Source organism: Vulpes lagopus, chromosome 7 (genome assembly GCF_018345385.1).
Source record: "Vulpes lagopus strain Blue_001 chromosome 7, ASM1834538v1, whole genome shotgun sequence".
NCBI lineage: Eukaryota > Metazoa > Chordata > Mammalia > Carnivora > Canidae > Vulpes > Vulpes lagopus.
Window position 1 is genome coordinate 74,631,291 of NC_054830.1, and position 576,716 is coordinate 75,208,006.

The 576,716-nt window shown below is 39.3% G+C and overlaps 8 protein-coding genes and 1 non-coding gene across 19 annotated transcripts; 6 read left to right on the forward strand and 3 right to left on the reverse strand.

The window, feature by feature from the left end:
- The first annotated feature begins 5,873 nt into the window (after positions 1-5,873).
- PGAP4 (post-GPI attachment to proteins GalNAc transferase 4) lies at positions 5,874-31,239 on the forward strand. Of its 8 annotated transcripts, none has more exons than XM_041764083.1 (2): positions 5,874-5,934; positions 23,668-31,239. In XM_041764083.1, exon 2 carries the CDS (start codon positions 23,746-23,748, stop codon positions 24,955-24,957), a length of 1,212 nt encoding a protein of 403 aa, XP_041620017.1. In that variant the 5' UTR covers positions 5,874-5,934; positions 23,668-23,745; the 3' UTR covers positions 24,958-31,239. The 8 variants fall into 8 exon arrangements, with proteins under 8 accessions (XP_041620017.1, XP_041620020.1, XP_041620014.1 ...); XM_041764086.1 differs by lacking the exon at positions 5,874-5,934 and adding an exon at positions 6,149-6,168; XM_041764080.1 differs by lacking the exon at positions 5,874-5,934 and adding an exon at positions 6,721-6,777.
- Positions 9,075-9,177, reverse strand: LOC121496352. The gene has a single exon (XR_005989180.1). It is a non-coding gene; the product is annotated as a U6 spliceosomal RNA (small nuclear RNA).
- Positions 31,240-59,659: 28,420 nt separating the features above from the next.
- Positions 59,660-73,787, forward strand: ALDOB (aldolase, fructose-bisphosphate B). The gene is made up of 9 exons (XM_041761975.1): positions 59,660-59,812; positions 64,687-64,808; positions 65,607-65,818; positions 66,855-66,909; positions 67,795-67,955; positions 68,754-68,837; positions 69,678-69,852; positions 70,265-70,464; positions 73,255-73,787. Exons 2-9 carry the CDS (start codon positions 64,697-64,699, stop codon positions 73,348-73,350), a joined length of 1,095 nt encoding a protein of 364 aa, XP_041617909.1. The 5' UTR covers positions 59,660-59,812; positions 64,687-64,696; the 3' UTR covers positions 73,351-73,787.
- Positions 73,788-82,701: 8,914 nt separating this feature from the next.
- Positions 82,702-95,059, reverse strand: ZNF189 (zinc finger protein 189). Of its 2 annotated transcripts, none has more exons than XM_041761974.1 (3): positions 94,740-95,059; positions 93,926-94,010; positions 82,702-85,434 (listed from the first exon to the last, which is right to left on the reverse strand). In XM_041761974.1, the coding sequence occupies exons 1-3, from the start codon at positions 94,770-94,772 to the stop codon at positions 83,714-83,716; spliced, it is 1,839 nt and encodes a 612-aa protein (XP_041617908.1). In that variant the 5' UTR covers positions 94,773-95,059; the 3' UTR covers positions 82,702-83,713. The 2 variants fall into 2 exon arrangements, with proteins under 2 accessions (XP_041617908.1, XP_041617906.1); XM_041761972.1 differs by having other exon boundaries at positions 93,926-94,052.
- Positions 95,060-95,299: 240 nt separating this feature from the next.
- On the forward strand, positions 95,300-99,300 carry LOC121495946 (39S ribosomal protein L50, mitochondrial-like). The gene is made up of 2 exons (XM_041764053.1): positions 95,300-95,436; positions 98,317-99,300. The coding sequence occupies exons 1-2, from the start codon at positions 95,345-95,347 to the stop codon at positions 98,702-98,704; spliced, it is 480 nt and encodes a 159-aa protein (XP_041619987.1). The 5' UTR covers positions 95,300-95,344; the 3' UTR covers positions 98,705-99,300.
- A 678-nt stretch (positions 99,301-99,978) lies between these two features.
- On the forward strand, positions 99,979-102,887 carry LOC121495947 (39S ribosomal protein L50, mitochondrial-like; the record flags this gene model as incomplete). Its single annotated transcript, XM_041764054.1, has 2 exons — positions 99,979-100,097; positions 101,901-102,887. Coding segments are annotated over 2 exons (507 nt in total), but the record flags the coding sequence as incomplete, so codon positions are not given.
- A 13,089-nt stretch (positions 102,888-115,976) lies between these two features.
- On the forward strand, positions 115,977-129,243 carry LOC121494954 (bile acid-CoA:amino acid N-acyltransferase-like). The gene is made up of 4 exons (XM_041762120.1): positions 115,977-116,210; positions 120,652-121,166; positions 123,782-123,984; positions 126,854-129,243. Exons 2-4 carry the CDS (start codon positions 120,701-120,703, stop codon positions 127,448-127,450), a joined length of 1,266 nt encoding a protein of 421 aa, XP_041618054.1. The 5' UTR covers positions 115,977-116,210; positions 120,652-120,700; the 3' UTR covers positions 127,451-129,243.
- Positions 129,244-132,167: 2,924 nt separating this feature from the next.
- LOC121494953 (acyl-coenzyme A amino acid N-acyltransferase 2-like) lies at positions 132,168-143,004 on the forward strand. 3 transcript variants are annotated; one of them, XM_041762118.1, is made up of 5 exons: positions 132,172-132,454; positions 134,130-134,235; positions 137,439-137,938; positions 138,188-138,390; positions 142,184-143,004. In XM_041762118.1, the coding sequence occupies exons 3-5, from the start codon at positions 137,476-137,478 to the stop codon at positions 142,775-142,777; spliced, it is 1,260 nt and encodes a 419-aa protein (XP_041618052.1). In that variant the 5' UTR covers positions 132,172-132,454; positions 134,130-134,235; positions 137,439-137,475; the 3' UTR covers positions 142,778-143,004. The 3 variants fall into 3 exon arrangements, with proteins under 3 accessions (XP_041618051.1, XP_041618052.1, XP_041618050.1); XM_041762117.1 differs by lacking the exon at positions 134,130-134,235 and having other exon boundaries at positions 132,168-132,295; XM_041762116.1 differs by lacking the exon at positions 134,130-134,235 and having other exon boundaries at positions 132,173-132,454.
- Positions 143,005-153,815: 10,811 nt separating this feature from the next.
- Positions 153,816-412,721, reverse strand: PLPPR1 (phospholipid phosphatase related 1). The gene is made up of 8 exons (XM_041760585.1): positions 412,538-412,721; positions 270,489-270,598; positions 197,314-197,502; positions 184,902-185,034; positions 167,338-167,588; positions 163,843-164,019; positions 160,255-160,386; positions 153,816-154,996 (listed from the first exon to the last, which is right to left on the reverse strand). Exons 2-8 carry the CDS (start codon positions 270,549-270,551, stop codon positions 154,964-154,966), a joined length of 978 nt encoding a protein of 325 aa, XP_041616519.1. The 5' UTR covers positions 270,552-270,598; positions 412,538-412,721; the 3' UTR covers positions 153,816-154,963.
- Positions 412,722-576,716: the final 163,995 nt, after the last annotated feature.

Here is a 576,716-nt window from a genome sequence, read left to right on the forward strand (position 1 = left end):
AAACAGATTTATAAATTAAACTTACAGGGTTAAAAAAAGATAGGTTTTAAGAATTTCCACATTATATACAATGGAATATTCCTCAGCCATTAGAAACGACAAATACCCACCATTTGCTTCAACGTGGATGGAACTGGAAGGTATTATGCTGAGTGAAGTAAGTCAATCGGAGAAGGACAAACATTGTATGGTCTCATTCATTTGGGGAATATAAATAATAGTGAAAGGGAATAAAGGGGAAAGGAGAAAAAATGAGTGGGAAATATCAGAAAAGGAGACAGAACATGAGAGACTCCTAACTCTGAGAAACGAACTAGGGGTGGTGGAAGGGGAGGTGGGAGGGGAGTGAGGGTGAATGGGTGACAGGCTCTGAGGGGGGCACTTGATGGGATGAGCACTGGGTGTTATTCTATATGTTGGCAAATTGATCACCAATAAAAAATAAATTTATAAAAAAAAGAATTTCCACATTAATATATTCACTTAATATTCAACCCTTGTAACTTTAGGTATTCCTTAAAAAGCAGAAAAGCCATTTCCCCAACATTAAAAAAACACAAACTTTGCTTATCACAATCCTCCACCTGCCCATGCTGCTTGCATCCCCTGGAGAATCTTCTGTGGACATCGGCCTCTTAGTGAAGCTGCCAGGATAATTTCTGTTTGCCATGGGCATCTGGCCACCAAGGAATTTCGCACCCTGAGGATTACTCTTGACACTTTTATGTATTCCATTGTTTTATATGATTTTCCTAACAATCATTTATAATTGGATGTGCTCCTGAATCTACTTTTTATTAAAAAAAAAAAATCTGCTGTGCACAATTTTCCATGTACATTACAACTGGTTTTTTTGTTTTTGTTTTGTTGGGGGTGTTGGGAGGGGGAGGGAACTTTTATTTATTGTGTTCACAAACGCCATCTTTTCAGCATATCCTTTTAAGTTTAGTTCTTCCTTCCAGTTATACTATGTACTATCAGTTTTGATATAACTATATATATATAAATATAAAATTATATATAAAGAGTTATTTGAAACAAAAAAATCTAAATACTTATATTTAAATGGGAAATTTTAGGGGTGCTTGGAAGCTCAATAGGTTAACCATCTGCCTTTGGCTCAGGTCCTGATCCCAGAGCCCTGGGATTGCCCTGTGTGGGCTCCCTGCTCAGTGGGGAGCCTGCTTCTCCCTCTCCCCATTGTTTCCGCTCTCTCCCACTCTCTCTCTCAAATAAAATAATAAAAAATATTTAAATAAGAAAATATTTTAAATGCATGCCAATCAAATAAAAATTTTGACATCCCTCTAGAAATTTGAATAAATGATCACTTATGAACTCTGCGTGTAAAATAAGATAAATTGGACATCAGACAATAAAAACAAGTACAATTTAAAATCAGACTCACAGCAAGAATACCATATTGTATTTTATAAAGCAACTATTGCTTATAGGTATCAAGGATCAACTACAGTCTCCACCATATCAAGGCTACTTCAAAGGCTATAACATAGGTAGTATCCAGGCCTACCTACTACTGGTTCCTTCATTTCTTCATTCATTTGGTTATTCCAAAAACACCTATTAAACACAACTGGTGTATGACAAGACTGCTCCGTGCCCTCAATGAGCTCATTTTCCAGAAAGGTAATCCTCCCCAGGGCAGGGTCTATTGGCAAAGGCCATGGTTATGAATGGCTTTATCTGTCATGCAAATGAGCTTGAACTTTTGGTCTGGTGGAGTGTTTTAAACTGGAGAGAAACCTGATCTGGTTTACATTTTTAGAAAATTCATGGGGTTAGCCCTCTGCAGGTTTGTTTAGAAGGAAGACTACAGAGGCTAAGACTGAATAGACTATTACCAGATGAGAGATGATGTCTTTATCTATGCTCTGCTGTCAAAGTCAGGTGAGCAGAGTGAGGGATCTGACTATTCATAGATTCACAATGTTAGTTAGTTCCAGCTAATCAAAGTTTTACTGCAATAAAAACAGATTAGAATGTCTACTTTGAGGCTTAACACCAGAAGCTCTCTGCTTTTTGGATTTTTTTCTCTTTTGTGAAATGGGAAGCATCACAGGTTTAGGTGATGGTTAGAGGTTACCAAGACACAATTTCCAACGTGGAGGGTGGTGAGGAATCATAGATCTTCTCACTGTGGATGAAAAAGGAAACCAAGAATGTTCAGGTAAATTGTAGGTACTTCTTGGGACAGTCTGCAGTGTGTCTTTAACGAAATGTTTATGGTGTTTTAATAGAGCAACAGTTTCTTTTTTTTTTTTAAGATTTTATTTATTTATTTGACATACAGAGAGAGAGAGCACAAGGAGTGGGAGCTGCAGGCAGAGGAAGAGGGAGGAGCAGACTCCCCATCAAGCAGGGAACCCAATGCAGGGCTTGATCCCAGACCTTGGGATCATGACCTGAGCCCAAAGCAGACACTTAACTGACTCAGCCACCCAGGTGCTTCAAGCAACAGTTTCAATAAAAATTTTTCCTCACAACTTCACAAGATTCTTTTCTTGACTAAACTTTAGCCAGGCTCCTGAATCTTCTTCTAGACCCTTCTATACGCTTCCTTGTAAAATCCAGTGTTAGCCAGAACCCTGCTAAATCAATTTAGCAAGAAACCTCACCCTGGATATCTGATCATTGTGGCTTATCTTCAGCAAGAGTCCTGTTGAGTACCTTTAGCCAGAATCACCCTTTACATCTGATGCTTCCTTCCACTTAGTGATTTGCTCTACACTAATCCCTATCCTGTTCCTTGGCTATACAGTCCCACTTGTCCACACTATGTTCAGAGTTGAGTCTAATCCCCTTCTTCAAGACCTCATTTCAGGGGTCCCTAAAACTACAATCATGACCCCCCTTGATGCCTTACTGTCTTCAATAAGTGCCATTGAATTTTTTTTTTTTTTAATGCATCCAAGGGGATAGATGAATAAGGATCATATAGACAGATGGAACCTGTTGTCAGGGTTCTGGTTTCCATGTTGGATGGTGATTTCTTTCTTTCTTTTTTTTTTAGATTTTATTTATTTACTAGAGAGAGAGAAAAAAATGGGGGGGGGGCAGAAAGTGGGGGTAATCTCAAGCAGGCTCCACACCCAGCTTGGAGCCTGATGCAGGGCTCAATCTCACGATCCCGAGATCACGACCTGAGCCGAAATCAAGCACTGGTGGCTTAACCCGACTGAGCCACCCAGGGACCACTCCATGTTGGGTGGTGATTTCAAGGGCACTTCTTATGTTATTATTAATAGATAGAAGTCCTTACATAAGACACATGATGAGAATTATGATTAATCTCTCTCTTTGACCCCAAAGACTATTCTTTTTTTAAAAAAAGAAGAGAAAAAAGAGAAAAAACCCTCCCTACCAGAAGGGAGGCAAGGTAGCTAATGTGGAACAAAGGAGGGGGCTTACCAAATAAGAACCAGAAAATCTTGGAATCTTGTCTTTCCAAGAATTTTCCTGGTCTTTCCTAGGTTACCACTCCTCCTATCTCTCTCTAGAATACCTCAATTGATTACCGCACCCCCCGCCCCATAAAATACCTTGCTAGCTGTTCAACTTTGGGTTTTAATCTGAAAAACTAGCTCCATGTTGCTCTTGTGTTAGAAAATATAGTTATTATTACCCATGCATAATGATAATCACATAAAATAATAATAAACACCCTTAAAACTACAATCCATCCTGGAAATTAGAGCCTTCTCATATGATTTTAATAAGTTGAGCATGAGGGGTTCCTGGGTGGCTCAACGGTTGAGCGTCTGCCTTTGACTCGGGGTGTGATCCCAGAGACCCGGGTCAAGTCCCATGTCAGGCTCCCTGCATGGAGCCTGCTTCTCCCTCTGCCTGTGTCTCTGCTTCTCTCTCTCTCTGTTTCTCATGAATAAATGAATAAAATCTTTGAAAAAAAAATAAATTGAGCATGAAACAACCTCAAATCATTTCTCTTCATACTGGATAAAGTTTAATCACATATAATTTTATAGAGACAAAGTAAAAATAATAAAACATTTTTTTAGCCTCTCATGTAAAAGAAGTCTGGCAGTAGCAGGTCTGGAACTGATCCAGGAGTGGGAAGCTGCTCTCTGTACCAGATCCAGCTGTCAGCCTATGCAGTCGTACATATACTTCGTCATTCCTAATGACAGACTCCTTGAGAGCAGGACTCACATCTCATTCTTTTTTTCTTTTTAAGATTTCATTTATTTATTTTAGGGAAAGAGAGAGAGAAGGGGCTCCCCACTGAGTACAGATCTGAATGTGGGGCTCGACCCCGGGACCCTGAGCCAAAAGCAGACATTTAACCAACTGAGCCACCCAGGCACCCCCACATAGCTCATTCTTATCTCATTCTCATCCACGGTGTTGCCACCATGTCAGAACAATACTTCAATAAATATCAGTTGTAAATTAGGGACAGATGGATGCCCTGGTGGATGGATGGTTGCCCAGGTGGATGGAGATAAGATTCTAAGGGAACTTGATATCTAGTACCAGCTATGCTGACATAAGAAATCTCACGAGCATTTATTTATTGGCTTTACTGCCTTATCTCGGGACCCCTGAAGAGACCTTATAGAGTAGGTGTCTGCAAACCACACAGTAAATATTTCAGGCTTTGTGAGTCATAAGGTCTCTGTCACAACTGTTCAACTCACGATAACAGCCGTAGACAGACACATGTACATGAATGATCATGTGCCAGTAACACTGAAATTTGGATTTCATGTAACTTTCATATACCAAAATATTTTTTTCCTAACTATTCAGTATTGTAAAAAACCATTCTTAGTTTGTGGGCTGCAGAAAAACAGCAATGAGCTGTAGTTTGCCAACCCCTGGGCGGAGAAGGCAAACTGACCTAAAATTAGAAATGCAACAAAACCCTGAGGTGGAAACTGCAGGAAGCCAGAGTGGCTTTCACTTTCCTCTGGCTTTCCTTTTTCCTCCCCAGGGTCATTCCACATTGCTTGCCTGTCCTCCTCTTCCTCAGGACTTGTTTTCAACCAATGTGCCCATTTTCTCATACCACCAGTATTACGTCATTCAGAACCATATTTGCTTAAAATAGGATTCTGGAAGACTCCAGAACATTTGAGACCCAAAATAATAGCTTTCCAATGAAGGGCTTTTGTTCATTGAGAGATGTTATTTCATTTATGTGAATACATCTCTATATGCCCCAAGATGAAATGTCATGCTGCCTTCCATTCCTCTCACAAAAGAAACATGCTTCCTGTTTGCATGACTTGGGGCAGCCGTGAAGGCAGGAGCAGATGTGCATACCTATGCTCGAACAAGCGCTGATGACCTATCTGAAGGGAAAAAATATTCCGCAGTTCTCAATTGGAGACCGAGTTGGCCTGAGACCTCACTGCTCTTTTAGAGGTGCCTAGATTTTTAGGTAGTTTCAGCCACGATAAGAGAATAGAATAAAAGTTACAATGTAGGACAGATCACATCTTCGCATACCACTTAAATGAGCATTTATTACACACTTTGTATTTGGCACTTTCACAATGAACACTAAATGATCTCCTTCAGCTCTTACCTAGTTATTTTTGGATCCCTTTTTAAACCTGTGTGGCCTATTAACAAAATGATTTCTGAGAGATGAAGCTCCGAAATGACCTCTGTCAATGCATGAAAGCCCTTCATTAGTAACGAGGGCCACTCTACAGGCATCTCTTTCATGAGTCTCTTCTCCCTTTGCTCGGCTCCCTCTCCCAGATGTTCTGTGCAAAATTTTTAACCTTCTCATGTAAAAGAAGTCTGAAAGTAGGCGGTCTCATTCTTACCTCATCCTCCTCTATGGTGCTGGCAGGAAGTCAGAACAATTCTTGGATAAATATCTGCCAAAATGAAGGGTGGGGATGGGTCCTTGAACCACGGAAGCCAGTCCTGGGAGACTGACAGGTAAGTGGAAGGAGCCACAGACCTAACTCCCATGCCTGGCTGGTGCTCCGGTTAAATCTTTTTGATTTTTTTTTTTTTAAGATTTCATTTTATTTATTCATGAGAGGCACGGAGAGAGGCAGAGGCATAGGCAGAGGGGAGAAGCTGGCTGCCTCTGGAAGCCGGATGGGGTCTGGATCCCAGGACTCCAGGGACCTGAGCCAAAGGCAGACGCTCAACCACTGAGCCACCCAGGTGCCCCACCTTTCTGATTTTTTTTTTTTTTTTTTTTTTGCATAAAGGTCTACATTTCTAGCTTTTGGAATAAGGGAGGGTTTGCACTTGGCAATTAGCTTCTCAACTCTTCCGTCATTTGCAAATTCGCAAATCGGGGATGACGATCTGTAATGTCCAGGGATGAGTGAGACGCAGAGGGACGTTCACAGGGCGCCGGGCGCGGGGTTGGGCGCGGCAGGGATGGGGCGCAGGTGGCGTCGCTCATCTCCGTGCTGCGGGCAAAGCCGACTGCGAGCGGCGAGAACCCGCCGGCAGGCCCGCGGCTGCGGAGAGCGCAGAGCCCCAAGCCTCCCGCGTTGCCATTTCCTCCCCCGGAGCCTGCGTTTCCCTTTCCGCCCATCAGTGGGCGCCTTCTGCCGTCCCTCTCCCCCTCCAGCCGGTTTTGGGGGCTGCGGCCGCCCGGCAGCTCGCGGGTCACATGGCCTGCCCGAGCGGGGGACCCGGCGCGGCCGCGGCGCCGCGGGAGGAGGCGAGGCCCGGGCCTCGGGGGCGGGCGACGGCTCCTCGGCGGCGGTGAGCGGGGGCGGCCCGCGGCGCGCGGAGGCCGGAGCCGACCGCCCCCGCCGGGTAGGTGCGCGCCGCGTCCCTGGCGCATCGGGGCCCGCGGGCGGCCGCGGAGGGCCTGCGCCCCGGCCGTGCGCCCTGGGCAGCGAGCAGCCCCGAGGCGCGGCCGCTTCCTGCGCGAGGACCGCGGGGACCCCGGGGCGGGGGCCGGGGCGGGGGCCGGGGCCGGGGTCGGGGCAGGGATGCGCGCGGCGGCGGCGGCGCCTCTGCAGCCTCCGCCCGCGTCCGCCGCGCCGCGCCGCGAGGCCGCCCGGAGCGCCAGGTAAGCGCCTGCTCCCGCCAGCCGGGGGGGCCGCGCAGCCCGAGGGCGCAGCGCCCGGGGCCGCCCGCGGCGTGGGGCTGCCGCGGCCACCTGGCGGCCCGCGGACGGAGGAAGGGCGACCCGGCGGAGGAAGGCGTCCCTCCCAGCCCCCGGAAAGACCCGCCCGAGGGAGCCGGCGCGGCGATCGCGACCGCCAGCCTCCACCCGCGGGTGGGGAAACTGAGGCCCGAGCGCGGCGGGGACTGGCCAAGGTCAGCGGCCGACGCTAGATCCGGGGCTGCGTCTCCCGCCGCGTGGTCTGTTGCGCGAGGAGTAGGGGACCCCCCGCAGCCGCCGCCTCCTCCGGGCCTCCGCGCGCGGGCGCTGCCGGTGCCGCACTGCGCCCGCCCGAGGTGCCAGGGCCCGGCTCCTGCGGGCTGGGTGTGACCCCGGCACCGCCCGCAGGCCCCCGGCCGCCCCCGGCCGCCCCCGGCCGCCCCGGAGGGAGCGCAGAGCGGCTCCGGCATGACCTCACCCTGCGGCCCATCAGCGAAGCCTGCAGGTGCGTGTGCGTGTGCGTGCACGTGCGTTCCCGGGAGCACCGCACCTGGTGGGGGGTGGGGTCGCTTTTTTTCCGGGGTGCATTGCTGGAGTGCACTGCACCAGGTACCTACCCTGGGAGGTGACAGGACAAAACTATGTGTGTCTAACACCTAACGTTATTAAGATTATTAGAATTTATTTATTTATTTATTTATTTTTGAAAACGGTAAGAGGATGACAAAGCCTTCGGGAAACAGAAAAAAAAAAAAAATGGAAAGGAGAAAATAAAGATCCCTTACGACTTCATCTGGATTGTTGAGATTTCCTGGATATCTTCCTAAAGTTTTCTCTGCCTACGAACATCTAAACCAATAAGGTGGACAAAAATAGTAGACCGATTTAATTTGCAGGTCTGATTACCCAGGGGGAATTAATACCTTTTCCTCTGTGTACTGGCTTTTTGCATTTGCAGGGCTGAACTGTCTTAATTCTTACGCCCCGCCGCCCTCGGGAGAGTAATTTCTATGCCCAGTGTGAGGCTTGAACTCACAACCCTGAGATCAGCCTTTGCACACTCCATTGTCCGAGCCAGCCGGGCACCCCTCTTCTGCCCCTTTTTCAACTGGAATGTCTTTCTGTTCCTGATTTTTAAGCACTCTTTATACGTTACTCATTAAAGTAGTAATTGTGTCATTTATGATAAGTAGTCTTTCCCAATCTTTTAGATGATTTGTCAGTTTTTCTTCTTTGACTATATACAAATTTAACTTTTCCATTTAGTCATTTTTAAAAAAAATGGTTTCTGTTTACGGACCTTGATGAGAAGGGGCTTTCCTAAATCTTTAGGTCATTCCTAAAATATATACATTTTCTTCCGTATATTTTCTTCAGTTACTTTTAAGCTTTTGTTTGAAATTTTTAATGTGAAATTTATTCTAGCTTAAGTTATACAGTGGAGAGCTAATTTACTTTTCCCGAAGAATTAGCCAGTTGCCATAAAGCTATTAAATCCATTTTTTCACCCCTGATTTAAATTGATTGAGTTATGGTAGATTACATTATTATATGTTTGTATCTGTGTGGATTTTCACATCTGTCTATTTATTAGTGTATTTTGGTGCTGGTGCCATGTAACTTTAATTATTGAAGTCTTAAGGCTTAAGATCTGGTTAGGCAGATTCTATTACTCTGTATTATCATTTTCCTGGCTCTTAGAAAAATACATTTTATTGAAGTATAGTTTACATGCAATAAAACATACCATTTAAATGTATTTTTTTTATTTTTTTATTTATGATAGTCACAGAGAGAGAGAGAGAGAGAGAGAGAGGCAGAGACACAGGCAGAGGGAGAAACAGGCTCCATGCACCGGGAGCCCGATGTGGGATTCGATCCCAGGTCTCCAGGATCGCGCCCTGGGCCAAAGGCAGGCGCCAAACCGCTGCGCCACCCAGGGATCCCTTAAATGTATATTTTGATGAATTTTATCGAGTGTAACCACCATCACAGTAAAAAGAAAAAAAAGAAGCATTACGTAAAATTGATGTCGTCATTGCGCAGGGGCCATGCTAATCTTTGCTACATCCTCCCAATTTTAGTATATGTGCCAGCAAAGTTTCCTAGCAGTTTTTATTAGTACCAGTTCCAGAAAATCTTAGAATACTTTGGTCAAGTTAACTATAACTTTTCCCTGCATCACCAAAAGAAATAAGCAAAATCTTGTTTGGATTTCTACTGGATTATGATAACAAGGGTTCTCAGAGTATAGGGGCCCTGGCCGTCATGTTCACCATCCCAGTACAAGACTTGGTATTTGTTGAGTGAATGCTTAATAATTATCATAAAAGTAATACATACTCTCGCTACAGAAGTGTTGAAAGCAAAACTGGAAGCCTCCTTCCTCCATACCTCATCTCTTTTTCACTAAATTATATTCCATATTAAAAATAGAATGACCATACTAGGTACATTTTTCAACAATTTGCATTGACATGGTTTGTATTATTTTTCCCTTGGAGACTTAAAATCTGCTCAGTTTGCTGTAACAAATTACATAGACTGGGTGGTGTGGACAGCAAAACATTTCTTTCTGGAGGCTGAAGTTCTGAGATCCGCGTGCCAGCGTAGCTAAGTTCTGCTGAGGGCCCTCTTCCTGGTGTATGGATGCCACCTTTGCACTGTGTTCTCACTGGCAGGGAGCAGAGAGAGGTGTGTTCTCTCACCTCTTAGCAGGGTACTGATCCCAGCATGAGAGTTCCACTGCCAACACCTAATGACCTCCCCAAAAAGATCCTCTATCCAAATACCATCATGTTGAGGATTAGGGTTGGGTTTTTTTGTTTTTCGTTTGTTTGTTTAAGATTTTATTTATTTATTCATGAGAGACACAGAAAGAGGCAGAGACATAGGCATAGAGGTCCCCTGTGGGGACCTGATGCAGGACTCAAACCCCAGGATCACAACCTGAGCCAAAGGCAGATGCTCAACCACTGAGCCACCCAGGTGCCTCAAGGGGAGTAGGGTTTTAATACACAAATTTGCGGGGAACACATTCAGCGCATAGCAGAGACCTAGCTAAGACTTTTTAAATGTTAGTATAGATAAAGCTTTCTCTTCCTTTTTAATGGCTCCTGTCATCCCTTTGTATAATTTATCTAAAATATGGTTCCTGTTGCTGAGCATTTTCTTTCCCTGCTGTTCCATCTTCTTTTTTGCTCTCCTATTCTCTCTCCCCCTCCCTCCTACCTTCCCCCCTCTTTTTCTTTCTCCTTTTTTATATTACAAACAAAATTGCCATGAACATTCCTTGTCCATCTTTGGTAGCAAGTGTTGGCATTTCTGCAGGATAGATTCCTAGAAAGAATTTCTGTGTCAAGGGGGATGCACATAGAAAATTTTTATAGATACTGGTTCAACTTTCCTCCCAAAGGTTGCACCGGTTTATAGGTTTATACGCAAGTGCCCTTTCGTTGAACTGGGCCACTCCCTCTTGAAGTGAATTGAACTGACATTATGTTAAATGTAGAGATTAATTCTGGAGAAAGAAATCTCTATCCTCCTTCATTAGTGAGGCTTTCCAGTCGGGAAAATGTTATGTCTCTCCACTTACTAAAGACTTTTTAAATATCTTTCAGTAGAATTTTATAAGTATGTGTATATTATCTGCATATTTAAAAAATTTATACCTAGGTTTTTTAGGGTTTTTTTACCCCATTTTCATGGGAATCTTTTATCCCATTAATTAATTTGGTTATTGTCTGATTAGGTGTAGCAGTTTGTGCATAATACTATATATTATTTTTGCATATTTTTATATTATTAATTTTTACATATTAATATTTACATTCATATTCTGAAATCTATTACCATTTCTAATGATTTTTCAGCTGATTTTCTTGAGTTTCTCATCTCTACAGAGACAGTATTGCCTATTGATTGAGAACATGGGTTCTGGAACCAATCCATGGGTTCTGGATTCAAGTTTTCCCACCTATTTTTAAAAACTTTATTAGGTGGCTCAGTGGTTGAGCGTCTGTCTGCCTTTCACTCAGGTTGTGATCCTGGGGTCCTGGGATTGGGTCCTACGTGGGCACACCACGGGGAGCCTGCTTCTCCCTCTGCCTATGTCTCTGCCTCTCTCTCTGTGTCATGAATAAATAAATAAATAAAATTTAAAAAAAAGTTTTGTTAATCTTCTGGACAAATTAATTGTGTCTTTAGTTTTTTCGGGTATAAAACAGGCTGAATAATAGTATTTCTCATAGGCTTCTTATGAGGAATGATGAAATGCTTAGAACAGTGCCTAGCGCATAATATGTGCTCAGCAGACATGTACAAGTAAGTTGATCTCTGCACAGTCTACGGCCATGCTCTTTGATACCCCCAATTTTATAGCTGATGAATTGAGATCCATGGATGTTAAAGGACATGACTATGGGCATTTATTTGCTCAATAAACATTGAGCTTCTCCTATGCATATAGTACTGTGATGAGGCTGCAAGGGATACCAAAGATCTATCAGACTAAAACCACTAACATAATATTTTTAAGTCCGACTAGGGCATAAGTCAAGGCCATGAATGAAGCCATGGAAGGCAGCAGGCATTGCGGACAAAATATGGGCTTTGGAATTTTTCCTCTGTTTTAATTCCTGCTTTCAATTGGTAGCATTTATTTTTTCCATCTAGATGGAAAGTTCCATCTAGATGGAAGTTCTAAATGGATTAGTTCCATTCCTGATTGAGAGTTGCTATTTTGGTTAAATGAAATAGATATAAGAGTCTACTACAGAACGTGGATATGTAATAGGAGCTTAATAAGTGGTAGCTATACATAGATGCAGTCTGAAGTAGAAAGTGATAAATGAATGTTCTGAGGGGTAAATTTATGTAAAGGGGCCAAGCACTTGGGAAATAAGAGGTTATTTCTGGTTGGGGCAGATGAGGGTTGGCTTTTAAGAAGTCTCTTTTGAGGTGATTTTTAATGGTTGAGTAGCCTGTGTGAGGAGAAGAAATAAGGCTGGAGATAGTTGAAACTGGGTTGGGAAGAATCTTTGTGAAGAATTTGGGCCTCATTCTACAGTCATTGGGAACCGTTAAGCAGTTCCACAGGAAAGAGCACCACGTTCAGACCTGTGCTTCAGAGGGTCAGATGCTGATAACGTAAAACATTACCATCGTTTGCGGTATTTTCTGTCTGACAAAAGGCTTTCAAAGCCGGTGTCTCATTTCATCCTCACAATGCCTCTATAAATGAGGTATTTTTATTTTTTTTAAGATTTTTAAAAAGATTTTATTTATTCATGAGGTAGAGACACAGGCAGAGGGAGAAGCAGGTCCCTGCAGGGGACCCGATGTGGGACCTGATCCCAGGACCCCAGGATCACGACCCGAGCCAAAGGTAGATGCTCAATCCCTGAGCCACCCAGGTGCCCCAATGAGGTTTTTTTTTTTTTTTAAGATTTTATTTATTTATTCATGAGAGACAGAGAGAGAGAGAGAGAGAGAGGCAGAGACAAAGGCAGAGGGAGAAGCAGGCTCCATGCAAGAAGCCCGATGTGGGACTTGATCCCAGGACTCCAGGATCACGCCCTGGCCCAAAGGCAGGTGCTAAATCACTGAGCCACCCAGGGATCCCAATGAGGTATTTTTAATTTTCCTCCTTGACAGAGACAGAAGAGTCTCAGATAAATGATTTCTTTACAAATAGGTCTAATTAGTGAGTGTTGGGACCAGACCTTGGACCAAGATCTTTTGGCTTCCAATCCGTTGCTCATTCTGGAAGTTCGGGGCCTAGTTAGGAGCCTCTTGCCATCAGCTGGCCTGGAGGTGATGAGGAGTAAGTAATAGGGTGAGGCGGTGCAGAAGGGCATGCTGTGGGAAAGGAGAAGAGAGGTGTAAACGAGGCCATAAGGCTGGCTGGCTAGGATTTGGGAAGTGACTGGATAGGAATGGAAAGTCAGAATGTACTGTTATTTGGACCCAACCTTCCTGGGAGAGTGGTGGTGCCGTTCATGTAGGAAGGCAGACTTGGGAAACAGTCCTCTGGCCTGCTTATCTCCTGATGCTTAGCCTGGTGTACTGCCTCACATGCCTTTGTGACTCCTTCAGCTTAATATTTTTTATTTTATTTTTAAAATATGTACTTATTTTAGAGAGAGAGAGAGAATGAGCAGGAGGGGTAGAGGGAGAGAGAATCTCAAGCAGATTCCCTGCTGAGCACGGAGTCCCACACAGGGCTCGAGCCCATGACCCTATGATCGTGACCTGAGCCAAAATTAAGCGTTGGCCACTTAACCCACTGATCCATCCAGGCGCCCCCAGCTTAATTGTTAGAAGCTGCAGTAAAATATGACTGTCATCGTTGCTGTATTTATTCATTCTAGCCCTATTTCATGTTCATTTCTTGGTGTCTTTGTCTTCCACTGTCTTTTCTGAGCCCTCTGTCTGAGACACAATAACAGACATAATCGGGCAGCCCCAGTGGCGCAGCGGTTTGGTGCCGCCTGGGGTGTGGTCCTGGAGACCCGGGATCAAGTCCCACATCAGGCTCCCTGCATGGAGCCTGCTTCTCCCTCTGCCTGTGTCTCTGCCTCTCTCTCTCTCTGTGTCTATGAATAAATAAATAAAATCTTTAAAAAAAATAACAGACATAATCCAATTTACAAGATGATTGTGTTTCAAAGCGCACCAGTAAGGCATAGATAAGAACACAGTGATCATTATGTCGCAGAATCGAGGCTGTGATGGTGTCCTTGTCTCCAGGCCACCACACAGATGCCAATCAGTCCACACCATTGGTCCACATCAGCAGTCCTGAGCTAGTAATACCGTGAGTGATGATGGAATTCTGGAAAAAGACAGAGTGATAATGTAGACATGGTCCTACTTCTATCCCACCCCCAGATTGGGCTGGAAGTAGAGACCTCCTTCCCTAAAACTACCAAAGCAAAATCCTGTTTGCAGATAAGTTATCTTAATCTTTTTTTTTTAAGATTTTATTTATTTATTCGTAGAGACACAGAGACACAGGCAGAGGGAGAAGCAGGCTCCATGCAGAGAGCCCAACGTGGGAGTCGATCCCGGGTCTCTAGGATCACACTCTGGGCTAAAGCCAGGCGCTAAACCGCTGAGCCACCCGGGCTGCCTGCAAATAAGTTATCTTAAAAACAAGTCAGTAAAGTGAAATAAATTGTAAGAGGCCTTGAACACCACACCCCACTGTGCAGCAATTGGTTAAATCCTAAAAATATGTGTTAAAAAGCAAACAATAACGTAGTCTTGAATCCCTGCCTAACTCCACGTGGCTGGATTTTAGGCAAACAAGTCATCTGATCATTGAAGGATCTGATCTCATCCCCCATGGCCCCAGATGGCTGTGCTAGATTGCATTATTGTCTTCCCTAAACATTGGCTTCAGGTGGACACATGTCTTTTGTTAAGGAAAATGACGTAGCTCTGTTCTGTTGAACTCGAGTTATTATGTAACTTGCTCTGGTCGGTGAAGGTGGACATGATGTGTGTCATTTTTGAGCTGTGGCTTTGAGAGCCAGCTTGTTTATAGTCTGCTATCTCTGTTTCTCCTCTGCCACAAAACCAGCAATGTCTAGAAAAGAGGCAGTTCCATCTACCTGGGTCCTGGAGTGCAAATGACAGGGGGAGCAGAGTCTTAACTGATCCATAGTGGACAGGTAACATGAGCAAGAATTAAACATCTTTTCTTATAAACGCCTGAGATGTAGGGGTCATTACTATAGTCTGTCCTGACTCGTTCTGTGTATAATGATATGGGGGCCAGATGCCTTGTGAGCATTTTAGAAATGTCCAAGACTGAGCAGATTGCCAGAGCCTTTCTTTTTTCCCTGAGGGCTTAGAAATTGGCCTGCTCCTTTTGCTTTCCATTGAACCTTCATTTTCCCCTTCCTCTGCTCTGGAGGAGTAAACCTCCCTGCTCCATTGCTTTGGCTAGTGCATGGTGAGTGGACTTAATCTATGCATGCTTAATTAAGTGAGGCTGTAAATGTATCTTCATGTCTTGACTCTTGTGTACCTGCCATCCACCCAAAGAGCATGCCCAGATGGCTGTTTCTTCTGCAACCTGACCAGGAACAAGAGGTACATGGAACTACTCAATTCTGACCTGCAGTCTGGATCTGAACCCAGCTGAACCACAGCTATCCACCGACCCGTGAGCAAGAATGCATGTCGTTATCATGAGCTCTGAAGGCCTGGGCTGCTCATCACTCCAGCAAAAGCTGTGGAGGCAGGGACCATGTGTCCTCTGAACAGAATCCCATTCCTTCCCTAATGGTCAGGAGAACAGCAGTCTCACACCATATTTTTAAAGATAGGTATTTCTAAGTGTTAATGATTTTGTTGCCTCCAGTAAGGAAACTGCCTGGGATTAAAGGTCTTTATGTCAGCACCAGGTGCTCCCGATGCACCTGCCAGGGGGCAGAGAGAATCAGGAGCCTGGCATGTCAAGGGGAAGTATAAGGATTCCCTAAGCAGTGCAGATTGCTTGGATAGGACTGACATCTCCTTAATTTCTCCTGCCCCACATAAGTAACAAAATTGAAGGAAAATCATCATGTTGCTTGATGAACAGCTTCAAGAAAATCTTCTCCCCTTCTATCCAGCTGGAACATACAGACCTCTTTTGCGCAGAAAATTTGAAGCCACCCCTACAAGCACACCAGGCCCCTTAGCAAGATCCTAGAAAATAAGCCAGGAAGCCACAGGCCTGGGAAGATTTGGTGCTTTCAGGGCCTCCCTGGTCATACCCGGATTTAAGAGTGTGCCCGTTGAGTGTATTCCCCTCCCCGCCTCTCTACACAAATGGTAGCATGCTAGGCATACTTTTCTTTTCTTTTTTTTTTTTTAGGCATAATTTTCTATGTCTTCTTTCACTGATGATATATCTTAAAATTTTTCCATATCTGTATATGAAGAATTTGCTTTTTTGTTTTTTTGTGAGAACACTTAAGTTCTACTCTAAGCAAATTTCAGTATGTATCTTAGTAAACACAGTATTGTCAACTGTAGTCACCGAGTTACGCATTAGATCCTCTGACCTAATTCATCTTATAACTAAAAAAAATTTGTGCTCTTTGACCAACCTCTCCCTACTCCCAGACCCCTCCCCTTAGCACCTGGTAACCAACTGTCTATTCTACTTCTATGAGTTTGACATTTTTTTTTTTTTTTAGATTCCACATACAAATGATACCATGCAGTATTTATCTTTCTCTGCCTTATTCCACTTAGTACAATGCCCCCTGGATTCATCCATGTTGTCAAAAATGGCAGGATTTCCTTCTGTTTTTAAGGCTGAATAATATTCTGTTGCGTAGATATACCACATATTCTTTATGCATTCATTCATCCACCAGTGGATGTTTGGGTTGTTTCCATATCTTGGCTATTGTGAATAATGCTGCAATGCCAGATACCTCTTCAAGATAGTGATTTTGTTTCCTTTGGATATATACCCACATGTGGGATTGCACCATCATTTGGTAGTTCTATTTTTAATGTCTTGAGGAACCTCCACACTATTTTAATGCCTTGAGGAACCTCCACACACATTTTTAATGTCTTGAGGAACCTTCTACCTCCATATGTCCCATAGTGGCTCTACGAGTTTATGTTTTAGCCAGCACTATACAAGTGCTTCCTTTCTCCATATCTTTGCTAGCATTTATTTTTTTTTTAAGATTTTATTTATTTATTCATGAGAGACACAAAGAGAGAGAGGCAGAGACATAGGCAGAGGGAGACCCGATCCCGGATCTCGGACCCTGGGATCACACCCTGAGCCAAAGGCATGCGCTCAACCACTGAGCCACCCTTTACTAGCATTTGTTATCTCTTGCCTGGTTGATAGTAGACACCTTAATAGGTGTGAGGTGATATTTTATTGTGGTTTTGATTTGTGTTTCCATGATGATTACTGATATTGAGCACCTTTTCAAGTACCTTTTGGCCATTTATATGTCTCCTTTGGGAAAACGTCTATTCAGGTCCTTCTTTGCCTGTTTTTAAATAAATTGGTTATTATTATTATTATTATTATTATTATTATTGCTATTGAGTTGTATGAATTCTTTGTGTATTTTGGATATGAACTCCTTGTCTACTCTGTGATTTACACATATTTTCTTCCATTTTGTTGCCTTTTCATTTTGTTGATGGTTTCCTTTGCTGTGTGGAAGCTCTTTAGCTTGATGTAGTCTTACATGTTTATTTTTGCTTTTGTTGCCTGTGCTTTTGGTATTAAATACAGAAAAGTCATTGCTAAGACCAATGTTAAGGAGCTTACCTCCCATGTTTTCTAAATTGCCTTGACTCTTCGAGGTCTTTTGTAGTTACATACTAATTGCAGGATTGTATTTCCTATTTCTGTGGCAAATGCCATGGGAAATTTCATAGAGATTACACTGAATCTGTAGATCATTTGGGGTCAAATGGACATTTTAACAATATTAATTCTTCTCATTCGTGACCACAGAATATCTCTCCATTTATTTGTATCATTTCAGTTCTTTCAACAATGTCTTATAGTTTTTCATGTATAGATCTGTCACCTTCTAGGTTAAATTTATACCTAAGCATTTTATTCTTTTTGAAGCTATTGTAAATGGGATTGTTTTCTCAATTTCTCCTTGTTAGTGTATAGATATGCAATTGATTATTGTGTGTTGATCTCATATCTTGCACCTTTACTGAATTCATCTGTTGGTTCCCACAGTATTTTGAGTCATATACCATTGGTGATTAGAGCCAGGTGATCCGGGGGTGCATCCCTCAGGTGTTTCTGCAGAAGCACCAGGCCTGTGTAAAAGCTCCTTCCAGAGAGATACTGGTGACCTGGTTTTATCATTGGAGTGATCCGGTGGGAGAAGTGCCAATCGGTTCCCCCTGGGTTCTGGGGAGAATCTAAGGAGCTCCTATAAATATATGTGCTAAGTTAGAAGCTAGAACCTTTGGTGGGAACTTGTAAAATATGCACACAAAACCCTTCCAGGGAAAAACGAGGGGATGGTCATTTTTGCCTGCTCCCTGCGTACTGAGCCCTGGAGTGAGAAGTGGCAAGTGCTCATGGACCCACTAAGAACTGCTTCTTTTTTTGCTATGGTCCTGTTATTCTCATGGATGCAAGCCCTATTGGCATTTAGAGATAGATAGTTTGGCAGCCCATCCTTCAAGTAGGAGTTTTAAAATATAGGGTGCTAGGGATCCCTGGGTGTCTCAGCGGTTGAGTGCCTGCCTTTGGCCCAGGGCGTGATCCTGGAGTTCCAGGATCAAGTCCCACATCAGGCTCCTTGCACGGAGCCTGCTTCTCCCACTGCCTGTGTCTCTGCCTCCCTCCCTCTCTGTGTCTCTCATGAATAAATAAATAAAATCTTTTTAAAAAAAAAACTTAAAAAAATCTAGGGTGCTAGATACGGGGTCTAAACCCTTTACTCCTTAGGGAGAAGCTAGGAATGGGAAGTTCCCTTCCCATCATATGGTGCTATATGGTGTGGGGGTGTGGGGGTGTTTCTGGCTGGAGTGTGTCTCAGCCTTTCTTTCCTACCCTTTCAACATGGGTATTATCTCATTTTCCCTAGGTGTAGGGGATCCGTAGCTAGTTTCTGGATTTCTCTCAGGGAATTTCTCATGGTATGGCTGTACATTTAATGCGTCCTTGGGAGAAGAGAAGTTCAGGAGCCTTCTCTGTTACCATCTTCTTCTCTTCCAAGTTTGCTTGCTTTTAATGGGTACTTTGTATTCCGTTCTTTGGATGTATCATAATTTAGATGACTCATTCTCAATTGATGAGCCCTTGGCTGTGTTTTGCTATTATAAATGATACTGCAAGTCATTTCTCACACATGAGAATATATATCCAAGAAGGTATGTTAGAAATGGGATTGCTGAGTCATTAGTGGTTCTCTTAGATATTCCCAAATCAATTCCTCAGAGGTTGTGCTGATTTATACTCCCACTAGCAAAATATGTGAGTACCAATTTAGTAGCTCCTGCTTTTGCAGGGGCCAGGGAGAGTGGATTAAAGGATGGGAAAGAGCTATATATGTGAAGAAGCAGGGAAGGTGAGGGAATAAAATGTTCCAGGGTGTGGGAGTTGTGTGAGCAAAGGCCAGGAGTTGGGTAAGAGTGTAGCATAGTCACTGTTCTGAAAGATCAGTGGGTCTAGAGCTACCCTGCTAATTGGTGACACGTGGCTCTTGATTACTTGAAACGTGACCAGTCTGAATCGAGATATGCTGTAAAATGTAAAATATACACTGGATTTCAAAGACATCATGTAAAAAAGGAACATAAAATACCTCATTAATAATTTTTCATGTTGGTTTCATGTTGAAATAATAGTTCTGATGTATTTATTTTTTAAGGATTTTATTTATTTATTCATGAGAGACACACACAGAGAGAGAGGCAGAGACACAGGCAGAAGGAGAAGCAGGCTCCATGCAGGGAGCCCGAAGTGGGACTCCAGGATCATGCCCTGGGCTGAGGGTGGTGCTAAACCACTGGGCCACCGGAGCTGCCCAGTTCTGATGTATTTAAAATGTGTTATTAAACTTAATTTCATCTTTTTTTTTTTTACTTTTTTACTGCGGCTGCTAGAAAAATTTAAATACCTATGTCGCTCTTGCATTATATTCCTATATTTCCATGAGAGAATGATAGTCTAGGACAGGGATTGGTGAACTATGGGCTGCTGGCCAAATTTGGCTTACAGCTTGTTTTTATGTGGCTGGAGCACTAAAAATAGTTTTTATATTTTTAAGGAGTTTTTAAAAATATGGGTAGAACATGCAACAGAGATAGTATGTTGTCTAGCCCTTTACAGAAATAAATTATCAACCTCTAATTTTGAGTAATTTGAGAAAGAGCCAGTAGCACAAGATGACAGCGAAGGGCATAGTCCAGATCATAAAGGGTCTTGTGGACCATGATAAGATTTGGATTTTAGGAGCACCTGGGTGGCTCAGTGGTTGAGTGTCTGCCTTTGGCTCAGGTCGTGATCCCGGGGTCCTGGGATCGAATCCCACATCGGGCTCCCCTCGAGTGGCCTGCTTCTCCCTCTGCCTGTGTCTCTGCCTCTCTCTCTGTGCCTCTCATGAATAAATAAATAAAATGTTAAAAAAAAGAAATTTGGATTTTATTAACAGAGCAATGGGAAGAAAGAAAGATTTTAAGCAGGAGAATGATATGATCGGATTTATATTTTAATCACTATGCACACACACGCACACGCGCCCATGCACAAAATCCTTAAACATCCCACCCCTGGGACTTGTCTGGACAAAAGAGCGTCACATTCTTGCTTTACCAGAAACTGTCACTGGAAGAGAGTGTTGAAGGAGTGTGGATAGGGATTTTACACCACACACAGAGCTCTGCACCGTCATCGTAATCACATTGTCATGTTTGTGCTCACTGTGTGCCTGGCACTCTCCCAGCTGCATGCCTTATCCTGTTGACTGTGTTTTGCTCCTTCTTCTAAGTGGGTACGGCTCTCCCGGGTGTGCTCTCTCTAGGGAGGACAGGGTGAGCGGGAAGCCATCTGAGGGGCTCCGTTCCTCACCAGGAGTACAAGCTCAACCCCAGGTCAGTCCTTGGCTTCCACTAGGAGTGATGAGAAACTGGTGAGGCCAAGGGGATGTGCGTCCACATGATTAACTCCACTGGCCTGAGCAGCTCGCAGGGAGAAGCATCCGTCTATTGTACTCTGAACGTTCACGAACCAGCAGGCCTGGGGCTGCACACTCTTCAGACGTCTCCTGGCTACTCCCCTCTGCGGGTACTAACCAGATCCTGTACTAAGTACCGGGGTGTCTGTCTCCCCTTGGGGTCCTACAGTACAATGTGCTTCTGATGCTGAAATGAGACTTTCTTGAATGATTGTGTCATCGTCCTATCGAGAGAAGTGTGGTATTCTGCAAAATTCAAGTGGGAGGACAAGAAACTGTTCTACTAAACATGTCCAGGGGCAGCCAGGTGGTTTAGCACTGCCTTCAGCCCGGGGTGTGATCCCAGGGTCCCAGGATCAAGTCCTGTGTCGGGCTCCCTGCGTGGAGCCTGCTTCTCCCTCTGCCTGTATCTCTGCCTCTCTCTCTCTCTCTCTCTCTCTCTCTCTCTCTCTCTCTCTGTCTCTCATGGATCAATAAGTAAAATCTTTACAAAAAATGTCCAGAAGTCATTAGTGACTAGACACGGTGGTTTATGTGTTACTCCCCACACAGCCCATTCTAGATTGGGAGGCTCCTGAGGTGAGCAGTGGGAGGGACCTCTCTTCTGGGCAGTCATTCAAGACCTCAGGCTCGGGCCATCTGGTGGCTCCACCCTCCAGGTCCACTCCATTGGCAAATGGAGAATGAGAAAGTCGGGAAGGCGCATCTGCTCTCAACCACCCTAGCCCAGGAGTCACAGCTGTCACTTTGCTCATATTTTCCTGGCAAGTCCTAGTCACAGGACCTCACCTGGAAGAAGATGGGCTAGGGAATATGGTCTTTCTGTGTACCCAAGAAAGGCAGGACATGGAAATGACAGCCCTGAACGCTATCCCACAACCTTATATGGTACCTGCGTGGGCCTTCCTTCAAGATAACTCACAAGCTAGGCGGTTTCTTCCAAATGTGTGCACACTTTATTATGCTTCTGACATAAGAGGTTTATAGGTTTACCTTCTGTTTGCTTAGTTTTGGATTGACACTACTGGTGTTGTACTGGCTTTGTCCTTTTAATCCTGTTTCTTGGGGTGCACCTGAGTGGCTCAGCGGTTGAGCGTTTGCCTTTGGCTCAGGTTGTGATCCCGGAGTCCTGGGATTGAGTCCCTATTTGGGCTCCCCGACGGGAGCCTGCTTCTTGGTTCTCCCTCTGCCTATGTCTCTGCCTCTCTCTCTGTGTGTCTCTCATGAATAAATAAATAAAATCTTTAAATAATATTTTTTAATTCTGTTTCTCGGGATTAAGTCTGTTTCCCCTCAGATTATTAGACCTACTTACTCCCAAGGTATTACTTGAGTTTCTATAATGGATACATGTTCTAAAAAGACTTGATTTATTTTAGACAGAGAGTGTGTGTGCGAATGTGGGGAGGGGCAGAGGGACAAGAAGAAAGAATCTCAAGCAAACTCTGAGCTGAGCATGGAGCCCGATGTGGGGCTCAATCCCACGACCCGAACTGAAACCAAGAGTGGGACATGCAACTGACTCAGCCACCCAGGCACCCCCTTATGTATACATTTTTTTTCAAGTTTTATTTAAGTCATCTACACCCAACGTGGGGCCCAAACTCAGGATCCTGAGATCAAAAGTCACACATTCCTCTGACTGAGTCAGCCAGGCCCCTCCAGCTGTGGAGAGGTGATGTGACTTGCCACCCACTGAGTGCCTGCATTGGGAGTCACATGTGTGCCTGACCTCCGGCCTGCACTGTGAGCTGTAACGTCATGCAATATCCTTTCTGGACCAGGTTGGGAGCAACTCTCTTCCATCCTCATCTCTGTCTATCCCTCCCTCCCTCTTGGTAGAGCCGCTCGTGGACTTTTATTCAGATATTTCCTCCCCTCCCAGAGTCTGGGGCTCAGGAGTTCGCTTGCATGTGAGACACACTGGTTCCCATGGTTGTGCTATAAAAAATAAAATGGGAGAACAATCAAGATTTAACTAATATGCAGTTTCAAGTATAGTTGCATGAGATTAGAGAAATAAGAATGGAAGATCTTGACAAAGACAAGGATTCATAAATAGTCCTTTTCTTGGTTGGGATGTGCAGAAAAGACAGTTTTCAGAAATTGCTACGCATAGCCCGTCAACCAGCACTTACTGCACACTCCAGGATTTACTCTAAATGTGTAATTGCCGGCAGCCCAGGTGGCTCAGCGGTTTAGCGCCACCTTCAGCCCAGGGCCTGATCCTGGAGACCCCGGATCGAGTCCCACGTCGGGCTCCCTGCATGGAGCCTGCTTCTCCCTCTGCCTGTGTTTCTGCCATTCTCTCTCTCCTCTCTGTGTATTCTCATGAATAAATAAAATCTTTAAAAAAAATTAAAAATGTGCAATTGCTTTGTATCAAGTCTTGCTTTTTCCGTCTTAAGAATGCACATCTATGTAGCTGCTGAAATGAAATAATTATCTTACTGGCTTCCTGGTGACTTTCTGGCACATTGTAAGCCTAACCAGGTATCTGCGGGTATGGCGGCTTGGTTGGGTACACCAAGATTTCCCTACTCTCAGAAATAATGACAGGATCCCAGGGATCATTACCAATACAAGCAAAGAATAGTATCCTGGAGCAAATGCTTCTTTTTCTTAGGATTTTATTTATTTATTCATGAGACACACACACACACACACACACACACACAGAGAGAGAGGCAGAGACACAGGCAGAGGGACTTGATCCAGGACCCCAGGATCGTGACCCGAGCCAAAGGCAGACGCTCAACCACTGAGCCACCCAGGTGCCCCGGAGGAAAGACCTCTAAGTCTGTAGTAGCCACAACGTAGAATTAGAATCTCTGGCTTGATATGTGCTGAGTTCTGTCCCTGGGGTTTCTTACAGCTTCCTAACATTCTGTACTCCTCTGTCTCTAGGGTTGACTTGTGCCAGTTTGGGGCCTGCATTCCAGGATGGTTTGTTCTCGGGACCAGACCTGACCAGAAGTTGAGCTCATGAGCACACCAGCCCTTCCAGCTGCCATGCTCCTCCGGAGGCTGAGGCGGCTCTCCTGGGGCAGCACTGCCATCCAGCTCTTGATCTTAACGGTGGTGACGTTCGGCTTGCTGGCCCCCCTGGCCTGTCACCGCCTTCTGCACTCTTACTTCTATCTGCGCCATTGGCATCTGAACCAAATGAGCCAGGAGTTCCTGCAGCAAAGCCTGAAAGAGGGGGAGGCTGCCCTCCACTACTTCGAGGAGCTGCCCTCTGCCAATGGCTCAGTGCCCATCGTCTGGCAGGCCACCCCCCGCCCCTGGCTGGTTATCACCATCATCACTGTCGACAGGCAGCCTGGCTTCCACTATGTCTTGCAGGTGGTGTCCCAGTTCCACCGGCTTCTTCAGCAGTGCGGTCCGCAGTGCGAGGGGCACCAACTCTTCCTGTGCAACGTGGAACGTAGCGTGAGCCATTTCGATGCCAAGCTGCTGTCCAAGTACGTCCCTGTGGCCAACCGCTACGAGGGCACCGAGGACGACTATGGGGATGACCCTTCGACCAACTCGTTCGAGAAAGAGAAGCAGGACTATGTCTACTGCCTGGAGTCCTCCCTGCAGACCTACAACCCGGACTACGTCCTGATGGTGGAGGACGACGCCGTGCCGGAGGAGCAGATCTTCCCGGTCTTGGAGCACCTCCTGCGGGCGCGCTTCTCCGAGCCGCACCTCCGAGACGCCCTCTACCTGAAGCTCTACCATCCCGAGAGGCTCCAGCACTACGTCAACCCGGAGCCCATGCGCATCCTGGAGTGGCTGGGCGTGGGCATGCTGCTGGGGCCCCTGCTCACCTGGCTGTACATGCGCTTTGCCAGCCGCCCGGCCTTCAGCTGGCCCGTCCTGCTCTTCTTCTCCCTGTACAGCATGGGGCTGGTGGAGCTGGTGGGCCGCCACTACTTCCTGGAACTGCGGCGGCTGAGCCCGGCCCTGTACAGCGTGGTCCCCGCGTCCCAGTGCTGCACCCCCGCCATGCTCTTCCCCGCGCCCGCCGCCCGCCGCACCCTCACCTACCTGTCCCAGGTGTACTGCCACAAGGGCTTCGGCAAGGACATGGCGCTCTACTCCCTGCTCAGGGCCAAGGGCGAGCGGGCCTACGTGGTGGAGCCCAACCTCGTGAAGCACATCGGCCTCTTCTCCAGCCTCCGGTACAACTTCCATCCCAGCCTGCTCTAGCGTGCCCCGAAATGCCTTCCCGCCTCGGCCTCCCTGGCCCTCCCGGCGCGGCGCCTGCTTTCCCCGGACCTGGCTCCTTGCGGGGGTCTCGTCGTCGCTCATCGTGGTGGTCGGGGACCGGCCGCTGAGGCAGCCGAGGGCCTTGGTGACTGGCAGGAGCCGATGTCCTTGCCCAGGCAGGGGTGGGGGCCTGTCCCTCCAGCAGCCACACTGCCTCGCGCCCTGGGACCCAGCCCCGAGGGGCCAGTTCTGCACCAGTCACCTTCTCCAGCTGTCCTCAGCTCTGCCTTGTCATAGGGCTCGTGACTGCCCCAAGTCCGGAGACGGGGCCGCTTTAGGATTTTAAGGGTAGAGGTTGGCGAGAGTGGGATCCTTTCGAATCGGTTTCCTGCCCACAGGGCCTGACGGTGGATGCGTGTTTAAAGTCGGTGTCCAAGAGGCAGGGCCACGTGGGCAGGCTGCATTCGTGTCTCTGACCTGCTGTAGCAAAAGCCGCTGCCGTGCCCGGTGACCCGGAGGCAGGTGATCTCGCTCCTGTTACCTGGCCCTGCTTTCCCACGCAGCTGCCGTGTGCTGATGGTCAGTATTGTCGGCGAGAACCTTAGGGCACAACACGATCTGGAGGCGCCTTCCAGGTCGTCAGAGTCAAGTTGGCTTATGTTCAGACGTGATTTCACAGCGAACATTTCTATCATATTCTTGTTCTTTCAAAGTTGGACATTGCAGAATGATATAAAGCGGGAGAGCCCTTTACTAATAGCATATCCTTTTTTCTAATTTTGCTGGCTGACCGTTCCCCCTCATTATTTTTTTTTTTTCCTTCTGGGCATCATGATGTCAGAGAAGCTAAAGTGTAGACTATGAAGTCAGAAGGCCTGAATTTTCATTTCGGATCTCTGCCATGCCCTAGTGATGTGAACTTGAGCAAGTCACGAGCGCTCAGAGTCTCAGTTTCTTCGCCTGTAAAATGGGGGATGGCGATACCTACCTTTGAGAGCTGCCTTGAGGATTAAATGACAGAATGTATGTGAAACACTTAGCGAGTGCTTAGCTCGTGGAAGGCACTTGGCAAATATGAGTTCTTTTCTCTCTTGTAATAAGTGTGGAACACTCAAATTGTATTTTGGATAAAGATACTAGTGATGCTGTTTTAAAGTGTGCAATAGGGCATAGGGCTCCCACCCAGGGAGTAGACAGCCTGGACCAAACTGCTCGAATAAAGGCTGACTTGTCATTGTGATTTGTGAAAGATAATATAGCTCAGCTTTCAGCTACCGCCACCTCCGATCACGCCAAAAACAATTGTTCGTTCGGACTGGAAATGATCCGAGACTCCTCTTGAGCTTATTCCAAGACTAGCATCTGAAAACTACTCCAAAGTTACGCTTAAATGTCCTTTGATGATACTTATGAGACCAGAGGCCAACAAGTCCCTTTATGAAGATGGATGTCCACACTGGAGTACAAGCGGCGACAGTTTGTTTCCATGCCACGTCTTTGTTTGCTGTTTGCTTTTTAAATTTCCAGTGAGCTTCCATCTGGAGATCCCCTGGAGAACACCAAGACGGTACCTGGGAGTTCCAGTTTGCAGATGAACAAACTGAGACCGAGGGAGGTGAAACCGCGTTTCCACAGGTTCACTCGGCTGGACGGCAGCAGAGCCAGGATGGGAACATTGCTCCCCTGACTCCCAGCTCCTGCACTTTTTTCTTAACCACATTCATTTTCTCAATATCTGTGTTGTCAAGTTCTCTTTCGTAGAATATGATTGTAACCTGGACTGAAAAATGTCTCTGTAAGCTCCTGTGGTAGAAACTCATTGTCCTGTTGGTCTTGGGGAAGAAATAGGTCTGAATGTGTGTCGTGCTGTTCTCTTGAGACATTATGTGTCCCTCAGGAAAGTCCAAAGTGAGCAGAGCTACTGGATGTTTTACCAAGGTGTTCAGATCCCACTCCTCCTTTCATCCTCGTCCGGTAACTGGTTCATCCCATGTTCAGGAACAGAACCACCCCCAGCCTACAACTCATTAGAGTTTGTTGCATTAACGATGGGATCTCCTTGTGAATGTTTTTTGCCCAGCAGCAGGAGCGTCACATCTAAGCCAGCCAGGCAAAAGCTTGGGAATCATTGCTGGTTTATATCTCTGCTTTCTGATTCAGTTGTCTACCGCATGCAGATGTCCCTCCCCTCTGACTCCTCCATGCTGGATGGCTAAAGCCGTCTTTGCCTTGCCAGATTTCTCTACCTATACACTAAGACGCCTTCCCCCTGTAGATGTTAACTAGGGCCTGCTGTCTCTGGACATTTTCTGCAGAGGCAGGCTCAGTTCTTCCGTTTTATCTCCACCCTCTTCTGGATCTCCCTCCCTTTTGTCCCTCATTCCTAGAGCCCAATTTTTGTATGCTGTCCTTAATTAGGACAACTGACAGCTTTACACCAAAGCTGAAGTCTCATTTAATCCTAAGCAGGGGAGCTAGAGGAGAACTGAAGCCCCCTTTCCATCACAAGGGACATAGATCACCAGGAGGGTGAAGGCCTCTAACAGAACCTGCTCACCTTTCAGGGTTTAAATAATCATCAGGCCTAACTAAGAGGAGAATGAGAGAGAATGACAAAAGTCTTCTCAGGATGCCTCAGTGGAACAGGTGCTTTTATTTGAACTAATATGTCTATGCAAATATACCCAGTCACAAAGTTCCCTATTGTCACAAAGTTCCCTATTGTGGCTGGGTATATTGGCATAGACATATCAGTTCAAATAAAAGCACCTGTTCCACTGAGGCATCCTGAGAAGACTTCTGTCATTCTCTCTCATTTCTATGAATGGATTTTTCTAATGTGAATAGTATTGAAACTAGACACACAAACACTCACACACACACCATTTTGGAGTTCCAAGGTAGCCATTCACAATTATGGGCTGTTTGCTTTAAAATTCACAACTGGTTTTGTTGTACTTCTTAAGTGGAAACGTTTGAATTGTGCATTCTTTTTTATTGCTATTTAAAGAAAGAAGAGTGAGAATACAACCATGCAACTGGAGAATATAAATTGGATTAATGGGATGATAAGATTAATCTAATTTACCTTGGATACACCTTATTTGGTAGAATTTATTTAACTGGTAACTTAAATTGGGTAGAGAGGCATTCTAATTGGAGTTGATTACTGTGGGTTTTTTATACATACAACGATACATTGTGAGTTATAGTAATGTGTGATACGAAGTTGGCTAATTTTAAGTCACGTGAACCATTTGGACACTTTTATCCTAATTACAATGAATTTGCTGAGAAAAGCTCATTAACTGGCACTGGTTTTGTTTTTGTTCTTAGGTTGGATTTCATTTGGAAAACCTTTGAGAACTATGTAAAAAATGATTGAAAATGTAATTAAAAAGTACTTAATATATTAGAACTGCAGTGGAAATGTGCTGTGACTTCTAGGTCACTCCAGTACTTGGGTTGTAGCTTTGTTGTGAGTCATCACTTTGTAATGAATGGGGATTTTTGGGTTAGAACTTAACAGATTTTCTTGATCTTTTCCCTAATGTCCTACACAGATAATGTGGATGAATGAACTGATTCAAAAGAGGCATCTCTATTGATAATTTGGGATAAAAACAGATGAAAATCCAAATCCAAATGATGAATGTATCCAAAAGAAACAAGGATGTAGGGAAGGGGTAGCTTTAAGATGGCGTAAGTATGTAGGGATGGGGTAGCTATAAGATGTCTGAGAGATGGGAGAGGAAGACAAAGATGTAGAGTGAAGCAAAGGATCTCACCTGTTCCTGTGTGTCTCCAACTCCGTATGTAATAAATTCCTTTTCTTTTTTTTTTTTTTAAGATTTTATTTCTAAGTACTCTCTACACCCAGTGTGGAGCTCAAACTTACAACCCCGAGATCTAGAGTCACAGACTCCACTGACTGAGCCAGCCAGGTGCCCCTGTAAAAATTCTTCCTATGTGCCCCACTGTCGTGAAATCTTTATAGGACCAGCCTATGGAGAATGCATAGGAACTAAACAATGAATAGTCAATGTTCTAGATAAATAATTCATTACTTTGCTAGGACCTGGCTTCCTACTGCATTTATCTTTTAAAAGATTTTATTTATTTGAGAGAGAGGGCTCACAAGCAGGGGGAATCATGACCTGAGCTGAAGGCAGACATTTAGTCGACTGAGCAACCCAGGTGCCCTTCCTACTGTGTTTAGAATAAAAATGAAGCCCCCTAAATTACCTTCCAGGCCAGATGCGATCTGGCCCCTGCAAATTGTCTGACTTCATGTCTTATTACCACTCCCAACCTTGTTTTCCAGCCTCTAACCATACCAGCTTGCTTTTACTTATTTGGACTTGCTGCACTGCTTCTTACTGCAAGTCCTTTGCATAGCCATCCTCTCTATCTGGAACACTTTTCCTTTGGCTGAATCTTTCCTATAATTCAGGCCTCAACTTAATTGTAATCCCTCCCAATAAACTTTCCATCCTATCTCAAGCAGTCTTCCTCCCTTCCCAACCCCCAGGCCCATCTATCACTTGCCCAGTGATTTTCTTCAAAGCTTTTGTCATGACCTGAAATTCCCTTATTATTTTGGGATATTTCCCCCCTCCTTCTCCCTACACAGGATATAAACTTCACACTGTCTGGAATCTTCTTTTTCATTTATTGCTGTATGCCCAGATCTTGGAACAATACCTGATACAAATTAGGAAATGAATGAATAAAAGAGAAAGAAAAGAAAGGGAGGAAAAGAAGGAAAGAAAGGAAAAAAGGCAAGAAAGAAGGAAGGAGAAAAAAGAAAAGGAAGAGCAGAAGCATCTACAGTGGAACTGACTATGGAAAAGAGGAATATCAGTAGAAGAGAGAAGGGACTAGGGAAGAAAATTTAGGAGAGACAGAGCAGGTCCGGGTAGTGCGGGTTCGTTATGATGTACAATTCTGACCCCAGTGAAAAGAAGTGTTTTACATGCATTCCAGACAGGGAGAATGGCAAGTACGAAAAGGACCTTTTTACACCACCGTACAGCTACTTTTTGGGGTTGTTACGGTTTTATTTCTAGTGTGTGCATTGGGAGTTGGGGGGGGGGGGGCGGAGTGTTCCTGTGTGTTACTGTCAAGCCAAGGCTGGGATTTTACTTTCAGGCTGCAACTGCTGCATCTTCTTGGTGCTGCCAATGGGAATCATCTAGTCATGAACACCACCCGTGGTGAGTCTACAGCCTCTTCGAGGACTTTTAGGCCAAGAGGCTGGAAAGAGAATGACAGAACAATCACCACACTGTACCAGTGAACTCAGGTTATAGGGGTGAGTGGCTCTGGTGGTAGGTGTGGCCTTTGGTAAAACATTATACGATTTAACACAAACCAAGAACAAAGAGGTAAACTTTCCAGCGACTAGATGTGAGGAAGAGGTGACTCTTAGAGGTTCGCTTTTCTGAAACACAAGTTTTAGGTTCTTTTATGTTGTATTAGTATGGCTTTATTTAAATGGGAATTCTCTGCAAAACTCGTACACTGGCAACATTTTAGAAAAGACTGTATGCTACCCAAGTTTGGTTTTATCCAGAAAAAAGATGTAAACTCTGGCATGGCTGTGACCCAAAGACCTGGTTGCTTGTACAGTCAGTGGCCCATACTTTGGAAACACAAGTGAACTAGTCTGTTTAGATAGATTTCTTCTTAGCACCACGTTTGGGCAATTCCTCTTGTCCTTATCAACCAAACCCTTGCCAGCCCTAATACATCCAGAATCCATAGCCAGCTAGGATTCACCAAATGAAGGTTGGCTTCCATCTAGCTCCTGCAATGAATTTATGATAAAGGAGGCAGGGTTCCTGGAATCTACACGTGGAGTACTCTCCTTCTTTTGCACAAGAAGAGGAAAAACCATCTAAGTTTTAAAAGTTATTAAGAGAAAAGAGTGGTCTGTGTCTATCACATTGACAATCATAGAACACGTATTATTCTGCAAGGGATTACATCAAGCAAATTAATCACATGTAAATCTAAATATAGTGTTTAATCTCCATCTTAATAAATGCCTCTATCCCATTAGCAATATTCATTCAGATGATTCAAGTTTTCTTATTTTAAAATGTTTTCCCAGTTTTACTGAGAAATAATTGACGTATATCACTGTATAAGTTTAAGGCATACAGCATGCTGGTTTGATTTACATATGTTATGAAATTATTACCACGATAGGTTCAGCTAACATCTATCTTGTCATATAGGCACAATAAAAAGGAAAAAAAAGAAAAAAAAGAAAAAACACCTTTCCTTGTGATGACTTTCTTTTTTTACTTTCGCTGAACTATTAACTGAAACACCCCACTCTGCAGAAACACACTCCCATATTTGAAACAGAAAAAGCTTTGAAGAGATTAGAATCACATCTTTCACTTTGCCAATCGACACCAGGGGAAGAAAACCGGTTTAGCCAAATTAACTTCTGTCACACTTAAACATGAATCCTCACACTAAGGCAGAGACACACATTAAAATTCAGAATTACATCTCATACATCAGGATGGTGTGTTGCAAATTTTGCAGGTTGGTTTCAATGCGTGAGAGATAGTTGCAGCGTAAGGCTGGATGCGTTTGGCTGCAAATAGAATCCAGTCTCCCAGGGCCTCGAGCAATAATGATATTTGATTTTCTCACCCTAGAAAGCAGTCTGGAGAAGGCAGACTCAGTAGTGCATTGGTGTCATTCAGGATCCAGATTGTCTCCCCTTGTCCACCATCTTTTGCTCATGGCTACTACAGCTTCAAATAGTAAGTCCTCACACGGCTACATTCAAAGAGGGATGAGACTGGGGTATAAAGAAACTTTTCTCCTTGTCAAGTTCTGTGTTTCTCTTCCAGGAAGAACAATTTCATCCTCCAAAGAGAGGATCTGGCCCAGGCAAAGGGAAATAGGATAAGCCCAATCCCAAATCCCTCCCTTGCAGCTTGGATGGGGCCTTATCTTTCTTGACCTCAAGTGCTCTCTACCCACTACCCAAACAGAATGAGGCTTTTGTTAGCCAGAAAGATGGATATGGATAGCTGGTGGGCAAAATGGGAACAGTGACTGCCCTGTTTCTGGAGGAAGTAGTCAAGACTTTTAATATTCTTCCTGCTTCTGCTGTTTCATATGATATTTCAAAATCGAAGCAACATGGAAGTTTATTTTATTTATATTAGATATATTTAACCATATAACCACAGAGTTATGTCATAGGAGCCTTGAAAAAAAGATACCACAGCAAGATTAATTGTTTTGGGGTGTCAAAAGCTATGAGACGCTTAGCTTATCAGATTCCTAGAGGCCCATAAGACTTCATTTTCTTCCCAATATGATAGGGCATCTATCTGAGCTGCTGAACATGAAACATCATAGAGGGCAGCCCGGGTGGCTTAGCGGTTTAGTGCCGCCTTCAGCCCAGGGTGTGATCCTGGAGACCCGGGATCCAGTCCCACTCAGGCTCCCTGCATGGAGCCTGCTTCTCCCTCTGCCTGTGTCTCTGCCTCTCTCTCTCTCTCTCTCTCTCTCTCTCTGTCTCTCATGAATAAATAAATAAGAAACAATAAGATCATTGCTGCCAGTTTCAAGGAAGTATAAATATTCAAACTCAAATTGGATAAGGGATTGACCAGTTGACAACTGAAGATCATGCTTTCTGCCTATTTTTTTAAGATTTTGTTTATTCATGAGAGACAGAAAGAGAGAGGCAGAGACACCCACAGAAGAAGTAGGTTCCCTGCGGGGAGCCTGATGCGGGACTCAATCCCAGGACCCCGGGATCACACCCTGAGCTGAAGGCAAGACACTCAACCACTGAGCTACCCAGGCGTCCCGCTTTCTACCTATTGTTGAACTGTTCTGAATTATTGACTCGGGGCACACCAAGAGCTCTTTATCTTTTTTTTCCAAATTCACAATTTTGGAAAGTAGTCACATAAATTTTGATGTATAGTATGAACTGTGCTAGAAATTTCTGAAACAGGCAAGTCTTAATATATGTATATTAATGTACAATAATATATACATATAATGTATGTATAATATGTGTGTATATATGTGTATATATATATATACACATTAGAAAGTATTTTCCTGTCTGTATTCAGTTTCATGAGAAAACTATGAAATTGGAATCGTGTTTCAATCGAAATCATCGAAATTCTGTTCACCAAGAAAACTCGACATCCCTGGAAGTTTAGAGGTAAATCTGACGTGAACTCTAGGGAGATCCTGAAATTTCTAGCAACTTCTTGAGCAGTGTTTGGCAGTTCACTCTTTAAGAAAGGAATAAAGATGAATATAAGAACTACAATCAGTTCTAGAATTGCAAGCTCTCCCCAACAAAAGATATCCTACCACTCAATTAACACTAGAGACACCTAGTCTCACCAACCTGTGAGTACAAATGAATTTGTGTTAATATTAAAAAATACAAAGTTTTCTTTGTTGACACACTTCCCCACCCCTTAAAATCCTCGCTTGAATATTTCTCAAAAACCTCCAAAAGGGCACCTTATGTGTATGTGTCACATAGCAATTTGCTAGCCACAATTACCACATAGCACCTATCTTGTCTTTCCTCTCCTATTCTGGTGCCACACTGTCTGCAAGGTAACTCTAATGGGCCTTTCTCTTTCCCCTGCTATGGTAGTCTGTGCCAGGGTTACTATTTTTGAATCTTACCAAACTATCAGTCCTGTAGGCCAAGCCAGACTTTGGCACAAGAACAAATGCTAATGTTCCCGTGGCTTGCCATGACAAAGGTTTATTTCTCATTGCCATAAAATCTAATAAAGATCTGGGGAATCCTTTAGGACATGTAGCATGTAGCTACATTTCCATGTTAGCAACTCAACAATTCAGGCTCAGAGAAGTTTCACAGTTCCGTAGCTGCCCCATCAGGAGCAGGAAACCTCCCTGGTCAACCAAGCAAGCTTAAAGAAAAGTAAAGAAAAGGCTTACTGGTTACTCACCAGCTCTTCGTATCAGACTGCAAATGTCCAGAGCCATGGCCCCAATCAGCTGCAAGACAGCTGAAAAGTACAGAGAGGTCCTCTGTATATATGAAAGAGGAGAAGAACCGTAGTGAAACAGTTTCTGGCGAATAAGTAGTAATACCTACTTTACAGATCAGCGCTGGGTTCTGGAAAAAAGCGGAAACAATGGTCCTCTCTCCAGTTCTTTTTTTTTTCTTTTAAGATTTTACTTATTTATGTATTTATTTAGAGAAAGGGAGAGAGAGTGCAAGTAGGGAGAAGGGCAGAGGCAGAGAGAGAAAGAAGCTCAAGCAGACTCCCCACTTAGCATGGAGCCTTATCTAGACCCTGTAATCAGGACCTGAGCTATAATCAAGAGTTGGACATTCAACCGACTTAGCCCCCCTCAAATCAGTACTGCTTATAGTTTAGAGTCCCAAAAACTTTCTCATGAGTAAACTCCATTGTTTAATCCATTGTTTTCTCTTCATTAGGAGCTTCAGCACAGTCCAAGAATGGGGGCACAGTCCTGTGCCATCTCCCTCACTCTCTCTTTCTTTTTCATGACAAATTCACATACACCCCTTTTTTTCTAATCCTCCATCAGACAATGTCTGACTTGTTCACTGCTGGATCATAAAGTCTCTTTCTACCCAGAGAGGAAGCTCAAAGGGAGCCTGTTACCACTTTCTATTTACCTTCTGAATTTCTGGCATTTCGACCCTCGTTGCAGTCCTTCTATCTTGGACACCATTTTTGCCTCTTTTTTGGGCTCCCTTTGGATTGGGACCTTGTTTAGGATTAACTAGGGGAGTGTGAGAGTCTCAGTTGAGTGGCTGAAGTCCTAGTACTCAGACAACTTCAGGGATCCCTAATGATGGAATGTGCACATGAGAACAACCAAATGGAAAATAAAATATCTTTTTATTAACTGATAAGTAAGCACCCAATTGTCTGCCAGTGCAGACCTCTTTGTTAAGCCAAATTAGATTATGCTATTTAGGCCTGGAATCTCAGGAAGGCCTGCATCACTTTTATCACTCAAGAGTGATGGAAAGATCTGGAACAGACCACATGCAATTGATGCAAAAGTACTTAGGTAGAAGGGCAAATGTCCAGGCCCTGACCCAGTGCACTGCAGCAAGGGGACTGTTTGCGAAAGAAGAAACATCAGCTCAGAGACTCCACCCTCTAGTAGAATGTAGTTTGGTAATCACCCTGTGCTTTGAGTGCTTGAGCAACTCCTCCTCCCCCTGGAAGGACCTGGACAGAAGGTGGTAAGAAGAGTGGACAGAAGGTGTGGGAACAGCAGAAATGCCTCATCCCCTACAGGCCAATGAGGAAAAGGGAGGAGAGCTGGGTGCAGATTCTCCATCTCCTCTTCACCTCTTCTACCCCTAGCTCTTTACCCTGCTTCATCTTGAGTGCCATCTTCACTTTCCTCTTTGCCCAAACCCTTCAGTCCTTTACACTGGGCCACGCCCATTTCACTCCATGACAGATCGTCTCCAGAACCCCAGTCTCGGCAGTGTCCTCACTCTTCCACACCTATTTGTTGGACAAATGCAAACTGTAGGCTTATTACTGCATTTTTGTACAAAGTCCTTTAAAAAAAATACGAGACTTACTACAGGTTGACACTGGTATATGGATACACTCTTTTGCCTATCTGTGCATTTCTGATCAAGAGGCCCACTATGAAAGTTCTTGAGAGGGACGCCTGGGTGGCTCAGGGGTTGTAGCATCTGCCTTCAGCTCAGGGCGTGATCCTGGAGTTCCGGAATTGAGTACCACATCGGGCTCCTGCAGGGAGCCTGCTTGCTTTTCCCTCTGCCTCTCTCTCTGTGTGTCTCTCATGAATAAATAAATAAATGTTTAAAAAGAAAAGAAAAGAAAAAGTTCTTGGGAGCCTTACCACAAGGAACAATCTGCAGCTAGATTCTGCTGCTGAGCTAAGTTTGTCATCTCCTTAACGTGTTTGCTGTGAAATCACAAAAAGTTCTTCCATAATCATAATTTAGAAAGTAATTTGGGGGTGGGGGGAAAGACTGTGAGAGCTCGGCTATGATAGAGGCAGTGTGAAAGGAAAGACTTTGGGTGGGGAAGAGTTAATATTTCCCTACCTGGCTTCTTTGTCTCAACCTCTCCCACTGTTTCTCAATTATATGTCATTATTTCCTCCATTCACCTTCGTTTCTGCCAGCCTGGGTAAGCATGAAGAGTCTTCGTCTATGCAGTAAGCTCCAGCCTACCTAGATAGCTGTTAGTTTACATGGATCTTATTTCCGACTAATGGTGCTGTTTATCTAACAGCTCTGTCAACAAAATTTTAAAATAGAAAAATAGAGAGCAAAATACCTCAAAGTATTCTCATAACTGCAGAAACTTTACAAGAAAACAAACTCTGAAGCAGTTAAAGGACCAGTAATGTACAGACACTCCACCCAGAAGATGGCAAATAAGCACATGAAAGGATGCTCAACGTCATTAGTCATTAGGCAAATGCAAATTAAAACCACAATCAGATACCCCCACGCATGCATTAAGGTGGCTAAAAAAATTTTTTTTAATGACCATACCAAGTGTTGGTGAGGATGTGGAGCAGCTAGACTGTCATACACAGCTGGTGGGAACATAAAATGGCACACCCACTTTGAAAAACAAGCTGGGAGTTTCTTGAAAAGTTAAACATGGACCTACCATTTGATCAGCTCCAGCTATTCCACTCCTAGGTAATAATCCTAAGGAAAATGAAAACATATGTCTCCATGAAGACTTGTAAATGGATATTTATAGAGCTTGCTTTTTAATAGCTAAAAACGGAAACCCCTCAAATGTGCATTAGCAGCAAGTGGGTAAACATAGAGGGACATCCATCTACTGGAATACTAGTCAGCAACGAAAAGCTTGAACATGGGTGAATCTCAAAGTAATTATGCTGAATGAAAGAAGCCAGAGCAAACAAACAAAAGTATGTATTGTATGATGCCATTTATGTAAAACTTTAGAAGATAAAAACTAATCCCTATAGGGACAGGAAGCAAATCAGTGTTGCTTGAAGATGAGATGGGGTGAGGTAAGGAGGAAGGGTTTATTTATTTATTTATTTATTTATTCATTTATTTATTTTTAAAGTTTTATTTATTCATGAGAGACAAAGCGAGAGAGGCAGAGACACAGGCAGAGGGAGAGGCAGGCTCCCTGCAGGGAACCTGATGTGGGACTCGATCCAGGACCCCAGGATCACGACCTGAGCCAAAAGCAGATGCTCAACCACTGAGCAACCCAGGTGCTCCTGGAGGAAGGGTTTATAAAGGGACATGAAGAAACTTTTAGGGATGGTGGGTATATTCAATATCTTGATTGCAGTCCTGGTTTCATGGGTGTCTACATGTCAAAACATCAAAGTTGCACTTTACAAATCTGCAGCTTATTATGTCAATTATATCTCAGTAAAATTGTTGTTTAGAAAAGACTCACATAGTGGTTTTTGCACCAAAGGTGAAAGAGCTGGCTTGCAACTTTTCATTACGTTTCAAAGTCCTCTTGAAAAACTCTTTTCGGGCAGCTCCGGTGGCCCAGTGGTTTAGTGCCGCCTTCAGCCCAGGGTGTGACCCTGGAGACCCGGGATCAAGTCCCACGTCAGGATCCCTGCATGGAGCCTGCTTCTCCCTCTCCCTCTGCCTGTGTCTCTGCCTCTCTCTCTCTCTCTCTCTCTCTCTCTCTCTGTATCTCTCATGAATAAATAAAAATCTGGAAAAAAAATAAAGAAAAGCTCTTTTCAAGAGTGTAGGTCAGCAGAGAGGAGGGTAAGTGTGCTGGGTTACCTATTACCTCACTGTGCTTTGATCTTTTGGTTTCCTTAGAGCTTCTCTAAAGACTTATGTAAAAAAAAAAAAAGAAAAAAGAAAAAATAGACCAGATTCAGAAAACAATGGAAAAGCCTTTAAAGTTTGCTGAATCATCTGATCTTTAATGCCTACCAGCTATGACACTTCATAAATCTAAAGTTCTATAAATGAGTTATGTAAATGTCCCTTTGATTTGAAGATGCCCTCAATTATAAAGGACACACCATATCTCTAGCTTTTAACAGCTTTTTTGGAGGGGAAAGCAAAAGCAATAAAATGACACTTGTTTTAAGATTCACCCCAATTTCAAAAATATTAGAAAGTATGACTGAGGGCAGCCCAGGTGGCTCAGCGGTTTAGTGCCGCCTTCAGCCCAGGGCGGGATCCTGGAGACCCAGGATCGAGTCCCACATCAGGCTCCCTGCACGAAGACTGCTTCTCCCTCTGCCTGTCTCTGCCTGTCTCTGCCTCTCTCTCTCTCTCTCTCTCTCTGCCTCTCATTAATAAATAAATAAAATCTTTAAAAAAAAGTATGACTGAGGATTGTCTTTGTAGCAGGCAGTCCCAAGGCTGTCAGAAAGGATGCGTAAGGGCCGCCTTTATATGCTCAAGGTGCCCGTGTGTAGTCTCAGCCCCGTGGCTAGCCTCAGGCACAGTCTCTCAAAGATGAAGCACACTAAAACCCCAAACTGAGCCAAAGTTTCCTCTTTGCCCAGAACCTGCAGAAGCCCCAATGTTAGGGCTGTAACCAGAATCCATCTTATTTTTTAAACATGTGAATTGGTTACACTTATGCAAATTGGATCACGAATCATCATGAAAATGCAAATCAAAACTGCTATATCACCTCACACCTATTAAATAGATATTATCGGAAAGACAAGAGATCACAAATGTTGGCAAGATGTGCAGAAAAGGGAACCCTTGTGGGCAGCCCGGGTGGCTCAGAGGTTTGATGCTGCCTTCGGCCCAGGGCCTGATCCTGGAGACCTGGGAGTCGAGTCCCACGTCGGACTCCCTGCGTGGAGCCTGCTTCTCCCTCTGCCTGTGTCTCTGCCTCTCTCTCTGTGTCTGTCTCTCATGAATAAATAAATAAAATATTTTTTTCAAAAAAAGGGAACCCTTGTACACTGCTGGTGGAAATGTAAATTGGTACAGCCACAATGGAAAACAGAACAGAGCTTTCTTAAAAAAATTAAAAATAGAACTACCATATCATGCAGCAATTTCACTTCTGGGTAACATCCAAAAGAAATGAGTTCAGAATCTAAAAGAAATATCTCTCTACTCCCGTAGCCATTGCAGCATTATTTACAACAGCCAAGAATGGAAACAATCTAAATGTCCATCAACAGATGAATGGATGAAGGAAATGTGTTGTACACATGCTATGGAATATTAGTCAGCCTTAAAAAAGAAGGAAGGGCCAATTATTGACAACATGGATAACTGATGGGGCAGCCCAGGTGGCTCAGCAGTTTAGCGCTGCCTTCGGCCCAGGGCCTGACCCTGGAGACCCGGGATCGAGTCCCACATTGGGCTCCCCACATGGAGCCTGCTTCTCCCTCTGCCTGTGTCTCTGCCTCTCTCTCTCTGTCTGTCTCTCATGAATAAATAAATAAATAAATAAATCTGATCTGAAAAAAAACACATGGATGAACTGAGAAGATGTAGAACAAGTTTAACACAGATAAATATTACACTGTACCACCTATATGAGGAATCTAAAATAGTCAAACTCATTGAACAGAGAGTAGAATGGTGGCTCCTAGCATCTGGGGGCTGAGGAAGGGGGGAAACTGAAAGGTATTCATCAAATGGTAAAGGGTCAGTTAGCACTGAGCCTATACCAATTATACACTTTAAAATTTGATAAGATTTTTTTTAAGATTTAATTTTTTCATTCGTGAGACACACACAAAAGGAGGCAGAGACATAGGCAAAGGGAGAAGCAGGCTTCCTATGGGGAAGGACTCCGGGATCACACCCAAGCCAAAGGCAGACGCTCAACCACTGAGTCACCCAGACGCCTCACAACTTGATAAGATCTTATGTTAAATCTTCTGCTAAACCTTTGCTAATATCTTGTGTTAATTGTTATCATACACAAAATGTAATAATAATAAAAGAAGATGGGAAGAAACTTGTGGAGGTGATGAATATGACTGGTATATATTGTGTGGTTTCATGAGTATATGCTTATCCTTAAACTCATCAAGTGGTATATATCAAGTAAGTACAGCTTTTGCATGTCAATAAATAAATAAACAAAAGTCAAATTAAGTGAAGAAGAAATGTTCCCATCTCCCTTGATTGGGATGTCATACAAACTGAGAGACCCCATTTTAACTTTCCATGTGAGACAATCAGAGACTATTTTAGGCTTCCTTATGTAAGAGTATGCAAATGGAAACATTGACAGATTATAAAAATATACATGATGAAAAGAAGGGAATCAATCTAGGATCTTCCTATAACATATAGTTGCTGCAAAGAAATAAATTCTAGAAAGTTTCTGGATCACATTTTTGCCAAGTTCTCAACAGAACTTTGAATCAACAAACCATGTAGTCATGAAATGATCATGAAAACATGAATACAAAATAAAATGAAAATATCTAAATCTATCTGTTAGTTGTGGTAAATGATAAGTATGTCTGGGTCCCAAATTTCTAAACCCTGTCCTGCCACCCCCTTTCGGTATCTTGGCAAAGGACACCCCCTTAGAGTATGTGCACAAGCGACAGCTATGGGAAAATCATTTCCAAATCCTGCTGTCGCCTATCTTTTTAGGTTGGGCTAGGAAATAGGACTTGCGCCTACATGAGTCATCCTCCTGCCTGGGGGACTTCACCCTGGTTCTTGCTTTGTCTTCCAAGTGAAGGAAGCAAATTTTTCGAGTGGGAGGAGGACTCAGACTCCCCCTATGGTACCAGCTGCGAGGAGGAGCAAGGAGGGAAGCAACTCAATAGGAAACATCTAAAACGACCAAGACGCACCAGAGCATTTATCTTAACCCAGTTCTTTTTTTTTTTTTTTTTTTTTTTTTTTTAATTAACTTTTAATTGGTGTTTAATTTACCAACATACAGAAAAACACCTGTTGATCATCCCGTCAAGTGTCCACCTCAGTGCCAGTCTCCCATTCCCCTCCCAACACCCGCCTCCTCCCCTTCCACACCCCTAGTTCGTTTTTCCCCTTTGGAGATTTAGTCGTCCATTGATATTTCCAACATTCCCTTCTTTATATTCCCTTTCACTATTATTCATATTCCCCAAATGAATGAGAACATACACTGTTTGTCCTTCTCCGATTGACTTATTTCACTCAGCATAATACCCTCCAGTTCCATCCACGTTGAAGCAAATGGTGGGTATTTGTCGTTTCTAATTGCTGAGTAATATTCCATTGTATACATAAACCACATCTTCTTTATCCATTCATCTTTCGATGGACACCGAGGCTCCTTCCACAGTTTGGCTATTGTGGCCATTGCTGATAGAAACATCGGGGTGCAGGTGTCCCGACGTTTCATTGCATCTGAATCTTTGGGGTAAATCCCCAACAGTGCAATTGCTGGGTCGTAGGGCAGGTCTATTTTTAACTCTTTGAGGAACCTCCACACAGTTTTCCAGAGTACGGTCATCTAATATTCGATAAAGGAGGAAAGACTATCCATTGGAAGAAAGACAGTCTCTTCAATAAATGGTGCTGGGAAAATTGGACATCCACATGCAGAAGAATGAAACTGGACCACTCTCTTTCACCATACACAAAGATAAACTCAAAATGGATGAGAGATCTAAATGTGAGACAAGATTCCATCAAAATCCTAGAGGAGAACACAGGCAACACCCTTTTTGAACTTGGCCACAGTAACTTCTTGCAAGATACATCCACGAAGGCAAAAGAAACAAAAGCAAAAATGAACTATTGGGACTTCATCAAGATAAGAAGCTTTTGCACAGCAAAGGATACAGTCAACAAAACTAAAAGACAACCTACAGAATGGGAGAAGATATTTGCAAATGACATATCAGATAAAGGGCTAGTTTCCAAAATCTATAAAGAACTTATTAAACTCAACACCAAAGAAACAAACAATCCAATCATGAAATGGGCAAAAGACATGAAGAGAAATCTCACAGAGGAAGACATGGACATGGCCAACAAGCACATGAGAAAATGCTCTGCATCACTTGCCATCAGGGAAATACAAATCAAAACCACAATGAGATACCACCTCACACCAGTGAGAATGGGGAAAATTAACAAGGCAGGAAACAACAAATGTTGGAGAGGATGCGGAGAAAAGGGAACCCTCTTACACTGTTGGTGGGTATCTTAACCCAGTTCTGAAGCCATCTCATCCTTACTAGAAATAAAGGGTTTCTCAGATCTTAGACAAAGAGCATGAGCTCCCCCTAGAGGATAGAGCCTGTGGCCCGCACTTCCCCATTCTGGGCTCCCCAAGGGCTTACCTGGGATTTTACTTCCCTTCTCCAGAAAAGCCATTGGAGACTTCCTTACTGCTTTGAGCACACCTCTGTAACAGTATTTTTTTTAATTTTTTTTTTTATTTATGATAGTCACAGAGAGAGAGAGAGAGAGAGACAGAGAGAGGCAGAGACACAGGCAGAGGGAGAAGCAGGCTCCAAGCACCAGGAGCCCGACGTGGGACTTGATCCCAGGTCTCCAGGATCGCGCCCTGGGCAAAGGCAGGCGCCAAACCACTGCGCCACCCAGGGATCCCTCTGTCACAGTATTTATCACATGGCAGTGTTTATTACAGCCCTTCTCTCTCCTGCAGGTCTGAGCCCAGAAGGAAACCACCAAAAGTTTGTCATCTCCAAAAATGTCACTTTGACGTCAAGATTATTTTGAGTTAGAGGCACCTAAAAGACAGCAGACGTAAAACACTCTGAACGTCCTTTTTATTCCTGAAAGTCCTGTGTGAAAGATGCCTCCCCTACTACAGAAGGAAAGAGAAATTCTGATCACTAGGGACAGGAGACCAGGCTGAGAAAAATCTGTCCAAACCAACCTTGTTAAACTAACCCTTCCAGCTCGATCACTTCTCCACCGTTAACAATCCTAACCCTTCATCTTTTCATGTTTCCACAATTTACTACTTTTGTTCAATTTAACGTAAAAACGTTCAGCTCTACCTGCGTCTCTGGGTCTTCATTTTCCTGGGGGGCCTCCCATGTACATGTGGAAATCTGTTTGCTTTTCTCCTGTTAACCTGTTTTATGTTGATTCAATTCTCAGGCCCAGCTGAGGAGACCCTACAAAGGGAGAGATCAGGTTTCACCTTCCCTATAGCCCCTTGAGGGAAGCACCTGTCCTGAGGTCTTCTCCATCCCTTGTAACAGTGCCTGGAACACAGTGGGCCCTCAGCGATGCTACTGGTTGGAGGAATGGAAGCATCTGTAAGAAACAAAAATCTGTTGGACTGCATTCCTATTTTGCCACATTCATATTTTTCTTTTCTGTTCTTTTACTTCTGTGACATAATTAGCATTTATGCAATATTTCATTTAATTCTTACAGTTCTGTTGGGGGGCAGATATCTGCACCTGCCTTGACTAGATAAGTAAACTGACATTCATACTGGTGAATGAGTAGCTTAAGGCCACAGACTCGGGCCTTTTCATGGCCCAAGGATGACACTCACTCAGGAGGCAGCAAGCCACGGAGACTCTGAGGTGCTTCCCTCAGCAGGCAGTCCACAAACCACAAGAGGTCTCTAGGGGAGCAAAGACTACAGCTTCTCTGAGCAATGACCTGGGGGTTAAACACGCTAATTTTTATCGGCCAAGGCAGGAATCATAGGGACTGAGTGATCTGAGAGGATACTAGAATTTTGGATTTACTGTAGACATTGATTTCCTGCAAGATGTAAAGGAAAACATTTATTTTGCCGATCATTCCACCAGCCGTTGTTTTAGGAATTATCTTGCAATCATAGAAGAGTCTGTTCCAGAGAGGTGTCTGGGACAGCTTTGGAGGAAAGTGGACTGTAAAGTTTGATGGTGAGAGACTCTGGATTACTCATGGGGCATAAGATAAGAACAAAAGGGTTTTGTTTGTTTTTTATTCATGAGAGGGTCCTGAAGTAATATTCAGGGATACAAAAGTAATGAATAATTTTATAATCTTCTTTATATCAGCAATTTAAAAATGACCAGATTTTGACAATATTCAACATCTGTCCTTCTTTTCTGAAAAGTGAAAGATTTAAAATATGTATCTATTATGGAAATATATGCATCCGTAACATAGCCATCTTCAAACTGTGGCCACATGTCTCCAAAAATAATCTGGAGAAACTAGGTCCACTATTGCATTTAAATTAACATATTCTTTTTCATCCTAAATGTAAAGAATTCCAAAGGGTATAATATCCAGTATGTTTTAATATTGGTCACTCTAAATACAAACCGTGGAATCTTAAATACTGTAGCGGTTAAATGCCCACTATCATCCAGCAAAGAAAAATATGTGTGAAAGCTTGGAATATTTTTTTTTCTTAAAGGTTTATTTATTCATGACAGACACGAAGAGAGAGAGAGAGGCAGAGACACAGGTAGAGGGAGAAGCAGGCTCCATGCAGGGAGCCCGATGTGGGACTCGATGATCCCGGATCCTAGGATCACGCCCTGAGCCAAAGGCAGATGCTCAGCCGCTGAGCCACCCAAGAATCCCATAAATTTGGAACATTCTTATTATCCTTTTATGCTTCCCTCACCAAATTCCATCTAAATAGAATTATATATGATATATATATATATCACTATATAAACTATATATATATTTTTAAATTTAAATAGCTTTCTAATTCTCTTCATAGAGAGCTTACCTATTTGTTAGGTTTTCTTCCTAAGAATTTATGTTGTTTGATGCTCTTGAAAATCACTTTTTTTTGGAAAATTACTTTTTAAAAGATATGTTTTCTGGTTTTTTTTAATGGTATTTGAAAAGACATCTGCCCTTTGATACTTATTTTGTATCCTGCAACCTTACTAAACTGTGATTTATTCTAATAATTATTCCAACCAAGCAATCTTATAATCTACAAACAATGAACAGTTTTGTTTCTTCATTTCTAAACTTTATGCTTTTCATTCTCTTTCTTGTCTTAATTCAGTGGCTAGGACAATGCTGAACAGAAGTGCTGGTGTCAGGAACCCTTGTCTTACTTCTAATCCTAAATAAAATTTTTCCAATATTTCACCACTAACGATGATGTTTGCTATTGGTTTTTCATAGATATTTTTATTAGATAAAGGGCAGTTCCTTCTATTGAAAACAAGGCTTGAATCATGAATTTTGTCTGATACTTTTCACTAAGAGATGATTATTTTCCTCCTTCTAAAATGATAAGCTAGTTACTTATATTATTTGATCTTCTCATGATAAACCAAGTTTGCAGCCTTGAGATAAACCCACGTCATGGTTACTTGTTCAAGTTACTGTATTCAAAACAAAACAAAACAAAACAAAAAGTTACTGTATTCATGGGATCCCTGGGTGGCTCAGCGGTTTAGCACCTGCCTTTGGCTCAGGGTGTGATCCTGGAGTTCTGGAATTGAGTCCCACATCCGGCTCCTGGCATGAAGCCTGCTTCTCTCTCTGCCTCTATCTCTGTGTGTCTTTCATGAATAAATAAATAAAATCTTAAAAAAAAAAGTCATTGTATTCAACTGACTAAAATTTTCTTCAGAAGTTTTCCGCCTATATTCACTAAAGAGATTGGCTGTAATTGCCCTCTTTCATACCATCTTGTCAGATTTGGGCTGCAGGTTTATAGAAATAAATAAGTTGGGTAGTGTCCCCTCTTTCTGTACTCTGGAATAGTACTAAAATCAGAAGCATTAGTCCCATGGTTCGTACAAACCAATAAAACTCACCTCAGAATTATCCTTGTGGTGAGATCAACTTTGGTTTCTTCTTCTTTAATGGTTATTTCATTTCTTCTTGAGTCATTTCTGCTAGTTATAGTATTCCAGTAATTATTCATTTCAGTTAGGTTTTCAGACATGTATGTAATGAATTTCTTGATATCCTTGTGGCCTTTTTATTATTTATTTGTTTGTTTGTTTATGAGATTTCATTTATTTATTTGAGACAGAGAGAGAGAGAGAGACAGCGCTCCAGCGGAAGGAGAGGAAGAGGGAGAAGCAGACCCCCCACCTCTCCTCCCTGAACAGGAAACCAGATTCCAGCCGGGATCATGACCTGAGCTGAAGGCCGAGGCTTAACCCACTAAGCCACCCTATGTGCCCCATCCTTGTTGCCTTTTTAATACCCTTCCTTTTATTCTTAACATTGATAAAGGAAAAAAGAAGGCAAACAATTTAGCAAAGTGTTTGTCATTTTACTCATCTTTTCAAAGAATCATCTTTTACCTCTATTTTGTTTCACTTGTTCCTACTCATATCTTTTCTTTGGGTTTATATTGTCTTTCAACTTAAGTAGTTTAGCTCAATTTTCACTCTCTTTGCTATTGTGATATACACAGAACAAGCAAAAAGTACTACTTTAAACTACATTTCAACTTTAGTACTTTAGTACTTTAATTACTTTAGTACTACTTGAATCTACATTTCAACTGTATCGCTTATAAAGAGCATATGCTGATTTTTTTTTAAATCCAGCATAGGAAATATAGTAACTGGACACCTTAATCTAGTCACATCTATCACAACTGAGATTTTTGTATTTATTTCTAACCATCTTATTTTGCATTATCTCTTCTTCCTTTTTTGTTTCTCTTTCTCTCCTTTGTTGCCTTTTGGGGGATGGGGTGGGTAGAAAACGTCTTTTCTCCTTTATTCTTTTTTTTTTTTTTCTCCTTTATCCTTGAAGCTTTTGTCCAATTTGTTTTGGAAGTCAGACCTGCCTCTTCATCTGCATTGCTCCCCGCCTGGAGACCCCCGGCTCATAGGGTTGCTTTTCCTCTCCTCCCGCACAGACGTGAGATTTGCTCAGACTGACCCTGGCCGCTCCTGGGCGGTGGTGTGGGTGGGTCCCCGGCCAGGCCGGCAGGTGGCTCCGCCGCGGGACGGGACGCCGGCAGGTGTCAGCGCTCGATGCCCTGGGCGATGCCTCCGGCTCCGCGTCCGCCGGGGCCCCGGGTCCTCGCGCGCCCCCTGCAGGCCGGCCGGCTCTCCGCGGGCACGGGGGGCCCAGAGGGCACGCGCTCCCCGCAAGCACTAGGCTGGGCCCCGCCGCCCGCCCCCTCCCCTGCCCCTACCCCTGCCCCTGCGGGGCGCCGCGACAGCCCCTCCCCCGGGACAGAGAGCCCCGCTGGGCCGCCTCTCCCCCACTGAGTCTCGCAGTGCACCCGCCGCCCCCTCGGGCAGGGTCCCCTCCTCGGAGCTGCGGCCTCGCCCCGCCCGAACTAGTCCTCAGGGTTCCTTCTTGAGGGTTTTGTGTGAATTAAGATAATTTTCTAAAAACAAGCATCTCCAACTAAAAGGCAATTATCATGCTTAACAATAAAACACTAGTTGGGCACCATGAAAATTAATTTAGACATAATCAAAGAGGGGGATCCCTGAGTGGCTCAGCGGTTGAGCAGCTGCCTTCAGCCCAGGGCGGGATCCCGGGGTCCTGGGATCGAGTCCTGCATCAGGCTCCCTGCATGGAGCCTGCTTCTCTCTCTGCCTGTATCGCTGCTTCTTTCTCTCTCTCTGTGTCTTTCATGAATAAATAAATTTTAAAAAATAATAATAATCAAAGAAGTAAACTATTATCACGAAATTTTAGCCTTTTTCTGTAAGTTCTAACGACTGTAGAAGAGGCTACTGAAAAGGACTAGGGCAATATGTTATTATTTGTACAAGATATCATTTCTCTTGGATTAGGATAATTTAAAATGGAAGATCATCAGCTGAAAAAAACGGTTAGAACTAGTTACCAATGTTGAAAAGAAGGTGAATTACTGATGAGCTTTTCTATAATGAAAGGAATAGGTTTTCTAAAAGCAATAAGTTAAAAGTATAAAAGAAGAAAAATATCCCACTTAACATAGCAACAGCAAAATAGTCCCCAGCATAAACTTAACAAGAAATGCGTTGAGCTGCTTATCAAAAGAACTATGACAAGTTAGTGAATTACAAAAGTTAAGATGTAAATAGAGGTACCATTTTATCTTTCTTGATCCTAAGTTCTAACAGTACATCAATTAGTTCCCATAATTTCAATCAGAATGCCAAATTGAAAATTTCACAAAGCCCTTCTAAAGTTCACTTGGAAAATTAAAAGATAAGAGGAGCCAAGAAATCTTTGAAGACATTGTAGGAGAAGTCATCTAGATATTTATATATATCATAAAGTTATAGTGATTAAAGCAGTACTGAGTACTACAAGGATAAAGTAAAATGCACTTATAGAAAAATGAGCATAATATGTGTGTGTGCCGTGCATGCATATACATATATATTTTATTAATCAAGTATATTATTAATAGCATCTCAAAAGAATGCTGAATTGTGTTTTGTTTTTTGTTTTTTGGTTTTTTTTTTTTTGAATTGTTTTAGAAACAGTATCAAGATTAAGGTAACTCTTCATTACAGATATCCTAAATCTTTTGAACACCCTCTGACATTTCTCACTTTGTAAACAAGTCCCATTTTCCCAAGAGAATCTGTAAATCAGGCATATGACTTAAGTCTACACTCCCCCATACCCTGCTCTGTGACATCTGATGTGGAGAAGAGCCACAGGAGGGCGCATATTCCAGGAGACTATTCTGGTAAGTGTGGTATCAAGAGCTTTTGCTCTTTTGGAGTAGCTGTGAGAGAACTGCAGGTGTCCCACTGAGTCCGTTTTATTTTTTATTTTTAAAGATTTTATTTATTTATCTGTCAGAGAGAGAGAGTGCAAGCAGGGGAAGCAGCAGGCAGAGAGAGAAGCAGGTTCCCCACTGAGCAAGAAGCCTGATGCAGGACTCTAACCCAGGACCCTGGGATCATGACCTGAGCTGAAGGCAGATGCTTAACTAATGGAGCCACCCAGGCATCCCATTTTTAAAAATGTGTTGTTGTTGTTGTTGTTGTTGTTGTTAGAACCATCCTGTGATATGGTCAGATGTGCTGACCATGACTGTCTTGTTCTTGGCTGTGTATCGTAGCCTATAAGCCTCGTTCTCTGGCCCTCACAGAGGTCTGGGAGTTACCAAATATTCTTTAACAAATCCCTTTTTGCTTAAGCTAGTTAGAGTAGCATAATGGACCAAATGTTTGTGTCCTCACAAAATTCATATTCCTCACCCCCAGTGTAATGGTATGAGGTGGGGCCTTTGGGAGGTGGGGTGTTTGGGAAAGTGGAAACTTCATAGATGAGATTAATGCTCTTATAAGAAGAGACAGGGGAGAGCTTGCTTCCTCTCTCTCTGCTTTCTGCCATGTGAGGATACAATGAGAAGACAGCTATCTGCAAACCAAGAGACAGGTCCTCCCCACACCCTGGATCTGCCAGCACCTCGATCTTGGACTTCCCAGCCTCCAGAACTGTGAGAAAATAAATGTGTTGTTTAAGCCACTCAGTCTGTGGCATTTGTTCTAGCAGCCCAAGCTAAGACAGGCAGAGTCTGTTATTTGCATTTAAGAACATACATGAAGAACATGAAGAATGTGCATGGCTCACACATTTTAGTATTTGGGGAAAAATATATTTAAATTCCTCCTTCAAACTATCCACAAAAATAAAATACATAAGGATTAATGAGTAAAATCTAAAACAACAACAACAACAAAAATAAAACAAACATACACTAAAACCCTAAAAAACAAAGACCCAAAGACAAACCTAAAAGAACTCGCCAAACTAATAACAATGAATTAACTAACCACTGTGGCTCAACACCTGAAATGAGTAGATGAAAAATATGTCTCTGAATGAACTAACAGGCAATGAGAAATGGAAACATGGTCGGTTAAGTGGTTTCACAACGTTAGAAGATAAAATTAAACTGTCCAGGAGAAGCACAACTATTCTTAGTTTTCAGGTCAGGCAAGAATTTTTGTCTGTGCCCTTCATACCGAGCACGTTGTGAGGGGATTATTCGAGAATGGCCAGAGAGTGAGTAGCACAGACCTATTTTTGGCGATGACCCACAGGCAAGTCAGACCACAACATACTAAAAGCACGTTGGTGCTATATTCACCCAAAACAGTCCCAGCAGGAAAGGTATAGGCCTGGGTATACAGTGTGCCCATTCTCAGTAACCTCTGACGTCATCAAACTGGATGGATGGCATAGTCTCCAAGGGATCCTCTCCTGATGTTTCTTTCAGGCGATCTTTCGATAATTACAGGACTTAAGCCCAAGTTTATCCTCCTTTGCTGTGGAACAAAGACCTTTCTCTCTACATAATCAAGATAGGCATGGAACAGGGGGCCTCTCAGAGCCCATGGGAGATCCAGGCTACTTCCCTAATTTTTTCAGCTTCCAGTAAGTATATTAAAAATGAAGAAATGGGGCAGCCCCAGTGGCCCAGCGGTTTAGCGCCGCCTTCAGCCCAGGGCATGATCCTGGAGACCTGGGATCAAGTCCCAGGTGGGGCTCCCTCCCTGGAGCCTGCTTCTCCCTCTGCCTGTGTCTCTGCCTCTCTCTCTTTCTCTCTCTCTCTGTCATGAATAAATAAATAAAATCTTTAAAAAATAAAAATTTTAAAAAGAATTTTAAAAAAGTGAAGAAATGGCAAAACCAGAGTTAATTTGAATGCATACATTTAGCATATTAATGCTTTGAATACATGCATATCACAGTAAGTTTGTTTATAACTCATTTGGTGATAATGCCAAAACTGAATTTGAGGCCTTTCTTGAATGTGAAGCTCAGATCTTCCTGACCTTCTTCTGGTGTTGGCCTGGTTAAAGTTAAATGCCAAAAGCTTGTAGTCTATACGTTAATGGCCAAGCAGTTCTAGTCTTGGCTAGATCCTCTCTTCAGCAAGATTAAAAAAAAAAAAAAAACCCTCATTGATATATACCTAATTGAAACAGTTCTATTGCTGGCTTTATAAGCAAATGTGTAAAACATCACTCTAAGTTGATTTTTAAGACCCTCTTTAAAGAGGGTTAAATATCTATGAAAAATAATTTAAGCCTCAGAATTGTCCATATCTTCCCTTGCCTTTCTCCCAGGCTATGATTAGCCAGTAGGGCCATGGTCTGTCCTTGTCATGTCCAGCTCAAGAAAATGAAATCATATCATCTGGGCACAAAGAAATACTTGTCCTTTGTTAATTCTCCTCTGGTGTTTTCTGGTTCTGTTCCACTCCCACATTCAGAGCAGTAAGGCAAGGGGAAAAGAGGCTCACAGGAGGATTGCCCGGTAAGTTGATTTGTTTGGAGATACAAAGGCTCAGAGGTGTGTTACAGGGTACTGCCTCAACCAGTAGAGTAAAAACAATTCGGACTTCTAAGGACAATCTGAGAGGGAGGAAATGAGCAGGGGACACCGCAGAGGAGAGAAATAGAGTCTGCAGCAGTGAATGGAACACCAGGCCTGGGTGGGGGTGTGTCAAAGGACTTTTTAGGAACAGAGATGACTAATGTTCAATTTTAGATTGTTCTATGGCCGTCATGTAATTACCCTTCCTCTCCACAAACCATTAGCTATGTCCACTGTTAAATTAATTATGCAAGGAGGCCATTAGACAGAGGTGGCTCTAATGCCATAGCACCTACTTAAGCAACCCAAAATCTAAGCCTGTAAATGCCTCAAGGTTATGAAATTGAAACCCAAGGACAGTCAATCACTTATAGCCAACTAGGTTTTAAACTACAGCTAATCAAGTTTCCTCTCTTTGCTTCTGTCCTTTACCTATAAAAGTCTTTCCTCACCTCTCTTCAAAGGAATGCTTCCTACCAGTTGGTATTATTCGAATAAATTCTTAGAATTTTAATCTTTTAACACTAGGAAAAAAATGCTTTGTGCAAGCGAAATCCATCCTTTGTTTGGTTTTGCTTTTTTATGGAAATCTAATGAAAGAGTCAAGTTTCCCATCTGGGTCTTCATGGTAGGGACAGGACTGGTATCTGGGGCTGGGGGGATGACCCATGTGCTTCACTGAACTGACTCCGTGAAATGAGAAGCTCTGAGGCAGAGTGAACTTAACCTCCAGAATCTCCCTCAAACTGGGGGAGGGCATTGGGCTTTCTGGAGGCTATAGAATGGAGGTTTGAGGCAATCTTATCTGGACCTAGAAAGGGCAAAGAAAGCCAAGCAGAGATGTGAGTTAACCATGGCTGTTTGTGATCTTGCCTTCTTGCCTTACTAGACCTAAAGGGATCTTCACTTTTGCAGAGCTGCTACTGGCAGCCATCCTCACAGATCCAAGACAAATGAGGAAGAAGCCATGACGGAAAAGTCGCAGAGACAGTACCTCTGGGGGTTGAAGGAGAGGAGGGAGCACTGGAAAGAAAGATTGGCAGATTTGCCTGCGCACAGTGTGAGCTCTAGCAAAGGTAACTGTTCTCTCTGACCAAGACATTCCAGAATGGAGTTATTTGTAATAAGAGATTGCCTTTTTTCTTCCCATTTTTGCATGCCCTGCCATCCCCTCCTCCAGAATCAAAGGTCTTTGTTCTCACTGGACAAATGGCCACTTGCAGAAGGGTAGGCCCAGGGCAGGAAACAGGTGAAAAGAGGGTCAATCATCCCCTCTCCTGCCCCAGGGGAGCCACAGATGCCTGGCACCGCTGAGTCTGCATGCAGTCTCCTCTGCAGAGGTGACGACAGTTGGATGAGGTTGTCCCTGAGCTCCCTGCCTCAGAGATAGCTTGTTCTAGCCTCTTATTTCCACCTCCATCTGGCAGTGCAGTGGGGCCTGGCACGCCTAGGACCCAGCTATGTTACAGAGGACAGGTATGCAGAGGCGCAGGTCAGCTATGCTTCTAGAATGGTGCAGCACAGAGGTGCTGATGAAATCAGCTTGTCTGCCTGCCTGGCATGCTGCCCCTTCCTGCCACTTGACCTGCTTTTTTACATCTGGAAGAGTGGCTGCATGGTCACCTCTCCCTTTTTTTTTCCCCTCAAGTTTTTATTTAAAGTCAAGCTAGTTAAGGTACAGTGTAATATTAGTTTCAGGTGTAGAATTTCAGGTGATTCACCACTTCCATACAACACCTGGTGCTCACCACGAACGCCCTTCTTAATCTCCATCACTTATATTACCCACCCCCCACCCAATTCTCCTCTGGTGACCATCAGTTTGTTCTCTGTCTGTTTCTTGGTTTTCCTCTCTTTTTCCTATGTTTGTTTCTTTTGTTTCTTAAATTTCAAGTACCATATATGAATGAAATCACATGGTGTTTGTCTTTCTCTGACTGGCTTATTTTGCTTAGCATTATGCACTCTAGTTCCATCCACATCATTGCAAATGGCAAGATTTCATTCATTTTTATGGCTGATATTCCATTATATAAATATACCACATCTTCATTTTCTATTCATCAGTCAATGGACATTTGGACTCTTTCCATAACTTGGCTACTGTTGATAATGCTGCTCTAAACATCGGGGTGCAGGGATCCTTTTAAATTAGTATTTTTGTATCCTTTGGGTAAATATCTAGCAGTGCAATTGCTGGATTGTAGGGTAGTTCTATATTTAACTTTCTGAGGAAAATTCCATAGTGTTTTCCAGAGCGCCTGCACCAGTTTGCATTCCTACCAATGGCGAAGAGGGTTCCCCTTTCTCCACATCCTCACCAACACCTATTGTTATTGGGTTGTTAATTTTACCCTTTCTGACATGTGAAATATTATCTCATTCTAGTTTTGATTTGCATTTCCCTGATGATGAGTGATGTTGGTCATCTTTCCATGTGTCTGTTGGCCATCTATATGCCTTATTTAGAAAAATGTCTATTCATGTCTTCTGCCCACTTTTTAACTGGATTATTGGTTTTTCGGGTGTTGAGTTTCATAAGTTCTTTATACATTTTGGATACTAGCCCTTTATCAGAAATATCATTTGCAAATATCTTCTCCCATTCCATAGGCTGCCTTTGAGTTTTGTTGATTGTTTCCTTCACTGTGCAGATGCTTCTTATTTTGATAAAGTTCCAATAGTTTATTTTGCTTTTGTTTCCCTTGCCTCAGAAGACATATCTAGTAAGAAGTTGCTATGGCCTATGTCAAAGAGGCTAATGCCTGTGTTCTCCTCTAGGATTTTAATTTTCTGTCTCACATTTAAGTCTTTAATGCATGGCCATCTCTTTATTCATCTCTCCTCCTTCATGCCCCTTTACACTTTCAACAAATTACATGCCATTTTCTTCAATCCCCTCAAACATGCTTCTACCTCTCTTTATCTCCTTCAAGGAATAAGTCACACTTTCAAACTTTGCAAACCATAATGGGTGATAAAAATCTTTCCTCACCTACAACACCCCACTACCTTCTGGGTATGGGTTCTGGTTCTTCTTGGCTATGGGTATGCCACTTTTGAGATGAACTCAGAATCCAGCTTAGTTTTTCTGCATATTGAATGAAAAAAGCTCTTGAGGGTGGGAGGGAGGCAGAATGAAGGATGAAGGACACAGAAGATGATGAAGTTGGGTATTGTGGGAGCAAATGTTTAGAATGACTCTTCTTTGGTGACCAAGAGGGAAACAGTAATTTGGAGAATGTAGGAGGAGAAGGGGATGATGATGAGGAGGAGGATAGCAACTGTTATTTATCCAGTAATTAATTTTTGCCAGGCATGATGCATAACCCTTTTGTTCATCAGTCAATCCAATCCTCCAAAAATGTGTAGGTTACATTTTATTACCATCTTTTTGCTCCTGAAGAAACTAAGGTTCAAAAACCTTAGAGGACTTGCCCAAAGTAATACAACTAGGGAGCTCTGGGCTAGAATTTAAGTATAAGTTCTATCTGACTTCAAAGTCCAGATTCTTATTGTTGAAAAAATATTGACTTGCAAAAAAATTTTATGCCTGGCTATTCAGAAAGGCACAAAGTTGAATTTGTAGGTAACTGGATTAAAATCCTGGGAGGCTGAGTGACCCTGTTTTTCATTTTGCGGGAGAGTAGATGGTACTGAGTGGTCACTACGCAATTCACTGGTCCACTGTTTGCATATGCTGGCTGCCTGCCTGTGTCACAGAGTCTGGGCCTTTTATCAAGCTTTCCAGGATATGGTCAGCCTGGCACTCTTCATTCCTATGGGATGAAGCAACCCAAGGAGTAGGGGAATAGGAGACAGAAAGTTAGAGCTATCCAGTTTCTTTCATACCTACCAGTATTTTGAAGGTTTCTTTTTTCAAAAAAAAAGATTCATTTATTTATTTTAGAGAGAGAGAACATGAGCATGGCCAGGGGGAGAGGTAGAGGGAGAGAAAATCCTTCAAGCCAACTCCCTGCTGAGTGCAGAGCCCAAAGTTGCTCATCCCACTACCCTGAGATCACGACCTGAGCCAAAATCAAGAGTCAGATGTCCAACCAACTGAACCACTCAGGCACCCAATATTTTGAAGATTTCTAGTCACTAAATAATCCATTCATTTTAACAATACTTCCCAAGAGAAAACATTTTATGGTCTAATCTAAGTCATCTATATTATTGTTTAAAACCATCTACTTTGTTTTAGGACAACCGTGCATGTTAAAAATATGCAATTTCAGGAGGGAAAACCATAGAATATCACAGCTAGAAGAGATCCCTCCTTCACTGCATAGATAATGAGTCCAAGGACGTGGGATGCATTAGGGTCACAGATCTGTGTTTAAGTCCTTGCTACTTACTTATGGTGTGACCTTGAGCCAGAGAGAGGATCAACACCTTCCTCTCCAAAACAATGCCTACCTGGCTGATGTAGTGGGGACTGAATGATGTATTCTATGTGAAGTGCTCAGAAAACGTCCTGTAAGGACTAAGGGGTCAATAAATGGTACTTCCCTCCCTTAGGCAATATGCTCTAGCCATTCAGCATAGAACTAGGCCCAGAACCTTATTTTCTGATTCTCATAAGTGGGGTGTGTGTGTTTGTGTACATATGCACGTGTATCACAGGAGCATTGGTAATGTTTGCTTCCATGAAGTAACATGGTTTAGTCATCTTGTAATTAGGGTAGGCTTTATAGTTTTCAAAGCACTCACTTAGAGGATATTGCTCACTCAGAACAACACGGAAAAGTGGTACAGGAGTGTTTGTTACTAGGCCCACTTTGCACATGAGGGATGGGAGGCTAAGAGGGCATGGTTTCCTTCAGGCCCATAACTAGACCACCACCCAGATCTTGTGGCTCCCTATCTGTACCTCTTTCCACTGGTGCACAATGCCTTCCCACCTAAAGGCCAAACAGTTTCACCAACGAGATAAAGAATAATGAAAAAAAATACATGCTGGAGGTCATAAATGACATAAGTAACCAACAACCCTGATTAGATAGTGAGGGAAAAAAATGGACTTTGACATGATTAAGCAAAAGGCAAAGAGAACACTGACAAGGCAGTAAACAACTCACTAGGAGGGAATATGGGACAATGGGGTCTAGTGGTCACTGCTGACCACAGTGTAACTCTTTCCTGTCAGATAACTACTGGTCACTCTGATCCTGAGAGTCTGCAGCCCCATTCTTTTTGACTCCACCTCTGCAGCTTCCTAGCTGCACATCTACGTTTCCTTAGACAAGGCAAAACTCATTCTTGATCACATTCAGGCCTTAGTTGTCTCTAGTCTCAAGGGAGTGGTATTTCTAAGCCCTACAATCTAGATAACCTTAAATTTTCCCTCCCTGCACACATAGGTCTTGTAGTCTGATGTGCTGAATCAGATGGTATGGAGCACGACTTAGCTGTGTAGCAGTCTGGAATATCTAGACTTTTCTTTCATGGAGTCTTCTTCATTGGACACTGCAATAACAAATCACTACCGACCACCAACACCATCTCTTGGTACTTTTATATGCATTCTCCTATTTGGTTTGATTTGATTTGATTCTGACCTCAACTGTCTCTTCCCACTTCTTACGTTAGAAGTTTCTTGACAACAGGCCGGTCTTATTCACTGTGTACTGTCTACAGAAGTGTACTGTCTGTGAAATGCCTCTGTAGCTAACAAAATACCTTATACATACAACCTCAGTGAAAATTTTGTGAACCATGCTGAAATAACACTAGCTCTGTCTCTGAGACCAAAATAATGACTGCTGGTTTCAGAGTCCTGAAACCATCCCAATCACCACGGCAGATTGCAAGACAGTAAGGAAACATCCACACCACAGATTAGAAAAGAGATTTTAAAATGCCATATGGACCCTACCATGGATCTTTCTTGCATCATGTAGATGTGGCCCCTTTTTATGAAAGTTCTTCCTCTATAATATTACTAACCCTATATTCTGTGATACAGGAGATTTCCTAGCATTTACAAGCTTGTTTGTGAACTCAAACCTCATAATGCTCATGAATACATTTAACTCATGGCCCCTCATATTCAAATCAGAAATATCTAGAACGGGGTGGGAAGTGGAGAATAAACGTGGCAGTTGTTGGAGATATTGACAGTAATTCTTGTTAATGACTTCATCTTATTTCTGCCTATGAAGAGTCTGTGATCGGAGGCCTCTAAACCAGAATTATGCATTCAGATCAAGTCATTTAATAAAAATTTAGTCTGTGCTTAACCCCTAGCTACATGTCATTTCATTTATGCTTCATAATCAGTTTTGGATAGAGGCATTACTAGCCCATTTTACCAATGGCAAAACCGAGGATCAAAGAGATTGGAGGATTCCCATGTTTCATAGCTTCCAAGTCCCCACGCTCTTTCCACATATCATGATATCTCGGTTTTGAACATTTTACTAAGTTAAGAGACTTAAAAACAACAACAACCTTGCAAGTAGTCTATGTTGCTCAGGCATTGCTGTTTCTCTAAGCTCCAGTAAGCCTTCTGTTTCTTTCCTGAACTTTGAGTTTCAATTGCACATCAAACCCTGGAGGTGGCCAAATGCTGATGCCACGGGAGCATCAGCAGGTGGCACCACTCAGGGGTGAACGTGTTCATGCTCCTCTGACGTGCCAGACCAGGCTGCTGTTCACGTGAAATGACGCCCAGCAAGAGCAGGGCCACTCAGGTCTGCCGACGCAAGGCATTCTTCCCTGATGAATGCAGGTTTAATGTCCAAGGTTATAAACTGCTGAGAGGGGGAGTGAGAAAGGGCTAATCTATGCAGTCTGGTTGCCAAAAGGCAAGCAGGAGGAGAAAGAGTCCCCGGATACCTGTCCTGTGACTGTAGGCAAGTTACTTGCCCTCTCTGAACGAGTTTCCCTATCCAGAAAATAGGTGTAGTACGCTTTTCTTCACAGGGGTGTTGAGATAGCAGATCACATATAAAAAGAACCAGATGCATCATAACATCTCAAAAATAGCTATTATTGTGGTTATTGCTGTCATTGTTACAACAAGAATAATCAGTGCTGGTAGCATACGTAAAATTATTTCTACTATGCATCTCTTAGCAGGTGGCACAAATTAGTCACAATTCTGACGCTCCAGCCCTAATCCTCAACAGCGTCACTGCCCTGCTGTCCATTCTGTCATCACTATCCACCTTTTCTTCCTCCATTCTCCTTTGACAAAAACCAAATCTGATGAAACTCACGTATCCCCAGAACAGCTCATCTTGGTCTGCTGAATCAAGCAAGCAACAGGGGCTTGCGGGAGCACCAGGTGGAGATGGGGAAACCATAAAGTGTGACTTCAGGTGGCATGTGGAGTCAAGAATGCTGATAACCTTTACCTGGCTTGGCCCTTTGCTCTCCTTAGGATAAGCCTGGCCAAAATTTCCATAACCAAACGAGCCTCACTTTTGTGTTTCAAAGATTTCCATTTCCTTTAATAATCATATTCAATGTCTAATGCTCTCCCACTTTTAGAAGCTGACTGAACCTAAACTCTATTAAGACAATTTAGTTCTTTGCTTCTTTTTCCTTCATTTCATTGGCAGTTTACTTATTAGAGTGTCACAGCCTATACCATCGAGCACTTTGGTTTTTAGGGGTTTTCCCCCTCCCATTTTATGAGTTGTTCCAAAGAAATATATTCCTGTGAATTTTATGCTTTCCTGTGATCATGATCATTCCATTATTTTTATATTTCCTCATAACTTTTATTTGCCCTCAGGAAGAAAATTTTATTTGCCTTCTCTTGAATTAGATTTTGGTTTAATGCCCAAGAAAAAAATCCTGCAAAATGAGCCCATATCCAGACAGTGCCATATCTAAGGAAGCTGAGGGAGGGCTTACACCAATCACTTTGAGTTTTATTCTAGTTTTTACCAAGATTAAAAACAAATGCATGAAGGGTGAGAGAGAATGAGAATGGAGTGAATACAGTATATTCTTGCATTAAAAACATCAGGGGGCCCAACTTGGTTTGGGGGGAAGAAAAAGGATCTCAGATGCCTACTGTGTGCAGGCATTCTACAAACTCATTTAATGCTCTTGTGAAGTTGAGATCCCAGTTTCCAGAGGAGGATATTAAGGCTCAGAGAAATAAAAGAAAGAAAAAAACAAGCAAAAAACCTTGACCAAAGTCAGGTGTTTAGTAAGTGCCAGAGCTAAGGTGACATTCTTCCCAATTTCTGCAGGTGGCTCTAGAGCTGTCATTTATCAGCTGTGTGACTTAGAGGAATCCCCTAATCCTCTGTGCCTATTTCCTCACCTGAAAAATGAACCATCTGGATTAAGAACTACAGGGTCTGTAGATATCCCTGTAGCTTTAACATTCTGTGAGCTCAGTGAGTGTGTGAGCACGATCAGGATTGGCTGTTTATGAGCCAATCGGGCATTGGAAAAACACCTCCCTATCAGGCCAAGGTGGGAAGGGGAGGATGAAAGTTAAAAAAAAAAAAAAAACAAACCAACAAACAAACTTTGACAGAAGGTCTATAAAAACTGTGTGCTCCCAAAGGTTCGTCCTATTTGGCAGCTGCTGCCTCATCCACACCTTCACCTAAGAGGAGTCTCCTCTCCCTAACTGTAAGTAAAAGAACTTCCTTCATCTACCTGGACTGCACCTGGGAGTGAGAGGTTGATGATGGCACTATGCATGTAGAGGATGAAGTCTGCTTTAATTTTCAGGAGAAACTTGATAGTGGCCGAAAATGGGATGTTGTGCTGAAATGATCATTTTTCTCCCTAAGTATAAATGCTCATCCACACCTTTGCTGACACTTTGAGTGGAGGCAAAATGTTCAAGACATTCGCTAGTTCTCAAGGTTACCTTTATGAAGGCTCTTCTGTCTTCGGCCTGGGAGAAACAACTTGAATACACTTATTTGGTTAGGTTCTAATCATTTCTTGAGATTCCTGCTCATTTCTGCTCTCCCAAAAACAACTGCTTATTGTAGTGATTTATTTACAGACCTATCATCTTACATCGCTTTCTTTATTTTCTCCCTCCAACCACTAGTGCTGGCACTGAGGTTTCTTTGTCACAGGAATGAACTCCTGGTATGTGTTGCCCTTGCCTTCCGCCACTGCTCAAATGAGAACATGGAACAGCCTTGAAATCGCCACACAGCACCACCGTCACTTGCTTATGAATTGTCAGACTTTCACTTGTTTGATCCTTCCTATAACATTTCCTACTTTGAAGGTCCTACAGCTTAGGTTATTTGGGATCAAAAGCTGCTGATGTACTTTGGGACATTTGCTCTACTATCTCAAAAATAGACATGTTGTAAGAATATGTTATCTTTTATTTTTTTAAGATTTTATTTATTTATTCATGAGAGACACACACACAGGGAGAGAGAGAGAGGCAGAGAGAGACACAGGCAGAGGGAGAAGCAGGCTCCATGCAGGGAACCTGATGTGGGACTCCATCCCAGGTCTCCAGGATCCCACCCTGGGCTGAAGGTGGCGCTAAACCGCTGAGCCACTGGGGCTGCCCTTTGTTACCTTTTAAAATAAACCTCTCTAAATAGTTATCTAGGGCTCCATTGGCCAACTGGGATCCAGCAGGGGCTCGAGCTCAGCTGCCATTTGGCCATGGCACATTTGGGGACCACCCAGGCCTAGCTAGAGCCTGAGGTTTTGAATGCAGTGTAATTGCTGTAAACATAGAAGTGCCTTTGACTTAGGTGTCTGTTTAGAAGAAATGGCAACATTCAGCTGTCTTTTTGAGTTACCCCATGTGTGTTCAAAGGCACCAGGCCGTCATTAAGGCATTTCACTGCACTTGTCACTGTGACTTTGGGGTGGGTGATGAAGCCGTGGGCTTCTTCACACATCTGTATATAAAAATCTTGCTCACTGTGCCTGGAGATCATAGGCTTTCAATGACTGAACCCCTCATAAACCCCTCATGTCCTCTTGAAAACCCATCTGTCTTACACATTGGAGAAGTGAATGGACTCTACTTCTTCATATTTCTCCAGGAGTTAAATATTCATATTTTACAAATTGTTATCTTTTCACAGAACCTCTTGAAGGAAGGTAGAAAGAAACATACTACAGATTTCATGTGCTATTTTGCTGAAAAAGATCAGAAAAAGGATTCCAAGTCATAAGCCAGTAGGATGTGGTTTATAATCCTAGAGCGTCACAATTTAGAAGGGGCATCAGACACATTCTTTCTGAACCTCAGTTTCCCTGTCTTTAAAGTTGGCAGTGTTAATATAGATATCCCTGAGGTCATTTGCAGCTCTGTTTTTCAGCAATTACCTTCTATTCTCGTATTTTCATACTCACAACCTCCTCCCAGATTTGTATATGTGTCACCTGTTAATATATTATGTGTAATAAAAATGTCATATATAAACCTATTCATTGAGAAATCAAACATTACAAAAAAATTATAAAGTAAAATGTGAGAGTCATTTCATCCCACAGGTAACCCCAGGGTGGTTATTCTCCTTACCTAGATCCACAAACAGTATGTGTTATACTATTTTTTTTTAATTAAGAAAGAGTGGTATTATATATTACATATGTCTCTGAAATTTGCTTTTTCTCCTTTTTTTACTTAATAATATAATGTGAACAACTTCCCATCATACTTGAAAAACAGATTGGCTCGAGACTTCAGTGAGCAGACGTTAGGAGCACAGAAATCATTCTCTATGGTTACCCACTCCCAGCTGGCCGCCTGTCTCCTGGGGACGAACATTGGTCTGTGACCCTGTTTTATGATTAACAGAGGGGCAACATTTCTGCTGATGTAGAATAGACCTTTAGTCCCTCTGTAGAAGTTTAACTTCCCAGAAACAGTATTGGTTCCATTTGACCTTTTCTCTGTTTTTTTCTGGTTGAGTCAGCACACTTAGACTGAAAAAAAAATAGCTTGGTAGTAAATAGAAACATGGAATCTCAGGTAATTATTTAAAAAAAATTTTTTAAAGAGAGAAATAGTCATACTCAACATTTTCATAATGCATTATAAAACACCTTTATTTTACCATGCAGTTAACTCAACAAATATATTTTGAGTAACGATGATGAGTAAGGTGCTCACAGGTCCCAATAGATCCACTTAGCGATGAGACAACCAGAGCAGATATTCACACCACTTATCCCACAGTAAACTAAGACTCAGAGAAATTGCTGACTTGCCCCTGGTTCCTGTGGTGAGAAGGAAGCAGAGCTAGTCCTTGAACCCTGGTCTGTCTGATCTGATAGTAAAACCTACGTGAATGTGTAAGATATTCGTGAATTGATGAGATCCATAGTGTATAGATGAGCAGCTGTAGCCTACAGATTTTGGGTACTCTGGGGGTGTCATCAACAAATACTCCGGGGATGTTATCAAGAGTTGCCTTAGAGTCACCCACAGGCCAATTCCTTTCACCAGGCTCACTCTTTCCTTGCAAGAGGGGAGTACTGTCACTTATCCCAACTCTGTACCTTATTAGTTAATGTCCTTCCACAAACAATTCAACTCCCTCATGTTCTTTCCTTATCTATTGTATGGTAGCAGTGGGGGAAGCCCAGCTGCCTTTTGAGATTATAATAAGGAATGAATTATATGATACAGGTAAAGCAATTAGCAGAGTAATTAGCATTAATGGTAACTTGCTATTATTGGGCTATGTTTTCCTTTTGTTTCATTAAGGAAACATCTTTGTTCCTTAGTTGTGAATTCCTTTATGCAGTTACTTAAACTGAGAGAGAAAAGTTGCATTTTGGACTCTAAAGGTCACCAACTTCAGGTTGGCTTTTATCTGCATAAAGATCTAGTGGCCAGGGAACCCTAGGTGGCTCAGCGGTTTAGCGCCTGCCCTCGGCCCAGGGCGTGATCCTGGAGACCCGGGATCGAGTCCCATGTCAGGCTTCCTGCATGGAGCCTGCTTCTCCCTCTGCCTGTGTCTCTGCCTCTGTGTGTGTGTGTGTGTGTGTCTCATGAATAAATAAATAAAATCTCCCTGACTACAATGCTAGGAACTAATATATAAACAAGAGGAAACTCTACCTTCAGGTGGCTAAAGGGGAGGGGCTTTGGAAGAATATCTTTTCTAGAGATCATGGCCCACTAGCCTGTCCTGTCCCCAGTGACAGCACTGTGGTTGCACTCTTTTGGGTTAAGATGAGAACCCTTGTTGATGTGAGAGTGGCATCAGTGATATCAGTGATACCTTCTCATGAACTAGTTCAGTAGTCATCCACTTCTATATCAAGCCTGCCTTGAAGGGATGAGGAAATGTGAAGGAATTGATTTACCATGGAGGGCAGGACTGGGTGGTGAGCTCTGCCTCAACCTAGCTGAGACCTTGGACAAATCAATTAACTACTTTGAGTCTTAGCTTGCTTGTCCATTAATTAATGAAGAGAAGATACTAGTTGCCCTGGTCACCTCATTGCTGAGTGGACCAAATGAGAACTGAGGTGTCCCTAGGCTTATAGAAAGTAGAAAGTAGTCATGGGATACTTACCCTATGGATGAGTATATGAGAGGAAGGAGACCAGGGAAAGGAGGAGGTCATAGAATTAGATAGGAAGCCACTCGAGATAATCTTTACTACCAACTTTTTTTCTTTGATAGTCCAACACATGCAAAATTACTCTTTCTAGCATCCAACATGAGAGTCCTATGAGCTTGCATTTTCAAGACTAGCCCAAAGTGGCAGCCAAGCAGGGACAATGATCCCTTTCAGAGGACCACTGCTGAGGAGGTTGCTTGGATAGGGGATCTTCAAACCAGAGCTTCTCCTTGCTAGAGCAGTGAAGCTGAGAATTACTGGGGCAGGAATCACCATATGACTTTGACATCCCTAGAGTCCATGGGAACTTCTAGCCCAGAGGCACTTAGGGAAAATCTTCCCCATCTATCCCAAATGCTGTCATAGGTCATTGAATATAAGAAAAAAGAGCCTTACACACCATAATATCTATGTCCCAGAACTGAAAGGAGGTTAACTGCAAGGCCAAATGGCAGTTTCTCCTCTCAAGTTTGCTACCCAGAGAATAATACAGGCTATCAGAACAAAATGGGAGATGGCCATAGAGGCTAAAAATCTCACTGTCCTGGCCTCAAGTCATTCAGAGCACCCAAAGCCACCAGAAATCCACAGAGAGATAGTCAGTTACTGCAGGGCTGTCTATTTATCAGATTGGAGTGGGTCACCAATTAGCTGGTTCAGTCTCAGGATCAGTGAATCCAAAGGTCTCCTGGAAGACATTCTATTTTAGGATGACCAGGAAATTTGGCATCCCACCTTCATCTACTACAGCTAATTGCAACTACTTAAGCTAAAAAGGGAAAAACCCAGACCTCATTTGTTCCTACAGTTATGGAAGTGGGCCAAAGTATAAGAGGGGCCTAGAGGGTTTTTTGTACACCTTGGCTGTGTTGGTCATGAATCTGGCTGAGCCACCTGCAGTTTTCTTCAGGACACTCCTGTACTCTTTTCCAGACCTGTCACCATGGCCCACCAATTTCCAGCCCTCACCTCAGAACAGAAGAAGGAGCTCGCAGAAATTGCCCAGCGCATTGTTGCCAATGGGAAGGGGATCCTGGCTGCAGATGAGTCTGTCGGTGAGTGCAAGTAACGTCATACAACAAGCGTATTCTTATTTCTACAACTTAGCAAAGGAAAACAACAATTATATTTTCTTTCCTTTCAGAGGAGTAAAGTTATGCAGGAGTGGGAGCAGAAGACCCAGTAAGCATAGAAATTTTGAGTCCTGTAGTCCCGGTAGACAGATTTCTGAAAAACCAAGAGAAAGGCTCAAGCCCTCCATTTTAAGGCCCCTCACCAGGGATCATTCGAACCTAGACTGTAGCAAGGCCAAGAACTCGTAAGCAGTATGAGATCAGATACATAGACCTCTGCTGCTAATGAGAAGTCAGTGTAAAGTCAGCTAAGGAAGGGCAGGGGAGGGCAGGGAACCACCTACATCTGGAACAGGGAAGGATTTGTGGCTGAAAGAAGCCCAGCACGGCACAAGGGAGGGTTGTGGCAGGCCAGTATGGCCCCCCATAAAATGATAGAAGCCAGAGAAGTCAGGAGTCTATCCCATCCTCCCTTCTATGTACATCTAGTCAGATTGAGGGCTGGACCTGGCTCGGGAAGCCTGAGGGCCTTACATACATACTTGGATCCAATGGTGGCTTCCACCCTGACCCTGACATGTCCAGTCCATACAGTTCCTGCCCAGTATCCTGGCAGCAGCCAAGGTCTTTCCCCTGGGAGCCAAAAAACGAGACAGGAGTTCTAAATTTCTGAATTAAAAAAGAGTCTTGCCATCCACCCTGCAGAGGGTCACTAGAGTGGAGGAGGCCACAATCAAGCCCTGCCTTATCACTAAGCTGTCTTTGGCCCACCCACCTTAGGCACCATGGGAAACCGCCTGCAGAGGATCAAGGTGGAGAACACTGAGGAGAACCGCCGGCAGTTCCGAGAAATCCTCTTCACCGTGGACAACTCCATCAACCAGAGCATCGGGGGTGTGATCCTTTTCCATGAGACCCTCTACCAGAAGGACAGCCAGGGAAAGCTGTTCCGGAACATCCTCAAGGAAAAGGGGATCGTGGTGGGAATCAAGGTGAATACTTCCATTCTAGGAATGGAACAGTCACCCGGCAGGGCCAACACTCTGAACACCCTCATCACCTAGTTGCTGTTCACTCTCCTTTCCATCATCATCCTCCCCCTGAGGACCAGATCCTCTTCTAGATTTTTCTGTCCGTACCTTCTTCTTTCAATCAAGTTTTCTACAAGGTACTTAGTCTCCAGCTGTCTCCATTTCCTCATTTCTAAAATGGGAATAGCAGTGCCTACATCATAAGTCTCTTGTAAGGACTAAGTTTTTAAAACAGTTCCTACCACATAATTATTACTTAGTCTAAGATCGCTATTATATATTAAAGCACTTACTGTTCAGTTGTAACTCAGTCTTCCAGAACTTCATGAACTTGTCAGGAGTGAAAACTAGCATCCGTTGAGTGCTTCCAAGCGCTCATTTAATCCTCCTCGTAATCTCTGGAGGTCAATTCAGTTCCTATCTGTATTTTAGAGATAAGGGAAGAAAACCGAATTACAAGGCATAGCATAACTTGCCCACAGCAAGGCAAAGCCAGAGCCAGTTCAAACCCAGCCTGGCCTCCTATCAGGCTCGTGACCTCAGCTTCTGCTATGCCAAGAGTAGGGGCTGCATCTTTATTCTTTTGATTTCCCAGGATAATGTAGTGCCCCGTATGTGCAGGTGCTCACTAAATGTCTCTTGAACAAATAATGTAATAGAAGCTGCATCCCAGGTACTGTCAGATTACTTTTCACTTCTCAAGCTCCAGGCCTGTGCTTTCCATATGTTCCATCCTCTTAGTGTTAACACTTTTATATTGTTCCTTCCAGGTAATTTCCCTTCCACTCTGGATTGAATTATGTGTGTCCCCACCCTCACCCCACTCCCCACCCCAACTAATACACCTTCCTTTTTTTTTTTTTTAATACACCTTCCTAATTCAACTCCTTAACATGTGAAAGATGAGAAATGGTAGTAGGGGTGGGGGGGGCTCTGCTTTTGTTTTCCTGGGACCCTTGACCCCTGCTGATCACTTGTTAATTATTTATATTCACAGTTAGACCAGGGAGGTGCTCCCCTTGCAGGAACCAACAAAGAAACCACCATTCAAGGTAAGGATATCACCTGCTGTTAGGAGTCATGCTACTATATGCTAGAAATGAAGACAAGCAAAGAGATGAGCAAGGGAAAACAAAATAAGAATTTCACCCTGGTTTTAGAGCCACACACACCTGCTTTTCAATCCTAGCTCCTCTCTACAATAACTGTGTAACTTTAGGCTACTCATGTAAATGTTCTGAGTCAGTTAAAACAGGATGACAATATCTACTTTGCAAAATAGTTGTGCGGATTAAATTAAACAACGTATATAAAGTGCTTACCACAGTGCTTTGCACAGAGAAGATACCTTGTACCCCAGAGTATAATTTATAGAGAAAAATCTGGCAACAGAAGAGAGGAAAGATCCCAAGCTTGGGGATCACACCCACCAGGGTTAGACTCCCGGTTCTATCATTTACTAATTAGACAATTTTACAAGGTACTTCACTGCCCAAGGGGGACAAGTCTGAACCACAGCATTAGGTTAAGTTAAGCAGAATTTGAATCTCAGCTCTGTCACTCATTAGCTTTGCAAACTTGGTAAAGTCACTTACCCTCTTGAAGCCTCCAGTTTTCACATCTGCATAATGAATATAATATTAACTAGTAGAATTGTTACGATAATGAAATGAGATAAGGTGTGCAAAATGCCTAGAATCCTGCCCAGAGCATAGTAAATACTAAATAAATATTAGTTCCCTCTATTCTTCTTATGGAGTATAAAGCCCCAGGTTAAGCTCAGTATTGGGATTAATGTTTACCTGCCTGGATGTATTCAGTCCTTAAGCTCTGCTGACTGAAAGGTAAGGCAAGGAAGGAGTCCTTCACTTTGTCAATGTCCCCATGGATCAGGAACACGGGTGCAAAGAAGCCTCTTTCTCTTTTGTGACTTGCAGGGCTCGATGGTCTTTCTGAGCGCTGTGCTCAGTACAAGAAAGATGGTGCTGACTTTGGGAAATGGCGTGCTGTGCTGAGGATTGACAACCAATGTCCATCCAACCTTGCCATCCAGGAAAACGCCAATGCCCTGGCCCGCTATGCCAGCATCTGTCAGCAGGTGCACTGCCTTTCCCCTTAGACTAAAAACAGTAGGAAAGAGCTTTCTTCAGAGCCCCTCTTTCCAATTTTACTATCAGTACATGAGCCTTATCTCACTACTATATCCTGGTGGCATTTTCTATCACTCTTGTAGCCAAGCATGGTAAGGAAAGATTTGGTCCCACCAGTCAGCTATGAGCCCAAAAGGCCAATGCCATCGATGGCTCCCCTCAGCCAAAGTTCTATAAGCTGAGTCTTAAGAGTGGTCCAGCCAGGGCACTTGCTTACCTCTGCTCCATCACATCTAAAACATGATCCCTTTAGATCCCTATCTCGAGAGTGATAGCTCTGATTTAGCCCCAATCCAAATAATATCTTGGAAGATGGTGACCTGACACTAGTTTCCAACATATGTTGAAGTGTCTCTGGGATCCCAGTCAAGTCTGATTTGCTTGTGTGGGTGTTATTTTGAGGTTACCTGAGTTGTGGGCACCTGAAGATTCCCAATTAGAACTATAAACAGTGCTTAATTCCTTAATTAACCCATACAAGGGGCATCTTTCTTAGTGATTTAAGTTTGACTGCCCTAAGTTTGCCCAGGAGAACTTTTTTTTTTTAACCTCACTGTTATGTTTTGGCTAAGCTACAAATACTCACTAGAGATCCCATTAAATTTCCTTGCACTGTCTTTAAGTCAGCACATGGCATTTCTCCATAAGGGCTTCATTTTATACCAATTGCAACTGTCAAATATCTTCTTAAGGAAAGGATCACAGTGAGCAGAGCTGCACTTTATCTCCTCCTTCTTCCTCTTTAGAATGGGCTGGTACCCATTGTGGAGCCAGAGGTCATTCCAGATGGAGACCACGACTTGGAACACTGCCAGTATGTTACTGAGAAAGTAAGTCTTGAATATAAGGGTCCCAATTCCAGTTGAAGTGTCTTATTTTTAAGTAACAGCTGTAACTTAACATATATCAGTTGTTATATATGAAATATTCTTCAGTTGGAATCATGATGTAGCATTGAGAAGGTAAGGGGGTACTTAACAAAACTTGTACATTTTTGGCACAGTGGTATTCTCCATATGGAAAAAAGCACAGTATTTGCAGTACCAAGAGTTGTATTTGACAATTCATAATCTCAGCTGTGGGACTGTGGGTAAATCCTGTGTTCTTTTGGGACAAGTTACATTATATGTAAACAAAGAAATTTAAAAATAAGGTGAGAGTCACATGACAAAATATCATTAGAAGGTACTCTGTTCGTATTGGCAATGTAACCTGACTTCACTTTCTCCACTTGGACTGAGATGAGGTCTGAAAGTGCTTCCGTCTCTAAAATGTATGTTCTTATGACTCCTTAGCTTCTGTGGGGTTGGAAAATGGAGGCCAATTTAGATGTCCCCAACGAGCTAAATCAAAGCAGACTCAACTGACCAAAGGGAATGATAGGAAAGAAAGAGTGGAGGGGATCTAGAAAGCAGAGCCATTCCATTAGTCCATGCAGTGAGCAGTTAGAGTAGAGGAAGGGGGGATAGGCCAGATTGGTTGTGCTCAATGATTGTGGCTTGAAGTTGGCTGTGCATTGCCCTAATGAGGACTAGGGGCTGGTTAGGAAACTTTGGCCAAGCCACATACAAGGATTCTTTGGTTTTGCGTCCCTGCAACATAAAAGTGCCAAGGTCAGCTGACTGTCAGGCTAGTTCTGGGTTTTACCTTTTGAACCTCTTGTCCCTCAGGTCCTAGCTGCTGTCTACAAGGCCCTGAATGACCATCACGTTTACCTGGAGGGCACGCTGCTGAAACCCAACATGGTGACTGCTGGACATGCCTGCACCAAAAAGTATACTCCAGAGCAAGTGGCTATGGCCACTGTCACAGCTCTCCACCGTACTGTTCCTGCAGCTGTTCCTGGTAAGTCTTCCCTTCTTCTCTGACTTGAGGTCTTAGCCCTTATCTTGGGAAGGAGTTCCACCAGCATTTGTGTTTGTTTAGGAGTCTTGTATCCAGGAAACAGAGCCATGTATTTCACAAGTGGCCAGCACTTCCCCTCATATTCCTTAACACCACATAGCCTGAGTCTCCCAAATTCACATCATCCACTGATTTCCTCAATACTTCACCATCTTCCTTATTTATTAAAGCCCTTCTTGCCTCAGCCCAGCTAGCTTTGGCAAAAGCAAACTAATTTTTATAACCCAGTTCCATGCAAATCAAGTAGAGAAAGGATTGAGGCATTACATTTCTTACAGGCTCATGGTTTGCTTTCTCAAGCTGGGTATAGAAGCTGGGAATGGTAGAGTGGAATTGGCTTCTCTCCTTGCAGGCATCTGCTTTTTGTCTGGTGGCATGAGTGAAGAGGATGCTACTCTCAACCTCAATGCTATCAACCTTTGTCCTCTACCAAAGCCCTGGAAACTAAGTTTCTCCTATGGACGGGCTCTGCAGGCCAGTGCACTGGCTGCCTGGGGTGGCAAGGCTGCCAACAAGAAGGCAACCCAGGAGGCTTTCATGAAACGGGCCCTGGTAAGATGCTACTTCTTCTTCTTTTATTTTTATTTTATTTTTTTTAGATTTTATTTATTTATTTTAGAGAGAGAGAGAGCATGAGAGCAAGCAGGGAGGGGGCAGAGGAAGAGAGAGAGAATCTTAAGCCAACTCCCTTGCCCAGCACAGAGCCCAGTGTGGGGCTGGATCTCACAACCCTGAAATCACTATCTGAGCTGAAATCAAGAGTTGGACACTCACCCAACTGAGCCACCCAGGTGCCCCAAGATGCTACTACTTCTTATATACTTGATCAAGTGGATACTAGGAGCCTTGCTCTCTTACCTGGAAAATCATTGCTTTCTCCAGGCCATGATGTTATCGTCTACTAGATATTTGAAAAGGAGGCATTCGAGTTCAGTAGGAAAGGTGGGGGTTAGGGAGAGTTGTGAATCATCCACACTGGGAGTATTGTTGATGACAGTAGACAATCAGTAACAGTAGACAATCTCCACAGAGACACTTGAGAGAGAAGATAAGAGGGCCAAGGACTGAACCAGGGCACTTTTCATTTTAGGAAGATGGAGAAGAAAGCCAGTAAGACAAGCAGCAGTAATAAGATAGGATGTGCCAAGGATCCTGGGAACAAATAGAAGCAAGTTTCAAGGGGGTCAGGAATAGCACACTATAGAGAGATTCAGAACAGAGGCTGAGCAAAAGCTGATATTGGCATTTGGGAGCCTGAGTGACCCTCAACACCACAGTTTCAATAGAGAGGAGAGGAAAGGTGCTCATTCGAGAAGACTATCAGGAAAATGCCCAGAATGGTTACCAGGAGAAATGAAGACAAAAAAGGATTTTATTCGATCAGTAACCATTTGTTTTTGAATGAATACCTACTGTGAGCCAAGGACTGGGGTGAACAACGAGGACACAGATACTGGCTTCAGGGAGCTTAGAGTTTAGCCAAATAGGAGAGAGCTGGGCATATTTCAATGTAAAGCAAAAGGAGCCAGAGGAGAGGTTAAAGATGAGGACAGTGGAGATAACTGAGAGGACAAGGAGTTGAAAGAAACAGGAATGTGTAAGATTTATTAAATGCAGGTGGCAGAGGTGGTCTCAGAAAGGAGGGAAGAGACAGGAAAGAAAAAGATGGGATTGGAATTGGGTCTGTAGAGGTGAAGGGATGTAGTGGTTGATAACAGTCGAGGGTGGCTATTGAGGGGGATAAGGGAACCGAGATTTCAGTTTTAACAGCGGGGAGGTGTTGGGACAGCTGCTGAAGTAGTCTGTGAGGAGACTCACCAACAGGATGGCGACGTATCAGGCAAGGTGCTGCTGAAATGAGAGTGAGTTTGCAGTGCATTAACTTAGATCCTGAATTCTCCTAATATCTCTCTTAATCCCGCAGGAAGATCTAGAGCAATCTAAATGGGAAATAGCAGGGTAAATTTTAATAGGGAGACAGAAGAGTACTGAATTTGAGCAATAGCCATAGTCTACTTGGTGATCACAGAGGAGGCTGGGAGAGGAATGAAGTGTAGCCAGAAGTTTGGTGATGAGGCACTAAAGGGAAGGCAGACCCCAGAGAAGCTTAGAAGATGTCTCAGGGGCATAAAAGAGGTGTGAAATTTTAGAGGTAGTGCTTTACTTTGTTAGGATGGAGAGCTGGGTGTGGCTGCACTGGTGCGTGGCTGATGAAGCAGGGAGATTTGGCTACCATGATGGAGGGATTGTGAAGGTAATGGTAGCGAAGGGCCACCCACACTAAAGAAGGGAAGCTGAGCTCATTTAGGATGGTGGTCCTCAAGCTCGAGTATGCATCCAAATCACCTGGATGGCAAGTGAAAACACAGACTGCTGTACCCCCTCAACTGAGTTTCTGATTGAGAAGGCCTGGGGTCAAACCAGAGGATTTCCATTTCCAAGAAGTGCTTAGGTCCATGCAACATGCCTTAAAAATCACTGTAGATGTAGAAATAAGTCCCGGAGACAGCAAGATAATAGCAACAGGGACTTGAAGACATGGTACTGTTGAGTGGTGCTCAAATATGATTATTGCAGATTTTGTAATTATGGACTCCCCTTTAATTGGATTTTACACAAGGAATCAAATGATAGCACAAAAGTATTCTTATGGGCAAATATAGAAATTTTTTTAAAAGAATTTTTAAAATCTGCTGTGTTATACCTCTGGCTGCACCTTGCCTGATCCTTTGGTATAACATCTGGTCCATTTCCTAGCAAACTGCTTTCACAGCCATTCCAAGCTTCTCCACTGTTCAGTTTGAAATACCCATTCTCTTAACACTATATCAGTGAGGTTTCTTAGCTTCAGTTTCTAATACTGTTGTTGCAATGTTGTTGGTACTACAAAGAAACTTTCTTTTTTTAAAATTTTTATTTATTTGTTTGTTTGTTTATTTATTCATGAGAGACACAGAGAAAGGCAGGGACACAGGCAGAAGGAGAAGCAGGCTCCACACAAGGAGCCTGATGTGGGACTCTAACCTGGGAATCCGGGATCACACCCTGAGCTGAAGGCAGGGGTTCAACTGCTGAGCCACTCAGGCATCCCACAAAGAAACTTTCTCAGTAATGGACACTAACTTCAGCTTGCCTGAGATAATGCTCAGAAAACTGGGATAAAAAAGGAGATAGTGTATTCTAGAAGGCAAGGAATGCTATTAACACCAGTATTTAGCAAAATCACTGTAAGGAGAAAGAAATCCAGATGCAGGTGGAGCTGGTTTTAAATGAAAGACAGAGGGTCAAATACAGGGTTGCGTTTGCTCTAACCTCACATCCTCTCTCCTGCTTGTTTTTTAGGCTAACTGCCAGGCAGCCAAAGGACAGTATGTTCACACGGGCTCTTCTGGTGCTACTTCCACTCAGTCCCTCTTCACCGCCTGCTACACCTATTAGAGCCCCAGGCCCACCAGCCTGCCTCCAGCTCCTCTACGTGCCTTGATCGGAGGGCTGAAAGAGAACAACTTTTCTACTGACCCTGGAAATGAGACAAGATCAGACTGGGACTGTTGGAAACACAATACCTGTAAAATTGTTAGACACAGCAAAAAAAATCCATTCTTGAAACCTAAGGCGCGGATATTGCAGATCTGATGAAATGTCATGCAATTTCCTTGTGACAGCTTCAGCTTCCCAGGCCCCAAGAGTATCCACCTAAGAAAAGAATAGACTTGAAAATAAAGCCAGCTTGCCATTCGAATAACAACCACCAGATATAACACCTCAGAAGCTGAGTGTGGAAAAGTGTGTCTTATTCAACAATCTTAGCAGTGGTAGGTTATGAAGGAGGCAACTGCAACCATCAAAGAAATAAAATGTTCTAGAAGCCTTCAGCTGGTATCAAGTTTCACTTTCTGTTCTTGCTTCCAAAGGGTTCAGTATATTTTAATACCTTTGATTCCACTAGAAATGACTGACAGTAATGGTCAGGGTTCTCAACTTGGGCTCGTCACTGGAATAATCTGCCAAAAATGTGAAAACTCAGATGCTCAGGCCACACTCCAGCCTAATTAAATCAGAAACTTTGGATGTGGGATCCTCTAAGTATCAGGGTTTCTTAACAGCTTCTTTGGTGATTCCAAAGTATTGCCAAGTTTGAGAACTACCATGCTAAATTCAAGCCTGAGGATATTTTAAAATGAAAGCCCTTCATAATATGAAGCAAACTAAAATGTAAAATGATTTCAAGCAACATGCAGAATGTAATGGGAGAATCACTGTGGCTTTGATGCCTGCAGCATTCCTTTTGAAGTGGCCCAGATTTGGTGACACACTACACTCCCTCTGCACATCTATGCACACTGTTTCATTTTGCAGTAAATACTGTTTACATAATTATACTTTATGGGCTTTCCATTTTCAGAATTGATCTACAGAAAAAGCATTAAAGACAACCATAGGTACAAAAGAGAATTCAAACATTATAATTTTGTACAATATAAAAATGATGATTTTGGTGAAAAAACTAATGATTTATCTGACAGAAGCTAGGAAATGAAAGGAGGAGAAATGGAAAGAAATGAAGGGAACATTAATTCACTGAGCAGGGAGTCAGGATACTACTTAAAATTGATGGATTAAGAAATAATGCTAAAAAAAAGAAATGGTGCTTTAAGTCTATTAAAGGAATTGGGTATAAATCATTAAAATATTCACACATATAGTTAAATATAGAAGAAAGTAGTAAACTAAATTCCTTGTCTTGAAGAGTGAAAAGATAAATGACATTGCTTAGAGTAGATAAATTAAGAACTAGAGGCATACACATAACATTTAGAGAAATAAAGACAGAATTAGTCCAAAGGGACTTTGTCTGAGGAGAGAGACCTGGGAGTGCAGCACAGGGAATATTTTTACATTTAGGATGATAAAACTAAGCCTGGAGCAGTTAAACCACTTGCTGACAGTCACATTTATAGGGGTTTAGGGGCTTAGAGCCAAGATTAGAATTCAGGTCTCTTTCTCCTATAATGGACACACGGCCAGGGAGGAAGGTAGGGAAAAGGCAATAGGCAGCATTCAAAATCTCTGCCACCAGTGTTGTAGGTCTTCTACTACATTTCCTGTGTGTGTGTGTGTGTGTGTGTGAGAGAGAGAGAGAGAGAGAGTTGGGGGAGGAGTAGAGAGAGAGAGGGACAAGCCGACCCTGCACTGAGCACAGAGCCCAATGTGGGGCTCACAACCCTGAGATCATGACCTGAGCCCAAAAAGAGATGCTTAACTGACTGGGGCACTGAGGCACCTCAGTCTTCTACATTTCTTATTGCATTCATTCACTCATTCATTCATTCACTCAGCAAATAGTTGAGCTCCTCCCATGTGTGAAGTTGTCCTAAAGCTGGTAATACCTGGTGTGACAAAACTCTTCTGCCAGAAAATTTTTATCTAGAGCTTATGCAGCATCACTGATCCTATGTTGTAAAGAAACCTCCTAGATTCTCACTTATAGGTTTAGTGAGAATCTATAATCAAGGCCAAGTTATTTATTTTGATCCAGACTGAATTACATTTCACTGGGGATGAGGATTATATAATGCACTTTCCTAGCTATCATCTGATATATTTTCCCAACTAAGGCACTATAGTTATCTTTGAAATCTCAACCCCAGTACTTTACTCCATTCAGGATAATATGAAGACAAGTGTTATGAGACTATAGACTTTAATTTATATTAATTGTATGATCACTGAGTGAATATATTAGCAGCTTCCTACCTTTTGGTACACCGTCAGATGTATTCTAGTAGTTATTGAACACCGACTAAAAATAAAATTTGGTACTAGGCACTAAAGGTAATTAAAAGAAGTTTCAGCTTTAGGATAGGTATGACATTTGCATACCACACAATGAAGCTTTAGTAGTTAAGCAAGAAACACAGATGCCATTGACTGAGGGTTGGGAAGGGGGAGGAGATAGCATTTAGGGTGGGCATCAAAGGAAGGCAAAAGGCAAGGAAATCTTAGAACTTCCTTTGTGTAAGAAAATTTACTGGAAGAGGATGATTGATACCTTGAAGGTATAAGTATCAAAAGCCAAGGTCACAACAAATTATTAAATGCTGGAAGGAATAAAAAGAGGAATTTGGTTTTGCTCTGAAGAGTAAGGAGCAGAGAAAGGAGGGAAAGGTCGGGGAAATGAGCAAGGATAAAGGAAGAAATGAGAAACGACGGGGAAAGGGAGCAGGCAGGGAGAAGCCACAGTCATATGGTTTGGGGGAGGTGACTAAAGCACTTTTTAGACGGGAGAAATATCAAGCACTCTAAAGACATTTGTCTGCTTGAGAGGAAGAGCTGAGTTTCACACATGGGTTTACATCATGCTATTCAAAAACAAGATACTGAGATGATTCATAATGATTCATAATGTGAATTAGTTTAGCCGAAGCTGAAGCCAACTGCGACAATGAGAATATAAGCCTCTAGAACCTTGCAGAAATCTTGGAGCAGGCTTTAGGCACGCAGTATGGGACTTCAAGTCCATCTGATTTAGCTCTCCTGGGGTAAAAGCCTCCAGTTGACATCCACATTTTGTTGCAGCAATAGCAGAGGAACCCCGGGGTCCAGGGCACTAAGGCAGTTGTTCAAGGTCACGTCACCAATAGGTGAGACTTGCAAAGTCCTCTTGGGAGGGAGTAGGTGGGGTGGTGAAAAGCAGCGGTTCTGGAATCAGACTCTAAGTTCAAATGCTGGCTCTGCCACCTAGTAGCCATGTGCAGTTCTTCATCTCCAAAATAAAAAAAAGTACAGCATCGCAAATTACTGAGAGATTAAATGAGTCAATATGTCTCAATAACAGATTCACATCCCTTATCAGAATTTTCACAATCCTGAAATCCAAAAGTTTTCTGAAAACCAAAAGGAGAAGTTTTCTCCTAAGTTTGCAGCAAATTATTTGGTGGCAAAACCTGACTTGAGGCTGTCATATTTATTCTACTTGATGGAATGTGAAGATAATGTGTCTGATTTTAGGTGCTGACTCAGACCTTCCAAAGAGTTATACAATATATAGCATAAGCTCTATATTAATCTCTAAAATCTGAAAATTTGATTTCTAAAACACATACACTCTCAAACTATCAGATAAAGAATTGTGGACCATCTTTAAACAGTATCTATCTCACATGTAGGGTAAAAATGAATTACCTATGCTTAATAGAGCCCAGAGGGTTCATGTGGTGGCTACCAATTCCCTAAGCCCATATTCTAGAGAGGACTAATGAAGAGACAGGAATAATGGCAAAGCTCAACACAGCCAGTCATAGCTCTTTTTTCATAACCCAAATAAATATGTTTTTCTGGCTGTAACACAACTTGTCCTAAGCCGCCTTTTTTTTTTTTTTTAAGTTTTTATTTCTTTATTCATGAGAGGTGGTGGGGAGAAGCAGGCTTTCTGCAGGGAGTCTGATGTGGGACTCAGTCCCAGGACCCCGGGGATCACATGCTGAGCTGAAGGCACTCAACCACTGAGCCACCCAAGCATCCCTGTTCTAAGCCTTCTGAAATGGTCACTCAGTGCTGGGTATCAATCTCTGTAAACACTTAAAAATCAGTCGACAATGGGCAGCCCAGGTGGCTTAGTGCTGCCTTCAGCCCAGGGCATGATCCTGGAGACCCGGGATCGAGTCCCACATCGGGCTCCCTGTATGGAGCCTGCTTCTCCCTCTGCCTGTGTCTCTGCTTCTCTCTCTCTCTCTATCATAAATAAAATCTTGAAAATAAAATAAAACGTAAATTTTTTTTTAAATTTTAAAAATAAATAAAAAACAAAAATCTTAAAAAAATATCAGCCAACAAGTATTCATTTAACACCTACTGTATACTCGGTTATGTAAAGATACTACATGGTCCTGACCACTAAGATGAGGAAGGCAAGGATACAGTTAGGAAACAAAATGGTAGATAATAATGTGCTAAATTACAGTGATATAGGCGAGGTACTGAGATTAAAGGGGCTTTATAAAGACAGTGGGATGAAATACAGTCTTTGCTACTTACATGATCTTGGATCTCGAGCCTCGGTTTCCTTATCTGTAAAATCGGGTTGCTATGAGGTTAGAAATATTTTATGTGGAGTGCTGGATACATAAGTTGTGAATAAATATCATGGTTTTTTTCCCTGTTAGTTGACTCTTAGAGAAAGGTAGGGTCACTTGAATGGGTGTGAAGAGGAATTAACAGTATATTGACTAGAGTACATATTGTATATATATTGAGGACACTGTTGGAAATTCGATTAGAACGGTTAGGCCAAGTGGAGTGGCACAGTGAAGGGGAAGAGATAATTGGGCAGGGATACTATGGAAAGTCTTGCCTTGAAGTAATGAGAAGTGGGATGTCTGGGTGGCTTAACGTTGGGCATCTGCCTTCGGCTCAGAGCATGATCCCGGGATCTGGGATCAAGTCCCACATTGGGCTCCATTTGGGGAGCCTGTTTCTCCCTCTATGTGTCTGCCTCTCTCTGTGTGTGTGTGTCTCTCATGAATAAATAAATCTTTTAAAAAAAGAAGTAATGAGAAATAGGAACCTGTAAATTTTTGAGCAGGAAATAATGTGATAAAAGAATAGTACTGAAAATTATTTTTTTGGAAGGTAGAGGACAGGGAGCGTTGGGAAGCTGGGAGGCAACTAAATGTGTAGAATAGCAAATCCAGTATAGGGCCTGGACTCTTGGTGGTGGTGGGTGAGTAGAAATGAGATCTTTACACTGGAGAAGACAACAAAAAGCTCTCATATAATGTTGCTATTTATCATCCTAATAAAAAGTCTCTGTTGTATTGCAACTCAACAGGCAAGCACTGGGACAAATAATTCAGAATTCTTCTACATCTACTTCTCAAAAAGAGGCTACATACATGCACAGTCTCAGCCCTTTGAGTATGGCAGCAGCACAGTAAAATACAAAGCAGCTTCTAAACAGAGGACTAATTCTTCTGGCAGTTCAGAGCAACCAGGACTAGGCTGTAGTCCGAGGTCTCAGATGTCAGAGAAACCTATCCTGCCCTCTTAAAAAATTCAAGGTCAAACATCTTGTTGCGGCCACTTCCAACTTTTCCTTGTCCTGCCCTGGTTTTCCCTGGGCATTTTATAGGCTAAAGAAGTCAGAATATACTTCTCAGTCCCAGGGACTCAATGACTGTCATGTGATGTGGTTTACCCTTAGCCATTGAACATGAGAAGTATGTTCTTGAGAACATGGCTACTGGAAAGGAAGTAGCACAGGTAGAGATATGCTCTTTTATTTATGCAAAATGTATCAAGACAGCATTTGGGGATGCTAGGTGATTTTCCCCCATTCTTTACACTGTGGAGTACATATGGCTTACTATTCACTTCTCAAAGTTCCCTTGAGGATAAAGGACTCCTTGAAGCAACTATGCAACTGACATAGTATTAACATAGTACCTTTTTTAGATTTTATTTTTTATTCATGAGAGACAGAGACAGAGAGAGGCAGAGACATAGGCAGAGGGAGAAGCAAGGCCCCTTGCAAGGAGCTCAATGCGGGACTCTATTCCAGACCTCGGGGTCATGTCTTGAGCCGAAGGCAGACACTCAACCCGAGCCACCCAGGTGTCTCACCTGACAGGTATTTAAAAATACTTGTCAGTTGAACTTGTACTAGTTGTGCAGTAAAGTAAATGTACCTATCCTTCTATTTTCCATGAATTTGGTTATAGAGATGGCCTTAATTAAAAAGAAATCAATCAACCTACCCCCACCAAATACCCAAGGCCACAGAACACATTTGAAGTAGAGCAGGAAGGTGAAAAGTATTAAATACTGATTAGGAACAGTACTTTAAAAACATGATTGGAGTATTTAAACTAGATTTTTTAAAACTTTGAGATTTATTCTACAAATATTATGCTCAACTGGGTATGTTTTGCATGCCCCTAGATTTGCTGATGACATCCTCCTTTAAGAAGACAGATGAAAATGAAATGCCTTATTAGAATTAGAGAAATGGAGAATTATAGTGATTTTTTTCTTTTGGCCACCAAAGACTCCTTTTACCTGCTTGTTTTATTATTATTATTTTTTTTTTTACTTTTTTTTTTTTTTACCTGTTTGTTTTAAAATGTTATCTACCGTGATTGTTTTTTGTTTAAATTAGACTGGGCTAAGGGATGCTGGTAAAATACTAGGTCTTATAAGTCTCTGAGGGTTCCTGGAAGAGATGTACATTTGAATCTGTAATGTGAGTAAAGACCGACTTCACTGCTGGTGAGAGCATCAACCAATTCATTGAGGGCATGAACTGAACAAAAAGGCAAAGGAAAGGCAAATTTACTCTCCACCTAAGCTAGGGCTTCTATCTTTTCCTTTTTTTTTTTTTTTAATTTTATTTATTCATGAGAGACACACACACACACACACACACAGAGAATGAGAGAGGCAGAGGGAGAAGCAGGTTCCACGCAGGGAGCCCGGATGCGGGACTCAATCCCGGGTCTCCAGGATCACACCCTGGGCTGAAGGTGGCGCTAAACCGCTGAGCCACCCGGGCTGCCCTATCTTCTACTGTCTTTGGACATCAGTGCTCCTGATTCTTGGGTCTTTGGACTGGGACTGAATTATACCACTGGCTTTTATGGTTTTCATATTTGATGGCATGAGATTTCTTGGTGTTCACAAGTATATGAACTCAAAAGTTTCTCCTCCTATTCACTTCCATATTCTCTTAAACTAAAACAAGGCACCACATGATATGCTGTGTGTGTAGTTTTTGGAAAGGTACCCAGGTGAGTATCAGGTGCACCAGTAACATTTCTTAAGCTGAGTGCTAGTTACATAGGATTGTGAAACTCAGAACTGCACACTTAAAATATGTGCCCCTTTCTCTCTTGTGCACGCACACATGCAATTTAAATACAAGGAAAATGTTACCACAGAATTTTATGCAGCATAAAGTCCAATCTTTTTAGGATGGCAATGCTCATCTGCCCTTTTTCACAGGCAGCCTTAACCACCTGCCACTTTCCCATCACCATGTAACTCGAGGCTCACTCTGTAGCTAGTAGGTCTTCTTATAATTCTGTCTTCAGACACAGGCCTTTTTGCCTAATACCTTTTAGTCTGAAGTATCAACACCTCTTGAAAGATTTTACTCCTTCCCTCTTCTTCATGCCCCTCCCTGCTAGAAAGTAACCATGAACACTGTAGTAACCTTGCTTTCAAAAAGTTAATCTTTTTGGCTACACTATTTATAAGCAATGAAATGTACATATTATCAGGAATTATTTCACTGTTGGGATGCCTGGGTGGCTCAGCAGTTGAGTGTCTGCCCTCGGCCTGAGGCATGACCCTGGAGTTCCCGGATCAAGTCCCACATCGGTCTCCCTTGCATCAGAGAGCCTGTTTCTCCCTCTGCCTACGTTTATGCCTGTCATGAATAAATAAAATCTTAAAAAAAAAAATTCCACTGTGACTAGAGTTTTGAGCTCTCACTCTAGATTCACATCCAAGGATGTTAAAAAATATGTAATTTTAATGGGAATATCTCATATGACCATGTCTCCACATTTCAATAAGGTCAGCAGCCAGAGCTTCAGCTAAGCAATACAACCATACATGAAACAGATGCAAAAAGCGTGTTTAAGCGCACATGCAAACAGTAACGTATGGAAAACATACTTCACATTAGGTTTTTCAAAATACTGAGAACAGGCCTAAGAACCTCATTATTAGTTGAGATCTTGGCCAGAGAATCATTGGTGTAGAATAGGTAAAACTGGGGAAATTTAGGGCAGGATAATTGAGGCATGAAGTACATTTCCAGTTATTTTTTTTAACTTTTCACTGGACTACAAAACCTGTTTTGAAAATTAACTGTATGCTAACTCCTGAGTACCTCTTTTGAATAGGGAAGTGTGCAATTTCTACAAATATACCTTCATATTCACATGTGGACAAATATTCCAAAGGGAAAATTAAAGTGTGGAGGTGACAGAATGTCTATAATATAGAAGAAAGGGAGGTGTTTTGCTCAAAATATTAGGTAGAATTTACAAAGTTCTGGTAATCTGGAATTCTACACTCAGAAACTAAACCTGGATTTAACCTTAAACTGAACTATCCTAAAAAAGGTCACTACAGGCAAAACTTGTTCTACTGTGGTTTGCTGATTGTGCTCCACCGATACTGCATGTTTTCACAAATTAAAGGTTTGTGACAAACCTGCACCAAGCAAGTCTATTGATTCCATTTCTCTAAGAGCATTTGCTCACTTTCTGTCTCTGGGTCACATCTGGTAATTCTTACAATATTTCAAAGATTTTCATTACTATAGTTGCTATGCTAATGATTAGTGAGTAAGACTCCTTGAAAGCTCAGAATGATGGTTAGCACTTTTAAGCAATAAGGTATTTTAAATTAAGGCACGTACATTGCTTTCTTAGACCTAATACTATTGCACAGTTACTAGACTTCTGTAAAGTATAACTTCTACATGCAGTAAGAAACCAAAAAATTAACTTGACTTGCTTTATTACACTATATGCTTCACTGCAGTGGTACGGAACCAAACACACAGCATCTCCAAGGTATGCCTGTAGTCACGGGTAGAACAAGTGTATATGCTTCACTGCAGTGGTACGGAACCAAACATACAGCATCTCCAAGGTATGCCTGTAGTCACGGGTAGAACAAGTGAGAGCAATTTCTTTTAATTCCTTGATTCTAATTTTTTAAATGCAGTATTTATTTGACAGGATAGATTTTGCACTAAAATAACAAAGAACTCTTACACAAAGCAAAAACAAAACAGGTTTAATGATTAAAGCAGATGAATTAATAGGTTTATATAACCATTAACTAAGGGAAGCCCTAGAACCAGAAATAAGGATTTTAAAATTGCATGCAAAGTCTAGTTACCATAAAAACCAAAGCAATACCAAAATATCTCCGCTTCCTAGTATAGACTCCAGGTTTTTTATTTCCAAATCTTGGTAATCAAAATATGTACACTTCCGCATGCTACTGGTAGTGGAGGAATGAGATTATTTGTATAGGACTACAATTATGTTTCACAGATGGGAGAGCACAAAAAGAAGTGTCTTCCTCCACTTTTTCGGGCCCATCTTGAAAAAAGGCACTCCCAAAGGTTCCTTGGTAGGTTTGTTAATTACTCACATAATTTTTACATGTGAAATTAATGGTCCACTCATTTCACAGATCTGGGAACCACAAAGCATTGGAACTGCTTCTTTAACTCACATGCCAAACAACTAGCTTTCTTAATCAATGACCAAAAACACCTTTGGATATCAGTTTGAAAAAAAAATTGGGGCTCTGTTTTCCTTGAAACTTAATCATACGCTTAATTACTAGGCTTTGGCATGCTTTGCCAAGCAGATCATGGAACTGAATAAACCACCATATGATGGTGGAAGGGGACTCTCCTGAATATTTTAGTTTTCTAACTTCAGCTCCCTTGTACCAATGCAACTTTGTCCTTCTCCCTCGAATGACTATAATACCACATGCTCTGAACCTGGGTTTGACCTCTGCTGAAAGATGTGTCAGAAAAGAGATGCTTAAATAAATTACTGTCTTTCTCTATGATCATCAGAACAAAAAGTAATGGAAGTCTTCAGCTGCCTGTGGGCACTTGTCCACCTTTCACAGAATCTTTAGAAACCATTTGCCTGAGGCCAAGGAGAATTTGCTTTATCACTAAACCTGACTCACGCTGAGCCATATGAAACTGCACTTGGGTAGCTAGGCTCAAGCCAAACCGAGCTTGAATATTTCTCTACATTTACTGCATCCATGTAGTGTGCAATTTTTGATGCTGAATAAGAGATATGCGACAATTGAAGGCTTCGCCACAAGCATCACATTCATGGGTTTCTTGAGTTTTCACCTCTGCATGGATCTTCTGATGGTTGACAAGGCTGCGCTGTTGACTAAAACTTTTGTCACACTTCTCACACTTGTAAGGTTTCTCTCCTGTGTGTATTCTCTGATGCTGAATAAGGCCTGAGTTCCGGCTAAAGGCCTTCCCACATTCATCACATTTATGGGGTTTATTACCTGTGTGAACACCCTGATGTCGAATAAGATTACACAGTTGGCTAAAGCTTTTGCCACACTGTCTGCACAAATAAGGTCTCTCACCAGTGTGGATTCTCTGATGCTCTATAAGAAATGAGCTCCGACTGAAGCTTTTCCCGCACACAGTACATAGATAGGGCTTTTCACCAGTGTGGATTCTTTGATGTTGTACAAGATGAGCACTGACACTAAAAGTTTTCCCACATTCATCGCATTTGTAAGATTTTTCCTTGGGGTAGACTTCCTGCTGTATAACAAGACTGCAATTTGGATCAAAACTTTCCTTGGTTTCATTGTATGAGTAAGTCTTCTCTCTGGTGTGGATTCGCTGATGCTGAATAAGACCTGAGCTTCTACTAAAGGCTTTTCCACATTCTTCACATTTATGGGGTTTGTCTCCTGTGTGAATTCTCTGATGACGAGTAAGGTTGCACAGCTGACTAAAGCTTTTCCCACACTCTTTGCACTGATAAGGTCTTTCACCTGTATGGATCCTCTGATGTTCAATAAGGAAGGAGCTCCGACTGAAGCTTTTTCCACATTCGATACAAAGAAAAGGCTTCTCACCAGTGTGGATTTTTTGGTGTTGTATAAGGTATGTACTTAATCTAAAAGCTTTCCCACATTCACCACATTTATGGGGTCTTTCCCCAGTGTGAATTCTCTGATGTTCAACAAGTAACGAGTTTCGACTAAAGCTTTTCTTACATTTGGTACAGTGATAGGGTTTCTCACCAGTGTGAGTTCTCTGATGTTCAATAAGGTGTGACTTCCAGCTGAAGGCTTTCCCACAGTCACTACATTTATGGGGTTTTTCACCTGTGTGAATCCTTTGATGTTTAACAAGGCTCCTTCTCTGGCTGAAGCTCTGTTTACACTGAGTACACTGATAGGGTCTCTCTCCAGTGTGGATTCTCTGATGTCTAATAAGGGTTGAGCTCACACTAAAGGTTTTTCCACAATAATTACACTCATAGGGCCTTTCCCCAGTGTGAATTCTCTGATGTTCAATAACAAATGAACTGCGACTAAAACTTTTCCCACATTCATTGCATTGAAAGGGCTTCTCACCAGTATGGACCCTTTGATGTTGAATGAAATGGGCCTTGCGAACAAAACCCTTTCCACATTCTTCACATTTATGGCATTTCTCTTCTGAGTTTGGTCTCTTACGAATAATGTTATTGTTTCCTCTGAACATTCTCTGTTCCTGGGCCAAAGATTCTCTTGGTATTTCCCATAAGAAGATTCCTCTTTGTTTATCTAACCTACCAACAAGTTCAAAGGTTTCTCTACCTATAGGATCTTGGTCAATTTCACTTTTGATTCTTGTAACTATTACACCCTGTGGTTCCACTTCTTCCTCGATCTCCTCAATTTCTTGTTTTACTGTTGGCTCCTCATCCTTATCTCTGTTCAAAACATCTGGAATAATAAATAGAAAATAGATCAGCCAGGCTCTTTGCTAGCAAGGAGAAAGGCTTAGGAAAATAAGATTAATATAAACTAATCCACTACATCTATAAAACGTGGATGACTACTTTATATTATTAAGGTTAAATTGGTTCATACACCTAAAGCATTTAAGACAGTACCTGGCAAAGAATATAAGCTATATAAATATTACTAGTAGCTATCTGATGAAATATTTTTCTTGGAGAAGGAATATGAAGACTGTTTTTTGTTTTTTTTTTTAAAGGAGCAAGCTTTTAAGGTTTTTTTTTTTTTTAATTTTTTTTAGTAATCTCTACACCCAACATGGGGCTCAAACTCACAACCCTAAGATCAAGAGTCGCATCCTCTTCTCTGACTGAGCCAGCTAGGTACACTAAAAGAGTGTTTTTATGAGGCAAATGATGAGCTAGTAGGGGCAAGCAGAGCTGGGAGGAAGGGCTGGTAAATCAACAGAAACTCATGCAAGGTAAAACAGGGACACAATGAAATAAATCAAGTAGTGGTGTGATGAAATAGTCTATCAAGGAAGACCAGATGATGCAGGAAGATGCAACAGTAGGTTCAGAAAATGTGGTATAAGATAGCGTTACTGTAATGTGAGTAGGCCAAATAACTGAAAGAAATGAACACAAAATGATGCTGAGAAGGATAAAAGAGAAAAACTAGGGGAAGCAAAAATTCTTTCATTAACAAGGATTTACTTATTGCATTCAAAGCCATTCCAGGAGTTGTGCAATGATTCAGAATTCAAAGATAAGGCATGATGCTCCCCATCAAATAAAATGAATGACAAGTACAAGAATATGATAAAATATTTAAAGCAGTTCCTATATTGAGACAAAATAGCTTTTAAAAACAAAATAATGGGGATCCCTGGGTGGCTCAGCAGTTTAGTGCTGCCTTCAGCCCAGGGCATGATCCTGGAGACCCAGGATCGAGTCCCACGTCAGGCTCCCTGCATGGAGTCTGCTTCTCCCTCCTCCTGTGTCTCTGCCTCTTTCTCTGCCTCTCTCTGTGTCTTTCATAAATAAATAAATAAATAAATAAATAAATAAATAAATAAATAAATAAATAAAATGAGTTGGATCAACATGGAGTCTATGATATAGAAAGACAAAATAAATACAAAAGAATATGGTCAGAGAATGAAAGACACAGAGAAAGAGCAGTCTGTGGTAACTTATGCCCTCACCTACCACAAATTATACCACATTCTTCAAGTATACATGATTCTCACTCTTCTAAAGATTTAAGAGCCAAGCTGGAACCATGCAGTTCCAAATGAGAGTCTCAAAGTCATCTGAAAAATGAAAATCTTGCATGTGTTGAAGGAAATATAACATAATGGTCTATGATGAAACAAGAGTGGCATACAGAACACTGAAGTCTGCTTCTGACTTCTTTCCTGATTTTCAATCTCTTGTTGTCTGCTGGAAAATTTCACTAGACAAGTTGATCAGTACCAAATATATTTTTGGCCCTAAACAATTTCTTTTGCTAGACTTCCTCTTTTCTCTCAATTTTCTAATCTTCTACCTTTACAGTCATCTCTGAATCTTCTTTTTATTTACTTCAAACCAGTCATTAAGTTCTTTTATTCCAAAAATCTTCTTATTCCCCTAAGAAAGTAGTAGAAACTGTATTTCTGCTTCCACTACTAATAGTATTGTCTTTTAAATCACTTCAATGGACTGCTTTCTTTCACACAGTGAAAAAGGATGGGAGAATTCCCTCAACTTTCTGCCCCCTGCCTATAAAATTATCTGCAATGGTACATGAAGATATATCCTATTCTTATCAAAGGCTAATTCATCTACCTTCTCTTGATCCCATTTGTCTCTGAGCATTTGTTCAATTATTACAATTGTTTCCTCTTTCTTTCATCTATTCTTCACTGCAAACACACCTCCAAATATGCTCAGCATACAAATATGCCCAACTTTCTCTTGAACCTAAAATCCTTCTCTCAATGGAATCTAAGTTTTGAAATTAAATCTTAACACCATAGGTCTCCATTTCCCAGCTATGTTTTCCATGTCCAACCTTTTCCCATTCAACCAATTTACAACTACTGTGAAATCTGGCTTCTATTTCCAGCATCTAGAGAAGCTTCTATGAAATCACCAATGATTCTTGAATAACAAATACAAGCAACATTTTCAGTACTTATTTTATTCAGCAGCATCTGACACTGTTGACCATTCCCATTTTGACATTATCTGTTTTTGGTTTCTATGCTATTATATTCTTCTAGTTCCCTAGTACTTCTAACTTTGGCCTTTTCTAATAAATTTCTTTCATGTATTTCTCTTCCTTTGTTAACTGTTGAAAAGTTACTGTTGCCCATGTTTACCTTCTTACTTTGCTCTCTCTATATACTCTGGGTATTGCCACTTAACTGTCTTAAGAAGGGCTTACAATTAACATGATCATCACTGGCTGTCATGTATGTCTCCACCTCTAATCATCTTCTCTTGACAGGCATCCTCATCCATTAGCCAAAGCAGAAAATCATACTAGATTTCTCCACTTTTCTGATCAGTAAACAATCACCAAAATCAAAGATTCTACTCTCTACTATCTACCTTCTTTTCATGTTTTCCCTGGATTATGTGAAAGCCATCTAATAATCCTTCACTCTAGTCTTTAAGCTGCCTCCACACTATATCTACCCTACTGCATCCAGAGAGATGTACATGAAATGGAATTCCAGTCACATCGCCCCCTATAGATTCACTAGTACTCCATGACCTCTGATTGCAAATCAGCTCTTTACACCAGGATACTCAGCACTTCATGACAGGTTCACTAAACCTTATGTCACTCTCCTAACCACTCTCTCACACCCAAAGTGTGCAAACTGCTTTAATCTTTTATGCCATTTCTTTGCATATCTCATTTACTAAATGTCCCCCAACATTGTTTACCTGGAAAATTCTTGGTTTCTCTTCAAGATTCAATTCAAAGCAACCTTTCCTCTACAAAGCCTTCACTAAGTCCACTAGACAGATTTAGGTGTTCTGTTTTTTTATCATCTGTCCTCATCCATAAATGCACTGTAGCTATTATATGCACCATTATTCATTATATTTGTCTCTTCCATGGGACTGTAAATTCCTTGTGAGAAGGGGAAGTCTCTTTATAATGTTTACTCAGTATTGTTCCAGCGGTTTTACTCAAAGGAGTAAGATAAAATTGTTATTTGCAGACAATACAAATGTCTATGTAAAATTTCTAAAAGAATTAAGTGAAATATAATAGCAACAAGAAAACTAAGATATAAAATAAGTACTGGTACTTATTATCAAGAATAACCAGTTAGGAAATATTATAGAAAAGTAAAATATGTCTTGTATGATAATAAAAACCATAAAACCTAAGTCTTATGAAAATTGTATGAGGGCCATGAAAATAAGCCATAAAAATTTTCTCAAGGACATAAGACAGATAAATAGAGTCAAGCAAATTACTAAAGAGATTTAATATTATAAGGATCTTAATTCTTCCCAAACCAATCTATGAAACCAATTGTATTCCAATTTAAATCTTATGAATGAATTAAAAACCACAATGAGTAATTTTCAACTTGAAAAATATAGAAAACTAGTTAAGTGTATCCTAAAAAAGAATATAAAAGAATGATTTATCATACCAGACATAAAATTTAACATACTGCTTAAGTAAATTAAACAGAAATGCATTGGAATAAAAATAGTCAGAGACTGGTAAAGAAAACAAGTGAGTTTAGGCTTCCACACAGAGCAGCACAGAAAGAACTATCCATTAGATCTAAGCATGGTAGCTGTAATCACCTTCTGAGGTCTCTGCCATGCTTGTATTTTATATTCCCATCCTGCAATCATATAATTTGTCTAGAATAGACAGTTGACTCAAAGTGCATCTCTCCCAGGAATTTGGAATTAAACCTGAAATAGGCAGTTATTTTGAACATGATTAGAGTTGTAACCTATCAATTCAGAAGCATGTGGATATGAGGAAGAAAGTCAGGTCTACCAAGGAGAAAGAAACAGAACACAAAGAAAGAGTTAAATCCTGACCTTCCTAAAAAAAAAAAAAAAAAAAAAAAAAAAATCCTGACCGTCTGAGTGCTCCAATTTCTGGGTTTATTTTTTATTTTTTATTTTTTTAGGTAGGCTCCATGCTAGGTGTGGAGCTTGAACTCACGACCCTGGGATCAAGATCTGAGCCAACATCAAGAGTGGGATGCTTGACCAACTGAGCCACCCAGATGCCCCTGGGTTTTAGTCCTTTTCTGATATCTAGTTGCAATCATGCTCATATATTCTGTATGCCACCTCTGTCCCTATAATAAGCTCTCTTGTTGGCTTAAACTAGTTTGGGTTGATTTCTATACTCTTTAATCAGTTTTAATAATATGGTAGCTGAGGAGAGACAGAAAAGGCAAGGAAATGGTAAAGTGGAAGTGGCTAAACCTTGGGACAGAATAAGAGTTACCACACATTTTCTAAAAAGGACCAGCAATAAGCAATAAATATTTTTGGCTTTGTGAGCCATATGGTCTCTATTGGAATTATTCAGCTCTGCCACTATAGCATGAAAGTAGTAATAGATAATACATAAAGAATGGGAATGTCTTTGTTCCAATAAAACTTTTTTTTTTTTTTTTAATAAAAACAGTGTGCCACATTTGGCCTGTGGACCATAGCTGCCAACCCCAGTACCCAAGAGTATAAAAAGAACAGTTTTCTTGGTAAAAGAATGAGAGAATGGGGAAGAAACTGCATTCCTAGTGCTGGCACAGTGCTTGATTAACTATTTATTGAATGGTTGAGTGCTGAACAAACAACTGAGGAGAGACTAATCTAAGAAGAGAAACGGTGAGTTTAAGGTCTTATAGGTACAGCAATTCTCAATTCTGTCAAGGTCCAATATAGCTCAAGCAGACTGGAAAGGAGTCATTAAACTGAAGAAGTCCATTTCATTTGAAAGAACTGAAAGATCAAGAACTGGGATCAAACTGTCACCTATATTATCAATGTAGTTACTAAAGTGTTTAAAGAAAAACCAGAATAAAAGACCAAACTAAAGTGGGAAGAGTAATAAGTAAAGCAGCAAGATGAAGTGCAGGAAAACACTGTACTGGAAAAATCAAGTAATTACGATCTTTCACTAGGAGAGCTCTCATCAAAGAAATGGCGACAGAGTCTACAGAGGAAGATGAAAAGTTTGTGGAGGGAGAAATAATAACTGATAAAAAGCTGTAGTTCAGCTAAAATAAGAGCCTGAAAGTAGGAGATCAACAGATGGGCTCACTACCATGTCTTTGTCCATATGGTACTCACATTTTACAGTAGTAGAGGAAGGCAAGGCTGGGCATTTGCCTGGTTCTATCAACCAGGATACCATATGTGTGGATAAAGCTAGCAATGACTCAGAGACACCATGATATATTGGGGAAAAGAAAAATCAGCAGCTGATATGGCTGGAGACTGAAGAGGTGTGCAAGAAATAGATGATTCTAAGAAGCCAGGCAGGGGCTATTCAGAAAGGCTCTACTAGCTATAACAAGAATTAAGATTCTTATCCTTTAAGCTATCAGTAATTGGAAATTGAAAGCAGTTAACTAACAAAATCACTTTGGTGGCAGTATATAGAAAGGGAGATTGGAGGCAAGGGGCTAGTTTATGGACTAATGTAATAAACTAGTCAAGAGGTACTGATTCTTAAGTATATTCATTCGTTCAGTTACACAAGTATTTTTTTTTTAAGATTTTATTAATTTATTCATGAGAGACAGAGAGAACCGCAGAGACACAGGCAGAGGGAGAAGCAGGCTCCACACAGGGAGCCCGATGTGGGACTCAATCCCGGGTCTCCAGGGTCATGCCCTGGGCTGAAGGCAGGTGCCAAACCGCTGAGCCACCCGGGCTGCCCCTAGTTACACAAATATTTAGAAGCATATATATATGTACACACACACACACACACACACACACACACACCTGGCTCAGTGCTGAAGAAATCAAATGAAAAAAATATAGTTACTGTCCTCATGGAGACCAGCCTGGTTAGAGAAATAACATAAAGAATGATTAGAGTACAATGGGATAAACTCAATGGAAGTGCATATAGTAGCACAGAAAAAGGAGTACTTAATTCTGAAGAGGAGACCCTTGAGATCTAAATGGATTATTTGAGATTTGCCAGGTATGAGTTATTTACGTGGTCTTCAAAAGGAGATGACAAAGATTTTAGAGCTCTTAGAAAAGATAATGAGTATGATGATAGCAATCATCATTTATAATATACTTATTACATGTTAATCAGTGTCCTAAGTGCTTTACATATATTAACTCAATTAATGCTCACTGCAACCTAAAAGGTTAAGTGCTGCTATTACTGCCATCATGTAAAAGAAGAAATAGGCATGGAAAGGTTATGTAATTCATCCATGGTCACAAGGCATGTAAGTGGTTGAACCAGGATTTTTACTTAGGCAGTTAGGCTCCAGTTGTTTCTCTTAGGTGGAAGTAAAGATTTGAGACTTATCACATGGAGGTAGGTGATAAATCTGAGTGTGGATAAGGTCTGCCAAAGAAAGCATATAGACTGACAGGAAGTGTGAGAACGCAAGGTAAGAGAAGGAAGCAATAAAGAATTTTCAAGTATCTATAAAGAGATGGAACAAAATAAGATCCAAAAGAGTCTACTGCCTTTGATAATTGGGTTATTATAGACCGTTAAACAATATAAGGGAAATGGGAGAGGCAAGAAAAGGGGCTTGGAGATAACAGAAGGGAAAGCACAAAATAGGTGTGGATGACATTAACTACTCTTATAAAAACTTGGCTATGAAGTGAATGAGGAGGTTACAGGGAACAGCAAGGAGGAGAGACTGTGGCTCAAAGGCTAGCCACCCACCCGCCTGCTTTCCTCAATCAAAAGAGTCATAAACATACCTATCATCAAAATAAAGGTACCAGGGAAGAAGAACAGAGACTGAAGTAGGCGGCAGAGGAGAAAGATGACTGATGGATAAGTTCTTGGAGAAGTGAGGAAATAGGTTTAAGCATGCACATGAAGGGCAGAAAAGTTGAGAGTGCACGTTTAGTGGCCTCTATCTTCTCTATGAAACAGAAAGTGAGGTCCACTACTGAGTGATGGACCCAAGGAAAACTTTAGTTTTGGAACAGTCGTTAAAAGGAAGAAGGTAATGAGCAAATCAATGACAAAAAACTGGCTGAGATGTAAAAACCCACTGCACACTAGAAGAAAAGCTATGCATAAATATAGGGTATCAACCCCTTCAGTTAAAGAATTTCTTCTGCTGTGTTTAGCAACTCTGGTAGGAGAAGAGAAAAGGCAGATCTTATAACCAACACAAAACTTAAACTTTGCAGGCTTGGGTAGAGCACAATAAGGGGGCGAGAAAGCATAATGGTGATAATTCCTATGGAGGTCCATGGATTGGATAAAGAGGTGAAGTTAGGAGAGGATTTATAATCTGGAGCAAGAGAAGGAGAAGTTAAGGAACAGGAAACATGATTAAGAATAAGTAGGATTAGGAGGAAAGGAGTAGGAGAAGCAGAAAGGTAAGAAGTCATAGTAAGCTCCACATGGGCAGAGAGCACATCTGTTTTGGTCACCTGCCTAGTCAGTCGAAAATAATAATGAAAAATGCCTGGATAATTTTCAAAGAGTAAGATTGGCCTGCTTTGACAGAATTTAGGGTTTCACCATCAATGCAAATTGAACAGAAAAGGAAAGCAAGGTCCCTGAAGATATATAGTCAGGATATAGTGAGGCTTAAGTAATAGCTACATCACTGATGACATAAGTTGGCACAGAGAAGATTGTGAAATGTGACAAAATCTATATGTGAGGGACCAAGAAATGTTGCAGATGACAGTGAAAAGGAACAGAGTGGACAGAGCAAGACTGCTGAGGCCTCCCAGGAGAGAGATTTTGTTTGAAGGGTTAAACTAATGCTTTGGGAACAGCCCTGAAAAGGTACAGAACAGTAACTGCTCCCTTCTAGCCCTGAGACAAAGGATAGGGGAAAAAAGAGGGTGTGGGAGAAAAAGCAGCCTCTGCCAGAGAAGTGGTGTCCTTGGGAAAGTGCCAGTTTTCAGTTAAGGCCAGGAGGGGTAAGGAACATTATGTGAAGAAGAACAGGGGCTCCAGAAGGCAGAGTGAAAAGGGGTGGGAGGAAAGCAGTGGGAGGATGAGCCAGGAGGGAAAGTACAGAGCAATATGGGAATGAGATTATGAAGACAAGAAGCCAGAAAGGCTTGTATTTTGGTTATTGCAAGGACACCAGGGATGACAGTCATGGAAACAATTAATGGCTGAAAGACTTAAATCAGAACTTTGGAACAAAGCAGCCTTGGTCCCACTGGTGTGGTCCAAGTGTTCTCAGGGTCTGATTTCTTGTAGCCTCTTCCATAGGTTAATCAGAGGAACAAAAAAAGATTCTTACCCAGTGAGACCAGGTTTCCATAATTCTCCATCATGACATCTTTATACAGGCTTCTCTGAGCTGGATCCAGATAATCCCACTCCTCCTGGGTAAAAAACACAGCCACATCCTCAAATGTCAGCAAGCCCTGAAATAGTACGATTTCTGTAGTCAGTTCTTGTCTCAAGGACAATTCTACGACTGAAAAGTAGCAGAAGCAATCACTTATCGGGGCCAGGTAGGCTAGGACGACCAAGGTGTCCAAGAGCTCCATGTGGGGCCCAATTCTGGAACAGACAAGCACCTCAAACTAGAGGATGACTGCACTGGATCCTCGTCGTCAGTAGTGATGGTCCTAAGGATAGAACTTTTCTAGTTTAGTGATTATACCCGAACATTTCTATTTTAGTAAGCTGCCCCCCGAACTCTCCAAGTTTCCTGCACCTCACTGCCCGGCTCCAAACTCTATCCGCACTGGCCTGGGGCCCTGTTCAACCCCAGGAAGTGCTCTAAGCGCCTACCTTGGGTCCCAGCATCGAAGACAGGCGCACAAGACCCGGGGGGAGGTAAAAAATGGTGCCTCACCTGGAAGAACTCACCAATGAGGCCGGTTGTTTGGAGCATTACTAATGGTCTTCAACTGATTTATCAAGTCGCTCTTGAGAAAAAAAAAAAAGGCCAAGCGAGCAATTTGCGATGCCATCCAGAGCACTACGGGTCGGTACTACCTTGCACATCGCTGGCCCTGAAGACCACGGGGGGGGGGAGGGGGAGGGCGCGGCCTAGCTCCGGTAGTGGCGAGAGAACGCGGATACCCGGAGGGGGGGGCGCTTACCTTTGGCTCTGGAGGGGGGCTCGGCGAGGCCATCTCCCGGACAGAAAATCAGGGCAGGAACCCGCGGCGGCCGCAGGAGAGGAACCTTTCGTGAGGCCTACCCAGCCGCTGGAAATTAGGCCCGACGGAGGCGAGGCCTGCAGGGTGCGTCTGGCCAGGTCCTGCCTCGGTCCCCGAGCGGTCACGACCCCAGCAGCATATCAGACGCGCTCTCTGGCCGTCCCCCAACCCCAAATTCCCGCCCCACCTTGCTGCGCAGCCTTTCAGGCCTCCTCCCGGAGCCTCCTCCCGGTTGCCAGTTCCTCCTCCTTTCAGCCGAGGAGCGCTATGACCGCCCGCCCCCGGACCAGAAGGCGTCACCCGGAACGTTCCCGGGACGCCCCTGAACTACAACTCCCGGCATGCTCTGAGAGAACGCCTCGGTCCAGCCTCCGTCGGCCATGGTCCCCGGACTACATTTCCCGGCGTGCAAAGGGGGAGGTAGCGGCGAGTGATGCTTAACAGGAAAAAGGGAACACCTGCCACTAAGCTTACATCTGATTGGCTGCTGTTGGCGCGACGCTGCCGGCTGAAGGCCGCGCCGTAGCCCGCTGCTCTCCTTCGAGATGGCGGCGTTGTCAGCGTCTGGGGTTACCAGAAGAGGCCTCGCGTGGGTGGTCTTAGGGGCACCGCGGAGAGAATTTTGGTCTCGATTCAGGTAAAGCGGAAGGGTGGATGGTGGGTCTGTTTCAGGGAAAGTAAGGGGAGAAACTGAGGAGGATGAAAGGACGAATCCGAAAGCCAGTGGCGTGCTATTCAGACGGGCCCCGGGCCGCCCGGGGGGGCTCAGCGGCTTAGCGCCCGGAGACCCGGGATCGAGTCCCGCGTCGGGCCCCCTGCGTGGAGCCTGCTTCTCCCTCTGCCTGTGTCTCTATGAGTAAATAAATTTTTAAAATCTTAAAAAAAATTTTTTAATGTAAAAATTTTTAATGATTTTTTTTAAATTAGAAAAAATTAAAAAAAAAAAAAAAAAGACGGGACCCCGGTCCTGCGGCTTGGGTTAGGGTTCGGAGTTCAGAACCGTGAGCCACCTGGAGTGGTGGACCCCCCAGTCTTGGCCTCAGCTTTCTTACCATGGAGCTACCGCTCTTTCCCCCTCTCACTTCACTCACTAATTGATTGATTTTTTTTTAAGCACTCATTAATTTATTAAGCAAACAGTACTGGCCCTGCGCTCCAGGCGCTGAGTGCGGTGTCCGAAAACAAGCGGCTCGTTTGGAGCGAGCAACCTAGCACGTGGACGTGAAAGTGGTCGGTGAACGAAGCTCCCTGGCGCGGTACCTTCCTTCACAGGCAAGGTTCAGAAGTGAAGTGCGGCCCCCGCGTTTTGTTTCGTTTGTTCATTCATTGATCTACTCGACAGGTAGTTACTAAACGTCGGCTCTGGGCCAGCCTGTCCCTAAGCAGTTTACAGCGGCGAGAATAAAGTCCCTCCTCAGAGCGTAAGTACCCTAACCGATGAGAAAACCGAGGCTCCGCGGAGAGGGAGTGTTTTGCCAAAAACAAGTTCAATGTCACAGCTGGAACCAGAACCCAGGTCTTTGACTAAGACCCCCTGTAAGTCTACTGCTTTTCCCTCAGCACCATCTGGAATAATTTGAAGGTAAATCTATTTGACTAATACCAAGACTTGTGGGCACCTCAGCGAACAATTTGTGCCCTCAGCTTTCAAGCAGAAACTTTCCATTCCGAAGAATTTTTGTCACCTGTTCAGTGGATTTATTAGCTTCCCTCAGGTTTGTTTCATCCACTCATTCAACACAAGTTTGCAGAGTGTCTATTATATGTCAGATGTTTAGGTGTTAGGGATACAGTTGTTTGCTTTTTTAGATTTTATTGATTTATTCATGAGAGACACAGAGAGAGAGGCAGCGACACAGGCAGAGGGAGAAGCAGGCCCCATGCAGGGAGCATGACGTGGGACTCTATCCCGGGTCTCCAGGATCACGCCCTGGGCTGCAGGTGGCGCTAAACCACTGAGCCACCCGGGCTGCCCAGGGATACAGTTGTTAGTAAGGCAGACCAAATATTTGTCTTCCTAAAGTGTATATTCTGATGAAGAAAAACAAACAAACAAACAAACAAATATAATTTCAAAGTGTAAATTGTGAAGAAAACGAGAGCAGTGTAAGAGATTACCAAGATGGAAGGAATGGGTTACATTTCATTCTGATGAAATGGGACTGGAGTTGTTTGAAGAGAAAATGGCAAGTGATGAAGTAGATAGACATAGTGTAAACAACTCTTTGGGAAACTGGATAGGAACATGGAGTCTAGGGGGTATTATTTTTTCTTTAAAAATGGGAGATATATACAGCCCTGGGAACAGTATCAGTTGAAGAGAAACTGATAAAAGAATTGATGCAGAATGAGAGCTAACAGCAGGAAAAGTCTTTGCGTAGGCAAAGAGAAAGTGCTACAAACCATATTCTTGGCCAGACATGATTTCTTTATCGCTTCCCCCCCATACCCCCACATCATTTTTTTCTGACATCTCCAATTTCTGTAAGGATGACCAATCCCATCCAATACCAACCTCATAGAAAACAAGAGTCAGATCATGAACTAATATTTCATTAAGCACTGAAGTAGCATATCAGGCAGATTTCCTAACATTGGCCCATGTACTTAGTTATTTAAGCAGTTTTCAAAGGACCCCCAAATCAGTAAAACAGGTCTCTGTATTCAGGAGTTTATAATCTGGTGCAGTGGTTCTTAACCAGGGATAATTTTGCCCATCGGGATATTTGGCAATGTCATTTGGTTATGACAAATGCTACTAGCATTTACCCTACCCTGGATAGAGGTCAGGGACGCTGCTGAGCATCTTATAATGAACATGATAGCCCCCTACAACAAAGAATTACCTGGTCTAAAATGTCAGTGTTTGGGTTGAGAAAGCCTGATCTAGTAAGAGAAGTAGAATGTAAAAAAACTAAAACTCAGGTAGGATGCAATATACTGTGAAAGCAATATAAAGTGCTATAGTAGATCAGAGGAATTTAAAATTATATTTGGGGAAATTAGGTAAAACTTTTTTTAAAGACCTTATTTATTTATTCATGAGAGAGACAGAGAGAGAGAGAGGCAGGCTCCATGCAGGAAGCCCGACGACCTGGGCATTTCCAATAGGATATAACTTGAGACAACACATGACACCAGGAAAGAGTGTAGTAGTTTAGTTTGGGTGGGGCATAGAGTATGTAGAGATTAGTAGGAGGTGAGGTTAGAGAGGTGGATTGGATTTGGAAACTGGGAATCCCAGGCAAATGATTTACTACTTTACCTCTTCTTGGGAAAACTTAGAGCACGTAAAACCTGTAATTCTCTTTTCTGTGTATACCAGCTCAATTCAGTTATAAGCTTCCAAAGGCGGGAATCTATCTTATTCTCTCTACAGTGCCTAAAAGAATAGTAAATATGCATATTCTTTATTGATTTAGATAGATGGATAAGATTGGGTGTGGTGTTCATCAGCTTGTCAGATACATTAGTGCATTTAACCAAAGAGTCACATATTTGTTTTTGATCATTGCAGAAAAGAGGAGAAGCCATTGGTGCCTGAGACAGTAGAAGAGGTGAAGGAAAAACCTATTTTGGTGTGTCCACCCTTACGAAGCCGAACATACATACCACCTGAAGATCTCCAGAGTCGTGTGGAATCTTGTGTCAGAGAAATTTTTGGCTCATCTGTTCCTAGCAGTTGGCAGGACGTGTCCCTGGAAGATGGTCATCTGAAATTCGGGTTGTTGTCACGTTTAGCTGATGACTTGGGCCATGCAGTGCCCAACTCCAGGCTTCACCAGATGTGCAGGGTCAGAGATGTTCTTGATTTCTATAATGTGCCTATTCGTGATAGATCTAAATTTGATGAACTGATTGCCAGTAATCTGCCTCCCAATTTAAAAATCACTTGGGGTTATTGAGCAACTCAGAAGAGGAGCATCTTGAAATCATTTTGTCCTGAGCAAGAGGACTGGTTATTAGACTTTTGATACTTTACCATGTGAAATGCTATCAGAATAGTTCTCTAAATCCTCTTTTTCTGTAGAAGAATGAATTAGCTCTTTTTTTCCCTCATATCATGAATTAACAACAGGATTTTCTTTTTCACATTTGCTGAAATCTTTTTTTTTTTTTTTTTAATGGAATTGAGTCATTAATCATGTATGAAAGTTTCCTTCTCTGGAGGACACTAATTATTAAACTTGGGTTTAAGATATGAGGCTATTCTATGTTCAGACGTGGTCTTTATTCTTTTAGGTGTAAAATAGTAGATGCAAAAATATGTTTTAATCCTGTTAGGACTCTTAAGTCTAAGGTAGCATTATGTATAGTATGTATACAAATAAGGAAACTTCTTAAAGAAATGTAAAAAGGGGGAAAAAAAAAAGAAATGTAAAAAGCAACGTTGTTTATTATAGCAAATTGTTTCTTTCACTACTTTACTCATAGAAATAGAAAATGATACTGGCTGTTCTAGACTAACCTCTTTTGGAATTAAAGTATACTTTTGAAGTGTGCTGTGTGTTTTTTTATTTTTTTGAAGCTGAAATTTGCTTCTCTGCTTTGTCATTTACTTATGTATTATAAATGAAAAAATTTAGAGTATATGCCAAATATGAAGTACTGTGACTTTTTAAATAAGAGATCTGCCAGATTATATATCTAAATGAATATTCTCTTTAAAGGAGATGATGTTTGATTTTTTTTTTAAGCACTCATTAATTTATTAAGCAAACAGTACTGGCCCTGCGCTCCAGGCGCTGAGTGCGGTGTCCGAAAACAAGCGGCTCGTTTGGAGCGAGCAACCTAGCACGTGGACGTGAAAGTGGTCGGTGAACGAAGCTCCCTGGCGCGGTACCTTCCTTCACAGGCAAGGTTCAGAAGTGAAGTGCGGCCCCCGCGTTTTGTTTCGTTTGTTCATTCATTGATCTACTCGACAGGTAGTTACTAAACGTCGGCTCTGGGCCAGCCTGTCCCTAAGCAGTTTACAGCGGCGAGAATAAAGTCCCTCCTCAGAGCGTAAGTACCCTAACCGATGAGAAAACCGAGGCTCCGCGGAGAGGGAGTGTTTTGCCAAAAACAAGTTCAATGTCACAGCTGGAACCAGAACCCAGGTCTTTGACTAAGACCCCCTGTAAGTCTACTGCTTTTCCCTCAGCACCATCTGGAATAATTTGAAGGTAAATCTATTTGACTAATACCAAGACTTGTGGGCACCTCAGCGAACAATTTGTGCCCTCAGCTTTCAAGCAGAAACTTTCCATTCCGAAGAATTTTTGTCACCTGTTCAGTGGATTTATTAGCTTCCCTCAGGTTTGTTTCATCCACTCATTCAACACAAGTTTGCAGAGTGTCTATTATATGTCAGATGTTTAGGTGTTAGGGATACAGTTGTTTGCTTTTTTAGATTTTATTGATTTATTCATGAGAGACACAGAGAGAGAGGCAGCGACACAGGCAGAGGGAGAAGCAGGCCCCATGCAGGGAGCATGACTTGGGACTCTATCCCGGGTCTCCAGGATCACGCCCTGGGCTGCAGGTGGCGCTAAACCACTGAGCCACCCGGGCTGCCCAGGGATACAGTTGTTAGTAAGGCAGACCAAATATTTGTCTTCCTAAAGTGTATATTCTGATGAAGAAAAACAAACAAACAAACAAACAAATATAATTTCAAAGTGTAAATTGTGAAGAAAACGAGAGCAGTGTAAGAGATTACCAAGATGGAAGGAATGGGTTACATTTCATTCTGATGAAATGGGACTGGAGTTGTTTGAAGAGAAAATGGCAAGTGATGAAGTAGATAGACATAGTGTAAACAACTCTTTGGGAAACTGGATAGGAACATGGAGTCTAGGGGGTATTATTTTTTCTTTAAAAATGGGAGATATATACAGCCCTGGGAACAGTATCAGTTGAAGAGAAACTGATAAAAGAATTGATGCAGAATGAGAGCTAACAGCAGGAAAAGTCTTTGCGTAGGCAAAGAGAAAGTGCTACAAACCATATTCTTGGCCAGACATGATTTCTTTATCGCTTCCCCCCCATACCCCCACATCATTTTTTTCTGACATCTCCAATTTCTGTAAGGATGACCAATCCCATCCAATACCAACCTCATAGAAAACAAGAGTCAGATCATGAACTAATATTTCATTAAGCACTGAAGTAGCATATCAGGCAGATTTCCTAACATTGGCCCATGTACTTAGTTATTTAAGCAGTTTTCAAAGGACCCCCAAATCAGTAAAACAGGTCTCTGTATTCAGGAGTTTATAATCTGGTGCAGTGGTTCTTAACCAGGGATAATTTTGCCCATCGGGATATTTGGCAATGTCATTTGGTTATGACAAATGCTACTAGCATTTACCCTACCCTGGATAGAGGTCAGGGACGCTGCTGAGCATCTTATAATGAACATGATAGCCCCCTACAACAAAGAATTACCTGGTCTAAAATGTCAGTGTTTGGGTTGAGAAAGCCTGATCTAGTAAGAGAAGTAGAATGTAAAAAAACTAAAACTCAGGTAGGATGCAATATACTGTGAAAGCAATATAAAGTGCTATAGTAGATCAGAGGAATTTAAAATTATATTTGGGGAAATTAGGTAAAACTTTTTTTTAAAGACCTTATTTATTTATTCATGAGAGAGACAGAGAGAGAGAGAGGCAGGCTCCATGCAGGAAGCCCGACGACCTGGGCATTTCCAATAGGATATAACTTGAGACAACACATGACACCAGGAAAGAGTGTAGTAGTTTAGTTTGGGTGGGGCATAGAGTATGTAGAGATTAGTAGGAGGTGAGGTTAGAGAGGTGGATTGGATTTGGAAACTGGGAATCCCAGGCAAATGATTTACTACTTTACCTCTTCTTGGGAAAACTTAGAGCACGTAAAACCTGTAATTCTCTTTTCTGTGTATACCAGCTCAATTCAGTTATAAGCTTCCAAAGGCGGGAATCTATCTTATTCTCTCTACAGTGCCTAAAAGAATAGTAAATATGCATATTCTTTATTGATTTAGATAGATGGATAAGATTGGGTGTGGTGTTCATCAGCTTGTCAGATACATTAGTGCATTTAACCAAAGAGTCACATATTTGTTTTTGATCATTGCAGAAAAGAGGAGAAGCCATTGGTGCCTGAGACAGTAGAAGAGGTGAAGGAAAAACCTATTTTGGTGTGTCCACCCTTACGAAGCCGAACATACATACCACCTGAAGATCTCCAGAGTCGTGTGGAATCTTGTGTCAGAGAAATTTTTGGCTCATCTGTTCCTAGCAGTTGGCAGGACGTGTCCCTGGAAGATGGTCATCTGAAATTCGGGTTGTTGTCACGTTTAGCTGATGACTTGGGCCATGCAGTGCCCAACTCCAGGCTTCACCAGATGTGCAGGGTCAGAGATGTTCTTGATTTCTATAATGTGCCTATTCGTGATAGATCTAAATTTGATGAACTGATTGCCAGTAATCTGCCTCCCAATTTAAAAATCACTTGGGGTTATTGAGCAACTCAGAAGAGGAGCATCTTGAAATCATTTTGTCCTGAGCAAGAGGACTGGTTATTAGACTTTTGATACTTTACCATGTGAAATGCTATCAGAATAGTTCTCTAAATCCTCTTTTTCTGTAGAAGAATGAATTAGCTCTTTTTTTCCCTCATATCATGAATTAACAACAGGATTTTCTTTTTTCACATTTGCTGAAATCTTTTTTTTTTTTTTTTTTTAATGGAATTGAGTCATTAATCATGTATGAAAGTTTCCTTCTCTGGAGGACACTAATTATTAAACTTGGGTTTAAGATATGAGGCTATTCTATGTTCAGACGTGGTCTTTATTCTTTTAGGTGTAAAATAGTAGATGCAAAAATATGTTTTAATCCTGTTAGGACTCTTAAGTCTAAGGTAGCATTATGTATAGTATGTATACAAATAAGGAAACTTCTTAAAGAAATGTAAAAAGGGGGAAAAAAAAAAGAAATGTAAAAAGCAACGTTGTTTATTATAGCAAATTGTTTCTTTCACTACTTTACTCATAGAAATAGAAAATGATACTGGCTGTTCTAGACTAACCTCTTTTGGAATTAAAGTATACTTTTGAAGTGTGCTGTGTGTTTTTTATTTTTTTGAAGCTGAAATTTGCTTCTCTGCTTTGTCATTTACTTATGTATTATAAATGAAAAAATTTAGAGTATATGCCAAATATGAAGTACTGTGACTTTTTAAATAAGAGATCTGCCAGATTATATATCTAAATGAATATTCTCTTTAAAGGAGATGATGTTTATTTCAAACCTTTTATCTTTGTAACTTTTTTTTTTTGAGAGAATGCGTGTGCTCAAGCTGGGTGGTGGTTGGGGTTGGGGGGTGTGGAGGGGAGTTGCAGTGGGAGAAGAAAAAATCATAAGCAGGGTTCGCACCCAGGGTGGAGCCTGATGCAGGACTCAATCTTATGACCTGAACCAAAATCAAGAGTTGGCCCCTTAACCAACTGAATCACCCAGGTGCCCCCTTTTCTGTAACTTTTTAAAAGTGGCTTTAAATACCTATGGATGTCCACTACGGTGATAAGTCTTTGCAGACTTAGTGTATTCAATTTGTGGAAATTACTCAAATAGTGAGTTACTAGATAGTTCTGAATTACTGATGTTAATTGAAGAAGTGATTAAATTAGTAATTATTTTTGTTTAGAATTTAGATATGCCTAAAGAGTAATAAGGAATTTCCTATATTTTATCTTTCTTAATAGTTCTGAAAGAAAAGTGATAGTTTTTATACAAAGGAAATTGCGTGTATTCTCTTTTTCAGGGTGACTGAAGAGGGCAGAAATCAGATGGGTGTATAAATTATGGCATATTAATAAAATCACATTACAGTTATACCCTATAAATATTATCAGCAGACAATCAGATTTTTAAGAACCTGTACATTAAAGAACTTCAGAAGTACCTGAAGCCCTGGAGCTTAAATATCAGAGCTGTTTTATCTCTTCCATGTGAGAGGGTTTCTGCATGGAAATACTTGATTTTTTTTTTAAGTTTTTTTTTTATTTATTCATGAGAGACAGAGGCAGAGACACAGGCAGAGGGAGAAGCAGGCTCCATGCAAGGAGCCCGATGTGGGACTCGAACCCGGGAATCCAGGATCATGCCCTGAACCAAAGCCAGGTGCCCAACCAGTGAGCCACTCAGGCATTCCAAAATACTTGAATTTTACAAATAGGATTTGATTATCTCATTTCCCGTGTAGCTTCTACTGATCTGTAGACCCACAAAACTGTGCACAGGGGATGATGGAAGTAATGGATATATAAGGGCGGTGTGGAAAAACACTTGGTTTCAACTAGAGCACTACAAAACCAAGCTTCACATAGGTATAAAGACAAAAGGGATTACTTCTTTGTAACCTAGAGCAGTGTTTCTCAAAATTTAATGTGTTAATTTAACAAGTTACTTGGAGATCTTTTTAAAACGCAGATTCTGATTCCATTGGTTAAGAGTGGGTCCTGAGCTTTTGTATATCTAAAAAGCTCCTAGGCAGGGCACCTGGGTGGCTTGGTGGTTGAGCATCTGCCCTTGACTCAGGTCATGATCCTGGGGTCCTGGGATCAAGTCCTCTCATTAGGCTTCCCACAGGGAGGCTTCTTCTGCCTATGTCTCTGCCTCTGTGTGTCTCATGAATAAATAAAATCTTTGAAAAAAAAAAAAAACTCCTAGGCAATGTTGTTAATGTTTTGAGTAAGGTGGCCCTACACCCTAATATTGAAGTGGGAAAGTACCATCCCTGAAGCAGCAGTCCTGGAAAGTTGAGCTAAAGGAGAAGATAAACTTCATGTCCAAAAATAACTCTAGAAGGTGTCACTGTTTTACAATCTAATACAATAAATATATCAGAATAATGACCTTTACTTTTCCTGAAAAGATTATATTAATTTTGCTAACTTGTTTACTGAGGTAACCACACATGATGTAATTATAAAAGGTTTACATTTTAAAAAACTAAGTGCTGTATAAAAGAGTTCCCAATTATAGGTAGTTGGGCCTTTGAACTCAGTAAGTATACTTTACACAAAAGCTGGTAATATTCAGGGTTAATAGAAATAGATTTGCACAGACAGTATGTATTTTAAGCCACATAAATAGACTTCTCCCCCCTTCTTTTTTATTTTAACATTTTTCTGATTATAAAAGCACATTTTTAAAAATTTGGGAAAGACAACAAATACCATTTCTGTTTTACTGCTCAGATAATCACTAAACATTCGTGTGTTTCCAAATGGAAAGAAACTTTTCTCTTTTTTTTTTTTTTTAAGATTTTTTTAATTTATTCATGAGAGACAGAGGCGGAGACTCAGGTCAAGGGAGAAGAAGGCTCATGCAGGGAGCCCAATATGGGACTGGATCCCGGAGCTCCAGGATCACACCCTGACCAAAGGCAGACACTCGACCGCTGAGCCACCCAGACATCCCCTTTTCTTGTATTTTAAAATTTACTGTCACATTGTCCTCCTGTTCCCTTTACTCTATGAGCTTTTCTATTTTTAAATAGTCTTAAGAGTAATAAATTGGATTAATAACACATTCCATAACTGAATGTTAGGTACAGTAGTCCCTTCTTAACCATCCAAGCCTCCACTGGATTCCTGAAACCCTGAATAGTATTGAACCCTATATATACTGTATTTTTTCCTATATATACAGACCTATGATACTTTAAATTTATAATGAAGCACAGTGAGAAATAAACAATAATAGAACTTTTATAACATATTGTAATGAAAGTTATGTCAAGGTGGTCTTTCAAAATGTCTTATTGTACTGTACTTCTTGTGATGATGTGAACTGATGAAATGCCTATGTGATGAGATGAAGTGAAGGGAATGACCTAGGTTTTGTGATGTAGAATTAGGTGGGCTGCTGTTAACCTGATTTACATCAGAAGGATTGTCTGCTTCCTGACTCAGAGGTTGACCACACAGGTAACTCAAACTAGAAAGTGAAACTAGCTAAGGTAATTATTCAACCAATATGCTATTACTGGATATTTAAATTACTGCCAGGTTTTTGCTTTCATTTTTTATCTATTTTTAAAAATCTGTCTTTTTTATTTTTTTTTTTTAATTTTTACTTATTTATGATAGTCACAGAGAGAGAGAGAGAGGCAGAGACATAGGCAGAGGGAGAAGCAGGCTCCATGCACCGGGAGCCTGATGTGGGATTCGATCCCGGGTCTCCAGGATCGCGCCCTGGACCAAAGGCAGGCGCCAAACCGCTGCGCCACCCAGGGATCCCTAAAAATCTGTCTTTTTTAGTTTGAGTATTGGTGTGCCATAAACCTCTTAGAAGTGGAAGCTATTCCACTGTAAATTTTTTTTTTAATTTTTATTTATTTATGATAGTCACAGAGAGAGAGAGAGAGAGGCAGAGACACAGGCAGAGGGAGAAGCAGGCTCCATGCACCGGGAGCCCGAAGTGGGATTCGATCCCGGGTCTCCAGGATCGTGCCCTGGGCCAAAGGCAGGCGCTAAACCGCTGCGCCACCCAGGGATCCCCCACTGTAAATTTCTTGACCCTGAACCTAGGAATGGGCAAGTTGGTCCTGCTCCCTTGTTTTTTGTTGTACAAATATTTATTCATCTCAAGTCGTCCTTTCAGCAGTATTTTTTTTTTTTAAGTAAACTCTACATGCAACATGGGGCTTGAACTCATGACCCCAAGATTAAGAGTCACATGCTCTTCTGACTGAGGCACCCCTTTCCTACTTCTTTGATTTGTAATCCCATCAGCATGCCTTCTGTTATCCTAAGTATTATGTGACATATATATTGAACTCAGTTACACTTACACACATTTATCTTTTTTTTTAAATATTTTATTTATTTATTCATAAGAGACACAGACTGAGAGAGAGAGAGGCAGAGACACAGGCAGAGGGAGAAGCAGGCTCCATGCAGGGAACCCGATTCAGGACTCGATCCCGGGACTCCAGGATCACACCCTGGACCGAAGGCAGGCGCCAAACTGCTGAGCCACCCAGGGATCCCCACATGAACTTAATCTTATCTTCAGTTACATTTCTATTTTACTTTTATTAGGTTATTTCACAGTGCAAAAGTCCTAGCGTTTTTACTTGAATGATGTCTAAGTTTAAAAGTAGTCTCAATTTAAATTAACTTCTGATTCCACAGAATTCCATTGCTAGTCTTAGTTGTACAGCAGCAAACTGCAGCTGTACTATCAAATTTCTTTTCCATTAGGATATATCAAATTCAAAATATTTAACACTGAAGCAACACTAATCATACATTGTTCATTTTCAAATTTCACCTATGGTCCCAGTAATGACCTTCAAAGTAATTTCACCTCCTGATCCAGGATTAAACCTTGATTCATGCTTTGCATTTTTGTTATCAGTTTTACTTAATCTCCTTTACTTTGAAACAGTTCTTCATTAAATTGTATTTTATAAGGATTTATTCATTTCATCTAAGTTGTCAAATTAGTTGGCATAAAGTTGTTAATCTCCTATTTTCCTTTTAATGTCTATTGGATCTGCAGTGACAAGCCCTCTTTCATTTGGGGTATTTGTCATTTTAGTCTATCTTTTTTTTTTTTAATTTTTATTTATTTATGATAGTCAGAGAGAGAGAGAGAGAGAGGCAGAGACACAGGCGGAGGGAGAAGCAGGCTCCATGCACCGGGAGCCCGATGTGGGATTCGATCCCGGGTCTCCAGGATCGCGTCCTGGGCCAAAGGCAGGCGCCAAACCACTGCGCCACCCAGGGATCCCCTTAGTCTATCTTTTTATTTGATCACTCTGGCTTGTAGTTTGTCAAATTTCTCAGGTTTATCAAAGAATCAAATTTCTTTGTTAATTTCTATTTCATTGATAATATGCTTTTCTTATTTCCTTCTTACTTTGGGCTTACTTTCCTTTTTTTTTTTTTCTTTTTTTTCCCCCTAACAACAACTTCTTCTTCTTCTTCTTTTCTTTTTAAGATTATTTATTTATTTATTCATAGAGACACACAGAGAGGGGGGAGAGCCTGACATGGGACTCGATCCTGAGTCTCCAGGATCACTCCCTGGGCTGCAGGCAGTGCTAAACCGCTGTGCCACCGGGGCTGCCCCTTTCCCCTAATTTCTTAAGATAAAGACTTGGGCCATTAATTTTGGGCCACTTTTCCAATATAAGTTCACTAAAATTATAAATTTCTTTTTTTAGCTTTAGCTTCATCCTACAAATATTTTCATTTTGTACTTCCATCATCATTCAGTTTAAAATATTTTCTAATCTCTGATGTGATTATTAGAAGTGTGTTTGATTTTCAAATAATTGGGAATAAATAAGGAATAAGATATTCTACATATCTTATTTTTTATTCATTTCTAATTTAATTCTATTATGGCCAGAGAAAATACTCTGAGTTCAGCATTTTTGCATTATTAAGATTACAACGCAGTGTATGGTTTATCTTGAATATACTAAGTGCGATTGAAGTTGTTGTGTTAGTGTTCTATAAATATTAATTAGATCAAGGTCATTGATGTGGTATATATACAATGGAATATTAGTCATCAAAAAACCTGAAATCTTGCCATTTGCAGTGAGGTGGATGGAACTAGAAGATATAAGAAGAAAGCAAATAAGTAAATACAAGAAGATAAGCAAATAAGATAAGCAAAATAATCAGAGAAAGTATCATATGATCTCACTCAAATGTGGAATTTAAGAAATAAAAGAGGATCATAGGGGAAGAGAGGAAATAATCAGACAAATCTGAGAGGGAGACAAACCATAAAAGACTTAATCACAGGAAACAAATTGAGGGTCGCTGGAGAGGAGGTGAGTGGGGAGGGATGGGATAACTGGGTGATGGACATTAAGGAGCGCACATAGTGTAATGAGCACTGGGTGTTATATAAGATTGGTGAGTCACTGACCTCTACCTCTGAAACCAATAATACATTATAAATTGATTAATTGAATTTAAATAGAATTCCAGTATTCTGGAATTCTTAGGTGCTACATTTTCTGTATGAGTATATGCAATATTATATTCATGTATATACATACTTTATATTTCAAGTATGTACAAATATGTATATTTAATTAGTTCTAGTTTGTTAATCATGTTTTTGATATCATTTTATCCTTAAGGATTTTTTATATGTTTTTTTATATGCTTGTTGTATCAGTTAGTGAAAGCAGCATAGTACCATCTCCCTACATGATTTTACATCTGTCCTTTTATGACTATAAGCTGTGTTTTATATATTTCGAAGCTCTATTGTAAGTGACATATAAATTCAGAATTGCCATATCTTCCTAGCAAATTAACCCTTTGTTATTGTAAAATGTTCCTCTTTAGATCTAGCTATACTTCTTTCATTAAAGTTGAGGTTTAGGGACACCTGGCTGGCTCAGCAGTTTAGCACCTGCCTTTGGCCCAGGGCATGATCCTGGGGTCCCGGGATCAAGTCCCACAGCAGGCTCCCTGCATGGAGCCTGCTTCTCCCTCTGCCTGTGTCTCTGATTCTCTCTCTCTCTCTCTGTGTATGTCTCTCATGAATAAATAAATAAAATCTTTAAGAAAAAAATAAAATTGAGGTTTAATGATATTAGTATAGCTATATCGTTTTTCTTTTGTTTTGTGTTTGCATGGCATTTTATGCTCTAAACTTTACTTTTAGTCTTTTTTATATTAACATATTCAAGAAACTATATCCAAGTTTATATCTATTTATATGTTATTTCAAATATTCCAGTATCTTTTAAAAATTTTTTTTTTAAATTTATTTATGATAGTCACACAGAGAGAGAGAGAGGCAGAGGGAGAAGCAGGCTCCATGCACCAGGAGCCCGATGCGGGACTCGATCCCGGGTCTCCAGGATCGCGCCCTGGGCAAAAGGCAGGTGCCAAACAGCTGCACCACCCGGGGATCCCTATTCCCGTATCTTTAAACTGTGGTATTATATCATTGACTTTTAATGTAATTACTGATATTTGGATTAAAGTTATAATCTTACTATTAAAAAATAAATTTATGGTTCATTTATGTCTGGCATCTAACACTCAATATTATGTTTGTGAGATTCATCCAGGGTTGAATGTAGTTATGATTCTTTTACTTTTATTGTTTTGATTCATTTATTTTTAATGCTGGGCTTCATAGTATTCTGCTCTATAAGTAGACCAAAATCTAGTCATCTATTTTATTGTTAATGGATATTTGGTTGTTTCCAGTTTTTAATATCTTGAAAAATGCTGCTATGAATATTTATGTATAACTCCTTATGCACTTGTGTACACATTTTTGTTGGGTGTATCTCTGGAAATGCAATCACTGGGCAAAAGTTATTCATATCATCACATTTAATAGATATGCCAAATTACTTTCTAAAGTGATTGCATCCATTTACATTCCTCTAGCAGGGTCTTGGTGATCCACTTCTTCTTCCTTTTATTTTTAAGATTTTATTCATTCATTCATTCATTCATTCATTCATTCATGAGAGACACACAGACAGAAGCAGAGACAGGCAGAGGGAGAAGCAGGCTCCTCGCAGGGAGCCCAATGTGGGACTCGATCCCGGACTCTGGGATCACGCCCCAAGCCAAAGGCAGAAGCTCCACTGCTCAGCCACCCAGGTGTCTCTTGGTGATCCACTTCTTAACCAACTCTTATATTTTCAGAATTAATTAATTAATTAATTTTTAAAAGATTTTATTTATTTAATCATGAAAGTCAGAGGGACAGGCAGAGGGAGAAACAGGCTCCTCGCAGGAAGCCTGGTGTGAGACTCGATCCTGGGACTCCAGGATCATGCCCTGAGCTGAAGGCAGATGCTCAACTGCTGAGCCACCCAGGGGTCCCGATTTTCAGAGTTTACAATTTTTGTCAATCTTATAGGTATAAATACACCCCATGATTTAAATGTGCATTTTAATTCATTCATTCATTAACTTATTTTTTAGAGAGGGAAAAAAAGAGGGAGGTGAGTGGGGAAGGGGCAGAGGGAGAGGGAGAGAATCTTAAGTAGGTGCCCCACACCAGCATGGAACCTGATGTGGGGCTCAATTTCACAACCCTAAGATCATGATCTGAGCCAAAACCAAGAGTCTGATGCTCACTGACTGAGCCATTCAGACACTCCTAAATTTGCATTTTTCTGATGACTAATGAAATTAAGCCTTTTTTCCATATGATTATACTTGTGTTTTCTTTTCTGTTAAGTCCCTGTTTAAGTCTTTTCTCGTATTCAACTGAGATTTTTATAAATTGATTTTTTAGGAATTCTTTATGTATTCTGTTTAATAATTCTTTTAAGGGGAACTTTTATTTTTTTTAATTTTTAAAGATTTATTTATTTATTTATTCAGAAATCGAGAGAGAGGGGCAGAGACACAGGCAGAGGGAGAAGCAGGCTCCACGCAGGAAGCCCGACGTGGGACTCGATCCCATATCTCCAAGATCACACCCAGGCTGCAGGTGGCGCTAAACCGCTGCGCCACCGGGGCTGCCCCATAAGGGGAACTTTTAAACAATATTTGTTGTATTCATTATATTTAATTAATATATCTTATTAGGTTCAGATGTACAGTATGATTCAGTAGTTCAGAGATACATTACTTAATACTTATCAAGATAAGTGTACTCCTAATCCCTTTTATCTATTTGACCCATCCCCCCCCACTTACCTTCCCTCTGACAACCATTTGTTTGTTCTCTACATTTAAGAGTCTGTTTTTTGTTTCTTTTTCTTCTTAGTTTCTTCATTTGCTTTATTTCTTATATTCCTCATATGAGTGAAAGCATATGGTGTTTGTCTTTCCCTGACTGACACATTTCACTTAGCATTATACTCTATAGTTCTATTAATGTTGTTGTGAATAGCAAAATTTCATTCTTTTTTTATGCCTGATTAATATTCCATTATATATACCTACCACTTCTTTATCTAGTCATCTATCAATGGACACTTGAGTTGACCTTATCTTGGCTATTGTAAATAATGCTACAATAAACATAGGGGTTCATATATCTTTTCAAATTACTGTTTTCATTTTCTTTGTGTAAATATCTAGTAGTGGAATTACTGGATCATGTGGTAATTCGATTTTTAATTTTTTGAGGAATCTCCATACTGTTTCCCACTTCTTAATAATATTTAATCAATTTTATGTGAGGCATAAGCATAAGTACCTTAGCTTGTGTTTTCATGTTTTATGGAGTATTTCACTGATCAGAATTTCTTAAAATTAAGGAAATTATATTTATTCTTAGTTTCCTTCAGCTTATCCATTTTTTTAAAAGATTTTATATATTTATTCGGGAGACATACACACATAGAGAGGCAGGGACATAGGCAGAAGGAGAAGCAGGCTCCCCACGGGGAACCCGATATGGGACTCGATCCCAGGACCCCGGGATCACACCCTGAGCCAAAGGCAGATGCTCAACCACTGAGCCACGTAGGCATCCCTCCTTCAGCTTATCTATTTATTTATTTATTTATTTATTTATTTATATTTTATTTTATTTTTAAGATTTTATTTATTTATTTATGAAAGACACAGGCTGAGAGAGAGAGAGAGGCAGAGACACAGGCAGAGGGAGAAGCAGGCTCCTTATAGGGAGCCCCATGCGGGACTCAGTCCTGGAGCCCGGGATCACGACCTGAGCTGAAGGCAGGTACCCAACCACTGAGCAACCCAGGCATCCCCATCTTATCCTTTTAAAGTTCTCTATCACCTCAAATAAATAAGGACTCAATGGTTTAATAGATATAGTGCTTTTATTTCCTGACTATGTAAAATCCCACTAACACTCCATTCTATAGCTATCTCAAGAGCCCCTGTGAATTAGTTAAGGAGGAGAACATAATGAGTGGGAGATTTGGTGTTGCCCAAATTCCAAAAGTAGAAATTGTGCCCAAGAAAAAGTGTTTTGTTGCCTGTTACTGTTACATTTGTAATCCTCAGCTAGTTCAGAACTAGTAATTGATAGTGAGTCAAAGCTCTTGACTTCTTTATTTGTAGACCAAAGGTATGCCCAAATGGTATTAATAGAGGTCAAACAATTTGTTTATAATCAAAATTAATAAAATACGTGGGTAAAATATAGAGACTATTCCTAAGAGGGGGAGATTTACTGTAGAGAACAAAAAGAGGGAAAATAGGAAGAGACTGGGTTCAATGAAATTAAAAGTTAATAGGTAACTAGAGCAAGGGGTGGGCCATAAGTTAGTACTTCATTAGTTTGGCTAGACTATAAAAACTTATTGTGGTTTTGACTGATAACATGACTCTAGATAGTGCCAAGGAAGGTTTGAGAGGAAAGTCAGGGACTTTAGCTTGTAATCAGGGCTATCTCTTCTGGGTTGATTGGAAATGGGTTAAAATCTAAGATCTTGAATGAGAAGTAAAATTAGATTCTTAATTTCAGTGTTTGGAATTTAGCAGTTCATGCAGACAAATAGCCTTTTTGTTCATTTTATAATCTCGGCTATGGAGTTCAAAGAGTGCTCAGATAAGGGTATATCTTTTCTGTTGGATTTTGTTTAGAAAGGATATCAATAGGGACTTGTGATTATGAAGATATCAAGCCAGAATTTATATTTCTCAGGGAGAATGACTCTGAAATTATTAACTTTTCTTTATTCTATCTTCTCCCATCTCCATTAATTTCTCCCTCTTTCTAAAGGCTATTTCCTAGAATATTACAGAAGAAATTCTCTTACTCTGGGATTTTGAATTGTGGTTCTATATTTATAATGTTTGAAGGATGATTTTCTTTTAATGTCAGATGAATGGCTTGTTAGAATTACATTATGTGAGAATATTTCTTAAAGGTCATACATATTTATGTGATTCAGGAATGCTTTCTGGTAGTAAAATGTAATAAACCAGGGATATGAAGGGAAAAAATGATGATGTTTGAAAAGAAGTATAAGTTGAACTAAAGCTATTGACTTTTTATTTGCTTTCTTTCTGTGTGGGAACACTGGTTGATCCATATGATATATAAGTAGAAACATAATGGATAATGTATGGAAGGAAGACTACTCCTTTAGACTTATTTAGGGTAGGGACTGTGTCTCATCTCCCTGTGATACAGTGTGGACCCTGATAAATTCCTATTGAAATATTTATTAGTTTTTAAAAAGATTTTATTTATTTATTTGACAGAGGCAGAGAGCACAAGCAGGGGGAGAAGCAGGAGAGGGAGAAACAGGCTCTTTCCTGAGCAGAGCCCAATGCCGGGCTCCCTGGGTCCATCCCAGGACCCTGGAATCATGACCTGAGCTGAAGGCAGATGCTTAACCGACTGAACCTCCCAGGAGCCTCTGAACTACTAATCAACTTGACTAAGAATTGGAGGTATAAATTACATTCCTGACTCTGTCATGTATTTCTGGTGCCTTATGTATATTCAATTTCTTGACTATTTTCGCAAGGGAAATAGGGTACTTTGGGGCTATAAAATCACTTGTTTTTAAGCTTCTCAGGGAAAAATGTCTTATTTACCATCAAGTTCTCATTCTCAGCATTTGTCTCTCTGTAGGCTCATTCTCATCAGCATGTATTCATGCCTGTGGCTATCCTACCTCTTTCTCAATCTCTCTCTCTCTTTCTCTGAACACAGACACATTAAAAACAATACAATGTTAGCATATATTGTCAATACCTTGTCTGTATATACTTTTCATAGTGGCATTAGTTCACAGGACTGACTCACAACATCAGACCTTGGCTTCCTCTGCCTGATAGGTTTTTTTGGGCCTTCAGAGTAGGCTTTACCTCTCAACATGGCAGGCTGGAAGTGGTGGGAAATTAAGGCTTCTTCCTCCCCCACGACTCAGCCCTCAACCAACCATTTATTCCATACTTCCCATTGCTCCTCTGCATTCATGTTTCCTGGAAATCCCTCAGAATACACTACTCACTTTTGGGCTCTTAAGGAAGGCTTCTCGAGGAATGCAAGGTAGGGACACAAAGCAAACTCCTTGACCTGTCCTTTAACCATCACTATTTCTCTTCTTATCCTGGGATAATTAAGCTGTCGCATTCATTCCTCATCCCTAGTCTTACCAGGCAGTCTCCTCTCTCTAAAAATGCACAAAGAGGGGCACCTGGTGGCTCAGTGTACAAGATCTGCCTTTGGCTCAGGGTGTGATTGTGGAGTCCTGGGATTGAGTTCTGCATCAGAGAGCCAGCCTGCTTCTCCCTCTGCCTATGTCTCTGCCTCTCTCTGTGTGTCTCTCATGAAAAAGTAAATAAAATCTTTAAAAAAATAAAAATGCATGAAGATTTACAGGTGATATAGCCAAGAGCAGTTTCAAATCTGAACTTGCTTAAATGATCAATTGACAATAAATAGTCTTTCCTTTAACCTCCTTCACTCCACTGATATATAACTCATAAGGATTTGACCTTTACACAGTTGTGAGATCTGGTTGTTGCCTTTGCAACTGATGTCTGATCTCTGAACCCTGCCCTAATGCCCAACCTACAGTACATAAGAGCATAATAAATAACTGTAATACTCCTTTAAGTTTTCCAGTGGTCTATTACACAGCCACAGTAACTGGAAACCTGTTTCTTTTTGGGTTACTTAAAAGGTTGTATCTGTTTGTGTGTGTGTGTGTGTTTTACTCTAGAGAATATGAACCTGAGAAGTCTAGCTCTTGGTTAAAAACTTATGTGTGATTTTCCAGAACTGACCATAAGCAATTACAAAGGCTTTATTTTTCTTTTTAATTTTATTTATTTATTCATGAGAGACACACAGAGAGAGAGAGGGGCAGAGACACAGGCAGAGGGAGAAGCAGGCTTCACGCAGGGAGCCTGACATGGGACTCGATCCTGGGTCTCCAGGATCAGGCCCTGGGCTGGAGGCGGTGCTAAACTGCTGAGCCACCAGGGCTGCCCTATAAAGGCTTTAGTTGGTAGGAAGCATGGTGAAATGCTGCCCTTCCAGCACCAGACTTTGGGTACAGCCAGTGCACGGCAGTCTCTGGAAAAAGTTGTCAAGGACGCAGGCCACTTAGTGGTTACTGGTTTTCATTGTTACTAGTCATACAGGCCCATCATGTTCTCATATTTGCCTTCTCTGCCCAGGTACCTTCACTATCAATAACATTACATGTATTATCAGGCCATTGTTCAAGGTCCAAAGTCTTCTCCAGGCATGTGTGCTGAGGCCTCTTTATTCAAGGACCAGGGATTCTTGAAGATACTTTCTTTCACTCTGACCTAGCACCCAGTTCCTTACTACTGCTAGCCCTTTCCCCTTGCTCTACTGTGACCTCAGAACTGCTGGATCCTTGGTTTGGGCCGCTGCAACAGTGAACCCACCCACCTGGCGGACCACCCAACTTCAGACCCTTGATCCTTGTCTTGACCAGGCACTTTCTCCCATCACAGTAAGTGATTAAATGTTTGACTCTTATTTTTGGCTTGTTGCTTTCATCAGCTACTCTGATACCCAATCTGATCAGCTTTCTAGATTTCCCCAGGCTCAGCTGAGCTCCTAATAGTACCTTTAAGTCATTACGGTTTGCCTGCAAATAATCTTGTGTTGCTTGAAAAATAGTAAGTAATATGATAATCTTGCAACAGTATAATTTTATTTACTCCATTCCCACTGTTTTGTCATTATATTCTATTTCTATGTATTCTATAAACTCACAAGACATTGTTATTGTTTTTAAAGTATTTTTTTTAAAGATTTTATTTATTCATAAGAGACACACAGAGAGGCAGAGACACAGGCAGAGGGAGAAACAGGCTCCTCCCAAGGAGCCCAGCGTGGGACTAGATCCCGGGACCAGGATCACACCCTGAGCCAAAGGCAGACGTTCAACCGCTGAGCCACTCAGGTGTCCCTGTTTTTAAAGTCTTTTAATTGCATTTAAATTCACACATATATGTGTGTGTACATGTTAAAATTTTTTAAGATTGTATTTTTTATTTGAGAGAGCACAAGAAGGGGAGGGGAAGAGGGAGAGGGACAAGCAGACACCTCACTGAGAAGGGTGCCTGACCCCAGGACCCTGAGATCAGGACCTCAGGAGCCTTAGGACCCCAGGACATAAGCTGAAGTCAGATACTCACCCAGGAGTCCCATATTCAAGATATTTTTAACTGGACTTCTATAATTACCCTTTTTTTTTAAAAAGATTTTTTAAATTTTTTTTATTTATTTATGATAGTCACACACAGGGGGAGAGAGAGAGAGAGAGAGAGAGAGAGAGAGAGACAGAGACACAGGCAGAGGGAGAAGCAGGCTCCATGCACCAGGAGCCCGACGTGGGACTCGATCCCGGGTCTCCAGGATCGCGCCCTGAGCCAAAGGCAGGCGCTAAACCGGTGCGCCACCCAGGGATCCCCCTTAAAAAAAAAAAAAAATTACCATTTTTGTGGTCTTCATCCTTTCCCAAAGATCCAGTTGTCCATCTGGTCAAATTTCCCCTCAACATCTCAACGTTTCTTACAATGCTGGTCTACGACAGACATAATCTCTCTCATTTCCCTACCCTCTGGAAATATCTTTATTTTGCCTTCATTCTTCAAGTGTATTTTTGTTAGATAGAGAATCTGAGTTTTGTTCTTTTCCTTTAAGCATTGAAAAAATTTACCATCTTCTGGTTTCCAATTGTTTGTGATGGGAAGTCAAATATTTATATTGTTCATGTGCTCGCTTCGGCAGCATATATATGTATATTGTTTGTTCTTCTATATGTACTGTTTCCATTTTTCTCTGGCTGTTTTTAATATTTGCTTTTTGTATTTTATTATTATCAGTTTGACTACAATGCCATCATTGTGGTGTTCTTAGTGTTTGTCCTCCTGAATTTCTTGCAATTGTGGCAAGATATTTTTCAACAATTTTGGGAAAGTTTTTGTCAATTAATTTTAAAATTATTTTTAAAACTATTTCTTCTGTTCCTCTCTATCCTTTCTTTCTGAAGCACCAATTACACATATATTAAAGTATTTGATATTGTCTTACACATCTCAAGCACTCTGTTTTTCTCGTATATCCTTTTTTCTCTTTTGCTGTTTAGTTTGGCTCCTTTCAATTGCGCTGTTTTTACATTCGCTCGTTCTGTATTCTGCTGTTTTGAGTCTTCTATGAAGTCTGTCTAGTAATTCTTCATTTCTGCTATTGTATTTTTTATTTCTAGCTTTTCCATTTGGTTCTTCTTTACAGCTTTCATGCTCAGATGAAATTCCTCAGTCTTTTCATGTATCTGCCATTTCTACTTTATCCTTTAGCATTTTTATCATAGTTATTATTTTTTATTTTTTAAAATTTTAAAAGATTTTATTTATTTGACAGTGAGATTGAGAGAGAGAGAAAGCAAGGGAAGTGGAAGAGGGAGAGGGAGAACCAGGTTTCCCACTGCGTAGGGCTGGATCCCAGGATCCTGGGATCATGACTTTAACTAAAGGCAGATGCTTAACTGGTTGAGTCACCCAGGTGTCCCATAGCTATCTTTTTTAAATTAAGCTTTTATCTTGAGATAATGGTAGATTCACCACACCTGTAAGAAATAAGACAGACCACATGTACGCTTTACCCAGTTTCCCCTAATGGTAAAATCTTACAAAACTGTAGGATTTCACAAGGATATTGACCTTGATATAATCAAGATTTAGAATATTCTATGATCACAAGGATTCCTCATGGTATCCTTTTTTTAGCCATCTCTCATCTAACCCAGTCCCTGAACCTTAGCAACCACTAATCTGTTCTCCATTTCTCTCATTTCAAAAATGTTATATAAATGGAATCATACAGTGTGGAATCATTTGGGAGTGGCTTTTTTATTTAGCATAATTCCCTTGTGGTTCCTTCAAGTTATTGTATATGTCAATAATTCAATTATTATTATTATTATTTTTTCTGAATGGTTGTTTCAAAGTTCCTGTCTAATCTGCACCTCTTCCTACTGACTTTCCATTCTCATCCTTATCATGGGACAATTTTCTTGCTTCTGTTGTGTCTTATAATCTTTTTAAATCATACTTCAGATATTTCATATAAAAGAAATGACTAGAATAAGTAATATTTTCCTCAAGAAAAGAGCAGAGCCCTACTTTGTCAGAATGTTAGAATTAGGGGCTGAACAAATCTGACCTGTGGTCTGGGCTTTGTTGCAGCTTTTTCTTATTCAGTGCACCACTGGCATCAAATATTTTGGGGTATGTGATTAGGCCTTTTCATCAGAAGAAACTGGGATCTAAGCATTGCTGAACTTCAGGAGGAGATACCTTTTTTTTTTCTTTCTTTTTATGGCCATGTTGCTAGCTTTTCTAACTGTAGGATATGTCTCTCTGATTCATAATTCTTCTAGAAGGAGAGTCTAAGGAAATTTCTTTGCTCTGAAGTCTCACTCTTGGCTTTCTGAGCCTAGGAAAACCTCTTTATTTTGCTATTCTCCCCCATGCTTTGGAAGTTAGCTGCTGTGCTTCATACAAAGACCTGTAATGCCTCAGATAGATTTCTCTAGGCTCATGTCTCTGCTCCCATTCTTTGAAGTATTGTCCTAGAGCACATGGCCAAGTCCTAAAGAGTTGGCACTTGGAGAAGGACTCTGGCTAGAGTTTCTCAGAATCCTAAACCATCAAATCAGCTTGCACATTTCCATTAAAAGTACATTAAACTTTCTGTTGCTTTCTCCTTATTTTTCTTTATGGGGGATTCTTTTTTGCTGCTTTATCATAGATCAAAGTCATTTGGTAGAAAAGAAAGTTTTCTCTCTCCGAGGAGGAACTTAGCACTCATTGGAGTTTAATTCATTTAGATTCCTGGCAATCTAATGAGTTTAAGAAAACAAAACAAAAAAAATTGATTTTGTATTTATCCAGATAAGTTTAGTAGAATGGGAACAATAGTCATTTTTGTGGCTTTCTTCACACTAACCAAAAAGAGAAGGGCATTCCTTAACCTTTAAGAGGGAGATTATGAGAAGCTTAGCAAATATTTGTGTAACTGAAGGTCTTGTCAGCATTTGTTTTTTCTTAGAATTGGTTAAGCCTATTTATGAAACTGTATTTTTTCTTTAGGGAGTGATAGTGTCAGCCTCCTTGTTCTCCCCAAAGATTTTGCCCTCATTCTTTTGAGAAGATTTGCCTGTTTTTTTATGCTATGTTAGAGGTGAATTCTTAGATGCCAGGCATTTTGTTTGTACTTGGGGAGGGGATTAGTAGTAGAGTTACCAGCTCCATACACATGGATGTTTAACAAATCCCCTGTTTTCTTTTTCAAAAGATTTTTATTTATTTATTTACTTGAGAGAGTGAAAAAGAGACCGTGAACAGGGTGAGGGGCAGAAGGAAAGAGTCAAACAGACTCCATGCTGAGTGCAGAGCCCAATGCGGGACTCAGTCCCAGCACCCTGAGATCATGACCTGAGCCAAAATCAAGAATTGGACACTTTAACTGATGAGTCACCCAGGCACCCCAATGAATTCCATTTTCAGTTGCACATTTCACTCTTAATCCTCCACTGCACCTAATTTTTCAAGAGTTCTGGATGGCCAATTGTGATATCTTCCTTCATGCATATTTGGCTGATGCTTCCTCCACTCTGGCTCATAATTACTATAAAACTTATCCATCTGTTTCATATCTTCTGCAAATTTGCCCAAAACTCTCAGGTATCTTGCACTTGAAGATTGTATCAGGATATTTGCTAAATAACTGGAAAATTAGAACTGAATCCAAGCAGTCTGTTTCCTGGTCCAGTTCACCTTTCACTATAACTTTTTCACTACCTTATTTTATTCCCATATATATATATTATATTCTCATATATATATATCTTTCTAATATATACATATAATTTTTTAATCCAGGTTTTACGGCAAACATTACTGAGAATCATCCAAAGTGCACATTGTGAAGATGATTCAGCTGATAGCTACCCCCACAAGCGCACTTATTGATGAGCCAGTGCATATCCGAGCTACAGGCCTGCCTCCCTTCCAGATAGTGGTTCTTCAGGCAACACTGAAAGATGAAATGGGGAACCTGTTTCGTTCTCATGCCTACTATAAGGCTAATGAAGTTGGTGAGGTAGACTTGGAGTGTGCCCCTTCACTTGGAGGTGACTATGTAGGAGTCCATCCTATGGGTCTCTTTTGGTCCTTGAAACCTGAAAATATTTTAACTAAATTGTTGAAAAGAGATGTGATGAATAGCCCCTTCCTGGTCCAAATAAAACTTTATGATTCAAATTTACCATTAATTCACATCTCCACCACTGCTCCAAAAGTCAGCCTGACTTTGGAAAGGTGGTACACAGCGCCTGGTACCAAACGGATCGAAGTTCGAGAAGGCCACATTCGGGGAACCCTCTTTCTCCCTCCTGGTGAGTAGAATTAACCTGATTACTGTCATCCTTGTATTTCTTCTTTTGAATGCCTAATCCTTCTGGAGGTTTAACTTGCATATGGATGTACATAGTGTAGTCCTTTCCAGCCTTATAATCAGGGCTAACTCTGGGTCAGAACAAGAATATGGTGATGCCCTGTTCCAACTCAAGTTTGATCTCAACAGTTCTGGAGTTTGTCTAAGGATAAGATACATGTAGTTTATGGAGTCTCTGCATTATGGGATTTCCATAGCTTTGGATTTATGTGAAATCCATCTGTATTGAAGCCTGGCTATCAGAAAAGCCATGTCTTGATATTGTGGAAGTGTGTCTCAGCTTCTTTTGGGGTTTCTGTTTTGTCTGAGTTTCAATTTAGGTATAGGTCATTGCATGCAATAAGATGATGATATAATGGACTAAAATACTGCAATAAATATAGAGGGTTCAAAGAAACTCGATACCCTCTACTTCCATAAATATTGTATATTTATAGAATATCCTGTAAATCCACAGCTAATACAACACACTCCCTAATGGCTATAAAACTTACCAGAATACTCAGTTTCCCACAGTGATTTCCACATATTAATAAGTGGTTCAAAACATCTACTGGTACATTTTTCACGGCTTATCGTGGGACTGGATGAAGCAAAGTTAATTTCCCAGGAGTAGCCCTTGGTGGGTCCAGGTTTCAGGTGTGTCTGAGGTTCTCTTCTTCAGAACATGAGCTTTGATCTGGGACACAGCCATCATTATCACCAGGATGTATTGCCTCTCTCTCTGCTTTTAAAAACATAATCACCTTGTAGAAATAAGATGGGTAAAGGAAGCTTGAAGTATTAGAGGTGGTTTCTGAAACATAGAGCTATAAATGATGTAGTAGGAATAAAAGCTTCCCTTTCCAAAATTGTAATGACCCATGCAGTTGTTTGGATAAATTTCAATATTTTTACACCCAGTAATTAGCACATAGATAACATTATTGCATGTTAGGACTGGGAAGTGGGGGGTATACAAGAGGGCTGAGCTTCATCGGGCCAAAAGTGACTGAGTCAGGTCTCAAAGCAGTTGTCAACTATAGCATTTTTCTATGTTAAGAGGCTCAGTGCTTGTAAGTTCTCCTTCTTCCTGCCAATTGGGAGATAAGAAACATCTTTATTTATTTATTCAGATGGTATTTTAAAGTCAAGAGTTTTAGTACCATTTTATTTCTTCTTTCTCAAGATAAGAAAACAGCAATGTTTTGTTTTAAAAATTCCCAACACTTTCATCAAGTCACTCTCTTTTCTAAGATTGATGATTTATTTATTTATTTGTTTGTTTATTTATTTATTTATTCATAAGTTTATTTGAGAGAGAGAGACAGAGATAGTCAGAGAGAGCATGAGTGAGGAGGAAAGGGAGAAGCACACCTCTCGCTGAGAAGAGGCTGAGCTGAAGGCAGAGGCTTAATAAACTGAGCTACCCAGGTGCCCCTCAGATTTTTATTTTTAAGTAACCTCTACACCCAACATGGTGCTTGAACTCACAACCCCAAGATCAAAAGTTTCATGCTCTACTGATTGAGCCTGCCAGGCAACCCCATGGATAGGACCAGTCTTCCTTAACTAAATTTACTTATATGAGAATAAAGTGCCCCAGTAAGCACACTTTTTTCAGTGTGTGGGCCCTGCTTTATTTAGGAAACTAGCTGCCTACACAGAGCATGAGTGTAGAATAATACTCTCACCATCCCTACTTTTTACCATGTGTTAAGTTGCAGTGAATAAACATTGTTATTGCATGGGAAGGGCTCATCATTTGCATCTGCTTGGCTGCAAGATTTCATCACTGTACAGTCAGAATGGACTAGAACATTGTTAAGTCAGGATTTTAGCTAACATAGTCATTTCAATAACTTTTTTTGAAGTCATATACTTTTGAAGCTTTTTTCTTTTTTAGTTATATATACTTTGAAAACCTAATTAAATCTGTACAAACTTTCATTAGTAAATGCACATATAGGGGCACCTGAGTGGATCAGTCAGTTAAGCCTCCTACTGTTGGTTTTGGCTCAAGTCTTGATCTCAGCTCAAGGTCATGAAATTGAACTCTATGTCAGGCTTTCTGCTGAGCATGGGGATTCTTTCCCTTTCCCCCAGCCCCTCCCCATGCCACCCATCCCCAGATTTCTTGTTCTCTCTCTTTAAAACAAACAAACAAAAAGCACATATAAACATATATTTTGCATATAATTTCAGGACCTTCATTGACTTTCTAAAGCCTGTGTACATTTTCATAGGTTAAAAAGCCCTTGCCTAATTTCAATGACTTTCTTTACTCCAATACTATAGAAATGAACCACTGTCACTCCCTAAGAGCCCTTGGCTACAGAGATTAAACGTATCAGTGAAACCTAGTTCCCAATCAAGCTTCCTGATACTGTCTTTTATTAATCTATTCAATCAGCTTTAATGCTGGTCCAGATACAAGGCTGAAAACTTGGGATTCTACTGAAAATATAAATTTCGATTCCAGAATTTGTAATACATTTCTTCATGATACTGTGTTTTCCTTCTCTTTTCCTTCCTTTCCCTTCATACCCAGTTCTGTTTTGTTTTGTTCTTTCTCAGGAGAGGGCCGTTTCCCAGGGGTAATTGACTTGTTTGCTGGTGTTGGTGGACTGATTGAATCTCGGGCCAGTCTTCTGGCCAGTCATGGCTTTGCCACCTTGGCCTTGGCTTATTGTGACTATGAAGATCTGCCCTCCCAACCAGAAAAGACAGATTTAGAATATTTTGAGGAAGCTGTCAACTTTCTCCTAAGACATCCTAAGGTAATGTTTTGCCCTTTTTTTTTTGTTCCTGTTTTTAAATAACCATAACACCCTGTGGCTTCCCTTTGCTTCCAAATATGATGCTCCTCAGTGAACTCAAAATTCTATAACATATCCATACCATACACATGATTGATTTCATACCCAATGTCTTTTGCTTAGAAAGACAAAACAGGAAGTTAGCCTGTGTCCATGTTGGAATAAAAATGCAATGGCTTTAGATTCAGACAGAACTGGGTTGCATTTCTGGCTTCATTCCATCTGGTTGTGAAAATTTGGACAAGCTACTAACTAATACCTTCTAATCCTGATTTTCTTCATCTATTAAATGCTATGGTAGTGATGCTACTTCATAAGGTTCTCGTGAGAAGTAAAGGGAATAATACAAGCAAAGTGCTTATTAGAGTAACTGGCAATGCTACATCCTTAATAAATGTAATTCTTATTAATGATCACCTTCTTTCATAATCATTAAATCATCAGACTCCATCAGACTGAGAATCTATCTTTCTTTGAGGAATGGGCCTGCATTTTTAGTTATTTGAGAGGACTTAAACATAATGCTGTACTTTCTAAATCATATCTTCTTTAAATTTTAAGATGTGCTTTGCTGCTCTATCAGGGTTGCTACATGTTATCCCTTGCTAATGTTAATATTTTTTTCCTAGTAAGAATTGATCTAGGGGCACTTGGGTAGCTTGGTCAGTTAAGTGTCTGCCTTTGACTCAGGTCATGATCCCGGGATCCTGGGATAGAGTCCCGAGCCTGCTCAGAGGGGAGTCTGCTTCTCCCTTTCTCTCTGCCCCTCCCCCTACCATGCTCTCTCTTTCTCTCTCTCACTCTTAAATAAATAAAATCTTAAAAAAAGAATTGATCTAAGTAAAATTAAGTCTCTGTACTGCATCCTATTTCATATAAGGATCACTAAAATATGATCAGAATTGTAGTAATAAGAAGAGCAATAATCACTAACCATCTATTGAGACATATTGAATTTTAAATAGCTATTTTGGTTCATATAATGGAATTGTCTTTGAACTATCACATAGGTGATGTTATTGTGCTGAGTTTCTGCTTGGCTTAGATGAGAAATGAAGAGGTTATGTGATTCTGCTGTTTGTGGTCTCGGCTTGGTTCCCCTTCTACTTTCTGCATGACTTTTTTTTATCAGTGTTCTTACCAATGTCACTTAGATAGTCAATGACTAAGGGAGGCCTGGAAACCAGATTTCTATCCTAGGCTCTTAGTACTTCCACTAAGCCTACCTAATGCTCTCTCTCCTGTGAGAGGATAGACCATACATCTTTCAATTCCTTACAGGTCTTATTTCTCCATCTGTTGATTTTAAGTGTCTTCTTCGAAGCATTCTAAATTCCCTGGTCCCAAATTTGATGGCAGAAATTATAATAAGAGTTAGTGTTCTGCCAAAAGTCCACACATAACTGAATCATTTTGTTGTTGTTGTTCATCCATGTTATACTTCCTTTTACTTTGTCTTCCCTGGCCAAATGCATTCTGAGTTCTTACCTCTCATTGCTGTAACCGTGACTCTACATCTTTTATATTAAGACCTAGAACTTCAGAGATTGAAAGGTCTTTTTAATTCAAATGGAGATGATTCCAGTCGCCCCTCTTAATATACAAGATATGACCTCCAGTAGAATGTATTGGCCTTACAAAGAGGTTTAAAAAAATATGTAGCAAAGGGGAATGGGTTCAGATCCATCAGAATTTATCCCTGGGACTGGATACATGCCCTGCAAAATAAAAAAGAATGGCTCCTTTCAGAGTCTACAGCATAGAATGCCATTCCTTCTTGTTTCCTCCTGGTTTTTTTTTTTTTTTTGTATGAAGACTCAACTCATAGCCCATTTCTTCTGAGAATCTTTCTCTGATTTTGCCTTTATTCCCTGCTACTCTGGGTTGGCAGCTTTAACTATGTGCATTCTTATATCACAGAATTTGTAGGCTACTTTAATTGTCTGGGTTTTTTTCTCCTGTCTCTCCATCTGGCAGTGAGTTCCTTGATGGCAAGAGATGATTTATGCATTTTTTTCCTCTGTGTCCCTCAGTGTTAGTAAAGGGTGGACAATCTAAAAATATTTGCTTGATGACTGATGTGGAAGAGGAAGCTGAGCCAAACCTCCTTTATAAAACCTTTCTCTAAAGGAGAAACCTTCTAGGGAAACCATAGCAGATATAGAACCCCCTGCTCATGTTTCCATGCTTTGTTCTACTAAGCTCATTCTTTTTCTCAGTCCTATCCTACAGAGTACACTTTCCTCTGAACTTCTAGAGACCCTAGAATAGGTACAACAGAGTTTACTGGTCAGCTGTACCCTGACTCGTATTATTCACAGGAGTTATGTGCCTCTTTCTTATTTTTCCTACAACATCGGTATTTCTTTAGGGCATTTTATTTATTTACTTATTTTTTAAAAGATTTTATTTTTTACTCATAAGAGACACACACAGAGAGGCAGAGACATAGGCAGAGGGAGAGGGAGAAGTAGGCTCCTTGTGGAGAGCCTGATGTGGGATTCAATCCCAGGACCCTGGGATCACGTACTGAGCCAAAGGCAGATGTTCAACTACTGAGCCACCCAGGTGCCCCGCTTTAGGAAATTTAAAACTCAGTACCTATCACCACCCTGAATCCATAGTATTTAATTTGGAAGGCCTGACATGCTTTTGATGCAGTATTTCCTTTGAATATTCATTATGTGTCCCAGAACTCTATAACTGGGCATATGGGTGGGATTAGTTCTTGCTTGGTTCCCACTGGCCGTTCATGTTCTTTGGTTGTTTGAGATGGTCGGGTTTTGCTGAATGATGGACAGAATTAACATCTCATTTTCATTATTTTTAGGTCCTCGGCCCAGGCGTTGGGATAGTTTCCATAAGCAAAGGTGCAGAGATTGGACTCTCCATGGCTATTCACCTGAAACAGGTCACAGCCACTGTGCTTATTAATGGGCCCAACTTTGTAATTAGAATTCCACAGGTATATCGTGGACAGATAAGTCAGCCCTTGCCTTTCTCCCCACAACTACTATCCATCAATGCCTTAGGGTTAGCAGAGTTCCAGCACAACTTTGAGGAAGCTAGAAATGAAGCCAATGAGAATTTTCTTCTCCCCATTGAAAAGGCCCAGGGACATTTCCTTTTCATTGTGGGAGAAGATGATAAGAATCTCAACAGCAAAGCATATGCCAAGCAAGCCACAGAGCAGTTGAGAAGAAACGGGAAGAACAATTGGACTTTGCTATCTTACCCTGGGGCAGGCCACCTATTAGAGGCTCCCTACTCCCCACTGTGCTGTGCCTCCAAGATCTCCAGTCTCCACCTATTCATCCACTGGGGAGGAGAGGTGACCCCACATGCCATTGCACAAGAGCACTCTTGGAAGGAGATCAAAAAGTTCCTCAGGAAGCACCTCCTTCCAGTTGTAACCAGTCAACTCTGAGAAGAGAGGATATTCCTGAGAAACAGAGAAGCAATACCAGATTTTCAGGGAACAATGTCTTTGATTTCCTATTGTGGGATAATATACTAAGAGAAAGCAAGAGGGTGACAGTGGCCATGTCTTGACTTTGGAAAGGGAAAATGGTTTCCACTTAATCTGGTATCACACACACAGAGTTTTATATTTTTAAAGATAAATTTAGGGCTCAAGCTGTCCTAAAATATTCTGGTTTATAATTGTAGCAATTATCTGGCAGAAAAAAATTACCAGAACTAATGTCAGAATCCCCTGGTTTGTAAAACAGACATGAGGAAAATCAGGTGCTGATATTTATTGATTTCTTAAAACTCCAATGAAATATGTTTAGATTTCTCATATTTGAAAATATGCTTGTGGTTCCTGGTTACTTCATTATCATTGAAAAACTAGAGCTGGGTAAATGAATTTATTATTTTAAGGCAATATGGAAGCTGATACAGAGGTTACATGATTGAGTCGGCCTACAATCAATAATTCAACAAAAGCTAATAAAAAAATGAAGTAATATTTGTGTCTAAACATGCATTTTGAGAAAGAAACAATCTGAGATTCACAAAATTGCAATTTAGGAAAGAGCAGTGATGGTGTGTGTTTGTGTACCTTAGCGGCTGGCAAACTGTTTCTGTAAAGTTCTACGTAGCAAATAGTTTAGGTTTTGTGGGCCATTAACTCTCTGTCACTGTTATGAATTCTGTTATTAAAGCACAAAAGCAGCATAGATAGGCTGTAATGAATGATTGTGGCTGTGTTCAAATTAAATTTTATTTATGGACACTAACATTTGCATTTCATATCATTTTTATATGTCACAAAGTAATAATTTTCTACTTTGAAATGCCATTCTTAGCTTGTGAGCAGCAGAAAAACAGGTGGTAGGCTGGATTTAGCTCACAAGGCATAGTTTGATGACCCTGGGTGTAGAACAATCCCTATTACCTAGTCCAAGGTCAAATTTGACGTATTTTCTCTAAGGGGCAAGTCACAGCCCAAATATTTCTGAGCTACTGAATTGCAATTGATGGAAGTGGAAGGTGATTGGTAGATAATCAAGTGAAGATGAACCAGAAAAAGGTATTTTGAATGATTTGGTAGGTGTGATAGGGAAGCCAATGAGGAATTCGAGTAATAGAAGTAATATAAGGATACTTCATTGTATCAGCCTACATTCCTTTTCCTTTATCTGCTCTTTAATATTTCTTCTGTTTAGAGTAAGATCATTCTATTCAGAATTAGTGAGGCTATTAGCCTTCCTCCTTTACCCTCAGACAAGTTTTCACATCTCCCAGACCCAGTCAATCAGGATATGCCACTCCTTTGACTATAGTAATCATGTAATTGAAGTGGCTAATACCTCCTACGCTATATGCTATACAATAACTATATATATTAGATACTATATCATTAGTTATATATGCCATATGCTATACAATAGTTATCATAATGGGTTTAATGGGTATAACTATTTTTTTTCCTGTTTTGGGCTTTAGGAAGAATGTCTACGTTTATGAAATCTGTTTGTGTTTGGTCTGATATATATCCCTTGATTTATATTTCACGGATTTTCAAAGTCAAGAAGGTTTTGAATTTTTTTCATACGTTGTTTTCTGTATCACTACTACAAAGATTGGCAGGAATGAAGATCAAATAACTGTTCTTGGCCCAGCTTTTCTAACTTCCTGGAAATGTAACTGGTTTGATCTCCAGGCATTGACCTTTTGTGTGCACCAATAAAGTATCTCCACCTGGTCAACTAATGGTGCGTCCTCTTGGCCTGGTCCAGGCCAGCTGGTAAACTCTTTCTCACCTTCTGCATTCACCCCACTTGGCTTGTATTGTCCTTGCAAATTTTCTGTCAGTTGTGTCTTCTCTCAGGTCCCTGGTAGATGTGTTTACTAAAGGGCCAGCTCACACATGGCCATAATGATCCCAGGGCAGACTGCTGGCCTTCAGCTCTCAGCTGCCCTCTATGACCATCACTGTGAGAATGTGGGTGCTTGCTGAATCCTTTCACATGTCAGCAGTGCAAAGGGAGACTTGCATGTGCTATTTAGCTTCTAGGCTTCTGCCCGAATACACAATGTCCCATTTCACTCTGCTTTGCAGAACTCCAAGCAAAAAAGCAGGACAAAAGCTTCTTCTGTGGCTTCCAGTTTGGATTATGAGAACATAATCCATTCCAGCCTTGGTCAAGGCTTAGACATTCTTTCTAGGTAGAGTTGCCTTCTTCCAAAGGACAAGCCCCAGGACCTAGCCTTAATGTAATAAAGCCTCTGAGGAAGAATAAAGCAATTACTGAGAACATTACTGCTGTTGGGGAGGCATTAATAAAGATCATCCTTGCCTTACGAGAAACAGGTCAGAGTACAGAGATATAGCAAAACTCATGAAGGTCCTACCAGAAATTTTTTGGAGTACCAATCTACGTCAGCCTTCTCATAGCTGAGTAATAGAGGTGCAAAGAAACTTCCACGATGAATTAATACCAGAGCTGGAATTAGAATCCAGGGACTTAGACCTAAATTTTCTCTGATATACTGTGTTGATTTCCCTCCATGGCTTGTTAAACTCTATTCTCTGGAAATTTGAAAAAATTTGGGTTTATACATTAACACATTGTTTTGGTTGTTTTTGGTTTAGGAGAGCTAGAGACACTCCAAGTTCTATATTTACTCTTATTATGGAGAAATTTTTTAGGTTCTAATGATGATTAGGAACACTTTGGGTCTGTCTTTGAGGAGTCAGTTTTCCACTGATTATGTCGCAGCTATGTGGAAGCTCAATGAAATCCGAATACAACTATGACCATCCTGTTAGAATAGTCTTCATTTCATAATCACTGATGTTCACTGCTGTTCTTCTGTCTCCTTTGAATGAAACGAGAATATGTCAAAATATGCCTCTTTGACAAAAATTGTTAGAAGATAAAAAAACAGCAGATACAATACATGGCAGCAGATACATGGGCCCTCTAACCCTTCCTTTTCCCTCCTGAAAGCAAGAGAAAAAACTCCCAGATGGAAGGTATCCTCCCTCCACCAAAAGGAAAGTAAAATTCTTATCATCAAATCAGAAGTTGAGATTGGAGAGAATTCTATACAAATAGACCTTGTTCAAATGATTCTTATCTTCCTTTAGACTGCCCACATAGTTGAGTTACTTTTTCACAATTGCCTCTGTTTTTGTTCAAGCTAATATAAAAGCAAGTATTTGCTTTTATTTGGGTCTCATTCCTTATGAGGCCTCCTGTGCCACATAAAACTTATATCAAATACTTTGGTATGCTTTTCTCCTCTTAATTTGTCTTACGTTGGTTACATTCTCGGGTCCAGTAAATATACCCTAAGAAGGTGTGCACAGAGAGAGAGGGAGAAATACTGATTTTAAGAAATTGGCTTGTGTGATTGTGGGGGTTCAAATCTTCAGGGCAGCCCAGCAGGCTTTGGGGGCCTGGGAAGAGTGGATGTTGCAGTCAGGAGTGTGAAGGCAGGCTGCAGGTAGATATCCTACCCTAGAGGACCTCAGTCCTTTCTACGTGGTTTACACCTGCTATTGATAACTGCTAAGGCCTCTTCTGTACATAATCCACACTGCCCAATGTCCCCACTTCTCATTTGCTAAACACCTTAGGGGCCCATGGACTACTAGGTTCCCTGATGTTTTCTGACCTGGGCAGCAGAGGGGAGAAGAACTGGCTCTCTGCCAACCTAACCTGCTCCTCGCTTTATCTATTACCTGGGTGCTGGAGCATCATGACTTGCCCACGCTTTCTTTCCTGCACTTAGAATCTTCATAAAAATGACACTAATCCCATCCTGAGATCTGATCTTGGAAATTAGTTACTCAGCTGGGAGCCTTGCCATCCTGCCAAGGTACCTCTTATCCACTGTGAGAGCCATGTGCTGAGACACCATTCCCTTTCCTCAGTACTTTTTAATCTGCCCATGACTTCCGAGATCAGCCCTCTTCCCTTAAGGCTTATATTTCACTTGCAATACATTCATATATCACTCCTGTTAAGAAGTTGAAGCACAAGAAAAGTTAAGCAACCTGCCTGAGGCCAGTCACACTGATAGTTAAGGAGTCAGGGTTCCAACCGAGGTCTGGCTGCAGAGACACGTGGTATCCCAGCTAGGCCTCACTGGCTGGAAAAGATGCAAAAATGAAGACATGGTGCCCCCCCCTCAAGTAAGTCACAACCCGGAGGCACAGTCTACAATCTGTAAACTTGATCATTTGTACATTTTGACAATGGACGTTGACTGATGAGATTAATAGTGGGGCAGATTTCAGAAGTTCTGGCCCCGGGGAGGCATTTTTCATTGGGAGGGTTCCTGTTATCCCTTGGAAGAGTGGTTCGCAAACCCAGCCATGCCTTAGCAATCCTCGGTTGAACATACAGACCTCAGAACCTTATTTTAGTTAGCATCTCCGGGGGAGGGCCCAGGAACCTTTATTTAACAGGCCCTTCTGGGGAGTCTTAAGCCCATACTTCTCTGAGGCTGGGTACTTGGGGCTTACCTTGTAAGACACTATCAAAAAAGGCAGTCGCCTAAGAGACTATTGACTTAGAGGAGGGAATAGAGAAGGGTTTGCGGTAGAAGGGACCAGAACCAGGAGTGGAGAGGAGGAGTCAGGGCAATGCTTAGAAACCAGAGCCATGTGATGAAACATGAGATCTCATTATGAAACGCTTGAGCTAAGGGGAGTAGCAGCTTCACCAAGCCTCTGTCCTGATCCCGTGACAGCAAGGCCAGCAGTCCAGGGACTGGGGACATAAAAGGAAGGAAGAGCTGACAGTTTTGTGAGGTAACTTCAACTTGGGAGAGTAGGCAAGTGGGTGCCTGGCTGGCTAGGCTGGGGTATTTGAGGGGTTCTGGAAGAGCAAGCAGCAGGGAAGCCTCTGATGCCTTCAGTTGGTGCAGACAGCTGCCCTCCTCCAGACTGCTCCCTGCAGCTGAATTCAGGGTGAGTGTGTGTGTGTGTGGGGGGGGGGGGGGGTCGGGCTATCAGGGCCTGGCCTGGCGGAGAAGGTGTGCTGGGTCTTGTGGTGGGGCCCCTGGGAGGGAGGCCCTTTCATTCAACTGTGTGCCTTCCTCTCTTGGTGGCTAGTGCCACTTGCTGGGGGGACCGTCCTTGGCAACGCAGATCTGTGTCAGATGCACCCACCTACCAAGAGATCCTTTAGAGATGTTTTGAGGACAAAATGCACACTGCAAAGTGTGGGTCCTACTAATGTGAACTTACCGAGAGAGTGTTTCTAGAAATCTTTCTCTGGGACTTCTAGTGTTGTGGGGGGAGGGGAAGGAAGTCCTTGTGAGGACGAAGGTAAAGCCCCTAAAGGGAATGGAATTTTGTTTCTTGACTAGTAAGTTTAGCCACTGAGGGTGACCTTTTGCTCCCTTTTATTCTTTGTTTCCTGCCCCCTGCTGTGTTAGTGTCCTGCTGGTTCCTGACCACCCTTTCTCCAGTAGGTCAAGGTCTCCGGTGGTAGAGGCCTGATACCCTTCACCCTGGGAGTCCGCAATTTTGGAAGTGGCTCCACATTATGGCTTTCAGCTTTCGGCCCCTAGGAGGTTGCTTCCTTACTGCCTGGGCCCTGTCTGCAAGACCACAAGGCTAATCCTGTGTGAGGCAGCTTGTTTCTTGGCCTCTGACTGCTTTGTGGTTTTGGTTTCGTGGTCACTCTGGGTGTGCAGTGTGTCGCCTTCTGCCACAGAGACGTGAGGAGGCCTGGAGATTCTATTTCCATTGGATTTTTCAAGAGTCTCCCATTTTAAGAAGTAGCCTGTAGAAATTCAGTCGGGCTTCTTTCCTCTTCATACTCCTCTGAGAAATTTTATTTTTTCTTTTTTTTAACCTTTCCATCCATCTCTTACTCTTTCATTTAATTCCTCGAACAGTTATTGAGCGATCGCTATGTGCCAGGCACCTTTCTAGAAACTGAGGAATAGAGTGGTGAGCAACATGTAATTCTTGCCCTTGAGGAAAAATTAACACTCAGAAATAGATAGTGCTGTCCAATAGAATATTCTAGGATGCTGGAAATGTTCCCTATTTGCCTTGTCCAACGTTGTAGTCACTACTTATGTATGGCTATTGAGGAATTAAAACATGGTTACTGTGACTGAGGAATTAAAACTTTATTTATTTATTTATTTAGATTTTTAAAATTTATTCATGAGAGTCAGAGAGAGAGACAGAGACAGAGACACAGGTAGAGGGAGAAGCAGGCTTCACGCAGGAAGCCTGATGTGGGACTCGATCCCAGAGTCCTGGGATTATGCCCTGAGCCAAAGGCAGATACTCAACCACTGAGCCACCCAAGTGTCCCAACACTTTATTTATTTTTAATAAATCGAAATTTAGTTAGTTCTACGTGGCTAGAGGCTCCAGCATTGGATAGAGCAAAAAAGAGAGAGATAAAGAAGCAGATTTTTACAACATCATATGCCAAGCGTTATGATGAGACAGTTGGTTGGATTGGAACTAGGTTGGGGTTAATTGTAAAAGGCTTTGATTGAATCAGACTATAAAGGGGACCAAACACAAAGGGAAGCCCAAGACCAAGATGACAGATTCAGCTGGTAAAGAAATAATGAGCCCCTGTTAGATTCAGACTGTTTATTATTTGCATAGATAGTTATGACAAGAGAAGCCAAAGGTGCCAGCTGTCTGTGTCCTTGTCTTACACCCTGAAATAATGGCGCTGAAAGAAAAGGGCCCCCAGACTTCAACACAGTTGCGAGGTAGGTATCCTGTTGCGGAGGAGCCAACTCCAGACTGCAGTGAAATGGTCACAGAGTTTGCAGCCCTGCCCCAAATGCACGTGGGGGTGAGAGAGAGAGTCCCATGCCTCTCTGGAAAAAGGGAGGTGTATGGGAAAACTGTCTTATGGCAGCCTCCCATAAGATAGAGACCATTAAGAGCTACAAACTTCCACTTACAAAATAAAGAAGTCATTGGGGTATAAAGTACAGCATAGGGAATATATAGCCAATAACATTGTAATAACTTTGTATGATGATGCATGGTAACAACCTTTCATGATGATTGTTCTGTAATGTATATTAGTTGTCAAATGTACACCTAAAACTAATATTATATGTCAATTGCATTTCAATTAAAAAAGAAGATAAGAGAGACAGGTGACAAAACAATCTTGTGAAACCTCCTCCACAGATTGCCTATCTTGTCATGTTCCTGAGATCACAAGGCATTCCATCTAGGTTTAGGTCCTGGTGGTTCGAGTTTTGCCTGTGGACACACTGGAAACCCTCCAGGGTGCTGTGATGAAACCAATCCCCTGTAAAGGGTCTTTTTTTTTTTTTTAAGATTTTATTTATTTATTCATGAGAGACATGGAGAGAGGTAGAGACATAGGGAGAGGGAGAAGCAGACTCCCTGCAGGAAGCCCGATAAGGGCCTCGATCCCAGGACTCCAGGATCACGACCTGAGCCAAAGGCAGACACTCAACCACTGAGTCACCCAGGTGCCACCCCTGCAAAGGGTCTTAACACTTATGGCCAGAAGCTTTAGACTTCACCCTTCACCCTTTAGCCATTGGAAGTTTAAGAGATTAGACTGGGAGGTCTAATTTTTGTGTTGAGATCTGTCTGACAACATTGCCGAGATTAGACTGGGAGGCAAAAAAGACTGTTAACAGGGAGGAAGAATTAGGTAAATAGATGAGAGTTTCTGGGAATGAAGCGGAGAACACAATCAATAATCACTTACTGAATACCTGGTAGTCAACAGCTCCATGTGCAGTGAATGTAACAAAAACAGATCAGACAGGACCCTGCCCTCCAGAAATTTACAGATTAACAGGAGAGTGAAAACACAGCATAAATGGCTCTAGTATAAGGTTCAGTAACATATTAAGTACTCTGAGGCATGTTGGAGAGCCCAGAGGATAGGGAGTCGTCTTCAGCTGTGTGTCCCTGTATACAGTTGGTGCCTTATTGCTGATGATGACAATTCAGCATTGGACAGGATAAGCTTTAAGGCTTCTTACAACTTATTCTAGAAAATCTGGTACTGAGAGGCAATAAACCTTATTAACTAACAAAGGTATTAATCCCTATCACAATACATGGATTAGTTTGGATCGAGTTGAGAATAAGACAAAAGAAATGGAATACAGGCAAAGCAGGAAAGAGTCACAAACGTCAAGCATGGTGAGGGGTAAAGAGGAGAAAGTTTGAGGGCTTTGGATACTGGGGGCAGGGCTGACTTGCCATACACCACCGGAAAGAGTATGGTAGTCCATCATTATGTGCATTATAATCACATGACACTTGACGTTCAAGAATGGTTTATTTTTTTCTCAATTAAGAACCCTAGTGGAAAGCCCTAATAACATTTCACAAAACCTCGGGGTTCCTCAGAATCCCAGTGAGAATCCCTGGTGTATAGGTACAAAGTCTTCTTTCATGTGTGTACGCATGCATACACGTGTGTACTATGTATGTGTGTATTTTAATTCTGGACTCTTCTTGTTTTTTGAATATATAAGGGAGTGATGACACATAGGTTTGGCAAGTCTGAGGCCTGTTAGATTCATAACCAACTTCTGGAAAGGCAGTCTGTCAAACTTTGCCTGGGATCCCTACAGAATCCTCACGAAGGTACACCCATCACAAGGTACAATGTGTGAAAGATGCTGACTTTATTTAGCCTATATTCCAAGGAGCAAGGACTAAGGGGTCACTGATCATCTGGTCCCTTCCTTGTCTTTGGTGGGGAAATCTGAGACAGCCTTCACAAGCACACACCGTTGACCTGTCAAGTGTCTTTCTCTCTCCTTCGTTTCATGGTTTCGTTTTTGTCAAATCCATATCATTATTATCATGGAAAAAGTTACCAGGTCCTCAAGGGAAAGGAAAAAGTGACCTTTCCTATAAGAAGCAGTCCTCTTGAGAGAACAATATGGAAATTTTTCAATTTTTTAATGAGTATGACGTATGGAAGAAAGGAGGTGGAGAGAGATAAAAGGAAGGAAAGGAGGAGGGATGTAAGGAAGGAGGAAATACCCCACATTTTGCTCATTAATGGAACAAAGGACAAAATAGCTGATCCAATGTCTATTATAGTCTCTTTACCACAAACGACATTTTGACATTTATCACTCCATTAGAAAGGTATACAAGCAGAGACAAGATCATGGAGTTTCATTTTCCCTTTAAAATATGGGAACATGGGCAGCCCAGGTGGCTCAGTGGTTTAGCACCTGCCTTTGGTCCAGGGCCTGATCCAGAAGACCCGGATCGGGTCCTGTGTTGGGCTCCCTGCATGGAGCCTACTTCTCCCCCTGCCTGTGTCTCTGCCTCTCTCTCTCTCTGTCTCATGAATAAATAAATAAAATCTTTAAAAAAAAATGGGAACATGAGAAAGAGCTGGAGGTTGGTTTTATAATGGAAGGGAGGGATTAGAGACCAAAATAAAAAATAACACCATAGTATATTTATGTTTAGGTAACTCTACCCCAGGTAGGTATGGGGCTTGAAAAGCAGTGCTGATCCTTCCTGTAAATGCTTTTTTTGTGTATTATCTCCTTAGATCCTAACAAACACCCTGTGAAATAAGTCACATGGGTATTATCTCAACTGAGGAATTAAAGCTCAACTTACTCCAAACCATAAAAACTAAGGTTTACTACAGTGTTATAATTGATAAGACAGGAGGCTGTGGTATCAGCCTTACACTGAATTTCCAGTTCTACTGTTAATTATTTACGAGGCTTTGAGCATGTCACTTAACCTGTTTTCTCATGTGTAAAATGAGAGTAATGAGTCTTCTTGCACGTCTTCTTTTCCCTCCTCCAAATGTTCTGTCTATTTTGCATGAAGTCTCTAGAAATAGAACCTGGATAGACTTAATACAAGCCTTGTCTCGGTCTTTCTCCTGGGATTTCAGTCTCCAACTCAAAAGTCTCTTCTCACCCTATAGGGAAGGGAATACCACTCCATCCCTTTCCCAGTTGCCAATGGTCCAGCTGACAGCCACCCCAGCAAGTGCCCTTGCAGATGAACCAGTGCACATCCAAGTGACGGGCCTGCACCCGTTGCAGATGGTGACCCTAATGGCGTCTCTGAAGGATGAGAAGGGGAATGTGTTCTGGTCCAGAGCCTTCTATAAGGCCAACGAGGTTGGTGAGCTGGACCTAATGCAGACTCCTGCATTCGGAGGTGACTACGTGGGGGTTCACCCGATGGGCCTCTTCTGGTCTCTGAAGCCCAAGAAGGCTTTCCAGAGGCTGCTGAAGAAGGATGTGATGAACAGCCCCTTTTGGATCACTCTGAACCTATATGACTCCGTTTGTTTTAAAGATGTCATCACAGATCAGGTCATGGCCAGCCAGGTGGTAGAGCGCTGGTTCTCAGGCCCTGGGTTACAACGGGTGCAGATCCGAGAAGGTCGGGTGCGAGGAGCCCTTTTTCTGCCTCCAGGTGAGACTAATCTTTGGTGATACAGAAAACTTTGTTGATGAGTATAAAAACTGAAACAAAGGGCATCAAATTATTGGAGAACTAGTGTTTCACACAATAGTTTAAAATCGTCATGCCATTGTGTGTGTGTGTGTGTGTGTGTGTGTAAAGGTGGAATTCATTTTACTCACCTTGTACTTTCCCTCTTATCCACTTGAGCCTCTTCTCACTCTTTCTGATCCCATTCTCTTTTCTTTTTATTGCTTTCAGGGGAAGGTCCTTTCCCAGGAGTCATTGATTTGTTTGGGGGCAGAGGGGGTCTGGTTGAATTTCGGGCCAGTCTTTTGGCTGCACGTGGCTTTGCGGTGCTTGCGTTAGCATATTTTGCCTATGAAGATCTGCCCAGTGACCTGCTGGAGATTGACCTGGAATATTTTGAGGAAGCTGCCAACTTGCTACTAGCTCATCCCAAGGTATTTAAAATACTTTTCATTCTACTTTGCAACATTATAGCAAAACAAAACAAAACAAATCAGAAATGTCTGTTTTTGCCTCTTTTACCAATCTGTTTAAACTTGGGCATAGCACAGTTTACCCTTAAAATGGGGACAATATCTACCTTGTAGGATGGATATTATCCTTGTAGAGCTTGATGATCAGCTTATTGGCACAAAAGACAATAAATGGTGAATGTATTATGGTTATTTTCTTTCTTTTTTAAAAAAAGATTTTATTCATTTATTCACGAGAGACACACACAGAGAGAGAGGGGCAGAGACACAGGCAGAGGGAGAAGCAGGCTCCATGCAGGGAGCATGACGTGAGACTCGATCCCTGGTCTCCAGGATCACGCCCTGGGCTGAAGGTGGCACTAAACTGCTGAGCCACCCGGGTTGCCCATATTATGGTTATTTTCATTGGAAAAAAAAAGCCAAGGCTCCTCACATTTGAAGTCCTTGTGACTTGTCAGTGACTCTTCAATTTTTATCAGCCACTGATCTCATGAATCCTCTAGCTTAATGTGTTTTCAAACTTCAATGAGTTAAGTCACACGAAAGAGTCCTGAGACTAAGAACATGCAAAGTTCAGTTTTAGAGCTGGGCCACAGGATCAGAGCAGAATCATCAGCGGAATGGATGTGGCTGCACCATCTGATGAGCTAAACTAGCTCTTCAGTATCAGATCTAGGGACAGAACTAAACCCAAAGTAAGTGTCCAAGGCTCAAAGCTGGGAAGGGAATCTAGAAAGGAAGGATCATTTTAGAACTCTGTCAAGTATTGTTTGTACCATTGAAAATGTGGGCCATGGCCCAGAGGCCTTGGTATGACCAGAGAGCTGCTTGAATGCAGACTCTCAGACCACACCCTGGTCTGGTCAGCATCTACATTTTAACAAGATTCCCCAGGTGATCTGGATGCACATTCAAAGTCTGAGAAGGACTGCTCATAATCCAGCTTTTTTTCCCTAGGAATTAAATATCAGATGAATTATAATCTAGACCTCTTAAAGAGGTCTCAAAGTACTGATGTTTGTGTTAATGACGAAAAAAAGAAACAGGAATAAATATCACAGGGTCAGGTGTCTGGGTTGACATTCTGTGAAACTGAAACATAATAATTCTAGTTTTCCAGTCTGAAAATGTTTGAATATCAGTTATGTTTTATGGATCAACCTGTCATGGTAAAACAATCATACCAGCTAACATTTGTTAAATTGCTATTTGACTCTATGCTAAATACTCTAAAATCACTGTTATTGAGCACTCACAATTACTTGGTGATGTAAGTACTGTTGACATCCTCATTTTTCAGATGAGAACTCAGATTAAGTCATGTGACAGGGCAGCGCTTTAGCACCACCTTTAGTCCAGGGTGTGATCCTGGAGACCTGGAATTGAGTCCCACGTTGGACTCCCGGCATGGAGCCTGCTTCTCCCTCTGCCTGTGTCTCTGCCTCTCTCTCTCTCTCTCTCTCTCTCTCTCTCTGTGTCTCTCATGAATAAATAAAATCTTAAAAAAAAATAAAAATAAAAAGTCATGTGACAAAACTACACAGACCTTTGGCAATGCCTTTGCTCCAAACTGTTGGGTTATCCTGACTCTGTTATTCATATCATTCTCTGCCCAGAGAGCCTTGACTGTTCTCCAGGAGACATGAGGCCATGTCTCCTCTTGGAGCACTATTAGTATCTTCATCTTTGGTGTTACCTCCCTCATCACCATCAAACACATGTGTGATTTTTCAAAGCATATTTGGCTTTTAAAAAAAATTTTTTTTTCTAAAGACTAGGTCTTTTTTTTTTTTTTTTTAAGATTTTATTTATTTATCCACAAGAGACACAGAGAAAGAGAGAGGTAGAGACACAGGCAGAGGGAGAAGCAGGCTCCATGCAGGGAGCCCTTCGTGGGACTCCATCCCGGGTCTCCAGGATCACGCCCTGGGCCAAAGGCGGTGGTGCTAAACCGCTGAGCCACCCAGGCTACCCTGGGTTTTCTTTTCTTTTCTTTCTTTCTTTTTTTCTTTCTTTCTTTCTTTTCTTTCTTTCTTTCTTTCTCTTTCTTTCTTTCTTTCTTTCTTTCTTTCTTTCTTTCTTTCTTTCTTCTTTTTTTTTTAAAGGATTGTCTAGAAGGAATTAAATCTCAGATCAAATGTTTTCAATTAAAAAAAAAAGTTTTTTGGGATCCCTGGGTGGCGCAGTGGTTTGGCGCTTGCCTTTGGCCCAGGGCGCGATCCTGGAGACCCGGGATCGAGTCCCACATCAGGCTCCCGGTGCATGGAGCCTGCTTCTCCCTCTGCCTGTGTCTCTGCCTCTCTCTCTCTCTCTGTGACTATCATAAATAAATAAAAATTTAAAAAAAAAAAAAAAAGTTTTTTCTTTTTTTTTTTTTTTCATTTCAAATGTCACTCTTTGACATTATCTGAAGAGGAAGAGCAATTGTCAAAATTCAGTTTAGATTCAGTGTCATCAGAAGAGGTTCAATTCCCATCTCGGCTCCTTGACATTGTTGTAGCCTTAAGCAAGACTTGTAAACTTCCTGAATCTCAGGGTTCTTATCGGTAGGACAAGCGGAGACAATTTATGTGTAAAGCACTTAGCTGAGGGCTCAGCCTACAGTAAACTGTCAATAAATCCACCTTGTCATCCTTGCCCGCCTGCTTTTCCCCCTCTCCTTTCCCTACATCCTCAACCAGTCCCAAAGTGTTTTAGGGTCTATTCCTGGAACTTTCTCAATAGGTCACACCTTCTTCATCCTCCCTGCCACTCTTTCAGTTTGCTCCTTCATAACTGCCCCCCTGTGGTAAGTAAGTCCACAGTATAGTATCCTAACTCCAGTGATAGTCTGCTCCCCTGTTCCCCGGTCCATTCCTGTCATGGTAGTTTCCAAATACGGAAGCAAACTGCATTTCCTGGGGTGGAGGGGGGATATGCTCTAGTCTGAGATTCTTGGGCCCACTCAGAGCTATTGAAATAGAAACTAAAAAAAAAATGGATCCCAGAAAGCTCTAATTGAAAGAACTTTTTTTCCAGGTGATCTGATGATAGGTGCTGGTCTGTGAGTGTAAACAAAGTAAACATATCAGGTTGCTCTGCATTTGCTGCTCTCTGTCCAAAATGCCCTTCCTTTCCCTACTCGTTTTCCAACCTTCTTTCTTCCCCTTGCTCTCTCAGCCTTTCACAGAGTTAAAGACCCCCTCTCTTATGACCTACTACTTTTCCTACTGAACTGGTCACTGGCATTCAATTGTTTATAGAATCCAGGTCTTTCAACTTTATACCCTCAAAGCTTTCACCATTAGCTCTTGGATTCACAGACATGCAAAACCTCAGTAGCTGTAAAATGCTATTTAAATATGAATAACACTTACATAATATTCTAAACAACCTGGGAAACTCTTTTCCCAACTAGAGAAAAGAATTTGATTCTTAAGTTTCCCTGCTTCTACTCAGGTGATGTTGAATGTTCTTGGTGCATTTAAACTCTTTTTGGTTTTATGGAGCTCTGCTTTTGATGAAGAACTTTTATTTTGATTGTTTCACTAGATCCTTATAACAATCCTGCAGGGTTGGTAATAATATCACCCTGGTAAGACAATAAGGCTTCCAGGAGGCAAATAGGTAATGTCTTCGGTCATAGAAGCTGATAAATCCAAGTGCTAGGACTCCCATCCCATATTTTCTGTTTCTATCATGCTAGCTTACTTGGCCTGTAGGGCAGCTGCTTCGAGAATGGCATGTGATGGGTTCCCTATATTTTGTGCTTCAGGTCCAAACGCCAGGAATCGGGGTGATCTCTGTGAGCAAAGGTGCAGAGATTGGGCTGGCCATGGCCTGTTTCCTGAAGCAAGTGGTAGCCACCATCTGGATCAATGGGACCAATGCCATTTTTGAATTTCCACTCAGGTACAAAGATATGGTAATAACACCCATCCCCACGTTTATAGAGCGCATACAGTTGGACATCTCAGGGGCTATGCGCCTCCGCCACTACAAGGGGGATCCCTGGGATGAACTGAATCAGCAGAGCGTGCTTCCTATTGAAAAGGCCCTGGGTTCGATCCTCTTCATTGTTGGAGAGAATGATGAATGCCTGAACAGCAGGGCGTATGCCGAGCAGGCCTTGCACCAGCTGCAGAGCCATGGGAAAAACAACGGAAGGATGCTGTCATACCCTGGGGCGGGCCATCTCATAGAGCCGCCCTATTCACCCCTGTGTTACGCTTCCCCAAACAAGAACTTTTCTCCGCCTTTGCTCTGGGGAGGGGACCCTGCTGCCCATGCCGAAGCCCAGGAGCACTCCTGGGGAGAGATCCTGAAATTCTTCAGGCAGCACCTCACTCAAACCAGGAGCACACTCTGAACCAGGGCTAAGGGTGATGATTAAATGAGACAAAAAAATGAGAAGGCAGGGATATGATGGGAAGAGGGAGTTCTCCTGACTTCTGTAGATTTCATAGTTATCCTGGGTCAATTGGAAGGAAATTGGACAAAAAATCAAGGAACAAGGGCACAGGTGCACCTGAAGTATTTCTGACAAATTCGTATGTGATCTGAATTTTTAATAAACTGAATCTTCGTTTATATGCACCAGGGTACATTGCTATCTCAATATTGCAATACCCTTGCAAATTGAATAATCTTTTGTTTCCCAAGTAGGAATACCTTGGATCCAGGTATTGTCAATCTACATGAATTTCCTGGGACTTCCAAGTTACTTGTGGAAAAACATTTTCTGTTTAAAATTGAATTTCTGACATTTGAAATGAAAAGTTCTAATGCCACCATCAAATGTAATGCTTGTTATAGATTTCCAAAGCATACTTTATTTTTGTATAAAGCTCAGGATAGTGATGTTTCTTTTTACTCCAAAAATATATTTCTTTTTATAATTTTAATCAGGAATGGGATTGAATTTAATCACATGCCTTTGGAGCACTTATTGAAATTAGTTAATGAGATTAGTTAATATTTTTAAAACAATTACGGCAGTTAAGGTATGTAGCAATTACTCTATCAGAATTGGCTGCAATTATTTCCATAATGCTTTCCTTCTTCAGTCTATTAGTGTGGTGAATTACATTCATTAATGGACTTATGTTGCTTTTGCACCTAATTTTACCAGATTATTTTCTCATATTGACTAATTTGGGTTTGTAAAAAAATTTTTGGAGTCAATATGGTCATTCCTATTTTCTCAGCATTTTGCCCATATATTCTAGAACACATTTTTTTGCTAATAATTTTGCACATATCCCCTTTTATCTGCATGCTTTCCCTTTTTTCCTCTCAGTCTGACTTGACAAATATTTTTCTATTTTATTAATATTTTCCAAGAACAGTTTTGATTTGTTTTTTGGTCTTTTCCTCCTGATTCCTTGATTTCTGTTGTTTTAAAATAAATTCATTCCTTCTGCTATATTTTTTGTTGTTGTTTATTTTTCTGGCAGCGTTCTCATTTTGTTAATTTCTAAATAGTTTTTGACTTACCTACCCCCCCATCCCACCTCCACCTTAAACCCAAAAGTAACTTTACCAAAGTATCATACTGTAGATACTATTTATTATAAGGGGGAAGGAGTGAGAAACTTTGCAGTGGAGGATCAGATTGTTACCACCTGAACCCACTGGTCAAACTTAGCATCTCTTAAAATGGTCATTTTTACATAATGTGCTTCATGATGTGGAGTGCCTGGCACTACTTGGATGACTTATAAAACACTATTAAACTTGAACCTAGTCAAACCTTTCTATCAAATTTATTGATACAGTGGCTAGAGACCAGTTAAAAAATCCTGCAAAGAGACAAATCCAGGTTGTGGGTCATTCTATGACCTGGTCTCATTTTTTTTTTTTTTTTCCTGGTCTCATTTTAAGTTAACAAGTCACCTGGTTTCTTCACAAGTTAGTTGCATGAAAAAATTTGGGATTTTTTTCTTTGTGGGATTCCCCCCCTCCCCCCGCCCTTTTTTTGCATTGGAATGAGCTGTGGGACAATCAAGCATTAAAAGAGGCTTAAGAAAAAAAAGAAACTTAAGAGACATATCAACCAAATGCTATTTGTGGGCAGGGTTTGAGCACAGTGACTGTAAAAAGACATTTTTGAGACAATTAAAAAAATCTGAATATGGACTGGATATTAAATGACACTATGAAATTGATATTATCTTGTTAGGCATCATAATGGTATTGCAGTTATATAAAGATCACTTTTAGATAAAGATGAATACTGACATATTTACAGGTGAAGGGTTGCAATGTCTGGGAATTGTTTTTTTTGGGGGAATTGTTTTAAATACAGAAATATGGCAAAATGTGAATAATTATTACTTCTAGATTATGGCTATATATTACTTATAGATTATGGAAAAATATATATATAATATTTTTTATGTGTGGATGCAATTTTTCATAATGAAAAGCTAAAAAAATAAAAGATACAATCAATATATTTACCTTTCTCCCTCCAAAGTCAAGAACTTTAGCATATCTAAATCTTTTTCTTCATAACAACCCCATTAATTTCAAATTATTGATTTGCTTTAAAATAAATACATATTTAACATAACTATGCTTTAATGTGTCTTTGCTCCTTATAGTTTCTTACAGGCTGTCTTCTAAATTCTTGATTTTATCTTCTGCTTGGCCATTTCTTTTTTTTTTTTTTTTTTTTTTGCTTGGCCATTTCTTAAAGTACAAACTCAAGTCATTATTTTAAAAGATTCCTATTCACCTGAATCTTGGCAAATTAAAAAAGTCTATATTTTGGTCCCTTTGCAATAAAGAATTTTACAGTTGTAGAATTTGATGTTGATAGACTTTGATCTTTTTATTTTAGCATCTATTGTTTCCAGTGAGAAGTCTGATTCTTCTTACTTTGTGGAATTTTTACTCCTTTGGTTCATATTTTCCTATTTCTATTTTATTTTTATTTTACTCTTTATCTGAAAGCTTTTTACAGTTTTCTCTTTGTTCTTAATGTTCTGAAATTTCTTTAAGATATGAGTAAGTGTGAGTTTATCATTACTATGTTAATTAATTTTGTTTGGTACTGTATGGGCCATTCCAAACTCAAGACCTAGCTTTCTTCAGCTTTAGACATTTGCTTCTATTAATTTTATAATCACTTTAACCTTTCCATTTTTTCTACTCTCTCCTTCTGGAAGTTCAATTAAGAGAATTTTGGAGCTTCTGGATGTTTCTTCAATGAATATTAAATTTCTCTCATATTTTTTGTACCTCTTACCCGCTGTCCCCAGCTCCCTGTTTTCTTGAACTTCAGTTAATTGTTTGACTCACTAATTTGTGCTTCAGCTCCGTGCAGCTTGCTATTTAGCTCATCTCTTGGGTATGATCATTATTTTTAATTTTCCCAATCTGCAATTGGGTTGTTTCCTTAAAGCCTGTTCTCATTTTTCCCTCTCAGCTTTATTGAGATATAATAGACAAATCACATTGTGTAAACTTTAAGGCATACAACTTGATGATTTGATATACATACATATTGTGAAATGATTATCACGATTAGGTTAGTTAACACATCCATCACTTCACATAGTTATTGTGTGTGTGTGTGTGTGTGTGTGTGTGTGTGTGTGTGTGGTGAGAGCATTTAAGATCTACTCATTTAGCGAATTTCGGGTATACAATACAGTATTAGTTAACTATAATCCCCATGTTGTACATTATCCTGTTCTAATTTTATACATAGATCAGTGGGTCGTCTTTCTTATTCCTGCTTTCACCTGTGGCCTTCATGAACACACCCAAATTCTGTGCAGGATAATGTCATTGTGTTTAAAAAGCAGTATAAGCCATTGGGATTAAGAAAACCCACTTATCCCAGCACCACCTAGATATTATTTTTTAGGGATCTGATTTCAGCAAAATGAACCATACCTTCTTCATGGTTTTCTTTCTAGGCTTTCCTAGGAGCTCAGCTTCCAGCTCTATTCGGTTTTCCTGTTAGTTGGTTAGAAAAATCTGACTAAAAGTGGTTTACACAGTGGAATAATTATTGTCTCGTACGTAAATAAATCCAAAGGAAGGATGGCTTTGGTTTATTCACCAGTTAAGCAGTGTCATTACGAACCAAATTCCTTCTATCTTTCTGCTCTGCCATCCTTAACAGGTTAACTTCCTCTCAGGGTAGCCCAGCTATTGTTCTAAGATGTTGACCACAGGCCCTCGTATCTCATGAAGATCTCATTTAGATTTCCCCATGTCTCAGTGGTCAAAACTGGGTCACATACTTAAAGCAATCACAAGCAAGGGAAATGAGACCAGCATACCAGTTTAGATAATCAAGACTTAACCTTATAGGCCTAGTTAGCATCATTGAAGAACATGTCCACTTGGCAGATGGTGAACAAAAATGAAATTCATTACTGACAAGGACTACTGAATTGCCAATCAGGACAGTTTGCCCTACTTGTGTTTCCTCTTCCCTCTACTATTTTCATAATAAATGAAAATTATGGGTAGGGGGAAGTAATCTTCTGATTTCTGATGCATTCCAAATGTTTTCTTCAACTTGCAGAGCAAGATTACTCTTGACTTGACCTGTCCAGGCATTTTGATTCTTTAAGTTATGCTTTCCTTCCTTGTGTCCTTCTAGTTTAAACAAATATGTAGGACACTGTTTATCTTCCTACTTATGTGTGATTAGGAGTCCCAGGGCTTTCAACTCCATTGTATTCCCTTTCTAGGGTGGTTATCTCAAAGGCAAACATTTATGTGTCTTTAAATATGCATAATTTGTAATAAAGGACACGGCAGTGCCTCAATCTCTGGATTTCTTTATCCCTAAGTCTTGCCACTCTACTGTTTCATTGTTATACCATGACCAGACATTTTCCTCTCATTCTTTTTATGTGTTATTCACAGATTTCTGTTGCTTCTGGTAGAAAGTTTCCTTGGTTCCAAACTCTGTGGCATGTACTCTTGGTAGCCTAAAATTCCTTCCTTCTAATAGTATCTAAATGTGTCCTTGTGCTTCAGTGATTCTAGACTTACTCCAGCCCCCACAGGTGAGTGCTAAGTGGTGTGGACCAATCATGGTGTTTTTTTTTTTTCCTTCATCCAGTGAGTAGAGTAAGCACAGACATATAACATAATTCTTGCCAATGGGATGTCAGAGACATCTAAAGAGAATGAAGATTATCTGAAAGAGACATTCTGAGAATTTGGGGGATGTCTTCCTTATCTTAAAAAGCAAAGAAATATAACTATTTTCTTTGGATGTTGTTTTATCTTAATGCTTAGGATATATTAAGGCCAGTCTGAGGACAAAACCAACACACAAGGTCTGAGCCAAATGAGTTGCAGAAAGATGGAACTGAGGCTCTAATTACGTTGTTTTCATAGATGCTCAACCTTTGGATTTCTTGTTATTGGATTAAATAAATTTCCTTATTTGTTAAAGCCATTTACATATGAATTTTCTGTTCTTTGCTGCTGAAGACTATCATGATCATGGACACTTCCCTTATTACAACAGCCCACACTCTGTTGCATCTGTCTAGAGGCAGTGTAGAAGGACAAATTGCACAACCTAATTTTTTAAAGTAAGGTGGGCAAGGTGAATTAAAAATTAATAGTCATCTGGAATTTCATAGACACTTTTTAGACTTTCAGGGTTTCATAAACTTGCATAATACGCATAACCTGAGGATCATGTATTGTTGCTAGACTTATTACATATCATTTGTAATGATGGGATAGTGGAAAAAAGAAACCTCTTATGTAAGTAGGGTCACTTCCTGATTGGAGATGAACTGAAAATAAGCCACCTATTTTGCAGAAACACACACAAAAATGCTTATTGAATGTTTATACTAGAAACACTGCTAAAATGCTTTTCATGAGTCATTTAATTGAATCCTCACATCATCTTTATGGCATACTTTCCTCATTAACGCCCTCACTTTAAGAGTAGATAACCTATGAGGCTGGGAGTTTGACTTGCATTATGATTCAGCGAGTCATAAAATTCTGGGTTTGATTTTTAGCAATCTCAGCACAAGGAGTAGAAGAGGAGGATCTTCTTCAGAGAGTATAAAGAAGCTTTCAGATCATTTGTGGGGCACATACACAGGGAATTTAGATCCTTAAGTTCAACATTTTCCTCCCTACTTTGTCCAGTGACATTAGGAACAACCAATCTCATTATATTCATTAGTTTGCCAAAAATGTTCAAAAGCATCATATACAATGCCACTTACTCTCTGGCTTATTAGTGGTTGATTAGGCATATTCAGTAGTGATATCTTGTATATCCCTATTGCCAAATCATGCCATGGTCTATTAGTATTCTCTTTAGTCCTTGAAATAGAGTCATTAGCATCTTTGAATCTAATCAGAATAAAAAGCTTATTCCAGAAACCCCAAAACCCATGCAGAAAACTCATCCGTAAAATTCTGTTTCTTTAGAATGCTCTCAGGACTAACATCTGTATTAGGGTTCTCCAGAGAAACGGAACCAACATAATGTATACAAAGAAATTTATTACAAGGAATTGACTCCTGCAATTTTGGAGCCTGAAAAGTCCTAAGATCTGCAATCAGCAAACTGGAAACCTAAGAGAGCTGATGGTGTCATTCTTATTTGAGTCTGAAAGGCCTGAGAACCATGAGATCCAAAAATAGTGTAAGTTCTGGTCTAGTCAAGCTAACAGGCTTGAGATCCAAGAAGAGCTGATGTTTCAATATGAATCTGAAAGCAGGAAAAGACCAATGTCACTCAAAGTCAGGCAAGAAGAGTTCCCTCTCACTTGAGGGAAGATTAGCCTTTTTGTTCCATTCAGCTTTCAATTGATTTGATGAGAGCCACCCACTCTAGGGAGGGCAATCTTCTTTACTCAGGCTACTGATTCAAATGTTCATGTCATTTCATGTCAAAAACTCCCTCATACACATATCCGGAATAATGTCTGGGCACCACGTAGTTCAGTCAAGTTGGCACATGAATTATCACAGCATAGGTAGTCACTAAATTATTTCCATTATATAGATGCGTAAACTAAGCCTTGGAGAGGTTAACTCACCTAAGCTCACACAAGTAGAGATGACTTCACAATACAGATGAATTTACAATCTTCCTCTAAAACGCATGTAGCTATTTTTGACAACTAGTATTGACACCTGACAACAGTAGCTACACAAATTGCTATAGCTAGGGATGAAATAGCTCTCTTACCTGTTATATTATAGCTTCCACTTAATTGAGGTCAGATGTGGTAAAGGTCCTTAAAATTCTTCAATTTGGGGATCCCTGGGTGGCTCAGCGGTTTAGTGCCTGCCTTTGGCCCAGGGCATGATCTTGGAGTCCCGGGATTGAGTCCTGCATCTGGCTCCCTGCATGGAGCCTGCTTCTCCCTCTGCCTATGTCTCTCCACCCCCCTGTCTCATGAATAAATAAATATAATCTTTATAGAATAAAATTCTTCAGTTTGAATAGCTCAACACATAATAGTAGAAGACAGATTTTCTCCTAGACCAGAGACATAGGCTCTAGATAGATTATTTAACTAATACTGCTACACATGCAGCAAGAAAGAGCAGATAAAGCAGAGATGTGCTCTGGCCTCAGTAAGAAAAGTTCAGTAAATGTTGTCCAGCATTGCCCTGAATGAGAAAAACGGGGACAAAAAGAAAACCCACTAATACAAAAAAAAAAAATCTAGTTCAGTCGACTAGAGAAAAATCACCTTGGCCATCAGACTAGGCTTCTCTCATGTCTTCCTGAAATATCTGTATATACTATTCAATATTTTTGGGGGGATTTCATGCTCACCACGCAACATTTTAACCAATAAAATGGTTTTCTAGACATCCTGATTACAAGATGGGATGTGGGGAGATGTCACTTTTTTTTTTTTTTTTAGAGATTTTTATTTGTTCATGAGAAACACACACACACACACACACACACACACAGAGGCAGAGACAGAGGCAGAGGCAGAGGGAGAAGCAGGCTCCACGCAGGGAGCCCGAAGCGGGACTCAATCCCAGGACTCCAGGATCACTCCCTGGGCCAAAGGCAGGCACTAAACCGCTGAGCCACCTGGCTGCCCAAGATGTCACATTCTTGACACCAAAGTGTGATGATTCTGCCATTATTAAATGGCTTTTTATAGATAAATATAATATCTTAAAATGTATTTACCTGCTTTTCTCTTGCTCTTCCCCCTGCCCCCACTTTCATCTACTTGCCTTGGGGAAGTTTTAGGATTGTTCCAGAATAACATGACAAGAAGGAAAGAGTTAATGTCCCTGAAAGGAACTGATTTTATCCTAAAGAAGCTGGTTTAACTAGAAGAGATGAAATTCTACTTCATTGGAAAGATAGAGTCCTGCCCCCTGCATCCATTCAGTGGGACAGAGAGGCTTATTAGGAAGTTCAGACTGCGTTTAGAAAATACTTTTTGTGGAGAAATAGGTTAAATGTTTTTATACTGCTATACTCAATAAATAAGAGTCTGTCACAAAGAAACTGGTCATCTTTGAGGAACTCAGAGCCTGGTTTCAGGCCTGCAAGGCTGTGGTCCAGACCTGACATGGTGATTTCCATCCTAAGAATCCTGCCTGAGTGATCAAGTTGAGTCAGAGACCATATCCTCCTTGCCTCGACATCTCCTTCCTTCCCCACCAGTTGTGCTAAACTTACTATACAACCTATGGAAATGCAGGTGTTGGTGGTGGTAATAATTCTGTCCTCAGCATCTAAGGAAAGCATCACAGAGCTATGGCATTTGAACTGTATCTCAAAGTGTTTTTTTTCTTTTGAAGTTCCTAGAACAAAAGATGCTATAAAAATAAGGAATAAGTCTGATCAAGAGATACCTAATTAAGAATCCTATAGAAACATATCAGGTCCATTTGGCTTTATCATTCAGTAAGGACATTTTTTGAAGAGTTAGACGCCAACTTCATCCCAGTGAAGCAAAACTCATGGTGATAAAGCTGGTATATGTTCACCAAAATTAGTGATTTCAACAGGTGGCAATAGATTAATTAATACACATCCAGTGGATCTTGGTATGACTGATCTTACCAAAGGTATAAGAATCTATTTTTAAGGCGGTCAAACAACTAAAAATCCCTCTAATGGTGTAACTGGTGACTATTTAGTTGATTAGCCCTAGACCCTGAGCTAGAGAGAAGCTACCCAAACAACAGGCAGCTGGAGTGGAGGTGCACTTGCTATCTTCACACTTACCCCTATGGCTGCTAAGAACAGGATAGAAGAAATGCCCCAGTGAGCAAATACTTAGCTCCATGATCCCTACAAAGGTAGCAACTCTGTTGGCTATAAAGAGGGAGCAGACGAAGGGGATATAAATGTTTTGTACAGAACTATGCATGATGAGTCTGAGTCTGAGTCTGAGTCTAGTGAGCCTGAATTGACTCAATTCTGAAATCTTGCAGAATATCCCTTTAAATTGGGAAAAGATTGCTTTACAGTATAATTCAATGGAGAAATGACTTTATGTAACAACATTCAACATCATTATTCCAAAAGAAGAGCTGTTCTCTGTTTCAAAATATTTGAGTTAAATTGATAAATGGAAGTTCCTTTATAGGGCAAAGTAAGCACATCTTTTTTTTTTTTTTTTTAAAGAGACTGTCTTTAAGGAAAAGCTCTTCACAAGCACCCTACTCTTTACTCTGTGTATAGGTTTACTTAGTTTCATGGGAAGGCTCTGGATTGTTACCTTTTATAGATTCTGACACACACAGGATACCAAAATGAGCAAACCAGGTTGAGGACAGAGGCTCCAGTCTTGAGTGGTATAAATGCTGCTTTCCCAGGCAGAGTCATTTCTAATTTTAAAATCACATACACCATTAACTGGGCTTCACAGGGGTCAATGGGCTGGAGAGTAGTGTATCAATATGTCAATCAATACTGGGATACCCATGAATGTATCAATCGATTCTGGGACATCTGGACCAAGAATTAATTCTGAGGCTATCATTATCACTTATCCTATTTAGACAGAGGGCTTTGTCTTTGGTAGAAGGCCCATGTGGAGGGGTCCCTAGCCCTAAGAAATGAATCTCAAATGGCAGGCTTGAAAGATCAACTTGAAGTCTGTGAAGTGACTTAGGACTAATGAAGGGCATTACTAAGGTTGCCATGGCGTGATAGAGGGAATCAGACTAAAGCAATGGTCCCTGACATGTGCCCAGAGATACCCCTTATTTTCAAGTGTCACAGTAGAGTGCCCTCTGGAGCTTGACCCAGTCATGTACCAATACCCCCCAGACCCAAGACTAGGAAACTAGGATCTGTGGCTAGAGCTCTAGTAACACTTGAGAAGTCCCTTCTAGATGGAAATCAGAAAGGAAAGTAGAAGGATAACACTTACTCATAAGTCGACTTATGTTCTTGGAAATAACCATCTGGTAGACACACATTTAAATGGCCTCTCACTGTGATGAGAAGTGGGTAATGTAAAATCAATAAAGCCTGCCAGCATTTTTCAGAATGTCTTACCATGAATATGAGAATAAAATCAAGCCCTCATTGCTGTTATTAAAAAAATTCTACAAATTATGTGTAGAAAATGAATCACTCAGAAATTGGGCAACATTATACTTTGGTAGCTTATACAAAGTGGAGAGCTCAGAGCTTGCAAATTATTCCTTCTCATAAGCAGAATACATTTTTCTTATGATGTGCTTTTCTTACCAACACCATCCCTGAACCATTTAAGCAGATATATTACATTGAAAAACCTTTGAAAAGATGCAGACCTGGTTTAAAGGCATCCTCATATAGTGGAGTCAGGAAGACCCAGATTCTAATATTCGTGCTGACATGCACAGCGCGACCTTGGGATTATGGCAGCTTCCCTGAGCTGTTTCAAGAACAACCAGATTATGTATGTGAAAGCACGTGGCACAACACCTGGGATCAATAAAGCTTTCAGTACTCTTTCCTTCCTTGCCTGCCTACCCAACTTCATCAGCCAGACAGCTCTCAGAAGATGTAGATGAGAGGGTGTGCATATAAATGTAAATAACTCTAGGCCAGAATGAGATGAGAGATCAGGCAAAGTTGTATTTAGCAGAGGTAAGTTTTGTTCCTAAAAATGACTTTTTATTAATAACTCAATATAGGCAGGCTGGAAACAAAGGTAGCTTGTTAGGCATCCAGACTATGCTTCCAAGTGTCCTAATAATTTCAAGAATTTTAAAGTTTTGCCTGCACCCCCCCCCCCCACACACACACCTTCTCCACTCACTCACTCACTCACTCACTTACTCACTCACTCACATACTCTCCCATGAAAGGATCTACCAGTCATGCCTCTAGAATGACTTATCTCAGCAGGCATGACTCTAAAACGTATAAACATTTATTTAGTTCACTTTATTGTGACTCTTTAAATACCTTTGCCCCGTGGATGAAACTTAAAACAAATGACATGAGACAGAATAGCTTTTGTGATAATTTTTTCTTCTCTTTAGAAAAAAAAATATGTACAAAAGAAAGCTAGGAAGAGCCAACATGAAAGTGTCAAGAAAACATTCTGATAGGTATAGACAAGGGAGCTCCTTCTCTCAAAGGAGTTACACGTTAGTTATTACCATGCTAGAAAAATGAGATGCAGTTAAAATTCTAGAACAATTAAAAGCCACAAAGTCAAGCTGTTACTCTGGGGCTCTAGGTTGTAGATGCTCTGATACCCTTTCTGTAAAATAATACTGTGCAAACTGTAAAATATTCATTTTCATATAAAGTCCATACAATATGATATATAAAACTGTTGAATTGACAGGGGAGACTGGTGCAGGTTGCTTTTTGGAAAGAAGTCTGTAGTGTCACTTGCCAGCCCAAGGACATGATTCCAGAAAGATCTTGAGTTTCTTAGATGGGAGGAGCCATTATCTAAGGGAGAACCTTACATCCCCAACACCCCTGCCACTTGTTTATGTAAGTAAGTCTCTGCCACTTGTTTATGTAAGTAAGTGACTTCATTAATATATTACTTTAACTTAGAATGCAAAACAGGTTAAGAGACAAGAACACAAAGTTCTTTTTGAAAGGAATATTTCTTTCTGCACAATTGATTTTGAGATTTACCATTAACCAACATTGCCCTCCCCTGCAACTCAAAAGTTAATTTTCACTAAAATTCAAAAGTTCTGGAGGAGGCAGCAAGTATGGTATTAAAGGGTTAAAGTGAATTGTTATATTTTTATTTCTGTGCCTATAAAACTGAGAAAAGAAGGTTTGTGTACAAATATCACAAAACAACATCAATCATTGAATCAATGTGGTTCTTCAATGCACACTGGAACAAGAAGAAAATTTTGTTGGTTTTAAAATTCTGGCATAAATATATTAAAGCTGACCAAAAAAAAAAAAAAAATCAGGGCAAGCTACATCACTTCCTCATACAAAAAATGTACAAAACATTAGCCTCTAACTAGATAAACATAATACTTGTCTTCACAGTTTGACATCAAGTAACTGTGTGTCTTGAAGTATCGAATTGGAGGGTGATAAAAAAAAACAGCTTGTGACACCTCAGCTGTCTCAGGTGACTTCAGTCATGGAGGCAGAGTGATTCTGCAAAGACAAGCAGATGCAATCTCAGAATTGAGTTGACTGACTCGTGCACACACACTCTTCCCTTGCCATGCCCTTGTCTCCCGGCTTTGTACAGGCCGTTCTCTTTTCCTGAAATGCTCTTCCAACACCCCTCAAATTTTCACCTCTTCTGTTACATCTTCCCTGATACATATTTTTTAAAGTTTTAAAAATTTATTTAAGTAACCTCTATGTCCCATGTGGGACTCGAACTCACGACCCTGAGATCAAGAGTCGAATGGTCTACTGGCTGAGCCAGCCATATGCCCCTAAATCTTTCCTGATTTTTCAACCAAAATAAAATAATTTCCCCAACTAAACTTGGTCTCTATATAATTGTCTTATATTATACCTACTCAGCCATGTTTTAATAGAAACATTTAAGGATCTCAAAGTAACTTTGGTTGCATCCCACATTTTTAATGTAGTATTTTAATATCAAAAGTTCTAATTTTAAAAAAATTTTCGGTATGACTTACTGAGTCGTGAGCTATATAGAAATGAGTTTAATATTTTCAGATGTATAGGGTTTTTTGTTTTTAGGTATAGTTATCTTTGAATTCTTTTTCTAGAGAATGTAAGCTGTGTGATACAGATACTTTACAATTTCTTAAGACCTTTATGTGGTTTATTTTCATACTAATTCATGTGTTTTGAGGATTATATAACAATGCACATTAGGTCAACCTTACTAATCATCAATATATTCACTATATTTTGTTTGCTTATTAATTAGAAATGTGTAGCAATCCATACTATGATTGTAGCTTTGTCTCTTTTCCTTGTAATTCTGTCAATTTTTGTATATACAGCTTGTTTATATAACCCTTACCTCTTGTTTATATTATTTAATATTACAGAACCTTTTGCAGACCCAACATTTCCTCTTTTGTTTGAACTTAAAACCCCCAGTCCTCGGAGTCAGGAAATATAAGAAACTGTGGCATTAGATCTGATTATTACAGGCTTCTTGATGCCTGTTTATTTTGAGGACACTAGAGATTTATAGTATATTCTTGAGAGCTCAACTACACATTTTAGAACTGGAGCATTCTGTTTTTCAAGGTACTCTAATCTGCAACATTTGTGAAAATTAGAGCTTGATGCATTACTTGCCATAATGTGAAAAATAACTTATCCCTTTGTGTTTTTACTTTATTTTTTTATTTTTTATTTTGTTTTTACTTTAATAATATGCTTCCTTTTTGAAAAAACTTCTGTGGTCAATACTTTGGTCACTTTCATGTTTATAAGATTCTATTTGAGAGTAAGTGGTAAAGATAAAGTAATTCAACAGCTAAAGGTAACTAAAGGGTGACTTCAGACAGGTCTCTTTAACTCTGCAGGTATTTTCTATTTAATACAAAATCTATAGTATCACTAGTGTAAAATCAAGGGGGCCATTAGAATACCTCTGAGAATATTTTCTTAAACATAAATATTCTTTTACCTCAGAATTGCTGAATTAGAAGCACTTGGAGTAAGGTTCCCAGCATCTGGGCCTCAGCATAAATTGGGTTCTTTTTCTGCTAAGAAAAAAATGTCTCTCCCTCCTAACATCCGGAGACATGGAGAGACTTTATACCAACCCAGAGTGAGTTAATGCAATAGTTTCATCTCTAACTTCATTTCTTTAATATAAACTAGGTTTGACAGGCACACAATTGCTCAACACTAAGGGTGACTGCTCAGGTGCATGTGGGCATGGGATGCAGAGCACGGATAGTTCTAAGCTGGTCTCTTTAGGATCACAGTAATTCTGTGGGTTCCTAGAACAGGGCCACTATGAGATCACAATAACCCTATAGGACCACAGAATAATGCTTTGGAAACCTGACCATTTTTGTCTTGTTTGGATTCTATAATTTCTTACTTTTTGGTTTCTCTTTAGTACTTGGGAAAGATTTTTAGAAAATGTACCATGTCTCAATCAACTATGCTAAGGGGAATCACAGAGGGCAAATATTCAAATCTAGTTGATGTTTTAGAGGAAGAAAAAGTGCTGGAGCCTGGGGGCTCCATGTGGCAAAAGGGAAAGAATGTCTCAGGAGGAAGGAAAGGAGAGTGACCAGGTCCTCTCCCCATCCAGTCTTCTCCTTGAGGTATCTTGAACAGTGGGATGGATTTCACATGTCTGAATGCACACTCTGAAGAGAGGTTCATATTTTCTCTCAGATCCCAAAAGTTCTTCTTCCTGGGAAGATGGTTCTAGCCCAGAAATTACAACTTCTAATAGAAAGCACAGCTGTTGGAGTTGCACAGAGTTCTTGCCCACAGGGAAAAACACAGGGCATATTTATTTTGAAAGAACTGTAGCTCAAACACCCTATCCCCTACTGCATGTTTCCATTTAATGCTAAGAGATATAGGTTTCCAAATGGAATTACCTTGAATGAAAGACCAGGCTGTGTGGCCTAGGACAGCAAGTAGGGCCTTTAGAATTAGATGGGCCAGTTTTAATTTTGCCTTGGTGACCTTGGGCATGTTTCTTAAACTCTTTGTGCTTTTATTTACTTCATCTACAAAACAGAATTAATAATATCAATTTCAGGACTGTTGTGAGGACTGAATGTGATCACTTGCAATAAATGCCAATTTTCTCTTCTTGACCAACAAATAAAGAGTATAATCATCCTAACTACACATGTGGAAACATTTGGTATTAAAAGCATGATGCTTTGTTACTTGAGTCCTCTACAGTTGGCATGGAAGTCATCACCTGAGAAGTAAATGCTCTATCCAGCATCCTGTAGCTTTACTTTGACTGCCTTTACAAGTCCTATTCATTGTTTCTTATTAATTTCTATTTTCTTTGGAGGTTCAGATAAGTGCCTATAATCTGATTTTAGGTTCTTGGTTTTGTCTAAAATGTTCAGTTCAGATTTTGATTCTGGCTTGCCTCTATCTATCAAACATCTATTTCATACCTGGTGAATGCCAAAAAATATGGAGAAACATAAAACATAAGACATCATAGTGTTCAGATCCTCAAAGATCTCCAGGTTCTTGGGGGAGGCAGATATGAAGGGACACTGTTGGCATCCATTGGGTAGGACAATTCACAAAGGGCTGTGTATTCAGAAAAGGACTCATTGTATCCAGATGAGGTGATGTACATGGAAATAAAGATACATGGATAGATTTGAAAGAAGTTCAGCTTACTGCCTATAGTGAATAATAATATATGTTTTGAAGGAACCTTTTATCTCTCTTGCAGAAGATCAGTTTTTGAAACTGTTTGGCACTTCAATTTCATCCAGTGTAAGTGGAATCCTCCAAACTATGGTCTAGATGTCTCTGTGACCTGGATGTTCAACTATTAATTGTTCTGAGGGAGAAGGTAGACAGAAGTATGAAGAAGGTTTCCAACAGAGGGTCTCTTTAGGATCACAGTAACTCTGTGGGTTCCTAGAACAGGGTCTCTATGAGATCACAATAACCCTATAGGGCCACAAAATAATGCTTTGGAAACCTGTGTTGGGCAGAAGCATAGGGTGGAAAGGGGATGTGCTTAAATCAGGAAATTCAAGGCAAAGTAGACAGCAGTTAAAAGAACACAGACACTGCCGTGTTTGTGGAACTCAGTAAATATTTGTTTGCTTTTAAAACTCACCTTTGTCTTCAGTTGCTTCACCTCAGAAGTAGAGGCAACCACTCTGATCTTATCAGATACAGGAACATAATTAGATGGGGAATACCAGAGAGAGTCTATCTCACTATTTCATTATGAGGCATCACGATTTAGCCACTTTATCATTCAACCTGCACCAACAGGCCGTATATAAATAAACTAGGCACATTTTTTTCAGCAAGTTATTTCTCATTAAACCAAGTCAACATTTTCACCTTAATACAGGTCAAGGGAAAACAAACAGGATACTTGGCACTGGGTTTAATGGAGTGCCCTAGTTTTCCCAAGCTAGAAATAGCTCTATTGTTTTGTTTCTCTTATTAATAAAATTAGAAAGACTTCATTAAACACGAAAAGAAATAGGACAGTTCATCTCAGAGAGATGTCTGATAGTTAATCTTTCAACAGGGAAAAATATTATTATGTAGTATCCTGATAAGAAATACATGATAATTTCAGTGGGAGGTGATTTGCTTTTCCCTTGTACTATCTATAAAAATGGTTCTGTAAGGACATAAATACAAATAAGATTTCAAGATAAATAGATTACGGAAAAATTTTAGCAGGACTCAGCCAACTGAGCAAAAGGGCACAACAGTAAAGATTGTTTTGTGATTGTTTATACCCTTATATGTCTGCTTAAAGAACCACTTGTCTCAGCTCTCCCACTTGCTATGTGGCCTCAGGCAAGTTAAATGAACATAGCTATTTTCATATTCCTATTTTAAATCTGTGAAATGGGAATTCTATCAACCCAAAAGGTGTTTGCTTAAATAAGAAATGTATTTGTAAAGCACCTAGCAACTATCCCAGGCAAAAATAAGTGCTGGAAACCATCTTTAAGGTTATTTTCAGGAGGCAAGTCTTCACCATGGCTTTTCCTGTCTTCTCAGACAAAACACATTTTTTTACTTCATTTGTATTCATAAAGTGCTTTGTGGACTTCTGATTCAGCATGCCCTATTATGATTATTCATTTATATCCACCTTCCTGATTATCTATGAGGTCTTTGAGGACAAGGATTATGTGGCTAATTATTTTCTGTTATCTGACATGAAACAAGGCCCTGATGTAAATAAGTGATTGGTGAGTATGGCTGCATTAAATTTTTTGATTGTGGTCATCAAAATAGATCCAAAAGGACACTTAGTGATAATCTTTTTAAAGTGCTTCCAGTTTATATCTGTTACTGAATGTAACAACACCTTTCTCTTTCCAAATATTGTCCTAGTTACTAAATCAAATTGGCCTCCCATATAATTGGTTCACATTTCATAAATGTGGTATTCCATAGTAGGTCAAGATTTCTTAAAACAGCTGGGGTTTAAGTTAGGCATTACTAAGAACTTCCTGAGGATTCACAATTGCCAAGCTCCCAAATAAATACAAGACTAACTGAGAAAAGCTTAAAGTTCCTGAAGCCTTTACATCAGATTTTTATTAGTGTTGAGTGGATTCAGTGGTATCCTGCTTCCTATTAATTGTTCTGAGGGAGAAGGTAGACAGAAGTATAGAGAAGGTTGGTAGAGGAATTGATTAGTTTACGTCCCAAGATAATAGGCTTTGAGCCTGTGGGTTTGGTTTGCTAAAACCACTTTACTATACCTGTGCACTTAAGGTTTCCAGAGGGCTTTCTATCCTCGGGAAAGCCATTAGGGGTACTCCGCGGGGATCCTCAGGTTTGGGTTTAGAAGGAGATCCTTGCGTTCCTTTAAAGTTATGGACCACACACATTCCCTGCAGGATGAGGGGAAAAAAGACTGGAGTCAGACTGCAGCCATCAATGCCCGGCCATGTGTGAGGGTGGCAGGCCTTTCCCCTAGAATGCCATTGCCATAGTGACTTTCTCCCTTTGAGCCAGAGGGTAGAGACCCTGCAAAGACCTTGGGCATGGTCTAGGGTGTTTGCGGGGCACCTGGAAGGGCTGACGAAGCATCTGACTAATTACCACATGGCCAGTGATAATCAATCCACCCCACTGAGGCTGTTTCCTCACCCGTAATAACACCAATCTCACAGATGTGTAGTGATTAAAAGACACAATGAATGTAAACCACTTCATAATAACAGCTAACATTTACTGAGGCCTCTCTGGGTCTGGCATTGTCCTGAGAATTTTACCTTCCTGCATTTACCCATTCAACAGTCTTACAAGGGAGGTACTAACATCACCTCCAACTTAGATAAGGAGGCAAAGTTAGATCACTTGTCCAAGGTCACACAGAAATTTCAACTCCATAGCCCTTTACTCAGACCACTACACTACTCTGCTTCTTTACAAGTACCAAAGGCATAGCCAATAATCAACGTGAGCTAGTCTTCACCTTTTGTCCAAGAGGACCAACCTTAAATTACATGATTACTATTTGCTTGAGATTAAATAACTCCGTGGCAATTTTCTTCTGTTGTTTCCATGAAAATACTTTCCCTCTAAATTAGTATTCACTTTTCTTTATTTCCTACTGAGGCCCCCTTCATAACTGAGTCTGTTTTTACCATTTTCTCTGCTTCTTTTGCCCTCATGGAGTTTACCTGTTTCCATGCTCTCTCTTCCCTGGCTCTGCATCTTTGTTTCTCTCTCCAGCATCTTTGAATCTTTCCTGTCACTCTCCAAACTCTGCAGGACATTTATGTAAATATTTTCTACGTGGCTTTCTTCCATCTCACCCTCCAGCTCTGCTTAAACCTCCTCCATTCAACAAATGGGAGAAGTGGGAGGTACAGGAGCTCTGGAGTTGGAAAGACCCAGATCAGATTTATGGCTTATGGGTTGGGTGGCCATTTGGCAAGTTAGTTATCTTTAAGGCTAACTTTCTTCATCTATAAAATGAGGTTAAGAATATTGTCAGGCTTGTCAGCATGTGCCTTGGTGTATATAAAGAGTAAGGCACATAGTAATTGCTCAACTAAGAGTCTCCTCTCCATTGCATCTTCATAGGAAACACAAAATAAGAATGCCAGTATGCTGCAAGTATGCTCCTGTCTTCAGACTCTTCTCTTCCGGTCTCCTCTCCAAGACTCCACTTTGGAAGTTTCCAGTCTTTTCTAAGACATCCATCCACTCCCATTTCCAAGCTCAGTGTGTGCTTGTGAGGTGTGTACATGTGCACATGCAGATAACAGTGGGGGACCATGGAGTCTGTCTCCTGCCAGAAGCAATTCAGTAGCAGTTCTGGGTCTTACACAAGGACGATTTGTGAAAAACAAATTTTGACATTTGCCATCAACTGGGAAGGCAATAAACAGAGCAAACAGTAATTGATAGGTAGGAAACAGGGCTGCAAGTTACTGAGAAAAAACAAGTTTAATATTAAAGCAGGATTCGTCTACAGGGCCTTAGAAAATGCAAAGACCTTCACAGATTTAATCCCATGAAGATCTCATGGAATAGTTTGGGACAGTTAGCACAGCTCTTTCCAGGACCAAGGGGCAGCAAAATTATTTGGCTTTTGAGCCCAAGCCTGCATTTGTGAACTACTGATCTGTCTTTGAAAACCCTCTTTTCTCTTGAAGCCACCCATACTCATTCCTCTTTTAAAAAGCAGTCATTGGGAAATATCACCCAGGGGATATGTACGTCTCAGGATCATCTCAGTACCGCTTTTCCTGAAGCTTCACACAGACAATTTTCATTGAAGTCCTCCATCTTTTACTTTAGAAAGAAAGTTTGGATCCATTAAAAATAATTTTGAATTTGAATTAAAATTAAATTAATTAATTGGGAGATCAGTGTTCTGAATAAATGTGAGCATTTTCTGCATCTCAGCAGGTAAAAATGTCGGAAAACTCTAAGTTGGAGATTGGGAGAGGTGTATGTTGGGAAGGGCAATGAGGAGGCATAGAACAAGGAAGAATTAGGTCATAGGACAGTGAAGTCCATCTCTGTACCATGCCCTCTAAATGGGTGCTTTGGACCAGGGTAGGCAGGATGGGAGGAGGGATATCCAGAGTATGATGGCTTTTGTGTTTTAGGAGAAGCTTGCTGAATATGATTAGGGAATTCATTTCCTGTACAACATACGACTCTCCAAGCCCACTGATTTACTTACTGTAAATCCTCCTGGGTATATTTTAAAATCCCTAAAGAGTATTTAGAAACCGTATCTCTGTGGTATGCCCATAAAATAAAAAAGAAAGAAAGATAAATGAATTATTGCTACATGCTACAATACAGGAATCTTGAAATAATTATGCCAGGTGAAAGATGGCAAAAAATGGATGTAGACCATATGATTCCATTCATGTGAAATCCTAGAAAAGGCAAACTCATACAGCGCAATGGAAAGATCAGAGGTGGCGTGGGAATGAAGAGAAGGAAGAGAGAGGAAGATGTATCTGTAGGTCAAAATTGATCGAACTGTACACTTCATGTGCCATTTATTATCTGCCTAGCACACTTCAATAAAACTGTAAAAAGACAAAAAACAATAAAAATTAACATCTTCACTTCCAACCCAACTGAGATGAAAAGATTTTCTAGTTGAGCAGGTGGCTAGGCCCCCATCTATTTGAGGAACTAAAATCATCAGAAATGTAAGGATATGGAGAAAACTGTATTAACCAAAACTCTTCTCCAGAAAGATTACTATATGTGGTTGAGAGCCATCTGGAGTGGAAATAAGACCCCAAGAGCCATGTTTAGATGGTAACAGAAGCCTTCTAATTTTAGTCTAGGTGTGGCTAGAGGAGGGTTTTCTTACTGCTGAGTGGGATATACAAGTGTGAGGCCTGAGAAGGGCTGTCTGCTTCCACCCATGGTCTTTGTTTCTGTTCTTCCCTCAAGCAACACTTAGCTTCTGCTTTCAATACATTCTGAACAAATATTTAAAGAACATTGCTAAAAAAGAAAAAAAACAACATTGCTTTGATGCTATGCTAAATTTCTAGTCTGCCAGGCCTCACTCCTCAGCCCAGCGTTGAAGGAAGTAGAGTAAGCCATCTTCCCCAGGCATTCCTCTTCATGACTCTCAGGAGGAATATACAATCATATTTCTGGAAAAAAAAAACGTACTTTGGAAGTCATTTCTGCAGCAAAAAGATGCATAATACTTGGGGAAAAATTGCAACTTGCAAGGCTGGAGCAGGAGGAACACCGATTTACACTGTGGCCTGGCCAATCTGACTTGCCGTGATCCCGGACAGCCTTTCAGAGGGCACAAGACAGAAAAGGTAGAAAGAGGGAAGCCGACCTACCAGGAACAGGGCTACAGCAGTGCCCAGGATGAAGCCTGCAATCACATCGGAGCAGTGGTTCCGATACTCAGAGACCCGATTGAGGCCTGTCAGGAAGGCTGTGCAGAGGGTCCCGAGGCACAGCACTGGTTTAGCCAGTCGACTGCTCTTTGTCTTGATTGTGCTTGTGATGTACATCTGGAACAGGACAGAGACCACGGAGTGACAGGCAGCCTGTGTGTACGGTGCACACCCATGCATGCACGAACATGCACCAGCGCAAGCAAACAGGGTCCAAGCCCAAGGGGCCACTGTGACTAGTTGAACAATTCCACTAGGTCTCGTAGGAAAGAATTTGGGTAGGAAACGAGTGCAGCAAGAAGAACAAAGAGCCATACACGAATCACGTTGTTCTGTATTCCAGTAGGCCCATCTATAGAAATAGTGATGCAGGGAATGGCCACGTAATAAAGATCAGCTTTAGAGCATGCAGTTTTTATGCAACAAATTAAAAATCACTTGGGGTATTTGGAAACCCATATATAATGTCAGATTCCAAAAAAACCTTCTGTGAGAGTGATTTTATGGAAGACAAGGTCAGGTAGGTGAGTGGCTATACATTTTACTTTTGGTGTCCCTCAGAGTTCTAGTTGATTCTTCACACTTTTAGGCAATAAATACAAAAGCATTGACTGATTAGTTGATTGAAGTAGAACTTCCAAATGAGTGTGTCACACAAACAGGTTTTAGTTGTGCTAGAAACCTGATTCTCACATTCCTTGCAACAGTTGTGATCAGCTCTCTCTATCCATTTACTCTAGTGTGTTTTAAAACATTTAAGCTTTTCTACAGGTCCACGACGTCCGAAAGATTGGGTAGACCTGCCTGAGGAAAAGATGATGCAATTTTATGACACCTGAGTAGGCTGTTCACTATTGTGGGGAGCTGGGCAAGACTCTTAAAGTTTCAGAGGCTCCGTTATTAAATGGGTGTCTGGTGGTCTCTGAAAGAAGTCAAGTTAGAACACCTTCGGCAATAGTTACAGGAAACCACTAGAGGGCATTACAGATCTAACCCATAATTTCTTTAAAAATTTGAAAAAAGAGCTTGCAACTCTGAGAAACAGTAAGCTAACACTAATAATTGATAGTGCGTTTGTATGGCCTGAGCACAGACAAGTTCAAATAGACGTATTTTACAATTTCACAATGGAAACTTAATTTCCTAAGTTCACAATTCACAACAGTGGTGTGAATGCAGGAAGACGGGAGTGTCTATTACATGTAATAGATGTGCTGTGAAAAACTAGGCTTGGATCAGGTACACAAATGAGAGCACATCATGACATCACTCTGACGCTGTACGGGAAATGTTACTTAACATCTATACTCGATATATTTATCTTTCACATTTTCTGTTGTTTTTTAGGTACACCCTTTATAAATCTTTCCTATAAGATTACAAACTATTAAGGGCATGGGCTTATGGTTAGTATTCTTCACAGTATTAACCAGCACTTAGAAGATCCTTGTTGAATAATTTTTGAAAGCACTTCACACATAATAGGGGCTCAAAGAGTGTTCACACAATTGGAATCTTATATCGGGGTTTATCTGATTGTAGTCTGTCTGTGGGGCATGATTTGAATTGGATTGTATCTGAGTCCTTGAATACAGGTGCTACAGCAGCATCTATTCTGAGTGAGAGGACTTCTTTTTTTCTCAAAAGAAATTTATATCTCATTTGATGAGACAATAGATTATTATGAGTAACAGATTTATTTTATTTTATTTTTTTTCAGATTTATTTTTATAACAGTGTTCTACAAATTTCACACGGCAATGAGTTGAGTTTGATAAATATACAGAAAAGGGTTCAAGAGTATGTTGTTTCATATAACTTAGGTTCTAGATAATTTAGAATAAATGGATATTTTGAAAGTTGAAGAATATGCCAAATGCCTGAGAGGACTTCCTTTGTTTAAAAAATATGTGCCATTCTATCGATTGATCAATTCATCCATGTATCTATCATAAAGCGAAGAAGTCTTTCCAAGCTACAATTGATCTGTTTTGTTAAGTTGAGGCTTCTATGTTATCTACATGCATATTTCCTTAATGTGGGGGCAGGTAAAATAATTTTTAATCATATATTCATTAAAAAGTAGACCTAAAAGGAATAATTAGGAAAGCTAATTTTGGATAATTGGGGGTTAACAAATTCATCCTACAGATATGATCCTATGAACGTGACACAATGGAACCATTGTTTTGAAGAGAATATTCAGCAATTTACTTTAAACTGTACTGAATAGACCAGACCTGTAGTCAGTCACCTTCTTCCCACCCTGAATGTATGCATTTGGGTGATGTCAGGGACAATGTTTCCTCAGAGGCAGACTCTCAGAAGAGAGTGCAGATACTCTCACCGGAGCGGGTGGGAACAAGCTCCCCTGGGGGGTGGGGGGAGTCTTGCTCAGATTTTCGGGGAAGAATGGATTTAAAGGGGTCTTTCCTCTGCCTTCTCATTCCTTTCCCTTTCATTAAGAACCACTAGACTAGTCATACTTGGAATATAAGTTCAAATAAGGAAAAGGTGTATTTTTGACCACTCGTTGCTCTTCCACAGGTAAATGCACTGGATATCCAGCCTTTGAGCAGATCCCTAAACCTCTATGCTCCTCATTCTAAGGAAGCACAGGCCAGAGAAAGGGGAGATGAAGTCATTTCCAAAATGGATACAATTAAAGAGTAGGAAAATAAAAGGGACACCATCGTTTCTTCTTATATCTTAAGATGTGGTACACGCGTTAGTTTTTTTCTGTGATGAAAGCAAAAAATGTAAAGAGAACATTTATACTCTAGTGAGCGCAGTTAGAGCCTGTATGATTTGGGGAGGAATGAGAAAAGCGCAGTTAGAGCCCGTATAATTTGGGGAGGAATGAGAAATGAACTTTTGGGTGTTGGGGGTCTTGTAGGATCATCCGCCTCTTCTGGCTAAATGAAGAAGAGTGTCGGAATGAGCAGAGGAAAGCTGTGTTTTTCTCCTGGGTCTCCTGCACTACTCAGGCAGCCGTTTGCAGGAAGACCCACATCTACAAATTCGTAGGCAGGTGTGAGAAATGTGTGCTCTTCTGGAATCAATGAAAACTTGGGCAAAGAGTGTTGTTGTGGGCGGCGAGAGAATCCCAAATGCGGTGCCAGGAGCCTGGGTCTCAGCTTTAACTGTGAGCTCTCAGCTATTCTTGGAGCCCCAGTTTCTGCATCTGTAAAATGGGAAGATTTGACTAGGAGATTGTCAGCGTTGCCAGATTAATAGCCTCTGGCAGGTCAGTACATCACCCTGGGATGCTGGGGGCAACAGCGTGATGCTGTACAGGAGAAACATGCTGTACCACGTTTCATGCCCCACTCTCAGTGACAGTGATGAAAGAGAGAATGAAGGCGAGGGGGCAGAGAGACTCCCATCTCAGCCAAAAGCTCATCTTGGGAGTGACAGCAAGACTGGGATACTCACCGTGGCATATAAGGCGGAGTAAATGCTCAGGGCAGCGTGTTTGGAGGGAAAGGATCTCCGAGCCTTTTCTATCACTTCCATGTCCCCAGTACAAATGTTCCCATTGTTTATGAACTGGTGGTGTGCCCGGCAGTCTGTACTGGTGTAGTTCGGCTTGCACACTGTCAGGAAGTACGGCGTTAGGTGCCCTGTGACCACTTGTCCGGCGTTTACAAAAATGTCAGTAGCAAAAAGTCCGAAGGCAAATACCCCTACAAGGAGATTTGAAATGATTAGGAATGGTGACGTGTGTACAGTTTTGTCCCTGAGAGAAAACACAGTGGTCAGAGCCTACAACAACCTGTCAAAAAGGACCTCACCAGAGTCAAACTGTCCCCTCACTTTTATCTTTGCAGGGAGTGGTGCCTGCTTCCCAACTCATTGTTTCTTCCAAACTTATGTGGACATTCTGCTCTTGGCACTGTATTGTTTTACATAAGTAAGTCAGAAACAGCATATTCTAATGGAAAGAACTAGAATTCTGGATTTATACAGATTTGTGCTCCATCCAGCCCTAGAGTTATATTCATTCAGAGTCTCAGTTATTTGCCTTCTCTGAACCTTGGGACCCTCAGTCACAAAATGGTTGGGGGGGGGGGGATGATACCTCACAGGGAAGTTGGAAAGATGCCATAGGATAGGTACAAAATACCCATATTTTGTGCCTGGCTTCAATCGCTACTCAACATCAGTTAGTTCCCATCTTTTCCAATAGAAAATATATTATCTCCGGGGTCCTGTTTGGAAATGCAAATACTCCAAGGGGATCTATATCTATGGCATCATGGCAGCTGAGAGGGAATGAGGTTGTTAGGGTTTTCTCTCCCTAAAAGAGAGAAAAAAGGTCATTCCAGAAACCTTGATTGAATTGGATGTTTCACTTGACGTTGGGCAGGGAAAATGAGAAGAAAGGACGAGTGTTACACGTTGCTGCCTGCTGATGTAATAAGTTTCCACAAACTGAGCTGCTTAAAACAACACAGATATCCTCTTCTAGTTCTAGTGGTCTGACATCCAAAATAGGTTTCACTGGGGTAAAATCAAAGTGTTGGCAGGGCTGTGTTCCTTCTGGAAGCTTGCGGCTAGAATTCAATCTTTGTCTTTTCTAGCTCCTAAGCTGCCTTCATTCCTTGTCTCGTGACCCCCTTCCAGCAATCACATCATTAGGACCTCTGCTTCTAATGACACTTCCTTCTTTGACTCAGAGTCTCCTGCTTCCCTCTTATAGGGACCTTGTGATTACATTGGGCCCACCTGACTAACTCAGGATCCTCTCATCTCACAGGCCTGAATTTAATCACACCTGTCAACTCCTTTTTGTCATATAAGGTAACAAATCCACAGTTTCCAGGGATCAGGATACAGACATTTTGGGAGAGGAGGGCATTATTCTTCCTGCCACACTGACTTTGCTGTTTGGCTGAGAATCCTGTGGGTAGGCTTTGTTTCTTGGATTTTATCTGTCTTCTGGCAAATTCCACAGGATTAGTCTCAATAAGATTGCACATGGTAAAGCAGAGTTCCTTATAGGAAGCGTCGCTGTGAACGCTTCCAGAGCCCATCCACTACAGCTGTAGATTATCCGTGGACTATTGTCTGTTAAATATATGAAGAGGGGCTGCAGAGCCGAGGTACATACAAGTTGTTTGAAGGGATAAAGACTTCCGAAATGCAGCTCAATTATGGGAGCGGTTGGCAAGTGTGAGAGGCAGTGTTAACCCTTCTAAATGTCAAGGATCTGCTATAGTTTCAATTAAATTTCTACCCAACTTTGCCTCCCATATTCAATGTCCTCGATCTGCAAATTGTGCTGATATCAGCACCCAAAAGTTAATCCATTATAGCAGAAGTGAAGACAAGTTTGGCTGGAACCTTCATCCGGTTTTCATTTTGATCTGTATTGATTGCTGTAATTTTCTTTTTTGTGGCTTTGCCAGGATGTGCTTTATCACAATGAGAACTGGCTCTTTTAATAGCTTCAGCCGGCTCACTCTCAGAAGGTCTGACCTCTGAGAGTAGGCAATCATTGATCATTCGTGGCAATTTTCACCCCCAGGTTCTGGAAGTCTGAATGGGTAGAAATGTTTTTACACCTTCCAGCAAGATTCTTAAAGACCAGGTCTCTGGCTTTTTCAAGTGGCAATAAGTCTGGGCATACTTTTCCAGGAAACTAGGGTAATTTATGATTTGAAAAAGGAAAGGTGACAGCACTTTCCTCTGGCATCTTATTTGTCAGAAGTGCTTCCAATTAGGACGGGCTTGTTCATTCAGAGATGGGATTTCTAGGCTCCTTGGATCCGTGTCTGAAGTGCCAGCACTGTGGTCATGGTGATTCTGCGAAGGGCAGCTCTCCCTTTTAGTGTTCTGTGATATTTTTGCAGAAAGTTTCTTTCCCTTCTTCTTCTCTGCCTCCTTAGGATCGTCTCTGCTTCTCCTGATGGCTTAACAAGCACCTGCTTTCCAAACACTTCATACTGGTGCATTTGATCTATCTTCAGAAGGGCATTGTGGCAGCATGGGGAATCCACCTGCCTGACATGGGCCATGCCAACAAAGGGCTGTAGAACCTGCAGCAGCGATTCACAGATAATGTCAGCTCACACAGGGCCTTTGTAATACACTCCCGCCACTGCTCCTAACCCTGAGCTCCTTGTGTGTATTTTACAAGCCTCAGAAGCTAACAATAGCAACTTTTGTCCTTTAGGCTTGGGTGGAACACCTTTTATGGTCTTCTGTATTGCAACGTGTGATTGAAGGAGAGGTTTTTAAAATATCTATAGAACCTACGTTGGTGTCAAAAATTCTTTAAGTGAGGTCATAGTTTTGGAATTTTAACAGGTACATTTTTCATTCCTATAACCTTCCCTAGTGGGTTCTATTTATCTTTATGAATCTGCTCCCAAAAACATTCCTTGCTTCAGCGGAGCTGATCACATTTATGAATGGATTTACAGCCAACACAATAGTCTACAGTGCTTTTGATTTGCCAGAGCTATGTGCTTGAGACACTTGTCAATATTGTTGTTGCTTTGTATGGGAATCCAAAAAGGGTTGGATGGGAAGACTTTGAACCATGGTCTGGAGGATGAGACCACTGAGTTTAAAAAATCAACCTTAAAGCAGGGGAGGATGTGGTTGAGGATGACACACAAGGAGGAGATAGAACTCTGGTTGAGGGAGTGAAGAGGCAATCCCATACTCCACCTCATGCTGGTTGTCAAACCCAGGGGCAGGGCAATAGAGAGCTCTAGAGCAATTTTTGGAAATCTAGTTGAAATATGTCCATCTCTCTCAGCGTAGAGCTCAGGAACCCTGAAAACCTTTCAGAGAAGCTTCGCATCCAGCACGGAATCAGAATAGGGTGCCCATATTAGCAATGGCAGAGGGAGGGTCAAATTGGTTGAGCCCGAGCACCACCTCTCAAGACTCACAATTCTGGCAGGTTTGGGGTAAGTGGTTGTAAATTCCTTCATCCCTAAAGGATGACAGGCATTAGAATGGAGGGGACAGGAGGCCTAGAAAGGCTTGGAATTAGGACTAAGAGATTGATGATGATGTCTGTGGTCCTTGTCAGGATGACATACATCAGCTACGGAAACCTGAACATGCATCTTTGTGGCCTAAATATGATACCTGTCAGGCAAGCCAAAGGATGAAGAAAGAGGAAGACAAAGGTATTAAAAAGTCCTCCCCGCCCCCCTCAGGATTTTATCTATGTTCATATGATCTCAGTATTTTGGGAAAAGTTAGGATCTTTGATCACTAGCAATTTAGGACATGGAGGTAAAACTCCGGGACCCGGTCCCTGCTATGGAATTGGTGCAGGGTTCTACCCCTTTACTCAATGGTGAGCATAGCAGAAGCAGTGATAGAACCAGGAAATGTGCATAAGAACTCCCAAAGCCACAGATAATTGGCATGCTAGAAAAAGAAAATAGGACTCATACCAGGATACCTTTAGGCCTTCCAAACAAAGAACTGGTCAAAGTACATAGCCAGACTGCCTGGTGCCAAGGAGGATGCTACTGTTTTGCACACAGGTGATCTTCATTGGACAGCCTAGCCCCAGATTGTAGGCTGGTAATGGAGTGGGAAGGGATTGGAGGGGTGAGGGAAGGACTAAATTCCCTTTTGCCACAAAGATCCTGTGACTTTAGGTGGAACCTCTAAACTGAAGGCCAACTATTCTATATTAAATTATAAATGTGTAATTTCCAGTTTAAGATGGCACCTTGCTGATTGCCTCTGGTAAAGCATCTCTCAATTGTCTACTAAAGTATACACGATGCCTGTGTAAAAAAGATGGAAACTCCTAATGCCAATCCAAAGGGAGAATCAGGAAAGGGTTTCCACTATCAGTAAGTGACATGGAGTGGGTTTTCTCTCTCCCTCTCTCTCTTTCTCTCTCTCTCTCACGCACACTTTTACTTCATGAAAAATTCAAGCGTCTCCTTAGAAGACAGAGATCAGGGGAGAAAATCTAGGAAGAGATTTCCTTTCTCTCCTACCATCTGGCCCCTGACTCAGAGATTCAGAATTGAGATTTCTCAGAAAATAGGGCTGTGGTCACTCTACTGGATGAGTTCTGCTCTTTGAATTTGCTTGAAACTGTTTCTTCTCCTTCTTCATTATTCTAAATGTATTCAGAGACATACTCGTGGGCAACAGTTAGGTGGGAAATGGCAGAGGCATAGCAGTGGCCTCTTCTGGGAACAGACCCATATGCTCTAGAGAGCAGTGTGTGCTGGGCACTGTAGTTTTGTGTGCTTTTCATCTTTACAGCAGTGGGGTACAAGGGGATGCCAATCCACTGGAGCTAAAGAGCTCCACCAGAAAGCCTGCTAACTGGGGACTGGACTTGTGCTGGGCACACCAACCTGCTCTCGAGCTGTAGCTCTGAAGCCAAGAGCAAGCCACATTTCTATCTGTTGATGAATTCTATGTATAGTGGATAGGAAGAAGGAAACAATCACATACCGCATAGGGTCTTGAAAAAAATAATCCCATTTTAGATTGGTATGATACTATTTTACTTTTTCAAACCCTGTGTTCCAGTAGGAATTTTACATTTGTGTGATTATTTAGTGATGTCCATCTCTCTCATTAGAACTATAGAATATACAAGTTCTCTAAGAGCATGGAACACACCTAATTTAACATTGCATGTGAGATACCATATGATCAAACTTGGCGCATAGTAAACATTTAGCACATATTTGTGAATCAATTAATGAACTGCTAAGGAAACTTCAGAGTAATAATAGGAGAATAGGATAAAAAAGCATAGGAACTTGTCCAAATTTTCCAGCTCATGTTAGTGTCTCACATCCCCGATTCTATTAAACATAGGATTGACATTAAATCATTTAGGATGTAAATTGTAGGGACCATGTCTCTTTTTTATAAACTTCACAAAATCCAGCATAGTGCTAGGCACTTAGAGAATAAAGAAGATAACTGAAAACTGGGGTCTTATAAGTGTCTCATAGATCGGGAATCTTGTAAATCTTCATTTGAAAATTAAAGAATTCTCCATTTTCAATGCAGCAAGAATGAAAAAATGATCTTCAATTGGAATATAGAGATTCCCGTTATACACACAGGAAAGATGTCCTACCAAGGAAATCTGTGAAATACAAGGAATCTGGAAATCACGAACAGTTTGGGTACAGTTTTATATTTAGACATCTTTGAGACAAACGTCCCCATTTCTGACCCTGAGAACTTGCAATAGTTGTCAGTTTAAATATTAACACAGAGGCACATGAAAATCATGACCCCTACCTATTTTCATGTGGAAGAACTAACATATAGAACTTTCAAAAAGAAAAGGATATTGAAAAAGACATAAAAATGAGTTATCTGGGTTAGGTTGGTAACTGTACTCTCTGAAGAGGGGAGGAAATCCCACTCCTCCCTCAACACATGTTCTCAGCTTCTTATCAAACATTTCTAAAAGAGGGCTGCTCTCTTGTCTATGTTTGGTGAAACAATGCAGTGAAAGAGAGGACTGAAGAACTATTGTGCTGTGTGACATTGAGAATGCTTTGAACATTTTCTTGTGTTCAAAATTGAACCAGCTTTGTGAATCTTTTGTCATAGCTTTCCTACTATGATGTTCAAAAAACAAGGAACATATCAGTTCTTAGCCTTTGTTTTAGTGGAAAATGGATGAAAATCCTATCCTACACAAACGAGTACAAGATTGGCATGGGTTCATCAGTGCCATTTTAATAGTGGAAGGGTAACACCTAAGGAACTCTTATGTTCAGTTTCCTCAACGTACATTCTGATTCGATCACCAACTCTTAATTTTAAATCTCATCTTTCATCAAATCCCCATTGTAAATGAAATGTAAGATACAAAGAATTGCATGGAGTTCCTTTTTGCTTTTACTTTTGCCATATCTAGATCCTTAGTCGAAAATCTCAGTGGAGACAGTCACCTAGCTGGCGTTCTCAATTCGGTGAATGCCATTTTTTCAGGAAACAACCATTTCTTTAGGGAAAAGAAGATGATGCAATGTCTTCTTTTTCAGATGCTTTATTCAAACTGAAAGTTTCCTAATGAGGAGACTTATCTGTGGTTACCATGTTCATCCCATTTCCTTGCAAGGATGTACTGCACAAATGAGATGTTTGAATAAGAGTGCCATGGATACTAGGGAATAATAATAATAAAAATAACAGCAACAATAGCTAATATGCTACGTTTAGTATGTACCAGATACTGGCCTACATGCTTTAGAATGTAGTTCACTCAGTCCCCACCACAACTCTATGAGGTAGACAACTGTTAGTATGCCCACATTTGACAGATGAGGAAACTGAGGCATAGAGAGGCAATTAACTCAATCAAGAAGAGCTGGGATTAGAAACTAAATAGTATGGCTCTAAATCCATATATATATATTTTTAAAGATTTTATTTATTCATGAGAGACACAGAGAGAGAGAGAGAGAGAGGCAGAGACACAGGCAGAGGGAGAAGCAGGCTCCATGCAGGGAGCCCGACGTGGGACTCAATCCTGGGTCTCCAGGATCACGCCCTGGGCCAAAGGCGGCACTAAACCACTGAGCCACCCGGGCTGCCCAATCCATATTTATTTTTTTAAGATTATATTTGTTTATTTGACAGAGAGAGAGCATGAGCAGGGGGAGGGGTAAAGGGAGAGGGAGAGAGAGAGAGAATCTCAAGCATGAGAATCAAGAGAGAATCTCAATCTCCATGCTCAGCATGGAGTCAGAGGTGGGCTCTATCTCACGACCCTGAGATCTCTACCTGAGCAGAAACCAGGGGTTGGATGCTTAACCAACTGAGCCACCCAGGTGCCCCTAAATCCATACCCTTAATCATAATCTTCTAAGCTTATATTTTCTACTTAAAATATGAGTAGGCATCAGGCCATGAAAAAAAGCACTTTAGTTCTATTTGCTTGGTCACACAGACACACACACATACACATACACACAGGCATTGAGAAGAGACAAGGATTTAGAACATGGCCCCAATGGAATGTATTGTACTTGTTACAACAGAGCAAGGGTTCCTCAATATTTTAGGCAATAGTTTTCCAACAAGAATATCATAGAATACTTGAGATATGTTATCATTGAATGAGGTGCTTTCTTCACTTTACAATGAATCTGACTTCTTTTCTAGTATAATACAACACAATCAGTGCACAATGATCTACATATCTCAAATATTATTTTATGCTTCAAAAAGAAGTTTCTAATGCAATTGAATATATCAGTTCCTTGGACAGTTAATTTCAGGTGTTCACAAAATAAGATCTTGTGGTCTCTGTTTCCTACAGATGCCATGAAAACACCAAATGCTGATAGCAGTCTACTTGTCTTGATAGCATGATTTTAATCCTAAGAATAATTTTATTTAAATCAATGAATCTGAGCCTCAGATACTTTATATCACAGGGTTATTATGCAAATCACAGAAATAGTTGTAAGAACATTTTATAAATTGTGAGCTTGATTAGATATTAGTTACTATTATTTTTATAACTAAGGGAAATAAATGTTCTCAGTACAGGTGTTTTAAATAAATTGATTATACAATTATTTTTATTTTTTAAAAGGATTTTATTTATTTATTCATGATAGACATAGAGACAGAGAGAAAGAGGCAGAGACACAGGCAGAGGGAGAAGCAGGCTCCATACAGGGAGCCTGACATGAGACTCAATCCTGGGACTCCAGGATCATGCCCTGGGCCAAAGGCAGGTGCTAAACCACTGAGCCACCCAGGGATCCCTATACAATTATTTTTAAAACACAGGAAGGAAACAAGAACTTTATAATTCTGACAACTTCAATCAAATATTCGATTCTGTGATGTGTTATTCATTCTTTGTATTAATAAAGCAGCTATTACACTATGATGAGCTGGTGGTTTTAAAAAAATACCCTATAGTTGTCATTATAACTACTCATCAGTAAGTGAACATAACAGATAATTACTTAATAAAGATGATGGGTAATCAACTAGAAAACCCCCCAAATATTTTTATAAATGAAAGAACACACATATTTCTACTTTGCCAAAACACAAATTACATAATTTTCTGTATGGTTTCATCTCAACAGGAGTGTCTACTTTAGTCCTCCTTTCTGAGGACACAATTTCTCAGTGTTTTTCTCTCAAATTTCTGATTCCTTGCTTATTTTTGCTACCTTTTTTTTAATATATTTGTTTATTGGAGTTAGATGTGCCAATATATAGCATAACACCCAGTGATCATCCCGTCAAGTGATCCCCTCAGTTTGGTAGCCTTTAAATATATGCTTCCCAGTTGCCCTAGGCAGTGTGTGGATCCAAATGCTGGTTGAGAGAGACAAAGATCCTAAAAGTTTGCCAGAGGCAGTGGAATTTTTTTCTTTTTAAATTATGTATGTATGTATGTATGTATGTATGTATTTATTTATTTAGACTGTGCATGTGTGTGGGGAGGGGCAGAAGGAGAGGGAGAAAGAATCTCAAGGGGACTCCATGCTGAGCACAGAGCCTGACACCAGGCTCGCTCTCACAACCCCAAGATCATAATCTGAGCCAAGGCAAGAGTCAGATGCTTATCTCACTGAGCCACAGAAGTGCCCCAAGGCAGTGGAATTTTACAATAAAATGGAGAATGGGGATGCAAATGATTCTAGGAAGTATGCCCCAGATGCAAACTAAATGTGGAGAGGGAAGATTTTAGATTCCCTTCCTATCAAAGAATGTAACAATTGGCATATCAAATTCTGGAGGGCTTCCAAATAACAGCCCTGGAGTTCCACCCTTTTTGATCATGTTCCTAAGTTTCTTTTTTTTTTTTTTTTAAGATTTTATTTATTTATTATGAGAGAGAGAGAAAGAGGCAGAAGACAGGCAGAGGGAGAAGAGGCTCCATGCAGGGAGCCTGACATGGGACAGAGACCAGGGATGCTCCTGAACATCCTACAATATACAGAACAGTCCCCTACCCCTATGCAGAAAAGAATGATTTGGCCCAACATGTCAGTAATGCTGTTGAGAAACTCTGCTTTACAGCAAAGTTCCCTGAAGTGTCATGAATTTGCATTGGTTCCTCAGCAAAGTGTTGAGAAAGTGGCATTCTATTTGTTCCTTTTATTAAACTCAGTCTTTATTTGTTGATTTTTTTAAAAGTCAGCCTTTAAACACAGGTGCTGAGAAGGCCCTCAAGGAAGGATCACTAGAGTCTCAAATGACTATTAACTTTCCTCTTGATAATGAGAGTAACCTCTAGAGTTCTGGACCAGGAGTCTTGCTCTGGTCTGGAATGTTCTCATTCATGGAGGATGACACTCAAAGGAGAGCAGATTTGTTCTGTGCACTGAGCAAAGCAACCACAGGCAGCCTCATCACAACTTCTGGAGACCTACGCAGAATTCTGGTGGTGCCTTTTAGTTATTCAGGGCTCCCAGCCCCAACATCCCTCCCTCTTTTCCCTGCATCTTTGTTCCCTAGAAGGAAGTACCAAACCATGTCAGTCTCAGAGTCTGGTGGCTTGGTTGCTCATGGAGCTCAGAAACTTAGGTTCCATTTTTCCCTTAAGAGCCATCCTGGCTTTCTCCTCCTGATCTATATCCTGGAGCTTCAACTCTGGTTTCTATTGGCGAGTTCCAGAAATATCTCCATTTGCTTATAGGCCCATGCCCTGCCTAGTTTTTGGCATTTTCTGTCAAGGTACAGCCTCTTGACTCAGGACTAAAGGTGAGTGCCTGGGTACTGAAAGCTACTTTTTTAAAAAAATGGAACCTTAACTTCTTCAGTTGGCACAATGGGTACCCTGTTTCCTAGGATGGTCGCTGTCCTGCTATGAAGTCACTGCCAACTCTAGATAAGGCTCTTGATATGATAGCCTCTCCCTCCCCACTTAAAATTGCATGTCTGCTCCTACAAGCTCCCCATTTCCTTTTTCTACATTATTTATCCTCATAGCACTTATCTTCTAATGAACACTATAATTTATGTATTTATTTTGTTTAATGCTCGGCTTCCCCTACTGGAATATAAACTCAGTAAGGGTAAATAAATCTCTATTTGGTTCACTAATATGTCCTCAACAACTTAATCAGTGCTTACCATATGGTAGATGCCCAATAAATTTTTTGTTGAAGGTTGCATCAATGTGATCAGTCCTCCAGTTTATAATTTAATTATAAACACTGAATGTACATAGAAATGGACTTATTGAATCCAATTAAGTCTCTTTTTAGATAAAGTACATTTAAGTGACTTTCAAAATTGAGAAGGATTTTCTAGTTCTCAAAAAGGCTGACATTAAGCTTGTCTCAGGGTATCAATTCTTATGACCATAAAACACTGTGACCTTTGAAGCTGCATTTAAAATATTCATGCTCCATTTAGATCATACTTAATTTATGGCAATTAATTAGTGTTACATGAATTAACTGTTTACCATGGTACTTTCTATTCTGTCCAGTGCTACCTAATCCTCAGACCCGACCTAAATGGCATAAGACTTGCTTGGTATTTAATTAAATTTTTATTAGAAGTAATAATGGAGCAACTATGTGATCCCAAATGGGAAGCCCATAATAAATAGCTTCTGGGTGACAGGCTATTTTAGTTGCTAATAGACAGTCTAATCTTGACATATTTGGATGAATTTGTTTTTTTTTTTTCTTTCCTTTAACCCAAAAGAAATTATTTATTCAGGAAGGGAAAGTTAATTTAGTTTTCTTTCCATATGACAAACAACCCCAAAGCCCTCATCAAATTCTAATTTTTTATTCATTACTATTCAATATTAAGTCAAAAAGTTACTATTTAATAATTGATATTTACAAGGATATGTCTACTCAATGTATTAGTAAATATAAAGGATTTAACTAAACTTATCTTCATGAATTTTTTGGAAAATGTAACTTCCTTATTTGGTCTTTACTGCTGAAAAAAGAATGTAGGGATTTATCTCTTGAGAACTTAAATCTGGGTGGTGTTGTTCAATTTAGTGTAACACCAAAAAAGATGGTATAAGAAGGTAAAGGAATGGAGAGGAAAATGATTAGGAGAGGGAGAAGTCCAAATATGTGTTCTAATTTGACTGCATTTGTTTTTATAAAATGTTGGTGAAATTTGTTAGCCCAGTCAATTCTTTTCCTCCCTTCCCACATCATGTAAACACAACTTAAGAAATTAAATCACAGTTTAGAAATGGGTGGAACCTACATCTGCAAGGCCGGGCATCTTTCTTATATTGACCACTTTGGAAAAACCAATTTATTGTTGGATCTGTCAATCAGAGCAATCCCATCCTCTCTGTCAAGATTCATGCAGTTAGAATTTGTCTACAGGAGGAGATGGCTTCATTTGAATGTTTTCCCTCTGACTTCAAGATTCTTGCTGTTTTCTCACTGAAAATTTAATTTGGATCTGTGGGGCGGGATGAGGGGATACTGTTCAAGTCCATGCCACCCAGACTAGAGAAGTCTGAGAGCCAATGTACCCCTCTCAGCTCTGTTTTGTACACTGAAGACCACGTGAAAGGACTTGGCTATCTTCTGGATAGCCTGTATTTTGCCCCTATTTTTCCTCCCCCTTGCTCCTTTAAAAAAATGGTTAGTTCTTCTTCTGATTTTAAAATTATACATACTCATGATAAAAATTGGAAATTATAGAATAGAAATCAAAAGACAAAAATTATTCAACCGTTCTCCTATAACTCAGAAGTGACAAAAGTTAACTGTGAGTGTATACCTTCAATCTTTTCTTTCACTGGGATAAATACACACACACACACACACACACACACACACACACACACACAGACCCCCCCTCTGATGTTGTATCTTTCTTATTTTGAAATAATTACAGATTCATAATGACTTGACTTTTTCATATAACATTATATCATGAATATTTCCCCTTTCATTAAAAATTCTTAAAAATAACATTTTCTGAGGTTGCAAATAAGAGTGTTAGCATTATTTTGAAAAAAATTGTGTCATTAGATATTTCTAAGTGTGTTATAAAAAATAATTTTAGTCCAAAAAATTAATCTACATCAATGATCATCTCCTTAGGATAAATTATTTGAAGTGGAATTTTGGGTTAAAAAGGATAGCTATTTTTTCCCCAAAGATTTTATTTATTCATGAGAGACACAGAGATAGGCAGAGACATAGGCAGAGGGAGAAGCAGGCTCCCTGCCCAATGTGGGACTCGATCACAGAACCCCAGAATCATAACCTCAGCCAAAGGCAGATGCTCAACCACTGAGTCACCCAGGCACCCTAAAGGATAGCTATTTTTAAGCTACTGAAATACATCATCAAACTGCTATGCAGAAAGAGTATATGGATATAGTTCTTCCAGAAATGTATTCGAATCTCAAGTTTTTCCTCACACTTGACAGCAAAAAGCGTTACTTTACTTAAAAATATTTTGCTAATTCAATACTGGTCATTTTGTAATGAGAAGCTGATCATATTTGTCAGGAAATACTATTTGTAATGGATTCTAGAATAATTACATAAACTGCAAGAGAAAGTCATGCAATTTCAACTTAATTAAAATAGCTAAAACAGCTGTCATTTTCTGATTATTTTTGTTGGCTACTAGGTTAGACAAAAGGACTGTTAAGCTCTTTAGAATAACATATCTAATACATTTGATTACTGCCTTACTCTACTTCATATTTTCAAAGGAAACCTCCCCATTTAAAGGATCTTTAAGGGATCCCTGGGTGGCGCAGCGGTTTGGCGCCTGCCTTTGGCCCAGGGTGCGATCCTGGAGATCCGGGATCGAATCCCACGTCGGGCTTCCGGTGCATGGAGCCTGCTTCTCCCTCTGCCTGTGTCTCTGCCTCTCTCTCTCTCTCTCTCTCTCTCTCTGTGACTATCATAAATAAATAAAAATTAAAAAAAAAATAAAGGATCTTTAAGTAGTATGCTTGTTCGTCTTAAAAAACCACATTAATCCAGATACTCAAAGTAAGTTGCCCTTCTTAAGATACATAGACCCCTCTCCACCACCTCCAACTCTCCTATATGAAGCTAGGGCAGAATTCTCTGACTTTCTCTTAGAAATTGCCTAACATATGTACTTTAGTTTCCTAGAAGTAAGCTGAAGAGTGATAATAAAGTTAATTAAACAGGAGGCAAATGAATAATTTAAGAACCAGCATTTATAGAAGCAATTTTAGGCAAATCTGTGATTTAACAAAGTCAATCTTTGTTCTTTACTTATCAAAAAAAATGTTGAAAACCTACTATGTGCCAGACATTTTGCAATATGCTGTTGATAAATAGTGAAAAGATACAGTCTTTGTTCCCTAAAGAATCACAAAGTAAAGGGAATAACAGACTTAGATGACTACATGGATATGGTAGGTGCCTATAAACACACTCAGTGGGGGCCTGGGAGAGGAGGTAGCTAGCTGTCTGGGGTGGTAAAAAAGGTAACGTGTAAGCAGTGTTCTGGAGGACGAGTAGGATTGTCAGCTTTAAGGGTGAGAGGATGGCAATGGGGTGCCCCAGGCAGAAGGAATAGCACATGAGCAGGAACCAGGGTTAAGCACTGCATTGTTCAAAACACTAGGAATGCTTTGAAAGAATTTAAGCAGGGAAATGACTTGATCATAGTTTTGTTCCAGAAAGAACTGTAAAATGGACAGTGGATGACATTTTTTTGGGCCTGGGGTACATGGAGCCACGTTGCAAGACGAGATGTAGCGAAACCACTTACAGGGCAAAAAATTTCAGTGGCCTATACCTGGGCTCCCAAACTTCAGAGTGCATCAGAACTACCTAAATGCAACACCTGGCATGAAATACAGATCATCAGGCTCCATTCCCGGACTTTCTGATTTGGTAGGCATGGGACAAGGCCTAAGAATGTACATTTCTAACAAGTTCTCAGATAGCTTAAGGTGACCTCTAGCACTTTGTTTTAAGCAACTGGGCAGATCCTGGTACCATAAAACAAACGAGGGAAGGCATGAAGCAAATGCTTCCCTACCTAGAAATCTCTTTTCTCTCTCTTGATGCTGTTCCTCTAATTTTCCAAGATTTGCATGTTACCTGCTGGCTGTCTCCCCACACAAGCACCCCTCCCTGTGAGCAGCATCTCTGTTAGCTTATGATAGACTCCAAAGGACTAATGTGTTATTGGTTATGAAAATGGGAGTTTGATGTTCCTCCAGGGTGAAACATTTCTACTTTAGTCATCCTCCTGAAACCACACCTCAGCTCAATGCACTGACTCCAATTCGAATTTCAGGTAGCATCAGCAATCTGCAGGTTTTGTTCCTGGAGGGTGGGGATGTCCACCAGCAAAGTCTTGTCCTGACCATGTACAGAGTCAGGTCTATATAAATGATAGACACCAGGTACAATTTCTACGCTTTAGACTCTGCCCTGATCCTTATCTTTGCCAAGGAAAAGCAACAGTGACCTTTAAAGATATCTCCACTTGATTGTAATCAAATAACCTTCTGCTTTGTATAACTTGCTCTAATTATCTGATTAGTGATCATAAAATCTTCTTTGAATCAAATTATATAAATGTCTGTAGACATATACACTCTTCCACTCCCACTTCTTTCCTTGGGAAAAGTAACTTTATCCCATTTTAATTTTTAAAAATATTTTATTTATTTATTCATGACAGAGAGAGAGAGAACGAGAGACAGGCAGAGGGAGAAGCAGGCAGAGAGAGAAGCAGGTTCCATGCAGGGAACCTGACACAGGATTCAAACCCGGGACTCCAGGATCATACCCTGGGCCAAAGGCAGGCGCTAAACTGCTGAGCCACCCAGGGATCCCCAACTTTATCCAATTTTATATCAAATTCTTCATCTGTACAATTAGGATTATAAATTACCTTACAGGGTGTTGGGTGGATTAAGTGAAAACAATGTTTATAAAGTGTCTAGTCTACCATCCTGTAAAGATTCTCTTCTCTCCTTTTGTTTTCTCCTGATAATTTGTTACCTAGCCAGTCTAGTGGGAGGTGGCCAAACACTGGATATCTTTGAAGGCACCACTGTTTGGAATGAGTGAACTCAGACAGTGGTGACATCATCTTGACCAGGGATTATCCAGTGATTGCAGACTTCCACAGGTCATTCTGCAAATATCATCAGGAGATGCTGAAGACTTTTTTTTTAATGATTTTATTTATTTATTTATTTATTTGAGAGAGAGACAGAACAGAGAGAGAGAGAGATCGCAAGAGCAAGGAGGAGTGGCAGAGGAAGAGGGAGAAACAGTCTCCTCACAGAACAGGGAACTTTATTCAGGGCTTGATCCCAGGACCTCTGAATCATACATAACCTGAGCCACCAGGAGCCCTTGAAGACTATTTTAATGTTAAGAGTTGCTTCTTTTAAATTAGATTTTCTTAGGCTTCCCACTCTTCTACATCCCTCATTCCCACTCCAATCACAGAAGTTCCTGCATATTCAAATTCAATGTGGTCATTTGTTTATGACTTTTATGACTTGAGGAAATCCAACCCTTTTCTTTTTTTTTTTTTAAAGATTTTATTTATTCATTCATGAGAGACACAGAGAGAGAGAGAGAGACAGAGACAGAGACATAGGCAGAGGGAGAAGCAGGCTCCATGCAGGGAGCCTGATGTGGGACTCGATCCCGGGACTCCAGGATCACGCCCAGAGCTGAAGGCAGAGGCTTAACTGCTGAGCCACCCAGGTGTCCCCAACCCTTTTCTATAATAGGAAAAAAAAAACAGGATTAAGGATAACCAATAGCTGAGAGGATGTTGTATTCTGGCCTTCACTTTCTTAGCCGTCAATTTTGTGGGTTTTAAATGGTAGCATAGCTTATATTAATAGCAGCCATGTTCACACTTTGGGAGTTTTATCCTGGCTCCCATGAAGATCTGGTCAGTAGGTATTTCTAAGATCTCATTTGAACACCCTAACAGTTATTTATTGAGTATTTACTGTGTAGGAACTCTATTGCCTCTCTCTTCCTACCTATTCCCATATACACATTCATTCCCATTCTATAATTATTATCCATATCACCTCAGATGTTTTTTTTTAAATCCTAGAAGAATCTACTTCCTACCTATTTCCATATACATATTCATTCCCATTCTATAATTATTATCCATATCACCTCAGATGTTTTTTTTAAATCCTAGAAGAACCTACTTCCTACCTATTCCCATATGCATATTCATTCCCATTCTATAATTATTATCCATATCACCTAAGATGTGTTTTTTTAAATCCTAGAAAGAGAGACATAGCACATGCCTTAATTATTTCTTTATCATGAACACTAATAAAACCATTTGTTTTCCAACCTTGGTAGGCATTGTTTTCTAGAATCTGATGGATTAGATTTCCCATACTTTGTGTAGAGTTCCCTGTATAAAAAAAATTATACTGGATGGGAAATCTCTGTCAGGAAATTTGATTGTTTCTAAATTCATTCTATTGGTGTCCCTTGCTGTGCCCCCACACCCTCGCCTGACTCACTTAAAGGGTATATGACAATATCTGGTCAGTATTAAAATATATGTCCAAAGGGAGTCTCAGATAAATATTGTGTAGGGAGAAAATCCAAGTTGAAATAATTTGTAAGAAAATTTAATAAGTACTGCTTCACTTCAAGGATGAGAAATTGGACTTGGCACTATGATCAGCCTCAATTTCTGCACTTCCCAGAAAATCCCTAAAGAAACTCTTGCTTTTATTTATTTATTTTTTAAAGATTTTATTTATTTATTCATGAGAGACACAGAGAGAGAGGCAGAGACATAGGCAGACAGAGAAGCAGGCTCCATGCAGGAAGCCTGATGTGGGACTCGATCCCAGGACTCCAGGATTATGCCCTGAGCCAAAGGCAGACACTCAACCGCTGAGCCACTCAGGTGTCCCAAAACTCTTGCTATTAAAGTTGATGCCTCCATAGCTTATTTTATTTCATCAAGCATGTTCATCTGTAGTAAGTTTAGTAGATTGTACCTATAAGTGAGGGCTTGGTTCAGCATGCTTTTGTACTCACCTATGAATCTTATGATCCTTCGGAGTAAGGGGTTCAGGTAACAGCATTCTCCGGTCAGAATGGTTTTCTCCTGGGCAATCAGAGATTCTCTGGTTGACTTTATAAAATACATGGATATCTCTCCAATAAAAATCTGGAGAAGGAATGTTTAAGAAATGTCAAGTTGGAGAGGGCTGTCTGATAAGAGAGATCAGTGGCTTTAAAAAACTGAAAGCAAAACCCAAACTTTTGAGGTTCCAAATCCTTTTAAAAGATGTAATACTGCAGAGATAGAGAGTTAAAGTAGTTTGCATTTAATTCTCCAAAAGAATTAGAGATGGCAATAATTGATCATTTCAGTGAGGTTTATACTCTTAAATTCTAAATTCATATAAAAACATAGGTTGAAATAATCAATTGTAATAGAATCTATGAGAAGGTTCACTCATGCTGGACTGAATTTTTTTTAACTGAATATGTGAGCTGCAATGATGAAAAATGACTGGGACAGTCATGTGCCCAATAAGGCATTATAAACACACATCACAATTTATTTCATTATGTGGCAATATGTTATTTACCTGAAAAATCTTTATTTGAACATGTTGGCCTGAGTTATATTTCTCATACTGTGAACTGGCTGACTGTCCCTTCTTTATAATTGGCAATTCTCTCTCTTGTTATCTTGAACTAATACATATATATTTACTATATAAATCATAATGCCTTTGTGTAGATTGTAAGCTCCCCGAGGACAGGAACTGACTACCTCTTATGTTTCTTGATTATGCTTCTAGCACTCAGCACAGTGTATTCCTATTTAAAATCAGGAACTGGAGGCAGGTAAGTTGTTGGGTGAAATCTGAGCACCACCAATGAAGAATAAAGTTACGAATTACCATCATCCATTGATAACTAGGTGTCAGGCACTTCATCATAGTATTTTTCTTTCTCAGAAGGTTCCTAGTGTAGGTATCATTACCCTTGTTTCATTGGTGAAGAAAGAAAGTTCAGTATCGGGGCAGCACTAGAATGTGGCCATTACACATTTTTCTGTGTGCACGTTATCCTGATTGTACAAATATAACATCTGAGGCACAGAGGGATGAAATAATTTGTCCAACGTCAGAGTAAGTCACAAACCCCAGCTCTGAAGCTAAGAAGACCTGGTTCCAGAGCCTTCATCTCAACCACTTACAATTTTACTTAGTACTGACTCGATAAAGATATTTGTTGAATTTGTGTTTAATATTGAGAACACAGAAAACAAAACAAGTTAAGTGTAATATGTTTTAAATACTGAGAATCTCAGATGCTATTAAAGTACAAGACAGAATGGTGTTGTGGAAACAGAACTAGGGGCAAGTCAGAATGGGGCAGGAGATTGGCAAGAGGAGACAGAACTAGGGTCAGACAGGCACACAATAGCATGTACCACATTGGCAGGTGCTAAGTATGGTTGTTCAGAATTAGAAATATGTTGTGCCTTATGTCCCTTGGAATTAACAATGAGTTGATGCTCTGCCATGGACAAATAATTTGAATAGCTTTGTGAACTCAGCTCTCCTTCTTTTCTAGTAACACCTCTCTCTCCTAAAATAAGGTGCCAAGAGGTTCTGTTTGTCCTTAGTGTACATGATGGAACTGCACTGCTCTTCTTTATCTTAGTGAACAGATGGGGATAAATTCATGCCTGCTTGGATACGTGAAATAGTATTTCCTTGAGGGAGCTTTCTCTCATTCCACAGACCAGCTCAGATATTCTCGTTATACACGGATTTCTTACCTTGTGTTTCTCTTTTCTATTTCTTATCAGAAATGGTTACATATTATTATTGTTGATCTTTGTTATGGGATGTCCTGTCTGTCTTATTCTTGGTTATACTCCCCCCAGGGCTTAGCCAAATGTAAGGTACAAAGTAGTAATTTGATGCTGAATGAATTAAGCATATCAGATTAATGAGGGCTTTTGGAATATGGGTTTAATGAGGTAAATGATAAAGAACAAAAAACGATTTCCATCATTTATCCTTCCAGATTCAATGAAAATGTCACCACTCTTCCCAAAGCCTTTACCAGATCTCCTCAGGAAAAGAGGGAACCTGTCTGCTCATTGCTCCCACAACACATTATACAGATCTCTATCTTGACATCTACCCAATTAATTGCAATTAGTGTTTGTGTGTCCCTCTTCATCTGACTATGATGTCCTTATGGGAAGGACTTTTGCCATTCTTTGTATGGTGTTTAGGACAGGGGCTGATATATAGTAGGCTCAACCAATATTTGTTGAATGAACAAAAGATTGAATTTTTAGAGGATCTTCTTATAGATAGAATCCTCTGACCTTAATTTCTCTGAAGATGAACAATGCAGGAAATTGACAATATGGACCAGAAAGCACACCATTCTTGGTGTATTGCTTAAGATTAAATAAAAACCAAGGACTAAGTAATACAAAGAGAATTATCTCTTCTGAACTAAATTCACTCATATATTCATTTTGCATTCAACAGTTTTGGAGAGGGAGCACCCACTCTGCCAGGAATTGTTTTAGCATTGGAGGAATAGCCATAAACAGATGCCTAGTGTGTATGTGTGTGTAGGGAGGACACAGGAAACCAATAAATACACCATATAATGTCATGAAATGACATATGATTACAAAGTAAATCAGGGAAATGGGATGGAAGGTGATAAACATGTAAGGATATATATGAAAAGAAATAATCATTGCTTGCCTTAGCCATTCCAGAAGCCCAAAACATTCTTACTCAATAGGAAAGAGATGTGCATGTTCTAGAGATTTTCAATTTAGTGAAGCTTTCCACTACTCACACATGAGGACAAAAAAAAGCAAGAAAATGTGTGAGAAAATCTATATACAGCCCATTCTTGTTAAAAATACACATGTGCATATACATATACCCACATAAAAATCTCAACAAAATCACTCCATGTCATACCAAACCAAACAGAATTTGGTATGGAACTCAAATAAAACGTCCAGAAGTCAAATCTAAGACTCTCATGTCAAAGGTAATATGTGGTACAAGAATTGTTACTATTGGTCAACAATATTCAAATTCCAATTAAGGTATGAAACATAAAAGAAAAAAAAACAGAGCAAGGATATAGACTAACTTATATATCTGGCTACTGACATAATGCTGGGAATATATTAAGTGATAATAAATATCTCCATAAGGAAGGAAGGAAGGAAGGAAGGAAGGAAGGAAGGAAGGAAGGAAGGAAGAAAAGGAGGAAAGGGGTCATTTTACAACTAAAAGGTAGGAAAATATTCCTGGTGTTCAGTTAAGACTGTGGTGGACATAAATGTTGCTGAAGAAATAATCCAGCTCTCAGACCCCAGGGAGTGGGCTTCATGGATGTTCATTTTTCTGTGTTTTGCTGACTATACATAGGGTGTTATTTGTCCATCTACTGGGTCCTATAGTCTCATATAGGGCCTGATTATATTTGGAGAGAGAAAGAGAGAATGCTGCCTGTTAAGAGAAGGGGGTCTCTTCTCTTTCCTGACAGGCCTCCTGCCCACGTTGAATGCTATTTTGTACACGGTGGCAGATTTATGATTCTGGTTTTGGCAATGGCTGGGTTTCTCCATCTGTGTCTTTGCTACACACACTGCCTCTACCTACCCCTCTGTTCAGAGAGCAACTGGGACATGTGGGACTCTCTAGGTGTTTGGCCCTGGTTTCCCTATTATTGCCTTTCTGATTGTTGGCTGACAAACATCATATTATTCACAGCAAATCAGAATACCCTCTGGTGAGAAATGACCAAGGCCAAACTCTAGATCTGGCAATGAATGAACTGCAAATGACTTCCACTGGTGCACTTCTTATCCCCCAGCTATGCTGGCTACAACCCCATGTGACATAAGACATTTAGAGAATAGTAAATATACTTTAAGTAAGGAGGACAACTGTTCTAACTTGATAAAGTTGTATTTCAGATATATAAACCCAAATGGCAAAGAAATAAACAAATAATCCTGGAATATGGTATAATAGTCTGGTGTGTTATCTTTTAGATCTTCCTCACAGTGTTTCACAGGAGATCTGGTAAGTGACAAATAAGTGATATAAATGTAAAATATTTAGGGAACAGTTTTTAGATTTCAAAATAAAAACAGTTTTCAGGAAAAAATAGTCACTGGAAGATGTATTGCAATCTCATATTGTAAGGGGGATTCATTGCATGTTACACATGGTTGTCACTAAAAAGGGCATCTAGAACTCCTGTAATATATGTTTTGGGTTCACACATATGCTAGTTGTGGCTCTGGTACTTGGCAAGATCAGTCATTGCTGTTTCTTGAATGCGGCTGTAGAAATGAAATCCCAGCTCTCTCCTCTCTTGATGTGCGATTTGGGTCAAGTAATTGAAACTTTCTGAACCCAGTTTCTTTTTTCATGACTTTGAACATGAGGGTAATAACTGTATCTGAAAATAGTTTACAGTATTTTTAAAAATGTACATCAAAGCATCTGTAGACGCTCAAGGAATGTTTCTTGTCTTTATTTCCTGGCCTATTAGGCAAGAATGTTGAGAATGATTTTTTTAAAAGTCATTGTCTCTACTTCTGGAGTAAGGAAACATGGTATGACTCCAGTTCTGTTCTGCCCCCAACCAGGTATTTGATCTTAGACTGGTCACTGAACCTCTTTGGGCCTCAGTTTCTCATGTGTCGGACAAGAAGTCCTGGACTGTGCTGTTCTAGCTCAAACATTTTGCTGTTATGATAGGAACAACTCATTATCATTAATGTTAAGACAGCACTGAGGAAGGGAAACTGATATCACATAATTGGGCTTCAATCCCAGTTCCACTGGTTAAACTCTCCAGGGCCTTGGTTCACTTTCAAAATCCCACAGGACTTTGCCCTCACCAAGTAATCTTTCCTTAAGCAAAGTGGATGCAACCTACTCCAGAGTCATCTTGTTGCCTGCTATCTCTGTCACTTGGGTTCCTGAAGGACAGTAGAGGTTGCAAATCCCTCTCTGGGATTTCTGCGGATTATACTTTGAGGAAGAGGAGAGGGTTCTTTGTACACTTCCCAATATTAGCATTTAAATAGCTTCAGCTATTTAACAGCTTTCAGTCCCAGGGATTTCTGGATGCTTCCAATATTCTCCTGGGAGCTTTCCATAGTCATGAGCACTTCTAAGAAAGGCAGGCATGGCTTTTGTGGTAGATTTTGTTTAGTGACCCAGGAAATATAAAATATACAGACTGTGCTGATAGTCCTGACTGCCCACATCTTCACGTTCTGCTCTAATCTTTCCCCACTGAATGCCATGGACAACCCAGATCTGCAGAGGCACGTTCAAGAGCTCTTGATTTCTGCTTTATTACATCTAAGTATAAGTAAGAAATTCAACTCCAGATACTTCCTATACCTTTTAAAGATCAAGGCTTCAACAGAGTCAAGGCCATTTGCATGATGGCATTTTGGAAGTTGTTCAGCAACTATTTGTGGATTGGGGCCTCCCTCCTGGTGTTAATCCAGGACCCATATCTACCCACTCCGAAGGCAGTCTTCAGTTGATACCTGTTATAAAATGTAATACCAAGGTGGTATGCTACATTCCAAATCATAGCAGTCTCTTATGCCTTTATCCTGGACAGTGGATATTAGAGAAATTGGAATTTAAAATGCATTAGGTAGAACACTGCTCTCAATAAAAAGTAAAATGCATTGGGATAACTAACTAAATTGACCAGCATGTATTTTTAGGCAAAGAGGAGTTTTAAGAAGCAAATTATCAAAACTCCTTCCCACAATCACCAGCAATCACTAGAAGGGGTATCTCAAAGATGGCAACCAAGTCTTTCTGTGGGATGATGTGAGGGGAAGAGACAATCTGTGAAAGAATTTAGAGCATTCATGTGTAGCGTTGATAGAAGATGGGGAAACACATTTTTTTAAGTTTTAAAAAATCCACAATCATTAATGGGTATAACCTATAAATCTTGCCCAGAAAAGAAAAATGTAATTGTAAAGACTAAGTACCTTAGCATCAACAACAACAAAATGATGTTCTCATGGTAAGAAACACAAAAACAAAAAGGAAGTCATGTGATCATGTACAAAAGGGAAAAAGATGTGAATTATAAAGTGTTAAAAGGGGTTTCAATAGATGAGATTATTCAGAGCCTGGAAGAGGCAGATTCTGAGGCAGTGCAAAGTCCCACAATGCCGCCTTTGCTTCAGCAGCTGCGTCCCACGTCAGCCAGCCAACAGACTTACATTTAGTGAGAGCCCACTCTGTTCCACACTGTGTTTTGGGCTTTTATATTCACTCCAAGAGCTTACAGCCCGGAAACCCCCCAAATGAAGATTCACAATTTCCTCCAATTTGTGCCTTTCTATCAAACTGTGTTTGTCTCTTCCTTTCCTACGAAATTCTAGATTAGTCTTATATATGCGTGCGTGCACAGTTGCATGCAAACTGCGAGCTGTTTCAATTCTCTCGGGCTAGGCATCGAATGTTCTGCTGCTTCAATACTAAATACTCCCCTGTCACTTTGTTGTGAGGCCAAGAAAAGGTTTAATAGCCATTTTTCTCATGCCTTGTGGTGCTGGGGCTGAGGTAAAATAAAGGTAAATCAGATTCTCTGCTGAGTTAAATCCTCTTATCCAAGCAGGCTCTCTGCCCTTGACTCAGAGTGTACAAGTTTCTTCAGGAGGCCAGGGGCAGTAGTCATCCAGGGATTCCACATTGGTTAGAAGGCACCCTGCAGACTTCTTGGAAGTATGGGCTACCACTTTTGGTTAAACTGTTCTGGACACAATAAATCCCCCAAGCTCTAACCTTTCCTGAAGATCTGAGACAGCAGTGGCCTGTCCCTGTGCAGTTTAATGCCCATGTGGCTTTGCCCTGACATGATGCTGATCTCTTCTGACAGCAAAGCACAAAAGGAGAAATAGGAACTGACAGGTCAAACAGTCAGCAGAGTCTTTTCCCTTGTGCCTTTCTTGTGCCTCCCTGCAGTCATGAATGGAGTTGTTAATGCCCGTCCAAAGAGACACAGGGCAGTGGAAGGTGCTAGGTTTTCCTACATCCTTTGTGCTTGAGAATGCACAGTAAACCAAGGACAAGTCCAGGTTGTGCTACTTTTCTGAAAATCGCCATTCGTTAATGTCATACAAGTCACCCCACAGAGGTCTTGCCTTCTTCCTACTCCAATGAAAACAGGAAATGGGCTTAAGGAAGAAATGAACAATGACAACAAAAACTCCATGCAGTTCTATGAAAACCTCACCAGGCACAGAGTATAAAATCAAACTCCAGAAAGACAGTTGAAACTTGGGGATTGGGAACATGACATGTGGAACTTTCCAATCAGAATGCTTTTTTAAAAAAATTATTTTTATTTTTTTATAGCTTTCATGGAATGTTAGAACTGGAAATATCTTGGAGATCATTAGCCCAATCCCTCCTTTTATTTACAGATGAGAAATTGAACCTATCGAGGGAATATGACTTACCAGAGGTCACACAATTACTGGAGGCAAAGCCATGACTGGATCTTTGCCTCTCCTGACACACCCAACCTGAGATCAGATGACAGCAGCGTGAAGGGAATGCACACTCTGAAGCAGGGACGGTGCTCTGTTAGACACTTGGGATCTGGATCCCAATGGCCCAATAAAAGCTGCTCTTGGACAAGCCATACCTCCCTAGGATGGGACAGAAGAAGTGAACACAGTTCCTTCCTCCCAGGAAATGTCTCTGAGCATCAGAGGAATTTTGCTCTCTATCCTGACGCTGCTCACTTTTTTTCAAGTCTTAGGGAAAGATCAAGAACTGTCAGTGTGTTTCAAAGCCACACGTTTCTCTACCATTAACCTGTCACAGCTGTAATCAGCCTTGGCTCCTAGCAATGCCCCTTATTCGGGAGAAAAATAAAAGTGGAACCAATGGGTGGCTATCTGTTCAGTCACACACAGAACTAGCTGGACCTTCAATGAATCATTTAACCTAGTTAAGTCTTGAGGTTCTCAACTCAAAAATGAAGGGAACTGGACTACACCTTCTCTATGTTCTTTGGGGTGTCTCTTTTCTATTTCATTGGGATGTCAAGAGGCTAAATTAGGCAAAAACTACAGAATGTAAGTAAATTAAGATGTCATGCTTATAATCATTTATGGAATATTCCTCAGCGTATGTCTTAGGGATCTGCTAGCATTATTGGTCACATTTTTCACCCAAAGAAGCAAAGAAATGGAGAAGGTTCCATACTTGAGAGCTATAGTAGAACTATAGGTTCTTAGTCCTCAGTTGTTTATTGACCATGCGCCTTAACTTCACATAGGAGCAACTGACTTCCATGTGAATTCGTGTCATTTAGGGAGAAAGGAAGTCAGTGAAAAAGATAGAATCAAACTTTGCAGCCTGGAGAACAGTTTCTACTGAAAATCTTAGAATCAAGGCAATATTATTTTTGCCCAGAGAGAAGAGAAAATTCTCCACAAAGTTCTGTTTTCCTATTTTTGTTTTTTGGCCATGTGTGTTTTTGTTTATTAGAATTGCCATTTTCAAGTCTTATTAGACATTGGTTATTTCATAATTATTGCCAGAAGAACTGGAGTAAACAATGTTTTAAAAATGTATCTTTTGATTTGAAAATAATACATACTCCTGTAGAATTAGGAAAGGAATATATAAAAGGATAAAAGAGAAGAAAAAATGAACTGTACCATTAGCACTCATAGGTAATGACTAAATTTTTAGTTTATTTCATACTACCCTTTTGTAATGTATAATTATAAATTTGTGATTACCTTGCAACACACACCAGGTACCTTCTTAGGGCCATTAAAGATTCAGACCCACAGACAACCACATGCTACATTGGGCACTGTCTACTTGGAAGGAGGGAAGTATCACATGCTCCTCTTCAGCACGTGTCTTCACAGTGGTCCAGCACAGCAGTATAGCTCAAGTGCAAGAGACCACAGACATACCAGAGGAAGCAAGAGCCACCAAGACTTAAAAACCTCATGCTTTATAGGAGTCAACATATGGTGCAGCCAACTCCACAGGCATAGCTTTCAAGGTCCTGCAGCGGATGTGTGAAATTTCTAGAGTCATTGCACTTAGAAATAGCATGGCACCTCCTCGGGTAATTACAGTTCTCTGAGTACAGATGGCAATTCACCAATCAGGGGTTAATTTTGCCTAGCCACACAGTTGATATATACTACTAAAAACCTTTCTAGGAAAACTAACCCAGAAAATTAAGAGGTCAGATTCTCTTGTGAAAGGGAGAAATATTTTCATGCAATATTATATATATATTTTTTAGCCCTTAAAAATCTTTTTTTTTTAGCCCTTAAAAATCTTAACATTAAATCAAAAGCATGTTTCATTGCTATTAAAGGTGTCTCAAAAACACAACTGCCTCATAATGTATTTACACAATCCCCCAGTACTGTGTATTTAGCCAGTTCCAAGTTTTTCATTGGAACTACAGCTGACATGAATATCCCTATACACAAATCCTTGTATTTATATAAAACTGATTATTTCCTTAACATAAATTCAGGGAATGGAATTAATAACTGAGTCTGAATTTTATAAACTTTTAATACATCTTTGATAAGCTGCTCTTTAAAAAGAAAATATCTGTCTACACTTTTACTAGAACTGTGTGAAAGTGTCTGTACCTTCAACGACATGGGCTAATTTCTTTAAAACATTTTCAATTGCATAGAGGGAAATGCTGTGCTTGTCAAAATTACTTTTCTTTGATAATTGATGAGTTTAGAAATGTTGACATGCACACGGTCAATTTACTGTTTTATTAATTGTTTATTCTTGTCCTCTCCTGGTTTTATTTGGGGAAGCTCATTTTTTAAAATAGTAAGGATATTTACAATTGAGTCTTATATCCTGTAAGTTTTTTGCAGTCTTATATCCTGTAAGTTTTTTGAGTCTTATATCCTGTAAGTTTTTTGCAGTCTTTTTCTTTTGTTAGAGATGCTTATTTTTAGGCAGACAAGTCTATCAAACCTTTTCTATATGCTTGCATCAACATTCATAAAGGAGACAGTTTTTGCTACTCAGGGTGCTTTTGTGGGTGTACACACAGACTTTCTAAGTGTTTAAAATCTATATTTTTCTTGCTTTGTAATTTGCACTAAAAAGCTTTCCATTTATATTTAGGCTCTGGGACATTTTATATAATTACGGATTTTCTATTCCTTGAAAGTTTGAAGGAATTTATGTTATAGCTACATGTCCTCATACTATTTAGTGAGATAAATTTTAGACATGTTTAAAAATTTATCCTGTTTTTATTCACTATTCAGCTTTCCTACATCCTTTTAGGGCCTTGCTTATAAATTATCTTTTCATAAAATATTACCAATTTTATTGAGATGAAAGCATTTATTGCCACAGAATTGTAAATACAATTTTAATACAGACTTTTAAAGGCTTATGTATTTTTGCTTATATACATGCTTTAACATTTTTTTTACTTCTGCCTTTCTATAGTAGACTAGGGGGTTGCACATTTTGCTTTTCAAAGAATTAGCTCCTTATTTTATTTGTTAATTCTATTGTTTTCTAATTCACAAATTCTTTTGTCCATAGTTTTTCCTAATCTGTTTCCCTGGCTTTCCTTAGTTTTTTTTTTTTTTTTAATGGAAAAAAGTCTCTCTAATTTCAAGAAGCAATTACAGGAGAACCTAGGCAATAATATATATCCTGGGACTAGGAAGAAGAGAGGAGAATACATTAGTAAGTCAAGGGATCACTCAGAGAGATGTGTGAATACATAAGAAAATTATATGCTTCTGAGAGAAAGAAATCAGGATGTGATTCCAGACTAAGTCCACTGCCTGTAGTTCCAGGGCTTCCAAGTGGCATCTCATTCTCTTCAGGTACAGGAAGTTGGCCTATGACCCTGAAGAGGGTGAAGAACGGTTTCCAGCCAGGCTCTTTGTTCCCCTACTGCTAAACAGTACATGCCAGACACTGCGCAGAGTCATTCATACGAACAATCTTATTCAAGTCTCATGACAACTCCATGAAATAGGGAGTTATATTATTCCTATATTTTATGGCAGGGGGCAATAGAGTGATTTGTACAAAGTCACATAGGCAGGATGTAAATCCAGATGTGTTGGACTGCAGAGCTTGTTTTTTAACCACTCTAATATACCACGGTTTTATCACTGCTGACCTTAATTGCTATAGCATAGTCTTATCATTTAAGGGGGGGCTTACAGAGCCTAGGATCAATGATTGAAATAAAGTAGCAGGGTTCATTATGCCCATATTATTTCTCCTCAAAATTCTATTCTATTTCTCATCTTAAAGCAAACAAAACATTTGTATAGAAAACAAATGTCTGAACTGAATGTCTGAGCAGTCAGTATATTTCTTAGCATGCCAGTCAATATTTTTATTACCAAAAGAGAGAGGAGAGGGTGAGGGTGGGTGGTAAGGGGGCAGGGGTAGAGGAGGCAGCCCTTAGAAGAGATAGGGGAAATGATAACTGAGATTACACCCCAACTAATCTGACCTTGTAGCATGTTCAGACATAGAAATGTTTATTATGAAACACACACAAAGTCATTTTTAAAATTGAAATTAAAATGTCTAAGGGTTAAACCACTTTATCAGGTAATATAGATCTGAGCTTTATGCTTTTGAAAGTTTCCCTCGAGAATAGTGTGGCCAATTTTTTTTTTTTTTTTGCCTCATGAGAGAGAAAAATGAAATAAATGAAGGTAAAGTTGCAACTGAATTGAACGTGATGTAATGTGAACACAGCCAGAGTCACCAAGAATGAATCGCAGCAAACTTTAGGTCAAGTGATTTCTCTCATCAGCCCTTCTGGAAGTTCAATCAGAACAGCAGGAGACACAGGCCCAGGGGATTCTATTCCACTCTGATCTGAGTCTTTATATCAGCACCAGCATTTACATTCAAGACCTCTTCTGAAATACACACACCCCACAGCATATTTTTTCAAGAGCACAGTAGCTATTCTTAACGTATTAGCCAATCACGCCTGTTGATTTACAATATCCACATTTACTTTAAAAAATGTGTGTGTGTGTGTGTGTGTGTGTATATATATATATATATATATATATATGGAAAAATCATGTATATATCTTGTGTATATGTATATATCTATATATCTATATATATAGACATCTTTAAATTCAGATACCAAAAAGCAAAAGCCACCTATAAAAGACAAGACCTGTTTTAATGAGATTTTTTTTTTTTTTTTAATGCAGAGCTCCATTCACCATTTTGGCTGAAATAGGACACCCCTGATAAGGCTGCTGGTGAATGCCCAGGAAGGGAGGAAAGAGGAGAAAAGGAAGACAGGAAATGTTATTTAGTATCTGACAATAAGGAAGGAAGTATTCTGTACTTACAATAGCAGTTGGGGTGGCAGCCAGCACACAATAGAGCACCAGAGGGGTGATGAAGCTTTCTTCCTCTGTCCCCGGGTAAGGCTTCATTAAGTCTCCATCCTGACAGAAGAATCCTTGGATATGCACCTGAAAAGTGTCAGTGCATTCGAAGTAGTAGGCAAGCAGCACTGTCCCAGCCATGATGACAAGCTGAAAATACAGCATGGCCACACAGAGACATTAGCAGGTCTTCGGAGCAGCGCTCGCCCCGCAGAGCACACTCCCTCCATCACCCCAGCAGCTCTCCTCCTTTTGGTATTGGCAAGTGTGTGCGTGCCTGGCTCAGCATGCTCTGGGCTCGGGGAGTGTGTGCTTGCTTGTCTGCCTTGTAACATCTGTTATATAAACCTTCCAGAAAATAATGAACAGCTCGCATCGGAAAGGCAGACCACAGCAAGGCTTAAGAGAGACACCCAGCTTCTGCTGCCACCCTCTCAGAGGATGCATGGCAGCCAAGGCAGTATTTCTATTCAGAACAGAGGTGAAAAGTCAAAGGGCAGTGGCATAAGAATTGGCAAGATATAGATGTGAGATCTGGTCCTGAGACATTTCATCAAATATTAGAGATATACTTACCTTATTATAAACTATTAGAGGCAGGTAAATCATGAATGAACAAACAAATGAACAGGAAAACTAAAGCCTAGAAAGGTTAAAGCCTGAATTATTGCAGGGATGAACACATGGTCCAGGAATACCTTCTCCAAAAAGGCGCCTTTATTCCCAAATGCTTTCTACCAGTAAATCCAGGACTTTCCTGATAACATCTTACTATAATCACAGATCCTTCATAAGGTTTAGACATAAAAAGGGATATAATTATCCTTTCATTTCCACTCACAAATGTCCCAGATACTCACTGAGGTTTAGATGTAGGCTTTAGTAGGTATGAGAAGTTGAGGGAATATAGAAAAGCCAACATTATTTTTCTCATTCATATTTGGAAACACTAAAATGCCAAGATAAAGGTGATAAAGGTAGAAAGAACATAGGTTTTCGAGGTTATGAAATCACAGAAAACTAAGCTGGAAGAGGTCTTGGAGATCTTCCTGTCTAAAACCTTTATTTCATAGATGAGAAGGCTGAGGCCCACAAGGGGACGTGATCACTCCTGAATCATCCAACAAGGAAGCCAAACAGGTACTTAGGTTGAGAATCAGCAATGTAGGGAAACTTAGAAAGGAGGAAAAAAAAATTAAGTGATTTTTTAAAAAAGTATCAATGTAATAATGATGGGAAAAAATCAGAACTTGGGAGGACATCTTTGCACATCATTTGTGGCTCAAAATTGTTTCTGTTTGGAAGTACATATGGGGCAGTGAGGGGGAAGGAAGGGTTTAGGAAGGCTAAAGCTCATATTCCAGCCCTGGAATGACTAACCCAAGGTCATGACATAGTTAGTTAGGGTAAGTCTGGGACTAGAAAGAAACCCACCTTTTCTGATCCCCAGAAGAAAAAAAAAAACACCTTGTATCATGACATCAAAATTTCACCCTCTGCAAAAGCCTAGAGAGGTACAGAGGGAGGCAACTCTAATGCAGAGAGGCACTATTTGGCATTTTTATCTATTTCATACCCAGTTCTCTAGCCACAGCACTGGAGAGAAGCTTTACATTCTGCTGAAAATATTGTCTGAAACCAGGCCCGGCCTCTATTTGTGGGATGTTATCTCGGCAATTCCTCCATTCCAGCTGAAATCATTCAGAGGCCTTGAGTTGTAGTGTGTCTAAAGTGCGAACCCCTAACCACTCTGCCATAAAGCTCTTTGTCTTTGGCCTCAACCATTGCCACCTTTCTTTACTTCCAGTAGGTCGCATATCATACTTTCCATGCGTTATGCTTCATACGCGACTTGTCTCTGGTTCTACAAGGACTATATGCTGCTCTCTGGCATTTTCAACCCTTCTTCCCCAATAGAGCTTCTGTCACAACTTCTGACCATCTAGTAATCTCGGGACACTCCTGAGTGTTTCTCTGCGCCTGATGTTATTTCCTGGGGATTTACCACATGTAAATCACGAGTGCTCAGGCCAGCCAGCTCTGCTGTTTTTGGCACTTTCTTTCTTTTCTTTTTAGCCAGAGAGAGGAGATTTGGATTAGTCTGTTTACTACAAGTATGAAAGAGAGGTGCTCCAAAGCTGCTCCTGCTGGCAGCTAGTTCATAAAGTCAAGGCCATGCGGTTTCTATTTCTTTTGTGCTTCACTGGTCAACTGAACTGACCTGATGGGAATGAACCTAGTCAGCTGACCTGAATGTTTTGGAGCTGAGCAAACACTATGATTCCCACAGTTTGGGGGCTTTACCTCTAAGGTTATCTGTGCCTCCTGCACAGGCCTGATCTGGGATTTCTTTTCTTTTTTTTTTTTTTTTTTTTTAAGATTTTATTTATTTATTCATGAGAGACACAGAGAGTGAGGTAAAGATATAGGCAGAGAGAGAAGTAGGCTCCCTGCGGGGAGCCTGATGTAGGACCCCAGGATCACAACCTGAGCCAAAGGCAGATGCTCAACCACTGAGCCACCCAGGTGCCCCTGATCTGGGATTTCTAGGAGTCTCCTCCATGTGGCTGGAAACAGATTTCTGTCTCATGGCTTCATCAGCCCTTGGGCAACAACTACTTGGGGAATAATAGGCAGGATCTATGGGAGCTTTCAGATAAAACAAAACCCAAAAATGGCATCTAGCGTCCTCTAATGAGGATAAGTATCATATTTTACTGGGTGCCTTTGTGCTACCACTTCCATTTAAAAATGGGCAGGATGAAAGTGAAGTAAACAAAAGTAAATATACATAGGTAAAAAAGTAAATATACATAGGTAAAAAGACTCACTAGAAAAACACAGAACAGAGATTTTTAGAACATAGAACTGTCTTAACTTCATATACATCAAAATCAACAATAATGGCAACAAAAAAGCCAAGGTCAATATGCCTAAATTTGAAATCTATAGAACAAATCTTGAATAGCTGCCTGGCCAATTTAATCCTGGAAGCAGCATTCAGAGAGAACTGAATGAATGTGTGAATCAGTCAATTGAAAGACATGAAGTAAAGAACTGAGAATCTTGGAGACTCAGGGCGGGAGAGGAAGGTGGGAACTTAGGCAGCCTACTGGATGGCACTGACCTGGCACCGTAAGTCTACTTACACTGATCAGCCTCCCTGATCAGCCAGGAGCCCTTGCCTGTCATTTTCAAGTAATCCTTAAATTCCCTGGAGAGTCCCCAGTAATGCCAGTTAGAGATGCACAGAAGCAAAACCAGAATAATTCAGATCTTGATTTCTAGGTTTCTTTTTTTAAGATTTTATTTATTTATTCATGAGGGACACACAGAGAGAGGCACAGACACAGGCAGAGGGAGAAGCAGGCTCCATGCAGGGAGCCTGACACGGGACTCGATCCTGGGACTCCAGGACCACAACCCGGGCCGAAGGCGGCACTAAACCACTGAGCCACGTGGGCTGCCCTCTAGGTTTCTTTTCTATTGAACATTCTCTTGTGACCACATATTTAAAAAGAGCTTTGCATTTACTGCAGGAACAGAAATACCACATTGGTTCTGCTTCCAGAGAGGTCCGCCCTGCAGCTCTGATGACAGCGGACAATTAGCCATCGGCGTCCTCCCTTCTTCCTCTCTGTCCTGGGCCATGATCCATCACTGTCTAGGTTTATGTCACTGGTGCCAGCTGGCACACTTGCCATCTCTGTTGCCTTCTCCAGCCCCATTTAGGGATGCATGGAGGGAGGCCATAATGTTGGTGTCACACGAGCAGATGGTGAGGCTGTGCCGGACCCAAGTGCAAGTGGAGGGCTGATGAAATCCGTGTGAAAGGAGCAATTATGGCAGTGGGGGGGAAGAAGCTCACATACCAGGCTTTTTCCTCAGCTGCACTTCCCAAGAATAACAATCTGATATAAAAAATGCATTAAATCCTGGCCACTCCACAAGGATTCAGAAGGCAGAAGCCAGCAATATCTGAAATCCTGCCTGTTAGGGTTGAGAGCATTGTGTTTCTACCCTCCACTGATTAAAGATCACAAAAAGTGATAACGAGGAAGGTTACAAAGCTGAGGGAAAAGGCTGAGATGACAGTACCTTTTCCTTTGGTCTGTAAGTCTGGAGGAATTGCAGACCACTAATTTATACAACCTGATACAAGCTGGAAGAGCGGGGGAGCAGGTAATGATGGTATGACTCATGATAGCAAGTGAAAGAGTACATGCATGCATGCACACACCTCCCCCCACCCCACACACATCCAGGAGAAAGGGAGCAGACATGTGAGGTTGGAATGAAAGGACTGGTATTGGTCTGGAGTGTAAGGGGCATATTTGAAACTGGAGAAGCCTAGTCTAGGTGACTGACCATCTCAGTTTGTCCAGGACTGAGGGGCTTCCTGGGGCCTGGCACCTTGCAGGGCTAAAACCAAAATAGTCCTGAACAAACTGGGGTGCTAAGGTCACTCTACCTGAGGCAATGGATGTTTCCCTCCCCAAAGAGGTTTCTCATTCTGGTTTTGTCAGGAGTTATCAAGACTATGGCAAATTAATGAGTCAACCAACATTGTTTGTGGAGGCTGCTTCTGTGTTCAGTCCCAAACTAAGTGCTGTGAAGGTGCAGGATTCTTAGGCTTGTTCTCTAGGACCTCAAACAATTTGTGATCCAACTGGGGAGTACGCATAAACACAGGAAACGGACAGTAATCTGTAGATATGTAGGAGGGTGTCAGCTGATCCCAAGTTGGGGTTCCTACATGGCTGCCTGTGCCTGGTGAGCTGGTAGGGAGCAAGTTGACAGACGAATAGGTAAAAGGTTGATCTATGGAAGAGAAGGGAGTATAAGGGGATGGATAGGGCAGCATGGTGTCTGTTTAGGAGATTGGTTTTGACTAAGATCCATGGGCATATGTTCAATTCCACAGAGAGCAGGGATAAAAGAAGAAACTCAGCAGGAGGAACACTGTAGCAGAGCTTAGATGGTTAAGATTTGGCACAGTTGTGATGCAGAAGTAATGTCTTACTGAGGGCTCTAGGGAACAGCCCACTTTAAGGACTTGTATATTTTTCATATTAATAAAGAACAAGACAGGCACAAGTGTCAGTAGCTGTATACAAGGGCTTGGGTTGGAAACCCACAAGTAGGGCGCTGATGGAAGCAGGAACCAAGTTAGTAAGCTGGGGGGGGGGGAACATGAGAAAACTGCTCATGAGCCCATGTGACACCTCCCTAGGCACCTCTAGAAGTAAGTGTGATCCTTTGAGAGGGGATGGAAGCTCCCCACATAAACAACAGAGGCAAGAGCCAGGAAAGAGGAGGATGGGATGGTGATGGTAAGGGTAATGATATATATGATGCATTTGTCCCAGGTACTGTCCTAAGAACTTTATATAAATTAACTCTGTTTCTGCCCAATGACCCTGCAAGGTAGGTATAATATTATTTCCATTTTGCAGGTGAGGAAACAGAGGAAGAGAGAGATTATATGAATTGTATAATGTCACATGAATCACAGGTGGGAGCCCAGGATGATGATTAAATATGATGCATTTCTCCACATAAACTTAGGTGGCCCGTGGAAAATCAGTTCACAAATATAAGCCAGCATGACGTTAAAGGGTAAACTATATGCTACAGACTTGAGTACTTTTTTCCTAAGATTTTATTTATTTACTCATGAGAGACACAGAGAAAAGCAGAGACACAGGCAGAGGGAGAACCAGGCTCGCTGCTGGGAGCCTGATGCAGGACTTAATCCCAGGATCCTGGGATCACCAGCTTAGCCAAAAGCAGACGCTTAACCACTGAGTCACCCAGGTGCCCCAGACTTGAGTACTCTATTCAAATGTTTCCTAGTGTCAGTTTCCTTATCTGTAGGAAAGTTAATAATAATTCATAAATATGCAATGGGCATGTTTATATATTCTCATTTTGTTCCAAAAAGGAGTTTTATCAACCTTCATCAAATAAAGTAAGCAAGCATTGGTGAGAAGCTGCTATAGAATAAAAAAGAAGTATGGAGACAGAATTAGATCCTAGAGTAGAAGTTGTCTAAATAGTCAACACAATAAGGAAATGTTGGTCAGTTGCACATTTCACAGTATCTGTAAGATAAAAAATGAACCAATGGTTAAAGATAAGTAGAATCTTTCTGATATAGTGACTGGACTGGAATTCTCCCTGGGTTCTCATAACAGGTGTGGCATGATAAACAAGGGCTCAAATGGAGTAGGATGGCACTGTTTTTTATATGGGACCTCATGTCAATTCTTTTTAAAAAAATATATTTTTTAAAAGATTTATTTATTTATTTATTTGGTCAAGGGGGGAGGTGAGCCAGGGGGAGGGGCAGGGGAAGAGAGAATCTCAAGCAGATGCCACCCTGAGCTTGGAGCCTAACATGGCGCCAAACCCCATGACCCCAAGATCACAACGTGAGCTGAAATCAAGAGTTGGAGGCTCAACTGACTGTACCCAGGTGCCCCCACCCCGCAATGTCAATTCTTCACATAGGCTGATAATATCGCATCAAAGCGAAGTGAACAAAAGTAATATTGATAATAGAATGGAGGAGGTGGGTATTAATTATATTTCAGACTAGGTTGAACTTGAGAGAGACGGCATAATGAAACGCTAAGACTGTGAGCCACATTTCACTCTGCTACTTACTAGGCATGGGACTCAAAATCTCAGGCTTCAGTTTCTCTATTTGTAAAATGGGGCTAATAATGTTGTAGCATGAGAAATGTATGTTTAACTGCATATTAACTGCGTATTTAGAGCAGTGGCTGATTAGGAAGAATGGACCAGACTACGTATACCTCGTGCATTCCTTCCTCAGTATTGTTTCTCTCAGCTTAGCTTTTTAAAAACCCTAGATAGCAGTGAATTGGAGACTATTTACTACTAAGTAACCTGCCAGTGAAAGACAGACCTGTGTCTTTTTTTGTTTCTGATTTAGTTGTTTAAGATACTTAAATGTTATTATTAGGCTAGTGGAAGAAATCTTTAATCAGGCTCATCCTTGTAGGGGAAATCTCTTAACTTCTCCACATCCCAGTATGTGTGTATGTATGTATGTATGTATTTGAGACAGAGGTAGTGAAAGAGAGCACAACCAGGGAGACGAGGGAGAAGCAGGCTCTCCGCTGAGCAGGATGCCCTATTCGGGGCTTGATCACAGGATGCTGTGATCATGACCTGAGCTGAAGGCAGACGCTGAATCAACTGAGCCATTCAGGTACCCCCACATCCCAGTTCTTGTGTGAAAAAACACTGAGCTACTTTTCAAGGTTGTAATAAGAACTGAGGATATTATACATAAATATCAACAATTGTGTTTTGGCACATAGTAAATGGTTAATAAATGTATCCCTAGTTGTTTTTATCCTCATTTAATATTATTGAATCTTAATATGTTCCTTATTACGGTGGTTTTCCAAACTACAGGTCTGAAACCATTAGTGGATTGTGAAACAAATGTACATAATTTTGGACTTCAACTAGAATTCTTCTAGTGAAAAAGAATAGAATTGCATGTATCAGAGAGTTTCACACATAGTAAGAGCAAGTGTTTTTATGTGAAACTTGTTTAGTTTATAATATATAGGCAGAGGAAGTGTGTAAAATATAGTATGAAATGTATTTATTACTATGTGAGTAAAAAAAAAAGTCCTTCAATAAAGCATGATTTTATTTGATACTGGTCTGATAGTGTGCAAGTTCCTTATACATAGGTTCAAATCCCAAATCCACTAATTACCACTGTATGACTTTGAACCAATTACATAACCTGTTTATTCCTTAGTTTCCTCACCTGTGAAATGGGTAACTCATTCCTTACATGAGAAATGAATTATCTTCAGAATGGTATGAGAACTATGATTTAGGATATTGAAACCACTTACCAGGTACTCAATAACTATTAGCTGTTTTTTTTAAACTTGGGTAGAATATAAATTATTTTCTGATAAGCAAATAATACCACACATACCAAAGTATGTAAGAGAATATAAAGTCATCATATTAGCCAGGACTGAATAATCAGCTAGGTTTTCCATCTATAAAATGAAGGATCTTGATAAATATCATATTTCCACAAATACTGAATTTTTAAGAATCATGTAACTATTCTTAGTTTTGCTATTTGCAAACAATGTTCTCTCTCAAGATATGAAAGAGTAAAATATTAAATAATCAGTTAATTCTCCTTTGTCAGTTTATTTGATCCTTATTCGCTCTTTAAAGTTTTATATTCTCTGAAATAATTTTTGAATTTATTCTGTTGTGGTAAGAACACAAGATGATCTACCCCTGTGACAAATATTTAAGCACGCTATATGGTATTATTGGCCATATCCAACGTACAGCAGATTTTTTGAGTTTATTCATCCTACTTAACTGAAACTTTATGCCTTTTGATTAATAGTTCTCTATTTCCCCCTCAGACCTGTGTCTTTTAATTAACAAGCAATTAAGCTGTGGTTAAGAATAACATTCTCTTGTGAAATCTGGAAAACTTATAATGAATCAGTGTGTGTATGAGAATTCCCCTCTTCTTTAAAGAGAACCAGAGGTATATCCATAGGCAAGGATATGTGGATGAAATGAGATTGTTCAGTCATTCAACTAACATTTATTGAGTGCCTACTACATGCAGACTTTGGGGGTATTCATCTGCTAACATAATTGAATAACCAATAATAAAACTATTAACAAAACCGACATGATCTTTGGACATGTGGGGCTTTCTGTGAGGGAGACAGAAAAAAAAAAAAGCAATCCCAAATAAATGATAGTAAGGACTCATCGACTAATCACATAACAAACTATATAGCTTGAAATGCATCATCTTACATGATACTCATGCCTCCCTGTGAGATAATGAGTAACCCTCAATTAAAGAAGAGAAAATAAAAAAAAGAAAAGAAAAGAAAGGAAACCAAAGAAGAGAAAATTTTCCAAGCTCACAAACTTGAATGGTAAAACCAGAATTTGAACCTCTGGTGCCATTTAACCACTCTTACACTTGAAACCTGCAGTTAGCATAATGAGATGATGTTTATAAAAGGTTTAGGGTAATGCCTAGCACTTGGTAAGTACTTGGTCTGTTCTCCTGTTCTTTGAGTGCTATTTGCTTGTTCTTTCCTTTTTTTTTTTTTTTAAAGTTTTTATTAAAAAATTCCAGTTGGATAACATGCAGTGTAGTTAGTTTCAGTTATACAATATAGTGACTCAACACGTCCATACAACATGCTTGTTCTTTTCAATGCTTTTTCAGATGGCTTTGGGGTGAGAGTGGGGATTAACTGAAGGTCCTCCCTCCCCCACAACCACCATTCTCCTTTCTTAGTATTTAAAATCTCTATTTTCTCCTGCCTCTAACCATTCTTTCCCTGACTCCTTTTAATTCTCCTTTTCCTGTGCCTGGTTTGTAAACAGTAGTGCCTTCCTAGGATCTATCCTTGCCCCTTTTTTCATTTCCTTTCTATGTTCTCTTCTTGGGAGATCACATCTCTTTCTATGGATTCTACTTTAATATTGACTCTTCCTCTCAGCACTCTTGGCCCTGCACGCTCCCCTGACCACCAGCCTTGTGGCCCACAGATACTCCAAATGCCATATGTCTGAAAGGGAAACTGGTATTTCTTCTTCCCTCGACCTGCTACTTCTCTTGAGTTTCCCATCCTGGTAAATCTAATCAACATCTTCTCAGTCATCCATGTTAGAATTCTCAATGTCATCTCGGATACTTCCTTCTTCCTCCATCTGTTACACTCCTCCTCAGGCCATACTTGGTCAGCTGTCGGGTCTTTCTTACCATAGTGCCCCTCCTATTTATCTCATTTTTGTCTGCCAGCTGCCCTGTTCTTATTCAGGCCCCCATAATCTATGACGGTATACTTTCGAAATCCTGTCCCACTTGCTCTGGTTGCCTTTGGAATCTCAACCCCTTCATGCTATTACCTACCTTGCTGCTAAAGAGTTATGATCCTAAGACACAGGTATGATTATGTCTTTCTACTCCTCCCAAATCTTCAGTGATAGCTATTTCAGGTAAACTAAACCATTTTCTCTCTGTTGAATGCATTGGACTTTGTCCTACCCATGTTTTGATAAGGGAGAAAAGAAGCCTATTATTTGAACAGAGAACAAGCCAGTAAACCTCATCAGGCATTACTCTTCAGTTAGGAGAAAATACACAGGTCTACCTCTCAGTCTGGGCTACCTATACCTTCCTGCCTAGCCACTCTTTAAGAAATGTAAATACAATATTTTTTCACCTTTTCTATCCTCCAGCATCATTTTGTTATTTATTGGTGAATGAATAATATGGAGAACTGTAAAACCTATACTATTTCAGGTAGATTTACAACTACACTAAGGAAAGGATAGTTATTGAGTCTAAGTTAAGCTAAATTGGGCCACAGAATTTTCTCTTTGATCTTCTGACATTAGGGATTTTTTAAAAAAATCAATGACATGGATGAATACATATGAAGGAAGTTATAGTGACACAAAATTGGCAAGCATAGCTAATATCAGAAAAAGCAGAAAAAATTCAAAATGATTTTGCCATTTTGCCAACACTTCTTAGTGATAAACGTAAAGTCCTACAGCAAGACTTTGCTGTTCAGTGCCTCAGGGGCTAGTAAAGTTGAAGGCCTAGAACTCTGGCCTGAGAAGCTCACCAACCTTGCCCTTTAGTGGCCCTGCACTTTCCCAGGGTGGGCCTCTGGGGCAGGGGTGGGGAATCAAAGCTCAGTCGATGTCAAATGTGAGAGAAAGTGAGAATGATGATGTGAGGAGTCAAAAGAAGCCTCTAAGAAGAAAGTCCTGGATAAATTTGATGTGCATTTTAATTATTACCTACTTATCAGAAGTAGGTAAGAGAGGTGGATGGAGGCAATGCATAAATGATCCCTATGATCTAAAACTCTATAGCCTTACTACCTCTTTTGTTAACATAAACTAAGTTGATTTGAGCGCTAATCTCAGGTTCCTCAGCAGGAGCATTGTAAGTAAGCAGACAACTCCTGAATACCAACAATGCACTAAACCCCTCAGCTAGTTGGTAGGAATGTAAAGATAAAGGAGTTCTTCATTTTTCCAGGATATGAACAAGTGGCCAAATGACAGGTGTCTAACACTGATTATTATTATAATTGGATGATGGAGGGATAAAAGTGTGGAAGGATGGAAGGGTAGATGGATGGATATTACGATGAAATCAAGAAGAGAATATTAACTGTGAGAAACACATGATAAGACAGGGAAGGATTGTGTCAGCAGTGACATCTGAGCTGGTTATATGGTATAATAGAAGTTTATGGCCTTTGGAGTTTAAAGACTCAGATGCAGTACTAAATACACCATTTGCTACCTGTGTGGATTCAGGTAATGTATAAAATCTCTCTGAATCTCGGTTTCCTCATCTGTAAAATGGATATAATAATATACATAAAACACTTAATTGTGAAAAGTAATATATGTAAAAAGTACTGTTTTTAGCTCATGGCTTATGGTACTTTCTGATTAAGGGGAGTTCTTTGCCCTTCCTCAGCCTTTCCATAATAGAATAAACAACAGAACCTTTCTGGAAAACGTAATATACAACAAGTTAAAGAGATACATGAAGTCAACTGACCAATCAGAAACTCAACACAATTTAAGCCGTTACCCAGCATATCAACATGCAGGGGACTCACTGTCCTATCGAAGGGTAGACAAAGTCCTGGTCTGCTTAGTTCTCAAAGATGACACAGAAGATTGGAGAAAGGAGACAGAAACCATGTTCAACCTCTTCTCAGTTGAGCACCAAAGGGAGGTGGCAAAGGAAGCTATTTTTAAGGGCAGTTAAACGGGTCCTTGGTCAGGATGTCCCACATTTAGCTATCCTATTCTAATGATATAAAGGAGGATCAAAAAGAGAGGGGAGACCATAATTTGGAGATGAAGACCTAAATTTGGTCTTTGTTCCATCACTGATTGACTTTGTAATCCTAGATGCATGACTCTAGGTTCTTGGATCCTCTGACCAGAATGAGGGGAAACACCCTAATGGGAATGAGATAACATGAGCAATGGGATTAAATGAGAAGACCTGGAGAAACTCTTTGCAGATGCTAAAGAATTGTCCAATATATAAAGCACTTATAATATTATACACATTATACAAATATATATAATAAATGAGTAAATTAACAAAAATAAGTCAGGCCAATATAAGAGATAAACAGCTAAAATTAGGCCTAGGAGATAAGAAGTTTGTATTACTGAGATTTCCTTGATTTATGAACATATTTATGCCCATAGCCTAGTTCTGCTTTATGCCAAAGGATGGTGACTTTAAGCCTGGGAAAAGTTGAACGAAGACCAACCATCATTCTTCTTTCTCTTCATTTTATTGCATCATGAAGAATTCTGAGCAAGATTTCTACCCCCAACTGTTCATGCTTAGTATGATCCTTTTCTTTGGTATGGACAAGACCTATGAATATAATGGAATGCCATTTCCTTGATTATGGTATATATTATACGGCAAAGGTGTGGGAACTATAACAATGTGATTAATGTGATTAAGGTCCCTACTTAGTTAACTTTAAGTTAATAAAAAGAGAGATTATCCTGGCTAGGCCTAACCTAGAAATCACTTGAGACCTTTAAATGAAGTTAAGAGATTTGAAGCAGTAGAAACACTGTTGGCAATCTGCTTTATTGTGGAGAGGACCACATGGACAGGTATGGTGGACTGACTCTAGGGGTGGGGCAGTCCTACAGGAACTGAATTCTACCAACTAGTGAGCTTGCAAGAAGCCCTCAGACAGAATCACAGTCCCAGCTGACATCTTGACTTCTACCTAATAAAATACTGAACAGAAGACCTCATTAACTCACACATAGACTCCAGACCCACAGAAAGCATGAGATAGTAAGTTTGTGTGGTTTTAAGTGGTTGTGTGTGTGGCAATTTATTACATAGCACAGAAAACTAAAATAAGGGGAGAAGCTCTCTAGTAATCGTTATGAACAGGTCATCCTCACGGGGATTGCTCTAGCAGATGAGCAGAATTGCAGCTTTTATGCTTTCACTGAATCTCCTCCATAAACCGGTTGCAGAGCCTGGAGTTGGCTTTCTTTTGCTAAGGCAGAAGTTTCTGAGCTTCTCAACACCAAGGTCCTCTAATTATTTTCCTTCTATGGCCCCTAAAATTGAAATATGTTTTTTATTTAATGAATTGTATGCATTTACTTTGGAATAATTAATTTGATTTCTAATTTTAATGGAGTAATTGCTCTTGAATTAAATATAAGTGCAGAGATTCTGACGGGCATGAGATGAACAGAATAAATAAATCAATTTGTGATTTTATCCCAAATCAGAAAAAAACAGATACTTTGTTTATTCCTTTAAGGCTTAACATGGATAAATGTATATTTTACTTATACTCAAGCTTTTTGAAAGACAGAAAGTAGCTCATTGACTCTAGGAGTTGTTGACATTGTTTGAGATGTTCACCCAGACCCTAATTGCCTTTCTTTGAGAATTACACACTTACTTTTTTAAAAAGATTTCATTTATTTATTCATGAGAGACATAGAGAAAGAGGTAGAGACATAGGCAGGCTCTCCCTGTTGGGAGCCTGATGTAGCACTTGATTCCAGGACCCCAGGATCAAGACCTGAGCTAAAGGCAGATGCTTAACCACTGAGCCACTTTGGTGCCCCAAGAATTACATACTTATACCTACACTCATGCTTCTACTAATTCCCTGGCTGGAGATGACTTGACTGAGGATAGACAACTGGTCCAAGGTAGGCCCATTAGCTTTTCTCTTAGGAATCTGAAGTGACAGTTACAGATTTTGTGTGTCTTTGTTGGCCACTTGATCCCAAGACATAAAAGTCCTGAAGCTGCAGAGCTGCCTTCTGTGGCCATCTGAACCTGGGAAACCTGTAAAGGCTAATGGATAGATACACATAGAAAAGAATGAAGTGTGAAGTCAAGAGATCATAAGGCCTGGAGAGAATGAATAATTTTGGTTCTGATGGTTTTTTAGTTTGTTTTAATTTATGCTGAGGCTAGTCTATGACTTCTGAGTTTCATAGGATTCACTTCTGTCCTTATTAAAAATTTTGTTTTTGGCTGCACACAGAGCAGTTGGTTTTCTATTATATGACTCTGAAGAGTCATGGCCAAAACAACCTACCCTGTCCTGAAAGTAATAGAGCTTTTGCTCTAAAGCCACAAATATTTTTGGATTCAACTGTCTCAGTTCCTGACCTCTTTATAGGAATGGAGCACCACTGGGTAAGCTACAAGAATAAGAAGTGGGCTATTAGAATGCCAGTCTTTAGACACTAAAACCAAAGGCATTACTTTCCTCTTGTGGAGGAAGGGGAGAAAGTATAGAAGTGAGAAAAGCCTTTGATGTGCCATCCATTCCAGTCAAAAACACTGAAGAAAGTCTTAGGAAATATGAATGCTTAGATATTCAGAACAGTTAGCCCTACTCAAAAGAATGAAGACTTATGTCATTTCTGACAGTTAAGACATAGGCAGCAGACTTGTTAACTGAAGGGAGTTTGGGTGGAAGTAGGGAAAGAAAATCTTACTGATCTGTGAGAATGAGGCACTCTCAATTATTAAAGAGCCAACTGAAGAAACTACATGGTCTAATTTCAAAAGCAAATGTAATTTTCTTGCCATCTTCAAAATTTCCCTCATTAATAATCAACAGAAGTTTTCAGTAAAAGAGATATGGATTTAATCAACAGGCATAGCTACCATATTTGCAAAACCTGGTGCCACAGTATATGCACGCACCCAGCATTTGAGTCACCATCATTGTAGCCTTTTGCTTTCTCACTGAGCATTGACTTGGCCTGGGTTGACTCTCAGCCTAGATAATGGCTTTCTAATTTGTCCTAACAAATCATTTTGAGTCTTGTGCCTCATCTAAAGAAAAAAAGAGGACTTTGTTCTTACTTCCTTTGGCCTATCCATACCATAATAACATCTACATTAAAATCCTAATGTAGGGGATCCCTGGGTGGCTCAGTGGTTTAGCGCCTGCCTTTGGCCCAGGGCACAATTTTGGAGTCCCGGGGTCGAGTCCCATGTCGGGCTCCTGGCGTGGAGACTGCTTCTCCCTCCTTCTGTGTCTCTGCCTCTCTCTCTCTCTCTCTATCATAAGTAAATAAATCTTTAAAAAAAAAATAAAATCCTAATGTATGATGTTCCAAGTAAAGGTAACTTACTTTGGGACTTCAATAATCTAATCCACTTAATCTTAGGAAAATATGGTAGGATTAAAGCCCAACAAAAGAAATTTGCCCAGTCATTGCAGATCCTTTTATAGTAGGATTAAGTTCTATCGGGCTTCAGGGTAGATTTGATTCTGTACTTTTATTTGGGGCTGGAGGCATGTAATACATTTTCCACATTAGGACTACTTTGCGATAGGATGCTAGGTATAGACATCAATATGAAGAATCCAGAAATGGATGGGCAGTACAGATCAGAGCTCCTGAAATTGCTCTGGAAGTCCTCCTTGACTACCTCTGCAGTGTGATGTGATAGCTCCTGTGCAGATCTCACATGATTCCAACACTTAGGGGACTGCATGGCCATCCTCAATTTTCCTGTCTCCCACCACCAAGCTGTGAGGCCCTGAGAGAAAGGATCTTTCAAATGTGTAGTAGCCCCAGTTTAGCACAGGTACATTATAAGTATTTAAAAGATATCAGTTGACTGGATGGATGAAATTCTATAGCTGGTTTTACTCACAGCAACCCTGCCATTTGTTCAAGGAATGTATCACCTGAAACTGCTTGGAATGGCTTATTAGTATATTGGTTAAAACCAAAGTTTTTGATACAAATCGGCATGCTTTGAACAGTGATGTCTGGTATGGAAGATGTTATTAAGTCCTTTGGAAAGAGAGAGGAAGGGAGAGAGGGAGGGAGATCTGTGGTCAAATAAAGCTGTAATTATTTTGCTCTAAAAAATAAGGGATATTTTCATGGACCTCTTATTTCCATGGTTTTGAGAGGATAGCAGAGATGTAATAAGTTGCTACTTAAATATGGAAATCATACTATAATCTCAAATAAAATCACACTGTTATCTTTTTAAATAAAACAGGTTATTGAGAATTCCTGTTTGTTACTTAGAATCTGGATCTACTTGGGAAAGAAGGCACTGGAAAATGATTTTATGACTCTAAATGAGAAAGGAAACTAACACTGAATTTTCTGCATACCATGTAAAACAAATAGTAAAGATCCAACTGGAAAAAAAAAAAAAAACTAAGGAAAGTAGAGCTTCCTATGTTTGCTTTCAAATAATTTTAAGCCAAAGTACTTAAGATACCATTTTGATTTCCCTACCAGAAAGGAACACGATTCTTCTTTCTCCATATGTATCACTAAGTTACTTGGGAATTGGGCAAATGAGAAGAAAAGGAAAAACATTCCTTTAAATCAACCAGTTAGTTTTTCTAATTAAAACAGGTAAATCTCAACATGACAAAAGATTTAGAGGTTCTCATTTTCCTTTAAAAATGACTGGGTAGGGATTTTCCTTGTCTCCCTTAAAATTACTGAATAAATTGCCTCCAAGAGAGTGCCTCTCCCCAAAACATTAGAGGATCTCGCACAAATGAACACAGACTTGAACCTTCACTCAAACTCCCAACGGCTGTCAGATCACAGGTGCTCAGGCCTGCACCTGCTTCATTCTGGCTGCATCTCAATGAAGTCGCTTAGTCTAGTGAAAGCAATCAGGTGAGCATCTAGGTTCATCTAGCTTACCAGATGCTTCCCATCAGGGAGAACTGTTTTGCATTGATGGAAATGTTCTATATCTGTACTCCCAATATGTTAGCCACTTAGCAATACGTGGCTATCAAACCCTTGAGATATAACTACTGCAGCTGAAGAATGGAATTTAAAATTTTACATCATTTCATTTAAATTTAAATACTCACACATGGCCAGTGGCTACATATTGGATGGTGCATGACGGCTTTGCATGGGCAGGGTGGTACCATTAACCAAACATAAATTTCAACCTTTAAAAAGAGTTGCAAAATGCTCTAATACATAAGGGTATAAATAGAAAAATACATCATCAGAGTTTTTACTCACTAGAGATTAATCATTGTTAACATATGAGGTGTATTTATTCTTCTAGAGGTTTTCTTTCTCTCCAGGGATATAAGAATACACACTCATAGGTAGACTGAAAAATATATGAAGTAGAATCACAGTATACATGCTGTTCCACAGCTTGTGTTTCTCTTAACATGTTTTGACCACTTCTCTATGTTGGTACACAGAGATCTTTATAGTTACTCAAGCCCAGCAGGTACCCTTTGCTAGCTAGTCTCATTTTTGTCATTTGTAATCAAGGAATTCTGATTAACGCAGGCATGTCCAGGGATCAGATTTTAGGTTAGCATGTTGGGTGTATCAAGGGCCCTATCTGAGAATAAAGAAGTAGTTACAAACTCAAAAGAGGAGAGCTCTGCGTGGCAGGCAGAGGAAGTTAACATTTTATTATATACTCAAAAGGAAATACCAAGGGTTTTGAGCAGGAAGTGGCACCATCAAACCTGTCATTTAAGAGAGTGACCTTGGTAGTAATCTTAGATGGGAGCAGACCCTTGACAGAGAAATTGGTGGTTTCTAAGACAAATAGGATAACAGTCTAGAAGAGGCAATGAGGAGCAAGGACAACACCTACCCTGTCTTCAACTCCAACAGCACAGGGGGTGTGGGAGATAAAGCATGGCCACCAGGAGGGCTCTAGGGAAGCCATATAATTAAGAAAGCAAGTTCACAGTAAGAAGAGGAAGGCACTGTTCAGACAAGGTTAAGAAGATAAGGGACTCTACTGATGACACACGTTTTTATCATTTTACAGTTCATAGGATAGCAACGTAGGGGGTGAGGAGGGTGGGAGATTGGATCAATTAGAGTTGTGTGGAGCTGTGTGGAGCATGAGAGACCACAGGGTGAGAGATGACCTGGAGTCCTTGTTTTGATTTGTGTTAATACAGACAAGGACAAAGGGAATGACAAAAATTAGCTCCATGGTTCTGGGTGGCAGGTTAATGGGCCTGTATTGAGGAGGGAGGAGGAGACACAGCTCTTTTATGTTGTGTTGTGAATTAACAAAATAGAAATCCTTTGGTGCTAATGTAGGAATATGACCTTTTAAAAACATTTTTTTAAGGATTTTATTTATTTATTCATGAGAGACACACACACAAAGAGAGAGGCAGAGACACAGGCAGAGGGAGAAGCAGGCTCCATCCAGGGAGCCCGACGTGGGACTCCTTCCCAGGTCTCCAGGATCAGACCCTGGGCTGAAGGCGGCACTAAACTGAGCCCCTGCTCCCCCACCCTGGGCTGCTCCCTAAAAATGTTTTTATGGTGAAATATTTTTCCTAAGTTGTGGCAGTTCAGCACTAGGTATCCCTAGGCATCATGGATTCCACTCTTACTACAATAAATATGTGCTGAATATCTACCATTATTCTATGCATGAAAAGAGGATGGAAAGAAAGAAAAGTAGTTATTTCCAGGAAACATTAAGTCCTCAAATGTACCTATGCCTGTTGTCTGGCAGGTAATTAGAGTCCTGACAGTTTCAGAACTTTTCTTCCTTTTTTAATTTCAGAAGGTGCATCTCCTACTCTCTCCAGAGCAGAAAGGGCTAGTTGTCCACTTCTCCAAGCATTCCTATACTGGATATTTGTGGCTCAGAAATGCCTATACCACTTTATAACATATAAACTGTCAGAGAATGAGACAAATATAGGACCAATACCTTCACTGTTCAAAATGCAGAAAACCATCCCTCACACCCAATCAAGCTTCTTTTTCCACTGTGTTTTTAAAGAAGTGAGAAAAAAAATAGTAGTTTGAAGTCAACAGAACTAGAAATGACAAACACATGTCAAATGTGCCATGCTCCATAATTATGAGACAGCACTGGTAATTTTTGGGAGTCTCCTGTCAAACCCAGTTGGGTCTCCAATAATTTTCCACATGGTACTTCAGACAGTCATTATCAATTGATTAGAATGAGACTACTCTTGATGACATAAGGAATAATACCTTCTCAGGTATACGAAGTGGGTCCTGAAATTAGATACCATTAGGTTTTCAGGACATGCTTGAATGAATCCTATGTTCCCTCAAAGTACTCCACATTCCTAAGACAAGAAAACTTTGGTTCCAAACTATCCTCTTTAGAAGAGAGGCACTTTGGAAGCAATCTAGCATAGGCTATTGCCAGACATTTGCTCATTAATGGTTTATTTTGATCTTGGAGGAAGGCAGTAGCTTCAGTAAAAATGGTTACATCTTGCTTCAAGTAAGGCTTCAATTCTGTCAGTTAACAGTGTTCCTGTCTCAGGGAATTTGGCATGGTAATTGAGACACAATCATGGTGATTCTGCTAAATTCAGAGTATTGGGTGGAGCAAACATCCCTTCCCCCATCTCCTATTAGGTTAAGTTGTCCCCAAGTGCATTTTATTAAGAAGATATTATTATACCCCTTACGTCCCTGCAATCCTAAGACCACTTCTCATTTTGAGTCTTGCCCCAGGAGATACTTTTTTCACCTTGTCTTTGGAAAGAATACCCAACTATGTGGTCAACCACATAAGCTCAGAGCTTGGAGTTATTTGAACAGTTTCGTTTAGAGAAGCAGACACTGAACAGATACAGCATTTCTGTTCTTATTTTCTCTCTAAATTGAACTAAAGATAAGAACAGGCATTAAGCTGCTTAGAGATCTGAATTAGAGGAACAATTATTCTAATACGCATGATAGCAGAAAGGCTCTCAGAGCCTATAATCTCCTGATTCGTATGAAAAACTGTCACTCTCTGGATATCCATGCTTGACTGGAGGTTCTGCAAAGTAATCTAAGCCTTCTTTTCTCACTTGTATCCTTTTGGATTGATTTTGGTTTCTTTGAAAACAATTGTTCCATTTTGAAACTTTCTGAACATGGCACAATGCATAATCTGTATCATTTAGCACTCTAAATACTCTGCCATTATACTAGGGTTCTTATGACTGAGCATGCCTTGTCAATGGAAATTTATTCAATGAAATGTGAAATTACTTTAGAAGACACATTTAGAGCATTTGATTTAAGCCAGGCATATTGAACTGAAAAGGTTCAGGGAGTAAGTTATAGTCTACTGAGTTAATAATCGTTCATCACAGGGTATCTTTTCATTCTTGACTGTTGCTTCTGCCTTTTGACCTCTCAAAACGGCCACCAGAGGGAAGGGAATCCAGTATGGGAAAGACCATTTCAACGGTGTCTTCAAATTTACATGTCATCTTTAATGTCACAACTGTCATAACTAGAGTATACAGTCAGGTACTGATCCACACCCCATCAACTGACACTTTGCCTCACATCATTATTCTCTTACGGGCTCTACAATAGGTACTGAAACCTGTTAGTATTGCTGTATGAGCTAATGCAGGCTGAGTTCAACTCCTTTCTAGGCACAGGTTCCTCTGATTTCCATGTAGGAAGGTAAGAACTCTATTGCCTGGGAATCGGAAAAAATATTTTTAGCTGGATATGTTTAAGAGGAGGTTATATTCGGGATCCCTGGGTGGCGCAGCGGTTTGGCGCCTGCCTTTGGCCCAGGGCGCGATCCTGGAGACCCGGGATCGAATCCCACATCAGGCTCCCGGTGCATGGAGCCTGCTTCTCCCTCCGCCTGTGTCTCTGCCTCTCTCTCTCTCTCTGTGACTATCATAAAAAAAAAAAAAAAAAAAGAGGAGGTTATATTCACCCAACATGTTCAAAGCCTGAGAGGTATGAGAGATAGGATAGCAATAATCATGCCACTGTAATTCCTAAAAACACTCCAGTGAGTACCCTGAATCTAGACAACACATCATTCCACCTGGGAGATCATGAAAAATCAGTGCACAAGTCTAAGAGCCTGGTATGTGGTTAGTGCTTCATGCATGCTTGTTCAGTAAATGGATGAAAGAGTAGAACTGCAAGATCCAGGCACCAGCCAGAGGGGAGCCAATATACAGACCACTGCACCTACGGCCCATGTTCTCTCAAGTGCCTCAAGGCAACCATATAACAAAGCAATACTCTATAAATTGCCATGTAGTAAATCTAAACCCCATTAGAAACTGAAAACACTTTTCCTCATAAATATCTCTTCAGTTTCACTTTCTTTCCTTATGATGGCTATAAAAATCTTCTTCTCAGACATTATAGGTGAAGGATGAGTTGATGTAAGTACCTAGTTAGGTTATCTAGAAGCCTAAAAGAGGAGGAGAAAAAGTGTTCGAGTTGCCTTTGTGTGACTTCTTCCCTGTGTTTTTATCTCTTTTGTTAGAGTCTATCTAAGAAAGGAAAGGTTGAGTTTGGTTGGACTCAAACTCCAGAGGTGAACTCCAGAACTCATGACGGCAGAATTTAAAAGATCCTGAGGTTGAGCAGACATGGGGCTAATGCATGAAATCTGAAAAAGAAACCTAAAAAAGTCTGGATGGCTAAAATTCTCAAAAATGAAGTTCTAATGATTCAGAAAAGGAGGAGAAACAACTTGAAAGAAATCCTTTGGGTTGTTAGGGGGAGCTCTATGTTGAGACTAAATTTGGCAACTAGATATATAAAAGATGAAAGGGAAGAGAGCTGTGATCAACATAAGAGTAGATCTCTTATAGTGTGTTCACACGTCTACAATCCAAAGTAAACGGTGGCTAACAGAAATGCTACAATTAAATTTGATGAAACAAGATAGAATGCTAATATGATTTTGATGAAAGATACTGAGAAAGCAGAATTCTCAGTATTTATTGGATGTCTATCTTCCCTGTGTAGAGAAAAGATCTTTAGATTTATACAGTTAGAATGGTATTTATCCCAAGTGTAAGGAGTGATCGAAGAAAGAATGGAGATGCTTTAAATGAGTTTGAATATGCTTTATTTATATTTTAAAATATTTTATTTATTTATTCATGAGAAACACAGAGAGAGAAAGAGGTAGAGACACAGGAAGAGAGAGAAGCAGTCTCCCTGTGGGGAGCCTGATGTGGGACTCGATCTCAGGACCCCAGGATCACGCCCTGGGCTGAAGGCAGACCTCAACCACTGAGCCATCCAGGCATCCCTTAAAAATGCTTTATAAGAGAAATCACATCCAGGAAACCAAAAACTTGCAAATTAGAGTTTTAAGAAACTACTGAGAAGGGAAGGAGGAAGGCAGGAGATGGGCAAACATATTTCCCAATTTTAAAAAGGGAACTATACAGAATTAAAAACATTACTGATGATGATGACTGAATTTCACATTTACTCAGGGCATGATTGCTGAATGGATGTTAAAGGCAGGGCAACTTTCCTTGCTCTTAGAAGAGGAAGCACTGGGGATCCCTGGATGGCTCAGCGGCTTAGCGCCTGCCTTTGGTCCAAGGGCATGATCCTGGAGACCCGGGATCAAGTCCCACATCGGGCTCCCTGCATGGGGCCTGCTTCTCCCTCTGCCTCTCTCTCTCTCTCTCTCTCTCTCTCTCTCTCTCTCTGTGTGTGTGTGTGTGTGTGTGTCTCCTGAATAAATAAATAAAATCTTAAAAAAAAAAAGAAGAGGAAGCATTGATTTCTGAGCCAGGAAGGGTTCACTAAACATGAATCAGTTCATTATATATTTCCTTTTTTTTAAATGGGGTACAAGATTGGCAGAGCAGGGAATGGGTTATTTGCGGTCTATTTAGATTGCAACCAGGAATCTGGCAAAAGGTGACCTAGAGAACCCAGTGGACAAGATAGAAATGTAGACTGGGTGACAGGTATACTGAATATTGGATAAACTCAATATGAGTTTATTAATGAGAAATTAATGAGGTGTGTGCATTTCTCAGTTTCATGCCAATGAATTAGAAGTCAGCTTTATCAAATCTCTGAATGATTTGAACTGTGAAGTGGTAACATATGTACTGAAAGAAAAAAATCAGAATCCAGAAAGTTCTCAATAGTCTGGAATGAAAGATTGAATTCAACTTAAAGAAATTTCATAGAGACAACAGAGAGAAGCCCTAACAGGTGGGTTTTAAATATTCTATTGCTTATATATTGGCTGGTGGTGATGAGAGGGGCATTAATAAAAAGGAACAAGACTTTGGGGAGAAGACTGTTCACTCTCAGGTGTCAATGAATTTGTCTTTCTTGGAAATGCTACTCCATTATTTTTCCTCTTTCTGAATCTCAAACTTCTTCATCTTCACTGTTTCTGAGCATATCTTAAACATTTAAAATAAACAAAATAAAATGAAACACAAAACACAAATTAAAACCTTCCTTGGATTTTATTACTGCCTTGAGCCCACTCTTTCTTTCCTGCACTGCAAACTACTCAGAGGTTAACTTCATTTGTTCCCTCCATTCTCATTAAGTTATCAGTGACCTCCTAATTGAAAAATTTATTAAACATTTTTCAATCCTCAGCTTATGTGATGCCTCAGCAGCACTGATACCTGGTCTCATTTTTATTTTTGCATTTTTCTCTTCCCTTGGCTTCTTTTCTTTTGTGGTTATTTTCCTAGACTCAGAATTCCATCTTGTCTCAACTCTCTTCATGTACATACCCATTCTACCATCAGCTCTTTCTTCTCCCTGTCTGTGCTGGGTGGGGGAATCTCATGTCCTCTCAGGGTTTCAACTCCCTCTTGTATGTTGAAATCTTTATTTCTTATGTGAACACCTTTTTTCTGAGCTCTAGACTTTACTTTCTACTGAAATTCTCCAATGGCTTCAGTCACCACCTATATACTTTGATTAGTCACAGATATATAATTCTAGCCTAGCCCTCTCTATTGAACTCCAGACCCTTATTTTTTTTTAGACCCTTATTTCTAAATCTATAAACAGCTTCCTCTAAATGCTTCTTAGGCACCTTATACTCAAGATTTCAGTCTTAATCATCATCCATCCTCTTCTCTGGAAACCTCCTCTTATAGTATTCTCTTCCCTGAAAATTGTGCCCCTACCACCATTTAGTTATTTAAGCCAGAATTAAACCAGAAAAAAGACTCGTCCCTGACTTTTCTGGCTTTTAAAATTATTTATTTATTTATTTATTTATTTATTTATTTATTTATTACCAACAGACAGAGAGAATGCACAGGGGGAGGGGCAAAAGGAGAGGGAGAGAGAGCATCCTAAGCAGACTCTGAGCTGAGTGCAGAGCCTGATGCAGGGCTTGATTCTATGACCCTGAGATCATGACCTAAGCTAAAATCAAGAGTCAGATACTGAACCCAATGAACCACCCAAATGCCCCCTTCCTACTCTCTGTTTCACATTCAGGCAGACTCCTCCACTAAAGAACTGTTTTGTAAAACACAAATCTGTTGATTTCCTTTTTCAAAGGGGTCAAAATCCCAACTCCTAGCATGCTACCCAAGATCCTACTGAGTTGGAACTGACTCTTTTCTAGCTTTCCAATCTCATCTCATAGTTCTTCTCTAGAAGTGTCTAATGGACTAATCATACATTTCCTTTTTTTTTTTAATTTAAATTCAATTAGCCAACATACAGTACATCATCAATTTCAGATATATTTTTCAATAATTTATCAGTTGTGTATAATACCCAGTATTCATCATATTATGTGTCCTCCTTTATACCCATCACCTGATCCCTCCATTCCCTGACACACCTCTTTCTTGCAACCCCAGTTTGTTTCCCAGAGTTAAGAGTTTCTCATGGTTTGTCCCTCTCTCTAATCATACATTTCTAGTAAAAGTAAGATTACCTACATTTGTTTTGCTTTTTTTGATAGCTTTGTGTCTATTACATGTTTTTCCTTTTGCTTCAGTTGTTCTTTCTTCCACTTTGCCAGAAGAATCTCCTTAAGACATAATTCCTTGTTTTCTCTACTAGCAGCACTTGAAACTTTCTCTTCTATATTCACATAAAGCCTCATTTTCCTATTACAGTGCATAACACAGAGCAGTAATTACTTGCTTTGCATGACAATTTTCATCACTAAACTGTGAGCTCCACAAGGAAATGGCTAAATCTCTGTAGCTCCAGCACTTAGCATAGTTCCTGGTACACAGTGAACACTTAAATCACATTTATTTAATAAATTAACTCAATGTGCATGAATACTGCAGTGTCACTTCCATAAAAGTTTGTTCTCCCCCTGGATCTATTAACAGTTCTAAAACTCACAGACAGGAATAGTTCTGCTTTTCTCTGGCCTGATTAGTCTACCTTTAGAATATTCTGCTCTGATGTGATGCTGCTCTTAAATTGAGGCAGATATAAACTAAAAACACATTAAAGAAGGGCACTGAGGAATCTGACAACATGTCGAAGGAACAATGATTGAACTCATGGGAAATATTTATATGAAGTATCATAGATTGAAAAGAAAATTAACAGTACGTATTGCAATAGTAAGGGACAAAGCACAGATCACACTTTTTCTAATATAGCACAACTATGGCAGATTAAACATGATGACAGACTATTTGCTGTTTCTCTCATTGAGAGGTGGAGTCTAATTCTCCCTTTGAAGGTGGTTTGTGTGACCAAATGGCATGGGATGAAAGGGACACTGCGAAACTTCTAAAACTAGGTCGGAGGAAACCTTGAAGCTCCACTTTGGTCTCTGAGAATGTTTAATCTTGGGGTGCTCCCGCAGTTAATCCAGTCACCATGCTGTGAGAAGCCCAAGGCACGCAGGTGCTCTATTAAAGAGTGCCAGTGGAACTCCTGGCTGACAGCCAGCTTCAACTGCCATCAATTAGTGAACCATTTTGAACACCCAACACAGCCTTCAGATAAATACAGCCTCGGCCAACATCAAACTGCAGCCACATAAGACACCTAAACCAGGACCAGACAGCCAGATCCTTTTCTAATTCCTGATCCACAAATTTGAGCACAAAGTAGAATTTCTTATAACCATAAAATTTGGAATTTTAAATGATTAAAATTGCACGGTTGGTTACACAGCAACGGATACCTAAAACAGCAACTACAAATGTTGACTGACTCAAGAGTGATTTGGTAACAATACACCACTGTGGCAAAATCAGAGCTGTGTCACCCAGATCTCTCTCTTCAAGAAAGGACTGCTGTCCAGCTGCAAGGAACATAGCTAGCTGGCTGCCTCCAGCTGTTGCAACTTCAGAGCTCACCTCACATTCTGAGCTGTGGTCTTGCTCTTTTCAGGGCCAGCCTGAGCCAACGACGAAGCAAGACCATGCTAGCCAAGTCCATGCCAAAGTTCTTCTTGGACTGTCTCAGTCAACAGCTAAACAAGATGTGGTACAAATATGCCTAGCCATTTTTGTCCAAGTGGGGATGCCTTAAATGATCAAACTTTGCACTAGAGCTCCCCACTGGCCAGCAGAGATCTCCTCAGACCTGTATCGCGGACCTCACCTGCTCAATACTGCCCGTTTCTTTTCACAGATGTTACCCTCCGATGAACTTTTTGTACTCCTATTCCATCTGTGTCTGCTTCCCAGAGCATACAACATATAAAACCATTCTGCATTATCTTAAGAAAATCACAATAGCAAAGAGCAACTCTTAAGACTTAATGGCAGAACAAGCCTAGCAATACAAATGTGGCTGCTGGTTCTCGGTGAGGTCATAGTTTGCCTTACTACTGCTTAAGGAACACATGGAGATGGCCTGGGTCATTGGCTACCTAGAGGACAAAATTAAGACTGCAAATAAAAAAAAAAGAGCAGGTTACACAGAGAGCAGCAGGAGTCTTGATTTTGCATCCAAAGTGGCAGAGCTCAATGGAATGAAGAGCATCTCATAAAGATCCAACTGGCCTTGTGAGACATTTGCTGATTAAAAAAAAAAAAAAAACCTAATCCAGGCTCACTAATTTCTCAACCTCGTCAGAAATCCTCATCTGACACTGTTTGCTTAAGACTATGTGAGCTGAACAGGAAGGTCTAAGGATTTTCAAGCATTTATGAAGGAGCCCCGAGACTGATTCTTCCTGGCAACATTCAGATCACACTATTACAGAAACTAAACTTGTTTCCTATTCCTTTAGTAAGTTCAAAGATGGCCATTTTTAAAGTGTATGTGTGGTAACTGAAAAGTCTGTATGTGTGTGTGAAAGAGAGAGAGAGAGAAACTAATAATTAGTACATCCTTTGAAAATAGGAATTTTATCTCCTACTGGCATTCTGTCCTAAGTCCTTGTCCCTTTGGTCTCACATTTATAGAATTTTGCCTCCTTTCTCAAAGTTGATATTATTCTTCCTGAGGAAGAGAAGAATGTCAGGAGAAGGGCACGATCTTTCTGTCCAAATATTTGAAGAATTAATAGGAATTAGATTTGTTAGAGCAAAAGTTGTTATAGCAGCCAAAGGGTAGAAATTGGCCTGCTATTTGGAAGCGGAACAGAAAAAATTTTGCATGAACTCTTTGTCAGAACTGGTCAAAGGTGCAAGTGGGTTGCTCTGAGGGGTGATATGTTCTCTATTGCTAAGGGAAACCAAGCAATTACTTGATGGAGATGACATTAGATGGGATTCTAGTAAATCTGGAACATTAAGGTTTTAAAGTCTCTTTATGTCAGCAATTCTATAAATACTGAAGAAACTGAAAGAGAAATATGAAGGCATTTTGAGGGACTTTTCCCATAAAATACAAATATAATGTAACAGGAATTATATTACCATAATCAAATGTTAGTTCTGGTTTTCATTTTGTCAGGTATAAAGCTCTGCTGATACCTTTAAAATTGTTTTTCTAATAAAGCCAGTGAAGCATGAAATAACTTCTAGCTGCTTTAGTAAAGACTAATAGAGGAAATTACTCTAATGAGAGCCTAATAAAGCAGACTAAGATGACCCTAGAAGCACACGCCCTTTTCAGACAAGGCTGGGGAATACTGTGTCTATTGGAAGAGAGGCAGTTAATGTTCTCATTTTTCTAAAGAAAGCTTTTGGGAAATTTATCAGTAGGGGGCATTGGTGTTCTATCAGCAGGAGAACTTGACTCTGGGAACAAGTGCATTTGGTAATTTGGGACACTTTAAAAGGATCAACAAATCAAAGCAGATAGGAAACTACTTTTCTTAGAAAAATCCACATAGAAATGTCATCTGTTCTAAATGAAACGTAAGGAAATAAAAGTACAGCATGTACGTATTTGGTTTTTCCAAGATAAATGAAAAATGCTGGAGGCCTGAAATAAAAATTTCTGGAGAGAAAAAAATATCGCAGCAGCTGCAGATTCAGCACTTCCAAATCCTGGCAAATGAGAGGAGAGCTGAATTTGCATCATGGTGAACCAGCATCCCTAATGCTTCCAGCTCCCACGTTGCTGTAATGAGAGTGAAATCAAACAGTTCTCTCTGTGTTAGAAACTTCTCTAATACAACAAATACTGGTCTGTTTTTCTCTCTTTCCTTCCACTGGTACAGGCAAAGAGGCACACATTCATGAAAGGAGTTGGGAGAAGAAAGGGAGAATATGTGGATCTGAAATGTAGAGTCTGTGAGATAAAGAGCTGCACTTCCTCTGGAACACACACACATGCCCCACAATTTGTCATAGAGACAGAGATTATTAAACACCAATAAAAATAAATGCAAAATTTCCACATCTACCATGACATAACTGCTAGGTGGTAAACTTACTTATGAATGATTACATTATTTTTTAAAAACATTTTATCTATCCATTTGAGAGATAGAGAGCAGGACTAGGGAAAGGGGCAGGGGGAGGAGATTCCCCTCTGAGCAAGGAACCCAATGCAGAGCTCCATCTGAGAACCCTGAGATCATGTCCTGAGCCAAATGCCTTCGGATGCTTAACTGACTGAGTCACCCAGGTGCCCAAATGATCACATTTTATAGAAAATTTTGATATCTCAGCTCTTTACCCTCTATCTATCTTCAAAGATACTTTTAGAGGTCTATTCAACAAGTTAGAATTCTGGGACTTACAATTTGAGACGTTAAGGAACAACACAAGGAAGGATATATCAAAACACATATACCCGCATATTTCTAGATGTCTCTGATTTGATTCAAGTCTATTTGATGCACAAGAAACCGGCCTGATTCCCAACCACCCTTAAGACTCATTCAGATTATTACCTTCATTCTCTTAACCCACACTGATAAAGTCCCTCTTAGGTAAGTGGCCAACATGGGTTAGGTACCCCTCTTGGGAAACTTGCCTTGACCTCTGGGACCACTACTTAACTCCTGAAACATGAGCTTCTGGTTGGGTGATGTCTTTCTTAATGTAATAAACCCCGATATATCCTTCTCTTGGTGCTGCCTGCAATAACAGGAGGGAAAAGAGCACTATATTTACAACATTTGAATCAACAGAAAGCAAAGTTCACTTGCCAAAATAGGATACATTTGGATGTTTCTGTACAATAATATAGGCTTCATTAGTGTGGACGTAAATGAATCTTAACCTTCCTGGAGAATTCCTCGAGTAATAACTTAAGAAAATTTGACTTTTGTACTGACATTTTTAAACCAATTGAATGAATTTGGAAGACAATAGTCAATAAAATTCTTTTAAAATAGCAAAAATGGTGGTTAGACCCAAATAATCACAAACATAATCAAATAATATATCTTAAAAAACAATGGGGAGGAGAGGAGGGGAGGTGCAGTGTTGGGCAAAATGGGTGAAGAGGAGTGGGAGGTACAGGCTTCCAGTTATGGAATGAATTAAGTCATGGGACTACAAGGCAGAGCACAGGGAAGACAGTCCATGATACTGTAATAATGATATATCATGACAGATAGCAGCTACACTTGTGGTGAGCAACATGATGTATAAACTTGTCCAATCACTATGTCGTACACCTGGAACCAATGTAACACGTGTCAACTATACTTAAAAAAAAAAAAGAATTAAGGTTTCTTAGGCAAGTGTATTAGTTTCTTACTGCTGTTGGGATAAATTACTATAAACTTAGTGGCTTAAAACAAAAAACAAGAACAAAACAAACAGAGGTGCCTGGGTGGCTCAGTTGGGTCCTGGGATTGAGCCCCACATCAGGCTCCCTGCTCAGTGAGGAGTCTGCTTCTCCTTCTGCCCCCCACCTGCTTGCATGCTCTCTCTCTCAAATAAATAAATACAATCTTTGTAAAAAGTAACACAAACAGCAATGTGAAATTCTGTTGGGGGCAAGAAAAAAACAAAACTAAAAAAAAAAGTCTCAGTTGATAGCAGGAGACTTTAGGTTATAGATGGCTCCCAAGCAAACCACTGCCTCTTCCAACAAGGGTTCTTTATCAAAGCACTATTTTCTGTTCCCTTATTCCCTCCTCTTCTTCTCCTAATGCCCTTGACAGAGAAAGGATAGGATTTCAGGGTAGTGATTGTGGGGAGGGACATAGTGAAGGCTCTCCTGAAGACAAGGCTCTGGCCTGGGAGCTGGATAGTTCAATTCCCTGCTCTGCTGCTAACCAGCCTGCAAATGTGGGCAAGTTACCTAGCTTCACCTAGTCTCAGTAAAGTGGGGGAAATAATTCCTAATACAACAGAAGAAAATATCAATGCATGAAGAATAATAGCCTCCTGCCAAGGAAAATTCCCATCATTGACAGCTAGGTCTCTTCCCCATCCCTCCTTTTTATTGAATAAATCCAGAATTAGGTAAACACTAACAGGCAGAGACTATAGCAGAATTTATAGGGAACATTCAGAACAGAGAGTGGCTGATTAAAAAAACAAAAACTCCTTGAAAAACATGCTTAAGAAGGGGGGGGGGGGGTTGTTTTGCCTTGTTTTTGAATTGCCTTTGTATTTGGCGGTGTAATGGAGCTGGTAAATAGTACCCGGTTCACCTAGTAAGTGTTTTCAATCAGTTCAGAGAGGGAGAAGGCTGTAAGGGAAATCAAGATGGGGCCTCATTACTTGTGAAGTAATGAGGTTAGAGAATGTGGCTTAGATGGATCTCCTAATACTGGGCCACAGAATTAAGTGGATTTACCTACTCGGTCATAAACAGTGCCAGAAAACCATAGTCCTTCCCCACATAGAAGGCAGGGGCTAAAACGCAGGCTTCCTAAGGTGTCTGACTCCCAACCAAGAAGAAAGGAGGAAGATGCTGAGGGCGCATGCCCAGTTCTCCCAAACCTGAGGATGATGAAAGTCATTTCACCCCAGGGGGTGGGGCAACCGAAGGGGTGGAGAAAGCCCAGGGTTTATACCCTCCCCCACCACTCTTCACATGAAAGGAAATACCAGGAGTGCGAAATGTGCTCCTGAGAGCATAAATCACCTCAATTCATTCTCGTTCCGCAGAATGAATTGAATTTTACAATAATGAAATGTGTAATAAGTAACAGAACTCTGCATCCCTATCCTGAATGCTTAAACAGACCACATTTCATCACCCTGATGAATACATCCCAGGTTTGTTCTGGAATGGCCTGAAATGAGACATGATATGTCTGGATTTCCTTTTCCTTTATTAAACCTTTTAGTGCATTTGATTTCCAGAGATGGTTGGATCGTTTCCAGGAGAGGGAGGAGAGAAGTATGTACGCATCTGTAATGATCTCTGACAGTGTGACACGGAGCACTGATTTTTACAACAGTAGCCAAAATTACAGTAATTAGAGAAAATATCCACATCTTTATAAACAGGGTGTTAACTGATTCAAAAGGAACTTAATGAGAACTTACAAGAGGAAGTGTGCTTTTGCCACCGAGTATTAAACATTAATTAAAGTCAGAAGGCAATAGTCAAATTGCCTCTCCACTTCAGTCACTTGGCAAGGCACAGAAATTGGAGAGGTTTCAGAATCTGCTGACTTTGCTGGCTGTGACCCTCCAATGGGTTCTCTAAATTTATGGCCAGTTTTGATGAGTTTTACTTCCTGTTAAAGATTTGTTAAGATCTTGTTGCAGAAACCGAGAAATGAAAGCTTTCAAATGTACAGCATTTTAGAGTTAGGCATCTTATTTTTAAAAAGTATTTTTAAATGCTCTTTTTATTATAAGAATAAGTACAAGAAGCCATATATGAAATAGAGTATGGTCCCAAACTATGAAATAAAACATGCTTAGAAAATATTGGAAGGATAGGGATCCCTGGGGGGCTCAGCGGTTTAGCCCCTGCCATCGGCCCAGGGCGTGATCCTGGAGTCTTGGGATCGAGTCCCACATCAGGCTCCCCGCATGGAGCCTGCTTCTCCCTCTGCCTGTGTCTCTGCCTCTCTCTCTCTCTCTTTGTGTCTCTCATGAATAAATAAATAAAATCTTAAAAAAAAATACTGGAAGGACACACATCAAATTATTAGCAGTGGAGTTCTTTGAATGATTGAATAATGGATTTTTTTTTTCTTCTTTTCTGGATTTTTGTATGCGTTGCTTTATGAATGGAAAAAAGGAGTTTTAACTTCTAAAGGTCTGCTTATTCTCAGGGAAGAGTGAATCAGTGCCCCCCAGATGGACTGTAGGGCACTTATAGTACCTGGAAAATAATCAGCACAGGTAACATTTAAATCTTACACTGCACTCTTTTGGCTGAATAAATGCAAATACATTTTATCTTCATTTCAATATAAAATTACACTTAAGAACTAGTGTATAATTGTGGCTTTGATCCGATAACAAAGAAGACAAATCTCTGGAAGCAGACCTAATCATTTTTCATTCTGAATTAAGAACCGGCTGATTCTGACAGGGCAGGTCATGGAAATGGCCAATTTGGTCATCTGACTCTCCTTGGGGGCTACAGCTCAAAACACTTTATATTGATTCCTAGGTAAATAATATAGTGATTTGGGAGGAACGAAGCATTCTTCATTTGCTGCTTCTAGCTCATGTATTTTGTATTTCTCTCCTGAAAACTTTAACTTCCTATTGTTTCCCCTCAGTCAACTAACTCTCTCCAATAATGGTTTTGCCTACATTCCCCAGTGGGCTGGGCACTCTTGGCTGAGCACGTGTGTGTACATGCTTTCATACAGCTCAGTGCAAAGTGCCCTGAAAACACTAGGTATTCTCCTTGAGTTTGCTGAATTGACCTGAGTTGAAAGCAAAAGCAGGGACAAAATTGAAAACCTAGAAACTTCCACTGTTTAAAGAACTTTGGGCTCTCTTGTTTTCATTAGGTCAAATGAAGAATGCACAGCGTTTTTGTTTTTGTTTTAACCCCAAAATGAAATTATGTGCAGCCTGGGCTGCTGAACCACATATTGTTCTGAAGCCTTTGAGGGAAAATGCTACAGGAAAGTAACAGCTCAGACTGTAGCGTAATACACAGATTTACTGATGGTCTTCCTCATGCTTGCCTTTGCACTGGTTCCTGGGGGGATGCGTTGAAAAGTAAGGCACATTACATTTAATGAGCCCACAGTCTAGCAGGGGAGACAGTGCTGTACACAAATAATTATAATGCAGAGGGTCAAGGGCAATTATAGATGCATTTAAAAGATACAGTAGTAGCCCAGGGGAGGGTATGTGGTCAGGAAAGGTCTCACAGAGCTGATAAAACCTCCACCATACTGTAAAGCTTTTCAGGGACAAATCATTAGTTTTGAAGTTGGGCTGAGGCAAATGTAATACCTACACTTTGATAAAAATTTTAAGACAAATGTAGCAGGTAAAAATCTTGCTATAAGTAATGTTATTTTTTTAAAAGCCTTTTTATTTTTAAAGTCAATTTCTAGTGGTGTTTGAGCCACCATCACACTGGCTCCCAAGAAGTTTATTCTGTCGTAATTATTGGGACTTCCCTACAGGATCCTAACAGTACATTAAAGAGGCACTTGGGCGTTGGTCTATACCCGGTATCCCAAAGCCCTCGGTATCCAGCTCACATACTTCTGGTTCCAGGGGTTCTGTTGCTTCTGTGCCACAGTCAGGGCACAGGCATCTTTGCTGGGGCTCAAAGCACCAGGATGCAAGTCCCAGCCTTCTTTTGTGTCCCATATGGTTGTCACCTTTGAGGTCTTGCCACATTATAGAAGTTCTGCTACCCAGAAGGACATATGTCTCATTAATTGAAAGGCCCACCCATTTTGTTCCCCTTCTTTAGTCTTGGGGAATAAGCCTCTTTCTGTCTCCCTCCTGGTCCTCAGGGACACCTCTGTTTTTCCCCTGTCCCCAAGGCTCCTACAAAATTGCTTTGAGAAGTATAAGCTCTCATAAAGGACAAGAAAAGTCAGTAAATTTAAGTTACTTCTGCTGTTGTTCTGGACCTATATCCCTGTGATTAAAAAGCACACTGGATCACTTGCTTGGTGTTGAAATGGAATAGGGGATGTGTGGGAAGGAGGGAATAAACACCCACACATGGGAACAAATTAATATGTCAATATATCGTTCCACCACATAGGCAATGTTTTGCCAGGAAGTTCACCTTTAGAAAAAGCTACTGTGACATCAGCCCAGAGTACAAGCAGTTGAGCCATCAGGTCAGAGTAAATTCGGCAAGAGAGGTCATAAAAGATAAAAAGGAGCCATGCCATGAGCTCTTTGGTCTTGGAGAAAGAGCACTGACTAAACTGTTTGTCAGGAGACAAAGGGTCAGGTCCTCCTCTCACTAAACATACTGAGTGACAAGTAATTTTATCTCTGAGTCTCAGTTTCTCCAGCTGTAAAATAAATGGTATTGATGGGTCGATTCTAAGGGTCCTTCAAGCACCAATATTTGTATCTAATTTGGCATAACAGAAGTGGACCTATCATTTTTACAAAAGCATCTTAATAATCACCAAACCATTGGCTCGAGTATTTAATGCTTTAAGTCATAGTGTTTAGCTAGACAAGTGCAGGGACCACAGGGGAGTAGTGCTAAGTGGGGAGGATACAAACCCTACAAAGCCAAGCGCAGCACACAAGATGGGTATGACAGATGGTTGTGTCAGAGCATCCCACTCACATGGACTGCTGTGGGTCCCTCTGTGATTGCTCAATCCCAGTTCTCTGCATCGCACGCTTCTTCTTCATGTCTGCTGCATGGACACATTTTGCAAGTGGAATGAGAAGTTCTAGAAATTTGGGAGTGTGTGGGTGAGTCCTTGTGTGGTAGTGGTCTGGCTCCTGTTCTGGTTGAGCTGTGTGAGACCAGAATGAGCCAATGGGCCCCGCACAGCGAGGTGAGGCATGGCCCTCCTTAGCTCTGTCTGTGGTGCTGTCTTCCAGAGGCTGCAGTGTGAGCAGCGACAATATATCCTTCCACAAATGGCCCGTAAGAAATGTTAAAGATGGCATGTGCTCTAAAAAGGAATTGACTTAATGATTCGTTTCAATTAAGAAGGAATTGCTGGTAAAATTCACTTCTGAAATGACAGATTCTTAAATAGGCATAAATGCAGGTCCAACATGCTAACACAGTCTTTTATATCCACCAATCTTCTCCACAGCATCTATAATCACACACCCTGGACCATCTACAGACACTTGGAAGGAGCTCCCCATGCATTCTCTCCCCCAAGTAAAGCCGCCACCAGGATGCCCTCCCTCAGAGACTCAATGACAGAGGCCTGAACACTAGTAACTTTGGGTTCCGTGAGGAGGGAAACAATAATTTAGTCATCCAAATGAAAGCTTTTAATTACATTCCCATCGTGAACTGAAAGGAATGCTCAAAATTCAACAGGGATCGTATCTTTCTGGATATGGTCCTGGAATCCTCACTGTTTTTTCTAGCAGAACATTTTACACCATTGTTAGTGTATAACCACAAACAGCAGCAAAGACATTTACCACCTGACTTGTAAAGAAAGTTCTTCTTGCAGAATGTTTCCATTTTATCCAGCTTCTCACACTGTCAATTGTCAGAGGCTCACGCACAGTGGCATTCCTCACATCTGCTCTTCTAGGGAGGTGAGAGGCTTTGTTATCCCATCTTTATCAGGTGGGCAAGATATGGGCCCAGATATTCAGACCCAGCCATGGATTCCAGCACATTAATAGGCAACAGAAGAGGAATTTGGACAGGGGTTTCATCTTGAACATAACTTATTGAAAAGTTTTAAAGATACAATCTAAGAAATGACAGGTTTTTTTTTTTTTCTATAATGATGAACTACAGGTTTGGTTATATATAATTAGATGTTACAAGTATAGGTTTCACATACATTTTCATATGTCATTTTCTTTAAATTGATGGACTTTAACTAGGCATTTCATTTTATACTGGAATTGTCATGTCATCATTTCCCAGAGGACCTCAAATTATCTCAAACTACAGCATAATTTTCCCAATCAATGTCTTCATTGCATTTCCTACTACTGTCAGGTAGCAGGTCAGGTGGAAAATAGTCTGTAGCCTCCATTCGCTGACCCACTACTTGGGATGGACATCCAAAGCGCTAAAGTCCTGGTGCTTTATTTAGAATTTAACTGTTGTAGGGCTTTGTGGGCTGCAAGCAAATAACTATCAGAAGCCTAGCTCTCTGCAGAACTGAATTGAAAGGCTCCTGCTCTGGGCTATCTGTAGAACAAGCCAAATCATATATAACTGCCCAAATTCTAAGAGACATATACTGGGGAAATGGCTCCTTACATTTGTGCCATCCTACCTATATATTATGAATCACAGGCAAAGGAATAAATTTAATTCACACCCTTCAGAGGTTTCCACTGGGTTTAGGGGGGCAGGTATGAGGTACATGGACACTGAGTTGGGGGGGTTGTTTTGATGTATTTTGTTATAGCTAAAGGCCATGTTCTTGCCAGAGCTGAAAGAAATCCACATATTGCCCTATCAGGTGAAGAGCAAGCACATACTTTTGCCCAAGTTGGCTTTTTTTAATGTATATTTTTATTTTTATTTTTTTAATAATAAATTTATTTTTTATTGGTGTTCAATTTGCCAGCATACAGAATAACACCCAGTGCTCATCCTGTCAAGTTCCCCCCTCAGTGCCCATCACCCAGTCACCCCATAGCCCCACCCACCTACCCCTTGTTTGTTTCCCAGAGTTAGGAGTCTTTCATGTTTTGTCACCCTCTCTAATTTTTCTCACTCATTTTCTCTCCTTTCCTCTATGATCCCTTTCACTATTTTTTATATTCCCCATGAGTGAAACCATATTGGCTTTTTAAGGCAAACACTCTTCCTGTTTGTTCTATTCCAGACCACAGAGTTTGAATTTTAGCAAAACCAATGCTCCTGTGTATTGGTGTCCCAGGAATTCCCCCTTAGGGCACACCAACCTGGGGGCAGAGCCGAAATACTTTATAAGGGGACTGTCCTACATACCGCTAGCTTGCCCTCTTTCTCAAGTGCTACTTCGATCCCCAATCCCCGCATCACTGCAGGGCTGCCCCAGCTGCTAATTTCTCTGGGGACTTGGTGTCACTGCCTGAAGCCACTCACTGCACTTTGGCTAAAGAAACAGCTTCACAGTAGCCATGGATGCTTTTGTTTTAGGTGTTGATGCTAATTTCCTAGGCACTCTCTACACTACTGTGATAGCTAAGGAGCTTCACATTATGCAAGGGCTTCCCCCATCTTTCCTATTTTCTGTATTTTCCTCTTTCATTTATTGGTGGGGGGAAAAAGGAAAGGCTTTATATTCACTTATTATAAATAGTATTGAGTATATTTCTTGATAAATAGGTTCTCAATAAATATAGTCATTGATCTTCTCCTAGGGGGTTCATTTTTGGAGACAAAAAGCACAGGCTTTGGAATGAAGCACATGCCAGTTTGAATCCATGTTTTGTTTCTTTTAGGTGACGGGACTTTGGGCAAGCTACTTTACTTCTCTGAGCTTCCATTTCTTCACCTTTATTTTATTTTTTTAAAAGATGTTTTTATTCATTGAGAGAAAAAGAGAGAAAGCGAGCACGAGCAGGGGTGGAGTGGGGACAAAGGGAGAGGGAGAAGCAGGCTCCCTGCTGAGCAGGGTGCCTGACATGGGGCTCCATCCCAGGACCCTGGGATCACGACCTGAGCCAAAGGCAGACTCTTATCCAACTGAGCCATCCAGACACCCCCATTTCCTCATCTTTAAAGTTAAATGACAATACTTACTTCACAGAAGGGTGTAGGAAGACATGAGTGTATATGACTTCCATGGTGTACAGTAGGTGCTCAGAAACAGTAAGCCCCTTTCCTTTGCACTTGAAGAATAGAGTGCTATACAACTTGCAGTGAGAACAGGCTGGCACTAAAGTCCTCATGTTGAGAGAGGTTCTGATGGAATGACTGGGGCTGACTAGGAAACCTGTCTAAGAAGCAGTGGGCTGTCCCCAAACCTGGCCCTATTCTAGGCTAGGATGTGCTCTGTGGGTCTTGGTTCACCATACCTGTCTACTGATTGTACCTGGACACCTGTCCAGGAGTTTCCAGCAATGCCAGGTAAAGCGGTAGAACAAGGTCGGGGGTGGTAATGTTTAAATAATGGAAACTACCAATTACAGGAAGTAGGTTGTCAGAATTGGTGAAGAAACATGTTTTTGCCAAACCCCTCCCCAGCCCATTAGCACCCATTCCCCCTTCTTCTGAGATCATATTCTTAACTTATCTTGAGAAGGTTTTGGCTCTATAATTTGAAGGAGATTGACCCCATTCATAGTCCAGAGTTGTGTCTTGATCAGCTAAAGTGAATCACACATCCAACCCTCTGTCTTCAATGATTGGTCCAGGGTTGGGCATATGACTCAAAGAGAGCCAAATAAAATATTTGCTAGGGCTTAAGAGAGAAAGGAGTTGATTCTTTCTTTTGTGGGGCTACCACACACACACACACACACACACAAAATCGCTTTTCTTTTTGATGGTGTAATGTGAATCTGGCTCATAGTGTTAATCTGGGGATGAAGCTGGCATTAAGAGAGGCAGTTGAAAGGTGGAGAGGAAAAAGTCTTTGATGAACGTCTTTGAACTTCTAGATCAAGCTGTACCCGAAGCCAGTAATATATCAGAGCTTTTTAGTTATGTGAACCAATCAGTTCAAAGTCTGTTTTGTAGAACTTCAATTGAGAGACCCTTACCTACTTGGGGAAAAGAAAATCCTGTGAATCTAATTACTTTCAAAGATAAATTACTTTCTATTTAGTTAGAAAATGATTATAATAAAATTTATGTTCTAAAAGATATTGGCACTTTAGTTATGTAATGACAGCTGGACTGAGGTAAGTCTTTGATGGTTTCCTTTGCTGCTTTACTGTTACTTTATTGCACCAAGTGTAATATGGATATTGTTATGAACTGAAGTTTTTCATCTTTCTCAAATTCATATGTTGAAATCCTAACCCCCAGTATAATGGTGTTAGAGGAGGTGAGGCTTTTGGGAGGTCATGAGCCTGGAAGCCTGACAAAGGATCAGTGCCTTGAGAAGGAGACCCCAGAGAGCTCTTGCTCCTTCTGCCATGTGAGGACACAGGGAGAAATCAGGCCATCTATGAATAAGAAGTGGTCCCCCACCAGAGACTGAATTTGCCAGTGCCTTGATCCTGAACTTTCCAGACCCCAAAAGTGTGAGAAATGTTTGTTGCTTAAGTTACCAAATCTGTGGTACTTTCTGTCATAGCAGCCTGAACACATATACAGTTAAATAATACTCTAGTATGTCAAGTAGTAGAAAAAAGACGAGTTGTAGTCAGAGAAATGTAGGTTCAAATTCAGATATTAGCACTTATTAACTGTGTAACATTTGGCCAAAAGAACCTCAATTTTCTCACCTGAAAAATGAGTTTAATAATAACTCCCTTTTAAATTTGAGGTTATGAAGAGCAATACATTTAAATCACTGTGTCCATTTATTTTATTTTATATTTTTAAAAGATTTTATTTATTTACTTGACAGAGAGAGAGAGAGCACAAGCAGGGGGAGTAGCTGGCAGAGAGAAGCAGGCTTCCCACTGAGCAGAGAACCTAACATGGGGTTTGATCCAGGACCCTGGGATTATGACCAGAGCTGAAGGCAGATGCCTAACCAACGGAGCCACCCAAGCACCCCCTCACTGTATCCATTTAAATGGCATTTTTTTTTTTACATAAAAGTGATTAGGAGATCCTTGAGAAGTGCCATCTAGAAGAGTGGTTCTTCATTGGGAGTGACTTTGCCCCCCACTAGACATTTGGCCACATCTGGACACATTTTTGGTTGTCACAACTGGAGGGAATGTACCCCTTTAGTGGGCAGAGGCCAGGGATGCTTCTAAGTATATTGCAATTCACGGTGTAACCCTCACAACAAAGAATCATCTACTCCAAAATGTCACTGGTGCTGCAGTTAAGAGGACATGTCTATTGATGTCAGTGGAGCGCTCAAATTGGGCCTGGTACTGCATGATTTCTGCAAAACACCATAGGGAAATGAAGGAGGCAAAACTGCAGATCAGTGAGCAAATAAGATGGCACCAAGAGGAAAATCCGAGATTTCCTGCTTCTTGGCACCAAATGGCTAAGATAAATACAGGGAACCAGACCTGGGGCAGAGTTGCTGAGAGTAACCCAACTGGGAACCCCAACCATCCAGCGATGTGACGTCCAGGAGCCCCACTCATCCACAGGGAGAGGTAAGGACCAGGACAAGGGCCAGGCGTGAACAGCAAAGCTTCCTGGCAGTAATGCTGATGATGTGGCTTCTCTTGCCCTTTTACCACAGGGGGAGAAGCTGGGTGAAGGTGAGTGTTCACTACATGACCGGTTTAATAACCACCCTTTTCTCTTTCTGCTGCTGACTTCATCAGCTTCCCTAAAGGACACAGAGATGTGTGGGAATTTGTGTGTTATGAGTATATCTGGTGGCAGCTTTAATTATCGCTACTCATTACCCTTCCCTCTGCACATTCTAAATTGTCTTTGTGGCTTTTGCTTAGCAACTTATGTTAAGGCATTTCAGCAATTCTTTTTTCTGTTGGTGAGATCTTTAAAATCGTCTTTTTATTATCCTTGCTTTAATAGTTTTAGTCTGCTACCTGCTGAGATTGCTGCAGTCTTAATCATTACATTTTAAAAGACAGCTGTTAGAAGTGTCTTAAACTGCAAAAGTAACATCATAACAGTGGAACTGAAAACGAAATAAACTGTCTTAACTTCCCATGCTTTGCCAATAATAAATAATTATAACGATAAATAATAGGTAACATTTAAAAGCTTACCATATGCAAAGCATTGTCTTATGTCATCTATATTTTTCCATTTACACCTCACAATACCCTTAGGAGGTAAGCAGTATAATGTTATTTATATCTATTTTGTAGAGAAGGAAACTGAGTCTTAGAGAGTGTCAAGCAACTTGCCCACGGTCACACCAACAGGCCAGGACTCTTGCTCAGGCGTAGACTGACCAGAGCTGGAACCAAAAGATTGTGTTCTGGTTGCTTCTTTTTTGGTTCCTTCAGTATTTGCCTTTCTGTGTGCATGTTTTTTACATTTCTGCAAACATAGCATTGACAGACTATCTGCTCTTTTCACTTAACAGAACACTTCTCCAGTTATTAAATCATGTACACAAAAGGGATTACTTTTATTGATGATATATTCTTTCATAAAATTGATAGATCATAGCTGACCTGAGCATACTTCCAATGTAGCACATTTATTTAGTTTTCAGTTTCTCATCTATCAATAAATCTCTATTGAACATCTTTGTGCATGTAGTCTTTTCTAATTTTGCCTATTTCTTGGGATAAACTTCTAGGGGAGAAGATACTGAGTCAAAGGGAACATGCTATTTTATAATTCTTCATATATATTCTTCAAAAAGTTTTCTGAGTTATGCCTCTGTGAATGCTTCTTGAGGCCACCAGGATTACTATGGTTTCACTATGGAAATTCATCATTATTTTAAGTTTGCACTGATGCAATAGTTTTTTTCTGTTAATAGGCATTTCTCTGAAAATTATTGAGGTAGGACATTTATTTATATGTAGTTCTTTTTATCAATTTCTATCAGCTTTCTATACAGTACAGACAAGAGCAAACTAAGGCTCATGGCCAAATGTGTCCCACTGCCTATTCTTGTAAAGTTTTATTCAAACAAAGCCACATTCATTCATTCATGTATGTATCATCTATGGCTGCTTTTATGCTACAACTACAGAGTTGAGTAGATTCAACAGATCATGTGGTCCACAAATAGAACTGGCTATATAATTTGCAGGGTCCAGTAACCAAATGAAAATGTGGAGCCCCTTGCTAAACAATTACTAAGAATTTCTTTCTTTTTAAAAAATTTAATTTAAATTCAATTGGCCAACATATAGTATATCACTAGTTTCAGATGTAGACTACAATAATTACTAAGACTTTTAAGATGGCAACACAAAAGCATTAAATCAAGTGAAAGTCACATGCCCATGAAGCTGGTCCTGCCCACAAAGCCTAAAACATCTATTATCTATTCCTTTGTGTTATCCCTGGTATACATATTAATCCCAAATCTGCCATAATACGTTTAAATATTTTTCCTTGTCTGTTAATTTTCCTTTTCCTAAAAAATTGCCATTTGTGTCAAAATGCTGAACTTTGGTTTTGTATGTGACTGATCTTTGGTTTCCTTAACAATCATGGTTCCAAAGATCAGATACATAGTTAAATCTGTTTTTCACTAGTTCCTTTTCATGATAGGATTTCTTATTTTAAATTCTACTCATAATGTTAATTTTAATGTGTAGTATGAAATCTGATAATATGCTAATCTAATTTAAAAGTTGATTGTCAATTCTTATTATAAAGATTTTCTTTCTTCATTGCCTAGTGATGCCTACCTTATCATAAATAAACTTCTTATATATAATTGGATAATATCTGAGCTTTTAAATCTGTTTCATTAATTTATGATTCTATTTGTTTTGTTCTTTAGCTCAGTGGTTCTCAACCAGAGATGATTTTGCTCCCAGGGGACATTTGCTAGAATCCAGAGGCAGTTTTGGTTACGATAACTGAAGAAGGTGCTATTGGCATCTAAGGAGGAGATGCCAAGGAGGCCGCTAACATTCTTACAAATACATAACAGCCCCCAGGACAAAGAATTATCTGGCCCAAAATGTCAGAGGTTGAGAAACTCTACTCTAGCTTTGTATTTTATTTACTGATGCTTTATAGCATGTTTAATACATGAAATATCATTTAAAGTCACCCACCTCCCCCATTCCTGCTTCTTTTCAAAACATTAATTTGTCTTCCTGAATGTTTATTTTTACAAATGAATTTTAGAATCACTTCTGTCAAAAATTCTTTTCAGGTTTTGGCCAGAACTTAAATAATGCTACAACTTAATTCCTATTCCCAGTCAGCCTTTTGCTTCAAACTCCTCAGGCAAACTTCTAGCTCCAGTTTGTGAGTTAGTCTCTACACCAAGTAAAATTCCCAAATTTTCTAGTTTGTTTTACTTTTTCATAAACATCTCACAGGTTTATTCCTACGTATTTTACAAGTTTCTTGCTCTAAAACAGGATCTTTTTATTGTTAAATGGCTATTTCTGGATACTACTTTTTATTTCAAACAACTTTACTAAATCTGACTATTTGAGTGGCAACTGGCTGGTTTCTTTAGCACATCAAGCCATAAAGTAATATAATTTGTAGATTCTTTCCAATGTTTTTCTTCTTTAAAAATTTTTCATTTATTTTTTAATTCAAGTACAACCAACTTACATTGTTATATTACTCTCAGGTGTGCAACATATTACTCTCCCAAGAACTTCATACATTACTCCATGCCCATCACAATACGTGTACTCCCAATTCTCCATACCCATTTCACCCAATGTTTATCTTATTTTTGTTTAGTTCTTACCACATAGGCTTGGACTTCCAAACTAATTTTAATAAATAATATTGACAGAATTAAGATGTAAAATGTAAAATTAAATGTAAAATGTAAAATTAAAATGTAAAATATCTCTCAATTGAGTAAAACGTTCTTGACTTTGAATATTTATCATTTTAAGTTAAAAATAACAACTTGAAGTGAATTCCAGATCTTTGTTTGAAGATCTGTTTTTAATTTTTATTACACAGTAAGTATCTGTGTATATATGCACACACACACACATATACACACACAGGCACATATACATACATATAATAGACCTCTAAAAAATTAATGTGACATGGCCAAGTGCCAGTGTGCTAGTGAGGTTAGAATGTGTTGGCAGTGCAATGATGTGTTTAAGCTCCTTGAAGTACAAGATGCTATTCAGAAGCCATCAAGGGTAAAAAGGTACCTCCACAGCAGGTCAAATTGTAATTTCTTCCAGCATCCCTGCAGAATAACATGATTGATTCTTGAATGGAGTTGAACAAAAATATTTCTGACCTAATCTTTACTCCTTCAGTGATAGCAATCCCTAAACCCCTCTTTACCAGGATCTGTTTTGTCACCTCATCCATCTCTTTACAGATTTTTCTAGAGGCCTCACAGGGCAGTGAAGTGACTGAACTGCACATTGTCTTCTCAGATCAAAACTGCAGACAAATACTTCTTTCCAAACTGACCCCACTTCTGGTTCTTTCCATGAATATATGGACTCATAGAAGTTTGGAGAAAGAGATACAATACTGATGAAATGTACTATATAGTCAAATTAGCACACACTTTTTTCTGTCAAGTATTTAACATTCCATGAACGCCATTAAAACAGTGGTTTATTTGCATTTGAGGAGCTCGCAACTACAATAGCTCCTTTTGCTTTTTCAGTGTTTCCCCTCTCAGGGACCAAGCATTTGACCTAGACCCTGATTGGAACAAGGAGTAATGGAAGGGTGGTGAAAATTAATTGCAACCCAAACAATATAAGGTAAAAATGGATAAAGAACATTCTATATACAAAATTCTAGGAAGTATTTCTCTAAGCTTCAGGAGGACATAGGTTTTCCCATGGTTACTCCAGATAATGAACAGGAAATCATACTGTAATCATGTCTAAACCATGACTTTTAACAGATAAAGTTAACATTGATAAGTGTCCGAAAGGTAGTATCCATTTACAAAATTTATGTTCCTGCACATTTGCCATTTTAATATTAACCTTATTAACCTTTCTACAATGTATATACCACAGGGGAGGTGGGCAGGGGGATGGGTGAAATGGGTGGAGGGGATTGGGAGTACACATATTGTGATGAGCACGGAATAATGTATGGAAGTGCTGAATCACTATATTGTACACCTGAGACTAATATAACACTGTATGTTAATTATACTGGAATTAAAATAACATAAAAATGTTCTACAATGTATATATGTGTTAAACACATGCCTTATTTTCAATTTCACAGTGCTTATTAAAAGCATTTGTAAGAATTTCATCTTTCTCTGAGTGCTTACTCAAAAAATTTTATGCGTTTTTGGGTATTCCAATAAGCTCCTGATGTATTAACTAACATTAGTAATACACTTACAGGTTTGAAGAGGTGTAAAAATGGCTAAACCATTATACACATTCTGACAAACTGTAGAAAAAAATGGTAAGTCAGTATTAAGGAGTGATCAATAGACCGGGAAAGGAAATACCCACTGTGACTAAGATGGGCAAAGAACACAGAAGATGGAGAATAATGATTGGATAAAAGAGAAATACCTTAGGAAATCTAATAGCACTCCCAGGTAAAATACCCAACAGGCTGTTATCAATGAAGAAGAGAGCTACCAGGGAAACACGTATTACAATAGACAAGGCCATAATGCACTTGTACTCAGTTCTCATGTTATACACATATCTCATTCCTCCCAGGTCTATCGTATTCAAAGAAGACAGTTTCCTATATGTTTGTATTTTATAGTGATCTGTGATAACTCAGAGGAATACACCTTTGAAAATATTTGTGTATGCAATCTGAAACCTGTCGTTATATACTGATAGTAGTATATGGCTCTCTCAAGAGTTTTGACCATTGTACTCATTAACTGTTGGAACTGAGAAGAAGGGGATTGGTAATTACATTTATTCTAAAATAAAATACACAAACATTTTAATAACTATTATTATGTTCTCCTAAAATGGACCTGTATTACTCTGGGTAGAGTTGGCATTATGAATTACTATCATTTAGATCCTAGGAAAGGCAGTACAATGTAAGAGGTAAGAGCAAAGAATGTAGAGTTAGACAACTTGAATTTGAATCCTAGCTGTGTAATCTTGGGTAAGTTAGTTCACCTCTCTGTGTTTTGGTTTCCTTACCTGTAAAATGGGAGTAGTAATATCTACCTCATAGGCTTGCCATCAGGATTAAAACAAGTTAATCATGTAAAGCACTTAGCACAGTTCCTGGCATGTGATAAATATTAGACATTTAATATAATAATATCTACTTCATTTATCTATCCACCTTCCACCTACCTACCCTCTCTCTCCCTATTGGTTTTGTTTCTCTAGGGAACTCTAATATACATGTTTAGTTTAGATTCTCAGGTGACACTTTCTGTCCAAAAGCCTAAAATCTTTCAGCATATGAATCCGTTAAGAACACACCTCCCAGAATTGAGGTCAGAGAGGGACAGTGCTGCTGTATCAGCAAGTCATGCCCAGGGTTAAGGAAGTGGGCATAATTAGCACAATTCAGATTTATCATCCAGAATGGATAAACCAAATAAGCAATCCACTTATAGAATATTCTCTAGCCTAAGGCCACCAGGAACACACCTGTAGTTGAACAAGTTGGGTCTCTTGCCTGTTGCAGAGAGGGAGAATGCATACCATGGGTAACTGTGGGGTATCTCAGGAAAAGGGTGAGCAAACACTTGTAGAACTGGGGCTTTGAATGAGTGATTTGAGGACTTTCCAAGGAAGCAAGCTTCTCTCTGGAGTGGGTACTTTCAGAAGCAGAGATAGTTTTATGATTATCTCAATAAATCTTATCTAAGGGCAGGGCAGAGTAGAGGAAGACTAAAGTTGTAATGGGTAGAGAAACAGCAGTCCCTCCTATTTTTTTTTTTTTTTTTTTAGCAGTCCCTCCTATTAGCTGAGAGAAGATGTTTGGGGTTTTGTGGCTTGGACAAAGTAGAAGTTATGCCTGTGTTCAGATGTGATTTCAGAGTGGTCTTGTTTTTGTCTTGATCCATAATAGTCACAGAATGGCTTTGTCTGATGTTGATGCCCTGTGAAATTGTCCAACAGGAGACCACCAAGGCCCAGCTGACAGTACTGGACTAGCTCCTGGGCATCAGGGCTGCTTTCTCCTTTTGTCTTAATGAAGTTCATTTCTGGCTGGGTGGGTGACCCCTTGTGAAATCTCCAGTCCTATCTTTTCGATTATTACTTTCAGCAGCAACATCAGAAATCTGAAATTAACCAGGGGCTCATAAAGTCATAATTATAATTACAGCATGAATATAAAATTAAATTTAATTAAGATTAAAAAGAGAAAGGATGTCCAATATCCATTGTAAAGATAAAGAAGAAAACTGCATTCTTTTTCCAAATTCTAGGTTTTAAATGCCTATTTTTTTTTTATAAACAACACTGACCAACAGAAATGTGTAAATTTCATAACAGTCATACGATACAAGGTTAAATTTAGGGGAAAACTGATGGGAGACTGTAAGTCCTCTTACACCCAAAACTCATTATAAAGAACAAGAGGAGGAAAGAAGGAAAGTCAAGTAATCCCCTACAAAGGGCTTCATCGAGTGGGGTATGTATGGAGACTCATCCTCCCTGTCTGTTCCTAACCACTGGTTATCTTCCATGCAAACCACATAGAACCCAGGGAACTCCTATGCAACGCCCCGCCCCCCAAGGGTCTAGAGGCCTCTGAACAGCTGGTATCATTATCTACACATGTCTTTATCCCAGATGATCCCCTTAGCACTCTGAAGAAGTAGCACAGGTGGGTTACATGAATTTCTGTGAGGTGCATACAATTCATATCTTCTCCCTCAAAGCCAGTGGTACTTTTGCCTACTGCAGAATGCCATTGTATACTTCACTGCAGCACTAACCATTGTTTATAGTGTTAGCAAAGCATGGCTGATGATCACAACTCAGCAATTATCAGGACATAGCAAATGTATATAACATTTGGGTTTTTTTTTTTTAATTCTAAAAATAATTCTACATCTGAAGGAAACTCCAGTGGTTCTGAAATGAATCCATATACTTAGAGGAAGTACTGCTCATTCTTTACACCAAAGTTCCGTTATTCCTGGGCTCATACCTGCGTTAACAATCATCACATAATCAAATGATCTGCAGGAATCAGCGTTAATCTTGAAGACAGAGCAAATGATTAGATCAGCCAGGCTATGATCCAGAGAGAGTTGATGTGCTATTTTTAAAACTTCTCACTGGTAAAATAATCACATTTGTAGAAATTTCTTAGAGGGATGATCTTTGTAGTTAAAAAATGGACAAACCTGGAATGGTCAGATTCTTCTACACTCATTTGATGTGGAAATCAAATACTTTGGCCAGCAAGGAAATTGCACTGTCAACTGCTCCCAATATGTTGCTGATTTTACCTTATACGTCTTTATGGTTTGGACCAAACCTAAGTCCTTCATTGTGAATTGATTGATCTTATCTTTCTGATCAAGAGATAATGGAAAGGAGATTGTGTAAAGGGAAAAGCACAGATTATCCGGCTGTGGAGGTGCTTGCCTGTGGGCTTAATGTGCACAAGAAATCTAAGAATCCTAAAGAGAGAGATAGACAAAGAGCAGATGTTTCTTCCTCTCCACAATTACCTTAAAGGTTGCTCCTGTCTATCACAGACCTGTGCTGAGAGACCCCCAAAGCACATATATCTACTAGATAGGAAAAACTCACAGAGGAAAAAAGTCTCACTCTTTGAACATCATGCCTTAGCTTATTTGTTCAGCTTCGAGGGAGCCTTGTGGAGAAATCTGCAGTGTAGTTGTTATAAATGGAATGCAGAATATGGGCTCTCACTTTTATGTGCCAGAATCACCTAAGGGCTTCCTAAACAGATTACAGGGCCCACCCCCAGATTTTCTGATTCATTAGATCTGGAGTGGGAGTTGTGAATTTGCATTTCTAACAAGTTGCAACATGATGCTGACACTACTGCTGGAGACTGACCCTTGAGAACCATAGACCTAATTCTTTAGTAGTTTCTGAGCTCTCTGAGGGTAGCCTCTTCCCTTGTCCAAGGCTCTGACAGGTGTGCTTGATAATGAAGAAACCAAGCCACAGAGAGACTAAATGGCATGCCTGACTTGGATATTCCTCCCCCCCTTTTTTTCCCAGCTTGGCCAAAGGGGGAGCTGCTACAGAGGTGGGGGTGGTAGTGGTCAGAGATCTATCATTGTAAATGCGAATGCTACCAAATTATAGTTTACAACTAATTAGACTTTGTGGGGGTCCTTTTAGAAAACCACTCCAAAGGATTCATTAGAAATTTTCTATATCCTTTTTCTGAGTGCTGTGGAAAAATACTTAATGGAATTACCTTTACAAATGTATTAATTTATTCTACCCTGAGGATATTACATTCAGTGATTTGGCAAAACTAATCTGAACTAATAACAGACCCGCATTTACTGAGACTAAGCAAATTTTCCAGTAGAGAGATACTTAGCCACTTGGAACAAATGAAGGTTGAGGTATAAAGATTAAAGAATAGCTATAATGTCCAAAAGAGCTCCTAGTGTTGACAGAGAGCAGCACAAACAGACTAAAATGCAAAGCTAAGATCTGTGCTGACAAAACCATCACAAAGCGGTGGAAAGACCACTACTGCCAAGAAATGTTCAACCACTGGCAGAGGTTCAGATGCATGGGGCATTCTCCACAGATCACATGTATCTCCTAAGGATGCCCGAGCACCAATCGCACCTTCTCTGAGCCCTTCATGTTCTCCAGTAGAGTCAGGCAAACAATGCCCATTTGTTTCCACCCTGCCAATGAAATCTCTGGTGCATACGGTCTCTTTAAAAATCCTAAATCTATTCCACAGACCAGAGCTGGAATCTTGCAGCTTACCTGGACCAATATAAGTGAGTGAAACTGGAAGAACATAAAGTAATAGGTAGTAATAGGACTTGTTAACCAAAAACTCCATGCTCCGTTTTAAAGGGGAAGCTGTTTCCTAGCTCCAGGAGATTGTTGCATTATGGGATGTGATCTCAGTGTTACCAGATTTTCCAATTTTTCAAGAGGTATCAGAACTTGGATTTTCATGTAAAGTTTCTGGAATGTTAAAATAGTGTGTGGCCCAAAGATGATATTTGATAGAACAGGGCAGTTAACCTTCCATTTGAGACCTCTCTGTAGACTTTAGGAAGTCCTTCTCTGGTCTTCACTGTTTTCCTAGTTCTCTCACTACCTACTTCTGGATATATATTCTGTCCCCTGCCCCTTTGAAGTGAACTCCTTTTGTTTTCAAACTCATAGGCTCAGAATTCTTCTCCTTCTAGTTCTTGAAGAATATGCCAGGTTGATCACAGTTCCTTCAGGAATTCTTTGATTACAACACATACTGAGATACAGTCCATTAGTGATGAATTTGGCATTGGTGGTGAGTGGGAATGGCCTGATGTCACATAGGCTGAAGCTGACATAAGGGTAGAAGCTTGGTTCTACCCATTCATGCTTATCTCCACTTTCTTCTCACCACCCATCATTCCATCTCAGGCCCTTGGAACAACATTCTAAAAATATATGTGGGTTCCAAGAAAGAAAGCACTCTGCCCAACTGTTCAGAGTATGAAGACTGTCACACCACAGCTAGCAGAAACCACAGCACTGGGGGGGAAAAAAAACCTGAATCAAAGAATTAGAGGGTATGAAGATAACTTCTCAATTCTCTCAATCCATGTACCAATAAAGGATAGAAGGCAGCCCTTATAATAATCCTGCAGGTCAGTGTGGTCCAATGACTCTAGTTCCTTCTCTGTGCTATTCTTCCTAATTTCTTATAAAAGGAACAAGTAAGAGGAAGGGAGGGGGGTTGGATATTTAGATTTTTCTTGAGGGTTTAATTATTCACTGCACCAATATTATCTTATATTTGTTGTACATGGAGCTTACAGACTATTGAGTGAGACATAATTTAAAAAGCAAACAAAAAATTAAGATAATTATAGATTATAAAACATATAATCTCGCAAGTAACCAAGATAATGCAAATAATCACAGAGGGAAACTCTTTTAGCACACATGTACTGTTTCATGTCCGTACTCTTGACCTAAGAAGAAGGGGATATGTGATGTTCCTTTTGGAGGTATTCCAATAGGGAGGGGCTGTGTTCACTCTAGGTCCTGGGTAAGTGATGGAGGGGTTGCTTTGGTGGTCTACTTTATGACTTTACTGGGGGCGTCAAACCCCAAATCACCCCTAGTGATGCTAGGACCTTCTTCTTCCTTGGGGAGTTCCTGGAGTAGCTCTGAGTTTTTAGTGGAAAAATGCCAAGTATTAGTGGTAGTTATAGGGAAAATATAATTAGCCCATGTATGGTTAGACATGTGACAGTTTATTTTTTTATTTTTATTTTTTTAAAGATTTTATTTATTTATTCATGAGAGACACACACACACACACACACAGAGGCAGAGACACAGGCAGAGGGAGAAGCAGACTCCTCCCAAGGAGCCCGATGTGGGACTCGATCAAGAGTCTCCAGGATCATACCCTGAGCCGCAGGTGGCGCTAAACCACTGGGCCACTGGGGCTGCCCGACATGTGACAGTTTAGCAGGAAAACCTGTGTGTCATATCTGGGAACTGAATCAGTGTTCATATTCACAGTGTTCATATTCAAACCCTCTGAAGGAGATAATCTGCTGGCAAGGAATCCAAGTCTACACCTACCTATCCTTTTCCTGTCCCCACTTTTGACCCTTTGTTGTAGAGCAAGAGAACCTTGGGCAATCTGCTTGCATCACAAAAGTACTGAGCGCATGGACTCAAGGAGAAAGGTCAGGCTGTAGAAGGTAGCAAATGGAGCTTCAGTTTAGTATATCAAAACAGCTGGAGCTTTACTAAACATCCTCAGATTTACTTCCTCAAAAATCATTGGATAAGGACTGTACTCAAAGTAAATTCTAGCAAGTTAATCAGAATGTTATAAAGTATGAGCCTTGAAATCACATGTTTAGTGTGTGTGTGTGTGTGTGTGTGTGTGTGTGTGTTTGAAGTGTAGCCAAGTGTGGTCCATTAATCTTCCATCCCAGAGTATGAATTCTGATATTCACAGGTAGTCTTTTGTTGTATTGACAAAAGACTAACTTAAAAGGGCCTCCAGATTATCATTATAAATCAGTAGTTTTTATTTGTTCCCAGATTTCAGCACAAATGAGAGAAAGAAAGGAAAGGAAAAACAGGAAAGAAAGATAGGTAGGTAGGTCAGTAGTTTTTAAGCCTTCTTCCACTTCATCGCTTTTGAGAAATAATCTAGCTCCTATACATCTTTAGTCACTGTGACCTTAATTCTCACATTTTCCAGAACCCCTGAGGAAATACGTTGGTGTAACTGGTAGGCACACTCCCCTACCCCCAAGACTATCTCACCCACATCCACCCATCAGTTGAGATTCTCTATGAGGTGCCAAAACATTTCTCTAAGTCTTTCTCACAATTACTGGAAAGTTTATGATTCCTAAACTGAGTAAAACTAAGTTAACAGCACCTCTTTGTTCTAGCAAAACTTCTTTTTCTCTGAGCCTGTGTATTTCACACCAAGCCAGGCAGTACAAGGACATTCATGTAACATTTATGGGAGAGTTCACACGTGACATCGCTTCAGTGCATAGGACCCAGCACAAAGGAAAATTTCAGCTAGTATGTACTTAAAAGATGCTAGTTAAGTAAAATATCCGATGGAACATTTTTAAGGTCAAAGTCTAGCCCATGATCTTATAGCCCTTTTAAATGGTTGTATTTGTCACGCCCAAAGGGAATTGTCAATGTGAATATAAGCATTAAAAAATAGGTGAGAATACAAAATGCTTAAATAAATACATGCCCCAAATAACAAATGAATACATGTGTCTCATATCTATTTGCTATTTTCCTGTAGATGACAAAGAATTATCCATGATTTACCTCTATTTAAAAACACTCAATTTCTGGCATTGACAAGACCTCTTTTTGGAAGAGATTTTTCAAAAACATTAATCAGATGAGCTTCTTCTCTAAAACAGTTTTACTCAAAAGAAGATCCACCTGCCAAATGCATTTAGAATCACTGGGAGTAACTGTTTAGAGTGTGGACTCCTAATTAATGATCTTCTCCAGATCTAATCTTCGAGGAGCCAGGAATCTACATTTCTAACCCTTCTTAGTGAGAAGTTCTAGAACCACTGCACAAAGACCTTGAGGGCAAAGAAAGATCATTCCAAAAAGAAACAATAATAAAACTATAGGTGTATATACATATATATAGAGAGAAATAGAGACAGACAGATAATGGAGTAATAAAAGTATGGAAAACAAAGTACCTTAAAGGTTACAAAACTGGCACTCTATTCATTAAAATAAAATCCTAAAGAAACCATAGAACGAGCTGTTTATCACACTTTTTCCCACCCTCAGCACATACACACACAGATCTTCTCTCTAAAAGGCAGAACCTAAACTTTTAGAGACCCTGATAAAACTGAACATTACCCACTTTATGATTTGTGCTACACTAGAATGAACTGGGGTGAGTACAGACTCCTCTACCTAGATGTCCCCAGTTATTAAAAAGTTCCAAGATTGAATTTGACTTGAAGGTCTATTGGGATCTCAGACATTCCTATTAGCCCAATACGAAAATGTAGAGCCCTTTGGAGAAGGTAGAGAGCCTCAGAAACCCATTCAATACTTGCAGAATCCTAAAGACCCAGTCTGGAGTGAGGCTGGTCTCCAGAGAGATGAACAGGTGCACACAATGGCAAAGCACTAACAGAAGTGCCTGGCCATGGCTTTGCTTTCTCAGTACCTGGGACCAGCAGCTGCCAAGTGTTCATAAACTTGGCTGGAACCCAAACCAGAGCTAATAATACTCTGTGTCCTCAACTGAGCATCAGCCAAGCCTAGGTATTTCCCACCCAAGTGGGAAGATCAGAGCCAGAGATAATTAGGGGTATTGCTAGTCTAGATTGTGAATCATTCTTATCTGGGATATATCTAGCACAACATGATTTTTATCCTTATCTTGAAATACCTGCTTTTCCTTATATGTAGTGTGATGTGAAATCCTTAAAGAGATAGGGGTTGGTGCAGGTGAGCCCACAAATCCCCAATGGGTTTGAGCTATTACCCCTCACACAATACTCTACCTCTTGAGAACAAATGATAAAACCTTACATTTATTAGGGTATGAAACCAGCACTCAGGCTGAATCAGCAAAAAGAATCCTGCAAAGTTGATTTTTTCTTTTTAATATTAAGAGATAGGGAGTCTTTTTATAGTAGCATAACCCTGCTGAGTTTATGAAGACAAATGGGAAATTAAGAGAAACTTACATCACATGGGGAAGTAACCTTGGGTTATTTCCCGCATTTTCAATGGATGTTCATCTCTATAGGCCACTTAATCATGTTAGCCACAAGAAAAACAAGATATAATTCTCTTTATCACATTCTTTCTCTGTTTTGATCGTACGTGGAAAATACATTCTTCTTTGTAAGTAGAAGAGGAAAACATGTACTTTCAGTGGATACAATCATTTGAAAAGGATATATTCTGAATGCCATAAAAATTTGTGTTTTCAATTCTGGAGTAAAAATAACTACAGAATAAATAGGTACCTATGAATGTTACAGAAATATATGTATTTGCATTATGTATATGTCTGTATTTTTTTAACCCCTATTTGATTCACATAACAAATACAAGTTCCATTGCCTTACTGCATAGGCTAATCCTGCTCGAAGGTGGAAGAAACTCTAGTGTTCAATTTGTACATTTTTACAGATCAGCAAAATGGGGCCCAAAAGGCTCAAAGGGATTTCTACAAGGCCATATGCCTACAAAGTCATACTAGAAGGAAGAAGAAAACCTAAACTCCCTGACTTCTGGCCCAGCACTGTTTCCAAAGGACTATGAAGTCTTTTTGCTTTAAGTCTCTACTGAGATCCCATATAACTTAGTTTAAAAAGCATAAAAGAGTACTTTTATTGCTCTGTCTATAACACGGCCTGAGTATGGAAGACATACCAATAATGTGACAAAGTTAGAAGAAAAACTGCCCTGTTGCTGCTTTTGGAAATGGCACTGCGCCCAAATCATTCAGTCCTGACAAAGCTGATGCTGTTGAAAATCTGTATCTGCAGGAGATGAGCAAAAAAATCAATGATTTCAGTTTTTAGGGTCATTTGACATTTCTTAGAGCTCTTAGCAAATTCCATTCAATTCTGTAAAATAAGAGTTTATTGAGCAGAGGTGGCCAGAGCCCAGCCCATAGTCCTTTAGCCCTCATTGTTTTCTTATAAAGTAACTCTCTGCCTGAGGGTTTTCTGAGGTGCAAGAGTGAATTTTTTGGCTGCCATGCAGGGCTGGCCAAAGTGCCCCAGAATCAATGCCCATTGCAGTAAACCTCAAACAAAGATGCAGCTACCATAGGAGGAATACTGCAACTTCCTCACTCCTTATGGAGAACTCTGAGACATATTCCAGGCAACCTTCTAGAAGTTCCAACTGCACTGAGCCCCGGGTCTCCACAATAGCACCTGCTCTCCAGTGCACCCTAGCTTCATTCCTTTCCCATATCCCTGCTCTCTAACAGATATTTTCAAACTATCTGCACTCAAATAGTGGTTTTAGAGTTTGTTTCTGGAGGAATCCAACCTAAGACAAGTATATATTCAGTACAAATAATTTTTCTATAATAGGAATCAAGAAATATGAAGGTAAAAATGATATCATTTTAGCCCTCAAAAGGTTGAGGCCGGAGAGTGATGAGACTTCTATGTATATAACCCCACAGGGAAGACAAGAGAAGACAGTGCTTTGAGAGCAGACTAGAAATATATACAATAAAAATACAGTCACTAATAAAATACTCACACAATGCAAAATAGAATTTGCCATTAAGAACTCAGTGTGAAATTCTCTAGCAGGAAGGAGGCACAGCCCAAAGTGGTGACATTACACACATCGAATAAACTACCAAAGTCCTGAGTTCACTTGGAAATGTGTGTTAGAGAACTTGTCATTGCTCATACAGTACAAGCTTGAAGGATAAATCTAAAAGGAAAAATTTCAAATTTCATATAACCCAGCCTGTTTTTTAGTGGCAAGGGTAGGCACATAAACCCCCAAACTGGTGGGAAAAGATTCACTGGCTACTTTGTTTGCATCTTGTGTTTAAAGAATGTCAAAATGATTTGTCTTATTATTCAGTTATGTCAAAACAGACTAATTTCTATAGAAAGCAAATAAATTAAAAAGTTGAATTTTGTGTAGGCCATTAGGTTGACAAGTCAGTCATCGGAGTTTTCATTTGAACTAGTGCCCATGCCAAAGTAGTCAAGTGTTCGCGGGTCATGGACAACAGCTACACAGAATTCTATAAATAACACTTCTTCAACGCAAGAGAGTTACTGAAAAAAAAATGACAGAGCAAGTTAAATAAAAGTATATGAGAAAAAAAATCCAAGGGCATTCCTGAACTGATAAAATGCTGGGTTTGTCATGGTGTGTGCTTCTAGGTGGGTTGTTATGTGAGCTAATGGGTGGTGAGTATACCTGCCATGTTCTAGCACCTTAAAAACTCTATTTAATCCTCAAAACAACCTAGTGAGGCAGGAACAATAATAATAATAATAATAATTATTATTATTATTATCATCATCATCATCCTTTAATAGAGGAGAAAACTGAAACTTGGAGATGTTCAGTAATTTGCTGAAGGTGATACAGCTACTTTGTCAAACTCTTAAATCCAAACCTTTCCCCAAAATACCATGCTATCTTCCTGTAGAGCTGAAAAGAAAGACACCAAATTTCAGTTTTAAAGTATTTGTCTTGGGAGATGCTAAAGATGCTTTTGAACAACTGTCAGCTGAGAGGAACTTATATTTTAGTAACATACAGTTGAAAATCTTAGTGAAATAACCTGCAGTTCCTGGAAAATGGAGCGCTTAAGATGCCCCTGCCCTTTTTTGGCTAACCAGTCTTATTTATTTTTTATTTTTTTAAAGATTTTATTTATTTATTCATGAAAGACCCAGAGAGAGAAAGGCAGAGATGTAGGCAGAGGAAGAAGCAGGCTCCAGGCAGGGAGCCTGATGTGGGACTCAGTCCTGAGTCTGTGGATCACGCCCTGAGCCAAAGGCAGACACTCAACCGCTGAGCCACCCAGGTGTCCCGGCTAACCAGTCTTTTGTCTATTATAAGAAGAAAATTAATTCCTAAGTTATCTAAATTCCATGCTGCATATACAAAATTAATATTCATCTCCAGAAAATCTGAAGATTTTATTTCTCAAGGAAAAGCTGCAGGACTTAATATCAAGTGATTGGCATCCTTTGGGAAGGATGTTGAACACATTAGATTTCATAGAAGGATGAATACCCACACAGAAATGACAGCAGACAATGTAGGAAAAAATTGCCTAAATTGACTCAATTTTAATTGGGCAGATTTAATAAAATTTCCTTCATCAAATCTCTTTAAAAAATTTTTCAGCCTTCCATTCTTCAAGTCTTATCCTCTAATTTGGGATAAAGTTTTTCTACTTCATATATCTTCTCTGCCTTAGTTTGCAACCCTCTCCTGCACCCAACCCCGGCAAAGTGGATCTTCAGGCAATTATGTGGTTACAAACATGGTATTTGTGAAGTGGTCTCAAGAAGCAGGTGAGGGAGTGGGGAAGGGAGGAGCAGCTGAGGGGCTGGGAAAGGGAACAGGGAAGGAGGCAGGGGAGGGGAGTTGGAGTAAGAAGCAAGGTAGGGGAAGGGGACCAGGGAAGGGAGGAAGGCCAATAAAGGTACATTAATGAATAGGTTATTACTACAGGCAACTGGCATTTTACCTTGCTGGGTAAAGGTAAAGCAAACTCCCTTCAAAATGGTCTCACTGAGGACAATTTATCCACCATTACTCCTTCCTCACTGGTCAAGGGTAACTGGGAGTAATTTGGCAATCATGGCCTACTCAACTTGTCAGGTCTAGCAGGCATCTACAGGTAGAGAATGGCTTAATCTAAAGGACAGACAACAGAGAAACTATCTTTGTTTAAGACTATTTGCTAGTGCCCTTGTGGTGGATCAAGGGAAAATGGGCAGGGCACTGCCAGCATCTGCTAAACTGGATCTATTGGTGTATACATACAAGCTACTTTATTTAGTTCTCAAACTCTACTATATATGAGAATGACTTGAAAAACTGAGAAAATGTGTCTTTCTCACCTCCCTCTCCCATTCTGATTAAGATCAGTGGCTGGATTCAGGAATGTGAATTTTAACTAGTACTCTAATCATGTCAAAGCAGGTTGTCCTCAGGCTACACTGTGGAAATACTGTGCTGGTGAAGCCATCCCCAACTAGGCTAACCTGTGTCTCAGAGAGAAAAATGTCTAACTTGGCTTTAGATAGACTTTACTTTCCTATGTCCCCCCTTTTTTTTTTTTCAAATATAAGCTGTTGTAAAGAAAATATGAGGGTATGGATAGGTTAGCACTTTGCAGGTCTAATTCTGGAAAATCACTTTAAACATAGATACATCCAAGTGATCATGGGTCAGGAGCAAAATGATCAGATACCCTTACTATAGCGACCAAACTTTTCCAACACATGGTGTGATGAGCAAGAGTGAACTTGTGATTAAAATAGGACCAAAGAGTTGACACAGAGACAGAAAATGAAGTCATTGTACTTACATGTGCCAGTCAGGAATCTTAGGGAAAAACTATCTTCAAACTTCTGCTACAGGAAACCAGCATCTAAACCAGTACAGCTTGGGAGAAACTTCAAAGAGAGACCTAATTGGTGGGATTGTCTTTTTCAAAGTTTCCTGGTTATGATAAAGAGCGATACAGTAATTCTAAACGACATCTTCTATGTTCAGAAGTCTCACAACACTGCAGTTTCTTTCATACGTTTCTAATCTATTCTGTATTGGGGAGAGTGGGCACTGAGGGTCCTAGGCCCATGACACTTGTTCGTCACTAAGGGGAGAGAGGGTATCTATTGCACATAATGAGAACCTGAGCTCAAGGCTCCTCTTTGTGGCCCCAAGATCTCATCAACTTCCCTGCTACTTCATATCAGCAGGTGAGGCATAAACTTAAAATATCCAAGAGTGTTCTGGTTTCTCAAAACCCCTGAGGATGAGCTGCTTACTGTGGCCTTCAAGTTACCTCAACCTGATCTCTGCCTGCCTCACCAGTCTCCTGTCACTACTTCCTGTCTTATCCTCCAAGCTCTAGTCGTTTTTTTTTTTTAATAATAAATTTATTTTTTATTGGTGTTCAATTTACCAACATACAGAGTAACACCCAGTGCTCATCCCGTCAAGTGCCCCCCTCAGTGCCCGTCACCCATTCACCCCCACCCCCCTCCCTCCTCCCCTTCCACCACCCCTAGTTCGTTTCCCAGAGTTAGGAGTCTTCATGTTCTGTCTCCCTTTCTGATATTTCCTACCCATTTCTTCTCCCTTCCCTTCTATTCCCTTTCACTATTATTTATATTCCCCAAATGAATGAGAACATACACTGCTTGTCCTTCTCCAATTGACTTATTTCACTCAACTAAGCTCTAGTCTTAATAAAACTCTCACAGCTCTTCAAATTTTTGGTACCTTCTCAGGTCTTGGCCCATGCCAAGCTGTCCATCCCTCCAAGAGCACTCCTCTCATGAGCCTATTCCTTCACTTGGATAGTGTCTCACTAGTCTTTAGGTATTGGTCTAAATGTGTCTTCCTCTGGGAGGTTTTCTTGACCCCTTTCAAAGGTGAGTCAGGGCAGTTACAAAATCTTTGTAGGCTTTGGGCTCTACTACTCTTGAAGGCTCCTCCTCACATTATATTAAGCTATACATTATATAATTGTATATTAAGATATACATTATATAACTGTATACTAAGATATGCATTATATATACATATATATACACATATACAGTTGTATATTAAGATATACATTATATAATAGTTCTTATAAAAATTATTTCCAAATGTTTATAGCTGCTGCTTTTTTTTTTATAGCTGCTGCTTTTGAAATCATTTGCCTGTGAATAACTAATTTAATTTGCAATTGATTAGGACAGTGCAAGACTTATAGGTTTGGTTGCAAACTCAGTTAAAAACCAGCTGTGTGATCTCAGATAAGTCACTTAACCTCTCTAAATCTCAGTTTTCTTATCTGAAACAAGAGAAATTTGCAAACGTGATCTAAATCCCTGTTTAGTACTAAAAGCCTACACCTTTATCATTAACCGTGGGGAGAGATGTTTTAGGCGGTGGTGCATGGGACTAGGAATGGGGCATATATTTACTCCACTGATAAAACATGCACCAGAGCTTGAGAACCATGGGTAGACACTCTGGCCGGAGCTACCAGTTGAGTAGAAAAAGTTCCATAAATGTATAGAAAAGACAGTTTTAAAACTGAAAATAAGAACAATCATTACTCTATAAAATGAACAATTTAATATATCAACCTATAACCAGAGAAAATAAATCCGGTGCACTCAAATATGTTTTACTAAACAAGACCAACAATGAAAGCATGATTATAATTATTTATAGTAATTCCTCCTAAAGTTTGGTGTTGGTGACAACCACATAGTATATGTTACAAAAAATTAATAATCAAGTGTTAGAGCAACTCCCACTGCTGTTTCAATTAATTCCACTCTGAGAAATGACATGAGACTTTGGGCTTTTTGTGAATATAATGAGTTTTCAAATAACAGAAGAACTAGTAACCAAATACTATCTTTGTATAAAAAATTCTGTACTTTATACTACATACATCAATAACTTAAGGTATTCCTTAAAAGCATTTATTTAATTTTTTTCTGATGGAAAAAGTTCCGTGCAAAAAAATATACATTTAATCCCAACATCCAGAGATGAACACTGATTTTTATACATACCCCTTTTTTTTCTGGGCATATAGCTGTATAGGCACATACACATATTCCCAAAAAGGCATTGTATTTTACATCTGTACTGCAGAGTTTGAATGCAGAGATTAAATCTGGCTGGGAAACTGCACTGTCTATTGCCATTACCCTAACACATCTGGCATGTCTGAGAAGTTGGTGAGGCTGATGGTCCGCAAAAAACATTTTCAGGAATTAATCTGCATAGAGAAAATGGAAGGCAGATTGGAGTAGAGGAGACAAGTGTGCCTGCCTGAAGTACTGGTCCTTCCTAAGCACATGGATTCATTGGATTCAGGTCCGAGCCTTGTGAACAGAAGGGCTATAGACAGAAACAGAAGAACAAGCACCACCCTACTAATGCTCAGGTGATGGAATGAGGCAGTGAGTTGGAGAGCAGGACTTCTCACCCTCTGTGAAGAGAATATAACAGTGGCTCAGATATCAGCACCCCCAGTGTGAACAGAGTTAACAATGGCAGGGTGAGGTGCCTTTATGTGACTTCTTTACTTACAGAAATGGATGTGCCCTGGCTGGAGTGGATGTAAATTCTCTAGTTCTCCGGGTAACAAAAGCCAAAAGATTGCTTCGTGGGCACAGCTGGTAATCCCAGGCTTCACCAGGGAAGACTGGGGCTGCTAGAATCTGCTGTGACCAGCTGTGAGCACCAGACAGTGAGATTTTGGTTCTTACTGATAATGTCACTGTCGTCTACACTCACAGTCTGGTGAAGCCCAAGTAGACTCAATTTATAAATGCAACTGACAAATTACTGAATACTATATTTGGAACTAATGGTGTACTATATGCTGGCTAAATGAACTGAAATAAAAGTTTTTAAAAAAATAGTGAAAAAAGATTATATACCATCTTGAACTCATCTCTCACCCATCTCCTTATTTAATTTGAATATTTCTTCATGGGATTAAATATTTTTCTACAATATAATTTTATGGACAAAATATTGTACTTTTTGCATGGATAAAAATTTTTAAATCCCTCCTGTAAGTTTCATATAGGGGCTTTTCTTTTTCACCATTCACAATTTAATGGTAAATCACCTTGCAGCAAAATCTGTCACATCCCTGATTATTTCTATAACATAGATTAAGAGTGTGCTTTTGGAGTCACAAGGAGAATACAAAGTCTTAAAGATTTGGTACATGGTGCCAAGCTGCTCTCCCTACAGACTGCTATTTTATACTACCTCCTCTTGTAAGTGAGCCTTCCTATAAATTATATTTTTACATGCTGTGAGATAAGATCATCTCGAATTCTGATCTAAGTCAAACCATAGTAAATCATGAACCATCTGTAATATTCTTCAAGCTCTGAAAGAATGGCAGATTGTAGAAAGGGGAATTCACATTTGAACATTACTACATTTGAATTCTAGCCTCTGAACTTATGAGAAAGAACTATGTTAGTTCTCTACTGTAGAAGGTTCACTTCTTCAATGTGACTATGAGACCAATCATTATGCCCACATATATCCAGTGGAAGGAACATAAGGTAAATTTACATTAAATTAAAAATCCCAACTTTAACACCCATTGGCAGTGGGGCCTTGAGCCAGCCAATTAACTTTTCCGTACCTCAGTTTCTTCCACTGAAACTGAAAATGTAAGACATAATTCCTATTGCATAGGATCAATATCATCCTATTGTTATTTTTCAGTACTCCAATTCTACAACAGAACACCATGCAAATGTCATATATGGTGTATTTCATGGGGTGATACCAGTATTTTCAGATTTAAAAAAATCTGAAATCTGTATAACTTAAAAATCCTGAGATCTATGCAGAGTTACGTATTTCCTTAGAATGCTGACAAGAGCAAAACTGCTCTCATTCTGACCTCTTTCCTGCCCTATTCAAAATCCTTCCATGGTATTTTATATGTACTAGCATTTCCATTTTTAGATTACCAGTGAGACTGCACATCTTTTCTTACACTTATTAGAGCTTTGTATTCCCCTTCACCCCAGATCAGGTTGGGCACTTTATTATCTTTGAAAGGGCAGGTGAGTGAAGAAGTAGAACCAGTAAGGAAAACTGGAGGAGGGTATGGTGGGAGTGATTTCAGAAAGAAGGGATTGGGAGGGTCCCAGACCCAGCTCCTAGTCCTTCCCTTGGAGTCCAACTACCTTATTCCTCCCAGAACCATATTTCTTCCTCTTTTGATCTTTTGAACTCCAGGGCCAGATCTAGTTTCTTAGTCCTAACTCCTCTTCCTCAGATGGTAGTTTATTTTAAGGGGGTCTTGATCCCAAAACATCTAACTTAAAGAGACTCAATGCTGAAGAACCAAGGAACCCTCAACTCCGTTGGAAGAGCTCCTGAGGACAGGGATGAAGGGTGACAGCAAACTTATCTCATTTTTTAAATCAACACTGGTATTTTGATACTGCGAAAAATAAGAGAGATACCTAAATGTTGGCATTGTCCTTTTCGCTCCATACTGCAAACACTAGTCAAAGTGGTGATTACATAAGTAAAGGCATAGGAAAGTACCCTATAATTTATATTTGTCATTGCAATGTAAAAGACCTACAGATTTCTCATTGCTTTGTTTGAAACCTTATCCAATAATGTCTTAATATATATATATTCTAAAAACATTACCCCCTTAAGCCCAGCAATTTTGCATGTCTGGGCATTAAACTGCCATATTAAACTCTAAGGGTCAGGGTTTTGGTGTCCCTGTGTGTGTGTGTGTGTGTGTGTGTGTGTGTGTGTGGTTAGTTTTACTTCTCATCTTTGTTGGTTTTGTATGTGTTTTATATTGCAGAGGAGTTCTTACTTTTAATTACTTTTATGTTAATATTTATTAACCACTTGCTATTTGACAAGTACTTTCAGGTGCATTACCTCATTTGTTTCTCAAAAGTACCCAAAAGGAAATTTGTTTTTTTGTTTTCATTTCACAGGTGAAGCAACTGAGGTCCAAAGAAGCTATGAAAGTCTATAGCAGCAGTAAATGACAGAGTCAAGATACAAACCCACTGGCTTTGATATCAACTTATTTTCTCTTTGTACTCCACTATACATAAGGATAAGATTTGATACTTTCTCCCTGGCAAGTTCCAGATGTGACTTACATACAAAAATCTTAGTTGCAATCTAAGTTTCAGAAACAAGGTGGTCAGATCTGTAATATCTTAGCACCTGCAAATAAAGAGCAGAAAGTGAGGCCAAGACTCATTCTTTCTTTTTTTTAAAAAAAATATTTTATTTATTTATTCATGAGAGACTCAAAGAGAGAGAGGCAGAGACACAGGCAGAGGGAGAAGCAGGCTCCATGCAGAGAGCACAACGTGGGACTTGATCCCAGGACTTCGGGATCATGCCCTGAGCCAAAGGCAGACACTCAACCGCTGAGCCACCCAGGCATCCCCCAAGACTCATTCTTAAGTTCGAGGCACACAAAATAAGAGAGGCCTAGAAATGGTGCTCATTGTCCCAAAACGATAATATACAATGCCCTCACTTCTGGCCCCAGGGAAGAAAGATACTCAGAACCATCAAGTTCTTGCAGAACTTCATGAGATTATTTATTTTCAGGCTGGCATTTACAACAATCACCCGGTAGGTTCCAGCAGAGAAAAATGAGTTGTCAAAAACAGGCAATAAAAAATTGCAAGTACAAGCAACCGTCAAAATGATAAAACTGTCACATCTGTACATATCAAGCAACAATTGCATTCATTATGTCCAAACTCCTGGTACTTAATATTGTCTGCCAAGGAAGCTAAGCTCCATTTAGAGTTTTGCTGTAAGCATGAATATATTTTAAAGAGGCTTGACTGTTTTGAGTTATTCATGATTTTACAGAGAATGTAATGAAACTGTCTTAAGAAGAATCCACTGGTACCTGGGAAGATCTGTCAAAAGGGGTATCTCAGTCCCAAAATATCTTTGTAATTTGAAAAAAATACACTGATTTTGATTGTGGGTGGCAAGGGAAATCTTAGCACAGGTCCTTATTTTTAGGGAAAAAATTATACTTCGATCACCAGTTTGAGTGTTTTCCCTCAGAGAAATCCTCTTTTGTTGATCCTCAAGAAGGAAAGGAGTTGCTGAAATGACAGAGTGAGAAAAAGGGAGAGAAGAAAAGCAGAAGAAAAGAGAGGGGATCTGAAATTTATTGAAAGACTAAGGGAGAGGAGGAGAGAAGGAAGGAGGATGGTGGGAAAGGAAAAAAAAGGACTAAGGATGGAAAATGCACAAAGATAATATTTGATTACTTTTATCACTATTTTTACTTCTTAGCTAGCTTGTGGTAAGTACCTTTATCCTCACCACAAGTTCATATTATTGATTTCAAGGAGTAAAAATGAGGATGAGAAAGTAGATGTCCTCAGGCTCACTTAAAATTGTTAATTTTCTACTCTCCCTGGGGTCTCTTTCTTCATCTTTTGTCTAGTCTAGCATTTGCTGTTTTCTCTCTTGCTCCAGTAGAACCAGATCCAGCAAGAGCTGAAGGCTGTGGGTTAGAAATATTGTCATGGACCATCCTGGAATTTTAGTGATTCCAGATTTCACTCATTAAGGGCTATATTCTGGCCCTTAAAAATCACCATTCCCTTGTCAAAGGATCTCCATTTAAGAGGCTCTGGTTAACATGGCAAGTACATTTTAAGGATTAGCTGACACCAGGTGATGTCCAAAACTGAATATTGAACATTCAAGGGCTTGGTTTCTGGAAGCATCTGTATTGCCCATTACAGATCATACTTCTCAATTCACTCTGCTGCCCTCCCTACTATAGATCCCTTCCCTTTCAGCCTATTACCTTCTGTATGTATATACTCTCTTCATCTACAGACACTTTCTCTCTCCAGTGACATCTTACTTTCTCATTTGGTAACATCCAAAGATTACTCAGAGCAATGCTCTCCTGACTTGTTTGCACCATGAGACCTTTTGTGCTGCATGCTGCTTTGTCAGAGAGCTTCTCTACCACTGGTTCAGCCTTCTGGGTGGATTCCAGGCAGTCTCCTCCTTTGTCATCACATTTTAATTTTTAGAGGCTGGATGGTATCTACTCACCTCACCAATTGCCACAAGTAAAACATCCTCCAGTTAAAATTCTATGCTTACATAGTTAAAATATCACCAAGAAAATGCACATCAGTGCTGCACTCTCGGCAGTATGTGACTCTCACCTCCATCCTCCATCCCTCACATATTTCAAGCATGGCCCAACAACCCTGGCTCTAAGAAATACTTGATGAGATTCAAGTTGCAGAAGGCTGGTTAGGATGTAAAGTATGCAAAAAGGGAAAAACACATAATGCCTTGGTGGGGCATGGAGGCTAGGTACTGAATAAATAAGGGTTTAATGAATGAATGCATTCACGAAACAATGATAGCATGAAAACATTCCACTGCAAACATCTACAAACAATGGCTTGCCTTTATTTTTATCTTTTTCATTCATACATGAGTTGAATCAAAAGGGGTACTGAAAATAAGAATGCTAACCCAATGAACTGATGATACAGTGGATCCAGATGGGAGTAGAGAAAGGGGTACATGTCCAACTCAGTAACAAGATCTGGGCTTTCAAATCCATGGGGATAGGATGTGAGGATTTGAGCGGGAACAGAGACTCCTGCGTAAAAGCCAGCATTCCTGAACCTTGCTTTTCTTTCTCTGAGTGAGAAGGGAGGTGAACTTTGTCTAATTATACTTCGATATTGTCAAGTTTGGGTTCTGAATAGAGAAGCCTAAACATAAGAGAAATATAGATGCAAAATCCCTCCTAAGAGACACTCTTAAAATCTAAGCTCCACATGAATCCTATGGAAGAAACAGGCTCTGCTAAAAAAATGAGCTAAAAATTATAAAAATTAATAAGGAACAATCCAGTATGAACTACAGATAGCAGATACAACATAGAGGAGGATAAGAATAAGAATAATTTCAGAAAACAGAATAACTGAAAGAATACAAAATAAATAAAAATGGTAAGCATGGAGATACTATAAAAACAGGCAGAATTTTGTACATAGAACTTCTAGAAATAAAAAAACAAGATGGGTTAAGAGACACGGAAAACAGAAAGAAAGAAGATCCAGTATACTGAATAGAGAAAAAGAATAGAGGATGGAGGAATATTTGTAGATGTGATGCCTGAGGCTTTTACAGAATGGTACAAACATGACTTTTTATACTCAAGACATAAAATAAGTTCTAGTCCGTATAAAGTTCACACCTAGACGTATACAAAATGACAGACAACCAAAGACTAGAGAAAAATGTCAAAGCCACTGGAGAGAAATGTGAATTGCCTATCAAGAACAGTAAGAGAAGAGTCTTCACAGAGTGAAATGGATGAACACTATAGAAGTTCTAAGGTGGTGAACAAACTATTCAATCCAGAATTCACCCTTCCAGATTATAATATAAAGACAACTTCAGGTAAATATTACGAATGTTTACAACTCACTAGACCCACGCTGAAAGTTCTGTGAGGAAATTTAACCCAGGAGGAAAGACAGAAATAGAGGGAGGAATGGTGAGCAAAAAAAATTAATATGTGGGTAAATTCAAAGGATCCAGGACTGAAACGTTAGTGAAAAAATTTAAGGAAGTATTGAAAAAAAAAATAGAGAATGATACCCAAGATCTCAAAGTGACTTAAGACCATTATTGTTTAAGTGAAGCAAAGAGTGACTGGTTAATCTAATCATTTGCTATGTTTATATATTTAAAAGAAGAGTAAACTTTAAAAGAACAGAAGTCAGAGCAAGAAAAATACCATATGATTTTACTTATATGTGGAATTTAAGGAACAAAACAGATGAACATAGAGAAAACAACAATAACCCATAAGAGAGACCCTTCACTATAGAGAACAAACTGATGGTTACAGGAGGGAAGGCGGGTTGGGGCTGGGCTCAATGGGTGATGGGGATTACGAGGGCTTGTGATGAGCACTGCGTGTTGTATATAAGTGATGAATCACTGAATTCTACTCCTGAAACGAATATTACACTGTTATGTTAACTAACTGGAATTTAAATAAAAACTTGAAACAAACACAAATAGAATCTACAATTTACAACATAAAGGGGGAATTAAATCAAATGAAGTCATCTACTCTAGAAGGCAAAGGGAAAAAAAATGAAAGTTCACATTTAAAACTGATTGCTGGGGATCCCTGGGTGGCTCAGTGGTTTAGCGCCTCTGGCCCAGGGCGTGATCCTGGAGTCCCAGGATCAAGTCCCACATCAGGCTCCCTGCATGGAGCCTGCTTTTCCCTCTGCCTGTGTCTCTGCCTCTCTCTCTGTGTCTCTCATGAATAAATAAATAAAATCTTTAAAAAATAAAATAAAATAAAACTGCTGAAACACTTGACATATTCCCTTTAAAGTCAGCAACTAGGCATGGATGTCTGCTGCCTCTGCCTCTATTAACATTACACTGGAGGTCTTAACCAAAGTAGAAAGATAAGAAAAAGTCATAATAATCAGGAAAAGAAGAAACAAATATGCAACTAATTTTTTTTAAAAGATTTTATTTATTCATGGGAGACACACAAAGAGAGGCAAAGACACAGGCAGAAGGAGAAGCAGGCTCCCTGCAGGGAGCCTGATGCAGGACTCAATCCTGGACCCTGGGATCATATCCTGAGCTGAAAGCAGATGCTCAACTGCTGAGCCACCCAGGTGTCTCCCACTGAGCCACCCAGGCATCCCAAATCTGCTACTAATTGCATATGATCTAACTGTCTGGAAAAAAAAACCTAAGAAATATACAGACATAATCCTAAAACAAAGTTTCCTCAAGGAAATGGATATAAAAATATCAATACTGTTCTTATATTGAAGCAAATAACTGGAAAATGTAATCATGGCCCAGCAATTCCACTGCTAGGTGTCCATCCAAAGGAAAGCTCTTGCTCACATGGATATGGAGACTGAAATGAGAAAGTTTTCTGCAGTAGAAAGTTGAATGAGTAAAACAGGTGTCAAGAGAACAAAAAAGAATAGGAGCACATGGGTGGCTCAGTCACTTGGGTGTCTGTCTTCTGCCCCTGATCCCAGGGTCTTGGGAAGAGCCCCACGTTAGGCTCCTGTTCAGTGGGGAGTCTGCTTTTCCCTCTCCCTCTGCCCCTGCCCCTGCTCACATTCTCTCTCTTTCTCTCTCTCTCTCATAAATACATAAAATCTTAAAAAAAGAAAAAGAAAACAAGAATCCAGCAAACTCTCAGTAGGTGTATTTGCACAATGAGATAAAATGTAATAATTTAAAAGGAATGGCATGCTGCAGGTCTGGATAAATTTCAGAAACATAATGCTGAGTGAAAAGTCAAATTCAAAGATGGAACTTCAATATACTATCATTCATGTAAAATCCCCCTAAGATATTAATTATAAATATGTGGACATGTAGGAAAAATATGGAAATATGAATAAGAATCATTCAGGGGAGTAAAACCTCCAACTTCACAGACAGTTACTTCCAGGTCCAGGACAGTAGGACTTCAGCCATATTAATAGTATTTTCTTTTCCTTAAAAAAATATCCGAAGCACCGATGGCAAAATTTTAAGATTTGATTTTTATGGCAGGTGCAGGGGTGTCTGTTGTATTTTCTTTGTCTAAATTATTCTTAATTAAGAAGCAATAGTGAAAAGATATTCATTGATCAAATTGACATTTTAACCAAGTTATTTTTGACCAGGTTTTTGGATGTCCCTGTTATAATACCTGGCATAATTTAGGTAAACTGTTTTTGTCTTGTTTTGCTCCCCTACCACCAACAGATCTTACACAAAGAACTGTTCCCCAATCTCAAAATAAATATTTTAAATTTTTTTTCTTAATTAAAAAAATTTGGGGGATGCCTGAGTGGCTCAGTGGTTGAGCGTCTGCCTTCGGCCCAGGGCGTGATCCTGGAGTCCCAGGATCAAGTCCCACATCGGGCTCCCTGCATGGAGCCTGCATCTCCCTCTGCCTATGTCTCTGCCTCTCTCTCTTTCTCAATGTCTCTCATGAATAAATTAAAATCTTAAAAAAAATTTTTGGGGGTGCACCTGGGTGGCTCAGTCGGTTAAGGTCTGACTCTTGATTTTGTTTCACATCACGATCTCAGAGTCATGAGATCAAGCTTGGCCTCAGGCTCTGCTCTGGGCATGGAGCTTGCTTAGGATTCTCTCTCTGCCCTTCCCCCCAACTAATGTTTATTTTAACCTTCTGACCCCTTCACCTATTTTTCCCACCCCCACCAACCACTAATCTGTTCTCTTTAATCTATGAACTTGGTGGGTTTTTTTCTTTAATTTCACATATAAGAGAGATCATACGGTATTTGTCTTCTCTGACGGACTTATTTCACTTAGCATAATGCCCTTAAGTTTGATCCATATTGTCATATATTGCAAGATTTCATTCCCTTTATGGCTGAATAATATCCCATTATGTGTCCACTCCACAATTTCTTTAACCATTCATCCATGGATGGACACTTGGGTTGTTACCCTATCGTGGCTATTTAAACAATGCTGCAGTGGACACTGAGGTCCATATGACAGTAAGTGTTTGACATGAAATACAGGAGAATCATGAAAGCCATCTTAAAATATACCTCCTCCCCTCTCAATTTATACTTTATTTTACTTTACTTCCTCTTTTTCCTTCTCCTGCCTGTTTCTGAGAGAAGTCACTGATGTACTTTTTTTTTTAATGTTTTGATTTAAATTCCAGTTAGTTAGCATACAGTATAATATTAGGGAGGGCACTTATGATGAGTACCAAGTCTTGTAATTTTTGAATTACTAAACTGTACACCTGAAGTACCTTAAACTTCCATACAAAATAAGAATGACAATGCAACAAGAAAAAGAATAAACTATCTTTCCTCTCCCAGATTTTTAGATTTATATTTATGTTTGTGCCAGGTTAAGGCAGAGAAAGACTGATTTATGTCTCTTTCTCCTTGCTCTACCAGTCAGCTCATAGTCATACATTAGAGGACTGAAAATCTTCAGGTATATACCTTCCAGCAATAAATTAAACCTCTTACTTTCAGGTTTGGTTCCTGTTTGATTTTTAGGAAAATTTAAAATCAAATTGCTACCAGGAGGATAAAGATAATGACAGATGACTTTTTCTCTAATTTCCTCCAGCTTACTTTATAAGTTTATTTTTCTTACAATAAAAGAAAAAGGATTTTAACATTGAAAGACAGGCACAGTACCATAGCCTTCGATCCTTTTCTGCATGAGCAGCATGAGAAAGGACTCTTTCTCTCATTCCAATTTCAATATGAACAATAGTAACTTAGCACCCATGATATACGGGGATCCCTGGGTGGCGCAGCAGTTTGGCGCCTGCCTTTGGCCCAGGGCGTGATCCTGCAGACCCGGGATTCAATCCCACGTCGGGCTCCCGGTGCTTGGAGCCTGCTTCTCCCCCTGCCTATGTCTCTGCCTCTCTCTCTCTCTCTCTGTGTGACTATCATAAAAAAGTAATAATAATAAAATCTTAAAAAAAAAAAGAACCCGTGATATACAATAATGTATGGTTATTGACTGGAGTTACTTTTGATCTCAGAAGCAAGAATAAAGGAAGTTAAAAGAAGAATATTAAGTGCAACAACTTAAAGGATCAAGTTAAAGAAGAGTACTAAGAATATGTTTCTGTTGAGAGATGAGTGCTTTGTTTACCCTTTGAGAGATTCAGCATAGTTTTAGTCTGTAAGTATCCTGACTTATATTAACATCTCTGTCCCAAGTTAATGTCCTATTTCCACCTAATCCTACAATACAAATAGGTTCACAAATATCACCAGAAAATAAATCAAATAATAGTTGTTCATCTAAACTACCAAGTGATGTTTGTTAGGTGAAACTCAAGGATCAGTCAACCATATATTTGGCTAAAAATCAGAATGCTCATAATACCCAACAGACTATATAGATAGCTAAGGTTATTTCAAGAAGTAGAAGATAGAAATATTGTTGCACTGATTCAAAGGAGGTGTTTAAACACATACGTAATAAAACTACATTTTTGCTAATATAAGTAGTGGTTTACCTCAAGTGCTGATGGTTTTCACAGTCAATTAAGTGGCTCAACATGCATGTTCCCCCCATACTCAGCCAAATAGATCTCATAACATAAGAACATGCTACAGCTGGTCCTTGGGATATAAAGATGATCTAGGCAATTACCCAGAAGGGAATCTTGGGACACTTATTTTTCAGCAATTTACATTGTCATATTTAAAATCCAATCTTTAGGATAAAAAACAACTCATCAGATGCCTTATCTCTTTGAGAAGGCAGAAATAATATCTTTGGCAAATCAACATCTTATTTTGAGACAACCTAGAGTCACTAGCTTTTTCTTTTTTGCATCACATGATTCCAAATTTCCTAAAATTTCCATGTCTTTGTCTCCTCTAAAGCAAACATTATAGAGAGTAAGATACAGTGGGGAAGGGGTATAAGGTATTTAACCAAGAAGATGCTGGAGAAGCATTTGTTGGTACAAACTTGGAGCATCTCAATAAAATCATTCATGACCAAAAGAAATAGCACACTAAACAAGCTCTCAATACTCCACTAAAGAAAAATGCCCCGTGGAAATAGTCAATTATAATTTTTTCTTTATTGTGCTGCAAGGCAAAAGTCCATCAACTAACATCATCTGTAAACCAATTGGTTTGTTGTTCCCTGAAACATGATATTTATTTTTGAAAAACAATCTAGGGACACCTGGGTGGTTCAGTTGGTTAAACATCTGCCTTTAGCTCAGGTCATGATCTTGGGGTCCTGGGACTGAGCCCCATATGAGGCTCCCTGCTTAGCAAGGAGAATGCTTCTCCCTCTCCCTCTGCCTGAGCTCCTGCTCTCTCTCTCATTCATGTGCACCCATTCAAATATATAAAATCTTAAAAAAAACCAATCCAATTAAAATGCCACATTAATAATTAATACATTAAGTTACCACTGAAAATAAGAAGAATATAATAAAACACAATTCTTTTTTTACCTCATAGATGAACCTTCTCATTCTATGGCTTCTTGTTCAAGGAACACTTTGCATAATCAATTCTTTACAAATATTTGTGCTATCAAAGTTTGTCAAATAATTTCACAAAAGAATCCAAATTCTCAGCATAAAGACTACTCTTATTTCAATCTGTCCCTAAAGGCAAAAAACACACATACCTCAACAAAGATAAAACATGGGATGATGGAATGACTCCGTTGAGTGTTGTTTCCTACAGCCATTTCTTACACCATGTAGGAAGGCTGCGCCGCCTGCAACCGTCTCCAGGCTGAAATAGAAAGAGGTAGCATGGAGTAAGAACCACATGGTTAGCAGTCCCTTGCGTATTTACATAAAAATATCAGCTACACTCCAGATAAATAAGCTGTATACAAAACAATGCGAATAGTCATCTGTAGTATAGTCAAGTCAGAGTAGTCATCATTCTAGGGAAAAGAAACAAATACTAGCCATGAACAGTCTTAGAGTCCAAAGGACAGATGGGGAGCTCCTGTGCACAAACCTATAGCAAAAAGAATTCTAATCACCTGCGACTGCACAGTGCTTTACCCCAGGAGACTTCCTTCATGTCACAAAAGGCAGTTTCTGCTATAAAACATTTGTTGTCCATCCTGCATGATCTCCTGTCTGTGCCTGACTCTTTTGTTTGTTTGGTTGGTTTCTGCCCTTGCCTCTGCCTTGGTGCTGACATTTAGTTTAGTTTAGTTTTTTTTTTTTTTTTTAAGATTTTATTTATTTATTCACGAGACAGAGAGAGAGAGAGAGAGAGAGAGAATGAGAGAGGCAGAGACACAGGCAGAGGGAGAAGCAGGCTCCATGCAGGGAGACCAACGTGGGACTCCATCCCAGTTCTCCAGAATCAGGCCCTGGGCTGAAGGTGGCGCTAAACCTATGAGCCACCTGGGCTGCCCCTGACATTTAGTATTGAGGCACTAATCCCTGACTTCTTTCCCAGACTACTCTTTTGCCCTTGCTCCCTTGACTACATGGCTATTAACATTTTGGATTAATATATCACTGATCCCTCTAACTGAGATCCCTCAGCTGTGTGTGTGCGTGTGCATGTGTGCACATGTGCATGTGTGTGTGTGCACGTGTGTGTGTCTCAAACACAAAACACTGATACCATAATAAGATCTCTTAATTTATAAGAATCGAGGATCTAAGGCAACAGTAGATTTTGAAAGTATTTGTTGAGTATCTGACTTTGAACCTCAAATATTCCTGCATTAGATTTTTTTTTTTAAAGAAGAATCAAAATTAACCAAACAATCAAGTAGAGGTTTTAGGCTCTCAAAGCCAGGTGAAAAATAATTTTCCACTACACCTTTTATTCTCCAACCGAAGCAACACTTAATGTGTTTCCAGGATCTGCTCTCATAGTTCTGATTTTTGTCTTTAATTCCGGGTCTCCAGGATCACAACCTGGGCCGAAGGCGGTGCTAAACTGCTGAGCCACCCAGGCTACTCAATATATAGTTTCTTGATCTAGACTCTTTGACTTAGCACAATGTTTTTGAGGTTTATTCATGTCATAATGTACATATCAGTAATTTTTCCTTTTTATTGCTGAATAGTATTCCATTGTAAATCTATAGCACCTTCACCAATTGGTGGAAATGTAGGTTGTTTCCAATTTTTGCTGAATCCAATATTAAGTAGTGTCCAATATTGTGGGTAATGATGCTAAGAACATCTGTGTATAAGTCTTATGTAGCTATATGTTTTCATTTCTCATGGTTAGATACCTAAGAGTATAATTGCTGGGTCATATGCTAAATTATGTTTAAGAGAACTGTGGAAGTGTTTTCCAAAGTGGTTGTGTCATTTGACATTGACACCAGCACCATAAGAGAATTCCCATTTCTCCATATCCTAACATTTTTCTTTTTTTTTTTTTAAGATTTTATTTATTCATTCATGAGAGACACAGAGATAGAGAGAGGCAGAGACACAGGCAGAGGGAGAAGCAGACTCCACGCAGGGAGCCTGATGTGGGACTCGATCCTGGGACTCCTGGATCAGGCCCTGGGCCGAAGGCAGGCGCTAAACCGCTGAGCCACCCAGGCATCCCATATCCTAACATTTTTATTGCCTCTTTTATTATAGTCACTTTATGGTTATGAGAGGATATCTCATTGTGGATTTCATTTCATAATAACAAATGATATTGAACATCTTTTCATGTACTTATTAGCCATTCTTAAATCTTATTCTGTGAAATATCTATTCAAAATTTTCAGGTTTTTTTTTTAAGATTTTATTTATTGATTCATAAGAAACACACAGAGAGAGAGAGAGGCAGAGACACAGGCAGAGGGAGAAGCAGGCTCCATGCAGGGAGCCTGACATGGGACTAGATCCCGGGTCTCTAGGATCACACCCTAGGCTGAAGGTGGCGCTAAACCACTGAGCCACAGGGGCTGCCCAGAATTTTCAGTTTTTTGATTGGGTTGTTTATCTTACTATTTTCAAGGTACAAGAGTTCCCTTATATTCTGATTACAAGCCTCTTATCAGATATGTATTTTGTCTTTTGACTATTAATGTGACTTGGTATAGACTCCTTTAGGTTTATTCTGTTTTGGAGATTTCTCGCTACTTGAATCTGTGGGTTTATGTTTTTTTCCCCAAGTCTGGGAAAAGTTTCAGCCATTATTCCTGGAATACTTTTCAACATGCACTCTCATTTCCCGGAGACTCTAATGACCTGAATATTAGATCTTTTACTTCAGTCTATCATGTTTTTGAGACTAATTTTTTACCCCTCAGTCTATTTTCTCTGTTTTCAGATTAGGTATTTTACTATACTATCTTCAAGTTCACTGATTCTTTCCTCTGTCATCTTCATTATGATATTGAGCTAAGTTCACTCACTGAGCTTTTTATTTCAGTTGTATTTTTTAATTCTAAAATTTCCATTTGCTTTTTCTTTACCTTTTCTATTTCTTTGTTGAGATTATTTTTTCATTTGCTCCAGCATGTTTGTAATTGTTTATTGAAGCATTTTTATGATGACTGCTTAAAAATTCTTGTCAGATAATTCTAGCATCTATGTCATCTGGGTATTGGTGTTTATTGGTCTTAATTCAGTTTGAGATCTTCCCTATTCTTGGTAAGAAGAGTGATTTTTGATTGAAACCTTGGGTTGTTACATTAGAAGGCTCAAGATCTTGTTTAAACCTTGTGTTTTATCATACCTCCTCTGATACTCCTCTAGTAGGTATGGGGAATATTCTCTTGTTATTGGCATGTGAAGGAGGAAATCCAGGTTCTCTACATGGTCTTCTGTGACACTTGGTTGGGGAAGGGCCCCTTTGATAGAAATGGAATTCAGGGCCTCCACTAATATTCTGTATGGGAGTAGGAGAGGTACTTCTTTCTTTACATCTCCCCATATGGCTTCCATGGATAATGTGGGAAGGTGGCCTTGTGATGGCTATGTAGGGGTAAAACTCCTGCTTTTCCATTAGCCCCTTCTAATACCACCCCAGTGAGGAGGAAGTAGGGATGTCTCAGTACTGCCTAGTAGGGGTGAGAGTCTAGGCTCCCCACATGTTCTCCTCTGACACTGGGAAGGGGGTAACTACTTATTACTGCCCTGCATAAAGTCATGTTCTGGCTCCCACTTGGCTTTCTCTGACATGACCTTAATAGAAACATGAGGCAACCTCCTTATAGCCTGCTAAGGGTAGAAGTTCAGAGTCTCCACTTGGCCTTCAACAGCCCAACAGTAGAGATGGGACTGTAGTTTTTTTTGTGTGTGTGTGGTGTTTGGCTGGAGTTAAGGGGTTATTTTCTAAAAATTTTGGTCTTCCAAAACTTTTTTGACCCCTTGGACAGAGCTATGCTTGGGGCTATTTTGTGTGAGTACTGGTGTCCTTGGGGTTGCCAGATTCTCCAACAACCAGTCTGAGAGAGGACACAAAGAGGAAATACTGGGAACTCACTATTGTGTTGTTTGTGTGCTGAGGTTCCTGTACAGTCTCCCTTTCCCTTCTACCTCTCAGTTTCCTTATGTTTTTTTTATACATAACATCTACGATTTTTAGTTGTTTTTAGAGGGAGGAACAATGAAAAGTACATCTTACCCCATCCTCCCAGAAACAGACGTCAGCAGAATCTTTTTGAAAGAGTATCATATACATCAGTGAACAAGATTCTTGTACAGCCCAGCCTTGCTGTGTTCTCATTAATTTGAGTTTCTTAGTGCCCAGTTTCAAAATATCAGAACAAATCTTTTTTTTCTTTCTTTCTTTCTTTCTTTCTTTTCTTTTCTTTTCTTTTCTTTTTCTTTTCTTTTCTTTTCTTTTCTTTTCTTTTCTTTTCTTTTCTTTCTTTCTTTCTCTCTGTCTCTCTCTCTGTCCCTCTCTCTCTCTCTTTCATTCATACCAAATTCATGCCAGGTATCCCATTAGGTATAACTAGAAGAAATGAACTGTTCAGATACCCCATATTCAAGGGGCTGACAGCTATCTAGAAGACACTGGAAAACAAACATAAGAACAAGTATAACAATGGGTTAGAGGTACAAACATAAAAGGAAGTAAGAAAAGGGTGCTTGAGCGGCTCAGTTGGTTAAGCATCCTACTCCTGATTTTGGCTCTGGTCATGATCCTAGGGTTGTCAGATTGAGCCCCACATTGGGCTACATGCTGGATGAGGAATCTACTTAAGGGTCTCTTTCCCTCTGTCCCTCTCTGCTACCCCTCCCCCGCTCACACATGTTAGCACTCTCTCTCTAAACCAAAAATAAAAGGAAATAAGAGGGATAATGGCAGCTCAAATGAATAATCTTGGGGTCAGGGATCTCTTATACATCAGTTATATTATACATTAATATTTTATATACTAGGCACAGTACCTAGGATCCGCAATACTTTTAGGGGCCTATGCAAAGGTTTTAATCTTCTAAAACCAGAAAATGGACTTCTAGGCAGAAAAAAATTTAATATATATTATTAAATTCAGTTTTATACCATTCAATTGTAAAATGTAGATTTTGATTTTTTTAAATATTGAAAGGGGTCCCCAAGGCAAACTTGCTTAGAGTCCACAAAAGTAATAATGCGGCCCTAGTTGAGACAAAGTTAAGGAACAGTTTCTTAGAAGAGACGGTATTCAAGTTGATTAAAATAAATGTAGAGGAGGATGAGAGAAGCATTTCTGCTAATGGGAGTAGCAAGAGCATAGGTTCCAAAGATATGAATCAGCCTAACAGGTTTGAGAAACTAAAAGCAAACACCAGATCAAACGTATGAAAATCAGAATGAGCTACCAAAAACGTACGCACATGTAACTCTGTATTATGCACAAACTCTTGCCAGTAGAGTACTTCAAGAATAAGAAATACAAGATGGTCCATTTCCATATCAGATAAGAACATAGGGAAAAGGGGGAATATTGACAGAGAGTGCTGTTTACCTGGTAATACATTCAGACAGAGCTACTGTTTCTAGGCAGCTAAGTATATAATAAATCAGAATTATCCAATGAAGGGATCAATAATTTCTCATATGTTTCCACTGATTTTTTTCCATTTAATTTCCTCTTGTTTATGAGAAGTGTTACAATTCCTAATCAACTCAGGACAAATTCAAAAATAATTACTGATTATAGAATATCTGTTTTGGTGATTCTGAAAATGGATGGTGATGAAGCATGGTTACAGCTGGATGGGGATAAACTTCACTTTTAAGTTTTGCAAAGTTGGCAGCTTTGCAGCTGACCAGGCAAGGAAGCTACAAAGAACAAAAATATCCTTGAGAAATAGGCACCATGACTCAGTGGGCCTTTCTGCCTGCTTTGATGAGAATCTAAAATGGCCAATAGCCAGTGGCCAAAATCACAGCCTGTGGTCATTCTCAGTAGCCTAGAGTCTATTATTTTAGGGAACCTGGAGCTTCCTCTTTTGACAGAGACCATTTTGAGCTAATTTTGCTAAAAATGTCAGGGCTCCCATCAAAGTTAGGATGATGTGAATTAATGGAGTTCACTAAAACAAAAATCTAAACAACATATGGACAACAACAGCAAGGACACCAAAAATGGTACCCTTCTGAGGAAGCCAAGAATTCTTCACTCTAAGGCCATGTTGATTTAGGACAGTGTTTCTGAATCCTGTCACTGTTGATATTGCTGGTCCAGGGGCTGTCCTGAGCATTGTTAGATGTTTAGTTATATCCCTGGTTTCTAGCCATGAGGTGCCAACAGTAGCAACCCCCTTCTCAAATCATTGACAACTAAAAAGGTTTACAGACATTGTCAGACATCGTCTTCAAGAGGATGTGGGGGAGGGATAGCCTCTAGGGGAGAACCACTAATTAAGGAGATTTGAAACCAGAGATGTTAGAACATGAGAATTTTTGAGGTGGTGAAGAACTTCCTTCACCTGGGATAAAGACCACAGTTTTGCCCAAGGGGATAAACCTACTCCTGCTTAGTACCCAACAGAAGGAATTTTGGAATTTTTTAAGCTTATTACCATATGGCATGGGATTGTGAAAAGGGAGTGCTGAAAACAAGCTTAAGCAACCTTAAAATAGCTCTGGAGGGATTTTGCTTCTAGCTAAAAGAAAGTAACTGAGACTGGATTTCATGCCTGACAACTAAAATATACAGACAAAAATAAATGGACAATGGTATTCAAGGCATTGGACATAGAGCAATAAAGGGCAGTGACCCCTAAAAGATGAGAACAAACAGAGGTGAGCCCTATGACTGTCCTAGCTTATTGCCTGTAGAGTCTTCAGGCCATGGTAGAGAAGGGGAACCCAAAGAAGTGGCCAGTGGTCTCCCTGAATAAACAGAGATGAGAATGGGGAGGGAGCCCAAGCAACTGGAGTTCACAAGGCAGAGTACAGAGAAGAGAACAACGCAGAGAGAGAGAGACAGCCAGTTGCTCTGCAGAGGATCCTTTTTGAGTCTTTAGCAGACCTCTGATGAGCATGAATGGAAAATACCCAAGGCCTAAGAGAAACCATCCAGAGGGATTAGAGCAAATAATCACCAGGGCTCACACATGGCCAAGAATACTTCCTATTCCCACCAACCAAGACAGACTCCCAATTCACCAGACAGCAGGTAGAGGGACTTCAGTGTTGGTTAATTAATAACCAGTATGAAAACATTTCTTATCCAGGAACCACAAGTGGCACTGAGAAGTACTCCTTATAGAGTATTATTATTTTTTCTTTCTTTCATTTGTCTGTTACAGAAAACTAAATATTTATTGAGATTCTGGGCCACTGAGCGGTATGCTTTCTCCAGGTATCAGGGGGCCACAGAAGCAAGAATGTGTGGCAGCACAATCCATAACCCAGGTCATGTCAAAGGCATCTCTGACATGAGTTTTACAACATTGAACATAGTGGAACTTTCTAGAAATTCCTCAAAATTAGGTTTGTGTAAGATTAAAATAAGATTAGGTCTATCAACAGAGGGGGAAGATAGGGCTTACGTCTATATAACCCAAATCTTAATTGGAGATAAGGGAGGTGCAGAAAAGAAGAAATTAAGGGGTAAGAAACAATGGTTATGAGAATTTCATTTTAATTCCAAAGTACTCAGGGTAAACCATAATCCCCCAATCTAGCTCATCTTTAACACATGTTAAATAGTCATTAATTTCCTTGGTGACATTGAACTACCCCTCACTGTTCTGGATAATTTCTATTCAGTACATTATCTCCAACCAGGATCACAGTTTGCATTTAATTTCCCAAAGCTGGAAAACCCATTTCTTTGCTTGCTTGCTTTCTTCTTTTTAAAGCAACAAAGACAGGAAGGGATAGGAATGAACTGAATTGGTTGTAGGTGAGCACAATACATATTTCATCATAAGATGATGTGTAATTTAGGAATGCACTATTTTAGGCTTTCAAGAGAAATTCTTTACTCTGTTCAGTTTTCGAGATGCCTTTCAAAGTATGTGAGGAATGACGATGTAAAGACCCTACATAATAGGAGAATGGCTTTAGTATTCTCTTTTCTCTATAGTCTCTTCCCTGCATAGTGTCTCACAGCTAGATCCACATCCAGACCTTGAACTAGCCCATACTAAGGCAAAGAGCATAAAACCCACAAACCAGAGAAATCTAGAGTGAAGTTAAACTTTACAAAATCCCACAATTTAGAGGCCTTATGAAAACTAAACTATTCTTGAGTGACTTTTCATACCCCAAAATAATTCCAGGTTCCCTCGGGGCTCCCATACTATGTAGCCTGGTCCATATGACCAGTTGTCAATTTTGTCCTTACTTCTTAAATCTGATGAATTACCCTCCTGGTACCTCAGTCTCTCTCCAGGCCTGTATTCCTGCCTGGACCTCACTCAGTGACCACCATTCATCTTGGTGGGTGCTTTGAACTTGCCAGTATGCCTGGTTCATACTTCAGCCCTATGCCTGAATGGCTACTCTGCAAGACAGCCCCTCCCCCTTGTCACCAGAGTATCATTGGACATGTAGGGTCCCTGCTGGTGGACCTCTCACTACTGAAACAGAGGCTGCCTGACTCATGTCTGAGCTTGCTCTAGGTTTTTGATTCTGTCAAATATCTCCAGTCTCATTTTGTAACAATATCTACTCTGTGCCCATTCCTAGCCCTTCTATACTCTAACCACTCAGTTTCTGCCACATGCCGAGGTCTTTCTTGCTTCTGGGTCTTCTCACACACTGCCTCACAGAGCACTCTTCCTTCCTCCATATTGCCTAGTAAATGTCTTCCCATCATTCAATGAAATGCCATTTTCAATGGGAAAGTGTCCTTAACTGCCCTGATGGGTTCAGTTCTATTATGTATATTTCTCATACTCCAGTATTTATTGGATAATTCTTTAATGTCTGTCCCACCTTTAGACTGATGATCAGCTTTGTTCCATGTGGCCAGGGCCATGTTTGCTGGTCTTGCTCAACACTGTAACCTTAGCACCTTGTACTGCGTGTGGCACATAACTATATAGTAAATGTTGATGCCAACTATGCGCCTAAGCTGCTCAGCTGCAATGTTTGGTTTCAAATCTACCCTAAGTCAGTTCTTTAGCTCTTCATCCTAACTAGGTCTTAGGTCAATCCTTTCTAGGTTTTGCATGAACTCAACAACATGGTACTAATGTAGGTCTTAGGTCAATCCCTTCTGCCCACTCCAACTAGCTAAGACCAACTATACCTACACCCAAAGAACAATAAAAAATAAAGTGATTTTGAAGTCCTAGAAATCAAAATGTAAACCAGAAAATATTTCAAAATGTAAAATCAAAAGGGGGGAAATTATTCCATTGAATTATGGGTCTTTGTTTAGAAAATATCACTGTAAAATAAAATCACTTTATACAGCTGCTTTTAAAAGGTGTATACCTTAATTAAATATAACAAAAGTTAGAAGTTAAATTGGAAAAAGAGAGCACCAAAGTCCACCTAAAAAGTGAGCCATCTCTGTTAGAGACTAGTCTCTTAAAATCAACAAGAAACACAAGGATAATGTAAGCACAAAGCTCAGCAGGCGACATGAAGCAGCTGGGAGGAAAGCAGAGAGCATGCTAATGTCTAAATGGTTGATTGGAAGAGATACCCGGATGGCCTTATGGGTCACCACCAGAAGAACTGCTTAATAGGAAAACGATGCCCAGACAAGCAGGGTGTTGCTCTCATTTCTTTTCATATTGTTGATATTGTTTTACCTCTAACTTTCCACCAGAAAACAAAAATAGCTGAAAAAAGTAACAGGGCATAAAGAGCTTTTCTTCATTATAAAGTAGTGAGCTAATGTTTCCTTTAGTAAAATCGAAGGTTGGAAGGAAATGAGTTTGATGCTCAGTTAAACTGAAACTCTGAAGCACTGGAGCAAGAACAAGAAGTATGCACACAGGGACACAGAGGGACAGGGACACACACACACACAAACACACATGGGTTTGGACATCAGGAAAGTTTCAGGAAAAGTTGTGCTCAAAGTCTGGGGAAAAAAACAAGTAGAGAATATGTTGTAATTGTTCTTAGCTGAAGAGTAGTGAATGTGATTCTTTTTTTTTTTTAATTTTATTTATTTATGATAGGCACACAGTGAGAGAGAGAGAAGCAGAGACATAGGCAGAGGGAGAAGCAGGCTCCATGCACCGGGAGCCCGACGTGGGATTCGATCCCGGGTCTCCAGGATCGCGCCCCGGGCCAAAGGCAGGCGCCAAACCGCTGCGCCACCCAGGGATCCTGTGAATGTGATTCTTAAACTTGAGTATTTGCATTCTCTCACATCTGGCTATGATTATAAAATTTCAATGTAATTACAGTTATCAATAACAAAATTATAATGATGTCACCTTGATCTATGTTATAGGACTATGTCAAAGGTAAAGAATTGTTTCATTGTGGTCACTCACATCCTTCCAGTGAAAAATGCCCACTGATAAGGTTTAAGATGAACTTGTATCAGGTTAAAGTCTATTTTAGAAAAGATCTGGTATTCCTAGTATCATGATGCTTTTTACTAAACTATTTTGAAGACAGGCGTTGAGGAGAAGGTGCCATTTTGTCTATTCACCCACCAATAGGCTTTATTAGGTACCCACTAACTATAAGCCCTTAGGCTTTGGGTTGATGTAAATATGAATCAAACAGTCATTGACAGGAGGTAGCTCACAACCTTGTAAGAATATAAATGCACACAAATTCAGAGTCTATTAGAAATGCAGATGATGAGAATTCATAGGAAGGAGAAATTACTTCCATGGAGGATATCTGCAGTGTGGCTGTTAGGACAGGCAAGTACGAACAGGCCTAGGAGATATATTTCCAGAGTTTAGAATGAGCAAAATATAGAGCAGAACAGCTCAAACTATATCCATGGTATGGAATTACGGTTAGATAAGTCTGGCCAGCACAAAGAAGGCACCAAGAAAATAGCACTAGGCAATGCTAGAAGATTAGGACTGGGTTGCTGAATGCCAACCTAAAGATTTTAGAGCCTCCACATATCCTTTGGCTTATAGGATATAAGATGGATGGTGGTGGGTGAACGCTGGAGGTAGGGAGACCTATTAGTGATCACGGTCTTCTAGTTGAGATGGGATTAGATCCATGCAAGAGCTAGCTTCAATCCAGTTTCTATACTTTTGAAATGAACAGGGAGGAGAGGGAGATAGGAGCTCCTGTTTATATGTGGATCTCTCTGCAGTGGCCTAGAAGGGAATTTGTTAAATGTTAAGGTCAGAGGGACCAGACTGGCCTTTCAGACTTCCTAGTCATTCCCTTTGAATTCTGTTCTGGTTTGCATCTTCAGGGGCACAGTGGTTTCTAATGATCCAAGCAATGGAATCACTAATTAAGGGGAGAGAAAAGAAGCAGCAGATCAAGTTCAAGGTGAGAACTTCCTGGAGAAGAGAGAAAATAGACTAGAATTCTAAAGAAGCTGCACGGGAAAGTCTTTTGGGGGTGTGGTGTTTCCAGGATATTAGACAGCCCTTTATGGTCTTGCCTGCAGGGATGTATGTCACAAGCTGTTCTGAGCAGTGGGAAGTCTGTGATACTGTTGTTCTGCCAAGCAAGGCTGCATTTTCCAATTTAAAGCTAAGCTGCCCAGGAGCCAAGCTGTTTGTTTTTCAGAAGAGAAGACAGGAAGAGAGACAGAGACAGAGAGAGGGAGAGAATATGACTCTGTGTGTGAGAGACAGACAGAGACAAAGAATCAGAAAGACAGAGGGATCCATGAGTTAAGATACCAGATCGGTCCTCATGCCAACTCTCTGGAACAGAGTGGTTTTATATTTGTCATTAGATTCTCAATCTTTGGGCACTCTCAGAAAGCACTGCCAAAAGTCCCTACGCCCTCATGACAGGGTAATTAATTAGCTCTGTTGGACCCTGTTGGGTTCTCACAGGAGACAGGAAATAGAAGCGAGAGGAATTCCCTCTCACCAAGGGTGGTTTCAGAGGATTAGACAACACTGGCGGGAGCCTAGATTTGCCCCCAGTCAGGGGAGGATTTACACAGTCAGGAGAGGATCGCATTAAGTCAGTGACAGGATCAACCTTAGAATTTCGCATGAGAATATGATATTGCCCTCTAGTCTCCTTGATAAACATCTATGGAGAACTTGCTATTGCAAGCCAGGTTTTATAAGGTTAAGGGCATTATGGTTTTGCTTTTTACAATTAACACTATAATACTTCTTGAGTAATGTGCATATGATATGGAGATACACTGATCCTTCTTTACTACTGCAGCCCACCTACCTCATCAAGCATTCCTCCCCTCCAGGTACTAACTGACCCCGACCCTGCTTAGCTTCCGAGATCAGAGGATATCAGGTACATTCAGGGTAGGCATGGCTGTAGACTCATCTGGCATTCCTGATTCTCCTCACCTTGTATCTACTTTCTCTTTTGTCGATACCACTTACCATGTAACGTATTATTTAATTTACTGTGTTTATTATCTTTCTCCAACTGTCAGAATGTGTTCCACAACTCCTTATAATTTTGTACCCCAAGCTGTCTCTTATAATTATTTAATGTCGCCTTTCCAAGTGAGGTGGAAAAACATTGTCTCTCTAAACCTAACATAGTTTAGGGGGCCAGGAAAATCTCCCCTGGAGAAGGGATCTCTGGATGCTGAGGAGTGAAGATGGTGGGTGGGGACCGTACTCCTGTCAAAGGCAATAGCTTATGGGAAGTTCCCAAGATGGGAGAAGGTACAGCCATGTGGCTGAAACATAAAGAGCACAGGCAAGGGGACCCGTAGTAAGGCTGGGGAAGAGAAGGCTCAGGTGATACAGGGCTAGGTAGGCCATGTTAAGAAGTTTAGAATGAGTTCTAAGAATAATAGTGAACATTTGAAAAGTTTTAAGGAGAAAACTGCTAGATCCCAATTTGTGTGCACTAAAGATTGCTCAGGGTGCAGAGAGTGGTTTGGGAGAACAGGGCAAGAAGGAATATGGTGAAGCGGTCAGCTGAAAGATCTTGCTACCATCTAGACTGGAGGAGAAGGTGGCTTGGGTTAAGCTGGGGCACTAGAGACACATAGGTGAATGAAATAAAAAAATTAATCAGAAGAGCAACTAAGATTTAGTAATTGGGTAGAGTGGGAGTGCTGGGAATGTTAAAATGTTTTTTTTTTTTTTTTTTACAATGTTTAAATCCCTCAAACTAAAATATCCATCTTTCTTGTGCCATCTCCAGCAGCGACAAACAGTTTTCTGTTTACCCTCCTGTTAAATCACCTGCAGCCTCCTCTTCAGTCTTTCCTTGTGAATCCCAGTTGTGTTCTCTCAGCCTTCAGGTGGCCCAGACCCAGACAGATGGTTCTTGAGAATCGCCTCACAATATCTCCTTTTAAAACACCATGCTTAAAGAACAACAAAACCAATACTTTACTATCAATGTAGTAAAAGAAGTTGGGATCCCTAAATATTAACAAATGTCCTTCCTTATTTTTTTTATTTACTTATTTTTGCCTTTCCAGCTCCTATATATCCTTCAAGACACAATTCAATGTCAGCCTCTTCTAGGAAGACTTTCTAGTTTAGTCAGTCGGCCATTCACAACAGTCATGCTTTGATCTGCCAATAAGTCACACATGCTTACTATCTGAGCATTGATTTGGCGTTTAATTGCAGGCAACATTAAATCATCAATGACAGGAGGGGACAAGGCAATCTCTTAGACCCTTTCTAGTCCATGAGCCTTTCGTGTTCTCATTTTGTCTCTCAAACTCTAAAGTTCTCAGTTAACTTTCTGTGGGCAAATGAGTTATCTTTATTCCAAATTATCAACTACAAGAATGATCAGACTTGTAAGTCTCTGTGGTGCCCATGCCATCTGGCACAGCGCCAAATGACAACACACGGTAATAGTTGCAATCGTTCCAAAGAGAATGTAGAAGAGGTGATGGAGTTTGCCTCAGCTGTGCTTCCTCCTCCTCTTACTTCTCCACCCTCTATAGCGAAGCCGCACTGAGCACTGAATAGACAATCAGCAAAAACTGGCTAGAGTTGTCATGTCTTTAAAAGACCCAATAATTAAAGCGTAGCCAATTCATAGTCATACTAGAAGGAAAATGAATGAAAAATCAAACTACTCACTCAATTTCAGATCAATAGTCTCACCTACCCGTTTGCTAAAATTACTAAAAACAAAAGAAAAAAACCACCAAAAAAAAAATAAAATAAAACAAAAAACCAACCCAAAATACAGAGTACTTTGAGTTTTCCTTTTTTCTCCTCTTTCTATTTTTAGTGGATACATTTATAAAGGCATCAAGAGGCCAGGATCAAAAGGATGAAGGCAAAAGCAAAGTTTATGCAACATTTACCTACTCATTTAGTACTGACACAACTCTGTGAAGTAGATTGAATTATGAACTGTATTCTGACATGAAAGCAACAGTTATAGAAAGTTTAAGCAGAGTGCCCAGGTTCATACAGGTGGTAAGTGTCAAAGCTAAGACTTAAAACCCAGGTGTCTGATCCCAAAGTCTGTACTTAGTTACTATGTCAATTTCTTCCCCAGAAAAATGAAAAAGGAAGCAAATGGCTTAATCCACACCCTTGGTCATCAGCTTCTGGCTAATGGTCAATTCACTCTCTGATTCACTGGTGCTTTTTAGAATCCAAGAAGCATCCAGGGATTGTGATTCCTTGATATAAACCCTCAGTTTTTCCTAATTTTAAAAGAACTGCCACAAGTCATTAATCTAGATACATTCAGTGGCTGTGTTTAGGAGACCTCTCATTCTTTTCCAACCCACTAAAACTGCATACTTCATAGGACTGTAAAATCATTCCAGGGATTTGATGTAATCTTGTGGCCCAATCTGGAATTGGTTAATGTAAATTAACACTGCAAAAGGCATACATTTGTTGACTGAGTGCGCTGATATCTATGAACAAACTTTGGGATGAAGTTAACACCTATTGCAGTGTTTTAACATATCTTCCTTTCTCTCTGTGCTTTGCTAGTTTGTAACCTACAGAGTCTGGACAGGTTCACTACCAACCTAATGTATCAGCCTGATGTCACTAGACACCACCAGAATGGCAGGATTTCTTTCCTGGGCCAGCATCAACCCTCATCACCTGAGTAAATGTAACTTTACATCTAGATGAAAGAGCCCCATCTCCATGGGCTGGCGTACTAGTTTTTGAGTCTGACAGGTATGGATCTGGACCCAGGTCACAAATGGAATCAAGTAAGCAGGTCAAGTCCCTGTGACTTGCTGGTTTGTCCATTCTTTTGTACTGGTGTGGGTGTACTGGGGTAATTGTTGTGACAGGTGAAGTTCATGACATGTGTAGCGTTTAGCATGTGCCAGGTTGTTCTGTAAACATTTGTTGAACGAAAGCCTTTTACACTCTGCCTATAGTGCCATGTTCTATCTTTGCCCTTTGGTGTCCAGATATTACCCATTAAGGGGAAACTATACTACTCTGCTTAACAAGGAGGGACTGTTTGTAGAGAACATTAGCAATACTTATTAAACATTTTCCTTACTCATATGGATAAAAAGATTATTACTGAGCTGTGGCTGGTTCCTAGGACACCTAATTTGTTCACATCTATTTTCAGAAAAGCTTTTAGATTCGAATATGAGTTGATTTCACATTTTTCCCCTCACAGAGAAACCACAAAGCAGTCAAGCAGGTAGCAGTATGCAGGCTACATTTCAGTTGGTGGAGGCTTTAGAACGAGGAAATTCATTCTTGAGATTGGAAGAGAAATGTGGATAATGAGATGAGGGGAGCGATCAACCAAACAAGAAAAATTAAAAAGCACTTGTGGGTTCTGCCTGAAGCCCTTAATTAACCACATTCTCCACAACACAGAGCCAAGCCATCTGGGCAGCCAGGAAAATATAACAGCGTGTAGAGTTTAGTGATGAGTCAATGCTGGCAAAGTGTTAGGTCAAGCCCCCAAAATTCTAGAAGCCCCAGAAGCAAAAATCAAAAGCCATGGTGAGCTCAAAGCCAGAATGCCCTAAACATCTAAGCTTAATAAACAAAGGAATCTAATTTCCTCAAGTATAGCATAGCAAGCTAAGAACACTTTGCCACAACAGCTCTAAAAGAGGGGGAGAGACAGCTGCAGAAACCTGTATCTATGCTGTTAGCACAAAACTCTCCAGTTCTTCCTCAAGAAAGTAAAGCCAGCCCCCAAAATCATTTGCATTGCCCCCCCCCCCGCCCCCGTCCCTACCCTCCACTGGAAGCCAGGCACCTTTGTCACTGATTTGTGGATGAGCACAAACAGTTTCTAACCAAAGTATTTAATTTAAGGCCTTTTATATTAGCACATCTGGGTGCAATCCAAAAATCTTACATCAACTTTGTGTTAGCACAAAGGCAAGGCAGGAGATATTCCTGCTGCTTGGGGGAAGAGAAAACACTGTCAGCCTGTGTTTAATCATGCAGATACACCTGGTTGAAAAATAAAAATTGCAACTAACAGAAAGATGGTTTACTGTATACCCAGTACCATATGCTATAACATGAACTAACTTGTTACACCCTCATTCCAGTTCTTTAAGGAGGATATTCTTTTAACCTCATTTTATAGTTCTGGATATGAGGCTCAAAGAGGTTAGGTAACTTGCCTCAGGATGGTTACAGGGCTAACGGGTACTAAAGCTAGAACATAAACTAGGTCCACTGCGGTCCATGCTACCATGCTGGTTGCTCTTCCTGCACAGTGCTTACCCAGGAGAGGCAGGCGATTGCTATTTTAGGAGAATAAATATTGAGTTATTTACCCTAAATTATTAGTGTGCATTAAATGCTCATAATAATGGGGTCTCAAGCTAGGAAGCTATCCCATGAGTCACCTAGTCCAAGGACCCATTCTATGCTTAGAGTTTCAGAGAAGGATTTCCATACAGTTTGAAACAAGGTAATACTATCCCAGAGAGACAAACAGTCTTGGCATCTGGGAAAATCCCCTAATCAGACACTCTTCACTCTTCCATTTAATAAGTAACATTTTTTAATGTGAAAGGGTGAATTCACCACCCCAAAATATGCTTTTTTGGCATAAGGATTACAGTGATTCGACTATTTTCAAGAAACAACAGACATGGAGAAGCTCTGAAGATCAAGTAGAAATTATTCCTTGGTAAGGGACATTTACATTTATAAGGGAAATCTCCATTTGTAAGGGTAACTCCCTCTCTATACTGGGAGAGAAGGAGGACTAAATTTATAGAAACTCTTATCAATGGAGAAGGCAATGACTTAAATGTACTTAACAATGTTACCCTGGTTTACTGCACATTCCTGGTTACTTCCCATAACTGACCCCCCTCCCTGCCCCCTATGTCTTTCTTTTGTCTTTAGCTGGAAATGGTATTTAACGTAGTGGCTTGAGCCATTTCAGGGAGTTAGGAGGTATACAGGTTATTAAACATTTTAAAAAAGATTTTGTTTGTTTGTTTATTTTAGAGAGAGAACACGAGTGGGAAGAGCAGATAGAGAGGGAGAGAGTCTCAAGCAGACAATGTGCTGACCATGTGAGACTCCATCTCACAACAGTGGGATCAGACCTGAGCCAAAACCAAGAGTCAGATGCTTAACCAACTGCACCATCTGGGCACCCTGGAGTTATTAAACTTCTGTTTGTTTTTCTCCTAATAATCTGTCTTTTGTTATGGTGGAGAATGGGGAGAACCTAGGAGAGAAGAAAAATAATGTTCCCTATATAAATGCTTCCAAAGTGATAGCCTATGCTAAGTTCTCCAGCATTGCCTAAGAATACCCCTAATCACATAGGGCATGCACTATTAATATCCCCATTTTATAGATAAGGAAATTGAGGTTTAGAATGGTTGCATAACTTGTCAGAAGTCACACAAGTGAGCCTTAGTGCAAGGATACAAACATAATGGTCTTCAAGGTACACAACTGACACAAACTGAAACATAATAAGAAAGAAACAATCCAATCATGAAATGGGCAAAAGACATGAACAGACATTTCACCAAAGAAGACATAGACATGGCCAACAAGCACATGAGAGAAAATGCTCCGCATCACTTGCCATCAGGGAAATACAAATTAAAACCACAATGAGATACCACCTAACACCAGTGAGAATGGGGAAAATTAACAAGACAGGAAACAAATTTTGGAGAGGATGTGGAGAAAGGGGAACCCTCTTGCACTGTTGGTGGGAATGTGAACTGGTGCAGCCACTCTGGAAAACTGCGTGGAGGCTCCTCAAAGAGTTAAAAATAGATCTGCCCTATGACCCAGCAATTGCACTGCTGGGGATTTACCCCAAAGATACAGATGCAGTGAAACACCGGGACACCTGCACACTGATGTTTATAGCAGCAATGTCCACAATAGCCAAACTGTGGAAGGAGCCTTGGTGTCCATCGAAAGATGAATGGATAAAGAAGATGTGGTCTATGTATATGATGGAATATTACTCAGCCATTAGAAATGACAAATACCCACCATTTGCTTTGACGTGGATGGAACTGGAGAGTATTATGCTGAGTGAAGTAAGTCAATCAGAGAAGGACAAACATTATATGGTCTCATTCATTTGGGGAATATAAAAATTAATGAAAGGGAATAAAGGGAAAGGAGAGAAAATGAGTGAAAATATCAGTGAGGGAGACAAAACATGAGAGACTCCTAACTGTGGGAAACTAACAAGGGGTAGTGGAAAGGGAGGTGGGTGGGGTGGGGTGGGGTTACTGGGTGACGGGCACTGAGGGGGGCACTTGTTGGGATGAGCACTGGATGTTATGCTCTATGTTGGCAAATTGAACTCCAATAAAAAAATAAATAAAAAATAGAATCTTAAAAAAAAGAAACATAATAAGTAAACCTAATGGGTTCCTACTATTGTCTAGCTTGACATCAGTGGACAGTTGTGCTTATTTGCAAGTTTGTGGAAAGGTATTTAATAACTCAATACTCTCCTTAATCTAAGGCATGCCTAAAGACTTCTCTGGTTTCCCAGAGTCAGAACATCTTGGGGTAACCGAGGTAACATGCTAACTACCATGTATTGGGCCAGTATTTGAACACCTGTAATGAAAGAAAACACTCTTACAGCTTATTCCATTTGTGGGCAATGCTGATGATCAGAAAAATCCTACTTATATGCAGCTGACAATGCAATCCAGTTAGAAACCTCCTACTTGTATCTCTTGTAGGTCAAGGGCAAAAAATCATGCTGATGAAGTGACATTACTAAAAAACAAAGTGGCTTAATAATGCTATTCATTGCAGTACAAGTGATCTTGAAGGAAATTGAGAGACATTCTTTTTCAAGGACAGTCTTAATAGCTGAACGGGAATGTTTTATATCCAGTCAACCATTCAGCTACAGACAACTTGTCACACTAAAGTGGTTAAAAATTTTTTAAAAAATACTTCAATAACACTTTGAAAGCATGTAAGAGGTTAGGATGAACAAGGAAGCTAAGGACTTTTTTTTTTTTTTTTAGAAATCACATTTGCATTTAACTTGAAATTTTTTCCAGTCCTATGATTTTTGCATAAATATTTATGAAATCCTGTTGGATAATTAGATTATAAGCCTTTTATCCAGGAACTTGTCCAATTTTATGCTCTCCATGAAACCTGAGCTCTTTGCTGATCTTGGTTTGGTCCCTGTTAAATAAGCAATTGTTTTAACAGCCTTAAAGTCTACATTTTAAATTCTCACATTTGTTATGCATACTGCATCATGGAACTCATAATCCTTATTTTTGGACAAAAGTTTGAAGACTCAAATCCCATGATAAAATGGATTTCTCATGTGAAAGCTTTTATTCTGACTAAAGAGTAAGACAGTACCAAACGCTCCCAAAACGAAGAGCAAAAAACAAAATCAACACTTGGTATCATCGGCCAGGAAGCATTTTACACAGATGTTTTCACATGGTCCCTACAACCACTCTTGGATGTGGAGATTACCATACTCTTTCACTGTGAAAGACACTAAGGCACACAGAGGAGGGTAGGTAACCTGTTCAGTATTCCACAGCAACTCAGTAAAAGTTCCCAAGGCATGTCCTCTGATGCAACAGCACTTTAGTTATAGATGAAGGCTAGCGCACAACTATATAGAGGGGAATAAACCACTCTGTCCTTATTCCACATATTTCTAGAAGGCTCAATCTCTCCCCAGGTATGCACTTTAGGAACTTCATAAATAGGCACCCTGGAGGCCTTTTCACTTACACTGAGTACCTCACTCCAACTTTTATTTTATTTTATTTTATTTTATTTTATTTTATTTTATTTTATTTTATTTATTTTATTTTATTATTTTATTCATTAGAGAGGCAGACACAGGCAGAGGGAGAAGCAGGCTCCATGCAGGAAGCCGGAAGTGGGACTCAATCCCAGGTCTTCAGGATCAGGCCCCGGGCTGAAGGCGGCGCTAAACCGCTGAGCCACCCGGGCTGCCCCCAACTTCTTATCCCACAAGGTAGTACTATCATTACCAGATTTTTCTTGGTACAGAAAGACCAGCATTTTGTTCTGGTACCTTCCTATTCATGTCACAGTAAGCAAAATAATTTCTACCTGTAAAGTCGCTTAGTCTTGAAGGTCTAGCTCTCAGTACCCAGAAAGGAAAGTGGAAAGGCTCAACTATCAATGCACAATTTGAAGCATGATGAATGTTTATGTTAATCAGTTCAATCCCTAACAACATCCCCTTCCCATGGTAAATGAGCTCCACATGATATTCCCTTGAGCTTGTTCATGAAGGTGACCACTTTATCATCCTCATTCCCCTGAACTCTTTGCTCTTTTGCACTGCACTGAAGACTCACCACCTCTTCCCATTTGTCTCTCTTTAACCTTTCTCTTCTGTTCCACAAACTGTTATTTCTTCATAGGAATTTCAAAAATATTTTGAAGACTGTGCTGATATCAAAGTAACATATGTGCTGATGTCAAAGACAACTATGAATTTATGACACCACCAGCAGGCTCTCATTTCACCTCTCCTCACTTCCATGTCCCACTCTTCAGAGGCAATCACTTTTAATGATATTTAGTAACCAGATTCACACATTAAAGGGAAAAATAAACTAATCAATATCATTATGGAGGAGGAAAAAGTTGTTTTTGGTTTGGTCACAATCCCAGAGAAGTCCATCCACATAAGAGTTATGTTAGCACAGCCTGAACTACCACTCAAATCTTTCATACCAAGACAACTCAGAATAGGATGAATATGAGATCAATGTCTATATTTAAGTTTTTATAATAAGAGAACCCAAATATTGTATGACTTACGTTAAGGATATGAATTCTGAAAGGGGGGTTAATGCCTTTAATTTCATTCCTTAATTACCTAGACTATCTCATTAATGATTTTTAAAAAAGATTTTATTATTTATTAATGAGAGACACACAGAGAGAGGCAGAGACATAGAGGGAGAAGCAGATCGCCCTGCAGGGATCCTGATGTGGGACTCAATCCCAAGATCCTGGCTGAGCTGAAGGCAGACACTCAACCACTGAGCCACCCAGGCACCCCTCATTAATGATTTTGAATTTCTATGTACTCAGTTATATAAACTTGATTTTTCACACTGAAATTCTACTTCTAGGTGTTCTTACAAAATCAGTTATGCGATGACAAATAAGACCTACTTCTATTGAAAATGGAGTCAGGCATCAAGATTATCAATTATATATGTAAGATGGGGGAAATGAAGTTTTTATCTTATAGATTCCTATCTAGATACATTTTTAACTCTTAAATTCAGAATATATGACAAAGATATGAACCAAGTTTAGCATACACACACCTACTGCATGACAGGCAATGGAGAGTCCATTCAATCCTATGCTTCCATTCACTTAGCAGAAGAGTCAATCTTCAAGCTAGAGAGGCTGTTCCTGCCCAGGACACGTCCCTTAAGCCTTACTGCTTCCAATGGTCTGTCCCAACTCCCAGCTCTGCAGTACTTACATCTCTTTACCTGGGGACATTTTACCTTAAGCAAAGAATAATGGCTCAGCTACCTACAACGCAGGCTGAAAGTACCAGGAAATTAAAACTCTTGGCTCCTGACCTTTTACCTTAACTCTGACTCAAGGACTTCCTGTGATGGACTAGGTTTTTGCTACAATGTTATTTACAGATAGAGATTCTTTATATTAGATTCAGACTTTATTGTTTGGGAGTAGAGCTCCCAGATATTTCTGATCATCAGCTAGGTTTGAGAACCACTGTTTTTTCCAAATCGAAGTTATTTTAATATAAATATATTGACTGTATTCCTAATTTAGAGCAAGATGAACAGTGTGGGGAATGTCAACATAAATGCCTTGAAACTAAAATCAAAACCTTTCAACACTCAGAAGTGTGCTCTTTACTCAGTTATTCAACACTTATTCATCACCTACTAGATTCCTGACCTGTGTGCTAAGGACATAAAAATGAATGATAAATCATCCCAGTCCTAGAGAACTCTGATTAAAATGAAGACAGGCAAACAGATAAAACACAATACAATGTGAAATATGCTATTAAAACATTTTTATTGGGGTGTCTGGGTAGTTCAGTCAGTTAAGCGCCCAACTCTTGAATTCAGCACAGGTTTTGATTTCAGGCTTGGCGAGTTTAAGCCACACATTGGGCTCCATGCTGAGCATGGAGCTTACTTAAAAAATGTTTTATCATGTGTCATGATAGCACATATTTTTATAAGGGGAAAATTGGACATTAAACTTTAGTTCATTCATTCATTTATTTCCATAATACTTAGTAGAGCCAGGCCCTTTACATTTATTCTCAGTAAATGTTATTTTTATTATAACAGAACGATACATGATAATTTCAAAAGAAAAAAAACGAGTCTCAGAAGTAGCCCTCAACCAATGTCTGATGGCAGCTCGGATAAAAATATCCTAGCTCCCCCATTCCTTGGATGAGAAAACTGAGGCATACATTTTACAGTTTCATAAACTTTCCCCATAGGGTTAAGCTCCAGTCATTCAGTGGTAGTTGGCTCAAGTTTATCCTTTATTGGCTGTCTTCCTCCCCTGTCCCACTTCCCCACTCCCTCCTACTATTTTCTGTGCTTTCCAAAGAAAGTACTTGTACTTGCTTTGTCTCACAGCATGTTTCTAGAGACATCCAAACTAAGATGAAGCCCAGTTCCTCTGCTTGAGTTCGAGTCATCTCTCCTCCACTGGTTTCCTTTTCTTCCTAGAAGCTGACCTTCTTTTGGTCTATGAGAAACTCTCTTGCAGCCTTTCCTAGTCATCTTTCCAACTCTCCCTTTCCCCTTCCTTTTCGTCCAATCTAAAAGTGCTCTACAGGTTTTAATTTTCTCACCTTTATCGTTGTAACCTGGCTTTTTATCCATTTGTCTCTATTGATGCTCTTTTCATCAACTGTCAACAGTGACTTTGTAAATGCCAAACCTAACAAGTTTCTGTCCTTACTTCTATTTTTCTACACTGCAGAAACCACCTTCTCTAAATTTCATTTACCTTGACTTTTGGGACATCACTCTCTTATTTATTTATTTGTTTGACATCACTCTTAAACTTTTCTCTTATATTTCTGACTATCCCTTTGCAGCCTGCTTTCCTGAATTCCATTCTTCTGCAAAACGTTTACTTAAACATTGATGCTTCCCAGGATTCTCTTCTGACTTCTCTTTTCACCACAAATGCTCCTTCTGAGTAATTTCATTTATCCTTATGGCTTTAACCATCATAATATGCTAACAATGCTTAAATCCACATCCTCAGGATGGACCATTCTCCTGAATTTAGACACATATCTTCCACTCCACTGGCCATTTCCTGAATGTTCACAGGCATCTAAATTTCATGCATCCATTACTGAACTCAAGAATTTTAACCCAAATCTCCTATATTATGCATCTTAGTGAAACCTTCATATTCTTATTCCATCCTTTTTCTCGGGGATTATAACCTAGCAATTAACAAATCCTAGGAATTTTGCCTCCTACATATTTCTCAAATGCATTCTCTCCTTTCCTTCTCCATTATCACAGAAAAAAAAATCAAATAAGGTGAAAGCCAAAACTGTAAATTGGATTAGGTACTTAGATTTTGGCATTTCAACCTTGTCATTAGGTTTCTTATCTCTAGGCTTTATTTTACTCATCAGTCTATCCGTAAGACTTCTACCAAACGATTTTCCATAAGTGGGACCATGTCAGGCTCATCAGTGTATAAAAAGTTTAAGCTTCTTTAGGTGTCTTTAAGGGACCTTTATTATCTTAAAGGCTATTGCTGGCCATTCAGAATCACTGCTAGTTGTTTGCAAATTCTAGGCAGTGGTTCTCCTTTGTTTTTTGAACTCCAGTTGTTTGCTCTGTCTGGAAAGCCTTACTCTCTCCTTATCTGCCCCTTACCAGCCTATTCATTTAATAAAACCTCCACTGGTTTCCATGAATTTTTAAAATTTTTTCTTTAATTTCCTGGTTGACCCATTCATTTTTTAGTAGGATGCTCTTTAGCCTCCCTGTATTTGAGTTCTTTCCAAATTTCCTCTTGTGATTGAGTTCCAGTTTCAAAGCATTGTGGTCTGCACATATGCAGGGAATGATCCCAGTATTTTGGTCCCTTGAAATCTGATTTGTGACCCAGTATGTGATCTATTCTGGAGAATGTTCCATGTGTACTTGAGAAAGATGTGTATTCTATTGCTCTGGGATGGAATGTTCTGAATGTATCTGTGAAGTCCATCTGACCCAGTGTTTCATTCAAAGCCCTTGTTTCCTTGTTGATCTTCTGCTTAGATAATCTGTCCATTTACAGTGAATGGTTTGTTAAAGTCCCCTACTATTATTGTATTACTAATGTGTTTCTTTAATATTGTTGTTAATTGGCTTATATAACTGGTTGCTCCCTTGTTAGGGGCATAAATATTTACAATTGTTAGATCTTTTCATTGGATAGACCCTTTAACTATGACATAGTATCCTTCCTCATCTCTTATTAGAGTTTTTGGTTTAAAATCTAATTTGTCAGAAAAAATCTAATTTGTCTGATATAAGGATCACCACTCCAGCTTTCTTTTGATGTCCACTAGCATGATAAATGGTTCTCTACCCCCTCATTTTCAGTCTGACGATGTCCTTAGGTCTAAAATGAGTCTCCTGTAGAAAGTATATAGATGGGTCTTGCTTTTTTATCCAATCTGATACCCTGAGTCTTTTGTGTGGGGCATTTAGCCCATTTATATTCAGAATAACTATTGAAAGATATGAATTTAATGCCATTGTATTACCTGTAAAGTCACTGTTTTTGTATATTGTCTATATTCTTTTCTGGTCTATGTTACTTTGGGCTCTCTTGGTTTAAAGGATCCCATTTAATATTTTTTGTAGGGCTGGTTTGATGATCACAAACTCTTAGTTTCTGTTTGTCCTTGATGCTTTTTATCTCTCCTTCTATTTTGAATGAGATCCTAGCTGGATAAAGTATTCTTGGATGCATATTTTTCTCATTTAGCACCCCAAATATATCATGCCAGTGTTTTCTGGCTTGTCAGGTCACTGTGGATAGGTCTGCAGTCAGTCTAATGTTTCTACCTTTGTAGGTTAAAACCCTGTCCTGAGCTGCTTTCAGGATTTTCTCTTTTTCTCTGAGATTTGTAAGTTTCACTATTATATGTCAGGATGTTGATCTATTTTTATTGATTTGGAGGGAGGTTCCTCTGTGCCTCCTGAACTTGGTTGTCTGTTTCCTTCCCCAGATTAGGGAAGTTCTCTGCTATAATTGCTCCAATATACCTTCTGCCCCTTTCTCTCTTTCCTTTTCTTCTGGGATCCCAATTATTCTAATATTGTTATGCTTTATGGTATCACTTATCTCTCAACTTCTCCCCTAGTGATCCATCCAATAGTTGTTTATCTCTTTTTCTCAGCTTCTTTATTCTCCATTTTGTCTCCTAGATCATTAATTCTCTCTTCTGCCTCATTTATCCTAGCACTTAGAGCCTTCATTTTTTATTGCATCTCATTAATAGCCTTTTTGATTTCAGCTTGAAAAAATTCATAGAAACAAATGAAAATGAAAGCACAACTGTACAAAACCTTTGGGGTGCAGCAAAGGCAGTCCTAAGAAGGAAGTAAATAGCAATACAAGGCTTTCTCAAACAAACAAAACAAAACACCACACATACACACACAAAAACAAGAAATCACTCAAATACACAACCTAACTTTATACCTAAAAGAAGTTAGAGAAAGAATAGTAAATAAAGCCTAAACCCAGCAAAAGAAGAGAAATAATAAAGATTAGAGCAGAAATCAGTGAAGTAGAAACCAAAGAACAGTAGAACAGATCAATGAAACTAAGAGCTGGTTCTGTGAGAGAATTAGTAAGACTGAGAAACTCTGGCCCGACTTATCAAAAAGAAAAGGGAAAGGACCCAAATAAATAAAATCATGAATAAAAGAGGAGAGATCACAACAAATACTGAAGAAATATAACAATTATATGACCATATTATGAGTGGGCACCTGGGTGGCTCAGTTGGTTAAATGTCTGCCTTCAGCTCAGGTTGTGATCCCAGAGTCTTGGGATAGAGTCCCACATCAACCTCCCTGCTCCACAGGGAACCTACTTCTCCTTCTGTCTCTGCCTCTCTCTCTCTCTTCTCTCTCATAAATAAATTAAATCTTTAAAAAAAGAACATATTTTGAACAACTATATATCAACAAATTAGGCAATCAGCAATGGATGCATTCCTAGAGACCTATAAACTACCAAAACTGAAACAAGAAGAAAGAGAAAATCTGAACAAACTCATAACCAGCAAGGAAATTGAAGCAGTAATCAAAAAATCTCCCAACAAACAAGAATTCAGGGCCAGATGGCTTCCCAAGGGAATTCTATCAAACATTTAAAGAAGTATTAAAACTTATTCTTCTGAAGCTGTTTCAAAAAATAGAAATGGAAGGAAAACTTCCAAATGCTTTCTGTGAGGACAGCACTGCCTAGATCACAAAACCAGACAAAGATCCCACCAAAAAGAATTACAGACCAATATCCCTAATGAACATGGATGCAAAAATTGTCACCAAAATACTAGCCAATAGGATCCAAGAGTACATTAAAAGGATTATTCACTACAACCAAGTGGGATTTATTCCTAGGCTGTAAAGATGGTTCAACATCTGCAAATGAATCAATGTGATACACTACATTAACAGAAGAAAGGACAAGAACCATATGGACCTCTCAATAGATGCAGAAAAAGCGTTTGACAAAGTACAGCATACTTTCTTGATTAAAACTATTCACAGTGTACAGATAGAGGAAACATACCTCAAAAATATAAAAGCCATATATAAAAATCTCAGAGCAAATATCATTCTCAATGGGAAAAAACTAAGAGCTTTTACCCTAAGGTCAGGAACACAGCAGAGATGTCCACTATCACCACTGCTGTTTAACATGGTACTAGAAGTCCTAGCCTCAGCAATCAGACAACAAAAATAAATAAAAGGCATCCAAATCAGCAAGGAAAAAGTCAAACTCTCATTCTTTGCAGATGATATGATATTCTATAAGGAAAACCCAAAAGACTTGATCCCCAAATTGCTAAACTCATACAGGAATTCAGTAAAGTGGCAGGATATAAAAATCAATGCACAGAAATCAGTTGCACTTTTATACACTAACAATGAAATAGAAGAAAGAGAAATTAAGGAGTCAGTCTCATTTACAATTGCATCAAAAACCATAAGATACCTAAGAATAAACCTAACCAAGGAGGCAAAAAGATCTGTACTCAGAAAACTATAACACTCATGAAAGAATTGAGGAGACACAAAGAAATGGAAAATGTTCAATGCTCATGGATTGGAAGAAAAAATATTGTTAAAATGTCTAGGCTACCTATAGCAATCTATATATTCAATGCAATCCCTATCAAAATGCTATCAACTTATTGGAACAAATAATCCTAAAATTTGTATAGAACCAGAAAAGACTCCAAATAGCCAAAGGAATGTTGGAAAAGAAACAAAACTGGTGGCGTCACAATTCCAGACTTCAAGCGCTATTACAAAGCTATAACCATCAAGACAGTATGGCACTGGCACAAAAAAAGACACATAGATCAATGGAACAGAATAGAGAACCCAAAAATGGACCTTTGACTCTATAGTCAACTCATCTTCAGCAAAGCAGGAAAGAATATCCAATGGAAAAAGGACAGTCACTCTAACAAATGGTGTTAGGAAAATTGGACAGCCACATGCAGAAGAATGAAACTGGACCATTTCCTCACACCATGCACAAAAATAGACTCAAAATGGATGAAAGGCCTATATGTGAGACAGGAATCCCCATTAAAATCTTAGAGGAGAACATAGGCAGCAACCTCTTTGATGTCAGCTGCAGCAACTTCTTGCTAGACACATCTCCAAAGGCAAGGGAAACAAAGGCAAAAATGAACTGTTGGGACTTCATCAAGATAAAAAGGTTTTGCAGAGCCAAGAAAACAGTCAACAAAACGAAAAAGTAGAGACCCATGGGTGGCTCAGTGGTTGAGTATCTGCCTTTGGTTTATGGCATGATCCCAGAGTCCTGGGATGAGTCCCACATCAGGTTTCCTGCATGGAGGAGCCTGCTTCTTCCTCTGCCTCTCTCTCTGTCTCTCATGAATAAATAAAATCTTAAAAAAAAAAAAAACTAATCTACAGAATGGGAGAAGATATTTGCAAATGATATATCAGATAAAGGGCTAGTATCCAAAATCTATAAAGAACTTATCAAACTCAGCACCCAAAGAACAAATAATCCAACCAAGAAATGAGCAGAAGACATGATCAGACATTTCTCCAAAGAAGATAGACAAATGGCCAACAGACACATGAAAAACTGCTCAACATCACTGGACATCAGGGAAATACACATCAAAACCACAGTGAGTGATACATCACCTCACACCAGTCAGAATGGTTAAAATTAATATGTTAGGAAATGACAGATGTTGGCAAGGATGTGAAGAAAGGAAAACCTTCTAATACTGTTGGTGGGAATGCAAGCTAGTGCAGCCACTCTGGAAAACAATGTGAAGGTTCCTCAAAAAGTTGAAAATAGAGCTACCCTATGATCCACCAAATGTACAACTGGGCATTTACCCCAAAGATACAATGTAGTGATCTGAAGGGGCACCTGTACCCCAGTGTTTCTAGCATCAATGTCTACAATAGCCAAACTATGGAAAAAGCCCAGATGTCCATCAATGGATGAGTAGATAAAAAAGATGTGGGGCATGTGGGGTTTGTGTGTGTGTGTGTGTGTGTATACACACATATAAACAATGGACTACTACTCAGCCATTAAAAAAATGAAACCTTGCCATTTGCAATGACATGGATAGAACTACAGGATATTATGCTAAGTGAAATAAGTCAATCAAAGAATTATGATTTTGCTCATATGTGGCACTTAAGAAACAAAACAGGATCATAGGGGAACAGAGGAAAAAGTAACGATGAAATCAGAGAGGGAGACAAACCATAAAACACTCTTAACCATAGGAAACAAACTGCGGGTTGCTGTTGGTGGGGGGTGGGAAATGGGGTGATATACTGAGCACTGGGTATTATATAAGTCTAATAAATCACTGACCTCTACCTCTGAAACCAATAATACATTATATGTTAATTAATTTATTTAAATAAAATTAAAACAAAAACAAAATTCAGTCTCCATTGGGTGACCCCTGTGTGTGCTTCCCAAATTCTACAAGACAGAGTTAATCATTAACTTTTTTGGCACTACTTCTGTTCCTTGTATATAACTCTTCTAGTGTGTGTGTGTGTGTGTGTGTGTGTGTGTGTCACACCAAGTTCTATTACTTCTGCGGCTATATTTCTTAGTAGATGGCAAACCTGTCCACCCACAACAAACTCAGAGTCCCCATCAGATGCTAATAGTAGGGCCGTCTACCGTTTTGAAACACTTCATGTTTTGAATTTCTATCTTCCCTTCTATAGCTGTCCCATGAGGTAAGTTAGTGTCCTTTTGTTCATTGCTATAATCCCACTACCAAGCATTGTGTTTGTTAGATGACATATTTAATAAATATTTGTGGACTAATTGGCTTACTCTTTGAAGACAGGGCCCACATTTTAGTTATCTCCTTACCCCAGTTCATAATAGTGCCCAGAAGAGACATCAATAAATGTTTACCTGAGTGTCCGTTGCCTTTCCAAACAGCATGGAAAATAAGCAAATAGACTACTTTCTGACAGCTAAAATAAAGGAGAGATGATGAGATTTCCTAAATATTTTATTTATTTCTCTGAAAGAGAAACAGAGAGAGCACAAATAGGGGAGGGAAGGAGCAGAGGGAGAGGGAAAAGCAGACTCCCTGCTGAGCAGGAAGCCTGATTCAAGGCTCCATCCTAGGATCCTGAGATCCTGACCTGAGCCAAAGTCAGATGCTTAACCAACTGACCCACCCATGCATCCCACGAATTCTCATTATCAACATAATTCTGCATTTCTGCCTGTTCATCATAATTTTAGAAATAAATATCAATTCAAGAAGTTCAGTGGTGAGTTAAACCAGGGTTGGCAAGCAGATTGCTTTTGTCATACCATCTTTTTTTTTTTAAGATTTTATTTATTTATTTATGGGAGACACAGAGAGAGAGAGAGACATAGGCAGAGGGAGAAGCAGGCTCCCTGTGGGGAATCCGAAGCGGGGCTCGATCCCAGGACCCCGAGATCATGCCCTGAGCCTAAGGCAGACGCTCAACCACTGAGCCACCCAGGCATCCTGTCATACCATCTTAAATACATTTATAGTAGATGCTTTAAGTTTTATTTTGGGAAAGATTCTGAGTCCATGCATGATTTCATTATAGAGTGCATAAAGATGAATTAGCACTCAATCATGGACTCAGCAAGAAATAGCAGCATATGTGTTACATAGTGGCCATCCCTATAAACCAAGGTGGGAGCTGACAAGTAGTACAGCCATACAAAAACTTCCCTGGTACATAGTCAAGCACTTATCCACAATGTTTGGGAACCTGACAATTAGCCCATTACTAATTAGGATGTTGCTCTGCTATGTGGTCTGATTATACAATATTCTAAAGTAACAAGTCCTTAGCTCTTATTTCTCCAATAGTTAATATCTTCCTCTGATTAAAAAACATGAGCAGGGACACTTGTGTGGCTCAGTCAGCTGCCTTCAGCTTAGGTCATGACCTCAGGGTCCTGGAATTGAGCCCCACTTCAGGCTCCCTGCTCAACAGAGAATCTGTTTCTCCCTCTCCCTCAGTGTTCTTCCTCACTCTCTCTCAAGTAAATAAATAAAAATCTTTAGAAAAATAATTTTAAAGAACATGAACATATTTTCCTTTTAAAATGACTACAAATATTTGAAACCAAATAAATAAAAAAGCTTTTGGGTATTCCAGCAAGTAAGTTTCTTAGGATGACTCAGATTCATATAAATTCTATTCTATAGTTAATACTACCACCTTATGTTTTCCCATTATCTTAGAAATATGGAGGAAACATGCCAAGCACATGTCAACTGGTCATAATTCTGCAAAGCAAATTCCTGGAAGAATATATACCACAAGTACTTATTACCTAAATATTTCTAATACAAATTTTAAAATGTAAAAGTCTTTAAGAGAATTTTCAATACACTGTAATGGGGATTCAGTGGTGGGAGATAAGCACTTCAGGCAGAAGGATGGGGAAGACTCTAACAGAAGGTTTGTGTGGTAACTGGCACTTGAGCCAGGCTTTGAGTTAAGATAGACTTGGACATTCGGAGATGAAGAGAGAATGACTGCCAAGCAGGGGTAGTTGTGGGGATGAAGGCACACAAGTGGGAAAAGTTCTGGATATGTCCTGGGATAGAGAATGTTGCGTAGGGCATCTAGAAAGTAAGGTAAGAGGAGACTCTGCGGGACCCAATGGACAGCCAGTCTAAGGAGGCAGAGTTTCATTCTGTGATCAGGGAGGTGCTATTTAGTCAACATAGAACAAAATCAACATTGTGTTTAGGGAAGATTGATCTGGTAGAAAATCTGAAGATGAATAATAGGCCACAGCAGGGGGCCATTTACAAGCCAAATAGAGGGTTTAGCAAAAGACTGGAAGGGCTTGGCCTGACACAATGGAAGCAGAAAAAGGGAACTGGAGAGAATTCATTCCTGGAAGAGAAGCAATAGAGGACTCTGTTTGGCAAATGGCTAAAAATGAAAATGAGGAGAAAAAGTGGGGGTGGAGGGGTGGAATTCTAACCTCAGGTGGTAGCTTGGTTGTTGCCAGAAATCTTCTCATTCTTTAAGGGCTTTTTAGCATTGTACATGCAAGTAGTTTCATTGATGAGGCAAATGAGCCCAGGGAAGGGCTTAACATCAGATAACCAGGAGCACCTGAGTATCTCCTAACCTTGAGCAGGGTCCTCAGGCAAGGAAATACAGGAGTGGAGAAAAGATCAGGGGTGATACATTTTTGGCATTACTGGGGCACCTGGGTGGCTCAGTGGTTGAGCATCTGTCCTTGGCTCAGGTTGTGATCCCAGGATTCTGGGATGGAGTCCCTGCACCAGGCTCCCCATGAGGAGCCTGCTTCTCCCTCTATTTGTGTCTCTCATGAATGAATAAATGAAATCTTAAAAAAAAAAAAAAAAGAATCGGGGGCATTACTGATTGAGGACCCAAGGGAAATCCCTGATGAAAGAGAATGGAAGACACATTTCATAGTTATACCAAGAGAGGGACACTGGGCATCACGGACTCCATCCAGTCCACTTCAAGCAAAAGTCACTTGGAGATTTCATGGTGGGTTGGTGCACATGTGTGGAACCCTTCCTTAACACTCACCGTCAGGTTAGTAGGCATCCAAACCTGACTGCAGAATGTCCTGAGCCAGGAAAAAGTAGTGCCTCAGATCTGGCCATCTTAAGAATGGGCTTTGGGGTCAAAACATATCTGGGCCAAAATTTCATTTCTGCCACTTACTGAGTGATACTTCCCTGAGCTAGCCTTGGATATTAACGTCACACAGGATTCTGGTGGGAATTTCACAAGGTAATGAGTAAAGCAGGTAACAAAGAGCCTGAGGCACAAACGCTCAGCAAATGGGCACCTGGCATCCCTCGCCCCACACTCCCAGTATACCTGCTGTACCAACTGCTGGTTTCCTGCAAAATTACCTCCAGTTTCTGAAGCTACATTTTTTGTCTGCTCCTTCTATGTCCTCCTTTCTTCCCTTTCCTTCCCTGGAACTCCTCTTTAGCCCATTTCCTGGGAATTATGGCTCTTCTCCTGCTCCTGAATTTTTGCTCCTTGTTTCTCTTAGTTGTCAAGTCCTGTTTCCTTTATGCTTCTTCCTATTCTGCTCCTCCCTCTTCAGGAGCTAGAACTACAGAGCCTCAGGAGGCAAAAAGGCACCTAGTAGAAAACCTCTTCTCCTTTTTGATTTGTAGAGCGGTCCTGAATATATTACCCTGGTATTATGAAGAAATGGGTGCCAAAAGGGACTGTTTCTCTAAAGCCCAGCCAAAGACAGAAAACCATCATAATTCCCACAGAAAGCCCTCACTGTGGATGAGTACAAGCCATTCTGCACAAATTATAAATATACAGACATGGGAAATATACTAGAACATGAGGCAACTGGGTAAGATTCTGCTTGGATGCACAGAGAACAACTTTTGAGTGAAGTTCATATGAGGTCATTGAGCCAACCGGGGTAGGAAATTCCAAGCCCAGTGCCTCTTGTGCAGTGAGGTTGGAAGCCACTCTGAGCCACACAGGCAGCTCCCATTTAGTTCTAAAGGTATCAGGTGGCTGGGCTGTGACCACCCTGTCAGAAGTACTATAGAGATGTTTTGCCCAACAGCATGATCTTACAACATCCAGTCCTTTCTTAAGCAACGTAAATCAGGAACAGAAGTCTTTAAAAAAAAAAAAAATTCTTAATGCCATGTGGAATTGAAACAAGGCTTGGAAAGAAAAACCTCACAAAGTCAACAAACAAATCATCTCTGTCTCCCCCACATGCTAATGTCATGTGTTTTGGAAGCATCATAAGTTTCTGGAAGGCATGGACCTTTCCTGCTGACCCTAGGTCTGTCATCACTGGGGGATTGGGGCTCACAATATGCTGGTATGGGGGAGAGAAAGATTAGGGAGAGATCATTTTGTTAATGGCTCCCCAGGCCCCTTCCAGGGTGTGAGGGAACTCATTTCTTCTGAGCCTCACATTTGGAAACTTTCACCAGGTTATTCAGCTATACTTTTATTGGCAAAGCTTTCCTGGTTTCTAAAATTCCCAGGCAATCCAAGAGAAGACAGGAGGTCATAGAACACTCAGATTTTTAAGCTTTCTTCCTTTCTGCATAATTAATAGATCTCTACTGACCTGGGTAGGTGGATAGGGTAGCTGGGGGCAGAGGGAATCTCTTCTGAGGGACTTTCACTTTCTGCCCCATGGGCTCCTGTCCAGCAAGGCTTAACACTGGCACATCATCAGGTATCTTTCTACTCCTTTATTCATGACTCTGCCCTGGGGGGCTGTATCTGCCTACCATCAGCATCCAGGTACCTAACTAGTCATTTACCAATAAACATTTACTGAGCGTCTGTTATGTGCTGCACCCTGTGCTCGTTACTTGGGGTACAGAGATGAATAAATCATAGTTCCTCAAAGCAAGAGACAAAGAATTATGTTATGCTGTGAGAATTCAAGAGGTATAAAGACAGTGCTATGGGAGCACAGAGGAAGCAGTAATTAATTTTCCCCAAATAGGAGGATGAGGGAAGGATTGCCAGAGGCAATTGTGTTTAGGCAGGAACTCGAAGGACACGGATGTCACCACAGAGAGAAAGGAAGAGTATTCAAAGCAAGGGAAATGGCATGAGCAGAGGCAATGGATGAGAAGGTACTTGGCATGTTGAAAATGCTGCAGGTAGTTTGGCTAGCACACTGTTTATATAAGGACTTCATGAGAGGGTGGAAAAGTGAAATCGGAAATAGGCTGGCTTGGTTTATGAAGGACTTAGCACATGATTCTTCAGGCCACTGGTTTTCAAAGTGTGGTCTCCAGGCCATTGGCATCAACTGGAAACTTGTTAGAAATGCAAATTCTCAGATCCCCTCCCTGACCTACTGCATCAGAAACTAGGAGTGGCAAGTTGAGGACAATGAGGGAAGAAATAACAGTTTGGTAAGCTCTCCAGGTGATTTTGATATTATCAGGTTTGAGAATCACTGCTGTAGGCAAAGAGGGCATTAGAGATATCTAAGCAGAGCAACAATACAATACACCTGTGTCTTATAGAGAACATGCTGGCATCAATATGGAGTGGTAGACAGGTGGATCCTGAAAGTAAGGGGGCCACTTTTACAGTGACCTGTATAAGAGGTAATGGAGAAATATAGAAATCCTCATCTTGCCTCATCTAATCAGGCAAAAGCTACATGAGAAAAAAAAAAATAATCATCCAACTAAGATCTCTGGTTTCTTGATAAATTCATGAGCATCCACTTCATGGAAGCTTTCTGTACCATCAGGTCACCCCACTATGCCTCCCAAACTCAGCTTTGCTTTTCCCATTTATGCTTGATTCTCTTCACACATCATAACCTGGATCTCAGCTAGAGCCTGTCTCCTCCCTTCCAATGGGAATTTGAGGACAAGGTTCTGGTCTTATTTCTCACTGAATTTTTAACTCCGAAAAAAATGTGCTATATGAAGGAATGAAGGAAGTGACAATAGAAAATGAGAAAGAGACGGATTTAGGAAACAAAGTTTTCAGAGAATATGGAAAGGATTTTAGACTGTGCCTGGAGTCTTATCTGGGAGACTGTTAAGTCCAAAAGGGTATATGGGAGAAGAGATACCTGGGGCTAGGGAAGGATTGGTGGATCAACACTTCTAACAAAAAGGGAAAACTAATTTATGGAGCAAGTTCCTATGGTCCCTGGGAGAGAAACCAAACAAGTAAAGCCAAGTCCTAAGGCAGGTGGAGTCAGGCCACATTTAAGTAGAAGCCTAGTGTCAAATGAAAACTAAAACAACTCAGGAGCTAGGTGTCCCTGATGCAAAGGAAAACAAGCTGTGGATTACGGTATTACAATGCCTCAGAAGCAATACAACACTTGTGCAAGAGTGGGTTTTATAAAATGTTAGAAGAGGCAATGCAGAGACAGCATGATTGGCTAGGAGGCAGATTTTTTTTAAGATTTTATTTATTCATGAGAGAGAGAGAGAGAGAGAGAAGCAGAGACATAGGCAGAAGAAGAAGCAGGCTCCCTGAAGGAAACCCAATGCAAGACTCGATCCCGGGACTCCGGGATCACGCCCTGAGCCGAAGGCAGATGCTCACCCACTGAGCCATCCAGGCATCCCAGATTTCTTTATAAGGCTAACAGGTTCTGTTTTCTAGGGTAAGGTAAACGAGCTAAGGTGAAGTTGGTGGATTGGGATTGAGTGTGTTAGGTTCCTTTGACAGGTATTTTCCCTAAGTGCAGGCTGACTTAGGTTTACTTTTGTGACCTGGGCTGGGCCACTGGGGCAGCCTTCATTTTATGGGTCCTGATGTAGAAGTTAAAGTTTACTTCCGAAGTAAAGCAGAGTACACCTGGGTTAGGGGCACTCCAAGTTCTAGTCTTTCTTTAACCCCGCCATTCATTGATTAACTCAGGTGATTCAGCCAGAGTGGTTAATAGGGCAAAGTCTATAGCCAGAATAACAAGGTTTGAATCCCAGCTCTACCACTACTAGCAGGGAGACTTTGGGCAAGTTACTTAACCTCTCTGTGCCTCAGTTTACATATATGTAAGAAACTCTAATGAGGTATTTTATTGGTAAAGAGGCATGTTCCAACAGAGTTGGATTGAGAGACATGGTAAAGGCTTAGAATAGCCACTGTGGGATAGAGAACAGAATTGCTGATCAAGAGGGAAAATCAAACCGAGGCTAGGGATGATAAATATGCAGCAAAGTGGCCTATTAGCAGGGCTGTACTTCCTCCCCCTCCCCCTTATTTGTGGCTGTCTCATGTCCATCCTGTTGCTAGAAAGTTCTTTAATTATTCTTGTCTAATCCTCATTCAATAAATCTGTTTTAAAATGCTCACCCATGGGGCACCTGGGTGGTTCAATCGGTTAAATCTCTGCTTTCGGCTCAGGTCATGATCTCAGAGTCCTGGGATCAAGCCCCTCATTGGGCTTCCTGCTCAGTTTCCTCCCCCTCTGCCCCTGCCCCAACTCGTGCATGCTCTCTCTCTAATAAATAAAATCTCTAAAAAATGCTTATCCATATACAACCTACATATACATATACAATCTCTTCCTCATTCTGTGCTATGAAAAATCCCTCATTGTTAAGAACTTGGACTGGAGTTCCATTCTACCAAAAAAGGAGTAGTGAGATTTGCCACTTAGAGTCATTTTTGGCATAGTACTTAATCTCTCTAATCCTTAATTTTCTAATCTGAAAACTAGCAGTAACACCTACTTCATAAATCATGAGAATTAAATAAGATAATTCACACAAAAGGTTTACCCCAGTGATTGGCACAGAATAGATCTCAATACATGATGATGGTACCGGTTATATCAACCCCAACAGTGCCTAAGAATTGATGATGCTAATAATTTCAATAACATAATACAAGATAGCTAATACTTTCAGACTAGAATCTTCCCTGCTGCCTGCGGTAATTCCCATAGGTTTTCCTAGGAGACCCATCTTTCATCACAATATCTAAGAGAATGCCATGTCCTTTGTAGCTGGTAATTAATGCTTATTTTCTATTCAAAAAATTCTCAACTCCTCATGACCCTCCTATGCAGGGATACAGGAATCTCATTTTCTTTCAGACCGAAACTTCCAATATTTGTATTCTTTTCTCATGAGATTCCTGCCACGTGTCATCACTGTGGTACCTCTAAGCAGACAGTGTTATCTACGGATAGACCTTGAGGTCATTCATCTGTGGAGCACACTCTCCACCTCTTTCTCACTTCTGACTTGTGTCTTGTTGTTACTGCCTATTTTAGTCTTTCATCCTAAACTGTGTTATTTTTGTTAGCTAGGCAGAGTACATATCAAATTGTGGGAGTTATAGAAGTCTTATTACACATTCCACCAAAAAACAGTCCTCCCGACAACACACCAGCCAAATTCTACTACAGGTAATTTCTCCCTCACTGCTTCTAAGAGGTAGAACAGTCTTGTTGGCTTCTTTTATTAAGTCATGTTATTATGTGTCATTAAACAGCTGCCATATTGTACCCCCAAGAAGGGGCCATTTATCCTTCTACAACAGATGAGAGGATAGGGAGCTATTTAAATGGGAGCTGGGGGAGTCCCTGGAGAAAGAGGCTATTCGGTAAATATGTAAGGCACTCTCCTGTCTTTTAATTGCTTGCCAATGCCTGTAAAATGCAAAGAACGTTTATACACCAAATGATTTCCACCTAACAGTTTCAATGCTGTTTCATTCATGTTGGCATTTCAAATACCTGTGTCTCTCCTGGGCAAAACCAAGCACAGATTTTTTTTTTTAATTTTTATTTATTTATGATAGTCACAGAGAGAGAGAGAGAGAGAGACAGAGAGAGAGAGAGAGAGAGAGAGAGGCAGAGACACAGGCAGAGGGAGAAGCAGGCTCCATGCACCGGGAGCCCGACGTGGGATTCGATCCCGGGTCTCCAGGATCGCGCCCTGGGCCAAAGGCAGGCGCCAAACCGCTGCGCCACCCAGGGATCCCCTAAGCACAGATTTTATATATACATAGTAGACCTCAACACACACTTGAATAAATGAAACTTAAACTTTGCTTCAGTCCATAAGGGGGGTGTATTTTTTTTTCTACTTACTAAACTTGTTTTCTGTGCTTCCAAGAAAAGCCAAACCCATTCATCAGCAGTAATTTTTAGGAGCACACTGGCACAGCCTTAGCCCTCCAGTGATAAAAGGAGAGAAGTGGAGAAGGGGGTGGTGGCACCTTTCTAGAGAGCTCCTTTTGTACGCTCATTATCCCTCTCATTTGACAGAACATAATAAGATTTATAAGTTTCGTCTTACTAATTCTATCAAGTGGCAAATGTGTGGTAGAGGTTTATTCTACTTTTCCAGGGAGCAGTTGAGGCACAGAGCAGGGAAGAGCTCTCCAGCTGATTCGGAGCTGGATCAATTCCAGGCCCTCAGGCCTGGACTCTGGCCCCACACCCGCTACATACTTTACCTCAAAATTGCCAACCTATTGGCCAATTACATATAACCGTTATCTCACATTTCCTGTAAAAATGACCTCACTCCTACCATGAGTGCAACACACGAACTCCTCATTCTCTTTGCAGTCACCTCCTGCATCTTATCTCTCAACCTGCCACGCTGTCAGCCCTGAAGGAAAAATGCACAGGGGGCTCCCTCTGGGCCTGGCACTCTGCTAGGTCTGCTACATCTGTGAGTCCTCACAGAGTGCCTGCAAAACAGGGAATGATCATGGTCATAAGAGAACGGGCGGCTAAGATGCAGGAGGAGAGCTCACCCAGGATGGCAAAACTAGGCAGGGGCAGAACTAGGATCCAAACCCAAGTATTTATTTTTATTTCAAAATTCTTATTTTCCAGGCTATCTGCATAGATGGAGTTTGGTAAATTTGGATCGCTCTCTATGAACAGTGGTCACTTCTGTGTGCCTGTTCTATTGCTGGGACACAGTAGTCCTGCATCTTAAGGTGGGGGAGGGGAAGTATGCTCCAGCAACTGTTTCTATTAGGATTCATCATAACTATTAATGTTTTGAGTGTCATTTTTTTCCTGTTTTCAAAAGGTAAAGAAATATAGTTTATTTCACAACAAATAGATGGGGGAGAAAGACCCTACCAATTGCAGTATAAATTGCTTTACCATGAGGCCTCTTGAGATGAATACATTACGAAGACAGAACTGTGTTTACCACCATATGGGATGTTAGTCACTTTTGGCTGCTCCTCTACATCCCTGGAAAGAAGCCAGTGTCATTGTCTCCTGTGTTGTGAGACCCGTGAGAACATGCATTGCCAGAGCTAATGAGGGGGATGGGTTTAAAGGAGAAAAAGTCATCAATTGGTACCCCCAAGAAATTGTCAACGTAGAAAGCCTGATAGGGAGAGAGAATCTGACTAGTCAGTCTTTAGGAATTGGGCTTCCAGTTATTTATCACCTAAAACATCTATATTTGTTTACGCTTATGGTATTTGAAAAGTGATCATGAATTTTGGATTTAGATGGGAAGGGAGATTCTCATTAATCAAGCATCTCTGTGCTATATGCTGTGTTAGGTCCAATATCTAATTTAACTCTTGCAACAATTCTAGCAGCTAAGAGGACAAGCTTTAGGATCAATCTTGTGTTTGAATGCCAGCCCTGCCTCTTACTAGATGGATGTGTGACCTCTCTTGAGGCACAGAGCAGGGAAGAGTTACTTCACTCTCTGGGTCTTGACTTCCTCATCTATAAACTGGAGGTTCTCATATCTAATCTGTGGCAAGGAATAAATGAAATAAGAGGAATAAATGAAATAATGTTTGTAAAGTACTTAGCCCAGCTCTCAGCATGCAGTAAACATTCAAATCCATTAATTCTTTCAACAAATATGTATGAGCAACTATGTGTGCCAAGTATTGTTCTTGTTTTTTGGAGATGCCGTATAGGGAACAAACAGAAGCCCTGTCCTGTGGAGTTTAATGTTCAGACATGTGATGATTATTAACCAGGAGTTATGAGGAAGATATCACTGGCCACAGTTTACATATGAGGAAATTGAGGTGCAGAAATTCATTTCTCCAAATGGCCTTGGTGGCATAAACCCACCAGTTATGCTGGTACAGACAAGATGACAGAGTTGTCTTAATTATCACATATGCATAACTTAATTATGCATATGCATGAGGAGTGGTAATGGCAATTCACAAACACCGCCTCATTTATTCTGTATGCTGTCAACGTGGGTAGACGGATACAGGAGATAAACTCAGGACTTACAGTCGGAGGATCTAGATTTAAATCACAACTGCCACTTACCTGATGGCCTGTATCCTCTGTGAGCAACTTGATCTCTTGAACTTGGCCGTTCATCTACACAGTGGGCATAACAGTACATTCACAGGGCTTCTAGGGGATCAAATGAGGCCTGGGTATTTAGGAACTTAAGTAAATCCTACTATATTATGGAAAGGAATGTTATAATATGAACTTTTCAGAGGCAGACTATTTTTTCCCCCAGAGGTAAGACATACTAAAAGTTGTACCATTGCTCTTCAGAGCATATACTTGGTCAGTATACACAGAGCCACCACGCACAGTATGCAGGCTATGCCTCACACAAGGGCACCAACCAGGGAAGCAGATAGTGGCTAAAATACAGCCTACTTTTTGCTGTGCACCCAAACACAGGACCACCTCCCTCCCAGAGGAACTGGCATGTTTTTCTAATTTGCCCAAAGGCAGAGTATAAGCTAGCAGACATCCCTGATTATACTGTGTGTATTTCTTTAATCTTTTACCATCTATTTTTGCCCAACTAATTCTTATTTCTTCCACTTCCATTCCTTCTTGCTCACTCTCCTCTTGCTTCGCCTTGATTTTTGTCACCTGGCAGTTCTTCCAAGAGTTTTGTTCAAACCAACAGGGCACCTCTCCCTGTCAGGTGCTTCTTTTTCTCGCCTGTATGGATTTCCCAAGCCCAATGGGCAGGAGGTCCTTCCATCTAGATCAGCCACCCTGTCTGCCAAAGAATGTCACCTCTCAGGTTGCCCTTATGGTCTAAAGGAACAGGTGCTGTGAGGAGAGCATCTGGACGGTAGGTCAGAGGAGCCAAATGCTGTCACTAACCAGGTAACCACAATCAAGTTCTCCACCATGCAGGTACACTTAGAGTAACCATGTAACATATTTTGACACAAAAAAAGCCCATAAGGCTTTTAGAAGCAAGCAGCATCTCAGGATAAGTGCAATCCATAAAAACACATACTAGATATGCCTAAATGATCAGAAATTGAATCGGGAGGAAGAGATTTATAAAAGATTCAATAGTAACAACTTAAGGTAGAGAAATGACAGCTTCACTAGAGTGAGAAAAATACCTTAAAGTTACAGGAAAAGAAGAGAACATTGTCCTGCAAAACATGTGCAGAACAGCACCAAACAGGACCAAAGGAGAACCCAGAAGTCTATTTTGTTACCAGAGTTTAATACATCCAACGCAAAGGTCTCTGATTGGAAGACAATGCCTGCACTAATTCTTGCAGCCCTAACGCTGATGGCATGGGCACTTGGCAACAGGCAAGCTGCATCTCGGGTTTTAAAGGGAAGTGGGCTGGTGATAAATGGTGAACAAGAAAGATGGGATCACTGTTCCCCCACTAATTCTGATTCACCTGCCACTGAGGGCTGTGAAGGGAAATGCTGGGAAGGGAAGGAGGAGGAGGTAAGAGTGGGAAAAGAACACTGAAGTAATTTACACCCACTCGCAGGTGAAGGGGAGCAATCAAAGCTGCTGGAAAAAAGAGAGAAACGTCACTAAATCCCTGTAACCTCAATCATAGCACATACTGTGTACTTTTGCATTTTAGCTGCAGTTTCTGGCCTGCCTCCTCTTCCCAGCACAGCTGTCTAAAATGAACCACGGCTGTGTTAATGTACATGATTTAGCAGACTCCCCTGCTGCTCGCTTCCTCATTGAAAACCTGTCGGCACCACAGTGGCAGGAAGGGAAAACTGAAAAATGTGAAGGTGAAAACAACTGCCCCAGAATGTAATGGCAAATAGGGATCTCCAAAGGCTGCGAGGGTCCAGCTTTTATCAAGAAAGGACTCCTGCAGCAGGTTCTGGCGACCTGTAAGCCAGAGGGGACTCAGAGTAGGAGGGATACACCTTTCTCATCGAATGACTTCCATGATTCCGGAACACAATCCGACAGAATCAGACAAAAAGTCCAGATCAACAGATCTTAGGGACTGACAGGGAGAGCAATTCTGGAAGCTGCATGTAAGTAGACGATAACCTTTCACTGATCTTGAGGGTGTTTGTAAAAGTGAGAGATAAGAAGAAACCCACACCACACTGTAGGGGGAAAAAAACCCAGAGTCATTTAGCCTGGCAGTGATAGAAAGAAGATCCTTCAGAAGAGTCTGAAATCATAGTAAACAAGTGGGGGGAGTTGTGCAGCGTTGGAAGGGATTTTGCCTAGGGAATGAGGACTGGGTTCTAAGCTACTAATTAAGCTATAAGGGCTGGCTGGGTGCTCCCAAGTGGGGGCTGATGAGGCCATTGTTTGGGTAGCCTATGAATTAATGTTTCTTTCACTTTTGGAAATATGGATGAAATAAAGCACTGATTAGCCTATAAAATTCAAGTCATGACCATGTGGGAGGTAAAGGAATTTTTCTAATCCTTACGTTCTCGGTGATCTGATCCCACGAAGTTCACTAGCCAAGGAGTCAGGGCTGATGGGGTCTTACACCAGCTGATTCTAATCAGTAAGTGTGACCTGAAGTAGTTCTTTATACTTGTCACCTCATCTATAAAATGAGGAGTATGAGTGAAGCCATGAACTTGCCTCTTCAGGGGTCTTGTATGCCATTCAGAGTCTCAATTCCCACTATTTGCTCAAAAGACCCTCTGATGAATCCTGGGGTTTAATCATTCCTCTGCTTTTCCCCTCCACAAACATCATGTCTAGTCCTACCACCTCCCCCTTGCTTTTGTTGATCTCTTGAACCAGAACTTGAATCCACCCTTACTCCCTTCCAAACTCTTAGTCATGTACTATATTATCCATAAGTTACTCCCAACTATGATACCAGTCATTTTTTGCAATTTCTTTTCTTAAGGACACAACATATCACTTGGAATTTGTATGATCTAATGCTGTCCTCAAATTATTTTCTATCACTTACGCTGCTCTCTTTAACTTAAAAGCAAACTCCTTAAGTCTTAAGCTTCTGTATTCTGTATGGTGCATAAATAGTCACTAAAGGCTTAATACATAGAAATGTAGTCTATCTGGCTTGAGGATAAGTAGAAACTATTAAGAATGCCAATCTCACTTTCATACAGAACAAAACTGCACATTTCCTAGAACTCAAAACCTAAACTTTAATTGTTTACTATCTGCGATTTCCTTGGCTGTTCTTGCATATTAGCAATTGAAATACCTGAATGCCTTCAATGTGCCATTTTATGTTCCAAGTGCCTTACAAATATCAGCTTTCTTAATTCTCACAGCTACCCAGTAGATGGTATTATTGACCTAATAATGGAGATGGAGAAAATGAGGCACAGCCAGGTTAACAGCTTATCCAAGCTCACAGAGTAGTAAAGAGGAGAGCTGGGATTTGAACCCAGGTTATCTAAATTCAGAGACTGGGTTTAAAATTCTACTATCTGGCATAAGTATGGTTATATGGCTTCACTTTGCTGTGACTTCCTTCACTTCCCTAAAAGAATAAACTCAAGAATAGCAGGGATACAACAGAGTCATCCTTCTAGTATGGAACTTTTATATTTTTTAAGCTGAAGCATTAAATGACAGTGCTATTTAGTGCTCATTCTATGCCTAGCACTATTGTAAGCATCTGCATATGTTACAGCATTTAATCCTCATGATTACCTAAAACTAGTCATGTAAATACCATGTAGTGACCAATTGTTCCCTTTTTTAAAAAACAGATAAAGTGATTGGTAAATTTTTTAAGTTCCAAAGTGAAAAGTTTTTAAGTGGTGAAGCTAGAATTCAAATTCAGTTCCATCTGATAGTGGAGGCCAAACTCAACATATGTTATCCTGCCTTCTCATACTATTGTAGTGCTTATATGATCTAATTATAGCAAATGCTCTTTTTTAATGGATATATACTCAAGGGGGGAAATAAGTAAATCTGTTCTACCCAGCAGCTGGGTATTAAAGGTATTAAAGAAAAAAAAAAACAAAAAAAAAAAAATAAAGGTATTAAAGTATTTTCCTTATTAAAAGGAAAATGGTATTAAAGCATAGGAGAAATTTCAAAAGCATGTGTTACATAAGGGGACATGTTTCGTGTGTAGTAAAAGGGGTTCAGAAGCACATTAAAACATGTACAGAATAAAAAATTATAAGAAAGAAAAACTCTTGTTACTACTAAGACTGTACTCAAGCTTATCCTTCTAGAAGTTTTCTAAATGAAGCCTGAATCCAAGGGATTTACATCATAGCTAAATCCTAGTTCAGTTGCATAGTTTTGTAGCATGATTGCATCTACCTGGTGGCCAAACTTAGAGACAAGAGATAACATATACCACAATCCTTGCATAATCATCCAAGACCTAAGAAAGTTCCAGACACTGAGAGGGAGAAAAAAACAAACAAACAAACAAAAAACTCCCAAACACGCAACCTAAGTATTAGAATTCCCCCGAGCATGCTTTAGAAACTTGTGTCCTGCTCACATTTAGGGATATAGCAGTGTTCATTAATCTTTATCTCTTTTAAAAGGTTACTACAATGTCATACAATGTCGTGACTAGCCAAATAGTCAAGAAGGAATATAGTTATGAAGAACCAGAATAATCTCAATACACCAAATCTTGTCTTACAAAACCTCCCAAGCCAAGGTTCAAAACCAATACCAACATGGACATAGCACTTCCTATAAGCAAGGTACTATTCTAAGCACTTTGCTTTAACTCCTATCATTCTGCCAACAACCCTCTGAGATAGGTACTGTTCTTATCACCATTTTACAGATGGGGAAACTAACACAACATGAGATTAGGTGACTTGCCCTAGATCACACAGCTAGTCAGTGGCAGAGATAAAAGTTGAGCCCAGGTAATCTGAGTACTGAGTTTTTGTCTCTTTGCTATAAGTTTTTTTTCTCTCTTTTTTTTTAAAGATTTTATTTATTCATGAGAAACAAAGAGAGAGAGAGAGAGGCAGAGACACAGGCAGAGGGAGAAGCAGGCCCCATGCAGGGAGCCCAATGTGGGACTTGATCCCGGGACTCCAGGATCACACCCTGGGCTAAAGGTGGCGCTAAACCGCTGAGCCACCAGGGCTGCCAGCTATAAGTTTTTTCAAAGCAAAGTTCTTCACTACCTGTTTCTCTAGAACTTAGCTCCCCATCTACAAAATTATTTCAGAATGTGTACCTTTGTCAAACTTTCAGGACTCCATGGAAAGTGAGCTAAGAAAAAGAAGGCAAGCGGTGTAAAGTTTTCATACCCATGAGCCGATGCCAGGTCAGAGACAGAGAAAGAACATTCAACAGAGCCAGTCAAGTGGCTTCCTGTCTAAAGAAGAGTCCACAGCCTTCCTCCTTCTAGCCTGCTCTCTGCCCTGGCCTAACAGAGCTAGTCTAACTGCCCCTCAGGTGGTCCCTTTAAACCTCGAAGCCCTGATCAGATATACCTGGACCAGGGACCGGTGCTTGCCTTAGGAATTTGAAGCTTGGTTTCGACATCTGCCTTCACTGCTTAGAACCAAAGATACTGCTTTGTATTCCTGCAGTTAAGTTTTTAAAGATTCTATTCATTGATTTGAGAGAGAGAGAGAAAGACAGCATGAGCAGGGGGACAGGGAGAAGCAGACTACCCACTGAGCAGAGAGCCCAACTTGGGGCTTGGGGCTCCATCCCTGGACCCTGAGATCCTGACCTGAGCCAAAAGCAGACGCTCAACCAACTGAGCCACCCAGACACTCCCAGGCACTCCCTGCACTTAGTTTTTAACATGACAAAATACTCTCTTTAAAATATCAATTGGAGGGATCCCTGGGTGGCGCAGCGGTTTAGCGCCTGCCTTTGGCCCAGGGCGCGATCCTGGAGACCTGGGATCGAATCCCACATCAGGCTCCCAGTGCATGGAACCTGCTTCTCCCTCTGCCTATGTCTCTGCCTCTCTCTCTCTCTCTCTCTCTCTCTCTCTCTGTCTCTGTGACTATCATAAATTTAAAAAATAAAATAAAATATCAATTGGAGGATTTAAGAGATCAGGTGGTCTCATTTACACACACACACACACACAGTTATTGCAGAATAAGTTAACAAAAGCATTTTAATAGTTTCTTTTTAAAAAATACCATGCAGTTCAGGCTAAATAATGCATTTGTCATTAGCACACACACAGCTTTATCTAGAATAAGGGTAATAGGATCCATTACCATATATTAATCCTTATAATTATTCTAATATAAATATTTGTCACAATAAATGTACGATGTGTGAAGTGCTATCTATATTTTACAGATATGCAAACAGAGGAGCTTAGAGGTTTAACCCACCCAGGGCTTCACATATAAATAGTTAAGTGGCTAAACTCATATTTAAAGTCAGCCTGTCTAAATCAAAACTCACACTCTTTCAAGTACTTTTCAATGATGTTCAATTTATCAATTCCCACTTTGCCCCCAGTACACATTCTCTGTATTATCCTATTCTTCCCTTAAAACATCTGAATACACACATATGCTGCTAATTCAGTTTAGCACAAATGATGGAGAATTAAGTGGATAGGTGCCCAGAAGTGATTTTGTATTATTTATATTTTCAAGCATAGTCTGCTCTCTCTTTGCTAATTGCTTTATTCTCAGTAATTGGTTGAGAATCAGCAAGAATTAAATCAAGCTGAGAAAGTTCTCAAAAAATGTGTGCCCATCTCATTAAAACAAAAAGTCCTTAGCGATATGGAACATATAATGGCTACCATTTATGCCAGCCTTTTATCTAATTTAATTTTTATAACATTCCTGTGAGGTTGGTCTATTATTAGTTCCACTTTATAGAAGAGGAAACTGAGGTCTAGGGACACAGAATAACTTGCCTAAGGGTTATGTAACTAATAAGTAGCAAATCTTGGATCACATCAGCTCTGACTTAGGTGCTCCCAATCTGCTCAGTGTCCTCCTGCATGCTGGTCTCAAAGAACACTTCTTGCCATAGAAATATGGAGTCAGTGGGATACTAAAGGTAAAATGATGTATGCAGAATAGTTTCAGTATTTTTTTGTTACTTTTTTCAGCTTTGTGAGGCATAATTGACAGTACATGGAACATATTTAAAATGTAAATTTCATGACTTTTGACATATGTTTATACCCATAAAACCATCACCATAATCAAGATAATGAGCATATCCATCACCCCAAACAATTTCCTCATGGCTTTTAAAATCAACCCCTCTTTGCTTCCCATCCCTAGGCAACTACATGAAATGGTGTCACCATACATTAATTCGCATTTCCTAGAATTTTATATAAATGGAATCATACAGTATGTACTCCTTTTTTGTCTGGCTTTGCATTCAGGGTAATTATTTTGAGATTTATCCATGCTATGTGTATCCATAGTTTGTTCTTTTTAATGGCAAGTGGGACTCCATTCTATGGATATACCATGATTTTCTTATCAATTGGCCTGCAAATCTTTGGGTTGTTTCAAGCTTTAGGCTATTACAAATAGAGGTGCTATGAATATTTGTGTACAAGTTTTTGTGTGACTATATGCTTTCATTGCTCTTGGATAAATAACAGGAATGGAATGGTTGCATTGGATGGAAGATGTATGTTTAACTTAAAAAAAATTAAAACGTTCAAACTGTATTCTACAGTGGCTTGTACCATTTTACATTCTCATCAACAGCAAATGAGAGTTCCAGCTGCTCCACGTCTTGGCCATCATTTAGTATAGTCAGTCTTTTTAATTTCCAACTAAGATTTCTTGGGCCCCTTCAGCATGCTCTGTGCTATGCAAGAGGTCATGGGACATTGGAGAACTAGAGGCCTAGAGTCTCTACCCTATAGAGCTCCAAGTCTCCCTGGGGAAACCTGTGAAGTAGTTACACCTTGGTACAGTGGTTGCCTTTAGTATAGCTGCATATCTATATCTATGAAATATGAAAATATAAGAAGGTTTAATATCATAAGATAGGCTAAGATACCTAAATATGATAAAAATGATTTAAAGGAAGAATATAATAATATAGCCTTATTAAGTATAGTCAGTCAGATTTAGCTTCTGGAAACAGATAAATTTGGTAGCAAACTTGAGAGAACAGCAGGATTTATATTGTTAGAAGAAAAAGGTGGTCTTTCAGAATCCTCTATTGACTGGGTTGACTCAGTTATGTAACCTCTCTGTTCCTCATAACAGAGGGTTATAATATAAATGGCCACATCCTACAAAATAAGATAGAATACTATGAAATCATATCCTTCCAAAGTTCTCATCAGAGAAGTATATCAACACTGCAATGGCATGGATTTAAAGAAATGAATAATTACCTACATATTTTGAAAGATAGCACCTATTAACTTGGGTACATCAACAAAACAAATGCTACCCTTGTACTCTGCTAAGTGCCAAAAGAAACATCCAATTTCTTTTCTTTTCTTTTTTTTTTTTGAAACATCCAATTTCTGTTTTTAAGGAGGTATAGTTTGCCATCCCTTCAAAGCAGCAATTGGAAACTGAGTTTGGCACTTGGTAAACTGTCTGCCATGGATTGACTCAAATGACAGAAAGATTTGGAAAGAATAGATACGATCATAATTATATCTCAAAGGAAAAATGATTTCTATTCACTTAAAAAAAAGTATTCATCCTGTAAAAAAAAAAAAGAGCTTATCTGACTTTAAACAAAAAGCTATAAGGACAGACTGGGAAGAATCATGATTCCAACGAGGTTTTTCTTCTTTAGAATTTCTCTACAACTGGATACTCTGGTTGTTGTTCCGTGTAAACCACAGACCTTTCGGTTCTTTAATTCTAGAGGTCCCAGTTTTTCTTTAAATGTATCTCCAGACACAGCACCCAGGTTCTCAAAGAAACTTCTATCTCGAAGTGCTTATTCTTTTCTAGATCCCCATAAAAAATCCCTGAACTACTCTTTCTAGACATTCTGTCAACCTTAATCACCATCTGTACCCCAGCCCAAGATCCCCTGCAATATGTCTGATGTGATTCTATTCTTCTTTCTCTCTCTCCCTACTTCTTGATTACCTTCTTGAAATGATCCTCCAGCTATTGACTTGCTATCACTTACTCATACCCACCCGTCCCAAGGACTCTCTGCTATCACATGAGCATCCAACCATCAATGGACACATTACATTGATGGTAACCCACAACTGCTCTTCTTGGCAGGACATGATCAAGGCTGTCTAATCTCAAAGCTTGGAGGCCTCACTATGAAGATGTTCTACTTCTTAGTGTCTTAAAAGCCTTGGAACTAACTTAAATATACCTAATTTGAAGGACTTTCAGATTTATAATGTTTGGCCTCAATTTTAGAGCATGGAAACCTATTTAGAGTTTTGAAAATAGACAGATGCATTGATTTTGCTCACAGAACTTATAGGGGGAACCATTCAAAGTCTTTGAGGGGCTTCAGTAACACCAATTCCTTGACATAAGCCCAGGTGAATCCACCATATTGAAACTAAATTCAGGTCTGAAGAAAAGGATGCTATTATCATGCCCTAAAACAATACACTTAAGACAAAGCCAATTATATTAAATGTCATTGTTTACAATTCTGGAAACAGATATAGAAGAATACTGGTCTAACATCTATGGATAGACCTGAAAGTTAGAAGTCTTTGAGAGTAACCAGGTGCTAACTAGGTATTAGAAGGAAGATAGGTTAGGGGTTCATGGAGATGGAAGGAACACACAAAAGGCAATGACTCCAATTCAGAGTTTACCCCGGGTCAGTGTTCAAACAGGCTCTTTTTCATGGGGATACCAACTGAAAACATATTTAATTAAGAGGATCTATTGATTCTGATTAGCTACAGAAATTGTAAACAAGATTGAGACTGGTGAACAGAAGATACGATTCTATAAATAACTTCTAGAATATACTTCTTTGAAACTGTTTTTGCTGTGTTATTTATTTTTTGAGAGAAAGTGTGTGCATGTGCTCATGGGTGCAAGTGGGGGAGGGGGAGAGGCAGAGGGAGCCAGAGAAAGAGAATCCCAAGCAGGCTTCATGCCCCTCCTGGGGCTCAATATCATGACCCTGAGATCATGACCCAAGCAGAGATCAAGAGTCAGATGCTTAATTGACTGAGCCACCAGGTGCCCCTGTTGTGTTGTGTTTTAAATTGAATATTTACTTTCAAGCTTACAGGGATTTTTATTTCAACTTATTATTTTTTTCCTAGACTATTAAGGAAGTAAAAATAAGCTTGATGTAGTTTCTACCTCTGTGAAATGAGAATCAACACAAAGTTGTTTTGAGATGAAAAGCTCTTAGAACAGTGCTGGGCATATAGTGAGTACAATTAACTGATTGTTAGTAATATTATGAAAACCAACAGTTGTAGACAATGTCAGTGTTTGTACAACAAAGGAAAGATGAACAGGTTTTAAAATGCTTGGAAAGGGTGTACATCTCTATGATGTACGACAGTGTTCCTGTGGTGAGATTAGCCTTCGGTGACAGATCAGGGAAGACTGCCAGATAAGATTCCTTGTTATGGCTCAGATGCTATTTCTGAAAAATCCCTCTATGCACATTCAAAGCAAATTGCAAGAACTAACCTGGAAAACAAATGAATACAAAGCAAGTTTCAATGTCTGTTTTTATATAAAGGCAATAAATATCAAAAGGCTGATGGTTTGGATGAGCTCCAGCTTTCTAGATAGTATTGGGAAATGCTTTGTCCATGTTCTTTGGGATGACTCTGGGCTCTTGGCTCTTTAAAGTACAAATTAGTGGAATATTACTTAGCCACACCGTGATGGTCCCATTTGTGATCAGTCCTCAAACCGCTTGCCTAGTACATACCCTGTATGTAAAGAAGAGACAGGCTTAGCTAGTATCAGCAAGGGTAAGAACTGCTACCTTCTGGAAGAATTTATTGTTCACACTTGCCCACACTCAATTCTCACAGCATAACCAGTTATAAAAATCTTGTGCCTCCTATAAATCTAAGGTAGTCAATTATATTTCACCTTCCATGATCACTCCATCCACTCCCCTTGCTGACACAGACTGTGAGAACTGACGGCCTGGGCACATGTTCCGAGGTGAGTGGAAAATGAAGCTGAGCTATGTGTACCTTGCAGTCATGTATAAAAAAATCACACACTGTTCCTTGATCACAAATTACTATTGTAAATGTCGTTACTTGTGCATGGTATACTCAGAAGGCCAGAACTTTGGCAAACATAGCTTTCAATTCTTTATTAAAGGGAGCCTGGTGTATTGAAAAGACAGACCCTCAGACAGATCTGGCTCCAAATTTGGACTCAACTGTGAGGTGAACTTAGACAGGTGACTTAAACCCTCTGAGTCTCAATTGCCTTACCTGTGGAATGAAAAAAATACACCTTGCTTAGTGGGGTTGTTTTGAGGGTTAAAAGGCATAAAACGCTTGGAACAGTATCTGGTATACAGGAGTTCAGTAAATGTAAATGTAATCTTGGTCAGGTAAAAAGAAGCTAAATACTGTTTCTACGATGTACTGCACTAGCCCTCTGGCTAAGGCTCAGGCATCAGTCAGGACTTTTAAGAAACCCATTCCAGAAGGTCACAATCATTGTGTCCTGAATGCTATAAACTGTTTAACAGTATGAACAACAATACTCTCTGAGTATCCGAGAGAACCAGTGTTGATAAGTGGCCTTCCAGACTCTGCCTCAACCCCGGTGACTGGATTCGCCCCTTTGTGAATCTGCCTCATTTGTCTTTGGGCAAGTTGGACTGAATGCCTCTTTAAACAGAGCCCAAATGTGTCTCCTCGTAATAATCACCAACTAATGGATCCTGATTCTGTCCTTTAAGCCACCAAGAATAATTCTGTCTAACACTAAGGATGCCCAACACCAATGATGTGATTGGGATAAGGAGCTGAAAGAGCCACAAAATCCTAGATATCACAGAATAGGAAGGGCCTCATTGGGTCATATTCTCTCCTAGGGCAGAGAGATTCCAAAGCCAAGTGGGTTGGTCACTGAGCTAACCGATCCTAAAACCCTTCCTGTGGTGATGACCCCATACTTACAACTATTGAAGGAGGGAAGAATATGATGCTATTTCATTTGTTCAGCCAAAGAAATGGAGTGGTCCTAGGATAAAAGAAGGGATGGTGCTTATCATACAACAGGCAGTTGCCCTTCCATTTATTGATTAGCAGGTGCTGTTGACCAACTATAGAAAGAAGGGCAAGGGTAAGTCATTTAGAAAGAGAACTACCAGATAATGAGGTTCTAGCCAATCAGGATATTCAAAATGCTTCTTTGAGGAATAGTACACTTAGATGATAAAAACACAAAGACATTGATAAGACACATGGGCCACTGGACTTGGGGAAAAAAAAAAAAAGAATATCCAAGCATGCTCTCTTTTAAATAAGTCACAAATTCTGTCAGTAATCCTAACCATCAAGGGCAACAATAGGAACTCACAACAATTGATTTCATTGGCTATTATAGGTATGGTGAAGAAAAAAAAAATTGTGAGAGATTGAGTACATCACATTCCACATCTCTTTCTCAACACTTTGCAAATGATTATTTTTATTATTGTATGTGTAAAGATATTCTTTTGTTCTGGGAAGCCATATAAGAGGAGGCTGGATGACTATTTCAGGTGTGAAGATGCGGGACTTTAATTTGCCACCAGAGAGAACCCAGAGATCTCCTTAGCCACTAAGCAAAAACTCAGTAAAGCACAGGGAGAGACAACTCCTAAATTCCATTAGTCATGACAAGCATACAGAGGGTAGATGGCCACTAGTGAGGCTATTGAGTTGCCAATGAAAAGGTGAGTTTTTACCTCCACAGCTGGCTGTAGAACAAACAGATGAGACAGAAATGGATGATTTAGGTGGAGAGGGTTGTGGAGAATAGGATGGACAAGGGATTTTTCCAGAACCTAAAGCCACTGTATTCTATAAGCAAGTTAAAGGCCTAAAGACTAGTTGAGGTTCCCCTCAGTTGAGGTCCTCTAGAAACCATTTCTCACCCAGTTCACCAAAAACTGGTGGTTTGCAGAAGGTAAACACATTGTATAATGTTGTAGGTTGGTCCTTTCCCCACATGCTCAGTCAAAGCTCCTAGTTTCCCAATTGTGGTCCCCAAACTGTTTCAGGCTTGTTGGGGGAGGAGGCAGCTCCTCAATTTTTCTACAGCTCAAACTTTCCCCAGGGGGCTACAGGCTCTTTTTCTTGGTTGCCTATGAACTCTCCCTGTCAACTCTGTCCTCTAAATTCTCCTTCCAGAGACATCTTCTGGTAGTCCAATGACCTCTAGAAGGAAGTTCCTTTAGGAGAAGCTGAACTTGCTCTGCAGCCCTCTGCTACCCTCTGCTGGCCAGGGGCTGCTCTTCAGCTCTGGGCAGTGCAAGAAGAAATGGTTTTACTATTAGCATCTCCCTGGAGATTGGGTGGACTTCCACACTGTCAAAGTAGCCTACCACCAAGGAAACATGGAGGAAAGCACCACCCTGAATGCCCCAACTAAGGTCGTCCTCCAAAAAGGTACCAGACTTTTTTTTAACTAAACATATACTAAGTGCTATATACAAGCACACAGTAAGCCTGGGAAGACAGGGATGGAAAAGGTCAGGGGGAAAAAAAAAAAAAACCTCTCAGGAAGTTTCCGGCTTCATGCCAAATTATAGCTGACCCATTCCCAGAGGCACCATTCTAATGTAGAAGAGAAGTAAGTCACCACCTGAGCCCCAAGCCCTTCAGGAGTTTCGGAAACAAACTTTTCATGGGATATCATCCAGTCTGCACGTTACCTTCATGTCTTTATCCCTTTCTTTCAAGGCAAAGTCTAAGACACAGGGCCTGCCTTCAAGGAATTTCACAGTTGGAAAGTGAGGAGAGTAACAGAAAAAATTAACTATAATGTAAATCATGATGTGATGAGAGCCAAGCTGTGTGGGAACGAGGAGAAAACAAGACTGGGGATAAGAGGAAGCATTTAAGAATGGTCTTCCTAAGACAGAAGTCTCACTATGCTGCTTGCTTATTTGAAAAGAAAAAAAAATGTTATGGCTTTCCGTTGTCTGTAGGCTTGAAGCCCTTTGTGTGGTCTGGAGTAGGTTTCCTGGTCTTTCTCCTACCTTCTTATGGGATTGCTCACTGCTCTCTATCATCTGCTGATCCAGCTGAAGGTACATCTTTATTTCAAAGAATATGTATAGCCAGAATCCAGAGAGAGAATTCCAGGCATCCCTTCACAGCTCACAGGACCAAGCCTGGATCTTCTGTGCTTCACGCTCCTCGACTTCTCCTCTCTTGTCCCATTTATTCAGCTCTCTCTTTAAACCCTGTTTCCAGGAAAGCAAGCGTGACTTCAGACACAGTCTCTCTCGGTTAGGTTCTTTCTCTTTAGCTTCCTCATATCAGCCCCACTAAACCTGGATCCCCAGAACCCAATCAGCAGCACCTCTGTCCTGTCTGTGAAGTGGCATTTAAGATTCTTGAATGTTATTGCCCAGTCTTGCCTTTATTGGCTTCTTGCCCATCCATGTCTTAGGATATTAGTAACACATCAAAACTGTTACAGCTTCACTGTGGAATTACTTGGGTAATTTCTCTGGATAAGCCTCTACCTTCTAGTCTGAACACCTAATTTTCTTCTGCTGGTTGGCTGCCATCTAGATTATTCCTTGAAGCTTTCCCCCTGGAAACCACTGCTGACATAATATTTGTCTTGACAACATTGGACAAACAGCCTTTGGGCAGGAAAATCCCGATATTCTAGGGCTCTACTTACTTAAGAAGAGGGGATTAGACACAACTAATGGGAGGATGAGAATACTGGTAAGATTAGGTAATGTTTCTTGAGTGCTCATGATGGGGCAGGCTCCATGCAGGTACACAATGCCTTTTGATCCTCACAACTAACTATGGAAGGAGGTGTTCATATTATCTCCATTTAAAGAGAAGGAAACTAAAGCTTTAGAGATTAAATAACCTGCCTGAGGGTTTCACACATGATTTCAGAGCCTGCACTCCACTCCTAAGCAGTTTTTTTTTCCTGCCTGCCTGCCTGGCAGATAGGAAGTACTCCATAGCCATCTACCAGATTGTCTAGATGATATTGACATTTAGCCACATAGCCACACTGGGATTTGTGGTCATTCCTCAAGAATCTTCAAAGTTTTATGCCTCTACAGATTTGTCCTTCTTATTCTCTAGAAAACCCGAAGGACTTGAATAAAGTCCAAGAGTCACTGTTAAGTAGTAAGAGGAATTCAGCAAAAAGTGAACATCCTTAAAGGAGTGACTTACTATTATTGTTGCTGGTATTATCTCTCCTAGCTAAATCTGAGGGAATTCTATGAGAATAAAGAAAGCAAGAAATCCCTCTCATTAAGATGAGATGCATCTAAGTGTACACTCACAATATATGGTAAGAAGCACACTGTACACATGCCATATGGCATAAATGCATATTTCACCATAAAAAGGCTATTATGCAATAATTTTTGATGTCTCCCACATCTATGATTCTTATAAGTTGGATTCCTTGCCCTCTCTTTATTCCCTAAAGGAGGAAAAGACACATCCTTCAGCCACAATAGGCAATTTGTTTTGAAAGTAAAATGTGAAAATATGATGAGACTATGTCTATTTTGTTTATCACTATAACCCTGTGTTTGGCCCATGGAAAAGCACTTGATAAATAATTACATAATTGAAATCAATTACCATTCCCACAACGATCACAAATGCCCTTGTAGGCTAAATTTATGCAGGTTGCTGATCCTCTGTGTGAATCGGCCTTGCAGCCTAGATATATGCAAATGTTTAGGCTCCTGAAGCTCCATTTGGAAAGAAGAAAGCCACCTTCGAGGAGGGAGCAGGGCACTTTGTTTCACTGGGGCTCTGCTCTGAGAATGCGCTGCAGTGTCATGTCTAAACAAAGGGCATTCCTATGCTGCCATAATTGGACAGAACGTGACAAGGCAGCAGAATCCAATGCAGGCTGGTCCCAAAGTGTGATGCTAAAGTTACCTGGGGAGTCCTCTCCAGCAGCTGCAAGGCTCAGACTATTTTAGAAAACATAATTAGCTACAAGAGGAAATAAAATAAAAAGGAGACTTCTCCTTTGCCTCTCAAAAATATTGAGTAAGTTAATAAATCATTCTTAGCCCTCCTCTATAGAGAAACATGTTTAGCATCACCTGCCTACTAGGCTTTCTAGAAAGTACAGGAAAAACAGTAAACGCTTCATTGACCATCAAGTCTTTATTACATAGGGACCAGGCCTAGCTAAGCACTTTGTACCAGAAGGGCAGACGTGTGTCATTGTTAAGAGGATCTGTTCTGGAACCAAATTAAGTTCAATTCCCTGTTCCACTGCTGCTTGCCCCCAGACCTACCAGTCTCACCCTGTTCTGTGTCCTGAGGGCTGACCTGTGTGGCTCACATCAGCTGGCTCCCTTACCTTCCCGCTTCCTGATGGGGAGCACTAGCAGGATGCTGGGGGAGAAAGAGAGTGTGGTCTGGCTTCTCTCACCCAGCCTCTCTGTCTGCAGGGTCACCGCAGTCCAGCTACATCCCTTACCCAAAGGTTTTGGTCTTTTGCAGGTGACCCTCTCCACACAACGCTGTTTCCTGGATCTTTAGGTCTAAGGTATCCTTAAATCAGGCAAATCCAAGTACACTATTTGTCCCTGTGTATGCATTCTGACTGATACACCCTTCATTCATGTGTGATTTGGGGCAGTTACTTGCCCTCTCTCTTGGTCTCAAACTGTTTATGTTGGGGATGGTAGTACGAACTAGGTCACACAGGCGCAGAGGGTTTAAGAAGACTGGGAGAGAGTGTAACTGGCCAGGAGTTATACTCAGATAAATTAGAAGGTCAAGAAAAGCCTCTCTGAAGGTTATATTAAGCTGAGACTTGAAGGAGAAGTAGGATCTGGAACCAGTGGATGAAGGTGGGGGGGGGGGGGGTTGGGAGGGGGAGATAGGATTCCAGGCAGAGGAAACAGTGTATAGAAGGGCTCTGAGTCAGAAGAAAGCTTGAAATGTTGGAAGAACCACAGACAGGTAAATCTGCTGGGGTGTAGCAAGCAATGGGGAGTATATATAGAGAGATGGGGCTAAAGGAAAAAGCTAGAGCCAGATTTTGTAGGACTCTGCAGGCCTTGGTAAGGATTTGGATCTTACCCAATGTGTATAGGAAGCCATTACCAGACTCTGAACCCTGGGTCTTGATGCTGCTGTCTGCCTTGCTGATTTTGTAAGAATTCCTATTTTCACACTCCTGTCCACTTTTTAGGACACCTTCATCAATGTTCACCTAATCCCTGGTGGGGCCACCCAAACTGCTCCCTATTGTCTGTCATTTCACTTCCCTCTCCTGCTGCTGCCTCTCCCCCCTCTAGCTGGGCCCCACTCCCCACTTCTGTTAAGAGATCTGCTCCAGGTTCCAGGACCTGCTCTCCTCTAAAGCCTCTGAAGCTCTGCCTTCTGTGCCTGCCGCCTTGTGTTGCTGCTGGGCAGAGACCTCTCTGCAATTCTGAACCAAAGGGGCCACACAGAGGCTGCAGTTTCTGCAGAAATAGCAAATTACTTTTTTAAAGGTTTCTTGTGAAAAAAAAAAAAAGTGCATTCGTCAATCAATAGTCCAGGGGTTTCATTGTTGTTGTTTGTTTCTTTTTTTTTTTTTTCCATTTTGGTTTTTGCTTTCTTTTACAAGTGCGAAAGCTTTAGTTGTCAACATAAAATGGAATCTGATTTTCTGCTGTTCTTTCCTAACACCGCCAAATTTCCCCCCAAGCATACTGAATACTAGCATATATAAGAAGTTATTTAAAAAAATTCCCATTAGGAACGCAAATTGGGGTTCCATGGATACATTTTGATTTGTAAAGATTTTGGGATGATAAATTTCCTAGTTCATCTTATAAGAAAGTGAGTGATCCATGTCCTGCAGAAAAATTAAAAACATAAATAACTGTCACATATCTCTTACCCATATCACTTTCTTTTTGCTTCTCTAAAGACACAACATCACTTATAGAACATGAAGGCAAAATATAGAAAAACACTGACTTGGTTTCTTTATGTTTTGTTTAGGTTAGGTTTGGTTTGGTTTCATACAGTTTTGATTTGAGTAAATCAGAACAATACTCAGGATTCTCACTGGAGGCTACTAAAATATCCTCCAGGGAAAGAAGCATTAAAATGCTTATAAATTTAGCCAAAGAATAAAATTCTTATTGACTCCTCTCCCATTTTGGATTATCATTTTAGGATCTCCTAAACTTGAATGTCCCTATCTAAAAGACAATCCAGCTTGAGGTCACCAGGCATCTATAATTGTCCCAACAAATATTTAGTCATATCTCCCAGGATTTGTCAGCTCCCAAAAGAAGGAAAACTCTAGAGAAAAGGATCCATCTTCCAAGCCCCATACCGTGTTCATTGAAGAGATCCAAAATTTGAGGCAGACATCTGAATGGTGAGGTCAGCTTTCTGCATCATCCCATGTGGACCGACATGGACTTTTTCTACTGAGTTTATTTCAACAAGAATGATAAACAAATAAGCAAGCGCCAGCACCTGGCATTGAACAGTGTGAGGATGAAGTTTTAACACACTCGCTCAGATGTTCTGCAGTTAGCCAGCTGCCAGCACCACTTCCTGCCTCAATGAGGAGGAATAAAAATGCACCCTCAGCATTGCTTGCTCCCACATTTCCCCCACAGTGTGAAGCACCATACGGAAACTGTCAAGCTCAGCGCTACACTGCTTGGGGTGACCAAGTAGCAATTCACAGGTTCTGCGTGCCAGGGAGAGACAATGATGAAATGCAGGAAGAGAGTATCTGTACTAAAGCACTCAAATTACTGCTAACAACACTGTTTGCATTTGAAGCTGTTGATCTGGGCTATTTTTAGATGGAACAGTAGCCAAACTCCTAAAATCCAAAATTGCATCTATGTGAATATGAACCCAATACTAAGTGTGTAAGAACTGCAGAAATGGGCAATCTCAATGAGTTATTTATGAAGATGGGCTTTTACTTCAGTTTGTACTCCCTTTTGAAGTCTCTGTGCGGAGTTAACTGTTGCCTGTATGCGTAAATATATATAAAGACATATACGTATATGCTTTGTAAGGTAATACAAAAATGACAGCATCTGAAAAGTTGTCCTTACCATCCTGAATGCTTTATCTACCATAAACTAGGTGTTAAGCTAACAAACAGGAAGGGTGTTGAAACAGAACTGTAAAACTGCACTGTCTTTAAGTAGGATTATCCATCAACACGTATGCCTGCTGATAGAATGTATATGGAAGAGAAATGCTAAATGATCCTCTGAGCTGAAATTTGTTTAAATAAAATACACATTTGGGAGTTGGGGAGGGAGAAGCTATGGTTGAAGCCAAGCTGTGTTTATTTTAAAGTACTGGTATCTGAAGGAATAAATTCCATTCTTCTACTACAGAGACTTTTGAATATTTGGGTGCCCTTCTAAATGTCTCCCTAGCAGTGGTGGGTCAGGTTGGTGAATGCCTTAAATGATATGGTTTGATCAGGGCATGCAGAGAGAAGCTCAAGTATCAGCACTGCTCTGTGGTGAGAGTCAGAAAATCATAATGTACAGTTTTTATAATTTTGCAGTTAAGGTTTTGCCACCTGATATCTGAAATTTTCATAAAGTAACTGACATTGCTTCATAGTTTATTTTACGAAAATAAGTAAAATCTATAAAATGTCAGACTAGTACCAATATTGGTACTAGTACCAATTCTTTAGTACTAGAATATTGACAAACGATATCAAATTACATTAATCATTTAACATTGTTTAGATATGAATACAGGTATAAAAGAAAAATATTGTCCTCCAAATTTTCACATAAGCTCCAAAATATTTTTATTAAAAGAACTGGCTGCTAAATATTCAAGGTCTTACAAATGCATCAATTATACAGGAATTCTATTATGTGTAAGCTTTAAGAAATAGTAGCATTAGTGAACCAAGAAAATAGAATTGAGTTATGAAAATATGGAATCAGATGTTCTTTTTTTAAAAAGCTTGTGTTTGTTTGTTTGTTTGAGATGAGAGAGAGAGAGAGAGAGAGAGAGAGAGAGAGAATGAGAGCAGGAGACAGAGAGAATCTGAAGCAGACTCAGTGTAGAGACCAGTGCGATGTTCGTTCCCACAAGCCTGAGATCATGACCTGAGGACCAAGAATCCATGGCTTAACCGACTGACCCACCCAGGTACCCCTGGAATCAGATGTTTTAATAATACTAAGAGAAAACTGATAGACTCTCAGCAGGAATATTTAAATGTGTTTTCTTTTTATTTTCTTAATATGACTTAGAATGCATTCTTTTCTTTCTCTCTCTTCCTTTTGAGATAGAGAGAGAGAGAGAGAGAGTGTGTGTGTGTGTGTGTGTGTGTGTGTGTGTGCACGCACACAAGGATTGAGGGGAAGGGGCAGAGAGCCTAACGCTGAAACCAAGACACTTAATCAACTGAGCCACCCAGGCACCCCTCATTCATTTCAAATAACAATAACACTTATTCTTTGGAAAGCACTTAGGATATACAGGGTTTAAAAAGGAGAACATAAAGTTCATCTATTATCCTACCACTAGTTACAGCATATTTCAGATATTTGAGTTACACTACACACACTTTTTGGGGGGCATCATCTAACAATATAGCATGCATATTCTCTCACCACATGATTTTTAATAACACACTGTAATTCATCTAACCCATCTTATGTAGCTGACCACTTATATCATGTTTAAATCTTCACAATTGTTAACAATGCCAAAGGAACCTTTTATGTCCAGGACTTTGCAGACATATATAAAATCACTTCCATATAATTAATTCAGCTTTATTTCTAGATCAAAAAGCATATGAATTTTAAAGCTTTTTATTAAAACATTTTTAATCACAGAAGTAACTCATGAACATAATCTATCAAAAAGCAAGTCTCTTTTTCTTTCTTCCCCTACCTCAACCTACAGTCCACTCTTAAGATGTAAACCCCATTAACAATATCTTATTTCTTCTTCTGGAAGTTTTCTTTTTTTTTTTTTTTTTTTAAATTTTAATTTTTTTTTTTTTTTTTTTATTTATTTATGATAGTCACAGAGAGAGAGAGAGAGGCAGAGACACAGGCAGAGGGAGAAGCAGGCTCCATGCACCGGGAGCCTGATGTGGGATTCGATCCCGGGTCTCCAGGATCGCGCCCTGGGCCAAAGGCAGGCGCCAAACCGCTGCGCCACCCAGGGATCCCCCTTCTGGAAGTTTTCTATGCATAGACAGGCATATATGAAGTTTACACATGTATCCTGCACATTTATACAAGTGCCAGCATGCTATATCTTACCAATATATCTTGGAGAGTATTCAACATCAGTGCGTCTATCTCTATCTCAACTTTTTTAATGATTTAATTAGATTTAGTTGTGTGCATATACCAGAGCTTATAAAAAATGGGCTACTGTTGCTGGATAGTAGCTTTCATCCAATTTTTGCTATTACAAACATATGTTTTTCAACTTGTATAAATGTATCAGTATAAAGGGAATATGCTAAGGAAAGGATATATATGCCTTTTAATTTTGTTAGACATTACCATATTACATTCTAAATGGTTACATTTATTTAAATTTCTTAACCAGGGTATTATGTGACTTTTTAATCCTTGACACTCTGAAATTAAGTCACTGTATTATTTTTGTTATTTTTATTTCTATTTCTTTATGAGTGAGACTGATCACCTACTCAATTTGCACTTCAAATTTCCAAGTGAAATTTGAAATCAGGGGAAATCTTGCCCCTGTTACTCTTCAACTAATTTATTAGCTAAAAATTTGTTTTGTGATTTATATCCTTCATTTCACATTCATATTCTCTTGCTTTTATAGATGATAATTTAAAACAATAACAAGAGCTATTCTGTTTTGGCACTGTTAACAATGGCCAAACTGTTTACATATTTGGGACACTTTTCTGAGAGCATTATTGAACATAAAGTCTTCCCACTTTTTCTACCCAGTGCAGTCACTCAGAGCCACATAATGAGCTATTTGTATGTGCCAAGAATTCAAAGTAACTTTGAAAGTGCTGAGTCCTGATAAACCACCCAGTGGCAGCTATTACATATGGTTAGTTAATTATAATTAAAATTCATTAAAATATAGGCTAGTACTCAAATACTCAAAATCCTATTTTTTTAAAATTAAAATATAGTCAAAAACATTAACCGTGATTATCTCTGGGTAGTAAATAGGATTGCAAATTACTCTTGCTTTTTTTCTATGGGAATGCTACAAAATCCACACCAAGTGCTTCATGCAGGAACCTGCTACCAATACCCCCTGAAAAACATACTAGAAAGATTTTGCAAAATTCATAACAATAATAACCATTTATAAAGTATATCTGAATACTTTCTAGGCGATTAAGAATTGTGCTCAGAACAGAAGTATAGGGCACTGCCTTGGATCTCTAGGATCCTACAATATTGGAGGTACACAAGAAACAATTGGCAAAGCTAAAAAAGAGAAGTTAATGCATCAACTATCCCCTTGGGGAAGTGTAAGTCTTGTTTCTTTACTGCAGAATGATGGAATTAAACTCAAGTAAATGAGAAGTTTTCAAAGTTTTTTGTTTCAGGACCCCTTTACACTCTTAAAAGTTACTGATGACCCAAAAGAGTGTTTGCTTATATGGATTACATCAATCAATGTATACTTTACTATATTAGTAATTAAAAATGTATATAGGGGGTCCCTGGGTGGTGCAGCGGTTTAGCGCCTGCCTTTGGCCCAGGGCGCGATCCTGGAGACCCGGGATCGAATCCCACATCGGGTTCTCGGTGCATGGAGCCTGCTTCTCCCTCTGCCTGTGTCTCTGCCTCTCTCTCTCTCTCTGTGACTATCATAAATAAATAAAAATTAAAAAATTTTTTAATGTATATAATAATAATAAACTAACTAAAAATTACTATATTAGTAATTAAAAATAAATATATTTTACTATATTGGTAATGAAAACTGAGAAAGTTAAAAATATTTCTTAATTCAAGGACAACATTAATAAACCCATTGCAGGCTAATATAAAAAACATATTTTATGAAAAATAACAATATTTTCCAAAACAGCAATCATAAGAGTAGCACTCTTACATTTTGCATTCTTTATCATGTCTAATAAAAAAAAGACAGCTGGAGAAAAAAAAAAAGCTGGATTTTCCTGTCTACTTCTATTCAGTCTGTTGTGATAACACATGTTGTACCCTCTGGGAAACTCACTGTACCTTAGTGAGGAAGTCAGAAGGAAGACAAAGGTGGCATCTTAGTATTATTATGGAAACAAATTTGCAATAGTCTTGCAAATCCATGAACTATATATACTTTGAGGATCTCTGTAAACTACGTGATATCTAAGGTCTCATTCAGTTCTGACACATTATGAATGTCTGCTTCTCTTCATTAAAAAAAATTCCAGAATGGAAAATACAAAAGAAAAGAGCAAACTAATGTCTAACAGGGAAAATATAGCAAAAATAGGAAAAATTTCTCTAAGCTTTGGACTGCTGGAATTTGCTCTGGCCTTCCAGGGGAAAAAAAAAATTTTTTAACAAAACTTTCAAGAATTTAAAAGAATTTCTTAGCAAAAATTAATTTTTGTCATTAGATTGCATAGAAAACATCACTTGGGAAGTTTTAAGAACTCATTTTCTCTGATAATTCTTATTTTCAATTTATTAGCCATTTTGTTTAATTTTGCAGATGTTGCAAATCTCTAATCTAGTGGCCATTTATAATTTAGTTTTATTCTACATGTTTTTATGGGTGGTGTAGGGTATATAAAAGGTATAAGAAAATTTTAATTAGTCCTAATATTTGAACAAGAGGCAGGAATTTTGTGTGTGTGTATATGCATATATACGTGCACATGTAGATATGTGTATATCTAGGTAAAGAGGTGAAATCTCTTTCTAGACTAGAAAATGATCCTAGTGTTCTATCACTTCTTTCTTTCTTTCTTTCTTTCTTTCTTTCTTTCTTTCTTTCTTTCTTTCTTTCTTATTTCTTTTTCTAAAGATTTTAATTTATTTGAGAGAGAGAGGGGGAGGGCATGAGCAGGGGGGAGGGGTAGAGGAAGAAGCAGACTCCCCACTGAGCAGGGAGCCCAATGCAGGATTCTATCCCAGGACTCTGGGATCATGACCTAAACTGAAGGCAGATGCTTAATCAACTAAGCCACCTATGTGCCCCAACAGCTGGAATTTCTAATAAAGGAATTCTGGTCTCCAGTAGGGTTTTTAGACGTGGGTGAAACTGACTATATTAGTCACAGGCTGAAATTAATGCAGTAAATACTTTTTAATATTTGCCTAGGTTAAAAATAACAGGAAGGCCCTATAAAACTGACTACATAACCCAAAAGCAGGCATAGAGAAGCACATTCATCTAATGCATCTGTGATTAATAATAAATAGTTTTACTTCATTCCTTATACGAATTTACATCAGAGAACTGTCTCTGTTTACACAGTGGGATGAACTCATTAATCCATATTAAATAAGTAGATTCTGACAAAATACTCCATAAAAAGCTTTCATATACTACACGGCAAGAGCAGAGGGGGGTAGGAAGTATGCCTATATCCTTTTCCCAACTGACAGTATATTTGAAATAAACTTTAAAGCTTTAAAAAGGCATTTAAAAAGCTCAGGGCTTTAAGGATACATTCTGATTTCTCAAGCCAAAGTGATATCTTGCAAAATAAATATATCTTTAACATAAAGTTCATTGCCAGTCTCCACCTTTTATTAAGAAAAATTGAATAGTTATTTTATCTAATTCATATATTTGACTCAATTTATTCATCAGTAAAATGGGGATAAAATGAATAGCACCCACCAACCTCAACAGGGTTATAAAACATTAATAAAACAAAACAACACATAAAAGATTTTTAGCATACTTCCTAGCCCAAACTAAGTTCTCTATAAGTGAAAGCTGCAAGGAAGATGATGATTATTTTTTTAAATGTTGCTTGGAATACAGATTCATACAGATACAAGGGAATCTGATCCATGCCTGAGCTGGCACTGAAAATCAATAGGAAAGGATGGCCTTTCCAAAAACTGGCTTTGGGACAGCTGATTATAGAAAAAAAATTGCCCCATCTCATGTATCAAAACTAACTTCAAGTAGATTAAAGACTAAAATATAAAAGGCAACATTCTATAGTTTTTAGAAGACAATATAGGAGGTATTTTGTGAGACCAAGGTAGAATATTACTTCTTAAGTAAGACACAAAAAGAGTCATCAAAAGAAGTCTTACATTTGACCACAGGAAAATAAAAACTTCCTCCAACATAAACAGACACAGAGACTCAAATTGTAAGTTGGGAGAGGATTTTGCCACACATATAACACAATTCATTAGTATCTAAACACTATAAAGAATACCAAAAAAATCAGGGCAGCGCCAGTGGCTCAGTGGTTTAGCGCCGCCTTCAGCCCAGGGCGTGATCCTTGGAGACCTGGGATTGAGTCCCACATCAGGCTCCCTGTGTGGAGCCTGCTTCTCCTTCTGCCTGTGTCTGTACCTCTCTCTTTCTCTCTTTCTGTCTCTCATGAATAAATAAATAAAATCTTTAAAAAAAAAAAAAAGAATACCAACAAATCAATAAGAAAAAAAACAATCAAGGGGAAAAATAGGCAAAACACATACTAGGTACATCAGGGTGGGGAATCCAAAGAGTGGGAAAATATATTAAATAATAATTAGCCTCTTTTGTAATATATAGGAAAACACAAATTTAAACCATAATGCAATACCATTTTAAAACCACCAGACTGGCAAATATCAAAAACTTTAACCATAACAAGTATTGGCCAGGATGTGCAGGAATCAGAAAACTCACACGCTGCTAGTTGGTATATAAATTCATATTACCCATTGAAGAAAATATACATAGGCTAGTAAAACTGAAGATATGAATTGTTTGTATATCAAAATCTTCCCTTAAACTCTTGCACTTTTACGTAAGGATGCATGTACAAAAGTAGCCACAGAAATGTTGTTTGTATAACAAAGAAATGAAAACAAAGCAATGGAATAATAAATAGCATAAAGATGGGTGAATTTTAGCTACCCAGAGCAATATGGAACATAATAAAATTGCAGGAACTCCTCAGTCAGAAGAAATAAAATCTAAGAATATGTTCACTATAATTCCATTTATATCAAGTTAAAAAGAGGCAAAATTAACTTACGGTTATTGGACCTCACTGACATTATTAACCCTTTTCTAAAGAGAAGGATGAATAGTAGCTTAAACACAGTAGCATCCTAATGCTATCCATCAACAATGATGTCCAGAGCAGCTACAAGATGCTTGTCTTAGTTCTTTACAGTTTCTCACTCTCCCTTACAGTTTATAAAGTACCTGTACATTAAATGATCTTCACAACATCCATGTTATAAGGCATCATACTTCTTTACAGATGAGTAACAAGAGGCTAGAAAGGTTACATGAATCTCAGGCTCACAAAGCCATCTGGGTGGTAGAGTATGACCTCAGATGTAGGAACTCAATCCTAGGACCCCGGGATCATGACCTGGGCCAAAGGCAGATGCTCAACCACTGAGCCACCCAGGGGCCCCCAGAATCTATGTTATAGATCAGGACTACAAAGTGGAAAAGGCCTCTACAAGATATTTATATCTAAGACAACCCATAACCCATAAACGGAATAATCAATAGGTTTAATCATTCATTCGTTGATGTAATGGTCTCCTTTGACAAAGTTTATTATGTGCACCTAAAACCTGGAAATATGATGTTATGCAGATAAAAATGATTCCTATCTTCATGAAGTTTATAAGCTTATAGACTACTGGAAAAGATAGACAATTACATAAAAATAACTAGAAATGGGGTGAGTGGGAAAGGGTAGTATTCTAAAAACATCCCTGAAGAGGTGATAGTAGAATTCTCTTTTGGGGAAATACTGCTCTTGTAGTTAGAAATAGTTTTATAGGTAAAATAAATAGTTTTATAGGGATTCTAGCCTGGCTTTAAGGGAAGTTTTGTTTTGTTTTTAAGAGGAGCTATTCTTCTCTGTAGTGTACCTATGTACAAGGGTTGTCTTTCTTGGGTTCATGGACTTATTCTTTAAATATATTCAAAGGAATAGTCATCAGCTTCTAGGTATAGAATGGTGAAGAATGCAAAAAGAAATCCTTGCCCAATAATGAGCTTATAGTCTTGTGTAGGATTTAAGCTACCTGGTTTATTAATATCTAAAAGTCTACAGATTTATTCTTTCATTCACCCATTTATTCAGCAAGATAGCCACATACTAGGCAAAATGCCCAATAGGAAATTTAGGGAGAGTCACATCAGATGCCCAATTGTTACCTTTTTCCTTTTTTCCTCTTGAATTACATCCTCAGTTATCCTCAGATCCTCACTAAGTATGTCAACCAGAGCTGGGTTTGGATCTGCACCTGGACTGAGTGGTAACATATGGCAACAAGACTCAGAAGCATTTATAGCAGTCAGATATTTGCAGGAACTGAGTTTCCTTTAGGAAGTACTTAGCATTAAGATAACACATAAAAGAGTGATCTCACAGGTCTGAAAAATTTAAGGACACTCAAATTATATATATTTATATATATAATTTATTATTTATTTGGGGGGGGGAGAGGGGAAAGGAGGGAGGAAGGGCAGAGGGAGAGAGAGAATCTCAGATTCCCTGCTGTGTGCAGAACTCAACACAGTCCTCGATCCCAGGACCCTGAGATCATGACCTGAGTAAAAATCAAGAGTTGGACACCTCATCAACTGAGCTACCTAGGCACCCCTCAAATTATATTTTGATGGGGGAGATGTATGACATTATGTAAGTAATCACCGCAGCATTCACCCAATCTAAATACATGCACATTTTTCTTGAGAGAGGTCTTAACTTTGATAAATCCTCAAATGCCACCACCATCATGCACCATACCAAAAAAGTCAAGGCATTAGTAAAGAATAAAAAAACCCTATAACACAAATCAGTAACTATTATAATAAAGGAATGCACAAATCTCCAGCAGCAAGCTAAGCAAAACACAAGTGGCAAATTATAAGAGAATGTGCATTTCTTAAGGTTTCACTTACTTACATGTATTTTTTTTATCTACACAAGTATTGCACAGTGGCTCAAAACACAGGTTTCAGGATCAGGCTGACCTGTGTTTAAATCCTACTCCATCACTATTGAGTTATGTGACTTTGGGTCAATTACTTTTCATCATCACTAATCACGGTTCTCTCAGCTATAGAATGGGGGAAATAATAGTCTTCCCTGTGGGCTCTTGCAGTGTCCTTGTAGTCCTCACAGTGATTCTACAGATGCTGACTGTAAGGATTAAATGATAAAGAATTTAGAAAAGCACCTGTAATTCAAAATGTTCAATCAATGTGAGCTACAATCACAACTACACACACACTTATACACACACAGAGAGAACAAAGAATAAATTATTTCTGACAGTCTTTGCATTTATCCCATATATTATCAGAATAGAATTCCTTAAAATTTCTTTTTTTTTTTTAAAGATTTTGTTTATTTATTTGAGACACAGAGATAGAACACAAGCTGGGTAAGGGCCAGAGGGAGAAGCAGACTCCCCACTGAGCAGGGAGCCTGATGTGGGGCTCAATTCCAGGACCCTAGGATCATGACCTGAGCTGATGGCAGACACTTAACCAACTGAGCCACCCGGCGCCCCAAATTCCTTAAAATTTCTTAATGCTAGCATAAAAATGTGTGCTCCAAAATGCATTTCCATAATAATCATAGTATTTCTGGTGGTTGAGAGCAATGATGTATTTCAAGCAGATGAGCTGAGTGAAGTGTGAAGAGTTGAGGGTGGAAGATTTACATGGGGTGAGAGGCTCAAATAGTACCTAGAAAATGCAATTCTAGTGTTTTTTTTTTTTCACAAATAAAAAATAAGTGATTAAAAGTTAAAACCTAATTCTTATTCCTTTCTCAGGTCCAGCCTTTATCCTACCTGGTCCCATTAGCCTGCCATGGCCTGGAGATGAGAACGGCTTTGCATTGCAAAACAGTCACTGTCATCACAAAGATAAGACCTCATCTCCTTTCCGTGTGCACTGTGCTTGAAGTCAGATTTCTTTACTTTTCCACCTTGCTGGGTCCTAAATTTAGTCAGGGATCCATGTAATAACCCACTTTTTGCAAATCTATTTTCCTAGATATTGCACATATGAAAAAATACCTACAGCATGACTCTCATAAAAGAAAGAATTAGACCCTCTGACCAGGTATGGTAAAGGGAGAGGAATCATCAGCCACATTTTCCCCAAATCCATAACTATTTTACTGCAATATTCTGAGAAACAAATAATCACCAGCCCCAGTGACTGAGTCAAGAAAACTATTATGGGTCATTAGTGGAAGATGCTCTTTCTATTCTGCGCAGCCATGCTCTTTGACTGTGTCAAGGGAAAGTCGGGGGTGGGGGAGTGCACTTTCCAGTGAGCCATATATTTTTTGGTGTATTTTCATTTAATGCTGTTTCATGTTTCCCCCATCAGACTGTGTAATATATGTCAGAAATCAGAAACCAAATCCTTCTCCCTAGTCAATATTTAGGCCATAAATGTCTAATGAACAGCCCGTCACAGGGTCACAGACAAAATGAGAAACAAATGCAAAGGGTATTAGGCTGGAAGAGACTTTAGATGATCTAATTCGCCTTCCTCCTCATCTTCATTTTCACAGGGTTTTGTTGTTCCTGTTGGAGGTTTTTTGTTTGTTTGACTACCTACTTTGTCCCAGGCATTGTGCTAAGCACTTCACATGGCTTGTCTATTTAAATACTTACAAACCCCACCCCCAAGTCTACTACTGTTAAACTTATTCTATAGGAAACTGAGGTTTGGAGAAATTAAGTTCCTTGCCCAGGGTCAAAGAACTAGTAAACGATGCCATCAGGATTTCAACCCAAGACCAAGCAACGCCAGGTTCTGCCTTGTAGCAAGCAAGCCTAGGAAAGCTTTTAAACCCTCAATCACAGGCAAAAGAGAAACTACCAAACTTCTGTTCTCTCATCATCAAAATTGCCTTCTCATTTTTCATATTTTAAAATTGCCCAGAGACTCAAATTAATGAACCAAGGCCACAGAAGTACCCAATGACACAGCCAAGATGGAATGCAGGACTCCCTCTCGAACCACACACTATCCAGGACCGTCTGGAAGTCATTTCAACGAAGTAGATTTCCCCCCTACTTTAGACTGGACTCACTGTTTCACAAGGTCACATGCTTCTGTATCTCCTTCCCTTTCTGATGGTTCCACCTATCTGATGGTTCCACCTAATTACCCTTTGTTTGAGTCTCTTCTTTTGCCCATCCCTCAAATGTTGATCCGGGTTCTACCTTCTTAGCTTCTGTGCTTTTCACTCTTCTCACCAAAGTCATCCTTGTTACCATGCGTGTGTTTATCACTGACAAATCATCTCCAAATTTCTATCTTTGGCTCAAACTGTCCCTAGAACTCCAGACCCATCTCCACATCCCCTTCTGAATGTTTAGGAAGCACCTACATTGATGGTGTCTAATACCAAGGACCCCAGCCCTTTGAATCCATTCTCCTCTCCTCCCTGTCTCTCTCAGTCATTCCAGCTGATACTCAACAACTACCAGCACACAGTCCACAAGTTCTGTGGGTATTTATCCTCTAAAATAGCTCCTGGGGCATCTGGGTGGCTCAGTGGTTGAGCATCTGCCTTTGGCTCAGGTCGTAATTTTGGTGCTCTGGGATCCAGTCCCACATTGGGCTCCCCGCGGAGAGTCTGCTTCTTCTTCTGCCTATGTCTCCACCTCTCTGTCTGTGTCTTTCATGAATAAATAAATGAAATCTTCAAAAAATAAGATAGCTCCAAAATTTGTCCCTTACTTTCCACTGCATTTGTTATAGTTTAAGAACTCATCATTTGTCATAAACAGATGTTGCAGTAGATTTCTTGCTCCTTTTCTGATCTATCTTCCACTCAGGCTCCAGAGTGATACTTCTAAATAAAAACTGATCACATTGCTTCCCTGCTTTAAACTATGTACTGATTCTCTATCCTAACTGGGGAAAAAATACCCACCATGTTCTGGATCATGGCCCAAAAGGATTGGGGCCAAAATCCATGATTTTGATCTCTGGGAACACTCCAGCCTCAGTCCCCTGCTCCCACTTCATATTTTATTCTAGAAGTCCCAAACTACTTGTGTTTCCCCAAATATATTTTATGTTTTATGCCTTTGCCTATGCTGGGCCCTCTTACAAAAATACATCCTCCATCTACCTCTTCTTGTCATCTTCGAGTATTCCTCATCAGCTTTTCAAACAGACTTCACATGTTACCTCTTCCACCCACACATCCTCCTCTGGGAGCATCTGCTCCTGATGTAGCTATTGTTTCTTATGCATCCTTATTTCTTGGACACTCATTTCTTTACTGCCCACAAGGTATGGTAATTAGATATCGTCTAGTCCTATAGACAATGAATACCTTTAGGTATAAAACACATACACACCTTCTAGATGTTATATCTACTCGGATGAATGAATAGCTCACATTCATTCAGCTATTCCACATACCCTCAGATTTTGCACCTGCTTGTTCTGTTATTTTCACAAAGATTTGATTCACTTACATTCTACATATATCATTCAAATGTTTTATATGCTTGTGTAGATGCCATAATACTTATTCACATGATATATGTGTCCCTTAAATGTTACATGTGTTCACTTAGAGCTCAGACATGTGTTCATGCAGATATTAATCAGTGCACCTAAATGTTACACATAGTTGTTACTCATACTAAAAACAATGGTTCTCCAAGTGTGGCTCCCAGCTAATAACATCAATATCACCTGAATGCATATGCTTGAGCCTGACCCCCGATCTTCTGATTCAGAAACTCTGAGGATAAGTTCCCAACAATCTGTGTTTTAACAAGTCCTGCAGGTAATTCTAATACATGGTCAAGTTTAAGATCCATTGACTTAAATGTTACACATCCTCATTCCAATGTTCTACTTGCTGGCTCAGATCATACACTTCCTCATGCAGGTGATACACATGTTCACTAAAACCTGACACCTATCAGCTTTTTGAAAAAATCTATTCACTTAGATAGTTAACAGTTCAAGCATTACACACTGATACTTAGATGTGCGTGTGCTTATTCAAAAGTCATATTTGAGACATCACAAACCCTCATTAGACAACACACATACACACTGAGATGATACGCACATTCACTGTGTTGTTAAAAATGTTTACCTAAATCTTACATATGTTAACTATTCACTTTAATCTTCCACAGCCCTGTATTTTAGATGTGACATACCCCTTTTCAGAAAATGCACATGCTTACTTGGATCTTACACATGTTCGTATGTGTTTCACAGCACACATAGGTATTTCACAAACCCATTCTGATGTTACATGCACTTTCCAGATCACACATGCTGAGTTAGATGTCCATGGGGTTACTCAGCTGCATGCTCACTCATTCAGACATGGCTTTCCATTCCCTGTATGCACTGCTAATCAATCTATGCTAAAGTTGAAGGGGCATCTACTGTTCTGGCTACTTCCCATCTTGATTACGGTATTCCTCCTTAAAAAGGTGCCTTTTTTTATTTGGTCTTCTATGGCATCTGACCTCTCTCTTGATGCTGTCAGTGTGTCACTCCTTTTGCAGAATGTGCTGGCCTGCCAAACACCTCACTGCTTTTTGTGATCTTTGGGGTAGCCAAAAAATACCATTGTTTGTGCAGAATTTATATCAGTTTGCCAAATTAAAATACCCTCATCTATTTGGGGAAAGTGTTTACAGCAACTATAAGCCTTTCACTGGGTTTGAATATGCTTTAACCACATCTTCCATCATCTTTGGCAACCCACTTATATACCTATAAGGCACTCCATATTCATTCATTTCAGGGACACTTTTGGTTGGTTCTACTTCATAATTTTACGATTGCCTTGGCCACAATCAATAAGAGAAGCTTGTACAGTGATACTAGGTCAACAGGCAAAGCAAGGTGTATTGATTGAGCACTTATTATGAACTCAACCTCTTCCAAAGGCCAGAAATAGTTCTCTGCTTGTCCCATTGTTTCCTCCTCTAATTTGCAGAGAAGGAGCTTGGTTCTTGGAATCAGACTAATACTAATTTGAATCCTGGTTCTATCACTTACTGGGCATGTGACCTTGAAAAAAATCACTTAATATTTCATAGGCATAGTTTTCACATCTGTATAATGGGGTAATGATGTTTAACATGTAGCTCTTATGTAAAGGTTTTATGTCTGGCACACAGCATGTGATCAAGGTAAGCTAGCTTTTAAAAAGATTGTATTATAAGCCAAATAAAGGCAAGCATGATTTTTCCCCATATTGGAGCTACCATAAAAGTAGCTGTCTAAAAGTACCATAAAAGAAATTTCCTTTCTACCAGGAAAGATCCAGGCTGAGGACCCCCAGTGCATAAGTCAAGACAAGGCTCTGAGGTCCCAGCATCCAACCAAACCATCAGCTATTCTGAATCCATAGTAGGGGTTATGTTATGTCAGAAGTCCAGTCCTATTGATCAAGGTGGGTAAGGAGAGAAGAAGAGGGAATGCTGATCTCAGAAAATTGGGCACAAGAAGACAATTCAAGAATGGACAATTTTAAGGTCTAAGAAAGGTATGGAGAACTAGCTAAACACAAACCATAGGGTCACTGCTCAGACATCACGCTCCATATCTGACAGGCTGCAAGACCACTAACAACAGAGACTGGAACCTGTAGTCAGCACTTGGGCTTAACACTACCACCCAGTAGGGAGGAACAGGGGCTTCTTGAAAGGAAGAAAGGTACAAGCAAGGAAATAGGGATGTGGGTTGGTGACAGAGTGACTGTTAGATTCAGTATCACATTTTTCTGACATTTAAGGCACAAGGCAGTGACTATTGACTAGAAGGGTCACCTGGCTGTATGCACTTACTCCTTAAATAGATAACACAGTGGAGTGCTTAAAACAGTGCTCCTGACATAGAATAAGGATCAAATAAATGTTTCTTAGTACAACAGTACTTATGAATTAATTCAGCAAGTATATAATGTGCACCTGCTATGCTTTAGTATTTAGGAATAAAGAAAAAATCATAATCCCTAACCTCAAGGGATCAATAATCTATTTGTATAATCTAATTTAAATAATCATAAAAGGAGTGCCTGGGTGGCTCAGTGACTGAGCATCTGCCTTTGGCTCAGGTCATGATCCTGGGCTTCTGGGATCAAGACCCACATTGGGCTCCCTGTGGGGAGCTGCCTCTCCCTCAGCCTAAGTCTCTACTTCTCTCTGTGTGTGTTTCTCATGAATAAATAAATGAAATCTTTTTAAAAATAAAAAATCATAAAAACATAAGAGAAAGAATGTCCAATTCTGCTTAGGTTTGGTGAGGCAAGGGTATCCCAGAGAATTTTTCTGATGTATTTGAGTGGACTGGGATATTTAGCAAGAAGACAGAGAAAGGGGGATATTCAGACAGAATGCTAGCAAGGACAAGGACACAATAAGGTAATACATTCAGGGAAATGGAGGGAATAAAGGGTACTTCCCCCTTTATTGAATGGGGAAGTTTCAGGTTATATAGGAAGGTTAGGGAAAAAATCACAAATGGCCTTAAATGTCTTCATAGGAGATTAGACCTAAATCTACAGGCAATAGGGAGCCACTGGAGTTTTCTGACCAAAAGAATGACTTGAGTTGATTTAAATTTTAAGAACATAATTATGGCTCTAGTGGGAACTCTATCTGGAGACAGGCAAAGGCAAGAAAAAAGGAGCCCTGCTAGAATTGCATTCTGGCTGCAATTCGGTTGGAAAACGGTGATGGTCTGGATGAAGTAGTAGCAGGAAGGATGAAGATGGGAAGAAGAATTCCAGAGAGAGTTGAGTTAGAAATGACAGGATTCAGGGCAGCCCTGGTGGCAAGTGCCGCCTTAGCGGTTTAGCGCTGCCTTCAGCCCAGGGCGTGATCCTGGAGACCCAGGATCGAGTCCCGCGTTGGGCTCCCAGCATGGAGCCTGCTTCTCTCTCTCTCTCTTTCTAATAAATAAATAAAAAATCTTAAAAAAAAATTAAAAAAAAGAAATGACCGGATTCAGTAATCACTTGAGAGCAAGGGGTTAGAGAGAGACAGAAGTATGTTCTATCCTACCTTCAGAAAAACTGCAAGTGTTAAGCCAAGTATCCCATCAGGGCTGGGAACTAGGACCTGCTCCGATATCCGGCAGTTATACAGCACCATCCCCTTGGTGAAGGATCCAAAAACACTGGCAATGATCCACAGATACCTGGTCAGTCATGCATTCTAGGGTCTTGACTGCTTCTTCTGGAATGATAAAGCAATGTAGCTGATCTAATGAAAAGAGATAATCACAATTTCCATTTCTTTTAGCAAAGAAGACAGAAGAAGCTGCCATAGTGATGCACTTCTATGTCAGTTGAGTCAATGAACAGGAATTCTAAAGTTAAAACAGAATGACTGATTGAATGTAAAATTGGTCAGTGGCTATAGTATGTTTGCTGGATGCATCAAAATAGACAGGAAACTCATTATATAACTTCTGAATGGACAGAAGTTTGACATTCCAAAATTTCAAAGCTCTATTATACCTGCCTCAACCAAAATATTCAGTTAAGAATGTCAAGGCTACATATTAAGTGGGCACTCAACTGAGTGAATAAATTAATAAATGGATTTCTCTGAAATATTAAATCTAGCTTTCATGATTCCCTGGTGATTACATTATTGTTCACATTTTCCACATGAACCTGGTGATGGCATATTAATAACTGAGAGTGTTGATTAATGAACGGATCAGTATGAACTTGAAGGGAAGTTTTAGTAGCATTCCCTGTATATAGCTCAATCTGTAAATAGCTCAATCTTGTTCAACATTTTTGCCTATGGTTTGGATGAAAGTGCAATTGTCACTCTTAAATCAAAATGGCTCAAAGCTGGTGACATCCTTCTCTCTTTCCTTCCCTGCCTTCTGTGATGTTCAGAGCTAGAGGCCCTTTAGTTGCTTTATATTCTTTTGGAAACTAATCAGGGAAAGGGAAGGGAAAGTGGGAAGAAAAGGAAAGCACCAGCTAGACAGCAAAAATACACCAGGGATAGTAAGAAAGACAGATAGGACTCCTGGTGTTTATGAGCTTTAGAGTCATGAGGATTAGAGAAACAGTTAAATGAACATATCATAATGCAAAAACAAAAAGTGCTACTGTAGGGATGTCTATCATATTCCAGAGGATGGGGATCAGCAAAGTCCTTTTTTTTTTTTTCTTTAAAGATTTTATTCATTCACTCATGAGAGACACAGAGAGAGGGAGGCAGAGACATGGGCAGAGGGAGAAGCAGGCTCCATGCAGGGAGCCCGACATGGGACTCGATCCTGGGACACCAGGATCATGCCCTGGGCGGAAGGCAGGCACTAAACTGCTAAGCCACCAAAGGATTCCCCAGCAAAGTCTTTCTAAAGAAAGTGACACTTAAAGTGAGACCTGAAAGAGAAGTAGACTTTACCAAATGTATTCTAGTTTTAAGGAGCAGGTATGCAGGTCCAGAGACAAGAGAGTACCTTTTGTTAAAGGAAGATGAAAGAAGTTTGGAATTGGCTTGGAAGACTGTACACCCTGTGTTATGGGTTGAGTCGTGCTTTCCACAAAAAAGGCAAATTGAGGTCCTAACCCCCAGTTCCTCAGAATGTGACCTGATCTAGTTAGAGGGTCTTTGCAGATTTTGCCAAGTTAATATGAAGTCATTAGGGTGGGCTCTAATCCAATGACTGGTGTCCTTATAAAAAGAGGAAAGCTGCACACAAACATACACAGAAGGAAGACTATGTGGACAGACGTAGGAAGAACACCATGTATAGACTGGAATTATACAGGTACAAACCAAGGAACGTCTGGGGTTACCAGAAGTTGAAAGAGTCAAGGAAAGATCCTTTTTCTACAGGTTTCAGAGGGAGCAAGGCCCAGCCAATACCTTGATTAGCCTCCAGAACTGTGAGATGATACATATCTCTTTTTCTAAACCATCCAGTTCGTGGTACTTTGTTATACCATCTCTTGCAAACTAATACATTTGCAACAACCTTCTCCAAGGGCACTTTAGAAATATGTATCGAATACCTTTAAAATACTGATTTTTGACTCAATTTCTAGTAATTTTATTGATAAAATAAGAAGAGACTATTTAAACAAGCAGGTTCATTGGCATAGACATAATAAGGGAAAATTAGTAACAAATTAAATCAAAAATAAGAACTTGGCTGACTAAATCACAGGTTTATAACCTGAAATAGGATGCCATGGATTAAATACTATTAAAATGCTATTTTAGAAGGAAACTAATGACATGGAAATAATGTTCATACTACATTTTTATGTGAAAAAGTAGGTTAGATTTGGTCCAATACTCTTCCAACTTGGTACTTCATGTGTATAAATGATAATGGTGAGGATTAGAGGAGAGTGAAGGGGACCAGACTTTTTCACCATGATATGTGCCTCCTCCACATTAGTCTATTTTAGACTGATTGTTTTTAAGAAACAGCAAGGAAAGTTAAGGAAACAATAGAAGTTACCCTTTCATAAGACACTCTTACATTTATAAGGAAAATTTCCATTTGTAAGGATGTGTCCCTCTCTGTACCTGGAAGAAGAGGATGACTAAGTCTCTGGAAACTCTTCTCAATGGAGAAGACAATTAGTGTGCTTTTCCTTGTCACCTCCCATTAGCAGGCTTTCCTCCACCCCAACATTTTTCTTTTGTCATTAGCTGAAGACGGTATTTAAGGTGGTGGTTTGGGCCATTTCAGGGAATTACTCAGTTTTCCTGGATTATCTCCCATGTAGACAGGAGGTATACATGTTATTCACTCAATTTCTGTTTGTTTGTTTGTTTGTTTTTTAAATATTTTATTTATTTATTCAGAGAGAGAGAGAGAGAGAGAGAGAGGAAGAGACACAGGCAGAGGGAGAGGGAGAAGCAGGCTCCATGCAGGGAGCCTGATGTGGGACTCGATCCTGGGTCTCCAGGATCACACCCCAGGCTGCAGGCAGCGCTAAACCGCTATACCACGGGGGTTGCCCTGTTTGTTTTTTTCTACTGTTAATCTGTCTTCTATTATGGGGTAGGAGGGCAGGGAGTCTCAGCCAAGAGCCTAGAAGGTAGAGGAAAAATTATTGCCCCTCCTCTACATTGGAACACTAGTATTTTTATTTTCATTTTAATATGTTTCTGTTTTTTCTGATCATTCTGCAGTAAACACAATCATCAAAACACTATCTTTCAAAATATATATAATTAAGCTAATATATTTAATAACAATTTGGTTAATAATAATATTCTATCTATCTTTCAGCTCCCATCACTTATTATGTGTTCTTGGGCAAGTCCCTTGACTTTTTAAGTCTCAGTTTAATCATCTATAAAATAGGAGTAATATCTTTCTGAGGGCACTTGTTATGGTGAGCACTGGGTATTGTATGTAAGTGATGAATCACTGAATTCTACTCCTGAAATCAATATTGCATTGTATGTTAACTAATTAGAATTTAAGTAAAAATTTTAAAACTTTTTCATTTGGTTATTGTGAGGACTGAAGAGATCATTGATATCATGTGTATTAGCACAATGCTTGGCAAGTATTAAGTAGTCAATAAAAGTTACATGCCTGTCTCTTAGGATTAATGTATAAGGAAATAGAGATCCATACCAGCTTGCTAGGAAAGGCAGATCCCTGTGGGTTTTACATGTTCACCATTTGGAATCACTTAAGGTGTCAAAATATTTATTTAATTATCAGAGTACTAACATTCAGGAATCAGTGATCCTGAACAGCAAATTTGAGCAGCCCTTTTGTGTTCCTACTATGATTTTCCAATAAAAGTTACAGAATTTGTTAGAGAAGGAATTCTTAAAAAATTCTTAGAGAAGGAATAATAAAAGGCTAAGCAGGTTAAAAATGTTTGATTATAATAAGATAAATGACAGCAGAAATATCATTGCAACCATTTCCCATTGTAACCCTTGCTTTAATTTCCTCATTTTAGAGAGTAAGTGCAACGCAAAATGTCTTTTTGCTCATACAGAGCTGAACAATGGCAAATTGTATTGTTAATCACTTAAGATGGTCTGATACAACCATTGTGAAAATTACCAGTCATTCAATGTTTTAGACCAAAATGCTGTGGTGTTTTTGTTTTTTAAAGATTTAATTTATTTATTCATGAGAGACAGAGAGAGAGAGAAGCAGAGACATAGGCAGAGGGAGAAGCAGGCTCCCTGAAGGGGCCCCATGCGGGACTGGATCCCAGGATCCCAGGATCCCAGGATCCCAGGATCACAACCTGAACTAAAGGCAGATGCTCAACCACTCAGCCACCCAGGTGCCCCCCAAATGCTATGTTTTATAAAGAAGGGTGGGAATAAAACACAAGAAGTGGATATTTGGATTATTTTCACTTTTACTCTACCTTTCTGGTCATTTCATTTTCCTAACATATAGCTTATCTGACTCCTGCAAGTAGAGAACACACAGTAATTTCACAAAAAATAAATGCCCTCAAAGTCACTTTACTCAAATGGCTGCACCTGCAATATTCTAGCAGCAGAGCGTTGAAGTTTCTTGCTATCTCTAAATTCTATCAGTCATTTCCATGGGAATTGGAATGGTAGGTTAAAAGGTAGAGGAAACTCAGATGCTTCTACTCACCTTCCAAACTTTATTAGTTAAGGGTCCTCTTCTAATTTTTACTTGAAAAAGCCTAAGCATCTTATTCATTCAGGGTTGACAAAGCCTCTGACATGCACTGTTCTTTCTGCTCAGTGCTGGCATTTCAGAGACAGAGATGAATCAGGCACCTGTTATTCATGACTCAAATTTCAGATTACAGGAGTGACAAGTTATTTCCTTTATGGAAGAACCATTTGCCTCCATGAACAATAAATAGACAATTCTAATGAAAACAGTACCAATGGTTATTCTCACTTTCAGAATAGGTTAGAGTCAATGTTTTGGAATACTAAATGGGTTAATTTTTCCCTCCCTATTTCCCAGATAATCTAGTATGTAAGACCTTAGAGAATTACTTACATAAAATGTATTGGCACTCCACATTAGTGTAAATATGGTTTCCTGTTCATTATGCCACATTTTCTAAAACAAAAACAACTAAATTCAACCCAGTCTAAGTTGATTTTAGAAGGCCACTGAAGTGATACAACAGTAACAAAGCCAGAGTAAATACAAAGTGAAACCTGGATTATAACAAATATTTATCCTAGATTTACAAGTAGCACCTCTTCTGATAGAAATAGATGTGACTTTTTAATCTCTTTTTCTTTCTCAGGGTTTCTATGGTTATTGGGCCTTCTAAGTTACATGTATGAAGATTTTTGGTAGGAAAATGGAGATAAGGATGAGAAAAGAGTAGCAAAATCAATAAACATAAAACAGGCATATTAAAGCACCTTTGCAATTTCAACTTCATTTTCTCAAATTAAGGGAGTGTCAGTGAAAATTCACTTTATGGAGTTTATAATTATCATTTGTCATTATAAATAATAAGAACCTATTCTTGACTGTTTCTTGATTTGAGGAAGACCTGTTTCTCATGAGATAATATTTAGATTAGTCATCAAAGCTCCTGAACATTATGGGTTAGACTTTTGCATGATGCTAAGTAGTCCAAGAAAGAGTATGGTACTCTGACTCTGATTGTGGCTTTGTGGCTACTGACCTAGTGCGTGTGACTCTGAACAATGAGGCCACCCACACACTCCTGTTCTACTTTGTCACTCAACCTTTGGATAACAGCGACGAAACTTGGGTCAGAGTCTAAGATTTCTGTGAATGATGGTGTGGCTGACATGCTGATGCATGGCCCAGATCACCCTTCAAGGGAAGATTTATTGCCCAAGTCATCTGTAGGCAATCTTCAGATATAAGTTATCTTCAGGGTTGCTTCAGCTACAGAGAGCTACCTGGCTCTGGGTACCCCTCACAAAGTAGCCCACATCTGGATACTGAGCAAGATAGGGAAAAAAGGCCTGGCTCTTTTGACCTACCACAGGACAACATGATGAGAAATATCTGTCAAAAATCTTCCTACAAGATTAGCTAAGACTTTGTCAGATATACATGGCACTTTGACTTTTCCTCTGCTCAATCTTGCTTTTCCCTCAACTCTTTCATAGGTGTTGATCCCTAATAAACATCCTGCACCCAAAATTCTATCTTTTTAAATTGAAGTACAGTTGACTTATAATATTATATTAGTTTTGGATGTATAACATAGTGATCCAACAGTTATATATATTACAAAATGCTCACCATAATAAATATAATTACCATTCATCACGATAAGAAGTTTTTGTTTATATTTGTTATGCTGTAATTTTCATCGTCAAGACTTACTTATTTTATAATTAGATATTTATACTTCATAATTCCCTTCATCTATTTCACCCCATAACCCTCTGGCAACCACCAAAACCATAAAACAGAAATGGGCTCATAAGTACAGAGAACAATTTGGTGGCTCCCAATCTATCTTAATGTCTGCTTCCAGAGAACCTAAGTGATGACATGGGTGGAGTATATAAAAGTAAATGTTCTCGGGTATTCAAGAAAGCTACATTAAAAACAGTAGATAAATTAGTATACCATATTAATTGATTAAAACACAAAAGTCACAAGATCAGATTTTTCAAAAAATCCAACACCATTTCATAATAAAAACACTCAATGAAACAAAAATAAAAGTGAATTTCCTCAATTCAATTGTTGAGTGACATCATACTCAATAGTGACAAAGTTTTCTCCCTAAGATCAGGAACAAAACAAAGATGTCCACTCCTACTGCTTATACTCAACATTGTATTGGAAGTTAACCAGGACAATTAGAAAAGAAAATATAAAGGCACCTGGGTGGCTCAGTCAATTGATTATCCAACTCTTGATTTCGGCTCAGGTGGTGATCTCACTCAACATGGTGAAATCTAGCCCTGAGTTGGACTACACTCTCAGCAAGGAGTCTGCTAGAGATTCTCTTTCGCCTTCTCCCTCTGCCTCTCCCCTCACTCACATGTGTGCTCTCTCTATCTCTAATAAATAAATAAATCTAAAGAGAAAAAGATAAAATAAAAGAAAGTGATATAAAAGGCATTGAAGTTAGAAAGAAGGAAGTAAAACTACCTCCATTTGCCGATGACATGGTCTTGTACACAGAAAATCCTAAGGGATCAACAAAAATACTATTACAACTACTAATCAATAAATTCAACAAGGTTGTAGAGTACGAGATCAATATACAAAATAAATTGCTTCTATATATTAGAAATAAACTATCCAGAATTATAATTAAGAAAACAATTTTCAGTAGCATCAAAAATATATTTAAGAATAAATTTAAGAGGCACCTGGGGCGGCTGAGTTGGTTAAGCATCCCACTCTTTTAAGTTTTTTTTAAAATTTTTATTTATTTATGATAGTCACACACAGAGAGAGAGAGGCAGAGACATAGGCAGAGGGAGAAGCAGGCTCCATGCACCAGGAGCCCAATGTGGGATTCGATCCCGGGGGGGTCTCCAGGATCGCACCCTGGGCCAAAGGCAGGCGCCAAACCGCTGCACCACCCAGGGATCCCAGCATCCCACTCTTGATTTTGGCTCAGGTCATGATCTCAGGGTTGTGAGATCGAGCCCCATGTCAGGGCTTGAGATTCTCTCTCCCTCTCCTGCTGCCCCTCCCCCAACTTGTGCACACACTGTCTGTAAAATAAATAACAAAATAAGTGATTTACATTCTGAAAGCTAAAAAAAAATGTTGAAATTAAGATTTAAGTGAATGGAAAGAAGTTTCCATATTTACCAATGAGAAGTCTTAATATTGTTAAGATGTCAATACTATCCAAACTGACTCAATGTAGTCCTTATCAAATACCATCAAAATTCAATCACTAAGCAAAATAATTCATTGCAATCACTCCCAAAATCCTAGTTGGTTTCTTTGCAGAAATGTACAAGCTGATCCTAAAATTCAAATAGAAATGTAAGGGACCCAGACTATCTAAAACAACCTTGAAAAAGAAAAAAATGTTGGAGGACACACAGACTTCCTAATTTCAAAACTTACGACAAATACAGAAATCAAGATAGCATGTACTGGATAAGGATGAACATATAGATCAACAGAAAAAAAATGAAGAAGTCAGATATAAGCCCTTACATTTATGGTCAGTTAATTTTGAACAAGGGTGCCAAGACTATTCAAAAAGAACAGTGTTTCAACAAATGGTGCTGGGACGACTCAATATTCACACACAGACTGCAGTTGGACTCCTTCACATAATACCTAAAATTAATTAGTTCATTAAAATGAATCATTGACCTAAATGCTAGAGCTAAATTTATAAAACTCTTAGTAGAAAATATGTAGTAAATCTTCAAAACCTTGGATTTGACAATGTTTTCTCGATCCCAGGTCTCCAGGATCACGCCCTGGACTGAAGGTGATGCTAAACCACTCAGCCACCCGGGCTGCCCTGATTTCTTATATATAACACCAAAAGCACAAGCAGCAAAAGAAAAAATAAATTGGGCATCTCCAAACTTAAAAGTTTGTGCTTTAAAGAATGAGAAAATGAAAAGCCAACTCACAGAATGGGAGAAAATATTTGCGAATCATATAACTGAGAAGGAACTTGCATTTAGAATATATAAAATCACTTAAAAATACTGCCCCCCCCCAATTTAAAAATGGACAAATGATCTGAGTAGATATCACCACAAAGAAGATACATAAATGGCCAATAAGCACATGAAAAGATACAAAGCATTATTAGCCATTAGGGAAATGCAAATCAAAACAAAAATAAGATACACCTTCATAACCCTTAGATGCCTTCAGTCACAAAACATTTAATAAAACAAGTATTGGTGAGGATATGGAGAAATTGGAACCTTCCTACTTTGTTACCGAGAATGTAATTTGTGTGACTTCTTTGGAAAACATACTGGCGATTCCTCAAAAGGTTAAATATAAAGTTTCCATATGATGCAATAATCCCATTCCTAAGTATACAGCCAAAAGAAATGAAAATATATATCTACACAAAAACTTGTACATGAATGTTCATAGCACCATTATTCATAATAGCCAAAAAAGTAAAAACAACCCGAATGTCCATCACTCAATGAATGTAAAAATAAAATGTGAAATATCCATATAATGGGCTATTATTTGGCAATAAAAAGAAATGAAGTATTCATATATCTACACATAAATCGTCCTTGAACACATTATCCTAAGTGAAAAAAGCCAGTCACAAAAGACACATATTGTATGATGCTGTTTATGTGAAATGACCAGAATAGGCAAATGGAAGGAGACAGAACCAGATTAGTAGTTTCCAGGGCTGAGGAATGGGACAGCTAGGGAAAAAAATGAGAAGTAACTGCTAATGGGGACAGGGTTTCTTCTGAGGTTGGTGATAATGTCCACGATATTCTATGGTGAATACACTAAGAGTCAGTGAACTATAGACTTTAAATGGGTGAACTGTTTGGCATGTGAATTGTATCTCAATATACCTACTTTTTGTTTGCTTTTTAAACAGAGCTGGTTCTGTAAGGCATGGAAAATGTTCACAAAATATGTGCAGGATGCATTATTTGTTTCCAGACATCAAGAAGGTAGCAATATTTTCAGAGTGATCTGGATAAAGATGGACCAGTAGAGTCATATTGGTCCACCACCAGTGAGAGAAGAGGATCCATAAGAAGCCAGAGTAAGTTCTGGGGGCAATCTAAAGGAGGGAGTCTACCTTATAGAGTGCCCCAGTGCTTCCAGTACCACCTCCTCCTTCTGAAAAGCAGTCCCAGCACCTCTTCCTTTAAGGGCTCTGTCTTCAACCTACTGCAGAACACCAGAATCCAGTTTCTAGAGCTTTGGGCAAAAGTTCATTAATTATGACTTTGGTTTTATTTCCAATAGGAACTCAATTTTTTTCTCCTTTTGTCTTCTAATTTTGGCCCCAAAATTTTGTTTGGTTTTGAGTATCTATGTCTCTATATTTAGGTTTATGGATATAGATGGCTCCATATGGCCCTGTGCTTTGTGGATGGATCCCATCCTCCCTTTATTTCCTTCATCTTTTCTACTGGCCTCATGAGCAGCCCTGGGAATTAATCAAGTCACTTTTAGTTACAAGCAGCAGAAACGCAATTTAAACTACTTCTGGCTAAAATAGAAAGAGACATACCTTAAAAAGGATATTCTAGAGTATAATTTTCTATAACTAAAGAAATAATTGAATACTAAATTGTAGAAAAGGTACTGTTGAGCCTTAACATCAATTGGAACTGGGGATATGAATGTCATTTGGACTTTGGCTCATCCCATCTCTTATCTCTGCTTCTCTCCATGAGCCTATTCCATTCTCACTTACAGTGGCATCCTTCAAAGCAGATGATAGCCATCAGGAGTTCCTAAGCCTCTGTATCAAGGTTCTCATATTACAGAGGTAAAGATCCTACATTTTAATTTTAATATGAAAATCACAGACAAAACATCATGGCAAGAAATTAGAATACCTAATATTCATGAATTGCAAAGTAATGCCAGACCTAATCTAGCCCAGAGAGTTCTGCATATATGGCAGGGATTCTTGGTGTTAATACTGTTTAATCAACCATCTTTAGAATGCACCATGCATCCTCCAGATGGCTCTAGGCCCTCTCATGCTGAATGATGTTGTGTTTCATGGCTGTCGCTGAGGGTCTTTGAGTTTGTAGCCCAATCCAGACTGAATTTCTTAAGGACACACACCCAGCCACTTTCATTTCCCTATATTCAGTACCTCATCCAATACCTGCACACAGTGTTTCAGAGAAATCCTTGAGTCAGAATTGAATTGAATTTAAAGGGACCAATGGAGCACTGCAGAGTGAATTGCCATATCCCGCATTAGAAAAAAATTACTCGGGCAGCCCAGGTGGCTCAGTGGTATAGCGCCTGCCTTCAGCCCAGGGCATGATCCTGGAGTCCCAGGATCAAGTCCCACATCAGGCTCCTGCGTGGAGCCTCCTTCTCCTCTGCCTACGTCTCTGCCTCTCTCTGTGTCTTTCATAAATAAATAAAATCTTTAAAAAATAACTACTCCCTCTGAAGCTCTGATTTTCCATTTTTTTTCTTTACTAATAAAAGTCAGATACTTTACTTTCTGCCCTGTAAACTGGGTATAGTAATGATACCAACCTCACAGAGTATTGTGTTGATTAAAGGAAATAAAGCAAATAGAACACTTGGCACAAAGTGACATTCAATGATATAAGTTATCATTATCATCATCATTGCTGCTCTGTTTTCAGTCTTAATACACTCCATCCACATGGATCTAGTGACATACAATAAAGTTTTAGTCCTCTCTCCCATTGATAGGAATTGTCACCATGTACCTTGATGGGCACAGCATCCCCAATCCATCTAGATCCCAGAATTTAGTAAAGAGAATAGGCCCTAGTAGGTCTCAAAAGGCACAGCACAGACGGTGTTGTCCCTCCAAGACCGGGACCACCTAAATACTTCTTCTTTTTTTTTTTAAGATTTTATTTATTTATTCATGAGAGACAGAGAGAGACAGAGACAGAGACACAGGCAGAGGGAGAAGCAGGCCCCAGCAGGGAGCCTGATGTGGGACTCGATCCCGGGACTCCAGGACCACATCTTGGGCCAAAGGCAGGCAGTAAACTGCTGAGCCACGCAGGGATCCCCCACCTAAATACTTCCAACAGATTTTCCCTATTTTTTTTTCTTTTTAGATTTTCCCTGTTTAAACAGCCTCCAGGCATTCCATACAGGAAGCTCTGAGTCAAAATCTCCTTATGTACAAAGCTTAGAATAGGCTCCATTATTTGGATGGTAGAGAAACCTCTTAAAGCCAGCTAGTCAAGGCAGACAAAATTTATTTTCTATGATCTTCAGTTATTGGATCTACAGATTGGGGGACATTAGAACTGCATCCTCCTTACAAACAAACTATAAAGATTAATTAGGCATTATCAGCCAAATGGAATTCTCTTGTGATATGCACATAAATATTCTATTATTACAAGGCTTGGAAATATCATTTCTTTGTTATTTAAGATAATGTATCTGGAGGGTATTATGCTGAGTGAAATAAGTCAATCGGAGAAGGACAAACATTATATGGTCTCATTCATTTGGCGAATATAAATAATAGTGAAAGGGAATATAAGGGAAGGGAGAAGAAATGTTGGGAAATATCAGAAAGGGAGACAGAACATGAAGACTCCTAACTCTGGGAAATGAACTAGGGGTGGTGGAAGGGGAGGAGGGCGGGGGGTGGGGGTGACTGGGTGACAGGCACTGAGTGGGGCACTTGACGGGATGAGCATTGGGTGTTATTCTGTATGTTGGCAAATTGAACACCAATAAAAAATAAATTTATTATTAAAAAAAGATAATGTAAAAAAAAAAGATAATGTATCTGATCATTAATAAGTAAACAGATGAAGGAACAGACCTCTGTATTCAACATGGCATTCCTTAATCAAACTTTCTCCTTTAAAATAGATAATGGAACTGGTATGGAAAAGCCTGCATGGTGGGCAATCATCTGTCTTAAGGGGCCACTTCTTTATAGCGTGGATGTAGTTTTCAATACCATTTTGATTCAATCTTTTATTAAAGATCTACCTTGAGTAGGCAATTGATTTTTGTTAGTCCTTGGAGTAAACGCTTAAAGGAGGTTTCACCACATTTATTTGAAGAGGTTCCTTCCTGTTCCTTTATGAAATGCATTTGATTTGAACACAGGAAAAAGAAAAGGCTTCATTTACTAAGTGGTAATTCTCTTCACAGTCGATTTCACATTAACTTTTTTTTTCTTTTTAAATGTCAGAAACCCACTTGTGAATCACAGATCCTTTAAATCCTGTTTGTTTTCCTAGCTCAACTTAAAAAAAAAAAAACAACTCTCTCCAGGTTCGAAAAATGTATCAGCTAGAAGGTATGACAAGGATGATAATTTTCCTTGGGTTTATTACTTTCTCCAACTACTCTTGGGAATATTTGGACATTTTAAAATAGTTTTGTTAAAAACAATACATTTCATGCTTTTTATTGCTCTGTTGGAATTCTCTCGAGAGTGTCAATGTTCACTGCCTGTTGAGGTTGGACACAGGTAAGGAAGAAGTGAATGAGACTAATACCGATAGCTAACAAGGATGCTGAGTGCGTAATTAGAGAAATTCTAGGGAGAACTAATACACATTCCATAAAGCAGGATTCCTTTTACCAATCTGTGCCATGGAATCAAGTTGACACAGATCTCCCATCAGATCCTGCAGGACAAGCAGGCTGGCCTCACTTATCTTGCTCACTCTCAAGCCACTTCTGAAGTTCCTCTTCCCTTTCTCCATCCCAACAATCCTGCACTTTGAATAGTAATAACTGCACTGCCAGTCACAGAGATGACAGTTTTCTGCCCCTCATTGATATGTCCTGGGCAGTTTCCTCTTATTTGCTCATTTCAGCTTCACCATAATCCTTAGAGGAGCATTAGCATCATTCTCATTTTACAAATAAGGAGGCTGAGATTCAGAGAGATTCATAGTTTGATCAAAATCACTCACACACATTTGGCCCCAGGTCTGTCTCACTCCAAACAAAACCCATACTCTTTACTCCTGTGCAGCACCACCTCTAGTAGGATTAGAAAACCGTGGCCAAATAAATAAGCTTTTTGTCTTATGATACGTAACCTGAAATCTATCTGTCACAATACTTTGCGATAGTTAAGAATAGCGGAAAGAAAGTAAACTTGAAGCAACTTAGAAAACCTTTTAGAAGCACACAAGAAGTTCCCCCTTTGCTCTTCTTGAGTAAAACATTTACTATGTTTGGGTTTGTGTATTGTTTCTAAATTTCTTTATAGATTCCATCAATACTACAGATTTAATTATCCCCCAGTAGTGGTTACTAAGCTCTTTTTAATGGCTCCAATTTTGTGCTGGCACATTGCATGTATAAATTTTGTACCATAGGTGGAGTGTAGTACCCATTTTACAAGGCAGTGTACACAGAAGGAAGAAACTGGGTATTTGTTGTTGATGATGATGACGAAGATGATGAAATAAGAGCATTGTCTTTCCAAATCAAAACCCAGAAAAGGCAAGGAGTGGTCAGGCTTCCAGTGCAGAGAAGTAAATGCGAATTTTATTTCCTTGAGTTTGATTTTGCAGTTAAACATAAATCCAACCCAATTTCCTGGCATGGCAAGGACAGCTCTCTCCCTGCAGCAGTGGCCTTAGAATATGCAGTAACACACACACACACACACACACACACACACCCCTAAAGGAAGTTGCATGGGTGAACCACACTAAAAAAAAATCATGATATTCTTGAAAAAAACAAAAGGTTTCCTGCTCACCCCAATACCACAACCCTCAATATAAAAAAGAACCCCCCCCCCCGAAAAAAACTTTGGATGGAATTATGTTGTAACTAGACATGAAAAATAACAGAGAAGAAAAATAAAAGGTAGACCAGGTAAACCTACAAACTCTGCAGAAGTAGAGGAGTCATCAGCCACCACTTTTCTGACAAGAAATTGGAAGATATATTATTAATGGCCAAGTTGTTATGTGCTAAGTGTTTTTCATAGCAGCTGCTAGAGCCCTCTCCACCCCTCCACAATCCTCACAGAGTCACTGCCCATCTGGCAGCAGCTATTCCCACCATTCTCAAAAATGATGCCCAGGCCCTAATTGGATATAAGTGACTTGATCTTGGGGACAACTCTGCAATATGCAAACAGGCATCAATGAGAGCACTGCATTTGCTTAAAATTGCAGATATTTCTTAATCCAGACAAAGAGAAGAGTGTCCCCACTCCTGCACTAATTGCTGTGCCTTACTTACAAAGGCAATGCCAGCTAAGTTAAAATCTATGCTTCTGCTCCCAGCCCTTTGTCAGTTCAGCTACTCACAAGCTTCAGCGGATTCCCCTGATAACACACTTCAACATCCCACACAGTCAGGAGATTTCTGCCATTACCTTAATCTCCATTCCTCTTTCTTAAATTTAAATACATCCCTGCTCATCTTATCTCAGGCAGAAATAGAATTGGACCATGTCCATGTGTAACACAGAGGGGGAAAAATTAAATCAAAACTTACTGTAGCTATTTCTGCTTTCTAATGGGGGAAGTGTAGGGATAGAGATGCCATAATTCATAAAACTCTCCATTCCTTCCAACCCAATTCAGAGACTAGAAGGGAGGAAATAAGTTTGAAAGCACTTCTGATATCAAAGGGTGAATTAAACACATGCATTTAGTTCTGCTCTCAAACTCCATTAAATTTCAAGTAAGCTATTTTTTTTTATTATTGCATGAACTTACAGAGTAAAATGGGAGAGGAGACAATAAACCAAAAGGTTGGGGGCTAGAAAGTGGATGGATGGGTGGTAACTTAGTAGACTCAAAAAAGCAAAATTCTAAATCAGCAGCAGGAAAAGGCAAGAAGCAATCTGCTTTACGTTGCAGAACTCCCAGCAGGCTCAAAAATCAATGGTACCAAATACTTCTAGAAGGGGTAGAGAAGATGAAACTCACAATAGCAAGGTCTGTAAAAGAAATGCTTAAGAAGCAGTGGGCCCCCCCAAAGTCTTTTCCCCTTGTTCTTCCTTCATCTTGGCAGAAGCTTGGACTTTACTCTGGGGAAAAGAAACAGGGGATCTCTGACCTGGGGGACATCAGACACAGTTGAGAATTGGGGCCCATACTGAAAACAATGTAATTATAGAGCATTTATATACTGAATGTTCAGACCTCAGCCTTTTTTCACATCCACTCAACTTCCAAAGGCTGGCAGCCAGGTAGAGAATTAGAGGAGTCTAATCTGGGGATTGTAACCAAAAAGAAAACTCTAAAGATATTGATGTCATAAGATTCCCAAGAAAAGCATCCCTCCAATCACCCTACAGTGAAGACCAAAGTCAACAAATCTGTAGTACCCAGAGATTTCAAATTGTGTCACATTTTTTTAAAAAACTGAGCAACCAGATAGAGAAAATGGAGAAGGAATCATCAGTAAAATAATTCAAGAAAATTCCTTACTCTTGAGACATGAATCTCATATTTCAAGTTCTGACCAGTATAATGGTTTGGCATAATAGGTAAAAATAAACCCACACCAAGGCATTTCATAGTGAAACCTCAGAAAACCAGGGAGAAATGAAAGCTGCTAAAGACTTCCGGGGGGTGGAGGGTGGTGGCAGAATCCTTTCACTCAAAGAATGAAGAATCTGAATGGCATTGAAAATGAAAAGACAGTGGAGCAATGCCTTTAAAATGTTAAGGAAAAAGTGGCTTTTAATGTGGAAGGCTTTATATTTCCAAATATCATTATCTAATGTGAGAATAAAAGAGAGACAATTTCAAACATTAAAATTCTACAAAATAAAGTTTTAAAAGTAAGATAAACCTTACTTCTCATGTACCCTTTCTTGGGAAGTGAAGGATGTGCTCCAGGAAAACAAAAAAGTAAGCAAAAGAGAGGGACAACTTGATCAAAGTCACTTACACACATGGGTCCCCCAGGCCTATCTCACTCTTACACTCTTTACTCCCGTGTAACACTGCCTCTAGGAACGTGGGATCCTAGCCAAAATCAGCACTATAAGCATTGTACCAGGGCTGTCCTTCCAAATTCAAAACCTCCAAAAAGCCAGAAGTAGCCAAACTTCAAGTTTCCTGAAATTCGGGAAACAGAAGATCTTGCACAGGAAAGAGAGAAGAGAATCCTCAGGATAAGAGTGAGGAGTGATGGTAGCATAAAATGTCTGCCCAGAGAGTCACCGGACCAGACTGCAGTAAGTCATGAGACTCTAGAAGAGATTCCTACAAGAATATGCGATGTAAAGCTTGCCTAATGAGAAAGAACATGCAGAGAGCACATTTATTCCAAAACACATAGAGCGGATGCCTTTGAGAAAGTACAAGTGGCAGGCATCCCATTTGAGTTCCAAGGAGAGAAGGGGCATAAGCAGGAATGGAAAGATTCGGTCTGTCTCACATTGTCTGTTAGATCTGGAGAAAAAGAGGCAGCACTTCTTTGGGCTCAGTCTATCTGACTGTGGCACCAACATGGTGTGTGGAATTTGCCTCTTCAATGCCTTAGCACTAGCCTACTGGGATGGTGGTACAGAGAGCGCATAGAGTAAAAGACAGCACTTCTAGTAATAGGATGTGGTATAAGTATACCCGTGGTAGTTGAGGCACAAATAACACACCCTCATATAACTTTACTAGGCATAGTACAGGAAGAGAAAGAAGTAGAGAAGAAGCAAAGGGAAAATGGCAGATGTGAAGGGTGGCTGAGAAGATCTATTCTAGAACGCTCTTGCATCATCCCTTGGAGACTCCATAAATATCCAGAGGTAAGTTCCAGTCTAGGAAGCATGTTTTACACACGCACACACACACCCTTCCAATATGGGCTAATATTCAGACTATAATAGACAACTAACTTATTAATTTATAACGGTCCTAATTACATTTCATTGCTAAAGTCAATTGTTTGTTTCAATTAGAAAATCTGCCCCACTTAAGACATTAGTACCCAAAACCAATTGATAATGGGTTTGCATTTCCACAAGTGTGTTTGAATTTCAGTTATCTGACATGGCACAGTAGGGAATTACTATTTGCATTTTCAGGTACCGACATCTGGAATTCAGGCATGAGATTGAACACAATTATCCCTCACAATAAAAGTAAACAGAGCTCGGCATGAATCTGCTAATTGTTCTTTCCCACTGAGATACAATTTTTAGTCAGAATACATACATAAAAGAGTAAATACCAATCTGTCCAGTCTTCTCACGAAGGCCAAAGTTACCTCCTTAAATTCTAAGTCACATTTTTTTCATTTTTCTCTTAAAACTCTCCAGTGAAGAATCCAGCTCAAATTCCCTATCACAGCAAACGAAGCTGTAGCTCAGGGGGTCTTGAGCGTAGGCACACATAACTGGGAGGGCTGTTAAAACTCAGACTGCCAGGCCACACCCCTGAGTCTCTGGTTCAGTGGTTCTGGGATGGGGACCTGAGAATTTGCATCACTCCCATATTCCCTAAGGATGCTGCTGCTGCTGGTCTGGACCCCACCTACTTTGAGAACTACTGCTCCCCATCAAATCTCTAGCTCCATCTCCTAATACTTCCCTTCTTACCCAATATATTCCACCACATTGGCCTTCTTTTTGACCCTCGATGCCTCGTGCTTGTTCAGGTCAGTCTTTACAATTATTGCTCCTTCTGCCTCAGTCTGTTCTCCCCTTGATCTTCAACTTCTCAGAAGGGCTTTCTTAACCTAGCTAAAGGAACTCTATACCACTTGCAGTCTATACCATTGTCCTATTTCATTTCCTTATCACCAGCACTTACTCTGAAGGTACCTGTCTCCCCTACAGAGAGTAACTTCTACATGGGCAGGGACTTCCTCTGCCTCTTTGGTTTGTTTGTAGTCCTTGGAGGCAAAAGACAAATAATTTTTGGATGAATAAACAAATATGCGGAGGAGACTGGGTCTGTGTCTTGAGTTTTTTAGTCATGAGAGGACTAACATCACTAGCCAGACAGGCACCTAACAGCTCTACATCAACTGGTCTCTCTCCATGACTCTCATCCAAGAACCTTTTGTTCCCCACGTCATCTGTAATTAGAGAATTTATTCCACATGTCATTTGTAATTAGAAAATTAGACCAGGAGGTATAATTTAGTACAAAGTTGGTGGAATGTCAGTTCTGCTAAGCAGGGATAGAGTAATATTAGCCTATTCTAACAAAGAAAATCAAGCTATTTTATAAAAGAAAGGGGGGATTGATGTTGTAAGCAAATTATTTTTAAATGAAGTAGATTAAAATTTATTTTGATGTAAAGTTGTGATCCCATCTATGATCTCAGACATAAGCCTTTGACAAAGCACCAAAACTGCAAATCTGTAAAAGAGAATGCTGATTTTCAAGACTTTTTTTAATGCGTTTTTTAGAGCCCTTTGAATAACTCAGTTTTGAAACTAAACATCACTTGTCTTAGATTCTGGGTTATTTAACAACTGTCTGCTCTCCAGCTCTTACAAAAACCTTAATTTTTTTCAGTATTCATTTGAGTGGTGTCTCATAATTGTTGGCCATGAAAGTTTATTTTCAGGAAATGCTTAATGTTTCGTTCGTTACTCTGTGGCTCACAGTAAGTGATCTCCGTAATTTCTTTGGGTTGGGAAGGGAAGTAAACACTGCAGGTTAGAATCAGATCACTGCTGGGGGCTTTTTTTAATGGCACTTCATAAACTTGTATCTATAATTCTCCACCCACACAGTCATTGTACCGAATGCATTTCTATTATACAGACTGTTTTCTGGGAAAAATCACTTGATAATTAGTCTAATACTCAGTAGGCCTCCCTCACCCTTTTTCACTCTCCTGTTAAACCTTGCAGAAGACCTACCTTGTAGTGATGTTCAACAGTGAATGACCAATATAGCAAACAAAGAGATCAGGAGCATGAAGTCACATTTAAAGGGAAAAAATCTGTTTTCACTATGGTCTCTACTACGCCATGACCTCTGAGAAAATATTTTCCCTAGGAATAAGCAGAGCCTTGATGTTTATTCAAAGAGAGGAGCATGTGTGGACCTGTTATTGCAAATATGGTCTATCATATGATGAGACAAAATAATCCTTAATTGGCTGAGTTATCTTAGGCAAGCTGCTTCATCTCTCTGGCCCTCACTTTTGGGGGAAAATTAGGGAGTTAAGATGGTTAATTCCACACTCAAATACTGGATCCATTTCCTTCCAGGAAAAAAGAAAACATGCTACATCCCAATATCATACTTGATTTCTATAATAGCTAATCACCTAAACTAAAAGATACATGAGCAATTGCAAGCTCATCAACCTAATGTCTTGCATCTTACTGATCCAAAAAACACACAGGATGCCATGTTCACTTTTCTGACACTACCTAGGACTTCACCACTTAAGAATTGAAGGCTCAGAACTAGTTTGCTACTATGGCAGGGCCTAGGATCATATTTTGTATTTATGCTCTTTTCTAGCTTCATTTCTTTGGGACAGAAATTATACAGGTGACCCTGTGATCCTTTCCTTTCATATTTTGAGATTTTTATGGTGTATGTGTTTAGAATATCATCACATGATAATAGGATATTAATATTCATGGTTTCATCTTCTTTCTCCATAAAATAGATTCATATAGATTAGCACCGTCTGCTTCAGTGCAGATTCACAAGCATGAGCCAGGGTATGGAAATCTGTGTAAGGAACAACGTAACTCAGAAGAAGTAAAACAGATCAATCTCCTTTTATTCTTCAGACTGAACACATTGTAAAAATTAAGCAAAACAAAAGTCAAGTGTGACAAGGATTTTAATTGGAGAATATGGTAGATTGTCATCATCAAAGCCCATAGGAAAAGACAAGGCTAATCTTATTAAGGTTATCTGGGTATGCAGCAACAACCAGCCCCAAGAAACCCACGGTTCCACAATCAATTTCTCCGCCAAGGGAACTTAGTTTATTCAGGCTAATGAACTGAGGGAAGACATGGGATTGGAAATAACCATCTAAGCATTTTTTTAACAGAAAATGTAAATGATCCACGTTGTACACAAACCAATAGGTTGGTTCATTCGTAATGAAACATGCAAATTTCCCTTTGCATGTGGCCCTGAGAAGTTGCCAATTGAAGAGAGCCTTTTCCCTGATTAGTGGCCTTTTGCATAACACCCTCCACGATATAGTCATTGAAATGAAACACATGCTGTGCACAGCTGCCTCAATTTGTGCAATAGATCTGCTGCAAAACAAATTTCAGCTGAGAACTCTGTATTGGTGAGCTGCTATTGAATTGGACATTCCTTTGAGAAATAACCCAGCAAAATTAGACTTTTAAAGTATCACCATGCTATACAAATATTCCATGATTTATTACTGTATACCAAGTTCACCTGACCTAGACCCATTCCTCCATAATTGTCTTTGTTATATCCACATAATAATAGTAGCTACTTTTTATTTTCTAGGAGCTAAACATTATGCTGGTTACACTACCTATATTGTTTCCACAATCCTCAGAACAATCTGTCAAGGTAGATACATATAAACAAAGACCATATTTTTCCCACTGTGTTCATTCCTTGTTTATCCCGTAGTAAACCAACAACTATTCCTAAGCCTCACAGATGTGGATTTATGCTTTCTTAAATTTTTAACTATTAGAACACATGAATGGTGAAGTTATTTTCCTTAAAACAGAATAAAAAGCTCTCATATTGATTCAAGAGCTTCTAAACTTTTCTGTGAATCTTCCATGGGTTGCTACAATATTCTTTCTCTCTTACTCAAATGGAAAGCATCTAGGAAATATTAACATATAATTTCAATGGCCTGCAACATAAACATCTTTTTTTGATGGCAATTACATTTGGAAAAGGTGTCATTTCCTCACCCTCCCATCTCATGTCCAATCAGTAGCAATTTACTGTCAATTCTACTTTCCTCATATTTACTGAATGCATATGTTCCTCTCTATTTCCCCAGTCCATTTTCATTATTTCTCACCTTCATTACTGTAGCAGAGCCTGACTAGTTATACACCACCAAGTCCCTTTTTCTCTGGGCACATAGCTAGACTATTTCTCAGCCTCCCTCACAGTTAGCGGAAGCCATATGATTGCATTCTGGCTAATAGAATGGGTGTAAAAGTATCTGCTCTTTCTGGATGGTCTAAAGAACCCTCTCAATAGTACCTTCTCTTTCTCTTCTGCAAACTATGAGCTGAATGGAGGAAACTCCCAAAAACCTAGAGGATGTCTAGCTAAGCCAAATATATAAGGAGCCTGAGGTTTGAGTTACAATTTGAAGGAGAGTTGTGTGTCTATCTAAACTGTCCACCTAGGAATCCCTGCAGTGGATTGTGGGAAAAGCCAGATGGATACTTTGATGGTGCTAACACTGAAATAAAGGGATTATTTGATGGTAGTCAGCCTATATAATATACTAGTAAAATAGCTTTGTTTCCCAGCTTTTTGCCTTAATGATAAAGCCATCATCTCTATTAAAATCAAGTTTATCTTTCCAAAACATCATTTTGTAACCATCATCTCCATTAAAAAATAATTCACAGATGTGCTAAATGGACACATCCTGGTCACTTATTATGTTTTGGGCTAGTTTTTTACAGAATCTTACAGTTGACAATTTTTCACCTGGCTTTCTGGGATCCCTGTTTGCCTATAATTGTATACCCTTGTTCTATGTCTCTAGATTCCGGACAATCTAGATTATTTACTATTCCTGACATACAATTTAGATTTTTTTTTGCATGCATGCCTTTCATTCCTTTGTCCTCTCAATGTTTCTAACCCTGATGTTTCCTTGAAGCTGCCATGTAAATGCTACCATTACCAGCAAGTTTCATTTTCTTTCCCAGCTGAAAGTAATCTCTCTTTTGGTCTCTCATTTCTCCTAAGATTCCCACAGCATTTTGTTTCTCTTTATAAATTCTACAAGTGTAAACAGATGGCTCTATATTTGCCCTATTCATCACTGTATCTCTAGCACATGCCTGGCACATAGTAGGTACTTTCTGAAATGAATATCACTTACTCATTGGGACTTAGCATAGTGTCAGCAGTTAAATATATACCATTGTGCAATGAATGTGAAGTTCAAACTTCCCTCCAGGTTCTATGAGTTTAGAGTTTCACACTTAAAAGTAGCTTTACTCTTCCTTTCCATATAACTGTTCTTCCTCAGCCCTGTCTCAGTGATGGCTTTCCATCAACCCCCTGGTTGCCTAAACCAGAAACCTAGGATGATTCTTCGCTCCTCTTCACCCCCTTAGCCAATCCCTGCTGATGCTGCTCCCTAAGCAGGCCTTTACTGCATCCCATCTCTTCCAGCCCCTTGGCACACCATCACCCAGGCGACTTTCCTTTCTTTCATCTCTTGCCCACCCCCAAAGTCCACTAGCTAAACAGTAGCCAGATGGTCTTCCTAAAATCAAATGCAATTCTCATCTTGTTCTTTAACCACTTAAAGTCCTGAAGAGGCTCTTGAAGGACTTCACTATCAAGTTCTAAAGTAAGCATGACCTACTCAGCTCCTCATAACCTGATTAATTCATTAACTCAACAAATACATAGCAAGCATCCTTTCTAAGTGCCAGATACTTTTCTCAGTGCCAGAGGATGAATGGATAGATAACAAACCAAATCTGGGCACTCACTGAGCTTCCATTCTAGTGTGGAGACATGCAGCAGCGGAAACACACACACACACACACACACACACACAAAGGAGGTATATCATTTAGCATGTTAGAAGATAATAAGTAAAATTGAGAAAATAATGCAATCTGGGAGTGAAGATGTGGAGGAAAGATTACAACTCAAAAGAGGTTATCAGGGTAGGCCCTTATTGAGAAGGTATCATTTGAAGTGAAAGAGTAGAGGAGGTAGACAATGCTGAGTCCTGAGGCAGCAGCCTGTCTAGCCTGTATGAAAGTCTGATTTTATAATCCCTCAGTAATCTATGCTTCAGCCACAAAGATTTCTAGTTCCTGAATAATTCTTTCCTTCTGAGCATTTGCATATGAACCCACCTATCTCAAATGTCCTTCTCTTCCTTCTTTTGCTGTGGAACTACTCTACATCTTTTAGGGGTTAGCTGTGTGCTGCCACTCTTAAACCTTAGTATGCATACAAATCACGGGAGGTGGAGCCCAGCAGTATCCATTTCTAACAAACTCCCAGGTGATGCTGATGCTGGATAGGCCATGGCACAGGAGTAGTCAGTCAGAGAGGGCTGGTCTAGGTCAGTGGGCCTCAGCTTTGGATCATATTGGAACCACATGGGGGAACTTATAAGTCCCTCCCCTGTCTACAACAATGACACATCAGCCCAATGAAATCAGAATTTCTGAGACTGGAGTTTAGGCATCAGTATATTTTTAAGTCCCCAAGTGATTCATTTCAATGTACAAGCAGGCTTTGAACCTGTGGAGTCTCTCAAATGTCTTCTAACTTAGGAAGCTATCACAGGGATGGCTAAGCCTTTCCACATGGGATGTCACTGACACTGCTTGGGCATGACATGGGCATTGCTATTCAGGACACAGATCTGTAGCACAATGGCTCTGATCACAGACTCTAGAAATGACAGATGTGGGTTCACATCCCACTGTGTTGTTGAACTTTGGGCGGGCTGCTTTACCTCTCTCAGACTCAATTTCATTTCTAAAATGAAAATCATTGTATCTAACATTTTGGTCTATTTAAGAATTTTAAAAAGTAATTATGCCCAGCACTTTATGGAAGGCCAGTAATTTGAGGCTGCTGTTGATATTAAGTATGAAATTTTGCAGCACTGCAACTTTTTTTTTTAGACAAAGATGCTTGTCTGTTCTCCTGCTTTCCTCCTGAAGAGCATCCACATGGAAAATAACAACAGCCACTAGGGAAGCCTGGATCAGCTTAGGCACCATCAGGGGAACTCTTTCCAATAGTTAATTTCCTCCTCTGTCCTCAGCTCCCAAAGCTATCCTAGAAGGAAGCCACTGTTTTACTTTATGAAACATTTGCCCACGATAATACAGTAATTCTAAGCAGTCTTTTGGCAAACAGACCCTTCTTCCTATCCCGGTCACTCTGTACATAGTAAGCAAAGTGGGTGTACTCACTAGGACAAACACTCTTGCTCATCTTCATTTGCTAGTACTGGATTATAGTTCTGATTGCTTTACATGAATCAAACACTCTCTTGGTAGAAGCTGCAACCACAATAAAATCATTAGGGTGGTTCCACCTAATTAGTAAGTCACAAGCGCATTTGTCTCTTGGTATTTGGGGAAGGGATCATGGAACCAGTGAGGCCAGGTTTCCATTTCTTCTAAGCCACTGGCACCCTGCAAAGCAACAGTATTTTCCATATTCTTTGTTAATGAATTTTCCCCCACACCAAATATTTGAGAATTTAGGGCAGTCCTCAAATACTGCCTGTCCCCACCCCTTGGGTCCAGCTAGCAAGACTGGAGAAAGAAGATATGGAAAATTTAATCAGAAATGCAAGGATGGTTGAAAATCTCGCTCCAAGATACCTCTGTTTAAAACCCACACCCAGACCTCTGCTCTGTTCATTTCCCTCAGCTTTTATTAATATGCTGACTTATGTTTCTACTCTACTCCCATGAATTTACTCACGATGCCCTCTCCCTTTTCTTCTCTTCTTCATCTAAAATTTGAGAACTATTTCCCCAAGAACCAAATTATAAAAATTGGTTAGATTTAGTAATGTTATAAGTATAATTAATTCAGTTAATACATGAAGAGTGTTTGACATAGTTACTTAAACATGGTATGTGCTCAATAAATGTTTGGCACTAATATAACTACTATTATCGCTTTTATAATAGAAGGTCAGCTGTCTTATACTTTAATCTTGTGGACTGGCATATATTTTAGACACTTTTTAATAATAATTGAGTGTCATTTAAGCATTAAGTATTATGCTAAGTGCAGTATATGCTTTAGCTTAGTTAATTCACAACCGCTCTACAAAGATCATACTATTATTTCTTGCCTAAACAATAAAGAAAATGAAGGTCAGGTAGGTTAAGGAACTTAGTCAAAATCATAGAACTAGTAAGTGCCACAGCTCTTCTGTCTTTAAGTCATTCTCAGATTCATGATGTTCAACTTCCTAACAGAACAATGCTTGGTCCTCCCTGTCCACTGTTGCTGTTTGTAAGTCATAATCATTAAGGTCATAAGAAACAAAGTTCATAACAGTCTAACAGAGTCTAAGGAGACATGACAACTAAATGTAATGTGGTATCCTGGTGGAATCTTGGAACAGAAAACAGAAGTTAAAACTAAAGAAATCTAAATAAAGTATGAGGCTTAGTTAATAATAATGTATCAGTATTGGTTCATCAATTTTGACAAGTGTACCATAGTAATGTTAACAATAGGGGAAACTGAGGGCAAGTTACACAAGAACTCTCTAATGTTGCCACATTACCACAAATATAAAACTCTTCTTAAATAAAAAGTTTCCTTTTTTAAAAGTCAATGAATCCTTGCTCAAGGTCATACTTGGAATAGTATGTCTAACTATAATAGTATAACTATTATACTCAGTAAAAACAAAATGGGTAACTGCATCGATTAACGTGCATTTTAGAGCTTGGAACATTTTAGCTGATTGTGAGTTTTCTAATCCAAATTATCCACATTCTAAAACATCCCATTAAATATAAAACGGTTATAGAGAAGGATCCCAGAATTCATGGCAAACCCTTCCTCTGAAATTCTGACCAGAATATCTGAGCCATTGTAAAACAAAACAAACACACAAGCAAAAAAACAAAAAACAAAAAACAAAAACAAAAACAAAACAAAAAAAACCCCCTACTTTATTGAAATCAGAGAAAGTGTTAAAGTAGAATATTAAGCCTGGGAATCCAAATCCAATTATTCTGCGGAAAACTCTTTTCCACAAATGTGTCAAAGCAATGTTAAGGATCACTGCAGCCTAATTCCAATAGTAAGAAAAGGAGAGAACACTCAATTCAACATCAGTGTGCTCGTTATATGATATCTACAATACCCTGCGGAGGAGGCACTTTTCAAATAGGAAGTCCTGAATACATAATATCTGGGCTACTTAAAGAGGTCTGTGCAGGGAGAAAGTTAAATGTCATGGAATTCCTTGGTGGCATGTGTCAAAAGTAGGAGAGAGAAAGCCCGGTAATAACAATTCCTTTACATACTCTGCAAAATTCAAGAATTTGTTCGCTGCCAGGCAGTGTGATAACTTAAAAATGTGTCCACAAATTCTCTGACACTCCTCCTACCTGGGCCTATGCCCTCCATACTTCAAACTAAGGCTTCAACCAACAGTACAGACCCAACGTGGCACAATGCTTCTTCTAAAGGTAGGTCACAAAAATCAATGTGCTTCTGCTTTGTACATAGGAATACTTGGTCTGGAAACCCCTCTGTGTCTGCTCTGACCCCATTTTTGGTCGAGCTCTAGCCACTGTTTGACCATACCAGGTGAAACACTCTGAGCCATATGCTTACTGAATATTTATTAAGCCAACACTTAGTCAAACACTGAATTATTGGCCCACAAAATCTGTGAGAGATGATAAAATTATTGTTGCTGTTTTAAAAATATTGTTTCTTCTTTATCAATTCCATGTGTATGTACAAATTTTGTTTATACCAGCCTTACTTTCTTCTTTAAAAATTGCATTAGTCATTTATTTTGAAAGGAAGTTGATTTTATTAAGTTTGTTTTTGTTTTGTTTCTCAAGATATAGTTGATACACAATGTTACATCAGTTTTAGGTGTACTTTATTGCTGTTTTAACTCACTAACTTTTGAGGTGAGGTATTATGCAGCAAGAGCTAACTGGAATAGTCAGCTTATGATTGTTCAAAAAAGTGTTGGGTTAACATAAGTGTCAGTACAGAGTAATCATGATGTGCTGGCTGTATTGTGTTAAAGCTGGTCATAGAACCATAAATATGTAAATCTATAATAGGGGCAAGTAATAGCATTTTATTTTATACTGTAATTATTTACGTATTACCCGGAGCCTCTACCTTAATTAAAAAATAAGCATTATTAAGCATCTACTGTGTCAGGCCTTAGGACAAGCATTAGGAATTCGATGGTGTATAAGACAAATATATATCCAGTTTCATGGAGCTTACACTCTAGTGAGAGAAACAGACAAAAACAAATAAACAATTCAAATGATCCCTAATTATGCTAAGTGCCATAATGGAAACCAACAAGTTGCTTGGGAAAATCCTACTTTTGACAGGTGGTTAAGAAAGATTGCATGGTGACAGATGGTAGCTATGCTTACTGTAGTGAGCATAATGTATAGAATTGTCAAATTACTATGTTAGATGCCTGAAACTAATATAACACTGTATGTCAACTAAACGTCAATTAATTTAAATTGAAAAATAAATATAGAAAACATTTTGAGAATGGAAAAAAGCAGGCAAGCAAGCAGGATATCTCTGAGGAGATGACACTAAAGACAGGACCAAAAAGTAAAGATATAACCAGTCATGTTAAGAGCAGCAGAAATGTTCCCAGAAGAGTAACAGCATGGGCAAAGGTCCTGGAAATAGAAATATGCCACAGTAAAATCAGTGTGGCTGAAACTTAATGTGTCAGAGTAGTGTGGAAGACACAGTGTTCTTTAAAGTTTTTTTTTAAGATTTTATTTATTTATTCATGAGAGACAGAGGCGGGGGGCTTGCAGAGACACAGGCAGAGGGAGAAGCAGGCTCCATGCAAGGAACCAGATGTGGGACTCGATCCCAGGTCTCCAGGATCACACCCTGGGCTGCAGGCAGCGCTAAACCGCTGCGCCACCGGGGCTGCCCAAGACACAGTGTTCTAACAAAGAATGCCCCTTCTGTGCTACAGTATTGTTTAGGGGAGATGGCTTTCCAATAAAAGATTTTATTTCTCTGTCTACCCCCTTGCATACAAGCATAGCCATGTGACTGAATCCTGGGTGGAAGTGGCACACTAGGCTGGTACAATCTGAGCCCCTGACTGACTGCATAGAGCAAAGACCCATTCCCCCTCCTTCTTCCTACCAACATGAGTAAGAAATAAACCTCTACTGGTGTTAAACCATGAGATTTCAGAGTTTAGCTTTTACAGCAGTTAGTATTACCTTAATTGAACCAAGGGAGAGTGATACAAGATTCAGCGGGAATGTGTAATGAGGGGCTGGATCAAATGGTAAGGAATTTGATTTTTTACTCTAAGAAAACTGAGAGAACCCATAATTGCATGCAGAGAAGTGAGAGACCTGATTAACATTTCAAGATCACTATGGTCTCTGTAGAGATTGGATTAGAAGACAAAAGAGTAAGGGTATTGTGTTGGATTATTACAAAGGGTCAGCATGAAGTAATGAAATGGAAGACCCATGTTCTTTCAGCTGGGAACTGACAGCTCAGTCCAAAAGAGCAAAGGTCACAGAACCAGAACTTCTTTAAAATGAAGAGCAACAATCACTTGGTTCAAGAGAGTGATTTGTATATTATCCTGCAGCTTTTAGATTTTCTGAAACTCTTAATAAACATGTCATATATTAGAATATGTGTTAGAATTATGTTTTCTAGAGAAAACATAATCTACTTATATTTCACTTCACCCTGGCTATATCAAAAAAAGCTTACGTTAAGCTTCTCATAACTTGAGATATGTGCAAAACAGTTGACTGAGATGCTTCAAAGACAGTGTGATCTGTATCAAGGCAATCAAATTTTTGGAGTCTTCTTGCTCCAAAAACCAAGCTCTGAGCATGATCTAAGACTCTATAGCAAATTAAGATACCTTCACTAAAAAAAAAAAAAAAAAAAAAAAAAGATACCTTCACTATAAGGATTAAGAAACTCTGGTAGACACAATGATGAATGAATAATCCAAAGTAAACCGTACTGCTGAACACAAGCCCAGGGGTAACACGGAGACAGAGCACTTTACCTGGCCAGAGGGGTGTATAATTGGGGGAGGTGGGTGAGTAGAGTCAGAGGATGAGGTGTTTGAGCACAAGTTTATCCAAGCAAGGAAGCATTATGTCATATGACAATATGGGGTCTATTATTTCTTTGCTTTATCTTACGATTGCTATCTACTAATCTTATTTCATTAGAGAGTCTTTTCTGAGAATCATTAGCTAAACACAAATTTCAGGTGACTTTAGTTATCTTCCATGAGTTAGTATTTTCAAAGCACTGTTACAATTTGTTAAAAGATACTCTAACCAAAGATGTAATGGGTTAAATCAGATCTAAAACAATATAGTCTAAAATATGTAACATATATTATGCCTATAATCTAGCATTTTGAGGGTATTCACTGCTTTTTATGTTTAAATATAAAATCTATCAAAAGGCTTCTTATTCTGCAAAACTCAAGGCTACTGATAGTAAAAGAATAAAAGCCTGTAAGTGGTCTCAGGAATGCTAACTGAAATGCATCCAAGAGTCAGCACATTTATTCTCTGGAAAACACATATATTAATTATCTTCTTTCAGAGAGTATCTACCAGTCTGAAGTTTTTGTTGTTGTATTGTGGTGGCTAATGCTGTTTTAATATAATCTGTGACTCCTGCATGAAATCTTCAGGCTTTATGAAGGAAATCACATACAACACATACCCATCACAACCTGTCATCACTGCGAATGCCCCAGAGAAACTTGCAGAAGGCAAAATTTGACTGAAAGCTAGAAACTGTATACATTAAGAATTTTTAGCTTTTATCCACTCTTTAGTTTTGACCCATGCAATTATATGACCTCAGGGACAAAAATGCAGCTATTTCACAAATACTCAAAGTGATTCCCAAATGGTATGATGATTGTCTCTTCTGAAGAGTCTAGACTCAAGCCAGCCATACAGTATCTCTTGATTTTCTCACCTGAAGACATTGTTCAGATGTGGGTTATCACTCTAAAGTATTTCAGGCTGATTCCAGAGACCCTGGCCAATCATCTGTTCATCCACTCCACAAACAGTAATGAGTCTCTACTATGCGCCAGTTATAATACTATGCTGAGGACGCTACATATATATGACATCACCCTCACCTTTAAAAACAGAATCAGCTCTCACATCATGTGATACTTGCTTCTGCGACCATAGACAAGGGACAATTGGGGATCCCTGGGTGGCTCAGCAGTTTAGCGCCTGCCTTTGGCCCAGGGCACCATCCTGGAGTCCTGGGATCGAGTCCCACATGGAGCTCCCGGCATGGAGCCTGCTTCTCCCTCTGCCTGTGTCTCTGCCTCTCTCTCTCTCTCTCTCTCTCTATGTCTATCATAAATAAATAAATCTTTAAAAAAAAAAAAAGACAAGGGACAATTAACTCTGCCTGAATGACCCCAGGCCTCAGTAGTCAATGAGTTCATCATCACATGAATTCTCATGTGTTGCTTATTCAGTATGTTTCCTCTAAGACCTCAGTCTTGAGGAAAGGAAAGTCTTCCCTTAATATTTCAGAGAGTCTCTAGGAGGCATTTCAAATAATCTTTTCATTTTCCCACCACACCTCTGTGTCCACTGGTCATTACAATCTCCTTTATGTTCTGTCACTGATAGGCAAGAACACTGTTGGTGTAATATAGGATAGAGGGGCTTCCTGTCTCAAAATTAGTGCTATATTTTGTTTTCCTGTTATATAGGCAGTTATAAGTTTCTGCCCCAAATTTCTTTCTCCACAGGGCTCATACTTAATGGTAAGGACCAGAATTGGCACCCATCACCATTATATTCTCTCCTTTTCCTTATGTTTTATTTGTATCCAAGTGATATCATATGTATTTTTCTGTAACTTTTTCCCCCCATTACTAATATTTAAAAATATAGTATATTAAGGAGTTGCCTGGGTGACTTAGTTGGTTAACTGTCTGCCTTCACCTCAGGTTGTGATCTCAGGAATCCAGGCCTACATCAGGTTACTTGTTCAGCATGGAGTCTGCCTCTCCCTCTCCTTCTCCCTCTACCTTTCCTCCTGCTTGTGCTCTCTCTTTCCCAAATAAATAAATAAAATCATAAAATAAAATAAAATAAAATAAAATAAAATAAAATAAAATAAAATAAAATAAAATAAAATAAAATAATAAAATAAAATAAAATAAAATAAAATATAGTATATTAACATAGAAACACCAGGCCATGTACTGGCCTTTGCATTCCACTATATGAGTACACTTCTTACTCTCCAAAGTGGGGGTCCCACGGCTCTCTGTGAGAGTACCAGTTTTCCCACAATCTTACCAATACTAGATATTATCAATTTAGCTTCTACTAGTCTGGTAGGCAAAAAATGGAATCTCCTATTTATTCCCTGAGGAGTAACTGAGCATTATATATGAACACATCTTATCTGCCTCCTTTTATATCTTGGCTTCACTTGCTTCCCAGGCTCTCCATTGCTTCCTTTGTTTCTATTGTAGCAGAAACCAAGGGACTTCACACAATACCTGTGATTCTACTGCCCGGAACTAGGTAATTACTTGCTCAGGAATATAGGATTCCACATTGGCCATTAATATGTAGTCAGGCCAACCAGCATTCTGAGTCTTCTCACACTTGAAGGGAGATGAAACACCATACCACGGGTTCCAAATCCTTCTGAGTGAATGTCACCACAGAGTCAAAATCCATCAGACCAACTTTGAACAGTGGAGAACCAGATGATAGGAACTGAGGAGGATAAACTTTATCCCCTCTCTGCCCACCATAGTAGCTCTGAGGTATAATATTTATGTTACAAGCTATTCCAAAGATAACCCATGTGGACAAGGACGCAGACATACCATTCAACTATCTCTCAGCTTTTTGTGAAGCAGTGGCCAGAGTGTAACACATCATCTTGCATCATTCCCCTCCCTCCATTTCCCTTCACAAGGCTGCAGCAGACTGTACTTTTTTGGAGGTAATAAGATTCCTCAACAATTTCTGAAGAATGTAATGTTTTAGACTGAGTCTATGTTTCAGAAAGATGACTCTGGAGACATAATGGAAACTGAGTAGTAATTAGAGAGAAACTAAAACAGGAGACATCTTTTTAGGTGTTCATTCCACTGCAGTAGGTGCCACTTAGGGCAACAATAGTGGAAATAAAGAACAGTCATACTGAAGAGAGTTTGGGGAATTAAGTGTTGATTAGATCATTCATGAGGAGACTACAGAGGGAGGAAGGTGAAAGCATGGACGAACAACAGTTATTAAGGACTAGGAAAAGAGGGATTGAGAAGTCGGAGAAAGGCCAGGAGGTAAGAGAATTTGGAGAAGACAGAATTTCAAGGAGAGATTAACTAATGATGCCCCATAACACAGAAAGATCAAATAGCCTGAGAATGAAGGAGGAGCTATGAATCCAGCTGTCAGGTATTAACATCAAAGGATGGAGACTGGAGGACACAGAAGATACCAAATAAAGATAGGTTGGTAAAATGTGACTGAACAATGGTCTGAAGTAGTAGTGGGAACCCAATGGAGACCCAGTGTACAAGGGATCAGAGGATCTGGGAACCTCCAGAGGCCAGGATGGCAATTTCAATGCAGGCCTCAGGGAGTGTCAAGATTTCTTTGGCAAGAAGGTAGAAGACATATTTTTGGGAAAAGCTGGAAAAGAATATTTACTGATAAGTGAAAAGAGGTTCTTGAGAATTCAGAGGAATGGGATAAAAGGAGATCAGTGGAGGTAGGGCTGGGTGTAGTTCTCATTTCCAAGTAAAGGTGCAAACTTTCAGGATTCAAAGTGTTTGTTATAAATGTAGCCTTCATTTCCTAGTTAGCCCCAGTTTATAGTTATCAAGATGTTCGGATTTGTAGTTTCCTGGGAAGCCATTCTGTCCCCAATTACTACATACTATCAATGCCTGAAATACTCCAATACAAATCTATTAACCTATTTAGAAATGCTTCTGGGGCAATAATATCTAATGTGGGTGTATAGATTAGATGAGAGAAAAACCCTCTGGGCATTAGACTCTAGGAGTGTTGGTGCTCCAGGAAGTAGGAGAAGGTTTTTCAAAGTTTATAGAGTAAGACATTAAAGATAAAATTTACCTACTTCATTATTTTCATTAAGGACAATGCCTCCTTCTAAAACCTGTAAAACAAACTATTCCATAAGTTACTGTGTCTCCTGCAAACACAAACACAGTCCCTTTCCTTTCAAAAGTAAACTTCAGAGAATGCAAAAAGAAACTTTATGCCATTATGCATGAATTATTCCAAATATAAAAGAGAAACCCAAAATAATAAACATCAACTATTTAAAATGTGACTTGTTTAAAATGTGACTTTGGCTATTTCAAGATAGTAAAAACAATCTTGAGAAAGAAGAACAAAGCTGTAGATAACACAATTCCAGATTCAAGATATACTACAAGGTAGTAACCAAAGCAGTAGGATACTGGCATGAAAACAGACACAAGGATCAAAGGAACAGAATAGAGAGCACAGAAAATAAACCCATGGATATACGGTGAATCAATCTATGATAAAGGAGGCAAGAATATACAATGGGGAAAAGGTAATAGGGTGCTGGGAAAACTAGACAGCTATATGCAAAAGTTTGAAACTGGACCACTTTGTTATGCCATATGTAAAAATAAACTCAAAATGGACCTAAATATGAGACCTAAAACCATCAAAATCCTATAAGTAAATATATTCAGGAAGCTTTTTGACATCAGCCTTAGCAACATTTTTCTAGATATGCCTCTTCAGGCAAAGGAAACAAAAGCAAAAATAAACTGTTGGGACTACACCAAAATAAAAAGCTCTCACACAGCAATGGAAACCATCAATAAAAATTAAAAGACAGCCTACTGAATGGGAGAAGATATTTGCAAATGATATATCTGATGAGAGGTTAATACCCAAAATATATAAAGAAATTACACAACTCAATACCAAAAAAGAAAAAACAGTCTGATTAAAAAGTGGGTAGGGGGCCTAAATAGACAAAGCACACATATTTCCAAAGCACACATATTTCCAAAGATGGCCAACAGACACATGAAAAATGCTCACCATTACTAATCGTCAGGGAAATGCAAATCAAAACCATAATGAGACGTCACCTCATACCTGTCAGAATAGCTAAAATCAAAAAACACAAGAAATAACAAACACTGGTGAAGATGTAGGGAAAAAGGAACCCTTGTGCACTGCTGGTGAGAATGCAAATTGGCGTAGCCACCATAGAAAATAGTTTCCCAAAAAATTTAAAGTAGAACTACCATATAATTTAGTACTTTCATTACTGGGCATTTAACCAAAGGAAACAAAAACACCAATCCAAAAAGACATATACCACTATGTTTATTGTAGCATCATTTACAATAGCGAAGACAAAGTACCCAGTGATATATGAATAAAGATGTATGTGTACACACACACACACACACACACACACACACGGAGGAATATTATTAAGCCATGAAAAAGGATGAGCTCTTGCCATTTGCAACATGGATAGACCTAGAGGGTACTATGCTAAGTGAAATAGCTAAGACAGAGAAAGACAAATACCATATGATTTCACTTCTATGTGGAATTTAAGAAACAGAACAATGAACTAACAAATAAATACACTCTTAAATACAGAGAACAAGCTGATGGTTGCCAGAGGAGAGGTAGGTGGGGGAATGGCTGAAATAAAGGGGATTAAGACATACAAACCTCTGGTTACAAAATAAATAAGTCACAGAGATGAAAATTACAGCATAGGCAATATAGTCAATAATATTATAATAATGTTATGTGGTAAAGATGCTGACTATTCTTACATGAACACTGAGTAATATATATAATTGTTGAATCAATATGTACACCTGAAACTAATATGTTAATTATACTTCCTCAAAAAAACCCTAAGCAATACTGAAAGAAATGACAAATATAGTAGTTTATGAAGCTAACTGAATTATAGGAAGAGTGATTTTAAGAGGAGAAATACAGTGATAGGAGTCTATTTTAACTAAAACAATTAATTGCTAATGAACATAAGCTACATTTGTCATTTTCATGAAAAAGTATTTCTCTTACTATCTGTAAATCAATTTCCTTGAGTTCAGGACAATTTTTTCAATATTTTTTCAAAACAGTATTTAGGATTTAAGACTTACTTCCACATAAGTTTGATCTCAAGTCAAAACTACTTTTAACCTCAAACTCAGTTCCACTTCATCTAAGGGATATGAGCTGTTGAAACCTAAGTCAGGTAGAGAGATCTCTTTCATCAAGAATCTTCGATGAGGGCATATGCCCCCTCTTTACAGAACACAATGCCTCCTCCTCCTCGGCTCCATGTCACTTAGCATGCTGACAATTATGAACTCTTTTAAAAGCCAAAGGTATTTAGATACAGGCTTCCAGTTACAGAAACAGTAATTCATGGGAATAAAAGACACAACTTAAGGAATACACACAAAAAATGTGTAATTGTTTAGTTATAAATTAATATGTTTTTTTTAAAAATTAAAAATTAAAATTAAAAAATAAATTTATATATTTTTAAAGTCAATGGTATTTATTTCTATTTCAGTAAAGAGAAAGAAGGCACCAAAAGCAGAGACAAAAAAAAAAAAGTGACTTGTGGTTCATGATCAAGATGTCTGGCTGAGCCATATTTCAATCAGGTGTTAGAAGTATATCCTGCAGCCAAAATCTTTATTGAAAGCCTCCCTCAGAAAAAAACTATAAAGTGCATTGCAAGTTAAATCCTGATTAACATGTTATTTCAAAGAAGATACCATAAATAAGGGGTGCCCGGGTGGCTCAGTTGGTTAAAGCGGCTGCCTTCAGAAGCTCAGGTCATGATCCCAGGGTCCTGGGATGGAGCCCCCGTAGTCAGGGCTCCCTGCTCAGTGGGGAGCCTGCTTCTCCCTCTGCCCCTCACCCCTGCTCATTCTTGCTCTCTTTCTCTCTCTAATAAATAAATAAAACTTTAAAAAAGATATCATAAATGAAAGTTAATATGAAGAAGAGCTCAAATTTGGCTAGAAATTTGCCTCTGGTTTCATTGAAGAATCAAGATATTAGGATGGCCAAATGAGATCACAGAGCTAAAAATGTACAAATGTACTCAAAGCAATGCTATTTGTTTAAGGGCAAACTTGAATCTGTCCTCTCAAAGTACGTTGTCTCTATCTACCTTAGAAGTAACTAAATTATTCCCAGCATTTGGGGGGATTCCTCCTCAGTCTTTTGGATTTCTTCAGTGGTGGCACTGAGACACGTGGCTTGTTTTGGGAAACAGTCAAAAGCAGTTCAGAGCTTGATTTGGTAAAACAGGTGGATTATAGGATAGAGAATTACCACTTTTTGTTAAAAAAGAGAGGGCGGTTATAAATTGATGCAAATTACTTTTCAGCACCTTATAAACTGGCTCTGGAGGAAATACACCCAGGGAATTTTTGAAAGTGTTTCAAGAAATGGCAGCATTATCAGAATAAATCTAAACTCTAAAATGACTACTCTAGGGAAGAAAACACACGTTGAGATTATAAAGTCCCTCCAAGCTTGCTATAGAGTGGAGAGCTTACACTCAGTATATTATTTTAATTCATTTTATTTTACTTTTATTTTAATTTTTAAAAGATTTTATTTATTCATGAGAGACACAGAGAGAAAGGCAGAGACATAGGCAGAGGGAGAAGCAGGCTTCCCGCAAGGAGCCCGATGTGGGACTCGATCCCAGGACCCTGAGATCACGCCCTGAGCCGAAGGCAGATGCTCAACTGCTGAGCCACCCAGGCATCCCTTTTAATTCATTTTAAAGAAAACATATGATAAAGATTATCTGAATTCTTGTATATGTTAAATCTTATTACTTTGTAGCCATACTCCATATTCCCTCCATGTGATTATGGGAAACATTTTATATAGACTGAATTCAAAAGTATTTTGCAGACAGGTGGCTGATGAATTACCAGATCTTTAATTCATAAATTTAACTTGTTACACTCATTTGGTTTATTGTGCATAATACACACAAACCCTGAATGATTCATAAAAACTATTTTTTACTCATAAAAACATGCCAAAACCTTTTCAGAGAGTTGCTTTTGTCTCTTTTTAGAGTGCTCATTCTTCAGTGTGTATAAACAAGCAAAGGCTTTGATATTCAAATTAATAAAAGCAGTCATAACGAGAAATGAATCCATCTGAAAATCATATGCTTCCATTTGATGCATATTAATGAAAAGCTCAAACACAAAAAAGTTATTTGAGAGGGTATTTACCTTACAAGCAATGAAAAATTCCCTTGCAGATAAAAACAGATGGAAAGGTTATATTACAGTTAATCACAAAATCTGAAATCTGAGTTCTAGACTGCCTCCCTTCAGAATAAGCAAGTTGCTAGAAGCATGGACTTTGAGGCTGGAGGCGGGGGGTGGTGGAGTGGAGGGATGTGACTTTAACCCTGACTCAGCTATTTGTTAGCTTTATGACCTTGAACAAATTACTTGCTTCTTTGAGCCTTCATTTAGTCATCAACAATACGGAAATAATAATGATATCCATTTCAGAAAGTAATTTTTTAAGAAATAAAAGAGTGCATGTAACTTTCCTAGCTTAGCACCTGGGCCTTGATTAGTTGTCATTATTAATATGATTAGTTGTCATTATTAATATGATTCTTAAGTTGGGGGCACTTGGGCGGCTCAGTTGGTTAAGAGACTAACTCTTGATTTTGGTTCAGGACATAATCTCAGGATCCTGAGATAGAGCCCCATGGTGCGCTCTGTGTTCAGCATGGAGTCTGCTTATCCCTCTCCCCACCACCCCTCACCACTCTTATGCTCTCTCTCTCAATTTCAAATAAATAAATAAAATATTTAAAAGTATATACGATTAAGTTGGACAACTCTTTTTTTCTGTGTATCACTCTTCTCTCCTATAAAATTAGAATGTTACCTAATTAATCAGTGAGAAAGAAACAAAGTGATAGAAAATTTAAAGAAAATTTAAGCACCATGTAATATTGGAAACTTCCATGAAATTAAAAAAAAATACTATTTTGCCTGCATTATGAAGAACAGTAAAATGCCTTATCCCCCCCTGCCGTCCCCAAACTAATTCCAACTGAACACACCTTCTCAAGTGCTTGTATCTCCTCTACTAGCAACAGGAGTTTGGTAATTTCAGTCTGAGTTTCTCTGGGCTTCATAAACAGATGGGATCATAGTAAGTATAATAAATCAAATTTCATTGGTTCCTGCCCCCATCAGGTGGGACCTGCAAACATATTTCTTTCTAAATACCTCCTATGCCATCAGAGCCTCATTCAGGTATGCCTGGGGATTCCCACAAGGTATCTCACGTGTGCTCACAAACATCTGAGTACCCGTCTTCATATGGCACTTGCTAGGCTCTTCCTCTCCTTGCCTAGATCTTCTGTTAAAAATCACACTAATGGGACTGATGGGGGTCCAGAAAACCAATACAAATCTAAGGGCTAGTGGTCCAGAAGGGTGTCCAGGGTCAGTCTTATGCTGGATGTCAACAAACACCCTTGCTGAGGGGAACTCCCCAACAAGTTTCACCCAAGGTCTTAACCAATTCTTGGCAGCCATGGAGAGATCCTGAAATCAAGGTTGTTACCATGTTCTAAGACAGGAAGTGAGTCCCTTTGCTCATATATCCCCAGAGCTATCTTTTCTTCATCATTCCCCACCCATTCTCCTCTTGGGGGAATAAGGTATACAGACCTTCCTCAGGTCTGTTTCTTGGTTAACTCTGCTTGCTCCCCTCAGCTTTCTCTGTCACGGACATTTGTGGAATATAAAACAAAAATGGCATTGAGAAATTAAGAAGTATTCTGTACCTTCCCTCCCTCCAAGGCCTAGGGACTCTGGTTAGATGGATGAGAGGGTTATAACTTTGGAGAGGTGAAGTGGTTCAGGCTTTTGTAATGTATGAAGTGGGCTCATTACTGCTCTGCAGAGCATTTTTAACGTATCTGGAATCTTTCATCTTCTTTTTCTTACGCTAGCTAAGAGAAAATTCTGCTTCTTCTCTTTCTTTACTTCCTCAGTTAAATGGCCAAGGGTGTGTATGGCCCAAAGAAGAAGAAAGAGGGAATTTGAGATCTGGGACCTTCAAATTTCTTTCTAAATACCCTGAAAAGGCACCAGGGAGGAAAAGGAAGAAAGGATTAAACTGGACATTTTCCTCTGGCAAAACGTGAGCACAAGAAACTAAGCACAAAAAGGCCTGTGACCTAATAACATTGACCAGAAGCTGCTGTTTCCTCTTAATTGACACCAAATCCTAGGGGCAATGAGCCCAGAAAGTAACAGAGATCGCCATCACTGTCACGGACTTCTGCAGCTGGATCCTGAATCACATGACCGAGAGCCAAATGACCATTCATGACCATTAAGAGATCTTAAGTGATCCCAAGCCATCTGTCAAAATAAAATTTTACCAGCCCTGAAATCTTCCAAATCAAAAGGAAACTAGAGATATATAAGAATTCGTCACAGTGGGGCACCAGGGTTGCTCAATAGTGAGCGTCTGCCTTTGGCTCAGGTCATGATCCCAGGATCCTGGGATTGAGTCCTGCATCTGGCTCCCCAGAGGGAGCCTGCTTCTCCCTCTGCCTATGTCTGCCTCTCTCTGGGTGTCTCTCATGAATAAATAAATAAAATCTTTAAGAAAAAAGAATCTATCATAGTATATGAAAGGTAGTTTGTTTTCTTTTTTTTTTTTTGTATCATGGGTTACAGTTAGGGCCAAGGACTGACACTCTGAATTGATGTTAAATTAATCCTGGTTGGCAAGTTTAGGTACATATGAGATGGATATAAGATCTTAGCTTCAGGTGCCATGAGGGGACCTGATTCCCCAAATCAGACTGGATCCCTTCACTGCCTCTCCACTAAGCTGTCCAGACCCCATTAAATGACCTCATAATCTGCAGGTGACCTGGGAATGGCTGAAACTTGACAGTGCCTTTGTCTTAGGAGGAGAGGATGTTGTGGGTGTAGTGTGATCCAGATATGATATAGACATGTGGCCAGAGAAAATAACCGGAGGACAGAAAAAAAAACAAGACAGGTTATTGAAATACCAGGATGAAGGAGAGACATGGAAAAACAGTCTCTATAAAGGTTATAGGTGTTTCTGAGGAATGAATGACACTTTCATGGGAATATATCAACCTACGGATCGGGTGCCCGATGTATACTTCTAGAAGGAATTAGTTATGTTTCTCCTATAAAAAATAATGCCACATCACTAAGCAAAATTATCAAAATAAGACCAATGAGTGAAAGCTGTAGGAAGATAGGTTTCAAAGACATTCAATATAAAATGTTTTAACAACTACAAGATGGAACAGGTTACCTTTGGAGCCCATACAATAAAATGATTAAGAGCATAGGTTTGAGAGTCAGAAAACTGTGGATTTGAATCCTGATGTTTAACACTCATTGCGTTACTCAAATTTTGGGGGCCTCTTGTTTCTCCCCTGAAGACTGTGGATAATAATAGGGCATACTTCCTGGAATATTGAAGGATTAATGAGATAATGTATAAAAAGCACTTATACAGAATCTGACACTTAAAAAAAGACTCAATAAGTGGAAGCTTTTTGTGTTACTGCTTTTGTGTTAATAACTGGCATGAAGTAGAAGCTGCCAACTGCAGATAGAGGAGATAGTTAGCTTTGGGAATTTATGTCATGTAAATAATGTTTGTTTCAAAGCAGATATATTCTACTCAAACAATGACTTTAAACTGACAGCTCAAAAGAGATGAAGTTAATTGTGTCCACTAGCAAGAGAAGACTCAAAACATGTAAGTCTGTTCACTGTACCTCTCCATCCGACCCATGTGATGTGGAACTGTATAGCTTAGCCCAGCACAATAAACCAGACAGATCAATAAAGTTTAAACAAGAATTCCCACATGAGGTAATGCAGGGGAAAAAAACCCCATCAAATTGGATTATGACATAAAGGGCCTCTGTGCGTATGTTGAAAATATCTGTAAGTGATTTTATATGACCCGAAGCAGAATACCAAGGGCTAGTGATTACATAAATAATGGAGCAGGAAGATGGCAACAATATTTAAGGTTATTCAAGACAATGAGTAAGCATAAAGCTGCCATTTGAAATGAGAACATCTAATCCAATTCTATAAGGAATTAATTAGCTGATCTTTTGATTTACTTGAACACTTACCAAATTGCTTTCAGAAAGACAAATACAACTGTCTCTGCTGGTGAATTAAAGGTAAGCCCTGTCTTGAATGAAATAAGAGCTTATAACACATTTCAGGCTATTATTTGGTTTTAGAGATTGTCTTTATTAGATACGTATCAAAAGGATGCTTCTGGATCAGAGCACAGGAAATGACTAATAAATTAAGAGGTTTTCCATTGTTAGCGTAAGAACTCAAAAATAAATTAATGTTACAGAGGATCCTATACAGAACACAGATCCTTCAAGGGAAATACAACTTGATCTTATTAAAACTATAAAAGCCCATTTCATTGATACCCTCTACCCAATCATTGGTTTCAAGTAAAAGGGACTCCCAGCCCTAGACACTGAACTGATGAGCTCAGGTGAAGCAGTCCACATGGAGCCTTTTGTTTATGAAATGGTCATGCTGTTACCAAGGAGCACAAAAAAGACTGCCTCCATTCCACTCCTGCCAGACCATGCCTGCCTTCATACTCCTCGCAGCAGGGCCAGGGGCTCTCCTTATCAGGTTCCTGCTGGTGCAGCTCCTAATGGCCTTCCTCAATTCCCATTCTATCTGCTTCACTTTGGGCTGACTCAGCAAATGCCCACAGAGGAGGTTTGCAGCATGGCAGGAGTAAGAAACTAGAAACAAAGAAGTCTCCTTTAATTAATTAATTTTCTTCCTCGTGTGTTGTCTGCAATTCTTTCTATCCATTGATGATCAAGAATTCCAGGGGCTGTTTAAATAGAGTATATTTCACATATTTAAAAAAAAAAAAAAAGAATTCCAGGGGCTGGCACAAGGGAAAGGCACCAGAAGAAATCAATTCTCAATAACCTTGGAGATCACAAGGTACTGGATAACAATCCTGTCTAAAAGAGAGCTACTGGTCTGTGTAAAGCACAGGTGAAGACAGGTGGGAAAGCCTAATAGAAATATTACACCTTGACTCCAGTACACCAAAGCCATTTTGGATTACATTCCAATAGACTATGTCATCAATATGCTTCAGAAATGTTGTTGGGATTATTTTCTGATATAGGTCAAACGTTGTGTCCAAAGAAAAAAAATGCATGAAAGAAGATCTGGAAATTATCTTGTGAATTGGAAGACGTAGCGAAAGTCAGGTTATAGAATTCAGGCTATTGAGGAGGATTGCGCTTCATCAGGAAACTGTGACTCAACATGGACAAGAACATTCAAACTAAGAACTTCTGACACTTAAATATACTGTAAAAAGGATTTGATATTTCCCTTTCTAGAGATTATTTGAAGCAGGATATGCTATCATATCCTTCTGGTTTCTTACAGAGTAAACCTGTCTTCTCAGCCTGACACACAAGGCCAGTTATAATCCAGTGCTAGACTACCCTTCAAGCTATATTTCTTCCCTACAGCTTCCAAATCCTTTACTCCACCCATATAAGAAGTACTTCTTTTTTTTTATCCATTGATTCATTTGTTGATTCATATACTCATTCATTTATCCTACATACATATAGCATCACATCTCACTTATTTATTGAAATAACCTTGTAAGATGGGTACAGTATTATCATTTTTTTTTCTAGAACAGGGGTATGATTGCTCTGCTAAGGCATCTGAACTTAATTCTTGATGGGCATGAAAATTCCACAAAGCACATGAAGATCAGAGGGATTTTTGTCATAGAATTGACTTGTTCTGATTTTTACTTTCGAAAGATAACTCTGGAGGCATTAGAGTAGGTGGGGTGTAGTGGGGAAACTGATAGTGGACACAGAGGCTATTGTAATGATTCAAGCAAGATATAATAAGAGTATAAATTAATCTTGTGATGGGAATGGGTAAATATAGAATCACTAAAGTAATGGAAGCCTAAGTGACTGACTAAAAAACTATATGAAGAAGAAGGAGGTTGCCAGAGGAGACCTGGGTTTCTGGCTCAAGTGATTAGATTACAGTGGTGCCATTAACTGAAAGTGTAGAAAAAAGCAGGGAAGTGTAGGAAAAGCATGTTTGTGGGAGAAAATAAATTCTTTTGTGTCTTCTGATTTAGGTACTATGTGACATCCAAGTTTATATGCTATTAGCTTCTTTAATATGTGAATCTGGGCTCTTCTGAGTGGAAACATCAAAAAAGACTTAATATAAAGTTTCTATTTTGTTCTATTTCTATTTTGCCCTTTTACTTTCACCTGACTGATCAAAGACTCTAAGTGCTAATATCTTTTTAACACTGACTTAGAAGTGTTTGTGAGATAATGAAATACAGGCAACTGTTGGGGAAGTAAATTGGTACAGTCTTCCTGGAGGGCAGTTAAGCAGAATGAGTCTCAATTAATGGTGTCTCCCCTCATGTGGTAATTCTTTAAAAAAAAAAAAAAGCCACAGTGGTTTGTACATCCTCCCATCAAAAAGTTGAGTCTATTTTTCTAGGCCTTGAATCTAGGCTTGGTCACAGAACATTCTTTGGTCAATGGGACATCAGAAAACATGACTGAGAAGTATTTGCCCATTGGAGTTTGCCTTCCCTTACTGCTGGGAAACCTTCCACCACCACATAAACAAGCCCAGGCTAGCTTCCTATAGGAAGAAAGACAATGTACAGAGAAGCCACAGCCACTCAGTCATTTCAGCCACGCTAGCTGTACCATCTGAGGCCTTGACTGCCCTAGATCACGGTTTCTCGATCTTGCTGGTGTTGACATCTGGGATTAAATCATTCTTTGTTGGGGAAACCTATCTTGTGCATTGCAAGATGTTTTGTAGCTCTAGCCTCTACCCATTAGATGTCAATAGCACCCTTCTCTCCCACATTGTGTTAGCCAAAAATGTCTCCAGACATTGCCAAATGTGCCCTGGAAGACAAAATCACCAACTATTTGAGAACCCCTAATATAGTCCATATTTATTGTCATATTCAAAGTACAGTTTTTATAATAATAGCAAGCACCATTTATTATATGCTAATTATGTCATATACACTATGATAAATATTTTGTGGATTATGTCATTTAATCCTTACTGTAAGCCTAAGAAGTAGGTATTATTAACATCTATATGTTACAGATTAGGCAACTGAAGTAAAAAAAAAAAAAAAAAGGTTAAATATTATGCCCAAGTTCATCCAGCTAGTAAGTAGTGAAGCAGGTTTTTGAACATAGGCAGTATGCTCCTAGTACAACTCCTTAACCACCATAAGGAGCTAATCCATTTAAACCTGACTTCTATTTAAGTACTAAAATCAAATAGTTCTACTTTGTCTAGGATCAATCAAAACTGCCATTAATAGACATCAACTTGGGCCAATTTTGATGTACATTGTTTTTTATTGACTTGGTACTACCAAAGAGAGGCAAGATCCACTAATGACTCTCACCATCCTCTGGCATCTTACCCCTTCTGGGATCCTTCTTCTCTCCTTCTCCTCAATACTATTCTTATAGTATACCGCATCTCAGATGCTATTCCTTCATACTTGGTTCTTCCAGTAACAATTAAAATAGCAGACAACAAAGTACCTACTCATTTGAGATATCTTTCTCATATATGAGACCCATACCCTACTCAGAGGATTCAAATACACTTAGTTTTCATGATTTTTCTGTCTTTTACATTCATGACTTCATGTTTAAAACACAATCTGCTCTGTGACCCCTCCATGTCCAGAGTAGACAGTAAATTCTCATGGTACATAGTGTTTTGCCAAAAAGACATTGAGGAGGATTCAAATCAATCTGGAGATCACAGAATCAGAGATCTCAAATTTCCTGGAATTTATAAGGAAGTTCTTGTTTTGGGGTGTTTAGGTATGATAAATCCAAAGGAAAACTGATCTTACAATCTTGTTTTTAAAAATAAGTCTCTTATTAGAAGCATCACTCTTTAACATATATATGCATAGATATGTACATATACATATGATTATTTGGATTTTTTAATACAAAAATGGACTTTACAATATCCATCATTTAAGGAAAAGTACACTTGTCATGCAAGTGCCAACTTTTGCCCTTCCACCATGGAAAGGATACAGGGAGATACTGATCATCACCAGGAATACTGTCCTCATCATACACCAAATCTGTTGGTGCCTTGATCTTAGATTTCTAGCTTCCAAAACTAAGAGAGACAGATCCAGAGAGATTCAAGACCAAGCTAAGGGAGGGCTTCCATCAGATATTGGCTACAAATTACAAGTGAGATGAGGATTCAGAAGGCAACTTTTGCCCAGGTCATCATAAGTAATGGATTTTTTAATGAATTCAGGAATACAAATGAAGAGTAAAAGGAAAAAGAAGAGTAAGAAAGTCTATCATTATAATGTGGTCAGGAATTGAAAGATATAGGCAGCCATATAATTTATATCTTAAAGCTATGAATATAGAAATTATTTCTCTTCATTAATTAAATGACACAATAGTATTTAACATGATAAAAAACCTCATTCCACTCCTCAACATTTATTTACTCTATTGTTTTGGCAATGTATTATTTAACTAACACATTGCACTCTGCTTATTGTATAAGACCATGTTTACCCCCAAACTGTTATTTTCATGGAAATACAAATGTCAGGCCATTCAGCAGATTGATTCTATATAAGAAACATCTAAACAGACAGGAGGGAGGGAGGAAGAGCAAGATGGAAGAAAGAAGGTGGGAGGGAAAAGCAGATTAAGTTTTATTTGTTCTATTTGAAGAAAACAAATAGAAAAAAATAAACTTCATCAAGAAGAATAGAGATGATCTAAGAAAGTAGAAATGTAAAGAGCAGAATGGAATGCAACACTAATGATTCCTCTTTCCCTACCTACCATATTCATTTTCATGATTTGCATTCTACATTAAAACCTATGGTTGTGATTTGTACATGTCACATTTATTTGTCAATATGCATGAACTTATGTAGCACTGTAGATCTTATCTCACCTACAGAGATGTACTTCTACAATTTTGGACACGCATTCTTCAAAAAGAGTATCTTAAGCTATGATCCCCAAAGATAGCTGTGAATGGTAGCAGGATTTGGAGAGTTAGATATGGGATTATGGTCACTTATAGATAGACCATATTATTTTAAATGTATGCAAATTTCTTATTTACTTCTGGCATTTATACATTTGTTGCTGCTATACCATTTAGCCATTTTACTGACAACCTGTAGTTTTACAAAGGTAAATTACTTTACATCTAGCAAAAAAACATTTGGGATGAGTTTAATTCATTGTGTATTTTCCTAAGTTCTATCCGTATTAAGTTCTAACTTAAGCTCTAAATTTTAGAAATAATTTTTATTACTATTTTGATGAAAGAGTTTGGTATTCTTAAGTTTTATGTCTGTATAGATACCTAATAAATAATTTGCTTGGGAATTCAAAACTAATATATTTAGAGACAAAATTTCTAAATCTATGTTATTGCTGATTTTTTTCATTAAAATGTAATAACTTTCACTCGATATAATTAAAATGGTCTATTCATTTTTTTTAAAAAAGAGTGTAACTTTGGAGCCAACCTACAGGGTTTAAATCTTATTCTATCACTAAGCATTTATGTGGCCTTGGAAGTCATTGGCCTCTCTCTGCTTTATTTTCTAAATTATAAATTTCTACTGTGATATTTGAATAAAGTAATATATGCAACTAAGAATAGTACCTGGCACCTGGTAAGCAGTATGTTTTAACCACCATTATTAATTTTCTTTTTCCACTTCCCAAAGAATAATGGACATCTCTCCAGGTAAGTAAACATGAAGCCACAGTTTTCAAAGGGGCACAATATTACAATTTATTTAGTATTCCATAATTTGTTCAGTACCCTGCTGATAAAGTATTCAGATATTTTTCCATATTTTAATGGATAAAAACTACATTCAGATATTTTTCCATACTTTGATGACTACATGGTATATTATTGGATGGATCCCCATCAAAACCCATGTCCTAATTTCCTCAGGATATCTTCCCCAAAGTCAGAGTACTGAGTGAAAACGTATGTGCATTTTCAGTTTTGAAAATATTTGCTGAGTAAGTGCTGAAACTGTTGTAATAATTCATACAACTATCAGCAGTATACAAACTGTTTTCAAATTTACATACATATACACACACCTGCCACCACTGAATAAAAGCAAGATTTACAATGTTTTTTTTGTGTTTTTTGTGTTTTTTGTTTGTTTGTTTGTTTTTTACTAATCTAATGGCAGCAAAATGGTATTCTGAGTTTTCATTTGCTTTTCTCTGACTACTACTAAATTTGAACTTCCCTTGATATAATTACTGGTCATTTGCATTTTTACCTTTTATGAGTTTCTTGTTTGCATCTTTGTTCATTTTACTATTGTCTATTTCTTATTTTGTAGTGAGTACCCTTTGACAGTATGCTCATGAACCCATTATATGCCATATGTCCTGCTAGTATTTTTCCTACCTTTCGTCTTCATCATCCATGTATCACTGAATAGCCACTCTTTAGACAATGGCTCTGAACCAGAATCGTTCCTGGCCTCTGAGGATTTGTGGCTCTTGAAGCATGAGCATTCAATGCAAATGCATTAGGAGATATGCATGTTTCCTATTATAAAATCAATGCTTCTAAGAATCTCCCTGAAGTGAGACAGCATCACATCAATCTTCATACTTTACCTTAAGAAAAATAAACCTTTTCCTGAAGAGGGATGTCTGGTTCATTTACTAACTTGTGAGCCCAATTTCCCTGGGACAATCTTACATCTCAAAGCACTATATTCTTCTCTCATACTTTACAGGAATATATGAGACTCAGTATGAAGTTTATACTAGGGCCTCTAGGACCTCTGTGGTTTTCGATTAGTTCAAGGAAGGCCTAGTGCATCTTACCTCAAACACTTACTAGATCATGGATCACACTGTCTTATATCTGTTTTTTGTCTTCCCAATGAAATGGTAAGCTCAGTTGTGATTTTTCACTTTGCTTTTCAGGAGCCCTGATGTTTTCTTGGACACAGAACAAGGCTATTTGGAATTTCTCCCTGTAAGTAATGATCTATTTATGGACCTGTTTCTCTGACACATTTCTCATGACACAGTTCTTAAGACAGAGAAAAAAGGAATGAAGTGGGGCCAAATAGCTCCTGAGGATGGCAAATGGAATAAAGGAGCAGAAGATTCACTCAGTCAATTGACAAATATTAGTTGAGCCTCTTCTATGGAACAGGCTAGGAACCCACCTACCAATATGGTACAATTTAAGGAAAATTACAAGACATACCTAAGCTAAAACAACTCCATCAACAACAAAGATTCACTTCCTAAGAATCTTAGTAATATCTCAGATAAAATCAGAAGCCACAGAAAAAGAAACACATAACAGTAATCAAATGGGACGAGAAGTAAAAGAAATGGAAGGGCTACTCAACGATGGGATATTATTCAAAATAAACTACAGTCACAGATGTATTTGGAGAAAGAAAGAACCTACAGTATGACCATTTTAAATATATATTCCTAAAGCACAAACACTGAGTATCAGATGGTGAGGAAATCACATGGTTCAGACCTCAGGCTGGATTCATGCTGGTTATAGTCTACACTGGGGGTTAAAAATGAAAAGGAAGAGAAACTGAAGTGACATCCACTCTAAGAGCAGAGTGGAGACCTCTTGGGCTGATGAAGGAAAGGAATGGTGTGTTCCTAATACAAATTATGGAATGGACACCACTGTGAGGAAGATCAGGGATAAAAGACAAATATTCAGGGCACCTGGGTAGCTCAGCGGTTGAGCATCTGCCTTTGGCTCAGGTCATGATGCTGGGGTCCTGGGATCGAGTCCCACATCAGGCTTCCCACAGGGAACCTGCTTCTCTATCTGCCTATGTCTCTGATTCTCTCTCTGTGTCTCTCATGAATAAATAAATTAAATGTATTTTTTTAAAAAAGACAAATATTTTTTGTCATCTACTGGCTAAAAGACAACTTGATTGACCGAGTGCTCAGATATACACTTAACATTGTTATGTGGTTTCATTTCTCAGAGCAGATGAGGTCATTAGGTAGACTATGCTGGAACTTATTCTCATCAACAGTAATGTGGAATGAAGGAAACATCCTTAAAACAGGAATGTGAGAGTTCATGATAGCCAAGTAGGAAGAATTTCAAGGACTCCAGAGAATAGAGGAACAAAATTCCCTCATCTAAAACTCTAGGAAGGGTTAAAAGGACTATGTGTATGTATATGGGAGGAGAGTCTCTAGAGTAAAAATATGACTGACAACAACTATCAATAACTCTGCTGGGGAAGGAAAGGTAAGTTATCTAGAAAGACCAGTATGACTACACAAGGTTGGATTTCAGTAAGCTTCACTTTAAAGACTATATACTAAAAGGGACACATAACCAAGATAAATATATTATAATAATTGCAAGATTTGTAAGAACAGTTAACACAAAGAAAAACTAAAGGAACTAATGGTTGAAGAGAAGTTAAAGGAAGAAAGGGGGGGCAGTTTATTGGCATTGGTAAGAATAAGAGAGGTGATGAAACGGGGCAGATGACGGAAAAGAAGAACATGGAATTTGGTCATTCTCCTGTTGCCCTGGATGGGAATATGGATTTCACAGTTGTCTGAGGGAGGGGATGGGAGTAATTCATTAGGGATCAGCAGCAGCAAGAGCTGTCTCAAATGGTCAAGAGAGCAGATAAAAAGAAATGCAAGGGAAAGGTAGCTCAGTGAAAAGAGGCAGAAGACTGGGAAAATGTCACAAAAGAAACTATCTTGGATGAAGTCCATATGGAGCAACTGATAAAATGAAGTTTGTGTTTAGCAGGCTACAAGTTTGTGTAGTGCGCTTAGAAATACAAACATGCATAAGAATGTATATGCTATGTTTTGTAGGAGAAAACCAGTGTTGGTCAGTTAATATGAATTTCTAAATTCTTTATTTTTAACATGTCTATATCTGAAGGTATGGCTGATACCTCGTCCAAGAGTAAGGAAAGGAGAAGGCAGCTGACATTTACTGGGAATGAACATACCAGGAAATTTACAGACAAGCTTAAATACTTACAATAATCATACGAGGTAGGTATTGTTAGTCCATTTATAGATGAGGAAACTGAAGGTCAGAGAGGTTAAATATCTTGCCTTTTTCCAAGCTAGTAAAGCGGAACTGAAAATCATCTGTTGGATTCCAGAGTTCACACTTGTCTCATTATTCTATGTCTTCTCTGGAGGAGAACAGAGATATCATAAACTCTTTAAGCATAAAGAGGCATAATTGCTTAGGATGTATACACTTTAGGTTAAGCCTCTGATCTGACCCTGTCTTGTTAAAATAAGCTTATTAAGAGCAATCATTTGGAACCTCTAACCCAGAACATTTTTGGCTCCCCCTCTCCTTACCCACTGCCCAACCAAACTGTTCCATCAGCATCTAGTTCTTCCATCTAGGCATCAGAAGCTCAGGGTAATCCCATTAATCTGTGACTCTTTGGGTTCACTTACTTATCCACTACTCTTCCATTTATTCACCTATTCAACAAATATTTACCACATACTCAAGTATTCAAATAATCAAAAGGAAATGTGTCCAGTTTTAACTTTAGCTTGTCATGAAAACCTTAATCCACCTGACCAGGTCTTGTCTGTACACCCACTTGAATTTTCCTGGTTATTTTCATCAACAGTTTTGGTTTCTCCAACTCTACAGAAGTAAAGGGCAGGGACCCTTATTTTGTTATTGAGTTTGATGCTTTCAGACCCCACAGTCTTATCCGTCAAGGCTTCTGCTTTTTAGGTTCATCTGAAATATCTGACTCCTTCTGATCAGCTTAGACCCCTCCTCCCCTTGTCATCTCCATTTTCTTCTTCTGTAAGCAGCCTCCCTCTCCACCCACCTACAGTTTTAAAAACAAGGCTGAGAATTTTCTCAACTCCTCTGACATATTTCATATTAAAAGGAGAACATAATAAGCATAAAACTTAATAGCTTTAGGTAAGTAGTTTTGGGCAAACTAGGTAAAGTGATCCCCTGTATAAATGCCAAACATACACTCTGTTTACCACAGAACACTTCCAAATCATATCAAAGAGAAACACATCTGATCCTAGGGTGATTTATATCTTCAGTCAGCACATATTTTTACCTCTGATTCATACTACATGATTTGGCTTTCAAATGCCAAATGAACAGTAAAAATTTGAGCCTTGCATCCTTGGAAGAGTTACCTCTTCTCCCGTCATTCTCAATAAAATGATGGTGCTGAATTAGTAATAGTATATTAATAAATGAGCACTTTTGCAGAATTTTTCAGTTTATCCTCTCATACATCATCTCAAAACAATTCTTTATGAGTTACCCTTGTCTTCATTTTATAAATGAAGCAATGAGATCCAGAAAACTTGAGAAAACACTCAGGTCACATGGTAAGTGATGTATCAAGGCTCAAACTTGGATCTTTTCACCGAAATCTCATACTTTCCACTACACTCCACCATTTCCAAGTGATCTTTATGTTCTCTTTCAGGGGCTGGGTTGGGTATGGGCTGCAAAGTTGTCTAGGGGGAGAGAGTAGGAGTCATGAATTAAGGATTAGCAGCAAGAGCTGTCTAAAATGGGCAAGGGCAGGTGCCTGGGGCAGGGGGGCTCAGTGGGTTAAGTGGCTGACTCTTGGTTTTGGCTGAAGTCCTGATCTCAGGGTCATAGGACCAAGCCCTGTTGGGCTTTGTGCTCAGTGTGTAGTCTCCTTGGGATTCTTTCCTTCTTCTTCCTCCTCCTCTGCCCTTCCCTGTGCACACACTCTTGTGCATGTGCTCTTGCTCTCTAAGATAAGATATTATATAAAAGTAAGACAAAATGGCCAAGAACATAGACAAAAACAAATCCAAGGAATAGATAGCTCTGTAGAAAAGGTGTTGAAGACTGGGAAAATATCAGAGGAAAAATCATACTGGGTGAAGCCCATGCAGAAAAATTGTTAAGGTGAACACTGTGTTTCATCTCCTATAATAATGGAACAATTATTCTTTTTAATTCACATTTTAACAATATTTAAATCATCTTAATTTATAAAATATCACCCAGGGAATTATAATTTAATAAAAATTCCTTTTGATCAAAAGTATAATCACTTAAGTTATAGACATTTCCTAAACTCAAATCAAGAAATAAATCAAAATTTCTTTTGAAGAAAAAGAAAAGTACTCAAGTTTCTTCCTGTGGCTCCAGATGTTCAGAAACAGGTTTACTTAGAAGTTGAATCTACCTTAAAAGTAATTTACCATTATTTTCAGGAAAGAGATAGAGGAATCTAGCACCTGGGAGGGAAAAATGAGGGCAACTGTTGATGGGTAGATATTTCTCTTTGCTACTAAAAAGCCAGGAAAAAATCTTGACAGGAAGTATCCCTGGGATGGTCCCCACAGGCTTTCTGGAGAAACAAGAGAATGAAGAAACCCTAGTTTCATGAATTGTCCCCTTAAATTCACTAACAACAAAGAAACTCGAATTTGAGGAAAAGGTAGAGGAAAAAAGATATATAGTAAAAGTGAGATCTGAGAAGAGGAGAGGAGGAAGATCCCCTCTTGGGGATCACCCTCTGGTGAAAGACTATAGACATTCTACTTGCCAGATGCCTTATTAGAAAAGGTACTCATGATCTGATAAATTCTGATTTATTCTCTAGTGATTTTATCCTTCCTGTAACACTAGGCAATCAATTCACCCAGTTCTGAATGTTTAGATTTCTTTCAGTTCTTTTCCTATAAATTCTATTTTCTCCATGGTATAAAGATACAGCTTAGTTTTTCATCACTTGCCCCTAGACTGGCTTTTCTTGATGACTCTTATACAGGATGACATCTTTTACGAATGACTATAACATATTCTCTTTTAACACAGTTAAACTCCAAAAATTTTACATTTCCCTTGAATTAGTTTTGGTAAGCTTCTTTTATGTAGTTGGTGTATAGGGGAGTGAAAACTTATGCTCAAAGCAAAAGACCCATAAAAAAATCTAATAACTGGGGGTGCCTGGGTGGTTCAGTGAGCTCAGGTCATGATCTCCGGGTCCTATGATCAAGTCCTGAGTTTGACTCTACACTCAGTGGGGAGTCTTCTTGAGATCTTTCTCCCTCACCCAGTGCACCTCCCCTCAGCCCCCTCATGCATGATCTCTCTCTCTCTCCCTCAAATAAATAAATCTTTTTTTTTTTAAATCTAGTAACTGTTCTGCAAGGAAATTCACAGAGATCAAGACCTAGGTTCATGTGTTCATGTGTTCGGGTAAGGCAGATACAGCTTCTCTGGGAGAAACTGTGGGACAACTTCAGGGCAGTCCAGTCCTTCTCAGAGCTGTCTGTGGTTGCTGTATCCATATCACACAAAGGCAATGAATCACACAGAGTACTTGTCAACATTTGACCCCCAGCCAAACCTAGTAACTAGGTATAACCTCATATTTAGAGATCCCATGATAGCTAGATTTCCTAATACAAATATACATCTCTTCAATAGTGGGTGACATACAAAGATAAGAAGGTATACACGTTAAGTATTTAATTTTCCAAAGATATTTTCCTTATGAGTTCTTAATCTGTGCCCAATTTGCTCATTTTATTGGAGCACTATATAAATGAGTCTTTTTATGGAATAAAGTTTGATTTTAGGGGGCACCATTTAATTTTACCTTCTTCATAGGAGTTGCACCCCTAAATCTGGCCATCTGGCCCCATGTAGCTAGAAAGAGGAAGAATTTGGCTCAATCAGGAAGAATATTTTAATGTTTCAAGTTGTCCACAGAAAAATGGGACTCTTAGGTGAAGTTTGCTGGCATGTGCCCCACCCACGGCATCCATGTGTCTGAGTGCCACTTAATTGAGACACTTCTGCCTCATTTAGAGCAATCCTCTGTGACCACCCCATTCCCAGCATGCATTTACAGATCTGCCCAGCAGAACTCTGAAGCTATCTCACATTTTTAGATATTGTCTCATCTTTTGGATTTAGTGATTTCTATTGGTTTCCTAGATCCACTCTCAAGATGCCAATTATTCTTTATACTCTACTTCATTTATTCAATAAATTTCAATTAAAGTTATAAAGTATGACAGGCACACTTCTAGGTCTTGGGGATGTAAAAGAGACAAAACACATACAGTCTTTCATCTTGCTTACATTTTAGTAGGAGAAAACATCACAAATAGATAAACAATATACATATATATGAAAAGACGGTGGTCAATACTAATAAAGAAATGTAAAGCAGAGTAAAGAGTTAAAGATGGGGTGCCTGGGTGGCTCAGTTGGGTAAGCATCTGACTCTTGATTTTGGCTCAGGTCATGATCTCAGGGCCATGAGATTGAGCCTGCATCAGGTTCTGTGCTGGGCATGGATCCTACTTAAGATTCTCTCTCTCTCTCTCTCTCTCTTTCTCTCTCTCTCTCCCTCTGCCCCCTCCCACCCCACCCCTTCTCTCTCTCTTAAAAAAAAAAAAGTTAAAGATGAATGGGCTGGATCTTCTACAGACAGTGACCAGAGAAGACTTCTATGTCTGATGAAGATATGATGTATAAAGTGGTAAGAGCATGAGAGAGGGATATAGATTTTTGCAAAGCAGGTATTCTAGACTGAGCTAACAGAAAGTGCAAAGTCCTGAGGTATGTTTGTGTTTTTGATGCACATCAAGGTTAGCTTCTCTGCCCCAGGTCTCTGGATCCTGGCCAACCACAACTCAGATCCAATCAGCCTCAATCTTAGGTGTACATCCATTATGGCCACCCACAAGGAGAAAGAATACTGAAAAGAAGAAGCCGGATAGCTTCTTGTTATGTGGTGTGAAAGGAGAGACTCTAGCACTGAGGGAGTGACTGGGATTCTACATATATGTCTACATCTAGGGCACCTACCAGTAAACTAAGGAAATGGGACCTGCATTATGTATTTAACCAGCAGTGTCTAATAATGTTGTCTTCATATTTGAGCAAGGCATACATTTTCAATTCCCAAGCATTTCCATCAAAGTAGAAAGATGCACAGAATGAGGGCTGAGATTTATTCTTTAAAGCAGAACTTTGATGTATTGATCAAATCCTTCTATTCCCCCACCCCTTGCTATGCTTCTGAATTTCATGGTTCATGGATTAGGATTGAATGAAGGTGATATTCTGATGAAGACATAACAAAGTTTTGGGGTTACCAGTGTAATGATGCATATTTTTTAGCTTCTTGCTTTAAGTCTTAATTTCCAAACAAAATAAACAGACAAAAGGAAAGATTAAAGTGTTATGGAAGAAAATGCGACAACTGGGTATTTTAAAGCTTGACATTTAAGTGGTTCTGAGGGCTCTTCACCATGTATGTGTAATAAATAATGAATAATAGTTACTGTAATGTACTTAGTCCTTATTATCTTCTAAACTCTATATTAATAGATTAATTCCTTACAAAATCTTTTTTTTTTATTTATTCCTTACAAAATCTCTTCTGGGGAGGGAAGTTACTTCAATTATCTCCATCTCACAGATGAGAGATCTGAGTCTTCGAATGACAAAGGGACCAGCCTGACATCGCAATGCCTGTGAATGGCAGAGCTGGGACTAGAACCCAGCTCCATCTGTCTCCACAGCCCAAGCTATTAGCCCACCACAGGATTCTGCCTCCATAGCAGTGAAAGATAATTAGAGTACTTAGGAATCAGAGTCTTACTTATGCTCCCATCATGAAGAAAACAATATCAGTTAATATAAGGAAGAGTTCCTGCCTTGACTGAAGTTGGCAGGTAAAATTCATTCATTTTGGAACTCATTTCTCAAGGTTTAAGGTGGCTAGAAGTGAAACTGAAAAATAAACCTCTAATATGTTACACCTGGTAAGGTGCATACCCCCTCATCTCAACATTAGGGGCAGACTGTTGCCTAACTTCAAATTCTTAATAAAGTGGAAGAATATTGGGCCAGGGAGAAGGGAGAGCTTGGGTAGTGGTTAGGTAAGCAGGGAGGGGAATAAGGACAGGGACACAGTCTCAGCAGCAGCTTGTGGGTGAGAATATTTACATAAAGCATGAGGCTCAATCTGCTAGGGATTCATTGCTCAGACTAGTGTTCGTGAAGTGAGCTCCCCTGTTCCCTCTTCCAGCTGTGAGGGCTGCTTTGCAGTCAGGTGTAACAGAATCAGCCCTGCCTTACTAGGCTGGAAACCAAACCTGCCATTCCAGTCTCTCCAATCACGGGGGACCCTGGAGAGGTGGGTTAACCTCAATGGACCCTTTTCTCATCTAAAAAAAAAAAAAGGAAGACAATTGAGTAGACTATCCCTTCCAGCAATTGTGTGAATCAAGGAGAATTTACAGCTGTTGCCATTCATTAAGTTCAAATTAAGTCACCTAATTATTTTATCTCTTGTTAGATAGAAGGTAAGCTCCTGAAAAGCACATGGTATAGTAGGTGACTCCTAGAGGGAGCTCAGCAAATATCTGCTCATTGACTATATCTACAAAATACACATGGGGACAAATGGCCAAAGAACCCTAGGATATATCCGCTGAGTCCTATTTTAGGATGGAAAGCAACACTCATCCTTCTCATACAACAGTAATATTTACCAGATGCTTATTACCCTAAAAATTGCTTTCGTTTGATATTGTGACTAAAAGTAAATGGTAAAATAGTCTGTAAAGTATAATCTTACCTTTAAAAAAAAAAAAAGAACAGCATATGTATGTTAATGAACCAAAAATGTTGGAGGCACTAAGCAATTGACAGTGGTTTTCTGGGAAAGAGGCTGAAGCAGAAATATGACTGGATTTTTACTTTCTACACCATGTACCTCATTACATCTGCATTTTGTATCATATTGTAGTACATATATCATTGTTTAGGGTTTTGGTTGCTGAAATACTCTAATTGTTCCAACTAGTCTGGCCAGGAATTGCTTGTGTCACATGTTACATGTCAGCCTATGTAAAAAACTAAACCCAAAGGATTTTCTCGAACCTAAAGATACTGCCTTGCTTTTTACACTGCAGGGGGTGGGAAAAACACACACACACACACACACACACACACACAGATAATGTTTTTTCCAGTTAATGCAAGTGTGAATGAAATAGTCTTACTTTTTTTTTTTTCTTTCAGTTCCTGTGACCCCCAGGAGAGAAGGCTGTGGGCTGATTATTAGAGCATTTGAGTGTGTGGGTTTGCCTGGAAGCAAGAGCTAGCAAAGGCTGGAAGATGAGACTGACGATAAAGCATGCTCAGCTTGTAGAGCTCTGAGCTGAACAGCATTACTCTCGACCAGATTTTATTTCTTGTTAATTATATCCGATTCCACTTGATTATGGATTTCAATGAATTTAAAAGGTTGGGGGTGGGGGTCACTTCTCCATGCTATTCATCACAAACATCAATAAAAAGAGCACCCCAGAAACCCTTGACCATCAGCCGTGCAAATATATTACCCCTCATTGTGATGGATTTGCTCCAGTAATTATGATCACCTTTTCTTCAGTCTGTGTCTGTGAGCATTTCTAGAACACTTGATGCCATAATACCCAAAGAAAGAGCCCTTTCTGACATAATGGAGGCAATATAAAATATGTGCTTTCCTGTCTTGTAAAAATTTATGACATTCACACAAAGAGGGGTATTTATTTCCTATGTGTATGCATCTCTGCTTTTCGTTGTTATAGATGAATGGGAAAAGATAAATGTACCACAGAAGGAGGGAATAATGGCAGGGAGGGGAGCTGACTGCTGACTTCCCATCTAGTGAATCCAGACAAGCTGCTGAAGCCCTGCACTCAAGGTTCTGAGGATGGCAGGAGGTGATGGGGTGATCTGTCACCCCAGCCTTTGAGAATCAGAAGGATCAAGTGGGATGAGCATAGGCTTTGAACTCAGGCCTAGGTTGGAGTCCAGCTCTAGCTTTGAAAGCTTGGGAAAGCTAACTGACCTTTGCTCAGCTGTCGAATGAGATATTAATAATGTCTATTCCAGCATGCTGGAGAAACTAAGGAAATAATACATGTACAATATGTGTATAATATATGTAAAGCCATGGATGGTACTTGGTAGATACCCCCTAAAAAGTCCCTCCCTTTAACTCTTTTTCTCATCTCTATTACCAGTCCTTTCCTTCCTTTCCTAATTTTTTTTTGGCAGAAATAGCCAAGGTTTTGTGCTTTTTTTTTTTTTTTTTTTTTAGCCTTCTGATCACAAATCTTCAAAACAAGCCAGCACTACCATAATCCAAAATCAGCCAAGTTGATGGGTAGAATAATTTTCTTTTTTCCATCCTGGGTCTTCAAAAACCTCAAAAATATAGACCTAGATAAACTTACAAATGAAGACGACCTTTACATTGTCCTTAGCCCTGAGATAGATAGATAGATGGATGATAGGTAGACAGAGCTTTTACTAAACTTTATTTTTTCCTTTTGGCCTTGCTTTATACTGTGAAAGTAATGTTTACTAATTATCAGATCAGCCAGGTCATGAAACGTTTAACAGCTCACACACCACCATGTTGAATGGCATTTCCTTCGATATTTTCAATTAGGACCCATGCCATACACAGTCCTTTTTACACTGTGTTCTCACACTAATGTTGGGAGGCTATGAAATACTCTCCCTTCTACTTTGTGGAAGGGCACAGCTGGAACCAGGGTGAGGCCCGTGAGATACCTGCCTTAGAGGAAAAATTGAGAGGGGAGCCAAAAAATTCAGTAATCAAGATAAACAATATTTTAATACCATTTTTTTAAAAAATCAAAATTATTGCCAAAAATCCGTGATGAACAGAGCATCAACATTTTAAACAAGATAGGAATTAACCATGCACTTGCATAACCCTGCCTCCCTCCACTCCACCTGACTCAGGCTGTAGGTAGACCCTGCATCTGAAATCAGTGACTGGCATCTGGTTCCAGTCCTCACACTACTTGGCTACATGGACTCAGATGAGTCGCTGAACATCTCTGATTCTCAGTCTCCTCATCTTGTTTCACTTACAAGTCTGGTCAGAAACATTCCAGGGACTGTGAATTTGCAAATTCTAGGATTTTTTTGACAACATGAAGATGCATGACTGGAATATCAGTGATGACTCAACTGGACAAGATTCATTCACCGCGCCAGCCATTCAATCCAAAATGTTTACTGAGCACTTGTTGTGGGAGGTGCTGAAAATACAAAGTTAAGGACTACAGAAACACATTAAAAAAGCCAACCCTAGTGCTAAAAGGCCAGAACAGGCTTCCCTAGGAAGACATTTTGGCCTAAAGGACTAAGAGTTAGGGAAGGCAAGGATGGAGTTCCAGAAAAAGAGAACAGCCTGGCCAAAGACCTGAAGGTAACAAAGAAAAATCTCAGTTGGGGAACCATAATAAGTGTGGTGTGGGTGGTCTTTAGTATAAACGGGGGTAGATGAAACAAACAAAACCAATCTTTGATTTCAGAGCAGTAATAAAAGTACTTGGGGACTATAAGGCAAAGAGCACTAGGTCATGGTCAGACCTGGGTTCCAGTCACTGCTCTGTTGCAAATTAGCTAGATGGTAGGTCTTCCATTTCCACTGGCATGCTATTTTAGAACACACCACAAACTTTTCCATAAGACCAGAGGCTTTTAATTCCCAAGAGTATTGCAAATCTCACGTCTGAGATATTTAGAGTTTCAGCACCAAAGAAGTGCTATAATTAATACATGTAGTCACTTCCCTGCAAACAATTTGCTAAACAGCTAAGTAGCTGTTGTGTGACGCCCATGAACCTGAAGAATGCTGGGACCACACTAAGGCAAACAAACTCTCATCTTCCCGGGACAGGCAAGAGAAGGAGGCAACCAGGCAAACTTGGTGGAGCTACTCTGCTCCTGCCATATTTGTGTGTGCCAATTTAATTCCTGCACTTAGGAAGACAGGATTAGAGCCAGCTATTTATAACCAACCAAAATAATTGTTTTAAATGAACACCAAAGAACACAATCACTGGGCTCCTGAGCATAGCATTAAAGCTTTATGTTTGTAACCTCACTGTTGTCACACACAATACCTGCTGTGGGTTGAGCACTTACTCTGTGCTGAGCTTTACAAATATTAACTAATTCTCACAATTCTAGGTGAGGGGTTAGGACGGTTTTCACCATATTACAGATATGAGTAATTTGAAGCACAGAGAAATACACTCTGTGACGAAAGTCGCACAGTTGAGCGGCAGAGCCAAAATTCAAATACAGCCTGTCTACCTCCAGTCTGTGCTCTTGGCCACCATGCCACCTAAACAAGGTTCATCATCTTGTATGCCCGAGTGACACGCTTTTCAGAGTATGGCACTCAGAGTCTCCTTGAGTTTCCAGAACTCTGCAGCAAGCACCTCAGTTATTTAGTTACGGGAAAGAGGAGCACACTCCACACCTTTTCTCAAATTCATCCTCTTATGCTCTTGGAAAGAGATGTCCTTCCTCCTCTGTCTCTTCTCATTTCCCACATCTTTTGTTCTCCTTAGACACCAGTTCTTCCTGCCAGTTCCCCTTTAATAAAAACTGTGTTTGAGGTTCACTGTACCTTCTCCCTACAGCCCCATAACTCTTTCCCCACCAGATGTTTGCCTTGCCTGGATTTTCTTACCTCCCATTCCCCACTCAACCCCTGGAAATACAGCTTCTGAGCATGCTGCTGTACTAACGCTGTTTCCTAATGGTCACAGTGAACCCCTTTTCACTGTCTTTTTTTTCCAGTTCCCTATTTTCAGTATTTTCAACTTCTCTGCACTTAAAATCATCCTGATAATTTACACACTTGCTAGAGAGGGACACTGTAGGATTATTAAAATTGAGATCTGGTTCCGCCACTTACTGATTTGGTAACTTGGGACAAGCTACTGGAACTTTCTATGGTACTGTAGCTCTCCTGCATCCCTAAATTTTGCTAAATGCTGAGATTTAGTCTTTGGCTCCCTGATCTCCTGATCATTTCATTCCCACTGCTCTGCCACTATCCATCCAAGGTCAAACTCAAAATGCTATCAAAATTTGATATTCTTCTCTTTCACTCCCTGTAGTTACCCTGAAAACAAATTCTCCTGTTTTTATCTGTTCTGACATCTCCTATTGGGATTTTAAGATTGGAACCCAATATGCTGGGGTTTGGTTCAGCAAGGAACCCAGTTCCTAGGGCTGCATGGTTGGAACATGGGTGTTCTGGCCCTTACCCCAGGATGCCAAGATGCTATGAGCTCTTTAAATGAGACCCTGAGGCTTACAAACTCCCTACCCCCAGACTATTGTAAATGTTTGAGGAAAGTGCATGAAAACAGGAAATTCTGCCAAGTAAGGGGAAAGGAAAGGGGAAATCACATTTACTGCCATCCTACTATGAATCAGGAACTGTGCTAAATGCTGTTGCTTCCACGATGGTCTCATGATACAATTTTTTACGTATAAAAAGTGTGATGTCACGATACTGCTTCTTATTGGCATTTCATAGGAAAGTTCTTCACAGAGGCAGTCGCCCTGGATCATTTTGTTACTGACCTCCCAAAGGTTGATCACCTTGGAGAAATGGAATCATGATTTAGCTTCTACTATCCTAATGGAGAAATCATCACCTCATGACTGGACTTCTCATTCACTGATTCAGGCTTTCATTCAACAAATATTTATTGAGTCCCTACTCCGCACCAAGACTGTGATGAATGCTAGAGATTCAGCTGTGACTGCCTTGCCCTCAAAATACAGAAAGGAGAGCACACAAGGGAATGCTGGGGAAGACGAAGGTAGCAAGGGAGCACATGGTAGGAGACCCTTAGATGAGCACGGTTTACTTTTGTCACTCGTCTCCCAGACACCTCTCCACCCCCACTGCCACCATCCTCATCATTTCACACCTATATTTCCACAATAAGCTCCCTGCCTTCAGTCTCACCACCTCCAATCCATCCTCCACATTACGGTCACAGTCATCTCTCTTGAATGCAAATCTGATGTCTCAGCCTTTTTTCAAACTCTTTCCAACTCATTTGGATTAAACTGAAGCTCTTTTGCTTGGGATATTTCCATTCACACTTGATCTCTGATATGACAGTTTGCTATTCCATGGAGTTAAGAACCCACTTCTCTCCCTGCAGCCACACAGAACTACTTCCAACTCTCATATAGTTTTTTTCTGCCTGGAAAGCCCTTCTCTTCTTCTTGTCCTTTAAGACTCAGCTCACCTCGACCGCCCTAAGAAAGCTTCTTGATCTTTTCACCCTCTTTTAGGTGGATGCCCTCCTTTGGTGCTTTTATAGCATCCTGGGCATATCTCTATCCAAACACAGACTCTATTACATTAGTTGTCAATTAATGTTACCCAGGTGCTGTTCATCTCTGTATCTACACACCAGCACCCTGTGCTCTAGCCACACAGGATGGCTTACAGTTACACTAACTCATTGGGCACTTTTACACATTTCCTCTGCTTGGACTGTCCTTTCTAACCTCCCCTACCTAGTAAAAGAGTATTCAAGAGTATTCAAGATTTTTCAAAAATATCTCAGCTCCAGGGGAAGAAAAGCAAGCAAGCAAACACATGTCTGTACTACTGGCATTTGATTTAACCTATAATTAAAACAGTTAAACAGACTGCAGCATAGTTAGCTAAATACCTACTTCTTCCACCTTGAAAGCTGGCACTATTTTTTACTTCCTTATGGCTTTTTTGGTTTTGCTTTTTTCCCCAGTCTCCAGCACATAATAAGTAACTGATGTGTGTTTTCTGAATGTTGAGGAAATCCAGGAGGGAGGAGGGAGGATACAGCATACATGTTAAGAACTCACTGTGCAGTACGTGGCTATCCTACTCTCTAATGATTTCATGTGTGTTAATCTTGTATCTACAACTAGATCATAAACCCTTTCAAGCCTGGAATATGTTATACATTTTTATATGCCCTCCAACGCTAAATGATAGGTGCTCAATAAACACTTAGAAATAGAATCTGAATATAATCAAAATGAACTGAGATTGCAAATGTAGGGAAAGGAAATATATCATAGAGAAAATAGAGCTCTAATAAAAAGCAACAAAAATTTTTAAATCTTTCCTTGCCAAGTTTTGCAAAGTAAATGATGATACTATTCACTATGAAATAAAAAGGATATATGCTGATAATTATATTTAAACCCCCTCTATGCCAATATCAACTTGAAAATATTTCAGGAAGCGTCTTCACTTCACCAGTTGTTTAAAAAGAAAAGGAGAAAAAAAAGCTTTCAGATTTCTATCTTACTAAATGCATACAAAAAAGCTTTTTAAAAAGCATAAAAGCTGTACGGAAGTGTACTATGCTGCACACCCAAAACTAATATTACACTGTGTGTTAACTGAAATTTAAATAAAAACTTTTTTTAAAAATCATATGCATGAAGCTGTTCTAATAATATGCATTCCCTTCCCAGTGCCCCTCCCTCCTTTACTTCTTTCTCAGAAACTTCTTCACCTTTGACTATGTTGACTTGTGAGTCAAAGTCTCTTTTATGTGTGAACTTTCTCTATTAGCTTCATGTATATCATGCTCTCTCCCACTTCAAAGAAGTTACAGAATGTTAAAAATTAAAATTAAAAAAAAAGTGGGGGGGGGGGTCCCCAGAGCAGCAGAGAGATGGCCTCCACCTATCATCTTAAAATGAAGAGCACACTCTCTGACAACCCATAGACACAAGTTCTGGATCTGAGCTTCCAGCATTTTCTTCTGCCGGCATCAGCTTGGCGTCCAGGTTCCCCACACTCTCCTCTTCCAAGGTTCTGAGCTATAGAAGCGTCAAAAATACACCTGCCCGCACATCCCAGGCAGAAACAAAACGTCAAGGTGGAGAAACTTCGGCACATGGCCCCGCTCTAGACTTACAGAGTTAATTTATGACTGTGCTAAAGGTCAACTCCGGAATAATCAAGTGTGTTCTCCTCCAGATGTGACATTCCAGAAATCTCCCTACTGGAGTCCCATCCAGGACTAAGCCACCCTCCAGGGAAGCGGTCCGGGAGTCCAGGGAAGCCTGCAGGGTACTTGCCTCCCGCTGGACCTCTCCCGGCCCTAATGAGCTTCGAGTCACTCCTCGCCTGCGAAGCCCTCATCCGTCCCTCTTGCAGTCCCCTTTGTCCCAGTCCTGGACTCCTCGGTCTCTGCCGTTTCAAAGGGCCATTAGATTGGAGGCGATTCCCAGGTGCCGGCGGCGCTCCGCACTCTGACGCCCCGCCCCGCTGGGGCTGGCATTTTAGGAAGAAATCCTTTTTTTTTCTTGGGGGGAGGGGGGAGAGGGGGGAACCTCTTCCCTGGGACCTAAGAGGTCTTCAACAGCAGCTCGATACCAGGCTGCAGAGAGCCTCTCCCGCCGGAGCGGTTAAAAGGGAAAACGATATCCCCACAAAGGAAAATAACCCAGAATCCTCCACATATTCCACCTGTGCGTGTGTGTGTGTGTGTGTGTGTGTGTGTGTGCGTGTGTCATAAAGCCCCCAGGGCAAGAAGGAAGCCCCCGCTTCCCGCAGCTGCAGCCGCCCAGCGCCCGGCGTGAGACAGCCGCTTCCCGGGGGCGGCGAGGTCCCGGCGCCCCGCGCCTGCAGGGGTGACCTCGAGCCTTCCAGGAACTCATCATTCATCCCCGCGCTGACCCGGGCCTCACCCCGCGCCTCTGGCACCCGCGCCCGATGCAAGCCAAAGGCGGCCCCTCCAGGTCTGCAGGTGACAGCCCCGCACGCACACCCACACTCCGGCGCGCCCGGGGCGGGATGACAGGTGTCCACGCCTGAGGGCAGATCAGAGGCGACGCTTGCAGCCGGGGTGACAGACCCCGATCCTGGCACCGGCCGCCCTGCAGGGCGCCCCCTCCCCGCCCGCGCCCGCGCCCGCGCCCGCGCCCGCGCCGGCTCCCGTCGCAGCCCCGGAGGCCGCCCGGAGGGTGGACCCGGACGGAGGGAGCCTCCACGCCCCCTTTGTCTCCACGCTTCCCAAATGACAGGGGAGGAAAGTTTACGAGCGGGGAGGGTGTAGCTTTCTGCCGGGTCCATCTGACACCTCGCAGGAGGCGACCCTCCCTGGGGCCGCCCTCTCCCCCCGCACACCCGGGCGCCGCCTTGCTCTGCACCTGCAAAGCCGCAAGCCGGGTTTGGGCCACCTGCTCCGCCGCGTGGGGCCAGGAGCCCGCGCCCCCGCGCCCCCGCGCCCCCGCGCCCCGGGCCCCGGGCGGTCCGCGTCTGCGGGCGCCCCACTCACCTCTCGTTACGGCCCTACTGGGCCGTCCGGCTGCCGGGGGCGAGGGGCATTCACGCGGCGGGGGACGCGCGCCCCGGGCTCTGCTGCATTCCGCCTGCGTGGGAGCGCGAGCGGGCGGGCGCGGGTGTGTGCGAGTGCGGGTGTGTGTGCGGGTGTGTGTGAGTGCGGGTGTGCGTGAGTGCGGGTGCGAGTGCGGGTGCGAGTGCGGGTGCGAGTGCGGGTGCGAGTGCGCGCGCGCGTGGGGCGGGGGGCCGGGCGCGGGCTCGCGGGGCCCTGGGCGCACAGCCCGCCGCCGCCGCCGCCGCCTCGCGCTGCCGCGAGCGCAGGGTCCAGGTTCCAGGATCTCCTGTTTGTTTAATGAAAGGAAGGAGCAAAAGGCAGGCGGGGAGGGGGGCGGAGAGGCGGGGAGGGCCCGGCCGCGCATGCTCAGACCCGGACCCCGAGCGCTCACTCCGGAGCGCGGGCAGAGGGAGGAGAGCGAGCTGCCCGAGCGGAGACGGGGTGCGGCGGGGTCCCCGAAGGCAGCAGGGAAGCCCAGCCCACAGGCGCGCCGGGCGCGGGGACATCCCTGCATCCTGGAGGCCGCGCGCGGGGACCGCGGGGGCCCTGGCTGTCGTTCCGCGCCCGCTCTCTGCCGCGGTGCTGGGGGCCCCGTGGTGCCCCCCCGCCCCCCAGGCCGGCGGAGCCCGAGCGGCGGGCAGGCGGTGCCCAAGCTCAAGTGAGCTCCCCGGTCCGCGCTGCTCGCTTCCCCTCCCAACTAACACTCTGTGAAGAGCAGCAAACGGCAACTGTCTATCCGGGTCCCAAGACAGGCTTGACGGGGCGAGGGCGGGGAAGGGACGCAGAACCCTCTTCCGAGGAACAAAGCAGGAGTAGAAGGAAGAGGGGTCTCCTAGGGCTCCTTATTCAGCTCCTTGGGTGACAAGGTTGGATGGAGGAGACATTTGCCCTGGTCAAGGAGGCCAAAAGAACAATAGATCCATTGTCCCCCTTGCCTCCACTGCCACAGCAGTTCTTCCTGAGTGGGGATCCTGGCTGCTGGGTAACGTGCAAGAACCGTCAACACGAAGAGAGTCCAGTGGGAGAACCTGAGCCCCTATGGCGATGGCACAGTAACCTGAGGCCAGGGGAGAGGCGAGGCGGGAGGCTCTGCCAGTGCAGTGGAAACTCTTCTCTGGTGAGATTGTTCTAAGAGCAAAACAGGCCAGTGGTTAGGACCCATTCAAGAGCTTCCATTTTCCACCTCCTTCCTGTTTAATCACTCTATTTTTCCCTCCATTTCCCTTCCAACAGAGGAAAAGACATGCCAAGCAGGGAGCTCCTTGTAAATATATTTTTACCCCCTGTTTATTTATTTTTGGTCCCTCCAGACAAGGACTACCTTTTGGTCATCCCAGCTTTGGAGGGACAGAAGAAGACTCTAGTCCACTCTGTGCAAATATTTTCCAAGCTTTCATTAAAGCTCACCTCTGAGCATTTCTATGCAGTGTAAGCGAGCAGATGCCTACTTGCTGAACTCTGACCCCTATCCCATTCATCTTCCCAATAATAATGCCAAGTGACACTAGAACAGCAGGACAATTAGATCTAACCCTAAAGCACACGCGGAGGAGAGAAAACAGCATGTCTAAATACCACCAACAAAAGCAAAGCTAAGGAGCAAAGAATGGAGGAAGGAAGGAAGGAAGGAAGGAAGGAAGGAAGGAAGGAAGGAAGGAAGGAGCAAGAGGAAGGGAAAGTTCTTTAAAAGTGAAAGTGGCCTGAGTGTTAGTGGCTGGTTGTTCTCTCAGTAGTTCTTTCAAAGGAATAGAATTGCAGCATCTATTTGCTGAGTCTGAGTCTCTATCCATCAGGTGGGGGGAGGAGATCAGGTTCTCCTGAAAAGCAGCAAAGTCTTTATAATGAACCACTCACAATATTTGGGGCTCCTACTTCCACGCCTCTTTTCTCCGGCCTTCCTCTTAACACTAGGCTTCTTGGAAGACATCTAAGACAGGTGTTACCAGAGCAGTGAATAGTGCTCACCGGAATTTCAGGGTGTTAGCCCTGGCAGGGCCTTGAGGCAGGAAAGCCATTCTCCTGCTCTGGCACTGTAGAAGCTCCAGATGAATGAAGGCTCAGAATCCAGAAGTGGGTGGGACCTGGAACCCAGAGGCAAAGCTGGAGGAGGTGCAGGTCTCAACTTTGCAGTTCTGTCAAGAGAGATGGTGCTGAGGCACTTCTTTCTACAAATGATAAGTGTCCAGGGCTTCCTGGCCAAGAAGCATACTCTCCTTTGTCTGAGGCTGGCCTTGGGTGAGGAGGAAAGGGACACTATTCCCTTTGCTGCTGGGGGACACTCTGTTCACAGTCTCACAGCTCCAACAAGGTCAAAGGTGAAGGAGACTTTACAAATTGGAATTGCAAATAAAGTGGAATCCCTTTATGGTGCTGCTATGAGAGGGTAAGCTAGCAGTTCTGGAGGAGATTTTCACTGTTTGGGCAAGTAGGGGAAGTACAGGGGACAATAAATGAGATGATGTACATAAAACACTTACCAGTCCTTAGTACATAACGAGCTCTCTGTAACTTGTAGCTATTATTATTTTGGTTTTAACATTCTCATTATTGTGATTTTTTTTTAAAGGCTGAGGAAATTTTCTTCTCTAAGCTTAAACAAATAAAACAGATGAAAGCCAAGCCTTCCAATTTTCCTTCTGGCTTCCTCCTTCGCCCCCTCACACATCACCCTGATCACTGATGTATTCAAATCCATGAAATGAAAAGCATGCTGTAAAAAATGTGTGGCAGTGTGAATGGTGACTAACCCCAACCCTCACCCCTCACACTCAGAGCTAGCGTGGGGTAGCATTGTTTTCCAGTAATATGCCTCAAGCACTTTTTGGCACTCACACCTCTCAGAAATTAAGGACTCTTCCCATTTAGCAATCAGGGTCTCTTGCTGCAATACCCCACCTACATTGGCTCATCAAGCCTTGCATTTTCACTTTTTTTTTTTTTTTTTTTTGCCTGCCTTCTAATTTTAGCAATCTAATGTGTTACTCCTCCTAGGTAACAGAATGCCCGAAGCCAATTAATATGCACACATCTGCAGATGGTTTTGAGAGAAATTAATGGTAAGATTTCCAGTGGCTCATGTATTCAGGTATTTTCAATGCTCCTTAAATTCAGATTTTAGACGTAGAATTCATCCCCTTACCTAGTGGACAATCCCTCAACTTTGCACCTCTCTCCACCAACAAACACATCTAATCGCCTCACCTTGTATATCAGCAAAATAACACATTATTGTTGCCCAGCTACTTATGAAATTATATTTTTTAAAATGAGCTAGTTATTAAATTTTAAATAGAACTAGTTGTTCAAAGCATAGTTTCAATACAAAACAATTTTAGGATTAACAAAAACCAGTAATAGACACAAGGTTTGAGCATAAAACTCTCCAAAGTTATAGATGCTATAGTGATGTCTCAGTTCTTAAAAAAATCATATGAAAGTAATCCCATTAGGTTACATGTTGCTGAAATAATCTAACTCTGTGGTGATGCAGTATATGCATAAATTCTGCTCTAATATTTTCTAATAATTTTGAAATACACCTACCATTTCCATTTGAATTGTTCTGCTTATAATTTTTGTTATTTTCAAAAAGCATCCTCATGAGACAAATAGATTTATGTTTTTTTCTTCATATAGAAGTTTCATATATATGGCCATCTTGTTTGATAAAAATGCCAAACATTTTTTAGTAAGGGCTAAACTAGTGATTTATTATTATTAGAGTAAAAATGTTTCCATGAATGTCAAAAACTATTAGAAAACTTAGTGATTCAACAAGTTTATACATTATGCTCTGCTCGCCACAAGTATAGCTACCATCTCTCTCCATACAATGCTATTACAGTACCATTGACTATGTTCCCTATGCTGTATCTTTTATTCCCATGATTTACTCATTCCATAACTGAAAGCTTATATCTTCCACTCCTCTTGGCTCATTTTCCCATCCTCCACCCCTGCCCCTCTGGCAACCATCAGTTTGTTCTGTTTATGGGTATATTTCGGCTTTTTATTTATTCATTTGTTTTAGATTTTTGGATTCCACATGTAAGTGAATTATATGACATTTGTCTTTCTCTGACTTATTTCACTTAGCATAATATTCTCTAGGTCCACCCCTGTTGTCACAAATGTCATCCTTTTTCATCCTTTAACCTGGATATTAGTTAACATCCCATTAAACTAATATAACATTGTGTGTCAACTATACTAAAAAAAAAAATGTGGAAAAAAACCAAAAGTTTTTTCAGCTTTATTAGGGTATAATTTGACAAATAAAACTTGTATATGTTCAAGGTTAAAAAAAACTATTACAAAACTATCCCCATAATCTTATTGTCACTCTTGACACATTAAGATCTCTCTTTATGTCTGACTTGCCCCCACTTAGGTTAGTGTGAGCCATTCAAGGGGAGAGATTTATTTCTTTTTTATGGCCCTGGTACCTCATGAAAATAAGCAAGTGGTGTATATTCAATAAATGTTTAAAGAGTGAATGAATAAATACATAGCCAAAAACAAATTTCTCCTGGTGACATGTTCACTTTGAAAAAGACTCCCAAGAACCATGACTCTTGGTACTCCTCATAGATGATAAAGTCAATAGACACTGTTTTTTAAGGTCCTGTGTATATTATCTAAAATTGGAAGTTGGATGAGAAAGGCAAAACAGGTTTCTACAGATAGTTTTTATCCCGTTGAAAACATATAAATCAAGCCCATTTTAATTTTTCTGGTTTAGAAAGAAAATGCATTTTGGCTCAAAGTGCAGTCTTATTCAAAGGATAGCTTTGGGCCAGCCAACCTAATCCAGCCAGAATAATGTTCTGATTTATTTAGCTTCCCTCTAAGTAGGATAGTTGAGGCAATAATGGTTAGAACTCTTCTCTTCAAAAGAAATCATCCCAAAAGTGAAAAGGACCACCCCCAGGGATCTCACCACCAGCACTTCTATTATTACTGTCTTGGGTGTGAAGGAAGGACCAGTAAGAAGTTGATTCTGCTTTCATGGATGGGAATTTGGGGATGGGGGAGGGGCAGATAAACTATAAAAGGTCTCAGCTCCAATCACAACCACCTGAGCCAAGAGTAGGAGAATGGAAGGACCAGATGATTGGTGTCATTTTTATGTTTTATCTTTCATTCATGCACCCAGTAAAAGAATTTCTGGAGAATGATCTTAGAGACAGAGAGAGTGATCGCAAGACAGAAGTTGCAGTCTTTTATAAGCTGGTTTCAGAAGTAACATAGCATTACTTCTCCCACATTCTGTCAATCACACAGACCAGCCCTGGTGCTATCCTCAGATTATCTTCATCTGAGGGTGTCCTGTGTTTCTTGCTGGGACTCTGACGGATACAGATTTTAGGAATCTCTTCTTATTTATGGATTCATCTCAGCCCCACTAAACCTAATGCTGGTTGCTATTTCATCCGCTCTGATTTCTGTGTTCCCCCATATACCATGATTTGTATTCCAGGTTTCTGCCTCATGTGCACAGAGCCCCCAGGATCCGTGCATATTTTTTGCTGTGAATCCTACCTAGTTCTCCACGTCCCCACAAGTGAGACCCAGGCACCTACCATGGTTCCCCTAGTGTTCAGTCCCCACCTCTACCCCGCATCAATACCATACTTGTTATCTTTTTTCAAGAACATAACCAGGAGTTGTTAGAATAATGACTCCACCTGCCTTGTACTTCACATATTGTAAACACAACATGGCCAGGATCTTCTGTCTGCTGGCTACATAAACCAGGAGCGGCTAATCTGCTAGAGCCCTTCTCCTTTTGGTCTGTGCCAAGCTGCCAATATGGAATCCTTCACTCTCAATATTATTGATGTTCTCATTTTTCTCATCTTTAAAATTACTTTTTTATTTTTTTTATTTTTTTAATAATAAATTTATTTTTTATTGGTGTTCAATTTGCCAACATACAGAATAACATCCAGTGCTCATCCCGTCAAGTGCCCCCCTCAGTGCCCGTCACCCATTTTTTAAAAGATTTTATTTACTCATTCATGAGAGACACACAAAAAGAGGCAGAGACACAGGCAGAGGGAGAAGCAGGCTCCCTGCGGGCAGCCGGATGCGGGACTTGATCCCAGGGTCCCAGGATCATAAGCCGAACCAAAGGCAGACACTCAACCATTGAGCCACCCAGGTGCCCCTAAAATTACTTTTAAAGCACTCAATCACCACTTATTAATAGTCTATCCCTGGGATCAACAAGCTGATTCTGTAAAGATCAACAAGCTATTCCCTAACAGCATATATTTTAGGCTTTGTGGACCAGGCAGTCTCCGTCACAACTACTCAACTCTGCAGCCACAGACAATGCATAAAAGAAGAAGAATGGCTATGTTCCAATTTCTTTCCCTTTTTTACAAAAACAGGTGGTGTGCTGGATTTGGCCCACTAGCTACAGTTTGCCAACCCCGAGTCTAATTCTTCATTTTCTGCCCTTCACCTCTGTCACCAGCAATGTGTTTGTTAGAAAGAACCTGAAGAATCCTGCCTTCTGTCCTGCCTATAGGAAAATAATAAAAAATATTAAATTGGTGCAGGAAATTTTAATCCATTGTCAGTTCAGGAACTCCTTGTCAGCCTGGCTCTCACACTATCTTAAGAATTAAGAAAATTATTTTTCAGAAAATTACTTTTTTCCTTTTCTGTTAAAAACTTGGCTATGTTTTTCCTCATGGAACTGTGGCAACAATAGCAACTATACTATTTTTAACCTAAAACTGACTTATGCAGCCCTAGAAGTTTAATGAGAAGAATATTTTAAAGGAAAATGGAAAAAAATAGTGTGAGCACAATATTCCTGTCTGTTAAAATAGGGCAGGTAAATATATTCTAATTATAACTAGCACCTTAAGAAAACTGCCACTCTAAAGATAAACTCAACCCTAATAAAGAAAGAATACATTCTCACGTAGGCTCCAGGATAGGAGCAATGCCTCTACTGAGTTGAACTCACACACATTTGGCTGCTGGCTGAGCATTTTTACACATTCAGCCCAAAGTTACAAAATTCAGCCCATCTAAAAATTTTACCCCATCAAAGCAGCTTACAAATTCAATGCAATTCCTCTCTGTATTAGCTTGCTGGAGCTACAGACAAAGATATGGAGAAATTAGAACCCTTGTGCACTCCTGGTGGGAATGTAAAATGGTGCAGCCACAATGGAAAGCAGTATGGCAGGTCCTCAAAAAATTAAGAATAAAATTACCATATGATCCAGCAATTCCACTTTTGGGTATATACCTGGGTATGTCATCCTGGGTGTATACCTGGGTAACATACCAGGTAAAATAGTCATTCACTCATTCTTTTATTTAGCCGATATGTGTTAAATTTTTGGTGCCAATATAATCAGAGAATTTGAGGTGAAGCATTTCCAGATAGTGCTCTGGGGGAACTTATGCCTATATTCTGAGTGTATATTCATGTTATTTTTAATTTATAAATGTATTTGATAAAATAATAATTCCATGAAAGCTATAAGAGAAATGTCTTGAGGACTTATTAAAAGCAACCTTAAGATGTTATTGGAATAGTACAGTATAATCATGGAAAATTTATTTTAACCATCTAACTTTGATGTTGATATGAGTTGTAACATGAAGCTGTTTGAGGAAACTTTTTAAGAGTATGTCTCCTAGACATTGGATCATCCCATAACCCTTATACTGGTAAGTGATACATTAACCCAGCAAAGTGCCTAAACCACTCTTCTGACTAGGAAGATTCAGGAAAATTACTGAACTATAACCAAACTATGTAATTATACTATGTTATCTTTTCATAAGATGTCAATGATAACTAACACTATCTTCATTACCATCAGCAGATTACCAGAACTAATTGCCCTTAGTCTACATAGCTTGGTAAGCCAAAGATTCAGTGAAGTTAGCTGTCTGTTATTTTGGCTTGCCACAGTTTCTCTTTTACCAGTAATGGTATCCATATTTCGTCTAACAAACCACCATTCTTCAACCACTAATCCATGTAGTTTGTGTATATAAAACCTCTCCCACTTTCAAGCATGGGCATAGATCCAACCTAGTTAATCAGAATCTCCCGTTGCCCTAGCCTTGTGGTGTCTCAGAGATGGAAAAAGACCCAAACCAGGAAAAGTAAATTAAAATCCAGGACTTTTGCTAACAGGAAAGAAAATGTCTCCTTTTACTGGGCTTCTAAGCATTTAAAGTGCTCTAAGCATAAAAATTCCAGGAGAGAGAGAGCCCTTATATAATTTTGAACCCCTGAACCTTGCCATGCCTTAAAGTATCACTTTTCAAGGACTTTTCAAATAACTTGAACAAATGATTCATTTTTGCTTAAGTCATTTTGAATTAGGTTTTCATTCTCTGGCCCCATTGCCAATGTCTTTATAGATACATTAATTTTGAAATCTCTTTAAGAATAATAATGATGGGCAAAAGGGAACACCAGCAAAGGATGGGAACAGTGTTTAAAGGATATCTCTGGTCACACTGTAACTGATTTCTAGCCCTGAGCATTTTAGGCAGTCTTCCACCCATGGGCATACATCTTGTATGTCCTCTTCTCTTTTTCTGAATTGCCAGATTCAAAGGCTGGCACCCTTCAAGGCTGACATCCACTATTAGACAGATGGAGCTGAAGGGGGCAAGGCAGAGGCCAGGCAGACCTTGCCAACTCATTTGGCCTCAGGCCCAGCCCTACTCAATAACCACCACTGCTGTCAATATCTAACTAAGGCTGCTCTGAGTTCTCCTTACTGTCAGCTTCTCTAGGCTTCTGAAGATGATAGTGGTGCTGGAAGCTCCTTGCTCCGCCCAGGTCTGGGGGGTACACATGCCAAGCACAGCTCTGTGTGGTCAGACAGGTGTCCATTGGCACCAAGGCAGAATGAAGCTGCCTCCCGCCCCTGAGGCTGCCGCACCACAGGGTAGTCAGGGAAAGTGCCTGGAACAGCTGTCACCCCTCTGACTGCCAGGCTGATCTGACTGGCTTGATGGGGGTTCCCTCCTTCCTCACAGCTCCCAAAGTTGTTCAGTTCACAATCGTCACTTGCCCAAAGAAAAGGGGAATGTTTTTACTTGTCCCTCTCCCCAAGGCTATCTTTTGCTCTGTATCCAGAAGTGATCTAAAATGTCATCTGACCATGTCACTCACTGGTTAAACCTTTTCCCTGGCATGATGCTTAAGGTCCTTGATGAGCTTGACAAAGACTTCATATATATCATCCCCAAATCTTAGCACAGTCCACCCAAACCTTATCTCCTCCCATCTATCCCCAGTGGGCCAAGTTTTCTCCCCCTGATAGTTCTTACATACTATTCTTATTTGTCCTTCAGGTGTCAGCTCAGACAGCACCTCATCCATAAAGCTTTCTTTGAATACTCCAAGGTGGGAGGGAGAAGGTAAAGGACCCTCCTCTATGATGTTCTCCTAGTGCCCATAGTTTACCTCTAGCCTAGCACTCCTCATACTGCATTGTAATTACATTATCTTGTGACTCCCTTCATAACCTGAGAGCACGCTGAAGATAGAGGGAGTTAGGTCTTTTACCTGGAATATAATGGGTACCTAGCTTATGTTTGTTGAATTATAAATGACATGTAACTACTTGTGCTTCACTACAGGTGTAAAATGTGGCAGTAAATGCCTGATTCTTAAGGGTGTCTCATCTCAGGAAAAATGCTACTGGCTTCTTCTGCTCATTCATAAGAGTGCCTGATTCAAAGTGAATGTGGATTGTGCTTGCCCAGACATGGAGGAAGCAGGAGGACTCTCACCACTTTTTCTCCACTTGTTACAAGGTCTAATAGAAAAAGAACTCTTGGCTCTGGAGCATCCCATCACCACTTCCACCGAACTAAATCACTTAGCTCTGTTCCCACTCCCACACAGTGGCATATCATGGTTGTGCACAGAGCACCAGGGAACACAGCTCTGCTTTGGCACATCAGTGGTGCCAATACCATCAAATGTCCAGTGGCTGCTGTGCCACCTCATGCCTACATTAATGAGTGTTAGCAGTATTGAGGGCAGTGGGACTTCAGTGCCACCTGCAGTGTTGGCTCAGTATATTGGTGTTGTCATAAAGATCAGCATCTGTGCCAATAATGGTGGACATCGGGAGCAGTTGCAATGTTGAGGCTCCCTCTCCCCACATAATGGTTTTTCTCTGCCAGGAGCCAGAATTAAATAGAAAAAATGGTTGTTTCTGTATGGTAGAGATTTTTTCATCTATACTTGTGATCCCATTTGATACACCATAGTAAACTGGAAGAAGCGAGAGGAATGCAAATTATTTTCAATGAGACCATTTCCTCTAAATTGGTATAGCCTAAAATATGATTACAAATTCTATGGACTACATTGAAATAGAGTTCCAAACCTTCAGTTCAAGTCTTGGTTGTGCTCTTCATTTATTTCTCATACTGGCATTGGGTAAGGTCCTCAGCCTCAGGGTTATATCACCTATAAAACAGGCACAGTGAAATCCTCCTCCTCCCTCCCCCACGGTTGGATTAGATGAGATCATGTGTATCAGTGCTCTGCAAAAATGGAGTGTGATCAGCAGCCACTCGGCACAACGTGGTGCTTTACACATAGAAGGTGCCCAACAAATATTTATTGAATCAAAGTACAAGAGAGCTCTCTCTCGCTCTGAACACAGCACTAAAATGTTGCCAGGATAAATTGATAAATCCTTACTTTCCCCATTTCCTATCATTCTCCTCAGTTTGAGGGAAAAGAGTGACATTTTCTAGATGGTTTGTAGCTGGGTGGAAAAAAATATACAGGGCCTGAGTCTTCATTTCAATCAAAAAGATGCCCTCAAGTTTCTGAAGCAGCAGTCACACTTCCTGGATATCCTTAGAGATTCCCATAGCCCCACAAAGTTCTTCACGCACCCTGAGGAAAGTGGGTGATGAAGCTACAGGGAGGGGTTAGTTGGATTCTCTCTGGACAGCTTAGCAGCATAGGATTTTCCTAGTTGTGTAATGGAAGCAGTCAACACCATCAAGGAAAAGCCACTCACAGCTTCAAAACCCACCATGAATGAAAAAGGGCAGTCTTGGCTAATGAGTCCTCAACAGATGCCTTGCTAGCAGTGCCTCAAATGAATGGTAGTCATGATTCAAGTAAAACAGGAATTGGCAAACTCAAAAAAAGTCTGTCAAGTAAACAATAAGAAGAACTGAGGAAATCTGGGTATAGATGCAGATCCAGACTCCTAAGTGGACGGCCCTTGGGTGGACCAGAATGTGTGTCCTTCTAAAGAGGGTAGATAATGGTTGTCATAGAGGAAAGGGGCAAAGTGTTATTGGTTCTCTGGCTGTAAGAGAAGCTGCAAATCAAGTTTTACATGGAACCTTTGATTTTTTTTTAAGTTAAATAAAACCTTTTTGGAAATACAAAGAAACCCTATGGGATTTAAAAAAAAATTTTTTTTATTGGAGTTCAGTTTGCCAACATATAGCATAACACCCAGTGCTCATCCCGCCAAGTGCCCCCCTTCAGTGCCCATCACCCAGTCACTCCAACCTCCCGCCCACTTCCCCTTCCACTACCCCTTGTTCATTTCCCAGAGTTAGGTGTCTCTCATGCTTTGTCACCCTCACTGATATTTTCATTCATTTTCTCTCTTTCCCTTTATTCCCTTTCACTAATTTTTATATTCCCCAAATGAATGAGACCATATAATGTTTGTCCTTTTCCAATTGACTTAATTCACTCAGCATAATACCTTCTAGGTCCCTCCATGTCGAAGCAAATAGTGGGTATTTGTCGTTTCTAATGGCTGAGTAATATTTCATTGTATACATCTGCGAAAAGCGAGAGTTTGACTTCTTCTTTGCCAACTTGAATGCCTTTTATTTCTTTTTGTTGTCTGATTGCTGAGGCTAGGACTTCTAGTACTATGTTGAATAGCAGTGGTGAGAGTGGACATCCCTGTCTTGTTCCTGATCTTAGGGGAAAGGCTCCCAGTGCTTCCCCATTGAGAATGATATTTGCTGTGGGCTTTTCGTAGATGGCTTTGAAGATGCTGAGGAATGTTCCCTCTATCCCTACACTCTGAAGAGTTTTGATCAGGAATGGATGCTGTATTTTGTCAAATGGTTTCTCTGCATCTATTGAGAAGATCATATGTTTTTGTTTTTTCTCTTGCTGATATGATCAATCACATTGATTGCTTTACGAGTGTTGAACCAGCCTTGTGTCCCGGGGATAAATCCTACTTGGTCATGGTGAATAATCTTAATGTATTGTTGGATCCTATTGGCTAGTATCTTGGTGAGAATTTTTACATCCATGTTCATCAGGGATATTGGTCCATAATTCTCCTTTTTGGTGGGGTCTTTGTCTGGTTTTGGAATTAAGGTGATGCTGACCTCAAAGAACGAGTTTGGAAGTACTCCATCTCTTTCTATCTTTCCGAAGAGCTTTAGAAGAATAGGTATGATTTCTTCTTTAAACGTTTGATAGAGTTGCCCTGGGAAGCCATCTGGGTCTGGACTTTTGCGTCTTGGGAGGTTTTTGATGTCTGCTTCAATTTCCTCCCTGGTTATCGGCCTGTTCAGGTTTACCATTTATTCCTGTTCCATTTTTAGTAGTTTGTGGTTTTCCAGAAATGCGTCCATTTCTTCTAGACTGCCTAATCTATTGGCATATAGCTGCTCATAATAAATTTTTAAAATTGTTTGTATTTCCTTGGTATTGGTGGTGATCTCTCCTTTCTCATTCATGATTTTATTAATTTGGGTCTTTTCTCTCTTCTTTTTAATAAGGCTGGCTAATGGTTTATCTCTTATTAATTCTTTCAAAGAACCAACTCCTGGTTTTGTTAATCTGTTCCACAGTTCTTCTGGTCTCGAATTCATTGAGTTCTGCTTGAATCTTTATTAACTCTCTTCTGCTAGGTGTAGGGTCTATTTGCTGTTTTTTCTCCAGCTCCTTTAGGTGCAAGGTTAGCTTTTGTATTTGAGTTCTTTCCAGTTTTTGGATGGATGCTTGTATTGCGATGTATTTCCCCCTCAGGACTGCTTTTGCTGTATCCCAAAGATTTTGAACAGTTGTATCTTCATTCTCATTAGTTTCCATGAATCTTTTTAATTCTTCCCTAATTTCCTGGTTGGCCCTTTCATCTTTTAGCAGGATGGTCCTTAACCTCCACGTGTTTGAAATCTTTCCAAACTTCTTCTTGTGATTTAGTTCTAGTTTCAAAGCATTATGGTCTGAAAATATAAAGGGGATGATACCAATCTTTTGGTATCAGTTAAGACCTGATTTGTGACCCAGTATGTGGTCTATTCTGGAGAAAGTTCCATGTGCACTTGAGAAGAATGTGTATTCAGCTGAGTTTGGATGTAAAGTTCTGTAGATATCTGTGAAATCCATCTGGTCCAGTGTATCATTTAAAGCTCTTGTTTCTTTGGAGATGTTGTGCTTAGAAGATCTGTCGATTGTAGAAAGCACTATATTCAAGTCACCAAGTATAAGTGTATTATTATCTAAGTATGTCTTAACTTTGGTTATTAATTGATTGATATACTTGGCAGCTCCCACATTCGGGGCATAAATATTCATGATTGTTAGGTCCTCTTGTTTGATAGATCCTTTAAGTATGATATAATGTCCCTCTTCATCTCTTACTACAGTCTTTGGGATACACTTTAATTTATCTGATATAAGTATGACTACCCCTGCTTTCTTTTGAGGACCATTTGAATGGTAAATGGTTCTCCAACCTTTTATTTTCAGGCTGTAGGTGTCCTTATGTCTAAAATGAGTCTCTTGTAGACAGCAAATAGATGAAGAAACCCTATGTTGATAAGAAGTGACATCTGTGAGCGGGATTTGATCCCTGATCAGCCAGTGTGCATCTTCTAACCTAGAACTTCTCTGTCACTTTTCAGAGATTTCTTACTTTAATGGGGGTCATAGGCTACACAAAAGCACATCCTAGAGCATGTAATGACTGGATTATGCTATAGTCACCAGGAAACCATGAGGTACATTAGGACCTTTTGGAAAGGAGCAGTGATATTGTAGGGTATGATTTTCTTGTGAAGCAGGGGCAGTGAGTAAGGAGGTAAAGGCTTTCCTATGCAGCTCAGAGAGCTCAGAAGGATGTATACGCGCGCACACACACACACAGACACACTCACACACACATCAGATAAGATCTGGATGCATTACAGAGGTAAAAACACATGCAATGAATTCAACAGAGAATGGAAAGAGAATCGTGCTAGGAAACAGACTCCCTAATAACTGCAATTCCCCTAGTGTGGCTTCTCATCTGTAAAATGGTGATGAAAATAATGCTCTCTCTTTGTAAGAAATTCAGAGGAAGTATTTTAGGCAGTTGACATAGTGTCTAGCATATAGTATTTCTATTATAATTGTTACTGTTATTGAACATAAGCCCCATGCAGGAATAGACTTTCCCTTCAATACACATTTCATTCCACCTAACGTACTCAAAGTGTTGTGCCCTCACAAATGTCATCTATGGTGGGTTGGTTCCATGGGTTTTGCACATTGCTAATAAAGCAAAGGCCATTGGGATTAGCCTGAGAAGAGTAGTCTGGAAAATTCCGTTGTACTTCTGCCTCCCAGACTTTCTCTCACAATTCTCTACTGGGGTGGGGGTAAGGAGCATCCAGGCAGCTCCTCAGTAGCAGAGCTCTTTGCCAATAATGAAGTCCTTTGCATAGTGACAAATTCAGCAGAAAAAGAGGCTATCACCCTTTTTAAAATTGAAGTTGATGTATTTCACTTCACCACTGTCTGAACAAGATCTTTGTAAAAATGGAGAAACAAACATTTAATGACATTTTCCAAAAGAGTCTGATGTGTATCTGGGGTCTGACTGGCTCCAGCTGAGTAGATGGAAGCTGCTTGGGAGCAGTTCTGAATTTGTCAGCCTGTCCACCTGTCATTTTCAGTGTGCATTTACTCATATTTCTTGTCAGTCTTCAAGGTTGGTCTACTTGAATGACTTGTGTATACAGATGAGCTATCATAAAATGGGCAACACATATAAATATCTGCAAATAAAAAATTAAAACGACAATTCCTTACTGGCCACCAGCCATGTGTATTCATCAAGGGGAACTAGCCTAATAGGCAACATTTGATGAGGTGCTCATTTCTTATTGCCTCACTTCAGACATTTGGATGACTGTGCTAAGAACAATAGGAGTTGTCAATGAAAAGACAGGTATTTTGGGGAGGGGGAATAATAGATTTCATCCAACCTATCTTTTGACAAATATTGAAATTTAGCTCTCTATTCTATGGGCTACAATTTCCAATTTAACATATTAATGTAAGGCTTCTTTGGAGAATAGGTAGAAACCTACTGTTACGGATTGAATTGAGTCCTTCAAAACTTCATATATGGAAGTTCTAACTCCCAGTATCTCAGAACGTGACTTCATTTGGAAATAGGGTCATTACAGATGTAATTAGTTAAGTCATACTAGAGTAGGGTGGGACCCAATACAATATAACTAATGTCCTTATGCAAAAAGGAAATTTAGATGCAGATAAGCCCACACAGAAGACCATGTGAAGACTGGAGTTATGGTGTCACAAGCCAAGGAACTACCAGAAGCTAGGAGAGAAGTCTGAAACAGATCTTTCCCTAGAGCCCTCAGAGGGAGTATAGCCATACTGACATCTTGTTTTCAGATGTCTAGGCTTAGAACTACGAGACAATAAATTTCTGTTGTTCTAAGCCATTCAGTTTGTGGTACTTTGTTATGACAGCCCTAGCAAATTAATACATCAGTAAACTAATTAGATTAGATTTTGGCCAATGGAATATAATAAGAAATCTGGATAAACAAAAGAAATTACTTGAATCTACCTATAAAGTTTCTTCCATAATGCCACAATTTGTATTATTTTGTTATACATACATTTATATATAATACATTCATGTTGACAGTTATTATAAAAATATTAATAAAATACATTTGGAAAGAGAACACCAGTATCATAGAAGATAGAAAGAAGGTCATACATTACCTACAAGGATAAATGAAATTTCTGGAACTGAGTCTCAAACTTTTCTGGGTGCTTTCTAATAGCCTAAGCAAAGTGCAGAACACGGAAGGATCACACTACAGAAAAGAGAAAGTTTATTACCAGGTTCTCGGAAACACAAACTTTTAGTTGATGTTTTATTATTTTTAATTTATTACTATTACTTCTATTACCAAAATGATTAGATGAGCATTAAAATAAAGGACCAAACAGTAGTTTTTACTTACTAGGGGATGCCTGGCTCATGCCATTCATTCGTAAATGTGAATGATACACAAAATCCCATGTATACCCCCTGAGGACCTTCTGCCCACTTAGCTTTTTCCCAGTAAACTTTTATAATCCATGAATCCATGTCTTAGTTGCCTGTTCAGTTTTGACAATATTCATTTAATTAATTAAATTATTATATTAGATTAATACAACGTCTAAAAATGTAGGCAAAATACATTTTTTTAAAATTTTTAACTAGTACATATTTTATTGTTTTTTAAATTTTAACTCCAGTATAAATAACATTCAGTGTTTCAGGTGACTCACCAATTCTATACATTATCAGTGCTCATCACAGTAAGTGTACTCTTAATCCCTTCACCTATTTCACCCATCCCCCCCAGGCAAAATATATTTTATACACAGTGCTAGCATATAGAATCAGAAATTAATTTAACAAATTATCACCATAATCTCCTTCTGTGATAATGTTTAAAAAGTTGTCACTTTGCCTTAGCATCAATCCGTGGAAAACGGGAAGAATAAGACCTATTTGAATATTTATTTGGATGAGTGTTTCCTCTCTTGTTCCAGCTAAGGCTTACATAACTCTGCCTGCACCCAGACTGACCTCAGCATGTATTTATATAGGAGAGACAAGCAGAGAGCGGTTAATGAACACATACCACATTATGCACCGGTATAATAGCCATGATGGGAAAGTTTCTTAAATGAAGTCTGAAAGGAAATGTAAGGGAAAGGAACTTCAATTTTTCATTGTATAGGACCATAACTTGGTTTCATAGGAATAGTCTGCTCATGGAGCTGCTGTGTACATAGATAAAGGAGAGAATTTCAGTAATTCATTTCTAAACAAACATTACCCCTAAAGAAAGCAATAAAAGACAATTTATACTTTCTATGTCTTATCATGTCAATTTTAGCTAATTTGAATTTTTATAGTGAATTTTCATTTGACTGAAATTTCAAATTTATTGGCATAAAAGTGTCAATAGTATCTTAATTTATGGTTTAAACTCATATTTTCTAAGAATTTTTAAGGCTTATTCCACTAGCTTCTGGAATCTAGAAAAGTCTGTTATAAATCCAATTGTTATTCCTCTGTAGGAAATACATTTTGTTACTATTAAATAAGATTAAAATCTTTTAATTATTGTCCTGAAACTCGTGTGGTTCTGTTTTTTTAAATACTACTTGTCTCTGAGAGACTTTTCTACTTCAAACTTTGTTTCTGTTCATCTATATAAAATGTTCTTTTATCTTTATTAATTGATGTCCATTCTATTGCCTCATATAGGTACAGATTAGAACCACTATATAATATTCCCTTTCACTTAAACTTTTTCTTTTTTTTTTATAATAAATTCTAGAACATCTCAGGTAATACTTTCAGTTTTATACCTCATTCTAGCTAAATCCATTCTGCTAGTCCACTTTTTTTTATTTTACTTTTTAAATTTTGCCCATGTTACTCCTTTTTAAAATCTCTAATTGGGTCCTTTTAATAATTACCTGTTCTTGTAAGTATCTTTATGAAAATATGAATTATACATGTGTAGAACTATTTTCTCCATTGTTCTTGTTTCTTTTGTATTTTTTCTTTTGATTGAATTTAATGCCTATCATTTATGGCACTGTTTTTTTCTCAAATATTTGGTGATTCTTGTTTGTATGCTTTCCACATAATTGATCATCTTTATTAAATCATTTATGTAAACTATTGGTGTATAGTGCCTACTTCTAGTAATGATGTTGAAGGGGAAGGATATGCTTCAAGGTGCGTTGTGTCAACAGCATTTCTTCTGGATTTCCCTAGCTACTGGGATGATGCTGTATACCTAGCCCAGCTATCTTCATTTCCTAAATGAACCTGTAGATAAATACATCTGCTCCCCTTGCTCAACACTTAAGTTGGTAGTAGGACAAGAACCAACTTGCTAGGTAGCTCTGAATACTGGTCCCTAATCACCCAGGACTCTCCCAGTTCCTTTTGCTCATTGTTTCTAAGTTTGGAGTACCAAACTTAGAAAGCACATAAGTCTTCCTTCTCTTGTGTTTTGAGCTGTAGTTTTCTCTATCAATTCAGAGCCATATTTTCTTATTAATTACTTCTAGTCTCATTACACATTTTCCTGCTTATTAGCATTCTGTGGATTTATTATTTTTTACATGCATTTCAATTATTCTATAGGTTTTGGTAGGGAATACATACCTATGCCTGAGCTCAGTCCAGCATCATGGTGCAGATCCCTAGAAACCTATCTTTTAGTGACTCTGACTGTTCTACCCACACAGTAGAGCTGACAATTGAATACTGGAAAATGAAAATTCCAACATCTAAGGGAAATAAAACTTTCACTTTTATTTTTGTACATTGTTTTGAATTATCCATTCACACTACAGCAATATGTACAAAGATTCAATCTCTATTACAGAAGAAAAAAGAATCTAAGTGTTTCAATATGTGTTGCTTAAATATTCAATCCTCTGTGGAAGCATAGCAAAGTAGAATCATTGTATTTCTGTGAAATTTTTAAAAGACCAAGCCCAGTAAATATTTAGTTTTTATATTTTTATTTAGGTGTAATTAAAATAAAAATGCATAGATATTAAAAGTTTAGTTCAATAAATTTTGACAATTGTGTATACTCACATAACCATCACCCCAATCAAATATATTTCCATAATCCTCAGGATGTTCCTTATGCCCCTTTGCAATCAACCCCAAACCCCCATCCCACTTCTACAGATTAATTTTACCAGTTTTTGGAGTCATATAAATGGAATCATTTTATACTTTTATGTGACTGACTCCTTTTGCTTAATATAATAATTAGGGGATTTATCCAAATTATTGTATGTCTTATAGTTCATTTTTAATTGCTGAATATTAGTCAATTAAATGAATATACTGTAATGTGTTTATCCATTCTCTTAGATGGATAGTTGGTTTGTGTCTGGTTTGGAATAATGAAAAAATATATTCCTATTAACAATCTTGTACAAGTCTTTTGTGAACATATATTTTCATTTCTCTTGAGTAATTACCTACAAATAAAGCTGCTGAATCCTAGAATATATACACACATATATATACGTGAATATATATATATATATATACATATATATCCTAGGATATATATACATATATATATGTTTAACTTCACTAGAAACTGCCAAATATTTCTCCAAAATTGTACCATTTTATATTCTTACTAGTAAATATATCATTTGCTCCATATTGTCACCAACATTGAAGTTGTCTTTCCTTCTTATTTTAGTCGTTTTAATGGGTGTGAATGCTATTTTATTGTAATTTTAATTTGCATTTCTGTGGTGACTAATGATATTAAGGACCTTTTCTCATGGCCATTTTCATTATTGGCCAGTGATATATCTTCTTTTGAGGAATATCTGCTCAAAGATTTTTAATTGGGTTGTTCATCTAATGATTGTTGATATATAGGGGTTCTTTATATGTATACTAGATATAACCCCTTTGTTGGATACATATGCTATATTTTTTCCCAAGTAATGGTTTGTACACTTATTTCCCTAGAGGTTTTTGGTTTTTGTTTTTTGTTTTTTAAGAGGGAGAGTGCAAGAGTGGAAGGAGGGGCAGGGAGAGAGGGAGAAAGAGAATCTTAAGTAGGCTCTATGCCCACTGTGGAGTTCAACTTAGAGCTTGATTTCACAACCCTGAGATCATGACCTGAGCCTAAATCAAGAGTCAGATGCTTGGGGTGCCTGAGTGGCTCAGTTGGTTAAGTGCCTGCCTTCAGCTCAGGTCATGATCCCACAGTCCTGAGATCAAGCCCCACTACAGGCTCCCTGGTCAGTGGGGAACCTGCTTCTCCCTCTCCCTCTGCTGCTCCCCTTGCTTGTAGAGAGCAAGCTTATTTGCTCTTTCTGTTAAATAATAAAATCTTAAAAAAAAAAAACAAAAAGTCAGATGCTTAACCAACTGAGCCACCCAGGCACCCTTCCTTAATGGTATTTTTGATAAACAGACATTTTTGATTAGGCAAAACCAAATTTATCAAATTTTTTATATTAGTGCTTTTTGTCATTTTTGTCCCCAAAAAAGTTGCCTACCTTGCAATTATATTCTCTTGTGCTTTCTTTTAGAAGATTTAGCAATTTGAGTTTTATGTTTAAATAAATAAATAAATTGGGACACCTGGGTGGCTCAGTGGTTGAGGATATGCCTTCGGCTCAGGTCATGATCCCGGGGCCCTGGGATTGAGTCTCACATCAGGTTCCCTGTTGGGAGCCTGCTTCTCCCTCTGCCTATGTCTCTGCCTCTCTCTCTCTCTCTCCCTCTCTCTCTCTCTGTCTCTCATGAATAAATAAATAAAATCTTTGTAAAATAAATAAATAAATAAATAAATAATCAATCTCCATTGAATTGACTTGGCACCTTGGTCAAAAATCAATGAACTATTTATGTGTAATGTTACTTTTAGACTCTAACCCTCTTTATAACCATATCATGTTGTCTTAATTACTTTAACTTTCTGGTAATGGTAAGTCAAGTAATGTAAGTTCTCCAATTTTTCACTTCTGAGATATAGAAATATACTCTCTTCATATTGAAATTATATTCTGTAATCTTGCTAAATTTATTAAGTTTAGTTGTTTTCCTGTAAACAACAGTTTAATCTCTTTTTTATATTTATGCCATTCATTTCTTTTAATTGCCTTATTTCATTGTCTAGGAGCTCTTATACAATGCTGAATAGATGTGATTAGAGTGAACATCTTTTTCTTGTTTCAAATTTTAGAAGAAATTAGGGTTTAACATTTCACAATTCAGTACAGTGTTATCTGTAGATATGTTCAAAGATACTCTTTTTTATCAGCTTGAGAATTTCTTCTATTCCAACTTCACTAAGAATTTTAACCTGTAGAGTGTTAAATTCTGTCAAATAGTTTTTCTATTGTATCTATTGAGATAATTTTAAGGCATCTTTTTATTTATCTTTATCTTTTATTCTTCTCATGTGGTATATGACAGTGGTTGAATTTTTAATAGAAGACCAACTTTGCATTACTAGAATAAGTATCACAATCTCATGGTGTATTATCTTCTTAAAAATATTTCTAGATTGAATTTGCTAGTATATTATGCTTTTTTTCATTTATATTCATGGTAAATGTTAATTTAGAAAACTCAAACTTCCCTAAATAACATTTCAGAAGAGTCATTTATTTTTATTTTTATTTTTCTGACTTTTCTTATACCTCTATCTTACAAGTATAGCATATCAAGGTAATTTTATTACTTTTTATATTTTTAAAAATGTCCCTTAGGTTCATATTCTTTTTTAATGTTATATTTACTGAATATTTATCATGTACCAAGTATTGTACTAAGTACTTTACATTATTATTGCATTATCTCATTTAATTCTTTAAACAATTCTACTTGGTAGATGTTATCAGCCTCCCAATTTTATAAATAAGGAAAATGATACTGAGAAGCATTAAATATATTACCCAAGATCATATGTGATAAAGTTTGAATTTAAACCAATATTTTATGATTTCAGAAACATGTAATCACCATACTATTTTGCCTCCCAGCATCATCCAAGGATTTAGGAAAAGTACCTACTGAAGTACCTACTACCTCCCAAGTAAGAGTGAATAATAGGTGTATTGGTTTCCTATGGATGCCTTAAAAATTGATCACAAATTTGGGGGATTAAAAGAATAGAAATTTATTCTCTCACATTTCTGTAGACCAGAAATCAGAAATCAAAGTGTTAGCCAGGCTGCACTCCCTTTGGAGGCTCTAGGATAGAATCTATTCCTTGCATCTCCCAATGCTGTCAGCATTCCTTAGCTTGTAGCAGCATCTCCCTCTGGTCCATCTTCATATCACCTACTCTATGGTTATGTGTCTTCTACATTCTGTCTCAAATCTCCCTTTGCCTCTCTTTTGTAAGAATATGTGTGATTTGGGGTGCCTGGGTGGCTCAGTTGATTAAGCATTTGACTCTTGATTTCAGCTCAGGTCATGATCTCAGGGTTGTTGGATTGAGCCTGCAAAGGGCTCCACACTCAGTAGGGAGTCTGCTCCTCTCCCTCTCTGTCTCTTCCTCTTTCCTCCCCTGATCACGTGTATATACACACACACTCTCTCTCTAAGATAAATAAATAAATATGTTTTTTTAAAAAAGACTATGTGTGATTGTATTTAGGGCCCAGGTGATAAACTCTTGCCTCCTGATATCCTTCACTTAATTATATTTTTTGCCACATAAAGTAATATTCAATTGCTTGTCCAATAAGGTAATATTCAAAGATTCTGGCAATTAGAATTTATTTTCTTAGGGGGAGGGCATTTTTTCAGCCTACTATAACAAGGCAATCATAGTTGAAAATAGCATGCTCTCCAGGTGAAAACATATTGACTCCTTAAATTACCTAGGCTGTTTCTTATGCTCAATTCCACAAATGCTCAGTCTATAAAATTAGCATCATATCATTTAATTTTTGCCTACTTCGTGGGCATGTAGAGAAATAAAATGATATATGACATAAAAGTACTTTTTGAATAGTATTAGGAAGAGAACATACAGCCTAATTCTACATTCTAGGTTCTGGAATCAAACATTGGGATTATATCCTGAACCCAGCTACTTATTAACTTAGTGACCTTGGTCTTTTCATTTATAAAGGAAGGTAAGATACCTATTTGACAAGTTTGTTGTCATAATGAAATGAGGTAATGTATGTAAAAATGACTGGAATGCTGCCTGGCTCGTAGTAAAATTCATCCTTCTCTTTTTCCTCTGCTAAAAAAAGATGCTATACACACTCTCTGTATTGCTACAAGATGTTATACAGATAAGCTTAGATCAGCAGTTTTCATTTCAAGCAAGAAGGACAAACATAGATAATAACTATTTAAATAATTAATAGGCTGGAACAAACCATTCACTGATGCTATGCATGGGAAATACGAATTCTCTGCCATGACCTAATTCGTGTCCTTGGTCAATACATTTTCCCTTCTTTGTTCCAGGGAAGATTAACAATATTGTGCAATATAAGTCAGGGCCTGGAAAAGTGTAGCTCAGTAAATTGTAGTTATTGCTACTAAAGTTATTATCATTTAGTTGCATTCTAGAAGACACTGCTGGCAGTATTACTATTCATATATAAGAGCAAATAAGAGTGTGATTCAAAGGACTAATAAATAACCCTGAGTTCATTCCATAGTAGTTCTATTCCTTTTTACATCTCTGGCTAAATGGCTCCATTCATTACTTCTACAGACTTGGTAACATCAAGCTTATGGATTTAAATCCTAGGTGAACTTTTACTCATGACCTCTTACATCACAGGCTGAAACCCTGATGTCAGGATGACATTTTATAAATGGGGGCCTTTGACCAAAACAAGGACTTGATGAAGAGCTGTTCTTAGTTTTTAAAACAAACTCCTACTCTACTTCCCACCACTTAATTGATGATGTTTCCCACAGATTCATTCTCCATATTCCTGTTTTTGAGGGGGAGGGAGGAAGTTCCCTGTGGAATTTTGCATAGTCCCAAGCATTCAGCTATGCCCCATGATCTTAACATATGTAATTCTGACAACAGCCCAACCTTTTCCCTCTCCCTCGCCTGCTTTAGCCTGGTAGCCACAGCCTCTCACCTTTACATTACTCAGGCAAGGAACCATATGGAGCTGATTGTCCCTCTGAAGACTCTCTCAGCAGACTTAAGGAACAGCCACTACTCCTTTTCCTGGCCTTCTGAGTTCAGAGCAAGGAGAGGAAAGAGAAACAATCTGGGGGCAGAGTGAGAGGAAGGTAGTTAAGCTCTTACTTAGCTGCTGATACAAACCCTCTCTTGGACCTGGCAGATGTTTAAAAATGACTCTAGCCTTTGGGGTCCTTTTCTGCTCTATTGACGACTTCCTGCTGTATTTTCTTGACCACAATTCCCTTGACCTGGTGGGGGTTCTCCTTCAGCAGACTATCACAGATATTCTTCAATTTCTGTACCAAATGGTTCACCATCAACTTCGCCATTGAAATCCCCCTTGTATTCTGGCAGAAACCCTTCTGAGCAGAATGTCTTTTCAAATGATCCCAAGCCAACATTCTCATGATGGACATGAATTCCATGCTTGTTCCTCAGGATTGAGGTACCTTGGCCCACCATTGGAAGGAAATGCAATGCTCTCCAGATGCAGCCTCTCTCTGCTTCCATGAACAGCTTCAGATAGCATCTCTCTCTTTGGTATTCTCAGGCATGGATCAAGCATCAGTCCACAACATCTGTCAAATGCAGGAGAGAATCTTCCCTTTCAGTGGACTTACGGTGATGGAAGTACATTCCTCCCATGCTTCTTGCCTTCCTTGAATGGGATAGGCATCACAGTGTAGTTGTATACAAAGAAATTTTCACAAAATCATTTACAATTTCCAATAACTCTTGTCTAGTCTCAATATATGTGAGTTGTTTAGCTCTATAAATTAACTCACTTTGGAACATTCTATCTTCTATCTTTCTGCCTTGGTCAAAAGCTAAGAGGATGCATCCACATGCCATGTTAATATCCTATTTTTTTAATTGAAGGGATTTAACAAGGTTATCTTTCTCCCTCTTGTCCTTCATGTCACCATCTTGTACCTGCAAAGGTCCTGCCACTATTGTATTTTATGAATTTATATATAATGAGATTTATTTAACTTCAGGTCATGCAGAGAAAGGTCTTTTGTCATAAAAAGCAATATTCATTTGTGAATTTTATTAAGTCACAATCTCATCAGTTGTACTCCAATCAAACAAACATCAGGGATGGAAATAACCAGGACTAGATATCATGAAGGATTATGAATAACTGGGTAATTGTTCCTGATCTTAATTCCCAGAGTGTAGAGCTTACAGAAATGATACCTCATTAGTTTGCATAGCTCAACTACAAAGGAAGTGAATGGCTGGCCTCAGCCACATTCTCCAACTCTGCACTCCACCTCCTGGTGCACAGGGCTGCTTTACCCCAGGTGCTCTGGCAGCCCCATTCCCAGGTACAAGGAGTGTATTTGTTTCCTATTGCTGCTGTTACTAATTGCTACAAACTTAGTGGCTTAAAACAACACAAATTTATTCTTTTATAAGTCTGGAGGTCAGAAGTCCAAAATTGGTCTCATTGGATAAAATCAAGGCTATATTCCTGTCTGGAAGCCCTAAGGGAAATCCATTTTCTTACACCTTTCAATTACTAGAGGCTGCCTGTATTACCTAGTCTCATGGCCACTGACCAGCTTCAAAGCCAAAATGGCCCATCAAGTCTTTCTTATATCATAATACTGATTTCTGCTTCCATATTTACATCCCCTTCTCTGAGTCTGACTCTCCTGCCTGTCTGCTTCCTCTTTTAAAGACCCTTGTGATTACATTGGATCATCCTGAGTCATTCAAGATACTCTCCTCATCTTCCAGTCAGCTGGTTAGCAACCTTAATTCCATCAGCAACCTTAATTCTCCTTTGCTAGGTAGGCTAACATATTCACAGATTCCAGGGATTAGAACTGGGACATCTTTAGGTTGGGGCATTATTCCATCTACTACACAGAGTAATCCCAAACTGCAACAGAGATTTCCTGAATCCCTCCTTGTATTTTCCTCCCACTCAGGAAGCCAGTGTTTATCACTCTTGTTACCTGTTTGACCTTGGCACCATAACCGGTATCTACTCAATAATCCCATGCTAATGAAGAATAGGACTCTAGGTCTGTTTTTGTGAATTCAGTTTTACTGGAACATGCAGCCGTGCCCATGCAGTTTACTTATTTTCTGTGTCTCTATTCATGCTATAACAGCAGAGTTAAGTAGTTACAACAGAGACTGTATGGCCTGAAAAAGTCTGAAATATTTATCATCTGGCTCTGAAAAGAAGTTTGCTGACCTGCAGTATAGAGGGTTGCTCTCTTTCTCCCTCTGCTCTATTCTTACTCCTAGATCATAGTGTTTCATGGTCCCTCCTGAAAACCAAGTGTGTGGACTACAGTCTCCTCACTTTGGTCAACTCTGAACTTCATTTTTCACACCACTGGCCCTGTTAGTCTGCTATAAACTCTGACCAACTTCTCAACCTCTAGGCTGACACTTTCAGAATCAACAGCTTTCTTGAAGAGAAAAACAGTGTCACATGCAAGGTTTGTTTCTTTTCCTCCATCTTGTTTCTTGCAAATTTCTTCTATGTTAGTAGCTCTCTAGTGCCTTCAAGGAAATGTTGTTTATGTTTTGTCTAGCTTTTCTAGTTGTTCTCAGTAAGAAGATTGATCCAAGCAATCTGGTCCACCATTACCAGAGTATATTTTTAGTGCTGTTAATTGCATTTTTGTTGCCTCCAAATCTCTGCTGTATTATCTATATTCCTTTAAATCTTGTTCTGTTTTCTTTTGTGTTTATCTTATGATTTCTTTATAGCTTATAGTTTCTTTAGAGCTTTCTTATGATACTCTGTCTCTTAAGGATTATGCTTCTTGCTTTCTGATAAAGGCAGGTTTTATGAAGTTTTCTTTTCTTCTGAATCCTACAGCTATATATTTTCTTGGACAAATTTATCCTTGACCCTTAAGAATAACATTTCTTCTGCTTGTTTTTTTATTAATTTACTACAGCCCTTGTTTATTTAGTTTTATTTCTCTCTCTTTATCTATCATTCAACTAGGTAAATTCTATCCACACTTGATAGTAAATTGATTGCTCTTAACCCTGCATCTCAGATAAACAACAAATCTTCTAATTAGATTTATCCTCAATTAGAGGGGCACACTGATTCATAATTTGCACTCCAAGTCAAATTTTCCAACAGTTTCTTCCATCTTATGGTACATCTCTGTTCTGTTCATAAGAAATACCCTCTCCCCACCATGTCATTATTCCTTATTCTGAACTGAAAGAATCCTTTAAAAATTCCTTTTCGAGCATTTACTGCAATTAAAGTTCTTGTGTCTCTCACTTTTTACATTTACTGAGTTACTTTTTCTGAGTAAATATGCAAAAGTGAGGTGGAGTATCTTGGCCATCTCATGGCAAAGCACCTATAATCAGAACAACTGGTAAGTTTTCTAGATCATTGGTATAGCCAAGATTCCTCTAGCTTAGGAGACAGAAAGAAGAAGAAATACAAAGTTCCTTCTTAACTTTTCAGATTGTATCTGTTTTAAGAGGTGAAGCCTAAATAAGTTCCTTCTCAGTCTACTTGCTCTATCTTCCTGGGAGGAACATTCTCTCATATTCTTTTATTATATCCCCCACGAATCTTAGCTTTTTGTATTGCCTTAAAACTCATTTTTTATATTTGTATTCCTATTTTGGGATCTTACTTAGGAATTGTGAATTAAAAGATCAGAGTATACTACCAGTAGCAGTTCTGCAGAACTGAATCCAGCAATTACCCAAGGACTGGGCCATTTTCCTGACTCTACACAGTTATATGTTTTTATAAATATCCTTCTTAGGCTTTCCGGATTCAAAGGGATGAAATGGCTTATAAAATGAGTCACAAAAAATGCAAATTGATATCAACATAAATACTTGGCATAAATTAGGCTTTTTCTTTAAAATTAATATTTGTGATTTGGTATTGAGGGATTTGATACAGTAAAATATTTCTTCTTCTTTTACAAGAACTAATAATGAGTTACAAAAGCAGCCACAGTGGACATTTTCTACTTTGTGCAATTGGATTTGGATATTTTGGTGTCTAAGAAATAAACAATGTAGATCTGAACTGGAATCCTTTCTTGGAGGATTCAACTATGTGACCTTGAGCAATGTACTTATCTCTGAACCTCTCCTCTTTCATAAAGCAGGAATGATAGTAATGATAACTACTTCACTTGTTCATTAAGAAAATTAATTGATATAAAATGTGGAAGAACTTAGTACATTATTAAGCCCTGTTTAAGTTATACTCATTGTTTAAACTATTTCAGAATGAAAACTGAGAACTACTCTTCGTCAAGGTTAAATCTGAAAGACAAATATTCCTGTTAATCTCTAATTATTCATTCAACCAAAAATTGACGTAGAAAATCTATAATATTTATTTTCTATATGATAAGTGTTCTAGGCTAAACAGAATAGTCTAAGAATGCTAAAGCCAGCTTAAGCATTTTTTTTAGGGAGCGGGTAAAGGAAGAAAGAAAGAGAAAGAACCTTAAGCAGGCTCCACATCTAGCACAGAGCCCAATGTGGGGCTCTATCTCACAACCCTGAGATTGTGACCTCATATAAGAGTTGGATGCTTAAACAACTTGAGTAACCCAGGCATCTCAAGGTAGTTTAATCTTCAAAGATAAATACATCCTCCCTTCCCCTAGGGACATATCTGACATAAGAGCAAGCACATCTCTCAAGTGTATTAGGTCCAGTCTCTGAATCTTCAAGCAACTTGGAGAAAGCTCAGACTAAGATATTAAGGTTAAAAACAAAAAAACAAAATATAAACAGGAAAAGAAAAATCTACCAAGAACAATATCATAAGAAAACAATTTCAGATTTTCACTTTCAATTGTATTCAAGAGAATTTCATGCTAGGCCTCATGGTATATCAGGGATTTCTTTCTTTTTTACCCCCTTATGGGAGAATGGGAGACATACATTCTTACTGCCAATGAAAAAGGCTCAATTCTGAAAATAGAGTTTCTCATAAAACAGAGAACAGACTAAAGAGGAAGATTAGCTTGTTAGAATTAAGGATTTTTCTGAATATCTGTCAGAAGAAAATATCACTGACTTAGGACCAAAACTTCAATAATTTGCATACACTGAAAAAGGTAGTCCTAAAAAAGCTGCTGTTGTTTTGTTTGATAGCAGCAAAACTGAAGGATACTGCATTGATTTTTTTCTCATAACATTGTGAAATTCATTGTAAGTAGATTATTTTAAATATGAATTAATTTATAATATGCTCTTTTAAAATGCAGTGTAACCCCATTCTGTCAAAAAATGTGAGAAATTGTCTTTAATTAGAAAAAGATTTGTAAATCTTTACTCAGTTTTTACTAGCATTTGTGGTTATAAACTTGCCTAGCTGGAGTGTTATAGTTATGGAAATTAGCAATAAAAACTTCTGATTCCTCTCTTTCCCCTTAAATTTCATCATGTATACATGGAATACTCATTTGAGCCTACAAATAAAATGATTACTGTTGCAAAATCCTTATTGTTATCCATTTTTATTTTTTGCTATTTGTTACTGAATGACTCTCTAGGATACCAAAGAATATACGTAAAGATTTAAAATAATTAGAAAGTATAGAAGAATATAACAAGAGAAAAATAATCATAATCTTAATATACAGAAATGATTGTTGCTTAATTAATATTTTAAATTTTGTCTATGTATACATCCACCCATATATATGCTTTATAAAATTTGGTCAGTTTTATTTAACAATTCTCCCTTTTAGTTAAAATGTTGTGAACACTGAAGAGGAGTTAAAATGGTAGAATAGCAGGGGGACCCTGAGCTTACCTCATTCCTCAAACACAGCTAGATCAACATCAAATCGTTTTTTAACAACTAGGAAAGCTAATCTGAGGACTAAGAAAACAATCTGCACAATTGAAGGGAGAGAACGTGGCAGATACAAGGTCCAGAGATGTAAATTGGAGGAGAGAAAAGCTGCAATGCCAAAGAGGGGAGAGAGCCCTTTTCATGGAAAGAAGTTAGGAAGAGAGGGAGAGAGTGGCATGGTGGGGTTTGCTCAAGATGCCATGGTATGGGGATGCCCTGGGTCGTACTGGGAAAGAATGCTCCCCTTCCCAAAGTACATTTAGAAGAGGGTATATTGCCTCTCCAAGGACAGAAGGCCTGTCTGGTGCCATCAAGCAATCATTCAACAGCATTGGAACAGAGGCATGCACAGAGGGCAGATAACCTGGTCATGGCTTTTTGCTGTGCTTCACCATAGACTCCAGGAACCTGAGCAGCCCTATAACTACTTTTCTGGGACAGAAGGGTGCCAGATTTAGGGAACTCAGCAATTCTGCAAAGTGTAATAATATCCATATAGAAGTCCCAGAAGAAGTGTGGAAAAAGGGGGGCAGAAGGCTTATTTGAACAAATTATAGCTGTGAACTTTCCTAATCTAGGGACGGTAACAGGTATTCAAGTCCAAGAGGCATGTAGAACTCACCTCAAAAGTAACAGGCTGGAGAACCATCTATCATGCTAATGGACATCAAAAGAAAGTTGAAGTACAGTACCCATACTTACATCAGACAAACTAGATTTTATTTTTATTTTCTTTTAAAGGAAGTTTCTCTTTTTTTAAAAGACTTATTTATTTATTTTTTATTCATTCATTCATTCATTCATTCATTCATTCATTCATGAGAGACACAGAGAGAAGGCAGACACATAGGCAAAAGGGAGAAGCAGGCTCCATGCAGGGAGCCCAATATGGGACTCGATCTCAGAACTCTGGGATCATACTCTGAGCTGAAGGCAGATGCTCAACGACTGAGCCACCCAGGTGTCCCAGACAAACTAGATTTTAAACCAAAGACTGAAAAAAAATAAAAATAAAAAAATAAAAATAAACCAAAGACTGTAATAACAGATGAAGAAGGGCACTATTATCATAATAAAGGGGACTATCCATCAAGAAGATCTAACAATTATAAACATTTATGCTCCCAACTTGGCAGCAGCCAAATATATGAATGGGATTAACAACAAACTTAAACTCATTGATAATAATACAACAATAATAGGGGACTTTAACACCCCATTCACAGCAATGGACAGATCATAAAAGCAGAGGATCAACAAGGAAACAATGGCTTTGAATGACACACTGGACCAGATGGGCTTTATATATATATATATATATATTCAGAGCATTTCTTCCTAAAACAGCAACATACACATTCTTTTTGGGTGCACACAGAACATTCTCTAGAATATATCACGTACTGGGTTACAAATCAGGCCTCAACCACTACAAAAAGATTGAGATCATAACATCCATATTTTTAAACCACAGAGCTATGAAACTTGAGTTCAGCCGCAAGAAAAATTTGGAAAGACCACAAATACATGGAAATTAAAGAATATCCTACTAAAGAATATATGGGCTAACCAAGAAATTAAATAAGAAACTAAAAAATACATGGAAGCATTGAAAATGAAAACACAACAGTCCAAAGCCTTTGGGATGCAGCAAAGATGGTCACAGAGGTAAGTATATAGCAACACAGGCCTTCCTCAAGAAGCAAGAAAAGTCTCAATAAATCAACTTTTACACCTAAAGGAGCTGAAAAAAAAAAAACAGCAAATAAAGCCTAAAGCCAGCAGAAGCAGGGAAATAATTAAGATCTGAACAGAAATAAATGATATAGAAATCAAAAAAACAGTAGAACCAATCAATGATACTAGGGGCTGATTCTTTGAAAGAATTAACAAAATTGATAAATCCCTAGCCAGACTTATCAAAAAGCCTCAGGATTCAGACCAAAAAAAAAAAGGAAATAAAGAAATAAAAGGCATCCAAATCAGCAAGGAAGAAGTCAAACTTCTATGTAGAAACCCACCCCCCAAATTGCTAGAACTGATACATGAATTCATCAGTGTGGCTGAATATAAAATCAACATGTAGAAATCTGTTACATCTCTATACACCGATAAAAGCAGCAGAAAGAGAAATCAAGGAATTGATCCTATTTACAGTTGCACCAAAAACCACAAGGATACCTAGGAATAAACCTAACCAGAGAGATAAAATATCTTACTGAAAACTAGAACACTTATGGAAGAAACTGAAGAAGCTATAAAGAAATGGGAAATCATTCCATACTCATGGATTAGGAGCACAAATATTGTCAAAATGTCATACTACCCAAGGCAATCTACACATTTAATGTAATGCCTATCAAAATAATACCAGGATTTTTCACAGAACTAGAACAAAAGATCCTAAAATTTGAATAAACCAGAAAAGACCTTGAATAGCCACAATAATGTTTAAAAAGAAAATAGAGGGATCCCTGGGTGGCGCAGCGGTTTGGCGCCTGCCTTTGGCCCAGGGCGCGATCCTGGAGACCCAGGATCGAATCCCACGTCGGGCTCCCGGTGCATGGAGCCTGCTTCTCCCTCTGCCTGTGTCTCTGCCTCTCTCTCGCACTGTGTGCCTATCATAAAAAAAAAAAAAATTAAAAAAAGAAAAGAAAATAGAAAAGCAAAGTGGGAGATATCACAAACTCAGACTTCAAGCTGTATTACAAAGCTATAATCATCAAGACAGTATGGTACTGGCACAAAAGCAGATACAAAGATCAACTAAATATGAGACAAGATGCCATCAAAATCCTAGAGGAGAACACAGGCAACACCCTTTTTGACTTGGCCACAGTAACTTCTTTCTTACAAGATACATCCATGAAAGCAAGAGAAACAAAAGCAAAAATGAACTATTGGGACTTCATCAAGATAAGAAGCTTTTGGGGATCCCTGGGTGGCTCAGTGGTTCAGCGCCTGCCTCTGGCCCAGGGCATGATTCTGGAGTCCCATGATCGAGTCCTGTGTTGGGCTCTGGGCTTGGAGCCTGCTTCTCCCTCTGCCTCTCTCTCTCTCTCTATCATGAATAAATAAATAAAATCTTTAAAAAAAAAAAAGATAAGAAGCTTTTGCACAGCAAAAGAAATAGTCAACAAAATTAAAAGACAACCTACAGAATGGGAGAAGATATTTGAAAATGACGAGTCAGATAGAGGGCTAGTATCCAAGATCTATAAAGAACTTATTAAACTCAACAGCAAAGAAACAAACAATCTAATCATGAAATGGGCAAAATAGATGAGCAGAAATCTCACAGAGGAAGACATAGACATGGCCAACAAGCACATGAGAAAATGCTCTGCATCATCTGCCATCAGGGAAATACAAATCAAAACCACAATGAGATACCACCTCACACCAGTGAGAATGGGGAAAATCAACAAGACAGGAAACCACAAATGTTGGAGAGGATGCGGAGAAAAGGGAACCCTCTTACACTGTTGGTGGGAATGTGAACTGGTTCAGCCACTCTGGAAAACTGTGTGGAGGTTCCTCAAAGAGTTAAAAATAGACCTGCCCTATGACCCAGCCATTGCACTGCTGGGGATTTACCCCAAAGATACAGATGCAATGAAACGCCGGGACACCTGCACCCCCATGTTTCTAGCAGCAATGGCCACAATAGCCAAACTGTGGAAGGAGCCTCGGTGTCCATCAAAAGATGAGTGGATAAAGAAGATGTGGTTTATGTATACAATGGAATATTTCTCAACCATTAGAAATGACAAATATCCAGCATTTGCTTCATCGTGGATGGAACTGGAGGGTATTATGCTGAGTGAAATAAGTCAATTGGAGAAGGAGAAACATTATATGGTCTCATTCATTTGGGGAATATAAAAAATAGTGAAAGGGAATAGAGGGGAAAGGAGAAAAAATGAGTGGGAAATATCAGAAAGGGAGACAGAACATGAGAGACTCCTAAGTCTGGGAAACGAACTAGGGGTGGTAGAAAGGGATGTGGGTGGGAGGTGGGGGTGACTGGGTGACGGGCACTGAGGGCAGCACTTGATGGGATGAGCACTGGGTGTTATTCTATATGTTGGCAAATTGAACACCAATAAAAAAATAAATTTATTAAAAAACCCTCAGAATTTAGTCTTAGTATTCAAATGAAATTAATAAAACGTAAAAAAAAAAGATACAAAGATCAATGGAACAGAATTAAAAAAAAAAACAGAAAAGGACCCATAACTCTATCATCAACTAATCTTTGAAAAATCAGGGAAGAATATCCAAGGGGGAAAAAGACAGTCTCTTCACCAAATGGTGTTGGGAAAACTGGACAGTGACATGCAGAAGAATGAAACTGGGCCACCTTCTTACATTATACACAAAAATGAATTCAAAATGGATGAAAGACCTATATGTAAGACAGGAAACCATCAAAATCCTAGAGGAGAAAATAGGCAGCAACCTCTTGGACCTCAGCTACAGCACTTTTTACTAGACACATCTCCAAAGGCAAGGAAAACAAAAGCAAAAATGAACTAGTGGGACCTCACCAAGATAAAAAGTTTCTGCACAGTGAAGGAAACAATCAACAAAACTAAAAGGTGACCAATGGAATAGAAGATATTTGCAAATGACATAATGGATAAAGGACTAGTATACAGAGTCTATAAAGAACTTATCAAAATCAACAACCAAAAAATAAATAATCCAGTTAAGAAATGGGCAGAAAACATGAACAGACATTTTTCCAAAGAAGATATATAAATGGCCAACAGACACATGAAAAAAATGCTCAACATAACTCATCATCAAGGAAATACAAAACCACAGTAAGATACCACCTCACACCAGTAAGAATGACTAAAATTAACACGGCAGGAAACAACACACATTGGCAAGGATGCAGAGAAAGGAGAATCCTACTGCACTGCTGATTGTTAATGCAAACTGGTGTAGTCACTCTGGAAAACAGTATGGAGGTTCTTCAAAAAGTTAAAAATAGAACTACCTTACAACCAGCAACAGCACTACTAGGCATTTATCCAAAGAATACAAAATGCTGATTTGAAGGGGCACCTGCACCCCAATGTTTAGAGCAGCACTATCAACAATAGCCACATTATGGAAAGAGCCCAACTGTCCATTGATTGATGAATGGATAAAGATGATATGGTGTATATATACACAATGGAATATTATTCAGCCATCAAACAGAACAAAATTTTGCCATTTGTAGCAACATGAATGGAACTAGGGTGCATTATGCTAAGCAAAATAAATTAGAGAAAGATAAATATATGATTTTACTGGAATTTAGAAGGAAAACAGATGAACATGATAGGGGAAGGGAAGAAAAAAATTAAATAATAAAAAAACAGAGAGGGAGGTAATCCATAAGAGACTCTTGGCTTTAGAAAACAAATTAAGGGTTGCTGCAGGGGAGGTGCGTGGGAGGATGGAGTAAATGGGTGATAAGCATTAAGGAGGGCACTTGTTGGGATGGGCACTGGGTGTTATATGTAAGTGATGAAACACTAAATTCTACTTCTGAAACCAGTATCACACCATATGTTGACTAACTTGAATTTAAATAAAGTAAATATATACATACAACACCATGTTAGATAAGTTAAAAAAAAAAAAAGGAAAACCCAAAAACTCCATCAAAAAACTACTAAAACTGATAAATGAATTCAGTAAAGTCGCAGGATACAAAAATGTGTAGAAACCTGGTGTATTTCTTACAACTAATAATGAATAAGCAGAATATAAACTAAGAATCCCATTTACAATTATGCCAAAAATAATAAAATACCTAGGAATAAACTCAACCGAAAGGGTGAAAAACATGTATTCTGAAAACTATAAAACACTGATGAAAGAAACTGAAGATGATACAAACAAATGGAAAGATACTCCAAGTTCATGGATTGGGAGAACAAATATTGTTAAAATGTCCATACCAACAGAAGCAATCTACAGATTTAGTGCATTCCTTATCAAAATACCAATAGCATTTTTCACAGAGATAGAACAAAAAATTCTAAAATTTGTATGGAACCATAAAAGACCCTGAATAGCCACAGCAATCTTAAAAAAGAAAAACAAAACCAAAGATTTCACAATCCCAGATTTCAAGATAGAGTACAAAACTGTAGCAATCAAATCAGTATGGTACTGGCACAAAAACAGAAACATAAATTAATGGAACAGAATAGAGAACCCAGAAATAAACCCACAATTATATGGTCAGTTAATCTTCGATAAAGGAGGCAAGAATATGCATTTGGGAAAGCTGGAGAGCTACAGGCAAAAGAATGAAACTGGACCATTTTGTTACATCTTACATAAAAATAAACTCAAAATGAATTAAGGACATAGATGTGAGACCTGAAAGCATAAAAATCCTAAAAGAGAGCACAGAAAATTATTTCTCTGACACCAGCACAGCAATATTTTTCTAGATATGTTTTGTGAGGCAAGGGAAATAAAAGTAAAAATAAATTATTGAGATACATCAAAATAAAAAGCTCCTGCATACCAAAGGAAACAATCAACAAGACTAAAAGACAATCTACAGAATGGGAGAAGATATTTGCAAATCCAATATAGGGTTAGTATCCAAAATACACAAGGAATTTATGTAACTCAACATCAAAAAAACCTAAATAATCCAATTAAAAATGGGCAGAAAACATGAACAGACATTTCTCCAAAGAAGACATACAGATGGCGAACAAATGCAGGAAAAGATGCTCAGTAGCATTCATCATCAGGGAAATGCAAATAAAAATTACAACGAGATATCATCTCATACCTGTCAGAATGCCTAAAATAAAAAACACAAAAAACAACAAGTGTTGGCAAGGATGTAGAGAAAAGGAACCCTTGTGCACTGCTGGTGGGAATGCAAACTGGTGCAGCCACTATGTACTGGAGTTTCTTCAAAAACTTAAAAATAGAACCACCATATGATCCAGCAATTCTATGTCTGGGTATTTATCCAAAGAAAACAAAAACACTAATTAAAAAGAATATATGCAGGGCACCTGGGTGGCTCAGTTCATTAAGCATCTGACTCTTGATTTTGGCTCAAGTCATGACCTCAGAGTTGTGAGATGGAGCTCCGTGCTCAGTGGGGAGTCTGCTGGAGAGTCTCTCTCTTCCTAAGCCCCTCCCCCCACTCTCATACATAGTCTCTAAAATAAATCTTTTTTGAAAAAAGGATATATGCACACCTATGTCTATTGCAACCTTAATTACAATAGCCTAAAATTATGTAAGCAGCCCAAGTGTCTACTGATAAACGGATGGATAAAGAAGAGTAGTGTGTACACACACACACACACACAATGCATATTACATAGCCATAAAAAAGAATGAAATCTTGCCATTTGCAATGACATGGATAGAGCTAGAGGACACAATGCCAAGTAAAATAAATGCCAAGTAAAATAAGTCAGTCAGAGAAAGACACATACCGTATTATTGCACTTGAGTATGGAACTTAAGAAACAAAAGAAATGAATAAATAAAAAAGAGATAAACTAAAAACTAGACTCTTAATTATAGAGAACAAACTGTTGGTTACCAGAAGGGAGGTAGGTGGGAGGGGAATGGGTGAAATGGGTTATGGGGATTAAGAGTACATTTATCAGGAGCACTAATATATAGAATTGTTGAAGCACTATATTGTATACCTGAAACTAATATGACATTGTATGTTAATTACACTGAAATTTTAAAAAATATTTAAAAAATAGTAAAACTTAGTTCATCTTCCCCAAAAAAAGCATAAAAGAAAAAAAGTAGAAATGTTTGAATGAAAAAGTCACTGGCCAGTCTTCCTCTATTTTGTTTTTTGTATTATCCATCCTGAGTGAGTTCGGGACAGATAGGGCTAGGCAGCGAAAGATAAGGGAAAGGCCCAGAGTCAGGTTCCCACAAATCTCTGGGCTCCCATAAATCCCAAGGACACTGAGATGTAATAGAAATAAGGCAACAAAAACAGAGATAAGGAACTAAATCTGGCCTCCTGGCTCCAAAATACTAGGGAGTATCTGCCTTTGACAGCTATCAAGTAATCACCAAGACTCCAAACAGTCATATGTCATTCACACAAGAAATCTCAGGGCCATCCTAGATTTATAGACCTGACTCCCTAGTCAGGTTTTCTATAAAAGGCCCGTCAAAAAAGCCCTCAGTGGCAACCCTGTCAGGACCCTTCTCACTTCTGAGAGCTTTCTCTGTATCTTTGCTTAATAAACTTCTATCCTTTTCCTCACTCTCCTTTGTCCGCGAGGTTCATTGTTCGACTCCATGAAACAAGAACCAAGCTCTGCCTACTCATGAGGAGCTTGACTTGCTGGCTGGTATAATAGCTATTTGACTTTTATCACATTAGCTTTGAATCTCAGGACTGTGTGAAGCAGGCAGAGAATAACTGGAAGTAAATTTCTGAGTCCTGAAGAAGCTTTGATCTAGCAAAGGAAACTAAGCCTAAGAAGCTAAATTCTTCCTTTCTCCTGGGAGTAATACATGAAACTTCTACCTTTATCTCAAGAAGGAAACAATAAGACTTGATAAGGTAGACACGTGGAAAGGTTGGGTCTTGCCACACTCATCCTCATTCCCTCACCAAGTCCAAGACACTGAACTCACTTTCAAAATGTTAAGCTTCAGAGTTGCTTTTAAAAAAAAATGTAGTCCCCCTTCAGGTTCCATGGAAATTGTTCCTCCTCAGAGGGATATAGGACTATTTAAAACTGCTTTAAGTAAGTTTCTGGTGCTTCTCATCTTTGATCATGTTTTGAAAATTGAGCTCCTGACCTATAATCTAATTCCCCAAGCTAAATCTGTGATAAAGTCTGGAAAGTAATGCTGCTTAGCTGGGGATATAATTTTTCCAACAGAAACACAGAGAAACAGAAGAATGAAGCAGGCAGTTGTGGGGTGTGTGTGTGTGTGTGTGTGTGTGTGTGAGAGAGAGAGAGAGAGAGAGAGAGAATTTCCAGTTAAATCAAACTCCTTTTGAAGACAGCTATACTTTTTTGCCCTTAAGTTCCATGAGAAAAACATACATTTTTTTTAACAAAATACCCCTCAACATAAATTATCACTGAAAAGTTTCTGCCATTTGCAATCAAAAGAACATTGAATGAAACACTAGCCAAACATAATTTATCTTGTGTCTACGTATTAGACCCAGGTATGATTCAAATAATCTTTGCTAACATTAGATCTCTAAATATACTGGTTCCCCTAAGAACATGATGTTCCATTACTTTTCTAACTCTCTTTGCTAAAACAAATAAGCAAGCAAAAAAAAAAAAATAAATAAATCATTAAACAACTTCCCATTATATTTATACAATGCTCAAAACTAGAGTTCTTTTTTATGAGATAAAGTGGTCTTATTAAGGTATTTATTACACATTAAAGTATGAATGCTCAATAGTTTAAGCCCCCTAGAGATATTTTTCTCTTAGACAGTTTTAATTTCTAATTGTTGAATTTTATGTAGTGAGAAAGGCTGATAATGACATTGCGATTCCTCTCAAATTTAACTTAAACCAACAGACCGAGGAAATTACTGGCTTTGGAATCATATTTGTGTTCAATACTTAAAAACAGCCAAATTTCTCTGTAAGTTCATTTCCTCAGCCACAAAATAAGACAAATATCTCCCTTCAGAATCTGTAAGAACAAATTAGGTAGCATTTATAAATCACAGAGTGAAGTTTATGGCATTCAATCATATATATGATTAGTTAGTTTATTTATTTGGCAAAATGCTGGATTCACTTTACATTGGAAGTCACCTGTTCCACCTTTTATTAAGAACAGCCCTCAAGGCATCAGGGAATTTCTTGGCTTACAGTGGTCTCTCAGTAGAGTGGGGAAATGAAAGCCCACACTAGGGAATGGCAAATACTTGGCACAAGAGTCATCTATCCCAGCTTCTGTGTCTACAGCAGATATTACTAATTAAACACTCTTTCTCATTGGCCAAAAACATAGTTTTAGAGTTTTCAAAACAGTAGTTCGGGCAGCTGCTCCTAAGTAATCAGAACTAGCATTGAGATGAAAGCATTGTGACATTAATAGTATAAGACAAAGATCAGCAAATTTTTCCATAAAGAGCCGGAGTAAATATTTTTTTACTTTTGTGCCATATGGTGTCTGTTGTGGATACCCACCTTTGCCTTCCTAGTACGAAAGCAGCCATAGACAGTATGTCCACAAATGGGAGCGGCTGTATTCCAATAAAACTGCATTTACAATCGTAGGCAGAGGCTAAATTTGGCCCACAGTCCTGTTTGCAACTCCAGGTGTAGATCCTTTCCCAAAATCCAGGAGACAAATGCTGCTGAAATAATTTCAGGAGAGGCTGCAAAGGAGGTATTTTGGCAGGCTGGCAAGGTGAGGGATGTAAAAATGGGCCTCAGACCTGAGGACTTCCTCTACTTAATTCTACCAGAAATCCTGCTAAGTCCTCTTTTCTACCAATTCTCAGAGATTGCAGAGGTCAGTGTGCCTCATTTCTCTTGGACCTCAGCTGATTCAGTGAGTCTGTTCCAGCTGTTTGCATCAATGTTAAAACACACCAGCTGATGTCTCCTACCCGGGCCATTTACTGTTACTGCTGGATTACAACACTGGGCTTTGAGTTTGAGATCCCTTCTCACTTGAATTCATAATCCAAAATATCACTGGAGACTCCCAATGCCTCAGCAATGAAAGGAACCCTCAAGTATTGCCTCCCCTGTAACCATGCAGTGAATGGAGTTACAGATAAGTATTATCAAAACCTTCAACTTTCTCTTGGAGAATTCTCACAATGAGTCCCATGTTATATTTTTTTCAACAGGGAGAAATATGGATGGTTGAATGTATGACACGGGGCAAGTCGTTTTACCTTTCTGAGCCACAGTGTCTTCATCCTTAAAATAGAGATAATACTTTCCCTACTTATTTCATAGAATTGTGTGCGACTCAAAGGATACCTTTTTAATTTAGGATTATATGTGTCACAAAAGACACGTCATCCATGAAAACCCTTTTTAGTCTGCCACTCACCTCCACCCATATCACTGTAAATACTCACAACTTGTGACAAACATTGAGGCTATTACCAGTGAAAGATGTCTACTAATGCAATCTTCACTCCCAAATCAGAAATATTTGTTCTGATCAGTGTCCTATCCTCTTCATTCATTACATGACAGAGAGCATATAAAGGTCTCCAGATAGATCCTGGCTTTCATTGCCTTTTGGTGCTAAGACCCTTCCAAGTATCCAGTATCAGCAAATTAGACAACTATAAAATTACTTAAATCCTACGTATCTATGCCAAGGAAGGTGATGATAAAAAGTTCTACAGACAGAAAGGACTGAAGCAGTGACTATTGCTTGGAAGTGTTAGGAGAAATTATTTACCATGATAGCTTTGACTTGGGTATAAGAGCCCTTCAAATTCCAACTGAAGTCCCCTTCAAGAAAAATGAGTAACTAATAATTTTATGATAAAATCCAAGCTGCTGCCCTCCTTCCAAGGTCCCTAAATTGCATGGGAATAGTATATTTGATTTCCTGGGGAAATTCAGATTCAGCAACATTCCCAAAGAACTTGGAAACAATTCATTTCAGAACAATATAATTCTTCATATGTGCATTTATCAAATGATTTTAATACCACCCTTTTGGTGTCAAAAGGAATCTGTAGACATAGCTTTTGCCAAGGTCATTTAGTTCCTCAGTTTCCTTCTCTTACAAATATTCTTTAGTCTTTCTAAAGTAGGATTTACAAATATCTGCTTTCTTCTTCATGAGGATATAAAAAGGAATAAATGGAACAATACCTGTAAAAGCACTTGGGAGCTGAAGGACTAATATAGCCAAGTCCAGCAAACCTTCTAAATGATCTCCCACAAGTTAAATAGGAAGGATGATCTCCTTGTAAGCAGCATCTGTCACAAAATGATTCCTACAGTGGAAAACCAAATAATGTGCCCTTTATTACCTTTGCTTTTCCTCCCAATTTAGAGTCAGCTGCCTCTTATTCAACAGTCTCTACCATTCAACAATTTTCCCACTGTTTACTTATAAGCTAACAAGATGACTAACTTTACTGTGAAAAAGAGACATAACTCATTCTTACAAAGTACATTATGTTTGCTCTTCACATAGCATGATGGTTATAATTTGTACATTCAAAAACTTGCAGTATGTTTGGCTATTTTCCCAACTGGGGAAAAATAAAGCTATTTCTGTTCAGCGGCTTAGGTCCAAATGTTGGGATGGCCTTACATTGCACAACACTCCCAATGATAAATCCAAGACCCTACATTTTTGTTCATAGGGGCTATGAGTCTTTTGTGCTGTCAGAGTAGAAAATTAGCCACACAAGTTACTTTAGATGGGCCAAGTGAAGTGTCAAGGCACAGATGGCATTCCTCCTGCTGAGGCCTCAGCAGTAGCCACCACTCAAATTGTGATGGACAGCCTGCTAGTTAGGCCGATACCCTGCAACTTCCTGGTTCTGGCCTTGGAAGGTGCTCATTTCAGCAGAGACTGGGCATTCCATCAGACCTTCTCCTACAACAAAGACTCTGCAAGCACAGAGCCCATTGGTCTCCTCCCCTGGGTCCTTTCTCTCGTCATTGTCTGGGTTTCCTCAATCCCAGATTGGGGACTTCTGACTAGTCGTCTATCCTCTTAATTTCTATTGTGTATCGATTAATTTAATGGGCTGCTCCTTTGGGGCTTTATCTTTGGATTTCTGAAATGCTTTCTTCCTCTGAAACAGCCTGGATCCTGCACATCAGAGGATTGGTCTTTTACAAGTGTTTCTCTGAATTGGGCTGCCAAATTTGGAAGATAAAAATTAAGTTTCTCTTTTATAATAATCCAATCATTCTTAAAGTAATGAATGTCTTTAGCTGAACTGGGAAAGATGGTGTAGAGAGCAAAAGGGCACTGGCATATTCTAATATATTATCTCCTTCCATCAGTCAGTGCTCCCTGGAGTCTTTCCTAACAGGTGGCAGGCCCAAACAAGGGGCCTTGACATGACAAACACAGACTTGTTCAGATTTTCATCTCTTATGCCCAAGGACTTGTCCATAGATTAAGTGGCTGCTTCCTGTTCATCAAGGGACCCAGAGAGAGCCAGGACACTCACTGGCATTGAGCCATTTCCTCTATTATACAATGTGTCACATTAAGCAATATATTTCTGTGAAATACTATTTCAAGAGCTCTTCTGAAATATGTCAAAGTGCTTCTTGGAAGTCATAACAAAACAGGGACTATACATGTATTTCTTCTTGAATTATTGAGAAAGCATAATTTGCAAGTAGGCCCCAAACAAAAAGCTATAGATATAAAAACTGCCCTATCCCTGCCAAAGAATGCATAAAAAGGTCTGGTGAACTCTCCAGAATAATAACAATGCCTTCTCTTGACTAAAAATGTATTCCGTACTAGCGCTTCACATATGATAACTCATTTAATTCACCAATAACTCTAAAGTAAATATCTCTTCCTTTTTATTTGTAAAGGAAATTGAGATTCAGAAAGATTAAATAACTTGCCCAACTTCATACAGCCAGTAAATATGGGAGTCAGAATTCAAACTCTAGTTTGACTCAGATACATACATCAGCATCACTACAAAGCTGGATGACAATACAGATGCCCACCCACCTCCAGTGACTGTCACCAACTGAATCCCGGGGTGCAGGTCACTGTGCAGAGTAAGCCCCCACTCAGGCAGGTTCTAGACTACCTCAGTTCAACATTCTGAGCACTCCTTGTGACAGATGTTTGATCCTGGGACATTTACTTAACTTCTCTGTGCCTCCATTTATTCATCTTTAAAATAGAGAGGAAAAGAACTTTAAGAGTCTCTTCCCTATAAGGTCATCCTGAGAACTAAATGAGTTAGCATATGTAAGTCACTTACATACTTTACATACTTGAAATAGTATCTTGACATGATAAACACAGTTATTATTGATCTAATGCACTGTTGACCAAATCCTCGAGAACACAATGTGTCACATAAAGCAGTATATTTGTGTATGATACCAGATCATATTTGAGAATGACTGTGCTACATTCTTCTACGACTTTAGAAGAATCCATGGGGGTAAATATCTAATCACATGTGAAAATTTCAGGACATTCTCACCTTTTTACACGGCAAATTTGATGTAAGAAAATCATATGTACTAGCCACGAGACATCTGAAGAATATATTTTTAGCTGTGCTATAATATAGAGTAACATCTTATGGAATAATTATTTTAAGAAAAAGTAATAATTTCATCATCATAGTAAAAATAGTGACTGAGAGTGATGAGAAGCAGAAAACCAGAACATGGGGATGAGACTTGGAATAAGCCTGTAATGAGTTTTTTTTTAAGACTTTGTTTTTTAGAGCAGTTTTAGGTTCAAAGCAAAATTAAGAGGAATATACAGAGATTTCCCATATACACCCGCCTGCATATTTGCATAGCCTCCCCCATTATCAATACACCCAACCAGAATGGTTTGTTACAACTCATGAACCAATATTGACACATCATAATCACCCAAATCCATAGTTTACCTTAGGGTTCACTCTTGATGTTTACATTCTATGGGTTTAAACAAATTTATGATGACACAGATCCATCCTTACAGTATCATATAGAATCCTCTAAAAATCCTCTGTGCTCTGCATATTATCCCTCCCCAGCCCCCAATCCCTGGCAAGCAGTGATTTTTTTTTTTACCATCTCCACAGTTTTGCCTTTTCCAGCATGTCATATAGTTGGAATAATACATTGTACAGCCTTTTTAGATTGGCTTCTTTTACTTTACTTTTACTTCTTTACCTCTTTTACTTAGTAATATGTATTTAAGATTCCTCTATGTCTTTCCAGGGCATGATAGTTCCCTTGGGGGGGGGGGGGCACCTGATAGTATTCCATTGTCTAGATGTAACAGTTTTTTAATCCATTCACCTAGTGAAGGGCACCTTGGTTGCTTCCAAGTATTGGCAATTATGAATAAAGTTTCTATAAACATCCATGTTCAGGTTTTTGTATGGGCATACATTTTCAACTCCTTTGGATAAATACCAAGGAATATGATTACTAGATTGTATGGTCAGAGTATGTTTCAGTTTTTTAAGAAACCACCAAACTCTTCCAAAGTTCCTATACAATCTTCCATTCTCACCAGCAATCAGTGAGAATTTCTGTTGCTCCACATTTTCACCAGCATTTAGTAATGTCAGTGTTCCAGATTTTGGCCATTTTAATGGGTATGCAGTAGTATCTTGCTTTAGTTTGCATTACCTTGATGACAAATAATGTGAAGCATCTTTTCATATGCTTACTGCCTTCTGCATATCTTCTTTGGTGAGGTGTCTGTTAAGGTCTTTGGCCCATTTGGAGGATTGTTTTATGGAGTTATTAAGAGTCATATGTTATTATGGAGTTTGAAGAGTTCTTTGTATATTTTGGATAATAATTCTTTATCAAATGCATCTTTTGCAAATATTTTCTCCCAGAGTGTAGCTTGTCTTGTCCATCTCTTGACATTATCTTTCACGGAGCAGAAGTTTTCAATTTTAATGAAGTCTAGCTTATTTATCAATTCATTCTTTCATGGATCAACCTTCGGTGTTGTATCTAAAAGTCATTTCCAAACCCCAGGTCTTTTAGGTTTTCTCCTATCTTCTAGGCATTTTATACTTTTGCATTTTAAGTTTAGTTCTGTGATCCATTTTGAGTTAGTTTCTGTGAAGGACACAAGGTCTGAGTATAGATTCATTTTTGTATGTGTGGATGTTATAGCACTATTTGTTGAAAAGACTATTTTTGCTCCATTGTATTTCCTTTGTTCCTTTGTCAAAGATCAGTCAGCTATATTTATGTGTGTCTATTTCTGGGTTCTCTGTTCTATTTCATTTATCTATTTACCTTGAACAACTATTTTTTTCACCCAACTATGAGATATAAAGTCATTTAAAAAAATATAATGATTCAAATCTGTTAAATTTTAAGTCTCATGCATGTTTACGGCTAACCAGTGATTTTTTTCCAATTATTAGAATGCAGGCTGCTGGTTACATGGGAAAATATTTGTATAGATCAAGACAGCTAAGAGTAGCCTCTTGCACAAAGCAACCTATACCAGTTGTGCTTAATAAATATATTTTGTTCAAAAAGCTCTACCCCTTTTATCAAACTATTTCCCCATTCTGGTATCCAGAAGCATGTGTGTCTTGAATTTTAAAACAAAAATGGTCCAGATAATCTTCTTTGCTCACTATCAATATACAGAAATCCCCCCCCCACCCCGCCAAATTCATATGTTGGAGTCTTGGCACTCAGTGTGATGGTATTAGGAGGTGGGGCCTTTGGGAGGTAATTAGGCTTTAGTTGAGATCATGCACATAGAACCCCCATGATGAGATTAATGACTTTACAAGAAGAGGAAAAGACCTTGGAGTATCCACTCTCCACCATGTGAGGACATGGTTCTCTTCATAACTATATTTCCAGCAGCCAGCACAAAACCTGGCACATAGTTGGCATTCAATAAATATAAACATGGGGGGGGGGGTGGGGGTCAAAATAACTTCTTTTTGTTGGCTCTATAACCACTCATTCAGCTGTAGTCACAGAAGCCAACCAGAAATTTCTAATAAGCAGTCTATGAGCTTAAAAACCTTGCTGTCTTCTTGAAGGCCTAGGCTACTTATTTTCTCTCCCCAAAACCTGATGGTAGATGTTCCTTTAGGGACCTATACATAACAATGGTTAATCTTACAGAATATTAATCAAACTAACTTTTTTCTTTCCTTGGCAATACATAATTGCAATTACTAATTTATTATATTACTACCTAATTCAAAATGTTCCATACAAAATCAGCAGGTCTATTTGACTTTAAAGTCATTTTGCAGAAAACCTGATGTAATCTTCAGGAAAGAGCACAGGATTTGGGAATGTATGATCCAGGTCTACTTAATGGCTCTGCCTTTTAATGGTTCTGTGATCACACATAAATTATAACTTTCCTGAGTTTAAATTTTTTCACTAGCAAAATGTGCACATTAATACCTAACTCATATGGTTAAATGATATAATGTATGCACAAAGTATTTTGTACAATCTATGGAATTATAAAAAATATGTCATCGAAGTTACTATAAAACTAATTTGGAAAACCACTGTTCTTTATTTTTATTAAAACTAACATGGCCCTTGACAATGTGTATAGTAACTTTTTTCTCACTAGTATGGTTTACACTAAATCATAGGTTCTCTTAAATCCAGACTCTAAAGAGGACCTAATAGAGTCACAGTGAGACACAAGAACTGTGAATTCATCAATTTCACACTCTCTGGGTCTAATTTGGCCAAACCCTGAGGACGATCAATAAGATGCTTGCCTGAGGAAAGAATGCAGCATCAGGTCCACAGAAAAAAGAAAATGTCATTGACTGTGTAGAAGAATTACATCCCAGAAAACACAAGGAAGCCTTTATAGGAGTGAACACACTTGTTAAAATTAGAGGAGAATCCTTCACTGCTAAATTTAGAATGACAAAACCATGAAAACCCATTACTATTTACCTGAGAAAGAGCCACCTCTAGTTTATATGGTTCACATACACATGTATGTATGTATTAGTGCTACACACTGCAAACCAGAGAGAGGAATGGGTGTGAGCCAGGATGCTTTAGGGAAACACTATCTTTAGTTCACAAAAGGAAAAGAACCCACAAAAAAAGAAATTTTCACATTCATAGCCAAATTTCTGTATCAATTTCTAATCATAATAATTTAGATTTTCATGCAATTTGCACATATTATTGCCAGATCCCTTATAGTTATTGCTATAAGTGGACAGAATCTGTATAACTTATACTCTTTCCAACAGCTCTCATCCACTTTTCTGAACACAATAGCTAAGAAAGGCAGTCAAATGTTCCTGGAGAAGCTGTTACTGATTCCTTAATGTTGTCTTGAGACATGCATATGCCCCCAGTCTCCCAATATATATAAATATATTTATGTAAAATATATATGTAATATTTACTTTATAGTGCTATTTTCCATAATTAAATATTCCTCTTAGTTTACCCCTCAAGAGAGACATTTAATGATTTGTCTCTTGGGAAGGCATATTTTTTGCTGAAAGCTCACATTTAGCCACTATTGTCAGTTCTAAGCTCATGACCTACTGCAGAGAAAAGCCTCAGTACAAGTAAGCTATTATTATTATTATTGTTTGCACTCTTTCTAAGTGTCAAGTAGACATCTGCATTTGAGAAAAGTATAATGCTTCCCCAAGCATCTCAAAAAGGTCACCCTATTTTATTTTTTAAGATTTTATTTATTTATTCATGAGGAACACAGAGAGAGAGAGAGAGGCAGAGACACAGGCAGAGGGAGAAGTAGGCTCCACGCAAGGAGCCCGACATGGGGCTGCCCAAAGGTCACCCTATTAACACTGGACTATCTCCCGGGTACTACAGACCTGAAACACCCTACTCCCCTCTCCTATAGAATCAAAAGGACCAATTTTATGCTCATAAAATTTCCTTTGTGTGATGCATGAATTCCCAGACTCCCAAAAGGGAAAATAAAAAGCCTTTCCCCAAAAGTCAAGAATGAAACTTGTGGGCAGCCCGCCCACAGCAGTTTAACACTGCCTTCAGCCCAGGGCCTGATCCTGGGGACCCGAGATTGAGTCCCATGTCGGGCTTCCTGCATGGAGCCTGCTTCTCCCTCTGCCTGTGTCTCTGCCTCTCTCTCTCTCTCTCTCTCTCTCTCTCTCTCTCTTTGTCTCTGTACTGTCTCTCATGAATAAATAAATAAAATCTTAAAAAAAAAAATGAAACTTGTGAGAATACCACTTTATGTGATCACAGAGCAAGCTTGGGCTGTGGAAAAATGGATTCAAATTCTAGCATCATTTACTTAAAAAAAAAATGGCAAACTATGTATCTCTATAACTTTAGGTTCATCTTCTGTAAAATAAGGATATTAATATATTTTTGATGACTGCTATGAAAATTAAATATTATATATTTGATAAATATATATCTTATCATGTCTTATCTGAAATATGGTTAAGTGCCCATCAAACGGTACCCATCAATTCCTGGCCTTCTTTCTCTTAACTGTTTCTTGAAATTATGAAATTAAAGATGATGAAGACCTTCTTATAGGCCATAAAACAGTTTTATTCACTGTGCACTAGAAGGCAACCCAAGAGTCAGTGACTTAAAGTGTCCCCTACAGCTGTGGTTATGTCAAGGTTTGAGTGATGATGAGATGTACTACCAAGTTACCAACTGATAGTTTAGCTGACATTCAGGGGCTCATGTATCCTGGTTGTCTTACTCTTCCAGTAGCCACTTGTTCCATGAAAACTGTCATGACCCAGTGTAAGTAATCTCGGCATCTCCTCTATGGATCTCGACTCCAGAGCCTGTTGTAGATTTTTAAAGATAGCTTCTATGCCTTCTGAGGATCGATTAGTGATTTGGAAACAGCCAAAAATCATTTTGAGTTTGAACAATAAGGCAGGTGATCAAACTAAAATGACAAAATCAAGAATGTTTTTGGCAATAGCCAGAGGATTGCCTCCAGCATGATTCCTTAAAAAACACACACCCACACAACTAAGCGCATTCATTCATGCGTGTGTTTATAAAACAAACCAGTCTCTGTACCTTTTCAAAAGTCATTGTCCCATTGTGAAAATAAGCATATGTCGTTACCAGTACATTAGGATGATATTAAAGTATTTATTTAAGACTTTAGAAATAAAATTTGAACACAATGGGTATGATTGGTCAATGACAGAAGTGAACCAGAAATGCCTGTGAGAGAAGCAGATATGACTCAGAAGTACACTCAGGGAAGCAGACTGGATTGTGATACTATTTGGTAAGCAGAAACCTAATTAATTACATGCAAAGAGGAGCGTCAGCATAATGCATGGAAAAGAAAAGGCAGAGCCAGAAGCTGACTGTTTCATTCAGCACTGTTCAGGCAGAGGGGCGCAAGCTTTCCCATCATTGGAGAGGTGATTTCTGCTGTGGGCAGAGATGATTTATTATGTTTCCCCTTGGCCATGATAAAATATCTCTCAAGACTAACCACCTTCATTTGCTCTGATTACAGGCTAGGCAAGTGACCTTCTGATAACACCGGAAGGTGACAGCCTGAGGGCTGACCCTGGGCCATGGTAAACTCTCCAAGATAATGCAATGTTTTAAAACCCCTCACAAAACCCCAGTCAGTCTTCTGGCAAAAGCTACCCTTTCTGCCAAGACTGGAGATCTGAAATATAGAAAATTATTCAGAAAATTGAAATCACCTTAATCTCACAACCCAGGGACAATTACTGTTAACATGCTGGCGGTTTCATCTGAATTTTTTTTTTTTTTACAAAATTGTTTTATATAACCAAGATTGAATTGTATATTGAGTTTTTCATTTGGCTTTTTGTTAAGCATTACAATCTAGATATTTTCTGAATTACCTAAAGTATACATAAATATAACCATTGAAATTGTATAATATCCTGTCAAGTGATTTTTTTTTCAGTGTACTTAACTAATCCTTTATTACTAGATGTTTGGGTGGCCTCTAATTTTTTTCTTCTTTTGTGAAGAATGCTATAATAGGCCTACTAATACAGAAGGCTTCTTCTCTATTTGATATTATTTCTTTGGTTCAAGTCTTACCTATTGATTTTTAAGCTTACTGAGCTCCTTGTTTCTAAATCTAACTGCTCATTGGACTCTTCACACTTGAAAATCAACATGCCCCAAGCAAAACAGTGCTGAGGGTGAGGTCACTGCTGGCCTCAGCTGAGGCACTCCAACGTGTTGTCTGTTTCAGAAGAAACCTGCCCTTAAGAGTGAGCCAGGGGACACTTGGCATGGCTAAGTGGTTGAGCGTCTGCCTTCGGCTCAGGGCATGGTCCCAGAGTCCCTAGATCGAGTCCCACATTGGGCTGCCTCAAGGAGCTTGCTTCTCCCTCTGCTTCTGTGTCTCTCATGAATAAATAAACAAACAAACAAAAAAAAAACAAAAACAAAAACAAAAAAAGAGTGAGCCAGGGAATTGCTGGTAGAGGTAAGTGACACTGATGGGAGTGGGGATGTGGGGAAGGGAGGTTAGGGCCAGCCCTTACCACTAGACTTTAAAATCTGGGCCTATAGACCTTGTAAGCTTTGGCACATGTCTGAGCATTGTGACACTTCACTCTATTTCAAAAACTCATTTATTGGCTCCTTCATTATCATATCAATGTTCACAATAGTCCTGGCTCTGAAGTAGCTCCTAATATAAACCTCATTTTACTGGGACTCAGAATAGTTAAGTGCCTAGTCCAAAGTCATGCATGCAATAAGTAGCAAAATTGTATTCCATCTAGATCTGTTGACTCAGAGTTTGTAATATTTCACTTCACCATGATGTTTCCTCTCCAGTAGTTACATTGGGGTGGAAAGGAAAATAAACCAGGCTGCTAGAGCTTTTATTATTCCTTTTGAATGTGTTTGAGAGGCAGTGGTGGCAAGCATCAATCTGTAATTCTAAACAAACACAGTTTAAAATCCCACGTGGACTATCTTGCACACTGATCCACCTGAGACCCCCAGTTTGAGCGATGATAGAAGCAGCTGGAGATCTGCAGTAGTTATGGGAGATTATATATGTTCTGGGAGCTCAGGAGGTCTAAGCACTCCACTATCTATAATTGAAAATGTACTGAAGCAAATGGAAGCTTGTGATCCCATGTGTATTTTATCAGATGCTTTGGACATTAAAGGAATTCCTAGAAAATTATAAATTGAAACACTTGTCACGTAGTGGTAACAGGAAAAAAAAAACAGAGTTTGGAAAGAAAAGAATAAATTGCCCATAAAATAATTCATAATAGATTTGCAGCTAGAACTGGTTATGAGAGAGTAATGTGGTATAAAAGATAAGAAATGGAATTCCAAAGATGCATGAGAACCATTGCTAATTCTTCATACAAGAGCAAGAATAATTGTACACAGTTAATTGTTCTGCACAGATTGCAAGAGAAAGACAAATATAAGTAATAAGAACATTACTCGAGGCATGTGAAGGAGAAATAGAGGAAATATATTTTTTCTTTATTTCTAAATCTGTAAGAAGGAAATTACACTCAAAGTAAAATCAACAAATTGCCCTCACAATAAAACGTACTATGAAAACAAAAGCGTGCCCTCATTTTCTCATTTTGAGAAAAGAGGGACTCCTCAAAGAATCAAAAATCAGTTTTAGTAAAATGTACAGATGCATTATTTGATAAAGTGCTGTAAAGAAACTTCCAGACTAGATGATGTTAAGGGCTGCCTTTCCCCCAAATTCCCAAGAAAATGACCAACAAAACGTACAAATAGGATCCACACATGAGAAATTGGGAATAAGTGCCTTGAAGAAGCATACTAACTGGACCAGATTAAGAACCCACTGAAAATGAGAGATGTGTTCCTGAGAAAGAATAGCTTACCTGGAAAGCAAATGAGAGAAGCTCTCAGCTTGGAGATTAAGAGTCTGAAGACAAGGGGAGGCTGAGAAGTTTATGGGAAATGCACTACCTGAAACATTTTGTGGACTGGCAGCAATAGGCACAATAATACTGAAGACCACTACAGAGATATATACAGGTAGAAACATATGAAACCAATAGAGAAGTGGGTTTGTGTGTAGTGTTTGTGTGTGTGTGTGTACTGTGTATATGTGTACATGCATGTGTGTGTGTGCATTGTGTGCATATGTGCATGTGTGCATGCATGTGTGAAGAATTCTATGGGGATCTAGTTTGTAACAAAAGTAAATAATAGGAAGTCTAATCTTTGGCTTGAGCTGATAATCTATTTCCTCTTCACCCTTCCTTCCTCTCTGCATTTAAGTTTTGTCTATAAAATCTTTAGACAAGAACACACAGCATCTCTAATAGGCCCTTCTGAATTTCATTTCCAGTAGCGTGCAAGTATAGACTAGGACAGTGAAACTATGAAAAACTGCTGCCGTTCAAAGAAAAGGGAAAATTGGCAGGTATTTTTCTTTTTTTATGCTGCCTTTATCAGGTTTTGATGTCAGAGTTATTCTTTAAAATGGATTAAAGTACAACTTTTTTCATGAACAGGAACAGTTTAGCATAGAAATAACTCATTTAAAAGGTTGGCTAAACCTCAGGTGTAAAAAATCTAGACCCTGAGCTATTTTAGGAGAGAATTCTTGGACAATATATCATAATTTTCCTTCTTCTTATTGGGTTTTTTAATCTTTTATATTTCTTGAATCAAATTTGTATGGGGCTTCCCTCAAAAGTTCAGTAGAATAACAGGTCCATTATAAAACATTTGCTCTGCTACTGACACTGGGTTTTGAAGGCCCCACCCCACATCACATCACACATTAACTAATAACTGTTCAGCAGGGGGAGTGTAAAATAATTGGCAGAAAAGATATTGGAAAGTTTTAAAATTTTTTATTTTTATTTTAATGTAGATAATATATTCACATAATTCAAAATTCAAAAGATTTGTAAATGTGTACATGAAAGTCCCCATACTTTTTTGTCCCAAGCTATGTGGTTTCATTGTGATATAGCTGATTTACTATGTATCTTTAAACAACCTGTAAAAAGTTTCTTTTGGTGTTAATAATTGGAGTTTGTATCTCATTTCCTGTACTTTGGTATTTTTTCTGTATTTGTGATTCCATGCTTACAGCTTTTGGAATGCCATATACTGTGAATCCAAGTGCTATGCCCAGAGCGCCTAATCCATAACAGGGTTCTGGCTTAGGCTTTTCCCAACAACCCTGCAGTACATTTACACACCTCCATAGCAACTCTACCACCACTATACCGTCCCTGTGCCTTGGGCAGAAAATGAGCCAGAAGAGTTTCTTACCAGATGAATCATTTACTCAGACTTTAATTCCCAATGGCCAATTCTTAAAGAAGGGTACCTTAAACCTGCTGTTCTTGGCTCAAAGTTTTATTACCTTTACTTCCCCTTTTCCATGGAAGAATGTTGGAAGGTTGCAGAACTGGGCATTTGGGATGTGTGAGGCAACACAGATTTGTAGGATTTATAGGGTTTACGTTCTTTCCAGAGTAAGTGCTAGTTAAGCATACAGAATCTCTCTTGCAGAGCATTCAAAGATACATGCATTTTATGGTTCAATTATTCATAGATAAAATGAGTGTGGTTTTATATGTATATATGCTGCCACTTTTAAGATTCTATTGGACATAATTCCAGACCTTTTTCAATGTGTTTACACATATACTACATATTTAGAGGTATGTATAAATATATAATAACATACAGATCCTTTTTCTAGGACATTGAGTACTACCTGCTGAAAGGGAACCAGAGGTGTCCATCCATCTTGGGAGAAGGCAGAATCAGTGGAGTCTGTCTAAAACTGTAAAAAAACATCACTGAAGTTTACTGGAAAGCCAGTCACCTCATGTGTTTTTGCAGCTCAGCTGCACAAATGCTGCTGCACTGAAGAGTAACAGGCTTATTTGTGTTAACAGTCACAATGCATCCCAAAGACAGCTGCGATATGGAGGCAGAGTTGTAACTTCTGTATTTCAATGTTTGAAGATAACTTGACAGAGGTCACTGGTCATCTGCTCCCTCTGCCAGTACGTGAACTGGACACACTACTGTGCCTGGTGCAATGTCTACTGTCTCTGAATCTGAAGAATCAGAGATCTCAAGAAGGTGTAGCTCTTCCTCCTTTATTCATAAAGCAAGTCTCCTAATAAAGTCTTGGTTATTACGTGGTATTTTGTGGCTTTTAAGCATCTTGTAAATATTAAATGCTAAGATTTTTGCAGTGGTAGCAGAAAAGGAATGGAAGGTCCAGAGCCCAGCACTCAGCCATGTTTCCGAGGACAGTGGCAATACTGGCACAAACTTAAATTCCCTGACACAAAATTCAAATAAAACTTTAAATTAAATCAAGTTCGTGGAAGTTCAAATCGTTTTATATTTACTCAGAACTATTACTATTCTTATCTAATAACTACAGATGAAAGTTGGCATTTATGTAAAGACAAAATAATTTGTTTGGATAAAGAAGTTTGAGTGTCCTGAAAATTGTCATGATTTTTTTCCTTCCATTGTAACTTTAAATGAGAAACAAATTATACCAATAATATTAAAGGGATGAAAAACAGTAGAAGCTAAAGTTGAACAATCTCCAGAGAGACAGCCTGCTCCTTGAGAAAATCAGAAGAAAAACTTTAGGTGACAAATACCACCAAAGACTTTAGAACTGACTGCAGCATTTTTAGGAGTCTTCAGCAATCATCACTAAAATGTAGTAAAAAAAAGACACTGAAAAAACATTACAATTCCCAAATCAGAAACAAGGATTTAATCTCTTTGTAATTGCAAATAGGAATTACTTACATTTATAAGGATCCTAGGAGAGGTGATTGTAATGGTGAAAAAAATATGTATGTCCTACTTACACCATGTCTGGAACAGAGTAAATACACGGTAAGTGATAACTGCCATTATTTTGAAATTTTTATTACAGTCAACGGCAAAGAAAAGCAGAACTAAAGTTGAGGACAAACTACTATAGAAATTCAGCAAATGATAAGTTCTATGCTTAGTGGTTTTAGGATGATGGTGATGTCACTCTAAAATAGAGAAGACCTAAAAAATATAAGACAGAAGGAAAAAAAGCAAGATGAGATCCCTTCTAAGTTGGAATTTACTATTAAGTGACTTTGACCATCTCTACTGTGGCAACTATCATGGTAAGAGTTCTTTCTATTCTAGAGACACACACACTCTCAGTTGTCGCTACAATCTAGAGGACCCAGTGCATCCCACCATCAGAATTAAGAAGTAGACAATGCTCATATTAAGCATTTACTATGTGAATTCTAGATATCCGGAAACTCAGAATTGAATTAGACACAGGCCCTTGTCTCAAGTATAATATGGAAAGTAAGAATAATGATAATTTTTATACTACTTGGCACTGTCCAAAATACCATGGTTCTCTTAACAGTTTCTCCACCAACAAGGGCTTCATCTAGCACTTTCCTGAAAGGCTCCTCTCATTCTAGAGAGTTGCCTGAAAAATATTTCCAGACATTGCCCCTGAGACACATTCAATCTGCCCTGCCTCTGCCCTGTTTCCAAATCTTTGCTTCAGACATTGCTTTCTCTCCTCACTCCCAATTCTATCTTGTACTTTGGTTTCTTTTCCTACCTGAACTCATCCTTTCCTAGGATTTAGAACCTGGTTTCTCTTCACATCACACCTCATGGTTGCCTCCTATTCTCACTCATTCCCTGATTGGAATGGATCTTGGAACTCCAAATGGGCCTGGGCTCTGGGTGTTCTCTCATTGTTGTTGGAAAGTCAGAGAATATTTTCAATGAACTCAACATAATGAAGTGAGGTTTAGAAAAATGCAGGAACACTTAAATTGATCCCACAAAGACAATCAATTGCCAACTGCTTGAGCAACTCTAAGTTAAAGACAATGATGACAGCCATCATTTATCCCTAGGTACTCTATCCTATAGGTAAGGAGATGGGTTCACATGGGTTAAATAACTTGCCCAAACTCACACGGTTTACAAATGGAGCTAACGTTCAATCCCAAATTCACTGAGCTCCAAAGCCTACTCCATGTAAGACCACATAGTTCTTATTTTGTTTTATTTTTAAGGGTAATATCATCAATATCACTAGATTTAATTAGATGGCAAATACTATAACAGAGGCACTCAAGGCCACTGACACTCAAGATAATAATTGCTAATATTAGTTGTTTACTAAATGCCAGGTACCAGGCATATTCTTTATAGAAATCATCTCATTTTAACCTCAAAAATAACCCTGTAGGATACATAGTACTGTCATTCTCATTTTACAAATGAAAAGAAAAAAATCAATGCTCAGAAAAGTTAAGTAACTTGCTGAGGTCCCAGAGCTATTAAGTGGTAGAGTCAAAATACCTTCAATCCAGAGCCCGACACTGGTCATCAACTTCCCCATCCGATCAGCCTGCCCATTTGTCAGCTTGACAGATGTGAGGGAATCCAGTCTCAAAGGGATTTACCCAATCTCCCTTGTTTGGATGGCATCCCTCTCATCCTCACCATTTCTCCAGCTTCCAACTCAATATACAAGATCAATGCTTGCTGATATAAGAAGATCTCACCCATAAATGTAACTAGTAAAAATGGGTAACTCAGCAAAGTCTGAGTTAGAATTTCCTTACTTCTTTCTATACAGAGGTTCCCAATGTCCTTACAGGACATAAATCTCTATATCATAATACAGGAAGGCTACAATCTGTTCCAAAACTGGAGGAGATATAAAATGTAAAATGCCTAAAAGATATGAACTGGCAAGAGAGAAAAACTCTGATTGGAAAAACTGGACACACTTGACCACTATCATGATATATTGTGATATTGTTTATATGAGTATTACTCAGACTGTTATCCATTGACCTAATTGCTTTGGAATCATTTGGGATAGTTTTAAATGCAGATACCTAAGCTTTCCTATATCTGCCTCCAGAAACTCTGGAGAGGAGATGAGTCTCAGTAATCTTTTTTTAACAATTAACAAGCTCAGAGAGGAGGCAAGATGGTGGAAGAGTAAGGGTCTTCATTTCATCTGGTTCCCCAAGATTAGCTAATAATTTTCAGACTATGATGAACACCTATCAATTCAACCTGAGATGTAAGGAAAGAACAGCTGGAACACTACAGAGAGAAAAGTGATTGCTTCTTAAAAGGAGGGAGTGCAGAGAAGAGAAACAGAGGGGACAGACATATCAGAAGATAAACAGCCGGGGGAGGAACCTTTGTAAGCCACTGCAGGAAGGCAGTACAGCACAAGGGTGTACAATTGGATCCTTTAGAAATCTGCTCCTGCTTCCCTGCCTGAAAAGTGCTCAGTGGTGAAACAGGGCAAAATCACAGGAGGGGCGGTGAAGTCTCAATATTCCCGGAGACATAGGAAAAACAGGAGTGCCCAGAAGAAAGCTCAACTTGTGCCATAAACTGCAAACCACAGTTGGATCAGGGGACCGATGCCATCCTAGGCCCTTGTAAAGGACTGGAATGCAGCAACCCTCCACCACCAGCATCTGGGAGAGGCAGAGCAGGTGTGTACTCCAGCAGCTGAACGCTCTCTGCCCTAGGGCCCAGCAGTGGATAGGAGCAGGCTATAGCCTGCTATAGCCTGTGATTTTATAGCCCTCCTGGGACGGGCAGAGCCAGTGAGCACAGAAGATACTGAAAGCTCTCCCATGCCAGGAGCCCTTCATATTGTACGAGTCAGTGCCCCCAATGCCTGTCCCCAGGAGGATCTGAGCCAGTGTGCACTAAGAGACTGCAGTTCAGTACATGCTGGGAGCTCTTGACTCTGGGGCTGGAGATCTGGCAACTGCTATTATTTTCCCTTTTTTTCTCCTTTCACCTGGGAGAGGTGTGGCCTCTAGGGAACAAAGGCCTCACCAGGCAAACAGCTTTACACAGAGCCCAGAGCCGGGCCACCTGGCAAGGGGTGAGGCATCTCTACCCAGGTACAGACATTTGAGAATCAGTGCAGCAGGCCCCTCCCCAAGAAGACCAGCTAGAAGAACAGGGAAACAGCAAGTTTACTGACCAAGCAGCACTGGAAAGCTCCAGGACTGAGGGAAAATAGTATATAAAACTCGAGGTTTTTTCCTTATGATTCATTTATCTTTCAGGTTAAAAATTTATAATATTCTTTCTTTTTTCCTGTCTTAACTATAATATTCTATCAACTCTTTCTTTTTAACTTTTTTCCTTCTTAACTTTCATATCTTTACAATTACATGTCATAGATATATTCTTCATTTTTGGCTTCCTTTCAATGTATTCAATGTAATTTTTGTAGATATATAAGTTTTGGGTTTTTTTGTTTTGTTTTGTTTTATAATTTTGTAATTTAGTACCTTTTAACATACAGACTAAAATACACTCAGAACCAAGTAGAGCACCATGTTGGTCCACTCTATGAGACTATATTTTCTCTCCCCCACTACTACATTTCCTTCCCCTCCCCCACTTTTTAAAATTTTTACCATTTTTTAAAAATTTGTTTTCCACTTTGGTAGTATTTTTTTTCTTTTTCTTTTATTTTCTGGTTCTTGACCTCTTCAGAATTGCCTAGGGTGTATTTTAATTAGGTTGTGGTTGATATTCTTGACTCTGCTTGCTCATACAGCCATTCTGCACTGAACTAGAAGGAAGAATTCATAACAAAAGAACCAGAAGTAATACTCTCTGCCACAGATCTAATGGATATATATTTAAGTAGGCTGTTAGAGATACAATTCAAAATTACAATTATAAAATTACTGGTGGCTCTTGAAAAAAGCAAAAAAAGACTCCACAGATTCTCTTACTGCAGAACTGAGAGCTAATCAGGCCGAAATTAAAAATACTTTAACTGAGATGCAGTCTAAACTAGATGCTCTGACAGCTGGGGCTAATGAGGCAGAAGAGAGAGAGTGACATAGAAGACAAGTTGATGGAAAGGAAGGAAGCTGAGGAAAAGAGAAAAAAACAACTAAGAAGCCATGAAGACAGACTCTGGGAATTAAGTGATAGTTTGAAAAAGAATAATATTCATCTTATTGGGATTCCAGAGGTAATGGAGAAAGAGAGGACCAGAAAGTATGTTTGAGCAAATCATAGCTAAGAACTTCCCTAATCTGGGGAAGGAAACAGGCATTCATACCCAAGAAAGAGAGAGGAATCTCTACCCAGAATCAACAAAAACTGATCGATACCCTGACATATGATAGTGAAGCTTGAAAATTTCAGAGATAAAGAGAAAATCCTAAAAGCAGCTTGAGACAAGCAATTCCTAACTTATATGGGGAGAAATATCAGATTAACAGAAGACCTATCCACAGAGACCTGGCAGGCCAGAAAGGGCTGGCATGATATATTCAGGGTACTAAATGAGAAAAACATGCAGCCAAGAATACCTTATCAAGCGCGGCTGTCACTCAGAATAGAAGGAAAGATAAAGAGCTTCTAGGATAGACAGAAACTGAAAGAATGTGTGACCACCAAACCAGCTCTGCAGAAAATATTAAGGAGGACCCTGTAAGCGGAGAGGGAGCCCAAAGAAACAATCTGCAGAAACAGGGACTGTGTAGGTAATACCATGACACTAAATTCATATCTTTCAATAGTTACTCTGAATATGAATGTCAAAAGACACAGGGTATCAGACTGTATAAAAAGAGCAAGACTCATCTATCTATATGCTGTCTACAAGACTCATTTTAGGCCTAAGGAAAAATGAGAGGGTGGAGAACCATTTACCATGCAAATGGTCCTCAAAAGAAAGCAGGGGTAGCAATCCTCATATCAGATAAATTAGATTTTAAACCAAAGACTTTAATAAGAGAGAAACTATATCATACTTAAAAGGTCTATCCAACAAGAAGACCTAACAATTATGAACATTTATACCCCTCATATGGTAACAGCCAAATATATCAACCAGTTAATAGCCAAAGTAAAGAGACACATAGATAATAATACATTAATAGTAGGAGATTTCAAGACAGCACTCTCAGCAAAGGACAGATCTTCTTTTTTTTTTTTTTTCCCAATTTATCATCGAGCTTCATTCATTCATTCATTCATTCATTCATGAGACAGGCACACAGAGAGGCAGAGACACAGGGGGAGGGAGAAGCTGGCTCCCCAAGGGGAGCCCGACGGGGGCCAATCTGGATCTCGGGACCCCAGGACCATGCCCTGGCCAGAAGGCAGCGACCCAACTGCAAAGCCACCCAGACGACCCAAGTCAGTGATCTTTTTAACCTAATGTTTTACTTTATTTTCTGTCATATGGATATTGTTTCTGCGTTCAAATCGTTCAGTTCCTCTTCATACCTTTCATCTGTTTAGACACTGTCTTTGAAGAAGCCTTTCCCACCCTTAATTTCCTAAGTAGTTGCCTCGGTTTGCTCCCGTTTATTTTTCTCTCTTTAATGCATCAGTTTTATTAAGCTAACTGGCACCCATCTTCAAGATTTGTAAATCATTCTTCTCTTGAAGTCTTTCCACCATGTTTTCCAAAATGAACACAGTCACCTTGACCAGGAAATGCCAGGGGCTAAGAAAGCTCAAGGTTCTAATCTGTGTGAAAGAACCGGTTCTTCTTTGAAGCCTCCGGACATGGACGCCTCTTGCTTTAGGGAAAGGGGCAGCAGAAGTATCAGGAAAGTGACTGTCAAATCTGAATTCCCTCTTCTTCACAAATACTGGTTGGATCTGCCTACAGGGAAGCTGTAACAAAGTAAGACAGACCAGGCAGCTTTCAGGCGTTCACGACAAAAATGCATTGTCTCACTGTTCTGGAGGCTGGGAGTCTGAGATTCAGGTGTGGGCAGGGCTGGTTCCTTCTGAGTGCTGTGGGGGAGGGGCTGTTGCATCCTCCCTCCCTGGCTGGTAGATGTCAGTCTTCTCTCCGTGTGTCATCACACTCTCTTCTCTCTACTTGGATGTTTGTGAAAGACAGATCTTCTAAGCAGAAGATCACCAAAGAACCAAGGGCTTTGAATGACACCTTGGACCAAATGGATTTCACAGATATATACAGAACATTCCATCCTAATGCAACTGAAAACACATGCTTCTCAAGTGCACATGAAACTTTCTCCATGGGGATCCCTGGGTGGCTCAGCAGTTTGGCACCTGCCTTTGGCCCAGGGCGTGATCCTGGAGTCCCGGGATTGAGTCCCGCATTGGGCTCCTGGCATGGAGCCTGCTTCTCCCTCTGCCTGCGTCTCTGCCTCTCTCTCTCTCTCAATCTCTATCATAAATAAATAAATAAAAATAAATCTTAAAAAAAAAAAAAGAAACTTTCTCCAGAATATACCACATAAGTGGGTCACAAATCAGGTCTCAACTGATGCCAAAAGATTGGGATTATTCTGTGCCTATTTTTAGACCACAATGCTTTAAAACTAGAACTCAATCACAAGTTGAAATTTGGAAGGAACTCAAACACTTAAAGAGCATCCTACTAAAAGGTGAATGGATCAACCCAGAAATTAGAGAAGAATTAAAAAGACTCATGGAAACTAATGAAAATGAAAGCACAACTGTTCAAAATCTTTGGGATACAGCCAAGTGTTTCCCTAAGAGAGAAACACATCTCAATACAAGTCTCCCTCAAAGAAATTGGAAAAATCTCAAATACACAGCTAACCTTATACCTAAAGGAACTGGTGAAAGAACAGCAAATAAAGCCTTATTCAAGCAGAAGAAGAGAAATAATAAATATTAGAGAGGAATTCGATGCATAGAGACCAGAAACTGTAGAACAGATAAAAAAAAAAAAAAACCCAAGAGCTGGTTTTTTTGAAAGAATTAATAACATAAACTCCTAGCCAGACTTATTAAAAAGAAAAAATACTCTAATTAATAAAATCATAAATGAAAGAGGAGAGCGCACAACCCATACCAAGGAAATGCAAACGATTTTAAAAATGTATTGTGAGCAACCACATGCCAACAAATTAGGCAATATGGAAGAAATGGATGCATCCCTCGAAACCTACAAATTACCAAAACTGAAACAGGAAGAAATAGAAAACCAGAACAGACCAATAACCTGGGAGGAAATTGAAGCAGTCATCGAAAACCTCCCAAGAAACAAAAGTCTAGGGCCAGATGGCTTCCCTGGGGAATTCTACCAAACATTTAAAGAAGAAATAATACCTATACTGCTAAAGATGTTTCAAAGGATAGAAATAGAAATAATACTTCCAAACTCATTCTATGAGGCCAGCATTACCTTGATCCCCCAAACAAAGACTTCACCAAAAGGAGAATTACAGACCAATATCCCTGATGAACATGGATGCAAAAATTCTCACCAAGATACTAGCCAGTAGGATCCAACGTACATTAAGAAGAGTATTCACCATGGCCAAGTGGGATTTATTCCTGGGATGCAAAGGTGGCTCAATATTAATAAAACAATCAACATGACAGATCACACCAATGAAAGAAAAGACAAGAACAATATGATCCTCTCAATAGATGCAGACAAAGTATTTGACAAAATACAGCATCCATTCCTGATTACAACTCTTCTAAGTATAGGGATAGATACTTCAACATCATAAAAGCCATCTACAGAAAGCCCACAGTGAATATCATTCTCAATGGGGAAAAACTGAGAGCCTTTCCCCTAAGAGCAGGAACACAACAGGGATGTCCACTCTCATTACTGCTATTCAACATAGTACTAGAAGTCCTAGCCTCAGCAATCATGCAACAAAAAGAAATAAAAGGCATTCAAGTTGGCAAAGAAGAAGGCAAACTCTCTCTCTTCACAGATGACATGATACTGTATGTAGAAAATCCAAAAGACTCCACCCCAAGATTGCTAGAACTCATACAGCAATTCAGCAATGTGGCAGGATACAGAATCAATGCCCAGAAATCAGTGGCATTTCTACACACTAACAATAAGACTGAAGAAAAAGAAATTAAGAAATCAATCCCATTTACAATTGCAGGGAAAACCATAAAATACCTAGGAATAAAGCTAACAAAAGAGGTAAAGAATCTATACTCTAAAAACTACAGAACTACTTATGAAAGAGATTGAGGAAGACACGAAGAGATGGAAAAACATTCCATGCTCATGGATTGGAAGAATAAATATTGTGAAAATGTCTACACTATCTAGGGCAATTTACACATTTAGTACAATCCCAACAAAATACCATGGACTTTCTTCACAGAGTTGGAACAAATAATCCTAAGATTTGAATGGAATCAGAAAAGACCCTGAATAGCCAGAGGAATGCTGAAAAAGAAAACCAAAGCTGGGGGCATCACAATGCCAGATTTCAAGCTGTATTACAAAGCTGTGATCAAGACAGTGTGGTACTGACACAAAAACAGACACGTAGACCATTGGAACAGAACAGAGAATCCAGAAATGGACCCTCAACTCTATGGTCAACTCATCTTCAACAAAGCAGGAAAGAATATCCAATGGAAAAAAGTCTCTTCAATTAACAGTGTTGGAAAATTGGACAGTTACCTGCAGAAAAAATGAAACTGGACCATTCTCTTATACCAATACAAAGATAAACTCAAAATGGTTGAAAGATATAAATGTGAGACAAGAATCCATCAAAATCCTAGAGGACAACACAGGGAACAACCTTTTTGAACTCGGCCACAGCATCTTCTTGCAAGACACATCTATGAAAGCAAGGGAAACAAAAGCAATAATGAACTATTGGAATAAATAGTTTATCAAGATAAAACTTCTGCACAGCAAAGGAAACAGTCAACAAAACTAAAAGACAACCTACAGAATGTGAGAAGATAATTGCAAATGACATATCAGATAAAGGGCTAGTATCCAAGATTTATAAAGAACTTATCAGACTCAACACTCAGGAAATAATCCAGTCATGAAATGGGTAGAAGACATGAACAGACATTTCTCCAAAGACGACCTACACATGGCCAACATGCACATGAAAAAATGTTTGACATCACTTGCCATCAGGGAAATACAAATCAAAACCACAATGAGATACCACCTCACACCAGTGAGAATGGCTAAAATTAATAAGACAGGAACAACAAATGCTGGTGAGGATGAGGAGATAAGGGAATCTTCTTGCACTGTTGGTGGGAATATGACCTGGTACAGCCACTGTGGAAAACAGTGTGGAGGTTCCTCAAGAGGTTAAAAATAAAAAAAATAAATAAAAATAAAAAAACAGAGGTTAAAAATACAGCTACCCTAAGACCTAGCAATTGCACTACTGGGTATTTACCCCAAAGATACAGATGTAGTGAAATGCCAGGACACCTGCACCCCAATGTTCATAGTAGCAATGTCCACAATAGCCAAAGTGTGGAAGGAGTCACAAGTCCTTTGACAGATGAATGGATAAAGATGTGGTTTGTATATACAATGGAATATTACTCAGCCATCAGAAAGGATGAATACTTACCATTTACATCGACATAGATGGAACTGGAGGGTACAATGCTGAGTGACATGAGTCAATTGGAGAAAGACAATTATCATATGGTTTCACTCATATGTGGAACATAAGAAATAGTGAAAGGGGCCATAAGGGAAAGGACGGAAACTGGGGAAAAATTAGAGAGGAAGACAAACCATGAGAGACTCCTAACTCTGGGAAACAAACAAAGGGTTGCAGAAGGGGAGGAGGGTAGGGGGAATGGGGTAACTGGGTAATGGGCATTGAGGAGAGTACACGAGTACTGGGTATTATACTATATGTTGGCAAACTGAATTTAAATTTAAAAAAAAAATTAACAAGCTCCCTGGTGTTTTGAACGCAAATGCACACCAGAACAACCCCACCCCATGTGCTTATACAATCTTACAATCTTGTTTTTGCAACTGTTTGACAGATTAAGGATCAAGACTTATGTTTACTTCAGAACTGACAGAATTACTTATTATTATTATTATCATCAAAATAGAGTATAGATGTTGTGGATTCATTCAAATATTTATGCATTCAATTGTCATAAAGGCCTAGCATGTGCATGCATGTGTACACGCACACACACTCCCACCCCAAGGACCTCTAAAAGTAGCAAAATAAATCCGGTTGAGCACATTTTTTTTTGCTTATTATATCATATTGATTTTTAAATGCATTAGTCCAAGTACTGCAGAAAGATGCTAATCAGTACTTTGAGAACAAAGGGTTTTACACTCAAAAAAAGCTTGGGAAACTGCCTTGCTAAATCTTTCTCCTGAGAATTCACAATACATACTAAAGATCTGAGATACTCGAGAGTGCAAAAGAAACTTGCCAACTTTGTTTAATATTTAACAAACTTATTTGGGTAAAGGACAATCTTTTTCTTCTTTTTGGCTCATTCTTTACCACCAATTTGCTTAGCTCTGAATTCATGTACTCAACAAATATATGTTGCAAATATATGCAGCAACCATAAGCTAGGCAGTGCGTTAGATTCAAGGATAGAATGGCCAATCAGCTAGACAGACTATTCAATACCCATGTTCATTATCCTGTGGAACTTGTCAAATCAGTTTCCTCATCGCCCAAAGGGTCCTGATGCAATGCAATCGGCTTTATTGCCTCAGTTCCACCACTGACTTTATTTCAGTTACAATTTACAAGAGACTAAGAATCTCCACACTAGCTCAGAGCAGTTGCTGAGCTGGGCTGGACAAGTAAAGGGAGTCCCCAGGTAGTTGTGTACCCAAGTTAGCTCTACAACAAGCAACACTATTATAGGATCTGTCTTGGTGTACTTGAGAGCATTATGGCTACATAAAAACAAGCATCTGAAATAGTTGTTGAAATAAAATTTAATCCATAGATAGTAATTTCTTCGTGGCATGGAATACCTGCCAAGAATCTATAAGGCTACTCCAAATGTCCACTGTCAAATGAAGTGGTACTTATCTGAGAACTCAGGTGGACAATGCCCTGTGATACACTTTTGTTGTTGTCAGATTATTTCCTCCTGAAATAAGGGACACAAAACAATTCCACTAAAGGAGCAGGTCTTCATATTACTCATCTCATTGCATTGAGAAAGACTGAAAGAATGTTAAGCCACTGGCTTTTGTAAAGAATTGATTTGGGTTTTTTAAATTTCAGTGAGCACCCCAATGATAGGTCCTGGAGGCTATAAATTCTATATTATGTATGTCCTCACATGTGTTACAATTCAAGTCATTATGATTTCATTTTTTTAAAGATTTTATTTATTTATTCTTGAGAGACACAGAGAGAGGCAGAGACACAGGCAGAGCGAGAGGCAGGCTCCATACAGGGAGCCCAATGTGGGACTCGATCCTGGGTCTCCAGGATCAGGCCCTGGGCTGAAGGCGGCGCTAAACCGCTGAGCCACCAGGGCTGTCCTGATTTCATTTTTGCAAATAATGCCTTCAAACATGAAGAATATGTATCCTGTAAGAGGTTTTATGATTTTAGCTTTTCCCTTTGTTCTATCCTATGGCAGAGAAAATACTAGTAGCAGGAATTTAAGAATTGAAATGGGATAAAATCCCAGATCATTTACCCATTCATGTACAAATCTTTCTCCATTGTTACATATTCTACGTCACCCAGGTATAACTTAATCATGTATACCTAAACCCATGACAACATAAGACCCTCATAACCCTCAAAAAGTGTAAGTTGAATCATTTTGACACCCTGGATTCTAGATATCAGTTGGATCTTCCCTGCTCATCAGCAGTGACAGATCTTGCTGCCCCATCATCCACACATCTGTATTATGACTGTTACCTTTGAATGCCCATGTGTTGCTCCCATTTTTATCTGGCCAAATAATGGAATGCCTTGGAATGTGAATAAAATGGACAAAATCTAGTCACCTAGACGAAAATGAATATGTTTGCTTCTTTGAAAATATTTGTTTCTTTGAGGCCACAGAATTATCTTCCATCTACTTTTTCAAGAATTATTTAGTGAAAGTCTCCTATCTACCAGATACCTTGCTAGGTGCTATAGGTACCGCAGGGAAAATAAGACAATGCCTGGAATTAAAAGTGCATTTTATGCAGCCGTATAAGGTTTGATTCTGAATGTGCATAAAACAGAGCATCTTATTTTGAAGTTGCCCAATAGTTTGGGTCATGTAGGCCTATTAAACTCTCCTAAGCTCACTCCTACCCTAGCTCACTTTGGGGATATTTATGAAATCCTAACACTCAGCTGAAGGACTTGCAAAAGGAATACTGTAGAAAGTGTGAAGGAAAAAAATGAGGCTCATTTGGGAAGAAGACTTTTTTCAAAAAGATATTTGAAATGGAGGAATTAGGTGACCTAATTCTCTTCTGTAAGGGAATGTGGTGCACAGGTCATGTCTAATGGTTGAGAAGTCTCTATCATGAGCCGGGCATCAGAGGTACTACTCTGCCAATGTAAAGTTTATCACTTAACACAAAAAGGGAAAAAAATGCTAGTTGTGCTTTGCCTTTTATACTCTGAATTTTGAGAACTACCATCTGGTTTTTAAAGAGGAAAAACAACACGAATAGGAAATCAACATACCATTACCAAATGGCTAGATTTCAGTCTCTTAGTAGAAAGATTTGAAATTTTTATATCCATCATTTATTTCCTTTTAACATGTGGGTTTCTTATTTGTCTATATTTATTAGTTTCCAGTGAATAAAGTCATAAAATCCATATTGAGTCTCCTAAAGTGCTCTTAGAGAGTATAGTACCACTACAAGTGGAGTATAAATGCAATATGTGTATGTATTTGCACACAGAAAACTTTATAGCACTAAACAATTCATCCTTGTAACTTGTTTGTGATAGCACTTTATGAGGTGGCTTTAAACAAGAGGTAGAAGAAACTGGAGCTATTTGGGTTGTTCTCAAGAGAATAAAAGCTTTTTGCTTGAGTTCTTTGATGCATGTAATGTTTGAGATTTACAGAAATAGCACCCATTTCCCCTGAGAATAAAATCACCCCCAGGCAGAAAAATAACTCTGCCACACATAAGTAGCAGATAGTCTATTTCATCAGCTACTCAAAAGCCACAGAAATTTGGGAGGAAAAAACATTTTAAATTATGTTGCAAAAACACGTTTCCTTAACAGAGCTGATAGTTCATTGTGTACCACCAAGAGAAATGGTCTAGAATTACCGAAGTCACCACTTTCTCCTTTGCCCTCTGCCAGCCACAGTCCATTCCTCTACCACACGGAAATCCTGCAGTTCCCAAGGAGGCTCTGCAATCAAGAACAGCTGTTCACAGGCTCACTAGTCAGCTTTTCCTGTTGCTTATATGGCTGGGAATTCTAGTAAATGCTCTAGGTATTCAGGAACATTGGCAGGTAATAAAGAATGAAATTCTCCATCCTTTCCAAGACAAAACTGCTTCATCGTCAAACTCTGGAGTTTCCTTCTGACCCCTCTTCAACCCCTGCAGCTCGGATTCCCCCCATTGGACATAAGTGTCCCAAGGCCCTCTCCACAGCAGATCTTCCCTTCTGACAGCACTGGACTCATAGCCACTCCCTGCTTTCTGACACTCTCCACTCCCATGGCTTCCCTATTATTTCTCAAGCCTGTTTTCCTCAAACATGTCTGACTCTTCTCAGCATGTCTTGCCTTCTTGTCCTTTAAATGCTCCTGTTCCTGATGTTTCATACCTAGTCCTCTTTCCCATATATACTCCTCAAGCTGGGATTCCTTAAGTAGGACACCTCTCTTCTCTGGTCCTCAGTCTACACATATGTGGAGAGATATTGGGCTGGATGATTTTTGAGGCTTAATCTCATCTTCAAATTCTGTGATGGTAATTCAGAAGGAAGAAGTGACAGTGGAGAAAGAAAACTACATGTCCTGGTTGGGAAAAATGTGGACTTAGGAGAATGAACCTCAGGAAGGACATCATGAGAAACCTGAGTTCCACAGCTCAGAAAGGCCTAGGGTGGGCCTTATAGTGAGGACCCAGCAACACTGTGGCTCCTATCCCCTTGGGGCCCCATTAAGATTCTCTAAGAAATGTAACAGGCAGCTTGGAAAGCAGAAATAAGAAAAGGGAGGCCTGAGAAGTGCCTAGAGAAGGGATATGAATGTACTCACTTCTTTCCTTCCTTCTTGATCCAGAAAGAGAAAAGCAAAGTAGAAGCAAGACCCTCTCAAAGGCTGCTCACAACTCATCTGATTTTGCTCCAGGAATTCCAAACATCAGACACCTGACTCCACTACTCAATTAGGATTCACTCAGGGTTTAAAACTAGCTAAAGTATTCCTTAGTCAAGGACTATATAAGCTACAAAAGACGTTGCTGGATAATGCAAGTGTTCTGGAATGAAAACTCCACACATAGGGTTTATGGATAACTTCTACATAAAAGTTATAAAGAATATTCACTTGGGGGGGGTGCCTGGGTGGTACAGTTGGTTAAGTATCTGACTCTTGGTTTTGGCTCAGGTGATAATCTCTTTGTTGTGGTAACTGAGCCCTGCATTGGCTTGAGCATGGAGTCTGCTTGAGTTTCTCTCTCCCTCTCCTTCTGCCCCTCCCCATACTGCTCATGTGCACTCTCTCACTCTCAAATAAATAAATAAATCTTTAAAACAAAAAGGAGTATTGATTTGGGAGTTGAATAAATGTCCAGCTGTTCCCCAATAGGGACCTGGTACAAACATTTACCATCTGGCTAAAGACTTCTGCTCTGTTTCCCAAATTCAACCTTGCCTGCATGGATGAATCTTTTTGTTTTTGTTTGGGCATCCTTAATGCTGTCTTCTATTACTGCTGCAGCAGTTTGTGCCAAAAAATCTACAAAATGCCTGCAGCACATGACTTGTTATGTGAGAGTTAACAATTACAAGGCTATTATTGCAAGACCTGTTCTATGAGGTTCAGGTTCAAATAATGTCTTCTTTTCCTTTTTTCCATTTTTTCATATTTATTTAGAATAGTGGTTCTCAACTGGGGGACCCCAAAAGACATTTGGCAATGTCTGGAGACAAATTTGATTGTTACACTGGTAGGATGAAGTTGTACTGGCATCCAGTAGGTAAAGGTCAGAAAGGCTGCTAAACAGTCTACAGTGCACAGAACAGTGCCCATAAAAAAATAATCATCTGACCTAAAATGTCAACAGTGCCAAGGCTGAGAAACTCTTATTGATAACCAACTAGAGAGCCATCTATCAAGATCCATGGGAAGTCCAGTATCAGACATCCAGGGACTCTCTCTCCTTCCTTCTACCCTTTTAAGGGTTTACAGTAAGCCTGAAAAGAGATCCATGCAACCTCCAGTTTGGCATGGAGAGCTCTGCCACTCAGTCTGTGGTTACTTGATGTTGCTCAAGTGGCCACACGGTAGCATGGATCTAAAACACAAGGGGTTGGCCCTTATCTCTAGTTTTCTCACAAAAGCCCCTAATTATCACCAGAAACATCTTGATGTTGCCATCAGGATTTGAGACTACCTAAATGTTGTTGTTGTTGTTGTTGTTGTTTTTCCTTCTCCAGAAGTGAAGAGAGCCAGGGCTTTAGTCATATTATGCCTTCATTAACCTCCTAAGGGGATAATTCTACATGACTTTCAATTCTTGCCAATGAGGCCACAGCAGTGAAAAACAAAGCACATGGTAATTCCCTAGAAGGTCCATCTGCTGTGTTTAATTCTCAGTAACTTCCCTGATTCTGGTAATGACTTGCCTTACTCTTCCTACCTAGCACTGTCTGGGCCTCTCTGCCTGGCTTCTCCCAAACTGGGGCCTCTGAGTCCTGAATACTGCCCCTAGGAATACAGCACACGTCTTTATCAGCCCCATGGGAACGGGAAATGTGAGAAGATTGGCCCCCTTTGGAAAGAAGGGTAACCCTGGATACAACAGGTGAAAATGGCTGTTCTCATGGCCTGCCTGCCACTTCACAACCTCACCATCAGTCATGGTTTGAGATTTTCCCATTTAGCCTTGCAGTGTGCAATGTGTGCCAACTCCAAGTCTTTATCCAAATACTTATATCATGGAATTGTAATGATCTGTGTGTACCCATTTGTTTCCCCCAAGGGCATCTGAGCTCTTGGAAGAAAAGACTGTGTCTTAGTCATCTACAAAGTCATCATCATTCATAGTCCTTAGCAAATAGGAAGCAGTCAGAATTACAGAATTAAAAAAGCAATTGAATAAAATATTTCCAAGCAAAATATTTGTGAAGATTTGTAAAGGAAAGTAGGATGTGAATAGCTATCCAGAATTCACAAGGTGATATTTTATACAAGCAATGTAAAAGATCAGCACATATTCTTTGGAAGCTTTTAGCATAATGAAACAAAAATTGGAAACATGATATTTTTTTCTTTTGTGCTGTCATTTGGAAATTGTGACAGCAAATAAACTCCTCTTTTATTTTTAGAAGACGGTAATAAAATGTCACATGTCATTACTTGAATTATTTGTCTCACAAGGTTAGTTGAAAAACTTACCTGTAAGTTAAACAGTAGAGATGTTGGGGTTTCAGAGGCTTGATAGCTCTCTCCAATCTCAAGGAGAGAACTACTGACATCAAAGTGTTCTATGGACCTATAAAAGCAGCTTCTTTCCAAATACCCACTTTGATGTAAAGACAGCTTAAAAGCTGCCTGCTTTTAGAGATGGTTTTCACTTATATAAATGATCTTTCCACTGGTCTCATTTAGCCCAGGGTCAAGGAACGAGCATACAAGTGTATTTCATTAATAGGAATTCCGACTTTACACCACTGGGTATATTTGATTCACAGTAGTAGAAGTGGATAAAGTCAAATTTGCACTATTTTTTCTGATTATTACATCCTTATTACCAAATGTTGAATCACCTGAATTAAGTCTCTAGTTTAAGTTTGAAGTCTTTATTAAAGCAAATTATAACCTATGTTGGAATCTTCAGTTACCTCAGAAAGTGGAATAAAATTATCAAAAGGATTTTTATTTTTATTTTTTATTTTTTTAAGAATTTTTATTTTAAAAGATCACCCTTTAATGAGCAAACAATGGACCCAAATGAAGGTTGTAATATTAAAGTTTCATCATCATAGCCAGTGAAATTATTTATCTCAATTTACAACTCAGATGAACAAATAAATATAACTTCATAATAAATATAACTTTGTTAATAACTTGACCTAATGTCTATTTCTTATTCCAATAAGATGGCAGAAATTTAATCTCAGGTAATTTGGGGTTCACTCCCCTTGCCTTCAAGATATGTCTATGTTCTGAATGACATACACAGTGCCCTGACGTCTGAGACAAGAAATGGGCCTCTAATCTGGTCTTTAATATCATCTGTCCATGCAGATTCCTTCTGAGGTAGCTGTTTCCTCTTCTGGTTTTCTGTCGTTAATCTGCATAGGTCACCACTGAAAAAAAGTATCACTAGCTTTTCTCTCCCTGCCTCTTCTAGGTCTGATGGTTCTCTCTCCTACTTTCCTTCTGTTTTATGCACACAAATTCTGATTTTCCATGTCATGCTGGGACACCTAAATCTGCCAAACTAACCAAGACCCATTCTCTCTAAATTTTCCATATCTATTTCTTTCTCAAGCCCAGACCTCCTCCAGAAAGCAGAATACAGGGGCCATCTCCCTGAAACAATCCATCCCCCTTTCTCCAGTTAGGGTAGAAAGGTAAACCTCTTTTTCATTAACCCTAAACATGTTGTCCATGCCTAAAGTCTTCCCCAGTTACCTAAGAATTTAGGCTTTTGGAGATAATGTCAATAATATTCCTTTGTTTCTATCTTCTATCCAGTCCCATCCCTGCCTTGTGCAAGGAGCACAGAACTTCCCAGCTCCTTGAGTGGGGCAGGGCTGGGAGGTACAGGAAAAAAGGAAGCATCAGGGGGGAAAAAATAGCTTAGCATCTCAAAATGGTATCTCACCACACTCGCCACATTTACTGAGCGTCTTCCCCTTGTCAATATTTTTGTAATTGCCTCTGTGGTTTGTTTGTGTATTTTTGTTGTTGTTTTTCTGTTTACTTGTCTTTCAATCCAAGTGCAATGTTTGTCATGAGACAGCCTTGACTGATTAGCACTGCTCCTCCTTACAATCCGTTCAGATGCTGAAGGCACAGCATTGCAGTTGTATTCACTACGTGGATTAGAGAGAGCGACTCGCCATTTGAGGGTTGACAGACTGCGAAACTGTTACAGAATAGGGAAGAGATGATTCCAGCTCCATCTGCTTAGAGTTATTTCATGAATAACTGTATAATGGCTCTAAGTTTTTCTGACTGTTTTTCTGTCTCTTCATTATCCTAGAGTAGGCATATAGAGAGAAGATCGATCATGGTTTTTCAATACCCTCCAGAGAGACTATTTTAGGTGAAGCACATGTTATATTGTCTAGAAAGTGCTTCTAAGTCCTTTGCCTTCAATGATGCAGTGAAAAGTCAGGGCAGATTCTGAATTAGTCTGTCATTGTCATTGTTAATTTTGTTATTTTTTCTTATTCTTTAGGATTTTCAATGAAGTTTTGGTGGCGAATCTACTAGGCACATCTAATCTGCCACTCTATAAAGCCAGATGTCTTAAAGCTGGAATTTTTAGCCATGTCTATCTAACTCAAACCCCCACACTTTCTGCTACTTCATGTTGCCATATAAGGCAGGCCTTAAATGTAGTGCATTCAATTCTGCTCCTTAAATACTTGTCTATTTCAAAATAGATTCTAATCCTTTATTATAACTGATTTTGTATTTCCTGAGTCCTTTCTGGGGATCCAGCAGAAAAAAAAAAAAGTGCTTTGTACACTGTATAGCCTGTCCCTCAAAAAAACATTGGTAGTTGGAAGTAGTTCCAAAGAGAAGTCACCAAAAAGCATGTGACACACTGAACAAAGAACTTTAATAAAATACCTAACCTAGAACTCCATAATTGGAATATGGTAAAAGAGGAAAGAATCCAGGCTTTAGGTCTTAATAGATGCAGATCTAAATCCCTGCTCTGTCATCTTGAGCAACAATTCCGAGCCCTGGCCTTCTGATTTGTAAAATGAAGATGATGATATTCACTTTCTTTCCTTTTTTTTTTAAGATTTTATTTATTTATTCATGATAGTCGCACACACAGAGAGAGAGAGGCAGAGACATAGGCAGAGGGAGAAGCAGGCTCCCTGCAGGAAGCCCGACGTGGGATTCAATCCCGGGTCTCCAGGATCCCGCCCTGGGCCAAAGGCAGGCACTAAACCGCTGCACCACCCAGGGATCCCTTTTCTCTTTTTTAAGAAAGAGAGAGGGTGTGGGGGGGGGGGGCAGAGAGAGAGAGAGAGAGAGAATCTTAAGCAGGCTCCATGTCCAGCATAGAGCTCCATGTGGGGCTCAAACTCATGACCTTGAGATCATGAGCTGAGCTGAAATCAAGAGTTGGGCAGTTAATAGACTGAGCTACTCAGGCACCCCAAAGATGTTCACTTTTCAGGGTGATATGGAGACAGAGTTTATGTCTAAAGCTTTGGACATACACAGAAGGTACATAAAAATGGTAATTGTCCTACCATGTAAGATAACACTGATTCCAAGTAACAGAATACCTAATTCAGATTGGCTTAATTAATAATAAAGGAGATATTTTATATAGATGAAAAAGTCCAAATACAATGTGGGCTTCACATGCAATTTAATATAGAGTTCTTTTTTTAAGGTTTAATTCCAGTATAATTAATATACAGTGTTATATTAGTTTCAAGGACACAATATAGTGACTCAACAATTCTATACATTACTCAGTGCTCATGATGATAAATATTCTCTAAATCCCCATCATCTATTTCACCCATTCCCCTACCACCTCCCTTCTGGCAACTGCCAGTTTGTTCTCTATATTTCAAAGTATGTTTTTTTGGTTGTCTCTTTTACTGTTGTTTGTTTGCTTGGTTTCTTAAATTCCACATGTAAAACAGCAGTTCTTGATGTCGATCAGGAGGCCAACTGTTCAATGAAGTTGCCTTGAATTTGCTCTTCTCCTTTCTAGACAGCTTTGTGTTAAAGGTAGCTTCCCTTATGCTGACAAAAATAGTTCATCACCTTTTATCAGGGAGAGATTTAGTATTTTTCCAGAATTACTAGCAGGAGTCTTGAGATCCACCCTGATTTGTTACTCCAGAACCAAGTGGGTAGTGATGACTCAGATTTAGGATTGTGCTGGGGAGTAGGATACAAGACCATTCTTTGCAAAACCTTCCCTACCAAATCTCTAGTCTTTCATTTTCCTTATGTTTTGCACCCACAACCACAGCTCTCCTTTCTAAGGAAACCTTTTCTTACCTGGGCTTCAGAGATGGAGAAAGGGATCCTTCTCTCTTCAAACTCTCAAATATTTTATGTGTGCCTACAGTTCTTTACAACTTTCCAAAAATTTAGGTTTTGGAAATGAAAGCCAGAAAGTTCTCTTTGTTTCTATGTTTTACTCCAGCATACCCCTCCTCTGTGACAATGATCACTTGATATTTAATTTTTCCTTTCCTAAAGTTAAGGAATTAAAAGTCTCACAATTATTTAAGTCAATCACATTTGTCTGTGGAGACAAGATACACTACACACATAATAAATTCAGTGATGATCAGCATGTTCATCTTGATATGACTTTTCTCTCAGTATTAGCAATAAACTCTAAGAACTACTTTGCTGATATTATCGAACAAATAAAAAAGGACATTTCTAATCCCCAGCCAACAGGTACAAGGACTTGAACATGCACAAAATCTTGATATGCTCCCCAAGGAGTCCTTGGTTTGGATTCCTATTAGCTAGTATGGCTGAATCTAGATTTTCTAATTTTTGTCAGTTGTTTGGGACTTGATAGCTGAACCCAACAATATTTGTTTAGGATTCTCCCCCCTGTTCTTGTGGCTTAAAAAGAAAACCAGCAATAACAGCAAATGACTGAGAGTAAAATAAATGCAGTTTTTTCAATTCCTGATCATTGGAACCAAAACTATATTTAATTACTTATCTTTAGATATTTTGGCTATTTGTCCAAACACAACACTGCTCCAACAGATCTATGTGTAACCATCTAACAAATCTACTCACAGAAGGACAAACAAGCAAAACTTCCTGACTTGTAAAATGGCCCATTTTTCTTCTCCAAACTTAAGACTGGTAACATTATAACTTATGAATGGCAATTAGCATATATTCAACACATGGTATCTTTTCTTATTAGTAATATTATGTAAAGAAAGCTATACATTTTTCTTAAACTCCTGGCCTGGGCCTTCAAATCTGTTTCTCAAGACAGTCCCAGTGAGTGGTGCTAAGAATTTGTAGTAGAAGCCCTAACTGAAATTGGATACTGAGACCTTTTCAGTGCTGCAACTATAGGATCTGTTTTTGCCAGATCGTTTTAAATACTGTTCTATGTTGCTCAAGTTGTATTATATATGTGTTAATGTTGGTTTCGGTTAAAATTTTAAGGTATGGCCCCTTATTCAAAAATCACCTCATTTAAGAAATTTAATAAATGATAATCCAAGGAAAAATATATAAAACTTTGAAAAGGAAGTGATCTGGTATCTTATAAATATAGTCCCCAAGCACCCTTGAAGATGATGAACCATATCTAGAGGCTGCCAAATCCTAGATGTAAAGTCTTGGGTCCAGGTATATAACTGAGTATGTGTACAACCCATGACAGTAACAATTCCTGACACTGGATCTTCTGTACATAGAATCCTTTTAACCAGCTTTTTCCTTTAAAAGCCTATAAAAATGGTTGGAACAAAATGGACACTTAATATATATGTGTTGAATGAATAAATAAATTAATGAATGAACTACCTTCAGATTTTTGTATGTTCTGGCCCTCCAATTACCTGCAGCCTAAGCAATTCCTTCAATATTAGAGATTTTCAGGGATCCCTGGGTGGCGCAGCGGTTTGGCGCCTGCCTTTGGCCCAGGGTGCAATCCTGGAGACCCAGGATCGAATCCCATGTCGGGCTCCCAGTGCATGGAGCCTGCTTCTCCCTCTGCCTATGTCTCTGCCTCTCTCTCTCTCTCTCTCTCTCTCTCTGTGACTATCATAAATAAATAAAAATGAAAAAAAAATTAGAGATTTTCAGACAGATATGCAAAAGATCCTAAAATGAAAACAGATGCCCATGAAGTCACATGTTAAAAGAGTCACACATTAACCCAGAAGAGATTAAGCATAAAGACATGCTGCCAAACCCAGTCCCAATTTATTTATCAATTTAGAACAGCTGAAGGTAAGTGTAAAAATGGGAGTCATGGGGTAGGGGAGAATGCAAAGTGAATTTTTCACGTGTTTTCATTAGGTTTTCCACCCTGGGACAGTCAAATGGAAATTACAAATAGTGAGGAGAAAACAAGCCCTAAGCAGACCAAATAGGGAAGTGTTCTACATCACTCTATGAATCCAACCTCATCCGTCAATGTACTATTTTAAAGCCCTGGGGTAGAAAGACAAGCTCCATCTCCCTCATCCTCCTAGCTGTATTCAGCTGCCCCAAATCTAATGGTCTGCAAGGCGGCCTCTCCCCTAAGACCTGCCCCCAGTCCTGTAGCCACACCATAGACATGATAAAACTGTGGAGCAACAGTTGTGAGTATAGGTAAAACATTAAGCAGGCCATCAAAGTAAACCATTGTGCAAGGAGTGCATTAAACCAACTGGCCATGGGATGCCTGGGTGGCTCAGTGGTTGAGTGTCTGCCTTTGGCTCATGGCGTGATCCCGGGATCCAGGATTGAGTCCCACATCAGGCTCCTTGCAGGAAGCCTCCTTCTCCCTCTCTCTCTCTCTCTCTCTCTCTCGTAAATAAATAAAATCTTTAAAAAAATAAATCTTTAAAAAAAATAAACCAACTGGGTATTTTACAGGTCAGTTTTCTATAGGGCTCAAAAGTTATAAATTCACCAAAGGAGCAAACTGATTTAATAAAAGGAACAAAAGAAGAACAAGAAAGAAGAAGGAAGAAAGGGAGGAAAAGAGGGAATGAGGGAGATAGGAATTTAATTTTCATTTTCTTTTCTACTTTAAAAACATCATAGGTGATAGCACTCACCACTTTCTAGAAGGCTAAGTAATATAACCAACTCTTCTTGACTTGGAAGTTATAATTTGGAAATAAAGAAACCTTCATTTCTTAAAAACTAAGTAAATATATCTCTCAAAGTAAATCAAATCCATGAGCTGAATTATTCACAAAACTCAAATTGACTTTATTTTTTTATGTAATTTCATCTTTCAACTCCTCTCATTTATGTCCCCTCAAATCCTTCTTCCTTGATAATAATCATTATCTGACTAGGCTGTAGTCTTGTGGAAACACTATCAGCCAATTTATCCGCTGGTGGGAAATCCAAGGCATGATTGCCCTAAGAGATTTCAGGGGAATAAGTTGACCAATTTACAAAGTCTCTCTTTATGTTTCCCTTCAGAATAGTAGTAACTATTGAATAATACATTTATATTAGTAAAATAATAGCAACAATAATAATAATGTTTCCACCTCTTCTTTTTTTTTTATTCAAATATAGCTTGATTTTGAAAAGCTTTATTTGAAAAATCATTGATTTCCTGAATTTAAGGGATTATTGCCTGTGGGATTTTTAATTACCTTTTGAAGGAAAAGAAGATAGTTTGATTCAGGATTTAGGCAGTAAAAGGCCAACTTATCTGATTTTTTTCTTTATTTAAGAACAGTTTTAGGTTCACAGCAAAATTAAGAGAAAGGCACAGAGATTTTCCATACCTCCTATCCTCACACACACATAGCCTCTCCCATTATTCGCATCCCTACCAGAATGGTACATCTGCATAACTGATGAACCAACACCGACACATCATAATCACCCAAAGTCTGTAATTTACCTTAGGGTTTACTCTTGGTGTTGTACATTCTATGGGTGTGGTCAATTTTCTAATGACATGTATACATCATTATGTTATCATACAGAGCATTTTCACTGCCCTAAAAATCCTCCCTATTCATCCCTCCCAAATCCCCAACCCCAGTCTTTTCACTATCTCCTGTTTTGTGTTTTTCAGAACATCATATAGTTGGAATCATATAGTTTACAACCTTTCCATATTGGTTTCTTTTACTTAGTAATATGCATTTAAATTTCCTCCATGTCTTTTCATGGCTTGATAGCTTATTCCATTTTAATGCTGAATAATTTTTCTTTGTCTATATGTAACACAGTTTATTAATCTCACATTCACCACTTGAAGGACATCTTTGTTGCTTCCATATATTGGCAATTACGAATAAAGTTGCTATAAGCCTCCATGTGCAGGTTTTTATGTGGGCATAAATTTTCAACTCCTTTGGATAAATACCAAGTAGCATGACTGTCTGACTGTATCGTAAAAGTATGCTTAGTTTTGTGAGAAACGACTAAACTGTCTTCCAGAGTAACTATACCATTTTCTACTCCCACCAGCAATGATTAAGAGTTCCTGCTGCTCCACATCCTTGTCAACACTTGGTGTTGTCAGTGTTCTAGATTCGGGCCATCCCAATAGGTATATAGTAGTATCTCACTGTTTTATTTTTTTTTAATTTTTTATTTATTTATGATAGTCACAGAGAGAGAGAGAGGCAGAGACACAGGCGGAGGGAGAAGCAGGCTCCATGCACCGGAAGCCTGATGTGGGATTCGATCCCGGGTCTCCAGGATCGTGCCCTGGGCCAAAGGCAGGCGCCAAACCACTGCGCCACCCAGGGATCTCTCTCACTGTTGTTTTAATTCGTATTTCCCTGATGAGATATAATGTGGAGCATCTTTCCATATGTTTTTTTGCTTTGTATATACCTTTTTTGATTAAGGTGTCTGTTAGGTCTTTGGCCAATTTTTAAATTGGATTGTTTTTTTTTTTATTATTGTGAAGTTTTATTTATTTATTATTTATTTATTTATTAAGTTATATTTATTTATTTTTTATTATTGTGAACTCTGTACATTTTAGATAATAGTCCTTTATAAGATATGTATTTTGCAAATATTTTCTTCCAGTGTGTGGCTTGTCTTCTCATTCTCTTGATACTGTCTTTCACAAAGCAGAAGCTTCTGTTATTGTGGTTGCTGTTATTGTTGTTGTTTATGTCAAGACTAGCTTATCACTTGTTTCTTTCATGGATCATGCCTTTGGTGTTTTATATAAAAAGTCATCACCATACCCAAGGCCATGCAGGTTTTCTCCCCTATTATCTCCTAGGAGTTTTATAGTTTAGCATTTTACATTTAGTTTTGTGATCCATTTTGAATTAATTTTTGTATAGCTCTGTGTCTAAATTTTATTTTTTGCATGTGGATGTTTAGTCCAGTACAATTTGTTGAAAAGACCATCTTTTAAATGTTATAATCCACATGACCTTTTCATTTCAACCACCTTTTGTCACTTGTCAAACAGGCTTTACTGAAGGTGGGCCTGCACTATCGGACTACAAGTGAGGAGCAAATAGACCAACCTACATAAAATCTCCCTGTTGTCTTTCCACACATGCTTATATTCATCCTGTTATTGCCTTCCTATATTCTTTATTTAAATCTTGCCATTATTTATTTATATTCTTGTTTTAAGCTCCTTCAGTTATACATGATTAAGGTAGAAATAAGATTTTGTATATCTTTAGCTCATTTCACCTTCCTATGAGAGAGGATACTGAGGGCATGTGTGGGTGTAGCTGTCACACATGATTCATTACCACTGCTTAAGACTGTATTTGTTTTGTGAAGACAAATGCAGAGACTTCCCTCAGCCTTTTGAACTCTCCCTGTCATATTTACCCAAAGTACCCTGGTTTGAGACCATAATTTAGAGTGATCATATAAGTTTATCCTGTCTTTGCTCTTAGGTTAGCCCATTTGAGCTCATCTAATATAAGCTGCTTATTTTCTGATGCAATCTATTCTCCTATATATGGCCTTGTTCAATTTTGTTCCATCCTTGTAGTCCTGATAGGTTTCACCAAAACTGCACTTTAGTTGTGGCCTCATATTTAGGTTGATGAAACAACTCAGAAACCCTCAATGTGGCATCTTGGAGTTGATCTGAGTTTCCCAATCATCTAGGAAATTGCTCCTACTTGACAGATTTGTGTTTGGCATTGAGTTTGATGACACATTTATTATACTCTCAGAGGACATTCTTGAATTTCTAATCATTTTCCAAACTCTTTAGTCTTTAACACATTGCTGACAAGAGTGTTACTTATGTAGTAGATTAACTGGTAGCTTTCAGCAGTCTCAACCAGTGTAAAGAAGGTTGCTATACAACCCCTGAGTTTGTTTTTCTAGCTTATGTTCATAACACTGTTCCAATTTTCTAAAAATTAGCCCTTTGTGCTTTTGGCTTTTTTTCCCACTCCCTTTCACTCATTTTCCCCATCCTTCCGCCCCCTTCCCTTCTGAAACCACAAGTCTATCTTCAGTATTTATGGGTCTATTTGTTTGTTTGTTCATTTGTTTTGTCGTTTAGAATCCACATGTAAGTGAAATCACATGATACTTGTCTTTCTCTAACTTATTTCACTCAGTATAATACTTTCTAGATCCATCCATTTGTCACTATCTTTCTGTTTTATGTTAGTAGTACTGGCATGGCATACATTAATAACAATGAATGGACTTATGTTATTAATGGTTGCCTTTATTTTTTTAATTATGTTTATTGTTCTCAGAAAATAATTTCTGAAAATTATACTCTTGAGAGACCGACAATCAGTTGTTTGTATATTACCTCATACTGCTCTTACAAAGAAAAAATAAACCCTTAAAGTAAAGCACCTAGAATAGTTTATTACTTACAGTAAGTTTTTAGGAATGTTAATTAGTAAATGTATTTTAAAATACTTAGTTGTTTCCTCAACTTTTAGCTAAGTTTGCTCTTTTCAGAGTACTCATTGGTTGAAGTAATCATATGAAAATCACACTCAGTTGATCCTTGAGGAAACATCAACTGATAGCATCTGACGGCAATATAACAAAGTTATCTTTAACTGTACCTTAGGGAAATACACTCACAACCATGCCTAGCTGAGCCTTGGTGAAATATACCTAAGCCTTTTCAATGAAGAAGTATCTTATTCTATGGGTGTTTTAAAGGCTGAGTCACAAGAAAATTTCTTAAAGCAATGACATAGTTTGTTTGGTTGAATCTGGAAAGACTGGGACTTGCCTAAAATATCTGACAGAGATATCTAATAAATAAAGGCTCATCAACAATCATCTTATTAAAACAAGAACTCAATTTAATGGTATTTTTTATTGAATGCCTGCTCTATACTAAGTGCAATGGAACCCATGAGAATAATATCACATTGTTTCTGATTTTAAGAATCGCTGTGTTTTGGGAAATGCAATCTTTTCAAAATACAAAAGGTAGAAATAAAGAGTAGGATAAATGCTGTGTTTGAAAGAAAAGAGCTCAATGTTGGCTAAAATGGTTGAGGAGAGCTTTACAGACAGAAGTGGGCATCAGAACATAGAGCCCAACAAAAGAACATTGCTTATCTTCCAGGTCTAAAGAGGTTAGTACTGGAAGGACCATTTCTGGAAGCACGTATTTGTGGTAGGCATTGTTTATGTAGGCTGATATACAAATATGCATATGAGTTTCCTTTGGATTCAGTTCCTCAACAAATATTTATTGAGCATCTAATATGTTCCTAGCCAAGAATACATCATAGGCAGCTTGTGGTCTGCTCAGACTTACATAGTTGAGAACTTCATGTGGGGTGAGGGATCCACATTATGCACAACAACTTCATATTCCCATATTCATATACCAGAATGCCCTAGCACATGAAGATGTAAATTCACATGGTTATCATGACTATTTTTACAGAAATATCATTGTCTAATTTTTCACTTTAAATCATCATGGGTGGGTTTTATGTTTTTATTCAATTTCAATGTCCTATTTTTACTATAATGTTTTCTGCAAAGTAGAAAAGTAGATCAGAATAGATCAAAATCTACAGAGTAGATCAAAATCTTATCATTTTAAAAGTCACAAGTATAGGCCTATCAGGGCTTTCATACCTCATGTTTAGAGCAGCAACTTTGAAATCAAATTATAAAATCACATAATCATATACTTCTCTCCTAAGAGCATAAAACTTCCTTTTTTGGCAAGATATCTAAAATAAATAGGGAATTTCTTTAATGTCAGGGATAATATAATAAACCACTCACCCCCAAAAAACTGCTTTAAGGTTCCATAAGTTAAAAGAAGGAAGGAGGGAAGGGAGACAGTGAGGGAGGAAGAAAGAAAAGTTTAAAAAGAGGCAACTAGTTTATGGTCCCCCTACTTTTCATACAGAAATACTGACCCTTTCATTCGAGCCAGACTAAAGGGGATATGACACTCCCCCAAAGTGTGCTCCATGGACCAGAAACATTAGCAACAAAAAGGAACCATGTTAGGAATGCAAGATCTCAGGCCCTGCCTCAGACCAACTGAATTAGAATTCACTGAATCTGCTCTCAACAAGATTTCCAGGTGATAGATATGCACATGACTGGTTAAGAAGCACTTCTTTATGAAACATTAAAATATTTCTGAATCAACTTGAAAATAGAGTGCCAGTTAACTCAGTCCTGCATTCTCAGTTCCTTTCACAGCTAACTACATGTAAATTGGTCCTGCAAAATAGACAGGAATAGTGCTTTTATGTTCAAACAACAAAAGATTCTTAACAGGTGCTGACATTCCTTCCTTCTCAAATAAATATTGAACATTCACTTTTAAAATATCAGTTTAAAGAGATGACAAATTGCATTCTTACCTGGGTAACTTATATGACCATATACTTGGCTTTCCCATCAACTGTTTCTTTTTTAAAATTAAAGTCTGAGATATAGACGCAATAAACAATAAACGACATCATGATGAAAGGAGAACCAGAAACACTGAGGAAGAAAGAAATACCAGGGAGGCTGAGAGAAATGGAGAGGGCACCAGAGTCAAAAGCCAGCAGTTTCCTGGAAGCCCTGCCTCCTTTCTTCTCAGGGTGCTCCTCCCAGACTACCTGCCCCCATGCTTCAGGGTGATGGACCCTCCGTGCTTTAGGGTGATGGAGCAGAGCTGGAAATCGGCCTCTAAACCAGGCACATTCATTGATAAAACACTCTCTAGGGCAAATGAAATTATGTCTGTTATCATTAAAACTGGAGGCTTCCTTTTTGTTCCTTATTTAAATTCAATTTAGTTAACATATACTGTATTATTAGTTTCTGCAGTAGAATTTAGTGATTCATCATTTGCATATAATAGCCAGTACTCATCACATCAAGTTCCCTCCATAAGGCCCATCACTCAATTATCCTTTCCCCGCTTACCCACCTCCCTGCCAGCAACCCTGTTTGCTTCCTAGAGTTCAGCATCTCTTACAGTTTGCTTCACTCTCTATTTTAATCTTATTTTACTTCTCCTTCCCTTTCCTATGTTCATCTGTTTTGCTTCTTAAATTCCACATATGAGTGAAATCATATGGTATTTGACTTTCTCTGACTGACTTATTTTACTTAGCATAATACCCTCTAGTTCCATCCCCATCATTGCAAGCAGCAAGATTTCATTCTTTTTGGTGGCTCAGTAATATTCTGGTGTGTGTGTGTGTGTACACAGTGCAGCCACTCTGGAAAACAGTATTGGGGTTTCCTCAAAAAGTTAAAAACAGAACTACCCTACCACCCAGCAATTGCTCTACTAGTTATTTATTCAAAGGATACACAAATGCTGATTCAAATGGGCACATGCACCCCAATGCTTAGAGCAGCAATGTTCACAATAGCCCAAAAGATATTAAAGCTTTAAAAACCTAGACTAAAGTGCCTCTTTTAGTTTGGAAAGATTAATCATTTTTTAAAATGTCAAAGATCTAGCTTACAGTTGTCTCTTTGCATTTATTAGCCACAACTAATAATTCCTTATGAGAAAGAAGGTGCAAACCACTGCTTGAATATGGGATTCTCTTGTGTAAAAGCAAATTTATAAAAATTCAAATCCAATATCACTTGCTAACTCCATCACTATGATGGCCAGAGATTTTAATATAAATAAACTATAATCATATAAATCATCAAGAAAGAAAGTATAAAAACGGCCCTAATAATAATTATGTCTTGATAAATGTATAACAACTGGCTAGAGGGAAAAGACCTAAATGTAGCATTTGCCAATTCCTATGACATAAACTTTCCCAACACAGTTGAGTTCAAGCTACCATTGTGGTTATCACTGAATGCAGAATTTGAGAGATTCACACAGTCGGTTCTCAGAAACCCATCAAAGATGCTCTGGCAGACTCCTAAAAATAACTAAATGTGCAGATTTTTCTATTCCTCAATGTTAAGCAACATTTGATCTCTGGTCCACAGACATATATCTTTATATGCTGAATAGTCTGGTGGCTCTACTGTTAATCAAAGGTGGCCAGAGCTAAAGTTTAAACTCAGATGGACAAGCACATGAATTTTGAAGTCTAGCTTCACATCTTTTTATTTTTAGCATAACCAAAAAGGCCTTCAAATGCCTGCACTTTTATGATATCCTCCTGCATATCAATCATTCTCAAGCTGATGTTTTTAATACCTGTTAAAGATGGGGAAGCACTTTGCATGGCTTATGTTTTGCTTTCCTGAATCTCTTCCCCTGACTTTCTGTCACTATATTGGATGTAATCATGAATTCTGAGGATAGACATGAAGCAATGGCCATGAATATGTACATTTTGGGGTACTCCATCATAATTTTTGACAGTAATATTCCTCAGGATCAGCAGATAGACTGAAGTTGAGGTGGTTGCCTCAAAAATAATTTTAAGGTAGACATTTAAGATATAATAAAGCAGGTGTATAAAGTTATTTGTCATGGATGATGTTTCAATACTGTAATAGAAAATAATGTTACTTACGAGTAAAGTTTAATACACGAGAAATCACAAAGCCTTATTGCTATACATTGTATTCAACTAATTAGACAAAATCTATTATGAATTTATTATAGCATATGAAAACATGAGATTTCTCATTTGAAAGAGTATCTCAATAACATTTACTAACCCAGTATCTCCCAATCTTTCGCAGAAGTATTAATGATAACACATTAAAAGAAGATAATTCACAAGGCCACTAAAAATTAAGTCTGCCATGCAATCTAGTGCCAAAATCCTAGACAAACTAGTAAAGTTATAAGAAATATGCACGTGGATTTAGAATATAGACCCAAGCATCAGCTCATGTCATTGACCAGCTTTGGTTTAGGAAAAAGGACCATGTGAAAAAAGTAGGAAAAATCTACTATAACCCTTGCAACAAAATATGTTTCTTAGACAAACTGTAGGGTCTGCTCTGAGAAATTATCCCGCTACAGTACCATGGAGAGTGGCAACCTCTGAACTTCTGAAACTACTCCTTCCCACCTCCACTGGCATTGTGCTACATCCATGCAGAGTTCTATCAATCCAAATGAATAATTAGGCAGAAAATGGAGGGAGGGGTTAGCAGTGGGCATAACTGGAAATGTCATGGAGCATCCTAGGAAATTTAATTATGGTTCTTAATATCCTTGAATATTAGGCAATGAAGAGAAGCCCTCAATGGATTCATGCCTGCTAGAAAATGGAAATTAATTCCTGTGTACAGGAATCTTCCCTCTTCCAACAAGGGAACTGAGGAAGGGATTTGACCTCTGCACAAATAGAGAGAAGCACATAGGCCAAAGTAATCATACTATTTGTTGATAAACACTAAGTCTAGACAGATGTTTAATTTAGTAAGGACAAGTAGAAAGGAAATGTCAATATGAAACAAAATAAATACAAAACGATAGAACACAAGGGAAGAGTAGCATCCAGAAGATCCAGAGAGAGGCATAGCTCTAACAAAATCATCAAATGTAGGATCTACAAGAACATTTTAGTAAATTATAAAAGATATGTCATACATAAAAATAAAATAAGTCATATTAAAAGCTGAGATGAGAAGAAAGAGGATAAGATAATGAAAAAGTAGGAAGACACAATAGCAGAATTTAAGACCACACTGAGTAAGCAAAGAGAAGAACTGATGCTACAGAAATTTGAATAAGTGATGTGAGTAACAAATAACAAATGTGAAACACATTTTTAGAATCAAGGTAATGAGGATAAATATATGTAAATAATCAGAGAGATAATCATATGGGAGAAGAGAACAGAAAAAGAATATTTGGACATTTAGTAATACCTAGTGATTTTAGAAGAGATACCAAGACAAATTGAACTTCATGAAAAAGACATCAGAATAAATTGAAAAAGAAGATATAATCAAAACTATCGTTTGATCAAATCTTTAAATTAAGGAAAGCTGAGCATATATTTTTTAAAAGGGTTTCTAAAGTCCAGGAAAAATGAGTTAAAGAAACATAACCTCTTATTTCTTGTGTTGTTGATTTTAACCATTCTGACAGATGTGAGTTAGTATATCCTTGTAGTTCTGATTTGCATTTCCCTGATGATGAGTGATACTGAGCATCTTTTCATGTGTCTGTTGACCATCTGTGTGTCTTATTTGAAATGTCTATTCATGTCTTCTGTCCACTTTTAAATTGGATTATTCATTTTTGGGTGTGATTTTTATAAGTTCTTTATAGATTTTGGATACTAACCTTTTATAAGATATGTCATTTGCAAATATCTTCCCCACTTTGCAGATTGCCTTTTAGTTTGTTTCCTTTGCTGTGCAGACACTTTTTATTTTGATGAAATTCCAATAATTTATTTTTGCTTTTGTTTCCCTTGCCTCAGAAGACATAGCTAGAAAGAAGTTGCTTATGGCCAATGTCAAAGAAGTAACTGCCTGCCTGTGTCTCCTCTAGGATTTTTGTTTTCAGGTCTCAAATTTAGGTCTCTTTAAATCCATTTCGAATTTATTTTTGTGCAATGCTGCTGCTAAGGCTCCCACAAAGGCAGAACATAAGCAAAAGATTGTAAAGCCTGTGAAGGTTTCTGCCCCTCAAGTTAGTGGAAAATGCTAAGATGGTAGATCAGATTTTTAATAAACACCTGACTATAAATAAATAAATAAATAAATATCCTTTAAACATCTGAACAAGGTTACCTATACCTAAACAAACTCCCCTACAAAAAAAGTCTTCCAGTGGGTTCCCCCAAAAGCAGATTATGATGCTTCCAGGAAGCACCTACAGGAGCTTGGGAACATGAGACAAGGAAGAAAAAGGAATCTTTAAAGGGCTTTATATTAAGCTGGTTGCAGCTATGGGCATCAGGAGCCTAATGGAGAAATCTAGGAATATAGAGCACACCTCAATATTATCCACCAAAGTCAGGAAGCTGAGATATTTATCCTGAACTTCCAACCATCTTTAGCCCAAATGCTGGGAGAAGTGCTCAGACAGAAAGTCACAGATGATTGTGGTAGGACACTATTAGCACACACTGAAATGCTGAATCCTTAGATGATATGAGGAGAGCACTAAAAAGTATCTACTAACAATAACCAAAAACCTACTTACCTCAGACTTCTCCTCTACAGCAATAAAAATGAAGAGGTAATGAATCAATGTTAGCAGTTTTGAGGAAAAATGAATATATATCAATATTTGACATCCACACAACTCTTTTATGGGTAAATACCAACAGTAAGACATCTTCATATGCAAGACCTCAAAAACTGTACTGCCTGTGCATCTACATTTTAGAAAAAAAATCCGTTTCATATAAACACAATGTTTGATTCTACATAATCAACTCCCCTCCCTCCCAAATTCCCTTTGACATATCAGCGGAAAAAAAAATCATCCTTAGTATAACTCAGAAAATAAACCCATTAATCAACCAGAAGTTTCAAGGAAATTCTATAAAATATAGAAAAAATAGGATCTCGCTTAGGAAAGTACCATCCCCAAGGTCCAATGTATGAATATTCAAAATATGTGGAGTAATTACTGAAGAAGAAACCCAATGTTTCAGGGAGCATCTGAAATGATTCCCAATAATCTCTGCCTTTTGGTATTCAAACCCTTATGTAATCCTCCATGTGTGCATGTGCTAGACCTAGTAATTTGCTTCTCACTAACAGAATACAATAAGTTGATAGGATATCACTTCTGAGATTAAGTACAAAAGTGACTTTTGTCTTGCTAGTCCTTTCTCTCTTGCTGGTGTTCTTTATTGCCCTCTAACCTGCTCACTCCACCGTGTTGTGAGATGTTCTAGAAAGAGGCCAACATGGCAAGGAACTGAGAGCAGCCTCTGGCTACCAGCCAGTGAGAAACAGAAGCCCTCAGTCCAACAACTCTTGAGGAAGGGAGGCCAGCCAACACCATATGAGTGACCTTGGAAGTGGATATTTTCCCAGCTGAACCTTGAGATATGACCCCAGCCTCTGCCTTCCCCCTTATCTCAACACTCTGAGAGGCCCCAAAGCAGAGGATCCCTGCTACCTGGATTCCCAGCATTCAAAAACTGAGATAACAAACATTGCCTTAAAGTCACTATGTCTTGAAGTAACTTGTTACAAAGCAATAGACAGAAACCTCTCCCCTCCCCACCCATACACCCAACATGGAAATTCAGGATTTGGGAAAAAGGATGAGTCATCAGGAAATAAGAGGCGAACTGAACAAATTCAAGAGCTGTGTCAGTGCCTGCACCAACCTTCCCTGCAAATGACCTGTCTGCTCAGTGATGGAGGTGTTACCACTTCGAACTCCCAGTCACTGTAGTCACACCAGTTAGAGGTCAGCATCACATCCTCAGCTGCCTTTGTACTGCTATCTGTAGTATAACAAGGTAGGGCATTGAGAGCAGTCCACTCCCCATGAAGAAAATAAGGGGCTGCATTTTCTATTTTAAAAAAAACTATAAATAAAGAATTCAAAGTCAGTCTGCTTTCTCTTATAACTATGCACTGGCAATTCTAAACAATGTTGGTGATTAAATACTCCTCCCCATCCAGTAGACAGCCCCTACTGCCTCCCCTTTGGGGTATTGTTGACTGCCCCAACAAACATCATGCAAATGCTTGGCAGAGTGAGACTCCCTGCTGTGCATAACCTTCCTGATAATTCCATCTGCAATTTTTATGGAGAATTGGATCTCTTACCCTACACAAATACCCTCACAGAATAGAGTGGTAAGAAAGAGCAGAAGTGGGATCCCTGGGTGGCGCAGTGGTTTAGCGCCTGCCTTTGGCCCAGGGCGTGATCCTGGAGACCCGGGATTGAATCCCACGTCGGGCAGCCAGTGCATGGAGCCTGCTTCTCCCTCTGCCTATGTCTCTCTCTCTCTCTGTGTGTGTGACTATCATAAATAAATAAAAACTAAAAAAAAAAAAAAGAAAAGAAAAGAAAGAGCAGGAGCAAAGGCAAGTAATGGCAGGCTCTGGATCCAAACAAATGAATTTCTCATAATTGACTTACAGGAGCACACTGGTGCTCCATGCACAGAGCACCACCCATGGTCACAACACTATAGATAATGTCAAGGGTACTGTGCTAGAGGGTCAAGGGTACTATTTATTCTCATCCATTCAATAAATATTTATTGAGTGCCAGATAGGCTTCTGGACTAGGGAATCATCAGTAATTAAAAGACAGAAATAACTGCCTTTGGGCAATTATATTCTAGAGGAAGTAGACTGATATAAATTAAAAAGTAAAATATGTATTAGATGGCAAGGAGTGCTGTGAAGAAAACTGAAGCAAGGAATGGGGAGGAATGTACCAGGATTAATTTTACATATTTAAATAAGGAGTTCAAAGCAGAGTTCAGTGAGCAGGAGACATCTGAATCAAGACCTGAAAGAGGTGATAGATTCAGGTGATGGAAAAAGCCATCTAGGTAGGAGAAAAATCAAGTGCAAAATCCCTAACAGTGTGGTGTTTTTGGAGTGTTTGAGAAACAGCAAAAAGGTCAGGAGGGCTAGAGTGGAGTGATTTAGGGCTAGTAGTAGGAAAAGGGATGAAAGGGGATAGTGACTTCTGCTTTTCTTCCCCCTTCAAATTTCCTGCAAATTCCTTTTATCTGTAGAATCTAAAGTTGAATCTTGCTGGCAAAGGATTCTGGGAAATGTAGTTCCAGACTCCCATCCCTTGAGATACCTGGAAGAGAATATAAGTGGGCAGGAAAAGTACAAAATATCAATAGGCAATCCGGCACATTACCTTTCTCCCACCTTTCCTTCTAGGATCTGAAAATAATATTGCCAAAAATGCCTTCTAAGACTAAGACAGTGACATAACCTGAAAGAATTAAAGGAACACTTGCCTAAAAGAAGGCCTGATTTCTAGTCCAATTCTACTGTTTGACCTTGAATAAACCCCCAATATCTCTGAATCTCAGTTTCCTAATCTGTCTAGCAGAGATGACAATATCTATCTCTCAGTCATGAAGATTTGATGATTTCATGAATGTAAAGGGTGACTCTCAGGGTCTGGTACACTCATAATAAATAGCAACTAATATTATTATAGATGTAAAAATTAAAAGGTCCTATCCATCTTAACTCTGGCTCCACCACCCACTAGTTCTATCATATCAAGTGATTTATTTCACTTCTCTGAACATCAATTTGCTCATCTTTAAAATGAGAATTATAAGACCTGTCTCTCAGAGTTATTTTGAGGATTAAATGAGATAATAGAAAGATGACACTTATGCTGGTATATGGTAAATTCTTGAGAAATGCTAATTATTATGATTATGTAAGAAATAAAGGGGTTGGATTTTCTTCCAATTTCCTTCTCATGCTAATAGCTCTTGGTGCTACCAGTAGGTCTACAATATAAGACCTTCATAATCTGGCTCTTATAGAACTTGTGGGATTTACAAATCTTATTTCCTTTTAAGTATGCTTCTTTCTAACACATTGCAGAAAGAACACAAGAAAATTCGAAATGCTTGGCTCTCCAATCACCCACATGTCCACTGCCCAGATTCCTGTGCTAGTGTTGAAATCAGGAAGCAGGAGGTGTCACCAGAGGTGACCCTGATACCACTGGGTCTCATGGGTCATTTAAATTAACTCAATTCAAAAATAATAATTAATTAATTAACTCACTTCATCACTTTCTCATTTACCTACCACTTGGCATCTTGGTCTAGTCTTACAGAGCAGGCCTCACAGTTGAGGCAGGTGATTCCATTTTCTGGGGCTGACTTTAGCAGGGAGTAAACCCAGAACCGAGGACTTCGCTGTCCCAGAAAATCACTATCCCAAAGTCAGTGTCAAGCAGAGAAGAAGAGAAGAGAACTAGCAGTAGCCAGCCAGTCACCAACCACACTGCTTCTCAGAGCCCCAGTCACAGCCCTAGGGGCAGTGAGAGCACACAGCAGGAACCCACTCTTCCCATTTCTTTTTATTTATTTTTTTTTGTAAATTTATTTTTTATTGGTGATCAATTTGCCAACATATAGAATAACACCCAGTGCTCATCCCATTAAGTGCCCCCCTCAGTGCCCGTCACCCAGTCACCCCCACCCCCTGTCCACCTCCCCTTCCCCCCCCCCCCCCAGTTCATTTCCCAGAGTTAGGAGTCTCTCATGTTCTGTCTCCCTTTCTGACTCTTCCCATTGAAGCCATCCTAGCAATTTCCTGAAAGCAGTCAAAAGTGATGTGAATAATGTTGAAGGATCATGGGAGGGAATGAATGAGAAGGCTCCAGATACGAATACCCTGAACTCTCAGCCAGAACAGAGTCATAATTAAATATTCTATTGATATAAACTGGCATAAGAATATGAAACAAGTCTCCCAGCACCCCTAGCAGAGACTGTGATGAAATGAGCTCCAGGGTCGCCCCAGCTGAGGCTGTTCTCCACAGTAACTAACTAGTTAAGCTACATGTAAATAGCGCTTATACTTCTTAACTCTCCACTAACTACTCCCAATTTTTCTTCGAGTAATAGCCTGGCGCTGGGCTGTTAAGGGGAAACCACTCACCCCTCTGAAGTTTTTAGTGTCCATTTAATTATTTATGTATTCATTCATCCAACATGTAATTATTGAACATACACTATGTTTCAGGCACTGGGCTAAGGAATTAGAAATATAGTAAGAACACAACCTGACTGGTCCCAACCCTCCCAGGAGGTCTTGTTTTTGGGAGGGAAACAGATTAATCAATCAATTAAATAATTTATCCTGTAGAAAAGAAGGAAGTGGCAGGGGATGCTAGAGAAAGGGCATAAGAAAGAAAAGTGAAGAAGGCTTCCAGGAAGAACTATGTCTGAACTGAATCTAGAAGGATCTGAAGAAGTCAGCAAATTAGAAAGGCACTGAGATCGGGGTGCTGGTGGATAGTGCCCAAGATGGAATTCTAGGCAGAGAGAAGAGCAAGTGGTAAAGCATGGTATTTCAAATCCCACAAATAGCTCAGTGTTATTGGGGGTGTGGTGAGAGATGAGGTCTGAGTCTGGCTATGTGCTATTGCCACAGCTTGCAACTCCTCAGCTTCAAAGACCTTGCTGAAGCCATGGAAGACTGTATTACCTGTGGTGTGTAGTGTGAGAAATACAGTCTGTTAAATTAAACAAGGAGGCCATTGAACTAATATGGCTCTACTGCCTTGGTGGCCTACCTAAGCAAACCAAAAATTTAAGCCTATAAATGCCTCAAGGTTATTAAATCTAAATGCTAAGGACAACCCATCACAATTAAACTTTAAGCTACCGCCAATCAAATAATTTCCTTTTTTCACTTCCATACTTTCTCTACATATCTTCCCTCCACACCATCCTGTCCATAGAGTACTCCTAAACACTTCCAGTTTGACATTTGAATCCATTTGGCCAGATTTGAATCCATTTTTGCTCAAATAAACTCTTAAAATTTTTAACATGCCTTGGTTTATTTTTTAACAAGTCTAAGGATCAAGGTCTGCAATGGACCTGATTATTTCTTAATACCCTGTTCAACTCTAGGCAAGCTTAACCACATGACAGCCCTACCCCTTTAATCCTCCCTCGTATCCAGACTCTCACTCAGCTACCACTTCCCATCTCTACATTTTCTAGCACTGTCCTCATGTCATTCATATCCAGGTGGAAGAATAAGAACTGTCAACTCTACATTTTTAAGTAACAGTGGGCCTTTTGACACAATTCTGCTCTGGAGAATCCTTTCACAGTAGGAATAATCATTTCCAGTATATCTGTGTAATACATTGGTGGTAAGAGGACGTTGACATTTTTTTAAAAGAGAGTCTAAACTGTATCTTAACCTCTAGATGTTGCTAATTAAGCATTTCCCACCAAGTCAGCAGCCAGTTTCACAGTTTTTATAGTCTTTTGTTTTAGTGCTGCCTTTGTAGGAATCCTGGCAGAAAATAAGCCTGTCTTTTTTTTTTCTTTAGTCTTCATTGTTTACAGAGTGGACTAGATAGATTGTTCTTATTGAACCTTTTTGATTTAAGGTTTCTGACTCCTTTTGGTCAAGGAAGCCCCAACTTTGACCCTCTGGACTGTGTACTGTACCAATTTCTTTTTTACTATACTTCTTCTGACTGATCATTCCACTGGAGTATATTTTAACTCTCTGTCTAGGGTGTCTTCTGGAGGGAAATACTCTCATTTTTCATTTCAGGACTGGAAACTTTGTCCATATTGAAAGACTCATCCCATGACCCAAGTATATCTTGTCCCTATTGAAGCTCTCCAGCCCCATCTTCATGGCGACTCTGTGGCCTTGTGAGAAGATGCAGAGGACCTGTGCTGACCTCCAGTGCTGGTTTCATGAGCTTACAGCCTGTGCTGTCATTTAGAGCCCTGCACTTGGAAAGGCCCCATACATGGTTTAATATTCTGCTGTCACCACCTTGAAATTATTAATAATTTTTAACAAGGGGCCCCACGTTTTCATTTTGCACTGGGTCCTAAAATCAGGTCGCCAGCCCTGCTGACATTATAATGTCTCTTGATAATAAAAGTGAGCCTTGATATTCCATCAATTCCAGTTTTTCAATGGAGCAAAGCCAGTTCATTTCCTCCTGCCATCATGCCAATGGCTGCATATCTACTAAACTGAATTTCAGAGATGTCCAAGGACATCATTACATGAGAGATTATGGACACAGAATCTCAACCAGCTGGATACCACTAAGTGCCATGCACAACTTCTTTTTCATTTAGTATAATAAAGATAGTCAAAATAGTCAAGACACTGAGAGCTTCCCAAGCTGTGTCCAGCCTAAACTCAGTCAGCCTAAGAGACGTTCTCTAGAGAGAAGTGTTTGAAGGAGGAGGAGAAGAAGAAGGAGGAGCAGAAGAAAAAAGAAGGAAAAGGACAAGGAGAAGAAGAAGAAGAGGAAAAGGAAGAGGAAAGAGGTGGAGAAGGAGGAAGAAAAGAAAAAGGAAAAGAAGAAAAAGAAGAAGAGAAAATCACAATTTACAGCTATCTGGGTCTGTTTTCAGGAAGTGTATAGGGAGATGCCTCTGATTAGACCTTTCATTCATTTAAATACAGTTAAACTAAAAACCGGGTAAATGAACAATGCTGTTTTCTTCTTTTTAATCTAAGAACACCTGGCTTAGAAAAGCAACCTGAGAAGAAGGCATCTCTCCAACTGTGGAGAGTGTTTATACTTAATCTCTTTATTCATTTAGATTTTTATCCAAAGAAGTAAAGCTGTTATACTGGATTTCACTTGCAATCACATGATATTCAGTTGCCAAGCAAATAAAAATGCCTACAATTCTGGTTACAAAAGGAAAGGAGATACAGATATACAGATATAGAGATATATACATAAAATATATCCTGTAAATACATATATATGTGCACACATATATCCAGATATACACACACATTTATATACACACAAACACACTGAACATCTTTAAACTAGTGTAGAATAACTTTGGAACACTGATTCATCTTTTTGGGTAAAATATGCCATTAATTATAGAAGCAATGATATACTGGAACTGCCTTACTGGCTCTTGAGCACCAAATGTACACATCTCTTCTCAACTTCACATTCAGTGATGTTACATTTGTATCTTGAAATGAGTCATGATGGGAGCATTTAAATCATGAAGGCATATGCTACAATGTAGGGCATTTCCCCCCAGAGATCCATTTACTGGTGCACTACTATATAAAGCTTACTGTAAGGGATTCTAAATGAAACTTGGAAGTTGTAGAAATGAAGGCACTTTAGATTCAAATTATTAAAACTAAATAAGCTGACAAAGAATTAGATTGGGAGTTTTAATTCCACATAAAAAAAGAGAGTACTGAGAGAAAAACACTTAACTCCATCACTCCAATATGGACCATCTTCTAGGGAGAGCACATGATATCCTAAGATAGAGCAGTTAAATCCTTCCCCTGACCCTGAGCAATATTGCACCTGAAAACATGATTAGTGAGTATGTGTAAGTCTAGGTTAGAGCTACCTATGTCATAATTACAAATCATAAAAATAGCTACATAACTGCATAAAATATATGCCTTCATTTTCACAAACTCAATAAAATTATGAGAAACAATTTCATAAAGATAGGGAGAATTAAAACCATTAAAACTCTATTTAATTATCCCATTATGTTTAAGTATATGCATTATATATGTCACAGAGAGAAACAAACTGATTAAAACTGAATAGGAACACTGTCTTTTTTTTCACATCAAGTATAATCATGCAAAGGAACCCTCTTCCCAACAGGGGATTATGAAAAATTAAACAAATAATTTTTTGCTCAGCTGTCTGTGGCTACAGAAATTTATGTCCAAAGGGGAAATTGCACCAGATGTGTTCGGTAGAGGGAAATGGGTCTACTGCATTTTGTTAGTGTTGGTAAAGTTCTTACAGGATGAATCCAGCCAATTTCATTCCATCATTTCAAGCTTTTAGATATATCACTAGCCACCCTCCACAGACCACCAAATAGCCAACATTATTTTCTACTCACTTATTTTTCAGCAATTTTTAATAGAGGAGAGCTAGAGAGGAGGCTAGGGATGGTATGTAGCAATCTCGAGGTCAGGTATATAATTCAAAAGAGTATTTCATAAACTCTCGTTTTATAATACAAATTAAAGAAATTAAATCTGGACAAAATCTTCTGAACCAGTAAGAATACAGAAAAGATGATATGTGATCTTTAAAGACACCGCTCTATAGTGCTATTAATACTCCAGGAGTAACTATTAACTCTTAAGCTGTCTACCCAGCACTATTCTGAATGCTTTACACATATTAGCTCATTTAATCCTCATAACAACCCTATCAGGTAATCACCTGCTATAGACTGCAGACCAAACTGAGGCACAAGGAGGCTAACTTACTTGCTCATGGTCATATAACCAGTAAGCAACTAAGCCTGAATTACAAAACCAGTAAATCCAGTTCTATACCAAAGTCTATATGTCTGTAATCATAATTTCTATATCCTGCTGTCTACAGCATGAAGACACCCCACCTTGAGAAAGACAGAGGTAGAAATATAAAACTACCAAACAAATCACTTGGGGTAGAATTTCATCATAGCTGTTATACAGAAAGTTAGTCTTACTTATATAAAGTTCCATACACGTATAGCACATTTATTTTTATCTTTTTAATTCATTTATTCTGAGAGACACAAGAGATAGGCAGAGACATAGCAGAGGGAGAAGCAGGCTCCCCATGGGAAGCCTGATGCAGGATCATGACCTGAGCCAAAGGCAGACACTCATGAGCCACCCAGGTGCCCCAGCAATTTTTTTTTTTTAAGAAAATTTTCTACCTTCCCAGACTTAACTCTCTTTATCTCCTTGAAGAGATTTCCTCTTCCCCATCTCCTGATACAGCCAGCATCCAGACCAGTGCTGCTTATGAGATAATTTTTCAATGAGTGAACCAATCAACCAATTAGTCAATAAATGACATAATAGCTATAGAGTTAATTTGGCCTGGAGTTGAACAGTGCTTGATGTGGTCGATTATTTTAACAACCCAGGGTGTTCTCAGAGCATCAAAACAAGCTTTGAAGCTTTGTAGACTACAGCTGAGAAGTCCCAGTGTATATAAAATGGAGAAATCATATTAGGAAGGATAAAGGGATTAGTCCTTACTATGTGCCAACAACATACCAGGTGCAAGACTATCATTTAACTGATTATTTCATTCTCACAATAACCCATTTGGTAGATGAGAAAATGGAGGAGCAAAAAAATAAAGCAATTTGCCCAAAGTCACACCAGCTAATAAGCAGATGAAAATATGAGCCAAATGTTTCTAAAGCCAAAGCTCTTTTCACTATCATCCAATATTTCAGGTGAGTGAAGGAGAAGCGCAGGGGAGGAGGGAGGAGAAAGAGAATGAAGTGAGAATAAGATGAGATTTAGCTAAGAGATCAGCTTTCTCCATGAACCTCAGTTGCTACTCTTGCTTGCCCTAGAAATATCCAGGCAATTATTTTAATCCCTCAATTTCCTTAGCCAGGATTAAAATAAGAATGACCCAGTTATCACAGTTCTCTGACAGCAAAGTCAGGGCTGACATCCAATTAATTCAGGGCTTCACTGTGTGCTTGGCAGTCCCTCCCCATAAGGGAGAAAGCCTCAACAGAAGTTCTTTTTCACCTTCTGAGTTGGAGATAATTGCCCCTGTCCAGGAAATTCTAAACCTTGGTGCCCTCAGGCAGCAATCTGGCCATTCATTTGCCTAGTCCTGGCGCTAACCTGGCAGCTGCAGATGCCCCCTCAGCATTTACAGCTGTCTGGTGGGACACCTGTTCTTCCTAATTGAAGGCAATAGGCAAGGGGCTGGTGGGGGAGTATTGGCTGCAGCTCTTCTAATGCCTTGTCATTGGACAAAAATCCACAAGGAGCGGTCATGTAAAGAAAATTCTGCCTGCAATAGCATTTCTCCAGAGAAGAACCAACCTGACATGCATTCAGTTAAGTTAGAAAGACCCTACTGATAATGGGCAGCAGAGAAATGCCTTTAGGAAAGAATTCCTAAGGAGTAACTATAAAGAAATGACTAAGGCAATGCCCTCTCCTCTACAATAATAACACACATTCAAAACTCTGCAGCATTCACATCCTCTTTTCCACCCATCCCCCTCCCACATTTTTAGTAATTGGTTAATGGATGATAAAAGCATGATGAGGAATGTAGCATACCCAATTTATTACTAAGCTCATTTCATAGATAGCAAGCCCACACCCTGCATGCTGCCTTGAATATATAGGTTGCATTTAAAGATCGATATCACTTGGCTGCAATTTGATAAGTGCTTCTAATTTAATTTCTAGCTATGGCATTTACTTAATCAAAACTTTGGCAATGAAAACCAATTCAGACACAATATGCAACAAGCAGATTTAGAAAACAGTGAGGAGAAATCACAAGGTAAAGAGAACCTTTAAATGATTTCAGTTCACAGCTTTAATAAAAACTCTATCAGTCTTTTAAAAAACATTCACAAACACTGACATCTCAGCTCTAGAGAAAAACATAATGGAGAAACTCTGGGTAGAAGATGTGATCAAATCAGAAATGGCACCATCAATGTCTGGAAGGTAAGTAATAATGTCTAATGGGAAGTGCCTGATTAACTAAATCATATATAAATGATGTCTTGGTATTACACTTTTAATCATTTCAAATGTACGTTAAAGTGTGATGTTATTAATTATAAAAATTAACCCTACTCAGAACATTTTAAAGGCAGGTTGGAAACTATTCTTAATAGCTCGAAAAATTACAATAAATAAATAAATAAATAAATAAATAAATAAATAAATAAAATTTCCATGTCTACTCTAATTTATTCAACTCCCTCAAGTTATAAATGATCAAAATTATTTCTGTCCCACTGTGCTCCTGAATACAACATGCTTTTCCTCATTGTATATTTTAAAGGTAGTGTGTCCTCGAAGTAATAGTTACACCACCACACATGAAATTGTTGACATCAGCCCTTTTGTTTGAAACTTCGGGACAGTAGGAGAATATGGTTCAACTAAGAAGAAAGAAACAACTTTCAAGTCAATGAAGGAAGGTGAAAGACCAACACAGAATGAATCAAATTTCAAAAATTTTCAATGACTGACAAAGCAATGTCTCCTTCACCTAAAAGAAGGAAACAAAAACAAGTTTTGCCATGGTGAGTAGAGGAGATTCCAGTTATTTTCCTGATGCTCCTTCTCTTGAATCTGTTCTCTCTCCTGTCCCTTTCTCCAATATCTCAGGGGATCATTAAGTTTCATAAGAGATATTCTTGAGCTCAAAGTGTAGTATAAGGTGGGCAGTTTGGGCACCCCAGAATTCTGTAAATAATTTCCTTATGGACTCTTTCTCTTGGATTCAGAAAAGGACACCTACTCCCACTGCACAAAACACACACACACACACACACACACACACACACACACAGGAGTGAGAAGAGAGCTTCACTTAGTGAACACAGTATTCCCCCAAGAGGCCACCTCCTCTTCCCAACACCTATTCTTATATCCAGTTGGGAGAACCAAGCCCTGCAGAGAGGCAGGTGGCATCTGTGGCTGATGGTTCCATCCACATAGAATGTGGAGGGCCTAATTCCTTTTGTCCTTAGCTTTAGGTCTTGGCTGCTTTCCATATTTCTGGACCAACTGAAAACCTAATGCCAAGCTGTCATATTAGTATTGGGAACAGCATTCATTAGGTCTGTGTATATCAAAGGCAGAGATCTCAGAAACATAATGATGAACATGAAATAGGCAGAATGAGAGTACATACTCCATAACTTCATTTTCCTCATCAGTAGAACAGGGGTTCATTCATTTATTACTGAGTGCCTACTTAGTGCCAGGACCTATTTTAGTCAATAGAGATACAGCAATAGAAAATGAAAGAAAAAAGTCTTCCTTTATGGAGATTATATTCTAGAGGTGTAAAACAGGAAGGAAGACAATAAACAAATAATAAACCTAAGTTTATACTATGGCAGGTGATTTTTAAAAAATCCACAGAGAAGGGGCATCTGGGTGGCTCAGTTGGTTGAGCATCTGACTCTTGGTTTCAGCTCAGGCCATGATCTCAGGGTCTTGGGATGGAGCCCCATTTTGGGCTCTGCCCTCAGCATGGAGTTTGCTTGGAATTCTCTCCCTCTGCCCTTCCCCCACTCTCTAAAATAAATACATAAATCATTAAAAAATTAAAAATTAAATCCACAGAAGAAAAACAGGGAAGAAAAAAATGTAGCATCACAGGAAAGGAGCTAGGAAATACTGAATATAAGATCTTATTGGGAAAGTAATATTCCAGCAAAGACTTGAAAGAAGAAAAGAGTAAGGACTAAATCTTTGTTGTGACAGACATGCAAACAAGTTCAAGAGAAGCCTTCTCAGGCCTTTTCTAACACACATCCTATCCTATTTTCCAGGGTAGATATAAAATGTTTTATCCACTTTTATACCTTTTAGGGCATTTCACTGGGAATCATTTCTGGGGCTGATGGGAGAAGCGATAAATACCAGCATTTGAGCTACTTTTTAACTTGGAACCAATTTTATTTTAAATCAATGTATACCTTTTAAGGGATTGGGTAGAAAAAATCATAATTGTTATTGAGTTATTCAGAAATAATTGTGCCTAATGTGCCTGGTGCTTAGGCAAGAGAGTCAATACTGAAAACTCATGTTTAGAATTTTTAGTAGGCTGAATGAAAGGATTTGGAAGATTTCCTGAAGAACAATATAAGTCAAAATCTCACAAGCTTGCCTCTGAAGTTTATTGTTTAAGTAATGCTAGCTACAAAGCTAACGATCAAGTTAATGGCAGAAGAGATTCTATGACAAATAGAAGGATATGAAAATTAATGTCTAGAAAGAACTGGGTATGAAATTCTGCTTCTTAACTTAATGGACCTACATTATGAAGCAAGACACCTCACTTCTCTGGGCCTCAATTTTTACATTGGTAAATGTAAATCCATTCCTGCTTCTTAGGAATTGGGGAAAAGAATATACAAAATGTTTGCCCTACATCTTTCCTTTTGCTAGATCCTAGACTCCATGAGGACAAGAAAAATGTCTTCAGATGAATCCCAGCACCCCAGAGCCTATTGTAGGCCCTTCTGACACATAATAAATGCTCATCAAATTTTTATGGACTCAATTAATTAATTCATGACAGTGTGTGGAATAGTGTCTGGCACAGAGGAGATTCTCCTTTTCTCTCCTCCCACATTCTGGGAACCTTTCTCTGCCATTTTACCTGGTCCTGTGTAAATAATTATGAATTGCAAGGTATTTTTCCTGTTTGGTAACCAACTAGTGAGGAATAAAATAGAGATCTTAAAGCCATGAATATGACCCATGAATTGAAAATGGACACCTTTCATTAGACAGTAACCCCTATGTGGGCATTGGGGATCTCAGCCAGCTTTGTGGCTCTTTGGAAACCTTTTTGGTGATATGAAAAAAAATGCACTTCTCTGCTTCCCTCAAGAGGGCCTTAGTCCAGGCATCCTATTCCTAAGAGATTTATACTCTCTGCCCAACCAGGAATGTTCACCCAAAGTGTTTAGAATTCAGGAGGGGTCAACAAATGGCAATCACAGACTTCTGGCCAGGAGTCAAGAAGAAGTGACTAGAGGCACAAACTGAGGCAGCTTATCCCTCTCCATGGCTTTTCCATGACATCTCAGAGTAGAGGAAGGGTAACTACTAATAATCCTCTGACAGTCTAAAGGAAAGAGATTGAGGGCAGAGGGGCACATGGGTGGCTCAGTCAGTTAAGCATCTGTCCTCAGCTCAGGTCATGACCTCAGAGTTCTTGGATTGAGTCCTGTGTGAGGCTCCCTGTTCAATGGGGAGTCTGCTTCTTCCTCTCCCTCTTCCCCCTCTGCTTATGCTCTCTCTCTGTCTCAAATAAACAAACAAATAAACAAAAAGATTGAGGGGGGACTGCAGGTGTAAATGGTGTAAAGAGATTCTGCATATCATAACATATAGGTGCACTCTGAAGTGAGATTTTGTTCAAGCTCCAATTTCACCAGTTGGTTATAGCAATTTGACAATCACTTTGATTGTGCCTGTCTGTGCCCCAGTGTCTCCTTCTGTATGATATGATATGATACTAAGAGCCAACATCTACTGAGCATGCCTTATGGGTTAGGTACTGTTAATACATGCTTGCATTAAATCTGTGCAATAACTCAATGAGGTAGATGCTAGTATCTGCATTTTACAGATGAGGAAACAAACACATAGAGAAGTTACATTATCTGCCCACATTCACACAATGGATTATATTACTAGCCCGAGTTCAATACCCAGTGCAATCAGCCAGCACTCTTACTATACCATTGTGAGGACTGAATTAAAAGGTATGTGAAAAATGCTTTAAATAGTGCCTAGAATAGCATCATCCACTGGGAGAACCATCAATACAACTGCCTAGCCAGAAATGAGGAATCATAAATTTCTATTAGCAGTGGGGTTGATTAATGAAAATTAGAGTTTTGTATCTTGCTCTAAAGCCATGAGAAGCAATAAAAGTTGGACAGATGAGGGGATATTAATTAAGAGACAATAGCAGTGATTTATGTGTGAAACAAGAATGGTCTGAAAGAACACGATGGCTTGGAGAATGAGAATGCAAGGCCACAGGTGAAAATGGTGGCTATTGAGAAGGGTAACTATTTGGAGAGGCAATCTGATGGAGAGTGGGACCTGCAGATGGCTCCTTGAATGGCAGTGGGTGAGGATAATGCCATTCCTTTAAAAATAAGTGGGGATCCAAGAGTGAAAGTAGGAGTTCAGAGAAGGTGGATGAATTCCTCCTCAGTCATGTAAAATTTAAAAAGGAAACAAGACATGGAGGCCAGACAGAAGACAGGAGAAAAGCTTTCTGATGAATACATGAGCATAGACATGAAAAACATTGCTGTTAAAAAGGAAGCTCTGAAATGGAACCACCTAGAGTAAACCTCTGCTTTTATATTTTTCTCCCAACAGTCACAATTCATTAGGCTCCAACTCTTATTATTACACTTTAATTCTTCCTTTTATATGGGAATAGAAGAGCTATATGAAAGATTAAGAAATTTTCACATGTGCTTCTCCTGAATAAATTGTTATGTGAAATAATTTATTTTAGCAGATTCTTAGGGCTTGAGTCTTTGAGAAAAGAAAGGTCTTTCTCTTAAAGTGGCTTCTCAAGAGTAATAACTAAAGGAGACAACAGGGGAAAAAAAGCTTTCACAACCTTTTATATGAACACTCTGTTGAACTGTTCAAATTATAAGAACTTATGTCTGAGTTCTTTATTTGAAAAGTGCACAAAATAAACTTTTTGCTCCCCTAAGAAATGATGTGATATTATCTCTGCAGGAGAAGAGATTGGGAAGGTTTAGAACATTCTTTAGGCTTTTCAACTGATGTCAAATCAAATGGGATGCCTTCATATGTCAGGAAGCTCATTTGCTGCACTCTATGCCTGCCAAAGTCCAATATGCTGAAATTCTCACTCAGTTGTTCATCTCCATGGGATGCTTTATGCCATTAGGCATTAACTGTTGAATTGCCAGTCTCAACTACCACTGTTAAATCTTCATTACCTTAGCCACCCAGAGGAGCTTTGTGAGAAATGGTTCCCTTTTCAGGAAATGGTCTTGTGCCTGAAAGAGTATGTTATATAATGAATATTTCAACAAAAGTGGAAACAGATGGAGGCAAAGGTGAGAAATCATCAAAAGTGCAAAACTATTTTCTTTCTGAAGAGCCCTCACCACACTACATCTGAAGGGGTAATGTCAGCAGGTCTGTGTTCATATTTTTCTGTTATTTCTTGACATTTCATGGTCTTTAGCATCTGTTCATAAAGAGATTTACTAGAGTATGTTGGTTGTGGGTTTCTCTTGTCCAACATCTTTGGGCCAACAGGAAAATATCCAGATTGCATAGATTCTACACATCAACATAAGGAAAGGGGGAGAAGTAAAAAGAATCACTGTGAAACACTGTATACAAGATAAGGATATTCAACATTGTAGGCTTTGCCCAATCTAGGGCTTCAATAATTCGAGACTCTGATACTTATCTAGATAATACAAAATACTTCCACAACCCCACTGAAGTCTTCCTGAATTTCTAATCTCCAGATTCATCATATAAATCCATTTGAATTGGCCATTGTTCTAACGGTGCCATGTTTTGTCCTTAGCTCAGCAGTGGAATCTTAATTAGTCGGGCATTCCAGAAGACTGCACACAACACAAAGGATTTTAGTGTAAAACCATCTAGAGATGTACTGATCACTTTTACCAATTTGTCCAAAAGAAACTAGATTAAAATAGGAGTTTTAGAAACATGTGTCACACAGATATCAGTAAGAGATTTTGTCAGAAAGTAACCATGTTATCATTTAGATTGCATTTTCCTCTTGGTTCCAGGTCAAAGAGGCTTGTAGTCTCTTTATGTTATAAAGATAATAGTATAACACATTTCCAGTTATAAATAATTCTAAAATACCTTACCATTAGACCATCATTAGACCAAGAGAGACAAAAAACAAATAAATAAATAAATAATTTTATTAAAAGGCACAGAACTGAATTAATCCAATTCGCTCCTTAAACCACTTTATGGAGCACCATTACACCATACAATCACCATTTGAGTGCCATAAATACAGAGAAAAATAAGACAACCTTCCCGTCCTTAAGCAGATTACAGTGTGTTAAGGGAGACTGGCCCACCATTACATGTATACAAAATAGCATGACTTGTTTTACAAGTAGTGGAGGAGCTAGTTGCCCTGAGAGGCCAGAGATGTTGGTTACTAAACTGGATCTTTAAGAATTATAGAGAATGAATGAACATTCCAAGCAGAATATGCACAAAACATGGAAGTGTGGAAGAGTGTGGTGGATTGAGGAATGATAATGTTTTAGCCTAGATCTTCAAGAGAGTAGAACCTCTCCTGAAAAATTAAGAAGCCATATGCTTCATTTGGAAGGTACAAGATCAAGACCTTAAAAGCACCAAAAAAGAAAAGTGACAAGGGAAAATGTGATCTGAGGTGATGCAATGCATTATAATAGCTACAGCTTCTCAAGTGAAGACACAGAGCAGTCACTGAGCAAGCATGTCTGCTCAGTACCTTTCTGGAAAAACAATACGGGAGAGCATCCACAAGTTAAAGAAAGGGAAAAAAAAACATACATCTCCTTTTCCATCAGTCCAGGTTCTCCCTATGGTGGGCCAGCTGGGCCCTTGATAGCTAGTCAAGAATCCAGATCCCACACTGGAATGGAATGTTCATCCAAGACTGAAAGCAAAAGGATGACCTGATGCAAGTGATGTGACAACCAAGAAAGAAGGAAAAGGTTAAGGACTCTGAGAAGCCACTGTGACTAGAAATTAGAAAGCATGGAGAGATGAGTAGGAAATAGGGGCAGAAATTGCAGAGATTAATTTGTGAGATCCTTAAGGAGCTCAGATTTTATTCAAGAACTTTTTAGGAAGGCAAAAATCAGCCAGATATATTACAAGGTTAATGAAATATATAAGGTAAAAAGTGGATCTGCTTTTTCTACTGACTTTTTCAGTATTTAGCCAAGGTTAAAGAAATTCATTTTGGGATATTCCAAGCTAAGATGTACAGATAATCAGCTGAGATGCTGTAATTATACAGAGATCAAACAAACCATCAATGAATAAGCAATAGTAGATGCTTTTGTCTATTTAACTGCAAATAGGAATTAAACTATGATTTACCCAAACAACAGATGGATACCAGGTCCACCTGGTATCTTGAGTTGGTCTAGAATTTTGTGAGCTGGCTGATATGACTGTTGAAACTCTCTGGTTAAGTGCCTCCTTTTCACACCTGGTTTACAAAGCAATCACCCTGAGGATGTGACCACATTTAGTGTTCTTTGAAATGCAACCAAGAATAACATCTGGCATTTTTTGGAAGAATGATTTTTTCACTCTATAGTAGTAGTTGTCTAACATCAGCCAACATTTCTAGACAGCTTTTCATAATCCATAATATCATTTAGTTAGCAATGCAACTTTATGAGAAAGGAATTATTTTCCATTTATACAGATGTCAAAATTCAAACACTCAGAAACATCAAGGTGCCCCACAGATAATTAATGATGCTGTTCAAATTTGGACCTCAATCCCTTTGTCCCCAAGGCCCTCACTTTCTGGTCTGCCTTACTGCCTCACAGAGTTGCTTTATGAGAATACAAAGTTTTTTCCTCCAAGAATAAAAATACTTAGAAGTTAAAAATGAATCCAAACATCGATAATTTTCATATGGCAAATTTCTGAAAACCTTTCTTGAACAATTATCTTCTTAGATGACTCCAAATCTTGAGGAAATGAGTTCCACATGTATGATGTGAAGTTGTTCTTCCCATTAGGGGATTTTGTTCACGACCTTAAAACCTACAGAGTTCCCATTTAATATTCCTGAGTTCATCTTGATGATTTCAAAGATTTTAAAAAATCATAACACTATCCATCATGGTCAATAGACCTGAATTTCAATCTGGGCCTCTTCATCATATGTTTTAGCCTAGATCTTCAAGAGAGTAGACTTGAACGAATGACATATCTCCTTTTCGTTGGATGTAAAACAGGGCTCACAATAGCTCTCTCATGGGATTTCTAGTTTATTAGATAAAATATTAATATAGGGCAGCCGTGGTGGCGCAGCGGTTTAGCGCCGCCTGCAGTCCACAGCGTGATCCTGGAGACCTGGGATCAAGTCCCACATCGGGCTCCCTGCATGGAGCCTGCTTCTCCCTCTGCCTGTGTCTCTGCCTCTCTCTCTCTCTCGCTCTGTATCTCTCATGAGTAAATAAAATAAAATCTTAAAAAAGAGAGAGAAAGAAATATTAATATAAAAACAGAAACAGGCAACAGTTTTGCCTGAGAGTTGCTAGAGAATGGAGTATCAATGATCCCAGTGGAGCACACACCTCCCCCTAATCCTGGCTTGAAACTTGACCTTTCTTGACCATTTAGAATAATGAAACTTTGTCTTTAAAACTAAAGACACTGTAGAGATGAGGAGTGAGTGCTTAGAGTACTTGCACTTTAATCTGTACAGTGAAAGAGGAGAGGGATAGTTTGTCTCTTATGCTCTCTTTTGCAGTTAATATCAAATAAAATAGGATAAACGAAAAGATGTAAGATCCCTTGGGTCCCTTATCTGTCTGGGATCTAATTCTCTGGCCTTTCCTGTTCCAGCCTGCGGGGCTCACCTTTGTGTCTCCCCTTCTTTCTGCTTCTGATTCTGCTATTTCTCACATTAGACAACCTGACCCCCTACCTGTATTTCCAGCTTTCATGTGGCAGCTGAATTCTAGTTCCTTCTCATTCTCAATTCATTTGTTCAAAAACTGTTGTGGAAGGTTTCTGGATAAGATGCTAGGATAATACATGTTTTATCCATTTTCACCAACATCCGTTGAAACAACCAATGAACAAAAAGTTAAGCTGCACAAACACTTTTAATATTTGAACTTATAGGTATATTACAATATTGCAGGTTATTGCCTTTAAATTAATGTCCTTTCACATAGGAAAAAAAGGCTGAAATAAAATATAAAAAATGTTGAGTCATGATATGAGATTTTTATTTATGTTGTTTTGCTCTTATTTGCTTTCAAAATGTTAGTCTTCATCACTTCTGTAAACAGAAACAAGATACTCTTTCTCTTAAAAGAAAACAAAAGAATAGAAATACAAAATATAACACTGTCTAAATTTTACAAGATTGTAGTTCATTGGAGTTCAATGGAGATTGTAGTTCATTTTTATTTTGTCTACTGTGAATCATAAATAGCAATACTAAGTACTTTGAAACATACCCGAAGGCAAATAAATAAGAAGTGGTATATAATTCCCATGGGGGAAGGACAATGTACATTTTAATGATCTTGTGGTTATAGCAAAATTTAGATATTTGAAATATTGTGTAATGAGTTTGGTACTAAATTTGAAATATGCTGTTAAAACGCCACAAAACAGTTGAACAGCATGACTATTAAGCTGATTTTAATTTTCCATTTAATCATAAAGAATACACAGATTAAATCCTGATTTCTTTGTAGCATCTTTATATAGTCATATCTCTTTAGAGCATTATTACATCCCCTGAAGCATTCTTTATCAGCATTCTGGCAAAGAGAATTTAACATTTCTATTTAATTTCTCAACTTTCTCTTTTCCAAAGAACATCATGATCCAATAGCCTATGTGTAAGAAATTAACCCAATTATGGTATTCCAATCTTAAGACATTGGACAATAGTTAGTAGGTTAGTAACGAACATGGAAAGAATGAGGAAGGAGAAGAAATAGGCAGAGAATTAGAAAACTGTTTTGAAGAGCTTAAGAAACTAATATATTAGTACTCAATCTTCAAAAATTCCTTCAGCTCAGTCTATGACAGCTGCACCATGACATGAATTTATGTTGTCTGATATTTTGCTTTCTGTTCTATCTAAACTCTTGAAACATAGACATTTTTGAAGACTGCCTTCGATTATACTTTTAAAGTACGCTTAGGAATACTATTTACCTCTCTCCAAATTTCCTCCTTTTTTTTCTTCCTACAAACAGCACCACTATGTTCCCAGACATTACAAGAAACCGATGTGCAAATAAAAAAGACACAGAATTTGCCCTCAAAGATATGGGGCTCCTGGATGGCTCAGTCAGCTAAGCATCTGCCTTCTGCTCAGGTCATTATCCCAGGGTCCTGAGATGGAGTCCCACATCGGGCTCCTTGCTCAGTAGGGCGTCTGCTTCTCCCTTCTCCCTCTGCCACTCCCCCTGCTTATGCTCTCTCTCTGTCAAATAAATTTTAAAAAAAAATTTTTTAAGGGAAAAAAGAGCTTATAGGCTAAAGAAGAGTTGAGCTTGTAAATAAAGAATTAGGAGTTCCATAACAGTTTTTACAAAGTCCCAAGCAGCACAGAGAAAAAGAGGAAAAGGGAAAAATCATCGTTCCATACAGTGGATAGGGAATTGCCTCAGTGAAAGGAGGTTAGTTAAAAAGGGTTGTTGATTTGAGGTAAGGAGCACTGAGTGTTGTATGCAACTGAGAAATCAATAAATTCTACTCCTGAAACAATAATACAGTGTATGTTAACTAAATTGAATTTAAGTAAAAAATTAAAACAAACAAACAAGGTTTCTGCAATTTTCTTCCAAAGAGAGAATGAGGTCTTCGACTATATTTTGTCTAAGAGATAAGGTGAAGAGGAGACAACTTGATAGACCAGAAAGCTGGGGGCAAGGACTACTAGGACCAGGCTGCTCCCAAGGATATAATCTATGGATGGAGAACCAAACACCTTTCAGAACTGTAGTACAGACTGTAACTGAGTTATTTTTAACTTAAAAAATAATAAATGTCAGGGGCACCTTGGTGGCTCAGTTGGTTAAACGTCTGCCTTCTGCTCAGGTCATGATCTCAGAGTCCTAGGATGGAGCCCCAAGTCAGGCTCCCTGCTTAGTAGAGGGTCTACTTCTCCCTCTCCTTCTGTCTTTCTCCCCCAGTGCTCACATACGTTCTCTCTCTCTCTTTCAAAAAAATAAATAAAATATTTTAAAAAATAAAAATAAATTGAAAAAAAAATAATAAAAAATGATACATCCAGAGGGAACAACTAGTTCGCCTATTCATAGTGGCTAATATTTAATATGGCAGGGTTTTTAAAACATTTTTATTCATTTATTTACTCTTATTAAGTAGCTTCTACACCCAATGTGGGGTTCCAACTCACTATCCAAAGATCAAGATTCACGTGCATTACTGACTGAGCCAGCCAAGTGCCCCCTTATTATGGCAAGTTTTAAGCTAAGTTCTTTACCTGCATTATCTAACTTTATGTTCACAGCAATCCTATGAATTAAATGTGATTATTTTCTCAATTTTATAGATGAAAAAACTAAGAAGTAACACAGTGGTACAGGCAAGATTCAAGTCTAATACAGTCTGATACAGCCTCTAGGCTCTTAATCATACTAGCGGGGGTTCTACTAGACTATATATTATATTCAGCTGGCAAGTTTAAAAAAAAATATTGATGTTGGTTGCATTACAAACCAACTAAACCAGAATCTCTAGATAGGAAGCCCAGAAATTGGTCTTTCTTTCTTTCTTTCTTTCTTTCTTTCTTTCTTTCTTTCTTTCTTTCTTTCTTCTTTCTTTTTTTTAAGTTACCTAGGTGATTCCATGTACAATCAAGTTTGAGAATTCTTGAAGAAGAGTAAAGGTGATGTTGAGTTGACAGTTGAAGATTAAGAAAAGTTTGCCACATGGGAAAGCAGAAAAAGGCACTCCAGGCAGAAGGGGGAGCATGAGCAAAGATATGGGATGTTAATACAAAGGGTATGCAGTGTGTCTAAACCAAAAGCTGGATTTGAAGGGCCTTCAATTCCCTAACAAGTTCATTATGCAATAGGGAGCTTTTAACTATCTTTAAATATAGGAGTGGAAAAGAATCTGATCTCTTTTTGAAAAAAGGGCACCTGTGTGGCATAGTCAGTTGAGCACTGCATCCTAATTTTTGGCTCGGGTCATGATCTCGGAGTCATGAGACTGAGTGCCATATTGGGCTCCATGGTCAGTGAGGAGTTTGTTTGAGGACTCTCCCTCTACCCTCCTCAGCTCACATTCTCTCCTTCTCTAAAATAAATAAATCTTTTAAAAAAATATTCTTAAAAAGAATAATGGTTCTCTGGGGGAACAGATAGTATAAAGATTAGTCAATGGTTTAGGATTTCAGCCTATGGGGAAAGATGTTCTAAAAATAGGAAATATGTGAATCAATCATTAACTGGTTCTAAACCTTTAAGTAGCCATTTGAATAACATTGTATTCTTTGAAAGGAAGTCTTTAGTTTCTGAAGTTAAACAACATGACTTGAAAGCACAAATTCTCTCTTCTAAGAGCTCACTAACATGGCAGTGAAGAAATTTTAAAAGGGGAATTCTGCTCATGGGGTGTGACACACTAGATACCCCAAATGACCCTAATGATTAAATGCTAACACAGTATTTTTTTTTAATTAATGCATTTGCAGAACAGGTACAAAGTAAGAAATCCACAGAGATCGAACTTAGGAGTAAGAAGAAAACAAACACAAAAGCTGGATTTTTCTTAAGTTTCTATGGATATGTTAATATCTTTTAATGGCTACTAGACTGCATATTATATTCCGCTGGCAACTGTTGTAGAAGAGAGAAACTTTTACAAGTCTATCTAAGAGAGGCAGCTGGGATCTCTAAGAGCTATAACATAAGTGCAGTAGTGAACAAAAGTAAATCTACCTTCCCAAATGGCAATATGCAGAAATCAAACTATCTTGGCCCTGGTGCTTCATAAGGAAATAAAAAACCCTAAGAATTCATAACTAAAATGAATACTCATGCTACCAGTGTGGTCCAAAAAACTTCAGGCAGATACTTTAAAATGGTTGGCCATGCTCCATATAGAAATAAACACAAATCCTCTCTAAAGGAATTCAACTTCAATCCCGGATTCAAAGAATTCCCACAGACAAAGTTCAAATAACATGAGCTCATAGTCAAAAATCCCAAAATATACAAGAACAAAGATACAAAGAAGAATCACTGAGAGACTTTCAAAAGCAACAGACAATAGATCAAATCTGCAAATATTCCAGATAATGGTATTACTGGACACAGAATATTAGAAAAAAAAAAAAACTATGTCAGACGTATTGAAAAAGATTAAAAAAAAAAAAAACTTTAAAATGTGAGCAGGAAACCAAAAGATTTAGAAATAGCCAGAGACTGGGGAAAGAACCAAAGAATCCTTCTAGATACTAAAAATATCTTCCACCTAGGATATAGAAAATAAGCAAAAAAAGCAGTTCTTATCCTAACAATGAGAACAACCCAGATAGCCTTTAAAAATCATAATGCATGAGCCTCTCAGAGAGCTGAGGTCACAAGGTAACCTACTGAACTAAAATCCAAAAAGAGGGCAGTGCCACCCCAAGGAAAAATAGATCCCAAGATTGTTCTGTCTTTGGCAGAGCAGTAGAGATAAGAGTTAGCCATCAGAGAAATGGACAAAGAAGAAAAACATCTGAGATTTTCATGAAATGTGAAGAAACATGTTTGAATTGAGGAAAATACATAGGAGCCCAGACATGAGAGAAGTCTTTCCCTGCCCACAAACTCTTTTCCACTGATATTCACTGAATATTTATGAAAAAGATTAGTAGCAAGAGAGCAGAGCTGAAAGAGATTACTTCCTCGGTAAAGATGTACAAGGCCTCCCAAGTGTAAGACTCGAGAGAAGAATGAGAGCAAGCCTCCCTCACTCCAGGACCCAGATCCCACATAAGGGAGAGATATGCACTAGGAGAAGGTAAGAAGCTGCTGTGCAACTCTGAGCAGAGGCCCCAACTTTCAATGTGATCTAAGGTCACTGCTCTTTTTAAGTTGTAAGAAACCTGTCTTGATCTGAATTTTTTACCAGTTTCACCAGATCCTCAAAAAATGATAGACTCTAACTGTCTCAAGTTTACTTTGTAGGCACATGTGTGGGATAACTATGAAACACAAAAATAATTCATTGATTCTTACAATTGAGTCAAATTACTTGGTTATCTAAGATTCTTGGGGCAAAACTGAGAATCGTTTTTCTAGGGAAAGCATCAACAGAGAAATGTGGTCAAAACCAGGGCCATCTCACCCAGAGGTAGGACAGGCAGCTCTTCATTATGTCACAGTTATGGTCCTTCCCCACCTTCCAAAACCAAGGAAATGCCTAAGCCAGCTTTCAAAGGCTTTTAGACATCTGGAACTAACTCAGCTCCCTTAATCAAATAAATGAAAAAGAAATTTAGAATGCAAAATGCCTGTGTAAGATATAATTATATTAAGAGGATTTCATTCTAGATGTGAGTGAGTGATTTATCAGAGTAGGTTATAACTATATATGGAGGAAGACAGAGAAGTGGGTATCTGAAGAGGGAGGGGGGATGATTTAATTTTATAACCTAAGAAATTTGTTACAAATTATATCCAAAAGTAATCTTGAAAAGTGCAGTTTTTTGCTTCTGGTCTGGTCAAAACTAATAACCAATATAAGCCTTCACTGACATTCACATTTCTTAAGTCACTTGAATTTCGCTCAACAAATATTTGTTGAGCTACTACTATGTACTACACCGTGTTCTGTCATGTTAGCATACATCATAACAGAACAAAGAGCCATGTTCTCATGGAGCTCAATACCAGTAAAAGGAAACAGACAATAAAGAGTAAACATGACAAATGACTCAATTATTTAATATATTAGGAGGTAAGTACTATAGCCAAAGAAAGGGGTAAGTGGGCAGGAGATCAAAATTGTAGAGTTGAAGTTATTGTATCAAATAATATGGTCAGCATGAACATTTTCAAGAAGGTCAGATATAAGAAAAGACAGGAAGGAAGGAAGCCATGTAGCCAGCTTACCTGTATGAGAACGTTCCTGCAGAGGGAACAGCTGGTATACCAGATATGTTCAAGGAGAAGGAAGGAAGTCAAGATGGCTAGAATGGAGCAAGAAGTGATGTTGTAGGAGAGAATGTTATCTCTTCATTCTTATTCATTTTGATTTCTACTTCCAGACGATTAAATCCCAATGAAAGAAATCAGATAAAATGTTGGACTTGCACTTAGAGATAAATCTCCCAATTTCAGCTTCTTTAATCTTGTCCTAGTTATTCCTCTGCTTCCCTAAATATTTTCCACAGCAGAACTTCCAAGAATTCACACACTCTCCGTAGATGTGCCTTGACTCCTACTTTTTCAGAGAGGAGAGAGGACAGTCTCTATACTCACTTACATGCAATTCCACTCCTTCCCACTTAGCTCAAAGGGAGAATGCCTCCTGCTACTCAAAGCCAGTCTCTGCACCTGGCCAGGGCACTCAACACTTAGTCCCTCTCTTAGTGACTTCCTCTGAATCTCCTCTGATGTATCCTTCTTCAACAGGTATCTCCTCTCAATCTATACTCTCCTCTATCAGTTTCATTTATGTCAATGCCTTAAATTTCCACGTACATTCTGATGATTTTCTAATCTATATTTCTAGTTCTAAGTCATTCCTGACATCTGAGCAGAAATTTCCAACCTTGTACTAGACATGGATGTTCTAATGATACATCAAATGCAATGGGTCAAAACTCAAGCATAACTCCACCGCCAAATATATTCTTCCTCCAACTCCTATCTCAACTGATAAGATCATTAACATGGTCATCTGGACACTACAGTTACCTTGCTTTTCTTTATCTACCATTTATAGTCAGTAAAATTCTATAAATTTTTTGAGAGTCATTACATGAAGGCCCACCTAACACCCTTCACCAAATATACCCATATTCACAACTCTTACCAGACATATTCATTCAGAAAAGAAAATCAAATCATGACTGTATTCTATGCTAAATATAGGGCTAAATAACATTTGCCATGTCCGTCCTTTTTGATAAATAAACTTTTGAATTTTTTAGTTGTTTTTTGTTTTTCATTGACTGTACCTGGTAAGATAAGTGATTAATTCCACTGAATCACTCACATGAACAAGGAAGAACTAACTGGAGTCTACATAAATTAACCTTAAAACCATATAATAAGAGAAAATTACACATGAAGCACTTGAGCTGGGGAACCTGGGTGGCTCAGTGGTTTCTGAACCACATATGTCTAGGAGGCAGAACTGGACCTGAAACCTAAGTCCTTCTTTTTTTTTTTTTTTTCCTAAGTCCTTCTAATGCCAAAGCATGGAGAGTGTCTGCCTTCGACTCAGGTCGTGATCCCAGGGTCCTGGGATCAAGTTCTGCATCAGGCTCCCCAAACAGAGCCTCCTTCTCCCTCTGCCTAAATCTCTGCCTCTCTCTGTGTCTCTCATGAATGAATAAATAAGACCTTTAAAAAAAGGAAAGAAGAAGCAGCAGCAGCACTTGAGCGGAGAGAGTTGGGAGATAATTTCAAAGATAGAGAGAATGGCATTGGAGAACACAGACTTTTGAAAACCTGGAATTTAAGGTGCCATGGGAAGGAGAGTAAAATATGCAGCTAAAAAGTAACCAAGAGATAAACTCCGTATCTATCAGGGAGCCACTCAGGAGTTTTTAGTGAGGGAGTGACCTGAGAAACATAAATGTTAGGAAGAACCCACTGTATGTTGGTGGAAGGACTTAGTTTAAGTCATATTTTTTATTCCTCACAGAATTTAGTACAGTTCTTTCAGAGAATGTGTTAAAGTCAGAAATGAATTGTATTAGATTGAAGTAAATGATAGATACTCTGTGGAGAGCAATGAATAGATGTGTTGTGTGCAAAGCACAATTCTGAGCTGTCTAATTTGAAAGGGGACATGTTGGGCTGAAGTTGAGACCAGCCATGTGAGCCCCATCTCCCCATTTGAAGGCTGGTGGTTGCCATGGTTACAATTGCATGGATAGGCTTATTTATAGCTATATACTATCTTTAGTGAATTCCACAACAGATGAGAGAAAAATTCAACTGTGAAGCCATCTAAGTGTATTGGAAGCACTTAGGAAGAGCAATAGAATTAAATATACACCAGAGAATCTCAAAAACACTATGGAGAGCCCCATTTTAAACAACTGCTTTGTGAACAGTGTTCTGAGTAAATTGAAAAACAAAACCCAGGCTTTTGCATGCTCTCTGCTAGCTCTGCCTTTACAATTTACAAGCATAAGTTTCAAGATACGTTTTGGAAATAAACAAATACATTAATTAGTTAATTAATTAATTATTTTTACCACCTATCATATGCAAGACATCTATAGATGTTCTAAGTCCTACAATAACAACAGGAGGTAGAGACTATTTTTATCTTTATTTTGCACATTAGGAAACTGAAGTGCAACAAGGTTGGATTCCCCAATGCCATATAGTTGGTAAAGACCAGAGCTGGCCAAGAGTCCAGGCAGTCCCCTTCCAGTGACCTTACCTACTGTGATACACTCACTTACTTTAATATGTACAACATAAAGGTCTGGAGACTATAACTCACTGGGAGGCCAGGAATCTGTACTTATTTCAATTTAAAGTGAATACAAATTTAAAATGATTATTTGCTAATGGAAATTAACTAAGAATTTGTGCTGTAAAACCATCTATACCCAAACCTGAAATCTCAAAACATACTAGGGCATCCTCTGATTTTAAAAAGAATTAAAGCAAAATTCTTCTGAAAGAAAAATTTTTCTGTTTTATAAAAAGTTAAATACAATTCACAGAAAATTGATTGTGTTCACACATGCAAATTTTTGGAACATATCCATTATGTACCACAAAGTAAAATGGTAGGCTTATTTTAAAAAGGAATGAATATTGATGGGTATTAAGTGTTTCCTTTCATTTACCTGAATAAGTCAATGAGGCAACTATTATTTAGCTCTAGTTAGCAGATGAAAAACCTGAGGCTTACACTGGATAAAACTTTTGAACCACACATGTCTAGGAGGCAGAACTGGACCTGAAACCTAAGTCCTTCTAATGCCAAAGCATGGAGATTTCCGCTTCTATCTTTCTGTGTGATCCTGACTTAAAGGAAGCAAAATTTGACTAGATTATAACAGAGGCTCTCTCCAAGACCAAAGATACTGTCTTTGAACAACCACAGCTTGTTGTAGGGATGGAGTTTGCCTGAACAAGTTCTGATTCAATGCAAGAACTCACTTCTTGGACAAATATGTATTATAATACCATGACTTATGTGAGAATAATACAGGGATGGGTGGAAATACACATTCGTCTTTTATAAATGTCCTTTATAGGTTTTGAATAAAATATGGTAATATGGTAAGGCTTTGGGAGTCATATTGTTGTCAATGATTGTATAATCTAAGAATTCTATACTACTTATTCATGCTTTTATCAAATAATTATTTACTAAGCACTTACACTGTACCTCTCATTATGGTAGGTTCTGGGAATGCAGTGGTAAATCAGACTAGTATAAATTATAATTTTGAATGCTAGTAAAAATGTGATTTTAGACTCACAAAACATTCAGGATATTCATTCATTCAACAAAATTTAGCAAGTGCCTACTATGCAACACACAGTATAGGAGGTACTGGGAACATAAAAGTGAATAATTCATATTGCTAGAGATGACTTTAAAGATCAATTATATGACAGTACCAAAAACCTAAACACTTGTCCAGGATCATACAACAAAATTGGAGTTAAAACCAAGGACTGATAACCGTATCTTTGACCCTTGTACTTTTCCTAAGGACTCAAGCCACTGCAAAACCTCCTGCCACCTGATTAATACTCCATAGCTATAATTCCTACATGGCTGTCTTTTCTCCTAAAATGGAGGAGATGCTAGAAAAGGGAAAGATCGCATATGCCATTAAGATGTTAGAGGCTATCTTTGTGTATGGTGAAAGAGAGTGGTCCAGTTTCATTCTTCTGCATGTGGATGTCCAATTTTCCCAGCACCATTTATTGAAGAGACTGTCTTTCTTCCAGTGGATAGTCTTTCCTCCTTTATCGAATATTAGATGACCGTACATTTCAGGGTCCACTTCTGGGTTCTCTATTCTGTTCCATTGATCTATGTGTCTGTTTTTGTGCCAGTACCACACTGTCTTGGTGACCACAGCTTTGTAGTACAACCTGAAATCTGGCATTGTGATGCCCCCAGCTATGGTTTTCTTTTTTAAAATTCCCCTGGCTATTCGGGGTCTTTTCTGATTCCACACAAATCTTAAAATAATTTGTTCTAACTCTCTGAAGAAAGTCCATGGTATTTTGATAGGGATTGCATTAAACGTATAAATTGCCCTGGGTAACATTGACATTTTTACAATATTAATTCTGCCAATCCATGAGCATGGAATATTTTTCCATCTCTTTGTGTCTTCCTCAATTTCTTTCAGAAGTGTTCTATAGTTTTTAGGGTATAGATCTTTTACCTCTTTGGTTAGGTTTATTCCTAGGTATCTTATGCTTTTGGGTGCAATTGTAAATGGGATTGACTCCTTAATAAACTCAAAATGGATGAGAGATCTAAATGTGAGACAAGATTCCATCAAAATCCTAGAGGAGAACACAGGCAACACCCTTTTTGAACTTGGCCACAGTAACTTCTTGCAAGATACATCCACAAAGGCAAAGGAAACAAAAGCAAGAATGAACTATTGGGACTTCATCAGGATAAGAAGCTTTTGCACAGCAAAGGATACAGTCAACAAAACTCAAAGACAACCTACAGAATGGGAGAAGATATTTGCAAATGACATATCAGATAAAGGGCTAGTTTCCAAAATCTATAAAGAACTTATTAAACTCAACACCAAAGAAACAAACAATCCAATCATGAAATGGGCAAAAGACATGAAGAGAAATCTCACAGAGGAAGACATGGACATGGCCAACAAGCACATGAGAAAATGCTCTGCATCACTTGCCATCAGGGAAATACAAATCAAAACCACAATGAGATACCACCTCACACCAGTGAGAATGGGGAAAATTAACAAGGCAGGAAACAACAAATGTTGGAGAGGATGCGGAGAAAAGGGAACCCTCTTACACTGTTGGTGGGAATGTGAACTGGTGCAGCCACTCTGGAAAACTGTGTGGAGGTTCCTCAAAGAGTTAAAAATAGACCTGCCCTACGACCCAGCAATTGCACTGTTGGGGATTTACCCCAAAGATTCAGATGCAATGAAACGTCGGGACACCTGCACCCCGATGTTTCTATCAGCAATGGCCACAATAGCCAAACTGTGGAAGGAGCCTCGGTGTCCATCGAAAGATGAATGGATAAAGAAGATGTGGTTTATGTATACAATGGGATATTACTCAGCAATTAGAAACGACAAATACCCACCATTTGCTTCAACGTGGATGGAACTGGAGGGTATCATGCTGAGTGAAATAAGTCAATCGGAGAAGGACAAACAGTGTATGTTCTCATTCATTTGGGGAATATAAATAATAGTGATAGGGAATATAAAGGAAGGGAAAAGAAATGTTGGGAAATATCAGGAAGGGAGACAGAACATAAAGACTCCTAACTCGGGGAAACGAACTAGGGGTGGTGGAAGGGGAGGAGGGCGGGTGTTGGAGGGGAATGGGTGACGGGCACTGAGGTGGACACTTGACGGGATGAGCACTGGGTGTTTTTCTGTATGTTGGTTAATTGAACACCAATAAAAATTAATTAAAAAAAAAAAAAGATGTTAGAGGCACAACCCTAACAACAAAGACTTATCTGGCCCAAGAGGTCCAGAATGCCAAGGTGAGAAGCCCTGATCTATTCTTTCTTTTTTCATAAAAAGGGCTATGAAATATGTATCATAAAATAAAGAGTGTTATCTCTGCCTGACATAAAATAGTACCTTTTATAAGGCACTAGGAAGTCATTTGATGTAACTCAGAAAAAAAGAGATTATTTTCAAATACTATTATCTCTACTAAATATTATCTTCACACGGGAATAGAATCTTGGAAGGTACATTGCCAATATCAGCTTAGATGAAAAGTTCATATACAACTGGACCATGATTATGGATTTAGATAGGCATTGACCTGCACATCCAACCCATTTCTTAATCTATATAATTATCAAGTAATTCTCAGACCTTTGTTTGATTTCATATGTAGATTATTTTCAAGGAAAAAAATACGCCACTTACTGAGTACCAAAAACCATTGGATAAGTAGTGCATTTGGTTTTCAGGTAAAAACCACTCCCATTTAGCTTAAACCAAACAAAGCTCTGGTCAGTGAGGTCACAAGTCTATAGAATATTATAGTTCAGACACATAACTACAGAGCCTATGAGTCCTCACGTGCTTCCTACTATAGTTCCTATCAACTTCTCACCTCACCATTACTGTCTTCTATTTTAAATAACTAAATAGCGAAACTAAAAGGTCCTGGCTTTGGAGATTTAGGTGGTTTTGTTTGTTTGTTTGTTTGTTTGTTTTTAAGTAGGCTTGATGCAGGGCCCGAACTCACAACCCTGAGACCAAGACCTGAGCTGAGATCAATAGTCAGATGCTTAACCAGCTGAGCCACCCAGGCCCTCCAAGATTTAGATTTTTAATAATGATGTGAATTGAATTAATTCCCTAGAAGTATCTGAAATTAGATATGAACACAGTATCTCTTTCTAGTAGTAAAAAAATATTCAATTAGAGCAAATTCTTAATTATCAAATTGACTCTCTGCCTTAAAGATTCTTCTAATCAAAAATAAAAAAACAAAAAATAAAAAAAAAAGATTCTTCTAATCAAAAATTTGCTTGTTGTAGTGCAAACAAGCAAATTGGCAAAGCTCAAGACATATTTCAGGTTAACTTCAGAAAGGAGAGAAGGAATGTAATACTAGCATAAGATAAAAATAAAATTTGAAGCCCTGAAGGAGAAACGATGTCTTTTTTATGTTGATAAAAAGGTTCAAGCTACGTTAAACATTTATGCATTAAGTAACATAGCATGGAAAAAAATAATACCATGAAAAAATATTTTTAACGGTTTATTGCTTTTACTTTAGCCTTTAAAACAATTCAATGAAGTAAGTATTGTTAAAGGGTGAGATCACATTTCAATATCTGAAATCAAAAAAAACACAAAGCTGATTTTATTGCTTACCTAAATAGGAAGAGCTATGCTGGTCAGGCACAACCTCCTCAAGCTACTAATAGAAAGAGAAGACTATATATCCATAACAAAAATATATGTGCCAAATAGTGCTGCCACAAGATATTTTTAAAGAAAACTCTGTTAGAAATGTACTGAGAAGTGACAACTGGGTGGCTCAGTGGTTGACGTCTGCCTTCAGGTCAGGTTGTGCCAGGGTCCTGGGATCAAATTCTACAACAGGCTCCCTATGGGGAGCCTACTTCTCCCTCTGCCTCTGTCTCTCTCTCTCTCTCTGTCTCTCATAAATAAAAATAAATAAATAAATAAATAAATACATACATACATACATACATACATACATACATAAATCTTTTGGGAAGGAAGGAAGGAAGGAAGGGAGGGAGGGAGGAGGAAGGAAGGAGAAAGAAAGAAAGAAAGAAAGAAAGAAAGAAAGAAAGAAAGAAAGAAAGAAAGAAAGAGAGAGAGAGAGAGAGAGAAGAAAGAAAGAAAGAAAGAAAGAAAGAAAGAAAGAAAGAAAGAAAGAAAGAAAGAAAGAAGAAAGGTATTGAGAAAAAGACACTAGTGAAGGATTTCTACAGACCAAGCAAACAAAAAAGGGAGCAAAGACTTAGAGGAACTGAATTTTATCATTAATAACATTTATACAGATGCCCTGGTACATTTTGAGAAGTCTGCACCACCTTCATTTAGCATATGGTCCTTTTTCTCCTTTAGCAGGCTCAGTCATTCCCCAATTGAGTGCTGAGATCTGGTCCTAACTATGACTGTGGTGACCAGGAGAGGAGTGGAGGGTGGTATGTCTGTGTAGGGACATATACTGATCTGCCAGGAAGAGGCACCTTGTGTTTAAGCAAGAAGAATCTCACTAGCATTTACAGAAAGGAGTAGGTCGCTTATGCAGATCCAGAAGATGCAGCAGGATCTGAGGTTTTAAATTTATAGAGTGAGGTGATCCATATGTCTTCCTTCCAAATCTCAGAGTCCCACACCTTTCCCATCAGGTCCCTGGCTTTGGCACAGCCAACTTATTGGAGCAGACAATTCAAATTTCTCTGGAGTTCTGCTACTTTTATAATTAAATCTTAGCTCTGATTCTCACATTTTTCTGCCTTTCCAGCTACAAGAGTTTCTTTATATACTTAGAAGGCCTTCTGATTTTCTTATTTTGCCCTAATCAACCTTCAGCCTCATTATCCTCTCCAATGCATCAATATTACCCAACAGACGTTTTATTTCATAATTCTTACAGCACCTACTTCTCTCATAGCTCTCAAGTACCTGTTACACTGTACATTCCCTTCCAATGTTATCCAGTTCCACTGCACCACTAGTGAAAATTTTAATAAGTACAAAATTCTAGTATGCCCAAGGTTGTCAGTATTCTAGCCACTATAGGTGATGAGGTCATCCAGCTCCAAAATTACATTATAGAGTAGGCCTCCCTAAAACCATTTTTTGTACCATCACAGCTTTGGCTGCCCAGACACACTCCAGAGTGAAGATTTTTATGTGGAAGGTTCATTAGACAGGGATTCCATGAATGCCACCTATGACAACTGGGCAGAGGGATAAGATGAACTGTGATGCACAATGCAGCTGCAGCAGAAGCTCCCACTAATCCCATAATCCCACAGGAAACTCTGGACAAAGGGTGGCCCTTCAGAATTGTCTAAAATTGAGGGAAGGGACAGGCTTTGTAACTCTACACTGACCCTTTATCAAATGCAGGCTGTCCCAGTAAGGGTATATAGCCTTAGGAAAGACCTCCCTTTGATGAAAGCAGCTTCTGAAGAGGACAGCTGTGAGCCATCAGCACACTACATTCCCAGTAGCTGGGAGAACATGCTCTGGGTGACCAGGGCAGTTGATACTCCACAAACAGGATATAGACCTTCTTTCTATGTAATACTGTATTCTCTATATAATATTTTACCTTATAAACAGGAAGAGGCTTTAATATCCCTAGTAGTATGATTTCTTTTGACCATATTTTCTAGAATGTTCTGACTCCCTGAACTTTGAAACCAGCTGAGTATTTGTTTAAATTGGTATAGAATTGCTTCAGATTACCCTTTTTAACACTTGCACCCCACTCATTTACTATATACAAAACTGTTTTCCCAAAATATTTTTAAACCCATCCTATAGACATAGATGTCCAACTTATTTGAAGTTTCCTCACAAAATTGCTCTAGATTGACTTTTGGTGAGTAATCACTTGTGGTTAAGAAAGAAAAATCATTAATAATATATTTGAAGTTTCAATCATGGTCCCAGTGCTTCCACAAAAAAAAAAAAATTATAATATAGCTGGTGATATAGCCAAGGATTTTCCAGCTACCTTATAATGGAAAGAGATGAGGCTAGGGAATACATATCATTTACAACAGCAAAAAAAATTAATGATATGTTACAACTGATTTATGTTTTTAATTTACTAGAATTTATAAATTACTTCACTTTTTTTTTCCAAAAATAAAACTTATATGTGATAGTTCAGCAAAATATCTTTGATAGTAGGGCATTTCTCATTCTTTCAGTTACTCCTTGCAGTGGTACTCATCTTTAAGGCCACAGCTCAGATATATATAAAACTAGTTCCTAGAGCACTGAAGACCAATGACCTGACACCCAAAAAAGGAGACAAGTTCAACAATAAGTCGAGTTCTTTCCTCCACCTTTTTTCCTTTCAGTACCAAGAAAGAAAGAATAGCCTATTTGTGGTCAATGGTACAGTGATGCTGAATGACATTTTGAAATGAAAATATTTGAACTTCTCAGTTCAATTGACATGAAGAAAACCAAAATAAATTAATAAATCATAAGAATACATTAACTCTATTATATCACTCTACATATCTTAGCCTGGATACACTATATTCACATTGATATTGAATAATTTAATTGAATAATCATATTGAATTGCATAATCAGCTAATTTCAGTAATCTCTGATGAGTCACAGAAGTGCAAAGGAGGCCACGGCATAGGAGATGGAACAGATAAAATCCCAGTTCAGTTAAGAACACCACCGTATAAAAACTAATCATTGGAATCACTAGGAACAAACACCAGTTCACTAGGGGAAAAAAGCCATCCTGACCAGTTAGTAGAATGGGTAGATTGGGAAAATGTCAGCCATGATCTATCTGGACATAGGCAGAACTTTTGGTAAAGCCTCTCACAGTATCCCTGAAAATAGGATAGAGAAATATTAATTGGTTTCCAACCAAACTGGATGCATTCATCACTAGTTGAGTTATCACACTGTCAAAGAACACCTACAAATCCTCTTGAAAAGTGAGAGCAGAAAGGACTGTATCACATGTGGACGCAGTATGGATTTTAAAAACAGCTGAGATGAAGTCCTAGTTCCAACACCATCTGAATGGCTCTCTGAGCAAGTCCGTCTCTGCTCTGATGCCCTGTAGCACCTCTCCAAGAGGGACCCTATCACATTTGTTCTGCTAATCCCTAGCACTGGCTTTCAATATAGCTTTTTAATTAAACTGCCCTTTCACATTTTGCCTGTGCCCCAACAGAGTATCCATAGAACTAAGACTTCTCTGATCATAAAACTTGGTTTGTGATTCAAACTTTCCCTTTGCTGTCCGTTCATTTCTTATCAGCTCCTGATGCCTCTTCTCTAAACTTTGAGGTTAGTATCTCTAGATTTTTCCCCTTGAACTGTTTGCCCTTGACTAGCCTTAGAATAGCTCTTAGACAAAAAAGCTAATACCTTAAGGTTGTTAATAAATTTCAAAGGCTGCTGTCTACCAAGAAGAAGAGTGCTCATGGCATGCCACAAGGCATTGAAAAGAATGAAAAGAATGGAACCAGAGAGGCAGTTGTGCTATTAGACCTAAGGCTGATGATGGAGCTGAAAGTGAAAAACAGGTCAAAAGGCTAGTGGCTAGATTAGCTCATAAACAGAGCAGCTGGAAAGGAGCAGAGGTAGGAACGAAAGACTCATTCCTCAAGTAAGGAAATGGTGGGCCCTGAAGAGTTTTGTTTTGTGTAGTTTAAAAGTTTTCTATACACATATTTGATGATAGCCTAGGGTCAAAGTGGAAAGGATGCTGTTGTCACTCTTTGGAGGTACTTAATAAAATAGTCATGTGGTGATCCTGTGGAATGCTCCGTGAGGAAAAATCTGATGCCATCCTCTGGAAGACAGTCTTGTTTTATCAACCCACTTATCATTTGGGATGCCAAATTTTACACTCTAGCAACTTCATCTCACTGTAGATCTAGAATAATTTGGGGAGAGCACCATTCAAAAGCAATAGAAAGAAATGCTGAAGGTCATGGTGGTATGAGCTTGTAAGAGGGATAGTTATAAAGAAATTTTAAAAGAATTCTATGGCTATCCATCTGAAACTCTAGCTATTTTGTCTAATAATAAATTTGTATTTTAGAGGAGTGAACATTATTTCCTTCCAATTCCGTAAACTAAGTCATAGGATGATACGAATTTTATTTCCAATGAGTCCTAGTTCTAGATACTGTTGATTTCTGAAATAAGATCCTATATTGAAAACCTCTCAAGGTTTTATGATTGCCATTTGAAAGAAGCATGATACAGAATTAAGCTGTAGCGGCTCCTACAATCACATCAAAATTTACATTTCAACCATAATTAGCACATTTTATGAATTTAGTTTGAAGAATGCTGCAAAATAATTCTTTATTCTGCAAAAGAATTCCTTATTTCACAGAGACTCAAAGTAAATTAGACATTTAGATTACCATCAGTTATCTTTGCCCATATTTTATTATTAAAATGAATCCTAATTACATCCACCAAGAATTCCTTTCTTATTTTGAAAAATAATCTAACTTTGTTTTCATGAGCTCAATAACTGAAAGACCATGGAAGTCAAACAAAGTCTTATTTATTAGCTAGTAATCATTGGTCTAGTTTTATTTCATGCTTACACATACCTGGAATATTTTGCCAAAATAAATCAAATTATTTACTTGAACATGAAATGATAACAGAAAAACTAATTAGGATTTTACTTATATATTCATCCAGAAGTCAACAAGTGTTTATTGAAATCTACTGAACACCCAGGCCTTAAGCTAATATTACCAAAGTTAATTTTATATTTTCAGTAATTTACATATAAAAGTGAATGATGATTTACTTTAGTATTTGTTGGTATATGTGAATTCATAAAAATATTTGAATTTCATTTTCATACTTCTCAACAGCAACCAAGATCAGCCACTAATTTCTTACATTAGAAGTTGGAACTAAGCATAAACTTTCTAAACTAATATAACAAAGCTATAACAAAGCTATAAATGGTTTTTGAATAGGATGTCACCAATGAACTTTAGCTACTATTTGGTTTTACCAAAGTGTGCACACATGTGTGTGCGCACACACAAACATACACAGATACTGAACATTGGTTTATTATTCTGTTATCAGAAACCCATTTTCCATTTCAGAAGCACCTCTCCCCTACTCTCAGACTATGTGGTTTGAGTAAGGTGGCCTCTATCTTGTCTTTCCAGAGGTGAGCACATGACTGAGTCTGGTCAGCTCCGTGTCCATTCTTCCAGTCACAATAACAGGTTCAGACATGATCAGATGGCCTAAGAGTAATCAGAGCTCTCCATGGAACTTCTTCTGGAACCATTGGGAAAGGAGTGCTTCTTCTAGGATTATAGAGGCTAAGAACCATTTAAGCGGATGTGGTTAAGGACAGCCTCCTGGATGTCTGAAGACAGCATTCCTGAGAACGAATCCAAAAGAGAAATGTAGACTTGGAAGATGGAGAAAAGGAAAGCTTTTAAATGACATCAGTCTATCTTCAACCCAGCCATGCCTACAGACAGCCTGACTCCTTAAAAATCTGTTACATCAGTCAATTGATTCCAATTTGTGTTTTAGGCCTGAATTGAATTTCTGACTTTTGCAACTGAGAGAGTACAGCCAATATACATACATACCCAAAGACATTATCTTCTATTTGTGACATTTCTTTTTCTTATACTATTATGTATCATACACACATAGACGTACACACACACATGCAGTGCTACAGAAGCCTAGCATTTGTCTTGTGGATAATGACAACAGTCTCTGACAAAATGGTTTTCACCTTCATGGCCAGCAGAATTTTGCTGAAACTCAGAAAATTTTTATCTGATTAATGTACAAAAATATGTTCTGACTACTTGCAAAAACTTTTTTAGCCATTGACATAAACATGACAATACTTCAAATTGTGCACAGTCCTCCATCTGTGTAGCATCATTTCTGCCCCAGCTCTGAGACTCAGAAAACTTACAGAGCCAGAGAAGACATTCCACATGGATGGAGCATCTTGGTCAAAGGCCCTGAGGTGAGAGCAGGCTAGGTGGGCATGTTGGTGCCTGGAGACAAGCCATGGACGAAGCCAAGGCTTCAGGGAAGATGACAAAAGGGAATCTGGAGGGTGGCAAGCCTGGGAATGAGAGTGACCTGTGATGCTAGCCAAGGGGTTTATGTGGAATGGGCAGCTGTGGAAAGTTTTTCAAGGAGAGAGGTGACGTGGTCACATTGTTTCTGGGGGAAAGCGAAGCACTCACGGTTTGTTGGCTGGTGCTCTGTGAGGTACAAGACTGAACTACATAAAATGGCTTATGTTTGACCATTTGACCTACAAAAATAATAATTTCATATGGTTCAACCTAAAAAAACTGTCACAGAGTTGGAGTCATATGAATTACCCAGACTCCAAAATGTTGGGCTGAAAATGATGTAGACACCTAAAGGTCCTTACTCATGACTACACAGGCATCTGGTTTTGGCTGGAGCTTTATTCTTTATCAATGCCAAGCTGAGACTAGCTTAATTGTGCAATTTCTAAATCTCTGGCTGACAGCATATTGTCAGTTTGCACGACTCATAATTGTTTTCAGCTGCAAACAAATGCAAGCCTGACTCTATAGAGGTACGTGTCTTTTGTTCCTTTGATCAACAGCTTTGGTCTGTCCCATCAAGATGCCATCAGTGTACAACAACTCAAGGTTGGCCACAAACAATATATAACGTATACTGTTTGGTTATTTGACATCCATGCTAGTTGCTAAATTTTCTTTCCTTACAAGATTGTTGAATTGGGACCACCAAGTTACCAAGTGGGCCCATGATGCATTTGGGATTTCAAGGGCCAAAACTGGAGCAGAGGAAAAGCCACAGTATGAATCTAAGTCAACATACAAGCCTAATAAACTCCCTGAGTTCAAATTCCAGTCTTGAGCAAGTTGCCTTATTCCCCTAAATCTCAGTTTCTTCATCTATAAAATAGAAAAATGTAAAAGTAGTATTAATCAAAGGTTTGTGACAATTAAGTTATAATTTACTGAAGTGCCATAAACATTAGGATTAACATTAATAGCTAAATATATTAAATGACAGTAGATATTAGTTATTAATAAACATTAAAAATTAACAATCAATAAACATTACTTACATTATTGCTGTTATCATCCAGAAAAGTCCTTTTATTTCCCTGAACTTCAGACTTCTCAACTATAAAATGGGAGTTATAATCCCTACAATTTTCTGAAACTGTTTTTAAACTCAAATGACAGCTACATAAAACCACTTTGCACAATGTAAAATACAACAAGTTACCTAGTGCTATTAATTCTGCTGTTGTCTCTATTACTGGGGTACATTGAGCATATTGGAGGAGCAATAAGTACATTTGTATCCAGCATGTGCAGTCCTGCTCAGACATAAATCCTACCCTCTAAATGCTTAGAATCATAGAAAAGACATCGACAAGAATAACTTTACCACATAAAACTGTCTTTCTTACTACTTTAACGAACAAATCCCTTTCACAATAATACAGATTGCAGCTACTTGATAGGATTTTCTGTGATCAATGATGCACATGTTCTACTCTATACTGTCCACACAAACTATTGAGCATAGAAGATTAAACTAGTGTGAATGAAGAACTAAATTTTTAACTTTATTTCACTTTAATTAATTTAAATTTAAACAGCTGCATGCAGCTAGTAGCTATTATATTGAACAGTACAGAGATAGAATGTCTTCAAAGATACTTGCTAATGGGTTTGCCAGTTTTTTTGCACTGTGGGTTATAATGATATGATTTTATGTTGAAAATATATTATATTAAATATATTAAATTACAAATTGCATTTAAATGCAATCTTTAATACATTGTATATTTACATATAATACATACTTATTATATACAAAAACAAGTTTTGAGACCTTTTTCTGTTAATAATGATACATGCTATTTAATGTAAATTAATCATACAAGAAAAAGTATATTTTAAAAGCATACTATACTGATACTTGGGAGCCAAGAGTATAATAAAATTTAAATTTAACTATGAATATAGCGTTAAATAGATTAAAAAGTATTCCATTATGGGTGCTTGGAATTCTTATATTTTATAGACAAAAATTATAATCAGTATTTTCATATTTTGCTTAATTTGTCTGCTACTGCACACTCTAACAGTAACCATGTGGTTAAAAATAGTCTTTATTCCCATACATATGAGAATCATTCTGACATTCTCCATTTAATAATGGTTTTTAATAATTCTTAAATCTCCTGATGTGCGACATGAGAATTTTGATCAAATGAATGCAGCTTACAGATTTGGTAAAGCTCATATCAAAGCAAATTTTAGAATTATTAACATTTTATGCTCCTCATTAACTTGGCATATATCAGTTTCTGTGTTCCCTATGTCCTGGCCTTATATAATTGTCTAGCACTAAGAATAATTTTATTCTTATTCTACAGATAAAAATAATTTACAGTTGTATGATATCCAAGTCTATCAAGGCTGGTGATTGATGCTCAGTTCAGTGTCTATCTAAGTGACTGAATTATGAGACATTCTTTTGATTTTCACAATGTGCACTGACTATATATTCAAGGACTATATGTCCTCCTTTAAAGGGATTTTTTTTTTAAACAATTACTTTAGGGTATCCTGGATTGGCTCAGTCAGTTGAGTGTCTGCCTTCAGCACAAGTCATGATCTCAGGGTCCTAGAATCAAGCCCCATATTGGGTTCCCTGCTCAATGGGGAGTCTGCTTCTCCCCCTGCCTCTCCCCTCTGCTCGTGCTCTCTCTCATATATAAAATAATTCTATAAATAAATAAATAAATAAATAAATAAATAAATAAATAAATAGTTGTCCTATTTCTTGATCTTTAATATAAATTTAAACAGGCACTATTATTGCTTCTGATACCACAAATTCCTTGGGAAATTTTCTCTTGCTCTCAGAATTTCTCAAACCACTTGTTGGGAAAGACTATCAAATAATATTGGGGTGGAAGAACAAATACTGTTAAAACGTCTATACTACCCAAACCAATCTACTCATTTAATGGAATCCCTATCAAAATACGAACAGCATTCTTCACAAAACTAGAACAAACAATCCTAAAATTTGTATATAGAATCACAAAAGGCCCAAAATAGCCAAAGCAGTATTGAAAAAGAAAAACAAAACTGGAGGAATCACAATTCCAGACTTCAAGTTATATTACAAAGCTGTTGTGATCAAAACAGTATGGTATTGGCACAAAAAACAAACAGATCAATAGAACAGAAAGTCCAGAAATACACCCACAATTAGATGGTCAATTAATCTTCAACAAAGATGGCAAGAATATGAGATGGGAAAGACAGTCTCTTCAACAAATGATGCTGAGAAAACTAGACAGCTATGTACAAAAGAATGAAACTGGACCACATTTTTACATCATACACAAAAATAAAATCAAAATAGATTAAGCGTCTAGATGTAATACTTGAAACCATAAAAGTCCTAGAAGAGAGCACAGGCAAAAATTTCTTTGACATCAACCATAACATCTTTCTGGATATATCTCCCAAAGCAAGGGAAATAAAAGCAAAAATAAACTACTGGGACTAAGTCAAAATTAAAAGCTGTGCACAGCAAAGGAAACTAAAAGACAACCTACTGAATGGGAGAAAATATTTGCAAATGACATATCCAATAAAGAATATCTAAAATATACAAAGAACTTATACAACGGTATGTTTCCTGTAGATCTTCCACTGATGTCCTTTATCAGGAGGAGGAATTTCCTTTCTAGTTCCAGTTTGGTAAGATTTTTTATCAAGAATGGATGTTGAATTTTGTCAAATAATTTTTCTGCATCTATTATGATGATTAAATAATTTTTCTTTTTTTAATCTGTTGATATGGTATATTGCATTGATTCTGAATGTTGAAGCAATTCTGCATTTCTGGTATAAGTATCATGTGGTTATTACTACTCCCTTTAAGCCACAATTACCATATTTTATTCCCTATTTTTATCACTTCAATATTTCAGCAAATATTTTTGAGATTTTTTTTCTATTCTAGGCATTGGTCCAGGTAACAAGAAAGGAGTAGTGAATATGACTGGGAAAATCTCTGCTGTTCTGGAACTTAAATGGTAGCTGGGGTGGGGGAAGGAGCAGTTAGGGGGAATAAAAAATAAACAATTTCAAATGATATAACAGAATTTCAAGTAATATGTTTAAACAATGAGGTAGTCACTATTTTATAGAACTTCAGGTTCAGAAACAGGACAAGTTTTAATCATTGGCTCAATGATGTTCTCAAAAACTCAAATACCCTTCCTCATTCCACTGTGTTTTCTCCAATGTCATCTTTACCTAAGATTGATCCTCCCTTGTGATCATGGTTAGGCTACCAGTGAGCTTGTTTTTGTGTATTTCCCTACTTAGGTTAGAGAAATTAAGAAGCTAAAAATCACCTCCCAGACTCTCTTACAGCTACATTTCCATATATAAATTTGGTTCTGACAACTAGAAACACCTCTTTGAGGTTTGGAAGGCAGGCGTGAAGCAGAATCTATTTTCCTACACCTCATTTGGCTGATTCAGCTGTCAAGCACAATCATGGCCATATGAATTTTCTCTGCAGCACTGTACATTCTCCAGGGGTAGCACTGACGTTATGTTTTGGTTTGGTAATCAATGTATCAAAGCTATGATGTCTATGTTCTAGCTCCCCATGCTTCCAAAGACAGTTCCAGTAATCAATGGCAGCAGGAGTTTCTTACTTCTGCCATAGCTCCAGTAGTGGGTCTCAGAGGAAGTAGCCCTCCTGGTGGGTCAGTTCTATATTTTTCCCATTTAAAAAAAAACTTTTCTATTTTTTTTATTTTTTTATGTTTTTAATAAATTTATTGTTTATTGGTGTTCAATTAGCCAACATATAGAATAACACCCAGTGCTCATCCTTTCAAGTGCCCACCTCAGTGCCTGTCACCCAGTCACCCCCACTCCCCGTCCACCTCCCCTTCCATCCACCACCCCTAGTTCGTTTCCCAGAGTTAGGAGTCTTTCATGTTCTGTCTCCCTTTCTGATATTTCCCACTTATTTTTTCTCCTTTCCCCTTTATTCCCTTTCACTATTTTTTATATTCCCCAAATGAATGAGACCATATAATGTTTGTCCTTCTCCGATTGACTTACTTCACTCAGCATAATACCCTCCAGTTCCATCCACATCGAAGCAAATGGTGGGCATTTGTCATTTCTAATGGCTGAGTAATATTCCATTGTATACATAGACCACATCTTCTTTATCCATTCATCTTTCGATGGACACGAAGGCTCCTTCCACAGTTTGGCTATTGTGGACATTGCTGCTAGAAACATCGGGTGCAGGTGTCCCGGCATTTCATTGCACCTGTATCTTTGGGGTAAATCCCCAGCAGTGCAATTGCTGGGTCGTAGGGCAGATCTATTTTTAACTCTTTGGGAACCTCAACTAGTTTTGAGGTTCCACACAGTGTTCCAGAGTAGCTGCACCAGTTCACATTCCCACCAACAGTGCAAGACAGTTCCCCTTTCTCCACATCCTCTCCAACATTTGTGGTCTCCTCCCTTGTTAATTTTCCCCATTCTCACTGGTGTGACGTGGTATCTCATTGTGGTTTTGATTTGTATTTCCCTGATGGCAAGTGATGCAGAGCATTTCTCATGTGCTTGTTGGCCATGTGCCATGTCTATGTCTTCCTCTGGGAGATTTCTCTTCATGTCTTTTGCCCATTTCATGATTGGATTGTTTGTTTCTTTGGTGTTGAGTTTAAGAAGTTCTTTATAGATCTTGGAAACTAGCCCTTTATCTGATACGTCATTTGCAAATATCTTCTCCCATTCTGTAGGTTGTCTTTTAGTTTTGTTGACTGTATCCTTTCCTGTGCAAAAGCTTCTTATCTTGATGAAGTCCCAACAGTTCATTTTTGCTTTTGTTTCTTTTGCCTTCATGGATGTATCCTGCAAGAAGTTACTGTGGCCGAGTTCAAAAAGGGTGTTGCCTGTGTTCTCCTCCAGGATTTTGATAGAATCTTGTCTCACATTTAGATCTTTCATCCATTTTGAGTTTATCTTTGTGTATGGTGCAAGAGAGTGGTCTAGTTTCATTCTTCTGCATATGGATGTCCAATTTTCCCAGCACCATTTATTGAAGAGGCTGTCTTTTCTCCAGTGGATAGTCTTTCCTCCTTTGTCGAATATTAGTTGACCATAAAGTTCAGGGTCCACTTCTGGATTCTCTATTCTGTTCCATTGATCTATGTGTCTGTTTTTGTGCCAGTACCACACTGTCTTGATGACCACAGTTATGGGTTTCTTTTTTAAAATTCCCCTGGCTATTCGGGGTCTTTTCTGATTCCACACAAATCTTAAAATAATTTGTTCTAACTCTCTGAAGAAAGTCCATGGTATTTTGATAGGGATCGCATTAAACGTGTAAATTGCCCTGGGTAACATTGACATTTTCACAGTATTAATTCTGCCAATCGATGAGCATGGAATATTTGTCCATCTCTTTGTGTCTTCCTCAATTTCTTTCAGAAGTGTTCTGTAGTCTTTAGGGTATAGATCCTTTACCTCTTTGGTTACGTTTATTCCTAGGTATCTTATGCTTTTGGGTGCAATTGTAAATGGGATTGACTCCTTAATTTCTCTTTCTTCAGTCTCATTGTTAGTGTATAGAAATGCCACTGACTTCTGGGCCTTGATTTTGTATCCTGCCACGCTGCCAAATTGCTGTATGAGTTCTAGCAATCTTGGGGTGGAGTCTTTTGGGTTTTCTATGTAGAGTATCATGTCATTGGCGAAGAGGGAGAGTTTGACTTCTTCTTTGCCAATTTGAATGCCTTTTATTTATTTTTGTTGTCTGATTGCTGAGGCTAGGACTTCTAGTACTATGTTGAATAGTAGTGGTAAGAGTGGACATCCCTGTCTTGTTCCTGATCTTAGGCGAAAGGCTCCCAGTGGAAACTTTTCTATTTTAATTCCAATAGAGTTATCATACAATGTTATATAAGTTTCAGGTGTACAATATAGTGATTTCACAATTGTATCAATCACTCAGGACTCATCATGATATGAGTACTCTCAAACCCCTTCATATTTTTCACCCATCCCTTCATCTACCTCCCCTCTGATAACTACCAGTTTGTTCTCTATAGTTAAGAGTCTGTTTTTTGCTTTACCTCTTTTTTCCTCTGTTTGTTTTGTTTCTTAAATTCCACATATAAGTGAAATCATATGGTATTTGTCCTTCTCTGACTGACTTATTTCACGTAGCATTAAGCCCTCTAGATCCAACCATGTTGTTACAAATAGCAAGATTTCATTCTTTTACATGGCTGAGTAATATTCCATCATAAATATATTTTTCTTTATCCACTTATCTATTGATGGACACTTAGGCTGCTGCTTCCATATTTTGGTGATTGAAAATAATGCTGCAATAAACATAGAGGTGCGAGTATCTTTTTGAATTGGTGTGTTTGTATTCTTTGGGTAAATACTCAGTAGTGGAATTACTGGATCATAGGTAATTCTATAATTCTATGTTTTTCTGAGTCATTCCTGAAAGTCCAGCCTGAAACCTGCTCCCTTGGTCCTTGCGACAATTTTTAAAAGCAGTAATTTCTTATATTAAACCCCTTTCTGTTCGAAATACTTAATGTGGTTGCTTTTATCAAAACCTGGACAAGGGACGCCTGTGTGGCTCAGCAGTTGGGCACCTGTCTTCGGCTCTGTTGTGATCCCAGGATCCAGGATCGAGTCCCACATCGGGCTCCCTGTGAGAAGCCTGCTTCTCACTGTGCCTATGTCTCTGCCTCTCTCTCTCTGTCTTTGTCTCATGAATAAATAAATAAATCTTAAAAAAAAAAAAAAAACCCTGGACAAAATATAAGATCTAGGTATCACTATATGGCCAGGTACCTAAGAAATAAGCCATCAGCCATACCAGGGATGCATCTGCTTTCCTCATGGGGACCACAGGGGAGAAATTCCTTGAAAAGGGGGAAGATGAGTCATCAAAGAACCCATGAAAGTGCCCATGAGAATAAAAGGCAACTTTAGATACCTACTATATCTACAGAGTTCTGATGCTAGATCATCACAACTCTGCCAGTTAATCAAAACTTTATTGCTCCCCTTACCTCATTTCCCGGCTTGTCATCCAATCTTCACAGCTCTGAAACTAAGGTCAGCAAAATAAAAGAGGAGTAGATGTGCTAGGTAGAGAAAGAGGGAAACAGCATATTTCTCTTTTCTGCAAATACAGTTTTGCTGCACTAAATAGGCTCAGTTGGGGAGGGAGAAAAGTCACAACTTGATTTCAAGATTGAAGTTTTGATATGACAGTAGACTAGACATTTTCATTACTGAACTGTGTTTTATGGCTTAAACTGACTTCAGGGTTAGGTTATTACTGAAAAATAACTAGAAAAGTGATGGGTCCTGCTAGGGTGTTCACCTGCTATGGTATTCACCCTGTGAGAGGGAAAAAACGATCTTAATTTATTAAAACTTAAAGATATTCTAAGACTCTAGAGTAAAATTGATTTAAATTTTTTTTTTTTAATTTATGATAGTCACAAAGAGAGAGAGAGAGAGAGAGAGAGGCAGAGACATAGGCAGAGGGAGAAGCAGGCTCCATGCACCGGGAGCCCGATGTGGGACTCAATCCCGGGTCTCCAGGATCGCACCCTGGGCCAAGGGCAGGCGCTAAACCGCTGCGCCACCCAGGGATCCCCAGTAAAACTGATTTATTTTTATATGCCACACATTGTTCTTGCTCAGTATCATGGTTATACTGTTTTTACATTCCACTGATAATTTCAGCTAAATGGCAACAGCTAACTAGAATGCCCTACACTGTTAATATCTTTTCCTATAGTCTTTGCTTCCCACCTGCCCTTTTTCTTCAAAGTATGGGAATTCCCCATTCCTATAGATACTGCTTGTAATAGTCATAATAGTTAAGGACTACTTTATTATCAAGTAATCAGTTTCCTTAATCTCTTTTACTCATTTTGACAAAGTATCAGTAAGTGCCAGTTATATGATTCTCCCCTGAGAAGTTCCAGATGATCTTAAGACTTAGGAGAATGTTGTTGGTGTGAAAAATGATAAAATATTCTATCTATCACCAAGATCAATTGTAACATTTGGATCAATAATCTTTTCTCAGGAGAGTGGATTAAATTGAATAATACTCGAGAAAGAACTTCCCAAAGATTAAGGTGCATAGAAGTCACCAAATGTTTGACTCTGAATCTGATCTGAACTTGATTCACTGCAGTTGTATCTCAATGTCATGAACTACAAATGCCAAATATTCTTAGATTCCAACAGCATAAAGCACAATCATAACATTAAGTTTCAAAATTCATTAAATTAACTAAAATTTAAGGCAAAAAGAATGGAGGCTAGAAAGGTTTTTTGGAGAAATTTAAACCATATTGCTAATCAATAGTAATCATTTCCCATGAAAGAAACTTACTTTTGACTGAAAATGAACAAGTTGTAGTTAATGGTGGGATCTATTGCTGTAAAACTCCTGTGAAATGCCATTAACTTTCTCTGCTTCACTTCCTCTGTCTTTAAAATGGTGGTTATAGTTATAGTTGATGACTTTTACGATTGTCAAATTAAAAGTTATGTTCACAGCGGGAGAGATGGATTTGTGGATTTTAATAACATCTCCTCCATGCAGCATTGCCAGCAACAGAAAGTCCCTAGGACCTGAGCACTGGTATGAATGTGTACTCATATAATCAAGGTTATATTTATGAGTTTATAAAATAATATTAATAATGTCCCTTGTCTACCATACTGCCCCAAAGTCTTTTCCTTCCACAGTTGGTGAGAGGAAAATCATACTTATAACTTTGTGAACCACCTTCAAAACTAATTTCAATGGGAGCAGGGAAGCTTGCAAAGATAATAATGGACATCTAAGGAGTGCTTTAAAAAATCAAGTCTGAGGTTTTGCAGTTCTGAATATCAAGAGAAGTCCCAAGTTCAACCAGATCATCTGCTCAAGGCCCCCCTGCCCAGGTGAGGCAGTTCTGAATACCAAGAGAAGTCTCAAGTACAACCAGATCATCTGCTCAAGGAGACCTTGCCCAGGTGAAGCAGAATGTGCCTAGAGCCCTCAAGAAAACTGTCTCCTTTAATGTTGGTTTCAAAGCAAGAAACACAACTGATGAAACTAATCTGTTGTCCAGTAAGCACATATAGGTGATTATGCTTTTGTTTGGGGCTTCCCTCTTGTGCTCTTCAAAATAATTGACCCTATGTCCAGAAAAGCAAAAACTTACTTGAATTCAGGGTGCACTGTCATTTCCAAAGCTTTCTACCAGAGGTTGGAGGCTCAGAACTGAAAATACATGGCTGTAATTCTCAGACAGCTTTTGCAGTAAGGTTCACCAAAGCATCCCTCTCAGAAATGCTAGCATACTGGAGAAGGTGATTAGGAGTCATAGTTTCATGAATTCTCAATTGGTCTCCTGGAAAGGCAGTGGAGGAGCATTTAAATGATGGTTTGTGCCCAGGACACTGGAATGTAAACTCTCAGTGAGAAGCTGGAGTGGACATTGCTAGTAGAGCAACTCGGAAGCCCCTTGATCTCTTCTACTCTTTCCATGTGCCCCTTCCTCAGTTCTGGGGTGCTTTTGCCTCCAACAGCCTATTCCTGCAATGCTAATTTGGAGGACTCAGCCCTGGGGCTATTGGAGCCATTTTACCCAAGCATGCAGAAAACCAGAAGTGCCTGGGAGTTTACATTCCCAAAAGGAATGACTGAAGAATCCAGATATGTGAAAGCTTAGCTCTCTTCCTTAGGGGAGAGGATAACACTGAAGTAGAATCTACATTTCAAAGTTATCCTGCAGTAACAAGATGAAGATACCTTTGTGGGACTGCTCAAAATTGAACACATGGATGGTTTTGTCTTATTCCCAGTACCCCTCCCCCCTCATCCCATGCCTTACTAGTTTCTCCTAGGAGCATTTCCTCAATCAGTCACTTACACACAAATCTTTTTTAAGTCTTATTGACAGAGATCAAAATAGGGTAAATTCGGTCTCTTAGGAACTTCTATGGATAAAAAAGAAGTCAACCTAAAATAAAAGAGAATGTAAGGATACACCATGTTCATAGCAGCATTGTTCACAATAGCTGAAACATGAAGTAATGCCAACTGTTCATCAATGGATGATGGAATGGTATATACATACAATGGAATACTATTCAGCTCTAAGAAGGAAGGAAATTTTATTATATGCTACAACATATATGAACCTTGAGGATATTATGCTAAGTGAAATAAGCCAGTCATAAGAAAAACAGTATATGACTCCATTTATGTGAGGTAGCCAAATATATAGACTGAAAGTAGAATCTTGGTTGCCAGGGGTTAGGATAAAAGGCAGGGCAATAGGAAATTATTGTTTAAGTGATGGAGAGTTTCAGTTTTACAACATGAAAAGAATTCTGGAAGTGGAGAGTGGTACTGGTTGCATAACAATATGAATGTATTTAATCTCATTGAACCATATGTTCAAATATGGTTAAAATGGTCAATTTTACCACAATAAAACAATAGAAACAAAAGAATGTAAGGATCTAGAAGTCATTTGTGGGACACAGGAGACTACACTTGGAGAGAACTACAAGATGTAAGATACAAGATGTAAGATATATGGTGCCTATGGAATACCTCTCAGTGCTGCCTCATGGAAATAGGCTGTATGTTCATTCCAGATATCCAAAGAAGGCCATCAAAAGCTGAGTCAAATGGTCCCCGCCAGAATCAGTAGGCTTATTACTAAGAGTGGCAAGGTTAACATGAGAGCAAGTAGGATATCAAGATTGCCAGGTTGGTGGAATGGAGATCAGACACCCGCAGCTACAAGACTTTAATAATAGCCAGTGGGAATTTATGAGCTGCCCAGAGATAGGTTCCCGGGGATCTGTCTGGGTGTGGGCTCAGAAACTGAGTGTAACAACTTCTAGGGGAGATGACGCGCATACAAATCACCCCCGTCAGAAAAGGCAAGGCATCATGTATATACCATATACCATAAGGAATATACAAGTTGAATACTATGAAAATGCAGAGTAGTAGGAAATTGCTTCCAGATGAGGAGATTTGCAGCAGCTGAGATCATGTGAACAAAAGCATGGAAATGGTCCGTTGCAGGTCATAATCATCTAGAGATTTAGGAGGAGCTGTGATACAAGTTATAAATGCCATGGTATATTGATTAAAACATTTATTGACTCGAGCCAACTCTGGGACTTACTCAAGTGTTACTCACATTTAAATGTCACATGCAGACACTCAAGCATTGCAAATGTTCCCAAGATATACAAAGTCATTTGTTACACATGCTCATAGGTCACATACTAATTCAAAAGTTTCTATTCACTGCCTGCTTAGCCAGAGTGCAGTAGGGAAGATTTCAGCAGAGCAGTCAGATTCATTCTCTCATGGAATCTTACCTCCTCAAGGATTGTGTCTAAGGCCTTTTGATCTCAAAGGGAGGGCCTAGTCCAACCTTGGTTTTTTCACTTTTACCCTCACAAAGTACATGCTAACCTGCTATACAGACCTCCAGAAATTTACAAGGTGATGAAAGCTTCCCCCAAAAGAAGTTTTTGCTGGTCTTCATAGCATTAATAATGATAACTGTGGTCACTTTCTGTCACATACAAATTAAGAACATTAACAAACTCAGAAGCTTTTCATTGATCATAATCCATACAGAGACCTGTTTAATAATTTGAAAATAAAAGCTGCTGAGGGTGGAAACTCTTTACACTCACAATCTTCCCAGCTAAACCAAATCCTTCCTAGAAACACGTACCTTCCCAAAATGGAATCAGGAAGAAATAGAACATTTGAACAGACCAAAGACCAGCAATGATGTTAAATCAGTAATAAAAAAAAACAAACAAAAAAACAAAAAACAAACTTCCCAACAAACAAAAATCCAGGACCAGATGGCTTCACAGGTGAATTCTACCAAACATTTAAAGAAGTTAATACCCATTCTTCTCAAAAAAATAAAAAAAGGAAGGAAAGCTTCTAAATCATTCTATGAGGCCAGTATTCCCTCAATACCAAAACCAGAAAAAGACATTACAAAAAAGAGAACTACAGGCCAGTATCTCTGATGAACATAGATGCAAAAATCCTCAACGAAATATTAGCAAACCAAATCCAACAATACATCAAAAAGGTCATTCACCAGGATCAAGTAGGATTTGTTCCTGGGATGCAAGAGTGGTTCGATATTTGCAAATCAAGCGACATGACACATCACAACAACAAAGGATAAAAACCATATGATCATTTCAATAGATGCAGAAACGGCATTTGACAAAGTACATCCATTCATGATAAAAACTCTCCAGAATTTCTTATCTTAGTAAGTGGCACCACAGTCCACCCAAGTGCCCCAGCAACAGCCTGTATGTCATCCTTGCCTCCTCCCTATCTCTGTTCACTCATATCCATATCCTGCTACACCAGCCTTACTTATATTTCTCAGTTCCCCCCCCTTCTCTTCATTTTCATTTCCATTGCTTAGTTTAAGGACAACCACCGCTTACTAACTACTCTACAACTTTCTGTCTCCCCATGTTCACTTGGTTCTCCATATTATAGCCAGGTCTTTCTAAAATGTAGATGCTAAGAATAAACTCCAAATACTTTACATGACAAATATGGCTTTGTCGGAGTCCCAGTAGGAAACTCATGACACACTCAAACTGGGAAATTGAGAATATAATGAAGAAAAATTATTTTCAAAGGATTGGGAAGAATTTAGAGTCTAGTAAAACTAGAGTGACAAACTCCCCCTGTTTGGCCAGGACTTCAGGTTTCCTGGGATTCAGGATTTCCAGTGTTGAAACCCACAAGTTCCACACAAACCCAGGAGGAGTTGTTCATGCTCAGTCACAACTAGGAACCATTACCAACCTAGGGTACTTGAAAGAGCATGAAAAGGGAGTGGTTACCAGAACCCAGAGAGGAAAGCTGTTTGGAGACCACGAGAGATGTGGTATTTAAAAGGGGAGCAACACCCAACCAACAGACATCCATAGGAGGGAAGCCAGAAAAATAAAGACCCAAAGCTCATGCTCATGATGCCTTCCCATCTCCTGCTGATGCCTCCCACGACCTAACTAGGAAGAAAGAGCAAAGGACATTACCTGATGCTGTCATATGGGTCAGTATAGGGAAAGAAGTAAAGGGAAAACCAGAAAGATGGCAGCAGAAGGATGACTCAGTCTGACATGTTGGGCTTTGAAGATAAAGGAAGGGCACCATTGTCCAAGGACTATAGGTGGTCTCTAAGAAGTTGGAAAAGTTGGGGTGCCTGGGTGGCTCAGTTGGTTGAGCATCTGGCTCTTGATTTTGGCTTAGGTCATGATCTTGGGGTCATAAGACCGAGCCCCTGCACTGGGCTCCACACTAAGTGGGGGGTCTGCTTGGGATTCTCTGCCTCTGCCTTTCCTCTCTCTCCCTGTCTCCCTCTCTCTCTTTCTCTCTCTCAAAATTTTTTTAAAAAGCTGGAAAAGTCAAGATAATGAATTATCCTCTGGAGCCTCCAGAAGAACACAATCCTGCCCATATCTTGATTTTAGTCCAGTAAGACCCATTTTGAGCTTCTGATTTCCAGAATTGTAAGAAAATAAATTTGTGTTTTAAGTCATGATAATTATGGTGATTTGTTACAGCAGGGATGGAAACTACATAGAAGGAAACATAAGGGCATCTAGGCCAACATGTCAGCCAATACATAAACTGAACCAGGACTTAGACCGCCATGGGAAGTGCCTTCACTCTGCTGTTAGAGTTGAGTTTGGGGAGATCTTTGACCTGGGGAGTGATGTACTCAGAGCTATGCTTCAGAAAGAATTATTCAGCTCCCTCCTACCTCTGGTATAGGTGAGGTTGGAAGGTGGAATGACTAAATGAAAGATAATCAGTTAGAAGGTTACTACTAAAATCTGGTTAAGAAGTGGGGGTTTAAGGGATGCCTGGGTGACTCAGCGGTTGAGCATCCATCTTTGGCTCAGGGTGTGATCCCAGTTCAGGGATCGAGTCCCACATCAGGCTCCCTGTGAGGAGCCTGCTTCTCCCTCTGCCTGTGTTTCTGCCTCTCTCTGTGTCTCTCATGAATAATGGGTGAAATCTTAAAAAAAAAGTGGGGGTTTAAAATGGGGTAGACATTTACAATTGTACTCAAAAGCATAAGATATCTAGGAATAAACCTAACCAAAAAGGTAAAGGATCTATGCCCTAAAGACTACAGAACACTTCTGAAAAAAATTGAGGAAGACACAAAGAGATGGAAAAATATTCCATGCTCATGGATTAGAAGAATTAATATTGTGAAAATGTCAATGTTACTCAGGGCAATTTACACATTCAATGCAATCCCTATCAAATACCATGGACTTTCTTCAGAGACTTGGAACAAATCACCTTAAGATTTGTGTGGAATCAGAAAAGACCCTGAATATCCAGGGGAATTTTAAAAAAGAAAACCAGAGCTGGGGGCATCACAATGCCAGATTTCAGGTTGTACTACAAAGCTGTGATCATCAAGACCGTGTGGTACTGGCACAAAAACAGACACGTAGATCAATGGAACAGAATAGAGAATCTAGAAGTGGACCCTGAACTTTATGGTCAACTAATATTCGACAAAGCAGGAAAGACTACCCACTGGAGAAAAGACAGTCTCTTCAATAAATGGTGCTGGGAAAACTGGACATCCACATGCAGAAGAATGAAACTAGACCACTCTCTTGCACCATACACAAAGATAAACTCAAAATGGATGAAAGATCTAAATGTGAGACAAGAATCCATCAAAGTCCCGGAGGAGAACAAAGGCAACAACACCCTTTTTGAACTTGGCCACAGCAACTTCTTGCAAGATACATATATGAAGGCAAGAAAAACAAGCAAAAATGAATTATTGGGACTTCATCAAGATAAGAAGCTTTTGCACAGCAAAGGATACAGTCAACAAAACTCAAAGACAACCTACAGAATGGGAGAAGATATTTGCAAATGACATATCAGATAAAAGGCTAGTTTCCAAGATCTATAAAGAACTTATTAAACTCAACAGCAAAGAAACAAACAATCCAATCATGAAATGGGCAAAAGACATGAACAGAAATCTCACAGAGGAAGACATAGACATGGCCAACAAGCACATGAGAAAATGCTCTGCATCACTTGCCATCAGGGAAATACAAATCAAAACCACAATGAGATACCACCTCACACTAGTGAGATTGGGGAAAATTAACAAGACAGGAAACCACAAATGTTGGAAAGGATGTGGAGAAAGGGGAACCCTCCTGCACTGTTGGTGGGAATGTGAACTGGTGCAGCCACTCTGGAAAACTGTGTGGAGGTTCCTCAAAGAGTTAAAAATAGACCTGCCCTACGACCCAGCAATTGCACTGTTAGGGATTTACCCCAAAGATACAGATGCAGTGAAACGCCGGGACACTTGCACCCTGATTTTTTTTTTTTAAACGACAGGTGTCTTTTCAAAGATTTTATTTATTTATTCATGAGAGACACAGAGAAAGAGAGAGAAGCAGAGACACAGGCAGAGGGAGAAGCAGGCTCCATGCAGGGAGCCTAACGTGAGACTCGATTCCAGGCCAAGGCAGCACTAAACTGCTGAGCCACCCAGGCTGCCCTGCACCCCGATGTTTATAGCAGCAATGTCCACAATAGCCCAACTGTGGAAGGAGCCTCAGTGTCCATCAAAAGATGAATGGATAAAGAAGCTGTGGTTTAAGTATACAATGGAATATTACTCAGCCATTAGAAATGACAAATACCCACCATTTGCTTCGACGTAGATGGAACTGGAGGGTATTATGCTGAGTGAAATAAGTCAATCGGAAAAGGACAAACATTGTATGGTCTCATTCATTTGAGGAATATAAAAATTAGTGAAAGGGAATAAAGAGAGAGGAGAGAAAATGAGTGAAAATATCAGTGAGGGTGACAAAACATGAGAGACACCTAACTGAGAAATGAACAAGGGGTAGTGGAAAGGGAGGTGGGCAGGGGGCTGGGGTGACTGGGTGATGGGCACTGAGGGGGGCACTTGGCGGGATGAGCACTGGGTGTTATGTTAAATGTTGGCAAATTGAACTCCAATTAAAAAAATGAATAGGGATCCCTGGGTGGCGCAGCGGTTTGGCGCCTGCCTTTGGCCCAGGGCGCGATCCTGGAGACCCCGGATCGAATCCCACATCAGGCTCCCGGTGCATGGAGCCTGCTTCTTCCTCCGCCTGTGTCTCTGCCTCTCTTTCTCTCTCTCTGTGACTATCATAAATAAATAAAAATTTAAAAAAAAAATGAATAAATAAAATTTTAAAATAAATAAATAAAATAAAATAAAATGAGGTGGAGCCCACAGACATGGGTAGGAAGACAAATATGGCAGAAATGTTGTCATCATATAAGAATGGGACTGTTGGGAATAAGAGTATACCTGGAGCCATGTGCCTGAAAAAGGTAAGGGATCCAAGAGAACCTGGCCAGAAAGCTAATAGTATCTGTAACAAAATATTATAGAAAATTTCAAAGTTTTGTTTGACCAATTGATGAAGAATTGATTTAAATGGTTCCATGGGGTTTCATATCCACCAGGCTAAAAAACTCCATCTTAAAAAGACCAGCAATGAGGGGTTCCTGGGTGGCTCAGTCAGTTGAGCATCTGACTCTTGATTTCACCTCAGGTCATGATCTCAGGGTCTTGAGGTCAGCCCGTGTAAGCTCTACATTCAGTGGGGAGTCTGCTTGAGAATCTCTCCCTCTCCCTCTTCTACCCCTGCTCACACAGCCCCTTTTCTAAAACAAATAAATGAAAGAAGAAGAAGAAGAAGAAGAAGAAGAAGAAGAAGAAGAAGAAGAAAGAAGAAAGAAGAAAGAAGAAAGAAGAAAGAAGAAAGAAGAAAGAAGAAGGGAGAAGGGAGAAGGGAGAAGGGAGAAGGGAGAAGGGAGAAGACGATGACCAGCAATGATGTCACTTATTACTAAGCCCAACAAATATATTTTGTCCTCATTTCACTCTCACTCTTGGCCTAGCCAAGTTCTCCTTATTGAAACACAGCACTCTCCTCTCTCAGCTAACAGCACAGTCTCTTAAGTTTTTCCTGCTCACTCCCCTTTGTGGGCTACTCTTATTTCTTTCTCAATCTAAGTATCAGAGCTAATCCCCAGACCTTTCTCTCATCCACATTCTCCTCCTTTATCTCATCTATTCCCACAACTTTAAACACCCTAACACTGCAGTCTCCTCATTTTACTTCTCCATCCCAGAATTCTCTTCCTAGCTTAAGCTTCATATATCCAACTGCTTAATTGGTATCTTTACTTGAATATTTTTAAATCCATTTCAATTTTAAAGTACCAAAATTAGAACACTTAATTCCCCACCACACTCACAAAAAGCTCTGTTCCTCCGCCAATCTCCATCCCGTACTTTGTTCCCAGATGGCCAAGCCAAGCACTTGGGAATCAACTTAATTTTTTTCTGAATTCCTATATCCAATCCCTTATGGGCTATGCTTCCAAAATATAACCCAGGTCTATCCACTTCTCTCCAACTCTACTGCTAACATCATGGTCCAACCTTAATCTTTAATCTTAATGACTACAAGTGCCTCCTAACAAGTATTCCTACTTTTATCTCGGTTCCCCTTAAGATTCAATCTGAAATCGTAAGAATGATCACTTAAAATTCAATTCTGCTATTTCTCTATTAAAAGTACTTTATTGGCTTTGATATTTTAAATAAATCCTGTCATCCTCTGATTAAAATATTTCAGATGCTTCTTGTGCCATCTAAAATTAAATACTACAATGTGATCTGGTCTCTGCATATCCTTCCTACTATACCCCACATTTCCACTGCTCATTTTACTTGATCACACAGTATTTGACATTTCCTAGACATCTCTGACCTGGAAATGGACACCTTTAATCCTGGCTCTTCTCTTAGCTTGCTTCTTCTCATTCTTTTAGGGCTCAGTCTAGGTATCATGTCTTTTTTTTTGTTTTTGTTTTTTTTAGTTATCATGTCTTTGAAGAAGTATTCCCTTATCATTCTATTGCTCCTTGTCCTTTTATTACTTATGAAAATATTTATCCTCCAGCACTTATCACAGTGCCTATTCTGTTTGTTTATTGCTGTCCCTCCACTAGAAAATGAGCCCCTTGTGGACAAGTATCACATGTCTTTTTCACCATTGCATCTCCAGTACCCAACAGTGCTTGATTCATATTAGGTGCCGAATAAAGAGTTCACAAGTAAGTAAATAAATGAACCACAGGGCTAATACAACTTGTTTGACTTTTGCTCCTAACAACTTGACCATCTGAGGTCACTTAAAGTATCATCACTTTGACATGACCAAATCTTAGTATGGCCAAAAGCAAATCTGTATTTGGGGAGAAAAAAACAACACTTTTTTTCCCCTTGTTCAACTAATAAAATTTAAACAAGGCTAATATATGACAGAGACTGGCTCAGAATGGGCAGACTATAACAGACCTTTCAAGAGTCATAATGTCTCTATTGCAGATGGCAATGCAGATAGTTTTCTGTGATATTTTTCAAACTGTTTTATAGCCAGTCCTTTTCCTCAACTGCCATTTTTAATGTCTGGTGGATTCAGGGAAACCAAACTGCTGGCAACCATTTCTTGAAAGTAGGCAGTGGTACTTGATTTTTTAATTAATTTTCTCCTTATCTGAAGAGTTTTATTTTAGAATCTTAAAAGAAGATCCAATTTGGATGATTCTTTTTGGCCTGATTTCTTCATTATTCGGTTAAGCTAACTGGATGTGTAAAATGTGTGAATATTTTGAGAGAATGCAAGCTGACACTCTTGTTTCTAGGAAATTTGTTCTTTATAGTCTGCATAGTTTATCATCTTTTGTCAAAGCTAATTGAGATTAATGATCTGACATTATAGATGCTATTGTTTAATAAAACATGGCTTCCATTAAATACTATTTAGTTACAATTCTGACAATCAAAGTAATGGATTTTAGAAACTTTGGAAAAGATTTTTTTAAAAAGAAAAATTTAACCATATACAAAATTCCAACTAGAAACTCATTTTAGAAACTTTGGAAAAGATTTTTTTAAAAAGAAAAATTTAACCATATACAAAATTCCAACTAGAAATCACCCCATTGTTGTTTGTTTTGTATTCTTCTAAGGCTTTTATCTACACATATACATATTTATCCATTCATTCATTCATTCAACACTTATTTGAACACTTATAATGTGGATGCTGCTGACCAAGACAGCTGAGTTCCATACATTCACACAGTTTACATTCTAGGCAATACATGAGAATGCTCGCAAGTAAGATGATTTCCATTAGTGATGACAGCCAGGAAGAACACAAAATAAGTAATGTGACAGAGTAAAGGTCACAAAGGGTAAGACTGTGAGGGCTGGCTACTTTAGAGAAAGTTAACAGGGAAGACCTTTCTAAGAAGAGAATATTTGACCTGAGACCTAAAGAACTAGGAAATACTTGTCATGGGAGGGTGTGCAGGAAGGGCATTCCAGACACAGAGGGAATAGCACATGCAAAGGAAGCATCTCACTATTTCTACTAACTGCCACAGGTAAGTGCAGCTAAGACTAGAGAATAAAAAGACAGAGACAGGTATCTCTCATATTCATTATGCATTTTTATAAGATTTTATTTCTTTAAACCAGACAGAATGAGAGAGAGCACAGAAGGAAGAGAAGCAGACTCCCCCCTGAACAGAGAGCCCGACATGAAGCATAATCCCAGGACACTGAGATCATGTGACCTGAACCAAAGGCAAGATGTTTAACTGACTGAACCACTCAGGCTCAAGCATTTTGACCAGCTTCATGCATACCCTTTTACTCATAATATTTTTGACCTAGAGAATTTAAATTTTTGAGCAGTGAAATCCATCAATTTTTCCTTTGTTGTTTCTTCCACTAGAAAGTCCTTTATCTAACCTTCAATTAGAAAGATAATTACCTATATCTTCTTCAAGCACTTCTATTGTTTCACTAATATTATTATGATATATGATGGAGATTTAAGTGGTGTTTTCCCCTAAGGAAATCACTCGTTTCCCTAAGGAAATCACTCATTTCCCTAAGGAAATACACTCATGAGTACAACTTTTTGAATAATCTTTTTTCCTGCCAATTTTGATAGTACCATTACCATATATTTCTTATACTCAAGACTAATCAAGAGAAGAGTGATGTGAGTGGAGTGACTAAAAAGGTCCTTTAGGACATTTATTCTGGCAACAGTTTAAAGAAAAAATTAAAGGGTCAAGAGCTTGAAAGGTGGAAAACCACTTGGAAAGCTGCAGTCATCATCCAGACACAAGATGCCAAAGGTCTGAATTAGGGCCATGATATTAAGAATGGAAGAGAAGTCATGGGTAAGGAGAACACTGAAGATATCAAGTAAAACTCATCAAAGTGACTGGACCGGGGATGCCTGGATGCCTCAGCCTGTTGAGCAGCTCAGGCTATGCTCTCAGGGTCCTGGGATCAAGCCCCACATTGGCCTCTGCATTCAGCTTCTCCCTCTTCCTCTATCCCTCCCCCATATCACTTTCTGTCCCCACCCCCCCCCCCTCTCGTAAATAAAATCTTTAAAGAAACGACTAGATGGGTGGCTGAAAAACAAGGAGAGAGAATCAAAGATGATTCTGACTGTAACTCAAAGTATAATACCTCCCTATCTTGACTCATGTTGCTTCTTCACACTAAAACAATCACTCCTACTTTTCGTTCAAAACTCAAATTAAATATTGGAGCAATGCAAAATCTACCAGGCTTCTCTCGTAGCACATTAAAGCAAAAATTTAGGAGCCAAATGTACAAATTGAGTCCCACATTGATTTTGAAGGTTATTGAGCCTATCTATCCCATATCCCCATCCTAAAACCTTGCTTATCTGGAATTCACCCTCAATGGGCTGAATTACACTTGTTTCACTTCCAGCTTTCCAAATCTTGACTTCTGCTTCTTTTTCCTTCAGGCCAACCAACGTGGCTTCCCACTCTCCTTCATGCTGGATTACCTTCACCCACAGAAGGAATTTAGTTGACCTTAGGGCTGTGACAAATGCTAACAGGTTAATTCTTGGTTATCAATCACTCTTCAACAATCTTTTTTTTTTTTTTTTTTTTTTTTTACTCTTCAACAATCTTGATCCAAGCCTTTCTTATTCTCCAAAGGAGCCTCCATAGTGCTCTAGTGAATGTCTCTATGCAGAAATTCTTCCAACCTAATCACTTAGCTAGAACAATTCTCCCAGGCATTCTTTCTGATGGTTTCAGAGATGAGGGAAGCCATCCATCCTCTCTTATGCCAGCCCATTTTTCTAGACAGTCAAAATTATAGAAGACTTGAACATAAATATGAAAATGATTTGCTGCCACCTACTTTCATCTATGGCACTATAATACATAGGGTGATGAAAGTATTTATCACATTTACTTTAAGAATATTAAGACAGAAAGGAAACTAGTGGTTGCCAAGGCAGTGACTACTCAGTGGATATGAGGTTTCATTTTATGAAACATTCTGGAACTAGATAAGTGATGGTGGTTGCACAACAGTGTGCATTCGTTTAATGCCACTGAACTGTACACTTCAAAATGGTTAAAATGGTAAATTTTATGTTATGCATATTTTATAACAATTTTTAAATTATGCTTGCTTGCTTTGTTGTTGAGGATAACTAAACCAGATTTCAAAATGCTCTCCCCATAAAAATCCATGGGAGAAAGGTCTAACTATATTACTAATATTCTCAATTGCACAGTAGATAATGTTTCCCTTTGACACTGGCCAACAGGAAGCTTTGAGCCCACTTTGGCTCTTCCCTGGCAAATGCATAGGATTTCACAGCTTGTCTTTTTGCACTAATTCCAGGCCCCACTGTACTTTCCCATCTTTATTTTTCCTTTGCTTCATTTTTCATTCTGATTTTCAATTTATTTTATCTTGCTACCATATATGAATCTTTGTAAGATACCTGAAATCACTTTAAGAATCTGACAGATTATAAATAACCTAAACATCAAAGTGTGACTAGATAAAGTGTTTGCTTATTTTGTCTCTCATAATGTGGTCTCTTTTGCTGGCATAAACTCCAAAATGGTCCTTGCACTGAGACGTCTGAGAAATCCTATTAGGCTTGAGACACATTTTTATTAAATAATTAGCTTCCTCATAGTGAACTTCTTTTTACTGACTTTATTCACACCCGGTATTTTTTTTTGGTTAACTGAACACCAATCATCAAGCAGCATATTACAAATGCAGTGATGATGATGAAATGTCCTTAACTCTGAGTAACAGCCACTGTTGAAAAAACAAATCACACTTACTCTCTGTCATGTTTTTACTGCTTTCCATGATTACAAGGAAAAAGAAGCTTAGCAATGACTTTTTGTCCAAAGTGGAAAAAAAAACTGGTACATTTTAGAAAAAAAATAATAGACTACTATGATGTGCATTTTTCTTATTTTTGTGGCAAATTGGAGAGAACATAAATAATTCCTCAAAGCAGCGAAGCAAGCTTTTCTTTTTTCAAGAGACAGTCCCATAAAACAGAGACTGGTTATGATGGCAAAGAATATTTTTAAATAAAAATCTCTTCAGCTGGTATGAAACAAAGACTGAATAAATGGACATTTAGAATATGTCTTGGAGAGGAGATGGACCATTAAGGCTTTACTGCTGACTAATAATATGGTGACAATTGTAATGAGTTTATCTTTTTACTCAACAAAAATAGGGTCTATCTGAAAGCCTCCAATGTCAGCCACTGACACAACTCCAATGTACAGCCACACTGTACCCCAAGACTTTGGGGAGAAGAAGGCAGAAAAAGTGTAAAGAAGGGACTAGAACCACATGCAAAGACTTTAAATCCTACCTTTAAGGTGCTGAACTGATCTCTTCTATATACTCTCTTGAACCAGAAAGGTAGTCATGTCAGATGTGTTAACAGTGTTGAAAAAGCATCAAGACTTATAACTATTAGAAAACAAGTTGTCATTGCTTTGGAAGATGTTGGTTTTCTGGTACAGACATGTTCTTATTTGAAGCTCACAATAGCCATACTCAAGCAAATGAGGAAACACTCTCTGAAAAGCAAAGTAATTTCTAAACAGTTACACAGAAAGTATATGGCAAGATCAGGATTCAAAGCAGGATCTATTTGGGTTCAGCACCAGGGATCCTCACCATTATACCATTGTGCCTCACAGGCTCACTCAGCAATACTGACAAAACACTCTTACACACTTGTGAGGAAGAGAGAGAAAATGCTGCTGCTACAAAATTTAAAAGTTCAAATATGCTGTTATTTTCACTAAATTGTCTGGATTTTGAGTGCAGGAAGCAAAATATAGCCTAGATTTCCTAGCACTTAAGTACTACGAACTTAAGTACTACAGCACATGCATGAGTGTACAGACACACACAAATACACATGTGCATGCAGACAGCGAGTAACAGAAGCTCAACTTTACAACTGCAAACTACTAATAATTCCAGAGAAGAAATGCATCACCTTACACTGAAGAAGCTGTGAAAGCAGAAAAATCAATCAACCGTTTTAATAAAAAATGTGAGAAACTGAGAAGATGAGCTATGGTGCAATCACTTCGGGCGGATCTGGCTGTTTTGCTATTAATCATTTCTCTACTGTGCAGTCAGCAGAACTTTAAGTCTATTCAGTGCTTTGTTGGGTCTACTTCAGAGGCACTGTGACCAAGTGGGATGAGATTATAAAACCTCATTGTATCCTAAGGATTGGGAACTGTGCTCATAATTGCAGTCTTCAAGTAGAAAAGATTAACCCCAAAGAAAGACAATCATTTTCCCCAAGACTGGAATATTGAAATTTCCTGATATGACAACTGACATTCTAGCAATTCCAAATCTCAGATTTAAGATAAACCTTATACTGCATCTGGAATCAATCTTCAATCATTACCTTTCTAAGAAACAGTTCAAATAAGATTAGATGTATACCTTATAACTAGAGTCTTAAATTTTCTTATAGATCTAGTTATTTATCTTTGTCTTCTGCTAACAAACTAATTCCGGGATGTCAGTGACTGCTGCAGATGCCTTGAAACTATTCTCTCCTGGTGACTGGTTATGCTAGTTACTGAGTATCTAGAGAGAAGAGGTAGTAGCATATTCTACAAAGCCTTGTAAATTGATACACATAAACCAACTGAAAACCTAAACCATCCAAGGTCTTGAAGAAAAGGTCTATACATTGGAAAACACTAGTCAAAAAAAAAGTAATAATGCCTTCAAAGACCCCTGACCACTAATCCCTCAGTAGTACACTCTACAGGTCCAAGCATCCCCACTGGGAATGGAGTAGATGTGGTACATCCAATGTTGATGACCCTTCCTAAACCAAGCTTGACTGCCATTAGTTTCCCAATATCAGGAGCTTGTCCAAGGTGGAGGTGTCAAGTCTCAGCATTAACTAGAGAGCACAAATAGGGATCCTTTTCTAAATATTATATTCCCTCCTAAGAGCCACCTGAAGGGTTTTCTTTGTATTAGATCAATTGTTTTCTATTACTTAGTGAAGAAAAAACCCCAAACATAAAAACAAAAGGATACATTTGCTAAGGAGCAGAAAATTTTATCTTCTTACTTTCTAATACTAAGCATTTTTAACTCTTTATGGCTCCCTCCCCTTACTCCACCCCAAGGTTGAAATAAGCATTAACACTTTATATGGTATCTTGTATCCTACGAGTTTGCTATCCTGATCCCTGACTGTGGGCTTTACTGGCCTCTGCACATTTGCATGTGCTGCTATCCTACCCTAAGTTCAGTCTTCCTGTGCCATTTCTTGGCACTGTGTTCTCTGTACCTCCCCCCAAAAGGCTCCTCTTTCCAATCTGTTACCTACTTTCTCCTCAACTGCAGCACCAAAAAGACCTCATGACTCTCTAAGACTTTACATGTCCTCACCTTTAGCAAAATCATCCCAGGAAAAGACCTCACTAACCACACTCCAGGTCCTCTAAGGGGATCCATCTTGGCCCACTGGCCACAAAAACCTGAGACTTGACTGGTCCTAGATCCCTCCAGTTTTTCACTGTCAAATCCACCAATAAGTCTAGTCTCAGGACCAGTAGTGTCAACAAGCTATTAAATACTTCTGACCTCGCAATCACAGATAGCATGATATGAATGCATCTCAGTATCTTCTAAGTCTGTTGGGCAGTCTGTTGGGTCCTTAAGCACACAGATAAATGCTATTCATCTCAGTCCTATTGTTTGGGACACAAAAAAAAAAAATCTCTTTGGGATAAAAAGTGAGAAATAACTCTAGAAAACTATCCTTTTTTCTATAGCTTTCTCCTCCCCACCCCCCTTTCACAGTATCTAGTTGCTATGTATAGTATAATCAGGTAAAATTGTGACTTCCTATTTAGAATAAGTGAGTAGACCTCAGAAAGAATATTTTCACATAAATTAAATCTTCTGATTCCTTTCATCAGCCCTTTCTACAGCATGAATTACATATACATAGACCAAATGATGAATTTCTACACAAAATAGTCATAAACTTTATATATATCAGTAAAATCATATTCATTCAGATCCCATTAATTTGGTATTTCTCATGAAGTAGGTTTAGCTGTATTCTGTGAAAAATCACTATCCTAAGCAAATGAAGACAAAGTAAGAACCATGCTGTTTATGACATCAATCTTCAATCTCTTCTAACTACATTTTTTCAAGAGTTCTAGAACACTCAGTATATACATATCACAAAGATCTTCATTCATTAAATCATTGTTGTTTTCTTTGTGCCAAACATCTACCCTCAAAGGATTTACAATCTGGTAACTACAAACTACAAACTTCCCTAATGGGAAATCATTCTTATGGTGGTATTTTTTAAATATCTAATACTGGACACTTTTGTGTGTACTAAAGTCACTATACAATAAGTTGTGAAGCATAACAGTAAATTCCCTATGACTTTATGACTTAGCCTCAGAACTACAACATTCTGATGTCCCTATATTAACCTGAATGCACCTTTTGTATCCCTTTATCTCTCTTCCCACATCCCCGCCAGAACTAACCACTATCCTGAATTTGTATTTATCATTCCTTTGTTTTTCTTACAAAATTATTCCATATGTACTTATTCTTAAATAATAAGTTTTGCTAGTTTATAAACATTTTTAAAATTCCGTTGTATTAGAGGATCATAAGCAAAGAGAAGGAAAAAAAAAACAAGACAAAAACAGAGAAGAAGACAAACCATTAGAGACTCTTAATCATAGGTAACAAACTAAGGTTGCTGGAAGGGGATGGGGTTACTGGGTGATGGGCATTAAGGAGGGCACATGATGTTATGAGCACTGGGTAATAAGACTAATGAGTCACTGACCTCTACCTCTGAAACTAATAATACATTATATGTTAATTAATTATAGCTAAATTAAAAAAAAGAAAACAGCTACCAAAAAATTAAGTTGTATTAAGTTGTATGGACTCTTTTGCGACCTACTCTCTTTCATTCAGTATTGTATTTTTAAGATTCATCCATGCTATAGCTGTGTGTAGCTATGATTTGTTCATCATCACTACCATTTAATATTCCATTTATTAATCTATTATCATGGTGATGAACATCTGGCTGTCTCCAATAATTTTCTACTACAAATAACAGTGCTGAGAAAGACTGGTATGAACATCTTTGCATGTGTGTGCTATCTATATGCATGAGTTTCTCTAAAATATACCTAGGAAAGTGCTGGAGTATATTCAAATTTACAATATAATGCTAAAGATCATTTTGAAAACAGCTGTACCAATTTATACCTCCCTCAGCAAGGTATAATTTTCCATTGATTCATATCTACTCCAACAGCTGATACTGGCAAATCTATATTTTAAATTTTGCCAATTGTAATGAATATGTAATGTCATATCTTTGTGGTTTTAATTTGTATTTCCTTGATCATCAATAAAATTGAGCACATTATTATATGTTTCCAGGCCATTTGGATTTCTTTTGTAAATGTCTATACAAGCCTTTTGTTCATTTTATATTAGCTTGTCCTTTTCCTACTGATTTACAAGTATTATTTATTGATAAATAAAATCATATTTATTTGCAGGTACGAGTCCTTTGTCAGTTATGTATGTTGCAAAATACATCTCCTGTTTTGTGACTTGCCTTTTCATCCTCTTTGTGGTACTTTTTGTTGAAGAAAAGTTCTTCCTCTTAATGTATTCAAATTTGCTGGTCTTTTCTTTCATGGTAATGCTTTTTATGTTTTAAAAAATCATACCCACCTCTGAAGCAAAAGAGATAAGAAATCATTCCTTTGATCTATTATTTGTCCTTAAAAATTATATAATATGATTTCTTTGAAAGTGTTCTATAATTTTAGCCAGTATTTGGGATCCACAGGATCACCTGAGTCACAATCATCTAAGTGTTTTTAAAATGCTAACTCACTAATGGGTGGGAGATGGATGAAATAGGTAATGGGGATTAAGGAGTACATCTGTTATTATGAGCTGATGTATGGAAGTATTGAATCACTATATTGTACAGTTGAAACTAATATTACACTGTATGTTAACTGGAATTTAAATTAAAATTTTAAAAAATTAAATAAAATGCTAACTTACAGTCCTCATTTTTTCAACAAACATTACGTAACTTTTATATAGACAAGTCTGTTCTAAGCCTGAGAATGCAGAAGTAGACAGACAAAATACCTCTTCTGATACTCTTTGGTTTACATGTATGGAGAGAAAAAAAAGCAATAAATGGGTAAAATTCATAGTATGCCTTCTTCTTATTTGTCTTTCTCCTTTTGCTTCTCTACTCTGGGACCCCTAGCTTTCCTGGCTGTTCTGCTATAGCAATGACACCTTTGAAGATATTAAAAGAAAACTGAAGCTATATATTTACCCTTGAGGATTTAATCCTAGGGAGAGCTGCTAGGACAATAAGCAGGATGCTAGGCGAGTTGTAAACACTCACTTCTAATATATGGAGCAAGTTGTTTCAATTATTTCCCAGAATCTGACAGAAGCCCACCATCTTGACTGATGTTTGAATATTTGAATACTAATCACACTAATAAATTCACCAAGGCCCTTGCTTTTATTTTAAAATAATAAGCCTTTTTTTTAATTTGGAAAAACTTGTTGCTTTAATGGCAAATTTAGATCTTACATTTTGGATTTATAATAAAATATTAAATTATAATATCTTTGGATAACGATGGAAACTGCACTTTGGGAAAGCTCAGAGTTGAAACCAAGACAGAAAAAAGGTCTTCGTATCTAATATTATTGCTTAAGGCTTCTGTGCAGATTGTCTATTTGCAATCTGCATCTCAGGGAATAATAGCCTGAGAACTAGATTTCCCCAAATCCTAACAATAGAGTTCTGGGTTAGAGACTGCCAATAAGAGGTATTGTGCATGAATTGAAGGTAGGAGAGAGGAAAGCCTACTCATTTGTTCCCTAGCTACAGTGAACACAGGCCCGTGGAGATGCAGGATTTTGCAAGCACCTCTATACATTTCCTCATGCATTTCCTAACTTGGTCCTGCAGGTTTGTGAAGCTCCTGCAATTCGCTGATTCTCTGAAAGCTGGTGGTGGTGAACCTGAGATCTAGCAATGGCCTTCCTTGACCTTCTATACCCCCAGTCCTTTTTTTTCTTTTTTTTAAGATTTTATTTATTCATTCATGAGAAACAGAGAGAGAAAGAGAGAGAGAGACAGACACAGGCAGAGGGAGATGCAGGCCCCATGCAGGGAGCCCGATGTGGGACTCGATCCCAGGTCTCCAGGATCACACCCTGGGCCAAAGGCAGGCGCCAAACCACTGAGCCACCCAGGGATTCTACCCCCAGTCCTTCTAATAGTTGTAAAGCATGTAATTACCTATATCAAATTCCCCCTCTTGCTCAAAATATCTACAGTGGTTTCTGTTTTTTTTTAATTCATTTTTTAAAATATTTTATTTATCTATTCATGAGAGACACAGAAAGAGGGGGCAGAGACACAGGCAGAGGGAGAAGCAGGTTCCATGCAGGGAGCCTGATGTGGGACTTGATCCCAGGACTCCAGAATCACGCTCTAGGCTGAAGGCAGATGCTAAACCGCTGAGTCACCCAGAGATCCCTCTGGTTTCTGTTTTCTAAACTAAATCCTGAGTAATACAGAATTCTATTCCATCTCCTTTTGCCTCTTTCTTATTTTCTAAATCCTCAAATAATGATTAATTTGATTGATAGCCTTCAAAAACAGAAGATACACCCCCAGATTCCTGAACTGGAGACCTGAAACCCCAGAAAACCTAACCTTTAAGTAAATTGATTGGGAGCACAATAGATCCTTTGAACCATAGAGAAAACAAACATCAACATAAGAAGTTATATTTCATTTCATTAGTGCTGTAGCCATAAAATTTTGACAATATGTAGGAACTTCTATTCATCAATATGCATGTGCAAGTACTAAGATGGCCTTTTGGAGAATTACATATTTTGAACATCTGATCAGGTAATTAAATCTGCTAAACTTTAAAGGTCAAATCACTACTAAAGGCCAATTTACTGAACATTCAAAATATGCCTTACAATTTAGCATCTGTGTTAGTTTCCTAGGGTTGCCAAAACAAAGTACCACAAACTGAGTCACTTATAAACAACAGAAATTTATCGTCTTACAGAAATCTGAGATCAAGATATTAGCAGGGCCAAGCTCCCTCTGATGGGAGTATGAAGGCACTGGGAAAAGATCTGCTCTTGGTCTCTCTCTCCTAACTTCTGCTGGTTTGCTGGCAATCTTTGTTGTTACTTGGCTTGTGAAGTGTCACCCAGTCTCCACCCTCATCTTCACCTGGTGCTTTTCCTGGTCTGTCTCTGTGACCAAATTTCCTCTTGCTATAAGAACATCAATCATATTATCTAATTTAATTAGCAAATTTTAGGGCCCACTTTTTCTAATTTTAGTTTGATCACCTCTGTAAAGACCCTATCTCCAAATATGGTTACATTCTCAGTTACTAGCAGTTGGAACTCTAACATATCTCTTTATAGGGACACAATTCAACCTGTACCAGCATTCTGTAGAACTGTCTCTTGCTAGTGTCCTCAAGGCAAAACATCATCAATACATCACAAGCCACGTTCTGAACCTAATAAAATCCTAATAATTAAACATAAGCAGAGCTTAGTCCTTGAAGTGTTTTTCCCATATGTCACTCAAGTAAAAAGCCAACTCTAGATAACCTTGATCTTTTTTTGTTTCATACTGCATGTTTAGGTCTTTTCTTTAATTATAAAAACAATATATGATCATAAAAATCCAAGCCATTTAGAAGTGAACAAATCAAATACCTTTTCCAGGTTCCTCTCCCCTACCCCTTAAATCCAATGTCACAGAAAGGTCCCATTCAGAGTACTTTCTCCCAGATCTTTTTAATGCCTGCACATATACAACATTTTTCTCTTTTGGGCTTACCTGCCTGAATTTTCTAACATGTCTGAATGAACACATGGCTTACCAAAAAAGAAAAAAAAAGCTTTAAAAAAATGAAATGGAAATTTTATTCCAAGTTATCTTAAGTGTATTTCTAGAATTTTAGGTGAAAACCAGGAGAGAAATCCCTTAGTGGGGAGAAAGGCTTATTTGTTTGTATACTGCCATAGAAATGCCTCAAGTTCATTATCAGCTACTATTCAACTAGAAAGGAACGAAGTAGAGCAGTTTCTGGCACACAATAATTGCTCAATTAATATTAATAAATTAGTAAGACAAAAAAGTATTCTTTGGGAAACATCTTTTAGGACTGGAAAGTCTGGACTAGGAAACAGAGAGGGCACAGGTGGTGTTGTCATTGCTTCTTCCAAAGAACAGTTGGGAGTCTCAAAGAGAAAGGAGGCTATGTGAGGTTAAAGGCTGGCTATGCAGATGGTGTCAAAGACGGAAGTTTAGATTTCTGGACTGCAATCTAAAGCACCAAAATGATACGCTTTGGGCTAGAAATGCAGCACATGTTAATAGTACAGGGAAGCATATGTTTGTACAAAAATGAACTACTAATCCGAGTAAAAGGTCCTGAAAATGAAGATCTAGACACTGGCTGAAGCTTTGCCTCAATTAAGCATAATTAAGCCAAATCACTGAACTACTTTCATCCAAGTCACTTTTTAAATGATAACACAATGCCCACAAGGCCTTCTAATCTTAAAATTCAACATATCTATAAAGGAGAGAGAAAAATTATAAAGTGACATATGTATCCACACGCTAAGGAGATCTAACAGGCATGACATCGAATGAATTACAATAATGCTCAAGGTGCCTGTCCACAAGACAATATTAACAATAGACATACAGATAATAGTCATAGTCTCAGATGATTACACACTATCATGTAGAGTGTGGGTAGAGAAAGGGAAATTTTGATATTCTTTCAAAAAAAAAGACAAACGCAACATTATGGTTCCCTCAGACTTGGTAGGCAGCTGCGCAGAAACAGAAAATTGTGGTTTATGTGAGGGATGGAGAGGTGGAATTTCATCCAGTGTAAGTCAGACATACACATGCTTGGAGATTCTGAAATGCAAGGATAGAAACACTCAAAAGAATATAGGGGTGAGGACAGGTAAGAAATCAGCTCTAATAATTCATTTGTTCATTCATTCAACCTAGATGGTATTCAAAACATTTAACAACTGGTTTAGCACAACCAAGCAGAACGTAGGTACACTTTGGCCAATAAGAAAAATACCAGCTATAAATAAATGGTACAAAAGGCCCGAGGCACCTGGAACACATATGCTGGCCACCTACTATCCATCCGTTAAGCAAGTGACTACATAAGAGTAGTGTTGTGTTTGTGTGTGTGAATATAGTGTGTGTGTGTGTGTGTGTGTGTGTAAAAACTTATGGGACACTTTTAATCACATATACTCCCACCTTTGTGACATCTTTGGTCCAAATTATTGTTAACAAAATTGTAAGACTACACATTTTCTCTTTCAAGAAAAAAATTTGAAATTTGTATTTAAAAACTCATTTTACTATAAATATTTGGCTTCTTCCTATGTTTGACTGGTTTCAATTATCTTTTATACTATGATTTTCTCATTCTTGGGTCACTGGAATAAAGCATTCAACGGTCTTAAGTGTTTCTCTATACTTTGCATGAATGAGAATACCTAACTTAAATAGGTATTAAATTTGTGAAGTCTCAAAAGTTACCTCATAGAAATCTGAAATCAATGCCCTATTGTTCTCCAGCACTTATCATTCCTAAGAATTCTGAGCCAGCCAGATTGTTACTCCTTTGCAGGAAAATATTATACACATTGGATTTTTCTCTTCATCTATTCTGCCAGTAAATATCTGTGTGATTTTTTTTTCCTTTTTTTTCATTCTTCTAGATTCCCTTCAGGAAACATTTATGCTTTTATGACTCTATTATTGCTTGATTCTATTTCTTTATCCTTATGCTATTCTTTTCTTTTTCAAAAGATCTATAACTCTTATTAACAGTTTTCTTATATATATTATATACATAATTATATACATAAGTTTTAGTCACATAATTTACATAGGCACATAATTTTTAGCCTCACTCTCTGAACCAGGCTATTTCCTTTCTTCCTTTCCCTAGCTCTGCCACAATTTTTTCATTGTTTCATGTTGTGTGACAGATGTTGCTGAGGTGGTTGCTGCTGTTGTTTTCATCATCAAATGAGGAACAGTTTGATCAGACATGTTTGTCAACAGAGAGCCTTTTTTTTTTTTTTTTTGGATCTCTTTGACTTTGTTCAGTATACACGTGTGCGATGATCAAATCCCCTCTCAGGACCTAAAATGAAGGGCATCTTGATGTACCCAGTCATGGCTGGCTGGCAAGTGGTAGATCTGGGATAAAAATATAGCTATTTTGATGTCATACTTTTCCTCAATGCTATAATATAAGAAGAGTCAGATGTACTGATATGCTAGATGAAGCAGTAATGGCAATATATACAAATGTATGCCTATGTAGGTGCATAAGTAAATCAATTACATAATTCATAATGACAATCTATTCTATAATTACTATTCTACAACAAAAGAGGCTTCAAAATCACACTAAAATCAAAGATGATATAGTAAAATATATCATTACTGGGATGGTATAAGCGGAAAGCTCCTTCAGTTTATCCAGAGTAATCCAACGGACACTATACATTGAAGGAAATTGAAGGACTTCTTCCATATTCATAACATCTGCTTGATAATCCTCCCCCCTTGGCTTTCTTATTTGCCCTAAAAGAGCCTGCGGAGTTATATAATTGCAAAATGAAATGCAGCATGAAGAGTGATTTTCCATTTTATACTATCCACTGATTAAGTGATCCAGTTTACAGCAATGTCAACAGTCATTAAGAAAAGTCAGAGATTAGATACTGTATAAAAACAGACTAAGCAAATGAATAAGTAGCTTAAATAGCTTTTAGAAGTTGTTGATACTTAATAATGAGATTTTATAATGAAATTAAAAACTAAATCACCTGTAAACAATGATACTAATAATGTACAAAACTATGGCAATACCATGCATTTCCTGTATGCTTTCCAGGGCCCTTCAGTAGCAAGTCCTTTTTATTATATACATTTACAGCCTTGACTCTAAGACTGTAAAGGGATCATTGTCATAGGATCACCCTGAATTCTTCAACATTCTGGAGAAAAGTCTGGAAGCCATTCACATGATACCACAGCCCCACTCATCAGAGTCTCACTAAATATTTAATAAGCAACAAAATGTTAAAAAGCCAGTTAGTACAGGGCACATGGTTGGCTCAGTCAATGAAGCAGCTGACTTGATTTCAGCTTGGGTCATGATCTCAGGGTCCTGGAATGGACCCTTACTCAGCACAGAATCTGCTTGTCCCTCTCCCTCTGCTCCTCCCTCTGTTTGTGCTCTATCCCTCTAAAAACAAACAAAAATTTTTTTAAAGCCAGTTAGCATGACCTCACACTCCCGTTAGAAGTTTAAACCCAAGTTTAAACCCAAGGTAACTGCATTCTTTATATGATTCAGTCACCTAACAACCTATCAATAATTCACTTCTCAATTCTAAGGTTACTTAGTTTATGCTTTTTCATTTTGAAAAAAAACAAAATAATCCAAAGAAATCAACCCCCCCATAAGATTATGTAGGCAAAAATCAATTGAATTCAGATCCATTGATTTTTTTTTTATTAAAGATTTTTATTTATTTACTCATGAGAGACACAGAGAGAGGCAGAGACATAGGCAGAGGGAGAAGCAGGCTCCTCACAGGGAGGCCATGTGGGACTTGATCCTGGGACTATGGGATCACTCCCTGGGCCGAAGGCAGATGCTCAACCACTGAGCAACCCAGGTGTCCCAAGATCCACTGATTTTTTAAATGAGATTTAAAGAGAGACCAGCTGGAATGCTGCAGTGAGAAGAGTTCG

Excerpts from the sequence above, each read along its gene's own strand:
- PGAP4 (XM_041764083.1), top strand. The coding sequence starts at position 23,746 with ATGAGCACACCAGCCCTTCCAGCTGCCATGCTCCTCCGGAGGCTGAGG.
- ALDOB (XM_041761975.1), top strand. The coding sequence starts at position 64,697 with ATGGCCCACCAATTTCCAGCCCTCACCTCAGAACAGAAGAAGGAGCTC. Across the intron at positions 67,956-68,753 it reads ATGCCAGCATCTGTCAGCAG|AATGGGCTGGTACCCATTGT; the intron begins GTGCACTGCCTT and ends CTTCCTCTTTAG. Across the intron at positions 68,838-69,677 it reads GCCAGTATGTTACTGAGAAA|GTCCTAGCTGCTGTCTACAA; the intron begins GTAAGTCTTGAA and ends CTTGTCCCTCAG.
- ZNF189 (XM_041761972.1), bottom strand. The coding sequence starts at position 94,772 with ATGGCCTCGCCGAGCCCCCCTCCAGAGCCAAAG. Across the intron at positions 94,053-94,739 it reads GCCCCCCTCCAGAGCCAAAG|GGCTTGCTGACATTTGAGGA; the intron begins GTAAGCGCCCCC and ends GTACTATTTCAG. Across the intron at positions 85,435-93,925 it reads TGGAAACCTGGTCTCACTGG|ATGTTTTGAACAGAGATAAG; the intron begins GTAAGAATCTTT and ends TTATTATTCCAG.
- LOC121495946 (XM_041764053.1), top strand. The coding sequence starts at position 95,345 with ATGGCGGCGTTGTCAGCGTCTGGGGTTACCAGAAGAGGCCTCGCGTGG. Across the intron at positions 95,437-98,316 it reads GAATTTTGGTCTCGATTCAG|AAAAGAGGAGAAGCCATTGG; the intron begins GTAAAGCGGAAG and ends TGATCATTGCAG.
- LOC121494954 (XM_041762120.1), top strand. The coding sequence starts at position 120,701 with ATGATTCAGCTGATAGCTACCCCCACAAGCGCACTTATTGATGAGCCA. Across the intron at positions 121,167-123,781 it reads AACCCTCTTTCTCCCTCCTG|GAGAGGGCCGTTTCCCAGGG; the intron begins GTGAGTAGAATT and ends GTTCTTTCTCAG. Across the intron at positions 123,985-126,853 it reads TTCTCCTAAGACATCCTAAG|GTCCTCGGCCCAGGCGTTGG; the intron begins GTAATGTTTTGC and ends CATTATTTTTAG.
- LOC121494953 (XM_041762116.1), top strand. The coding sequence starts at position 132,393 with ATGCCTTCAGTTGGTGCAGACAGCTGCCCTCCTCCAGACTGCTCCCTG. Across the intron at positions 137,939-138,187 it reads AGCCCTTTTTCTGCCTCCAG|GGGAAGGTCCTTTCCCAGGA; the intron begins GTGAGACTAATC and ends TATTGCTTTCAG. Across the intron at positions 138,391-142,183 it reads TGCTACTAGCTCATCCCAAG|GTCCAAACGCCAGGAATCGG; the intron begins GTATTTAAAATA and ends TTTGTGCTTCAG.
- PLPPR1 (XM_041760585.1), bottom strand. The coding sequence starts at position 270,551 with ATGGCTGTAGGAAACAACACTCAACGGAGTCATTCCATCATCCCATGT. Across the intron at positions 185,035-197,313 it reads CTGCCACCCCAACTGCTATT|ATTTTTATTGGAGAGATATC; the intron begins GTAAGTACAGAA and ends TTCCTTCTCCAG. Across the intron at positions 164,020-167,337 it reads ACTCCGCCTTATATGCCACG|ATGTACATCACAAGCACAAT; the intron begins GTGAGTATCCCA and ends GTCCTGTTCCAG.